The following is a 438,307-nucleotide window of genomic DNA, read 5'->3' as shown; positions in this document are numbered from 1 at the left end:
AGTCATTACCCCTTTTCCTCTGAGACTGGGTTCCCAAATACCTGAGAAGGGAAATAGGTAGTTAGACATGAGCAGGGTATCAAAAGGGGCCAAAGAATTGGCCCTAAAAATAAAGAGAGGGAGTAATGTGGTGACCCAAGGATAAAAGAGCAGATAAAACCAAGGAGGGTCTTGGAATCCAGAAACAGAAAAACCAAACCCTTATCATCCTTCCTTCTCCCATATTGTAACTATTAATGGATTTCAGGTCCTCCTGAGCAGTATAACCTGTCTCCCCTCCTACCCCATAGAGAGAAGATATCTGCCTTACTCTCCCCCTGCCCATATACTGATATGTGCCTCATCCAATTAGCAAATGACCCACAAGACCCCTATCTCACTCCTTGTACCCTGGGTATAGAAATGGGCTAAGGACCCCTGTTCAATGTCAGTTCTCCCTTGAGCTGGCTCACTACTCAAACAGCGTCTCCCACTCTAATAAACTTTATTTCCCTCTCATTCTGTCTCATGTCTGGAAATTCTTTCTCAACCTGTGCCCAGACCACAACACTTAGAACAAGGTCAAGTAGATAATAAGCATTCAGTGTCAGCTATCATTAGACACCTAGGTCCTATTGCTTTCCTATAATGTATCAAGGACAGAGATCTTTAAGACACAGACTTTGCCCACAAAGAGCTTGCAATAGAAGGGTTTTGTACAATGTGTAACTTGCCAAAAGACACAGGGAGCATGGGTGACATGGGACCATAAGTGTTCAAGCAAGGCTACATGTTTCGAAGCAAATGATGTAATTCCTCAATTCTCTGATAGGGAGTGCTCAGTTTGCTCCCTCCTTCACCTGCCCTTGGATTCCTGTTTCCTTTTAATTAACTTAATTTACACTTTTGTAAAAAGACAGAACACAAGTCACTAAAAGGTTCCACGTGTTTGAGAAAGTGCCAAGGATGCTGAGAGGGGTGCAGGGTTATTTCTGACTGAAGTATTTTTGGCAAGAGAGGGTACCTGAATTTGGTTTTCAGAGGCAAGTCTGGCTTTAAATCCTCAAGATGGCTGTGAGAGTTAGCAAGGGAGGTTAGGAGGGTAGGTGAGGGGGAGTGGGTGGATAGAGGAACAATGGGATACTAGAGCTTAGCAAAGGAAGAATGGAAGGATGTTAATTGAAATCTCTTATGATCCAGCAGCTGCATTGGCCCCTTAAATTATTTCACAAAACCATCACAATATCGTAAAGTAATTATCCTCCAATTAAAATAAATTAATTATTTTTAAAATTATTTAACAAAGGTCACATAACTGATAAGTGTCCCTGCTGGAACTCAAATCAATTCACCTCTTCCAACCTTGAGGCAATGGAAAAGAATCCTTCGTAACTTTGAGTGGCAAACATGACACAAAGTGGAACTTTTGCAAGATTGCTCTGGGTATAGTATTTAGAGAGGATTGAACAGACAATCCAAGAAAAGCCAGGGAAGGGAGTTTACAACATGTGAAGAATAATGACAGCTGGGTTAGAATGATGATGTAAATTGAAAGAGAAAGGAGTGATGAGAGAGTTGCCCAGTGATTATCAGCTCTGCTGCTGCTGCTGCTAAGTCTCTTCAGTCATGTCCGACTCTGTGTGACCCCATATCAGCTCTAGTTACTTAATATTTAGAATCATCTGGAGATGCTTTCAGAACTGCTAATGCACATGCATGAGTGTGTGCTCAGTCGCTCAGTCCTGGCTGACTCTTTGTGGCCACATGGACTGTAGCCCTCCAGGCTCTTCTGTTCATGGGATTTCCCAGGCAAGAATACTGGAGTGGGTTGCTTTCCTTCTCCAGGGGATCTTCTCGATCCAGGGATGGAACCCATGTCTCCTGTGTCTCCTGCATTGGTAGGCAGATTCTTTACCACTAAGCCACCAGGGAAGCCCTACTAATGCACATGCATGCGTACTAAGTCACTAAGTTGTGTCTGACTCTTTGTGACTCTATGGACTGTAGCCCAGCAGGCTCCACTGTCCATGGGATTCCTCAGGAAAGAATACTGAAATGAGTTGCCATGCCCTCCTCCAAGGGATCTTCCCAACCCAGGGATTGAACCTGCATCTCTTGTGTCTCCTGCACTGGCAGGTGGATTCTTTACCACTAGCGCCACCTGGGAAGCATATACTCATTAACTATTATATATACAGTAGGTGGAAACAAAAGAATACCATTTATTTGAGTTTATACTAAAAAGAAAGCAGATAAAGAAGCTTAAATTAGAAACAGGGAGCTAATGGCACTTTTTTTATTGTAAAAACAGATATCATAAAAGTTACCATCTTAACCATTTTTAAGTATACAGTTCAATAGTGGTAAGTATACTTATATTTTTGTGAAACATAACGTTAGAACCTTTTTTCATCTTTGCAAAACTGAAATTCTGTACCCATTGAACAACAATTCCCCTTTACCCCCAGACTCTAGGAAATACCATTCTATTTTCTCCATCTGTGAACTTTAGACACCTCATGTAAGTAGAATCCTATAGTACTTGTTCTTTTGTGGCTGGTTCATTTTACTTAGCCCAATGTCTTCACGGTCCATCCATGTTATAGCATGTGACAGAATTCCATTCCTTTTTAAGGCTGCATTGTATCTATTGTGAATGATATATATCTCATTTTATTTGCCCATTCATCTGTCAGACATCTGAATTGCTTCCACCTCTTGGCTGTTGTGCATTGTGCTGCCATGAACATGGATATGCAAATACTCTTCAAGACACTGCTTTCAATTCTTTTGGATATATACCCAGAAGTGGGATTGCTAGATCATATGGTAGTCCAATTTTTAAATTTTGGAGGAAACACCATACTGTTTTCCATAGCAGTTGCACCATTTTAAAATCCCATTACAAGAGTACAACTTCTCCATATCACTGCCAACACTTTTTATTTTCTGTTTTATCAATAGTAGCCACCCTAATGGGTGTGACTAATGGCATTTTTAAAAGGTATAAGGAGATAATCTCTAAAACAATGTGTGTGTGTGTATAATTTTATGGGGAAGCAAATGAAACAATTGGCAAAGAATTAATTTCCAAGATATACAAGCAACTCATGCAACTCAATACCAGAAAAACAAACAACTCAATCAAAAAGTGAGCAGATGACCTAAAGACATTTCTCCAAAGAACACATACAGATAGCTAATAAACACATGAAAAGATGCTCAACATTGCTCATTATTAGAGAAATGCAAATCAAAAGCACAATGAGATATCACCTCATACTGGCCAGAATGGCCATCATCAAAAAATCTATAAATAATAAATCCTGGAGAAGGTGTGGAAAAAAAGGAACCCTCTTGCAATGTTGGTGGGAATATAAATTGATATAGCCATTAGGGAGAGCAGTATGGAGATTCCTTTAAAAACTAGGAACAATCTACGGTATGACCCAGTTACCCCACTACTGATCATATACTCTGCTGCTGCTAATTCGCTTCAGAGGAAACCACAATTCACAAAGACACATACACCCAGTGTTCATTGCAGCACTATTCACAATACCTAGACCGTGGAAGCAACCTAGATGTCCATCGCAGATGAATGGATAAAGAAGCTGTGGTACATATATACAATGGAATATTAGCCAGAAAAGGAACACATTTGAGTCAGTTCTAATGAGGTGGATGAACCTAGAGCCTTACAGAGAGTGAAGTAAGTCAGAAAGAGAAAAAAAATACCGTATATTAATGCATATATATGGAATCTAGAAAGATGGTACTATGAACCTATTTGCAGGGCAACAATGGAGATTCAGACATAGAGAAGAGACATGGGAGGGGGGCACAAAGAAAAGGGTGGGAAGAATGGAGAGAGTAGCATGGAAACATATACATTACCATATGTGAAATAGATAGCCAGTGGGAATTTACTGTATGACTCAGGGAGTTCAGACCAGTACTCTATGACAATATGGAGGGGTGGGATGGGGTGAGAGGTGGGAGGGAGCTTCAAGAGGGCAGGGACACAGGTATACCTATGGCCGATTCATGTTGATGTATGGCAGAAATCAACACAATATTGTAAAGCAATTATCTTTCAATTAAAAATAAATATATTTAAAAATAAAAGCCTATATATATGGTCAGAATGGCTATATATATATGTAAGTATATATATATATAATTCTATATATATAGATGGGGAATATATATATATTTATATATATATATATATAATTCTAATGCCAAAGTAATTTAAAAATGAAACAGATTATGTAAAGAAGCATAGCAAATACAACATAAAAATAATAATAACAAAATAACATGGCAGAGTTTAGGCTAAACATATCAACTTTATCAATAAAATGTATAAGGCTTAACTTGTTTGTGAAGATTCTCTATCTGGATCACAAAGAGCCAACTAAATGCTCTATTTAAGAAACACTGTTAGGGACTTCCTGGGTGGTCGAGTGGCTAAGACTCTGTGCTTCTGATACAGAGGGTCCAGGTTCAATCCCTGGTCAGAGAACTAGATCCCACATGCTACTATTAGGACTTGGTTCAGTCAAATAAATATATTAAATACTTTTTTAAAAGAAAGAAACACACTTAATACAAAATAATTCCGAAAGGCTAAAAATAAAGAGCTGGGCAAAGATATTCCAGGAAAATGGAAACAATAAAAAAGCAGGGGTGGTAATCCTGATGTCATCACAAATATTCTTGGTAGAAAAGTAAAATGTGTTGTATGTTAAATTCCTGATTTGATAATGGCACTGTGGTTATGAGAGAGACAGTTTTTATTCTTAGGAAATACATACTGAAGAACTCTTGGGGTGAAGGACTTACTCTCAAAGGGTTCAGTAAAAAATAAAAAGAGAATGTTAAAGAAAATGGTGCAAAATGTAAACAATCAAGAGTATATGGGAATTATTTGTACTTTTCTTGCAATGTTTCTCTAAGTTTGAAATTGTATCAATCTAAAAAAAAAAAAATTTAATAATATTGAGACCTGACTCCCCAGAATTTCTCACTTTCTTAGCCAGAACTATAGTACTTTTTAAAGCTCTCCAGGTAATTGTAATGTGCATTCAGATTTGAGAGCCAGTAGGTGAATCCAGCCATGGAACTTGATAACTGACTGGATGAATATGGTAATAGAAATGGAGAAATCAAAGAAGACTATGGTAGGCAGGAAAATGGCTCCAGATTCTTTTACCTAGAACCTGTGGATATTACCTTATATGGCTAATGGGACTTTGCAGATGTGATGAAATTAAGGAGCTTGAGATGGAGATTATCCTGAATTATCTAGGCAGACTCTAAATGTAACCACAAGTATACTTATCTGAGGAAGGCAGAAGGAGATTTGATCAGAGAAGAGGAAGTAAGAATTTGACAGCAGAAGCAAGAGACTAGAACCATGCAACCATGAGCCAAGGAAGGCCTGAAGCCACCAGAAACTAGAGGAGCCAAAAAACCAGATTCTCCTAGACCCTCAGGAAGGAACCAGACCTTGATTTTGCAACTTGATTTTAGCCCTCTAAGACTTACTTTAGAGCTCTGGCCTCCAGAACTGTCAAAGAGTAAATTTGTGTTGTTTTAAGCCATTCCCTTTGGGTAATTTGTTAAAGCAGCAAATAGAAAACTAAAGTGAAGACTTAAAATGTTTTAAAGGTAAAGGGACAAAGATGTGCCATGAAGGAGGGTCTGACTTTTCTAGCTCAAGAAGGTGAGTGAATTTTACACCTACTCATTTTCTGAACCCCGAAAAAATGGGAAAGTGTATAATTAATGGATGAGACATTTCAAGAAATTCCTGGAAGATGGGAAGAGGACGGGAGCATGCTGATACATGAAACAGTGATATAGATCCACATCCCAAAACATGTGACTCAGGAGGCTGCAGAGGAAGGAAAACCTAACCTGCCCAAAGTATGCCCCCATAAGGCTCTGAAAGGTTGTTGCTGAATCACGCAAAGATGCCAGACGGCAATCACCTTGGCCTCCGGAAGAGAAGAATTCAATCCGGGGCTAGAGACGAGGTTTGCTCGCTCAGAGCTTTTGTGTAATAAAGCTTTATTAAAGTATAAAGGAGATAGAGAAAGCTTCTGACACAGACATCAGAAGAGGGTAGAAAGAGTACCCACTTGCTAGTGTTAGCAATGGAGTTATATACTCTCCAAAGAATCCAAAAAATGTCTGGAGGTTGTAAAGACCTCACCAGACCTACTCCCATAATTGACATTTTAAGATAATAGAATTAGCCAGAAGGTTTAATCCAGAGACTGTCCTCAGGCAGGATACATAATCCTAAAGAATGTAGAGGGAAAAAAAGTTTGTCCTTTCTTCCTCCCTGAGAATTCCAGACCCCTCTCTCCTTGGTGGCTCAGAGGTTAAAGCGTCTGCCTGCAATGCAGGAGACCCGGGTTGGATCCCTGGATCGGAAAGATCCCCTGGAGAAGGAAACAGCAACCCACTCCAATATTCTTGCCTGGAGAATCCCATGGACAGAGGAGCCTGGTAGGCTACGTCACAAAGAGTCAGACACGACTGAGCGACTTCACTTCACTTCTCTCCTTGGGGACCCCTAGACTTCTTATCAACCTACCTAGGAAATGACTCTCTCAGCTCTAAGCTCAGAGTGGGCAGTTAAGCAGTTAAGAAAGAGGGGGACGGTCAGGTGTTGAGTTAACAAGGAGATCATTTGAAAGTCTAAACACAAAACGGGAAATCCTTTGCATTCCTATACACTAATAATGAGAAAATAGAAAGAGAAATTAAAGAAACAATTTCATTCACCATTGCAACGAAAAGAATAAAACACTTAGCAATATGTCTACCTAAAGAAACTAAAGACCTATATATAGAAAACTATAAAACACTGATGAAAGAAGTCAAAGAGGACACTCACAGATGGAGAAATATACCATGCTCATGGATCGGAAGAATCAATATAGTGAAAATGAATATACTACCCAAAGCAATCTGTAGATTCAGTGCAATCCCTATCAAGCCACCAACAGTATTTTTCACAAAGCTAGAACAAATAATTTCACAATTTGTATGGAAATACAAAAAACCTCAAATAGCCAAAGCAATCTTGAGAAAGAAGAATGGAACTGGAGGAATCAACTTGCCTGACTTCAGGCTCTACTACAAAGCCACAGTCATCAGGACAGTATGGTACTGGCACAAAGACAGAAATATAGATCAATGGAACAAAATCGAAAGCCCAGAGATAAACCCACGCACCTATGGACACCTTATCTTTGACAAAGGAGGCAAGGATATACAATGGAGAAAAGACAATCTCTTTAACAAGTGGTGCTGGGAAAACTGGTCAACCACTTGTAAAAGAATGAAACTAGAACACTTTCTAACACCATACACAAAAATAAACTCAAAGTGGATTAAAGATCTAAACATAAGACCAGAAACTATAAAACTCTTAGAGGAGAACATAGGCAAAACACTCTCCGACATACATCACAGCAGGATCCTCTATGACCCATCTCCCAGAATGTTGGAAATAAAAGCAAAAATAAACAAATGGGGCCTAATTAAACTTAAAAGCTTCTGCACAACAAAAGAAACTATAAGCAAGGTGAAAAAACAGCCTTCAGAATGGGAGAAAATAATAGCAAATGAAGCAACTGACAAACAACTAATCTCAAAGATATACAAGCAGCTCCTGCAGCTCAATTCCAGAAAAATAAACGACCCAATGAAAAAATGGGCCAAAGAACTAGACATTTCTCCAAAGAAGACATACAGATGGCTAACAAACACATGAAAAGATGCTCAACATCACTCATTATCAGAGAAATGCAAATCAAAACCACAATGAGGTACCATTTCACACCAGTCAGAATGGCTGCAATCCAAAAGTCTACAAGCAATAAATGCTGGAGAGGATGTGGAGAAAAGGGAACCCTCTTATACTGTTGGTGGGAATGCAAACTAGTACAGCCACTATGGAGAACAGTGTGGAGATTCCTTTAAAAACTGGAAATAGAACTGCCTTATGATCCAGCAATCCCACTGCTGGGCATACACACTGAGGAAACTAGAATTGAAAGAGACACGTGTACCCCAATGTTCATTGCAGCACTGTTTATAATAGCCAGGACATGGAAGCAACCTAGAGGTCCATCAGCAGATGAATGGATGAGAAAGCTGTGGTACATATACACAATGGAGTATTACTCAGCCATTAAAAAGAATACATTTGAATCCGTTCTAATGAGGTGGATGAAACTGGAGCCTATTATACAGAGTGAAGTAAGCCAGAAAGAAAAACACCAATACAGTATACTAACGCATATATGTGGAATTGAGAAAGATGGTAACGATAACCCTGTATGCGAGACAGCAAAAGAGACATAGATGTATAGAACAATCTTTTGGACTCTGTGAGAGAGTGAGGTGGGGGATGATTTGGGAGAATGGCATTAAAACATGTATAATATCATATAAGAAATGAATCGCCAGTCCAGGTTCAATGCAGGATACAGGAAGCTTGGGGATGGTGCACTGGGATGACCCAGAGGGATAGTATGGGGAGGGAGGTGGGAGGGGGGTTCAGAATGGTGAACACGTGTACACCCGTGGTGGATGCATGTTGATGTATGGCAAAACCAATACAATATTGTAAAGTAAAAAAAATAAATAAATAAAAATTTAAAAAATAAATAAATAAACACAAAATGAGTGTATTAGGGAGTGTCATCTCCCCTTTCCTCTCCATTCTTTCTACATTCAGCCTAGTATTTATCCCTGACAAAAACTGAGATTTTTAAGCAAAGTCTTTAAGTAAACTGAATAAATCCTGATTGGAAGAAGCTAAATTTCTGTGTTGAATGTCTTGCCCAGAGATTAGTCCTCCTCATGGTGGCTCAGATGGTAAAGAATCTGCCTGCAATGCAGAAGACCAGGGTTTGATCCCTGGGTTTGGAAGATACCCTGGAGAAGGGAATGGCAACATACTCTAGTCTTCTTGCCTGGAGAATTCTGTGTACAGAGGCTACAGTCCTTGGGATTGCAAAGAGTCCAACATGACTGAATGACTAACACTTTCACTTTCATTCTGACCTGAGGAGCAATTCCTGGCCTGCTCAGCCCAGAGCTAAGCCACAGGGAATGTACCTGGGACCTGTACAGTGACCAAGCAGAAGACCTTCCTCCATAAAATCTTCTGAGCGGAGGAAATCATTTTCTTTTCAATATAAATGGGCAATACAAATCCATTAGAAACTCTGGGGCGGGGCGAGGGGAGGCAATAGAAGCAACAATCAAAAGATGTTTGACAAATTCATGGCTCACTTATGAAACATTCTACGACTTAAGGCAATTGTTGTAAGGGAAGAGAACTTTTTTGACCTTGAAGCTACAACAATTGTATCTTAAGTGGCCCAGAGGGTGTTTCATTGGGCTCGTAAGGAAGAAAATGCAATCCTAACATACAATTTTGGCTTTACCATGAACAATATTCACATAGTTTTAATAATGCTAGTTCTATTCTTTGGTTTTCAGTCTATAGCAAAAGTTCATAAGAGTTCATTATGGTTTCAAGACAGTTTTAAATGTTAACCATGTTAACAAAGTAAGAATTAAGATATGGCTGAGATGAGATGGGAGCTGGCAAGGGAAGAATGGAATAGAGATAAATAATGAAAAGGATAAAATGGGAAACAGAGATAAATATAGTACCTAATATCACAATGTTATCTAACAAAATAACTAAAAAGTAATACAAATATGAAATACTCTAAGGATAGAGAGATGAGGTAAAATACAAGTGAACTAAGTCTTGGTCTTTCATGGTTAAGTTTTAACATATATTGCCTAATTAAAAAAAAAAAAAAAAGATCAAGAAATAGAAGTATACTACTTAGAGGTACGGAGCAGTCATTAGGAGACTTGAACTCAAAGGCCTCAACTTAAGAGGTCACTTCTGATGAATGGACTGGGATGGAGAAAAGAAAGTTGAAATATTACTGCTTTTTATCCTACACTCTTCTATGTGGTTTTTATTTTTACCACATGCATGTATTTCCCTAATAAACATAAGTTTTAAAATGATAAAGTACTAGGGATATAGTAGATCCTCAATTATTGGCAGGGAAGTCAAGATAGAAGGGCTTTTGAGATGGTCAAATTGCTGAAGTCAGACTCTGAGTGGAACCGGTGAGTCTTCTGAGGAGAGATTTCCAACAAGATGAAGAGCTTTAGAGAGCAGTCTAAGGCCAGAGATCCTGTTGGGGCTTCCTTCACACAGACCAGCAAACTTTTAAAGTGATGGTAAGCATGAGCGCTGCTTTAGTCCCCTTGGCTCTTTCCCCAGACAGGCTTCTGATGGCACTCCCCATGCTGCCCATTCTCCCTACTCACACACACGCGCACACACACACGCACACACACATACACACACACACACTGTCTCTATTGTTCTACAATGTGCAAGGCCCTTCCCAAATGTCCCTTTCTTGAAGCCTTTTCCAATAAGTTCAGCCCTTACCAATCTCCCTCTTGCTGACCTCCATGGGGCTCAATACTGTCACACTCGATAATAGCCAGTAGGTACCCAATGCTTGTGGGGCTGCTTCCCAGGTGGCACAGTGGTAAAGAATCTGCCTGCCAATGCAGGAGACCCAAGAGATGTGTGTTCAATCCCTGGGTTGGAAAGATCCCCTGGAGAAGGAAATGGCAACCCACTCTAGTATTCTTGCCTGGAAAATTCCACAGACAGAGGAGATTGGCGGGCTGTGGTGCATGGGGTCACAAAGAGTCAGACACAACTGAATGACTGAACACACACACACGCACGCACACCATAAAAGTGAAAGCGAAGTCACTCAGTCGTGTCCAACACTTTGTAACCCCATGGACTGTAGCCTGCTAGGCTCCTCCGTCCATGGGATGGCAAGAATACTGGAGTGGGTTCCCATTTCCTTCTCCAGAGGATCTTCCTGACACAGGGATCAAACCCAGGTCTCCCACATTGCAGACAGACTCTTTACTGTCTGAGCCACCAGGAGCTCACACACACGATATGCTTTACTAATTGTCTGGGTGTCCTAACTCCTTCTTCCCAACCAGATCACAAGTTCCTTTAAAGGAAGAAGCCCTGACATTCATCTTTTGCTCTTCTAGAGAACCTAGCTCAGTGTTGTGATTCAAATAAGCACTACAACTCTAATTACAGCAGAAAGTGGTATATGGAGTTCTCATTTTAACTGAAACAAGTGAGTTGCCTTCCCTACCTCGCATCAAGCTCCGAAGTGGGTAAACCAACACTTCACTCGTCGGGTTTGTAGCATGGTCTGACTGCTGGGACCCCGCGCAATGCCAGTTACCTTTTTTTCTCTGAGACAGGCAGCCTGGATTGCTAAGGGTTGGGGACCTGCAGAAGAAGAGGCACCACACCACGGCTGCCTTTTGTTCCGGCAGATACTGCCCCTCCTAAACAGCAGAATCGTCCAGATAGCAGGCATGAGTCCATACCACAAAGGTCAGAGTGGGGCACGATATATGACTTACCGTTACTGCCTAGAGAACCAGGCTCCTATGGGGAAGCGCACAGGCAGGACTTAATGTGATCTAGAGGGGGAAGGCAGTTTTCTGGACATCTACTGGCCTCACCTCCACCATCCCTCCCTGGCCCCCACCAACTCTGCATACAGATACCACTGCATAAAATATAAGTTCTTCCAATTATTTTAGTGTCTAAGCCAAGGTCGCTTCCTTTTATTCATTTTAGCAGACTTCTTTCAAGCTCAGGTCAAGACCTCTGCTCTCAAAGGAAGCATGCCAACGTTTCTTCCCCTGTTGCCCTTCACATCATGGCAACCACTCACAACACGTGTTTATCCAGAAAGCCCCAGGCAGCCAACATGCTCAGACAAGCCGAACAGAAAACTCTACTGTGTGCTGGAAGATGAAGTTTTTGGCGTGCCCTGTGGCCCTGAAAATAACAATGGTTTTGCTGTGACGATGTGTTTACCTTCAAAGCTTTGTTCCCACAAGAGTACAGAAATACAGACTCACACATACTCCTGACTTCACTTCTTTTCTCCCTTGTTCATGAAAGAATTCACAGAAGACAGGACACGCCTGGTTGTGTCTGAGTGAGAATAATTCTATCACTCTTCCTCTGACTTCCTTCGTGATTTTGACAGAGTGGTCTGATCAAAAGGGACACTTCCAAGGCAATAAAGAAGAAACCAAGAGTCAAGTTGCTGAGAATGATTAAATCACACCTTTTAACCATTCCTTCTGTGTTGCTGCACTTTTCCCCAGAGCACTTCTGTAATTGTGCTATGACACCATTTATTATTTACAACTGCCTTATTTTCTTCTGAGATCAGGCTTTGTTTAAAAGTCATTGAGGTCATACTTCAACTAAGGGTCAGCTGAAGCTTCCGTGTAATCCACTCTGTGTCAAATGTCATTATGTTACAAGCCCCGAAACCAGCACATAAGGAAATATATTCACCTAAATTCAAAGGAGCTGTGATATCTCTTAATGGAACCTAACTCTCTACAAGGACGTGTCAAAGAGAAAGCAGCAGCAGTCACACCATTTACTCTGCTGTTGGGTGTACATGACACTCAACTCTGGCATGCGAATATTTATGTATACTTTGTGCAAGCCTTGCTAATTGTAATTATGATTGCTCACTACGGTTTCCAAGGTAACAGTTGTCACTGCAATACTTCACTGCCAACTCGATTTCCATTCTCTTGCTGATATAACAAATATTATGTGACACTTTAACTGAAAATATCTGTAAATGGGCGTCTGAGTGTGGTGTGTTTCTTTCAATGGGAAGCAAAACAATTATTAGCTCTTCATTATTCTTCTCAGTGGCACGTTTGATCAGTGATTACCTCAATTTTATATTTAGAAATGAATGAGCCGGGGTCCCATGAGGCCTTAGATTTGGAGGTTCTGGATTCTGATTCCGCCTCTCCCAGCGACCTCGGTTCAGTCTCCAGGAGCTCGTCCAGACATTGTGCCACAGCAGTGCCTTGGGTGTCCTGTTTCTGCCCCTTCTTTTCTCAGTTTGCACTTGTCACGTGAGCATCTTTTATTCTCTGAGACAGGCAGCCTGGCACGATAGGGGTAGAGCCTGGAGGAGAACAGACAAAGCAGGTTCTCTTCACTGTGGCTGCCTTCTGCATGACCGCTGAAGAAGAGAATCATTCCAGTTAATGGGTCAGAAATACCTCGTGAACAGGAGGTATGCCTACAATTGTTTCTGGTAAGGGTCAGGACAAAAGAATCTTTCCTCAGCCCATATTGCCCTCTCCATTCAGGGGACTGCTCAAGGATCTCACTTCCTGCCTTGGCAGGAGATGTCTGTCTGACGTACATAGATGCAGATACACACGGTGAGTGCATGCGTGTGTGCTAAGTAGTGTCTGACTCTTTGCGACCGCATGGACTTATAGCCTACCGGGCTCCACTATCCAGGGAATTTTCCAGGCAAGAATACTGGAGCGGGTTGCCATTTCCTTCTCCAGGGGATCTTCCCGACTCAGGGATCCAACCCATGTCTCTTCCTTCTTGTGCGTTGGCAGGCAGATTCTTTACCACTACGCACCTGGGGAGCCCTATACACAGTGTATCTTCATTTAATGTGAATGTTGACACAATGCCACGAGCTCAGACCACTGCTGCTACGGGATGATGCTGGAGCCACTCTGCTGGCCAGCCTTTGCCATGTTTCCAGTCTCTCCACTAGAATGTCTCCTGGTTCCTAAACCACTGCCTGGCGCTGACCTGGTGTCTATATCTTACTGGCTTAACTTTCCCATCCAAGATGCCAAGCTGAGCCCACAGCTGAGCCAACCTCTGGCAACTGTGTATGTTCTGCCTCCTGGTCCCCCCAAGGCAAGTATGATCACCTCTTGTCTCAAACTCTCTGTTCAGTTCTTCATTCTTTACTTCACATGGTAATCTCCTGTAGCTCAGAAACCATGCCTCTCACCTTCTCTCTACCCTCCCATAAGAACGAATAATTGATCAATTTAAAAATTCAATATCAACAAGCATTTCATGTCCCTGTATAAAACAGTTCAAAGAACAAACTGAGTTTGAACATCTTTAATCCTCTGAAAGCCTCCCTTGTATTTTCATAAGATCACATTATAAAATAGTGTTCAAAGCAGTGCTTCACAGCCGTGGAAGAGCAGGAACTCCCCTATGGAGTTTATTAACAATAGAGATTATACATAATCTGAACCGGTTCTGTGAACATATTTTAAAAGTGTTAGTTTTATTAGGAGTAATGCTCTCATCAGTTAATCCTAAAGGAAATCAGCCCTGATTATTCATTGGAAGATCTGATCCTGAAGCTGAAGCTCCAATACTTTGGCCACCTGATGCAAACAACTGACTCACTGGAAAAGACCCTGATGCTGGGAGAGATTGGGGGCAGGAGGAGAAGGGACAACAGAGGATGAGATGGCTGGATGGCATCACCAATTCGATGGATATGAGTTTGAACAAGCTCTGGGAGATGGTGATGGACAGGGAGGCCTGGTGTGCTGCAGTCCATGAGGTCACAAAGAATCGGACACGATTGACTGAACTGAATTGAATGCTCGCATCAGAGTTATATGTTTTAAAAGACTCCTCTATCATTTTACAATGCAGGCTAAAATACTTGTTTACAAAAATGTATCTGAGATTTGCTTTTAAATGAGCCAGAGCTGGGTGGAGAGAGTTGGCTGGTGGCATTGGTGAAGCAGGCTTGGCATGAATTGGTGATTATTGAAACTCGTCAATGGCACATAGGGGTTCACTCTATGATAGTCTCTACTTTTAAGCTTGAAATTTCATGACAAAAAGTTTTTAAAACATATAAAGCAAAATAGTAGTGATTATTAAGTCTAGGTGAGAGTATATAACCTCCCAAAAAGTGAGGAACTACTTTGTACTTTCACATATATCTGCAAGTTATAAATAATAAATTGTTTATAGAAGAGAAAAAAACCACAGATTCCCCAAACCCTAACCTCTTTTGCTTTTTCTGTACCAAAATCTCTATGGGTAGAGTATGTGTGCATGCTAAGTCGCTTCAGTCATGTCCAATTCTTTGTGATCCCATGGACTGTAGCCTGCCAGGCTCCTCTGTCCATGGGATTCTCCAGGCAAGAATACTGGAGTGGGTTGCTGTGCCCTTCTCCAGGGGGTCTTCCGACCCAGGGATTGAACTCAGAGATCTCTTATGTCTCCTGCATTGGCAGTCAGGTTCTTTACCACTAGTACCACCAGGGAAGCCCATGGGTAGGGTATAGGCAGGTATATTTTTAAAGCATCAAAGATTAGGAACCTCTACTAGCTCTTCATTAATATAATTTTAGTTATGTGTATTACTTGAAAGTAATAAATCTGCATTTCTGACAAAATATTTTATATCTTTAATATTTATTAATTTTGACAAACTTTACCCTACCCTCATGTATATGCAGTTAATACAAATTTTAAAGTATTTATTGTGTATTAATATATTTATTCTCCTCTGAGTGAGTCACAATCTACTTAGAAAATAATGAATGCCACCATCTTTATTCCTCAATCATTAAATAAAAATGGAAATATACTGCAATTGACTTTGGAAAGGATACTTTCTGAACACATTCGTAGGATGATGCTATAGTATATTACTCTAAATATAAGCATTTTCCTTTAACAGGGAGAGAAATATTAATTATCTATTTAATCTTAATATATTTGTATTAGTTTCTTGTTGATGCTTTAACAGATTATGACGGTTTAGGGGTTTAAACCAATATAAATTTATTATCTTGCCATTCTAGAGTCAAAACTCCGAGACAGATCTTTTTTTTTTCCAAAACAGATCTTAAAGAACTAAAATCAAGGTGTCGTCAATGATGTTTCCTTCTAAAAGGTGTCCTTGTGCAGCTTGCAGAGCCTGTCCCCACTCCCTGCCTCGTGGCCTGGTCACTCTGACCTCCACTTCTGTCATCACATCCCCCTCTCACTCTCACTCTCCTCCCTCCCTCTTCTAAGGACCCCTGGAGATTACACTGGACTCATTGGAATAATCCAGTATCATCTCCCCATCTCAGAATTCTTAACTTAATCACATGTGCAAAGTCCCTTTTGCCATCTAAGATAATAACATTCACAGGTTCGAGGGATTAGGACATGGGCATTTTGGGGGGCCTTATTCCGTCTATTAAAATGCTCTATTATTTTGCCCCTCTGGCTGTGGTAGACAGACATTACTGCAATAATGTTATGTACAGACCATCCCAAACAACAGTTTATGGCGGCAAGCATGTGCCTTTCTCAGTCGAGGGTCGCAGAGTAGCTGGAGTAGCTCTGCTTCAGGCTGAGAGTTAAGGGCTTGGCTCCAGGGTTCAGGCTGGGTTTGTGTCTGCTCTACAGTTTCATTCTGGGATCCAGGCTGAAGAGATGGTGGCTATCTAAGGCATGCTCTTCTCTGCACAATCACAAAAATGCAAGAGACCAAGCCAGACCTCATACGTACGTTTAAAGCCTCTGCTTGTATTATATCCATTCCAATTTCATTGATCAAAGCAAACTGCTTTGCCAAACCCAAAATCTGTGAAGTACGGACAAATACTTCTCCCCAGGGGGAGAGGGAAAAGAGTGAATATTTGCTGAATAGGAATTCAATTCCTGCTCATTAGGTGTGACACGATCAAGTTGAAACTTCTCAGTGATTATATACCTTAAAAGTTTTTTGAGTTTTGACAAATCACTGAAATAAGTACATAACCTCCCTGTGACTCCTTTTGTCTCCAGAAATCTCACTCATCTAGAGCATGGGTGGAAAAAAGAAAGTACGCAAGAAAGGCTACTGAGCATCGAAACAGATAAATGAAAGTATGCAAACAACTCTATAAACAATTTACTCTTATCTTACACACAAGGCTAACAATTTTGGACGCCTAATATCTGTGTGTGTGTGTTAAGTCGCTTCAGTCATTTCCAACTCTTTGTGACCCCATGGATGTAGCCCACCAGGCTCCTCTGTCCATGAGATTCTACAGGCAAGAATACTGGAGTGGGTTGCCATTTCCTCCTCCAGGGGATCGTCCCCACCCAGGGATCAAACCCATGTCTCTTATGTCTCCTGCATTGGCAGACAGATTCTTTACCCCTAGAGCCACCTAGGTCCACGATAAAATAACACCCTTCTTCCCTCAAAAACTGTAGAAGCCAAGAAGGAAAACGTAAAATATGGAAACCAAATCTAAAAAGCAGCTCAAAAGAATGGGATTATTTGATGTAGAGGTATATAAACAGCATCACATATCTCAGTAAATCTTAACCTTCTAATCCATCAGCATTAAAAATGATTGGACTAGACAATAAGATACATGAGAGAAGGGATCTCTTCCATCTTGTTCACCACAGTATTCCCATTGTCTAGGATACTGCTTTGCATGGAGTAGGAATTCGCTAAATAGCAGTGAAATTAATGTCCATAAAGATTTTTTTAAATTCTTATGTTATATGTAAGATGTTTATCATGTTATATGTAAGATGCAAAGAAGGTTTCTCTCTGATCAAGTATCTGAACCGACATGACTTAGCTGAGAAGGTCATGGAGGAATCAGGGGAAATTCTATTAAAGGACTACAGGGACTTCCCTGATGATCCAGTGGCTAAGAGTCCACACTCCCAATGCAGGGGGGCCTGGTTGGGGAACTAGATCCCATATGCTGCAACTAAGACCCAGTGCAGCCAAGTAAATGAATATTTTTTAAATAAAGAATTTTTTTAAAGGGAAGGGCTATGGAGATGTTTCATGAAACACAAGTCAGAAGAGCAGATGGGAATCCAAAGAACGCTCCCTGCTCATGTCTCGTCTCTGCTTCTTTACGCGTGTCTACTTCATAGTGTGAATAGATCACACTGTGCCTCTCTCAATTCCCTCTGGCTCAGCTGGTAAGGAATCCACCTGCAATGCGGGAGACCTGGGTTCGATCCTGGGGTTGGGAAGATCCCCTGGAAAAGGGAAAGGCTACCCACTCCAGTATTCTGGCCTGGAGAATGCCATGGACTGTATAGTCCACGGAGTCACAAAGAGTCGGACAAGACTGAGCCACTTTCACTTTCATGCCTCTCTCTCAGGCAAGATAGATACCCCACATCTCCAGAAGTTTTCTATTTCAGAATGAAACACATGCAGAGACTGGCTAATTCTCCCTGCATCTCCTTCGAATTCCCAGAAGAGATGATATTCTCCACCCCTGTTTCAATCAGGGCTTCCCTTGTGGCTCAGCTGGTAAAGAATCTGGCTGCAATGAGAGAGACCTGGGTTTGATCCCTGAGTTGGGAAGATCCCCTGGAGAAGGGAATGGCTACCCACTCCAATATTCTGGCCTGGAGAATTCCATAGACTCTATAGTCCATGGGGTCACAAAGAGTCAGTCACAAATGAGTGACTTTCACTTGTTCCAATCAACCTGCCGATAGGCAAGCAACATTAACATGACTATCAAAGGTCTGTGGTCGGCAGGCTGCAAGTATTCACACCTTGTGTGATCCCCTACTCTGGGGTGTGGGCTGGACTTACAGACTCACTTCTAAAGGATAAAATAGAAAAAGGTGGTGAGCTATCACTTCCAAAAGCAAATTATAAAAAGATTTTGGCTTTCATTTTAGGTACGTGAGATATCTTTCTTTAATGGTGCTATCAGTTTCTGTATTATTTTATTTTACTTTATTTTATTTTTGGCCATGCCTCACAGCATGTGAGATCTTAGCTTCCCAACCAGGGAACAAACCCACACCCCCTGCAGTGGAAGCACAAGAAGTGCAGAGTCTTCGCCATTGAACTGCCAGGAAGTCCCACGTGTGATCTCTTAAATCACTTGCTGTGGGTCTGCCCTAAACTTTGTCATGAGCCAGCTCTGTGCAAAAGCCCATGTGACAAGGGACCAAGATCTGCCAAACACCACATGATGGAGCTTGACACTGGATCTCCATTCCCGTCGTAGTCACACCTCCAGATGAGACCTGATGACAGCTGGGCTACGACGTCACAAGGCACCTCGAACTACAGACACCTAGCTAAGCCATACTTGATTCCTGACTCGCAGGAACTGTGAGATAATAAATGCTTGTTGTTTAAAGCCTTGACATTTTGGAGTAATTTGCTATTGCTAGTAAGTTAAATACTGCTGCTGCTGTTAAGTCGCTTCAGTCGTGTCCGACTCTGTGCGACCCCAGAGACGGCAGCCCAGCAGGCTCCCCCGCCCCTGGGATTCTCCAGGCAAGAACACTGGAGTGGGTTGCCATTTCCTTCTCCAATGCATGAAAGTGAAAAGGGAAAGCGAAGTCGCTCAGTCGTATCCGACTCCCTGCGACCCCACGGACTGCAGCCCACCAGGCTTCTCCGTCCATGGGAGTTTCCAGGCAAGAGTACTGGAGTGGGGTGCCATTGCCTTCTCCATAGTAAGTTAAATAGTCACCCTTAAATGTCTACTAAAATCTGTAACACATTTTCAAAAATATTTCTACCCCAAATGATTAAAATAAACAAGTTTTCATACTAAAAAATATCTAGTCCCCAACCATGTAGAAAGCTTAACTGCCCAGAATGATTTATTCCCTAAAGCTCTGCAAGACCACCAGTTTTCCTATGCAAATTCTGAAATTTGCGCGTCAGAATTTGCTTGTCCATTTTGCCACTTGGTAACTTCCCCCCTGATGATTTTCCAGGCCTCTAGTGTCCCCTCCTTCACCTTCCTGCCATCTCCTTTCCATCCTTTCGCTCTTCATTAACATTCCAGTTAGACTTCCGGCAAAGAAGAATGCTATGATACACCAACATATCTAGTTAGCTGCAGATCAGAAGCCCTTAGTGAGGTCTTCACGAGTGGAAACAATTGACTGCAAGACTTTTTAGCATTGTGTGTTGGTTTAGTTTTCCATAATATATCACTTTCTCAATTTATCACAGGTAATGGAAAGTCATATATTGAGGTTTTCAATCCCAGCCCTTCTCAAACCAGTTTGAGTTTAAAGTTTAGTAGTTTTAAAGTTTAGAGTTTTAAAGCATAGGCATTTAAAGTTAGGAGTTAAAGTTTAGGAATTTAAAGCTTTAGTGAGCACTTCCTTTTTGGAGGGGCTTCCCTGGTGGCTCAGAGTTTAAAGCATCCACCTGCAATGCAGGAGACCCGGGTTCGATACCTGGGTTGGGAAGATCCCCTGGAGAAGGCAACGGCAACCCACTCCGGTACTCTTGCCTGGAGAATCCCATGGAGGGAAGAGGCTGGTAGGCTACAGTCCACGGGGTTGCAAAGAGTCGGACAAGACTGAGCTACTTCACTTTCTTTTTTTTTCACTTTCCTTTTTGCAAGACACACTGGAGATGTAACTACAATGTGTGTGGCCCTTGCCCTCAACAAACTGATAACGTTGTGGAAGAAAAGTATCTCAACACATAAGACAACTTGAGGGTAATAAGTATATGGTACAGATCGTAGAGTAATGAAAGTTCAGAGAAGTCTACATACACCTGGAATGATCAGCAGACAGTTTAGCAGAGGATAAGACCTGAGCTGGGCATGAAGGATAAGGAGAATTTAGAAGAAAATCAAGAGTACTACAGGTAAGAGAACAGGAAGAAAGAAATTTCTCAAATATCACTTTGACCTTTATTTGCAGGAATCTATTATTTTAAGCATAAATAGTGTCTAATATAAAAAGAATGTGATTGTGTTCGATAGTCGTGACCCTTTAGGCCTGGTAAGGGATGTTAAGAAGACAAAGATGGAGAAGATAGGCACCAGCAACATAGGTACCAAGGAAGGGATGGCTCCTATCAGGTTCCAAAACTGACATTCCAAGCAAGTTTATAAAAGAAGGGAAAAAACCCTTTGCTATTCCCATGGTTGACAATACCCTCCCAATTTCAACCTCCTCCCATCATCTCATCCCCTAGTACTATTACCAGGAGGAATCTGTTATCTCTCACTCCTCCACTCCTTTCAACCTATCTGACTGCTGGCATCCTCTCTGTTTGTGGTGTCTTGGGACTCCTATAACACTCTTGTCAGGAATATCAACAGGGATCCCCAGAGTGCACCTTAGAACACTGCACAAAGGTACCTGGGGGACAGAGTCTGAGGGGGCTCAAATTTAAACCACTATCTGGGATGGGCTGCATCCACCCTAAAGCAGGGGTGTTTTTTGGTCATTCATTTGGCCAAAGGAGTAGCTTTTCTGCACTTTGCACAAAGGCACTCCTTACTAGCAGTGACCCTAACCAATGGCCCTGCTGAGTCTAAGCTTTGTAGATGCCTTAAGCCAGTGTTATCATGAGGATCTTCCTCTTATGTCCAGCATCAACTGACCTGGCAAATAATGAAATATCAACATCCTACATAACAGCTAGGACGAATCTGACTACAGTTTCCTCTAAGACAATGAGAGACTATGAGGTATTTTCAGGCAGCTCTGTCTACTATGTCAGAAGACTGTAAGTAGAGGCTGAAAAAGACCTCTCAGACTCTCAGACCCTCATCCCAGAATGGCATCCTCATTTCTGATTGACACCGCTATCTCCAAAAAATACTTGCCACACCTTGGTCTGTGAACTAAATGTTTAGTTGGGCCTAATTGCTTCATTCAAGCTCTCCGAATACAGGCTGATCGGTTACAAAGACCCTTCTGTTGCAACTCATCAGCTAAGAAGACCTCATCAACCACAAAAGAAAAATTACTAAAAGATTTGAAAGAAAGATTCTTTCAAAGTTTGGAAGTAGGGAAATCATTTAATATCTCAATGAGCATAAATGGTCAGGTCTTTTTGAAATCAGCATATAACATCATCATCATCATGACAAATCTTTTTTTTTTTTTTTTCTAAAAATGCCTTCTCAGCGCAAACTGAGAGACCACATCACGAACAATTGGGCACCCAAATAATTGGAAATATTTCAGAAGAGCAAATGAAGCAAAAGAGATCATAGAAAGCTGGAAATATATGGATGCAATTCTGAGCCTAAGTGAACATGTAGCACCATATACAAAATAATCAGTGAGATGTGAAAACGGATGTGGATCCCTTTGATTTGAATCAACAGGGTGTGAAGGGCTCTTGTTATTAAAGGAAAACCTTGATGCCATCTCACCCGTCTCCAGATCTGGACATCCAAGCTCCTAGCCTTGCAGTGTGAAGCCCATCACTGAGCTGCATCCATACAGGATGCTTGAGAGCAGTTCTCAGACCAGTTCCCTTTGGCAGAAGGAAGGCAGAAGCCTTCCTCTGGGTCATTCCTCTCCTGTGAGATTTTCATCCCCGTTAGCAGTTTTAAAATCTCCTTGCCAATACAGGACTTCTAATTCAGAAAAGAGAGGTGCCCTGTATTTTCACACTTAGTCCAGGGAAACTGTTATACTGTAGCAGTGGTCCCCAACCTTTTTGGCGCCAGGGAACAATTACGCAGGAAAAAAATTCTCCACAGACCGGGGGTTGAAGAGAATGGTTTGAGGCTGATTCAGGCACATTACAGTTATTGTGCCCTTTGTGAAAATGTTAGTGGCTCAGTCGTGTCTGACTCTTTGTGACCCCATGGACTGTAGCCTGCCAAGCTCCTCTCTCCATGGGATTCTCCAGGTAAGAAAACTAAAGGGGGGAGCCATTCCCCTCCCCAGGGAATCTTCCTGACTTAGGGATCGAATCCATGTCTTCTGCATTGCAGGCAAATTCTTTACCATCTGAGCCACTATGGAAGCCTGAATACATGGACAGATGTACAATTAACATCAAATCTGTGACAAGCGGTAGGAGTAGTGAAATAATATTAAGACTGTTACACAGTCTAACAGTAGATTTTGTTTACTAAGAATGCCTCACCCCAAAGCACCTGCCTCTTGATCTTCTCATTGGGGTCAATGAAGTGGAAAAAATGGGTCAGATAATTTCAGCTAACCACATCACAGCAGCTCTCAAAGAAATGTTAATTAGTAAGATGTCATCAACTGTTGCATGAAAATGCCCTGAACCTCCACTTGGAATGTCAACATAGCTTATAAAACTCTAAAAAGCCTGCAGATATTTATGTCCTGATATATATGAATTTGGGTCTGAAATATTGAGAAGAGAGATTTCCTGGACACCAAAACTGATGTATTGTGATAATCTCCATCACTCATCTCCACGGTGGACAGACTTGTTGGAAAAGATCTCACTTATTAACCACTGAGTTAGGCAGAAAACAGTTTCATGTTTTCCCACAGTTTATGTTTTTAAAAGTTTGTTTTAATGTTAAAACAGACATAGATATAGAATTTTAAAATTCACATGAATTTCTAACATTAAAAAAGTAAGGAATTTTCCTATTTCTGATACATGGTTAGAATATGGTCCCAGACTTCTAGAGATATCAATTCAATGTCATACTCTGAGGAATACTTACCAGGAAAGGTTAAGAAGCACTGGTCTGTGTTTATATACAGAGAGGCCTAGTAGGTGTAAATCATTTGGCTTTCAAGCCTGATCACGCCAGAAAAGGCACCTGAGTGCATGCCTGCTCAGTTTCTCAGTCGTGTCCAATTCTTTGCAACTCCCTGGACTGTAGCCCATTCCATCTCCTCTGTCCATAGAATTATCCAGGCAAGAATACTGAAGTGGACTGGGCACATACCCTGAGGAAACCATAACTGAAAAAGGCACATATATCCCAATGTTCATTGCAACATTATTTACAATAGCTAGGACATGGAAGCAATCTAGATGTTCATCCACAGATGAATGGATTAAGAAGCAGTGGTACATATATACAATGGAATATTACTCAGCCATAGAAAGGAACACATTTGAGTCAGTCCTGATGACGTGGGTGAACCTAGAGCCTATTATACAGAGTAATTCAGAAAGAGAAAAATAAATACCATATATTAATGCATATATATGGAATCTAGAAAGATGGTATTGATGAACCTATTTGCAGGGCAACAGTGGGGATGCAGACTTAAGAACAGATTCGTGGACAGCGACGGAAGGAGAGGGAGGAACAAATCAAGAGAGTAGCATGGAAACATACACATTTTTCACATGTAAAACAGAAAGCCAGTGGAAATTTGCTGTAGGACTCAGGGAGCTGAAACCAGTACTCTGTTACAACCTAGCGGGTGAGATGGGGTGGGAGGTGGGAGAAAGTATCAAGGGGGAGGAGACATAGGTATACCTATCGCTGACTCATGTTAATGGATGTCAGAAACCAGCACAATGTCGTAAAGCGATTATCCTCCAACTAAAAATACATAAAGAGAGAATAAAGAATACTGGAGTAGGTTGCCACTTCTTCCTACAGGGAATCTTCCTGACACAAGGAATGAACCCAAGTCTCCTGCATGAGTCAGCTGAGAAACAGAAAAGGCACTTGCCAACAGTTAAAAGCCCTTTCCATGGACAAAGTTATCAAGGTGGCATCACACAATCTTTGAGAAAAGGCCAAAACACACGTCCAGGCAGTACATCTTGACTCTCTTCAAACAATCCATGGACTCTATCAGTAAAGAAGCAACACCATCTAAATCTTCTAAAAATAACACATTCATTGGTTAACAGAATATTTCAGATGAATGTGTTTCAAAAGATGGCAGTTAGCTTTGTCTCCAAATGTTTAATCATTTGATCATTAGGCTTTCTTCATCTGTGTTATTTCTTTTAATGTGTTATCTTTTCTCAGCTAAGATAACCCAATCAAAAACACCATGAAAATCATTCATTACTTAGCCCTGCCAGCCCTATCCTCAGTTTCCGCCCCCAGCTTCAGAGCAAGCTCTTCTAACCCTCTGCAATCTTAGGCTTTCAGATATTATCCCTCCCTCCCTTCCTTCATGGTGTTTACCTTACTGCCTCAGTTATTTAGTCTGTAATCAACCTTATATCTCCATTGAAATTAAAAAAAAATTAAGCAGGGAAAATTATTTTTAAATGAAATGAAAACTTGGGTAATTTGATTTGCAGGAAATGAAGAACAAAGTGCCACAACCCGAGTGCTTTTAAATAAGTCATAATTAATTACGCATGCATCTATGTTTGGATGCTCAAGTTATGACTAATTATGCAGAAAATGTAATTGCAGACTGAAACATTCAATCGTGCCTTCTCTTGCTCTCATTTATGACAACTAGGTTTTCGTTGCTGTTGTTAATGGTATGGACCACCTGTTGAAACTGTCGAAATGTTGTCAAGACACAAATAATCAGATGATCTCTCCTAAAATATAGTGGTTTCTGTTGAGGAAATTGCAGAAAAATCTAAAATTGTTTCCTAATTTATCCTACTATTTTCAAAAAAAAAGATTGTATGTAGTTCTATAATCTTTCGTCCTCTGCTAAAATACACTTGCTAAGAAATCACATTAGACACATGCTGCCAGCTTCGTTTCTCCTATGAATTTGCAGTACAGATGTTTTATTTTCTTGGAAGAGTCATAAAGCTCAAAGGAATCATGAATGACCATCACATTTATGTTATTCTAGACAGGCTTCCTTTCAATGACACTGAAGGGAATTTATAACCTTTTCTCCATCTTAAGATGCCTAATAAAGTGAATATCAAGGAAACAAAGGAAATAAAACCAAATTTAAAACTCCTCTGAATAAGTCATGGAAGTAATTGCATTCATGAGTATTTTCTCACTAAAGGGGAGAAAAGAGAGAGCAAGGGGCCAGAAACTTTCAAAAGCTCTTATAATAAATACTTAGCAGGATGACAGTTACTTTATTGTATTTTTTAGAAACTTTTAAGGAAGTTTTATAACCTATCGTTGTCTTTTTCTGTATAAGCCAAATAAATTCCAAGGCCTCTGTGGCCCAGTCTCAGAGAGGTATAGCCTGTAAGAGACACCATCAGCCACCAAAAGCAAAAGCAATTCCAATCCTTCCAGTGCTTCTGAAGAGCCAGAGGTAGGTATTAGCAGAGCCCATCTATATAGTTTCCACTTCCCAGGCTTATGTAAAACTGCTTCCCAGTCTCCCTGCAGTCAGGCAGCCTTGGGGCTTCAGGTAAAAATTTCTTCCTAGCTAAAGCTTTGAAGACTGTGAGGTCTCCTTGTCCCCTCCTCCCCTGCCATTCTTCTGACGGCAGAGTCCAGATCAAAGCAGCTGAGGCCACCAAGTCACCACATAGAGCACTCCTGCACACACCGGTCGGGTGGTACCTGAACCAGATGTTCAGTAAGAAATGAGCTTTTGTTAGAACAGATTCAGAGAACAAACACGGATACCAAGTGGGGAAAGGGGATGTGGGATGGATTGGGAGATTGGGACTGGCATATATACACTTTGCTGTGTGAGGCCAAAGAGATTTAGCTGTTTGCACGCTGCAACTACAGCAGAGCCTAACCTACCTTGGTATGCAGGCATAAAGAGAGCCCGCTTGCAACGTGTCTGCAGCACTTCCTGAAGTACCTTGCCCTCTCCTCTCTCCCCTAGCCTACCCTGATCTGAGCTTCTTATTCTCTCAATCTCTCCACCAACCCCAGGAGTCAGGACCCTGCATTATTTTTCCTTCTCTTGTCCTCTCTGCTTTCTAATCCTGTCTGTCTCAATAGAATCTCCTGATTCTGCATCACAAACGCTCCAAACCTGGGTTGACAAAAAATTAACTATTTAGAGGGCTAAGGACAGGAGTAAACTGAATCTTCAAGGAAGTTTTTTATTTTTTAATTACTTGGGATGGCAAAGTGGAGTAGAAGGAGTGGAAACACCCACTTGTTGAAAAATGTTATCCCTATTCTATTGAGTTTTGGTTCAAAAGCAAGTGTACTAGTGACTTATTCTTATCTGTGTAGCCTTTTGCAGTTACAGACATATGTTTTATTTTTGAGCACAGTGCCATCATTCTTTGATCTCCATTTTGCAGAGCCATTAGAGCCTGAAATTGCCTGAAATTAGAGCCTCCAATCACCTGAAATTAGAGCTTCCAATCACCATAGCATTGTCTATGTAAACAGGCCCCTCTAGAGTTGTACAATATACAATCTACATGAATGTATGGGCACTGCCTCCATAACACTGAAAATATAACATTAAATGAGTCAAAAAAGAAGCACAGTTCATATAATATCAGTTATTATAAAAGACTATGAAAATTTCTAGGACTATTATTCAACAATGTTATTAATAAAATCTGCCAATACTAGCATGTACTATAGCAAACATTGTACTAGTCACTGCTGCTGCTGCTAAGTCGCTTCAGTCGTGACCAACTCTGTGCGACCCCATAGACGGCAGCCCACCAGGCTCCCCCGTCCCTGGGATTCTCCAGGCAAGAACACTGGAGTGGGGTGCCATTTCCTTCTCCAATGCATGAAAGTGAAAAGGGAAAGTGAAGTTGCTCAGTCGTATCCGACTCCTAGCGACTCCATGGACTGCAGCCCACCAGACTCCTCCGTCCATGGGATTTTCCAGGCAAGAGTACTGGAGTGGGGTGCCATTGCCTTCTCTGGGGAGGTTACAAAAAGATATAAGGAATGGTCTTGACCCTCAAAATGTTTGCTTTACATAGAAAGATAGGACACATTCACACACACAGAGAAAAAAAAAATCAGTATCAGCGGAGGATGAAATTAATATTTAACAGACAAATGGATTAATATTGTTATGGTCAAGGCGTGCTGAAGTGAGTAAGGAAGACAACAGAAAATGTGGGTGTCAAGTTGGATTCCAGCAGATGTGTGCAAATCAAAAAAATAAGAGAGATGTGTGTTTAAATTTCAGGATTTGAGCTGTAGCATTTGCTGACAGGACTATAAAAGGAGACTATCTGCCATTGCATGAGACTAAACTATTTCCAAGGCCACTCAGAACAAACCAGAAGGGATGATGCGCATATTTCACAGGAATGCTTGGAGCCAGGATTTCACACCAGCCAGCTCACCTCAGAAAAAGCATTTCTTCATTTCCCTTATCAAAATCATCTAATCGACTCTTCTAAATGAAGGTGTAAAAAGCATATTATGCAGCTGTAGCCCTTGCCCTCTAGGGGATTACAATCGAAAATGAGCAAACCTGGTTCCAACAAGCAGAGAGAGAGAATTAACACAGATAACCATGAGGAACGTATTTTCTGCAAGCCTCGCTGCCATCAGACAGAACAATTTGTAGTCGTCACTGAGCTGAGCTGAATTCAAATTAGTGACCCAAAGGCTTCACTGTCTGGGTGTTATTTTCAATCTGCTTAGCTATCCAATCTCTGAAAGTTTCATTTTTCATTCTTACTGTGCGGTCATCATCAACCACCAAAGGGAAAGACTGCAATCCGGACACTAAAAATAGCATTCTTGCCTTCTGAAAGCCAGACTCAGATTTATGACAGTTTTAAAATTTGGTTCTTCGTTTTAAAAGTTCAACATTCTACAAGAACCTTGCAGAGTAATATCTACCTGGCCTTTAGAGCATGATATACCAGAACTTGCTGCAATGGGAGGTCAGGTCTTTATGTAATCCATTTACATTAGGGAGAGATCTCCTTCTCTTTCGCTTGACAGCTTGACATGCCCTCACATGTTTTCCACTTAATCAGCAGAATCATTTAGGCACTGAGGGTTTTGATGGTCTCAATAAAAAAACATCTATTTCTGTAAAACCTATCACTATAAATAATTTAACGAATAACCCCACCCTAAAACCTATAAACCCCAACCTAAAACCTATAAAAAGAGAAGAATTATTCTTTCATACTTAAATCACAGACTACTCTGAAGCTGAGCCAAAGAGAATTCAGATTTAAAATGAGAATAGGATGTTAATCAGCTATGCTCCAGTATAAAATAAAACGTTTTTTAAAATACATAAAATGATGTATGGAGAGAGTAACATGGAAACATACATTACCCTATGTAAAATAGATAGCCAATGGGAACTTGCTGTTTGACTCAAGGAACTCAAACCTGCACTCTGTAACAACCCAGAGGGGTGCAATGGGGAGGGAGATGGGGGGAGGTCCAAGAGGGAGGAGACATGTATATCTATGGCAGATTCATGTTAATGTTTGGCAGAAACCAGCACAATACTGTAAAGCAATTGCCCTTCAATTAAAAATAAACAATTTTTTAAAAAGAATTTTAAAAATGCATAAAATGAGAAAAGTACTAGAAAGAAAAAAAAATAAATAAAAATGAGAACAGGATGATGTCCAACAATAAATGATGAAGTTCAAATGAAAAACAAACTACATAAAAATATAATCCAATTTATGTTTTAAATATACATTTTATACTTAATTAAATTATAATATATGTTTGAATTTATACTTCCTTATAAAAGATCTGGGAAGATAATATCAATATAAGCTGTTAACATTATGACTCAGAGGGGTAATTATGGTGGGGAAACTTTAAGTTTTTTACGATAATTTCATTCTATCAGAAAAAAAGGTATTTCCATTTTTTAAATGTGCACATACATAGAGACTGCATATACATTTATAAGTTTATGCCATTCCAAATCAAGCTGGGTATTATATCTCTTTCTTATTACCTGGATGTCAAGACCCAGTTGGCAGAAATGTCGCAGCATTAACCTGGAAACCTAATTTCAGTCTAGAAGGGAGAGACAGTGACTGAGACTGGAGGTAGGAGGGAATTGAACAAATTTTAGAATGTATCCCCAGAAGAGGAACCCGCCTGCCAATGCAAGAGATGCAGGTTTGATCTCAGGGTCAGGAAGATCCCCTGAAGGAGGGCGTGACAATCCACTCCAGAATTCTTGCCTGGAGAATTCGATGGATAGAGGAGCCTGGCAGGCTGCAGTCCATGGGGTCACAAAGAGTGGGCCATGGCTGAAGTGACTTAGCACACACGCACCCCAGAAGAGGGAACAGCAGTCCACGTTACAATGTCCATGGGAGGGCTGACACTCACAGAATCTGAGCTGTGAATCAGAACCTGGCATGTAGGGATTTCCAGGTATATAGCAGCATCTTGCTTTGGGAATGATCAGGAGAGGTGTCCATCTGGCTGAAGCAAGACCTCAGCCAACCAGGGAAAGAGGGCAGACAAGGCTTGGGAAGGCCAGCCCTGGACAAAAAGCTAAACTCAGGTCAGGGCTCTGGTTTCAACAGAGTTAAGAATCCTACCGAGAACCAGAGCAGACTCCTAGCTAGACCTGGGACAGATGGTGGGGGTAAGCAAAGAGGCTACTGCTGAGTGGGCCACCCCATGCCCAGGTCTACAGGGCCACTTCGGATTCCATGGGCCAGTACTGATGAAGAGAAGGTGACTTTTTAGCTCCGAGCTTGATTCTTTTGGTTCAGGAACTGCGCCACAGACTAGGACCTAGATTAGGGCAACACTGGGCAGGGAAGAATGACATCAGTAGTTTTGAACTGGTCTTTCTTACCAAAATTAAGGGCTTCCCCGGTGGCTCTGCAATAAGGAATCTGCCTGCAATGCAGGAGATGCAGGAGACGTGGGTTCGATTCCTGGGTCAAGAAGATTGCCTGGAGGAGGAAAGGGCAACCCATTCCAATATTCTTGCCTGGAAAATCCCATGGACAGAGGAGCCTGGTGGGCTACAGTTCATAACGTCACAAAGGCAACTGAGCACACACGCACCAAAGTTAAGAAAACTTTTCCTCTAATTCTCGCCACTTAAATATAGGCAAGAAGAACTCTACTCCCAAGAGAAGGTTCCCTGAAAATTTATAGACTCTCCTATTACCAAGGCAATGACTGCCCGCTTAGTGACTGTGAGCCTTTGTGGTCCTGAGTTAATTTATAAGAAGACAAAGAGAAGTCCATTTCACAGAATCTTAGAAGATTTTATCCATGCCATGATGTCCATGTGGAAGTCAAGGGAACTAACATGGTCTTTCCTGTCAATACACAAATGACATTCAGAATAAAGATTCTGTATAAAAGAGAAGAGGGTGTGGAATCCTTTCTTTAGCAACTGATCTTTCCCTTTCGAATGTACTTGTTTGCCCAGAAAGCAAACCCCTTCCTAGTGTCTCCTTAGAAACTCTCAGAATCTTTAGACATTAAGCTGATTGTATTGGCGTTTAGATCCCAAACCTTCCCAGAATCAAGAGATCCAATTAATATAGATTCCATTTATAAACCAGGAAAGATGTAAAGGTGGATGAAATAACCTAAGTTTCTAAGCACTTTGGACTTCCTCAGTGGCTCAGCGGTAAAGAATCTGCTTGCCAATGCAGGAGACACTAATTCAATCCCTAGGTGGGGAAGATCCCCTTGAGGAGGAAATGGCAACCTACAGTATTCTTGTCTGGGAAATCCTATGGACAGAAAAGCATGGTGGGCTACAGTCCATGGAGTTGCAAAGAGTCAGACACCGCTGAGCAACAGAGTATGCAAATAAACACTTTAAGGACTCAACTTGTGCTGTACATCTGGGTAGGGAAATGATGGCAGACAGGAGAGCTGAAGCTGTTCTGCACATTTACTTATTCCTGGGACACCTCTCCAGATCCCTGTTGTTATGGGGAGGGATTCAAAATAGCCCCAAATTCCAACCAACATGATCCTCAACATAATCTTCTCTTAAAATCCAAAAGCTTATAAAAAAAAATATTACGTTTGTTTCAGTAATACCATGATTTCAAACCTTGCTTCTTGGGCATTCCACTGCTAAAAATAGAAAAAGGATGCTTTTTCTCCCTCTTACCCCCAGTAATCAGGGGAAAAAATGGTTAAGTGAGTGAACAGAAGTTTCTCAGTTTTAAGATTTTTCTGTCATGTTTCTTAGATTTTTGGTACCCCCTGTCAGAGACTAGACCCATGGCAGTTCAATCCAGAGGAACTGGAGCTGCAGAAGAGGCATGGTCCCTTCTAGCAACATCACCAAAGATGGGGAGGGGCTGAGTGGGAGAATGGGATAGGAGAGAAGATAAATACTCTTTCTTCTTCACTTTCTGCCAGCAATCTTTGGCCTTGGCCTCCCAATGGCCAAACCCAACAGGAATCTGGGAAACCATAACCTGCAGGGGTCTACCTCCTGAGTAACAAACAGAGTGGGGAAGCCCAATAAAGCAATCTGTAGTCCAAGAGGGCAAGGACCAGCATGTGTGACATCTGATTGATCACAGATGAGTTATCACACATTTAAAATATGTGTGATAACTCATCTGTGCTCCGATGAGATGCTTGAGCCTCCTAGGTGGCGCTAGTGGCAAAGAACCCGCCTGCCAATGCAGGAGACATAGGAGATGCAGGTTCAATCCCTGGCTCAGGAAGATCCCCTGGAGGAGGAAACAGCAACCCATTCCAGTATCCTTGCCTGGAGAACCCCATGAACAGAGGGATCTGACAGACTGTAGTTCATAGTGTCACAAAGAGTCAGATAAGATTGAAGCGACTTAGCATGATGTTGGATTTGCTTAGCAGTCCAAGAAAGAGAGTCATCTCTAACAGTGTTATTAAACTGTGTTCTGTAGACCCAGAGGTTCCATGGAGCTCTCCTGCAGCTAGCTACCACACTGGTAGAGTGGGATGAGCACACCAGCTCCAACCTCCATCCCTACTGAAGCCAGAGCAGTGTCGCTTTTCATCTCTTTCACATACAGGGTCTATGTAAGGTTTTGCTTGACCAGAATTCCTCTTAAAATAAAAAGACAGGAATTCACTGGCATATCAATTTGCTGCTTGATATGCAGCAAGAATTATCTCGATCGTCACACTTCGTTTTTTTTCTTACAGTTTCTTGTGATATTGAGTTATATTCCCTATGTTTTATACTTTACCACATTTGTGCTCCCACTGTATGTCAGTACAGGCCTCCCCAGCTTCCAGCGTGTGTACATGGGTAGTTATGAACCAACTGTTTGAAATTTCAAATGCTTTTTCCCAAAATATTGATAGTGTCATCCATGCAGTTAGAACCTGGGTTGGGAAGATCCCCTGGAAGAGGGCATGGCAACCCACTCCAGTATTCTTGCCTGGAGAATCCCCGTGGACAGAGGAGCCTGGCGGGCTATAGTCCCTGGGGCCGCAAAGAGTCACTGAATCGACTAAGCCCGGCACACACAGAATCTCAAGCCAGTCCAGGCAATCCCACTTAATCATAATGTACCTGAAATAGGATCCTAGCAAATAAATTAGAACCTGGGCAACATCTATAATAAGATTCCAAAGGACAAATATATTCCACTTTCCCATCTGGAATGCAGGAAGTCCATCTCCTCTCCCTGAAGAAGGATCCAAGGCTTCTCTTTCCTCACACACTCTAAATTTTTCAAAGTAGCACAGATTTTGAAACTATCAAATGCTGACAACGATGAAGCAAAACACTCACTCTCATAGATTACTTGGGAATAAGTAGAAACAAATACTACTGTGTTTGTCTGGATCTCCAGAGAAGTGGATGCCAAGTCTGGATATTAGAGGAAATGTTGGTATGAGAGAAAAGGGAGAGGGAGCTGAGCAAGGCTGGGCGCTGGCAGACCACAAAGCCTTCTGACCTTAGGGAAGGGAGGGAAGGTTGTAGTGAGCATTCTAAAATGTGTGTGTGTGTGTGTGTGTGTGTGTGTGTGTGTGTCCTAATACAGCCTATTGATTCTGTTTCTCTGGAGAACCTTAACTAACCCAAGACCTATTGATAAAGTCACAGATACAGATTTGTGAACTATAAAGTGGTAACCATGTGTTCAGCCTAAAGCACTGACCATAACATCCTCTTCAAAGTGGACCCCAGAGCAACATTCATTTATCAACTCCGCCTAGAGTAGCTTTTGAAGTGAAATTTAGAAACAACCCCCAGCCTCCAAAACAACAACCAACCAGTGAGAAGGAAAGCAAAACACACCTCTGAAAATCCTTATACAAAAGTGACTATTTTTTAAAAATATTTCAATATTCAACTCCCAAACCAACAGATTTTGAGGGTAAACAAATCAAGTGCTTCTTTGCAGAACCTCAGTTCTTTTCAGGGTCGTGGAAAGGCTCAGTTGCTTGGCCGTGTCTCTTCTCACTGTGGTTATCTGAGTGCTCTGGGTTCCCATCCCCCACCCCTAGTATCATGCGATGAGTTAATAAGGAGAAAATATTACTGCACTCTCAGCTTTCATATCCCTAATAAAGCCCATATTTTAAAGCAGTTATGGAACTTTGCACAGAACCCAGGTTTAAAGGCAAATTAAATACATAAAAAACTAATCCTGACAGCAAAGTTTAGTTACCTGAGAAACAACTACTAAATTTATCTCTTCAGTCAAGAACATAAGATAAATACTTCAAAAAACTCACTATGCTTTTGCTTTCAATTTAACTTTAGGCCTTATTAAATGACACCTTTGGCAAAGAAAAAATGTACATGTATAATTTAAAGCTATCCTGATCAGAATGAGCTATAATGACTATGTAAAAAAAATTGTCTTCTTGCTACTGTAATGAAGCTTATCTTTCTGTCAGTTTGAAATATTGTGGGTTACTACTCAATATCCATTCTTCCTTTCTTCCATACTAACAGAATCTTCATTTTATTCTGGCTGGCAGCACGCCTAGGCTTAAGCAATACATCAAAATTGGTGCACATATTCATGGCAATCTTGGTCCCCTTTGTCAGGTACTAAGTATCCCAATTTCCTATTGCAGCTAGAAATGACCAGGGGACTGAATTATGTCTAAAAGATGTAAGAGGTGGTCAACTAGGGCCTTCTTTGAAGGCTTTGTTCTCCTAATAAAAGGGATATCTTTCCCCATTTTTCCTAGTGCAGAAGTAACGTGTGGAACTGTAGCAACAAGTTTCAGATCTTGAGGCAACAAGAAGAGTATGAACAGCAACCACACTGAAGGTGGCAAAGGAGACAGTTAGGTCAGTTCTTGAGATTAGAGAGGCAGGATTAGATTAGGCATCTCAGAAACAGCCTGCTGCCGCTGCTGCTAAGTCACATCAGTCGTGTCCGACTCTGTGCGACCCCCTAGACGGCAGCCCACCAGGCTCCCCCGTCCCTGGGATTCTCCAGGCAAGAACACTGGAGTGGGTTGCCATTTCCTCCTCCAATGCAGGAAAGTGAAAAGTGAAAGGGAAGTCGCTCAGTCGTGCCTGACTCTTAGCAACCCCATGCACTGCTGACCCACTCCAGTACTCTCGCCTGGAGAATCCAGGGATGGAGGAGCCTGGTGGGCTGCAGAAACAGCCTAGCAATGCTATTTAGGCAATAAAATAGAGAATCGGTGAAAAATAAATAGGAATTCCAAGATGCCTTGAGAATCCAGGTAAGGCTATGGAGCAGAGCCATACTCTACCTCATACATGTTTGATAACTGTCAACTGGGATAACTTTTTTGGAGAGCAATGTATCAGGATTTTAAATGTGCAGATCTTTAATTTTTAATTGCTTTATTTTTAAACACTTTTTAAATGTTACTTTTAAAACTTTTTTTAACTTTTAACTGTTCCACTTACAGTTATTACAAAATATTGGCTATATTCTCCACATTGTACAATACATCCTTGAGCCTGTCTTACCGCTAGTGTGTAACCTCTAACTCCCCACCCCTATATTACTCTTCCACTCCCCACTGGAAACCACTAATTTGTTCTCTGTATCTGTGATTCTGCTTCTTTTCTGTTATATGCAGTACTTTGTTGTATTTTTTAGGTAACACATGTAAGTGATATAATACAGTACTACTTGTCTTTCTCTGACTTATTTCACTTAGCATAATGTCCTCTAAGTCCCTCCATGTTGCTGCAAATACAAAAGTTCATTCTTTTTTATGTCGGAGTAGTATTCCATTGTGTGTGTGTGTGTGTGTGTGTGTACAACATCTTTTTTATCCATTCATCTGTGGATGGACACTTAGGTTGCTTCCATATCTTGGCTATTGTAAATAATCCTGTTATGAACATTGTGGTACATGTATCTTTTCAAAATAGTGTTTTGGGGTTTTTTTGGATGTACACCCAGGAGTGGAATTGCTGGGTCATTGCTGGTAGCTCTATTTTTAACTTTTTGAGAAACCTCCATAGTATTTTCCACAGTGGCTGTACCAGTTTACATTCTCACCAACACTGCACAAGGGTTCCCTTTTCTCCACATCCTCACCAACACTTGCTATTTGCGTCTTTTTGATGATAGCCATTCTGACAGGTGTGAGGTGATATCTCACCTTTGTGGTTTTGGTTTGCTTCTCCCTGATGATTAATAATGTTGAGCATCTTTTCATGTGCCTGTTGGCCATCTGCATTTCCTCTCTGGAAAAAAGTCCATTCAGTTCTTCTGCCCTTTTTAAAATTGGGTTATTTGATTTTTTTTTTATGTTGAAGTATATGAGTTGTTTATATATGTTAGATATCAATCCTTTATTGGTCACATCATTTGCAAATATTTTCTCCTATTCAGTAGATTGTCTTTTCATTTTGCCAATTATTTCCTTTGCTATAAAATGCACAGATCCTCTAAACTAGCAATTTCACTACTGGGAAATTATCCTACAGAAAAACACAGGTGCAAAAAGATATATGCACAAGGTTATTTATTGCAGCATTGTCTAAAATAGCAAAATAAAATTGGAAGCAACCTAAATATGAAATTGGGAAAATAAAATATATACAATTCTTACAATGAAATGCTGTGCAGCTGTTCAACAACGAATGAAGTAGAATACATGTAATGATATGGAAAGATGCCCAGGAGACATTCTCAAGGAAAAAAAAAAAAAAAAGAGTAGTACTTATAATCCCATTTTTCTGAGAAAAAAAAAAACTAACATAAGTTTAAAATTCTACATGCAAGCATTAGTATGGTGTTGCTGTTCAGTTGTTAAGTCATGTCTTTGTGACCCCGTGGACTGCCAGGCTCTTATATCCTCCATTATCTCTCAAGAGTTTGCTCAAATTCATGTCCGTTGAGTCAGTGATGCTATCTATCTATCCTCTGCTGCCTCCTTCTCCTTTTTTTTATACATTAGTATGCATATGGGGCGGAGAAGGCCATGGCACCCCACTCCAGTTCTCTTGCCTGGAAAATCCCATGGACGGAGGAGCCTAGTGGGCTGCAGTCCATGGGGTCACCAAGAGTCAGACACGACTGAGTGACTTCACTTTCACTTTTCACTTTCATGCGTTGGAGAAGGAAATGGCAACCCACTCCAGTGTTCTTGCCTGGAGAATCCCAGGGACGGGGAGCCTGGTGGGCTGCCGTCTATGGGGTCACACAGAGTCAGACACAACTGAAGCGACTTCACAGCAGCAGCAGCAGCATACATATTGGAGGGAGGGAGGGACTTCTCCCATAGCTCAGTCGGTAAATCATCTGCCGGTAGTGCAGGAGACCTGGGTTCGATTACTGGGTCGAGAAGATCCTCTGGAAAAGGAAATGGCAGCCCACTCCAGTATTCTTGCCTGGAGAATTCCATGGATAGAGGTCTCAAGAGTCGGACGTGACTTAGCCACTAAACCATCACATACATATACGGGAAAGGTCTGAAAGAGAAGAACCAAGTAGACAAAATGGGCCCATTTACTATGTTTTCATGCCTTTCCAACAGCTGTTGTTGATGCCACCACATTCATCAGATACAGACAATAGGGATAACTCAAGGATGAGGTTCAGCATGGGCGACAAGCAGACAGAAATCTGCAGATTTAAAGCAGCTCCAAGACTATGAGCCTTCCAGACAAGAACACAAGTGCATGCCAGATAAGCATAATAAAGAGGGAGAAAAGGGAGAAACCAACAGATTCAAAGTCATTATCAAGCTAAAGAAAAGGTTCAGGCAATGTAGTCAATCTATGGAAGACAAGGAAGATGTATATAGAAGGTATGGAGGATAGGGACGTTGTGCATGGAGGAGAAGAGAAGCAGCTCTGAGTTGGAGTCCCTGGAGCTGGAACAGGTCTGAATGATGAAAAAGTCCAAGGAAGACACATGCTTGTGGTTGGCTGGAGAGGCCAATAGATTATGATGTCAAAATCCTCCTTCAGATGCATCCACTTTCAAACCTGAGGATTGTTCCCAGTTCAGTTCCCAGTTCCCATTCATTACTACCAGTTCATTCCATTTCTATCAGCTTTTTTTTTTTTTTTAACCTGAATTTCTCTCCTTTGCTGCAAAACACTACATTCTTGACATTTGTTTCCCTGGCCTCTGCTCCTAAACAAGCATATAGTTTCATTTGAAGATTTCCAAGGGACTTTATTGCTAAAAATTTCAGAGGGTAACAAAATAACAAATGCTAGTGATCTTTATTGTTATATCAATGGTACGAGCCTATTCCACCTCTACAGTGAAGCACATCTCTCTTACACATTGAGTATGAGCTCAGCCGCTAGATGTCGATTCATCCTTCTATTTCTCCTTTCTCTATTTTAGTTCCCTTGGTTTCAGCTTTATTACTAACTCTAGTGAGGAGTATTAACTTGTAGGTAGACACATTACATTTCAGAGTCTGCTCTCTCCCACCTGTCTCTCCCACCTCAGTGTCTTCTTGATTCACTCAAAATCATTTTCTAACAAAAATCATTGAAGTTGAGAAAAGGACGGTAAATCACCAAAGAGAATGAAGATGTTTTGGAGAATAAAAACAAGAGGCTGAACACAAAAGTGATTCTGGAAGTCCGTGGATAGCAGTGGTGAGTGTAAGTGGATGATGTTGCTATGAAATCAAGGTGAAGGGACAGAGGTGGTGGTCACAGTGTGGCAGAAAAATAAACCCTTCTCCATCACTGGTGGAATATGAAAGGGAATGACCTCAAACGATGAGGCTTTGAGGGAGATGACCTAAAAAATTCAGGAAACATGTGTATACATTGGAGTTTTTAATTGCAATACACATTAACCAACTCTTGGTGGATTTATTTAGAAGGGCCTCAGCAGCTAGACACTTTCCTTGGTTTACAATGCCAACACCAAATACATGGGGCACCATTACTGGACACCACCAGAGACAACGGTCAAGGATACAACCCCACATTTAGAACCACTGCCTCCGTCTCTGGACACTGGATTCACCACTACCACCGCTGGTTCCGGGGAAATGGATTCCTTGTGGTCTCACTTCTGTGCATCTCTAGCTGCCGATGCCAAGATTACTGCAGGTGCATCTAGTAAGAACCTGGAACCTATGCCCATACCGTGGACTCACAGGAGGTTGGGAAGGTACCATTCAGGCCTTTTAGCTTCTCTAGTGGAAGCTGGCCAAAAAGTTAAAAAACATAATCCATGCCAAGGATCCAAGAGAGTGTGTGGAAGTGTTGAATACATCAGACAATTGGTTTACATGTACAAAGGAGTTCCATAGGCTTGAGTGAAAGAGAATCAGGCCCTCTGACCTAGGAGAGGTGAGGGGTTGAGCTGGAGATAGGGAGAGAGGTAACAGGGAAAGAATTTTTTCTAAGAATATTATTAGAGGACTAATTTTCCTGATTAAAGAAAATAAATGTTTACTATAAGTAAAAGTGTTAAAAACAGAAAAATTCAAAGCAGCATTTAAAAATGATCCTCCAGCTTCATATTACTGCGTATTTTCACTACTTTTTATATCTTTTTCTATGAATATATAGATTATACTCTACATAAGATTCTTACTTTGTTTTTTCACAAATATCTCTTAAATTATGATTTTTAAGATTATTAAAATTCAATCCTTTGGATACATCATCATTTTTTGGCATACACAGATTTTTTACCTTAAACTCCTAGAAGTGAAATAAATGGGTTAGAAAAACAGGAATATTGACACATATTGCCTTGTTGCAAAAATAATATGCATTTCCAGTCATGAAATGTTGAATATTTCACTTCTCTGAACCTCCACCAATACTATGCATAATCCATTTTTTAAAATTTATAAGTAAAAAGTTATCCCATTTTTATTTTGAATTTTTTATTATAAATGAGATTTTCCATCTTTTTACACATTTATATTTATTTATATTATGTATTAGAAGATGCTTGCTCCTAGGAAGGAAAGCTATAACAGACCTAGACAACATATTAAAAAAGCAGAGACATCACGTTGTTGACAAAGTTCTGTGTAGTCAAAGCTTTGGTTTTTCCAGTAGTCATGTATGGATGTGATACTTGGACCATAAAGAAAGTTGAGCATTAAAGAATTGTTGCTTTCTGCATGTTGATATATGGCAAAACCAATACAATATTGTAAAGTAAAAAAAAAAATAATAATTAAAAATTAAAAAAAAAAAATTGTTGCTTTCAAATTTTGGTGCTAGAAAAGACTATTGAGAGTCCCTTGGACTGCAAGGATATCAAACCAATCAATCCCAAAGGAAATCAACCCTGAATATTCATTGGCAGGATTGATGCTGAAGCTGAAGCTCCAATACTTTGGCCCCCTAATGGGAAAAGCCAACTCATTAGAAAAGACTCTGATGCTGGGAAAGATTGAAGGCAAAAGGAGAAGGGTGCGGCAGGAGATGAAATGGTTAGATAGCATCACCGACTCAAAGGACATGAGTTTGAGAAAACTCCAGGAGATAGCAAAGGACAGAAGAGCATGCTGTGCTGCAGTCCATGGGGTTGCAAAGAGTTGGACATGACTAAGCGACTGAACAACAACAACAATATTATGTATTTATATATTTCCCCTTTCTTTTTGAAGATACACTTTTCATTAATATGTAAGATTTCTTTAAGTAATAAGGACATAAATCCTTTGTCAAGTAGGTTTAAAATACTTTTTTTTTAAGTTTTAATTTATCTTTCAAGTTTTCTCACAATATAGAAGTTTGAGATGTTTATGTAATCAAGTAAATCTTATTTATGCTGTTTATCTTTAGATTTGTGCATCACGTTTTGAAGGCTAGCTTTTTAAAATAAAAATTGAATCACTGACATAAAGGAAACAACTTGTCCCTCTACCTTCCCTCCATCAATAGAGACCCATTCTTCCAATTGCTCAGGACAAAAACCATTGGGTCAAAAAGATATCTTTTTCTTTCACCTCACACCTCTAGCCATTAGGTCTACCTCTGAAACACATTTCCAGAACCTGACTACCTCTCTCACTCAGCCACAGAGAAGCCCAGTTACCTCTCACTGGATTTTTGCCCATCAGCCTTCCAGTTTATCTCTCCACTTCCTTCCTGCCTCTCAGGCTATTCTAAACACAGAAATTTTAAAGTGAAAATAAAATTTGGGCCAAAGAACTAAATATACTTTTCTCCAAAGAAGACATAGAGATAGCATAGAGATAGCTAACAAACACATGAAAAGATGCTCAACATCACTCATTATCAGAGAAATGCAAATCAAAACCACAATGAGGTACCATTTCACACCAGTCAGAATGGCTGCAATCCAAAAATCTACAAGCAATAAATGCTGGAGAGGGTGTGGAGAAAAGGGAACCCTCTTACACTGTTGGTGGGAATGCAAACTAGTACAGCCACTATGGAGAACAGTGTGGACATTCTTTAAAAAACTGGAAATAGAACTGCCTTGAGTGAAGTCGCTCAGTCGTTTCTGACTCTTTGCGACCCCATGGACTGTAGCCTACCAGGCTTCTCCATCCATGGGATTCTCCAGGCAAGAATACTGGAGTGGGTTACCATTTCCTTCTCCAGGGGATCTTCCCGACCCAGGGATTAAACCCAGGTCTCCCACATTGGAGGCAGACTCTTTAACCTCTGAGCCACTTATGACCCAGCAATCCCACGGCTGGGCATACACATCGAGGAAACCAGAATTGAAAGAAACACGTGTACCCCAGTGTTCATCGCAGCACTGTTTATAGTAGCCAGGACATGGAAGCAACCTAGATGTCCATCAGCAGATGAATGGATAAGAAAGCTGTGGTACATATACACAATGGAGTATTACTCAGCAATTAAAAAGAATACATTTGAATCAGTTCTAATGAGGTGGATGAAACTGGAGCCTATTATACAGAGTGAAGTAAGCCAGAAAGAAAAACACCAATACAGTATACTAACACATATATATGGAATTTAGAGAGATGGTAACGATAACCCTGTATGCGAGACAGCAAAAGAGACACAGATGTATAGAACAGTCTTTTGGACTCTGTGGGAGAGGGTGAAGGTGGGATGATTTGGAGGAATGTCATGGAAACATGTATAATATAAAAAATGAATCGCCAGTCCAGGTTCGATGCAGGATACAGGATGCTTGGGGCTGGTGCACTGGGATGACCCGGAGGGATGGTGCAAGGAGAGGGGTGGGAGGTGGATTCAGGATGGGGAACACGTGTACACCCGTGGTGGATTCATGTTGATGTATGGCAGAACCAATACAATATTGTAAAGTAATTACCCTCCAATTAAATCAATTTAAATTCTAAAAAAAAAGAAAAGAAAATTACACTAATCCTCCTCTTAAACCCTCCAGTGGGTCCCCATCCTGTTTAGAGTAAAAGCCAGAGTCATCTCAGTGAAATATAAAACCCCACAGGATCTGACACCAGCTCCTCCTCTGTCCCCCAGGCCACATGTCCCATCAGACTCCGCCTCTGTCATCAGCACTAGGCACGCTGACCTCCATGATATTCCTCAAACGTGCTAAACACATGCCTGCCTCAGGACTTCTACACCACCTGTGTCCTCTGCCAGGAGTGTTCCTGCCTCAGATACCCAAATGCCTCACTTGCTCTCTCCATTCGGAATGTCTGTTCAAGCACCGCTCTAGCAAAGGCCTTGTCTGATCACCCGGTTTCAAATAGCACCTTGCCGTCACTGCCTTCGTTGCTCTTCACTCACTAAGTCATGTCCAGCTCATTTCGACCCCGCGGACTGCATCATGCCAGGCTTCCCTGTCCTTCACTGTCTCCCGGAGTTTGCTCAAATTCATGTCCATTGAGTTAATGATGCCATCCAACCATCTCATTCTCTGTCACCCCTTTCTCCTCCCACCTTCAATCTTTCCCAGCATCAGGGTCTTTTCCAATGAGCCGGCTCCTCGCATCAGGTGGCCAAAGTACTGGGGCTTCAGCTTCAGCATCAGTCCTTCCAATGAATATTCAGGATGGATTTCCTTAAGGATTGACTGGTTTGATCTCCTTGCAGTCCAAAGGACTCTCCAGAATCTTCTCCAGCACCACGATTTGAAAGCATCAATGCTTTGGTGCTCAGCCTTCCTTATGGTCCAACTCTCAACTCGCCAGGACTCTATCCTACTTTATATTTCACACAATCATGCATTATTACCAGACCCATGCATGTGTCATGTGTCTTTCTATCCCTCCTAGAATGAAAACCCTTTAAAAACAGGGGATTTGTTTTGTTTCCTGCTGTATCCTCAGCACCTAGAATGGCGCTGGACACTTGGCAGATACTCTGTAAATATTTGTAATAAAGGTAAGTAAATATTTGTCTTAGGTCAGGTTCTTTAAGCAGATCCCAAAGCAAGGATAAGTGTGCAAATTATTCGCTATAGAAGTGACACAGGAGTGAGTGAAGCAGGGAAGTTCCCAGCCTCAGCCTAGCCCAATGGGGAGCTCTCGATTGCACAGTTCCAGCTCAGAGTGACGGTCTCCCAGAGGCAAGAGAGCTGAGCTTTGTTCTCTCTAATCAGTCAGTCATGGGCCACCCAGGGGTTGTAAACTGTCAGGCACTCTTGCCTCTCAGCTCTTGTAGCTCAAGAGAAATCTTCTAAGAAGAAAACAAATATTAGCCACTAGCAACAAAGCTCTGGAAAGCATGAAAGAAATTCAAGGGCATCTGGACAGGGAGTCAACAGTATCCATTATAATAATGAATGAAAGAATGCATGAATGAGTGAATAAATAAATAAACGGACAGATGAATGGGTGAATGTAGAAATAAGATGTTAAAAAATTTGTGATTTTGACAGTGGAAAATGTTGGACTATTGAAAGGTGGATGTGAACGTATCAGTTTGATAACAGGTGCTAATCTGTACCTTCCTGATTAGTGTGACTATACTGGGCTTAGCTCCCCCCTGCATCTTTGCTACAAAAGGAGGTTGGAACTGCCTGATACTGGACCACTGGATATTTCTACTGCAACTCCACACAGGACAGAAAAGGATGGAACAACAAGAAGAACATAGCCATGTGCAGTACTGCTCAAATTTTCAGCCACATACACTGTTAATGAGAGACCAATTTAGATGAGAGGCTTTCAGGGAACATTCACTTCATAAGGAGAAGCTTTTTATTTGAAAGAAGAAGAATATATAGAAATACAGAGCTTTCTTCAAATTCTAGCATGCCTCCTTAAGAAAGCATATTAGAATATTTCAGAACACATATAATTTACAAAAACCTCTTGAAGACTTTAGCTATGCACTCTACCTTCACCATCAGGGCTGACAAGCTTCTTCTTTAGAATTCTAATCCCTTGGAAATAACCAGATCCTAGATATTCTGATTCACAAAATTTTACAGGTTTTGAAAGTGAAAGTCACTCACTCGTGTCCGACTCTTTGAGACCCCATGGACTCTGCAGTCCATGGAATTCTCCAGGACAGAATACTGGAGTGGGTAGCCTATCCCTTCTCCAGGGGATCTTCCCCCAGGAATCAAACCAGGGTCTCCTGCATTGCAGGAAGATTCTTTACTAACTGAGCTATGAGAGAAGTCGACTGAGTGACTCACTTTGGGCTTCCCTGGTGGCTCATCTGGTAAAGAATCTGCCTGCAATGAGGGGGACCTGGGTTCGATCCCTGGGTCAGGAAGATCCCCTGGAGAAGAGAATGGCTACCCACTCCAGTATTCTGACCTGGAGAATTCCATCGACTGTATAGTCCATAGGGTCACAAAGAGTCAGACATGACTGAGCGACTTTCACTACAGGTCCTGAGCATCCATAATTTTCAAAGCTTCCCAGAATATACTGGTGCATAGCCAGGGTTAAGGAATTGGACTAGTCTTCCAACACTCCTACCAATAAAATAATAAAAGAATCTCTCCCTTTTCCTACTAAACAATGACTCTGAAGGAAGGAGAGGATTTCCCTCAACACTTAAAAAAGTGATACTCTAAAGGCATATACACCCTCCTTACAGATTCAATAATTGCTAACACTTGGCATTTTGCCCTATTTGCTTTATTTACAAATATCCATGCATGCATTATGTAGATAGATCAATACACGTACATATATATTGCTGGACCATTTGAATTAAGTTGCAAACAACATGACCATTCACTCCTGACTATTTCAGCATGCATCTTCCAAAAATAAGAATCTTCTCCTAAATGACCACAATAACAGTATTATACTATATCTGTCTGGTCCAATTAGGAGACAGAAACCACATGGTAATTCAAAAGGGGAAGTTTAAAATCAGGAGCTGTAAAGCTACAACAGGAGAGTAACTGTGAAGATGTAAAGGAACTCTACAGACTACTATGGAGCTGAAAGAGAATACCCAAGAGGGGACACACTTGGGAAAGTGGTTCAGACTTCCCTGGAGAAGGTATGGTTGAAGTGAACAAATGACGAAGTAGTTACCCATCTGACCAGTTGGATAACTGGAGTCAAAACAAAACACAGCATTCAGAAACCAGGAAGAGAAGCCCCTTCCTCCTGTAGTCTTCCTCCTGTGCTCTCTACTGGGGTAATATTGAATGTCATACTTATTGTAAAGGACAAATGCTTGAGGAGTCCAGCCTGGTATTGCAGAGCAGCTACTGAAGGGTGAGTTTGGTCTGAAGTAATAAATTGACTGACTCGATGGACGTGAGTCTGAGTGAACTCCGGGAGTTGGTGATGGACAGGGAGGCATGGTGTGCTGAGATTCATGGGGTCACAAAGAGTCGGACACGACTGAGCAACTGAACTGAACTGAACTGAATAAATTGATAATTTGCATATACACACACAATAAAATTAACAATTCCCTTATATTGTCCAATCTCAGACCATATTTGAATTTCTCCAATCATCCCAAAGATATATTGTATTTTTTTCTTTTTAATGGGGATCTAATCAAGGTTATCGGAGAAGGCAATGGCACCCCACTCCAGTACTCTTGCCTGGAAAATCCCATGAACCGAGGAGCCTGGTGGGCTGCAGTCCATGGGGTCGCTAAGAGTCAGATACAACTGAGTGACTTCACTTTCGCTTTTCACTTTCATGCATTGGAGAAGGAAATGGCAACCCACTCCAGTGTTCTTGCCTGGAGAATCCCAGGGACGGGGGAGCCTGGTGGTCTATGGGGTCACACAGAGTCGGACACTACTGAAGCGACTTAGCAGCAGCAGCAATCAAGGTTATATTTGACTATTATGTCCTTTCAGTCTCTTCTGATTTAGAGCACTCCCTTACACCCTTTTTATTTTAAAGACATTGAGCTTTAGAAAAAAATCAAACCAATTGTTTTACAGACTGGGTCATAGTCTAGATTTGTCTGATTGTTTCTTCCTGGTGTTGTTTAATTTGTTTCTGTCCCCTAAATTTATCATAAACTGTAAGTTAGCTCTATATGTTTGATTAGGTTCAGATGAAACACATCTGACAAGCATAATTCATGAATGGCTGTGTTTCTTATATTGCATTGTTTCAGGGACATATATCATTGGTTTCCCACTTTAAGACATGAAATTAGATCACTTAGTTGAGGTAATGATGGCCAGATATCTACTCTAAAAGCATGGTTTTCCCTTTGCAACCAGCACAAAATCTGTGGGGAGTTACTTTTATATTTTTGAGAATATCCTCTTCCCCAATAACTTTTCACTTCTTGGTTTCAGTGTCTAATTTGTCATTAAGAATTTGTAAAATGGAGATTATTCTAATTTGATCTTTCTTTCTATAATTTTTAGCTGGCATTCTTCTGTAAAAAAAAGGAGCTTTCCTTCATCAACTGGAAATAACTACACTTTCTCAAAAAAAAAAAAAAAAGGAAGAAATTCAAGATTCCCTAATTTTCAGAGTAAAGGAAAGAGTTATGATTGGAGGAGGAGGAGAATTTTTTGGAGCAAGAGTACAGGGATGGGTAGGCAGGTCTGAGGATGACAGGAAAGCCTTGGTTCCTGCAAGACCCATGAGAGAGGGGCTGCTAGGAGGTTGGAGAGAAACCAAGATAAACCATCAGTTTTGCAGTTGTTTAATTTACAACCAATACTGAATGACCAAGTAACTGTTTAATCTCTCTGCCCATTTTTTAATCAAGTTTTCTGTTCTTGTTGTTGAGTTGTAGAGGCATATGTTTAAACCACACCTATCTTGCAAGTTATTATGAGATCTAAAAAATTCACATATGCATATCACATTAACCATCACATAGTAAGCTCCCCCCAAATATTACTTGTTCTCAAGCCTGTTATATTAAATAATATATGTAAAACTGCTTTAAGAACTAAAAAGTGCTATGCAAATATGAGTTAATACTACAAATCTGTGTGCAAAATATTTTAATATTTTTCTCAAGTTATTTGCATTTAAATACATAAACCTTTTTATCGGGGCTTTATTCTATATTTTAGCTGTAATCCCTTTTTTCCATTTTATTTCAAGTTTTATCAAAAAAAGAGCAACCAAAATAGAATGAGTAAAAGAGTAGAAACAATAGCTAATTTCACTAAAGCAGAGTCAGGGTAGGATCTACTTGAAAAAAATAGAATGCAAAGAAAGCTCCTACAGATTACACTATTGAAAAATCCTGGGAGAGCCAGAGCTGCTGTTCCTTCAGAGAATGTGAGTGATGTTGAAAGATTAATAACGTTTGGATAACATTAATTACAGTGATGTTATAAACTCCAGTATTCCAGTTGCCATAACAACCCGCTATATGTTGGTTTTCTAATGACATTTCGAACAAGCTCCGAAGTGAACTGCATCACCTCAGAACTTTGATTGCTGTCACTCAGTCAGTTTCAAATTGCATTGTTTTGTTCTTAAAGAATCAGAATATGTCAGTCTTCAAAAATATACTCAAAATTATGGAGAGGAAATGATACACATTCCTATACCATTATAGAGTACTCAGGAAGAAGTAACACATTTTGTTTTTTAATACAAAATTAACAGATTTCTTCATAGGGGATTAAAAAAATCACAGAAGGAAAGGGGAGAGTGTCCTTCAGACTCTCAGGAGATGTCGTTCCCTCAGGGAATTACTTCACAATAAAACTCTTCCTCTCCGTTCTCTCTTTTCCTTTTACCTCCCTTCTTCTTCCTTCTGATGAAGTTTTAGAACTGGTGATGCTGATCAAGGTGGATGCTACATCCTGAAGTAAGAGAGCTGTGGTTATCGCCTTCACGTGGATTTCTGATCTCTCTTCCCTCTACTGACCAAACCATGCCTTTCTTTGCAGGCACTGCCCAGGGTTTATAATGAAAGAAAGATTACTTGCCACAGGCATATATTATATTGAGTTTTAATATTCCCAAGAGAGTATGTTAACCACATATTGTGTCACTGACAAGAAGGAAAGCTTCATTGTAACAGATGTGTTTCTAAGATCTTGCTCAGTCCATAGCCTACTCTGTTCCAGCTGTGTGTGGGCACCCCTCCCCACCAGCCCCTCCCCATCCCCTACCCACAAATAAGAATCATTGATTACATCAGAGGTGAGTACCAGAACCAACTCGTCCATAAACAAGTGGGCTGGAGAATTAGCCTCCTCTCTCCCTCTCTCTTTCCCTCTCTCTCATTCTCTCTCTCTCACTCATTTAGCCCTCTCTTCCTCTCTACAAGTTGAGCTCAGTTTCAAACTGACCATTTGCTATAGTGTTTACAGCAGAAACGTGGGGTTTGGAGGCAGAACCCTGTGCTGCAGACCCTGAAGCGGGGGAATGTGCCCCCACTGTCCTCCCATTCCCACACACTCCCTCTGTGTGAGCTAAGTCACTCCAGTCGTGTCTGACTCTCTGCCGCCCTGTGGACTGTAGCCCGCCAGGCTCCTCTGTCCACGGGATTCTCCAGACAAGGATACTGGAGTGGGTTGCCATGCCCTCCTCCTGGGGTTCTTCCTGACCGAGGGATCAAACCCACATCTCTTAAGTCTCCTGCATTGGCAGGCGGGTTCTTTACCACTAGCATCACCTGGGAAGCCCAGGCATTTCAGTACTCTGCATTTCAGGCAGTGGAGGTGGCATCGTTCCATGTAAAGCGCACCAGAATGCTCTGTAAATGCTCATCTCAGTGTAATGCCTCTTATGTAAGCCCAGGTCTGCCCCTGGCCAGGTGTACCACTGGTACACTTTCAACACTCTCTCCCCTCCTTTTTCCTCTATTCTTAGAACTCCCTTTACCCCACCTGAATATCCAAGGGTTTCCATCCTGCCCTCCCCTAAGCTCCCACTGTAGCTGACTCCTCAGAGCCTTCCTAGGGACCAGCAAAGGGAGTTAATCAATCTAACCCAGGCTTCTGCTGTGGCAGGTCCACTACAGGACAAGAGTCATGGTTCAGAAAGCAGGTGGCAGGGAAAGACGTGATGGAAATAATGATATCAACTGGAATTAACAAAGGTCACACTCATTCAACTCATTCCTCATCCAAGATGAAGCAGGTATGCTGACCCTCCTCTCCTGTAAGTCTTTTCTGGGTATTCCTTTTAACCTGATTTCACTGGAACATATGTGAACAGGTAGTAAGAGCAGACCATGCCTGAGTTACTTAATTGCCATCCTGCTCACCCTAGTTTCTGCCTGTAGACACTGGCCGTGTGAGTTTTATCTGTGAACTCCCTTGCCGTTTGTGTGTGTGTGTGTGTGTGTGTGTGTGTGTGTGTGTGTGTGTTTATTTCTACTGAATTTTATTACAACAAAACAGGTCAACAAAACTTTTAATTTGAAAATATTCTAGTCCAGCCCAGTTCTGCCAGTTAGGGGTCCCTGACAGGAGATAAGATGGAGGGAGGTAGATAAGGAGGTGGGGAATTCATGCCTCTGGCTCCTTCTCTGCAGGGAGGCCTTGCAGTCACCTCTGTGATTCTCGCCTTCCAGGTTCCAGTCACTGGTCCCTTCGGAGCTCAGGAGCTTTAACTGAATCCAGTGGTACTGCACTGTCCCTTGCTGTGTGTGTTAGTCATTCAGTCGCGTCCAACTCTGCCACCCACGGACTGTAGCCCACCTGGCCCCTCTGTCCATGGAATTCTCCAGGCAAGAATACTGGAAAGGGTGGCCATTCACTTCTCCAGGGAATCTTCCCAACCCAGGTATCAAACCTGTGTCTCCTGCATTGCAGGCAGATGAGCCACCTGGGAAGCCCACACCTTGGCAAATAGTCACATTGGTCTAATGTAAGCTGTCTGTGTGTTTTCTGCTGGGATCCTAAGTGATGTGGTCCCTCCTGTCTCTTCTTCTTGCCTAGAATGGCCTTGAACCTGATCCTACCTTCCCCACCCCAAGGACAGTTTACCCTAAACTACACTCACATAACCCCAAGATTCACCTCCATGTCCAACCGAAAGAGAGAAGTGGTAGGAATAAGACTGACCAGGGACTGGGGCTCAGCCTGGCCACTGATGACCCTGCAGCTTCTAGGAACATGAGCTCAGATTAGAGGAGGCTGCTCTGAACCAGGTCAGCAGGTGCTCAATCAGAGGTACCGTAGACTGGGCTCAGAAAATCTAATGGTGCATCCCAGGGGCAGGTCAAGAGTCAAGACTAGACAGGAACAATGTTGAGAAGAGTGTGAGGAAGGTCACAGGTCCTTGAAGAGGTCTGAGGGAGCACAGGCTGGGTGGTTGTCTGGAGGCACTGGGTTGACAGGAGATGAGAGGGGTGCAGCAGGGGGATTAAATAAGAACCAAAGTAATGGTCGAATAGGACAACCCCTACAGATAGGAACTCAAATCGTAGACAACCAGAGTTGCAAGGGGGGTTAGAAATCATATATTTAAATCACTTTCTTTTAGAACTTCCCTGGTGGTTCAGTGGTTAAGAATCTGCCTGCCAATGCAGGGAACATGGATTTGATCCCAGGTCCAGGAACATCCCACATGCCATGGAGCAAGTAAGCCTGGGTACCACAACCACTGAAGCCTGAGCGCCCTAGAGCCTGTGCTCTACAACAAGAGAAGCCACGAGGTGAGAAGCCTGCTCATCGCATCTCTAGAGTGTCCCCACTTGCCACAACTAGAGAAAGCCCACACAGCGACGAAGATCCAGCACATCCAAAAATAAACAAATAATTTTTTTAAATCACTTTACTTTAGATGAACACTATTAGCCTATAGACCCAGAGTGGTAAGAGAACAACAAGGACAGACACTCAGAACTTCTTACTTCTAAACCAGTAATTCACCCATGAAATCCATGCCTCCGACATGTTGATACTACACTTTTTAATCAGGGATGAAAACAAGATGCTATGACCTTGATATCTGACTTCAAGTACATTTTGAACTTGTCACCCAGGAAAAAAATTAGACACAGTAGAAATAATCCATGCAGAATCAAACATAGAATATCTAAAACTATATATGTTAAATTTGATAATGACAAAAAATACTAAAGAAATCTCATTATATTGGTGGTTCTCAAAAGTACAAGAATTGACCCAGTTAAAATTACACTTTGTAGAAATAACACAAAATAAAATTGACAAAGACAACACACAGCAAAATTTGTTATTGACTTTAAACGTTGACTATAGAATCAAATCTTCTTGTCAAAATATTATACCTGCAAAACCTGACCCAGGAAAATTAGACTTGGTAGAAAATTATCACAAAAGAAAATTCAAAATTGCCAAAGCTCACGTTTGAAAGTTTTAATATGGACACAAAAATGTGATAATTGAATCAAATTAAAATTATTGCAGTAAAAAAATTATTTAACTTAACAGTACAAAACTTTATCAAAGAACTGAATTAATTTAAAAGAGCTGTCTCCAGAAAATAAGTTCTTGATGATATTCACAGCAATGTAGGAATAATTCTAATGAAAATGTTTGTATTCATTCAATAAAAATGTCCTCAGGGTCAAAACAGCTGAGAAATATCTGTGGGATTTCTCAGACAGCCTCTGCTCCTGGGAACTCCAGCTTGAAAACTTTATAGTCTTTGAGGAGATTCAGAATCTCCTTCTAGAGTCCCAACATTTTTCCCCACATCAAAATGACATATATTAATACTTGGGTGAGTCATCTCAGCTGGTTGCTAAAATCAAAGTTTACCAGAAGCTATGAAAGTTCCAAATAACCCCCCATTCTAAGGGGAATTTTCACTTTAAAGTCAACCTACATGTCACCTCACATTCATTAAGATGTTTTTTGTTGTTTTTTTTTTTTAAAAAGAGAGAAAATAACAAGTGTTGGCAGTGATGTGGAGAAACAGAAACCCTTGACCACTGTGCAACCATTATGAAAACATTACGGTGGTTACTCAGAATATTAAAAATAGAAATAGTATGATTAGGAAATCCTGACTCTGGGTGTGCATTCAAAAGACTTGAAAGCAGAGTCTTAAAGAGATATTTGTACACTCATGTTCATAGAAGCATTGTTCATGTAACCAAGAGGGAGGGGCAACCCAAGAGCCCATAGGTGGATGAGTAAATAAGCAAACTGTACAAAATCACTGCAGATGGTGACTGCAGCCATGAAATTAAAAGACGCTTACTCCTTGGAAGGAAAGTTATGACCAACCTAGATAGCATATTCAAAAGCAGAGACATCACTTTGCCAACAAAGGTTCGTCTAGTCAAGGCTATGGTTTTTCCAGTGGTCGTGTATGGATGTGAGAGTTGGACTGTGAAGAAAGCTGAGCGCCGAAGAATTGATGCTTTTGAATTGTGGTGTTGGAGAAGACTCTTGAGAGTCCCTTGGACAGCAAGGACATCCAACCAGTCCATTCTAAAGGAGATCAGCCCTGGGTGTTCTTTGGAAGGACTGATGCTAAAGCTGAAACTCCAGTACTTTGGCCACCTCATGCGAAGAGTTGACTCATTGGAAAAGACTCTGATGCTGGGAGGGATTGGGGGCAGGAGGAGAAGGAGACGACAGAGGATGAGATGGCTGGATGGCATCACTGACTCGATGGACGTGAGTCTGAGTGAACTCCAGGAGTTGGTGATGGACAGGGAGGCCTGGCATGCTGCGATTCATGGGGTAGCAGAGTCAGACACGACTGAGTGACTGAACTGAACTGACTGAACACATACATACAATGGAATATGATTCAGCATTAAAAGGGAAGGAGGTCCTGCCAAAGGCTACATCATAGATGAACCTGGAGGACATGATGCTCAAAGAACAAACACTGTATGATTCCATTTACATGAAGTATATAAAATAGCCAAACTCAATTGAGAGAGTAGCATTGAAACATACATGTATTACCATATGTAAAATAGATAGCTAGTGGGAAGTTGCTGAATAACACAGGGAGCCCAACCCAGTGCTTCGTGACAACCTAGAGGAGTGGGGTGGGGTGGGGTGGGGTGGAGTCGCGGGGTGGGAGGGAGGTCCAAGAAGGAGGGGACGTATGTATACTTATGGCTGATTCACATTGTTGTATGGCAGAAACCAACACAGCATTGTAAAGTAATTATCCTCCAATTAAAAAAATTTTTTTAAATAGTCAAACTCACAGAAATAGGATGCAGAGAGTTGATTGTTAGAGTATGAGGGAAAGGGAGTTGCTGGTTAGTGACTATGGAGTTTCAGTTTTGCAAGAAGGAAAAGCTCTGCTGCACAGCAATGTGAATCTACTTAAGAATACTACCCTGGGGGCCTCCCTCGTGGCTCAGTGGTAAAGAATCCGTCCGCCTATGCAGGAGACACCTGGTTCAATCCCTGGGTTAGGAAAATCCCCTGGAGGAGGAAATGGCAACCCACTCCAGTATTCTTGCCTGGAGAATCCCATGGAGGAGCCTGGTGGTCTACATACAGTCCAGGAGGTCTCAAAAAAAGAGTTGGACACAACTTAGCAACAAAAACAAAAGAATACTACACTGTACACTTTAAAATGGTTACAGTGGTAAATTTTGTGTAATGTGTTTTTCGCCACAATTAAAAACTAAAACAGGAAATTAACCTATGTGGCTCTTTGATGGGGAGAATTTAGACAGTGTAAGGAAGTTGGTGCAACAGCCTACAAAAGTGCTTCTCCACTCTACTCAGTACTCTATAATGACCTATATGGAAAAGAACCTAAAAAAAAAAGGTAGATATATGTATATGGATAACTGATTCACCTTGTGATACACCTGAAAGTAACATAACATTGTAAATCAACTACACTCCAATTAAAAAAAAATAATATATATATATATATATATATATATATATATATATATATATATTTAAGTGCTTCTGTAACATTTCCCTGACATTCTCCTCAGGGTGAAGAAACGTAGGTCCAGTTGGTCTGAAGGCCACAGTCTGGAGCAGAAACTTCTCTAAAACCTTGTAATTTGTCTCTAAATATCTCTAAAATACATGCAAAATATACCTACCACTTCACCTTAGATCAAGATTATTTTTATATAGAATAACATTTTAATTACCATTGAAAGGACAAGTTCAAGTTTCTGTGAGTGCAATTCCAAGCTGGGATCATAGGAGTTCTGGCTTTTATTCAAGTTCATGCAACAACAAAGAAAATTAAACCAACATGGAAAAGCAGGTTTATACTGATTTGTATATTACAGAAACTTAAAGATTGTAAAAGCATAAAACTTTTCTCCTCCCAAATCATCTGTAATAATAGCACCCCAAGAAGACTCATCATACATACCCTGGAGTGTTACACTATCCACTGGCCCCAAACCACACACTCCTGAAGGCACAGATATCCTGTGCATGTGTCCTAAGTTGCTTCAGTTGTGTCTGACTCTATGACTCTGTGGACTGTAGCCCACCAGCCTCCACTGTCCATGGGATTCCAGGCAAAAATACTAGAGTGGGTTGCCATCCCCTCCTCCAAGGGATCTTCCCAACCCAGGGATCAGACTAGCGTCTCTGAAGTCTCCTGCATTGGCAGGTGGGTTCTTTTCCACTAGTAACACCTAGGAAGCCCCTTAGATATCCTCTGTGTATGTGTGTTGGTCACTCGGTCGTGTCCGACTCTTTGCGAACCCATGGACTGTAGCCCACCAGGCTCCTCTGTCCATGGAAGTCTCCAAGCAAGAATACTGGAGTGGGTAGCCATTCCCCTCTCCAGGGGATCTTCCCAACCCAGGGATCGAACCCAGGTCTCCCACAATGCAGGCAGATTCTTTACCATTTGAGCTACCTGGGATGTCCTAGTTGAGAAGAATATGCCAGTATTTGAAGCCATACCATACAGTCAGAGCCACCAGGCTTCAGAACTTAGTGCTTCCATGAAAGAGAAAATTCCCTTTCCCACTCTCTTCTCTCAAAGCTGGGGTGACTGAATTTCTGGAGTCATTATGCTGGAAAGAGAGCCAGGAAATTAAATTTTTGCCACTGGTCCTTTTCAGTACTGGAACAAACACTGAACCACGGGGGCACCCTCCACACCTTTGCCTGCCTGGAAACCTCCTAGTTGTACCTCACAACTCAGTTTGAACATCACTTTCAGGTGAACTGTTTACTGGGTCCACCCATCCAGCCACACTTCCTCACTGCCTCCCTTAGACTGCTTTGGTCCTGAAGGACTTAGGCTTTTTTCTGCCGCCAGGATCAGTCTTGCCTGACCTCAGATGATGTGGGTGATTGTAAAGACACTTCAGACTGTAAGGAAGCACGAGCACCCATACCAACAGTTACACATCCCAGCTCCATGGAGCCCTGGAATGTCACTCAGGAAGTCACAGTACAGACTCCCCAGAGAAGAGGGCACTTTCTCCTCACTCCCAATTGAGCTTCTCTCTTTCTCTAACTCTCTGCTTTTGCTTCTTACTAGTTCAATTTTTGTGTACATGTGTGCCTGTTCAGTTGTGTTTGACTCTTTGTGATCCCACTGACTGTAGCCCACCAGGCTCCTCTGTCCATGGGATTTCCCAGGCAAGAATATTGGAGTGGTTTGCCATACCCTTCTCCAGGGGAACTTTCCAACCCAGGGATCAAACCTGCATCTCCTATGTCTCCTGTGTTGCAGGCGGATTCTTTACTGCTGACCCACGGGGGAAGAAGTTCAATTTTACCTCCACTTTTACTCCTAATTCTAGTCTGGTTTCTTTAGCTTCTGGGTTCCCACACTGGAAACTGCCAATGAGAGACCATCAGTTTGTTGGGTCACTGAGTCGTCACCCCTTTTGGCCACAACTGTGATATTAGGCCTCCTCAGAGCTTAAAGGGCTTCCTTTGTGGCTCAGCTGTCAAGAATCCACCTGCAATGCAGGAGACCTGGGTTCGATCCCTGGGTTGGGAAGATCCCCTGGAGAAGGGAAAGGCCACCCAATCCAGTATTCTGGCCCAGAGATTTCCGTGGACTGCAGAGTCCATGGGGTCTCAAAGAGTTGGACATGACTGAGTGACTTTCACATTCAGAGCTTAAAAGCAAAATCGAAGATGATTGCCTTTGGCCAAGTTACAGATTTCTGGTTGGTTCAGTCATGGCCTGGTAACCATGTTGCCTGATGGAAAGCATGATCACACATGAACAATGAACTGCCTTTGCTACTTTTCTGAGAAAGAAATTTGTACACACTCCCATTATTACATCTCCCATAATGTAGCCTAATTTTTTCTCCGTATGCCCAGTCCCCTACAAAACTATAACCCTGAGGCCAGCAGCAGCCTCTCCTATCTTTGTACCTCTTGCTCATAGCACAATACCTGCCACCTGGTAGACTTTCAACAAAAGTCTATTGAAGTTAATTGAAATAGAGATGGAATCAGAAAATCTGATTTCAAATTCCAGTTTTGCTGTTTCATCGCTGTGCAAACTAATACAAATTCATCTTTCTGAATTTCCCTTTCCTGTTATGTTAAAAGATACAGCTGTGATAAATATTACATGGAAAGTGGACGTACCTAGCCCAGGACCTGGCCCACAGCTGCTCCATGTGTGTGTATATATTCATGTCATGCCATGCCTGCTGCTCAGTCATGTCCGACCCTTTGTGACCCCATGGACTGTAGCCCGCCAGGGCAATCCATGGGATTTCCCAGGCAAGAACACTGGACTGGGTTGCCATTTCCTTCTCCAGGACATCTTCCCCACCCGGGGATCAAACCTGCATCTCCTGTGTCTCCTGCATTGCAGGCAGACTCTTTACTGCTGAGCCAGCAGGGGAGCCCTAAATATGTATTTATATATAGATATAATTAGTTTAAATTAATATATAATTGAAAATATATAAAATATCCAGTTCTAACTGTTGCTTCTTAACAACAGACTGGCTCCAAATCGGGAAAGGAGTACATCAAGGCTGTATATTGTCACCCTGCTTATTTAACTTATATGCACAATACATCATGCGAAATGCCACACTGGATGAAGCACAAACTGAAATCAAGATTGCCAGGAGAAACATCAATAACTTCAGATATGCAGATGACACCACCCTTATGGCAGAAAGTGAAGAACTAAAGAGCCTCTTGATGAAAGTGAAAGAGGAGAGTGAAAAAGTTGGCTTAAACCTCAACATTCAGAAAACAAAGATCATGGCAGCTGGTACCATCACTTCATGGCAAATAGATGGGGAAACAAGGGAAACAGTGACAGACTTTATTTGGGGGTGCTCCAAAATCACTGCAGATGGTGACTGCAGCCATGAAATTAAAAGACACTTACTCCTTGGAAGGAAAGTTATGGCCAACCTAGGCAACATATTCAAAAGCAGAGACATTACTTTGCCAACAAAGGTCTGTCTAGTTAAGGCTATGGTTTTTCCAGTGGTCATGTATGGATGGGAGAGTTGGACTGTGAAGAAGGCTGAGCGCTGAAGAATTGATGCTTTTGAACTGTGGTGCTGGAGAAGACTCTTGAGAGTCCCTTGGACTGCAAGAAGATCCAACTAGTCCATTCTAAAGGAGATCAGTCCTGGGTGTTCATTGGAAGGACTCATGCTAAAGCTGAAACTCCAATACTTTGGCCACCTCATGTGAAGAGTTGACTCATTGGAAAAGACTCTTATGCTGGGAGGGATTGGGGGCAGGAGGAGAAGGGGACGACAGAGCATGAGATGGCTGGATGGCATCACAGACTTGATGGACAAGAGTTTGGGTGAACTCCAGGAACTGGTGATGGACAGGGAGGCCTGACGTGCTGCAATTCATGGGGTCACAAAGAGTCGGACATGACTGACCGACTGAACTGAACTGATACAGAGAAGTAAGTCAGAGAGAAAAACACCAATACAGTATACTAACGCATATATATGGAATTTAGAAAGATGGTAGCGATGACACTATATGCGAGACAGCAAGAGAGACACAGATGTAAAGAACACACTTTTGGACTCTGTGGGAGAAGGCAAGGGTGGGATGATTTGTGAGAATATCATTGAAACATGCATATTATCATATGTGAAACAGATCGCCAGTCCAGGTTCGATGCATGAGACAGGGTGCTCAGGGCTGGCGCACTGAGATGACCCAGAGGGATGGGATGGGGAGGGAGGTATGAGGGGGATTCAGGATGGGGAACATATGTACACCCATGGCTGATTCATGTCAATGTATGGCAAAACCACCACAATGTTGTAAAGTAATTAGCCTCCAATTAAAATAAATAAATTAATTTAAAAAAAAAGTTTGGCTTAAAGCTCAACATTCAGAAAACAAAGATCACGGCAGCCAGTACCATCACTTCATGGCAAATAGATGGGGAAACAAGGGAAACAGTGACAGACTTTATTTTGGGGGGCTCCAAAATCACTGCAGATGGTGACTGCAGCCATGAAATTAAAAGACGCTTACTCCTTGGAAGGAAAGTTATAACCAACCTAGACAGCATATTAAAAAGCAGAGACGTTACTTTACCAAAAAAAGTCCATCTAGTCAAGGCCATGGTTTTTCCAGTGGTCATGTATGGATGTGAGAGTTGGACTGTGAAGAAAGCTGAGCACTGAAGAATTGATGCTTTTAAACTGTGGTGTTAGAAGACTCTTGAGAGTCCTTCAGACTGCAAGTAGTTTCGACCAGTCAATCCTAAAGGAAATCAGTCCTGAATATTCATTGGAAGGACTGATGCTGAAGCTGAAGCTCCAATACTTTGGCCACCTGATGCAAAGAACCAACTCATTTGAAAAGACCCTGATCCTGGGAAAGATTGAAGGTGGGAGAAGGGGACAATAGAGAATGAGATGGTTGGATGGCATCACCGATGTGATGGACATCAGTTTGAGTAAACTCCAGGAGTTGGTGATGGACAGGGAAGCCTGGCATGCTGCAGTCCATGGGGTTGCAAAGAGTAGGACATGACAGAGCAACTGAACTGAACTGAGATAAAATATTTTAAATATATACTTTTATTTATATATTCAATATATAATAATAGTATACATATAAAATTATACATGTTTATATACCACTGCCGTGTGTTGTAATTATGTCCAAATATGTCTGCTCACTCAATCATAGGATGAGTTTTAAGGACAGGATCTGTTTCTCACTAATCTTTGCATCTCCATCTCATCCCAAATCTCTGCACACAGTAGATATTTAATATAGATGAGAGTAGGAGGGGAGCAACAGATTTAGAAACTGCATTGCTCTAACTCTCCATATTTTAATATTTTTCAAGACTTAAAAACAAGCAGGAAATATGAAGCATCACAAATAAATTATGGTCAGGCTTAGTTTCAATAACTGTGGATGCCTAGCAATCTTCTGAGAGCCAAATGAAAACAAGGGTGACTATGTTCCAGTTTTCCAGTGTGTGTCTCCACCTACTGTATCTACTGGAAAGCGACTAAAGCATTCCTTCTAAGAGTGAGTTTTTCAAGCTGTGTCCCTGGACAACCTAAGCTCCGCCTTGGACGCATGTGCATGTATGTGTCTGCATCACCACTAGAGGGCAGGCTAATGCTTAATCCAGGTATAAAAGCTGAGACGGGACAGGAGTCTTGAAGAAAAAATTAAATGAACGCACCACTGGCTTCTTAGGCTTGTTTTTAAATGGAAAAGTACATGTGGGCATGTCCAGATTTATGTTTCATGTTCTCTTAAGTAGTTATGCGATCTTTCAGCTCACCTTTCCTGTTCAAGTTCTTCTTTCAATTGTACAAATAAAGGTTTCATTTACTTTTTTTCAGAGGCTGAACCTACAAAAATAAATCAAGATGAGGTAACACAAGTAAATACTGCATAATTTACTTGGTGATGGTTGGGAAGCTGAGGTTTCATCTGTGTTTATTTTTAAAACAAAGGATTTTGAAAGGTTTGATTTACCTAATTCTTCGTATGGTGTCAGCTGGGCAGGATGGGAAAGGGGAAGGGAATTTGCAGAAAAAAGAAAACCAAGAGAAGCTACAGACACACAACTGTGTGTGTCACACAGATGAGAAGAGGGGGCCCATCTAAAGGGATGAAGGAAGGACAGGACGAGCACATGCTGAGGGGCTGCTCGACCCCAGAAAGCGCCCTGTCCTCTCAGCACTTCTGGGCCATCGTGAACAGTCCTGCACGCTAGCCCCAGATGGACAGCTACCCCTTTATGTAAACTCAGAGCAATTACCCTATTCACACCTCAGTTGCCTTGTCTAGAATGTAAGAAACATATACTGTATGATTTCCAACTCAAATATGAGCCTATATTGAATAAGAGAGAATGTGTGTGTGTGTGTGAGCAAAAATGCAGGATGAATGTTTATGGAGGATTCTGAGAATAATCATTCAACAGAAACAAGCAAATAAACTAACAGACAGACAGTGAAGCTGGAGGCGCTTTCCAGCCAACCAGAGTATAGAAACAGTACTTCCATGCAGACGTCCCTTTGGAATCTGTCCTCCGCATGTAGCCTGAGCTCTCAAATACTGAGCTGCTCTCTGTTCCACTCCAGAGCATCCAGGGGAGACAGTTATCTGAGCACTCAAGCAAAGTTACAGCAGGACATGCTGGGCTAGTCTTGGTTGGGGCTTTAAAGGAGAAATTTGCAACCCCAAATGACAAGCGAACAAAATTCTTATTAAGAACTCTCTCACGTCAAGATAGAACGATGGTTAAAAGAAATACACACCCCTGGAGATGGTACTGCTACTCATCCAAGGCTGGTATAAGTCTGCTGTCTAAGTAAATGTTAGCTTTCTATGATTTTTGGGAAATTCCACTATCTTTCTATTTTATCTCCACATTTGCAATTACTTTAATCTTATAGCATGCTAATAAGCAGCTGGACTGGGGATTTAGCACTATTACTGCTCTCTGATACTGTAATAGCAGATTAATGACTACCTTCAAAGTTTCAATTATTTTTTATCTTGATCCTTCTGAAAGTTCTGTCTAGATAATCACTGGAAAAGAAGTTTCCACCCCACTTGGTTATTCCCATAAAACCAGCTCTATTTTAAATGTAAAAGATTGTTACTTTGACTGTAACAAATACATATAAAGAATTCATATATGTCCCATGGGATTCTCCAGGCAAGAATACTGGAGTGGGTTACCATTCCCTTCTCCAGGGGATCTTCCCAACCCAGGGATTGAACCCAGGTCTCCCAAACTGCAGGTGGATTCTTTACCATCTGAGCCACCAGGGAAGACCATAACATATACATGAAGAACTCAAAGTGTTGTGTGTACATTTGTTACATCTGCAATTTCAGCTATCCACCACTAGGGAGTAATGCTAACCGCGTGACCTAATTCTCAGAGTCGGAGTCACAAAATGCAGATTTCTAGGCTTTCATAGGGTTTCCCTGGTACCTCAGCTGGTAAAGAAGCCACCTGCAGTTCAGGAGACTCCAATCAATCCCTGGGTCAGGAAGATCCCCTGGAGAAGGGATAGGTTACCCAACTGCAGTTTGGTAAAGAATCCACCTGCAATGTGGGAGACCTGGGTTCAATGCCTGGGTTGGGAAGATCCCCTGAAGAAGGGAACAGCGACCCACTCCAGTATTCTTGCCTGGAGAATTCCATGGACAGAGGAGCCTGGTAGGCTACGGTCCATGGGGTCGCAAAGAGTCAGACACAACTGAGCAACTTTCACTTTAGCTAGGTTTCATAGCCTTCACTGCAGACAGTGACTGCAGCCATGAAATTAGAAGATACTTGCTCCTTGGAAGAAAATCTATAACAAACCTAGACAGCATCTTAAAGAGCAGAGACATCACTTTGCTGACAAAGGTCCATCTAGTCAAAGCTATGGCTTTTCCAGTAGTCATGTACAGATGTGAGACTTGGACCATAAAGAAGGCTGAGCACCAAAGAACTGATGCTTTCAAAGTGTGGTGCTGGAGAAGACTCTTGAGAGTCCCTTGGACTGAAAGATCAAATTAGTCAATCCTAAAAGACATCAACCCTGAATACTCATTGGAAGGACTGATGCTGAAGCTGAAGCTCCAAGTTCCAATACTTTGGCCACCTGATGTGAAGAGCCACCTCATTGGAAAAGACCCTGATGCTGGGAAAGATTGAGGACAAGAGGAAAAGGGGGCGACAGAGGGTGAGATGGTTGGATGGCATCCCTGATTCAATGGACATGAGTTTGAGCAAACTCTGAGAGATAGTGAAGGACAGGGAAGCCTGGTGTGCTGCAGCCCACGGGGTTGCAAAGAGTCGGACATGACTGAGCGTGTTGTTCATGCTCACGAGTTGTTCACAACTGAACAACTAGTATAAGTTCTGTGAACTCCTTCCACAAAAGAAAATCTTAGTTTAGAAGGCTCATTCGTCCTTGATTAAAAAGGAGAGTATGAATGTCCATATAACGTGTAACCACACCAACCACTCTTCACCACCTCTACTGACCACCATCAGTAAGTTCAGGGAACTTATACTAGTTCTTCAGTTGCTCAGTCGTATCTGACTCTTTGCGACCCCATGGATCGCAGCACGCCAGGCCTCCCTGTCCATCACCAACTCCCGGAGTTTACTCAAACTCATGTCTACTGAATCAGGGATGCCATCCAATCATCTCATCCTCTGTCGTCCCCTTCTCCTCCCGCCTTCAATCTTTCCCATCATCAGGAACTTTTCCAATAAGTCAGTTCTTCACATCAGGTGGCCAAAGTATTGGAGTTTCAGCTTCAGCATCAGTCTTTCCAATGAATATTCAGGACTGATTTCCTTTACGATGGACTGGTTGGATCTCCATGCAGTCCAAGGGACTCTCAAGAGTCTTCTCCAACATCACAGTCCAAAAGCATCAATTCTTTGGCACTCAGCTTTCTTTATAGTCCAACTCTCACATCCATACATGACTACTGGAAAAACCATAGCTTTGATTAGATGGACCTTTGCTGGCCTTCATGGATTGCATCTTATGAGTTTTCTTGGTCTCTGTCTTGTATGGGGTTTGGCCAATGGAGGCATCAGCAGCAGAGAAGAGAATGAGAAAAAAGAGATGGGGGGGTGAGGGAGGTGGTGATATTTATTCCCTGGATCCCTCTCTGTGTGTACATCTTCCTGGACCAAAGGGCTCAGAGGAGTCAGGCAGCCTTCTGTGAACTATAGTTCTCTCTGGGTTCTAGCAGCTGCCCTCCACCCCACCCCTTTGCATCTTCAGGCCTGGGTGGTAATGGAGCTCCAGGATGTTTCCCTTACTCCTGCCCACACCTATGTAGAGGCCCTTCATTAATCTTTCCTCAGTCACTCCATTTGCATGAGCAATCTGTCTACCATAAGACTCAGACTAATGGTCTAGGAGGGTTTTGTTGTTGTTGCTGTCTCGTTTTAGTAATAAGCACACCTAAGATAATGGCACCCCACTCCAGTACTCTTGCCTGGAAAATCGCATGGGCGGAGGAGCCTGGTGGGCTGCAGTCCAGGGAGTTGCGAAGAGTCGGACACGACTGAGTGACTTCACTTTCACTTTTCACTTTCATGCATTGGAGAAGGAAATGGCACCCCACTCCAGTGTTCTTGCCTGGAGAATCCCAGGGACGGGGGAGCCTGGTGGGCTACCATCTATGGGGTCGTACAGAGTCGGACATGACTGAAGCGACTTAGCAGCAGCAGCAGCACACCTAAGATGCTCAAGTGACCACATTTCAGTCTTTTTGTCTCTTTCACTGTCTCACTTCCTGACCTTTTCTTATCAATAACGTCAGTAATATTGACCTGTGCCCCTGCCAATCCCAACACCCCAGAAAGTCTCAGCATTCAGCAACTCTATACAAAAAAGGGCCCTGGCTTTTATTTTCTTTCAGAATGTTTATATTTTAAACATAGAGAGCTTTAAAAAGGAATCAGCTACTAGAAGATTCTTTTAAATGCCTCTCCCACAACACCTGTCACCCTATTTATTCTCGACACCCCATAGCAATACTGCTTTAGACAAGACTGATTGTGTGAGCATTTAACCAACAAATATCAGCAACTGGGAAGCCTATAAATAGCAGCAGAGAGGACAAATAGGATGACTCAGTAAGCCTTCTGAGTCAGCCTGGCAGGGACTGGCCTTCCTTCTTAATTATGGGGCACAAGATCCATTGTCCCTGGAGCCACCTCTCAGTCCCATCTAACCAATATCAGACATCCAGTTTCCTTTGAAGATGTGCAATCATCCTCCTTCTAGCTCCCATTAAAAAATGAAAATGCCTGGGCTGAGAGACCCCCTGCACACTAACCGTCTATGTCCTCAGCAGTGAACCCCTTTCTGAGATCGGCAGCTGTTCATGCTCTTGTCCGGTTCTAGTCCTGGCTTCGCCACTCTCAATTTGTGGGAACTCAAGTATGTCATTTCGCCTCTGTGAATTTATCTCCTCTATGACGAAGGTAATAAAAGCTGTTCAAGTAGAGGGTTATCATGAAGATTAAAATCAATTTTGCCAACTCTACGACAGTGTGGCAAAGGCAAAACATAGGGATAAGACAAAGATCAGTGATTGCCAGGAGGTGAGGGATAAATAGGTGGAGAACAGGTATAGGCCAATGAGACTGCTGTACAATGTTGTAATGGGGACATACGACCTCATATATCTGTCAAGAGTCCATAGAACTGTACAATGCAAAGAAAGAACATAGCATAAACTATGGACTTGGTTTAATAATACTGCTCCAATATTGGCTCATCAATTATAAGAGACAGACCACACTAATGCGAGACATTAATAATGGAAGAAACTATGAAGGGGAGAGGGAAGGGGTATATGGTAACCCTCTGCACTCTCTGGGAAATTTCCTGTAAACTGAAAACTGCTCTAAAAAAATGAAGTCTTACCATATGATGGCACGTACATGTGGAAGCCAGAAAAAAACTCAAGCTCATAGGTATAGAGAACAGATTGGTGGTTGCCAAAGGCAGGGAGCTGGGGGTGGGCCAAATGGATTAAGGTGGTCAAAAGGTACAAACTTCCAGTTACAAGCAGTCTGGTGCTCTGTGATGACATGGAAGCATGCGATGGGGGAGGGGAGGGAGGCTCTCAAGGCAAGGGATATATGAATAATTATGGCTGATTCACCTGTTGTATGGCAGAAACCAACACAACACTGTAAAAATTAAAAAAACAAAAAAGAAAAATAAATGAGTCACAGAGATATAATATGCAGCATGGTGACTATAGTTAATACTACTATATTGTATATTTGAATCTTAAACCTTCTCATCACAAGAAAAAAAAAGTGCACCTGTGTATGGTGATGGATGTTAATTAGACTTATTGTGGTGCTCATGCTGCAAAATATACAAATATCAAATCATTATGTTGTACATTTTTGCAAGTCCCTGGGACAGCAAAGAGATCCAACCAGTCAATCCTAAAGGAAATCAATCCTGAATATTCATTGGAAGGACTGATCCTGAAGCTGAAGCCCCAGTAGTCTGGCCACCTGATGCAAAGAGCCGACTCATTGGAAAAGACCCTAGTGCTGGGAAAGACTGTGACAGAGGGACTGGAGTGGCAGAGGATGAGATGGTTGGATGGCACCATCGACTCAATGGACAAGAGTTTGAGCAAACTTTGGGAGATAGTGAAGGACAGGGAAGCCTCAACTCAATGGACAAGAATTTGAGCAAACTTTGGGAGATACTGAAGGACAGGGAAGCCCAGTGTGCTACAGTCCACGGGGTCACAAAGAGTCAGACATGGCTGAGGGACTGAACAACAACAAAACCTGAAACTAATATAATGTTATATGTCAATTATATGCCAATAAAATAAATAATTAAAAATCTTTAATGTTTGAATAAAATAGTCTTTTTTTAATCAGTTGAGAAAAGACATTTAAAAGTAAGCCCTTTTAAATTCTAAAATTTAAATTCTAAAGAACTGTATTAACTAATAAGGCATAACACTCAAGCGATCTTCAGGAATTTATTGATAATTTTCAAAGTGCATTCAGGGGAGGCCTGCGGAGAGGCTGTTCAGCATCACAGGGCAGAGCCCCAAATTGCTTCTTAATCACCTGTCTCCAGGCCTACAGAGCTGGTCCAGATGCAGTGGAGCGTGGAACACCTACGAGCAGCTTGCCTTCACTGCCCACTAGAAAGATTTCTGCAAAATCCAAGTCATGCTCCATTGATTCTGCCTTCATGTGGCTACTCCTGTGAGAGTTCTCTGCATCAGACACCTCTTTTAAATGGACCAGGAAATTTTAATACGAAATACTTTTCCTTTTAATTCTCTGCCAGCCCACTCTCACTCTGCCCAATATTTAGCAGTCATGTTTGATTAGGGCCACATTTTTCAGAGGTGAAAAGCTCTGAGAAGATGTAGGTAGGGATTAAGTTCAATTAGGTTAGGAAGGAAAATCTTTCCTCCTTTTAAGCCAAAGAATGTCTAAGCTATACAAAGCTTCTTATAGTGTTTTGCTGGGGGGACTTGGAGGGTGGAGGGTAGTTGTTGCTGGGGTCTTACAAACATTGTCTCTGATGCCTACCCAAACCTTGTAAGGTGAGGATTGTAACTCATAGATGACTTCCCTGGTAGTCCAGAGACTAAGAATCTATCTGCCAGTGCAAGAGACACAGGTTCAATTCCTAGTTTGGGAAGGTTCCGTGTATTGTGCAGCAGCTAAGGCTGTGAGCCACAACTGCTGAAGCCCACACGCCTAGAGCCTGTGCTCCACAAGGGAAGCCACCGCAACGGGAAGCCTGCGCATCACAACCAAAGAGTAGCCCCACTCACCGTAACTAAGAAAGCCCATGCAGCAATGAAGACCCAGTGCAGCAAAGAATAAATAAGCAAAAATTACTAAAAAATAATCATAGAGGAGGAAGGAGCATCAGCCCTCAGTCACCTAGCAATGATGGAACAGGGATTCAAAATCATGGCAAAGGAAGCCATGCCAAATTACTTGCTAGCTAATTTCAGCCAACTTATTCTTGGATAATAGTGGTCAACTCCATTACTTCTTCGGGATAATACATGCAGTTTTGACATAAACCTTCAAAGCTTTGGACAAAGACATTCAGTGTTCGCCAGGCTGTGATTGTTGGAACTTTGTTCTAGGAGCTATTAATAAGGCTGCTATGAAAAAAGAGGTTCCATGGTTGAATAATTGGGAAAAAACTACACATGACAAACCCCTTTGTGAACAGTGATAATGCATATTCACATGGTAAGGGCTCTGGCAGCCTGCAGCTAAGAAAAGTACTGAGCTTATTTAACCCCGTTTCCCAAATGTATTCCAGCACTGAGCACTTATTAGTATTTCCTCAAACACCAGCTTGGGGGAAACTGGCTTTTTTAAAAAAAGTAACTAATGATGGAAGTTACAGGCACCCTAACACGATTGTGAAAGAGCCATTTTGGCAACAGAATCTCATGTCAGTGGCTTTCCCGCTTATCCAGAGGTGAGGGTGGGGTACCCTCCATGTAGTGACCATGTCCTGTGGCCACAGTCCCCCGATAACTTGATATAAGTCCTGCTATTATCACTAGGAATTGACAGCGTTCTCAGCCAAGGAGTTCTTACTTAGAGGTGTGCTCTAGATTCTGAAGTAATATTTACTATTGTCAACTGGAAGATAAAAAAGAATGTGTCTGAAGAGAGAATAAACCAGAGTCTGGTGAGAGCAACAGAGGAAAACAAGCTGTGCATTCGACATCTCTTGCCTCCTGCCCACTCACTATCTGAATATGGAGACAGCACCTATGTATTTAGGGAACAACATTCCTAATGAGTGGTGCTGGAAATCTGAGCCACATTTAACACAAATAGGATGCATCACGTTTGCACAAAGAAGAGGAAAAGTAGACAAAAGGAAAGACTTGGCTACGTGGGGGTGGAAGCTTGGATCTTTGGAATCTTATTGTTGAGGTCACTTTTCAAAACCACTCCCAATTTCTGGGCACAGAAGGTCTTAGTCATCCCAAAAGGTTTAGCTAAAGAATGTGACTAAAGCAAGAAAGCAGTCATTAGGTTTTCAGAGGATGAGAACATGTCCTGTCTGGGGACATGCATGCATGCCCCTACACAGCATGGGCCCCACAGCTGTCCACTCTTGGTGCAAGCTTTCGGGGAGTGGAGCCAGGAGGGAAGCCTGCTATGGGCAGAATGAGGCGGGGCTGCACAGGAATGAGCCTCTCCCTCAGAGAGTCTAAAAGAAGATGAAGAATTTCCAACCCAAGGAGAGACCAAAATCCATCCAAGAATAGAAGCAGAGGGGACAAGAGCTGTTTGAGTTACTTCCATAGCAATCCAGGTTAGAACACTGTTTCTAAGGAGCCTTTGGTTTCCCTCGGGACAGCTCTAGTTTCAAAGTGGCCTGTTTTGCACAAAGAGGCATGCGAAAAAATTGGTTCGAATGACTGAGCGTTAAGTTTGAATGCAGTGAAGAATATTAGACAAGCTCCCGAGCATGAGCTGTCACAGCAAAGAGAGATATCTCAGAAGCCAGAGGTGCCTCATGGTAAGATCAGAAGCTGAGATGAGGACGGTGGTCGTGCAGGAAGTTCATGTTGCACGGGGCCTATGAGCGAGATAGACTTGGGTTAAATCTCAGCCTCACCACTGACTAGCTGTGTGATCTTAGGCAAGTTAATGAATTTTGCTGAGCCTTAGTTTTCTTACTGTAAAGTGAAATTAAAAATCCCTAATTCACATGAGGATTAAATGGAATAATACATATAATACACTTAGCATTGTGCCTGACACAGAGTAAGTGCTCAATACATTGTACCTTAAAGGTCATGGTTCTCTCCAGGAAAGGGCTAGGAAATTTGAGGATAATAGATAAGAAGAGAAGAGAAGAGATGAAGTGAGAGAGAAAATGAAACTCTCCTATGACTTAATTAAATGCCCTGGAAAAAAAAAAAAAAAAAGACAATCTCAGCAGGGTTCCACCAGTCAAATTGAGCGGGACCCCTGCCCCTATTTGTGTTTATGGCCTCGACAAGCCTTACATTGAACTGATATGACCAGAAGCCTCTAGGGGAAAGGGAAGGGTGGGGTGTGTCTGAATGGGATGGGTGGTTTGCTTTGCGGGAACTGCTTAGATTTTGGAAAGAGTGCCAAGCTGTGATTTTATCATAAAATCAGCATTTTAATTTCATTCTTTAATTTCTATTATAGTTTTAGATAAGCTCCAGAAGTCTTCACTTTTGACATGACCTTGTTCCTTGGAAACAAGGTCAGAAAATAGAAAGTGTGAAGCCAGCTTCTCCCTCCATATGTCTACCGTGCTACTAGAAGGCCAGATTAGCAGTCTCTCTCCAAGCTTGCATGTGTGTGCACTCAGTCGCTCAGTCACATCTGACTCTTTGTGACCCTGTGGACTGTAGCCCCCCAGGCTCCTCTGTCCATTGGATTTTCCAGGCAAGAAAACTGGAGCGGGTTGCCATTTCCTCCTCCAGGGGATTTTCCTGACCCAGGGATTGAACCAGTGTCTCCTTACATTGGCAGGTGGATTCTTTACCACTGACCCACCAAGGAACCCCACAGGTTGGCTAATCCTAATTTCCCAGTTCCCTTAGTCCCTATCAGCCATTCAGACAGCCCACTCCAGTATTTTCAGGCTACAGGACAAAAAGGAAGAGCTTGAGGATATTTTCACAAAAGACAGTTATAAGATCAATGGGATGATTTTGAATATACTTGTTTGCTAATAGTAATTTTAATGAGCAAAAAATAGAAGAGAAATTAGTTCACATTTCCCTAGACAGATGTTTTAAAGAAATCTGAGCCTTCCAGAATTCTACCAAAAATCTTTCTCTAGTCTGAGAAAGAAGCAAAATTTTCCTTCTTTTTCAAATTTTTTTCTTAGTTAAATGTTTATTATCACCAGTATATTAGTTTTGAGCATATTTATACCATATTGAAGTTACATTTTCCTGTATTATTAGTACACTTTATATATCATTAGGGTCCTTGGTGTTAACAAGATGACAACACAATAGGCCCATTTTATAGAAGGTTAGAGAGCAATCATACTATTTTTCTTGGTTTAGAAATTTATGTTCTCATGTATGTTATTTAAAAATATTTTGGAGTATTTAGCCAAATATCTGTATCCAAGGAATGCAATCTGTTCTTATTCCGTTATTCGCTTGAGGATAAACACTGTCACTGGGTATGTTATGACTTCACTTCCAAGAGTGTGTGATGGCCAGAAGCCTGTGGGCCTCAGTGATGGTGTTCCCACATGTTCAGGAGGGTCAAAATTAACTGCATTACATCAGCTTTGTGTTGAAAACATCCCACCAAAATCTGATATATGAGCAGGTTCCTAAGGCCAAAGAAAGAGTTTGCTTATGTATTTGTAGAGAGTAGTGTCAGATTATAGATCAAGACAAACTAGGGGGCTGCCGTATTCAGAGGAAAATTGTGTGGGAAAAGAAACGATTCCTGAAAAATTAGACCACTAACATGATAACAGGACACTAGTGGTAAAGAACCTGCCTGCCGATGCAGGAGATGTAAGAGATGCGGGTTCGATCCCTGGGTCAGGAAGATCCCCTGGAGGAGGGCATGGCAACCCCCTCCAGTATTCTTGCCTGGAGAATCCCGTGGACAGAGGAGCCTGGCGGGCTGCACCCCATAGAGTCGGACTTAACTGAAGCGACTTAGCAGAGCACAGCACAGTAGCACAGTAAGAAATGGGGCGAGAAAGGCACAAAATAACGAGAAACCTCACGTGGTGTCCGAAGATTAAAAGAGGACTGTTGACTTCCCAGGTGGCACAATGGTAAAGAATCTACCTGCCAACACAGGAGACATAGGAGACGTGGGTTCAATCCCTGGGCCAGGAAGTTCCCCCGGATTAGGAAATGGCAACCCACTCTGGTATTCTTGCCTAGGAAATTCTTTGCTAGTTTAACCGTACGATCTATTCTTCAATTTAGGATCATGGCATTTTTACATTTACTTTAGGGAGATTGCAGATCAAGAAACATTTACTTGTATATCTCAAAATATTCAGACTTAGTAAAAATCAGCGTATATCACATACATTTAGATAATAGGTGCCTGACTTCCTCTTTCAAAAGAGCAAAATGTCTCAAAGGCTGAGCTCTCCATCAGAAGATAACGTGATTGTAAGCAGTTCTGTAATCCCTGAGGGAAAGGATGACTTCACTTTCTGAGGAGGAATTTATTTATTCAACATGAATAACTATCTGCTGAATTTTAATTCTGTCCTTTCTCAAAAATAAGTTTGGGCTTTGCTTTTAAAAACAAGCCCAGGAAATAGCAGTCTGATGGGGCCTGAAATAAGAAACCTTCTTCTTGGGCAGCTAGCAAGGAAGTTTAATATTAATATTTGTTCTACAATTGATCTCATACCCTTTGAGCCCTTGATCAGGGGTCTCTCTAAGGCTCTCTCGCAACACAAAATTCATGAGGCCCCTTAAGTCTCAGCACATGTTTGCCTCAAGCATGACATGAACTCTCATCTTTTGACCAAAACAAAAGCCGAAGGTGAATCCTGAGGGATGGCTCAGCATCGATTCTGAGTTCTGTGGAGAAGCCCAGATGAACACAAGAAAAATGAATGGGTACGGAGGCGGGATGCTAACAAATTATTTTTCTTTCTCATTTGTAAATTTTCTGTTACTGTCATAATCCATGCTTCATTCACAGGGTGTGTGATAATCCAAAAGGGAGGACAATCCCACCCTTCATGGGACCTGTGTCTTAATGTGGAGTTCCAGAGGCCAGGCTGTTTACTTGGAACAGCTGTCAAAAATGGTATCGTTTAAATGTTGAGGTCTCCTGGAGATTTGTCTTCCATGATTTTCTTACATAATACATTCTCCTTTGGTGATCCATTCTCCCTCTGTAATCTTATCCACAGTGTCAACTATTAAGCATATTCAGTCAACACTTAAATTGTCAGATCTCCCCACTGAGTGCCAATGCTAGCTATCCAACCCCCTGAAGGACCTCTTCACTGCTTATGCTACAGGCCTCTCTTGCTCAGCTACAACCTCCTCATCCCCCAGTGGACAGCACCTCCACCCAGCAAAGCACCTAAACCAGACACCTGAATACCATCTTGGACTTTCTCTCCCTCGTGTCCAAGCCATGACCCTATACCATCAATTCTACCTTCAGTTTCTCTTGATCCAGTCCATTCCTCTCCATCCTCTATTGCCACCAGTTATATCATGGAAGCCACCATCAGTTCAAATCTGCATTACATCACAAGCTACCTAACTGGACTTCTAAGCATTTTTAAAAATGCAATTTTTTCTTGCCATCTGCTCAAAATCTGCTCCCCATTGCCCTCAGTCTATAGCCAAATTCTTGTGTGGCTTAAAAAGCATTTCTTGATACAGTCTCAGTTGTTTCTTGTACTCTAAGCTAGCCATTCTGAGTTACTTGAATTTCTAGCTTCTCTCTTGGCTCCACAGTTTTCTGACAGTTTTTTTGTCTCAGTCTAGCAGCAGCAGCAGAATGCCTGCTGCCTCCACTCTATATCCATGTTCCTGAATTTAGCTAAATCTATGTGCATTCAGGCCACAATGTGGTTGGCTCCTCTTCAGTGAAAACCTCTCTTCTCTCCACACTGACTAGGTGACCCACAGTTTTACATGGCACTCAAATCAAAGCACTTAAAACCACTGTGTTTCAATTGCCTGTTTCTTCTCCACCCCCTCATTAGATTATAAACCCCTTGAAGATAACAATCTAGCCTCATTCAGAACTGTAACCTAGCACCTACCTCAATACGTGACACAGGTATTCGATCATTGAATAAAATTTTACTTCTCCCATATTTTTGCTTAGGTTTTGGCAACTATAATTGACAGTTTAAAGACAACATGAAGAGGAGTTCCCTGGTGGCCTAGTATTTAGGATTCGGCTCTTCTACTGCCATGACCTGGGTTCAATCCCTGGTCAGGGAACTGAGATCCTGCAAGCCACGTGACAAAGCAAAGACAAACAAACAAAAGACAGCGTGAAGGAACAAAAAGCAAATACAAAAAGCAGGTGTATGAGACCTGCCTGCGTGCATGCCAAGTCTCTTCAGTCGTGTCCAACTCCATGCAATCCTATGGACTCCTCTGTCAGGCTCCTCCATCCATGCGATTCTCTAGGCAGGAATACTAGAGTGGGTTGCCATGCCTTCCTCCAGGGGATCTTCCAAATGCAGGGATTGAAGCCATATAATAAAGTCATATTTTCTGCAAGTAAATTTTTTCCTATCTTATGTGAGGGAATCAAATACATAAGTGTTTTATAGTGTTAGATAGGAACACTTGAAGAAGTTTGATATCATCCGCATTAAAACACATCACATTCCTGGGCTCCTTGAATACTCAGGATTCTTCTTCATCAGTTACTGTCTCATCGAAAGGGCCAGAAACCCAACTCAATTAACATAAACCAAAGTGGGAGAGGAAGGAGATAATTAATTCATGGAATCCAAGGAAAGATTGAATGTGACTAATACACAAAAAGGTCAGCCATGAAGTTAAGCCTTAAAAAGGACTCAAAACCAACAATCAAGACTCTGACTCTTGCAACTCGTTCTGCAAAACACAGCATGCTCTCTCACTTGGTCTCTCCACATGATGGAAAACACCACTGTGTTATTTCCTAAAGCTTCCATAACAACATGCCCCAAACCAGACAACTGAAAACAGTAGAAAGGTATGTTCTCACAGTCCTGGAGGTTAGAAGCTCAAAATCAAGGTGCTGGCAGGGTCATGCTGGATCTGACAGCTCCAGGAGACGATCCTTCCTTGCCGCTTCTAGCTCTGGTGCTTGCTGGCAGTCCTTGGGCTCCTTGGCTCGTAGATGCATCTCTCTAGTCACATGGACATCTTCTTCTTGTGTGTCTTCACACCTTCTTTATTCTGTTCATGTCTTTCTCTGTGTCCAAATTTCCCTGTTTTAAAGGGACACCAATCATATTGATTAGGGCCCACCCTAAGGATCTTATTTTAAGTTGATTATCTCTGTAAAGACCCTATTTCCAAATAAGGTCACCTTCTGAGGTACTGGGGGTGAGGACCTCACCATATCTTTTTGCACAACGACCACCAACAGTTTCCAGTTATTGCATCTGAAGTTTTCTCCATCAGGAAAAAGTTCAGAAGACTGACTCAGCTCATATGGAGATCCCACCCCCAGATCAATTAACTGAGATAAGGCAGCAGCTATATAAGATCATGGCCATTTCTGTAGTAGCCATATAGATGGGGAAAGCCACTTCCTGGAAAGAGGTGGAACAATTATACCCATGTCTACTTCTCTTCTAATTATAAGGAGACAGATCAATATAAAAGAATAAAGAAATACTATCATCTCAGCAGAATGACTGGAAAACATTAATTTTTGAGGAAGAGGTGTTAGGAAGGAAATCAAGAAAGAAGTATATGCCATTATATATCAAATATTGTCTTTAATATCCTAGCGGGGAAACAAAGCTTTTGTTCTATTTATTGCTGTTGCAAATGGAAAATGTGTTATTCCTCTTTTTTAAGTGTGTAATCAACTAGTTTTTCTCCTTACAAACAGCATTTTGCTCTTAACCTCTTTTATATTCTTGAGGTAAAAATATATAAGAACAAATTAGTAAAAACTGTGGTAACTTTGTGGTATCAGAAATATCCATCTTTTTAACATTACTGTCGTGTTAAGTCGTTTCAGTCATATCTGATTCTCTGCAACCCCATGGACTGTAGTCCGCCAGGCTCCTCTGTCCATGGGATTTCCCAGGCAAGAATGCTGGAGTGGGTAGCCTTGCCCTCCCCCAGAGGATCTTCCTGACCCAAAGATTGAATCTGCACCTTCTGCATCTGTGTCCCAGGTGGCGCTAGTGGTAGAGAATCCTCCTGCCAATGCAGATGTAAAAGATGTGGGTTCAATCCCTGGGTTGGGAAGATCCTCTGAGGAGGGCCTGGCAACCCACTGTGGCATTCTTGCCTGGGAAATCCCATGGATGGAGAAGCCTGGTGGGCAACAGTCCATAAGGTTGTAAAGAATCAGATACTACTGAAGTGACTTAGCAACATGCATTCCAGCGTTGGCAGGCAGATTCTTTACCACTGAGCCACCTGGGATGCCCCCAAACATATACTGGGATTGTTCTAATAGTGAAATTTATTTTCTCTCAAAAAAGATTGGGCAGGTTCATCATGCTTCTGTTCTAGAGCTGCTAATCCAAGTTCTCTCAGGCAGTGTAACTAGGAATTACATATATCCCAAAGGTCCATCTAGTCAAGGTTATGGTTTTTCCAGTAGTCATGTATGGATGTGAGAGTTGGACTGTGAAGAAAGCTGAGCACCAAAGAATTGATGCCTTTGAACTGCGGTGTTGTAGAAGACTCTTGAGAGTCCCTTGGACTGCAAGGAGATCCAACTAGTCCATTCTAAAGGAGATCAGTCTTGGGTGTTCTTTGGAAGGAATGATGCTAAAGCTGAAACACCAGTACTTTGGCCACCTCATGTGAAGAGTTGACTCATTGGAAAAGACTCTGATGCTGGGAGGGATTGGGGGCAGGAGGAGAAGGGGACGACAGAGGATGAGATGGCTGGATGGCATCACCGACTTGATGGACGTGAGTCTGAGTGAACTCCAGGAGTTGGTGATGGATGGGGAGGCCTGGCGTGCTGAGATTCATGGGGTCACAGAATCGGACACGACTGAGCGACTGAACTGAAGTGAACTGGAAAGACACAGCCCGGCTGCAGCTAGAATCACTGAGCGCTATTTGTGAAACCAGCACAGGATTTACACTCACTACACCTGGGTGCAAATCTGGACACTGGCACTTCTGGGATCACATCTTTGAGCAGCTCCACGTTTGTAAGTAAATTCACTTATCTCTAAAATAGAGGGACTTCCCTGGTGGCCCAGTGGCCAAGACTGCGTTCCCAATGCAAGGGGCCCAAATTCGAACCCTGGTCAGGGAACTAGATCTCACATGCTGCAAATAAAGATCCTAAATGCCGGAACCAAATAAATAAAGACCCAGTACAGCCAAATAAATAAATACTTTAAAAAAAATAAAATAGGAAAGGGGACAAGCTAACATTTGTCAAGTCCAGATGCTTTACATAAGCTATCTCATTTAATTATCTCTGTTACTGAAAAATTATTTACCCCTTTTAGATATGAGCAAACAGGCTCAGATTGGTTACTAGCTCTGCTGGTAAAGAAGCAAGGCAGGGTATGATTCCAAGTCTGTTTAACCCCAAAGCTCATGCTTTACCTGCCTGTGACATGTGACTTTCTGGATTCACTTGGACTGAGGGGAAATTAGCAGGATTTGGATGTCTCCTCCAGCACAGAGAGCAAGATGATGGCTCCCAAGGCAGACCTGTATTATCGCTACTTGACACTGAGGGTTGGGACCAAGGCCAGTCCTAGGGTGTAGCAACAAAATGCTCACCTAAAGCACAGAATTTACGGGGAAACCAAAACTCAGTAATTAAGATTAACGTTATTTTAATGCAAATATTTTAAAGTATCTAACATAATGCCAAAAAATACATGGTGAACAAAATAACAAGATTTTAAATAAAAACAAAATCTGAGAAGACTACGCCAAGCTACACCGGGACACTAAGACGAAAGGGAAAATGTGTACCCCAATATACATGCTTTTATATCTGTTTTTCTGTTTACTTGCTATCAGGGTTACATAACAATACCGTCTATACATGTAATTTTTTCCAGAACATTAAAAGTAGCCCACCAGGCTCCTCTGTCCATGGAATTCTCCAGGCAAGAATACTGGAGTGGGTAGCCATTCCCCTCTCCAGGGGATCTTCCTGACCCAGGAATGGAATCCAGGTCTCCTGCATTGTAGGCAGATTCCTGACCATCTGAGCCACTAGGGAAGCCCCTAAAGAGGTTAAGAAATTTTTAAAAATTGAAAAGTAGCTGTAACTACTTACAACACATTATTTTAAGTTTAAATATTTTATTTATACTAAAGCTAGAATTCATTTTCATTTTACTTTGTGGGCTTTAATGGAAGCAAAACTCATTGATAACATTTTCACTAAAGCCATTAACCAGTTTGAAAAACTACATACAACCATGTACGTAGTTATAGACAGTATGTAGTACATATTCTTCCTTTTGTCTCAGGCTCTCATATGGCTCAGCACAGCGCCAGTCAGGTCAATGACTTAAACATCCAGCATCCAGCGTTGCAAGGGCTCTGTAAATGGGAGCGGAACACTCCACGACACGTTACTCCTCACCTCTCCTATCTCAGCTCCTTCAGGTGGTAGCCTCTCTTTTCATAGAAAAATATCCCTGTCAGGCCCACTTTTAGGATAATACTCAAAGCCAATAAAGACAAGCTGTGTTCTCACAACAGCCAGCATTAGTCAACCTCACACATCTGTTCACACTCCAGGACTCACTTCTCCATGGACTTCCAACTTACTCTCATGCCAATTATCTGAGTCCCAGTCTCCTAAAAACCTTAAAATTGAGATTTCACACAACTTTTCTAGAGCACCTACATTCTTATAACAAACACTCATTGAGCACCAGATCCCTACTGAATAAAACAAACCATACCCCAGTTTGCAGGTTGCATTATCCAGCCTTATGTCTTTAGAATCTTAATTAGTAGTTTGTTTCATTGTATTTTGTCATTTAAAAAGCATGTTTAAGCATCTTTTATTACACTCTGGGCTGTCTTATGATACCTACGTGTTTATGATTTTCATCTACATTTGACCCAACAGTCCTGTGAAGCAAGGAAAGCAGATACTATTTTCACAGAAATTAATTTAGACATTTTTGTACAGCAGAAACCAACACAACATTGTAAAACAATTATCCTCCAATTAAAAATAAAAAAAGAAATTAATTTAGAAACATGTAATTTTGAAGTTGTAGAGTATCTGGTGACCAGTTCTATTGTTTTCAGATGAGCAAATAGAGTTTCAGGGCATTGAAGGCTCCTGCCCTCTCTGTCAGCTAGTACGTGGCAGAACTGGAGTTAACACTCACATCTTCTGACTCCACGGCTGGTGTTCTTCCCGTCATGCCCAAGTTGCCATAATCTAACAACTATGCAGCCTAACAAGCTGTGATTTAAGATATGCAGGTATAAACAACAAAACAGGGATGTAGGGTTGAAAATAAAGAGGTCTAAAATGATAAAACCAATTGAAATATTAAAAAATAGAGACATCACTTTGCCGACTAAAGTCTGTATAGTCAAAGCTATGGTTTTTTCAGTAGTCATATATGGATGTGAATCTTGGACAATAAAGAAGGCTACGCCCGAAAGAATTGATGCTTTCGAAGTGTGGCACTGGAGAAGACTCTTGAGAGTCCCTTGGACTACAAGAAGATCAAACCAGTCAGTCCTTAAGGAAATCAACTCTCAATTATTCATTGGAAGGACTGATGCTGAAGCTGAAGTTCCATTACTTTGGCCACCTGATGCAAAGGGCCAACTCATTGGAAAAGACCCTGAAGCTGGGAAAGATTGAGGGCAGGAGATAAAGGGGGTGAGAGGGAATGAGATGGTTGGATGGCATCATCAACTCAATGGACATGGGTTTGAGCAAACTCCAGGAGACAGTGAAGGACAGGGAAGCCTGGCGTGCTGGGTCACAAAGAGTCAGACACAACTTAGTGACTGAGCAACAACAAGGGAGAAGTGAATTTCCTAGGGTGGAGATTAATGGGGAATAATAGAGCTACTCAGCCTTAGACACAGCAGCCGAGCCCTGGAGACCACGGCCTGTGGGAGCGGGGGAGATGTATGGTTGCCACAGTGGGGGTAGGAGTGTGTCAGCAGAGGCAGAGGTCAACACACGGCCAACTTGACAAAACCTGAGTCACAGATCTGGCCTGATCAGAACCAAGAAACAGACCAATGCCCAAGGTAGGCACTATTGCTGCTAAGTCACTTCAGTTGTGTCCGACTCTGTGCGACCCCATAGACGGCAGCCCACCAGGCTCCCCCGCCCCTGGGATGGGGCACTATTAGGAAGACCTAAAAAATAAAAGAAAGAAAACACTACATGATTCCTTTTAAAAAATCCAGGATGAAATGTGAAAAATTATAAAGATGGGTGCTGCTGATGGCTATACAACAATGTAAATGTACTCGATATCACTTAACTGTACACTAAAAGAGTTAAAATTGCAAATTGTATTCTATGTATTTTTACTATAGTTTTTAAAAAATCATAACATAACTCAGCTTAACCTATTTCTCTCTACCTCATAGGGAAATCCTTCTGGGTCAAAAAGATAGAATCTGTTAAAGCAGTGGTTGGGATGAAATAGGGGAAATATACCCTCCTAAGGGGACACTTCGGAGAAGGCGATGGCACCCCACTCCAGTACTCTTGCCTGGAAAATCCCACAGATGGAGGAGCCTGGTAGGCTGCAGTCCATGGGGTCGCTAAGAGTCGGACACGACTGAGCGACTTCCCTTTCACTTTTCACTTTCATGCATTGGAGAAGGAAATGGCAACCCACTCCAGTGTTCTTGCCTGGAGAATCCCAGGGACGGGGGAGCCTGGTGGGCTTCCATCTATGGGGTCGCATAGAGTCGGACACGACGGAAGCGACTTGGCAGCAAGGGGAAACTTTGTAATTTTGTGGGCGTTTCTCATTCACACAATAAAAAAGGTATAACTGGTCAGGGTTCTGGGATTAGGGAAATCCAACAATCTGTGTCAGTCACGCAGACAAAGAACTGTCCATGTCAGAGATAGCTTTGAATGTCATTCGTAGGTGAAAAAACTGTTTACAATGATCTGAGCCTAAAACCCAGCTTCATTTTATATGTAAAACAGAGTATTTTTGAATTGTTTTAAATGCACTGAATTTTCTAGGAATGCAGCTACCACATAAATGCAAGGAAGACTGGACATTTTCTCACTCGTAACTTCACTCAGAATTGTTTATTATTTTGGAAAGTCACTTTCTCACCGACGACGCCACGCGTGGTATTTGAGCATCACTGCACTATCTCAGTCTCGGTCTGCATTGTCGCTGCCACAGTCAGTGATTCTGTGTCACCATCTGACTGCAATACACATTTATTATAAATTGCTTTCTTTTCATTTCTCCTTTATGGTATACGTAGGGCTTCCCTCATTCAGATGGTAAAGAATTTGCCTGCAATGCAGGAGACCTGGGTTCAACCCCTGGGTTGGGAGGTTGCCCTGGAGGAGGGCATGGCTACCCATTCCAGTATTCTTGCCTGGAGAATCCCCATGAACAGAGGAGCCTGGTGGGTTACAGTCCCTGGGGTTACAAAGAGTCAGACATGACTGAGTGACTAAAACTTTCACTCTTCTTTGTTATACTTAAAAGGCTATCTTGTAAAATTATGTATGGGACTAGGTGATATTATCTATTATTTCATTTTAGAATAAAAGATATTTGCAATGGAAAATGGAAGCTGAGACTGGTGAAATGTATCTACATCTGGCCCAGATGTCTTGGTGGTCAGAGTTATGAGTAATTTTCTAAACACTTTGGAGGAATCTGCTCTCTGAACAAGACCACCCCTTTATCGTTTGCTTCCTACATTCCTTTTGTGCTGGATCAAGACTCTAGCCTTGTTCAGACAGACCAGAAGTAGTTCTTTCAGGAGTCTGCGACATCTTCACTGGGGAAGAGGAATATCAACTATTTGCCCACTAGAGTCTGACAATGGCGCCTAGCACAGAGTGTAGTTAGTAAGAATTCTGAGGAAAAGGTAATGATCAGCCAGAAAAAGAGAGTCTACAATATGTTGTCTGGCTCCAAAGATTGCTTCTAAATTAAGCAGAAGCTTTAATGCTATGCTGTGCTAAGTCACTTCAGTCGTGTCCGACTCTGTGTGACCCCATAGACGGTAGCCTACTAGGCTCCCCCATCCCCGGGATTCTCCAGGCAAGAACACTGGAGTGGGTTGCCATTTCCTTCTCCAATGCATGAAAGTGAAAAGTGAAAGTGAAGTCACTCCGTCGTGTCTGACTCTTAGCGACCCCATGGACTGCAGTCTACCAGGCTCCTCCGTCCATGGGATTTTCTAGGCAAGAGTACTGGAGTGGGATAGATATATGTAAAAAATTTACTCTACACAATCAAAAGCAAGTTGAACTTAACTATGGTTGCAATTATTTACAAGATTGATCAACTCCTAGATCATTTTGAAGAGTTGATCACATTTTTATGTGCCTTGGGGAAAACATTGAAAAAGTTATTAAAGCAAAGGAATCTCAGTGGGAAACATAGTCTCTGTCCTCACTAAAAACAGTTTCCACACTTTCTTTTTGATGGCCATACCAATTTCCTTTATAATTATTTTCCTCTGATACATATTTACATCAGTTTATTTTCCTTTGCTACATTTAATTCCCTTGAAAATTAAAAAGAACATTATATATTTCTTTCAGAGCACTTTAAAAACACCTCTTCTTCGTACAACTATTTTATAAAAGCAAAGCATGCCCAAACTTAATTTCATAATCTAAATTGTAATTTGAAAAAGCCAATGGTCAATTAGGAAATTTAAATTCTAATTACTTTACAGCTCTGTTGTTTATAATAGCAAAAAGTTGGAAAAAACTTTAATGTCCACAAGAAGAATCCAGTACATTCATAAATGGAATACCATGCAGCCTCTAAAATAATCTTATGGAATTATTAATGTTATTGAAAGATGTGCATGATATATTTAAATCATGAAAACACTACTCAGGTTTTTAGGAAAAAAATAGATATGTATTTAGAAAAAACTGAAATTATATACATCAAAATGTTACAAGTCATTGTTAGATTGTTCTTGGATAACAGCAACAATTTTTTGTTTGTATTTTCTATGTTTTCTGCATATATATCACTTATGCAATTAAAAAAAAGCCTTATCAAAATAAATAAATACATTTAACTTTTATTATATATTATATATAATGCATATAGATTATATATATTATATCTGGGAGATAGTGAAGGACAGAGAAGCCTGTCATGCTACAGTCCATAGGGTCACAAAGATTCGGACATGACTTAGCGACTAAATAGCAACAACTTTTATTGACTACCAATATTTTTCCTGGGGGGTCTCACATTTTTTATAAGGTAACAGGAAACTAAGCAATTAGACAGAATAGGAAGGTAAAAAAGTTAAGCTCATTTTCTTTAACAGTTACTCTTGGCCATCATTATCCAACTTCATCACCCCCAAATTCCAAACTCTTCCATAGGATCCCTTTCTCATAAATGGTATCCCCCAACTAGCTGATCAACGAGACTCTGTTTCCTTTACCCCCAAATCCAGGTGCCCACTTCTGTCTAAATGGTCTCTCCATATTAGCTCCCAGTTGAATCCCCTCCTGCCCCTGTCACCCTGCCCTGTGACTGCAGCAAGCCTCCTAACTCCTCTCCCTTCACCAGTCCTGTCCTGACCCAGCCTTGCCCATGCTGCTGTCCTAGTGAGAGTTTTAAAATTCTAGGCTGGTCATGTTACTCCCTGCTTAAACTCTTTCCACAACTTCTACCACCTTCAGGTAAAGGGAAAACAAAACCCTTCAGATATGGTGCTTACTTATCCCAGCCCCATCTTTCACGGCTCTTCTATTAAGACTCTTCCTACCATCATGAGCTATTACTGTCCTTCCAACAAGCGATGCTCTCTCACATCTCTCTTCCTTTGAACACGTGAAATCCTCTGCTTGGGCCACCCTTCCCAGTCCCTTATCTGGCTTACTCTTCACCCTTCAAAATGCACATCTATTCTTTACTGCCCTGTGAAGCACCTTCCAGGCACAGGCTCTATGCAGGGGCAATAAGCCACAAGTTCATCTCTTGTACTGGAAATCACAGACTCTAGGGTGACACTAGCCTGGTTCTGTTCTGCCACTGTCTGTCAAGACTTTGCTTTGGGCAAGGTATTTAAATATTAAGGCTTAAATTCCTCACCAATAAATAACGATAAAATTATAAGCTTGTAAGGGCTTCCCTGGTGGCTCGGCAATAAAGAATCCACCTGCAATGCAGGAGCTTCAGGAGACATGAGTTCAATCCCTGAGTCAGGAAGATCCCCTGGAGGAAGGCATGGCAACCCACTCCAGTATTCTTGCCTGGAGAATTCCATGGACAGAGAAGCCTGGTGGGCTACAGTCCATAGGATCACAAAGAGTCAGACAGGCTGAAGTGACTCAGCAAGCAGGCACACAAGGCTGTTCTCAGATCAAATATGACAGTGTATATAAAGGTGAAATTAACTCATCCTATGTCTTATCTCATTTTCTTTATATTCTCCTGTGTGTTTTTATTTTTGTTTGCCTGTTTTGCTGTGCTACTCAGCATGCAAGATCTTCCCAACCAGGAAGCTCAGAATCTTAACCACTGGATCACCAGTGAAGTCCCTGCTGTGTGCATTTCTCACTTATGAATCATCTTACTTCCTTTTATTAGAAAGTGGCAGGGTGGGTATAAATAAATGAATACACAACTGGAAACTCCTGCTCACCTTTCAGAACTCAGAATTGTGTTACCTCCTCCAGGAAGTCTTCCTTAACCACCTCCACTCTCCATGCCTGAGTCTCATTTAGATGATCTCCTACTTGCTCACAGATCATCTCTGCACAACTCTATAATTACAGGGCACATCCATGACTTGCTCCCTTGGCTAACTTTTCCATCCTCTTTCCTTAAGGAAAAAGACAACGTCTTACTTTACTTGGCACCAGAAGATCCAGAGCAGTGTCTGACACATTCCAAGCCCTCAACGACTGTTTGTTGAAAGTGAAGAAATGGCCATTCACAACTCCTACCTCCTCCAACCCAATTAATTCCCTTTAGGCTCTTTCATAGGTAATTTCCTGGGACAGTTTTGAAATTTTTGAAAATCTCTGAAGGGTCTCCAGTTCTCCTAGCAGGAGAAGAGGTACTTCAAGTTAACACCCATGCTCTTTTCATGCCATTTGCCCAAAGACGGCCTGCCTCTCCTTCTTGCCAATGTCAAGGTGGCTTTGATTTCGGTACCACTGAAAATATTCCTCGTCCATAAACCCTTTTTCAAATTCTTCTGGTAACAAACAATGAGTGATCTTTCATCCTTCGAATGCCTTTAACATATAGGGTCTATAATTATTAATCCGACAATCACCTTGTACTGCTAAGCACCTCTTTTATATTGTTATACTCAATTGCTACTTTCCTTCAGTCTGTAGTTTAACTTTCTTAAGTTTATTTCTTTTTCCCCCAACAGAGAGAGTGTATTCCTTGTAGTAGCTGCCAAGTCTCACTCACAGTGGCATTTCCTGCAGTGTTTTGCATGTGTGTGCCCACAGATGTTTTTTAATCGACTTGAAGACAAAGAGACTCTGTTTAAGGAGCTATAGTCTCTGTTTACCAGTTCTCACAGATCCCCAACCCCTTGACTCCCTCAATCCATCCTCTGCCTTTTTGCCTTTTTTTGTCCTTTCTCTGAGGGCAGATAACACCACCTTCCATCTTTCTCACCAGGGCTCCTTTGCCTTTTGGCTTCCATTTCATTTCAGCCAATTCAATGTTGTAAAGAGCAATATTGCATAGGAACCTGGAATGTTAGGTCCATGAATCAAGGCAAATCGGAAGTGGTCAAACAGGAGATGACAAGAGTGAACATTGACATTCTAGGAATCAGTGAACTAAGATGGGCTGGAATGGGTGAATTTAACTCAGATAACCATTATATCTACTACTGTGGGCAGGAATCCCTTAGAAGAAATGGAGTAGCCATCATAGTCAACAAAAGAGTCCAAAATGCAGTACTTGGATGCAATCTCAAAAATGACAGAATGATCTCTGTTCGTTTCCAAGGCAAACCATTCAATATACAGTAATCCAAGTCTAAGCCCCAACCAGTAATGCTGAAGAAGCTGAAGTTGAACAGTTCTATGAAGACCTACGAGACCTTCTAGAACTAATACCAAAAAAAGATGTCCTTTTCATTATAGATGACTGGAATGCAAAAGTAGGACGTCAAGAAACACCTGGAGTAACAGGCAAATTTGGCCTTGGAATACGGAATGAAGCAGGGCAAAGGCTAATAGAGTTCTGCCAAGAGAACTCACTGGTCATAGCAAACACCCTCTTCCAACAACACAAGAGAAGACTCTACACATGGACATCACCAGATGGTCAACACTGAAATCAGATTGATTATATTCTTTGCAACCAAAGATGGAGAAACTCGATACAGTCAGCAAAAACAAGACCAGGAGCTGACTGTGGCTCAGATCATGAACTCCTTATTGCCAAATTCAGACTGCAATTGAAGAAAGTGGAGAAAACCACTAGACCGTTCAGGTATGACCTAAATCAAATCCCTTATGATTATACAGTGGAAGTGAGAAATAGATTTAAGGGACTAGATCTAATAGACAGAGTGCCTGATGAACTATGGACAGAGGTTCATGATACTGTACAAGAGACAGGAATCAAGACCAACCCCAAGAAAAAGAAATGCAAAAAAGCAAAATGGCTGCCTTATGAGGCCTTACAAATAGCTGTGGAAAGAAGGGAAGCAAAAAGCAAAGGAGAAAAGGAAAGATATTCCCATTTGAATGCAGAGTTCCAAAGAATAGCAAGGAGAGATAAGAAAGCCTTCATCAGCGATCAATCCAAAGAAATAGAGGAAAACAATAGAATGGGAAAGACTAGAGATCTTTTCAAGAAAATTAGAGATACCAAGGGAACATTTCATGCAAAGATGGGCACAATAAAGGACAGAAATGGTAGGTACCTAACAGAAGCAGAAGATATTAAGAAGAGGTGGCAAGAATACACAGAAGAACTGTACAAAAAAGATCTTCACGACCCAGATAATCACAATGGTGTGATCACCCACCTAGAGCCAGACATCCTGGAATGTGAAGTCAAGTGGGCCTTAGAAGGCATCACTATGAACACAGCTAGTGGAGGTGATGGAATTCCAGTTGAGCTATTTCAAATCCTGAAAGACGATGTTGTGAAAGTGCTGCACTCAATATGCCAGCAAATTTGGAAAACTCAGCAGTGGCCACAGGACTGGAAAAGGTCAGTTATCATTCCAATCCCAAAGAAAGGCAATGCCAAAGAATGCTCAAACTACTGCACAATTGCACTCATCTTACACACTAGCAAAGTAATGCTCAAAATTCTCCAAGCCAGGCTTCAGCAATACGTGAACTGTGAACTTCCAGATGTTCAAGCTGGTTTTAGAAAAGGCAGAAGAACCAGAAATCAAATTGCCAACATCCACTGGATCGTAGAAAAAGCAAGAGAGTTCCAGAAAAACATCTATTTCTGCTTTATTGACTATGCCAAAGCCTTTGACTGTGTAGATCACAATAAACTGTGGAAAATTCTGAAAGACCTGACCTGCCTCTTGAGAAACCTGTATGCAGGTCAAGAAGCAACAGTTAGAACTGGACATGGAACAACAGACTGGTTCCTAATAGGAAAAGGAGTACATCAAGGCTGTATATTATCACCCTGCTTATTTAACTTATATGCAGAGTACATCATGAGAAACGCTGGGCTGGAAGAAGCACAAGCTGGAATCAAGATTGCCAGGAGAAATATCAATAACCTCAGATATGCAGATGACACCACCCTCATGGCAGAAAGTGAAGAGGAACTCAAAAGCCTCTTGATGAAGGTGAAAGTGGAGAGTGAAAAAGTTGGCTTAAAACTCAACATTCAGAAAACTAAGATCATGGCATCCAGTCCCATCACTTCATGGCAGATAGATGGGGAAACAGTGGAAACAGTGGCTGACTTTATTTTGGGGGGCTCCAAAATCACTGCAGATGGTGACTGCAGCCATGAAATTAAAAGATGCTTACTCCTTGGAAGGAAAGTTATGACCAACCTAGACTGCATATTAAAAAGCAGAGATATTGCTTTGTCAACAAAGGTCCATCTAGTCAAGGCTATAGTTTTTCCAGTGGTCATGTATGGATGTGAGAGTTGGACTGTGAAGAAAGCTGAGCACCGGAGAATTGATGCTTTTGAACTGTGGTGTTGGAGAAGACTCTTGAGAGTCCCTTGGACTGCAAGGAAATCCAACCAGTCCATCCTAAAGGAGACCAGTCCTGAGTGTTCATTGGAAAGACTGATGTTGAAACTGAAACTCCAATACTTTGGCCAGCTGATGCAAAGAGCTGACTCATTTGAAAAGACCCTGATGCTGGGAGGGATTGAGGGCAGGAGGAGAAGGGGACGACAGAGGATGAGATGGTTGGATGGCATCACCGACTCAATGGACATGAGTTTGTGTAAACTCCAGGAGTTGGTGATGGACAGGGAGGCCTGACGTGCTGAGGTTCTTGGGGTTGCAAAGAGTCAGACACGACTGATCAACTGAATTGATTGATTGAATAGAACACACAGTCAGGAGACCAATGACAGGAAGAGAGTTGGTAGGGAATTGTTTTTCTTTCTTGACTAGTTCTGCAGTGTTTGAGTCCTTCCAAAACTTGAGCTTCTCTAGGGCTGCCCCTCTTTTAAGGCTCTACCTCTCACTTGGGCTCCCATAACATCATTTGCTCCATTTGTTTTAGGTCTGATGTCTTAACATCTTACTTGATTCCCTTAACCCTGACCACACTTCAGTGAATAATCTCTTCAGAATCCTAGTAGAGTGTGCTATTTCCTGCACAGGAGACTCTGGTATAGGTAGTATAAGACTACGGTAATTTTATAGGTTATCATCCAAACAAAGAATATTTTTGAGACTGAAAGGGGCACTATTAATAATTAATTATACCATGGCAACAGGTATAAATCAGAGCTGCCTCAGGCAACCTGGAATGAATGGAGATGCTCAGTAAATCAGCCATGTAAAAAGAGAACTGTCATAATGAAGAGCTAAAGATTTTCTAAAAGAGATAATATTACAGGAGAGCATAGGATAAGTGCCAAAGGATGGAATAGCCTCTCAGTGCTACAGATGTTCCAGGAAAAGAGAGATCATTTCTCCTAGGGGACGACATCTGAGTTCAGCATGATGCTCAGCACTCCTTCTCCAACTAAATGACATCACGCAATCCATGTGTGCTTGGCCCATTTTGTAGATTTTCTCCAAGAAACTTCATTCCCAGTTTAGGCCCCACCTCCACCCCCCACACATACCGAGCATAACCCTCACCATTTCTTTCTGTTGCATAGCTCTGGGTATTTAGAGAAAGCAGATAATTTAAATTTTAGTCAATTATTCCTTTCCAAAAAAAACATCAAACACATTCCTTATTCAGCTATAAATCACTGTAGAAATATGCTATTTTGATTCTTTAAAAATCATCTTTTAGCTTCATTTTGAAAAGATATCTGAGGGGTGGCTTATAAGCTTTACTGTCAAAACCAAACATTCTTTTTAAAAATAACTTAAAGCCTAATAAGTAACCAAGGAATATTTTTAATGTATGTGTGTACATTTTGCCCCTGTAAACAAAGGTTTGGACAACGAACAAATGCTTTAAAGTCTTGTCATCCTCAGCAAAGGGCATCGTTCCCCACCTTCTAGCTGATTCAAAGCCACTTGGCAAGAAGTGTTTCTAATCCTCGTGTTGCTAGTAGAAGCAAGTTGCTATGAGCCCCAGTGTGTGACTTCAGGCTTGCCAAATCACTGCTTTGTTAGGCATTTCATGATAATGAGAATATTTCATAAAAACACACCCCTACCCAGGCCATGTGGATTAGTAGCAAGAATTTCTTTTCTCCAACTTCTTAACCAGCACAGCCTGGTTGGAATGAGACCAGTGAAAATGGGGCTTGGAAAGATCCCTCTTGGGAGATTCATAAAGGGTTCTATCAGACCAAGACAAACAGGAGAGGAAAGCAGGAACTGGAGAAAAGAGCAGGCACAGAAGCTAAAAGGAAATGGTGTAGACGGATGCAGACAGGTGGGAGTAAAGAGAGAAAGTCAGCAAAAGCGATGTACGAGCTGGAACAGTCACACGGCAGCCTTTTATTCCACCCCGGCAAGCCATGAAGACCTGAAGGGAGCAGTGCTCAGAGAGCAATTTTAGCAGGATGCAAGGCTCAGGCGGGAGACAAGAGGACGCTCCAGTGTGCCTCTGATAGCAGAAAAATTACAACTGACCTAAGTGGCTTTACAGATTTGTTCCATTTCAGGCCCCATCAGATTCTTCTAAGGCCCCTTCAGCCTCCTGCTCCCCTTATCATCAGGGAAGATCTCCAGCTGCTGGGCTGATGGATGGAGCGCTTCTGTCTCCCCTGGTACCCAGTACATGTCATATTCTGTAGGAGGAAAGGGAGTGCTGGAAACTCCCTGATGAGAATATTCTGGGTCCATATGGGATGGAACATTCTATCAGCCTGTGAATTTTAAAAACCACCCTAAGGCCTCAAACTAATCCTTCAATTATGGGCCATTGCCTGCCATGCTTTGCATGCATTATGTGAAATGGATTATAACTAATTTTTCAAAGTCAGCAGATTGTTATTTACCCATATGTTGACAATCAGTTTGAAGAGGTGGAAACTGTGTCTCAGCTACTCCACAAAACACACCACACCTACTCAAAAGTCCTCATTAGCAACATGTAGATTAGTAGCCAGTGTAGATCATTAGCCAGTGTAGATGCTAATGTAGATTCTTTTCAGAACTATACTAAAATAATTTTTATTACTTATAATAAATACTTTGAAAATTATCCATATGATTTTATAGCATATTATATAGCTATAGAAATTTATATTAAAATGTATAATAAATAATAAGGCATATAAGGTATACTTTATTATATATAGATATTATATTTAGAAATATTTATATTATATAATATATGCATCTAATAAGCATATAATATAAATTATATGAACATAATTTTATTTTATACATTATTTATATATATCAATAATTTTGTTATAAATAATTTTTAAAGTGAAAACCAATGTAAATGTTTCTAATCAGTGTGTGTGTGTGTGTAATACACAATATTGATAAAAATTTTTTCTATAATATGCTATGGCAAAATGTCCAAATATGTGTGTGCATTTTACAAATTTACCATTAAAATGGTTCGTTGAAAAGTAACTACATTTTTATACAATTCATTTCCATGCATCTCATAAACACACTATGAAGATTACTATGTGACAGGCACTATGCTATATATCCTGATATAAAGACAGCTGGTAAAGAATCCGCCTGCCATGCCGGAGACCTGGGTTTGATCCCTGGGTTGAGAAGATCCCCTGGAGAAGGGAATGGCTGCCCACTCCATTATTCTGACCTGGAGAATTCCCATGGACTGTATAGTCCATAGGGTCACAAAGAATTGGACACAACTGAGAGACTTTGATTTTCACTAAACTCCAATAAGGTATAACCCCTGTTCTCGAAGAGTTTTGTGGACCAGTTTCAATGGACAAGTACCTTCACAGTATGATAAATGTCTTCATAGATATGTGCTCATGTGTAAGGGGAGGAGGGTCTGGGAAGATGTTTCCTAAGGTGGTCTCAGCAGAAGCTGAGTTTTTAAGGGGAAGAGCTAGTTGAAGACAAGATGAGGGGGAACAGAAGGCAGAAGGAACCACATCTTGTTAAGGCACTAGAATGTGACTCCATCTGACGCATTTATGCCCAGGACTCAGGGTAGACCCAGAAGAATGATTGACAACTAGACTAGATAAATAAGGCCCTTTTCATTAAGAGGGGCTTCGCTGATAGCTCAGTTGGTTAAAGACTCTACCTGCAATGCAATAGACCCCGGTTCAATTCCTGGGTCGGGAAGATCTTCTGGAGAAGGGATAGGCTACTCAAGTATTCTTGGGCTTCCCTGGTGGCTCAGCTGGTAAAGAATCCACCTGCAATGAGGGAGACCTGGGTTTGATCCCTGGGTTGGGAAGATCCCCTGAAGAAGGGAAAGTCTACTCACTCCAGTATTCTGGCCTAGAGAATTCCATGGACTGTTTAGTCTATGGGGTCACAAAGAGCTGGACATGACTGGGCGACTTTCATTTTCACTTTTCATTAAGAACCATGTGTGTTAAGCTGGCCACTTGAGATTTTCAGCAGTGACATAGCTTGATCAGATGGTAGAGAAAGAAAGGATGAGTTTAAGGAAAAGGGGTTATAGGACCGTCTTGGAGACTTTAAGCCACCCATGGAAGAGGGGATGAAAGACAGTGGAAAGAAAGAGGTAAAACGACTCAAGCTGATTAGAAAGGAGAATCTAATGTCTCAGGACTGCTTGGATTGAGAGAGTTTGTGGGAGGAAGTCTAGGCTGTTTCCCATATTCAAGCTAACATCACAGGGTGAGTGAGTAGTGGTACTATTCCTGGATACTGGACTTTTGGAGGATGAATATGTAACCATTGTTGGTTATTTACATTTTTGGGTGTTTGGGAAGGAAGGATGTGGAGACAACATATTCCATTTGAGGGTATTTTTGTTTGGGGAAGCTATATGGCTCTGGAGCTCAGCAACAAGGCCTGAATCATAAACTTGAAAATGGATACAACCATTATCTAAGCAGATGTTGAAGCCATGTGCAGGGAGAAGAGCAAAGGTCAAGAACAGAAACTTGGGGTACAGCTTTGTAAGGCAGGCAGCAAGCACAGATTATAATGAAGCAGTCAGAAGTATATTTCTTCTTTTAAATGAAAGGGAAAAGGTTTAAGGAGAGACAGGCTTAGAGTGTCAGATGCTCCATGGAAGTCAAGAAAGAGTTTTTAAAAAAGAAAAAGAAATACTGTTTTAGCAATGCATTTCAGTGTATTGAGAAAAATTAAATTCTGATATATAACTGATTGATAAATTTTAGTGTGGCAATTTAATAATGAAAGTCATCGATGGATTTCAACACAGCAGGTAGTCTACTCTCTAACTGTGGCTGAAAGATCACCCCCCCACCCCAGCCAAAAGTAGAACTGTTTTAAGGTGATTCACTTTACACCATGTCACAGGCTGGGTTATCAAAAAACAGATGCTGAGAAATGTGGAGATGGAATCTAGGATGAAAGATGTTTATGAGAGAACAATACTGAAATGAAAGGGAAGGAGGAAGGTGAGAGACTTGCCCCTCCGAGTTCCCATCCCAGGCTGAGTGCCCAGCCTCTGTATCGCTGCTTCACTCAGTCCCTGAAACAGCACAGCATCAACCTGGAGGTCTCTACTGCTGAGATGGACCCTGAAGGATCAAATGGCTCGAGGGCTCTCCCACAGCTGGCCTGCAAGCCCCTCTGTGAAGGAAATCTGGGCACATTTGTTCCAGCCTCACACAGTTTGTGGCATCTTTGGCCAAACATGTGAACCACGTTTGTGAGCCTCTTCCAGCTATGATTATGGATATTTGTTAGCCAGCTATTAGCTCTTTGTCCCTTATTGGTATTATAAAGCTTCTCTGTCATTACAAAATTTTTGATAGTAAAGACATTAAATTATGGCCCTATTACTATTACATTGGTGACTTCGGTGTAAAAATCTGGACTAGACAAGAATGTCATAATTACATTTGCTTTTGAAATCAAGTGCTAGATGTGTTTCATATTTGAAGAAAATAAATTGAAGTATAAGACAATAAGGCAGTTGAGCTGTTATGATAATATTTCACACAAAGTGGGGTTATGCAAGTTGAGAGGAACATCATTTAATAAACACTTCCACAAAAAGTGCTCTGTAACTGGACAGCCCTGAGAAAATAGAATGAGGCAATCATATTTGGTTATATATTGCATTTATACCATTTGACATCTCCCGTTTGCAAAATAAATTTCCTCTGTGCCAGCTGTAATTAGGCACTGAGATAAAGCTGCCTTAATATTCTGCATATTTGATCAGAGCTGCCAGCAGCTGTCGGATCACTGGCTCTGTTCTCATGTACAATGAAAACATCAAAGACATCTGTGGTTTGCCCTAAAATTAGTGCCAGAATTGGCCTCTCTCCTTTATTGTGTAATCAGAGTGACTGTTTGCATAACTAACAAGGGAACCTCCAGACATTGCTTCTGGGTCTGTGAAGGAAAACAGCCAAAGGAAGATTCTGGAAAGTGGCCAACATGTCCTTGTGCCCCATGTAAGACTTCAGTGTCTGGGGTTTGGAGTCAGAGAGACTCCAGATTCAGACCCCAGTTTTTACTACTTAATTGTGAATTTAGGCAACTTGTATATAGTCTCTCAGCCATGTGTTTCCTGGAAAAAATGAGAATGATAACAGAACCTACCTCATAGGTTTGTTTTGAAGAACAAAGAAGGTAACTTACATAAAGTACTTAGCGTATGCCCAGGGCTCAGTGAGCACTCACTGACATTAGCTATCTTCCTTCATCTAGTGCCCTTTCAAGAAATAATAACTTCAGTGGCTTTGAAATATTCACTTATACTGATAAAACAAAAGTAGGAAGAGAGCTCTCATTAGATTTAAAATCATGAATACATAACACGCACATACAGTTGTCTTCAAAATTCTAAAATTTATGGAAGTGTCTTGAAGCTTTCCCTAGCAAATAATGGAAGTCCTTTCCACTGACGTTTGCAATTTCGTAGCAGGGCCCAAAGAAGACCTTTCATTTCCTTCATTTCACTTTCCATCGAGACACTGCCATCAAGTGATTTGTAGGGACTCTTCAGTAAAGTGTATCAGATAGTTGGCCTTTAACTGCAGGTAACAGAAAGCTTGACCGGACTACCTTAAATGATGAACATTTATTATCTCACATAATAAGAAATCAACAAACAGACAGCTCCAGGGCTACTTCACTCAGTTGCTCAGTGTCCCATCGGGGACGTAGCTGTTTCGTAGCTCTGCTCTCTGCCGTTCCCTCACGTCAACTTTGTCTTCAGGTGAGCTGCCGCATGGTTGCAAGACGGCCGCCATATACGAACAATATATCTGCTCTTCCTCTGTCTTTTTTTTTAAGAAGAAAGAAACCTTACTCAGAAATGTCCCAGCCAGTGTCTCCTCAGATCTCACGGCTCAGAACCGAATCACATGCTGCTGCTGCTGCTGCTAAGTCGCTTCAGTCGTGTCCGACTCTGGGTGACCCCCACAGACGGCAGCCCACCAGGCTCCCCCGTCCCTGGGATTCTCCAGGCAAGAACACTGGAGTGGGTTGCCATTTCCTTCTCCAATGCATGAAAGGGAAAAGTGAAAGTGAAGTCGCTCAGTCATGTCCGATCCTTCGCGACCCCATGGACTGCAGCCTACCAGGCTCCTCCATCCATGGGATTTCCCAGGCAAGAGTACTGGAGTGAGGTGCCATTGCCTTCTCCACCGATTCACATAGATATTTCTAAACCAATCAGTAGCAACAGAAACAGAATTACCGTGACTGGCTTCATGAAGCATAAGGTAGAGTGGAAAAAGATTAATTATCTACAGAAATTTGGGGTTTTATAATAAAAGAGAAAGGTGGTGGAATATGTGTTTATCTTCTACAGTATCTATGGTATAGAACTGTGTATCGTTATTTCAAGGCTGAAAATCAAAATCTTGCTTTTCTCACAGTCTTCCAGAAAGTTGCTGCTGCTGCTAAGTCGCTTCAGTCGTGTCTGTGCGACCCCATAGATGGCAGCCCACCAGGCTCCCCTGTCCCTGGGATTCTCCAAGCAAGAGTACTGGAGTGGGTTGCCATTTCCTTCTCCGATGCATGAAAGGGAAAAGTGAAAGTGAAGTCACTCAGTCGTGTCCGACTCTTTGCAACCCCATGGACTGCAGCCTACCAGGCTCCTCCGTCCATGGGATTTTCCAGGCAGGAGTACTGGAGTGGGGTGCCATCGCCTTCTCCGCTTCCAGAAAGTACTACACCATAAAATAAAATAAGCCACTAAGTATATTCCAGCAAGGCTCTTATACCTGAAGTACTCCAACATTTAAAATTAAAGCTATTTAATGTCCTCCTTCCTCAACCTCTGAGTCCAAAACTGTTATTAACCTGGGAAAGTAAGGTACCCCAAGTAGGTACATTAAAGTCAAATCAGCCTTTCCAATTATTCTTCAACTGTCTCAATGCCCTAGCATTTTCCTCTACACCAGAGCCCTCTCTGGGCATCCCAGAACCCTCCCACTAACAAATTGATTTTATGTCTTTGAATTCCAGTCTGCCTATACTGGGAGTTAACACTGCTACCAGGCCTTTTCAAAGCTGACAGCCTATGGAAAATGCCTGCCATTGACAGAAAGCGACATGTCTTATAAAGACACCACTTCCAAAGGCATGTGGTTGACCTAACATGCCCAGACCTCCACTTGTCAGTTAGGATTGCTTGTGTTCCCAGTCTTATAAGATTATCTATGAGAATTAACTTGGGACTGTATTAAAGATAACTTAGAGGATTAATTGAGAATCCAGAAAATAAGACCCATATACGATTTGTAATATAGCCAGTTTTAGGGGAAAAAAAATATATGTGTGTGTGTGTTTGTGTATTTAGGATTTGAATTTAACTTCCATTTTTTTCTCACTAGGATTTAGTAAATCCTTTCAGCAGATGTTGAGTGGGGAGTGGAATCTGCTCTGGTCTAGTTCTCTTTTCTTTTCTGCATTAGATGAGTTTCTGCTGATTATTTCTTCTTTGAAATGATTACCTTCTTGAATTGTACTGGCCAACACCAATTGTAGAAAATAATTAATCAATTCCTGCTTTGGGTAGTCTAATTTTTAATCTGAATTTTGAACAAATTCAGACAAAGTCTTCATCAATGGATTTCTAAAATAACTTTGCTTTTTACCAAGACATTTCCTCAAAATGTCTGCTACTAGTGAGCTGTTATGTTGGGATTATTTCTGTATTTGCTCAGTCCTACAATTCTTAGTGCTGTGAGGGCTCTCTGCTCCTGATTTACTCTTCTGTCTGTACTATGATGATAGTGGGGAACCTGTGAAGTGCAGGCTGGCTGTGTTCTCTAGAGAAAAAGATATAAGATGTAGTGAACACTGCCCCAGGGAATTAGAGGAAGATGTCCATCACACCATTGCTTATGAAAGCTAATATCATATAAGAAACGAATAGCCAGTCCAGGTTCGATGCAGGATACAGGATGCTTGGGGCTGGTGCACTGGGATGACCCAGAGGGATGGTATGGATGGTGGGAGGGGGGTTCAGGATTGGGAACACGTGTACACCCATGGCGGATTCATGTTGATGTATGGCAAAACCAATATAATATTGTAAAGTAATTAGCCTCCAATTAAATAAACAAATAAAAATAAATAAATTATTTTCTATAATAGATTAAAAAAAAAGACTGGAGGAAACTGAGTGCTCATAAACAAAGATGCGGTTGGGTGAATTATGACACATCCATATTGTAAAATGTGAAGGCCGTGATTAAACAGAAGGTGGTAGCTCTGTGTGCACCAGTATAGGTGAATGCCCACAATATATTGGTAGGGGAAAAAAAAACAGTTGTATAATAGTAAGCCTGATATGGTATAATTTTTACTGTACATAATGTTAACTGGAATGCAAATAGTCTAGCCTCAAGATAAGGTCTTGTTCAAAAAAACTTAACCCTATTCACATAATGGAATGCTGCCTGCCTGCTAAGTAGCTTCAGTCATGTCCAACCCTATGGATTGTAGCCTACCAGACTCCTCTGTCCATGGGATTCTCCAGGCAGGAATACTGGGTTGCTGCACCCTTCTCCAGGGGATCTTCCTGAGTCAGGGATGGAACCCACGTCTCTCAGGCCTCCTGCATTGACAAGTGGGTTCTTTACTCCTGGCGCACCTGGGAAGCCCATGGTGCTATCTGCTGCTGCTGCTGCTAAGTCACTTCAGTCGTGTCCGACTCTGTGTGATCAGGTATTGAAAAGAATGAACAGCTGTATCTATACTGGTAAAGAAATATCTCCAAGAGGGGTTGTTAAGAGAAAATGCAAGATGTTGAGCAGTGGATAAAAAATGCTATTATATAAAATGTTAAATGTTTATTCACATATATTTGCATGCATAAAGAAAACGAATTCCTCAGACAATCTTTTAAGGGTGGAAAAACTGGATAGATAAGGAACAGAGAAAGAAAACCTGGGCTAAGACAGGCACATCTTTTATAACAATTAACCTTTTGTACCTTTTACATTTTGTACCATGTGGATTGACTATGTAAAATATAATTTTTAAACCTCCAGGCCCGAGGAAGTAGAGGTCAGGCAATTAGAGGGAGAAGGGGTAAGTCAAGTCCTCTGTTGTAGACAGGTTGACTTTGAGATTGTCTATTAGACAACCCAGGGGTGATGTCAGGGAGCAGCTGGCATATAAGTCTCTCAGGAGAGAAGCCAGGGCTAGAAATTTAAATATGAGAGTTTTCAGCATATAGATGATATTTAAGCCCATGAGAATGGATAAGATCACCTAGGGAGAGTACAGATAAAGAAAACAAAAAGGATCTAGACCCAAGTCTGAGCTACTGCAAAATAATGCATGTTCATGGCCAAAAGTTTGGAAAATGCTAAAATTCACAGAATAAGAAATAAAAATCAGCTATAACACCACTCTCTAGAAATTAAATCAATGAACATTTTTGTATAATGTCTCTTTCTAGTCTTTTCTGTCTGCACCTAAGAATATGCCATTATGAACCTCCTTGTATAAAAAAGTCTGTACATTTCTAAACAAGGAGAAAGGGAAAATGGAGAAAAATAAACCAGTATTCCAACAAATCCAGAAGGTTTGAAAAAGAAACACACTCTTTAGGGAAGTGTCGTGTAACCATTTAAGAGCATTCAATTTATCATCTGCAGCTAGTTTCTTTAAAAATCTCTTTGACCTCTCTTGGACTTCCCTGATGGCTCAGCTGGTAAAGAATCTGCTTGCATTGTGGAGACCTGGGTTCAATCCCTGGGTTGGGAAGATCCCTCAGAGAAGGTAAAGGCTACCCACTCCAGTGTTCTGGCCTGGAGAATTCCATGGACTGTATAGTCCATGAGGTCGCAAAGAGTCTAACACGACTCAGTGATTCTCACTTTCTCTCTCTCTCTCTCTCTCTCTCTCACACACACACACACACACAAACACACCAGCAGCAGCAGCAACAGCATAGTGATCTATCATTCAAGGATCTTCTGCTTTCTCTAAATACCCCAGCCCCTCTTTTCCTTTGTCTGCAGGGCTCTGGCAGTGTTTCCCACTCCTCTTCCTGCCTGCTAAGATCTATATTTTCAGAAACATGTTGTGCTGGACATCCCCCAGTCGCCTCTCCAGCCTCCTCCGCTATCCTGCTTTGTGGCCTGCTCTGAGGCTGACCTAAATGGATGATATCACCAGGCCCCTTTGTTTTCTGGCTTCCAACTGAGTGGGGCCAGTGGGGAGTCTTGGCAGGAAGTAGAAGGAAGGGAGGAGAGTAAGGTCAAGTTCTTTTCCCCCTGGGGTCCCTCCCTGCTGAGTTGTCAGCCTGGGTTCCAGCAGCAGCAGCGGCAGCCCCTACTTCTTGCCGCAGGAGGCTGGAGGAGGTACCAGCTCACGGGTGTTATTAGCCCTGGGGTACTTCCGCACCTCTGGGTAGCTCCTTTAAACCCTGCCCACTCCTCTGTAAACAATCCTTCAATTAAGCTTTTTTCAATGCCCCAGCCTGAGTGTGCCATCTGTTTCCCACCAGGATTCTGACTGATACAATCATATCAGGCTCCTTCTAGTTCTGTTTCTTTTAGCTCATTTTCTTCACCTCCACAACCAAAAACCTGAGTTCCAAGTAGGCAAAACTTTTCTCTTCATGATGAGAGGAGTGGAAAATTCATAGAGAAACTTGATGAATGAGGGCTAAGTCATTTCAGTCGTGTCCAAATCTGTGAGACCCTATGGACTGCAGCCTGCCAGGCTTCTCTGTCCATGGGGATTCTGCCGGCAAGAATACTGGAGTGGGTTGCCATGTCTTCCTCCAACTTTGTGAATACTATTTCACAACTTTTTAAATCCCATATGAGACATTAACACAGATAACATGAATACATTTCTATATGCACAAACAAAATCTATAAGAAGTGGCTAGTCCTAAGGAGTTGGGAGTGGGGTAGAAAGGGGAAGAAAAAAGGTAGGCTTTCAGTTTTGTTTTCATGCATACTTTTTATTTCATTTTGACTTCAATAGGCAGGTACTACTTTTGCACAAAAAAATACACTTTATATACATATATATATACATATATAATATATATGTATATATTTATATACAGATTTTTATATAATTATATACATAATTTTTATATATATACACACATATATAAAACTTTTTTACTTTAAGGAATAAAATACAGGTTCCAGGACCCTGCCCCAGAAACTCTGAATCAGTGAGCATGCAATAGGGGCCCAGAATGAAAACCAGTGATGCAGTGGTACACTGAAGAGACTGCTTTCAGAGAGCCACTGTGCACATTTGTGTAGCAGATCCCACATGAGGGCCCTGGTTGTTGGGAGCTGACATCAGCCTACAATTCACTCTCACCAGCCCTTGAGACTTGACACTGAGCAACATCTCCTGGGAGAAGGAGTGACTTTCACTAATTTGCGCCAAAGCACCTTAAGACCAGAGGAGCCTGGAGGCCCGCAGTCCATAGGGTTGCAAAGAGTTGGACACAGCTGAAGTGACTTGGCACTCATGCGCTGAGGTGGCTCTCTCCTGCTTGTCTGATTCTCTGCCACTTAGAACTTTGGGCTGTTGTCCTCACTGCCTTTACTAAGACTGAAACCTGAATCTGGGGTTTGAATTGGAGCTATGCTTTTTATATGACAAGCTTGCAGTGCTCAGTCATGTCCAACTCTTTGCAACCCCATGAAGTGTAGGCCTCCAGACTTCTCTGTCCATGGAATTTTCTAGGCAAGAATACTGGAGTGGGTTGCCATTTCCTACTCCAGGGAATCTTCCCGACATAGGGATCGAACACACGTCTCTTGCATCTCCTGCGTTGGCAAGCAGATTCTTTACCACTGTGCCACCTAGGAATATATATATATATATAAACTACCATGTGTAAAACAGCTAGCGGGAACCTGCTGTATAACCAAGGGAGCTCAGCCCAGCGTTCTGTGATGATCTAGAGAGATGGGTCACCCTGCTTATTTAACTTATATACACAGTACATCATGTGAAATGCCGGGCTGGATGAAGCACAAGCTGGAATCAAGATTGCTGGGAGAAATATCAATAAATTTAGATACGCAGATGACACCACCCCTATGGCAGAAAGCGAAGAAGAAGAACTAAGAGCCTCTTGATGAAAGTGAAAGAGCAGAGTGGAAAAGTTGGCTTAAAACTCAACATTCAGAAAACTAAGATCATGGCATCCAGTCCCATTACTTCATGGCAAATAGATGGGGAAACAATGGAAACAGTGACAGATTTTATTTTCTTGGGCTCCAAAATCACTGCAGATGGTGACTACAGCCATGAAATTAAGAGATGCTTGCTCCTTGGAAGAAAAGCTATGACCAAAATAGACTGCATATTAAAAAGTAGAGACATTTCTTTGCCAACAATGGTCCATCTAGTCAAAGCTATGGTTTTTCCAGTAGTCATGTATGGATGTGAGAGTTGGACTATAAAGAAAGCTGAGCACCAAAGAATTGATGCTTTTGAACAGTGGGGATGGAGAAGACTCTTGAGAGTCCTTTGGACTGAAGGAGATCCAGCCAGTCAATCCTAAAGGAAATAAGTCCTGAATATTCACTGGGAGGAGTGTTGCTGAAGCTGAAACTTGCAATACTTTGGCCACCTGATTCAAAGTATTGACTCATTGGAAAAGACCCTGATGCTGCAAGATTGAAGGCAGGAGGAGACAGGGACGACAGAGGATGAGATGGTTGGATGGCATCACCAACTTGATAGACTTGAGTTTGAGCAAGCTCTATGAGTTCGTGATGGACAGGGAAGCTTGGCATGCTGCAGTCCATGGGGTCACAAAGAATCGGACACAACTGAGCAACTGAACTGAACTGAGAGGGATGGAATGGGGAAGTAGAAGGGAGACTCAAGAGAGTAGGATGTATGTATACTTATAGCTGATTTATGATGTACTGCAGAAACTAACACAACATTGTAAAACAATTATAGTCCAATTAAAAAAATAATTAAAAAAAAGAATTAGTTGTCTTTTTTTTTCTTTTTTTTTTTGGCTGAATCAGGTCTTAGTTGCAGCACGCGGGATCCAGTTTCCTTACCAGGGATCAAACCTGGGCCCCTAGCTGCTGCTCCTAGGAACATGGAGTCTTAACCACTAGACCACCAGGGACGTCCCTGGAGCTAAGGTCTTGATACTTAGATCTTGCCTGTCTTTTTTTCTCACTCCACCCGAAACCCTGCTTGGATTAAGGCTGCTTAAATCCCCTGTCCCTTGGCCTTATTCTAGAGTTCTTTACTAGACTAAACTTCTGCCTTCTAATTTTTCTGGCCTAGCCCAATCCATTATTCCTTGAGTACCAGGTTAGAAACTGCAATAATTCTCTTGAAAATTTTCTCGAGTGTTTAAATAGCTGTTTAACACTTCTCCACCACTAACCAAGTTACCGAGAGCTACATAATCTGAATTTGTGCTCAGTCACTCAGTCGTGTCTGACTCTTTGCGGCCCCATGGACTGCAGCCTGCCAGGCTCCTCTGCCCATGGAATTTTCCAGGCAAGAAAATTGGAGTGATTTAGCTTGATTTTCAATCTCTAATCATATCTGATCTTTTTCTCCCCCATGAGTAGCTTCCATTTGAAGATACTTATTTTCCTTACCTTAATGGCCATGACTTACAATGTCACCACCGCAGCCATTTCTAAAACAGTCCCATCTGCCCCAACCCTGACTCAACAACCTGACTTTTTAATAAGCCATTCTATTCTGAACTGCTGCTGCTGCTAAGTCGCTTCAGTCGTGTCCGACTCTGTGCAACCCCATAGACGGCAGCCCACCAGGCTCCACCGTCCCTGAGATTCTCCAGGCAAGAACACTGGACTGGGTTGCCATTGCCTTCTCTGATTCTGAACTATATGTTATAATTTCAAAGTAGTCATTAACATATACATTTAAAAATGAGGGAGTATTCCTTAAGATCTCTCTACAATGACATTTTTTAATGATGAATACAATATCCATGGCTGCCTCCAATTTTCTAGAGGGTTCCCGAGTGAGCTGAGGTTCTGTTTACATTAATATTCCCTGGCACAGTTCCCTTTGACTCTCCCTGAGACAAAGAGGGTGGTTCAGGTCCAACCACATCTCCTCCTAGTCTTTGATTCACCTACAGAAGTTGCTTCACTACTTCTGGAAGCTCAGACATCAAATAACAAACTGAGGCTCCATTCACTTTTGGTTCAGCAGACTCGTATTCCATTGTCTTTCCCTCCCACTCAGGAGCAAGATTTAGTTACTCATTAATTTTCAGGGGATTTCCTAAGAGACACCAGGAAAGATTTACTGGTGATGTGGGCTGACAGCTAGGAAAGCACTAACAAGGGAAGTCATAAAATCTCTTCCCTGGGAGTCTTATGAAAAGCAAAATCAAATGAGTCTTGTTGAGAAGCTGTATTAGAAGGATGTGGGTAACTTGAAACAGGTGAAATGTCAGCTGATTCTATGATTTGGTAGTAACAAATGGACTGCTAATTCAAAATAAGCAACCATCAAGTGACAGAGTTCGTGATTCCCATATTCCATGAGTCTTTTAACCACAGATTTATGCTATAACTACATTCTCTACCTTCTTCAGACTTAATAAAATGTCTACCTGAGTTACAGTGCAGTATTAACCATTACCAAATAGCAAGTTTAATTTGCTCTTTGATATCTGATAGCAACCTATCTCCCTCCTCCCACGTCGTTCCAATTTCTAGTAGAACAAAGATTTTCTGATGTGAGTAGAATGTAGGATGTGGCTATTTATTATTCAAGTTCCCTGTTAACTCTCTCTACCCTTCTTGTATAGGAAAGGATGAACCAAGAACACAGTTTGTCTGTTGTTGTTTAGTTGCTAAGTTGTGTCTGACTCCTTGTGGCCCCGTGAACTAGAGCCCACCAGGCTCCTCTGTCCATGAAATTATCCAAGCAAAAATACTGGGGTGAGTAGCCATTCCCTTCTCCAGGGATCTTGCCTATTCAGGGACTGAACCCGTGTGTCCTCCATTGCAGACTTCCCTAGTGGTTCAGACAGTAAAGAATCTGCCTCCAATGCAGGAGACCCAGGTTCAGTCACTGGATCAGGAAGATTCCCTGGAGAAGGGAATTCTTGCCTGGAGAATTCCATGGACAGAGGAGCCTGGTGGGCTCCAGGTCCATAGGATAGCAAAGAGTCTGACATGACTGAGTGCCTAGCTCTTTCACCCCTCCACTGCAGGCAGATTCTTTACCACTGAGCCACCAGGGAAGCCCTTACAGTAGCTTTAGTCATTATCAAAACTGGAAGCAACCAAGATTTCCTTCAGTTCAGTTCAGTCGCTCAGTTATGTCCGACTCTTTGCAACCCCATGAACCACAGCACGCCAGGCCTCCCTGTCCATCAGCAACTCCCAGAGTTCACTCAAACTCACGTCCATTGAGTCAGTGATGCCATCCAGCCATCTCATCCTCTGTCATCCCTTTCTCCTCCTGCCCTCAATCCCTCCCAGCATCAGGGTCTTTTCCAATGAGTCAATTCTTCGCATGAGGTGGCCAAAGTATTAGAGTTTCAGCCTCAGCATCAGTCCTTCCAATGAACACCCAGGGCTGGTCTCCTTTAGGATGGACTGGTTGGATCTCCTTGCAGTCCAAGCGACTCTCAAGAGTCTTCTCCAGCACCACAGTTCAAAAGCATCAATTCTTCAGTGCTCAGCTTTCTTCACAGTCCAACTCTCACATCCATACATGACCACTGGAAAAATCATAGCCTTGACTAGATGGACCTTTGTTGGCAAAGTAATATCTCTGCTTTTTAATATGCTATCTAGGTTGGTCTAGATAGCATAATACTCCTTCCAAGAAGTAAGCGTCTTTTAATTTCATGGCTGCAATCACCAACTGCAGTGAATTTGGAGCCCGAGAAAAGAAAGTCTGACACTGTTTCCACTGTTTACCCATCTATTTCCCATGAAGTGATGGGACCAGATGCCATGATCTTAGTTTTCTGAATGTTGAGCCTTAGGTGAATGAATAAACTGCAGTATATCCACAGGAAAAAAAAAAATTACTCAGCAATGAAAAGAAATGAGCTGTCACTCTATGAAAAGACATGGATGAATCTTAAAAGTTTACTGATAAACCAAGGAAGCCAGTCTGGAGAAGAGGCTACACACTACATGATTCTAAATATACGATATTCAGGAAAAGCAAAACTATAGGGATGGTGTGATTGCCTCTTGCTAAATCAAAATGGAATTCAGCTTTGACATAAGTTCCCACACCTGATTTCTCCATACAATTTACAATAGTAATCACATGCTTTAACCAAATTGTTGGCATCCAGTGAACATAGCAGCAATCCTTAACTTTACCTGTGAAATCAAATATTTATATCATTTGTACAGGAGAGGTCTCCAACTCCTGTTAGGAACTGGGCTGCACAGCAGGAGATGAGCCCTGGGTGCTTGAGCTAAGCTCCATCTGCCACTCCCCATTGCTTGAGTTACTGCCTGAACAACTACCACCATCCGTGGAGAAGTGTCTTCCACTAAACTGGTCCCTGATGCCAAAATGTTAGGGACTGCTGTTTTACAAGTTTGCTATGGTGACCCTATCACCATCATGTACAAATGCCCCTACAGAGACATGTATCTGTGTTTTTCTTTTAAGGACTTTGTTACTACAATACAATTGATTTTAAACTATTCAAGTGAAAGAATGTTGTAATAGTTGAGTCTCAAAAGCCAAGCACCTGAGAAGAAGAATCAGAGCAGAGATGTGGAGCTATATTTATTTATTGTACACTGAGGTTTTTTTAATTCTAACATTCACAGTAATAGAATAATATTCAATTATTGAGCACCTAGTATATGCCAAACATTGTTCTAAGGGCTTTCTTATATACCTTATTTGAGTCTTTTAACAACCCTGTGAAATACTCCTGTTATTATCTCCGTATTAAAGACAGGAAAAAGAAACAATGAGGTTGAGTAACTTGCTCAAAGTCACAAACAAGGGAGTAGTAGAGCCATGATGAGCCACTTGAGGTTCAAGTAAGCTTTTATTATTCAAAAGGGCTTTTGCATCCAGAAAAGCATGTTTGTAATTGCTTATATTTTGATTAATATTCAGTTTAATAAAATATACCTTTTAAAATCCATTTTTGTTATGAATTTTTATACCAAAATAAGAACAATCATTTATACTTCTTCGATTGATGCTCATTTATTGTTATATTTGACAACTCTTATAAATATTCAGTAATTTACACATTTAATTAATCAGATTCTCTCAAACATTCTAAATTAGAATGACAAAAAACTCATCTGACAAGTCAGTATAAAAAACTAGAAAAATCTTTCTCATAAGCAATTTTATATACCTAATAAACACAGATCTTTACATTTAGGAGCTCAAATCCTCTTAAGCCTAAGACACAAACAGAATATACAAAAGTGGCTTGATTACAAACCTAGCTATTAAATATGTTCTTAGATTTAATATAAAAATATTAAACTATAAGCTTCTGATTTAGCAGTTCATTATTTCTTCCTGAAGTTACAAATTATTTACCCAAACAAAGAGAATTGTTACCCCTCCAAAACTAGTTGTTTTAGGGGCACCGAGTATGAGCACCTCTTCCAAGACTAAGCCAGTAAATATTGGGGAGCGCCTCAGTTTGTGGTCGGATTTTATCTCCATATCTTCTGGGATTCCTAAACCTGTCCTTCCAGCTTGAATAGCTATATTTACAATCCCTCATCCCTTAAAATACTGGGGGCTTTCCAGGCTCTTGATTTTTAATCTCCTCTTGATTAACTATAGACTGTTTCAAGGCCTGGTTAATAATGAATATTTGAACCTGCTACTCAGACTTCAATTTCCCCCCTCTCACTTTCATCTTTCTTATCAACCACTATTTTATGGCAATATTTCCCCTGTTCTAAATACCCTTAAAGAACCTTCCTGTGCTTTCTGTAGCATCTCTACCTCTGGGAATGAGTTTCTAACCATTACTATCTTCAACAGCAAAGCACGCTGTTGGAACACTTCTTTTTCACTGTGGAAGTCTTACTGCAGTGTCAGGCTGTGCCTCTAGGAAGTACAGAACTGAATTGTCCTGTTCAGAGTTCCACATGAAACCAGCATAAAGTATTTTTCCCATCAGAGTCAGAACATAAGCATACCAAGAAACATTCAAGTGAGTGAAAGTCGCTCAGTCATGTCCATTTTTTGACCATGCCACATGGCATGTGGGATTTTAGTTTCCCAACCAGGGATCAAACCCAAAGCCCCCATACTGGAAGCATGGAGTCTTAACCAGTGGACCACCAGGGAATTCCCCACAGTGCTCCTTTAAGCTCTGTCCATATACTCTCAGGCCTAAAAGCCTTCTCAAGAAGTCATACTCAGTAAAGAGGCCCAGGAAACAGGGTCAGGCATGTCTGAGTAGGAAATTAAGGGGTTCCTTGATACCCAGAATGTGGTCAAAACATGGGAGAACAGCTTCTAAGCGGGCGTGTCCCACTGGCCCTGTGGACTCCTCACCCTATGCAGAGTGATAGGCCCAAAGGTGGATAGAATGGAGGCCTATAGCCCATTCCTAGGGAAAATATCAGTGGTAGAGACACGAGTTTCCTGAAAAGTATACCCAGTTTATTTTACTAAACAAAGCTGCTCCGTTGGATGCTTCTGTTCCTGAATAACTCCTTTGCATTACATTTTTTCCCCAAGAACAATGGGACAGAACTTAATTTACTTTTCAGTATAGCTTTTCCCAAAATAAAGAAACGGTGTGTTCCACAGGTAAGTTTAAGTCTCAAGCTTAGAAAATAAAAAATGCTTACAACTATGAAATGGCAAGTTTTAAAAAATGCTGCCATACCCATGAAGTTTTCCCCCAGAATTAATGTTTTGTACCCCAGCATACCTCAGCACACCACAGCACCCTATTACCTGAACTTCAAACTTTCTGGAGTCAATCTACATTTAAGAAGGGACAATGTAGAATGGATATTATTTTATCTTTGATGATATACAGAGTTGATACATTTGATACCCAGGAACAGATATTGGGCTCTGTACCAAATGATGTCTCTAAGACAGAAAGTCTTAAAACATAAAGCTATTTCTAGCTAACCATTAATGCAAACGTTTGACCATCCTTAAGATAAAAGTTCCTGGAATGAAGACACGGCTCACTGCCTCCTTGATATCACCACTGCCTAGGACCCTGGACATTCCTCTTCATGAATGCCACGGTGGTGGCCACACGTGAAGTTGTCACCTAGACCTCTTCTCTGGGGACTGCTCCTAGCCCTGGCTTGTTTCCCAGAGGTCAAGCCTGTGTTATATAACTCTGCAGCCCTGGCAACAGTTTCTTGGTCTGGGGGCCCCTGACTCCAACTGGGTCAGCTTGATTCCCTTTGAATTAGGAGAGAAAAAGAGAATGTTTCTCTATGTAGCTGAACCTGAAGTAGGCAAATTTGGGAGCTGAGGACCAGTGATGAATTGTCCCACACAGGTTGGGCACCAAGGAAGCCTATCTGCATAGACATAAGTGAACCAGATGTTCAGAGAAGAGAAAGGAATACTCCCGGTGTTCCTACAGCAGCTGCATTCCTGGCTTTGTGTCCTGGGGGTCATCACTGGGACCTGACAGTAAATTCTTTGGAGGAACTGAAGTTAACTCGTAAGGGTTTTTGTTACTTGCAACTGTCCTACCCAGAAAGCACCATGAGTGATGCACTAATTTGACTCCACTCTCTCCTTTAGGCCACCATGCAAGCACTCAGGAATTCCAATTCTTTTCAACTCTTAATACTCTATGTTCACTGCCATAGCTTCATTTAGGCACACACCTTGAAGTCATAGAGACCTAAATTCAAGTCCCAGCCTTGCCACTTCCTAATTGTGTGACCTTGAGCAAGTTACTGAACCTTCCCAAAATAAGGATAGTAGTAGTATTTGCCTCATGAGATTGTTATAAAAATTGAACAATACTTCATGTAGCAAAACACGTGACCCATAATGCCCAATAAATATCTATTATTATGGCTATACCTCTACTGGTTTTACTTATATTGTACTATTATTAGGGCTTCCCTGGTGGCTCAGGTGGTAAAGAATCTGCCTGCAATGCAGGAGACCAGGGTTCGATCCCTGGGTCAGGAAGATCCCCTGGAAGAGGAAATGGCAAGCCACTCTAGTATTCTTACCTGGAGAATCCTTTGGACAGAGGAGCCTGGCAGGCTATGGTCCATAGGGTCACATAGGGTCGGTCACAACTTAGTGACTGAACACACATACTATTATTAAAGGAGAAAGTTTAAGTTACTTAGAGTTCCCAACTCAATTGCTAATAGACTCAATCATAATTTTTTTAGGAATCTATTTTAATGATTGTAATAATGTATATAAAAGACTTTGCTTGAGCCTAGTAGGCTGCAGTCCATGGGGTCGCTAAGAGTTGGACAAGACTGAGCGACTTCACTTTCAATTTTCACTTTCATGCATTGGAGAAGGAAATGGCAACCCACTCCAGTGTTCTTGCCTGGAGAATCCCAGGGACGGGGGAGCCTGGTGGGCTGCCGTCTATGGAGTCGCACAGACACGACTGAAGCGACTTAGCAGCAAACTTATTTTAATTTAATTCAGGTTTCTAAAAGGCAGGAAATATTAATATTTATAGCAGATTTGATCTACTAGATACTCTAATAAGCATTTTATATACATTTTCTAATTTAATTTATAAAGATGATACTACTGCTGCTGCTGCTAAGTCGCTTCAGTCGTATCCAACTCTGTGCGACCCCATAGACGGCAGCCCACCAGGCTCCCCCGTCCCTGGGATTCTCCAGGCAAGAACACTGGAGTGGGTTGCCATTTCCTTCTCCAATGCATGAAAGTGAAAAGTGAAAGTGAAGTCGCTCAGTCGTGTCCGACTCTGAGCGACCCCATGGACTGCAGCCTACCAGGCTCCTCTGCCCATGGGATTCTCCAGGCAAGAGTACTGGAGTGGGTGCCATTGCCTTCTCTGAAAGATGATACTATCTCTATTTTAAAGATGGCAGAACAGAGGCTCACAAATATTAACTTACCAGGAGACAGATCTGGGGTCCAAATCCATGTCTGTCTGACTCTGAAGTCCATATTCTCTGCACAGGACTTACTATTTAATCTCCTGATTCCTGGGTATATTTTTAAATATTCATTTCACTGTGTCAAGTCTTAATTGAGGCGCGTGGGGTCTTCCTTGTGTCACACTGGGATCTTTCCATTGCAGTACATGAACTCTAGTTGTGGTGCGCGGGCTCGGTAGTCGTGGTGCGCGGGCTCGGTAGTCGTGGTGCGCGGGCTCGGTAGTCGTTGCACGCAGGCTTCAGTAGTTGTGGCACCTGGGCTTGGTTGCTTCGCAGCATCTGGGATCTTAGTTCCCTGACCAGGGATCGAATCCAAGTCCCCAGCGTTGCAAGGTGGATTCTTAAACACTGGACCGTCCTGGATATATTTTTATACTGGACAGAGATTTAGGAAGAATTCATGACAACAATTTTGGTATATGCTTTTGTAAACATATCATTTCAACCTCGTGTGATAGCTACCAAGAATCTATTTTTAAGTAAATAATCATCTGAGCATGTTGAGTACCCTGAAACTCTGCTATCCCTAAGTCGAACCCCTTCACTCAACCTTGCACAGTAAACTGAAATGACAGTAGAAGCCATTTAGATGGCGCTCTGGGCAGCTTTAAAATAAACAGAAAGTTGAACTGCTGATGTAATAGATATAAAGAGTCTGTCAATATACCAAATGTTATAGCGACATAGATACAGGTATAGATGGAAATACATACTGAATTCACAAGATATTTGGCATCTAAGGCTTTAATAATAGGTAGTTAACATGAATTTGGAATACATACAATTTTTCTTCTTGGTAAGAAAATTTAGAATACTGCAACGTTTCCAGAACTTTCTCTTTTTTGATGGGAACCATTAATGCAGACATGTTTATAACTCTTCCTGTCTGAGAGTACATATTACTTTCAGATAAATTTAAGAAAAAGGAAACAAATTCAAAGGACTTTTGATGCGTCAAAAATTAAAAATAAAAACTAAAAAAGGTATTTGCTTTTATCATTTCAAAGACTTTTGATGTTCTGAAGTTTATAAAAACAAGTTACACTGTAAGAAAATATTCTTTCCTTAAATACAGATTCAGATGAAATAAAAAGAAAATATTTTTAAAATGTGTGCTCGATGTTTAAAAAATCACTGTCCTGTTTAAGAACAAAGTTTAATTTGCTTCAATACAAAAAGCAAAACATATAGTTCATCTCATTCTTTAAAAATCTGACTGGTAAGTAAGTCATTTGGCCTAATGTGAAGAGAATATAATTTCTCCTACACAGTGTTTTATGTTGAGTCCTGAGAATGTGAGAATGCCTTGCAACACAGACTACTGTTTGTATCTTCCCGAAACCAAAATATGTTTGAGAGTGCACTTTTATTGTGGTGTTAAAAAAAAACACAGCACTCAGGGATATTTTAAAATAGGAAAATATCCTTAGTTGAGAATGTTGATTATATTGCTGCTACTACTACGGTGTTTTCTAATCCTATTTTCCCTCCATAAGCTTCTTCAGTGTGCATTCTCTGCTAAAATTGAGGGTCAGAAGCGAATCACATTTCTGGTTCCTGCTGATAGTGTGAACCCAGAATAGCAGCCAATGAAAGCAATCATCTGTCAAAGCTTAGTCAGAGCAGTTACTCACTAGTAACATCTCTTGAAGTGCCCCTGCTTTAACTCTCAGAAAAAAAGTCTGATGTGCTTGTTCAGTGTTTAGACCAGCACCCTCTAATCACCAAAGTTATCATCTAGGGAAAGGATGTGTACAGAAAAATAGCTTTCCCACCAAAATTGAAGTGGGAGATAATGCACACCACCAAAAGTATTGAGAACTCAGTAGTACAGGCATCAATCAACATAAATGGGATACAGACATCAGATTTTCCAAATTCAAAATATTTTATGGCAAAGCCATACCCTTCATTAAAGAAAATCATACATATTGATACAATTGGTGCTTTTCACTAAGTAAATATCACTGGTTAAGAGTGGCATGTTAGTATTCAAATTCATCAACGATACACTGAACAAAAAATTTATTTCTCAGTTTTAAGGATACCGATGGAAGGATTGGATGCAAAAGGAATGACACTGATTCTCCCTTGTAGATGAGCCATCCAGGGAAAAATACCTTAGAAAAGCAAAACTATATGCACATGGTATATATATTTATAAATCTATGTAGATTTCCTAACAGATTCCTAGAGGTATGGCAAAGTTCCTTCTTAAAACACTTTTGCTAACCATCCTTAACAGCAAGGAAAAGCACAGAATACCCCACCACAGACTCTAGCAATATCACAATGCCCATGAAATCCATTCATTCATCCAGCAATTCTTTATTGAATGAATTATTGGGACTTCCCTGATGGTCCCATGGTTAAGACTCCAAGTTATCATCGCAAGGGACACATATTTGATCTCTGGTTGGGGAACAGATCCTGCATGCCATATGGTGTGACCAAACAAAGTATTTTAAAAAAATAATAATCACTGATTATTAAGATATGATTAAGAAAAAATGTTATAGAAAGTCTCTTTACAAGTTATTCATACATCACAACTGGATCTGACTGATTTCTTGCACTTCTAGTCAATGTATTAGTAGTGTTGAAGTGAAGTGAAGTGAAAGTTGCTCAGTTGTGTCCAACTCTTTGCGACACTATGGACTATACAGTGCATGGAATTCTCCAGGCCAGAAAACTGGAGTGGGTAGCCTTTCTCTTCTGGGATCTTCCCAACCCAGGGATCGAACCCAGATCTCCCACATTGCAGGTGGATTCTTTACCAGCTGAGCCACAAACATCTATTTTACTAGATCAACTATCTTATCCTGAATCGGGAATTATACATTTGGGTTTCATTATTTTATGAGTAATTAGGGTAACCAGAAGTCAAACGATGGACTCTCTTTGCTCCTGGCCTTGTTTTGATGCATTTTGCATGGCCAGCCCTATCAAGGTCAATTTCTTAGACTGCCTCACATCATTGACTCTACAAAGAAATTTGCTTAAAAATGTGGATATGACATTCTTGAAATGACCTCTCCCATCCCCATTCTGCAGACTGTAATTTGCACATTGCTGCTGCTGCTGCTGCTAAGTCACTTCAGTCGTGTCTGACTCTGTGCGATCCCAGAGATGGAAGCCCAGCAGGCTCCCCCGTCCCTGGGATTCTCCAGGCGAGAACACTGGAATGGGTTGCCATTTCCTTCTCCAATGCCTGAAAGTGAAAAGTGAAAGTGAAGTCATTCAGTCATGTCCGACTCTTAGTGACCCCATGGACTGCAGCCTACCAGACTCCTCCGCCCAGGGGATTTTCCAGGCAAGAGTACTGGAGTGGGTTGCCATTGCCTTCTCCATATTTGCACATTATGTTGACCCTTTTCAAAGTGGCCCTAGTGGTAAGGAACCTGCCTGCCCGTGCAGGAGACAAAAGAGACTTCGGTTTGATCCCTGGGTCAGGAAGATCCCCTGGAGGAGGACATGGAAACTCACTCTAGTATTCATGCCTAGAGAATCCCATGAACAGAGGAGCCTGGTGGGCTATGATCCATAGGGTCACAAAGAGTCAGACACGACGGAGTAACTAACACTTTTACATGCACGCTTGAAATTAAGAGAAGTCAAAGAGGGATCTGGCTGTTGCAAAAGGATACTGTGGTGGGTTAAAAAAAATGGTTCCCTGAAGATCTGCCCATATCCTAATCTCCAGAACCTGTGAACGTCATCTTTAGGTGAGATCGCCCTGGATTATCTGGGTGGCCTTAATGCCAACATAAGTGTCTTTATAAGAAAAAAACAGAGGGAAGTTTAACACAGATACATAGAGGAGAAGATGATATGAAGATGGAGGCAAAGACTGGAGTGATGGGGCCACAGGCCAAGGAAACTGAGGAATGCTGACAGCCACAAGAACCTGGAAAAAGCAAAGAAGAAATTGTCCTTAAAGCCTCTGGAGAGAAGTCCTTGAATTTTGAGCTTTTGGCCTCTAGAACTGGAGGAGAATAAATTTCTTTTGTTTTAAGCCACAAAATCTGAGGCAATTTGTTACAGAAAACCTAGGAAGCTAACACAAGTACCTTTACTCAATTCATCAACTTGACTTTGCTGGTCCTGAAAATTCAGTTTCATTAGTCCAATCATACATGCACTGATTCTAGATGACTACATCCCACTAATCAAATTCACAAGAAATGAAATAAAAACCAGATTATGAATCTATTCATTTACCAAGGAAAACATCCATGCTTTAATAACCAGAGCTAATGATATACTTAGAACATGTTCTATGTTTAGAAAGAAACAGACTCGGGCACTAGATTTCTGGGACCTCATTAGCTTAGTCTGGGGAGAAGACAGACAAGACCTAGGGACAATGGGAGAGGTTAGGAGAAAACTGATCCTGCGGTAGAACCGGTGTTAGCAAAAGTGAAAGTGTTAGTCGTTCAGTCCTGTCTGACTCTTAGCAACCCCATGGACTGTAGCCTGCCAGGCTTCTCTGTCCATGGAATTCTCCAGGCAAGAATACTGGAGTGTGTAGCCATTCCCTTCTCCAGGGGATCTTCCCAACCCAGGGATCAGACCTGGTTCTCCCACATTGCAGGCAGACTCTTTACTGTCTGAGTCAGCAGGGAAGCCCGCTAAAGGCCACTGGAAAATAAAATGTCCAGTGTTCTAAGAAATGGGAAAAATCATGTTTGGGACAGGCAGGTAATAGCATTGGTGAGAACAGATACAAATAACATGACCATGGGAGAAGAACCAACAAAGAACAAAGAACAAATCTCAAAGTCAAGGGGTAAAGTCATCAAGGTTCAGAACAATGAATCATTATTATTAGTAGGCTTTCCAGAGAAATAGAACCATTAGGATGGAAAAAGAGAGATTTTAAGGAAGATGCTCACTTAACTGTGGAGGCTGGCAAGTATGGAATGGGCAGGGGGGCAAGCAGCCTAGAGACCCAAAGGCAGACTAGAGCCAGAGCTCCTTCTTCCTCAGTCTTTTCTCTTAAGGACTTCAATCAGTTGGATGAAGCCCACCCACACATAATTTAAGGTAATCTACTCAAAGTATGTAGACATTACTTTGCCAACAAAGGTCTGTCTAGTCAAGGCTATGGTTTTTCCTGTGGTCATGTTTGGATGTGAGAGTTGGACTGTGAAGAAAGCTGAGTGCCAAAGAATTGATGGTTTTGAACTGTGGTGTTGGAGAAGACTCTTGAGAGTCCCTTGGACTGCAAGGCGATCCAACCAGTCCATCCTAAAGGAGATCAGTCCTGGGTGTTCTTTGGAAGGACTGATGCTAAAGCTGAAACTCCAATACTTTGGCCACCTCATGCGAAGAGTTGACTCATTGGAAAAGACCCTGATGCTGGGAGGGATTGGGGCAGGAGGAGAAGGGCACGACAGAGGATGAGATGGCTGGATGGCGTCACTGACTCGATGGACATGAGTTTGAGTGAACTCCGGGAGTTGGTGATGGACAGGGAGGCCTGGCGTGCTACGATTCATGGGGTCACAAAGAGTCGGACACGACTGAGCGACTGAACTGAACTGAACTCAAAGTGTGCTGATGTAAATGTTAATCACACCTTAAAAATACCTTCACGACAACACCCGGACTGATATTTGATCAAACAACTGGGTGACCTACGCTAGCCAAGTTAATACATAAAGTTAACTATCACTCTGCCTATTCATGGCAGGACTCCAACCAAGAGCCAGAGAGCACAAAATGCAGGCGCTAGCTCTCCAGAGAAGAAGGTCAGGGAGTGGAGTAAAAGGCCCAGAAAAGCCAAGCCTGGAAATTATTGAAGATTATGAAGAGGAGTAAAGAGTGCTAAGGACTGAATCCTTATCTATGGCAACCTTAGTACAAGACACTATCACCGATAGAAAGAGAATACCTATCATATTTAAAGTGGGGTCAGGTCTTAGATAAAAGAGTTTGCTTTGAGTTTTACCCTAAAATATAGTTGCAATCCACTGACCTCTCTACATTTCGCATTAAGACGTAGGTGGCTGCCCAGTAAGTCTAGAGGCAACTGGAATCATCATTCCAGCCAGCTGGGTGACGACACAGCTCCTGGGCTATGATGTCAGTAGGCACAGGGAGACACAATCAACATCAATTCCAAAATCCTGCAACCACAATGACTGGAAACAAATCCAAAATTTAAAAGGTGATGCTGCCATCCAAAGAATTAAAGCCACACAGGGTGAAAAACAAAATCAGAAGTATGTCTTTAAGATTTTGTTGATTGGAGGGCAGGGAGGGCATCATAAATAAAATGTTCCTTCACCTGTCTGAAATATCATTTATTCCTCTGGAGAGAGTGGGAATAGGGGAACTTCTGAGGGTTGCCTGCAGGGGATGAAAGGCAAAGAGCAGAAGTCTGAAGGGTCAACTTCCATGAGAGACTTTCAGAAACTCTGGGCACAAGTAAGGTTACTCTGGATCCCGAGATGGAAAGAACTCCATGACCCAGAGTCATGGAGCAGATGCCAACAACATTAGGAGAAGGCAGCCTTAGTACAAGACACTGTCACCAACAGACATTTCAGATATTTTTATACCTCATTACAGTTGTTGCAGATATCTCAAAAAATCATTATAATCAGGACTGTAGCCCATTAGGCTCCTCTGTCCATGGAATTCTCCAGGCAAGAAAACTGGAGCTGGTAGCCATTCCTTCTCCAAGGGATCTTCCCAACCCAGGGATCAGACCCAAGTCTCCTGCATTGCTGGCAGATTCTTTACCATTTGAGCCACCAGAGAAGCCCGTATTCATCACCATGTACTTCAAAATTATGGTAGTTATTGGACACAATCACTTGATTTAATGGATTGATTAAGAAATCTATGTATTATTTTATCTCAATTTTCAGAAATACTTTATTTCTTCAATATATTTGATTTCTTTTGTAATCTTGCATGCTTTATGTATTAAAGCATTATTCTGAAATGGGTCCATAGGCTTCATTAGACAGCCAAAGAAATTCAGACACAGTAAGTTAAGAAGCCAGACTAAAATAATCTATTATTCTGTCCCTATTTATATTTATTCATTTAACAAATATTTATTGGAACTTACTTTGTTTCATGTATGAATTCCTAAGTCAAAAGTGTTTGGGAGGAATTTGGGAGGAGGAGTTTAAAAAGAAAACATAGAAGATAGTAAAGTATTAATTTAAACCACAACATAAATGCTACAAAAATAATGACACAACGAAAACCATGAATTTAGAGACAAATCCATTTGAAGGATTTCTTAGCACTGTGTAATTTGTTACTGCTAAGCTTCTGATTACTATATAATCAGGCTGACAGATGACTAATACTGGGCAGGTCCAAACAAGTGAATTCTAGCTTTGTTTGGGACTCTGTCTCCTCATCTCTGTGCAGAGTCTTACAGAATGTAATGGCCCTACCCCCCTTTGAGTTGTCTGTCTCTGTAGGACTGATAAAAGTTTTATAATTTTTCTTATCTAGACCACAGACACAGGATGGATTAATTACCTAGAAGCTTAGAACACATTTACTTTATTATTCATTTTTAAAAATTATATTCAGAAGTGGAGAGAATATACAGATTTTCCAAAATGTGAAACATTTTGATAATAAAATACTTGAAAATAAATAGAAGACAGAAAAAATGTAAATCTGCCAAAATTCATACAATTCACTTTTAGGAGTTGACCATTGATTATTTAAAGGAAACAGAATTATAATAATAATGAGCAGTAGATGTTGGCCTTGATGAGTCTGAGAAGAACATAACATCAAAATTTGAACCTCAAAGTAGATTTTGATATTTGGCAAAACTAATACAATTATGTAAAATTTAAAAATAAAATTAAATAAATAAATAAATAAATAATCAATGAATGAGAAGACTCTAGATAAAGGCTGGATCTTAATGGAAAAGCTAGTGGCATTAAACATAGTCCCAGAAATGTGAAAAAGCCTAAAGTCAGGAAACATGGAAGGCCAGCAGAAAATGAGCATGATAACTTAACAGGCAGCGGAGGAGGCTGGTATATGCTTCCTCCTCTTTCAGCACACACAAAGGCAGAAATGAGCAGAGAACACTGGTGTTGCGGCAAGCATGTTTCCCTGGTTCTAATGTTGACTTCAGTGGTACTACTAAAAGCATGGTGAGTATAGTCTATGATAAACAATAAAATGGATAGTTTTGACTGGGGGGCATTGAAGAAAGGATCTAATAGGCTTCATTCTTTCTAGTTCCTCCCCTCAAAACACACACACACACACACACACACACACACACACAATCTTATCCTTGCTGATTTGAAGCCATTTACTTGCTAGTAAACTACTGGGGCTTAAATGCTTCTGATCCCCCAAAATTCATATGCTGAAATCTCAACCTCCAAGGTATTCGGAGGTAGAGTCTTCAGGAAGTAATTATGTCATGAAAGCAAAGCCCATGGAATCCACCCACGGAATTAATGCCTTTTTAAAAGAGACCCTGGGACTTGCCTGATGCTTTAGTGGTAAAGAATCTCCTGCCAATGCAGGGGACAAGATTCGATACTTGATCCTGGAAGATTCCACATGCCGCAGAGCAACTAAGCCTTTGTGTCCCAACTGTTGAGCTGTGCTCAAGAGCCCGGGAACCACAGCTACTAAGCCAATGTGCCGCAGCCACTGAAGCCTGTGCGCCCTCGAGCCTGCGCTCCGCAAGAAGAGAAGCCACTGTAATGCCTGTGCACGGTAACTAGAGAAGAGCCAGTGAAGCAACAGAGATCCCCCACAGATCAAAGAAATCAATTAATACAATTATTTTAAAAGAGACCCTGAAAGTTTCCTTGCCTGTTCTGCCATGTGAAGTTATGACAAAAAGAGAGCCATCAAAGACGCCAGCTCTCACCAGATACTGAATCTGCTAGTGCCTTGATCTTGGCCTTCCCAGCCTTCAGAACTGTGAGAAATAAATATCTGTTGTTTATAAGCTACCAGTATTTTGTTATAGCAGTCCAAAACAGACCAAGAAAGGAATGTTGTAAAGAAGTAACTTTAACATGATCATAATTTCTATTCCTTTAAAAACTAGATCAGGAACATCTTCTTCTATACTTTCACATTCAATAATCTTACATTTTCTATTTTTACTGTAATAACATTTGTAATGGAGGTCTTAAGGCCTTTTAGAGACACTTTCTTTTTTGCCAAAGTACATGAAACAAAAAAGAGTAGGTAGCATCAAAAAACATTTGTGTTTAAACATAGGCATTAAACTCCCAGATGCTGAAGTCAGTTATTAGCAAATCTACCACTGTTGTCACCAAAATTTTAGAAGGAGGTAGGTGTTATAAAAGTCATCTGGATCCTCCTTTACAGCTAAATAATGTAGTTAATACTGCAATCTATAGTTAATCTCTTCTGACACCTTCCTCAACACATCAGCAAAGGAAATTAAAATCTTAATTAAACCCTTTTCATTACATGGAGCAATACAGACAGTGCTTTCACCCCAGCCAGGATGATGTTGTAATTATGACAAGAACATGAGAAATGTTACCCTGCCTCAGACCAAGATTCCAACCAATCATTTCTTACAGTGACATAGAGACTATCTTGGGACTTCACATCAAGCTCCAGAGACTGTGTTGGACCTTGAACGAACTTCGTGTTTTATAATGAATATGTCATCCTTTAACTTATCTAAATCTTCATGGAAGAGAAGCCTATTATTTTGTCTACCCGGCAGCTATTTTCCGGGAATTGCCTCCACCCAATGGTCCAATCTCTAGGGTTGCAGCAGCTTTTGCAATATTTTTACAGTGTGACACTGGTCCCCAAGCATGATCGGTTTGTTTTGGGAAGGGAGACTTGACCTTAAAGGAGTCTATCGGTCATTTCCCACGAATTTTACAACTGGAACTGAGAGGAACAGATCATCTCTCTCTAATCTACTCTACTATAAATACTAACTCGAGACCCGTTCCTACTGACATGTGGTTTGAAAACAAGAAAGCTGGTCAACACTGAGAAAGTGAAGCAGATGTAGGAAGAGAGCAGAGATAAGGGTCATGAGGAGAAGAATTTCTGGGTTTCCTTTTGTGCTACAGTTAGTGGTTCTAGTCTTGAGGACCTGGAGCCTCTTGGATTCCATTAATTACTCCAGTGTACCCTCTTTTTTATTGTTAAGCTAGTTTGAGCTGGGCTTCTGTTCCTGGCACCAACAAATAGAAGTCTTATCAAATTTTCATTTGTTCAATAAATGTTATTTATTTAATGTTGAATGTAAATTATTCATACTCTAGCCTATTCTAACTTTTGAAGATATAAATTTCATAAACTTCTAACTCATTTCATCCAAAGAGTATGTCTTTCAAGTGTCAAGAAATGACTTCTAATCTGAGATTTGATGTTGATTCTATATACTAACCATACCTTGAATTATTTAAGAACTCTGCTCATGTCCTATTGGAGAAGGAAATGGCAACCCACTCCAGTGTTCTTGCCTGGAGGATCCCAGAGATGCCGGAGCCTGGTGGGCTGCCGTCTACGGGGTCGCACAGAGTCGGACACGACTGAAGTGACTCAGCATAGCATAGCTCATGTCCTCGTCTGTTTAGTTCCATTCAGTTCATGTATATTTGGTCATCTACTTTGTGCCAGATAATGTACTTGGTGATGTAGATTCAAGATGAAAAAAGAGATCTCATAATCTAGTAGAAGAGAGATATTGGTAAATTGATGACTGGGATATAGAATGCCAAGAGGTACCACAGAGATTCATTCAAAGCATGAATAAGAGTGTTTTTAACACCATGACTAGTAATCGACATTTATCTTTTCCCCAGCATTTTTGCCCAATTTTTCCAGATATTTCTTCTTCATCTACTCTGTCCATGTAGTGTCTCTTCTCTTCACTTAAAGGAGTTGAATGTTCTCCTGTGATATCATATTTTATCCTCACTCTGCCCACATAGACTAAGAACCTAATGCAAGCTGCGCAAATTACAAACACCTTGGGATCCATCCCCTCAAATTACCCCCAGTGAATCTCACCTCCTGGCATTCACACACCCATATAGTCTCCTCCCACACTAAATGAGGCTGACTATTAGGATATTAAGGAAAAACAGAGTATGACTTCTATGTCTGCTGCTGCTACTGCTGCTGCTAAGTCGCTTCAGTCGTGTCCGACTCTGTGCGACCCCATAGACGGCAGTCCACCAGGCTCCCCCGTCCCTGGGATTCTCCAGGCAAGAACACTGGAGTGGGTTGCCATTTCCTTCTCCAATGCAGGAAAGTAAAAAGTGAAAGGGAAGTCGCTCAGTCGTGTCCAACTCTTAGCGACCCCATGGACTGCAGCCCACCAGGCTCCTCCATCCATGGGATTTTCCAGGCAAGAGTACTGGAGTGGGGTGCCATTGCTAGGTCACAGAAAATATTATAGCTTCATAATATATGATTATATGTGTTATACCTCAATAAAAAATAAAAGTAAATTTTAATAAAAAATAAATTAAAAAAGAAAATATTACAGCATCTTTCTTGCTCCTTTAGATCACTTACTCTGTGGGGGAGCCAGATGTCATGTCATGAGAACATTCAAGCCATTCAAGCAGCTATGAAGATTTCCACATGGCATGGAACTGAGGCCTCCAGCATTAACTTAGCAGGTGTGTAAATGAGTCCCCTTGGAAGTGAATCCTTCAGCCTAGTCAAGCCTTCCGATCATTGCAGCTCCAACTGACATCTTGACTGCAATTTCATCAGAGATGCCTTCTACTTCTGCCCAAGACAGAAACCTAACGAAGCTGCTCCTAAATTCCTGTTGAACAGAAACTGTGAGATAGTTAGCCAGAACAGATAGCCTTTGCTTTCTAAAGCTTCTAAATTTTGAAGTAGTTTATTATACAAGAACAGATAATTAATATCATACTCCATCCTTTGATACTACATAATTTATCCAAGGATCGACAACTAACCCAAGTAAAACCTATGAGTAATTTCCCCAAGATTTTTTTTGATGGACTATCACAGAAAGTACAAAGACAATTTAATGATTTAAGTGACCATGTTTCTACCAAGTGAAGGAAAGCAGTTTTAAGTGAAAAAGGATGAAGTTGACACAGATAAACAGAATAGCAGGAAGAAAGTCATGGTGGTTTAAGATGTTAGTTCCAACTATTCCTGACACTCAACTGAAACTTGCCTTTCCTTTGGCTTAGGTATTTGCTATTATTGCTTTAAGACCTTTGCATATCTTGTTCATTTTATTCTGTGGGTCCAATCTCCCACTTTAGTAGCTGTGAAAATGTCATCTCACCAATGAGACCACCCTGCCCAAACTAGATTATCCAATGTGTGCTGTGTTTCTTAATTTATCAACTTGGCTGAGTGGAACATTTCCTAGAATTCACTTTCTTTTATGTGTCCAGTTACAGTGGACCACGAGGAAGATTCTTGAAAGATTTAGAGGATGTTAGGGAAATAGCAACTGCTCTATCTTCCCCTGGATCATCCTTTAGCTCCTCCAACTCCTGGTCCAAGTGTGTATTTTTTGTCTCCGTGCTGAAGAGCTCTAGCTCCCACAATATACACTTATCATCATCAGGTATCATCATCAGAGGCAACAAGAATAAAAATACAGGTTACTGTTTATCCTTGTGGGATTGCACCTCAGGCTTATTGGATTCCTGCCTGCCCTTAGTCATCTTTCCCACTTCACGTCTTTCTTCCCTCCCAGTATTAGCAGAGATAGAGACAGTAAGTCCTACACGGAGAGTGCTCAACTAGCTCCAACAGTTGCATAAGGCCAAATATAGATGATAGATAGGATTTGTGTGTGTGTGTGTGTATCTACATTAAAGAGAGAGAGTGAAAGTAATAAGATTTTAAAGACTAAAATGGTTTTCATGAGCTTAAAGAGAGTTGAGGGAGAAAAATGCTCCAAACCAAGAAACTAGCATATTCAAAGACAAAGAAATATGAGATGGCTTATTAGGAAACATGTTTCCCAAAACAAAGATGGCAGTGAAAGTGATAGCACAAAAAAATTAAAAAGGTAATAGAAGTCAAATGCTAAAGAGCCTTATACACTCTGAAAAGAAGTTTAGATTTGTCTTACAGATTAGCATTCACACCAAAATTTGGGTATAAAAACCACTTTCTAAATATACAAGTCAAAAATGCAAACTTCGGGATTATGTCCCCAGAGATTCTAAGTCTTCCATCGGGCCTAGGAATTTGTATTTGTAATATGCCGTCCAGGTGATTCTAACCAAAGGTGTTCTAAGGACCGCACTTTGATCAACAACACAGTACAGGCTTCCCTGGTGGCTCAGACTGTAAAGCATCTGCCTGCAATGCAGGAGACATGGGTTTGATCCTTGGATCGGGAAGATGCCCTAGAGAAGGAAATGGCTCTCACATTAGAATTCTCTAGGAAGAGAGGTAGGATTGCCTTGTATAACTGATCTTCCTCTGACTGTCCAGACCTGTTCTCAGTAGCTGGACTCTGCCAGGTGTCTGCTCAGTAGCTGGACTCAGGAGCTGGACTCTGCTTCTACCTTGTAGATGGTGAGTGAGACTTTCTCTGGGTACTTCTCAGAGTCATCTTGGCTGTCTCTGATACTAAGGATCTCTTTCATCCTTTACTCCCATTATGGGTTAATAAGTTTATGTACCCCTTGGTGATGTTTATATGGACAGTTTTCTGGGGTTGAAGGTCATCATATTCTCAAAGAGTTATATGAACCAATAAAGGAAAGGAATGCACAATGATTCATTGTGAGACGAGAAAGGGACTAAGGGCAGAACGTAGAGAGAGAAGGAAACCACTCCAGTATTCTTGCCTGAGAAATCACATGGACAGAGGAGCGTGGCAGGCTACAGTACATGGGGTTGCACAGAGTCGGACACAACTGAGCAACTAACAAACAAACAGCAGTGACCCGCGGGAGGGTTTTAGACAGGACCATCACTTCGTGAGACCTGAATTTTAGAAAGACGGCACTAGGTGCAGTATGGGAAAATTTGAAGGTAAATCTGGATGTAGAGAAATTGATTAGAAGGGTGTTGCAATAATTCAAATGGGAAGTAGTCATAGCCTCAACTAAAGCAAGAGAAAGAGTGACGAGATTCTAGAGAGATGTAAAATATAAAATGTTGATTGACTGGGATGATGGGGAAGCTAAGGAGAATCCAAGATGATTTTCTAGATCTTTTTCCATGAAAAAGTATGTGGGCAATTAGATAAAAATACAGTTGAAAATACAAGATTACAAGATTGGAATGTATTTGAAAATAATGAGTTCAGTATGATAGACTTTAAGTTCAATATACCTATGTGACATATCTTAGTGTGGTTGTATACTAGATAGTTACATGTAAACTATTAATCAGGAACATTTCTCCCCCCACCTGATGTTACCATGTCATGGTACTTCCGTTAGAGTAACACTCCAGTCCTCCTTTTTCCTCATCACTCACTGACCTCCACAGAACAGAGAGGCATCTGATTGATGAATTTGGAGGAAGAAATTAAGGCATGATCAATTCAAACCATTCTTTCCTCTTCCTGTGAGATTTGCCCGCCTGTAGAATGCAAATATTGTATGTATGTGAAATTACATATAAAAAATGTATTAATGGAGGGGACTTGAGGACAGACGTTGTAAGGTTGTCCAGGCAACCACCAGCTGAAAGAGTTGATGTTCTTTCAGAGAAGGTCTTTGGAGTTGTCCTAGTCTACTCAGAGTGCTGCAACAGAATACTATGGACTGGGTGGCTTATTTGTTAAACTTTATTTCCCACAGTTCTGGAGGCTGGGAGATCTTAAGAAGTCCAAGATCAAGGCACTGGCAGATTCATTGTCTGGTGAAGACTTGCTTCCTGGTCCATAGCTGGCCACCTTCACATTACATCCTCACATGGTGGAAGGGGTGAGGAAGCTCTCTGGATTGTCCTTTATAAGGGCTCAATTCCACTCATGAAGGCCCTTTCAAGAGCTAATCAGTTTTCAAAACCCTAAGCTCCTAAAGCCATCATGCTGGAGGTTAGGATTTCAACATATAAATTGGGGGGGAGGGGTATATAAACTTATTAACCCATAATGGGAGTAAAGGATGAAAGAGATCCTTAGTATCAGAGACAGCCAAGATGACTCTGAGAAGTACCCAGAGAAAGTCTCACTCACCATCTACAAGGTAGAAGCAGAGTCCAGCTCCTGAGTCCAGCTACTGAGCAGACACCTGGCAGAGTCCAGCTACTGAGAACAGGTCTGGACAGTCAGAGGAAGATCAGTTATACAAGGCAATCCTACCTCTCTTCCTAGAGAATTCTTACCCAGTGAATGAGAAGAGCGGGGTAGGGGAAAGAGCCAAAGAGCTGACTTTGAAGGTCCTTAGGCCACCGATCAAGTCTCAGTTGGTGGAAAAGTAGATATGTGGTTAGAGTTTAAAGTGGAGTCCACCACTGTTTTTAGTCTAGAAAGCTGTGGGCTGTTCCCGACACGTCATGAAGGACCTATTTTAAGGAAGAGTTGATATAACATTGTTAAAGACAGAGATGGGAGAAAAGTAAAATCTTTAATGTTGGTATTCTATTAAGTTATTCTACTCAATAAATTGGTGATGTTTATATGGACAGTTTTCTGGGGTTGAAGGTCATCATATTCTCAAAGAGTTATATGAACCAATAAAGGAAAGGAATGCACAATGATTCATTGTGAGACAAGAAAGGGACTAAGGGCAGAACGTAGGAAGATTCTCAACTTTAAAGAGTCAAGGATGGGAAGAAGAGACAGTAAAGAAGACTGGAAAGTCAGAAGAAGCAAGTCAAGTGCGGGGGTCAGGAAGGAAGTTGTTCTGTAGTCATTTATGTTGCATTAATGCCACCTGACTGGCCCCAAGTCCCACCAGTCTATGGATACAAAGCTCCTTGCATTCATTCCCAGACTTCACAGGCCTGACCGCTTATCTGTATAAGTGGTAACAGCCTTCCCCCATAAAGTCTTCTCTTCTGTGAGCTCTTCAAGGTAATATTGCCTCTTTGCTGCCTGTCAATTCTGCAATATCCAAAATCATGAAATCCTGAATAAGCTAAAAGGACTGCACTTCGTTTATTCTTCTGCGCAGTGAAACCACATTCTCTTCCCTACAAAAATGGGGAGCATGATAGAAACAGAGATAGCTGATTGTATTTGATGTCCTTTCTGTCTGTCTGCTGTTCTAGGCCACCACAAATAAAGGCTACATAATCCAGAGTTCCTTGAAGCTAGGTATGGCAGGTATGGCAATGTGATTAGATTCTAGTAATAGATTGAGCAGAAGTAGCATATGCAACTTCTGGGATATTTCCCTTTCATTCTCTCCGTTCTTCTAGCTGGTTGAATACTGGAGTTACAGCAGCCATCATGAACCACAGGTGACTTTGGGAATGAAGAGGCCACAGGAACTGATACTGAGATGTACCTCCCAGCATTTCTTCAATGAATGCTGCTAGGAGTGATGGCAGTAGATAGCCTAGAGCTCTAAGTCCCCTCAGCTGCAGAGATCCACCTTGCTCAAGGTCACAGCCATTCCACGGTGGCCCACATCCAATGACAGATCAGACCTGACCATTTGGACCTAACTCAAGACAACTCTGAGGGATTGGCCACGGCTGGATCACAGCTTGCATCATCACCTCTGTTCACTCCTGGTCTTTCTCAAACCAACCAGACAGGACTTTGTGTGACTGCTTCCTCAGGCTGTGGTGCTCTTCACCCATGTAGTCATGCAGTCACAGAGTTAAATTCCTTCAGATCCCTCTGGTCTGTGTTCACAACCCACTATTTCAATGAGTCTTGCCCAGATTCTCCTCCTTAATCCTGCAGATTATCTGCCCCACCAACACTTCTCATCCTTTTTATCCTGCTCTACTTTTTTTTTCCCGTATACCTATCACCCTCTAATATACTATACACTTAGTCACTTATTTATTACTTACTTTCTTTATAATAGGATGTCAGGTTCCAATAACTTGCAGACAAGGATCTTGGTTTTGTACACTGATGTGTCCCATGCACCTACAATAATGCCTGGCACATAGCAGGTATTCAGTAGATATTTGTTGAATGAGTGAACAAGTGAATAATTTTTAAGGAAAATTTGGCAAAATTCACTTTTCAAGATCCCCATCTCAGAAACAGTTTAGGAAGGATTCCTTGGCAGCAGATTCACAAATATAATATATTCTACACTATCTAATAAGACAAAATTGGTAATGTATTTTTATGGAGTACCCTAAATCATTCCTTTTATAGTTTACATTCATCAGCATTTCATACACTGACTCACACATACACGTAAGTATTATGAAGCTTTATTTCATAGGTAAGGCCTATGACTTCTGTTCCAATGAGATAACCATCAAAAAGATTGATTGTCCCTAGAATAGGAAACTTAGAAAAAACAAACCTGAATTTCTCAAGTGTGGTAATCCAGGACAGTTTGCTGGGCTACATGATAGGGTACAGTTACTTCTAACAGGAACTGTCTGTTCCCAAGTACAATTCAATGCAACTGAGTTTGGAAACTTTGTTTTGCTTCATATTACCAGCTTCTGAAAGAGGTCAGTATTTGTGAGGTTTCAGGAAGTTTCCTTTGAAGTCAGCACTCCAGTAGAAACATGAACTAGATCAACTGAGCACCCTTGGAGTCGGCCTGAGGATTTATTTCTGTAGCTGTGAACTCTTAGGGGGATTTCCTCTCCTGGGCAAGTTCCCACTTTTTCCATTTGTCTTAAGAGTTAGTAAAGGTTATCTAAATGTCATTGTGTGAATTAGAAAGTCATGGGGTTATGAATGAATATAATTCAAACCAGTCATTTTTTTAAAAAATAAAGAATATAACTTTAAAATATTTACAAGTATAAAAGATCTTTAACTATAAATAAAATAATTATTATTTAGTAACAAATTATTAGCTATTAAAAGTACTGGTGCCAAGATATGGAATCAATCCAAGAGTCCATCAAAAGATTAATGTATTAAAAAATGTTGCAAAAAAAAAAAATGTTGCATACATATATGCAAATTTATATAAGCAATGGAAATAGTACTGAGTCACAAAAAAGATGAACCTTGCCATTCACAACAACATGAATGGACCTAGAGGGTATTACACTAAGTGAAATATCATAGGAAGACAAATACTATATAATTTCACTTATTTGTGAAATCTAGAAAAAAACAAATGTAAACATAAGAAAACAGAAATAGACTCATAGGTACAGAGAACAAGTTGGCAGTTGCCAGAGGGGGATGAAGGCAATAGATGAGAGAGATTAAAAAATATAAACTACCAGTTAAGTCATGATACGTAATATACAGCATAAGAATGTAGGCATTAACATTGTAATAATTTTGCATGGTGACAGTTGATAACTAGATTTATAGTGTGGTGATCATTTTGCAATATATAAACATATCAAATTATTATGTTGTATGTTTGAAATTAACATAATATTGTAAATCAATTATACTTCAATAAAAAAGAAAGATTGTATAACAATAAAAAAGTACTAGTGAGTATACCAGAGAAGGCAATGGCACCCCACTCCAGTACTCTTGCCTGGAAAATCCATGGACAGAGGAGCCTGGTAGGCTGCAGTCCATGGGGTCGCTAAGAGTCAGACACGACTGAGTGACTTCACTTTCACTTTTCTCTTTCATGCATTGGAGAAGGAAATGGCAACCCACTCCAATATTCTTGCCTGAAGAATCCCAGGGATGGCGGAGGCTGGTAGGCTGCCATCTATGGGGTCGCACAGAGTTGGACACGACTGAAGCGACTTAGCAGTGAGTATCCAAATGTTAATTATATTCTTTTTTGGGGGGGAGGGTAATTTGAGGAAAATTACCTTTAAGGAAAAAAGGTAGATAATTCCATCACTGCAGTTCTTTTGTTACCCCTGGAATATTATTGCCCTCAATCTACAACCTCAGTCGTTCAGACTCTATGAGGCAATCAGAGTTTGGGATGTAATTTTAAAACATTAGACTATGCTCCAAATGTAGTTTATCTTTGGGCAACTTTTCTACCCTCTCAAGATACTGTTCTGCAGCAAATACTAAAGATTCTTAAAGAGAAAGATTGCCTTCTTTAAAAATGTATTAAGAATCAAGTTTTAAAGACCTCACTGAACCTTTGTTTTGATCATTTTAATAGTCTCCAACTGGTTTTCAATGAAATATTATCATTAAATGGGTAATCAGAAAGTCAGTGGAGGGTAACATTTAGAAGCTGTTCTTGTATTTCAAGCTGTTGCTGCTGCTGCTAAGTCGCTTCAGTCGTGTCCGACTCCGTGCGACCCCATAAACAGCAGCCCACCAGGCTCCCCAGTCCCTGGGATTCTCAAGGCAAGAACACTGGAGTGGGTTTATTTCAAGCAGTTATCTTTAACCAGGTCTTTTGGTTAAAACCTTCAGGAAGATTCCCCGACTTCCCCTATCTACCCATCTTCTGCTGTCTTAATATTATTTTCTCAAACTCCTTGGCATTCAATACAGACTTTACTAATCCCTTGGCCTTAGTAGGCAGTCTCCTTAGTAAACAATAAATAGCTCCTTGGCTTATTCATTAAAAGCATATTGTCACTCACAACCCAGCTTCTGGAATATTTCTGAAGTGGATATGTATTGCACTGCCCAGACCCATCTTTTTTTTTTTTTTAATTTTATTTTATTTTTAAACTTTACATAATTGTATTAGTTTTGCCAAATATCAAAATGAATCCGCCACAGGTATACATGTGTTCCCCACCCTGAACCCTCCTCCCTCCTCCCTCCCCATACCATCCCTCTGGGTCGTCCCAGTGCACTAGCCCCAAGCATCCAGTATCGTGCATTGAACCTGGACTGGCAACTCGTTTCATACATGATATTTTACATGTTTCAATGCCATTCTCCCAAATCTTCCCACCCTCTCCCTCTCCCACAGAGTCCATAAGACTGTTCTATACATCAGTGTCTCTTGCTGTCTCGTACACAGGGTTATTGTTACCATCTTTCTAAATTCCATATATATGCGTTAGTATACTGTATTGGTGTTTTTCTTTCTGGCTTACTTCACTCTGTATAATAGGCTCCAGTTTCATCCATCTCATTAGAACTGATTCAAATGTATTCTTTTTAATGGCTGAGTAATACTCCATTGTGTATATGTACCATAGCTTTCTTATCCATTCATCTGCTGATGGACATCTAGGTTGCTTCCATGTCCTGGCTATTATAAACAGTGCTGCGATGAACATTGGGGTACACGTGTCTCTTTCCCTTCTGGTTTCCTCAGTGTGTATGCCTAGCAGTGGGATAGCTGGATCATAAGGCGGTTCTATTTCCAGTTTTTAAGGAATCTCCACACTGTTCTCCATAGTGGCTGTACTAGTTTGCATTCCCACCAACAGTGTAAGAGGGTTCCCTTTTCTCCACACCCTCTCCAGCATTTATTACTTGTAAATTTTTGGATCGCAGCCATTCTGACTGGTGTGAAATGGTACCTCATAGTGGTTTTGATTTGCATTTCTCTGATAATGAGTGATGTTGAGCATCTTTTCACGTGTTTGTTAGCCATCTGTATGTCTTCTTTGGAGAAATGTCTATTTAGTTCTTTGGCCCATTTTTTGATTGGGTCATTTATTTTTCTGGGGTTGAGCTGTAGGAGTTGCTTATATATTTTTGAGATTAGTTGTTTGTCAGTTGCTTCATTTGCTATTATTTTCTCCCATTCTGAAGGCTGTCTTTTCACCTTGCTAATAGTTTCCTTTGATGTGCAGAAGCTTTTAAGGTTAATTAGGTCCCATTTGTTTATTTTTGCTTTTATTTCCAATATTCTGGGAGGTGGGCCAGACCCATCTTTAAGGCATTAATATCCTGTTACAGGAGTGTTGGCTACTGAGGACTCCCAGACGAATTCCTCTTCAGGTGCTGCCCACTGCCAAAGGAAGCTGCCTCAACCAACATCGTCTCCCCACCCCTAGGAAAACTCATATGCAAAAACTGGCCCACATACAGGGGTACAACTGCTCCCTCATTTCAACTCGAGAATCTTTGAAAGAATATCCTAGCTCTAAAGCTCTCCATGCAATTGGAGCGGCCTTTGTTGCCACTGCATCGCGATACAACTTCTCCTTCTGCCCAGTCCCACTTCTTATGCTTCCAGAAGGTGTTGATCCTTAAGCCACTTCCTAGTAAATTTTCTGCTGCTGCTGCTAAGCTACTTCAGTCATGTCCGACTCTGTGCGACCCCATAGACAGCAGCCCATGAGGCTTCCCCCTCTCTGGGATTCTCCAGGCAAGAACACTGGAGTGGGTTGCCATTTCCTTCTCCAATGCATGAAAGTGAAAAGTGAAAGTGAAGAGTAATCTCTATTTCAGAGTCGGTTTCCTCAGAAACCTGTGCCCTGTGAGAATTCTCTGGTCATAATCAAACCACCACTTTTAGTTATCATTTAATAATCTAAAATGTTGATGGTGACATTAATCATAACAGACTAACTTCTGTAATAAACAATATCAAACTGTTAGTGATGTAATCCAGTAAAAATCTGCTTCTTATCCAACACTGTATAGTGCACTATAGTTCAGAGGGGAGAGGGACAGTCATTCAGGATCCAGACTGCTTCCGGTTTTGGGCTTCACTCATTTCTAGGAGTCCTGTCCTTCAACTGAAAGGTGAGGGAAAAAATGAGAACAATGCAGGAAGGTTTGATGGGTTGAAAGAGTGCACATCAATTGTACTAACCTTCCTTTAGCCAGAACTCTTATCATATGGCTGCGCTAAGATAGGGAGGCTGAGGATCAGCAGTTTCTGCTATTCATTTATAGAATTCTTGTGATTTTCATACGTTCCATTTTCCATGAAATGTGACATTCTTGTATCAATCTTCAACTTGTAAGGACTGAAAATTTCATCTTTATTAAAGAGTTTAAAAGATTCATGGTGTCTCCCCTTTGATAAAAGTCTCTGTATGGTGTGGGTGTGCATGTGTGCAGATGCATGTGTGTGTGTGTGTGTGTATCTTTAACAAATAAGGGGTATTTTTAAATAGCAATATTTTTAAAAAACAGAACAATGATATATATCATCTTCACACCCAATAAAATTAAAGATGATTCTTTAACATATACAATATTCAGTATGTGTACACATTCTGACTGTTCCTCAAAAGTCTCTTTCTGAAGTTCTGTTAATTCCTGGACAGGTACTGATGGTTGTGTCAGAGTTCAGCAAAGTCTTCCCAAAACTTCTGCAGGATCCACTTATTTCTTCTCTTTGAACTCCTCTGAAGGCCTTTGTCACATTCAAAGCCATGCCTATTTAAAAACCATAAACTAAACGTGCCTGGATTCTCTAACATCAACTGATATTTTACTTATATTTTCTTTTCCTTCTTCAGATAGTCTTCATCCACTTCCTTAGTTATCACTCTTTTAAACATGGCTCTGGCTAGCCCTTCAACAGCAACTCTTACAAATGCCAAGACTTGGGGCCACTCCTATTACAGTCTTTCCAGGTCTAACATGATTTATAGGAAACTGCTTCTATAGTCTGAGAAAAACCACTTTTTAAAAAAGGATTAAATCTTTAAGTTCAATAATAAGGGTATATGTTTACTCAATGACTTGTTTCAAATAGCACCTTATATCTTCAGATTGTATTTGGGATCTTATGTAAAACCAAGTGAATTGATTTCAAAATGAAATCTTAAATTTCTATTTTTTTTTTACAGCTTCTACTGTAGTACAAATACTTCTCATCAAGAGGTTAGAAAATAAATTAAAATGACTGACCCAAGCTACTTTACATCTTTAGCCTCATTTCTTCCAGTACTTGGTTAAAGGTAAAACGAAGCTTGATAGGAGATTGCTAAAAATAATTTCTAGAAGCCAACTGATAATAAATCTACTAGTGAGACTATTTTAAATTCTATACCCTTGTGGGAATTTGAACCTTAGGGACTTCAGCTTCTGCTATAAACTCTGTCAAAGCACATATTCAAACCCTAACCTTTGATCCATTTTCTGCACATGACAATGTCCTACAGAGTTCAAGACAGTAGTAACATCCATAAGTGCTATGTCACTTGTATTTATTGGGATTTTTGGCTGCAGAAAGGAGAAAGTTCAGCTTCAACTAGCTGAAACATTGAAGTGAATTTATGGATTATGTTACAGGAAAACTCAGAAATAGATATGACTTCAGGTAAGCTTTCACTCAGCCCAGCAGGTCAAGAATCAGGACAAGCACCCAGTTTCTCTCCCTCAAAATTTTGGCTCTGCTTTGTCAATGTTGAGTCTATTTTTTTCACCAGGCCCTCACTTTGTGGTCACAAAGATGGTTGCTAACAACTCTGGAGTTAACTTCTTCAGGTTCATTTTCTAGCAGAAAAGTGGGAGTTTGTTTACCTAATTACTCAAACCAGTTCTGAGAACGGAGACTCTTTGCACCTTACTGGAATATTTTCATCTCTGAAACAATCATTGGGTCAGGGGGATGAAATCTACTGACTGGCTTATACTAATCAGGGCCTACCCTTGGAGCTGTTGGAGGAGGGGTCAGTCCCATTCAAACTGTATAATTGAGAAATTCAAGGTATTACTAGGAAGAAAGAAGAGATTATTGAGAAGGAAGCAACATATGTTCACTACAATACCAAATCTAAATTGACTGACTTGGGCATTCTATCAAAATAAAATACAAAGTAAATTATAGCTTTAAATAAATTGGGCTTTTGCTTTGTCACACCTGTCCTCAAAGGAATTCCCCACTGATGTCCCTACCAAGGGTGAACATCTCTGCACAATGTTCAAAGCCCATCACAATAATATCCACCTTCAAGGTGTACATCTCTTATCAGCTATGTCTCTTCAATCTCCCTCCTGCAAACACTGGTGAATCTATACTTTTGTGAAAAAAAAATCTGATTATAAAAACAATACATGCTAACTTAAAGGTCAAGCAATACTGAAGTGACTAAAGTAGAACACAGAAGTCCACCATATTTAGAGTGAGCATTAGAGACAGAATACAGATGTCTGGTTGTACACATCCACATGGGTTTAAGGCAGAAATCATGACTTTTACATTTTAACTGGGCTGTCCTGCCTCTTGTCAAAATGGCTTCATCAAGTGGTTGTATCAAAAATATCCTACTTCTGTTTGTGTTTTTTGTTGTTGTTGTTGTTGCCTTGTTTCCTTTCTTCTCTGCTATTTAGATCTCTGTCTATATGGATCCCAGTCATCTTTCAGGGCCTAGCTTGATCCCTACTCCCTTTTTAAAACTGAACTTCTTCAATGGTCATAAACAAAATATAAAAACATAAAGGGTATTTAAAAAATTCTTTTCTGACTTCTCTAGTTCAAATGGACTTTCTTCTCTACTTGGAGCCTATACTACACAATCAGCATGTAACTACAAATTATTTATATAGTTTGTTATTGTTCCATATGTGTAGGAGTAGGTGAGAAGGATGTGGGTGGAACTGTTTTATGGAGTCCTGGGCTGGGGTGTGGACTTACAGAATCATGACATAGCAATGAGTACAAGGGAGGTGTGGAAACAGCTAGCTCTGGGAAATTACAGAAAACTGGGCCATAAATTTAAAGCAGGGGTCTGAATCAACTCCTGAAGTAGGCTTTGTACACAAGCTAGAAGTCAGAACAAGGCAGTATGTCAAGGCCAAGAATTTGGTTAGATATCTGGAAATGTACAGGAATGGGAGAGGGTATATCAGGGCATAGATTAACAATGAAAATGATGCTATATTATGCTTAATTAAAATAATGTGTGAAACATAATTGATGTATAACATCAAAAATATCAAAACAACACAAAAATTGCTCAATTTTACCCCGAATTGAAAATGTGACTATCTTTTGGCTCAGCAATTCTACTTCTAGGATGTTATCCTATAGAACAATTCACACAACAGGACAAAATGAATGTATTCAACACTGTTGATAAGAGCAAGAAATAAAATGGAAACAACCCAAATAATTATCTACATGCTTATCTGCCTATACTCTACTATTCAAACATACAGTGGAATAATAACCAGCTACTAAAACAGAGGTAGATCTGTGAACATTGTCATGGAAAGGGGTCCAAAATATATTTTAAAAGAAACTTTCAGAACAATATATAAAGCATGACTTCTTTAAAATATAAATTATAGGCATTACTCATATGTTAAATGAGTTTTTAAAAAGTTTTTGAAAGCATAATCATCTATTTGTATGAAAATCACCTAAGGTACCTAGAGTACATGTTAAAAATACATATTCTTGGACTTCATATAAGATCTCCTGATCTATTAGACCATATAAGATCTTTACTGAACTACATACTAGACCTACTGAATCATAGTCTCTGGTGACTGAACCCTAGACTCTGCATAACAATCAACCCACATGAATCTTGTGCCCAATACAGAGGATTACTGGATTGATATAGTATTAACAGGGGTTCCACCCAAGCCAAGGAACTTGGAGGGCAAGCAAGGGTGAGGGAGCATGTGAGAGGTCGAGGGGTGTGGGGTGGAGGGCTGAGAGTTTTCCCTTTCATTTTACCTTATACTCTTTTGCATTTAAAAATTTTCTATGAGAATTCATTACTTAGTAATTATCCCTGATTGAGAACTAAGATCTCATATGCCCCAGGGTGTGGCCTCCCCCAAAAAAGAAGAAGAAATATATGAAATAGATATGGCTATTAAAAATTATAAATATATGGGACTTCCCTGATGGCACAGTAGATAAGAATCCACCTGCCAATGCAGAGGACAGGAGTTCAATCCCTAGTCCAGAAGATTCCACACAGAGCAAGTAAGCCCATGCACAACTACTGAGACCTTGCTTAAAGCCTGCATGCCTCAACAAGAGAAGTCACCACAATAAGTTCATGCAACTAGCCCCACTCTCCGCAACTAGAGAAAGCTCTTGAATTAATAACTGTTGTCAGTTCAGTTCAGTTGCTCAGTCATGTCCGACTCTTTGTGACCCCATGGACTGCAGCCCACCAGGTTTCCCTGTCCATCACCAACTCCTGGAGTTCACTCAAACTCATGTCCATTGAGTCAGTGATGACATCCAACCATCTCATCCTCTGTCGTCCCCTTCTCCTCCTGCCTTCAATCTTTCCCAGCTTCAGGGTCTTTTCAAATGAGTCAGTTCTTCACATCAGGTGGCCAAAGTATTGGAATTTCAGCTTCAATAACTAGTGTAATAATATATAAAATAACTATTGTAAGGATATAGAAATGATTTTCACTTTGGATATATTACTCCAAATGGTGAAAAGACCATTTCTTGTTATTTATGAGTTATATTCATCAAATTACTGAAAATCTGATTTAAGGGAAAACCTCTATACTTCCATTTTTGAGAGGAATCAGTCATGTAAATTAAAAGGCAAACACTTCATGAACAAGTATAAGGATTAGGAATACTTCAAAGCAGACAATAATTGAATATGATACCACATTATTGATATTCCTATACAGATCTAAGTCCCATATAGACCTTAAAAGGCCTTAAAATTAGCTCTCTACCAAAAGTTTACTGTTAATATAATCCAAGACACTATCAAAAGGTATAGATGAAAGTATACTATCAAAATAAGTTTGATAAGTAGACAATTGAAAAGTATACATGAAAGAATTATAACCAAGAAGATGGACTAGATAAACAACCAATCAATGTCTATTCAGTACCTAGTCCCTAAGTGGCCAGTGTTTAGAAAATACCAAATTATGGAAATTCAGGCATAATCAATAGTTCTCAACCACTTATACATATATTTCAGAATCTTCCTGATGAGTTTTTTAAAAACAGACCACATTAAGCTCCCCACCCCTAGAAATTTTAAACTGTTAGGCCTGAAGTAAAATTTGTGCTTATGCATTTTTATTAAAATACTTCTTAAATGTGTCTGATGATCCTGGCTGGGGGAGAATCACTCAGACAGAGCAGTCATTATAGATTGGATTGAGCGGACAAAATACCATAAAGAAAGCCCGCATACCTACAGCTGTGCTTTGCCACATGGAAAAGTTTTAGACAGAGAATAATATGGGACTTTCCTGGTGGTCCAGTGGTTAGGACTCTGTGCTTCCACTGTGGGGGTCATAGGTTCAATCCGTGGTCGGGGAAATAAGATCCCACAAGCCATGCAGCACAGACTAAAAAAGAGGAGAGTGAATTATTTACTCTTTGAGCATAAACTGAGGTGGGAATGGGCAAGGTATTGTTTGGGAGAGAGCAGGCTGGCCATTCTCCAGTGAATTCAAGGTAAATAAAGATGGTAGTGTATACTGAATGAGGTAATTACAAGGTAATTGTTGACTTTAAAAAATATAATACAGTAGAGGACTGAATCCAGGTCTAGGGGTTAGGAAATGAGTGATGTGGAATCAAGGTAGTGAGTATTTAAAGCAGTCATTTGAGAATTTTGCAGGGGAGGGAAAGAAAAAAATAGAATGGAATTTGAATAGGAAGAGAAGGATCAAGAAAATTTTTTTCCAAGACAAAGGAGTCTGAAAATGTTTGCAGGCAGGAAGAGAAATCCAACAGAGAAGAAAAAAGCAGATATTATAGAGTGGGTACAATTGGGATTCATATCTCCCAAGTGTTTTTAATGTATTTGTTAAAGGACTAAAATATATTACAGTAAAATTATACCAGTTTAATTAAACTGGTATAGAATTAAAATTTGAGTAAATTTAATGGCAATGGGAATCACTGACAACCAGAGTCTCCCAAACAGCCTAGGACAGAAAGTAGACAATAAAGTCAAAGAAAGTTTCTATCAACTCTATTATCCTTCCGTTCGATCCTAAATTACAAATTTTGTGGAAGTAACTTAGATGCAAACATTGAATGGAAAATTTCAAATAAGCAGATGTAGACAAGTACACATAATTTGAGCTAGAACTGAAGCCAGGTCCTTCCTCTGCTCTTTGCCAGAGGAGCAGGTAACTGGTTCCAGTAAGTGCTGCCCTCTGCTTCAAATCTTGCTCACTGACTTAATAGCCTCTTTCTTGGAATAATCTCTTAATGTTTATGTACTAATGACTCCAAAGCAGACAAAAAAAAAATTTAATCTAGACTTTATAAGGAGATTGGCTTGGCTTTATTACAGAAACTATGATTTTTTTGAAATGGTTTATCAATTCAGGATAGGGTAGGACAACAGCAGCCACTATTAAAAGGATATGACTTGATGGAAATTATCCTTGAGCAAATTATTCTGTAAATTAAGGTAGGAAGGACTTAAGTGGGCAAAAGAATACAGACGGGTCTGTTAAGCTCTTGCTATCCTCTCAGATATGAGTTGTTGAGGGTCAGAGCCAAATTGCAAAGTGTGTTTAATTTTATATCACTGGATATAAAATTTCATCTAATGATTTGAAGATTACAGTAAAGCATTAGGCTATGTTTTACAGGGTGGTTTACTCTCTTTTTTTAACTTGATTGTACTTATAAAATGTTGTCACATTTTATTATTTCATTTGATCCTCATGAAAATTTTCTGCAATGGAGAGAATAGAAGTTATTTTTCCAGGCTGTTTAAGAAAGTAACCGAGATTTGGAGCAGTTTAACAAGTTAATTCATTGAACAAATGTCTGAGTGCCTACTATATTCCAGTCACTGTTCTAGTCAGGGTTATATAGTTTGCTAACGCTGGAGCCAGAGTCAGAATTCTTGATCTAGGATGTTGATGGAAACGTAGCTGCACTGCATTTATTTACCCGTGCTCTTCAGAAGGCCACTGGCACAAGGCCCAAGATGCAAGTCTTGGGAAATACAAATGCTGGGTGGGGCATACAGAAAAACATACGCCTTTTGGGTATGACCTATAAAGGAAAGGTTTTTATGTTTGACAAGTAGCACATCTCATACATTTTTTATAGAGCAGGATAATGTATATATTTTTTAAATACCTTTGACTATGGATTAAAGGTTTAGGCTTCTTAATTATATAGCCCACGGAGGGCAAGGTATGTGTCAGCAACCATGATAAAACACATTTATGAAGCAATTTTAAATTTAATAGGTGTATAGCTTGATTTATTTGTATTCTTTAAAGAATTTGCAAGCCAATACATAGATACTTTATACCTCAGTCATAGAGACATCAGAGGTGTTCTACTAGACAGAAGCTCAAAGAGTTCCGATAAAACGCTCAAGATAATTAAAAAAAACCAAAACAAATCCTGATTTGGTCAAATCTCATTTTGAAACAGAGGTCCTAAATTGAGATTTACAGTAATGTCATTTCTGATATGTAAAAGCTGGTTTTCAAAGTTGTCTGCCTAGTGTTTTTCTCACAGACATTATTTTTACTTTAGACTGGATCTAAGAAACTTTGTTCTTTGACAAGTATGCCTTCAATACATTTAAGTTACAGAGTCCAAATCTTTCTCAACAAATTTTTTAGGGTCTACTTGACTTGATTATATTAGGATAAAAACTCTAGCTATTTGCATATACTCCTACACACACTTAACACACATATATCCAGTTTCCAATTTTTTAATTTTAAAACTGTATGTTTTATATTATCATTACAGGGAGATTAACAATGACTAGAGAAAGCAGGGCACGATAAATGTGTTTCCTCCATATCAAGTCCTAAAACTAGAAGCAAATGTCACACGTTTGAAGGTTTGTACAGAATGCTGTAAACAGTTTCCACGGTCCCTGTCCACAAGGCCTTCCTGTTCTGCCAGGATGAAGAATCCTGCTTTCCACACGCTGGTGTGGTCAGACTATCAACTGACTACCGAAAAGGCACATTTCTTCGTCAACTTTATTTGGCCCTCTGTCCTTGAATCATAGTTACTGGTTTTATGGTCCAGGGCAAATAGTCTTGAACTCTACAGCAGAGCCAAGACATCTGCATCCGATGCATCATAAATCCAGCAGTCATATCCCCTACTCCCCGCCCACGCCGAGTTTCTTTTTGAATGGCGATGAGCCGTAAGTCAAGGCCATGAAAAGCGGATCTTCATTCCGACTAAGTGTGGGTGACAACTCAAAGGTGTTTCTTCTACCACTGGATGGGAAATCTTGGGACATCTCGCACAGGCCACCTCTAAGAAGCAATGGAGGTGACACTGTCAGATGAGACACTGAACCCATGCTGTCAATGGCCGACCCCTAAATGCACATCCCCCAGCCTCGCGCTCCAGCTGGAAAGCCCAGAAACCGCTGGGAGCTTAATCCATTCCAGCAACAGTGCAAATTCTTGGAAGCGCAGATTCCCGCCTCTTTCAGGCCGCGCGCCGAAATCAAACTAGACGCAGGCTCTCTGGGGGCCTTGCCGCGCGCACTCCGCTCCCTCCGCCGGCCTAGCCTCGGCCGCCGCCCGCCCAGCCGCGGAGCTGGGCGGGGCCGCCTCCAGGCAGCGGGGCAAGGCGGGCCGACCAGGAAAAGACGCGGGAGGCACGCTCTGCGCAGGCGCGCGGCGCCCCGCCTCCCCAGCGTCGGCTCTTGGGCGGGCGGCGCGGGTCCTCCCACTCTCCCCCGCGCCGCCGCACCGCCCTGGCCCTCGCTTCACCCCGACGCCGCGGCGTGCGCGTCCTCCCGCCGGCCTGCAGGCCCGGGGCCTCTGCCTGCCAGCCCGCCGCTGCTCCTCGCGGCCCCGGCTCGCGTTCACGCTGTCGCCCGGGCCGGCGCGGCCGCGGGCAACCGCTCCCCCTCCCACACCTACCCCGCCCCCTCCCCGCCTTTTCCGCCCTCCGGTCCCCCTCCCTCGGCCCGCCGCCGCTGCTCCAGATGAGGTGATGGCAACGGCCAACTTCGGCAAGATCCAGATCGGGATTTACGTGGAGATCAAGCGGAGCGATGGTGAGCCTCGCCGCCGCCCCTGCCGTCCGGCCCGGCTGTCGGCTCTGTGCGGCGGAGACGTGGGCGCCGGTCGCCTCATTGATTGCTCCGCCGGGCTGTGGGGGCGGGAAGGCGGCGGCCGCGGCGCTTTTGTGTGTGGCGTGTGTGCGAGTGAGGCCAGCTTGGGGTCCGCCCCGGGTGCCGCTGCAGTGCCGAACCGGGGAGGGGCCCTGCGGGGGGCTGGGCCGGGGGGAGGCCGACGGGGAAGGGCCCGGGGGTCTCCGGTTGTCTTCGGGTGGGTGCGCCGGAGGGTCCCGGGTCGGGGGGCCCCCCGCTCCTCCCCGGGGACCCCCGCCCGGGGCCGGCAGGCTCCGATAGGATTGACCCAGCCTCGCGGCTCACCCCGGCCTTTTCATTTTCCGGCCTCATCTCTGAGGGGATGGGGGGTGGGGAGAGCGTGAAGACCAGAGATTTCAGCATTTAGGGAACCGACTACTGGTCCGAGGCCAAGGTGGGAGAGAAAGGCCAACCCCATTGGTTTCAACTGTTTGGTTGTCAGGTTTCTTCGTCTTTCATTTCTCGAGCATGCCTCTTTCTTTTTTGCCAGTCCCTTCCTTGGAAGAAGGATGGGGAGCCTGTGGTGCTCAGCCATGAATAAGGGTGGGGGAGCGAAGGGAAGAAGTATTCGATAAGCTTCTCAAAGGTGATGAGACTGAAAGGGAAGGAGCAGGATGATCCTTGTCTGTGCGGGGCACTCCTGAGAGGGTGGGGGTGGACGACCGGATGTTGATATTCTCACACCCTCCTGAGAGGTAACCGAGAGAAAAGTGTAAGACGAGGTGGAGGCACATGCCTAATTAAAATTATAAAGAGAGAAAAAGCCCTAGGCTTGTGTCTCTTTCTATAGGTTTCTCTTGGGGAAAATGTTTTACGCCCCTAGCCAGCCAGGATTGGAAATAATTTATATTGTAAAGGAGAAAACGCATGGAGGCGGGTAAAATTATGTTTCAGTCCAAACATTGAACGAAGTAGAGGTGTGTAATACCGACAGGCGTGCGGTGTATCTAATCCTGTGCCTTTAGGTTATGGCTTATTATCGTTTAGCCTAGTCAGTGGTAACTGTCGCTGTCTCATCTACAGCCTCTACCGAGAGGCTTCTACAGGTTTGATCAAGTTATGTGAAGCTTAGATTGACTGCTTTGCTTATCTGTGATAACATATATTGGAAGACCCTGTGCAGCTAATGATTTTTTTTCCCTTTCCTTATATCTGACATAATTTGTGTCAACATTATTATGCAGTATGTGAAAAGATTAATTATAACACATTGAGCTTTAGAAGTTACCCATAACACTAGCGGGGAAGAGATGTCTCTTTTACTTTGGTTGGGGTTTCTTCATATTTTCTCTTCAAATTGCTTTCCTTAAGCTGTGCTGTTACTGTAATTTCATTTTTAGGTAAATGCAGGTTCACTGTATACTAGTAAAAGTAGGGTTTATATATATTATTTAAAATTTGGTGGAGAAGCAATAAAATGTGTGAGTTCTTTACATTCTAAGACTTTTAACTGTGATTGTAGGTTTAACTATAGAATTTATCAGAAAAAGTATGATACTTGAAAGGTTTGGTTAATTTTATGTTTTCTGGGCTAACATCTTTTTAAATGTGTCAGACTGCAGACAGTTTTGGTTTTGGGGGGATTCTAGGATATTCTTTATTTAGTACTATATTTAGTACTCTTTCTGGCTTCATCTTCTGCCTATACCAGAAACCCAGACATCTAAGAGCTTTGTGTTCTTACATAAGTGCTAGTAACCTAAAATTACATTTCAAAGCAGTTTGCCCTTGAGAAATAATGGAAATCATTACAGTGTATTTCATCTTAACTTACAGTCATGTATGTATTTATGCTCCTCAGGTGCATAGTAGAGTTGAAGGTAACAGATAAGCAGAGAACTTAAGGGAATGATCATTTGCATTGGGTAGTGGTGTTTGACAGTAGAAATTGATGTCTGGGAGACTCACCTAAAGCCTTCCCTTTTTCACTTTACAGAAGCTGTTTTGTTTCGGCCCATTTCTATGGTCTATCTGTTTGGATAAAACACTAGTGATCGTTGTAACAGAAATAAACTTTGTAGTTGGATGAGCACTAATGTAATGCCTGAGACAGGAAACCACATCAGTGAAGAGGGGTGTTCTAGACTGCTGTTCACTGGTGATTTGATGTTTCTCTGCATGCTTGCTAAGTCATGATCCTTGTCCTTGTTTCTGAGCATGCTTCTCCCATCTGCGATGCTCATATATTAAAAAATATATATTTCCAGGTAATTAATGTGGACTTGTTAGTATCTTTCAACACCCTGCTCAAAACCAATTCCCAGTATGTTTTCATTGATTACTAAAACTGGATGGCCAGTCAGTCAGTGAATTCCTAAGTCATTAGGAGACTCATGAGACAGCATATTTCCTTAAGTATTAATTTTTTTTTACATTTTTCTTAATATTATGTTTTCAGACTGCACCAGAGAAGGGGTGGTATGGAGAATGCTATTGATGGATGGCAGACTGCCCACTCCTACTTCAGCCACAGCCTGGGCATTACAGGATTTTAAATTCCCAGAATTCATCTGCTCCTCGATGAGTTCGTTGCATATAGTTTTTGAGTGAATCACTCATTATTGAACTTAGTTTTCTAACGTTGTTTTGATTAATCATTACGTCAAAATCTTACCTGGAAGGAAAACAGTTCCATCTATGCTCATCCTGTGCTGCCGCTTCCTTATTCTGCTCCCCACCCCCACCCCACTGCCTCATTCAGGCCTCTTAGTTCAAGATTCCCAGTGTTCATTGAAATTGAGTGATCTAGCAAGGCTTACTGACTGTTTTGGTATTCTAAGATTAGAAGTGACAGAGGTTAGGCTTGGACTCCTAAGATTATTCCTACCCATAGGAAATAACCTGGCATGAGATTGGACTGGTTTCTGGAAATGAACACTCAATGTTTGTTGTCTTGCATGTGTCTTTCTATTATCTTTCTGATTCAGTTTCTTTTTGAATCTAATGACTCTAAAAACTTCAATCTTAACTGTTGTGTAGCTAGGTAGTCTTCATTAGGAGACCTCACACACACAAAACTGCACTGTTATATTATTTCTTGTTTGTTCTACAGTAGCTTTGACTATCCTTTGGAGGCTGGGGGAGTGATGAGAAATGTTTTGCACATTTGGAAGCTGCAGCCACGATGGAATTATTCTTCGAGGTGTCTTAGTCACATAATTGATAAATGTGATCTAAAGAGACTCATGCACCATTTCAACCAGACAGATCCTTGGAGATAATCAAGTTCTCATTTTTAAAGATGTGGAAACTGAGTCCCAAGTCACTGTAAGTGACTTGTCTAGATTCATACAGTGGAAGCCAAGAGCCTGGCTTAATGTGGCCTAGAAACCAGACTGTCACCTGTGACAGGAAAGGAAGAATTCTCTATTATTTGGGAACCATATACAGCTTTTTCTAGCCCAGTTAAGAAGTCAGAAATTGCTTCTCACTCATGGGAAAGCCACTGGAGAGCAGCGTTATAGAGCCTAGTTGGAATGATCTGGTAAAAAGTGTTGTGGTATGTTTACTAGGTCACAAAACTCAAAAATTGTGAGAGGAAAAAATACATCTGTTTCTTAATTAAACAGTGAAAAGAGTGCTTTAATTAAGCATCTGAAATCCAGAGGAAAGAAGATTTCAAAGGACCCATCAGGAATCTTGGAGTTTAGGGCAGGCCATCTTAGAAAAGATTTTAGTGACCTAATTCACTACCTATTTTGCCACATTTATTCTTCTGCTTATTTACTTTTCCATGTCATTAGACAGGCTTTTAGAGAATGGACTGTGAATTTAGTTAATAAAAATGAACCACATAGCAGTATAGTTCCTTTTGGTACAATTATGTGATTTTGATTATGGAGTGAGTGGAATAGAGGGAATTGTGGATTCAGTTCAGGTCAATTCGACTGCTCAGGCATGTCTGACTTTTTGCGACCCAGTGGACTCCAGTACGCCAGGCTCCCCCGTCCATCACCAACTCCTGGAGCTTACTCAACCTCATGTCCATCAAGTCGGTAATGCCATCCAACTGTCTCATCCTCTGTTGTTCCCTTCTTCTGCCTTCAATCTTTCCCAGCATCAGGGTCTTTTAGTGAGTCAGTTCTTCACATCAGGTAGCCGAAGTATTGGAGTTTCAGCTTCAGCACCAGTCCTTCCAGTGAATATTCAGGACTGATTTCCTTTAGGATGGACTGGTTGGATCTCCTTGCAGTCCAAGGGGCTCTCAAGAGTCTTCTCCAATACTGCAGTTCAAAAGCATCAATTCTGTGGTGTTCAGCTTCCCTTATAGTCCAACTCTCATATCCATACATGACTACTGAAAAAACCATAGCTTTGACTAGACAGATCTTTGTTGGCAAAGTAATGTCTGTGCTTTTTAATATGCTGTGTAGATTGATCATAGCTTTCCTTCCAAGAAGCAAGCATCTTTTAATTTCATGGCTGCAGTCACCATCTACAAGATTTTGGAGCCCCCCAAAATAAAGTCTCTCACTGTATCCATTGTTTCCCCATCTATTTGCCATGAAGTAATGGGACCAGATGCCATGATCTTGGTTTTCTGAATGTTGAGTTTTAAGCCAACTTTCTCACTCTCCTCTTTCACTTTCATCAACAGGCTCTTTAGTTCTTCTTCGCTTTTTGTCATAAGGGTGGTGTCGTCTGCATATCTGAGGTTATTGTTATTTCTCCCGGCAGTCTTGATTCCAGCTTGTGCTTCTTCCAGCCTGGCATTTCACATGATGTACTCTGCATATAAGTTAAATAAGCAGGGTGACAATATACAGCCTTGATGTACTCCTTTCCCTATTTGGGACCAGTCTGTTGTTACATGTACAGTTCTAACTGTGGCTTCTTGACCTGCATACAGATTTCTCAGGAGGCAGGTCAGGTGATCTCGTGTTCCCATCTCTTTAAGAATTTTTCATAGTTTGTTGTGATCCACACAGTCAAAGGCATTGGCATAGTCAATAAAGCAGAATTGTGGATTAATGATTTCTTTTTACATGGTGATTAGTGTGATGTTGGTTATATATTTTAGGTCTTCATAATTTTTCAAATAGGTTATCTACCTGGATCCTCCTAGAAACCCTGTGAGGTAAGTAGGGTAATTGGGTGGCAGATTCATTGCTTTATAGGTGAAGAATCTGAGGTTGGAGAACTTGGCAAGATCATATGGTTAATAAAGAGGCTTGACTTGGATCAAAACCTGAGTCCTTTTGCTCCCAGCTCTCTTTAGATGCTGGCAAATGTTTGCTGATGATAGTATGAAGTTAATCACTTTGTGTACTTTGATTTTTTTTTTTTTTGAGATATAAAAGCATCTTTAGCTTTAGATAACCTACAATTAGTAATGTTGCTTAAATTTGCCCAACCGGTGAGATCAAATTGATTTCTCATATTGTATTCACTCTAAGTGTTAAGATTCTTGAATCTAAGGCTTTAAAGCCCCTTTTCAATAGTCTGTCACTTGTTGCTTCCAGAACTACCACAGAAAGAAATCTATATTTTTTGCCTAGTCACTTGAATTTTGTGACAGAAATTTTCGAACTGTGGGGAAAGGCTATTTGTTTATGTGTGATAATTTTTTAAAATATCTAGAGAAAATAGCAAAGAGCCAATTAAGCTCATTTCCATACTTGTAGGAAGAAGGTACAAGTATGGAAAATCCAGACCAAGATTTCCTCGAGAGATCATCCAGACCCATTCTTTCTAGTCACAAGTAATACTTGTCATTAATATTACACTTATCTTTTGCAAAGCTTAATTCTTAGAATTAACCACCCACTTTGCTTTTAACACCTCTGTCCTGTAACTTGAAGTAATCTTTTAAGGTGTTTGTTTTGAGATTGTAGTTTTGAGCTTGAGAATAGATACAGTTTTTAAATCCTGGGTAAAACTAGTTTTCACTCTTGTGGTCCAGTTGTGGAGCAAATATAGGAGGGTTGCCCTTCTGTCACACACTAACTCTTATAATTAAAATAGTACTAATATTATTATAGTGTCTAAGTGAAAATAGATGTTAGAACCTCACCATATTAAGCATTTAAGTGCTTAATTACACATAGTGGATGCTGTGCCATATATTGTGTGTATGAGAACTAAATACAAATTATTGATCATGGGATATGTCTAGTGAAAGCTTACACAAACTGAAATGGAGTATCGTTTCATCGTTGGTTAACCTTTCATTTAACTTTCTGCTACTATCTCCCAAGGGTAAAGGCTTCCCAAGTGGCACTAGTGGTAAAGAATCCGCCTGCTAATGCAGGAGATGCAAGAGACGTGGGTTTGATCCCTATGTTGGGAAGATCCTGTGGAGGAGGAAATGGCAACCCACTCCAGTATTCTTGCCTGGAAAATTCCGTGCTTCTAAATCTAGTCCTGGCCTTCTTTCATTTGAGGTATTGCATATTTTTCTCTGTACCTACTGCAATCAGCTTGCTGTTCAAATGGGCTTTTACTAGAATGTGAGAGTATTTTTGTGTGTAGACCTTAAGTGATTATGCCATATCACAAAATAATGTGATCTCATAATTCTTTGTTTCCTTATTACAGAGTTAATTAAATATACCTTAAAAAATACTTAATTTATTTATTTTTGGCTGTGCTGGGTCTTCGTTGCTGCTAGATGTGGCCAATGGGAGCGACTCTAGTCGTGGTGATTCTCTCGTTGCGGAGCACAGACTCTAGGGCACACGGACTTCAGTAGTGCAGCAGGTGGGTTCAGTAGTTGGAACTCACGGGCTCTGGAGCCCAGGCTCAATAGTTGTGGCACGCTAGCTTAGTTGTTCTGTGGCCTGTGGGAGCCTCCTGAATCAGGGATCAAACCCCTGTTTCCTGCATTGGCAGGCAATTTCTTTACCACTGACCCATCAGGGAAGCCCGAAATATGCCTTTGTTCATAGTTGCATATAAGGCATTCTGATACGTGTTGAAGTTCCTGCCCTCAGAAACAAATAAGTGATTTTTACGTAGTATGATTAGTTCTGATAGAACTGTGCTATTCTGTGTGTACATCATTGCCACTTACCTTTTCTGATACGGATTCTTAGATTACACTCTCTAAGTTATGAGTCTTCTGGATGGAAAATACATGTCATCCATGCTGCCCCTTTTGCATCCTCTGCCCATGACAGTATCCATTATCTCACATGGCATGCTTCCCTGATGAACCAGTATATTCACTCTCAGAATTCTCCTTAAAATACAGCACCACCAGTCCTGGTAGCCCTTGTCAGTCAGTTGAAATTGGCATTATTTGTCATTCCTGGCCTATTTTCTGTTCTCTAATATTCATTTGAAATTTTTACTTTATACCTTTTAATCTTTGTTTTGATACCTAAAGGAGTAAAGTTTATTCCATTTTAAATTTCTGGCAGACCAGTCCCTGGCAGCAGGTTCCTCTCTGGATATTCTATGTTGGGATGCTTGTAAACACAGGGACCACGGAAGGAGATAGAGCCAGCTGCTGGTGCTTCTGTGTGAGAACAGCCTCCTCACACGGTGTGGCCAAGGGCCTGTAAGAATCAGCCATGTCCCTGGGCTGTGTTTTACTTACTTTCGAAGACTTTGTCTCCAGATTTTTTTTAAATTGGTTTTTGGCATTAATTTTAACCAGATTTCACCTATATAGGATTTTTTAAAAGGAGAGTGTGCATCAGGATGGGACATTCTTGTAGTAAAAGTTTGTCCAGTTGTTTATACTATGAATGACCCTTTGATTAGAGCTCTTGGCCAGGAGCTCCGTACTCAGCCTCATCCAGATAGCTATGTCTTCCATACTGCCACTTAAGTTTTGTTTCTTAAAAAGTGAATCCACGTGTTATTCTTGATACCTGAAGGGGTTTAACGTTTGTGCCTTTTATAATTCTGTTGTTTTGCTAAGTGTATAATATCCAGTATCTTATTTGACTTTTGTGACATCCCTATAATGTATACAGTATCTTCCCCATTTTACAAAAGCTAAACCCTACACTTGAGTGTATAAACTACTGTAAAGTGTTTAAGCCTAATGATGGACTATTTTAGATATTCACATTATATGTGTTGGTCAAGGCTATGTAGTAAGTGTATTTTAGGGATGTAGATATGTTTAGGGAGCATAAATGTTATGGGAGTTCTGTTTCTAGCTTGGGTAGTTAATGTAGTGGTTCATGGCCCTGGTTGCTTATTAAAATCACATGTAGGGCTTTGGAAAAAACAACCAAATATAAACAACTCCCCACCTGTCACCACCAGTATCTGGGTACTTTGCCCAGAGATTCTGTTTTAATTGGTCTGATATGAAGCCAAGGCCTCAGTATTTAAGACAACTACACGGGTGAAACAGCTTCATACACATTGATGATTCTAGTATACACCCAGAGTTATGATCCATTATGTTAGACAAAGTAGCATTTTCTAACAGTGATCTGACAAGACCTCATGGCAAGTGAAGTTAAAATGATGGAAGATGACCAGTAGATTGTCTTGGGGGGAATGAGGGATTCCAGGCACATGGCACCACATTTGAGTTGGAAATGGAGGACTGTCAGGTAAAGGGCATTTACATGTATACCTGTGGCGGATTCACTTTGATATTTGGCAAAACTAATACAGTTATATAAAGTCTAAAAATAAAATAAAATTTAAAAAAATAAATAAATAAATAAACCTGGCATAGCAGGGCTTCCCCGGTGGCTCAGTGGTAAAGAATCAGCCTGCCAGTGCAGGAGACATGGGTTCGATCCCTGGTCCAGGAAGATCCCCTGGAGAAGGAAATGGCAGCCCACTCCAGTATACTTGCCTGGGAATCACAATGGACAGAGGAGCCTAGCAAGCTACAGTCCATGCAGGTCACAAAGAGTCGGATGTGACTTAGCAACTGAACTGCTGAACAACAAGAAGGTGATAGATGAGGAGAGGAAAAAGGAGTAATCTGGGGCACCTTATTAAAGACTTGGCAACGAAGGTAAGGTAATGCATCTTGGAATTAACTGCTAGGACACTTGGAAACTACTGTAGGACCTAATCTCCTAAGAGCAGTAATAGGAGTCAGCTAGTGATTAGTGATAGATTAGAGGTAGAGAAGTACTGAAAATGGAACTAGCAAGGCTAAGATTGCATCAGTCGAGGAGGGTAAGCAATGATTAAGAAACAGATGAGATACAGAATACTGTAAAAAGAATTGATGCTGTATGCGTATATCACTTGTGCCGAATAAAGGGCAGATGTGTTGAAAAGAGTGGACTTAGCATTTGGTAAGTCTGAGTGTGGGTTATAAAATCTCTTCAGTCTGTTTAATCAAGCTAATCCTATTCATGAATACAGCATAGAGAACTGTAGAGCCAGTGTACAGTGTGCTATCAGAGAGCATCCAGCTCAAGAGTGTTCATAGTTTTGCCACTAGTATCTTAAAAGTGAGTGAGTCTAAGGTTTGAGTCACTTCCAGTAAATGTTTATATGGAGATCAGGAATTTACTTAAGCTATAACTGCTTTGCCTACTTAAGAAGACTCAGTTATAGTGTATTAGCCAAGACCCTCTTAGAATTCCTAGAAGGGAATGGAAAGGAAAAACCGTACTTAAAGGATCTGGCTTTGGCTCTTTAAGGGGTGGAGTGTTTTGATTCTTAAAATGCAGCTGCTCTCTCCTTTACTTGTCCTTTGCTCTTATTTTTGGCCTGTTTTTTTCTGCCCTGACTTTTGCCTTCCCTTTTCATCCTCAAGATTCTGAATGTCATTTCAGCATTTAGAATCTCTTAGCTATTGTTTGCAGTTTAGGAGTTAAAAATCGGTTTTTTCAGTAGTCATGTACGGATGTCAAAGTTGGACTGTCAAGAAGGATGAGTGCCGAAGAATTGATGCTTTCGAATTGTGATGCTGGAGAAGACTCTTGAGAGTCCCTTGGACAGCAAAATCAAACCAGTCAATCCTAAAGGAAATTAACCCTGAATATTCATTGGAAGGACTGATGCTGAAGCTGAAGCTCCAATACTTTGGCCACCTTATACAAAGAGCTGACTCACTGGAAGAGACCCTGATGCTGGGAAAGATTGAGGACATGAGGAGAAGGGGGCAACAGAGGATGAGATGGTTGGGTGGCATCACTGACTTAATGGAGACAGTGATGGACAGGGAATCCCAGTGTGCTGTAGTACGTGGGGTGGCAGAGAGTTGGACACAACTCAGCAACTGAACAACAACAAATCAAAGGATGAGTAGACAGAACCCAGTGGATTTTTGGGGCAGTGAAATTATTCCTTATGATTCTGAAATGGTGGTTACATGTTGTAAATTTGTCAAAACTCAAAGAAGATACAATACCAAGAGTGAACTCTAATGTAAAATATGTACTTTGAATAGTAATGATGTGCCAGTATACGTTCATTGATTGTAACAGGTGTTCCGGTGTGGGATGTTGACATTATAGGAGGCTGTGTGTATGTGGGGACAAAGGATAATATGGAAGATTTCTGTACCTTCTGCCCAGTTTCGAAAACTACTGCTCTTAAAACTGCTTTTAAAGGAGAGAGGTGGATGCAAGCTTTAGGGGCCATGAATGACAAGGGTTTATACATTTTAAGAATAAGAACCCAATAGGGTTGCAGTTAAGGTAAATTTTTGCTCTTCATTTTTTGTTATCTTTAGTCTGTTGGCCAATATGAGAGACTTGGGGTTTGCTGACAGAATTTTTAAGTGAGCTGTAGTGCAATGAGAGGATTCAGATAATGCTTACCAGCTTTAGCTCCATCTCTTTACTTTGTTTGGCCCACAGACATTTTGAGTTATAATTCAAATACTATAACAAATGTCCAAGTAGTGTACTAGAAGCTTCTTCCTTGAAATTGGCCAAGGTCTAATTTAAATAATAGTTTACCTGTTCTAGTTAAACTTTAGGTAATTCGTGCTCTTAAGATATGCATATGAAATCTAATTATGTGTCATCCTATGAAAGCTTAGTTGGGAGTGTAAAGAGCATTGCATTTTGGAAGGTGAGGAACATGGTATTTTTAAGCCTGAAGTTTACTATGGACAGCCTAAAGAGAAATGGATATAGTGATTTACCTAAATGGTTCTTAGGAAATTGGAACAAATTTGAAACCCTGATTAATGAAGTAAGTCTTAAAATTTAAGCACAGACAGCTCTCTAATGACATACAGCTATTGGTCAAAACTTGCTTATTTTTCTGTAGTGAGGAAATTGACTTGTCCAAGGTCATACATAAAGTAGCAGAAATGGCAACCTACTCCAGTATTCTTGCCTGGGAAATCCCATGGACGGAGGAGCCTGGGAGGCTACAGTCCATGGGGTTGCAAAGAGTCGGACACAACTGAGCGACTTCACCTTCACTTTATGGCTTCCCAGGTGGTGCTAATATTAAGGAATCTGCCTGCCACTGCAGGAGACATAAGAGACGCAGGTTTGATCCCTGGGTTGTGAAGATCCTGTGGAGCAGGGTATAACATACTCCAGTATTCTTGCCTGGAAAATTCCATGATTAGAGGAGCCTGATGGGCTACAGTCCATGGGGTTGCAAAGAGTCGGACACAACTGAAGCAGCTTAGCACATACTTCATTAAAAAAAAAACAACAAAAAACTAAAAATCTCATTCCTGTGCCTATGTCCAGAATAGATGAAAACTAATTCAAAAAGATAGATGCACCCCAGTGTTCATAGCAGCACTGTTTATAATAGCCAAGATGTGGATAAGTGTCCATCAACAGGTGAATGGTTAAAGGTGTTTGTTGTGCATGCACCTGTACACACAAAAATAATATTACTCAGCCATAAAAAAAGAATGAAATATTGCCACTTGCAGCAACTTGGATGAACCTAGAAACTACCATACTGGGGAATTCCTGGCAATCCAGTGGTTAGGACTTGGCATTTCCAGTACAGTGGTCCAGGTTCAATCCCTGGTCAGGGAACTAAGATCACACAAGCCATGAGGTTTAGCCAAAAAGAAAGAAGGAAATGATCACACTAAGCGAAGTAAGTCAGACAGAGAAAGACATGTTATATCACTATATGTGGACTTTAAAAAATAATACAAATGAACTTATTTATAGGACAGAAACAGACTCACAGACATAGAAAAAACTTGTTACCAAAGAGGAAGTTAGGGGAGAGATAAATGAGAAGTATGGGATTAACAGATACACGCCACTATATATAAAATAGATAAACAACAAGGATTTGCTGTATAGCACAGGAAACTATATTCAGTGTCTTATAATAACCTAAAAATGGAAAAGAATCTGAAAAAGAATATGTATGTATAACTGAATCACTTTGCTGTACACCTGAAACTAATACAATATTGTAAATCAACTACAGTGCAATTGAAAAATTCTTGGTGTAAAACTAAAAACCCTCCCTGCTCTTCTGGGTTAATTAAGAGCCATTTCTTAACTAAAGTAAAAGTAAATAAAACTTATTTTCTTCCTACCCCTCATACCTTTCCTTCTTAATTTACGAAGATGCATCTTTCACTGTCCAGTTTCTAACTGTTGGTGTTCTTCAGGGCTTGGTCCTAACACTGCAGTACTTGCACAGTATTCTCTCTGGATGAACTTAATGCTCCTCCTCACCTCAGACTAGCTGAAGACCTGTACTATTTGTATGTCTAATGCGTTACTGATTATTTCCACTTGGATAGCTCATAAATACCACAAATTCAGCATGTCCAAAATTGAACCTATTACCTGTTCCCCAGATCTATTTGTTCAGTATCTCTTATCACTTTCATTCACCCTGTTGCCCCAGTCAGAAACCTAGCTATCTTTCTTGACTCCTCGTCTCTCTTAACCTCCTATCCTATCATCAGGTTCTCTTGATTTAACTGCTTAAGTGCTTCTTCAGTCCATACACTTTTCCCCCCAACCCTCTACTATACTTTGGTCAGGCTAGCATTATGTCTCATCTGCCACAAATTCATAACCTAAGGTCTCTCTACCTATGGTTTGGTTACTCTTTCAGGATGACCTTTCAAACATGAGCACCTACTTAAAACTTTTAAATAACTTTCTCTATCTTGATTACACTTTGGGTAAAGCCCAGGTCTGTAACATAGGTTACTGTATACGCTGAACCGTCTGCCTTCCTCTCCACTGTCATTCCTTGCCACTGACCTGAGGCACTCCAGACACACTGAACTCTTAGAATTTGTACCTAACATATCTAACTGCTGTTGCTCCTTTTTGTCTCTGTTAAACATTTCATCCTTCTTTGATTCCTAGACCGGGATTGGTCCCCTGCTTTATGTTCTCTGAATCCGCCTGTTTACTCTGTCAGAACAATCAGGACGGTCTTACGTGTTCTATTGTCTCTGGTCATACTCCAGTTTTGTCATATCCACAGTGCCTAGCACAGGACCTCTATATACTTAATAAATGATCTATTTGCTAATTAAAGGAATAACTCTCTAGCTGTGCTATTCTGTCACTATGTCTATTCAGATTTTGACATTCTGATAAGAGTCGATTTGTGTTCATCCTCCAGGTATTAAGAATATGACTTAACTCAGTACGTGTCATTGCTTTTCTTATCTATTCATTTGGCTGTGCTAGGTCTTCATTGCAGCACACAGCCTCTTTGTTGCTCGGAAGGCTTCTCTAGGTGGGGTGAGAGGGGTTCTCTAGACTCAGTACAGAGACTCAGAACAGCGCACAGGCTTAGTTGCAATATGTAGGATCTTAGTTCCCTGAGCAGGGATCAAACCTCGGTCCCCTGCATTGGGAGTTTGGATTCTTATCCATTGGACTGCTAGTGAAGTCCCAAATGTCATCGCTTTTTTAAAAAATTTATTTACTTAATTTTGGTTGTGCTGGGCCTTCATTGCTGCACAGGCTTTTCTCTGGTTGGGGCAAGTTGTAGTGCATAGGCTTCTCACTGCAGTGGCTTCTCTTGTAGAGCACAGGCTCTAGGGAAAGTGGGCTTCAGTAGTTGCAGCGAGTGGATTTGATAGCTGTGGCTCTCACGGGCTCCAGAGCGCTGGCTCAGTAATTACGGCACATGGGCTTAGTTGCCTTGAAGCAGGTGGGATCTTCCTGGAGCAGGGATTGGACCTTTGTCCCCTGCATTGGTGAGTGGATCCTTAACCATTGGACCACCAGGGAAGCCCTGCTTCGTGATTTTATTTTCATTTAATAATAACAATTTCTTGGAGAACCTTTGCGTATGTAAATAACAATTATTTTTCTTTTTTTAATTTTTATTTTATATTGGAGTATAGTTGTGTTAGTTTCAAGTGTGTTATTCTTTTTCAGATTCTTTCTCCATTTAGATTATTACAGAATATTAAGTAAGCAGAGTTCCCTGTGCTATCCAGTAGGTCCTTGTTGGTTATCTGTTTTAAATATAGTAGTGCATACATGTCAATCCCAGACTCCCATTCTGCACTGTCCCCCCTTTCCTCCATGGTAACCATAAGTTCCTTCTCTGAGTCTGTTTCTTTTTTGTAAATAAGTTCATTTGTATCAGGTTTTTTTAGATTCCTATAAGCAATAGCATGTGATGTTTGTCTTCCTCTGACTTACCTCACTTACTTATTCTTTTTCATAGCTGTATTTTATTAGTGATTTAATATGCCACTAAAGGTTATGCCCATTCTGTAGCTATTGTACAGCTAGTACTATACTGAATAACCTTGAACTTACGTCATTTTTTACATGCATGATTATATCTGTAAGATAAAGTCCTAAAAGGATGGATGATCGCTGGAAAATTGTACATTTTAAAAGTTGACAGATCTTGCCAGTTTGCTTTCATAAAGAGTATGTGAATTTACCTTCTTGTTTGCAAGCGTGCCTGTTTCCTCATACCCCTGTCCATACAGGATACAAAAATATATTTTTGAGCTTTGCTAGCTTGGATCATGGAATTCATACTGGGCCTAGAGAATGTTTTTTTCTCAAGTTAAATGGCCCATAGAAGGTAACAGGTAGTGTTTATGAGATCTGGACATATAATGAAAAACACTCAAGTTCTTGTGTTGTGAAAGCCAGTATAAAAAAAAACAAGATTTCGTGTATTGTGTCTGATATGAGCAGAAAGTGATTTTTTTAATTAAAAAATTTGAAAAATGGACATTATTGTTTTTAACCCAATAAACTTGAACAGCCTTACTAAAGAATTGGGATTTTTCAAACTCTGAGCACAGTTAAATAGATTATACTAATGAATTATTTGCCTATATTTCTATCAGTTTGTACTTGGTTAACTCACTTAAGTAAATTGTCTGATTATTTTAGACCAGAATCAATTAACTTAATCTCTATAGAGACAAAAAGACTAGTGATTGCTTATGATTATTAGTGATTATTGGAGGAATGGGGAGGTAATAGCTAAGGATAAAAGGGTACTGTTTTGAGGATAAAAGGGTATCCTTTTGAGGTAATTAAAATGTTATAAAATTAACTATGCGAATTGTGTTTAAAGTCAAATCTTAGACCCACCAGAGACGCTTGGAGGGTGCAAACAAAGCCTTGTGCACACCAGGACCCAGGGAAAGGAGCAGTGACCTCCACAGGATACTGAACCAGACCTGCCTTTGAGTGTTTGAAGTGTCTCCTGCGGAGGCAGCGGTCAACAGTGACCTACCTCGGGGACAGGGGCTCTGGCTGCAGCAGACCTGGGTGGCATGGCCTATGGCGTGAAGTCCTCTTGGAGGAGGTCATCATTAGCTCCACTATAAAGCCATCGAGCAGACGACCCACAAACTGGATGATAATTATACCAAAGAAGTTCTCGCATTATTGCAAAAGTTCGAGGACCCACAACAGATTTCCCAACCTGGTGATCCTACAAAGGGACTGAGAACCCCCAGGGAATTTGACTTCGAAGGCCAGTGGGATTTGATTGCAGAACTTCCCTAGGACTGGGGAAATAGACTCTTAGAGGGCACAAGAAAACCTTGTGTGCTTCCTGACCCAGGAGAAAGGAGCAGTGACTCCACAAAAGACTTACCCAGACTTGCTATTTCAAATCCTAAAAGATGATGCTGTTAAAGGGCTGCATTCACTATGCCAGCAAATTTGGAAAACTCAGCAGTGGCCACAGGACTGGAAAAGGTCTGTTTTCATTCTGATCCCAAAGAAGGGCAATGCCAAAGAGTGTTCAAACTATCGAACAATTGCACTCATTTTGCATGCTAGCAAAGTAAGGCTCAAAATTCTCCAAGCTAGTCTTCAACAGTATGTGAACCGAGAACTCCCAGAAGTTCAAGCTGGATTTAGAAAAGGCAGAGGAACCAGAGGTCAAATTGCCAACATCTGTTGTATCATAGAAAAAGCAAGAGAATTCCAGAAAAACATCTCCTTCATTGACTACGCTATAGCCTTTAACTGTGTGGATCACAACAAACTGGAAAATTCTTAAAGAGGTGGGTATACTAGACCACTTTTCCTGCCTTCTGAGAAACCTGTATGCAGGTCCAGAAGCAGCAGTTAGAATAGGACATGGAACAATGGACTGGTTCTAAATTGGGAAAGGAGTACATCATAGCTGTATAGTGTCACCCTTCTTATTTAACTTATATGCAGAGTACATCATGCAAAATGCTGAGCTGGATGAAACACGAGCTGGAATCAATATTGCCAGGAGAAATATCAATAACTTCAGATATGCAGATGACACTACTCTTAATGGCAGAAAGTGAAGAGGAACTAAAGAGTCTCTTAATGATGGTGAAAGAGGAGAGTGAAAAGGCTGGCTTAAAACTCAACATTCAAAAAACTTGATCATGACATCTGGTCCCATCACTTCATGGCAAATAGATGGGGAAACAATGGAAAGACTGAGAGACGTTATTTTCTTGGGCTCCAAAATCACTGCAGGTGGTGACTGCAGCCATGCAATTAGAGATGCTTGCTCCTTGGAAAAAAGCTATGACAGATCTATAGACAGCGTATTAAAAAGCAGAAACATTACTTTGCAGACAAAGGTCTGTCTAGTCAAAGCTATGGTTTTTCCAGTAATCATGTATAGATGTGAGAGTTCGACCACAAAGAAGGTGAATGCCGAAGAATTGTGGTTTTTGATCTGTGGTGTTGGAGAAGAGAGTCCCCTGGACTGCAAGGAAAGCAAACCAATCCTACAGGAAATCAGTCCTGAATATTCAGGATGCTGAAACTGAAGCTCCAATGCTTTGGCCACCTGATGTGAAGAGCCGACTTATTGGGAAAGACCCTGATGCTGGGAAGGATTGAAGGCGGGAGGAGAAGGGGCTGACAGAGGACAAGAGGTTGGATGGCATCACTGACTTGATGGATATGAGTTTGAGCAAGCTCAGGAGATGGTAAAGAACCGGGAAATCTGACGTGCTGCAATCCATAGGAGGAGTCAGACACGACTGAGCAACTGAACAACAACAAAATTGGTGTGGCCACTATGAAAAACATTATGGAGGTCCCTCAAAAAATTAAAAATAAAACTACCATATAATGCAACAGTTCTATTTCTGGGTATTTAGTGGAAACAAAGTTCTGTCTCGGAAAAATATCTGCATTTTCCATGTTCATTGCAACATTATTTATAATAGCCAATGCATAAATTTGACTTAAGTGTCCATCAGTGGATGGATGGATAAAGAAGATACAAGGGGCGGGGGCGGTGTGTGTGTGTCTTCATATACGCAATGGAATATTCAGCTGTAAAAAAGAATGAAATCTTAACTTTTGCAACAGCATGGATAGTCTTTGAGGGCATTATGTGAAGTGAAGTAAGAAAGAGAAAGACAAATACCATATAATCTCACCTATATATGAAATTGCAAAACAAAAAATTTAACTCATGTGCCTGAAATAGATTGATAGTTGTTTAAAGTGGGAGGTAGAAGGGTTTGAGGGTTAGGAAAATGGGAGAAAGGGGATCAAAAGGTACAAACTTCCAATTATTAAATAAGTAAATTATAGGATATAATATGCAATAAGGTGACTAGTTAAAATTTTATTGTGTATTTGAAAATTGCTAAGACTATTCTCATCACCAGAAAAAAATTGTAGCTGTGTGTGGTGATAGATGTCAACTTATTGTGGTGATCATATCCCAGTAGATACAGATCATTATGTTGTACACCTGAAACTAATATAATGTTATATGTCAATTATATCTCTGTAAATAAAAGGGAAAAAAGTAAACTTCCAGGTAAAGGGGGAAAATTTGCCATTTAAAAGTGTACAGTTCAGTGATTTTAAGTATATTCCAAAGTTGTGTGACTGTTATCACTGTCTGATTTCAGAACATTTGTATCACCCCAGAGAAGAAACCTATACCCTTTAGTAGTCCATTAGTGGTCACTGCATTCTCTTTCACTTCAGCCCCCAACATCTATTAATCAGCTTTCTGTCTTTATGGATTTGCCTGTTCTGGACATTACATATAGGTGTGTTAGTGTTAGTTGCTTAGTCGTGTGCAATTCTTTGCAACCCCGTGGACTGTATGTAGCTCACCAGTATCCTCTGTCCCTGGAATTCTCCAGGCAAGAAGACTGGAGTAGGGAACCATTCTCCAAGGGATTGAACCTGGGTCTCCTGCGTTACAGGCAAATTCTTTACCATCTAAGCCACCAGGGTAGCCCCAAAAAGTAAAACTGTTAGTCACGTCCGTCTCTGTGACCCTATGGACCGTAGCCTGCCAGGCTCCTCTTGTTCATGGAATTCTCCAGGCAAGAATATTGGAGTGGGTAGCCATTCCTTTCTCCAGTGTATCTTCCTGACCCATGGATTGAACCTGGGTCTCCTGCATTGCAGGGAGATTCTTTACCATCTGAGCCACCAGGGAAGAGCCTACATATAGATAGAATCGTTCAATATGCAACCTTTAATGTCTAACTTCTTTCACTTAGCATAATCCATGCTCAGAATTTATCCATGTTATAGTATGTTTCGACACTTTATTCTTATCTGTGTCTGAATAATAATTCATTTTACTTATTCAATCGTCAATTGGTATTTGAATTGCTTACTTTTTTTTTTTTTGCTATTGTGAGTAGCATTTACCTACAAGTTATTGTGTGGACATAATATTTTTAGTTTTTTGGGGTATATATATTTATACCTATGAGTGGAATTGCTGAATCATGGGGTAACTAATGTTTAACATTTAGAGGAACTGCCATGCTGTTTTCCATATTTTCATGTTACACTCTAACCAATAATAATTGAGGGTTCCAGTTTCTCCACATCTTTGCCAAAACTTGTGTATCTTCTTTGGAGAAATCTCTTCAAATTCTTTGCCCACTTAAAAAATTAGGTTATTTATCTTTTTATTGTTGAGTTGTAAAAGTTGTGTAAATATTCTAGATAGTGTTTTCTTCCCACATATGTGCTTTGCAGATATTTTCACCCATCGCATGGGTTGCCTTTTCTCTTTCTTGATTAGTATCCTTTGAAGCACAACAGTTTTGAATTTTGATGAAGTCCAGTCTGTCTTTTTTTGTTGCTCTGCTTTTGTTATATCTAAGAAGCCATTGCCTAAATCAAAATGTGATCCACTTGTGTGTCCTCTTACTTCTGTAGTCCTTTTCTTGCCCTGTATCACCTGGAATATTTACGTATGTTCTGCTTTGATCCTAACACTCATTCTTGATCTTTTAACAGAGAGCAGATTAATTTAGCATTGTCAGCAAGTACACTGCAGTTTTTTTTTGATATGAGATGAATAAGGTTTTTTGATACATTGGAATCCTAATTGTGAAGTCAGCTGTCTTTGTTACCAGAGTTGAAAGATTCCTATAATATGTGTAGATATGCGTATGTGATATAGTATGTCGAGGGTTAAGCGGAACCTTAGTAAGCACAAAATCAAGCATAGAGAGATGTGGGAAGTAGAGTTTAAACTTGAACTGTGGTAAAGGTGATTTATTTTGGTTTGGTTTCTCTCATGATCATATCCTTAATATTATTTTTAAACAGATCAATGGCATGTAGTTCGATTTATTTAAAACCCTTTTAGCTGTACTAAATCATCTGGGAGGAGAGAAAAAGTAAATTCATAAGAAGGAATTTCCTTTTAAAAAGAGAATGTGAAAACCCCATAAATTATATCTCCATACATACTGAAGTAAAAATAGATAAATTGATATGATATCTGGGATTTGCTTCAAAATTGGTGGTGGGAGGAATGGCAATAGAATTGGCCATTTGGTAAAATTAATGGAGCTGAATGAATGGTATCTGTATGTTTGTGATTTTCATAATGGCTTCCCTGGTGACTCAGTGGTAAAGAATCCACCTGCCAGTGCAGGAGAGATGGCTTCCTGATCTGCTATGATCCACTGGATAAGGAAATGGCTACACACAGTATTCTTGTCTGGAAAATTCCATGGACAGAGGAGCCTGGCATGCTACGGTCCATGGGGTCTCAAAGAGTTGGACATGGTTTAGCAACTGAACAATAACAAATTTTTGTAATAGATTTAAATTTTTTAAATAAAAACTTTTTTAAAATGCCCCCCTAAACCTAATCTTTCTCTTTAGTTTCAGATCCAACTTCCAAATATTACCATATGGACTTCCTCTGATATTTCTAATTAAAGTGGTCAAAAATGGAATCCATTGCCTTTATCTCCAGATTTCTGTATTTTCTGTATTCCTTATATTGATTCCTGGTAGCTTTCTTGGTGGTTCAGATGGTAAAGACTGCCTGCAATGAGGGAGACCCAGATTCAATGCCTGGGTCAGGAAGATTCCCCTGGAGAAGGCAATGGCTAACCCACTCCAATATTCTTGCCTGGAGAATTCCATGGACAAGAGGAGCCTGGTGGGCTACAGTCTGGGGTCACAAAGAGTTGGACATGACTGAGTGACTAATACTTCACTAAATTGGTTGATGGAAGCACCATATACCTGGTTTTCCGAGATAGAAACTTGAGACATTGCCAACTTCCCTAATTCCTTGAAGATTTTTGCTCCTGTTACTCTCTCCTGTGCCCTTCCTATCATAGTATTTGGTAATTGCGTCATTCACATATAGATGATCTTTCTAGTACCCTCTCCTCTTGGTTCTTTGAGCTTGTTTCCTCGTTCCCTCCCATCTCCTCGGTTCCCCTCCCTTCCTCTCCCCTTTCTTCCTTCCAGTGATCTTGCCCTTCACCTTAGGTCATCACATTCCTGACATCTCCACAATCTCAGTTTCAAGCATCCCAGTTTTCAGTCACCTTTCTGTCTTTCCAGCATATTCCCTCTCATATCCTGACTCAACTGATCTTTTGACCCCACAGCATTTATAATCCTACTACTTTTTTATTGTTCCTATCTTTCCCTCATGTCCTCACTTAACTTTCTTATGAACACTCCCTTATATGTGTAACTTAAACCCCCTTGTCCCCTCTTTTGATTAGCAGAACCTCAAATTATTCCCTTATATATGCTTTAAACCTCCTTCCCCTTCTAGATTGTTTGACAATGACTGGAGGGGAGAAAATCATAATTATGCTAACTAGTCACAATTTAAATTTACGATTACTTCCCTTTGAATAAGCAGTCATATCTCTAGCCCATTCATTCTTTCCTAGCTGATTTGTCATAAAGTCCTTAGTGTTTATTTACTTACCCACACTCAGAGCAGATGACCTCGCTTGCCATTTCACCACTGAGAAATACAAGCAATCAGGAAAGAACTTTTACAAACCTACCATCTACCCAAGTACCAGTACCTGCACCTGTAAATCTTCCTTCCTTCCTTTGCCGTGGATAAGCTCTTTCCTACACTTGTGCACTAGATCTTATCTCCATTTACTTGCCCAAAATTACTACTTCATCAGTTCTTTGTGCTGTATCATCAATATTTTCTTTTGTACCGAGTTATTTCCATCAACATGTTGGACTGTTATTTTTCTCATCTGAAAAAATGGTAACTCTTAATCCCACTTTCACATTCAGGCGTTGCTTTTATTTTACTTGATCTGTTAACAGCATTTGACACAGCAGACTCATTCTCTCATCCTTGAAATACCTTCTTAACTTGACTTTTAGGACTTGATTCTTTGGAGTTTTCTTTTTTTTTTTCTGACAATTTTTTACCGCTCTTATAACCTTATATCTGGTAGTACCTCATTGATTTCAAAAAACAAATGCCTGTGCTTTTTTCACTTATGTCTTTCTAAAAGCTGAGCATAGTAAAGGACCTAAAAAAATCAATGGACTCAGCTCTCTGGCTAAGTTAGGGAATGTAGAGATTTTTCAGTGGCTACACTCAGAGGCAACTTAGCTGGGTGGCTTTGAAGAAAGTCTCTGGCACCTTCTTAGTCTCCTTTGCTGGTATCTCATTATGTCCTTGACTCTATGCATGGAAGATCTATAGACATCTACCTTTGTTCTTTTGGTGGTCATGTCTGCTTTCCTTGCCTTAAATACTATCTATATTAGTGTTTTTCAAATACTATCATTATTTGATAGTTTTTTCATTATTGTTCCTCTCCAAAGAGCCATTTTAGATTTTTTCCCCCACACCTAGTCATACTTTGCCATGAAATTTTAATACTACATATACTCTGTTTATGTGTTATGTTCTTCTGTGACTCTACTTTTCTTTATATACCTTTTACTCTGGCCACACCGAATTTACTATTCCACATTTTACCTTACTGGTAAAAGAGTTTAAAGGAGTGATTATCTGTTTTCTTAATCCCCATTGACCAGGCATTGAGAGTAGACATTTCCTTGGATCAGGGCCACTACCATCATAGGCTTCCATAGGTAGAGTGGAGCAGAGATTGCGATGACAGATTCCTGGAGGAAGTAGTGACATTGCAACTAGAGGTTGAGATTTTGGCACAGAGCAGAGAATGTGCCTTATTTATCTTTGTATTCGTACTGCCTGATTATGTCTTTTACCATTTGAAAGAGGATATATTAGTCTGCATGGGCTGCTTTAACAAAATACCATAGAGTGGGTGGCCTAAACAACAGTTACTTATTTCTCACACTCCTTGAAGCTGGAAAATCCAACCAAGATTAAGGTGCTGGCCGATTGGATTCCTGGTAAGGGTATTCTTCCTGTCTTGCAGGTGGCGGTCTTTTCACTGTGTCCTCATATGGTGGCAAGGGAACATCTCCCCTTAACCCTTTGCAAAACCATACATCCTCCTAACGTGAGGACCCTGCCCTCGGACCTCATCTAACCCTAATTACCTTCCAAAGACACCATCTCCAAATACCATCTCATTGGGATTTAGAACTTCAACGTGTGAATTTGAAGGTGGGGCATGGGGAACACAATTCAGTCCATAGCAGAGGATCTATGGGTGACATTCTGAATCTGGACCACTGTTTAAAACCACAGCAAGACAGTGTTGCACCAAAGAAGACTTTTTTGTATAGTGGTTAAGAATGTGACTTTTAAAATTAAACTGGTTCATTTTCAGTGATGAGTAATTTAATAAAGGCTTGGCATTTTCAATTAAGCTTTCTATTACATCTGTAGCCGTTTTTAATGTTTAAGTTAGATACCATTATTTGTCTTGGATAGGTATTTCCCACATTCTCTTCTAGTGTTGGAGTGTATTGCTGTTTCTAGAGCCAGTAGCAAGTTTTCTCTTCCAGGTGTTATAAGAATCACGTAAGATTTGCCTCCTAGTGGAATATTCAGATTGTTTAGCCTCTTTTTATCCGTGAGAGGTTTGGTGGTATTTTTGTTTTGGGGTTTTTGGCAGGGTGACAGGTGTTTTTTGTGTGTGTTTTTTGTTTTTTTTTTACAGATTGTTAAGTTACCAGTCTGCTTGAGTCCGCTTGGTGTTCACATTATCACATCTGCAAAGCACTTATTGCACTCCATCACCTGAATTCAGGTGATTCATCACCTTAAATTCCCTAATGAAAGTTAGGAGTATAGGTGAAAAACTGTAGAGATGGTCAAACATTTTATAATGTTTTCAGCAGCTTTCTTAGTTATGTTTAAATCTGTTAATAAATACATGTACAAATCTACATTGCCTGGGTTACTGCTTTTGAAAACTGTTGAAAAGCATCCAAGAATATCCCTAGCTCTTGTTAGAATGTAGTTAAGCATGAGAGAAGATGATATGTGTATGTAGATACAAAAAGTTCACAGACTAATGCAGCTATATTGGCATGGAATTCTCTTTTGAGTAAATTGGAATTTAAGCCAGGGAGCAATTAGGTAGCATTGCTCAATATATGCAGCAGATATCTATGAAAGTAGTTCTTCACAGCTTTGGATTAGTGCTTGCTTCGGGAGCACATATCCTGAAAAATTTTGAACTATCAGCAACATGTTATTTTAACACCGCCACTTTTAAAACTTCACAAATCTTTTATTGTTATAAACAAATGAAGAAGGATGTATTTTGGATATTGTCACCTATGCGAATGACCTTTAATTAAAATGTGTTGAGATTTATTTAGTTATTCAACATTAGTTAATATACTCCATGCCTTTATTTAATGCAGTTTTCCAAGGTTTGTTTGTTTAAATTTTCGCTAGTTCAGTTAGCATCATAATCAGGTAACTTATTGTGATTTTAGAAATTCAGTTTTTATGTTTTCTTTATTAATGGTTTTGGACATTTTTTAACCCTCTCTTCCCCTAACCCCAAATATGCAGCATACATAATGTTAGAAAACTGCAGTGATTTAAAAACTGCAGTGATTTAATACTATTTAATGGAGTCATGGCCCCTTTGTGACATTTTTATTATTATCCTTGTGGATAAAAATGGATGGAAATTTCCTAAAAATCTGCACGGTGGGCTCTTCTAAGTGATAATTTTACCCAAATTGTTAGTGTGCAGTGTGTTTGAAGCATTTCCATAAAAACCCAACTAGATTGGAAGTTCCCTGTCAGCCCAGAGAAACTGAGCAGTGTTGAATTTTCACATGCCTTTTCAAAAACAATGGACAGATGAGGTAAGAAGTGCAAATTTTGTAGTTTGTTTACAGTTAAATGAGGTTTGTCCCATTTTTAAGTTGTTATTTTCTGTATGAAAATTCTTAGCTGTACCATTCCCACTTTTCAAAGCTACAGCTTTGGGTAACACAAATTTTGTTGGGTAAACGCAATTTTGCGTTTAAAATTGTGTCAGAATTCCAGCTTTGTGTTTAAAGTCTAAGAAAGGAAATGCTAGAACTTTTGAATTTAGTTATAAACAGTAACATCTTAAATGTGATAAACCACAACAAAAAGGTCCTGTGTTTGGCAAAGCCACATTCCCCAGGGATTCACTGAACAGCAGCAGCACTGTTGCGGTGTCAGCTGAGGCTTTATTTGTGCCCTTCTCTAATGGCTCCTTGTTCGCCCAGAGCTGCTGAAGAAGGTGTGATGCTTACATAGTCCTCATTAAGGATTCTTTTCATCACTGCTTAGATTAGCTTAGGAAACCTAGATATCAGAGTTTGGGAGTTTGACTTCTACTGGATCTGCTATAATGATCCCTGAAAAATCACCAGATTTTTTTTTCTGTCCTCATTTATTGGTTGGTGGCATCTAGGAACAGATTGACATCTACTGTTGGAGAGAATATAAATAATTTATCAATAGCTTTGCAGTAGCTGGCAAGATAAAAAATAATGTATGGATATTTGCATTTAACATTTTTCTAAATAGTGCTCATAGTAACATCCTTTGTCAAATCTAGTCTTTCTATTTTAAAGCAGCACTTTGGAAATCTCCGTTTTTCCCAGTTTTTTCCCACTGAAATATCATTATGTTCCTGAAAGAGCATCTTTTTAATAAGTTGAAGAAAGGAATTGTATGTTTTAAAAGACAGCTTTAAAACATATCTTCTTAGATAACAGAAGTTAATTAACATGACATGTTTTGCTATGATTCTACTTGAAAAGATGCACTCAGATTTGCATTCTATGCTGGCACTGGCTCTTTTAGCTGAACATAACAGGTGATTTATTGTACTGGAATCAATATTTTGTACAAAATTTAGAAATAATAAGAAACCTGTTTAAGACAGATTTTAATCACATGATATGAGGCTTCAAATGTTTTGAATTTAATGTGTTTTAAGAAGATTTATCAGGATTCTCTTCTGGTAGGAACTGACTTGGAAGAAAGTGCTTCTTTCAAATATTTATTTACCAACTACTTTGAATTGAGTAAGCATATGCGTTTTACTCATCGTCTGGAAACAATATTATGCCCAGCACTTGTTATGAATGTGTGATTTTATGATTCAGAGCAATATTTAATTTTTTGTTTTTCCTGGTATGGATATTTATACTTTAGTCCCTGCTTGCAGAGAGTAGATAGTTTCTATTGCCATTTTTTGAAAAGTCAGTGTAAAAAGAAGAGCCTTTCAAATTATGCAGTGGTGTTCTATTGAAAACTGAGGAGGTTACTAGATGTTTTACCAAGAATAGATATACTGGAGCACTATTTATTTAAAATTATTAGCATATAAGCTAGATTTGTTTTCCTTTCATTTTCACATGAATGATCAGTGACTACTAGTTTATCCAAAATTTGTGTAAAATGTTTTTAAAATATTTTAAACTAATGATATTTATAAAGCATTGATTTTTGTCATGTTTTTAAATTTATCAAACTTTAAACAAAAACAGATATTAACTTTTAAGGGTTTGTCAGTTGCCATTGTAAACCATTACCGTCCAAGGTTTATTTCTACTAATCATATTAGTTGTGTTACTCTTTCATGTTTCAGTTTTGAAATGTTTATTTGCATCTTCCTACTTTAGAAATATGAAAAGAAAATTTCACATAAACAGCTCAAGATGGACTGATAAAAATGATGTTTACTTGAAGGACTTGTTGCATGTATACTCATGTAATCAAACTCTGTGATTAGGGTAATTAGAAATAGGAAAAAAAAGCATGGAGTTTGTAATCCTAGGTATGTCAAAAACAGCTGCAACTTTTTTTTTTTTTAAGCATGGGTTTGAATTGTCGCTTTTTCATAATTTTCCTTACGTTCTACCACTCTATCCTTTTAATAATATATGTATATTTGTTAGCATTTTAAATATTCATACATTTACATACTTGTAATGATATTTTATTAGTACTCTTGGATGTTTTATTTTAGCTCTTGCCTTCTACATTTGCAACCAAATTATGCTTTATATGCTAGACAAGGTTTATGCCAGCCTAATTGGTTGCTGGCATTTCTTAGCCTCACAGCTGCTGTGAAATCAGCTGTGAACTACATATAATAGGATCCTGTTTTCAACGACCAAAAGGCAATTGTCAACATGTAAAACTTGTTTTTTACAAATAAATATATGAGGTTTTATGGCAAATTAAATAACACCAATAGCAACCTTAAGTAACCATCTTAATTTTAAAGATTAGAAAATCCTGAAATGTAGAATTCATATGTTTGTTATTTTTTTTATCACTGGGGCAAAGGTGCCTTGAATTCAGGTGTTTGTTCTTCTGTTCATTTGCAGGTTTTTTCTTTTTTAAAAAATCATTTGTCTTCATATTTACTAACAGATTTTTAAAAATTGAGAGCTGAACTTTTCCCCTTTTATTTCTCCATGGCAGAAAGTTGAGGCTTAAAATGATGTAAAGATAGTTCTTAAAATGAACTAAACATAAAACTTTGAAATAAAAATTACAAATTCAAAATGTTTTCTCTATTTACATTACTTAGTAAATAATACTTTTGTAACTTATTCTGACATCTATATTTGGGGTGAAATTTACATTTCTCTTAGGTTTAACCATATGAAATTGTCATTTTTCAGGTTAAAAATAAAAATATGGACTATTTTTTCCTTCTTATAGTTATGATAGTTCTTATGTGATTTAATTATATTTAGAACTCTGTTAGTTCTCAATAGTAGAAACCAAGAAGATCTGTTTTTAAACCATGCATTCATCTCCCACTGAGGTCAGTAATCTGTTTCTAAAAGTCAGATATTTTGTGTAGAAAATGCTGCCTGGGAATCTATTTGCCTTTATTATAAATAGGAAAAAATTGCAGTGTTAATCATCAGCTCAGACTAGGACTTGCTCGTGGCCCAGTGGTTAAGTCTCTGCACTTCCAGTGCAGGGGACGCGGGTTCTATCCCTGATTGCAGAAACTAAGATTCTGTTTGCCACGTAGTGTCATTAAAAAAAAAGTAACTGACATTATAAATCCACCTGCATATAAGATACTGTTACGTTTGCTGCTGCTGCTGCTAAGTTGCTTCAGTCGTATCGGACTCTCTGCGACCCCATAGACGGCAGCCCACCAGGCCTCCCCGTCCCTGGGATTCTCCAGGCAAGAAGACTGGAGTGGGTTGCCATTTCCTTCTCCAATGCATGCAAGTGAAAAGTGAAAGTGAAGTCGCTCATTCATGTCCGACTCTAGCGACCCCATGGACTGCAGCCCACCAGGCTCCTCCGTCCATGGGATTTTCCAGGCAAGAGTGCTGGAGTGGGGTGCCATTGCCTTCTCCGCTGTTACGTTTAACAAACAATAAATAAGGGTACCAAATCCATTCTTTCAGTTTAGTTGCTCAGTCGTGTCTGACTCTTTGAGACCCAAATCCATTATATATACAATAAAATCTTTTCTTCTACTATAATTACTGTTTCCCTGTCCTCACTGTTTCCTTTCAACATTTTCTTAAATATTTGGGACCTCATTCAGCACTGGGCCAAACAAGGACTGCTGATGCTGCTGCTAAGTTGCGTCAGTCGTGTCCGACTCTGTGCGACCCCATAGACGGCAGCCCACCAGGCTCCCCCGTCCCTGGGAATCTACAGGCAAGAACACTGGAGTGGGTTGCCATTTCCTTCTCCAATGCATTAAAGTGAAAAATGAAAGTGAAGTCGCTCAGTCATGTCCAACCCTCAGTGACCCCATGGACTGCAGCCTTCCAGGCTGCTCCATCCATGGGATTTTCCACGCAAGAGTACTAGAGTGGGGTAAATAAATATAAAAGCCTGTGGAAATATATTTAGGACAAGCACACCATGTCAGAAAGTAGCTCACACTGAGTATCACGCCCATGTTTTGTATCACTTTGATACTTGGTGTGTTTTTTATTGTGATTCTGACCATCCATCAGTTATATTTGGAATGTAACTCAAGAACATTTCTTTGCACATTCTTGTTTAAAATGCAGATTGAGTTTTGGCATGTACAGATATAAATCTTCTCCTATTTAAACACTGGCCAAAATATCTTACATTGAGAAATAATTTTTTGAAGTTTGGGTATTAAAAACCAAGAGGTGTTTTCATGGGAAAATGATTGGAAAGACATTTGCAGGATTTCCCTGTTTTTGTCAGAACTTTGCAACTATTTTTTTACTTCTCTCTCAACAGATGACATTTTCTACACTGTAATTTATCTTTATAAGTAGGTTGAAGTAATGCTGAAAACTTTAAAATCTGTCTCTAGATTATTAAGTTTTAAAAAGTAGTGTTTTGAAACTAAGAGTTATTGATTTACATAATAGTATTGATTTTAATATTAGTGTGAACTTAATAGCTTTCAAATCTAACTTTCATTTTCTGTGAATATGAAATATGACTTAAAGATGGATTGACGCTTCTGGTCAAAATAGTAGAATAAAATTCATGTACTGGCATCCATATACCCCAGATATGAGAAAACCTTTAAAAAGACATAGCTGAGCTCAAGAACAAGGTATCACCATGGATCAGAAATACTAAGGGACGAGTGAGGCTGAGCAGGTGGTGCTGGTGGTGGTGGTTTAGTCGCTAAGTTGTCTCCAGCTCTTGTGACCCCATGGACTATATACAGCCTGCCAGGATCCTCTGTCCGTGGGATTTCAGGCAAGGGTAGGTAGCTAAAGTTTGATTCTGAAGGATGATGGGGGACCAAAAAAAAGAATCAGAGTCAGGTTCACTGTTTGAAGACAAAGACTTATGACTCCTCTTTAAAGATGCTGATTAAAAAAAAAAAATTCCTGGTGATTTGCTCCCCAGAGCTAGTTTTAAAGGAAATTTTCCTCCAAGGGAGGCAATCCAGTCTAATTAAGGTAGAAAACAAGGGTACTCCTCAGCCGCTGTGCACTGGGTGAATCAGACCAATTACTTGTGGCTTTATCTGTTCTGATTGGTGATGTATCTCACAATAGGATTACTGAGAGTCAAAGAATCATGAAGAAAATTAGAAAATAGTTTGAACAATAACAAAAATACTACCTATGAAAATTTTTAAGATGCTGCTAAAGCTGCCCTTGGAGAAAAATGTTTAGCTTTATTTGCTTATAAAGAAAAAAAAAGATAAAAGATGAATGAACTAAGCATCCACCTTAAGAATTTAAGAAAAAATACCCAAAGTAAGTTGAAAATAAGAAATAAGGACTAAAAACAATAATTATTTAATAACGTATAATAAAGGGGCTCAGCAAACAGAAGTGTTATTCTTGGGAAAGACAAAATTGACAAATCTCAGATGATTTATCAAGGAAAAGAGTTGAAAAAATAGGAATAAAAAGTGATTATTATTACAGATACCACAGGCATTCAGCATAATTATGAACAACTGTATGCCCCAAATGTGGAACCTTAAAAATATAATTATCAAAACAATCAAGAATAGAAAACTACAGCAATCTTATATTAAGGAAATTGAATCTTCTCACAGATAAAACCCTAAACCAAAGTGACTTTAACCAGTATCCACCAAACACTCAAGTTTCAAATAATTCTTGTTTTATATGAAGTATTCCAGAATAAGGTTGGTATGAGAAGGAAAAACTTCTGGTCAGTATTAAGCTTGATAAATGATGTAAAAGTCTAAAACAAAATATTCAGTGCAATTCTAATCAGAATCTTAACAGGTGGGTTTTTTTGTTGCTAATTTATTTTATTTTTGGAACTTGACAAGCTGATTCTAAAATGTATACAGATCTGCAAAAGTCTTAAGAAGACCCAAAGAAACTTAAAGAATAAGAATATCTGGTAAAAATAAGCTCTTACTTTACCAGATAGCAAGATTCATTGCAAAGCTATAAAAGTAATAAGACAATGTAGTTTTGATCCAGGAGTAAAGAAATAGACCTGTGTGAATGCTTGGAATTTGATGGATAGTTTTGCAGATAAGTAGAAGGAAGGGCTTTTCAGGAAATAGCACTGGAGAAATTTGTTTTTCATGGGGGAAAACTGGAAATTGTGTTACCATACACAAAGATCAAAATAACAGTGGATTATAGCCTTGAATATAAAAGGCTTTGTAAAATTTCATTTTTAAAAACATTTTTATTAGAGTGTAATTTACAATGTTGCATTTGTTTCTGCTCTGTTGCAAAGTGTATCTGTTATATATATATATATATATTCTCTTTAGATTCTTTTCCCATATTGATCAATCCAGAGTATTGAAAAGAATTCCATGTGAGTCCTGTAAAACATCAGAAGAAAATATAAGAAACTTTCTTAACGACCTGAGTCTCAGGAAGAATTTTTTGACATAAAAACCCATAATTGAGAAATATATATATATATATATATATATATGTGACTGCATTGAAATTAAAACTTATCTAGTTCATCAAAAGACACATTAAAAAAAGTGAAAAGATAAGCCACAACTTTGGAGGGAGTGTTTGTTACCCATGTAACAGAAGATTATTACCAAGGAAATATATAGCGAATTTCTGTAGAGAAGTAGTTAAAAAAAATTTTTAAAAACACATGAAAGGCCTGAATGCCCAATGAACTCGAAATAGGCATAACCTCATTAAGTTAGAGAAATTAGAACCGCAGTGTGATGTATTAAATCTGACAGATATTTTAAGTATTAATTTGACTATGAAGTAATTGCTAGTGGGATTACAAATCTTTACAGGTACAGCCACTGTAAGAAACATCATAACACTAACTGGTAAAGCTATAGATGTTTGTACTCTGTATTTCTTCTCATTGTATGTTCAGAATACTTGTATATTTGTATCAGTACACCTATGTAGGAATGCCTGCAGCACCAGTCCTAACAGTAGAACCATAAAAACAGATGTCCATCAACAGAATAAATTTTGACATATTCATATATAGTGAAAATGAGTGGACATAAAGGGAGGCCTGGCGTACTGTTGTTCATGGGGTCGCAAAGAGTCAGACACAACTGAGCGACTGAAGTGAACTGAAATGAGTGAACAGTGACATAAGTGAATCTTGGGGAAAAAATGTTATGCAAAAGAAAGAGGTCTTAAAAGTAGTGTCCATTTATGTACAGTTTAAAAATAGGTCAACTTTAGGTGGTTGTGTGTGTTACATTTATAAGTGAAAAAACTATAAAGAAAAGCCACAGTATAATTATCTCAGATATCAGAGTTTTGGTTACTTCAGATGGAGGGGGAAAGGGAAGGATGGAGGAGTTTCACTGGGGTGGGGGGTGGAGTAGGGGGATGTGAGGTTTCAAATGTATTGATTCTTAACCTGGCTTATACACAGGTGTTTGCTCTATTATGTGTTAAAGTGTAGATGTGAGTGTGATATAGCTTAAAAGTTACAAGTCGATGGGGAATCAGAGTCAAATGACAATTTGGGATAGAGTATAGGAATATTTTCAAACCAGAGAAATGGGATGGTCACATGGAGGGCCACATGGGAAGATTGTCACAGGTTCTAGAAAAGGTATTTCTAACCTTGATTTGTCTATGAGCTTGTGATTCTGAATCTGTAGTTGTCTTATTAACACCAGTGCATGACTGTTAAGAACATAGACTTAGGATGAATTACATCATTGTTCCACCACTTAGTAGCATCATTTTCCCAGTCATCCAGGCTCAAATTTTCCTATAATACTTAAATATTATTTATCACTAAATCATGGTGATTTTTTCCCTTTGAAAAATCTCATATATCTGTCCCTCTTTTTATTATATAACACTTTTGTTTACAGGTGATTACCATTTGACTTTTGAAGAAATCATAAATTTTTACTACAATAAAGTAAAATATTTGAGTATCTCAACTGAGCCTTATATCAAACAGACAAAAAATCTTCAAAGGCATTTTGGGAATTCAGTCTTAGAAATTTTTTTGCAAGGATATTATTTGGTAATAGTAATAAAGCCCCCCATGCTGCCAAGATATTTCTGCTCCAGATATTTCTAGTTATCTAATCCACTGGCAAAAAGTAAACACTCAAGACCATTGGTTCATTCAGATCCAGTCTTTTTATTCATTTCTTATTGCTGGAATTTCACATTCAATTCTTGTTGGATGAGTAAATGGAACTGTGCTAGAGATAAACCAAAATTTTCTCAATTCTACCCTACTAGAGTTTAGTCTTAACTGGTGGATCAGCTGCTTTTGACTCAAGAAGCTCTATACAGTCAGCAAAAACAAGACCAGGAACTGACTGTGGCTCGGATCATGAACTTCTCATTGCAAAATTCAGATTTAAATTGAAGAAAGTAGAGAAAACCACTAAACCATTCAGTTATTACCTAAATCAAATCCCTTACAGATTATACAGTGGAAATAACAAATAGATTCAGGGATTAGATCTGATAGATAGATAAGAGTGCCTGAAGAACTGTGGATGGAGGTTTGTAACATTGTATAGGAGGCCATGATCAAAACCATCCCCCAAAAAAAGAAATGCAAAAAGGCAAAATGGTTGTCTAAGGAGGCCTTACAAATAGCTGAGAAAAGAAGAGAAGCTAAAGGCAAAGGAGAAAAGGAAAGATATACCCATCTGAATGCAGAGTTCCAAAGAATAGCAAGGAGGGATAAGAAAGCCTTCCTAAGTGATCAATGCAAAGAAATAGAGGAAAACAATAGAATGGGAGAGACTAGAGATCTCTTCAAGAAAATAAGAGATGGGCACAATAAAGGACAGAAATGGCATGGACCTAACAGAAGTAGAAATGTTAAGAAGAGGTGGCAAGATTATACAGAAGAACTATACAAAAAAATCTTCAGGACCCAGATAAGCACAATGGTGTGATCACTCACCTAGAGCCAGACATCCTGGAATGTGAAGTCAAGTGGGCCTTAAAAAGTATCACTACAAGCAAAGCTAGTGGAGGTGATGGAATTCCACCTGAGCTTTTTCAAATCTTAAAAGATAATGCTGTTAAAGTGCTGCACTCAGCATGCCAGCAAATTTGGAAAACTCAGCAGTTGGCCACAGGACTGGAAAAGGTATGTTTTCATTCCAATCCCAAAGAAAGGCAATGCCAAAGAATGTTCAAACTACCACCCAATTGCACTCATCTCACATGCTAGTAAAGTAATGCTCAAAATTCTCCAAGCTAGGCTTCAACAGTACAGGAACTGAAAACTTCAAGATTTTCAAGCTGGATTTAGAAAAGGCTGGGGAACCAGAGATGAAATTGCCAATATCTGTTGGATCATCAAAAAAGCAAGAGAGTTCCACAAAAACATGTGCTTTATTGACTACGTCAAAGCCTTTGACTGTGTAGATCACAACAAACTGTGGAAAATTCTTCAAGAGATGGGAATACCAGACCACCTGACCTTCCTCCTGAGAAATCTGTATGCAGGACAAGAAGCAACAGTGAGAAGTGGACAAGGAACAACAGACTGGTTCCAAATAGGGAAAGGAGTATGTCAGGGCTGTATATTGTCACCATGCTTATTTAACTTCTATGCAGAGTACATCATGTGAAATGCTGGACTGGATGAAGCACAAGCTGGAATCAAGATTGCTGGGAGAAATATCAGTAACCTCAGATATGCAGATAACACCACCCTTATGGCAGAAAGCAAAGAAGAACTAAAGAGCCTCTTGATGAAAGTGAAAAGGGGAGTGAAAAAGTTGGCTTATAGCTCAACATTCAGAAAACTAAGATCATGGCATCTGGTCCCATCACTTCATGGCAAATAGATGGGGAAACAGTGGAAACAATGAGAAACTTTATTTTCTTGGGTTCCAAAATCACTGCAGATGGTGACTGCAGCCATGAAATTAAAGTACACTTGCTACTTGGAAGAAAAGTTATTAAAAAGCAGAGACATTACTTTGCTAACAAATTTTGTCTGTCTAGTCAGAGCTATGGTTTTTCCAGTAGTCATGTATGGATGTGAGAGTTGGACTATAAAGAAGCTGAGCGCTGAAGAATTGATGCTTTTGAACTGTGGTGTTGGAGAAGACTCTTGAGAGTCCCTTGGACAGCAAGGAGATCCAACCAGTCCACTCTAAAGGAAATGTCCTGAATATTCATTGGAAGGACTGATGGTGACGCTGAAACTCCAGTACTTTGGCCACCTGATGAGAAGAACTGACTCACTAGAAATGACCCTGATGCTGGGAAAGATTGAAGGCGGGAGAAGGGGATGACAGAGGATGAGATGGTTGGATGGCATCACCGACTCAATGGACATGAATGAATTTGAGTAAACTCCAGGAGTTGGTGATGATCCGGGAAGCCTGGCATGCAGCAGTCCCATTTGGTCGCAAAGTGTCTGACACAACTGAGCTGAACGGAACAGGAAGATTCCACATGCCAGGGGGCTACTAAGCCTAGGCGCTGCAGCTATGGAGCCTGCATGCCTAGAGCCCATCCTCTTCAACAAGAGAAGCCACCACAACCAGAGTAGCTTCCTCACCACAGCTAGAGAAAAGCCCGTGTAGCAGCCACGACCCAGTGCCGCACCCCCAAAAAAAGAATGGCGATGTTGGTCTTGCCTTTTGAAGCATTGACATGCTTTTCTCATTAATGTGATAATTCTGTTGGGAGTTGCATGGAGATCCCTATCTGTACTGCTCTTCAACAACCTCAAGCACAGCCTCTCTGTTTCCTGCTGGATGCTATTCTTTATGGTAGTTCAGTGCTCAGATACATCTTCTTTGGGGTCCTTTCCTATTGAAGAAATTGTTATCAGTGTGTTATGATAACCTTTATAGCAGTAATCTTCTTGGCCCTACTAGTGGATATTATGGTTGGAGGCTACTAAAGGTGATGAGTGGGGGAAGAGTGGCTGCTGCGTCTCAGGCTCCTAAAGAGATGGTGATAAATTCGGGGCTTGATGCAAGCCTTGGTAGCTCCTCTTAGGGGAACTTCTTCCGCTTCAGGGAGTACATTTAGCTGATAGCCTCAGCTATTAATATCTTTAAGCCTCCTTAGCTTTTGAGCTGAGGCCTTTACGTTTCCTGGGAATCCTCCAGCTAGTGACTGGGCATGGTGTGAGTACTAGAGCATTTCCATTTTGGCCCCCTGTGGGACTCCTTTAATGGTCAGTCTTTGCTCTGGAGCTCCCTGAAGGGTTGGCCAAGACTGTCAGATCTGCCTCATGATCTGAGACTTTCTTTGCTCAATCCTGCTTTATGTCCCCTTTCTTTTACAGGTTGCAGATAATGCATCACAGTCTGAAAGTTTTCCATGACCAGTCCTATTTCCTTCTCCTTTTATCTTTTACAGTAAACCTTTTGTTCTCATAACTATCTCAACATCTGCTTCCCAGAGGACCCAACTGACATATACTATTTGTACTGATTATTTACCTAATTTCTGTCCAAATCAAATTTCAGTGAGTGTTATCTAATTTCCCTAAAAAGCCTCTCCCTTGAATCCTCTCAGTATTTTCCAGTTCATCATTTCCCTCCACTCCCAAGAGTTGCTTCCCTAATGTCCGCTTAATCTGAATAAATGACACCACTGTTTACTCAGTTGCTTTTACTTTTGTCTTCACATTTTAGTCCTTGACCCATTTAGAACTTTTTGAGGGGAGGGAAAATAACTGTATGAGACAGAGATCAGTCCATAAAACTGGAGATGACAGGAGTCAGGGATGAATGAGGTCACAGAGGTGGGGAGGGGTCAGATCATGTAGGGCTTTGTTTCAGGACATGAAATGCCATTGGAAGCACTTTGGCTTTTACTCTGTGTGGGATGGGAGCCACTGGAAGGTCTTGAGCAAAGGAATAATCTGACTTGGTTTTTACCAGGAATGTTTAGACTGTTCTATAAAGAATAGGCAGTAGAAGAGAGAGAGTAGTTGGGAGAGAATTGCCGTAATCCAAGATTAAGGCCTTGGTGACTTATACCAAGGTGATTGCAGTGGAATTGGTAAGAAATGATACTATCTGGGGTAAAACTCAGGCCAACATCATTTTAATTAAAAAGGAAAAAAAACCTCTAGGAGTTTCTGGGTACACGGTGAGCGTTGAGGATCTGTGTTACAGTTTATAAATGTTTCCAGGGGTACTTGGAATTTAAGCCACACAGGCATCTTCCTCGTCAGCTTAATCTTAGGAGAGTAGAGAAACATAGTGATAATAGCAAGTGCTTTTGTATGTGACTGAGGTTCAAATATGTGCCAACTAATAGCTGTGTGACTGTGAATCTCAGTGTCTTCATTTTAAAGAAAGAAAGCTCTACTTTATAGGTATGTTTGTCATGTTAAATGAACCAGTGTAGATTTTAAATGAGCCAATCTTTGATGTATATGTGCTCACAAAGTAGTAGCTTAAAGGTCTAACCTATCATATTGGTAAAAATATTTTAAATTGATAATGCTCAGTGTTGATGAGGATATAGAAGAATAGGCTCCATCATTGGTGGGAATATAAATAGAGGCCAATTTTCAAATAACTATCAAAATTTCAGTTTCCTTAACCCAGTCTGCTTCTAGAAATTTAGAAATCTAGAACTTAGAAATCTAGAATGAAAACATTCATACTATGTACTTATACTCAGTGCAACATGTTTTAATGGCAGACAATTGCAAACAGTTTAAATTCTTCTTAGTAAAAGAATAAATTATGATGTATTCCTTTTATAGAATGCTTATGAAGTTGCTAAAGTTAATGTTGATCCATAATGCTGTCGCGGAAAGATTCCAGTATATATTTTAGTTTTTTTTTTTTTTAAAGCACCAATATATTGCTGACAGTATATACTTAAATTTTCAATATTTGAAATTTTAACAAGATTATATGTATTCATCACTTAATTTTTATATGAGCCCACATATAAAATCCTGGAGAAGGGAAAGGCTACCCACTCCAGTATTCTGGCCTGGAGAATCCCATGGACTATACAGTCCATGGGTCGCAAAGAGTCAGACTTTCACGTCACATATAAAATAACTGGACTTTTTGGACTCAGATCCCTTTTCCTAATAATTTCTAAATAATTTGATCAATTGTACAGGGAATGATAGTGAAATTTAAGTTAAAAGTATTTTGTTATCTATATAGTATTAAAAACTGCTTCATTAATTCTTGTTATGTGTTCTTCAGGATCATTGTTGGCTCACAGTAAGGACACTTTTAGGATTCGAACTGTTGTAACAGTATAAAATTTCAGGCATTCCATGCCACGTGTAACCATTTATCACATATGCTGAAAATAAAACTTTCAGTCTAATCCAATTTCTTGAGTTCTTGGTCTTGACAAGTGGCAAAGTCATTTATGGTTCCATAGACGAAGTTCATTCCCCAATCCCAAGAATCTGCAAATCCCTCTTATCATAGTCTTTTAAACTTGTAAATTATAAAATCATTTTTGACAGTGTTTAGGAATACCATAATTTGTAGCATTTTAAAAGTGTATATTTTATTCCCACTTAGGCCGAATACATCAAGCAATGGTAACATCTTTAAATGAAGATAACGAAAGTGTAACTGTTGAGTGGATAGAAAATGGAGATACAAAAGGCAAAGAGGTATGATCACTAGGTTAAAACTTTATTTCTAGTCTTAAAATCAAGATTCTGAATATGAAACAAAACAGAAAACTGTATAGTTTAATATAGTGCATGTATCTGCTATCATTCTTTGAAAAGCTTTCAAAGTGATTAAAAAATTTCACTCAAAGAAAGGTAGATACCTCCTGTATATCTCATGTAATTAGACATATAATCAGACCACAGAGTACTACCTTAAGAGAGATTCTTTTAAATAAATATATGTTGGTTGTAATTCTAGGTAATTTAATTTTTAAGGTAATATTATTCATTAGACTGAAATTGTTTAACATTTATCCTTTATGTGTAAATTTATTTGAAAACGAAAGATTGTCTAAATTCACTCTGAAAATATATGAATTTTTAAAAACAGATTGACCTGGAGAGCATTTTTTCACTTAACCCTGACCTTGTACCAGATGAAGAAATTGAGCCTAGTCCAGAGACACCCCCACCTCCAACATCCTCAGCCAAAGTAAACAAAATTGTAAAGGTTAGTGATACAAATTCAGAGCAGGGTGTGTATGTGTGTGTTCTTGTTTGAAATGGGACTGTGAAGAGTATGTGTTTGTTTGCTTTTAGAAAAACCTTAATTCTTTCTGCCATCTACATGTATATATACACACACATACTTTAAAGGATTGAAAAATTATCTGATTCACAATTCTAGATCCTAGAAATGTCATGACTGGTTAGGATTTTTCCTAAGACTAGTAGTTTATTAGAAGACATTGGTCAAAATCTTTGCTTGTTAGTATTTGTTGAGTGAATACATATGACTTTGATAAAGAAAAGATTAGTTTCTTTTTCATAATAAATTCCCATTTTAGTAGTCTTTTCAGATAGTAATTCTGTTGTTTAGATTTATTTTTAAAAATGAGATGACAGTTTAACTATTTCTGTATTATCTGTGAAGATAAATTTTAAAGCCATGCTATGCCCCTCCTAACAGTTAAAAATGTATGTGATTTTTAAATTATTTTAAAATAATTCCTCTTCTCTATTGAAATGTCTCAATGTTAAAACTTTGTATCAAAATACAACTTTTTAAAAATCAGATAGTCCCTGACGGTTGTTAAATCTGCAATTCTTTGTGTTCAAAAATTTTTACTACATTGTTGATCTTATCGACAATGTACAAAGATTAATACTACAAAGATTAATAAGATTTTAGCCCTGTAGGAGCTCACTGTCTTGCATGGAAGACATTCATAGGCACCCACATATAATATGATAGAAACTCAACAATATCAGCAAAATTCTGATATCAACAATATTCTGCTTTTATGAACATAAGACATTTTAAATTCATATAATTTCAGCATATTGAGAATCACTGCTTAGAGATCCCCCTTAGAATTACTCCCTTGTAAATGGACTGTTTTTCATATTTGGCTTCACAGCCTTGAAGGATCTTCATAGTTTATCTTTCTTGATATGTCCTTAGCAACCTTTGCTGTATATTAGAATCACCTGGAAATTTTTCAGACTACACTGATTCCTAACCCCACTCCTAGAGATTCAGTTTTATCTAAGGAGTGGCCCTAGCATCAATATTCTTTTAATAGTAGCCATCTGATTTGATGTGCAGTTAGCATTGAAACTCATGGCATTATTTGGTATCTTTTATTTAGGTGAATAAAGTAAAGTCTTGGTAAATAAATAATAGGACCAAAAACTTGCAAGTCTAATGAAACCTTTTAGTGAAAACCAACAGTGTATTTCATAGTATTTTGATGTTTCAGTTTAACAATGAGCTGTACATTGCCTAAAAATTCTGTTTTGTTACTTACCCCTGACATCCAAAGATGAAATTTTGGCAGGATAGCATGATGATTAAAAAACACACACTTTAATGAAATTATTTAATCTGTTTTTGCTTCAGTTTCCTCATCTGTGAATCCAGAAAGCAATAATGATGACCTCATAGGGTTGTTGTGAAGATTAAATAAATTAATACATATGAAGCCCTTAGAACAGTACCTGGCTCATTTTAATTCCTGACTGTTTTGGGACAGTGGCAGGATATTTAAATAAACTTGAATATTGATGGCATTCCTGGTAATTTATTATAAGATAATTTTAGTTTTTCTCCATTTATTTTTTCCCTTTTTTCCATTTAGTTTTGGATTATTGTATGTCTGTTTTTGTTTAATTAAAGGAAGCTGATTATGATAGATGTATATATGAGGAATAAAGAGAGAAAGTAAAATGAATGTTTTCTCTATTATAGAATCGACGGACTGTGGCTTCTATTAAGAATGAGCCTCCTCCAAGAGATAATAGAGGTAAAATTTTATGTATTTATTTTGCCTGTGGCCCTGCCAAGGTAAATCAAAAGTAAACATTACCCCTGGTGGTGTTATTTATTTAAACTTTACATGGCTAATTTTTAAAATTGGTATCTTCTTGATTTCCCAAGACAATAATGTCAGTGATATCTAAAAAATGATTTGTAAAGGTATATGATAAATATGAAACTCCATGTTATGTGCAGTTTTGATTCATCTTATTTACTCAATCATTTTTCAGATTTGAAGAGAAAGGAATGGGGAAGTAGTCAATTGATTTAACAAGGGTGAATTTATCATTGACATTTTTACATAATTTTCTGGCTAACAGACTTTTAAAAAGTATCGTGGGTAACTGAAGACAAGCTGAATAGGTATAAATTGTAGTTAATTTCAGGACTCTCATATGTTTTCAGCTGAGTGATGTAAAGCGCAGTTAATTCTTTTCTGCTCTTCAGAATGGTCCTTTCTAATAGAGATGTTTCCTTGTATGTACAGACAATGAGGCAGGACAGCCGTAGGTATTAGGGGAGATGTTCAAGGTAGAGGGAAAGCCCCGCACTCTCAGCACTATTCTTTGAGTCTTGTGAAAATTTATATTTCTTTGTAAAATGTAATGTTTATATTTAACTCAATATTGTTTTTTCCACTTTTGTAACATCCACAGTGGGAAATTCTCTGTTGAAGATTTGCGTATTTGAGGAGCAGAGTGGGATTTAAAATACAAAGAGGGTTGAAATACTTTTACATTGTTACTTTCTTTATGTCTGAATTGTTTGAGTTTTTCGAAATGAGAGTGCATATAAAAATCTGTATTTTGCCCACTTTTTTTTTTTTAATGATTATTTAAAATCAAGCTTGGCTTTGGTTTTTATATAAATTATTCAGATTGAGTTTTGTAGCTACAATTACATTGGTAAAACCTAAGTCTGTGCATGTTACTTTGAAAACCTTTCAGCTTGTCAGTGTATTGAACAGAATTGATTTATCACATATATTTAAAAATTGTTGTTTCCCTTTCAGTGGTTGGTTCTGCACGTGCACGGCCTAGTCAGCTTCCTGAACAGTCTTCCTCTGCACAACAGAATGGTAGTGTTTCAGATATATCTCCAGTTCAAGCTGCAAAAAAGGAATTTGGACCCCCTTGTATGTAAATCATGTACCAAGGATTCAGTCATTTTAGTCATACATGTAACTTCTCTTGGTCAACTTTATAAGTCCCCAAATTGCAAGCTTAATTGCAGGTTTTATTTTTACCATTGTGGAAAATTTTTGTTGTTGTTAGTCTGTTAATTGGGTTTTTTAATGTATATTTGGGAAGAAAAAAATTTATAAATATAAAACTATAACAATGTTTCGGTTGCTTTAAATTTAAAATTCTGGCCAGATGATCTTGACAGATGTTACAGAAGAAATATGCTCCTTTGTCCTATCAGTTCAAAGATCTTTGATTCTAAACCAAGAGATGACATGTAGCAGTATGTTAGAGTCACTTTTCATGACTCTTACTTGTATTTTGTCCTGTTCCTAGTTGTGTTAAAGCAGCTCATAAGTAAGTTCACATATTTGTCATGGGCATGTTTTGTCACTGTGTACCTTTTTTTGGGTGTATGTGGTAAAATTACATTGATACATAAAATTTTTCTGTATAAGTACAGTACTCTGAAAAGAAAACTATACTTCTACAGCTCATCTTTTTCTTCTAGCACGTAGAAAATCTAATTGTGTGAAAGAGGTAGAGAAATTGCAAGAAAAACGAGAAAAAAGGAGACTGCAACAGCAAGAACTTAGAGAAAAAAGAGCCCAGGTTTGTAACGAAAACATATTTTGTTTATGCACCAACCAAAGATTTTACTGTGTCAGTGAAGGTGATTGGCTTATGAAAAAATAACTCCTTTAAAGATTTCAATATGGTTCCTTAGATTGGCATTGAGGAATAATATAAACTCTTGAGAAAATAAGTTATTTACAGATTTTTTTTTTTTTACTACATAAATTTCTCGTTTAGTTGGTATGTCTTAGTCCTGAGGCTTTTTCCATTTTGAATAGTAAGCCAGTACCAGTTAAAGTGTATGGTTATACTATAAATGTTACTGTTTTTCCATGGTTAATAAATTGAACATATCATAATGAGAGAGTGGAAATTTGTTGTATGTTGATTTATGCTCGATGTTGAGAGTGTAGCTCTGTCATGCCCCTCTTCTCATGTTTCCTTTAGATGGTTAGCAGAATTTTACCAACAATGGAAAATTACGTAGAAGACTGGTCTTTTATCTCTCTACAAGTCTTCACATTTTTTACTGTTGTACAAATAATTCCTCCATTGTGCTTATATTGTAACTATTATAATTCTCAGAACTCGTTTCCTGTAATGAAATATCAGGATTGTTTCCTTATTTAGGAGTATGTTCAAGTGCCGTTAATCATAAAGATGTTGTGTTGTGGAATCAATATAATATTCAACCTGAATAAATCAGCTTATATCTGAAAGTGACCTGAGAAGGACCAGTTGGGTTTTGAAATAAATGATGCTGATATCTACTGATACTTAGCACAGATGCCACCTGGTGTCTCCTGTGGGTACTTCATGATATTTTTATCTGTGAACTCTATATGCTACTTCTCAATTGATATAGTTGGTGTTATTTCCCAAAATGTTAATTGAAAGTATGTTACATTAACAGTTTTGAAATTGAGTTGTACTCAAAGCAAATCTGCAACAAAAACATGGGGGGGAAACTGACATAAAATATTTAATAATTTATACTCATGGCCTGGCTAGCAAAGGCTGTTAGCTATTGCTATTTGTGTCTTAATCTGAATTTTCTCAGTTTTGAAGCAAAAAAGTAAATTGCTGTTACCATTCAATAATTTGAATTTTAAAGATTTAAAAAATTGTCTTGGCTTCCAGTTCCTTTAAATCCTATATCCTGTTGATTTGGAACTGTTTGATACCATGCCTTAGTTTTTTTTTAGAGACTCAGTAAAAATAGGAAATGAACATAAGTGAATCCATAGTTCTATTTTTCTGAAACATTGATTAGGAATTAGAAATAAGAATCTGATTAAATGCATTTTTCTAAGAATTTCAGCTTTTCTAGAGTTCTTTTTTGATGTTTAGGATGAGTACTGTTTCTCTTGCTCAATTTTCTAGGGCAATTAAGGTATGTGTATAACATTTGAAATAAGACAAGGGTGGGTTTAATAAGCAGTATTTGGCTTGGAGTTAACAGATTGCACGTAGACTAAGAGAGTTGTGTTTTTAAAATAAAAGTAATTTCTGGGCAGTTATTGATCTTGAACTCTGACACTATATCACATCTCTGGTTTGAGTTTGGGCTTGGCTATTACCAGTGACACAATTTATTACTTTAATTTTAATTTTCAAACCATGTATAAATGCAACAAATGCTGCTTTATTGTCATTATAATAAATGATGAATTCTCTGTCTTTTTACAGGATGTTGATGCTACAAACCCAAATTATGAAATTATGTGTATGATCAGAGACTTTAGAGGCAGTTTGGACTATAGACCATTAACAACAGCAGATCCTGTAAGATTCTTTGTAAATGATTGCCCTGGAACTTTTTATGCTGTGAATAAAAATATGTTTGATACCCCCTAAATTAATATTGTATTTAGATTTAGCTCTGTAACTTTTTCCTCTTTTTATGGGTGGTTCTTCTCCATATTTTAAGAAGAAAATCAAGAAACCATTGAGAATTCCCTGGGGATGCAATGGTTAGGACTCCAAGCTGAGGGCCTGGGTTCAAGCCCTGGTCAGAAAACCTAAGATTCCACAAGCTACTCAGTGCAGCCAGAAAAAGAGAAAGAAACTACCCACATTTACCCATAATTCCCATAATTGATATGTGAGACAGGCTTCTCACAGAGATACCCGTTTCACAGCAAAGCCTTTAAGTCCTTGGTGGTGGTTGTTCGGTCACTAAATCGTGTCTGACTCTTTGCGACCCCGTGGACTGCAGCATACCTGGCTTCCCTGTCCTCCACTATATCCCGAAGTTTGCTCAAGTTTAAATAAAAAGTTAATTAGTAGTAAGTGGGAATGATGGTGGGATTGACAGCCCAAGCCAAGAGTAAATAACTTGGAAGTGAGATAAATGATGGTCAGAAAGCAGATTGGGTCTTCTGACATCCTTAACTGTTGCTCTGCCCTACCAAGGGCTTTGCTGAGCAACCATCACTTATACTTTCATCTCAATTCCAAGTTTATTTCCTCTTGGCTTGGGCTGTAGATCCCATCATCATTTCCAACTTACTGCTAATTAATTTTTTATTTTTAAATAAATGTCATTTTGGCTTTTAACAGTAATGATTATTGAGGAATGCTGTAAACCAAAACTCTAGTGCTTAAAAAATGTCTTATTATGCATTCCTTTCCTATTAAAGAATGAAAACTTACTAGACAGGGAATACTTTTGTAATTTGTATTTGTGAAAAATAATACATCTGACCTAGCATACATGGAATGTATTGGGTACACAAAATAAACGTTTATGTTAGGCATATGTATTATATATGATTTAATAGTAGTTCATAACATCTGATCTCATGTATTTTAGTTCTTTTGCCCCTCCATTTGTTTAACTTATATCTGAGCTCAGACTTTACAGTAGTGTTTGCAGAACTTTTTCTGAAAAGGGCCTGATATTTTTGGCTTTGTGAACCATATTTTCTGTGTTACAGCTTCTCAATTCTGACTTTGTAGTATGAAAAGCAGCCATAGACAATGCATAAATGAATGGGTATGGCTGTTTCCGTAAAACTTCAGTAGAGTCTTGGGTTAGGCTTTTAGGCCATATTTTGCAAATTTCTGCTTTATATTAAATATCATTACAAGACAGATATTGGGAACATAAGTTTTATGAATAAATATTTATGTCTAATTGGCACATTATGAAATTGTTCAAATTATTTTGCCTAATAATCTTCTGATAATCCTGTTTCTTGTCTACAGCTAGTTATCTTTGCCAACAACTTTCCCTCCAATTCAGTCTGATAGGAAATTTTACTTTTGTTATATACAGCCCATCTTAACATGAATAATGTTAATGTGAACCTATTGCAGGTAAGAGTAGTAGTGTCGTCTGCAAAGTTATTTCCTAGAGGTTTACCAAATGACAAAATCAGCAAGTTTCCATTATACTTTGAATTTTTAAAATAATTGTATCTGATGACTCTTAAAAATTGTGTATTACATATCCTATTTTTGCTATGTATAAATTTCTAAAACCTTAGAAATATTGCATAATTAACTTTTCAGTGTATTATAATTCACCAATAATAACTAGAAAACTTATTTTATTTCTAGATTGATGAACACAGGATATGTGTTTGTGTAAGAAAACGACCACTCAATAAAAAAGGTATGTTTGTTGAGCTCTAATCAAAGGTCAATTTTTGTCCTGTTTGCGGTTTATTTTGATAGTAGCAGAAATCAAATTGATTTGGAAGAGTTAAATGTAAATCATTTTATTTGTATATAAACATTAGGCAGACTTCTGTGGTTAGGGCTCTTGATGTGTTATTGCTGTAAGACTCTTTGCCTTTCCTGGCTTTATGGAAATCTTGGGTTTTTTTTTTTAAACTTTGTTGTTGAAATAGTCTATTTGAATGGCATATTTATGGGATATTTATATTTACAGGGTTATACTACTTTTATCTAAATTCTTACTACCTAAAATAATTTTTGTTCAGTAACTCAAATGATGTGGAAATTACTGGCTGTTGATTTTTTTATTTATTCTTTTAGAAACTCAAATGAAAGATCTTGATGTAATCACAATCCCTAGTAAAGATGTTGTGATGGTACATGAACCAAAACAAAAAGTAGATTTAACAAGGTACCTAGAAAACCAAACATTTCGTTTTGATTATGCTTTTGATGACTCAGCTCCTAATGAAATGGTTTACAGGTAGGTAAATTTGTTGTAAATCATAATTTGTTCTTGTTCTGTGTTCAGGGTGTTCACCACCACCCTGAAACTTATATTGATCTTGGCATATCTCTCCAGAGCTGCAATATCCATAACTGTTATACATCAGACACTTATTTGTCTAAATCTTTATTGACCACTTAAGGAAAAAAGTTCTGAAATCTACGTGCATTTGCCTAGTTTATCATATTTAAACTTTGGAATAGTTATAGTACATGAAATTCTTATGTGTTTGCATATTTAACCTACAAACCTACATACTTAACGTGTATTATGCATTGATGTCCCACATTTTATCCAAATTTAGATTTTCATACATAGTTTGTAAACATTTACTTCTCTTTATTTAACAGGTCAATTTTAGCAGCATTGTTATTTCAGTCTATATTAAATGCTCTTGGCAGTTACTTGAATGCTATGCTTCATTGCCCTTTTATTTTATAAATTTGGAAAACAATTAATTAGTGAGAATGCTAACAAGTTATGATAAATGAGATCGTGTTAATATCAACTCCTCTGGTCTTAAGCCAATAAACTGGGAGTTCAGCTCTAAAGAAGAGGGCAAAATTAAAGAGTACGTGAATGCTAGATAGAGGTGGAGAAGGCAATGGCACCCCACTCCAGTACTCTTGCCTAGAAAATCCCATGGACGGAGGAGCCTGGTGGGCTGCAGTCCATGGGGTCGCTGAGGGTCGGACACGACTGAGCAACTTCACTTTTCACTTTCATGCATTGGAAAAGGAAATGGCAACCCACTCCAGTGTTCTTGCCTGGAGAATCCCAGGGACGGGGGAGCCTGGTGGGCTGCCGTCTATGGGGTCACACAGAGTCGGACACGACTGAAGTGACTTAGCAGTAGCAGTAGATAGAGGTATTGTGAAGAATTTGTTTAAAAAGGGAATTATAATTATAAATTGTATATTTTTTACCTTTCTGAAACTGAGTCCTCTCCTTCTCCCTCACTCCCTTATCTCCTTCCACTACTGTCTCATATAATATATCTGTCTGACTTTTGTAATCATTTTCAAGAAATCATTATAAAGGTGTGGTTCTGTGTATGTGCTAGATTTAGTAAACATTTTGTTTCACCCTGTATTTATGCTTAATTTTACCAATATTAATTCTGTCCCCTTTCTCTTATCCTTAACTTCTGTGGATTGAGGAATTAGGCTTTTTTTTGGTCCTATCACTCTTCAGACTCATTTCTAATTCTGTTTGATTCAAACTTTTTTCTGCTTCTTTTGTTCTGTACTTTCTCCAGTTGTGCCTTTGAAAAATCAGTAGAGCTGTATAAAGTGTTCACATATGTTCTTTTGAAGCCTGTGTAAAAAACCCATTTGTTTTGTATCATGCTTTTTAGAGCACTGCTCGATGAAGTATTTTTTTGTCCCTCCTTACCTTTTTAATCTTGACTCTAGCAGTGATTATACCAATACATAATACTAGGCATCCTTTTCCTGAATCAAGACTGTCAATTCAGAATTCATTGTCTTACCAGGATTGTTTATATTTGCTTATTTATAATATTTGGGCATCCTTTTCCTGAATCAAGACTATCATCAGTTCAGAATTCATTGTCTTACAAGCATCATTTATATTTGCTTATTCACACGACTGAGCGACTGATCTGATCTGATTCACATTCAGGAAAATTTTACCACTTTTATACTTGTTAAGATAATGTTTTTGTACTTTTTTCCCCCTCTAGCTTTTCTTTTCTGAGATTACCAGTCTTGGTTCTGTTTCTGTTGAAACCTTTGATATATTTTTGAGTTTGGGTTGGGGTTTTTTGTTTTGGTTTTTATGTATGTCCTACTTGTCTGGCTGATATTACCATATTTTGTTGTTACTTTTTAAAACTTTCCTATTGTCTTCTATTAATATATATGTCTTAGCTCAGCTACTAGCAGGTTCCCCCCCCCCCCCCCCCGGCAGTTATTTATTTTGTGGCCATTTTTTATTATGGAATTATTGCTTGAAGATATGCATTAAAGAGCTTTAAGCAATTCTAGGACATGGACATTTAAAATTTTAAATCAGTGGACTCAATTGTGGTCTTAGAGTTGAGCCTACTGGTTTGTTAAAAATCTTGGTGTGAGATTTGTTTATTAATAACACTAGATACTAGTTTTATTACTTATTTAATTTAAATATTAACAGTACATTCTGACTGGTGCATTTTATTTTTAAGGTTTACAGCTAGACCACTAGTGGAAACTATATTTGAGAGGGGAATGGCTACATGCTTTGCTTATGGGCAGACTGGAAGTGGAAAGACTCATGTAAGTAATTCTTTAGTTACATCCTGGTAGGAAGCGGGTTTATTTTTCTTATACCTTAATTGTAAGACCTAAATTCTTTTTTCTTTTTAACATATAGACAATGGGAGGTGACTTTTCAGGAAAGAATCAAGATTGTTCTAAAGGAATTTATGCATTAGCAGGTAACTCCTTTTTGGGTATCATTTATAACATTCTTCTTGAATATTATTCAGGTGGTTTGGGAAAAGATTTGGAAGTACAGTGCAGAATTTTAAGGGTAATTAATGCTGTCCTTACTACATATTTTGTCAGTTTTAGGTTATCGGACTGCTTTGGAAAGAGCTTTGCCTTGGGGGCAGAAATCTTGATTGTGTGTGTGTTGTAATCTGACACATTGATGGAGCTTAGTATTGTTGAATAGCTGCTTTGTGAAAAGTTCCCATTTGGTATAATTATGAAAGTACCCTTATTGTGACCACCTGTAATCTTATGGTATTTATAAAGATAAGTCAGTTCAGTTCAGTTCAGTTCAGTCGCTCAGTCATGTCCGACTCTTTGCGACCCCATGAATCGCAGCACACCAGGCCTCCCTGTCCATCACCAACTCCCGGAGTTCACTCAGACTCACGTCCATCGAGTCAGTGATGCCCATCTGGCCATCTCATCCTCTGTCGTCCCCTTCTCCTCCTGCCCCCAATCCCTCCCAGCATCAGAGTCTTTTCCAATGAGTCAGCTCTTCGCATGAGGTTGCCAAAGTGCTGGAGTTTCAGCTTCAGCATCATTCCCTCCAAAGAAGTCCCAGGGCTGATCTCCATAAGTAGTAGCATTCTTTTCTTGAATATGAAGGAGAGTGACTTCTAAACTGTCAATGTAGACAAACTTACTATTTTTTGTAAAGTTAGTATCCACTTTAGTCTTCATTTTTATTATTGATACTATCATTCTAGGTAAGCATAAACTGATTCCTCAGAAAATAGAAAATTTGAATTTCTTTTTAAAAACAATTTTTTTGCATCTTAACAAATTTTCTCCATATGAAATTATTGGCAGCTCGGGATGTATTTTTAATGCTAAAGAAGCCGAACTATAAGAAGTTGGAACTTCAAGTGTATGCAACCTTTTTTGAAATTTATAGTGGTAAGGTAAGTTGAAATTTTAAAATAATTTTTGTAAGCTTTTTAAATTGTGGTTTAAAAATACATAACATAAAATTTACCATTTTAACTATTTTTTAGTGTAGATGTTCACCAGAATTGAGTGCATTCACATTGTTGGACAGTTGTTGCCACCACATAATTGCTATATGTAATTAGAATATTACTTTAAAGTTTTGTGTATAAGATTTTTTTTTTAATTCCCTTTGAAATTCTTTAACTTCAATATCAATCATTATTATTCTAATAACAATTATTACTAGGATTCTCTGAAAAAATTTTTTAGACTCTGAATGACTCATTTTTATAGAACTGTTCTTATTTTCAAAAGCTTTTTTTTTTTTAGGTGTTTGACTTGCTAAATAGGAAAACAAAATTAAGAGTGCTTGAAGATGGAAAACAGCAGGTTCAAGTGGTGGGATTACAGGAACGGGAGGTCAAATGTGTTGAAGATGTGCTAAAACTCATTGACATAGGCAACAGTTGCAGGTAACTCATTTTAATAAAGAGGAACAATTTGATGATCAATTTTAGATTATTTGATTATAACTTGAGAGCAAAGCAAGATGTTATTCGATGTATCTTAGAAGTAAAAATCATTGTTCATCCAGACTTTAAAGTGCAGGTTAAATTGCATTAATCTCATTATATTTGTGTTAATTCACAGTAGCTCTATTGTATTTAAATAATAAAAACGGAATAGTTTTTTGTTTCTATTTTTAATGAAAACATTGTGGCTTGCACAAATTGAACTTTTTACATATCAAAATGTTCTTAATTACATTGTAGAACGTCCGGTCAGACATCTGCAAATGCACATTCATCTCGGAGCCATGCAGTGTTTCAGATTATCCTTAGAAGGAAAGGAAAACTACATGGCAAATTTTCTCTCATCGATTTGGCTGGAAATGAAAGAGGAGCTGATACTTCCAGTGCGGACAGGCAAACTAGGCTTGAAGGTGCTGAAATTAATAAAAGCCTTTTAGCACTCAAGGTAAATAAAGTCCTTTTAATTGTGAAAAGTCTCTTACTTTTGACTTTAATTTTGTTTTACTCAGTTACAAAATGATAGTGTTTGTTTTTTCTAATATGAGAGATTATCAAATTTTAGTTGTTTATGTTTGCAGTTATAGATTTTTATTGTTCCCAGAAATTTTCTTTATACATATTATTTATTCTTTTTAGGGTAGTTAAAAGATCTGTTAGTTGACAGACCACTTCCAAATAGTTGACAGGCTATTTAGGGAGATTCCAGGGAACCTTAATCATTAATCAATCTTTTTTCTTGAAGGAGAACAAGGAACCACAAAACTAAGCTAAGAAAGTTTCTCTGAAAAATGTGGAATGGCTTTCAGAAAGTTAGGCCAATATTATATATCTCCCTTGACTAACAAAGAAAAGAAAACATTCTATTTTTTCTTTTATGGAAAAAGTTTAACAAAGCTATGACAAATCTAGATAGCATATTAAAAAGCAGAGACATCACTTTGCTGACAAAGGTCCATAAAGTCAAAGCTATGGTTTGACTAGAGTCAAACCAGTAGTCATGTATGGATGTGAGAGTTGAACCATAAAGAAGGCTGAGCACCGAAGAATTGATGCTTTTGAACTGTGGTGCTAGAGAAGACTCTTGAGAATCCCGTGGACAGCAAAGAGGTCAATCCTAAAGGAAATCAACCCCGAATATTCATTGGAAGGACTGATCCTGAAGCTGAAGCTTGAATACTTTGGCTACCTGATGCGAAGAGACGACTCATTGGAAAACACTGATGCTGGGAAATATTGAAGGGAAATGGAGAATAGGATGTGGCAGAGGATGAGATGGTTAGATAGCATCAGCGACTCAATGGACATGAAGCTGAGCAACCTCTGGGAGATAGTGAAGAACAGGGAAGTCTGGCGTGCTGCAGCCCATGGGATCACAAGAAGTCAGACATGACTTAGCAACTGAACAGCAACAGTTATCCTACTGCCTGTCACTTCTAAACACCAGTCATAGTCTCCGGCAGAATCTCTTGGAATTAACAAAGTAGTCTTCTGATTAGATTGTTTTATGGGGTTTGTTTCTGGTGGTTTTATTTCCCAAATTCCATTTTCTTGAATAAGGATTTATAAGAACATTTTTACTGTGCTGTAAACAAACCTCTTGATAGAATCTTCAGAGCTGATCAGATCTTAAATTTTAGGGTTATTGTAAGAGATCTTTTAAATATGTTCGTTAAGATTACTGTTTATAAGAAACATAATCTGTGAAATTTGCTTTCTTAATTTTCAGGAGTGCATCAGAGCCTTAGGTAGAAATAAACCTCATACTCCTTTCCGAGCAAGTAAACTCACTCAGGTGTTAAGAGATTCATTCATAGGTGAAAACTCTCGTACCTGCATGGTAAGTTTGCTTGTTTTGTCTTAATCCTAAATGAATAATTATACAACATCTATTGGAAATTTATGAAATACATTAATGGCCTTTAAAGTTTTCTACTGTGATACAGTGAAACTTAAAAATGTGGTCCCTGCCAATCTGATAGGATTGTATTACAGTTATAATACATTCATTAATTACAACATCTCTGAGTCCTCGTGAGATTGGTTTCCATTGCTTTCTGTTTTCCTTACATATTGGTCACACTTCTCTCTTTCTTCATATGTCTAGAATTTTGGATTATATAATTTTCATTATGAATGAATATCTTACAGACACTCTAGATTCTGTTATTTTCTTCTGAATATTATTGGTTTGTTGTTGTTACTGTTATTTTAGCAGAAAGTTAACTTAGCTGAACTCCAGACTCTTGTCTCCCCTGCTCTGGGGCAGCAACTTGACCTTGAAATCTCTGTTTAGCTCTTTTAGACTTAGCTATGTTTCTTATACTCGGCCTTGTGTACTCCAGTTTGGGGGTCAGGCAGAGATTTGGGTAATGTGTGTATTTGGGTAGAGTACTCACGTGAATGTATACATACACACACACACGAGTTTCTCGCTCTGTGGTTACTTCTCTTCTTGGACAAACTTCACTTCCCAGTTGCTATGGTGCCCACCTCCAAACTGTGCTTTATTTATTTAGTTTCTTAACTAGTGAAACTCCAGGTTTTTATTGAAGTTTTAGTTGTCCTATGTGACAGCAGCACAATTTGCCCTTAAAGAAAAATTTTATCAAAAAGAGGGGCAGTGAGTACTCAGTGTTACTCCCTTCTTTGAGGTGTTGACCTCCATTCTCTGCCTGATGTTTGATCATTTTGTGGTGCTGTTAGAGCTGTTTATATTTTAACTGGAGTTTATAATTACTATATGACTATGTGTGTGTGAGATACTGAGTTACCTTGGAGTTTCTTTCCTTTGGATGACCGTATTAAGATTAGACCTTAAGGAACCACGTGTCAGTATTACTGTCATCTATAACATTTTCTTTATCTTTGCATTTTCCCCCCATAGATTGCTACAATCTCTCCAGGAATGGCATCCTGTGAAAATACCCTCAATACATTAAGATATGCAAATAGGTATGAGATATGGTTATTTTGAAATTCAAAAGGAATGGAACAGTATATGATTTGATTTAATATCTTACAGGGTAAATCTTACTGTTCTTTCCATTTTCAAAAAAATTTTTGCATGATATTTGTTAAAATGATATTTAAAATAATTTTATCACATCCTAAAAATAAAAATAATTAGAATTGTGTTGAGTAACTTGAGAAGACCATTACATTTTTAGTAGAATTGGTCTTACTCAAGAACATGATACATTTTTCCATTTAACCAAGTTATATTTCATAGTATTAGTTCTCATTATGTTAAGACTCAAAAGTAAGTGAGTATCGGGCGCAGTCTGTATTTCTTAAATTATTTTGCTATATGCTAAACAATTATTTCTGATAATGTTAAATGTTATACATGGGAAATCTAGGGATTTAATAGTGATAGCACCATTCTTTGTGGTGTTCTATATGGGTTACATTTTATTATTTATGAAAATACAGTTACAAACTTGAATAGACAATTGGATTATTACAAATGAGAGGACAGAAAGCGTTATACACCGTTAAAACAATTTGTTCCCATTGCTCTTGTTTTAAATGACTGTTTATATAGTTTAAAATTTCTGTTATCACTGCATTTGTGATTTTAACCTAAAGATAAAATTCCTCTTTGTATTCCATTTCTAGTGTGATGAGTCTTTTAATTTTGCTAAATATGAGTATTTTGTACTGTTTTTTTGTTTTAGTCACTATTGAGACTTTATTTTTAATCTTTCATTATGATGTTAAATATATATGCATATAGGAAAGTACCCAAACATAATAAATGAAAACGTCATACTTTACATAATATAATGTAATGAATACTTATAAAGTATAAATTCTAGTCATCAAACCTGGAAATAGAACATTTCCAGTCCCCCCAGAAAATTCCCCATGTGTCCCCTTCTGATCACAAATCCTGAATAACATGCCTAAATACATAAATCTCAATCCATTAATCCATTATCCTGATTTTGGAATAAATTGCTCAATTTTCTTTCTTTCTCCCTTTTTAAAAATAGTTTTATTACCTATGAATGTATCTTTGAACAGTATAGGTAGCTGTATTTGAACTTCACATAAATGAGAACACCCTTTGTTCTTTGGTATTTTGCTTTTCCTTTAAGAGATTTAAAAAAATCATCAGTAGAAACTGTTGAAAAGTATAAACTTAGCTTTTGCCAAAAGATGAAAAAGAACAATTTCTTTAAAAATATAATAGAATTTTATTTTTAAATTTAATCCCTTTTAAACTTTGAATTATAAAATCTTGGCTATGAACGTTTAATCATTCTTTATAGTGAACATTTTTGGTATTTTAGGGTTTTTATCACTAATTTAAAATGCTACTTATTTCAGAATTATTCATGGGAGAGATGAGGAACAGCTTAGTGTTATAGTCCTGCTGTAGAATTAAAACCCTTATATCTTCAGACTTCTGTATTTGGCTATCCCTCTAGTTCATTTAGACCCAAGTAAAATATTTTAATTTATTATCATGTAATGTGATTCATTTGCAACATTACTAACCATCTGGGACAAACAGTTCTGTCTTTTATTTCCATATCTCTAGGAATAAAGATTTTCAACCTCCTTTGATAGCTCATTTGAGGAATATAATTCCTGCATATGGTATAGTTCAGCTTGGGCAAGAGAGCTTTGAATAGAGGGAAAATGTGTGGTTAGGGGCTAAAAGGGTACCTAAATGAGGATATTCTGAAAGAATAAGATACGTAATGGGGTTGGGAGTAAAAAAGTGATTAACTCAGTATTAGAAATTTAGGTTTGTCAGCATGTATGTAAATAAGCTTTATAAAGTGACTATAAAGGATAAAGGGCAAATGAATGTGATATTGAACCTTTGAGAGTAGACATTACCAAAAGGTCAAAGAAAGATTCTAAGTATAAGATATTACTAGTTTTATCTATGTGACTATTTTGATGTGTATAAACAGTAATTTCGTTTAGTTTAATTTGAGAAGTAATGAGAAAAATAGAGAATATGGTTGGTATATATTGAAGTGTTCAAACATAAAATTTGTACTCAGCCAGGTTTGAACCTCAGTTAGGCCACATTCTCACTGAATGAACTTGGGTAAGGTACTTTATTGCTCTGAACCAATTTCTCATCAGTAAAATGGTGGTAATATCACACACAACATTGTCGTAATGGTTAAATAATGTCTGAGAAATACTAATCATGCTATCTGCTGATAGAAAGTAATTAATAAATATTGCTTGCTGTTATTAAGTAGGATTGGCCCAAAGAAGATATAGGAACTCAAAAAAGTTGGTGCAGAAAACCCGTGATTTGGTTAGTACACCTGTTAGAGACATTGTCAAGAACAATTAAAATTCCATTGCTAAAGGATTTTTTTTGCCATGATTCATCATCTGAATCACTAAACACAGAAAATTATTTGAGTGACTGTTTTTTCAGTTTGTTCCAAAGTTGCTTCATAACTGATACCTTCTAGGTGCATAGGAAAGAAGTTAATTCATTATAAAGATTGTATGCCATTAGGACTTTAATTCTCTTCTGTCCTGTTTGAAAAGACTGCAAGACTGTTGAGGACTCATTAATGCTAATAAAATACTCATGGTATTGACTACAGAAGGAAGTTAGACACGAGTGGTCATGTAGCTTAATACAGGGCATTTCAAATTTAATTGATGGTCTAGTTAAACTTCTAGAAAAGATCATGGGAAAAGGAAGAATTATGGAGTAGGGAATCAATAGAACAGAGGGGTTCAAAAACCTCTTAACTTTAATTATTTTTAAGATAGTGTAAATGCATTGTCACAACAAAGTTGATCCTTTTCTAATCAAATTAGTATTAAATGAAAACTTGAAATGTGCATTCCTGTCTTTACAAGAGCATTTTCTTTTAATTTGTTGCTGTTTTGGTGCTGCAGAGTAAAGGAGTTTGGAATTAGTCCATCAGACATTCCCTTCTCACAGGGTAGTGGCAGTCGCCCTGATCTCTCTCCTTCTTATGAGTATGACGACTTTTCTCCTTCGATTACCAGGTCTACTTTATTCTATACATACGATGTTTATTTTAAATAGTTTCTTTTGGACTGTGCTATATATAAATGTTTCATAGCATTTACTTTCATGGCATATACTTCTTTTGTCCTGAGCCATTTTATTTTTCATTTTCATTTTGTTTGACAGGTGGTGGTTATACTGCATGATCTTAATTTTTACATACTTTATTCATTTATTTGCTTTAAAATGTTGATTTAGAATTCAGGCTTCCTTTTCCGCCTCTCATATTTTAAAGGATGATGTCATCTTTCCATATTTATTATTGAAGGATAGACTGTCTTATTTAAAAGGAAAAGTTTACATTCTTTGTGCAAGGTAATCACAAGGATCCTCTTGACTTAAAAAATCAATACTTGGGGGCTTCCTTAGTGGCCCAGTGGTTAAGAATCCATGCTTCCAGCGCAGAGGGTGCAGATTCAATCCCTGATTGGAACTAAGATCCCATATGCCACATGGTGTGACAAGTAAATAAAAATTAAATTAAAAAAAAAAAAGTGTACCCTCTCCCAAATGTGTAAATTTGAGTATAAGGGGGTAAACTTTTTTTAATGATAAAACTTTACAGCTTCTGATCTTTATGGATTAGAAATATTTCATGTGTAGGTATTTTAATTGAGCCTTGTAACTACCAAAAATCTGCAAAGTATATTAAATTCTTTGATTTTTGGAGGACTTCCCTGGTGGTCCAGTAGTTAAGACTGTGCTTCCACTCCAGAGTGGTTTTGATCCCTGGTCAGAGAGCTGAGACCCTACCTGCCACACAGTGCAGCGCCACCCCCCACCCCCCAAAAAAAACCTGATTTTTTACAATGATGCATTTATTAATCTAAGTACTGTTATAATATTTTTAACTGTAACAAATGTCTCTTATTTATTTTGAAATTCTGAATAGCATACTTTGATTCTCAATTTGTTATGCACAGTAATTATGTTTGAAGTAATTATATAAAGTTGTACTTAAGTAAATTCCTAAAGTTTAATATCTCAGCATACCTTTAATATTTCCACAGATTTCAGTTAGATTTGATCTGGAAAGCTGACATCATCAATATTAATATGTTAATTGAATTGCTTTTATATTAAATAGGTTGATATTTCTTATCCCTCATGAGTCTTTGTTAATTAAAGATACCTCTTATGTGTTTATAGGGTTAAAGAACTGACTGTGGATCCAACTGCTGCTGGTGATGTCCGTCCAATAATGCACCATCCCCCAAATCAGATTGATGACTTAGAGGCACAGTGGGGTGTGGGCAGTTCCCCTCAGAGGGATGATCTAAAACTTCTTTGTGAACAGAATGTAAGTGACATAATATAATGGTAATTATCTTAGTTGTTTCATACATACCAGAATAAGTGAAAACTGACCTCTAAATCAGGAATCAATAAACTAAAGCTTGTGGGCTTGCCATCTATTTTACAAATAAAGTTTGTTGAAGTATGGCCATGCTTGTTAAGAACAGAGGTGACAATGACCATATAGCTCACAAGCCCAAAATATGTACTAAAGTTCTCTGACCCCTGATCTAACTATTGTTTTTTCCAGATTTTATACTGATTAAAGTTGGGGGATTTGTTTTTAGCTGTGCTGGGTCTTTGTTGCCATACGGGCTTTTCTTTAGTTTCAGTGAGCGGGAGCTACTCACTAGTTGAGTTGCACAGGCTTCTCATTGCAGTGTACTGGCTTTAGGGCACGTGGGCTCTGAAGTTCTGGCTTCTGGGCTCTAGAGCACGGGCTTGATAGTTGTGGCTCACTGGCTTTGTTGCTCTGCAGCATGTGGTATCGTCTTGGATTGGGGATTGAACCCGTGTCTCCTGCATTGGCAGGCAGATTCATTACCACTGAGCCACCAGGGAAGTGCCTCAAATCGGGGAATTTTTAAAGTAATACAGGAAACAGACAAGTTTGAGAATTGTACATGCAATATATTCTATACATAAAGCTTAGAAACAAGATTAACTTTAGACACATGGATATATACTGAAAGGACTCATAAACTATATCAAAAATGAAAAAATCTGACATTATTACACCTAGCTGCTTTCTGTATTTTTGAATGTTTGGTGACATTTCATTATTTAAAATTTTGATTCCCCTGTTGCTCAAAAATAATAATGCATAAGGACAAAGATGTATTAAAAAATAACAAAAAAGCACAGATATTTTCACATAGTTATTTAACTTCATTTTTAAAATGTATAATCTGTATAGTTTTGTATCACTTTTCCCACTGAGAATCCTATAGTGGCATTTTCTTATAATGATAAAAGATAGCATTTATTAGTTGCTTATTACCTCATGACACATATTTGCTAAGCATTAACTGACATAATCCTCACATTTTCTAAAAGATTAAGTAATACGTGCTGAAGCCAGGCAGGATTGAAGTCTGGGTCTTTGTTATTCCTGAGTGAATCTTATGTCAGCTAAATTTAAAGTCCAAATATTCTAGAGTAACAAATGAACATACTAATTTTGTTATCATGTTCTAAACTACTTCCTATTAATAAAGCAGGACTTTATGCAGCAGTTCACAACCAGGAATGACTTGGCCCCTCTCCAGGGAAAAATGTATGGAGACATCTTTGATCATCCCAAGTGGGATGGTGTTGCTAAGATCTAGTGGGTTGAGGTGGGGGGTGATGCTCAATATCGTACAATGCACAGGGACATTCTCCCTCCACAAACCCCCACAAAATGTCTGTGATGCTGAAGTTAAGAAACCTGGTTTAAATAAGAGTTCTCAACTTTGAACTGTAGACAATAAATAACTAAAAATGAAATCCTGGTGTTAGTCTATCCTCTGTCCCCCAAAAGCTTTGAAAGAGACTGTAGTTGCTTTTGAAATCCTTAAAGCAACCCTGCCTTGCTCCTGCATATGGTGCCTTCAAAGATACAGAAAACCAGAATGAGATAGGCACTCCCTACAGCATATCTCTCCCATTTTATTCTTGTATCTGTTGGGTCTCTGTGGGACCTTAAAATTGGGAGAGCTTGGCTAGGTCACTAGAACTAATCTAGACGCTTTTTAAGTGTGACATTATGGGTTCTTGCAACCTTCTCTATGTATGGGAGAGGATGAATTTCTTTCAACTTTGCCTTCCCCAAGGAAACTATCTTGAGATAGTTCAAGTATTGATGCGTGTGTTACACATTCGTACTGCTATATTAAATTTTAACAAGGTAGGTAAAATGGACTCGTGTCTAGGACATACTCTGGAGATAAAAGTAATACAGTAGACAGACTAAGAGGATAATCAAGTGCATTAGAATTCTGTAAATAGTTGTATAGATAAAAAGTTCTCTGCATGGACTGCATGGAAGTGATAGGAATTTGCATAGTATCTTGAAGCAAAGGAAAGACAGGACGTTCTGGGCTTGGCAGGGAGGTGGGCAGATAGATAAATAAGTAAAGGTTTTTGATTGTGGGTTTACCAGAAAGACATAATATGAGAGACTCATGCCTGCGTGTCCTGATTAAAAACAGATAGATGGTTCTTTTCGCAAAGAGAAAATAAAAAATTCTTTAGCTAATGTGATTATATAAACTTGTAGGGATGGTAGTGTATTGATGAGTCAAATGTCTACTTACAATATTTAATTTAACCAAGATACACCCATATATTTAGAATTGTGTATTTTGTTTGAAAAATGTTGCTTTTGCACTGACATTTTATACAACAATTTTAAGTGAACTTTTCTATCACTGTGGCTGTGTTTTGAGGAAATAAATCATTAGATAGTAGCGTTGGAAAGGAAGCTCAAAAAAGAAAACAAAGCTGGAGAAGTTTGACTTGTTATAGGACCAAAATATATGATGTGTACATTTGTAGTTTTTTGTGGATGAAGTAGAGTCATGAATTATCCATTAAAACTTCTGTAAAAAAACAATAAGTAAATTATGTAGTGCAATTCAGAGTTTAAATTTAGTAAGAGTTAAGACCTTCAGAATACCAATTTGATAGTCACAGTCATGAAGGATGTAATATTTACCTCTCTGTTATACTGAAATGTTATTTTAAATGAACATTGAATGAACTTAAAACTCAACATTTTCCTTCTTATACTGAAAAGAAGTTTAAGACATATATATGAATTGTTAGTGAAAATAAACAATGCTGAGGAAATATTTCAGTATATTTATAGCCTGTGATAAGTGTACTTTTGAAAAGTTGCACTCCTGAAAGAGACTGCTTTTTTAGAGTAATTCTGTAGTAAAGCTTGGGCTAAGTGAAAACTATCTCTTACTGATATGTTTAAGTTTGAGTTGTCTTACTGAATGTTAAATATTTTTGACCCATGAAAAGAAATTCTGGTTTTGCCTTTTGTTTTTTATTTTTAGTCTTTAACATTCAGGCTTCCTCACTTTCTCAGTTGCATTTTTGTAAATGACATGGAAAAATCCCTTTTTTATTATAACATTTAAAATATAAACTTATGTCATAGTTTTTAAACTGTTTTTATTTTAAGGAAGAAGAGGTTTCCCCACAGTTGTTTACTTTTCACGAAGCTGTCTCACAAATGGTAGAAATGGAAGAACAAGTTGTAGAAGATCACAGGGCAGTATTCCAGGTGAAGTACGGTAGAATCTTTAATCACATGTTTTTCTAGAAAAATTAACTACTAATGACTTTTAAATGTCACACTAATCTAAAAAAGCCCTTGTTTATGTTTATGCATATGTCTGTTTGTAGGGCATATTTGAATAGAATGAATGATGACTACAAACAAACTCTCTTTGCAACTGTGGTAAAAAGATGTAGTTGATTTCTACTATTCTCCCACTTTCTTTGCTTTTGTTAGTTGTCTGTTTTTAGAGGAGTTGATCTTCTGCCCTCCTTTACCTCTTTCTTCATGGTAGGCAGTTGGAAAACTCTTCTAAAGGGTATCAGAGCAGTTGAGGAAGAGTTAGTCTTTGCAGAAAAGGAAGGTTATTTCAGGAGAGTTACTGCACTGACTGAGCTATCAGTTGCAGATGAATGAGGGGGAATATATCCCTTCATATAGCCATAACTCCTTAGGTATTTATCCTATTGTGTGTTCAGCCTATTTAAAAAACCTTTTACTGTATGATCCTCCCCTCTTTATTAAACAAGAAAATATTCTGGAGAGTGATACCTATTTGAGCATCTTTATGGAGACTGCATGGTCGGCTTGCTCCTGAACCCCACCCCCTTCCCACAGTACTGTAAATCCTTTGTCCTATTAACCTGTATATCCTTCTCTGATATTGAAGAAATCTTTATCTGTAAACAAATATTAACATTCCTCAACTCTAGGCAATTCACGCATTTGGATGAAGGGCTCAAAAATATGAGAACTATTTATAATTGTAGAGTTGGATACACAGTGATTAAAACTGTTAAAGTCAAACCCTTATTATGACTCTCTAGGTATTTAGATTAAATCAAAAAGGACTCTTGTAATTTTAAGAAAATTGTTAGAATAATAACACCCTTAAAACTCAAACAGGGTCCCCTGGTGGCTCAGTGGTAAAGAGCCTGCCTGCCAATGAGGAGATGCAGGTTCGATCCCTGGGTTGGGAAGATACCTGGAAGGAAATGGTAATACGCTCCAGTATTCTTGCCTGAGAAATTCCATAGACAGAGGAGGCTGGCAGGCTACAGTTCATGGGGTTGCAGAAGAGTCAGACACGACTTAGGGACTAACAACAAAACTCAGTTAAGTGAGGCTTTCAAATTGAAATTTATGCTTGATGTGTCAGAATTAAATTGGTACATTTATAGACTGGTTGTGTGTGCAGCATAGTTGAATTGGTTTGGAATTCAGCAGTAGACTTGTGAATGCTTTATTAAAGTGAAGTATACTTATCTTACTCAAAACAGATTTCTTAGGAAGTGTGCCTGCCTGTCTTCTTACCTCATTTGTTTCAAGTAATTTAATAAATTCAGCAACTAAAATTACATTTATATATAGTTGTCTATGCCCTTCTTATTATATATTCATATATAATGGGTGCATATATATATATATAAAGGGCATATATATGTATATGCCCTTAATATATATTATGTATTCAAGTGATTTAATAAATTCAGCAACTAAAATTACATTATATGTAGTTGTCTATGCCCTTCTTGAATGAAATATCATATGAAGCCCATCATTTCCCACTTTGCCATTTTATAATGAAGTCTAAAATTTGTTTATTGGAAGAACTGAGTATTCTGACTTTCAATCTAATAGTCTTAAAATTCTGTTCACTGTTCCTCCCTTCTGTGAACTGCCATTTTTCACACTGGGGTGTTGTTTCTAAAAATTAAATGTATAGCTGAAGGGAAAGAAAAATTACTGGGAGGTTGTGTGCCTGTGTTTTAATCAATGCATATTTAGTCTTCTAATAGATGGTGATATATAGTCTAACTGTAATTAGTCATTAAATTACATTGGTGTTTGGAAAAGTGAAATTGTGTGTACTGTAAAAAGTTAGAAAGTGTATTTATATCCCCTAACTCTTTAATTTAAAATGATCTGACCTTGTTAATAATCTATGGTTCATGGCATTGTGAAAAAATGAAATTCATAAATTCCACATATCTAAACTGAGTTAACAGTGGTTTCATTAAAGCACTTATGAATAGTAGTAATTTGTTACTATTTAGTGGTTCACTTGACTCTTCTAAAATGGGCTTTCTTGGGAATTCGTTGGTGGTCCAGTGGTTAGGCTCCGCACTTTTATTACTGAGGGCCCAGGTTCAGTCCCTGGTCAGGGGACTCTTAAGATTCTGCAAGCCACACAGTGCAGCCAAAAAAATGGGAGCTATCCAGTGTTTCCTTACAGTCAATAATTTTGAAGAGCTACTGTTTCGAATTTATGATTACCTCTTTGTGCAACCTCTGTGAGGCCCAAATGGATATCAGATAATTTACAAGTTATAGTCTCCCATAGGCCTCATGAGATTGCTCAGAAGTTTTATTACACCTGTTGTTTTAGGGATAGCTGAGGTTTTGAGATTTACTCTGCTCATTGATGGGTGTGCGTGTGTGTGTGATTCATTCCCACCTGTTTGTGTATTTGCTTCATTCCCTTCCCAAACCCCACTTGTTGGGATGTGGGTATGTGTGTGTCTGTGTTTGATTCATTCCCTCCCCTAAACCCCGCTCAAAGTAAAAATAGGACATTTTTTTTTTTTTTCTATCATGTTTGCATTTGAATGTAAAGAAATATTTCTTGATTTTATTCTGTAAATAAAGATGTTTTATGGTTATAAATATTTCAGAATACAGTCTTGAGTATGTTTGAGTATATTTAAAATAAATCTATACATTGGTTTCTGTCTTATAAAGAGGCTTACTGGATTTTTTTTGGGGGGGGTCATTTTAGGAATCTATCCGATGGTTAGAAGATGAAAAGGCTCTCCTCGAGATGACTGAAGAAGTAGACTATGATGTGGATTCATACGCCACGCAACTTGAAGCTATTCTTGAGCAAAAAATAGACATTTTAACTGAACTGCGGGGTAATTGTTTTCATTTTATCATTTGAAGTCTGCCTAATATTTGTATGTAATTAGTGGGAGGATTTCATATTGTAAAAAGACATCTGAGGTGAAAATTATGGGCACGTTTAGCATCTTTCTAGAGTTATAAAGACCAACCCACCATTCCATTGTTTTTTTTTCCTGAAAATGAAAGATGAAATATTTTAAGTGCTGTCTAGTCATCTTTTTTGTTTTCGTCTTTGGAGAAGATAGACATCTTATGATTAAAGAGGGAAAATACATTTTAACAAGTTTTTAAGTTTTATATACCCATGCAGAGCTTTGGTAGGCCAATTCTTTTCAGTATTATTTTCCTTGGTTTAGATCTATTCCAGGTCATCTTTCTATCACCTCCTACCTGCATCTCCTTTCTGTGCATATTTTGTCATGATTTTCCTTTGAACTCTTGTTTTAGAAAATGAAGGGGGAAAGGTTCCAAACAGCTACTCTTTCTGCTTTGCTTATGAAGGGAAGCATGTGGCTTACCAAATGCCATGTCTTCTTTCTTGGCTTTTTAGTTAGCTTATCTGTGCCACTTCAGATAAGCACATATTATATGTGCTGATTTCTTAGGCTTTGGCAAATTAGCTGTCTTCATTTATATGCAAGTAGGCTTCTTTGTGTGTACATGCAGTGCAACATGAAACTTGACTGAAGTTGCTAGATTTTTTAGCACAAAACAAGCTGCTTAATTTTTTAAACTAGGTTCTTTGTAAAGTTAGTTATTTGAAATTATATCCTACAGAGTCAGCAGTGACCATTTTGCCAATTTAGAATTGTTTGTGCAGATGTAGGGTTTCTAACATTGGCTGTTTTTCACGTTCTTCATATTCAAGCCTTGATTTAACGTGTTTTGATCATTTTTCTAATCTGGCATAATGCATAAGCAGCTTTCTGTATGCATTTTATTCAGGAGACAGATCACAATGTATCCTTATTTTTTTTCAATGCAAGATGTAAATTTCAACTTAGTTCCCTTCCTTTTCTCAGGATTCATGTAAATATTAAGTATATCCAAACTTTGAAGAAACTACTACCTAAATATTGTATAATTCAGTCCTTAGGAAAAAAAAATGACCAAATATAATTTTGATATTAATATAAATTTGAGAGCTATAGCAGGCATCAGATCCAGAAGTCCTTATACTCCTTTCTAAATTTCAGAAAAAAATCAACTTTTTAAACATCACTGTACTTAGGAAGAGGGGAAAGCAATCAAGATTCCAGCACTGTGTCTTTCTTTTTTTTTTGAAAGCCATAATCTGCACTATTAACACATTTTCAGTTTGGAAGCTATTGGAAGGCACCATCTCCTGTGTGGTGTGCAGGGCTTACAGCTGCCCTTGGTCTGCACTGACTGGGTGGCAGTAGCGCCTCCCCAGGACGACAGTGAAAAGTGTCTGTAGGCGGCACCAGTGTCCCCGGGAGGGGAGCAGAAAGCACCCCAGTCGAGAACCACCGCTGTAGAAAGATTTCTCATCTTCACACAGCTGACAGTTACTTGCCTCTTCCAATTTTTACTTACCTATTTCTTACTCTTATGTGACTCTGAATCAGTACATGATAGAACAGACAGTAAGACAGAACTGTAAGACCAAGAAATGTATATTCTGTAATCTCCCTTCTTCATCGTACCTTTTGTAATCCCCGATAAGGAAAAAGTAACATGTCTTAAAAATTCAAGTGAACTTGAAATTTCATAGCTTAAAAAGGTAAAATAGGAATTGAAAGTAGACATTTTCTAATATTCTGAGAATAACTATTTTACATACATTCCTTTTTATACTGTAAAAAGGAATTCAAAGAAATTAAAATTGAACACCGTAAAATAGGCCAAATAGAACAGAAATCCGTTATGAAGAGAACAACAACAAAAAAAACCCACAAGCATTTCTCAGAATCTGTGAATCTGTTGCTATACCTGAGCACTATGTTTATTAGTTCTGAGTTTCTGGACCACAAAGAACAAAAGGAAAAACCCTGAGTTGACATTGTAAGAGATGACTTGATAGGATGCATAAAATTATGTACTGTATCACATGTAATGCAAAACTTATTTTCTTCTTTTCTTTTTCCAAGATAAAGTGAAATCTTTTCGTGCAGCTCTGCAAGAAGAAGAACAGGCCAGCAAGCAAATCAACCCGAAGAGACCCCGTGCCCTTTAAATCAGCATTTGCTGCTAAAGGATCCCCAGAACCCTCGCTACTGTAACATAACAATGGTTCAGCTGTAAGGGCCATTTGAAAGTTTGAAATCTTAAGTGTCTGTGGAAAATGTCTTGTCCCTTCACCTGAATGACATTTCAATTTTGTGAAACACTCTTCCTGTCTACAAGATGCTTCTAGTCAGGAGGCACAACCAAGATTTGGGAATAGTGAAGCATTTTGTTTCATTTACCCAGATAGTGAGTTACTTTTGGAGATCCTTGCCAATTTTATTTTCTATATGATGAAGTAAGATTGTGGACTTGATCCAGAGGTGAATAGTAAGGGGAAGCCACAGCATTTCCTTTCAACTCAGTTCAGTTTTCTTAGCAAGACTGAGCAGTTTTAAGTCCTTTGCGTGCATGCATACCTCATCAGTGATTGTACATACCTTGCCCACTTCTAGAAACAGCTGTGCTCCCCTCTTCCTGCTTTGTGCCTTGACTAAGGCTATTGACCCTAAATTTCTGAAGCACAGCCAAGATAAATTACATTCCTTATTTGTCATTGTAAATTACCTTTATTGTGTGTACATTTTTACTGTAATTGAGACTTTTTTTTGTGTGTGACTAGTTAATTTTGCAGGATGTGCCATATCATTGAATGGAACTAAAGTCTGTGACAGTGGACATAGCTGCTGGACCATTCCATCTTATATGTAAAAAAATCTGGAATTATGATTTTAAAACCATATAACATGTGGTTATAATTTTCTTAGCATTTTCTTTGTAAAGAACTAAAATATAAACTAGTTGGTGTATAATAAAAAGTAATGAAATTCTGAAAAGAGTTTTATCTTAGGATAATACATATATACGCAGTGTGTGTTCCAGTGTGGTATTAACAAGACTAATAGTGCAATTTGATCTTTACCAATACCATTACTTAAGTTGAAGTGTCCATTAGCACCCCAAAATGTACTTTTTAAATGGTACAGTTAAAGGAAATTGGCTTCTGATGCATGAATATGTACATGTACATTGAAGGTAGTCCATAATAGAACTGTTAGGTTTAAGTCAAGTGTAGACAGTACATAACTTATGTTGAAAAAGAATTTAAGCTAAAAAAGAGTTGACTTCGCCATAAAAGGCAGATCTAATGCAAGCTCCACCCATTACCTAATGGTTGATGTTTCACCACTACTTGGCGAGAACCACCAAATTCTCACCAATCAGTTCATGTAGGGCATGCTACTTTTTAAATGGTGGCACTTATTTTTACAGATTGCTAGTCCAAGGAAGAAAACTGGCCACTTTTCATGTAAATATTTTGTTAGAAGATTTATATCTCTCTCTAGGAGTTTTCCCTCGGTTCCCAGCATAGTGTCTAGGAGTACATTAACAAAAAGTCTCCCAGGGATATCTTGTTTTGATTTACTCTAGGGAACTACCAGCGTATTCCTGTGGGCTAAAGGGAAGCTATGAACAGAGAGTCATATGAGCCAGACTCCCTACTTCACTGTCCATAGAATTCAAAGGGTAGTTATGGGAAATCCTAACACCATGGTGAAAAGCTCCTCTGTAAACTTGAAATCTAGTACAAATGTAGATTTTCACAGTGTGCTTATTATTAATAAATTAAATCTGTGTAATGAGTTTTAGAGACAATTTACTTCAATACAATCACCTTTGTTTTGGAAGGAACTCAGGTTTTCTTGCAGCTGTGAGATATGTTCTACTTGTGTTTATTTCAAGGAAAAGAGGAAGAATGGAGAACTGTTAGTATTGACCTTACAGAGGCTTTTTAAAAATGTAGTTTCTGAGCCTAACCAACCTTCAAAGGGCATAAAGATACGTGAATTTACTCATTTTAAGCACAACAGACTAGTCTTAATTTATTAAATTAAAAGGGTACTGTATCTGTGGAAGGTCTCCTGAAATTGAAATACACTGCCTTATACTGTAAAGGCTTCATTCTGAATAGCATTCAAGGTATATTAAACATTAGTACCAGAAAGGATCTTGGTAGTATAATCCATTCTTTCTGTTTTACAGATAGGGAAATCTAAAGGTTATAAAAGGGACTAAAACTCGGCAAGCAATTCATAGGAGGACAGGGAAATAAGAGGGAAAGCTGAATTAAATCTTTAAAGATAGAGATGGTACAAGTAAACTTTGCTAAGTAGTTTTGTGTGATTTTAAAAAACCTGCTCTTAAGCTTATGTAGTATTTATGTACAAAAGTGGCTTTATGCAGTTGTTGTCTAAAGAATGACTTACATTTTTTGGATCTGGATTAAACGTTCTTTCCTTTCTCAGACTTGAAAACTGATATCCCTATTAATAATTATTTAAAATTAACTAAAAATGTACTTTATTTTAGTTATATAGGAATGTTTTAATATATAACTTTGAGGCCAGATTTCTAAAAAATCTGTTTAGGCAAACAACCTAGCTTTCCTTCTAGGTTCACTCGCTGTATGGACCCCTGTTAAAGTAATCTGGAGACATTCCTTCTATTAAACTAGGTATAAAGAAAACCTAATGTCACTGAAAATATTTTAATTAATTTCCGTATATAAATAAAATAGTCAGCTACTATAATTCTTTGTTAAAGGGCATTTACAATATTGAATATAATATTGATAATGATTTAAACACTGTAGCTAATTTAGACTTATTTATGACATCTATTGAAATTTTTAATTACCCAGAAGTCATGAATCCTGGGAACCTGTGGTTGTGGCAGAATGGCTGGTTGGGTTGGTTGGTTTTGAAATTGAAGAGCAGAGATTTTAACTTTAAAGTCAGTTTTGATTTATAAAACTCTTTGAAATTTTAAGTCTATGACTTTTTTGTATGAAAAAAAATCATACAGTCTTATAATTCATTTTATTCTAGTTGAGATGCTCATTTTCAAGGAATGCCTAGAAGTAATATATGCCTGGCACCATGCGGTGGCGGTAGCAGGCTCGAGCTTACCTAAAACCCTGATGCAGCCTGTTAACACTACAGGATTGCTAGAGGGATAGGCAGTGATAGAAACTGTACGGGAAAACACAGAAAGAATTCGAGACGCAAAATAACATTTTAAGACAACTGCTTTACTGTACACATGAATAACAAGAAGAAATGGTATGGGGGATATGTGACTAAATTAAACATTTCAACTTTTTTATGACTTGAAGGACAAAGGCCTAAAGAGTTAAAGCCTAAAAGAGGTTCTCACAATAATATATAACACAGAAAATAAAAGGGTACCATCTTTATACAGTTAGAAATAAGTTGAAGTGTTAAGTTGTGCGTATCTGCGGCTCTTGAAGATTATTATCACCCTGCCTTGTATTATATATTAAACCAAAACAAACAAACGAGCAAAAAACAAAGAAACCTTGGACACTTAGAACTGACTTACTTTCTTAAAAATTCAGAGAACTAAATGGTGACAGTCGTAGTCCATCAAAAGCAGTCAGGCACATAGTGTCCAAGCATAGTTCATTTTCTCCAACTATTAAGAACATATAATTCCACTTTTTTTCCTTGAGCTTGAAAAACTTCTCTTTTCCAGATACCTAAGAAAAATGGATACCTTCTGCATTGAATCCATGTAGCAATCTGAAAAAAAGAAACCAAGTGGGATGGTATTGAAATGCTAGTTTGTAGTAAGTAACAACACGTACACAGTCCCTGTACCATGAGTTCTAAAACACAAATACTCCTAAGATGTCAGTAAAGAAACTTTATTCTTCAATTAAGTTTATGAGATGTATATTGGTTAAAGCCACCTCATTTTGGTGCCTCTCCTGTCGTAGCCTATATGTCTTAAGGCATGATGAATTTAACTAAAATAATCTTAGACCTACACTAACCCTGGCCTAAGAGCACATTGGTACTTGTTCCATTTCAACCTGGTAGTGAATGCAAAGCTGTTTGGAATTAAGAGACAGGAGAGAGATGAATGGCTAATCTCATGTGTCCTTTCTTGCTCTCTGAGCTCAGTTATTCAGACTCAAATACTTACTTCTCTCTGGATACCTATGTACTTATCAGATCACTGTTTTAGTAAGCTGCATGTTTAGTAATCTTGCAGAAAATTAATAAGAATGAAGGAAAATAAGATGAAATATTTCTATTTAGACCTGCCTGAGATTATTTTCAGGATGGCCCATAAGAACCGACAGGATGGGTTAAGGTATCTAAAGATGGGTACTTATGGATAATGTTCAACTCCTGGCATTAACATCTAATGGAGACAGGAGTACTGCTCACCTGCCAATAAAATATGTGTCATTTGTCTCAGTTACATACAACTGTGTTTCCAGCATAAAAAAGTAAACCAGTGACTTTTATATCAATCTACCCTCTGTTTTTCAGCCTCTAGATCATGGAAGCTTTAAAAATGAATTGGTTAAAGAGACAAAAATTTATGGTCTTTTAGTTAGGAAATCAAAGTGTTAGTGATTAAAAACAATGAATGCAGGTCAATTATTACCTGACTATTTGACACCTTACTCTGCTTTTTTAAGATTTACTTGCTTAATCGAAGGAAAACAAATTTTGCTCTATATTGCCCAGTTACTTACGACACCATTCTTTCTTTCTTACTTCGGGTGTATAGAACTTGTCTCAGTCCATGAAATAAGTTACTGAACCAGTTAGAAATGATAACCATATATGATTGTAACTAATATTATTTCATACTTTAAAGCTATTCTCAGTAAAGAAGATCCAACTATATGTATTGTGATTCTTCTACCTGAAAGGCTACTTTGAAGAGACAAACTATTAAAACTATGAATGGGAGTTGGGGGAGGGGGCTGGAAGGGAGAAGCACACACACCATAACTCACACTGTCACAGAGGTTATCTCCAGGCTTGGACTGTTCTTCACGTACTGTTCTTACAGAAAATGCATTCTGCTGCAGCTAACTAGCCTCCATCTTCTACACCAAATAACTATTCCATGCCATGGAAGTGCTATGCAATAACTCCCAGGTAGCACCTTATAACCGCTTAAAAGCCTTTAAATCTCTAAATATGAAGGTGTCACAGTAAAGAAATGTAAACATGTAGTAAAAGGAAAATGTAGTTACCTGATGAAATCATCTATGTCCATGGAACGGGCCCGCTTGTCACTAAAACCTGTGCTGGTTAGGATTTGCTGTATTTTATCTGCTATGCTGAAATCTTCTGGTATTATCTATCAATACAAGATGCAGAATAAATGAACAACATATCTTTAATGAAGTCACCTTGACTCTTTTTTTTGTTTTTCACTAAGTCATAAACAGTCACCTTATCTCTTCCTGATAGTTTTGGAAAGCCTATCTGTGTCAATAAGACTTGCATCTCTTAATTCATTAAGTGGTTGATGTTCAGCACATACCAAGTATTCATCATGTATACTGCCCTTTTTCTTCTTAGAAATTCTGAAATAGTTATGTTTCAGGCTTTGCAAAGTACTTCATAACATAATTAAAGCTGTAAACTAGATTTTACAGCAGTTGTTAATATCTTTGAAAATTAACATTTTCTTAGCACAAATTTCATTAGCTAGCTAGTTTTTCCTCAAAGATAGCCTCTCTAACCCTTGAGAATGCCTCACACTTCACATCTTCCATCCAAAAACTTCTTAATCCAATTTAGTATTTCCTATGTAGGTAGTTGTTCAGAGACTGTATTCATAAAATGGAGGTAGCTACGCTACCGCTACATTAAACCACGTAAGAGCTGAATGAGAAAAGGAAAATTTGCTTTTATCTGCCACTCTGTTTAGATTGGAAAACTAAAAAATTATCAAACATCACAGTCATATATAGATGTCTGTGTGTTCACACAACTCAAGAAAATGTTGCACAGATAATGGTAGGAGACATGAGGTTCACAACCAGAACTTGCCATTTATCCCTTACTTTATTCTAATTATTTCAATTTCTGGGTATTAAAAAAAAGGCACTGAGAAAATGGTAACTTTAAATTTGTAATTTCTATAAGAGCAACAAGCAAGAAGGGATGGCCCCAATTCAAAAGCTAGCAAATACCTTTAAGCTGAGTAAGTTATACATGGTTAAAATTTGGGAGAAAATTATGACTCAACTGAATCTTTTTATAGCCAAAAGAAAAAAAAGGACAGAGTATTCAAGGCTGCTCATTCTACAAAGTATACAGCAGCACTGACCTATTAAAGAGCTGACGTTCTCCTGTTAGTTAGACATGACATACTGTCTTTTAAGGGTCCTATGAAATGTTCAGAATTAAGAGTTTTGTAATATATGAAACAGTAGGAAATGGACATTTTAAAACACAACAAATTATTGAAACAACAACATTCTGTGCTTACAATATTATGGACCGAACAGTGAATTCTGTAGTTTTTCTCCAATAGCTGTTGCACTGCACTTGACCTATAAAGAAATGATGTCACTCGTATTCCAAACAGATTATAAATAGAAATTTCCTTTACTATAAGATGAAGCCTGTGCTCCACATGGTGAAATTAAAGAACTAAAAAAGGTTGAATATTTAAACTTCTGAAATCACAACTACTAATATTTAAACCTAATACACATCTTAAGGAAGTTTTATATTACAAAAAAACATCATCTCAAAAATTAGTTTTTTCATTGTGGCTTTCACCATTTTTTTTACCTTGGGTTCCAAATCGCTATTCTATTTTCCAAGTTAAAATGCCATGAATCTTTCCAAAGCGTGGAAGGGGCCCATCTGTCACCTCGTTTTTCCAAGGAAAAGCAGATGGGGGTATGGTTTTTGGGTTTTTCCCATTTCTCAAAAAAACAAACCCGATCTAATTCCCAAATCCAGGAACTTTTCATTAAAATCTCCTGCCTCCCAAAGTACAAAATTAAAAGTGTGTCTGGACATGGATCATGTGTATGCTTTAGGGTAATACTGTTCAGGAAAATGACCAAATTTTAGCGCTTAGCACAGTATCTGAAGCATTGATCCCTCATATATCATAAATTAGTAAAATACTTACTTAAATGCAGCAGACAGTGTCTTGTTTTTCCTAACAAAGGTGATCCTTACTAGGCCATCCCATTCCTGAAACAGTAGATGGTATTTTCTTAGAAAATATTAAGCCCCACTGATACCTAGTAGGTACAATTTTATCTTACTATATAAAACTAAAAGCCTTCTGAAGTGATAAAAATGTTCTATATCTTGATGTGTCTGGTTCATATATACAAAAGTAAGATCTATACTTTTCACACTTTTGTGCACCTCATTGACTATTATACCCTCAATTTTAAAAATAGAAAACATTTGTGCCACATTGGAACAAAGAACATTGCATTTATTTAACTCTAAGTATCGTTTTCAAAAGAACATGACTCAAAACAGACATGATTTAGAATACAACCTGTGTAATACACCTAGCTAAACCTTGTAGGAATAGCTGACAACCACACCACCGCCACCAGCTACTGACCATATAAGCATGTTTTTATCCAATGTGATTGCAGTGAGGTTTTACATCAAGTCATGTGGCTTTCTTCTCTTTTTAAATGGCAAAAATTAGAATTCTGATTAAACAGTGTTACCCATACTATTACTTTTAACACAACTATTTTCATTTTATCTTGTTTCCCATGTCTTATTCAAATAGATACATGTTTTCTGTAGATATAATCTTCAGCAAACTGCAATGGTATTCTAGTCTTTATCTTTTGCAAACATTTTCCATGCTCTTTTGAGGTCTTCAACAACTGTGTTGTGTCAAAAAATTCCAAGTACTCCATTACAGGATGTATTATAATTAATATTCTCCTATTTAGACATTTAGGTTGACTCATTTTTTTGCTGCTACAGACCCACATCTTCCACCTTGGACTTTTTTTCCTTTTATTGAATGACCCTATTTTAACCTCACCTGAAAATTGATAGGTGGTGGTGGATTCTTAGGTTCTATCCTTACGACACTGGATTCCACCTTGGGTGGTGGTCTGAAATTATTCTTTCCAACCTGTTAATCAGAAAATGTTTAAGTAGTCCTCTCAAAAACAACTTTAAATAGTAATCAGGACTTCCCTGGTGGTGCACTGGATAAGTGCCAATGCAGGGAACACTGGTTCAATCCCTGGTCCGGAAAGATTCCACGTGCCAAGGAGCAACTAAACCCGCAAGCCACAGCTACTGAGCTGGCATGCTGTGACTACTGAAGCCCACACGCCTAGAGCTTACGCTCTGCAACAAGAGAGGCCACTGCAATGAGAAGCCTGTGCACCGCGATAAAGAGCAGCCCCCGCTCGCCACGACTAGAGAAAGCCCGCACAAAGCAACAAAGACTCGCTGCAGCCAAAAATAAATTTTTTTTAAAAAATAGTAATCATACATGCTCTTCACAGAAGGCACAGCTAGATGCTCAATGATGAGTTAAGCCCCATTATTTAACAACAGTCACTCACTTTCATTAGATGGTCCACACGTGCTAACAGCTGTGTGTTAATTGACAGTCTGCAGTATAACTTATCTCCAGGTTTTGCAACCAGTCGGAGAGCAAATTCTCTTTGAAACATTAGCACGGCACATCTGAAAAGACAGCAGAAAGGAATAAAAAGAGAAAGGTCATTTTCAACTATAAATGTACTTTAACTTCAATGACTTTTCTTAGGTGGGAAACAGTAAATCAGTAGCTGTGGTTAATAACAATCAGCTGGCCAGAAGGGAGAACAGTTTCAGCCTGAGCCTTATTCCCACAGAATGACCCAGCTACCTTTGTTTTTCATTGTATAATGGTTGTAGCTCTAACCCCTTGTGAACGTAAGCCCTCAATGATCAGATGAGAGAGTATTTCAGGTCAACAAAAGTTTCACGAAACTATAATCACCTGGTTGACATGAAATGAATGCCCTCTGATATATTTATTCCATTCCATGTCATTAAAAAAAAAAAGTGACTGTCATGGCTCATTAAATATATTTTATAACTACTAAGGAGTTTTTGACCTGCAATTTGAAAATCACTGCTACAGAGTGTACTAGAAACCAGTTAGCAGGACACTTCAGAATCTAGACATAAGAAGTTTGACCTGGGCTAACAACAGAAGCCTAAGAAAATATGGAAAGGCCATCTGGTCTCAGAAGCACGACTCAGCCCGCACCTCTCCCAGATAACTAGCAACTGCTCAAGAATGTGAGACAGAGAGAGCAGCACACAAACTGATACTTTCTACAAAACAAATTCTCCAGTAGTTTTTCAATTGAGTTAACCTTAACTTTTGGCTATCTGTGTTCATGGCCTAAACTGTAATTTTTCTAAGATTTGACAGTAACTTTAGTCTTCTTGTCACAAACCTGAAAAAAGGTCGGTGCAGCAACAGCTTGAAGACAAAAGGAGAAGAGATCTGGAAAAGAATTAACTGGTTATTTCTGGGAAAGACCCACCAGAGAACCATTTAGTAAATATAATGTTCCTACATTTGGAAAACATACCTGATAAGGCAAATTTGCCACACAAGCATCAAAGAATGGCAGATCTGCTTTTAACACATCACCCACCATTACTTGAAGTTTGCTGGCCAGAGGCCTGATAATAAAAAAAAAAAAGCAATTAAAAAGAACATCGTTTCACGAGATTGAAATGTACTTTAATTCTATTATGTATACTCACGTGCCCTGAACTCTTTTGTGAAGTTCAGCTACTAGCCTTGGGTCAAGTTCACAAGCAATTACCTAAATTAAAAAAAATTTTTTTTGTAGGTTAATTATGGAGAATAAATCTTTTCCTGTTAACTCAATAGGAACTTACATTATTTAAATGAATTAAAATTCTTTTCCCAATTCCACCATCATTATTCTTCAATTGTACTCTACCAGTATATTTTAAAGAACTTACCTGAAGAGAATTTAATGAAGAGATGATTTTACAAAATGCGGCAAGGGGGTTAAAGGAACAACAAAAAACATCACCCAGAAAAGTAAGCAACCAGACTACATGACCGTTCTACCCAAATACTTCACAGGATTACTGTGCTCATATGGCTCCATGCTTTGTAATTCAAGTGATGATGAAAAAAAATACACAATATGTCTTTGCAGTAAATGTTCTTTAGAAGCATACAAAGCAACTGCTCTGGAATGAGTAGATCACTTCTCTCACCTACTAAGATCCAGAGCAGATAGCATAATTTCTCAAGTAAATGAAAAGGGATACCAGATAGGCTGAAATTTTATTTCAGTATAAGCTGAGGTTTTGCTGACTTCCAGAAAGACTCTGTCTACAAAGCAGAGATATGTGAGGTTTAGTCTGTTTAGCTCCCAGATCCATTCTCCAGCTTTGCTGTGCCTGTAGGGTAATATAGTCCAGCTCCCTCGCCCTTTGACTTCTTGTTGGGCCAGGCTAATGGAAGGCATTACTGGATCCAAGGGGTGGGGTTGAGTACTTCCTAATGCCTGCGCCTGCCTTGCACAAGTTCTGGCAGCGGCCGTGTTTGGCTATGAGTGGTCCCTGTCCCTGCTCTTTCTGGGCTCCAGTAACACATTTCCCTCCTCTTGTCCCTTGAGGTTGCTCGATGGTAACTGTTTCCTGCTGTTGATAGTCCCTAGGTTTTTCACTAACTGTTTACTGGTTCCCTTAACATTCCCACATCTTGTCAATGGTCTCTTCACTGAACTCTCTTCAGATAAGTTCTTTGTTGCCTACATCCATCAGAAGACACAGCAATGATCCGATGTAACTGGAACTGGATCCACCAAGAGACAAAGAAGGCACCAGCAGCAGCCAGGTGACACTCCAGTCTCAGAGGCCTGTGCTAGCTCTCCTCCAGAGTTCTAAGTCCAATAACTCCAGTCCCCTTGCTTTGTTCCCCTGAGCCGAGAGGTGGTAGCTGCTCTTTGTAATTCTACTCTTGGGTTAACCTCAGTGTTTTATTCTCTTGGTCCTCTAACAACCATGTAACCAATTCCCTGTATTGAAGTATCCAATGTCATTTGTTTTCCTGATTGATATACCCATATTTTTTTCTTTTAATCCATTAAAAAAAATTGAGACAATTGAAATAAAACATTATATTAGTTTCAGGTATACAACACAATGATTTGATATATATAACATTCATGACCACATAATTACAATTTTTTTTCTTGTCACGAGACTTTACTCTTTGCCAACCTTCAAATATACTACAGTGTTGTTAACTAGAGTCATGATGATGTCCATTACATCCCCAGACATATTTATTTTATCCTGGAAATTGGTACCTTTTGACTCACTTCACCCAATTTGCTCATATTTTATAAGATAAAGTATTTCTAGCAAAGGAGCAAGAGTTACTGTTAAAATAACAGCAATTCATTAAAACAGATTTATACTTGTAAACCACCTGAGCTTACTCACATGATACCTGATACCAAACACTAAATCCTCTCTTTACCTTTTTTGCCTTTTCCAGCAACTTTACAGTCATATTGCCAGTTCCAGGTCCAACCTCCAGCACCACATCAGTTGGTCGTAAGGCAGCCTACAAGCAAGCACAACTACTTTAGCTTTACAGGCACATCTGAACACATAATTTAATTTACATCAGAATATCTTTACTCAAAAGTGCACAGTTAGGAGATCTTATTCTGACTTCATTTTTAGGAGATTACTTCATGACCTATGTTTAAAAAAATTATCTCATTAACATTAGGCGCAAGTGGAAACTGAACAGTCCTCCTAACTTGGGGTAATAGGAGTCAGAGACGTAGGAACAGCAGACAGCAGTTCTAAGAGTGGCATTCTCCTTCCTATCTTTGAAATGATTCCAACAGCACCTTGTTACCAACACTATTATCACTAGGTTCAAAAAGGAAGGACCAAAATGATGAACCATAGCATGTTGTACTGGTATTTCTCAATTCCACATCCATGTATGGTTTCAGGGGTGCAGAAGGATCCAGAAATTGTGCACAAAAATTAATGTCAGTCCAGTGGTTAGGACTCCATGCTTCCTCTGCAGGGGGCCAGGGGTTAGATACTTAGTGTGGAAACTAAGATCCCACAACCCTCAACATGTGGCAAAAAAAAAAAAAAAGTATATGTATGCACATAGCTGGAGTATTCTGAGTCCGTAACTTTCATCAGATGCTCAAAGGAATTCATGAGTCAAAAAGGTTAAAAAGCTAGACCAACTCTCATTTTGCATAGGGCACTAAGTTGACATCTCTCACCCTGGTAATGTCCTTTCTACAGCTCCAGGATACTTCCTTTGCAACCATGAAAGTAATCTCACCACCTATTGTTTCATGTCCTAGCTCCCAATCATTCAAAACAATAGGAAAACATCAATAACCCATACTGGAAGAATACTCTGAAGAGGTTACATGTGGCATTGGCTTATAACATACAGGTTTCTCTGGGGAACAAACTTCCAAAGGTGTCTGTTTAGATACATTTTTTAGGGTTTGCAGTAAACAAACTAACAGTGATAGATGCTGCCTAGAAAAAGTGGTAATAGAAGAAGAATCTGGAATTGAACAGGTAGAAGTGTCAAGCTAAGAAGTAAATAATCTACAGAAAGATAAAAGAATTTGGAGTCAGAACCCGAGACTCACAGAATAAAGCAAATCATATTGAAGAGAACTTGAGAATCCTACACAATTCTTCAATTCATTCAACAAGTATTTATGCAGCATCTATTTTGTGTCAGGAATCCTTTCTGTGCTTAGATATTCCTAAAATTAAAATCAATAACCCAGTAACTCTCTCCCTCTCCTCTTCCAAACCCACCTTATCGATAATGCTGTTAACAATTAGAGGATTTTTCAAAATATGCTGCCCAATCCCCGTGTTGAACATGAGTCCTGAAATAAAACATGAAATAGCCTTAATTTCCCAACTTAAAAACATTAGACCGTCCCAGAGAAGAAAACAGGATAGCTAGGGGACGATATCTGCGCCAGCTAGGGGCGCCAAACGTCACGCTAAGAAGCCTGGATGACAGACTTTTAAGTCCACCCCTTCCGTGAAAGAAAGTCAGAGGCGGCGCGCGGGGCCTGCGCTCGTCGCTCGGGGAAACCCGGGACTCCCGCGCTCCCGGAGCGCTGGGCCGCCCGGTCTCACTGTCCCCGCCAGAACTCCGCTCTTGTCCCGACTCGGTCCTACCGGAAGTCCCAACCCAAGGGATCCCAGCTCTCTCGCGGCTGTCCCCACCTCCGGCGCTCTTCAGCTGCCCGCGTTGTTGTTGCCGCTCGCGGCGGCGGCCGCTAGCCGCTGATTTGATCTTCGGCATCTCTGCAGGCAGAGAGCTCACAGGCCAGGGAAGTCAAGAAGGACCCGAACCGGCAACCTCTAGTCTCCGCACCACGTGGGAATCACCGGCCCGCACCACCAGCACCCTATCGGGCCACGTACGGGTGAGGCGAAAACACGCCCCTTGGTTTGCTCCGGGGTCCGCCCCCAGAAAGAGGGAGGGCCTTTGGAGCCCGATGGCCGCCGGAAATAAGCTCGGCCGCTCGGGAAGCCTAACCTCGGAAGCCTACAGATCCCAGAAGACACCGCGCTGCCGATTCTGGCAATTTGGATTGGCTAGTTTAGAATCAGGGGCGGGGCCTTGCTCCTACACGCACCAAGCTGGTTAAATAGGTTTGGGTGTGAGACCTCAAGGAAGTGGAGGAAGCTTAAGTTACATAATGCAGTTAAGCTTGCGGATGCTTTATCAGGCTAGGTTGTTGAATCTCTCAAATCCGAAGAAAATTTATGTCATGTATTTCTCTCGTATATCCCAACCAATCGTGGGTGAGGATCCCAGGAGCTTGGGAAGAGGAGCTTGCTCCTCTAGCGGGAGTGAATTCTCCGCTGCTTGTGTTACGGAAAGTAATTCTGAAAATGTAATTAAGTGTTTAGTTTGACTGGACCTACTGGTGGTTTCGCTTCTTTCTGTGGCAGGTGATTAATTTCCTAAACCTTTCCGTATTGAGCTCTCGCTGTGTTAATTAAAGTGTATTAAACACTGCTGGGTGATGGAAATTCGAAGGTAAATAGGAAACTGACCTCAAAGTTTATTCTATTGAGAGAGTTAGACAAAAAGTCTGAAACTGTAAGTGTGGTCATTGTTACGTATTGGCCCTGACTGAAAGTTACATGAAACAATGTCCATGTCTGTTTTAGCTGTCTGTGTAATGTTTCCGTGTGAACCTTATTTATCTGAAGAAGCAATCTGTTTTTACCAAAGCTGACTTCTTTTCCCTGCATAATTTATTGTGTGCATTCCCTAGCCGTGCTCTTTCTTTGCTGTAATTCTAATTTTGGAAAAAATGTGTATACCCTGTTAGCAATTTCAACTATGTCTTTAATTCCATTGATCATTAAGTTATTCCACAACTCTGGAACGTCTACAGTGTGCCAGGCACTGTGTCAAATGTTAGGAATTTAAAAAATTAACATGAATGACAATTCCTGCTTTTAAAGAACTTTCAAGAGAGGAAGACATGCAAATAATTACAATAATAGCACCATTTACTGATATATCTTTTCACTATTTCAAAGTTCTCTAAAATAGGGGCTTATCATTGTGTTCATAATACAGATGAGGAAACTGAAGAACAAAAATGTTAAATATCTTGCTCAAGATCACACAGTAAATGACAACTGCATCTTGAAACTCGTTCTGTATTCTGAAGACAGTGTGCTCTAAAAGAGGAATGATCTTAGCACTATGGCTAATACTTGAGGTGCCTGGGGAGCATTTTCAAAATAGAATATTTGAGCTGAATCATTAAAGGCCAACCAAAAGTTAGCCAGGGAAAGTTTGAGAATTCAAAGGGAAAGCGCTAAAAAAGACAGTAGGTAAGAGTATTTGAGGAAGAAAAAGAAACTTGGTATAACGGAGAAGTAAACAGGTCATGTAAATGGGAATGTATGGTGAAGGGCCTTGAATGTTACGCCAAGGAGTGATGGTAATCATTGAGAATTCAAAATAACCATTTTGCCCTCTGCTCCTCTGCAGTTGTGAGAACTACTGGAGATCATACAATAGAATGTATCTGAAACATAAATGGGCTCCCCATATATGCTGAATTCTGAGGCCAGCCTGGCCAGCTCTTCATGAATTCACTCTAATCTTCCTCTCCCATTCTCCATGCTGCTGCTGCTGCTGCTAAGTCGCTTCAGTCGTGTCCGACTCTGCGACCCCATAGACAGCAGCCCAGCAGGTTTCCCCATCCCTGGGATTCTCCAGGCAAGAACACTGGAGTGGATTGCCATTTCCTTCTCCAATGCATGAAAGTGAAAAGTGAAAGTGAAGTCGCTCAGTCGTGTCCAACTCCTAGGGACCTCATGGATTGCAGCCTACCAGGCTCCTCCTTCCATGGGATTTTCCAGGCAAGAGTACTGGAGTGGGGTGCCATCACCTTCTCCCCCTATTCTCCATAGGGATCTTCAAATCTTAATTCTTCTCAGGCCTCCTGCCTTACCACCTCCTTAGCTCCTTCTCAGCAGGAGACCTTGCTTTTTACTTGACAGAAAGAGCACAAGATCACCTGCAGCACACTCTCATCTTCCTGGGTCACTGTTCTACCCATGGGGTGGGGAGGGACAGTACAGTGGTGAGCAAAATAAAATGGAGCTTACATTCTAGTGAGGAATGTCAGTGATGATAAGTGTGAAGAAAAGAGTAGAGGAGACAGGGATTGACAGGATGGGAGGGAGACGCTATTTTATGTAGCATGATGGACAGTAAGAATGGAAACCAAATGACACGTTTCTTTAGGAATGAAGTAGCAAGACCCTCCTGAAGGAGGTCACACAGTAAGTCTCATAAAGCTGAATGACTGAGGTGAGTGTGCACATTTAGGTGACCTACAGCCCAAACTGGTGTTTGCTTAGGTATGAACCTTGACTCACCTGTATCTGGAACACTGGGGCATACGTTATGAGCTAACCTTTGTTGTCCCCAAATTCATGCCCTAACTTCTAGTACCTCAGAATCTGACTGTATTTGGATGTAGGACCTTGAAAGAGGTGACTAAGTTAATAACTGACTGACCAGAGTCGTATTGTGTCTTTGTAACACAAACATTTTTGACTGGCGTGTTTCAATATTCACTTACATAACAAACTGCTGGCCACAGAGGTTAGTTTCTGCAAAACTTCCCCCAGTCAATAATGTGTTCAAATGAAACCTTTAGAGTGTGACCTAATCCAGTCTGAATGGTATCCTTATGAAAGGAGGAAATTTGGATACGCATAGACACACCAGGGCTGTGTGCGCACAGAGGAAGAACCATATGAGGACACAGCCAGAAGGCAGGCATCTGCAAGTTAAGAAGACGGCCTCAGGAGGAACCAACCCTGCTAACACCTCAATCTTGGGCTTCTAGCCTCCAGAACTGACAGAAAATGAATTTCTGTTATTTGAGCCACCCAGTCTGTGGTATTTTATTATGGCAACCCTAGCGTACTAATTGGAGAAGGAAATGGCAACCCACTCCAGTATCCTTGCCTGGAGAATCCCAGGGACAGATGAGCCTGGTGGGCTGCCATCTATGGGGTCGCACAGAGTTGGACATGACTGAAGCGACTTAGCAGCATACTAATACCACATGTAATGAAAATTCACATTCCCAAGCTCATGCCTAAACATTATGGATCAGAATACGATTTGGCCTTGGCTAATGCATCTTTAAAAGACCCCCTAGGAGATTCTGATGCACAGTGATGGAAGGCATTCACTGCTTTCTGCACTCAGATAACATAACTGGTTGAGGAATTTCTATAGAAGTGAAAAAGGATGGGAAGGGCTACCCTCATCAGTACAGGGAAAGTGTTCTCCAATTTTTTTCTGTTAGTACCAAGGTAGCATTCAAAGTGGAGAAGGCAATGGCAACCCACTCCAGTACTTTTGCCTGGAAAATCCCATGGACGGAGGAGGCTGGTAGGCTGCAGTCCATGGGGTCGCTAAGAGTCAGACACGACTGAGAGACTTCACTTTCACTTTTCACTTTCATGCATTGGAGAAGGAAATGGCAACCCACTCCAGTACTCTTGCCTGGAGAATCCCAGGGATGGGGAAACCTGCTGGGCTGCTGTCTATGGGGTCGCACAGAGTCGGGCACGACTGAAGTGACTTAGCAGCAGCAGCAGCAGCATTCAAAGTGAGACAATATTGGAAGCAGTGTGGATCCATGAGTACTAGGGAGTGGATGATGCTGAGACATGAGCCACATTAAAGAAATCAGCATGAAGTTATCTTTGCAGCTATGATTGGCTTTGGAATTATAAAAAATAATTTTATGCTTCTCTGCCTCATATTTATATCCTTCGTTAATTAAAAATAATTATTTCAGTTTGGGAGTGCACAATTGAATCATTGCCATTCTTATAGTGTTTTTTAGGTTAACAAAATGTATCTTAACTTGAAAAAGAATTACAATAGTGTTTTCTTTTGTAGAAGATGGTTATTAAATTCACAGCATGCTTGAAATGATAACATTTTTAAGGTGCCAGGAAATATAATGATAAAAATAAAACATTGTGAGCATTTTCTTATATAAATTATATTTCCTTACAGACTTTTAATGTAGTTAAAAGTCATAAAGACATTAAGAATGTTTGAGTTTCATACTTTTAACAGGTTTATTAAGTGAAATACTGTATTTCTTTGAAAAAAAGGAATGTAATTCACCTGCCCAAGATAAAACACAATTAAATTTAACTCTACTTACTATCAAGCTGTTAAATTTTATTAAAACAAAAAAAATATTGTGACATCCAAATCTAAATGCTAAAATGAAGTGCTGCCTTACAAAGTAGGATTTAACTTATGCTGCTGCTACTGCTGCTAAGTCGCTTCAGTCGTGTCTGACTCTGTGTGACCCCAGAGACGGCAGCCCACCAGGCTCCCCCGTCCCTGCAATTCTCCAGGCAAGAACACCAGAGTGGGTTGAAGTAGACTTAATTTCTACTGTGCTGTCTAAATTGTAACAGAAAAATAAGATGAAATTTGGCTGAAAGAAGTAATGTACCTTGAATACTATGACAAAGAGAAAAGAAAGTGAAGTCGCTCATGTTGTGTCTGTCTCTTTGCAACCCCGTGGACAGTAACCTAGCAGACTCCTCCATCCATGGAATTTTCCAGGCAAGAGTACTGGAGTGGGTTGCCATTTTCTTCTCCAGGGGATCTTCCTGTGAATACTATGAGATTCTTAGTATTCTTCTATTACAAATGTTATCATTTTTTCATCTTACTAAAATGCTGTTTAAATTAATATAACTAATGAAGAAAGATGATTTTGGTCTCTGTTTAATACTAGCATGATGAGTCTAAGCATTGTTAGTAAATATCTAATAATTGTTAGTGAAAACCTAATATGTAATCATTGATACCTTCCAAAAGCATCTATGGGATAAATGTTTTCCTATCCTTACTATAAAAATATATATATTCTGTTGCAAAATAAAGCACTTTGAAGCTTTCCAAATACAACAGAAAAATTATTTCACTGAGAATTCTATTCCTGGATTGTAACAGAGCCTATTTTATATTTTTATATTTGTATTTATATATTATGTTTTCATATTGCATTTTATGGGTTTCAAAGTACTTTTCACTCAATTAGATTTTCAGTGAAACCTTGAAAAGTTGTTAGGGCAAGCATACTTATCCTATTTACATACAAAAAAGCTGAGTCTCACAGGGATTAAAGGTGCTTGTGCAAGGTCTTTCATGTAGTTGGTAGCAAAGGTAAGGGTGGAAGGCTGTACCCTTGCCACAGCAGCCTGCCTTTTGTTGCTTCCCTTGTTCTCTGTGATGAATGTTGCCATTACAGTCAATCTGCTGATTAAACATTCGTGGGTACTGAGGACCCAGTGTACTAAGTCATCTTCTCTAAGGGACTTAGTCATTTGCAGATTTTGGTATCCAAGAAGGTTCTCAGAACAACTGTGGTGGAATGGCAGGAAATCAAAGGATACTAAGTCAATATAGATACAAGCTAAATTAATTTATCTCTTTAATAACAGACTATGGGCATCAGAGGGCAGACACACTGAAACCATACTCACTGAAAACTAGTCAATCTAATCACACTAGGACCACAGCCTTGTCTAACTCGAAGAAACTAACCCATGCCGTGTGGGGCCACCCAAGATGGGCGGGTCATGGTGGAGAGGTCTGACAGAATGTGGTCCACTGGAGAAGGGAATGGCAAACCACTTCAGTATTCTTGCCTTGAGAACCCCATGAACAGTATGAAAAGGCAAAATGATAGGATACTGAAAGAGGAATTCCCCAGGTCAGTAGGTGCCCAATATGCTACTGGAGATGAGTGGAGAAATAACTCCAGAAAGAATGAAGGAGTTACAATACCCAGTTGTGGATGTGACTGGTGATAGAAGCAAGGTACTTTGGCCACTTGATGCGAAGAGTTGACTCATTGGAAAAGACTCTGATGCTGGGAGGGATTGGGGGCAGGAGGAGAAGGGGACAAGAGAGGATGAGATGGCTGGATGGCATCACCAACTCGATGGACGTGAGTTTGAGTGAACTCCGGGAGTTGGTGATGGACAGGGACGCCTGGCGTGCTGCAATTCATGGGGTTGCAAAGAGTCGGACACGACTGAGCGACTGAAATGAACTGAACTGAACTGAACTGAATAAGATTCAGGCTTCGCTAGTGGCTTCAGTGGTAAAGAATCCACCTGCCAATGCAAGAGATGTAGGTTCAATCCCTGGGTCAGGAAGATCCCCTGATCCAGGAGAAGGAAATGGCAACCAACTCCAGAATTCTTGCCTGGAGAATCTCAACTACAGAGGAGCCTGGCGGGTTATGGGCCATAGGATTTAGCCACTAAACAACAATAATGGCACCCCACTCCAGTACTCTTGCCTGGAAAATCCCATGGGCGGAGGAGCCTGGTAGGCTGCAGTCCATGGGGTCGCAAAGAGTCGGACACGACCGACGACCGAGTGACTTTAGTTTCACTTTTCACTTTCATGTATTGGAGAAGGAAATGGCAACCCACTCCAGTGTTCTTGCCTGGAGAATCCCAGGGACCATGGAGCCTGGTGGGCTGCAGTCTATGGGGTCGCACAGAGTCGGACAGGACTGAAGTGATTTAGCAGCCCCAGCAGCAACAATAAAATGAGATTTAAGTGAATTCTAAAGTATGGAGTTACAAAGTTAAATCTTTGTTACAATGAATTGAAGAATAGTGTACAAAGTAACAATTAATGACAGAGATGAAGTAAGTAAAACTAATTTGTTTTCCCCTTCTGTTTCCTGGGCCCCAAAGATAGGACAACTACATTGTAAAAATAACAAAACCAAAAACTGAACTTGAAAAAATCCTGAAAAATACAGAAGGTGAAAAAGGAAGAAAAAGTTACTCTAATCTCACTATTCTGGGATAACTTCTGTGAACATTTTTATATAGACTTTTCTCCTATTATTTTACCAATACATATTTTTACATAGTTGAGGTCATATAATTTACAGTTTTTTCCCCATCAAAGATAGTTAACATAAAAAGTACACTTCCCAGTTATTATACAATCTTGATAATCAATATTGAAAGCTGCTGTGGATGATTTCATTTTGTGAATGTGTAAGAGTTCACTAAATCTTTCCTATACTATTATTGTTAAAATAGATCCATACACATTTTACTGCATTTATGAAAAATATTTTCTAAACTTTGAATTATTTCCCTAGTAGAGATATCTAAGAATGGAGTTATTTAGTCAAAATATATGAACATTTTAGTCTTTGAAGATATACTAATAGATTATTTTCTAAAACAATTTTCTTTCTTATCAGTAGAATATGAAAAAATGTCATATCACCCTAAAAAATACATAGGTCCATGGTATTCTTATATTTTTTTCCAAAGGAGAAATATTTTGTTAGTTTTCTTTGATTATTAAAGTAATACTCAAACATTGCAAAAAAGTTTAGATTATACAAAAAGGTTTTAGAAAGTGAAATCTACATCTAAGCTACTGTCCTTATCTAATTAAACATGATAAACTATTTTTTAAAATTTTGGCTGCATTGCATGACATACAGGGATCTTAGTTCCTCCCCGCCCGCCAACCATGGATTGAATCTGTACCCTCTGCATTGGAAGCACAGAATATTAAGCACTGGACCACCAGGGAAGTCATTAATGTTAACTGGCATAAATCCATGTTACCATTTTTGATAGGTAGAGAGTATTCCATTGTATGAACATACCATAATTTATGTAATCAGTCCTTAGTGAAAGACATATTGTTTCAAGTTTTTTAAAAATTATAAACAAAACTGAATCTGCTGCAAAATTATATCACCAAGGGCAGACCAATTAGTTTCTCAAAGTCTTATTCTCCTAACCTGTTAAACTTCAAGTGAGTTAATGTATAAGCAGCTAAAATAAACTATATTATAGAGCTGCCCAAGACCTGATTTTACCCCAGTTGCAATATTAAATGGTGTGTAGCAAATTGGAAATCCTATGACTTGGGAGTACATATTAGTGTTCTATTGCTACTATAAAAAATGATCACAAATAGTGTTGTGCTAAGTTGTTTCAGTCGTGTCCAACTCTTTGTGACCCTATGGACCATAGCCCACCAGGCTCCTCTGTCCATGAGATTATCTAGGCAAGAATACTGGAGTGATGTGCTTTATCCTCCTGCAGGGGATCTTCCCAACCCATGGGTTGAACCTGTGACTCTTACATCACCTGCATTTGCAGGCAGGTTCTTTACCGCTGGTGCCACAAAAACAGATTTATTGTCTGAGAGTTCTGAAGGTCAGCTGTCTAAAGTCATCTGCAGGACTGAGTTTCTTACAGAAGCTGTAGGGGAGAATCCATTTCCATGTCTTTCCCAACTTCTATATGCTGCCTGCATTCCTTGACTTATGGCACACGTCGCTGTGACCTCTGCTCCCGGAGTCACATTTCTCTCTTTCTGATACTCCCGTCTCCCTCTTATGAAGACCCCTGTGAATACATTGGGTCCAGTAGATAACATTCCCATCTCAAGATTTTTAATTTAACCATATTAGCAAAGTCCATTTTCCATGAAAAGTATTATCAGTTCAGTTGCTCAGTCGTGTCCAACTCTTTGCGACCCCATGGACTGCAGCATGCCAGGCCTCCCTGTCCGTCACCAACTCCCAGAGTTTACTCAAACTCATGCCCATTGAGTTGGTGATGCCATCCAACCATCTCATCTTCTGTCATCCCCTTCTCCTCCCACCTTCAATCTTTCCCAGCATCAGGGTCTTTACTAATGAGTCGGCTCTTTGCATCAAGTGGCCAAAGTATTGGAGCTTCAGCTTCAGCATCAGTCCTTCCAATGAAAAGTAATATATTCACAGATTTCAGGGACTGGGGTTTGGCTCTTTTATTCTATCTACACTGTGCCCCTTCACCTAAGAATTTGGAATTACTTAATTCATATGAACCTGCCAAGTTGCTTCAGTGGACCAGGGTAAAATTGGGTCTTAGGCAACTCTGTAATATAGTTTTTTTTTTTTAGCTGCTTATAAATTAACTCATTTGAAGTTTACCAGGTTAGGAAAACAAGTCTTTGCAATCCCAAGGATTGTAACCCACCAGGCTACTCTATCCATCAGATTTTCAGGCAAGAATATTGGAGTGGTTTGCCATGCCCTCCTCTAGGGGATCTTCCCGATGCAGGGATCAAATCCATGTCTCATAAGTCTTGCTCATTGACAGGTGGGTTCTTCATAACTGGCACTACCTGGAAGTCCTGCATCATCTTCTAATCTGTAAAATAAAGCAAAGAATATTTTCCAGCTAGGGTGCTGATGAGGATAATTAAATCATATGTGATGTCTTCAGTTTAATGTCAAACACTTAAAAGAACACTTAGAACAGTAACTGGTGCACAGAAAAGAGCTAGAACTTAGTAATCATAATATAATTACTGAGACCAATGAGTTGCATTATCATCTTTATCTGTATCTTGGAACCTACTTGAGACTGATGGGTGAGGAAAGCTCTGATGTATCTTTAACTTAGCATTGGTTTCATCAACTTTCTGTTTTCTCTTTTAGTTTTCAACTGTTTTGGGGGAAAAGCACTGAATATATATTTATATTTTAAATATACTCTGAACAGTCTGGTGATTATTTAATTTAAATTAATATTTGTATTTTTCCTCCAAAGACTCTGAGACTATGAGAATATAGCAACAAAATGCAATTATATGAAATTATTCATCCAGCTTTACACATTTTTTTCCTACTAGACTTTACATTCATAGTAGCTGAAGCTAGGACCTCCAAGTGCATATTAATTTGGTGCCCTGAAATTGTAGGGAAAATGTATCTATGTGCATTTTTCTGTTACAGCTTTCCTTCAATATCTGAAGAACCCATTATTCCAAAGAGAAAAGAGCCTCCTAAACTGATTTTTTTCATCTTAATTAAAATTAGGTAAGAGTCAGACACTACTGAGCGACTGAACTGGAACTGGAACTGGAATCTTTTCTCTACTTTGTTGCATATCCCTTATAGCCTTGTTATGCAATGTGTGATCTATGGATGAGCACCATAAACTGGAAACTCAAATGAGGAGAAGGCAATGGCACCCCACTCCAGTACTCTTGCCTGGAAAATCCCATGGACGGAGGAGCCTGGTAGGCTGAAGTCCATGGGGTCGCTAAGAGTCAGACACAACTGAGTGACTTCACTTTCACTTTTCACTTTTCACTTTCATGCATTGGAAAAGGAAATGGCAACCCACTCCAGTGTTCTTGTCTGAAGAATCCCAGGGACAGGGAGCCTGGTGGGCTGCCATCTATGAGGTCGCACAGAGTCGGACATGATTGAAGCAACTTAGAAGCAGCAGCAGCAGCATTAGAAATGAAGACTCTCAGGCCCCATCTCAGACCAACTGAATCAGGATCTGGTTTTTTTTTCCTAATAAGATCCCCATGTGATTCTATGCAAACTTAACAGTTAAGAACTATTACCTTCCAGTAAAATCAGAAGATACAATCATGCAAAATAAATTAAAGCATAAAATGTGCCAACAATGCCATCTAACTAGTAGAAAAACCTTGTTAACATTTTGGCATATACTAATTTCCAAAAAAAGCATGCCAAGCATATTGTTTGTGACCCATTCTTTCTCTATTGCATTGTGAACATGTTAACATAATTTACAAAATTTTAAATTTAATTTTGCATTGGAGTATAGTTAATTTACAGTGCTTTGTTAGTTTCTGGTGTACAGCAAAGTATATATATAGTTATATATATACATGTTGCTGTTGTTTAGCTGCTAAGTTCGGAGAAGGCAACGGCACCCCACTCCAGTACTCTTGCCTGGAAAATCCCATGGACGGAGGAGCCTGGTAGACTGCAATCCATGGGGTCGCGAAGAGTCAGACACGGCTGAGCAATTTCACTTTCACTTTTCACTTTCATGCATTGGAAAAGGAAATGGCAGCCCACTCCAGTACTCTTGCCTGGAGAATCCCAGGGATGGGGGAGCCTGGTTGGCTTCCGTCTATGGGATCGCACAGAGTCGGACACGACTGAAGCGACTTAGCAGCAGCAGCAGCAGCTGCTAAGTTGTGTTCGACTCTTGCAACTCCATGGACGGTAGCCCACCAGGTTCTTCTGTCCATGGGATTTCCCATGTGAGAAATGGAGTGTTTCCTGCCACATCAGTGAACAAGGATGTCACAGTCATCAGCAATTCCAGCCCTCCAGGGCACTACAGGAGAAGACCTGCACCATCTGGCAGCCATCAGGCTGCAGCCAGGCCCTACAGTGAGCACTGAGGTACTCGGTATATGAAAAAACACAGAATACTGGCCTCAGGATAGCTAAGATGCATATGAAAGCAATGGTTTCAGTAAGCCCAGACTCTTGCATCTTCCCAAACATAGAAAAATACCAAATTTTTTAACGTGGGATATCTGGTTTTAATTCACAAAAATACTTTTGATGTTCAGACTGCCTGTACTTTATTGCAAACCTCTACCACTCCCCCACCCCACCTCCTCCAAGCAGTTCTCTCAGGGCTACTTGAGATGCTTCCTCCCAGCCTTAAGTCCTAAAAATTTCGGCCAAATGAAACATGACTCTCAACTTTCAGACTGTGACTATTTTTTTAATTCAACACAGGCAAGAATACTGGAGTGGGTAGCCATTTCCTTCTCTAGGGCATCTTCCCGCCCCAGGGATTGAACCTGCGTCACCTGCATTGGCAGGTGGGTGCTTTACCACTGAGCCACAGGGAAGCCTATACCTCTACATACCCATTCTTTTTCAGATTATTTTTCAACATAATTTTTAATGTTTGCATTGTATTGACAATTTGTATTATACGTACATCTGTCATGATTTAATCATTCCTTTCTTGGTGGTCATTTAGGTACTTTTTAATATTTTTACTTTGAAAAACAGCTCTTAGGTGATGAACATCCTTGTAATGCAAGGCTTATGTTTGTCTGATTCAAATCGTAACACTGCTACTTACTAGCTGTGTGAACTTTCACAGGTTACTTGACCTCTCCTTGCTTCAGCTTCTTCATTTGTAAAGTCGGCACAGTAAAAAGCATCTCATACGGTTGTTTTAAGGATTTAAATATTCGCCTGATTTAAATGATTCACCTGAAGATCTTAGAACTGTATCTGGCACATTCTAAATGATTGTTATCCATCTTTAAAAAAATTATTATTATTAATCCTTATGAACACGTGACTATTTCCTTACAACAATTTTTTTCTAAATGTAAGAACACTTAGGTCACTAAGCTAGTTAATAGCAGAGGCAAAGATAACTGGATTTATCTCATTTTAATCTTCTCCCCTCCTCCTCATCGTTCTGGACTAAAGTGCCCACCAAGCAAGTGGGCACTATATTTATTAAAAAATAAATATACGTGGGAGGGTTGACCGCTGAGAGTAGGATTATTTTAAATCTTTTCTCTTTAGACAGATCTGTAAAACAGTGCAGTTTGGCAGCTGATATCCATAATAAGAAAGGGGAAATTATTTTGATTTAAGCTTCAATCAACCCAGGAAAACAACTGATTTTCCTGGGAGCAGGGCAGAGAGAACCTATGGTTTCCATGGTTACAGATCGCGCTGCGTCCGGGGTCCCAGCTCCCTGTATTGCGCAAGCGCACAGAGCTGCCTTTCATGCCCGGCGCCTTTGGTTTCGAAGAGAAAGCTCCTCCCTTTCCTTTCTCCGTTCTCCTATCATCTTCTCCCTTTGCCTAGTCCACGCGCTCCGGTGTCCGTGACGTAGTATTCACGCGCCCGTGTCGTTTAGAGCCGCGACGCTGAACATGGCGCGTTCCTAGAAGCCGCTTTCGGCATCAGTAGGCGGCGGCGTGTGGACTGGAAGCGTGGGGCGCAGAAGCAGCCGACGCCGCTTCGTGTTGGGGCGTGGAAGCGGGAGAGACCGACTATTCCGGACCGAACCAAACAGTGAGGCCCCGGCTTGAGAGCCTCAGAGCGCGCGCCTGTGGAAGGGAGGAGTGGGCTGGGCAGCGGAGACCTGAGAGGCGAGGGAAGAACGTGTGGCTGTTGGGAGGCCAGGCATAGCAGTAGCGAGAAGAGGGCGGCCTGCAGGCTTGGCTCTCTGTTACTTTAAGGACCCCTGGGAGCTCGAGGTTGCCCCAGTAAGCCTGGCAGCGGGAAGCATGATCGAGGAGGAATCAGGGTCCGGGGAAACAGGGACTGGGTGTCAAAATGAGGACGTAGGATGCTCATTGTGGCTGCCGTTGCGGGTTAGGGTGGTGCATTTGCCCTTGGGGGATAGGTGGTGCTAATTTGCAGAGATCGTGGTCGTCTTTAGTATAAAATCCTTGTATGTTTTTGCATATTGCATCCGCGACATTGCTGCTAATAGCAATGCTGTGAAAGCTTTAATTGACTATTAGATCCTTGCTTGCCTTTAGAGAAAAAGTGAAGGAAGTTCTATATTTTCATAGAGGACCTACTTGCTAAGGTATGGCCGCCAGTGCTTGAGCCCAGCTTCTTCTGCAGGTTTTGAGGGTATTTGTGATTCAGCAATACTATATTGAGGCCCATTGCATCTGTCATTTTTCTTTATCCTTTTGTGAACGTGGTGGTGAAAGAGGGCAGTATTATCTTTTCAGATTAACTTGACTACATAGGTAGGATTGCTGTATTGCCTCCTGGAGCCAAGATTGCAATTAACATCTCCCCTCCCCACTCCATTTGAACGAGCTCAGTTGTAGTGCGGTAGTGCCCTTGCAGTTTATCTCTTCTTCAGAAGGGAATAAGGAAGAGCAGTTTACAGCCGTAATGCTTTTTATATTTTTTCACGGATTGGGAGTTCATTCCTTCATTTTCACGTTATTCCAGACTTCTCTATTCATTACTGAGGCTTCAGGTTAAAGGCGGTGTTACTACGACATCCTTTTCATGACATTCCCTTGCATCTTTTGTCACTAAAGAAGCTTTCTGTGAAATTAGACTGAATATCTCTCCCTATTGGTGTAGTAGGATTGTGGAATTTTCCCCCTGTAACTCCTGAAACAGGGAATAAAAGAAACAGTTTAATTATAGCAGTGATTTGTGGCAATATATTACAGCCTTAGGGCAGCTGGACTGTCGCTGCCCTAGTTACACTTCCTAAAGCAGAAGGAAATACTCAACACAAATGAATTTAGTTGTGATAATAATGATTGGATGTTCTAAATAAATAGGTGAAGATTATTCAGGATCAAACCAGAATGCAAAAGAATCCTTGTAGATCCTTGGCAGTTAAAGTGTACTGAAAATCTTTCTAGAGATAAGTACGTGTGTTTTTCAAGAAATGTTCATAGTTTGAGAAAGAAAATATGTTTGATTAGATAGATTTTAACCTTTGTGTTGTATATATGTATGTGTGTGTGTGTTTGTATTTAATCTTGGGCTTTTCCTAGTTTAGTGTTATTGATGACATCCTTTCTTTTCCTGTCTGCACCAAATGGGGACTGTCACTTAATTTCAGAGTGTTTTAGGAAACAGCAAGACACATTTTGGGCAGGTGTGAATCTGGAGTGTTTTTGCTTGGTTTTCTAAATATCAGGCTGATTACAGATAAGTCGACAGTTAAAAGCTTTGTAGAACTTGAGCTGGATCAGTATTCTACCCTTGCTGCTCAAAATGTGGTGTATAGCATGACCTGAAGTTTGTTAGAAGTGCACACTCTCCAGCTTAACCCAGACCTACTGAATCAGAATCTGCATTTTAACAAGCTTTCCAGATGACCTGAATGTGCATTATAGCCTGAGGCACACTACGTTGGTTGGTAAAAGTTGAAGACCAAGGTCATGCACAAACCTGCATAAAAATTATAGCACTTTTTATTTTTAATCTGAGGTGATCTTATGCTGGATATCAAGTCTGATTTGTCTGGTTGAAGCAGCTAAAGGCCCAGCAGTGCTAAGTGACTTGCATAAGGTCACATATTATCTAAATTTTTAACTCAGTTTCTGATTCACTATAATGCATTTCTTTAGCTAGTTACTGCTAGAGTTCACCTTATCAAAACTGAACTAAAGCATTCATGAATGACAGCTAGGTATTCATTCAATAACAAACATTTGTTGACTAATGGAAAGGCAGCCTACTAATCCTGGATGTCTTTAGTAATTACTCTTGTCTCCCATGGTGGTTCCCAGCCCACCATCTCCTTCCTTCCTTCCTCTTTCCTGGATAATCTTGGCCTCTGCTTCACAGAGGAATTGCTGGGAACATCATTGCTTTTGCCCTCTTTCACCCACGTACTCCTTCACCTTTATCTGTTCATTTCTAATTGTGCTCTGGATTTTTTTTTCCCTCAGGGACAGTGTTTACTTGATGTATTAGTTTGCTAGGGCTGACATAACAAAAAGCAGAGACTGGGTGGCTTCAACAACAGAAATTTATTTTCTCACAGTTCTGGAGGCTGGAAATCCAAGACCAAGGTTAGTGCAGAATTGATTTCTTCCGAGGCCTCTCTCCTTGCATTACACGTGACCACGCTCTTTTTGCCTCTTTACATGGCTGAACCTTTGAGCACTAGAACCTCTAGTGTCTCTTTTTCTCTGTAAAACACCAGTCACATGGGATGAGAGGCCACGCTGATAGCCTCACTGAACTTAACCACATCTTCAAACATCTTATCTTCAATATTAGGGATACTGAGGGTTAGGGCTCCAACATATGAATTTTGGGGAATACAGTCCATAACGGTTGGTTATCCATTTTACTCTCAACTGGTTCTAACTTACTAGGATTTAAACGTACTGCACTCATCTTAAATATACTCTTTTCACTCTAGATTCCTCTTCAGTTTTATCTGTAATAATTTTTTTTAAGTTTCTTGAGCTGTCTATATTCATTTTCTCCACCTTCCTATTACTTATTTATTTATTTTTCAATGTGTTGAAGGCTGCCATCTGTTGCCGTCACTGAATTTGATGGGGTGATGGTCACTCTTGGTCTCTTTAGTCTGAAATCTAATGGAATCTTGTAAATCTTTTGACATTTTGACTGATTGTCCCCTTAAAATTCTCTTACGTTTCTGTGCCACTGGAGTCTCCTCACGTCCCTTCTGTATCTTGGTCAGTCTTTCCTTGGTATATTTTCTCTCTTCTCTGGCCACTTTAAAGATTCATTTCACTCTGGGGTACTATCTTCTGCCTCTCTGCCTACTCTATTTGAAGGATTTCATCTGTTATGACTTCAACTTCTGTCCTTGTTCTGATGATTCCCAAATCTCTGTTGAGCATACATCACCCTTAAGCACTGACGCACTGTGGTTGTTGTAAGACACCTTAAACTCACATCAAAAAAACTGTGTATCTCACCCTTTCTGAAGTTGCTTCCCTTCCTCTTGTGATTCTTGTGTACAACTTGTCACTCAGTTGGAGACACCCAGAACCTTAACTCTTCCCTGTTATTACGTTGATGTGCTGACCTTCCCTCCCTCTCCTATGTACTAATTAACCAAATCTTGTTTCATCTCTTTCATCTACTTTTTCTCTGTGGCTGCCACCTTGGTTCAGAGTATCAGTATTATCTGGCCTTCTCTGTAAACCTTCTAAAAAACTTCCTTGCTTCTCACAGTGCACCACCCCTCCGTACCCTTTCTTTTTCTGTAGGTTGATTGTACTGTTATTCTGCAGTCCTTTTATGCAGGCATTCAGATAAAAATCCAAACTACCAGGCTTAGGAAATAGAAACATTAATGCTTTGGGTTGTGCTTGCTTTATGCTTTCACCTTCTGTTATTTCCTGCCTCACATTCTTTTGTCATGCTGAATTGTTTACAGTTCTTCAGAAGTGGTTGGATGTTTTTTTATTTTATTTTATTTTTTTTTTGGATGTTTTTTTAAAGTTGAGATGTTTGTATGTTGTGTGTCTTCTGCCTCAAACATACCCATCCCCTGTCTGATGAATACCCGTGTGTGCTCATCTGAATAACTTCTACTCAGCACAAATGCGGCCTTGCTCTCTGGGAAGCCTTCCCTAGCGTTCCTAGGGTGAGTTAGGTCTTCTGAGTGTTCTTCAATAACAGCTTAGTATAGCTTTTATAATGTCTTTTGTAATTGTCTTTTTTCCTCTCTAGAATTGAATTGAAGGACTCTCTTATTTATTTCTCAGAGTAGTTCCTGCTTTATTGCTGAGTACTGTAAATGGAATTTGAATAACCAGCAAGTTGAAAAAAATGTGAATGTTACATATTCTGGAGGTTAGACTGAGTGAGTTTGAAACGTCAAAGACTTGACTTTACACAGCTGTACACGGAGATTGGGATTTAGTCACTAGATTCATTTATTTAACAAATATTTATTCCTCATTCTCTCTTGTGCCCGATACTACTTCTAGATTCTGGTGATGTACCTTTGAACAAGTCGAAGTCCCTGGTCTCTAGATCTTAGATTATAATCGAGATTCTGGACAATAAAAACATGTATATTAGAATATCAGACAGTTAAAAATATTAAAATGGAAGAGTAGAAAATAGAAGGAAGGATATTCAGATTAGAGAGTTTCTTGATTGAAGGGAAAGCTATTTTATATTTTAGATTAGGCAGTGAGGGAAGACTTATTTGATTAGTTGACAGTTTGAGCAGAAACTGGATTGAAGCTAAACAGCAAGACATGCTGATAGCTAGAGGGAAGAATTTTCCAGCCAGAGGGAACACATTCTACAGGGGGAAGATAAGATATATTTTATGTATCCATTCCATTAAAGAGGGATAGTGTATTGTCTCTAGCTCTTACTGTAGACAGTGCCAAGACAGACACCCTTATCCTTTTTTCTTCCTTGTATGCCTGTGCAGGAGTTTCTTTAGTTACAGTATCAAGTGTGGAACTGCTGGGCATAGGATATTACCTGATCATAGGATACATATACACACACACACCCACACCCCACACACTGACACATTTCACTCCTAATGGCAAGATGGCTCTCTGAAGTATCTTTACTAATGTATACTCCTAGCAGCAGTGCTTAAAGGTTTCTGTTTACATAGGTTCTTGCAAGACTGAATATTTTCGGCTTTGTAATTTTTGCCAGTCTGATGATTATAAAGTAATATCTCAATTTAAAAAAAATTCCTCATAGCCAGTGAGGCTATCTGTCTGTTCCTATACTTAGTGACCATTTGACTTTTCCCATCTGTGAATTGTCTCTATATATCCTTCATCCTGTTTTTTTATTTCTTATTGATTTACAGGCATTCCATATATATTCTATATAGTAATCCTTTATCTTCTTAGTCATTTACAATTTCTTCTTCTAATATTAAGCTTTTTAACTTGTGTTTTCATTGACTGTTAATTTTGGTTTTCAGTTTTGCTGTAATATTTATCAGGAAGATAAACTAGAGTCTTTATTGTATTTTGGTTCTCAAGTCTAAAGATTTTTAAAAACCAGTTAATTTCACTTGGTATTTGACAGCAGTCCAATTAAAAGAAAAAATTGGGTGATCAATAAAGAGTATGGGGTTGTGATGGGAGGCTTGAATTCTAAATTCCCAGACATGTCACTAATTTGCCTGTGACCATACTGGATTCACAATTTATCTCTTTTACCTTTTGAATGCAGTTTCTTGGCCAGTAAAACAGAATGCTTAAATTAGATATTTTTACTATTGAGAGAAGTGGCATAGATGGCTCCAAGGTGATAGGAAATTATTTTAATGATGCAAAATATTATCTTAGTGATGAAATATAGAACAGTTGTTAATTCTGAAGATGCTACTGGGTATACAGCCTATACATGTTTTAATGAATCAATTTTTATAAATACAAATGACTCTTCAGGCTAAACTGTCACAGCAAGATTATGAGATTCTTCTAAGACAAATCATACGATATCCTGGATCAGTAATTGGAAACTACTAGTCAAAGATACATACATTTGTAGAGGACTGATGATCCCTTAACAGCAAAAAGTTTTGACTAAAATTTGGTCAGTTATGGTCTATTAAATTTGGACTGTGCTGTTTACTCCCAAAGAACAGTATCTTGTCCAGAATCACACTTACAGTTTTTCCTTCTCATTTCTTTGGCATCAGACAAGGAGCTTTAAAACCAGTAAGCATAATTGCTGTTCTTTAGCAGTTTTTATACAAATATGTGTTTTTCCTTTCACCTAGAGAGATGTCAAAGAAGGTGGTGGTGAGACTAGTTGGGGCCTCACTGCTCAGCGTTGCCTTGGTGGGTATCACTGTTGTTGAGGAAAAGTTCCTTAAGTTATGAGGGTGTGTTCGGTCATGGGGACGCCCATGTATGCCAAACAGGCAAAAGACTTCCTGATGTTTTTCAATGCCGTTTTACTGAAAACTCCCAGTACAACACAATATATGTGTTTATTGGATGGGACTTCTCTCACAGCTGCATCCTGGCACTGTGTACTGCCTTTTTACATACTATATAGGTTACACATTTATTTCTGTGTCTCTACGCACTAGAATATACTCTTCATGAGAACAGAGTTTTTTTTTTTGGCCTTTTTAGCATTGTTGTATCCTAAGTGCCTAGAATAATGTCTGGCATTTGCAGGTATTCAATAAATATTTGAATGAATGAATGTGGAAAAGTCTAATGATAAGCCAGTAAATATGAGAAACCTGATGAAGAGCACAGGATTAGAACAAAGGATGTTAGATATTCCCAGTGAAAAGCATTGTTGACGTTTATTGGCTTAATGTGCCCCATTTCGGAAGCTGACAATACTGAGTGAACTGTTTGTTCGTTTATTCCTTCATTTGTTTTTTAGCCCTTCAGCAGACTGTTTACCTTTGTAGTATCTTTTATAGACATTTCTCTCTCTACTGTGATGTAATTCCTATACTTCCAGAAACGTTGTTTCTTTCACCTCTTTTTCACCTTTTCTGAAAGCCTGCCTTCCACTCTTAGAAATTGTAATCACATTATTGCCTTAAGTTCCTCAAACATTTACTGAGCATTTACTACATCTTTGACATACTATATTAGGTGCAGGCAGGTATAGATGAATAAGACACAGTTCTTGCCTTTATGCAGCTCCTAATTTTGTACGTGGGACTCAAATTAACAAGGAAATAGATGTAGTAATAGAAGTATGTTCTGTAGGTAAGAATGGTGTGGAGGAAGGAGCACTTTACATCTACTGCAGTTAAAGATTCCCAGAGCGGGTGTTGTCAGGAGTGAGCAGTAGCTTTCATATTCTCTGTATCGTGGTCCATTAGCTGCCATTTAAAAAACATACATAAAAGTAGGTGGAATTGTATGATGAACCTTATCTACTCACCACCCAGGTTTCACAGTTACCAGCTCATGATCATTCTTATTTCATCTGACCTCTACCTAGTTCCCCTCTAACTGTGTTTGTTGGTTGTGCTGTCTAGAAGCTTGGTCAGATTCAAATTTAACTATTATTTTTTGGGCAAATTGCTTTAAGATTTTGGTTTCTCACAGTAATAAAAATATCCATTTCTTTAAGCTTTTTAGTACGATAACTTTTCTATTTTCATTATGTTGGAACTCTTCCCCTAGTTTTCACAGAAATTCATTTCTTCCTTGACACATCTTTGACTAGTTTGCTTTTGACCCCAGGCAGTTTAGCAATTTTGTAATATTTCCTATCCATAATTCCTCCAGAATATGTTTTCTGCCTTCTGTTCTTCTTTTCATAGACTTGAACTGTAGATCATGATGACTTGCAGGCATTTAACTGTCTTTGAAAAAATGACATCTTCTCCTCATCTCTCTGTAGGGGATGTTCCAGTAATTTATGGTAAATACTGCATTGTTTATACATTTCACCAAAAAGGCTACTCTTCATTCAAGTTATTTGCCTAGTGCCTATTCTTCCAGGAGGAAAACTGGAGCTTTCAAGCTATTATGTCACTCTGAATGGCTTGTATTTCGCCATTCTTCGTCTTTCTGAACATTTGTCCTGTCAAATGTGGACCACTGCGAGGTTTTTCTCTTTAGGGGTTTTCATCCTGCTCCTCTTATCACTCTGCCTTTTCCTATTCCACAGTTTCTCAGTCTTCTTTATGCTAAAACGTTGCTTATGAATATTACATTTTCTTAAGTTCCATCATTTTATTTTGTATGAAGCTCAAAAATGTATCTTCATCTCACATTTTCTCTTGTTAGAGATGAGAGTATTTTTCATGATGCAGCATTCAAGTAAAGAAGTAGAGACAGTGGTTTAAGGAAGTTTCCCTGCCACCTTGCAGATGGTTGTCCTGGCTAGGTGGTCACTAAAGAGAATCGCAGTGTCCTCTTCCCGGGTCATTGAGGGAAAAGGATGCTTGAACATACTCTTTGGGATGTGCTACTTACTTCTCACCATCAGGTGGCACTGCAGATTAATCAGTTTATTTTTACATCCTAATAGGACATTGTCTCAGAGAAGGCAATGGCACCCCACTCCAGTACTCTTGCCCTGAAAATCCCATGGACGGAGGAGCCTGGTAGGCTGCAATCCATGGGGTCGAGAAGAGTCGGACACGGCTGAGCGACATCACTTTCACTTTTTACTTTCATGCATTGGAGAAGGAAATGGCAACCCACTCCAGTGTTCTTGCCTGGAGAATCCCAGGGATGGGGGAGCCTTGTGGGCTGCCGTCTATGGCGTCGCACAGAGTCGGACACGACTGAAGTGACTTAGCAGCAGCAGCAGCAGCAGCAGGACATTGTCTGGTAAAGGAGTATGTTGATGTGGAAGCTTTCATAACACATGAAAAGACCTCAAAGTGGAATTAAAGATAAACACACTATTGCTAACAAACACAAATTTATTTTCCTTTTATGTGATGAAAGTGTACAATATATATGTATGTGGAGCATTATGTAAAAGAAAAGTAATAAATCAAAAATGTTTTTTGTTAGTTTCATTTTTCTCAGTCTGTTAAATATTTTAAACTCTTGACATCACTTGATAAGGATTTTTAGAGATGAATATTTATAGTTAAAACTGGGTTATAAGGCTCAAAGTCCCCTTCATGAGGAGGATTGTCTTTTGGTAAATGTTGCAATCACAGATCTAGGTAAATATGGCAGAACTATTGCTTATCAACTCTTGCTACTGAAAACCAAGTTTGTAAGCTTTCTCCTGAATGTTTTGATGAGAGTGCACTTATTGACCACATTATCTACTTAAATGTGCATATTTAATATATCGCCATGATCTCTTGGTATGTGCTTGTCAAGAGAAATACATCATGATTTGAAGCTCTTGGAATGTTTTAGGATTACAGAAGAGAAATCAAGCAAATATTCCCATGCAAATTTATAATAGATATAAAGTGAAAATTCTTGGCCTTAAAAAAAAATCATTTTTCATCATAAAAGTGAAATGTGTAGACTGTTAAAATCCCTCTAACTTCTGGGACTACTTTAGAACAGTACTGTTTATAATTCTGTTTCTCGCTTGTCTTTATTCTTAGACATTTTTTATTTATATAGCTTTGCTGCATATATTTTATGTAGTATTTTTTTATTTGACATTATAGATACTCCTCTAATTACACAACAGACTAAAAAAGACCATTTTTAAAATTCTGATTGGTTTAGGATTTAAACTTGGATTTCTACCACTAAGGAGTTTGTAGGTCCTTTGAAACTCTTGAATAGATAGAATATTTTAGGAGTAGGGAAGAGTAAGCAAGGGAATATCTCCTCTCTTTCTTGTTGTTTTCTATGTTTTATTGTGTATTTTTTATCCCAAAGTAGATCAGTCTTTGACTGCATGACATCTTGTAGAGAATTTTTCAATAGCTCTGATGGTTCTTTAATGTAAAGGTATTTGGAGATATATGGAAGCATTTCGAGTCAAAACCGTCTTTATGTATACTGTGCAAGGATGCTAAACAACCTATAATGCACATATGGAGGAGAATTTTCCTGTTGAGAAACTGAAGTGAATTCAAATGGTGCAGTGTGGATTTGAATGGGACTAGCATCTCTGGTTTTTCCAGTGGTCATGTATGGATTTGAGAGTTGGACTGTGAAGAAAGCTGAGCGCCAAAGAATTGATGCTTTTGAACTGTGGTGTTGGAGAAAACTCTTGAAGAGTCCCTTGGACTGCAGGGAGATCCAAGCAGTCCATCCTAAAGGAGATCAGCCCTGGGTGTTCTTTGGAAGGAATGATGCTAAAGCTGAAACTCCAATCTTTGGCCACCTGATGCGAAGAGTTGACTCATTGGAAAAGACTCTGATGCTGGGAGGGATTGGGGGCAGGAGGAGAAGGGGACGTCAGAGGATGAGATGGCTGGATGGCATCACTGACTCGATGGATGTGAGTCTGAGTGAACTCTGGGAGTTGGTGCTGGACAGGGAGGCCTGGCGTGCTTCGATTCATGAGGTCGCAAAGAGTCGGACACGACTGAGTGACTGAACTGAACTGAACTGAGCATCTCTGGAACCTTCCAGATTATTGCAGAAGTCTTATGTCCTTTAATCTTGCTTTAATTTCTTAAACTATTACTCTTTCTTGCTCTTATTAACATTACTTATTAATACTTCAGCCACATGTTTTTCATTTCTTCAGTTACTTTTCTTGGTCTTGTGCTAACTTCGGCATTTACATAGAGCACTTAAAAGAAAATAACAGCTTAATTAAGATATAATGCACAGACCATACAATTCACTCACTGCAAGCATACAATTCAGTGATTTTTAGTATATTCACAGAGTTGTGCGGTCATGACTACCAACAATTTTAGAACATTTCATCACCTCAAACTGTAGTCACTCCACATGTTTCTCAATCCTTTTTTATTTGTGGCTTGGTAGATCCTGTCTTTGTAGCATTGAATAATATTCTGTTGTCTTGATGCACCACAGTTTATTTACCCATCCACCTACTGAAGAATATCTCGATTACTTCCAAGTTTTGGCAGTTAGGAATAAAGCTGCTGTAAACCTGTATGTGTAGGGTTTTGTGTAGATACAAAGGTTCTCAGCTGCTTTGGGTAAATACCATGTGATGCAGTGGCTGGATTGTATAGTAAAAGGATGTTTAAGAAACCACCAAACAGTTGTCTAAAGCGGTTATACAATTTTGTACTTCCGCCAGCGATGTCTGAGAGTTCCTGTTGCTCCACGTTCTTGCTGCCTATCATTTGGCCATTCTAATAGGTGTAGTGTATCTCATTGACATTTTAATTTGTGTTTCCCCGATAGCATATGACGTGGAGCACCTTCTTAATTATTTTCACATCTGTATATCTTCTTTGGTAAGGTGTTTGTTAAGGTCTTTGGCCCGTTTTTTAATCAGACTGTTTGATTTTTTTTGTTGTTGAGTCTTCAGTTCGGTTCAGTCGCTCAGTCACGTCCGACTCTTTGTGACCCCAGGGACTACAGCATGCATTTTGCCTTTTCTTCTTCTTTTTTTTTTTTTTTTGGCCATGCTGCACAGCAAGCAGGATCTTAGTTCCCTGACCAGGGATTGAACCTGAGTCCCCTGCAGTGGAAGCACGGAGCCTTATCCACTGGACTGCCAGCTAGTCCTGTTCAGTTCAGTCACTCTGTCATGTCCAACTCTTTGTGACCCCATGGAGTGCCAGGTAGTCTTGAGAGTTCTTTTTATATTTTGGATAACAATTCATTATCAGATATGTCTTTTGTATATATTTTATCCCTGTATGTGGTTTGTCTTCTCATTCTTGATACTATCTTTTGCAGAACAGAAGTTTCTAATTTTAGTGAAGTCCAGCTTATCAATTATTTCTTTTATGGATTGTGTCTTTGGTATTGTGTCTAAAAACAAACCACCACACCCAAGGTCATCTAGGTTTTCTCCTAGGTTATTTTCTGGAATTTTATATTTAAATGTAGGTCTGTGATCCATTTTGAGTTAATTTTTGTGAAAGATGTAAAGCCTATGTTTAGATTCATTTTGTTTTGCATATGGAGGTTCAGTTGATCCTGTACCATTTATTGAAGAGACTGTCTTTCCTCCATTGTATGGCCCTTGCTCCTTTGTCAAAGATTGAATTTATGGGTGTCTATTTCCGGGCTTTCCAATCTGTTTCATTGATCTGTTTGTCTACTCTTTCACCAGAATCACTCTCTTGATTCCTGTAGCTTTACAGTAAGTCTTGAAGTGGATAATGTTAGTCTCCCAGTTTGTTCTTCAGTATTGTAGTGGCTATTCCAGGTCTTTTGTTTCTCTGTGTAAAGATTAGAATCAGATTGTTTGTATCTGTAAGACAATTTTTTTGAGTTTTGGTTCCAATCAAAATCCAAAAATCAGGTTGAGAAGAAGTAACATGTTGACAGTGTTGAGTCTTCCTATCCATGAACATGGAATATCTATTTATTTAGTTGTTCTTTGAGTTTGTTCATTGGTATTTTGTTGTTTTCCTCATAGAGATCATGTATATATTTTGTTCAGTTTATATCTAAATATTTAGTTTTGGGGGGTGCTAATGTAAATGATACTGTGTTTTTAATTTTCACTTCCACTTGTTCATTGTTGGTATACAGGAAAGCATTTGACTTTTGTATATTCACCTTGTATCCCACAACATTGCTATAAATTGCCCATTAGTTCCAGGAGATTTTGGTTGATTCTTCCAGATTTCTACATAGATGATCACGTCATCTTCAGACAGACCAGATTTGGTCTTCCTTTCTGATCTATATACCTTTTCTTTTCTTACCTTTATTGTATTATGAAGGACTTACAGGTCCGTGTTGAAAAGAAGTGGTAAGAGGGAATGACCTTCCTTTGTGCCTGATGTTAGTGGGAAAGCTTTGTTTCTCACCATTAAGTATGGTGTTGTCTGTGGGTTTTCTGTAGATAGTGTTTATAAGGTTGAGAAACCTCCCCTCATCTTTTGCCTTTTAATTAGATATCTTTTTTGAATTGTAAAAATTCTTTATATATTTTGCATATAAGTCACATCAGATGTTGTTGTTCAGTTGCTACATTGTGTCCGACTCTTTGAGACCCCACTGCAGCGCACCAGGCTCCCCTGTCCTTCACCATCTCCTGGAGTCTGCACAAATTCATGTTCATTGAGTCGGTGATGCCATACAACCATCTCATCCTCTCTCTACCCCTTCTCCTGCCTTCAGTCTTTCCCAGCATCAGGGTCTTTTGCAGTGAATCAGCTCCTCGTGTCAAGTAGCCAAAGACTGGAACTTGGGCCATAAAGAAAGCTGAGCATGGAAGAGTTGATGCTTTTGAACTGTGGTGTTGGAGAAGACTCTTGAGAGTCCCTTGGACATCAAGGAGATCAAACCAGTCAATCCTAAAGGAAATCAGTCCTGAATATTCATTGGAAGGACTGATGTTAAAGCTGAAACTCCAGTACTTTGGTCACCTGATACGAAGAACTGACTCATTTGAAAAGACCCTGATGCTGGGAAAGATTGAAGGCAGGAGGAGAAGGGGACAACAGAGGATGAGATGGTTGGATGGCATCACCAACTCGATGGACATGAGTTTGAGCAAGCTCTGTGAGTTGGTGATGGACAGGGAAGCCTGGCGTGCTGCAGTCCATGGGGTCGCAAAGAGTCGGACACGACTGAGCATCTGAACCAAACTCATTTGCCATGAATTGATGGAACTGGATGCCATGAACTTAGTTTTTTGAATGTTGAGTTTTAAAGCCAGCTTTTTCACTCTCCTCTTTCACCTTCATCAAGAGGCTCTTAGTTCCTCTTTGCTTTCTGCCATTAGGGTGGTATCATCTTCATATCTGAGGTTGTAGATACTTCTGGCAATCTTAATTCCAGCTTGTGATTCATTCAACCTGGCATTTTGCATGATGCACTCTGCATGTAAGTTAAATAAGCAGGGTGACAATATACAGCCTTGATGTACTCCTTTCCCAATTTTGAGCCAGTGCATTGTTCTTTGTCTGGTTCTAATTGTTGCTTCTTGACCTGCATACAGGTTTCTCAGAAGGCAGGTAAGGTGGTCTGGTATTCCCATCTTTTTAAGAATTTTCCTCAGTTTGTTGTGATCCACACAGTCAAATGCTTTAGTTTAGTCAATTTGCAAATATTTTCTCCCATTCTGTGAATTGTCTTTACTTTCTTGATGGTATTGTTTGGTAAAGTTTTAAATTTTGATGACTATAATTGTTCTTAGTTTAATTGCATGTGCTTTGGTATCATATTTGAGAATGCTTTACCTGGTCCAAAGTCATGAAGATTTACTGCTAGACCTTCTAAGAGTTTTATAGAGTTAACTCTTCATGCTTAGCTCTGTGATTCATTTGGAGTTAATTTTTGTTTATGGTATAAGGAAGAGGTCCAGCTATTCTTTGTATGTTGATATTCAGTGGTTCCCTCACTGTTTGTTGAAAAGACTGTTCTTTTTCTATCGAATTGTCTTGGTGCCCTTGTTGAAAATCACTTGCCTTTAAATGTAAGGGTCTATCTGGACTTTAAAATCTGTTTCATTAATGTGTATATCTGGCCTCTTGCCAGTACCAACACTGTCTTGATTACTGTAGCTCCATTGTAAGCTTTGAAATCTGGAAGTGTGAATGTTATTTCCGTATTTTTGTTTCTGATTGCAATCTGATAACTTATTTGTATGATTTCAATTCTTTTAAATGTGTCGAGACTAAGTTTTTGGTCTAGCATTATGGTCTCTCCTGGAGAATGTTTGATGTACGCCTGAGATGAATGTTTGCTCGCATTCTACTGTTGTTGAGTGGAATGTTTGTTAGGTTTGGTTTGTGTATCATGTTGTTCAAAACATATTTCCTTGTTCATCTTCTTTCTAGATGTTCCGTTCATTTTTAAAAAGTGGAGTATTGAAATCTCCAGCTGTTACTGTTTGTGGTTGAGCATCCTGGGGTGGGCATGATTGAGGCCCACTGTGCTTGGCCTGATAGTCCTGGGGTAGAGCTTCTGACCTGTGAGTGCTGCCAGGCTGGCAGAAGAGTACCCAGAGCTTTTGGCTGTGCTTGTCTGGAACAGAGCTGCAGTGTGTAGCTGGGGCAGATGAGAAATGCTGGCCGCCTGCCCCTTGTGGGGAGAAACTGCAGCCTCCTGTCTTGGCTCATTCTGCCTGGAGGATGGCCTCTGTCAGTCTGGGGAGCAGCAGGGAGCTTGTGGCTCAAATGCCACAGATTCTTGCTATTTTTACCAAAATTTAGCACTATTTCTTGTGTAAGCGTTTCTGCGTTTGCTGTGTGTCCTTAAACATACTTTCCAGAGACTGAAAATGGTTCCTTTTGTAACTTTTATCAGTCACAGTTGTTATACTGAGGAGAGGATCTATGGAGCTCTTCATGCCATCGTTCCTGAAGTATTCTCTTTTCTTTCTTTAAAAAAAAAAAAAATATATATATATATATATATATATATGTATTTATTTATTTTTGGCTGTGCTGGGTCTTCATAGACATGGGCTCTCTCTAGTTGCAGCAGGTGGGGGCTACACTTGATTGCAGCGCACGGGCTTCTCGGTGCAGCGCTGGCTTCTCTTATGGAGCACCAGCTTAGGCGCACGGGCTTCAGCAGTTGAAGCACGCGGGCTCAGTAATCGCGGTGCACAGGCGTAGTTGCCCTGCAGTTTGTGGGATCTTCCTGGACAAGGAATTGAACCCATGTCCCCTGCTTTGGCAGGCAGATTCTTAACCACTTGGACCACCAGGGAAGTCCTCCTTTCTTTCTTTTAAACTGGACATGGAAGCTAGAGTACTGATTAGATTGTTGCTGATCATTTTTGGTATTTCAGAGATGAGGTTGTATACTTCTTTTTGTATCACCTCAGAAGGCACTTAGCTCAAGTTGTGTAGCTGTTGGTGATACTGTAGTAAATTTGCTTTCTTGGTTGATCTGGTGACTGACAGATCCCTTCATTTTAAAGGTTTATTTCTTCATTGCATTTAGCAAGTAATCTGTGGGATGATACTTAGACACACTGGGAATATCCTGTTCCCCAACAGCTCTTCTTTCACTTAATGGTTTTAGCATCCATATTGATCTATGCCTGAATAAATTATATCACTGAGGGAACCTTTTTTGATTTTGAAATTCTTTTTCCTTCAACTTCTCTTATAATCTTATGCCTTCTTTTTCTCAGTTTACTTACGGCTTTAATTTTTAATAGTAGGGTGGCGTTATTGTTTGTGTGGAATGTCCTAAAACTAAGGATAAACACAGGTAATGTAGTAGACTAAAAAATTGTCATGACTGGAATTGAAGTTGATGTAGGCCTGAGAAGTCTGTTTTTTGGTGACAGGCAGAGGTATTGGCTTTTCTTTATTTATTTCTTTTAATGAAAATTAGTTTGTTTTCAACTGTAGGCACATCTGTATTATCTTTGGACTTTGGATTTTTCCAGACTTGGGAAGATATCTTACAGAATCAAGCTTAGAAAGCCCACTTACAAGGTCTGAGTGTTTTAGGCTCTTGGTCACATATCGCTAGATTATTTAGACTTTAATAGCATCGAAGAGTATTGTAGTTCCAGTAATGAATAAATTGAACTGACCGACTTGTGAAATAGTGAGAAGGGCGACTTGCCCTTTTAATTTTCACCTTCTCCTTTCTTTATATTGTTCTTAGGGGAAAAAAGGAGTATGCATTTAGATTTTGAATAATTCTGTTCAGTAGTATAGTTAAGAGCTTATAAAATGCTCATAAGGAGTGTGTTTCCTCTTGCTTATGATTTTGAAACTATTCAAAATAATGAAAATCAAAACAACCTCAGTGTATGCATGATTAATTAGAAAACCTAGGCAAATTTAATCTGTTTGCTTCGTTGTCTCCAGGGTCTTGATAATTAATAGGAACACTGAAAGGCAAAGGATACCTGGTTTTAACATAGGTGTGGGGTTTCTCTCACCACACACAGACCTGTAGCAGCACCTGCGGTGTGAGAGACTAGCTTCTCTGGCCTTCAGGCCTCCCTTTTGATGATCCTGTCATGCCGTGAAGATCCTGTTGGGTCCTTTGGGAAGTGTCCTGCTGTCTTATCAGTTAGTCTGTGTCTATCTCTGCCTCTCCTCCTGCCCTCTGCCCCGCCTCCCTTCTTTTCTCATTCCTTACACCTTCTCCTTTTCTTCTTCCCTCTCTTGCTTTGTCAGTCTCAGGTCTCCAGCTTTTTTGGAGACTAGTTTTATGTCTGCCTCAACTGCCATGTGCAGATAACAGTAGCAGCGCTATTATATTTCTGCATGCTAATTCCAAAAGAAAGATGCTGGAGGTTAGTTTCCAGGTGTGCTATCCTTCAAACTGACTCTAGTAGTCAGTAGTCATCTGCCTTTTATCCTAAGTGAAGTTTACTTCCACACTGTTACAGTTAAATGACTCAGTACATTTCTCTGTTCTTTTTTGCCATTGTTGTCCTTTCAAGAGAACTCCACCACTGAGTTCCGCATAAATACTTAACACATAGAAAATGTAGTCCTTTTGTTGCAGGAAGGGGGACCCCTTCCAGAGCCCGAAACTGGGCTCTTGTCTAACACTCGGAAATGAGTTGTCCGAGGAGACACATGTGCTGACAAATCAAGAGATTTTATTGGGAAAGGGCGCCTGGGCGGAGAGCAGTAGGGTAAGGGAACCCAGGAGAACATGCTGCCACATGGCTTGCAGGCTCGGGTTTTATGGTGATGGGATTAGTTTCCGGGTTGTCCTTAGCCAATCATACTGACTTAGAGTCCTTCAGAGTCCTTCCTGATGGTGCACGCCTTGTTCAGCCAGGATGGATGCCGGAGAGAAGGATTCCAGGAGGTGGTCGGACAGGTGGTGTCTCCTTTTGACCTTTCCTGAACTCTTCTGGTTGGTGGAGGCTTATTAGTTCCCTGTTCCTCACCAGGCCCTCCTGTCCTAAAACAACTCATGCAAATAGTTACTATGGTGCCTGGCCAGGGTGGGCAGTTTCAATCAGTGTGCTTCCCCTAACACTTTTAGATTTCTGATGGATTCAGGAATCCTTTTCTCCAGGAACCTGTTATGGGAGTGTGTGGTGTGTTTCTAGGTGTTCGGGAGCAGGATGGTGTGGTGAGGCTGTTTTATGATTCAGTAGGAAGAGCTGAGTTTCCAGAACCTTGATATCAGGCCTCGCTCTGCCATGTACTAGTTTTCTGCAGTGATCCCGGGCAACTCTCTTGATAGCTGTAAATTCTTCCTCTATGAAACAATGATACTAATACATATGCCACATTTGCTTTTTATTGGTTTGGTATGGGATCTTTAAAAAATTTAATATGCTTTAGTAATGTGGTATTTTAAATAATCCATTATGATGGGACTGTCATTGCTGAATTGTTAATTTTTGAGGATATACTTAATCTGCAATTCAGGAACTGACTGCTGCCTAAAGCTTCCCTTGTAAGTTAATTAGTACTTGGAAATATTTCCAGTAGAAGTTACAAATGATGATTTGTTTCTCACACCAAAAAACCTTCTTACCCATTAGATAAACCACTCATAATATTGTTTTTGTGGGGGAAATGTACTCTGGATTCCAACTGGTATTCTAGAAATGTATTTTTCATAGTTTGTTTTAATAATTCTCTCTTCCTCCCACCTCATCATTCTCCATATTTTGGGGAAAAGACCCTTTTCAATTCTTAACAACTATTTTAGTACTTGGCACGGCATTGGTTCTCCAAATATATATAAACTAAGCTCTCCCTCTCAGACTGAAATGGGCCTCTTGGAAGCAAGGATCAAAAGCGAGAGGAGGCGAGGACAGGGCATATACTTCTGGGGAGGACCTGGATGGAGCAGGGTGCTGGGGGGAGGTAGGGATTCTGTCATTTACATTGGACCAGGTGAATCATGAAGTTTGCTGTTGTAGAGTTGCTGAGGAGTGTCCAACTCTTTTGCAACTCCATTGACTGTAGCCTACCAGGCTCCTCTGTCCACAGGATTTTCCAGGCAAGAATACTAGAGTGGGTAGCTGTTTCCTTCTCCAGGGGATCTTCCCAACCCAGGGATAGAACCTGTGTCTCCTGCATTGGCAGGTGGATTCCTTTTACCACTGATCCACCAGGGAAGCCCAAAGGATGAGGGTAAGTGGGACATAAAGATTAGAGTATATAGACTTAAGGATTGCTTTGTCACGTAGGTCCAGAGAAGTGTAAAGTGTGAAGGTGTGTATATGTGTGTGTGTATGAGTGCTCTGCATAATCTTTGTTCTAGGTATAAATTGCTCTGGGGGTTGGCAGTGGTCAATGATTTTATTTTTATAGTAGTAGCCCAAAACAGAGACATGGTATTTTTCTTTCTTTTTAGGGTTGAAGTAGGGATGAGTTCTGGTGGAGCCTTTCTCTATTATTATATTCACATGTTCTTCCTGTCTTCCCGGGGCTTTTTTTTGGCGCATGTACTAAAGTCCAGACACTTTAGTTTTTCCCCTACAAAGTCTTCACATGATCTTCCTGCCCATTTCTCCAACCTTAACTAGTACTACTTTCCCCTCTTCTCATTAAATGTCAATTACACTGGCTTTCTTAGGTTTGTTTATAATATTAAAACCTTGTTTTCAGTTGTTTTCCGTATCCAGATCTCTGCTTTCAGATTTTTGCCTGGCTGGGTCTCTCTTGTCATTCTCACGTCTCTTGTAAATGTCACTAGAGAAGACTTCTCAGAATACTCAGTCTAAAGTAGCACAGTCAGAGTCCATCTTTAACATTACCTTATTTTCTTTACCCACTACCTCCTATCACCTCCTAATGCTGTCTTCTTCCACTAGAATGTAAACTGTGTGAAGTCAGGGACACCGTGTTGTTCACGGCTGTATTCTCAGCACCTGGAACAGTGCCTGGTACACAAAAGGCTTTCAGTAATTTCGTTAAATAAATCAGTTAATTAGCTTCTGTGTGATTCAGTGTGAAGTCCTTTATTGTTGAGAATTGGTCACTGTTGTTAATTCATCAAGTATCTACCCACTATCTATTGTGTGTCTTGGGCTCGTGGACCACAGATGGCTTAGGTGTCTGTCCTGTCACTCATGAGATACTGATTAAGAGTAGTGGCTTTGGTCTTCAAGTCCAGGGACTGCCACTTAGTAGACTGTGACCGTGGCAAGCTAAGGTCTCTGAGCCTTTAGTTTCCTACCTAACATATGGTGATAATAGTATCTACCACATAGAATAATTATTAGGAATAAATAAGTAAAGCACTTAACTGCAGTACTTGGCATGTAATATATGCTCAGATACTGGCTTTTTTAAAAAAACCTTTATTATTATTCTGTTTTGCTTGGGGGAGAATCAGTGAATTCCTGCTCTTCATACTTCAGACAGTTCCCTTGTGAGAACTGCAAATCAGTGCTGGTCTGCCTTCCTTTTCAGGGATGTATAATGGAAGCCCCTGTATGTTTCGTCATCCACAGCACTAGCAGTAGAGCTGGGCTTTCAGATGCACCTCAGTTTTAGATGTTCTAAAAGTGCTTCTCAAACTTTGACAATTATTAGGATTTACCTAGAGGACTTATTAAAGCACAGCCCTTTGCCCCAGCGCCTCCTGCCGTCAGCCCCTGTTTTCATTTGCTAGGTTTGGAGAGAAGATTGAGAATTTGTGTTTCTGTGAGATGATGCTGGTGTTGCCAGTCCTTGATTGGTGCCACTTTGAGTGGTTTTTTCTAGAGTTGTGTTAATATGGTAGCCACTAGCCACATGTGGCTATTGAGTACTTGAAATTGGGTTAGTTTGAAATGAGATGTACCTTAAGTATAAAATATACACAGGATTTTGAAGATTTAGTATAAAAGATGTAAAATATCACATTATTAGTATTTTCAAAATATTGAAAGGATAACATTTTGGATATATTGAGTTAAATATTATATAATAAAACGAATTTTATGTGTTTCTGTTTCTTAATGTGTCTACTGGAAAAGGTAAAAATTACATACATGGCTTGCTTTTGTGACTTGCATTGTATTTCAACTAAGTAGAAAGGTATATTGCCGTCATCTTTATTTTATTTTTTTTTAAACATTTTAACTAATTAAATAATTTATTTTTGACTGCACAGGATCTTCACTGCTTTGCGTGGGCTTTCTCTAGATGTGGTTCCCCAGGCTTCTCATTGCGGTGGCTTCTCTCGTGAAGAATGGGCTCTTGGTGCTTGGGCTTCAGTAGCTGCTGCGCGCGGGCAGCATATGGGCTCAGTCATGACATGAGGACTCAGTAGTTGTGGTGCACGGGCTCCAGAGCACAGGCTCAGCAGTTGTTCAGCAGCATGTGGAGTCTTCCCTGACTAGGGATCGAACCCATGTCCCCTGCATTGGCAGGTGGATTCTTATCCAACTGTACTACCAGGGAGGTCCTGCCTATCTCTTTAAAGTATCTTCTGGGGCCTCCATAAAGTGAGTCTCTCTTTTACAGCCTATTTTTGAAATCATACATTACCAAGAAACCCTGTAAATTGAGTGAAAATCCATTTACTTATTTTCAAGTGATAATGAAACACAGAAACTTATTCAAGAAGCTCCTATGATGGAAAAGAATCTGAAAAAGTATATACGACATATATATATATAAAATAACTGAATCACCAAGAAAGTTAAAAAAAAACACAAAACTCCTTATTAGTGATGGAGGTAATATATGTTTACCACCCTAGTCAGTTCTAAGATAGAGACAAGAACAGACTACTAATTTATAACCTTAGTCCAACTCCATTGCTAATTGGTAATATTTGTCTGATTCCAGTTATTATACCCTGGCCCTTCTTAATTCACAAAGGCTTCAAAATGATTAATTTCCTTAAAAGTTATAATACTTTGGGTCAGATTTCTTGTAGAATCAATTTTTGGGACCTTCCCTTTTCTTGAGTCATTGCAATTTAATTACAACTCTTAACAAAGGAAGTAATTTGCTTTTGATTATGGGTTAATGACTTAGACTTTTACTATCTGGAACATTCTTCAGTTTTAGGCAATTGGTATCACAAAGCTAATTCCCAGTCACCTCTGTACCAAGAACTATTTTCTGTCAACTTTTAGTTTTCAGTTAAAAAAAAAAAAAAGTTTTTAAAAAGATTTTTTGGCCATGCTCTGCAGCATGTGGGGTCTTGGTTACCCAACCAGGGGTCAAACCCAAGTTTCCTGTAGTGGAAGCACAGAGTCTGTCACAAAGTCTTAACCACTGGACCACCGAGGAAGTCCTAGTTTTCAGTATAGTTTTGCATACCTTGTATATGTGTATTGTGAACAACTACATATACTTTCCTAACAAACAATCGTACACAATTTTGGGGATGATTAGAAACAGAATCCTAGAGAATTCAATAAATTCCTTATGTGTTTTTAGGATGGTTTCAGACACTATAATAACAAAATCACTCTGGTGTGTACTTAAAACTACCACAACATTGTACATTAACTAGACTTCTGTAAAAAATTTTATTGAAGGATTAGGTGATCCAACCTTTAAGATCCTTTTTAACTTAAGGTTTATATTTTGTTTGTTGGTTTAAGTTCTCTTGCCCCCTCCCCTCCCCCAACACAATATTTCTTGGGTATGCGTTTGTCTTTTATATTAAAAAAAAAGTTTCAGATACATATCATTGGAGGCACCTAAGATGATAACATGAGGTACTTAGCAATCAGTCAAAGCATTCTTTTTGCAGTTCTCTTCCTTCTGGTCTTCCTTTTTTTTTATAATTAATTTTTCTGTATTTTGTTCATCAATTCTAAACATTGAAATCAATCAATTACTTTGTGACTTACAGTTTATGCTTATGCAATATAATTTGCCAAAGAATTTTGAGTGAAGATTAACATTCATATCTCTAAATCTGAGCAATTCAAAAAAGAATGAAACAAGCATCAAGGCCAAGTGGATTTTTCTTTCTTACACCATATAACTTGTTCAAATCATATCATATTTCATGCTAGCTTTTTAAAAACTTTCTTTTTTTGGTTTTACTTAGCGTTTGTAATTGTTCTTTTTCAAAATTATTTTTCAGAGTCCTAGGTCCTTTGCATTTTTGTATGATTTCTACCTTCTGGTCTTCTTAAGGATAAAATGGTTAATACTTTTATAGATTTTATAATGCTTATCTTGAAAAAGAAACAAAATAATTAGAGTCTTGAGCAGGCAGTGTTATTTAACCAGAATTTAGTAATTTTGATGTTTGTTTGTCATTGCCCCTCCCCCCTCCAACTTACTGCCTTATATTTATGGGATAATAAAATGGCATTTTCTTTTAGAAGTAAATTGGTTTAAGCAAAGGCAATTTGACTTATGGGGTTTTTAAGTAAGAGTATGGGTGGTACATGAAAGAGAAATCAAGCAGAAACTTGAAAGAGTAGGTAAATGATTGAAGTATGGGAGCAATTCAGAACATCGAGGCCTTTTCTCCATGTTGGTTACTGTTAATTTTTATGTATAATGTACACTCAGGTATGTCCGTGTCATTTCCAGGTTTCCATGGATCTCAATAGCGCCAGTACTGTTGTTCTTCAGGTCCTAACACAGGCCACCAGTCAGGATACTGCCGTGTTAAAACCCGCTGAAGAGCAGCTGAAACAGTGGGAGACGCAGCCAGGCTTCTACTCGGTGTTGCTGGTGAGTTGTTCTAAAAGAGTTTACTATTATTTTTGATAGAATGAGGTACTATTATTTTAATTGCTCTAAATTAAATTTAATTTACTTTAGTGAGACTGATCCAGATGTTTGGCTGCCATCCCTCCTCCCACATATTAATTCAGGGCGTGGCTCTTGAGGATGTTTAAGAAGTGTTTGTGATGGTTGATAAATAACCCCTCAGGGTATAGTAAGTCTCCTACATATGAGCCTCAAGTTGGGAACTTTCAGCGATGTGAACGTGTGTACCAGCCCCTGTGTGCATGTCACCTGTTGTACTTACTACTGTGCTTTTCAAGGGACTGGACTGTAAGATTTAAAAAAATTATGTATACATTATTTGTGTGAGAAGTATTATAAACCTCTTATAGTACAGTGCTATATAGCTGATTCTGTTAGTTGGGTACCTTGGCTAACTTTTTTGAACTCAGGAACAAATTGAACTTAAGAACGCTCCCTCAGAACAGAACTGGTCTGTATGTAGGGGACTTACTGGTAGAATCTGCTCAGCAGGCAGCACTGTGCTGATAATCTGTTTTAATGTGTTTAATGCTGACTTGAATGAAGACTATACATGGTACACTTTGATGTTTTGTCTTCGTCCTTATCCTTGCCCCAGTTAATTTACATTGTTGGAATTCTTCATCAGAGGTCTCCCCACTGCTGCATGAGTTGGGTCTACCATGCTCACTTTAAAACATTTTCTTTTCCCCCATCTAAAATTTATTTTCTTAACATATCTGATTTTTTCCCTGGATATTATGGGAAATAGTATAATAATTAACAGTGCTTTAAATCTTTCTGGGAGTTTAAAGCTTTTGGATAATTAATCAAAATTGTTTTCTCATTACCAGAATGAAAAGATGTCTTTTTGTATTGGAGGCTCGCTTATTCTTTTTCTTCTGAAAATTTGAGAACTCTGATTGGTGTTTGAGATTTAGTTTCCGACCATGGCAAGGAGGTTACAAATTGAATCAAAAACTGATTCAGTATTTGTGACTGGGTCAAAAATTCAGAGCAGAACAGTTTACTGTATCTTGTAAAATAGAAAACCATGGCATTACATACATGTTTTGACTTCATGACTGAAAAGTTTTGAGTTGTTACATTTGAGAAGATATACTAGTCATGCCTAGAAAGGAAATTAAGTATTTGAAGTCATACTGGATATTCTGAATATAACATTAGAAAATTGTCTCCTTGGCACAGTAACACAGAGATAAAAAAACAGAGTAATTTCTAAAGAGACTGAAGAAAGTGTCTTCTTCTCATAGATCATCCCAGCATTGTGTTTGTAAATTTGGGGCATAGTATGTCTTTAGAAAATCTTGTATCTTTACCCTTCATATGCTTATTTAAATGAGCATGCTTTGTAATTAGCTTTGTGTTTTTTCAGACCAAAATATAAAAGACCTCTGGAATTTCTTATTTTAGTCACTGCTTGACTCTGGGAGAACCAGTAGACTTGCTTGATACTTTCTGTGTAATGTATGAATTATTAATATTAAGTGCCTAGACCTGTTTGTTTTATTTTTATTAGGTTTAATTTTCTTCTTAGAGGGATAGTAAAGTTTCTTTTAGATGCAGTATAGATAATAACAGATTTTGAAACTGCTGAATGTAAGTTATTTCTTTCTTTTTCCCTATTCTCACTGTTTTGGTACATTGGTTCTGTTTGAACCTTAGCCATCCAGATTAGTCTGGAGATTCCTAAATTTGTGTACCTCATCTCAGGTGTGCATTCCAACCTGGTTATTCAATATATTTATGTAATATATATTTACTTGTATTGACATCTGCAGCTTGACTTTTCTTGGTTCCTTGGTATAGCTGAGTTAGGTTGAGATCTACCAGCTTCCACAATATTCCCACATTACTTTCATTCATTCACTCATTTGCTCAATAGATATTTATGAAGTTTCTGCTTTGTCAGGCTCTGTGCTGGACTCCACTCATAAGACACAGCTCAGTCTAGTGTGGAAGGTAGGCATGTAAAGGGTAAGACCTAATGCAATTAATTAGTCTTACAATTAATGTGGTGAGAGAATCGATGCTTTCTTTTGCAAGGACACCCCAAGAGGGACTCTGCCTCAGTTGTCACAGGTCTTAAGGAATAAATAGACATTACCCAACTGTCTTTGTAACTTTTTTTGGTATGCACCTGATTTTTAAAAAATAGGATTATAGTATCATACCTATTTTTAGTACTTAACATATAAAATTTTTTTAATATAGTGAAAGACATACTTCCATATTATTACTTTTGACTTTGAGGTTTTCCCACATAAAGTTGTGTTTAAGAGGTCAGTTCTAGGGATTTGAGTTGTTTTAGGTCTGAATTGTAGTACAATTTTAGTTAACATATTCCTACAATTCCTATTTGTCCCATCTACCCACTATTCTAGAAACACTAAAAATTTTATAATTATGCATGCAGGGTCTTAATTCCCCAACGAGGGGTCAAACCTATGCTCCCTGCAGTGGAAGCGTGGAGTCCTAAGCACTGGACCGCAGGTTAATTCTCACTGTTTGTGATATTTTAAATTATACTGTAAATATTAGTTTTACTCTTCTTATTTCATACACCTTTATAACTATTATAAATTTTTGGTAACAGTTTTAATAAATTTTAAAGGTCACATACCAGTTAGCACTTCTGCGTTTATAATACTTGAAAATATTTTGTTATCTAACTTGTTTGTAAGCATAATTGCTTTGATAAGGAGGATACTTGGAAATTATTTAGTTCATTCTGTTGGGTCTACTTTTTCTTTCTAAATTTAGCTATGTTTATTTTACTTATATAATTTAAAAAATTATTTTTTGGTTGTGCTGGCTCTTCGTTGCTGCCCGAAGGCTTTCTCTAGTTGTGGAGAGCAGGGGCTACTCTCCTGTTGCGGGCCTTCTCATCGTGGTGGCTTTTCTTGTTGCTCTGTGTACATGGGATTTCAGTAGTCACAGCACGCAGACTCGAGGGCTGTAGGGCATATGGGCTTCAGTAGTTTTGGTGCATGCGCTTAGTTCCTCTGTGGTATGTGGATATGGTATCTTCCTGAACAAGGGAGCAAGCCCAGGTCTCCTGCATTGGCAGGTAGATTCTTATCCACTGTAGCACCAGGGAAGTCCTAAAGGTGTTTATTTTAGTTTCATGTGGGTAGATTTTACTGTATAATTAGATTTGTTGTTTCAAGTTTAATTTTTTATTAGGAAAAATTTAAAATATACCTAAAAGTAGAATAGTGAAATGACTCTGTACATAGCCATTACTCAGCTTACATAATTAACATGCTCCTAAGCAGATATGCTTTCTTACATGAATTGTAGAGCTATAGATACTTAGAAAATAACAATATATGTGTAATGATAAAATTTAAGTGGAACATTTAATTACAAATCTATCCATACTTAAATTTTTTTTTTTTTTAATTTTATTGAAGTATAGTTGATGGTGGCGCAGTGGTAAAGAATCCGTCTGCCAGTGCAGGAGATATAAGAGACAAGGGTTCTGTCCCTGGGTTGGGAAGATCCCCTGGAGTAGGAAACGACGATGACTTAGTGACTAAACAACAAACAACAGCAGCATCGTTGATTTCAGTGTGTGATGGTTTCAGTACAGCAGAGTGAATGTTGCTGCTGCTGCTGCTAAGTCGCTTCAGTCATGTCCGACTCTGTGCGACCCCAGAGATGGCAGCCCACCAGGCTCCCCCGTCCCTGGGATTCTCCAGGCAAGAACGCTGGAGTGGGTTGCCATTTCCTTCTCCAATGCATGAAAGTGAAAAGGGAAAGTGAAGTCGCTCAGTCGTGTCCGACTCTCGCGACCCCATGGACTGCAGCCTACCAGGCTCCTCCGTCCATGGGATTTTCCAGGCAGAGTGAATGTTACTCATATGCATATATCCACTCTTTTTTTTTTTTAATAGTCTTTTCTCATATAGGTCATTACAGAGTATTGGGTAGAGTTTGCTGTGCTATACGGCAGGTTCTTCCTGTCTATTTTACGTATAGTCGTGTGTATATGTCAGTCCCAACCTCCCAATTTATCCTTCCCCTGGTAACCGTAAGTTTGTTTTCTACATCTGTGACTCCACTTTTGTAAATAAGTTTATTTATACCCTTCTGTTAGATTCTACATATAAGCTGTATCATGGGGAAGGAAATGGCAGCCCACTCCAGCATTCGCCTGGAAAATTCCATGGAGCCTGGAGGGCTATCGTCCATGGAGTCGCAAAGAGTTGGACATAACTGAGCTCACACAATAAGCTATATTATACAATATTTGTATTTCTGTGTTTGAAAAATCTATGTGTACTTTATTGTGATATATTAACTATACTTTTAACTTATTACTTATGTTTTTTAAGTTATTTAAAAACTATAAATTATACATTTAACTTAAAATATATAACTTAAAACTATAAATTAACTATACATTTAACTTATTATGTTTTTTAAGTTATTTAAGTATACTTAAATAACTATACTTATTTAACTTATGTTCATTCTGATGCTTTGTTTTTTATTTACAGAATATTTTCACAAACCACACCCTGGATATAAATGTACGGTGGCTTGCTGTGTTGTATTTTAAAAATGGAATTGATCGCTACTGGAGACGTGTAGCACCTCAGTAAGTTCCATCTCTTTTCCCCTCTCAAGCTCGTCCTTTTCACATTCAAGGAGGTCTAAGACTGTCATCCGTTAATCTTCACTCTGTATATATAAAAGAATTCATTTGTGCTTTCTTCAGTAGCACATATACTAAAATGGGAACAATACAGAGATTTATATGCTCCCTGAGCTATGCACATTTGTGATTTGCTATTCAAATGAAAAAAAGGTATGTTAACGACTGAAGAAGAAATGTGTTCTACATGGTTAATTACAGATCACTAGTTGTCTTACTGCTTTTCTCTGTGAGTTTTCCCCCCTTTGGGTATAGGATATGTGGACTTCTCATTGGCCTTCTGTTTTCAAGGATCTTTAATTTTATGGGCACAAAATAAATGCTGAAGCATGTTTGAAAAAATGCATTCCCCCCCCCCCCCCCCCCCCCTTTTCTTTTTAAGAAATTACAAGGCTAGAATTCTGGAAAATGTCATTGAGAAGGAACTTCCAGGTCATCTCTGAATCAGCTGATGTTCATTGTCTAGTTTTATGCATAATTGCCTCTGTGGTAGAAATTGAGTAGTACCCATTTGTAATGTCATCAATTTCAGTTGTAACTACTCGGTAGGTGGTTAAGTGAAAAAATTTATTGTAATAGTTAATTGCATGTTTTATGACTGATGAAAAGACAGTATAGACAGGACAGGAATTTGATAGAAAATAGTAAACTTTGGTTTGGGGGAAAGAGGCTCAAGAGGGAGTTTGTTGTTGTTTAGTCACTGAGTCATGTCTGACTCTTTGTGACTGGGCTGTAGCCCGCAAGGCTCCTGTTTCCATGGGGTTTTCCAGGCAAGAATATTGGAGTGGGTTGCTATTTTCTTCTCCAGGGGATCTTCCCTGACCCAGGGATCGAACCTTCATCTCCTCCATTGCAGATAGATTCTTCTCTGCTGAGCTCCTGGGGAAGCCCCAAGAGGAGGGGGATATATATATAAAATTATGACTGATTCTCATTGATGTATAGCAGAGACCACTACAATATTGTAAAGCAATTATCCTCCAATTAAAAAAAATAGAAAACTTTGCCAAAGAAGTAACATAGTCTTTATTCTCCAGTAGATGGTACTGCAGCTCTGTAGTTTTTATGTTCATAGGCCCTTTTTAAAAAAATCGAGTGCCTCAAAGTGGGCTGTAAAATATGCTCATGGATCATGCTGGAATTAACTAGAATTTTAAAGGCTACAGTTAGGATGCTATAATATTAAATCTTTTTCTTATTTTAAAATTAATTTCTAATTTTGAGAGAAATGGGATGTTTAGTGATGAGAAAGTATATTTTGTTGTAGGAAACAACGCAGCAAGACATGTTTCTATTGCTATGTCCAATTAAATTTTATGTGTCTCCTAAAATTAATTTTGTTTTACAAGTTATATGAAGAATAAATGACTGTCTTTTGGATGGGAGAATAAATTATGATTAAATATTTCAGATTGTACTTTCATGTAAAGAATTAGAAACTGGAATTTAGTTTAAATTTTATTTTTTTATTTTATTTTATTTTTTACTATTTTAATCTTTTTATTTATTTTTTTTAAATTTTATTTTTAAACTTTACAAAATTGTATTAGTTTTGCTAAATATCAAAATGAATCCGCCACAGTATACATGTGTTCCCCATCCTGAACCCTCCTTTAATTAGGTAGTTAAATCCCAAGCTGTTAGTGATAATATTGAGATCCAAACTGGAAAGGAGATGAATGTACTTAGGCAGTAAAGATGTTAAAAATGTAAACAAAGGAGCAAAGATGTGTTATTGAACTCATTTGAACTTAAGACTCTTAAAAAAAAATTTGTGTTCTCATCAAAGTGCCATCTTATAGTTTCTATTCTTAATAGTATTTTCACAGAATGATTAAGCTTTATCATTATTACATGAAATGCAACTTTTACTGGGTCCTAATTAATTAGGTACTATACAGTTTCTGGTTGGAATACAGTCTGGATTCATCTAATAAAAACATGCACAAAGTTGAAGGTGTATACTGACTATTATTGGAAAATTGCTGAAGTCATGAGAGTTCTCAGGTTAAGGGCTTGTTTTCTTTTTTTTTTTTTTTTTTTTTTTTTTAACAGCAAAATAAAATCCTTTATTTCCTGAGTTCAAAACTCTTATATAAAATTATTTTATAAAATTATATATAAACTCTAATATAAAATTAAAAAACAGTATGGTCACATTATGAACTTGTCTGGTCATAAGTACACAGTTACAGAGTTTCCCAAGCCATTGGCAAAGTTTGTGGCTCTATACTTATAATAAATTGTGGAATACACAAGAGGGACCAAAAATATACAGGAACATTCTTTTGAAAGAAAAAGAGTTGATGTTATGGCTTTTACATTTTTTTTCTTTTTTTTTTTTTTTTCTTTTTTTTTAAAATTTTATTTTATTTTTAAACTTAACTGTATTAGATTTGCCAAATATCAAAATGAATCCGCCACAGGTATACATGTGTTCCCCATCCTGAACCCTCCTTTAATTAGGTAGTTAAATTAGGTAGGGCTTGTTTTCTTTAACAGGTATATATATATATATATTTTACATGGTCTCTTCTTTGTTTTGGTAACTAATTGTTATAGTATACTCTGAATTTAAATTATAAGAACCATGAAAACTGTTGAACCTGCCTTCTTGGCATAAAAGTAAACTTGAATTTCAAGTTTGAATCAAAACATTTTAAGAAAAAGCATTGTTTTCAGGGATTTGATTGACAGAAGGAAGCTATTAAAATTGGAAAGTTCAGCAGCATTATAAAAAGACTAGGGGGATGATTTTTAATGGAAAAGCATAGACTTGCATTGGGCTTGGACTCCTTTTGAATAGATATGTATTATTTTAAATTGAGGTTCAGTTGATGTATAACATGAGTTTCCAATGTATTACGTAATGATTGAAAATGTGTCTGTATTGTGGAATGATCACCACCGTAAGTAGTTTACTTCTGTGTCCATTCATGTGCTGCTGTGCTCTTGGGTCAGTTGTATCAGACTCTGGACTAGCGCTCACAAGCCTCCTCTGTCCATGGGATTTTCCAGGCAAAAGTACGGGCATGGGTTGCCATTTCCTTCTCCAGGGGATCTTCCCGACCCAGGAATGGAGCCTGTGTCTCCTGCATTGCAGGCAGTCTCTTTATCTGCTGAGCCATCAGGAAGTCACCACACAGATAGAGTTTTTTTTTCTTGTGATGAATTTTAAGAGTTAATCTTTTAGCAACTTTGAAATACGCAGTGCAGTATTATTAACTGTAGTCGCCAAGCTGTACATTATAACCCCATGACTTATTTTATGTTATAACTGCAAGTTTCTACTTTTTAACTCCCTTTACCTGTTCCACATTTCCCCTCCATGTTTATTTTACTCTTTGTTTTCTCATTTGTTTACTAATCTTACGGAAGTCCCTGTTAAGCTTAAAAACACTTTTATTGAAGTGTAATAAAAATGTGCTTAAAAAGTGCACACATGAAGGGTACACTTTGAATGTTTGTAATGTACACACCTGTGTAACTCCCACTGAGAACTGGCTAGAACTAGCACCTCAGAACCTTCCCTTCTGCCCCTTCACCGTCACCTCTACACCCTCCTCAAAGATCTGCCGTTTCTCACCCTAGATTAGTTTTTACCTGTTTCTTAACTTGATACAAGTGGAAGTCATAGTATATTCTCTTCTGTGTCTGACTTGTATCCAGTATTATAATTATGAGATTTGTCCATGTGGTTGTGAGTGGCAGTAATTTGCTCTTTTATGTAGAAGCACAGCATCCCATTTTAGGAATATATTACCATTTTCTGTCCATTCTGCTGTTGATGGGTATGAAGGTTGTTTGTAGTTTTTGACTGTCAAAGATAATGCTTCTTTGAAAAATCTTTTACATGTCTTGTTGCATATAAGTTTGAATTTTACTGTTGTTTACTATGATCAGGTGTATGTTCAATTTTGGTTGTTGTTGTTCAGTCACTAAGTCATGTCTGACTATTTGTGACCCCATGGACTGTAGCACACCAGGCTCCTCTGTCCTCCATTATTTCTTGAAATTTGCTCACATTCATATCTATTGAGCCAGTGATGCCACCCAACCATCTCATCCTCTGTCGCCCTCTCCTGCCTTCAGTCTTTCTCAACATCAGGGTCTTTTTCAGTGAGTTGGCTTTTTGCATCAGGTGACCAAAGTATTGGAGCTTCAGCATCAGCATCAGTCCTTCCAATGAATATTCAGGGTTGATTTCCTTTAGGATTGACTGGTTTGGTCTCCTTGAAGGCCAAGGGACTCTCAAGAGTCTTCTCCAGCACCATAATTCAAAAGCATCAATTCTTTGGTGCTCAGCCTTCTTTGTGGTGCAACTTGCACATCCATACACATCTGCTGGGAAAACCATAGCTTTGACTATACAGACTTTTGTTGACAAAGTAATGTCTCTTCTTTTTAATACGCTGTCTAGGTTTGTTATAGCTTTTCTTCCAAGGAGCAGATGTCTTTTAATTTGTAGTGGTATCATCTGCATATCTGAGATTATTGATTTTTCTCCAAGCAATCTTGATTCCAACTTGTAATTTATCCAGCCTGGCATTTTGCATGATGTACTCTGAATTTAAGTTAAATAAGCAAAGTGACAATATACAGCCTTAATGTACTCCTTTTCCCAGTTTTAAACCAGTCCATTGTTCCATGTCCAGTTCTAACTGTTGCTTCTTGAACTGCATACAGATTTCTCAGAAAACACGTGCACTCATCTGGTATTCCCATCTCTTTAAGAATTTTCCACAATTCGTTATGATCCACACAGTCAAAGGCTTTAGCATATTCAATGAAGCAGAAGTAAATATTTATCTTGAACTCTCTTGCTTTCAACTTTCGTAGATACTATCAGTTAGTTTTATAAGCTGTTTTTACCAGTTTGCCCTTCCAGTACTCATGTAGCATGAGTGTTGACATTTGCTCCACATTCTCACCATAGTTGGTCTGGTTTGTTTCATTTTAGTCATGCTGGTATGCTTGAAAATTTTTGCATTTTCCTGATAGACGGTGAGTACTTTTCTCATATACTTACTAGTCTCAAGAGAGTTCCAGAAAAACATCTACTTTTGCTTTCTTGACTACACCAAATTTGACTCTGTGGATCACAACAAACTGGAAAATCCTTAAAGAGATGGGAATACCAGACTACTTTACCTGCCTCCTGAGAAACCTATATGCAGGTTGAGAAACACCAGTTAGAACTGGACATGGAACAACAGACTGGTTCTAAATTGGGAAAGGAGTATGTCAAGGCTGTATACTGTCACTCTGCTTATTTAACTTATATGCAGAGTACATCATGTGAAATGCTGGATTGGATGAAGCACAAGCTGGAATCAAGATTGTCAGGAGAAATATCAGTAACCTCAGATACGCAGATGACCACCGCACTTATGGCAGAAAGAGAAGAGGAACTAAAGAGCCTCTTGATGAAGGTGAAAGAGGAGAGTGAAAAAGTTGGCTTAAAACTCAACATTCACTCTGTATAATAGGCTCCAGTTTCATCCACCTCATTACGATACTGGATGCTTGGGGCTGGTGCACTGGGACGACCCAGAGGGATGGAATGGGGAGGGAGGAGGGAGGGGGGTTCGGGATGGGGAACACATGTATACCTGTGGCGGATTCATTTTGATATTTGGCAAAATTAATACAGTTATGTAAAGTTTAAAAATAAAATTAAAAAAATAAATAAATAAAAATTAAAAAAAAAAAACCTCAACATTCAAAAAACTAAGTTCTTGGCATCGGTCCCATTACTTCATGACAAATAGATGGGGAAACAATGGAAACAGTGACAGACTATTTTCTTGGATTCCAAAATCACTGCAGATGGTGATTGCAGCCATGAAATTAAAAGACACTTGCTCCTTGGAAGGAAAGCTATGGCAAACCTAGACAGCATATTCAAAAGCAGAGACATTACTTTGGTGACAAAGGTCCGTCTAGTCAAAGCTATGGTTTTCCCAGTAGTCATGTATGGGTGTGAGAGTTGGACTATAAGGAGAGTTGGACTGAGTGCCAAAGAATTGATGCTTTCGAACTATGGTGTTGGAGAAGACTCTTAAGAGTCCCTTGAACTGCCAAGGAGATCAAACCAGTCAGTCTTAAAGGAAATCAGTCCTGAATATTCACTGGAAGGACTGATATTGAAGCTGAAGCTCGAATAGTTTGGCCACCTGATGTGAAGAACTGACTGATTGGAAAAGACTCTGATGCTGGGAAAGATTGAAGGCAGGAGGAGAATGGGACAACAGAGGATGAGATGGTTGGATGGCATCACCGACTCCATGGACATGAGTTTGAGCAAGCTCCTGGAGTTGGTGATCGACAGGGAAACCTGGCGTACTGCAGTCCATGGGGTCAGAAAGAGTCGAACTCGATTGAGCGACTAAACTGACTGGACTGGTACTTATTAGTCATTTGGAGCTCCTCTTTTGTGAAGGACCTGCCATTCGTACATCTATAAAAATGGAACTATCTTATTGATTTATGAGACTTTATATATATATTTAGAGCTTCCCTGGTGGCTGAGAGGTTATATGTAATATATATATTTGGGTAGAAGTCTTTTGTTGAATATACGTAGTGAAAATATCTTCTCCTGTTTCATGACTTGCTTGTTCACTTTCTTACTGGTATCTTTTGATGAAACTCAGTTTTAAATTCGGTTTAGCTACCTTCTTTTTGTAATTCATTCTTTTGGGATCTGTTTACAAAGTTTTTACTCAACACAAAGTCATGAAAGTATGTTTTCTGCTAGAAGCTTTGTTTTACTTTTCAGGTTTTGGTGTATGATCTGTCTGTCATTTCTGTGTAAGGTAAAGATGTGAAGTAGGGCAGCACCATGTCTTTTTTCCCTATCGCATTTCAGTGATTCCCTTATAACCTGTCAGGCACTTTACATGTAGGGGTCTGTTTTTGGATTTCTCTGCTTTGTCCTGTTGGCCTATTTGTCTGTCATTGGTTTAGGTATTGTACTTTATCAGGCTTAATGTACTTTTAATTACTTTTTTGAATTTAATTTTTTTTTAATTTAATTTTATTTTTAAACTTTACAATATTGTGTTAGTTTTGCCAGATATCGAAATGAATCCGCCACAGGTATACCTGTGTTCCCCATCCTGAACCCTCCTCCCTCCTCCCTCCCCATACCCTCCCTCTGGGTCGTCCCAGTGCACCAGCCCCAAGCATCCAGTATCATGTATCGAAACTGGACTGGTGACTCATTTCATACATAATATTATACATGTTTCAATGCCATTCTCCCAATTTTACTGTCCTTTTTCTAGCTTTTTAAAATAGAAGCTTAGGTAATTTTCTGTTTTTCTTCTATATGCATTTAAAACATTAAGGCATTAAAAAACATTTAAAACATTTATAATCGTGACTTTAGTTCAGTTTCATAAGCCTCAATATATAGTATTTTCATTACCATTTAGTCAAAAATATTTTAAAATTTTGATTTCTTTTGAGACCCATGGGTTATGTCATGTAATTTCCAAACATGTGGGACTTTTTTTGTTTTCTGTTAATGATTTCATTCTTTGGACTGTGCTGTCTTATTTTTTGATCCCAACGTATGGTATGTTGGTAAATGCTCTGTATGCATTTGTAAGGCATGTATGTTTGCTGTTGTGGATTGTAATGTTTTATTATATTTATCAGTTAGGTCAAATTTGTTAATTATGTTATTCAAATCCTTTATATTATTACTGATTTTGGGCCACTTTTTCATCAGTTACCAAGAGAAGTACATTCATCTTCAAATATAACTCTAGCCTTAGTCTTCATTGTCACATAGCCTTATTTTCAGGTGTCTCTTCTGTGTCTATGTTCAGAATTTTCTCTTCCTATAAATGGCACCAATCATTGGATTAGGGCCTACTCTAATCCAGTATGACCTAATTTTAGTGTGATTGCATCTGCAAAGCCCTTACTTCCGAATAAGGTCACATTCACAGGTATTTGGGGTTAGAACTCGAACATACCTTTTAGTGGGGTGTGAGGCACATTTCAACTCAACAGATGCCTTAAAATATTTTAAAAAATTGTATGCAACTTTTATAGCTGATTTTTGGGGAGTGATTCATTTAATACAAGCTACTTTTATCATAGCCAGAATAGAAGACCTTAAAATGAAGGGTTTAAAATTTAATTTTAAAATAAAACATTCATATAGTTCAAAATATGTACAGTCTTATACAGTGGATATTTGCCTTCTCTGCCCTTTTGCTGTCTAGTTGCCTTCCTCATTTGCAGTTAAAATTGTTAGTGTTATGTTCAGCCTTTTAAGACATGGCTTCTCTAGTTGCGGACTGTAGGCTCTAGAGCACATGGACTCAGTTGCGGGCTCTGGCATCTTAGTTCCACCAAGGATTGAACCCAGGCCCGCTGCTTTGGGAGCGCAGAGCCTTATCCACTGGACTACCAGGGAAGTCCCTGAAAGATTTTAAACTAATTGATTTAACAAGTTTTCCATACCAAACATTCTCTTATTTCTGATCCTCTCTTCCACATGGAATTTTGTAAAGAAGTCAGTGTAAGACTAGCATTTACTCATAGAATTTTTTTTTTTAAGCCAGACATTAAATGTTTTGGTCAGCAGCTGTTTTTATATCAGCAGAAGCAGACATCGGAATATCACGTTCTTTAGTCTAGATTTGTCTCTATTTCCTAATAGTTTTTGCACTACTTTGTGCTTCCTGTTTGTTCAGCTGTGAAGGAGGTTTGAATTACCTGATGTGTCAGTATACAAGTAATGGAAATAATTGTTTAATTACCCGAACAAGCAGGGACACATTGTTTGCAAGACTTTTTATTGTTAAAATTCTCAGTCATGCTTACCTGCATTCATTATTTTGCAGCGTTCTCTTGCATAATAAACATGTCTTTTTACAGTGCTCTCTCAGAGGAGGAGAAGTCTACTTTGCGTGCAGGGCTAATCACCAACTTCAATGAACCGATAAACCAGGTTAGTGAGAAAATGAGTGCCAACTGTTTTTTCCTTTCCCTTGGTTTTTTTGCTTCTTTTCCAAACTAACTTTGGTTCTTTGCTTTAAAAATAAAATTTTATTAAATAATGCTCATTTGTGATGTTTATACACTTCTCTGATGGTTTTTAAATTTTGAGATCTAATTCTAGCTGGGAAGAATTTTGATTAGATTTGGCTCTTACTGATTTAAAACTCAGAATCATTTGAAGATACACCTGTATATTTTTTAACTTCTCAGTTTTTGAGACAATATTGAAAGCATCTCTCTATATATTAATTATTGAAATTATCTGCTCCCCCCCCACCCCCCCGCCCCCAGCAACTACAGGACAGCTTCTGATTTTTTTTTTAAAGATTTGTTTTTTTTTTTTGGCTGTGCTAGGTCTTCTTTGCAGTGCGCAGGCTTCTCAGTGAAGTGGCTTCTCGTTGCAGAGCCCGGGCTTCAGGCATGCAGGACTCAGTAGTTGTGGCTCGTGAGCTCTAGAGCACTGGCTCAGTATTTGTGGTGCGTGGACTTGGTTGCTCCATGGCATGTGGGCTTTTCCCGGGCCAGGAATCGAACCCATTTCCCCTGCATTAGCAGGCAGATTCCCCACCACTAGACCACCAGGGAAGCCCAGACTTCTGATTTTTGTCTGTTTCCTTCATCACATTTTCACTTCTTACTACTCTGTGGGGAATAGATAGTGGATTATATAGTTTTATTTTTTCTTTCCCTTTTAGTGAGATTTTTCTTTTAAGAATAAAATAAGTTTGCTTATGATACAAAAATTCTGTTTTCCAAGTTACTATTTCTTACATTTGATTCTTTTGATTTGACTATTAAAGCACACTGTATTAGGAGGTGTATCCAATGTAGTTTTATCTAAACCTACTTATATGATCTCAGTTCTGTTTTTTTTTGCAGTTTCTCAGCTAAGGAGATTTGATGGAAGTTGGAGAGGAACAGAGTTACTGTCTGTGGGGAAGGAGGTGGTCGTCAGGGAGGGGCTTGGGTGGTTGAGGAGTGAACCATTGCTTAGGTGTTCTGTCAACCAGTATTTGGGAAACTCTGATCTGAACAAATATCACTCTGTGAATACCTAATACTGATATTCATTTCCACTCTTAGATCAGTGGCTCTCAAAGTTTACATCCTTAGAACTTCCTTATACTGCTGAAAGAAAACATGGAAGAGTTATATATGTTGATGTTTATTGTATTAGAAATTAAAATTGATAAACCTAAAATATATTGTTTATTAATATGGACTGAATTTTAAAAAGTGAACAGTAGCTATTTCCCCAAACAATAAGTATTTAATGAAGAGAGTAACATTGTTTTGCATTTTTGCATATCTTTTTACTGTCTGGCTACTTAAAAAATGTCTAGAATTTCAAATATATCTAGTATTTACTAAGTTGTGATGTTATTTTAGAAGTTATATGATGAAAATCTAGCTCCACAATGGTATATTACTGGGAAAGGATAGACCTCACAGAAAAGATCCTAGGCCCCCCAGGGTTCCATAGACCACACGTTGAGAGCTACTGTCTTAAACCTTTGTTCAGTGAAATCTTATTTATTTTTGTTAAATGTATGAGTAACTAAAAAGGTAATTTTCAGCTGTGAACATATTCCTTATCTATTGCTTTAATTTCATGTTTATTTCTGAAAGTTAATTTTTTTCCCTTTAGATTGCAACTCAGATTGCAGTGCTGATTGCAAAAGTTGCTCGATTGGATTGTCCTCGACAGTGGCCTGAACTGATTCCCACTCTTATAGAATCTGTGAAAGTCCAAGATGATCTTCGACAACACAGAGCATTACTTACCTTCTATCATGTTACCAAGACTCTGGCGTCTAAACGACTGTCTGCTGATAGAAAACTGTTTTATGATGTAAGTGACTTAATGGAATTAAATTTGATAATGAAAATTGTGCTATTTGTATTGAAATCATAATGAAAACTGTGCTACTTGTATTAAAATGTAATTTTACTTCTAGATATCTTACTGATGGATTATTAATTCTTTCTAATTGACCTCAAAAGGGTCATATTAATAGGTAACATCTGAAAGGTTTTAAGCTGGATTGTGATATGACCAGTAAGGTCACTTAGTTGCCAATGAGGGGGATTAATTGGTGGAGAACAGTCTGAAGGCAGAAAGACTGGTTTGAGGCTACTGAAGTTGTGTTCAGATGCAACGATAAAGCTCTCAAATGAAGAAGTGATAAAGAGAACATTTAGGAGCATATAGAGGTGAGATTTAGGAAGTTAAAATTGACATGCCTGGATAATTGGTGGATATAGGAAGCAGTCTGACACAACTGGTGATATCTATCGGTGTTTTAGTTCTATTCATTGAAAAAACTATTTCTTTCCTTCATTCAGTTGCTTTGGTGTTTTTGTATTTCATTGTTTTGAACTACCAGAACAGTGATTTTCATATTTTTCAGCATAACATTTTAAACTGTACCAGATAACAATGGGAGTCTCCAGGTTTTGTTTTTGGCTACACTGTGGCTTGTGGGATTTTAGTTTCTTACTCAGGGATTGAACGCGGGTCCTGGGCAGTGAGAGCACGGAGTCCTAACCACTGGACCAACAGGAATTCCCTCCAAGTATTTTTAACAGTGTTCTTGCTTACCTTTGGAATCCTTGCTTTGAGGATATGGCTTAGGAATTTGAATTTTTAATAGGCTCCCCAGGTTATTCTTAAGACACCAAAGTTTAAACCAGAACCATATTAAGTCCTCTTTACTTTTAACCCAGTAGGTGTAAATAGCTAATTTTCTGTTTATCTGAGGATACTAAGTGTAGGAGAAATTCTTCTTGTTAAAGGTTGCCTTTTAAATCCTTGTCACTTTTATTTGATATCTAATAAGGACTAAAGAAATGGAGATTTTATCTTTTCAAGTCTTTCTGTGAATTTCTTGTTGACTTTTCTCACTTTTATTCCCATCTTAGTCCCCTTCACTTTTATGTAGAAGTTTTAATGTGTGTAAGATTCTGGGTTACAATTACTCTTTATTGAAGGGTCCCCTTCTATAGAAGTCTTACTTCTTGGTTTGGCTTTCTCAAGTTGTACTCTCCTAATGTATTGCCTTGGTTTTCAGATATAATGTGTATTTAGCCTACTCTGTCTCTACAAAGTATATCTAAATTAGCCTTATTTTGTATAGCTTGTTTGGGTTAGCTTCCTGTCCACTTCAACTTTCTTGCTTGGTTTTCTTGTAGTGTGAGTCTCTTTCCTCTCCATATAGAATGAAATATAGGTCTACCTAGTATCTTGTACTTACATCCAGCATAGTATTTATTGCATTGTACATTACATTACAATTACATTTTAATTGTTGATTCACCCTTTCTGAGATCCACCACACTGAATTTTATGAGGGAGTACTGTAGCTCTTATTGTTACAGTTATTATTATAGTCCTACTGTCTAGCCCAGAAGAATGTACATGAGTGGCTGGTGCCCAATACCTGTTAAATGAATAAACAGTAGAGAAAGAGATTTGTTCTTAAATACATTCTAGATTTCAAAATGGTATGATATAGAACTTCAAAAAGCAGGAGTTGGGGAGTATATACAAAACTCAAGATACCTGGAAAAAGTAATTGAGCTTAGCACCGTTTATTTTTAATGGAGTAGCTGAACCTGGAAACATGGAACACAGCAGGGACTAGGATGGAAATCTTGTCTGATGGGGTTGGGGAACAAGAAGTGTAGTTTATTAAAGGTAGCATATGTAGGAAGATATTATTATAAAGAGCAAGTTTGCTAGTTAATTAAACAGCCCAATTATTTTGGTAATCTGAAGTGTGGGAAAATTTTTTAATAATGTGGTTACTTTAATGCTAAGATGGTATTTATGTACTAAATTAGTTTCCCACATAAAGAAGTGTAAGGTCATAGTTGAGCTACTTGATATGACAAAATAGTTCATGGTACATTTAATCCCTACTGCTTCACCTGTCCCAGCAATTTTTTTTCCCAGCATGTTTTCCTTCCACCTTAAAATAAATTAAGTTCTTTTCATGGGTGACAGATAATAAAATCAACAGTAGTAGCTGTTTGCAGTAATGAAATTGAGCTTGATTTGACACAAAGGGGATTCATTTTCTAGAAAATTATATGTTTTTCATACAAACATGAATATAAAAAAGTTGACATTAAGTACAGTTAATATCTAAATTTAGTCTATGAAAGCCAGGAAATTTAGGTTACAGATAGTAATTCTAATATAATTGTAAATGTATTAACCAAATAATATCTTATAGATGTGGTGTGTAACCCACAAAGGTACATGCTATGGTAAGTGAAGTAATCCAAATCTAAAAAAAAAGAAGAAAAAATTTTTTGAAAGCAAGTATATTTCACTTATGTTTAGCAATATGGGTTAACAATTATGAGAAGACCTGGCTCCTAGTCAAGAATGTTTCTTTGTACTGAGCAGTTTTGGAATTTTGAGCAAGGTATTTGTACTTTATGATTCTTTAAATTTGTCTTTTAATTATAAAGTTGTGTGATTCTGTGAATTTATAATTTTTATTATTCTGAGTAAATCTTTATAAACACCATTAAAGTTTGAGATGGACATTTTAGTTATAGTGTAATTTAAATATTGATTTTGTGTTTTTAATTGCTTTTTTCCTAGAAGCCAAGACCTTCGTACATTTAGTTTTATTTTTTCTTTTTCACTATTTTCTTAGCAGTTAAGTTCTTAACCTGCTGACTTTATTAGATACTTTGCTGTGTAATTTTGGCATATAACCAGTGAAATAGTTTTCTTACTTAAGGACATTTCAAATGAACTCTAGTTGTGAAAACAATTCAACAACCTCCATATATTTTTCACTCATATTTACCAGTTCTTAAGGTGTTGCCACATTTACTTTTCCTCTTGAAGCAAATCTTGATATGTCATTTTACCCAATACTATTTAGAGTATGAATCTCGAAAAAGGACATATTCCATGACCAGTTTTTATTTTGAATTTTTTAAGTTTGGATATTAGGAATTAATCTTAAATTCTTACTTCCCCTCGAGAGTAAGTCAACAGATTGCCTACTGAGGTATGTACGATACTGAAGAACATGAAAGACACAACTAGTCATCTCCTGACATGGGAAAAATCATAAGACACAAATCTCCAAAGGTCATTTAGTAACTTTTTAAAATCTGCCATACTGTATTACATTGTTGTTATAGTCAAAGCTAAAATTCAGCAAAAATTAAAAAGCTGAAGGATGAATAGTGTTCCCACTAATAGCATATATATTTGCATGATGAGGATAAGAGAAAACTGCAGCAAGATGAAGTCAGATTATCCTGATGAGTTACTGTTTTATGAATAAACTAAGCAAAGAGATCCACATAGCTACTTTGGGATGGGCTGATTGGCATAAGATAGCTAACTCAGCCTCATAAAAGAAATTTTCATCCTTATTCCTTATAAATTTATAATTTTGTGTTTGGTTCTGAGGGAAAGTTCCCAAATAGTTAAAGTTTTGAGTGTTAAATTTGAGAATGCCAAGGTGCTACTTATACTGTATAGCTCAAACCTTCGGGAAATTTACAGAATAGTGAACTTTATTTAAAACATAAATGTGTGTTTATAAGCAAATCTTTAAGTAGGTTAAATTCATCATTTTCAGTTTTGGGTGATTCTAAATGCTGTTTCTAAGTCTTGTCTCTTGCTTTGCCTAATTTCAGATTGCCTTTTAAACACATTGTTTAAAGAATGACTCCTATAATCCATAGAGTCATTTCTGCTATGAACCTGTATGGGGATTTGAGAGAGAGAGAGAGAGAGAGAGAGAGAGAGAGAGAGAGAGAGAGAGAGTGTGTGTGTGTGTGTGTGTGTGTGTGTGTGTGTGTGTGTGTCTGTGTCTAGGCTTATATAAATATGAGGGAAAGAGGAAACTTTTGGTGGAAGCTTTAATCAAGGAAAGACTCAAGATGACTAGCTTGATCAAAAAAAAAGAGCTATGCACTAAACAGAACAGGAGATTTTGAGTAACGTAAAGTATATCCCTTCTGTGTGATTCACAAGGACTCTTGTCTGGGTCCTAGGAAAGGGGACTCTTAAAGCATTGCTGAGTTATACTTTGTTTTTTACGCATCTCTGTATCCATCTGACAAATATGTGAGTTGCTACTCTGCTATTCACTCTATTGGAGAAGGCGATGGCACCCCACTCCAGTACTCTTGCCTGGAAAATCCCATGGACGGAGGAGCCTGGTGGGCTGCAGTCCATGGGGTTGCGAAGAGTCAGACACGACTGAGTGACTTCACTTTCACTTTGCACTTTCATGCATTGGAGAAGGAAATGGCAACCCACTCCAGTGTACTTGCCTGGAGAATCCCAGGGACGGAGGAGCCTGGTGGGCTGCTGTCTATGGGGTCGCACAGAGTCGGACACGACTGAGCGACTTAGCAGCAGCAACAGCAGTAGTCACTCCATTGGATGCCTGAGCTGCAGCTGCGAGCAAAGGTAGGATCACAAGTAGAGAGGAGGGTGTTTTCACCTCCTCCTCCCTCACATTGAGTTCATACTCTGTATACCTGAGAGCATTGTCTAGGCATCAGTAACTAAGGACAGCCTTATGGCTGTTACTAGGTTTAGAGGTCTTGAGGAATCTTAGAGCTGGGTCAGGTAACTTGTGTTGAATAGGCAGGCACTGATTGGTTGGCCTAGACCTGCCTTTTCTGGGAGCGCTGAGCCCAGAACCTAGTTCTAAGTTTTGGTTTGCTGCCTTGGGACTTAGCATGAGTGACTTCATCTTGGGCCTAATCTGGTTACCTTAGCATACGTAATCATTTAACATTTATCATATAATATGCATAAAAATGGTAATTTAATATGATTTAATGTTGTTCAGTTGCTCATTTTTGTGTCCAACTCTGTGACCCTATGGACTGCAGCACACCAGGCTTCTTTGTCCCTCACCATCTCCCAGAGCTTGCTCAAACTCAGGTCCATTGAGTCAGTGATGCCATCTGGCCATTTCATCCTGTTGAAATAATATAATATAATTAAATATTTGTAGCCAATTTTCTACATTTTTTGAAATACATTATTACAAGTGGTTTGTTTGAGCCAGAAAAATGAATATGGTTGATACATCACATTTGGTCATGTTTCTTAAGTGTCTTTAAAGTTAGAATAGTATTCATTCTTTGTGTGTGTGTGTGTGTGTGTGTGTGTGTGTGTGTGTATGTGCGCGTGCACATCATTGACATGTTAATTATCTTGTTAAGTAGAGTTAGGTTAAACAAGTTTTGGGAGTTCCAGTTTGTGGATAATTTTTATTGCCCCACTATTAGTTACGAATTACAAGACTTTTGTAATTTTGTAATTTTTTGGTGCTCATTTTTTTTAGGGGAAAATTGGTCCTGAAGCTAAAAAGTTTAAGAATATCTAAAATACTAAAATAAAATTTGCTGTATTGGTTTGTTTTTGATACTCAAGGAATCAAGTCTGTGTGTTTCTCAGACTTAAGAAGCTACTAAGTAAGCAGTCAGTGGGTGGCACTATTCCTTCTGGTTTAGAAAAAGAAAAATACAAGTATTTGGGATTTTCATGGACCAACATCTAAAATGTTCTATTAAATAGCTAATTTTTTTTATTGTCTAACTGAATATCTCCTACCCCTCTATATTTTCTTGGAGAAAATGTAGAAATATTTTAATCCCTTCTACTTGTCCTCTATTATTTTCTCTTTTCCAGATAAGCCTTCTGTGAGCATTTATCAGCTTGTATTTTCTGGAGCAGATAGAAGCCTGTGAAAGACTTGTGTTTACAAGATAGTTAATAGTATTCCTTCCCAAATTCTTGTGGTTTCTTCCTTCTTTGTCTTTCCACCTCGTTTCACCCTTGGGCTGAGAGGATAGTGCTATATTGCTTCTTCATTCTAATCATCCCTGTTTGTGCAGAGCCCTTTTGTAGACTAGCTAAAAAGAATTAGGAATTGGGACTGTAACAGCTGACTAATGCTTAAAGTAGGTGCTTAGCTCCAGAACTGGAACCTGAAACAAAGGAGAATATTACAGTTTTTTCATACTACTGTTTCTGTCTTGATTTCTGTCACAAATGCTGTGTGCCTTCACACTAAAAACAGTGACCGAAGCAATAGGGGTTGGATGACTCCAGTTCAAGCTGTGGGATGCCGCTTTGCTGAGAAGCCAATTCTAGACTGTAACTAAGTGGTTTTATATCTGCAGTTCTGTTCTGGGGGAGAGTCTAGGGATGGGATAGGATACCTTATACCTTATCAGAACCCAGGAAGCCATGAGAAACTGTCTAACAGAGGAAATAGGGGGGTGAGCAGGAGATGGTGTTCTAGCAGTTGCTTATAAGCCTTTCATCCTGTTGTGTTCCGGGAGGGTTACAGGGTGTTCTGCCCATACTCATTAAGCCTTTGCCTGTGTAGATAGGTGCAGAGTTACAAGGGGTATGGTGAAGGTGTTTTTCTGTATCTGGAAGCCTAGGCTTTTAAAATTACTGCATTAAAATAATAGAAGTGGAATTTGACTTTATCATAGAAATGTCATATTTACAGGATTGCATTTCTGACTGGTTTCTGATGCCTGATCTTATTATAAATAGTTTCATTAGTTGAAATGACATATCTCAAATAAGAAAAAATCATTCTGAAGTGTGCTAATGATCACTAGTCAGATGCACTTTCACTAAATTTTTATTTAAAGCAAATGGCCATGTAGGCTGAGGTGGATTGCTCTTAGACTTTCTGGAAAAAACTTGAAAATACCACTGGAGCGTGGGTCTCATTTTGAGTCAGGATTTCAAATAGTGGTACATATTAATATGTTCTTGGCTTTAAATACTCCAAACCAGGTGGGTAGAATTGGCAGAACGCAGAAATTTAACTCCTTTGTATTTCTTAATATATTGATTTATCTGGTAAACTCAGTGATAGTCCGTAAGTCAAGTGTTTTTAAAGCCAAGTGTTACAACTGTTAATAATAGTCAAGAAAATAAAAGAGTAAAGATTGGAAATATCAAACTGCAGTGCAGGCATTAGGCTAAGTAATATTTCAAGAAACTAATAGTATTTGCAGGGGGTGGCGTGTTTATGTATGTGTGTTTATAATGGCAGCAGATGTAAACTACTTCCTGCTGGGCATTGTGACTAAAAAAAAATCAGACGTGTGCGTTGTGACTAAAAAAGTTAGACGTGTTGCTATAAGTGATTCTTGACTTTTGAATTTTGTTGAAAATGTATTACTATGTAGGTCTAATGATTAGTGGAATCTGTAATAATATTGTGAACAAATTTGTTGATATCTTTGCAGTTAGCTTCTGGAATTTATAGTTTTGCCTGCTCTCTGTGGAATCACCACACAGACACATTCCTTCAACAAGTTTCTTCTGGCAATGAAGCTGCAGTTCTAAGTTCACTTGAACGAACTCTACTATCCTTGAAAGGTACTATTAAGCTTGACATGTTTATTTTTGAAACAGCATACCTCAGAATAGTGGCCAAACAGTTCCTCTCTATGGATTTTCTGTTTCCAGTTGCACTAGTAGAAGAATAAGGGGTTAATATTTCCCTCGGAGACAAGGGCTCTTGTGTTTTTCTTTTGTAAGCATAGCTCTTCTACTTTGTCTAATCCATGAGAGTACACAGGGTTCAAATGGTTAGTTTTAAGTTACACTCACATTACTGGCCATGGTTCTGAATACATACCTTTCAAACACTCACACTTCTTTTTTGCTTCATTTCTCATTCTGGGCTACTGCCATTCATGCCAACTTTCCTAAACTTCTGTCCTCAAGGCTTAGTTGAACTCTGTCTCCCAGCTTTCTTTCCTGAGAACTCATCTTTCTTGTTTGTACTTAGATTTTAGAAACTGCTTGTTGGGGTGCTTTGTTGGCCTGTGTTTTCTGATGCTTTGCTTATGGGCATCCCCCTCGCATAAATCTCTTTCACTTCCCTGAGCTGAGCTTATCTTGGTGCATGTATTCTAAGGTTCCTTTCCTTTCTAACATTCACCATCATTTCATTCTTTGTCTTCCTTCTGCTCTGGTTGCTTGAGGCTCTTTTGTGTTTCTTAGTTTAAACTCAAGCGCCCTTTATTTTTCTTACTATGGCTCATTTTGCATTCTCTGCTTTATTTGTAAGCTCTTTTGTCATACTCACCCTAGTACCTTACAGGGGCATTGCTTTAGTGCCTCACTTGTGTTAAGCAGACAGTGGATGCACAAACCCCAGACTGTCAACACATTTTGACGTGGACAGACGTGACATCATTTTAAAGGACTGTTGATATGTAAATCCAATCCATTGTACAGGTGGTTTTACAAGTGAATGAGGTGGTTTTGTCAAAACCAGGGAGGAAACAATTAAAATGCCTTAGAAATGTTAACTCAGAATTAGAGAAATTGATATATAAGATTAGATACACAAGTGAAAGTGAAAGTCGCTCAGTCATGTGCGACTCTTTGTGACCCCGTGCAGTCCATGGAATTCTCCAGGCCAGAATACTGGAGTGGGTAGCCTTTCCCTTCTCCAGGGGATCTTTCCAACCCAGGGATTGAACCCAGGTCTCCCGCATTGCAGGCAGATTCTTTACCAGCTGAGCCATAAGAGAACTCCAAAGATAAACAAAGTAGTATATAAGTAGTGTGTTTAATGACTAAGGAATTTTTCATGAATCCTTTTGATTGTTGAGTTTTCTTGTCTGACTTCAAAGCCTAGCTTCTGACACAAATGTTGCCATACTAATCTATGTTAGCATGCTTTAAGCTTTTCAGCACCTCAGCATTTCAAGGTCTTAGATACTCATTTGCATTTCTAAGGCATCCTGACCTGGAGAAATCTCATAGCATTTTACTCTAAAATACTCGTCTGTCCAGGTATAAAATGTCTGTTCTTTCATGACTTAAATGTACTTAGGACTAGAGCTTTTGTCACGTGTCATCTTTGCCTTTATACCTGTGCATGTTTAGTGTGTTTTAGACATGTGTGTGCTCATTATTTCATTCACCATATTTACAGGTAGGTGCTTGGCACCGAGGAGACAGACGTAATAAAATGATTGCTCAAATACATGTAAAATGACATCTGTGATGGGGCTTTACAATGTTATGATGATTGATAATATGGTCAGAAAAGACTTCCCTGAGAAAGTGGTGTTTGAACCAAAATCATAAAGGATAAATGGAAGTTGACTGGGTGATAAAAGGAGAAAGAAAAGACTGTCCCAGATAGTGTAGACCGAGGTCCTGTGATGGAAAAGATCTTGTCCACAATAAGGGATTCAACTTAAACCCTCTTCTGTCCTGTTATGATACAGTAACTTGAGTTGTATGTAATTGATAGTATGAAACCAAAGGTGTTTAGATATTTGCATTATAAATTTAATTTTAATACATTGCTTTCATTATTGTTTTTTTATTAGAGTGTAGATTTATAATGTATTAGTTTCTGGTGTACAGCAAAGTGACTCAGTTATACGTGTGTATTATTTCTATATGTTTTCTGTTATGGTTTATTATATTGAATATAGTTCCCTGTTTTATACAGTAGAACCTTATTGTTTATCTGTTTTATATATAGTAGCTTTTATCTGCTAATCTCAAACTCCTCTAATTTATCCTTCCTCCAAGTCCTTTTCCCTTGGTAACTATAAGTTTGTTTTCTGTATCTGTGAGTCTGTTTGTGTTTTGTAAACAAGTTCATTTGTGTCATATTTTAGATTCCACATACAAAGTGATATCACATGGTATTTGTCTTTTTCTTTCTAACTTACTTCACTTAGTTTGGTAAACTCTAGGTCCATCCATGTTGCTGCAAATGGCATTATTTGATTCTTTTTTATGGCTGAGTAGTATTCCATTGTATGTATATGTGTGTGTGTGTGTGTGTGTGTGTGTGTGTGTGTGTGCTGTGTGTGTGTATGTATGTACATGTGTGTGTGTACACACACACACACACACACACACACACACCTTTATCCGTTTTCCTGTTGGTGAACATAAATGGCTGTAACCCTAACTATAATGTATCCTGAAGGTTGATCCATGTCTGGCTATTGTGAATAGTGCCCCTGTGAACGCTGTGGCACATGTATCTTTTTGAATTAGAGTTTCTCTAGCTATATGCCCAGGAATGGGATTGCTGGATCATATGGCAACTCTTTGTTTTTTAAGGAACCTCCATATTGTTCTCCATAGTGACTGTACCAGTTTATATTCTCACCAGCAGTGTGTGAGGGTTCCCTCTTCTCCACACCTTCTCTAGCATTTATTATGTGTAGACTTTTTAATCATGGCCATTCTGACTGCTGTGGTACCTTATTGTAGTTATGATTTTCATTTCTCTAATAATTAGTGATGTTGAGCATCTTTTCATGTGCCTATTGGCCATCTGTCTATTTAGGTCTTCTGCCCATTTTTTGATTGGGTCGTTTGTTTTTTTTGTTATTGAGTTATAGGATATATGAGTTATAAGAATTGTTTGTATATTTTGGAAATTAAGCCCTAGTTAGTTGCACCATTTGCAAACATTTTCTCCTTGTCTGTAGGTTGCCTTTTCATCTTGTTTATGGTTTTCTTTGCTGTGAAAAATCTTGTAAGTTTGATTAGGTCCCATTAATTGATTTTTGCTTTTATTTCTATTGCCTTGGGAGACTGACCTAAGAAAACATTGGTATGGTTTACGTCAAAGAATATTTTGCCTGTGTTCTCTTCCCGGAGTTTTACGGTGTTGTATGTTTAAGTCTCTAAGCTATTTTGAGTTTATTTTTGTTTATGGTGTCAGAGAGTATTCTAGCTTCATTGATTTACGTGCAGCTGTCCAGCTTTCCCAACACCACTTGTTAAAGATTCAGTGTATATTCTTGTCTCTTTTGAAGATTAATTGACAATAGGTGTGTGGGTTACGCTGCCTTTACACTTCACCTCGTAAACACTAGCTCTTGATTTATATAGAAAGCAATGTGGTTTGTAAAGTTGTTTTCTTAAAGTGAAGTGACTTTAAATTTGATAGTATAAAGTGGTAGTCTGATGCTGCTGTCATGCTGGTTATTACTAAATTCTGCTAGGTGTTTTGCATGTATTGTACTATTGAATCCTTTGTTAACCCTATGAATTAGGATTTATAACCACCTTACATTTTTTTTATAGTTGATTTACAATATTATATTTGTTTCAGGTATTCAACATAATGATTCAGAATTTTTATAGTTTGTATTTTGTTTGAGAATGTTATGCAATATGGGCTGTATTTCCTGTTGTGTATAATATATTCTTGCAGCTTATTTTATATAATAGTTTGTTCCTCTTACTACCCTAGCCCTGTTGCCCCACCCTCTTTTCTTTCCCCACTGGCAGTCACTAGTTTGTTCTGTATTTCTGAGTTTCTTTTTTGTTGTATTCCCTGATTTGTTTTTATTTTTCATATTGTATGTATAAGTGATAATATACATTATTTGTCTTTTTCTGTCTGACTTATTTCACTAAGCATAATACCCTCCAGGTCTATCCATATTGTTGCAAATGGCTAAATCTCATTATTCTTCATGTCTGAATAGTATTCCATATATATCACGTCTTCTTTATTATCTGTGTAACCACATTTTATAAATGAGGAATGTAAGATAAGAGAAGTTGCCCAAAATAATACAGTTTTAGACACTGGAGCTAGGATTTCTAAGTCTAGATCTGACTTCAAATCTATTATCCTGCTTATCTTCCCATGTGTATCAGTTTACTCATAAAATGTGATGCTGGTAATTGAGCACTGTAGTCTATTCCAGATTTGGAATAGAGTTTAATCATTATATTCCTTTTGGAGATTCTGCATTTTCATTAATGTACCTTAAAACTGAATGAAGCTTTTTCATCACCGTTGAGTCATACTTTATGGAATAGAAGTAACCTTCTCAACTTCAGCTTATAGGTTTTTTTTTTTTTTTTCTTTTTTTTAGCCTATGGGTATTATTGTAAGTGAGAAGTACTAACAATTATGTAAATTGAACTAAAATTTGCAATATGGCTTTAGAAACATGAGTACTTACAAGTGAGAAGAACACTGCTTCAGAGACAATAACTTGGCTTTAGTTTCATCTTTCCCACTTGGGAACCAGCCAGTTGACCAGGAGTTACCTTTCTTTATCCAAGCTTAATGAGGCTTTGTGATTCTGAGTCTTTTGTGATTATGATTTTAATAGGGAAAAATACGAAAAAATAAGGTATGAGTAAAGCTTGATTTTACTTTTCAGTGCTGCGTAAGTTAACTGTTAATGGAATTGTGGAACCTCATAAGAATATGGAGGTGATGGTAAGTAAAAGAAGTCATTTTTTTTTTGTAACTTTGGAAAAGTGCTTGGTATTTCCTGCATGTTATAAAGCTTATTCTTTTTACTTGGCATTCATTTAAAAGTTTTTTTATTAAGTGACCACCTAATTTCTTCTTCTTCTTCTTCTTTTTTTTTTTTTTACCATTCTGTATATGTTATACTATACTTTTAGACTTGTGGTCTGTTTTCAGACATACAGAAAATACATCAAAGCAACTATTATGTGAAAGGGAGGAACTAGAACTAGGATGGTTCTCAAGATGCCATGGTACATTGAGAGTGTTTATTTGAATTTGAAATCAAGTGAACTGTTAGGAATTTGAATGCTGTGATAACATTAACTAGGGTCAGTGTAATTGATTTATAGTCTTTGTATTTTCCTTTGTCTGTTTTTATATACTTAAAATGAGGTATTTTTCTCTTGAATCATAGCATTTATATTTGTTCTTTGTAATCAATTATATACATATGAGAGGAAAGCTCCATTGATAAGCCCAACAAGTTTTGAAGTATACTCATTTTTGTGTCATGGCATCTACCTTTTCTATATGCAAAAATATATAGCTGCATATATTTTATTCCTGAACAAAGTGGAATTGTATCATACTTGTTCAGATCTCTATTAGCTTTCACAGTGAGTTTAGGTCAGCTAGAATGTTACTCTGTGGATTGCCTTTGGGGCGGCACAGGAAGCTTGGAAAAGTTATATTTAATTGGTTCTTTAGGTTTGTCCTACTTCATTTACATTTGATCAGAGTCACACTTTTATTTTTTTGAACTTTGTGTTTCTGTAAGATTTTGCTCAAAATAATGGTTCTGTTGTTAAAAGAATTAAAAACTGCTAATATACATCATTATAATGTGAATACAGTTTTTTTCTATAAAAATATTACATGTTTTTTTAAAGTTAAAAAACTCAGAAGAGGAAGTAGAAAATAATAAATCATTTAAAAACTTACTATGATAACAGTTCTAAGTTTCCTTTATAATATCGTAAACGTATTATTTTACATATACTTTCTGTCTTCCTCAGTTTTATATGAACGAGACCTACATGCTGTTTCCTTCCTTGCTTTTTCTTAAACTCAGTGCATTGTGGATATTTTTCACATGTTAGTAATATTGTTATATATCATGTTTTTAATGATTTTATGCTAAATACAATTACTATTGGTATGCAATTTAAAAAAATAATAAAATTAATCTTAGATTTTCTGTAATTTACTTGCCCAGTGATCTCTTGATGACATGTAGTTTGTTTCCAGTTTTTAATTGTTGAGAAATGATATTAAAATGAACATTTGGGTGCATATGTCATTGTGTACTTTTCTAGTGATCTCTAGGATAAATTCCTAGAAATGGAAATGTTGGGTTAAAGTATATCCACATTTATGATACTGATGTATAATACATTACCTGAAGATATATGAAAACCAACCCCAGTTTTCAGTACTGATACATTTAAATATTTTGGTTGGCCAGAAAGTTCGTTCCTGTTTGTCCATAACAGCTTTTGGCCAACCCAGTATTTATGTTTCTTTCCATGCTATCAAAAAACATTTTCTAGAAACCAGTTTGACAGCTCCCTCAGTGCCCTCACGAGAAATGTAAGTTCCATGAATGCAGAGACTTTTATTCACTCTTCACTCCAGAGCTTGGGATAATATCTGCTATATAAAAATGCTTAGTAGTTATTTAAGCGAATGACTGTGTGCTATCATAGAAATATATCAGAAGGCTCAATAATTATATATAATATTCTGAATATCATAAAATTAAAATATTGAATATGTTTATCAGTTTATTTTCAGTGTAAATGAACTGATATGAATCACATTTCTATAAATTAGAATAATAGTTGTCAGTGGATACTCTCCATATTTTGTGAGCCTTAGGTTTTTCCTTGAGTCTTTTGTCTCAGAAGCTGTATGTCAGCTCCTGTTCAGTTAAACCTGCTGTATTGTGGTATTATTGATTAGTTGTAAATAAGAATAGAATTTTAACAAATTATGGACAACATTTCAAATAGCATAAAGATCTTAAAAATGACATGGTGTGTAAATGATGCTTAAGAAGCACGGTATACTAGTGGTGAGATTTGGGTTTCTGGAGGCAGACAGATTTGGCTTTGAATCTTGGCTTGGTCTTTTCATGATAACATGGCCTCAGAGTATCTTCCTTGGTACTGAGTTTCTTTTTTTGCAATATAATGATGAAATAATAGTACATATCCCATTGGATGTTGTGAGGATTATGAGAGAGAATGATTTTTGAAATGAGTTCAGCAACTAATTAAACTGTTCTGTAAATTGCCATTTGATGATTATTTTAAGAGGTTCTTATTATGTAACATTAGTCAAGTTACTTGGTTTATTTGGATTAGTCAGTTGTCCAATTCTATAAATTCCTGATCCTCTTGATGAACTTACTAAAATTGATGTCTTTCATAAGTTTCTGCTCTCTTTAGAGAACCCTGACTGATGCACTAATTTTGTTTAAAAGAGAATAAAATTCCTTCTGTCTTGTAGCTACTGTATGGGACCGTTGCATCGAGCTTCTGTATAAATTTAACATGCGTATGGGATCTTGGTGATTTTATTTTTCCTATATTGAAAATTCTGCTATTTCATCATCCTAGAAATTACTTTATTGTTAATTATCATTACTTATAATTTATTCTCAACTGTGTTTAAAAAGATTGAAGTAGTATGAAAATGAGAGAATGATGAGATAGCCAGAGGATGAAGCAGTAGTGAAATTGGTTGTTGTTCTGAGGTTTTCTTACTGTGGTATCTACTGTGTTGCATCATCTTTCAGGAAGATATGTATAAAAGAAGACCACAAACACTATCTCTTTGCTATTAGCTTTCAATTAACACAGCTGATAATTCAGTTTTTCATTTTCTGCTCAAAATGGCTGAGAGATGAAAATTGACAGAGGAAAATGTTTCATGATTTTTACATGAATCCAAAGACTGGTAGCAGCCCCCTAACCCCAGTGGTGATAGTGAAACTGTCTAAGTGGACTTTTAGCCTCTGTGACTTCAGGTGGTGACATCCTAGGTGAATTGTCTCAAACTCAAGAATTGATGAGTGAGCAATATATCTCTCTATTTCAAAGAAGAAATAACAACATTCTGTTCTAGTCAGTCATTCATCAGGAAAGTGTATAGTATTTTGTGACAAAAACCTGGACCATCTCATTTGCTAAAAGGACACGTGACATCTTTTATGATGTTTATACACCAAAATTTATTGATATTGAAAAAGTCTGTGATATTGAAATTTTTAAAAATTTTAGTAAAGTTTTTTTTTCAGTACCCCTTTATATTTATTTCTGCAAAGTTTTCATAACATGTCTTAAAAAAAATATAGTAAAAGGTGTTTTGGACCCATATGGTCAATGGTGATTCTTGCCTTCTCTGGTCTCTGAAGGCTAATGTAATTTAATACTTGAGACTGAAAACCTCTGCCACAGATAGTTGATAGCATTTATTCATATTAGGAATACTTATTATTGCTAAATACCATTCCTGGCTTCTGGGATAGAGCAAAGCAAACAGGCAAAGTTCTTGAATATTAAGGGTCTGACATTTTAGGTGGAGGAGACTGATTATGTCAGGGGATTATAAGTCCAATGGAAAAGAAATAAACAGAGGAATAGAGGATATTTAGTGAAATAGAATACTTAATAAATTATTTATTTATTGCAAAGTGATTTAGGTTATTGAAGCGAGACACTGAGGAGATGAAATACTATTATTTTCTTGTGGAAGATTGAAGGTGTTATTATAGTAATGGAATGATTTTTACTTTATCTAATTTTAACTTTTTAATATGATATGATAGGTATATTTTAGTTTCCCTGAGAAAGTATATGGTAAATTCTTATAACAGAATAAATTGAAACCCTTCAAAAATGTTTTTCTTTTCTAGGGTTTTTTACATGGAATATTTGAACGTTTAAAACAATTTTTGGAATGCAGTAAGTACTTCCATGATAGTAGTTTTTACTATAGAATCCTTTTTCATTAATAGCTTCTGTTTGGCACATGCAAATCTCGAGGGGCTGAAATCTTATATCTTGATAATTAATTATCTAAAATTAAGTTGGAAGCTTATTTTTGTCTTCATATACCTGTCTTGTCCTAAATATTGAAGAAGCCTTTTTCTAAAAAAATATATTTTGTATCAATTCCTTCTTCCCTGTTTCTACTGGTGCTACTCTGTTCCGTGCAGATACCCACAACAGTAGTATAGGCCCTGTACCACATGCTGTTTGGACATTTTGTTGATTCTGTTTTTTTAGTACATTTAGTATATCTGTTTGATGTAAATATCCTTAAATGGTACTTTCACTGTGTAAATCTCTGGTCTGCTAACCATTACTGACCTACCTGTAGAACCCTTTCTAATCTACTACCCCATATGGAAGAATTTACTGTTTACATTTGTGTTGTATTATGCTGGTGATCTGCTATCCTTTTCTCTTCTCTATGATTATAAGCACCTTTGCTCAGAATGCACACACCCATCACACAGGATACACACATATATGTACATTCTTGCACACATATATGTACATTCTTGCACACACATATGTATAACATGTATGTGTTTGTTTTTTATGTGTGAGTGTATTTGGAGACTTAGTACCCTGAGAGTATACCTTAGTGTACTCACTTTCAGGGGAGTTGCTGATTGTTTTGTCAGTCATTTTCAGTTTAGTAGAACCATTATTGAGTCTGTTGCCAGGTACTATAAGAAAGCTCATATGGTTTCTTTTTCCTTAAAAGTAGTCATTTTTCTCTGGTTTTCCCCATGGGAGAATAAAACAGAAGAATAGAAGTCCATCCAGGAGAGGAGAATGACATAACTGATGAGAAATATTATGAGGTGTATGATTAGGGAGAAGGCAGGATAGTTAATGAGCTGATGGACATTATTCTGAATGTATAAAAATTAATTACACCAAGAAAATGATCAGAAGAAAATTCTTAGAAGATTTAGGAAAAATAAGTATGTTAATCTTTGAATTCTTTGTTTTTATTTATGTTACTTGAAAAGTATTTTAACTATGACAATATGGTGTTACAGATAAAATTGCTACCTTTTTACTATGAAATGGGCTCAGTTAGTGTTTTAGGATTAATTTTGTGAAATATGGCACTGAGCATTTCTGTGTCAAGTGTAAGGTCTTGCTTTCTAAAAACTTGTTATGGTTTACTTATTTATTTGTTTGGAGTAGGGGGTGCACACTCATGAATTCATAATGCAAAATGTGTAAAAACATATCTGACAGTGTTTTTGTAAAAAGTTTTGTCATTGTCTTGGTTGTAAATTTATAGAATATTATTAACTTGTGCTAATATGTGAATTGTATTTTTAATAGGTAGAAGTATAGGTACAGATAATGTATGTAGAGATAGACTGGAAAAGACCATCATTCTTTTTACTAAAGTGGTAAGTTTGTTTTTTTTAATCTTAATTATGTTTTCTCAAGTGAAATATAGATACTCGAGTTTAGTAAAGAAAGTGGTGTTTTTTAAGCATACATTTTTGATTTAGTGTTAAAGTAACTTATTTTCTTACTGTGTACAGGAAAGCTAAAAAAGCCCTTTGTATCTTAAAGCCTTTAGAATACATATAATAATTAAATTTATATATACCATATGTCAAAGTGTATAAGTCACCTGGATGTAAAAAAATCAATCCTAATAAAAGAGAAGTTGATTCCTCAAAGTCTCATTATTCTCAAACCCACTGGAAAAAGCAGAGATAAAAAAGATAGTGCAGCACAGCATAAAGTAGGTAAGATGTTACAGTAGATAATATAAAAAAATCAGTATATTCATAATGATAGTTTATCATCATTAATATCACATATCTTTTGAATAGAATCATATGGGTGCACTGTCTGAGGCAATATGTATATATTTCAGATAAAATTTTTTTATCTGAAATATATACATCAGATATTATTTTTTATAAAATAATAAAAAAAATTAATGGATATAGACAGCCAAATCCACAACACGGAAAACTCTACAGGAAATGATCTGTTAACCTCAACAAATAAGTAACAAGGAAAAAAAAAAGAACCGACACTATTGAATCCTTCAAAAAACCAACTATAAAAAAATTTGTGAGGGAACTTTCCTGGTGGTTCAGTGGTTAAGAATCCCTTCCAATGTAGAGGATGGGGGTTCAGTCCTTGGTTGGAGAACTAAGATCCCATATGCCACATGGCATGGCCAAATAAAAAAGTAATAATTTATGAAATTCATGTTTATAATCTCATGACTTTATTAAAGCTTTTAAAATTGGAACATTTTACATGTGCCTCCAATTAGAATGTGTTAACATATTCCTTTGTTTCTAAACCCCTTCTCCTCCCATATTTCTTAGAAATTTCTAGTTAGATAAGAAACTTGATCACATTCAGGCCTTTCTTCTTATTTTTTTAATGATGGGAGGGAATGGAGTAGGGTGACAATGACAAGAATACTTTACAGGTGATGCTGTGCATTTCCTATTGCATCACATCAGGAGATGCACAATGTCTGATTGCTTAAAACTGTTTATTGAGTTATCCATTATTAAATTCTTCAACAGCCTTTCCCTTGATTCTAGCAGCCATTGATGATCATAGCTTAGATCTTTTGTTTGAATAGGGGTTAAAAAATGATGGCATTCTAATTCTGTTAATATTATTCCTTTTACATTTATTAGCTGGAATTCTTCTATATAGAGGAAATCTCTCTCATCAACTATTTGATGCATTGAGATGCAATTGATGTAGAATACGTTTTTGATTATTTGCCTTTATTATTTTTTAAAGGCCTTTCTTGTACTTTTGGTATCACATTTGCTGATTGATATAGAATTAGTATGAAGTAAGTTTATTTTGAATCTTGTAGTAGAAGTAATACAAAGTTCAGGTGATGAGATACAATCTGATTTATTTCACATTGTATGGTATACCCCAGGAAGTATATTACCTGTGAAACTGGACTTCCCACCAAGATTCCAAACTTGCTAAGTGTTTATTACCAGTTATTAGATGTACCTATGAATGATTATATTCCTATGTGAATTTGAAGAAAATATATTAATTTTTTTTTCTTTATAGCTTTTGGACTTCTTGGATCAGCATCCCTTTTCATTTACTCCTCTAATTCAGAGATCACTGGAATTTTCTGTAAGCTATGTGTTTACAGAAGTTGGTGAAGGTGTTACATTTGAACGATTCATTGTCCAGTGCATGAATCTTATTAAGATGATTGTCAAAAATTATGCTTATAAGCCATCCAAAAATTTTGAAGGTAATGCTTTACTGGTAGTTTTATTTTTTTCATTTCCTAATTTTAATCTTAGTGTGAAGTAATTGCTATTTTTATGTAAGTTTTTTGAAGTTCATTTAAGTCTGAAAAATAAACTATTGCTGGGACATGAAATAGAGATAAGGATTAGAGCTTTTGGTATATAAATGCCAGCTTTTAAAAGACATACAGTGCATTTAGTAAACTACTGTCTTTTGTAACACAGTAGAACATCAGTTGAAGCCTAGGTCTTTTAAGAATTAAGTACTTCAGTAACCGCTATAGCTCATTTGTAGACTGTATTTATTTGTACAATTAAAAGTTTTCTTTTGATCATATATAAAGTGATTCTAGGCAGGTTAAAGTTGCTTCTAGAATAGGTTAAACTGTTATATTGCAGTTGACCCTTGAACAACGCAGGGGTTAATGAGTGTAACTTAGAGCTGGCCATCCATACTCACTGTTCCTGTGCATCTGGGTATTCAGCCAACCATGTATACTGTAGTTTAGTATTTACTGTTGAAAAATATCTGAGTGTAATTGGACTCACAAAGTTCAGAGGTCAACTCTGTTTGGAATTCATTCATGTGTATGTTTATCACGATGAATGAGAATGCCTTGTAGAAGAGAAAGAGAGACATATAGGTAAGTCACTTCAATATGATGTGATAATATAGGATGGAAATGGACTAGCCATAGTGGTAAGATAGAAGCAAGACTGATGTGTGTGTGGTATGAATAAAAGCAAGAGCATCTTTGAAATATATCCATAATACAAATGAAAATTTATATATTGCTATTTAGAAGGTATTCTTAAATGTATTTGTTTCACTATCCAGCATGGGTAGAATGCTTGTCTGTATAATTAACTTGGAAATTTTATTTTTCTAGATAGCAGCCCTGCAACTCTGGAAGCTCATAAGATTAAGATGGCATTCTTCACATATCCTACTTTGACAGAGATATGTAGAAGATTAGTCTCTCATTATTTTCTGTTAACTGAAGAAGAACTGACAATGTGGGAAGAAGACCCTGAAGGCTTTAGTAAGTATCAGTTTGTCAGTTTTTGCATGAATTTTTCCTCCCTTTCATCAATAGATACCATTTATTTGATGATAGGTATAATAACATTGTATTTTAATGTAGTGCTTTTGTTCTGAGAATATAACTTTCAAAAGTTAGTTTATTCTCTCTTTATTAGTCATTAGTACAAATTGAGAAGCAGAAAATAAATGATTTGTTCAACTATATAGAATTTTTTCCAGAAAGATAAAATTTTTTAGAGTTATATAGTTTAAAACAAAAATATAAAATTAATTGTCTTTCTCTGTTATCAGATCACTTTCTCCTTTGTGGTTCATTCTTTATTTTTTTTTATTTGTAGATTTTTACTTCAGAAAGTAGTTTGGAGATGAAAATTTCTGAATTGCTGAATGGATTACCTATTTAAGATATTTTAATTTAAACTTAATTTTTAGATGATTAAAATATTTCTATAAGAGGTCTTTTTTTAAATATAATTTTATTTTTAAATTTATTTTATTTTTGGTGGGCTTTTCTCTAGTTGCGGTGCATCTAGAGGCTTCTGGGGAGGCTTCTCTTGTTGTGGAGCGTGGGCTCTAGGGCATACAGACTTCAGTAGTTGAAGCTCCCAGGCTCTAGAGCACAGGCTTAGTAGTTGTGGATCACGTCCTTAGTTGCTCTGCAGCATCCTCCTGGATCTTCCTGGTCCAGGGTTTGAATGCGTTATCTCCTGCTCTTTTGAATGCGTATCTCCTGCTTTAGCCAGTGGATTCTTTACCACTGAGCCACCATGGAAGCCCTGTAGGAGGTCTATTAAGTCATACTTTAGTAGTAGGTAGACTATCAGGGCCTTTGCTACAGAAAATCAAGGAGTTGTGTGTTTGATAAACTACTTGGGTGTGAATAAAGTGTGTGTCATTTATTAGGTTGGTGCAAACATAATTGCAGTTTCCAACCATGAATTTTAAGTCATCGTAAGTAGGCTCAAACACACCTTTATTAATCAAAACAGGAACCATTACAATCAAGACATTTTTTGCTTATGAGAAATGTTTGTTTATTCCTGTAACAAAAAAATCCATGCTTTGGGATTTGAAAAACTCCTAAGGAAAGCATATTCGGCCTCCTGCTGGTTGTGGAAGCGTTTTCCTTGCAAAAAGTTGTTGAGATGCTTGAGTAGTGGTAGTTGATGAGAGAGCCGTCAGGTAAATATGGCTTCGATGGTCCTCTCAGTTGGTTGTCGTCAACTTCTGATGGCTGGCTCCTCATCTTCAAGACTCTTGTTTCTTTGCAAAATTTCTTGAACCACCAGTACACTCTATGTTCATTAGCAGTTCCTGGGCCAAATGCATTGTTGGTGTTGCGAGTTGTCTCTACCGCTTTATGACCCGTTTTGAACTCAAGAAAATCGCTCGGATTTGCTTTTTGTCTAGCATCATTTCCCTAGTGTAAAATAAATATAAATAGCATTCTAAAGGAGATCAGCCCTGGGTGTTCTTTGGAAGGAATGATGCTAAAGCTGAAACTCCAGTACTTTGGCCACCTCATGCAGAGTTGACTCATTGAAAAAGACTCTGATGGTGGAAGGGATTGGGGGCAGGAGGAAAAGGGGACGACAGAGGATGAGATGGCTGGATGGCATCACTGACTCGATGGATGTGGGTTTGAGTGAACTCTGGGAGTTGGTGCTGGACAGGGAGGCCTGGCATGCTGCGATTCATGGGGTCGCAAAGAGTTGGACACGACTGAGCAACTGAACTGAACTGAACTGAATAAGTCATTAGCAACAAAACATAGAATTAAAAATGTACATTAAGGTGATGGATAGCGTAAGCACGGTTATTTAAGATTGCATTTCAGTATTAGGCAAAGTTCGACAGTAGAAAAGCGCAATTACTTTTGCACCAACCTAATACTTCTGCCGTGGTCAGACATGGGCTAGGTTTTAGCCTCTACCCATCCTTTTGACTGGATGCCTTTGTGTAGTTTTACACATATATTTCCAATATTTTTAAAACATCATAAACATTTTTGTAAGACTTACCTTCTTTTTTGTTTAGAAATATTTTAATCCATTTAGAAAATACAGTACTACCCTGTATAATGCATATTTTTTGTTTTTGCTTTTTCTTGTAGCTAAACTCTTATGATTCGTATTGCTTTTTTAATATGAAACACTGAATCCCCAGAGTTTTAAGAGTTCTGGAAATATTTTACTTTAAATATAGAAAATTTATGGATAATGTGACTGATCATTTAAACTTGTAAAACATCAGTATTGTATGAAATGTTTTTCAGAATTGTAATGACAGTGTATCAGGTAATGTCACAGACTCAGAGAGTGACAAATACTTTGAGCTTTTCTCCATACAGAGTGTGTGTGTGTGTGTGTGTGTGTGTGTGTGTGTGTGTTTTGGATGTGGCATGTGGGATCTTAGTTCCGCGACCAGGGATCGAACCCATGCCCCCTGCCTTGGAAGCCTGGGATTTTCACCACTGGACTGCCAAGGAAGTCTTCGTACAGACTTTTTAACGAAAGTGAGAATGCTTGTGGTTACGAGCACTTTGATGTACACAGATGTCATCTGTAACTTATGGTAAAGAGATCTGTGTAAGGCCTTGTGTTCCCAACTGTTTGCTCTGTGTTATTTTATAATAATTTGCAGCTGTATTATATTGATATTACTGAAAATCTTGGTTTTCCAAACTGAGATTTTAGAAACATCATTATTGCATTTGTGGAGAGCATCATTTGTCATATTTTTAATTGCAGCAGCGGAAGAAACAGGGGGAGATTCTTGGAAGTACAGTTTGAGGGTGAGTACTGATTGAAAGAAAAATTGATAGGGAAAAGGGTAATGCTTCTGTAAGTTTTTTTTTTTTTTTGCTTCTGTAACTCTTAGTAGAGAATGACACTATATTGAAGATTTCAAGCATTAAGTCAGGTAGGAAACATATTTATTATTGCAAGAGTCCATATTTGAGAAGAAAGCACCTAATTAAATTATGAACTTGAATATGAAATTTTTTTGTTAAGTTGGAGGTTTGCAAACTGAATTTTCCTTCAATTTACAAATTGGAAATAATTGTCATTGCAGAAATAGAAAATGTTTTTGAAAGTTACCTTTTTTGGCTAGAAACATTTTTTTCCTCCTAAATATTTCAGTAATTATAAAGCTTCTTCTGGTACATTATTTCTCTTACTACCTAGTATGATTCTCAGAGACCAGCCCATTGCTTTCAGTTATAGAATTCTTTTTAAATATACTTTATTGATATGGCTGACATTGAGGAAGGTTTATCAGATGTGAACTTTGAACTGTTCTTTTTTGAAGACTTTTGTTTATATAATTTGCATTATCTGTTCCATAAACTTCTATAGAACTTAAAAGTTTTATAAAAAATTTTTTTACTGCTCTAAGTCTTTAAAACTTTCTCTTATGGAAACTGTTAAATATATTGAGAAACAGAATAATATCATGAATTCTTTTATGTCCAACTCCTGTTTTATCATTTATCAACTCGTGGCTAGTCTTGTTTTGTATGAGTACTCCTTCACCCACTTGGATTATTTTGAAGCAAATATCTGAGATGATGTATCATTTCATCTGTACACATTGAAGTATGTACATTTGTAATTGATTTTAAACATAAATCACAATACCTTCAAAATTTAATTGTATTCTATTTTATGAAACAACTAGTGATTTAGTACTTTTAAGAATGAAAATGAGTCATTCTTTTATGTAATTAACATTGTGATTTCTGTTTTTAAAATTTATTTTTAACTGGAGGATAGTTGCTTTACAATGTTATGTTGGTTTTCTGCCATACATTAACATGAATCAGCCATGGGTATACACATGTCTCCTCCCTCTTGACCCTCCCTCCCACCTCCTACCCCACCCCAGCACTGTTGGCACCGAGCACCAGGCTGAGCTCCCTGGGCTGCACAGCAGCTTGCCATTAGCTGTCTATTCTACACATGAGAACATTGTGATTTCTTTTGTACTTTGTGTTTGTTAAAGAAAATACAACTCTGTGGTGAATTGAATTCATTAATTGCTGTTGTTATTACTTATATCACTGCCAGGAAAAATAAATAATTTTTAACATACTAATTCTTCAGACAGTCATTTATAGTCCTGAATCTATAAGTAAATGTGGTTCCAGATTGCTTTTTAAATTTAAAGAATTAAGTAAAATGTAAATGGAAAATTTTCCTCTCTGTAGTTTTGCATTTTTGCATGTATAATGCCAAGTGATTGAAGTAGTGAAATAACTTTTCCACGTTATGAATGAAATTATTATAATTTTATTTTATTTCCCATTGGGTTTATGAAAAACACTAATAAACTTTTTTCAAAAAAACATCAAGAATTGGAAACATATTCAGAGTTTTAAGAATGAGTATTCTTTGCATAGAATTAATCATTGCAATATACCATTGTTTTCATTAGAAACTTATTTTTTTCCCAACAGCCATGCACTGAAGTATTATTTATAGATATATTCCATGAATATAATCAGACTCTAACTCCTGTACTTTTAGAAATGATGCAAACACTTCAAGGTGAGGTATATTTTGTGATATTTTGATTTATCTATTAATCAGTGTTCAAAAAAATATTTTGAGTTCCTGCTATGATATGTTTCCTAGATCATATCATGAATTTGAGAAAGACTGAATGTGTGCTTTTCTGAGAGAGTAGCCTTCAAAATAGAAAATAAGAATGGCAGTTCACAAGTGAGATAGGCTTTGGTTGTGGTAGTTAGATTTTGCCCTGGTAAGCATATTAAGACAGTGGGCAGTCATGTATATTGCTTGGGGGAAAGATTTTGCCCATTTGGAGCATGTTGTGAGAAGTACTGGGTGAAAAAGTTAAAATAATAAATGTTAGCTTCATTACGGTGGGAGTGGAAAGAATGTAATGGATTTAAGAGAGAATTATGAAGTGAAATGGGTGGCATTTGATCTTTGTACACAAGTAATGATTTAACTATTAAAAGTGATTTGTCATTTCTGACTGTTCTGATAGAGTGTAAATTTCAGGGAGGAGGCCTTGAATACATCTTTTTTTCTCACCCTGTTCCCAGTGTCTGGTACACAAAGTCACTGTTTGTTGATTGACTGACTTTTGGCAATTAACTGACACTGCTGGGCAAGGGAATCTTACACAGATTATTTTATTGATTTGGGCAGGAGTTGAATTGTAAGGGATCATCAAGTGTTGAGTAGGTGGTAATGTAAGGAAATAAAGGTAGGAGGATCTCCTGTAGAGAAGGAGACTCTTGATCTTGTTTGTACCATCAGAGGGTAGCTCACTTTTTAGGCTTTTGTTTTCTCAAAAAACTAATGGAGTGTTCCTGCTTAAATTATAAACCAAGGGAGTAAATGAGCTATCCATCAAGTTTTTTGTGTTCATTTAAAAGATAATGTGAGCATTCATTGTAGTTTCATATAGATTGATTTCTGATGTACAGTTATTTACTAATTTCTTAATGCAACATTATAGATTCTTAAATTTGGTAAATTTGCTGAAGTTACCTTTTTTGTTGTTGTGTTTAGAACATTATTTCCATTTTCTCCCATCCATTTATTTTTATTAAACCACTTCAGGAAATTGGTTAAGCTAATTAGGTTACCCTCTGGTAAGTTGCTGTATGATGGTAAGGTTTATAGTGATTTCAGAGTTTAGTTATTTTCTTTCCAGTCTGGAGTGATTTACTTATATAGGGCTGTATGCTTAAGAAATTGTATTTAACAGCAGAAAAGTGCTTTGATAAACTTGCTAGAAATCTTTCTGTCCTAAAGAAATATGCTTACTGAGTAAAGTAAACTGTGTTCTTTGTGTCTTAACTGTGGTCTTCTCCTGGATAGCCATGCAGGGACTGCCAGCTCTTTATTCTGGTTTCACGTTACATAATGGTTCTCATTTACATTTTTCATTTTGTTGTCAAATCTTTAATATATTGTCATAACCTGGCTTATTTTTTATATTTAGAAAAATAAAACTTTTTGTATGAATTGTATTCTTGTTCTTTTTTTTTTTTTTTTTTCCTATTGTGGGATTCATCTTTTTATTCTTTTAAAAAATTTTCTCTTATAATCAAGATATAATACAGTAGTTAGCAGTTTTACATATATTTTTCTAGAATGTTGCTTGATGTAACATTTTCCAAATATGTTATAATGGTTTCTAAAGCTGTAGTATGGCTTTACTTGTTGTAACTGTCTTCTCTAATGATGATGATAAAAAAACTTAAACTTTCTCTTATATATTTAATATCCACAAAATACATTGTAGTTAGCTGAATTGAGAAACTAACAAATTGAGTTTAAGTGTTTTTTAAAAACTAGTTTTAATTTACCCTTGCTGATACTTATTTTTTCAGGTCCCACTAATGTGGAAGATATGAATGCACTATTAATCAAAGATGCTGGTATGTTAAATGAAAATGATTTAGAGACATTTATTTCTTCAGTAGGGTGTGTCTGTTTTGTGGCAGGTGTTATGCTCGGAGATTTGGGTTACAAGGATATCTAAAATTTAGGAATTATCTGGTGATAGAGAGTGAGCAAACAGTTGATTTTAACATAGTACCAGTTGATTAATGCTAGAATAGATGGTAATCAAGTAGTGCCATGGAAAACTACAAGGTATTAATAGTTTTGGTGTACCCAGGGAGCATCTCGTAAAGAAGTGTTCTGTGAGGACACAGGATAAGTGAGGGTTAATAAGTGGCGAAGGGTGGTTCCGGATAAAAGGAGCAGTATGGACAGAAGCTTGAAGGGAAGAGGGACAAGCACAGTTAAGTTCTGAATTGGGAGTATTTGATTTAATTGGAACATAGTGTTTAAGGGGTTGTGGTGAGAGAAGAGGCTGGAAAGAGGGTTATCAGGGACCATAGCATAAATTCTTGCATCCATTTGGAAGCGGATGTTATTTTTATAATTTGACATGAATAATTTTAAATGAATGTAACTTTCTGTTTGAAAACACTGAATATTTAAGAAAAAAATAGAGTGATGTAATTTAAATGTTTCTAAAATGTTTGTTTAAATAAATTCCTGGATTAACATATTGTAGATTTCCCTTTATTAACTTGTTACATATTTCAAAGTAGTCTTTAAGACTTATTTTATTACATAAGCACAATTAGCACTTGGCCCAGTATTTGAAATTAATTCTTTTTTAAAAAATCTTCTTCTTAGTGTATAATGCTGTTGGATTAGCGGCTTATGAGTTGTTTGACAGTGTTGATTTTGATCAGTGGTTTAAAAACCAACTTCTTCCAGAATTGCAAGTCATTCACAACAGGCAAGTATAAAACCTTGTGTTTGTTATACACTTATCTTACCTTACTGATTTTCTAATGAAGACTAGAAGGTGTTAAAATTGCCTAAAATTAAAAAAAAATCATAGTATGACTTAGCTAATAGTGTCTCATGTAGAAAGGAATAAGACTTGAATCTTATAACTGAAAAATAAGCAAAATCATTTGTTATTATGTTATTTTACTTCAAATGTGAATTGTGACATGTCTGAAGTATTTGATAAGATAGTTTGCAGGATGAAATTTTATGCAGAGATAATGGAAGATAGGGATCTCTGAATTCTAGACGAAGATTATGTACAAAAGGAAGCCAGTTGAGACTTAGCAGAGGCTAGGGCTGATGTCAAAAGGAGCATAAACAAGTAACATCCATGAAAGGTGTCTGTCTGAGGATCACAGAGCATTGCAAGTCTGTGGGGAAAAGAAATTGCAGTGGCACCATGGCAGAAAGCATTTGGACACACTTGAGGCTTGTATTAAGGTGTCTGCTGCCAAGTCGCCTCAGTCGTGTCCAACTCTGTGCGACCCCATAGACGGCAGCCCACCAAGCTCCGCTGTCCCTGGGATTCTCCAGGCAAGAACATTGGAGTGGGTTGCCATTTCCTTCTCCAATGCCTGAAAGTGAAAAGTGAAAGCGAAGTCGCTTAGTCGTGTCTGACCCTTAGTGACCCCATGGACTGCAGCCCACCAGGCTCCTCCGCCCATGGGATTTTCCAGGCAAAAAGAGTACTGGAGTGGGATGCCGTTGCCTTCTCCGATTAAGGTGTCTAATTCAGTAGTAAAGATCAATCTGACAACTTAGTAAGTAGGACTTTTGTCCGATTTTAATTTTAGGTAATGAATGAGTAAAATGGAAGGGAAAAAAGCATTTCATAATTTGTATAAAGTTTTCTTCATTTAAAATTAGACACTTAAAATTTTTCAAGAGCCTTTTTTCTTGTTTTGAATTGGGAAGTTCTAGGGATTTATTTCTGTAAATGTGGTACTTATCAGAGTGCTTAGTATACAGTCATAGAACAGTTAACATGGCTACCTTAATACATGAATAGAGAACCATTCATGTATGGATCATTTTATAAATATTTAGAGCAATAAAATTGTGAGCTAGAGATGCTTTAAAGGCAGTTTTCACCATTAAGTAGCTATCCTTTCAGTTTTCAGTCAGTTATTCAATCACAAAATGTTTTCAGCACTGGGATTTGCTGTGTCCTTTCGGGGCAGTGGTGATTAAAATGTTTTTCAACTCTGCCCTCTGGTTGCTAGTGAGCCTTTGATGGAGAGAAAGCCTTCGGTATTGAGACAGATTTGCAGTTTGATTGTCCTTAAATCCTAGAGGCTATTTTAGTCTAGACCCGTGCTATCCAGTACAGTAGCTAGTATATATGGTTACTGAGCACTTGAAACATACTTAGTGCAAATGAGGAAGTGACTTTAACTAACTAAAATTTGAATTTAAAACTAAAGCAGTGTAAAATATATATCGATGACATATTGAAGTGATAATATTTTGAATATATTGCAATAAGTGAAAATGTTAAATTTTCACATGTATCTTTTACTTTAATGTGGGTACTAATAAATTTAAAATTGCATATTTGGCGTACATTATGTTTCTTTTGGACAAAACTGGTCTAGACCCGTATTTCTCAAACTTTAATATGCATGTGAATCACCTGGTAAACTGGTTAAAATGCAGGTTCTAAGGTTTAGGTCTTGGTCAGATTGTGTGATTCTGTCATCCTTCCAGGTAATGATCCTGTGGGTCTGGGACTCACACTTTGAGGAACAAACTGACCCTTGCTATTAACTTTGCCTAGAAGTGACTGTCGTCTTAGAATCTGAACCTTCTGAGCTTCATTCTCTTTGTCTCGAATGTTGAATGTGGTAATCCCAGAGATCTCAGTCCAAAATTGAAGACTGTGATTCCTTCATTTACTCTATACAAGTCTTGTTTACTTCTACCTCTGTGGCTATTCAAATCGTCCCTATCCCTTGAAAAGGCATTTTTTCAGTTTTTTGCCCCAAATACTCTTTATCTTAGTGAAGTGAGTGCAAGTCGCTTAGTTGTGCCGACTCTTTGTGACCCCATGGACTATAGACTGCCAGGCTCTTCTGTCCGTGGGATTCTCCAGGCAAGAATATTGGAGGGTGTAGCTGTTCCCTTCTCCAGCAGATCTTCCCAACCCAGGAATCGAATCCAGGTCTCCTGCATTGCAGGCGGATTTTTTACCGTCTGAGCCACCAGGAAACGCTGTTCAAATCCCATCTCCCTCTGCCTGCTTCTTCTCTCTTATGTTTTTGTGATCCTAGTCTAAAGTTTTGTGGTCTTTAATTCTTTTAGATAAGTTAAACATTTTGAGAGCAGGAAATGTACTTTTTATTGGAACTTTAATGAGTAATTCTTTATATGTGTTTAATAATCTTAAAATATTGTAATTTTCTAAAAGGTGTGTTATATTCCTTATTTTACTACATTGTCACCCAGAAATATCATCTTGCCACTAAATAAATATAATACCAAGAGTTTGTGTCTACAATTCTTGGACACAGGTGGTTTTTCCCTTTGCCTAAAGAACCTTCATTTTCTTTAGCAAAGATGGCCATAGAGAAACAAGTGTATGTACATGTTACTGTAAATGTCTTAAGTCTAGAAATTTCTCACAGTGTTTTCAGAATACTCTTTGTGAGATGAACAGAATTGGGATTAGAAAATTGAGTACCAGAGTTCCTTTATTTTTATTATTATTATTACTTTTTAATAGCCTCTCCTGCCTCAGGGTTTGAGACATCAGCTGCTTACACCTATTAAGATGAACTCTTTGGTTACTTGAGGAATAGAAGTAAACTTGGCTTTTATGTACATATCTATGTTGTAATTACTTAATACAAAATAATCAGATTTATAATATTTCTGCTAAGAATTTTTAGTTTTTTAGATCAGAACTTTGTTGTTAGTATTTGTACTGCGGTACATGTAAAAGTAGCTTTTAGATTTTTGTATAAAATGTATATTGCCTTCTTATTACACTTTAGATTTAAATGATGAAATATGCTTAGTGAAATAGGCTTATTAAAATAAACAACGTTTTAATTGCATGGTTTTCCCATCTAGGTATAAGCCATTGCGGCGCAGGGTGATTTGGCTCATCGGTCAGTGGATTTCTGTGAAATTCAAGTCTGACTTAAGACCCATGTTATATGAAGCAATATGTAACTTGCTTCAGGATCAAGACTTAGTGGTATGTTGCTTAAATGTCTTAAAAGAGTTCTTTATAAGTTTAACATATGTCAAAGTTCAAATTCAGAAATGGTTTATATCTTTCTTTAGAATGTTGGCAGTCTTTCAATGCTGTAGTTATTCCTTGGTGAGAAGTTTGATTTGAGGGAAGAAAGTCTTTTTAATGCCATTTGTCCTTCTGATCACTAGTCAATGAAAAAAAAATTGACCAAAGTCTACTAATCTGTAATTATTTATAATTTTTTAGTATGAATAAAAGAAGGCAGTTTTCTTAAAAAAAAAAAATCCCTTTATAGCTTAAATATCCTTTTTCTTATTCACGATAAAATTTGTAATTTTTATGTTTGAGCTAACACCATAATCTGTTTTATCCTTACTGTTGATTCTTTTTTTGTCTCTCAGTTTTGAGAAGTTTTTTTAGTTTTGTTTTAGACTTTGAAATTGTTTCTTTTAGGACTTTTTCTTCATGTGTAGCATTTCACATAATATTCTTGATTTTGTGTTACTGAAAACTTGATAATGACTTCTTCATTGCTTTGTTCCACTTCAGTAGGTTTGTTGCTTTATTTTATGTTGATTACTCAAAGAGCTTTTTTTTTTTTAAAAGAGGTTTCCCCTCAGTGCTTTATTTTATGCCTGAGTGAGAATATATTCATGACTTACTGTACTTTGTCTTGTACTTAGATTTGACTCCAGCATAGTCTTTAAAAAGTGAATCTGGTTGTCTTTTTCCGAGTTTCAAATCATTTGTAGATAAAATTAAATGATTTTTACCCCCCAAATTATGATAAGATCATATTCAATCATTTCTCAGTATTCCACCTTAAAAATTTTTTTTAAACCTACCTGATTACCCTGTCTTCCAGCAAAGGTTTGGGTCATTTTTCTCATTTTCACATGTGTACATGATTATATAAACTATTTTTAATGTTCAACAAAAGAAAACATAATTAGGGAAATTACAAAATTAAGAAAACATCATAATTGCAGAAGCATGATGCATTCTAAAAGCAAATAGAACTGATCTTTGGATTTTCTGCTTAGATGTTACTTACTTTGTATAAATAATTGAGAACTTACTCTAAATATCATTCTATAATTATTAAATAGTTTAAGGAACCCCTGCTTAAACAAGGGAATTTAGTTTTATTTTATCATGTTTAAATTCTTAGAAGTTTATTAATAATATCTAAGCTCTTTCTAAGAATACTGTTTGCTGGAATTAATTTACTTTTGTAAATAGAATACATTCTATTTATTTAGAGTAAAGCATTTATAAGATTTAAGTTTTGTTTTCCTTCTTGGAAATATTATTTGCTATTCTGTCAGTGGTGTCAGAGAGAACACATTAAATGCTTTATGTGAAAGAGTTACAAAAGATATAAATTTCAGGTAAATTTTCTTTGGAAAAGAGAAATTTCTTGGATTTTTTTTTTCTTTCTTTAATGAGTCTTTTGGGAAAGAAATGAGAAAAATGAGTCATTTTGGTCAGCACTTTAAAAGCAGAACATTAATTCTATCCCATTAACAAACATTATTGGGCAAAAGGGTTTCATGACAAGTTAAGTTTGGAAAACACTGAACTACATATTCTAATAATCCTCTTTCCTGTAGCATCGATCAGAACATTAAAAATGTACATTGATTGTGTTGTGACTATCCAAGATGACAAATACATTAATATCCAAGGAATACACTTTGAGGAAATGCTGTTGTAGATACAGCTTTTGCCCCTTTGCTGTACGTCTTTTGGTGGCTATATCTCATTTGTTATAACTTCTTGAGAAAACAGTGTTTTGTAAGGCACTAAGTTAACATTGCATAGTTTACCCCCCTCCTTTTTCTTTTAAGTACTTTTAAGATCAGTAATATGTAAGGTTTACTGTTCTAATTTCAACTTGTGAGAAATGCTGGCTAATGAAATGTAGGAAGATACCATATACATATAGACATGCAACAATGTACAAATGTTCAGACATATATGTACAAACATGCATACAACTGCATTTGTATGTATATACACATATGAAGGCAATGGCACCGCATTCCAGTACTTTTGCCTAGAAAATCCCATGGACGGAGGAGCCTGGTAGGCTGCAGTCCATGGGGTTGCTAGAGTTGGACACAACTGAGCGACTTCATTTTCACTTTTCACTTTCATGCATTGGAGAAGGAAATGGCAACCCACTCCAGTGTTCTTGCCTGGAGAATCCCAGGGACGGGAGGCCTGGTGGGCTGCCGTCTATGGGGTCGCACAGAGTCGGACACGACTGAAGCGACACAGCAGCAGCAGCAGCAGCACACATATGAAAAAAGTGAAAGTGCTAGTTGCTCAGTTGCTTTGCAACCCCTTGGACTGTGTCCCGCCAGGCTCCTCTGTCCATGGAATTCTCCAGGCAAGAATACTGCAGTGGGTAGCCATTCCCTTCTCCAGGGGATCTTCCCTACTGAGGGATTGAACCCAGGTCTCCTGCATTGCAGGCAAATTTTTTACCATCTGATCCACCAGGCAAGCCCACATACTTTGTGGGTGTATGTACACATTTACACATATACACACACACAAAGCACATAGATTCTCATGAATCTAAATCTTCTTTGGCTTTCAGAGTCCATGTTCTCTGGCTTGATTGCTGCTGTTACATAGATGGGATACATATAATTGTAGTTGTCTGTGTGGCTTCCTAGTCTTATAGACATGTTATTACAAGGCTGGCTATGGCAGAATAGAAATAGTACAGCAGCTGGGAAAATCAGCTTCTCCAGTTGGTATCAGTTCAGTCAGTCAGTTCAGTTGCTCAGTTGTGTCCGACTCTTTGCAACCCCATGGACTGCAGCATGCCGGGCTTCCCTGTCCATCACTAACTCCCAGAGCTTACTCAAACTCATGTCCATCGAGTTGGTGTTGCCATCCAACCATCTCATCCTCTGTTGTCCCCTTCTTCTGCTGCCTTCAATCTTTCCCAGCATCACGGTCTTTTCCAGTGAGTCAGTTCTTTGCATCAGGTGGCTGAAGTATTCAGCTTCAGCATCAGTCCTTCCAGTGAATCTGATTTCCTTTAGGATTGACTGGTTGGATCTCCTTGCAGTCCAAGGGACTCTCAAGGGTATTCTCCAACACCACAGTTCAAAAGCATCAATTCTTTCACGTTCAGCTTTCTTTATAGTCCAACTCTCACATGCATACATGACTACTGGAAAAACCATAACTTTGACTAGACAGACCTTTGTTGGCAAAGTAATATCTCTGCTTTTTAATATGCTGTCTAGGTTGGTCATAGCTTTTCTTCCAAAGAGCAAGCCAGACATCCTGGAATGGGAAGTCAAGTGGACCTTAGGAAGCATCACTATGAACAAAGCAAGTGGAGGTGACAGAATTCCAGTTGAGCTCTTTCAAATCCTAAAAGATGATGCTGTGAAAGTGCTGCACTCAGTATGCCAGCAAATTTGGAAAACTCAGCAGTGCACAGGACTGGAAAAGGTCAGTTTTCATTCTAATCCCAAAGAAAGGCAATGCCAAAGAATGTTCAAACTACTGCACAATTGCACTCATCTCACACACTAGTAAAGTAATGCTCAAAATTCTCCAAACCAGGCTTCACAGCACTTGAAACCTGAACTTCCAGATGTTCAAGCTGGTTTTAGAAAAGGCAGAGGACCCAGAGATTAAATTGCCAACATTCATTGGATCGTTGAGAAAGCAAAAGAGTTCCAGAAAAGCATCTACTTCTGCTTTATTGACTATGCCAAAACCTTTGACTGTGTGGATCACAACAAACTGTGGAAAGTTCTTAAAGAAATGGGATACCAGACCACCTGACCTGCCTCCTGAGAAATCTGTATGCAGGTCAAGAAGCAACAATTAGAAACGGACATGGAACAACAGACTGGTTCAAAATTGGGAAAGGAGTATGTCAAGGCTATATATTATCACCCTGTTTATTTAACTTATATGCAGAGTACATCATGCGAAATGCCGAGCTGGATGAAGCACAAACTGGAATCAAGATTGCTGGGAGAAATATCAATAATCTCAGATATGCAGATAACACCACCCTTATGGCAGAAAGTGAAGAAGAACTCAAGAACCTCTTGATGAAAGTGAAAAGAGGAGAGTGAAAAAGCTGGCTTAAAGCTCAACATTCAGAAAACTAAGATCATGGCATCTGGTCCTGTCACTTCATGGCAAATAGAAGAGGAAATAGGACTATTAAAAAAATTTTTTTTTATGAGCAAGGAAGTTTTATTGGAGGGCCTTGCAAGCAAGGAGTACAGGGAGCTTATGCTGAAAACCCTCAAACTCAGGATTCTTTAAAATTTTATAATATGGAAAACCACTGTGTGGAGTAAGTCTCTATCCCTGTGAGTCGCATGATGATGTTGTTTGATCCAGGGGATTATAATGCAAGTTGAGTGAAAATTGTTTGGTTTGTTTGAAATAGTGTTACAACTTTTCATCAGTATTTTGTAATTAAAACTTGGTCTAGGCATAATCGGTAATCATTGATGATACTGCAATATTTGGAGACTTTTTTTTGTAATGTTGGGAATTTTGATTAGGTTTAAGATAATGCTAATGCTACTTTGAAAATGTGTACTTCTGAGTTTATTCCTGACTCATCTTTAAAAAGCAAATGCTTTTAATTTTTTTACTTTTTAAAAGTTAAAAATTATATCAAAGAGAAAAATTCAGTGACTAAGATTAGAGCTACCTGGTTTTCCATATTTCCATTGTAATATTTCAAGTATGTAAGAAATAAAACATTACAAATGCAGTGAAATCTCTGTGTCTTTCTTTTCTCCCACCTGTATCTTTCTGTGCTCATTCTGTTGTCTTTTTGTTGAGCACAGTTTTTTAATTTTAGTGTAATCAGATTTATTGTTTTCTTCTTTCTGTTTTGTTGTTTTTGTTTCTTGTTTAAAAAATTGGTTTTCTTCATACTTGCTTCTTTGTTCCATCTGGGATTTATTTATCAACATGATATCAAGTAAGGCTCCATTTTTATTACTTTTTTAATAAGGATAACAGTGCTCCAGTGTTCATTGAAAAATCCATTTAAAAAGTATCTTCTGCATGTTTTCTTCCATTCCTCTTAGAACATGTTACTTAGTAGATGCACTGCTTATTTATGGCAAGTTTCAGATTTTAGAATGTTATTACCATGGTATAAATAGAATGGCTAAATCTTTGATGAGAGGAAATTTTGTTTCCTAGGACTCTAGTTGATTCTCTAACCAGAATATTTGATTTACATACAGGGCTGCTTTAGTTGTAAGGTTTCTGACCCATTAATGTCTTTCAATTTTGGAAATTATAAGTAATTTAAAAAACTCATTTTTACTTAGGTTATTTATGCAGTGTTCAATAAAACAAGCAGGAGTTGCTTGAAAATTAGCATTAGTGTACTCTTATAAGGACTGCCCTGGTGGCTCAGATGGTAAAGCGTCTGCCTACAATGCAGGAGACCCAGGTTCAATCCCTGGATCGGGAAGATCTCCTGGAGAAGGAAATGGCAACCCACTCCAGTATTCTTGCCTGGAAAATCCCATGGACGGAGGAGCCAGGAAGGTACAGTCCATGGGGTCGCAAAGAGTCTGACATGACTCTGCGACTTCACTTTCACTTTAACTTTTCACTTTGACTCTTATAAGAGGCAGTCTATAATGTATATTGTGGTACAACCAGGAGATTTATAGTTTGGGGATGGGTGTTTTGGGGTTATTGTCTGTCAAGCAAAAAAAAGGCCATCCACATGGGCAGATTGACTGCCAGCATAGCAATAGTGAATTTTCTAGATGGAGTTTAAGAAGGCATTTTAACATGCACATGACTTTAGCAGATCCTGAATACATGGGGAGTTGCAGCTGGGATCTGGGCAGAGGTAGTTTTTAACAAGATGCATTAAAACTCTCCTATCTTTTCACTTTTGTGTCTTTTATGGGTCTCCCAATTCTATCAGACTTTCTATCTTACAATTTCTATCTTACAGTTTTGATTTTGTTTTCCCACGTGTCCATCCTTCAAGTCTCAAAAACACTATTACAGAGTTTTTCCCACTTGTCCCTCCTCTGTGTCTCAAAGCACTATTGTAAACTTTGTGTTAGTCTGTGTTTTCACAAAATGAATTCTGAATTCACTTATATTCAGCAAATATAATTTCCAAAGAAAACATAAAAAGAAAAAAATCTGTGTTTGAGCCATTAATTCCTAGGACACTCTAAAACTAGGAGGAAAGGCAGCCTTAGTCTAGTAAGTTTCTTGTAGTCCGTTTTGGCTTTGTATTGGTATGTCTGGTATCCATATTGCACGAAAATGAGCTTTAGAATTTTTTTCTTAAAAGGAAATGAGTAAATGGAAGGTTTTTTTTTTAATCCTTTTAGAAAACTTATTTACATGCATGTTTCAGAATAAATACATTAAAATATTGTAATTCAGTGATCTTGACTTTATTGCAGAATAGAATAAAAAGAGTACCGTAGTAGTACCAAGTAGTAAAAGAGCCAGTGAGTAGGATAATATTATTCATATTAATGTATCTCTTATGCCTAGCATGGAGTCAGAAAAATAGAAAATATTTAATGAAACAGTTGAGATAAGGATAAAAGATTATAAAGTTATTACTCTGTTTCTCTTCAGCAGAGAAATAGAATCTATTTCAAAATTATTCTCTCATGTCTGCCTTACATTTTCCTGATGGTTTAAGTCCCTGAGACACTGCCATTTCTTTCGGCCCCAGCACCTTGCTCACTGCGTTAGTGTGTGAAATCCCTGCACTGCTGTGGGCAGGCTGTGGTAGGGGTCAGGCACTAGGTTCCTCCAAGTCTGGACCTCAGCTCAACCACCGTGACAGGTAACGTGAAGGCTCATTCTCATGCTGCTCATGGCAGTGTCTAGTTACTCTCGCCTTTATGTAGCAACCAGTCTTCTTTGGAAGTAGTGTTAACTTGTGGTTCCTTGTTCATTTCTCTGTGGCTGTCATGCTTCTCTGGAATCCTTCCAATGATTCTGATGGCTTGGTGGCTCTTGTTTGCTCCTGTATGGAATTAGTTTGTTATCTTTTTAGAAGTTTTTTCATGTCTTAGATGAAGGTGTAGGGTAGACTCAGGCTGAGTTCACAGTCTGGATGTGGTTTTCTCCTTCAGAGGTATATGTCTTGTGTGTGAAAATTCATGTTTAGAGTCTGGTTAAGGGAAAATTTTGTTTGTTTTGTTTCATTTTCTTGCATTTATTTATTGATTTGTGTGTTAGAAATTGTCTTTGACTCTATTCTGCCCATCTTCTATCTGATTCCCCTACTCTTCAATCTAGAAATTCAGGTTCTGACTTTCTCCTCCCATAACTTGGGAATTGCTGCAAAATTCATTGTCCCTATGTAATAAGTGCTTCTTATTTCTTCTATAGCTCAGGAAGAGCTAATTTTGTTTTTATTTGTGTTTGTCATTTTAAGTGCTCTTTTTTTTTTTTTTTTAAAGCTGTGTGTTCTTTTCTTCCCCTTTATGATCTGACTTCCTATTCTTGTAGTTAAAGTGCAGGCAAGTCATCATGACTCGTTTTATCTTTTTCTCTGTGTGGAATACTGCACTGACTTCCCTTTGTTAGGAGGGAAAACACATTTAGTTTTCATTCAGGTATCTCTTTCCTATACTTACGTGTGTAAATGTCATTGTTGTGGGTAACGTGCATCTCTGGTCCTTTTGTGGAGGAAGATGAATGAAGATTTAAGGATAAGTTGCTGCTGGCAGTTTGAGTTCCTTTGGGTGGGGGGCATGTTTCATGTCCTGTTGTTTGTGAATTAAATTACTGCCACAGTGCCAGTTGTATGCCTCACAATGTACTAAATACTGGCAATTTGAAGATCCTAGAAATAGTTCATGTTCTCAAGGGAATTATCCTGTTCCTAAGCTCTTCAGATTAGCCATTTTTATTAATAATTATTTATTATCTGGGTGTTTTTTCCCCCTGCTGGATTGTAAGCTTTTTTGATAACAAGCTAAGTGTATCTTGTTCTTGTTCAGTCGCTTAGTTGTGTCCCATTCTTTGCAACCCCATGTTCTGCAGCACAGCAGGCTTCCCTGTCTTTCACTGTCTCCCAGAGTTTGCTCAAATTCATGTCCATTGAGTCAGTGATGCTGTCTAACCATGTCATCCTCTGCCGCCCTCTTTTCCTTTTGCCTTCAGTCTTTTCTAGCATCAGGGTCTTTTCCAGTGAGTTGGCCTTTCACATTAGGTGGCCAAAATATTGGAGCTTTAGCATCAGTCCTTCCAATGAATATTCAGGGTTGATTTCCTTTCGGATTGACTGGATTGATCTCCTTGCAGTCCAGGGGACTCTCAAATCCTCTGCAGCATCACAATTCAGAAGCATCAATTCTTCAGCACTCAGCCTTCTTTATGGTCCAACTCTTACATCTGTACGTGAGTACTGAAAAACTATAGCTTTGACTATATGGGCTTTTGTCGGCAGAGTGACATCTTTGCTTCCTAGTGTGTTATCTAGGCCTGTCATAGCTTTCCTTCCAAGGAGCAAACATCTTTTAATTTCATGGCTGCAGTCACCATCAGCAGTGATTTTGGTGTCCAAGAAAATAAAATCTGTCATTGCTTCCACTTTTACCCCTTCTATTTCCCCTGAAGTGATTGGACCAGATGCCATGAACTTCATTTTTTGAATATTGAGTTTTAAACCAGCTTTTTCATTCCCCCTCCCCCTTTCACTCTCATCAAGCAAGGCTCTTTAGTTCCTCTTCGCTTTCTGCCATTAGAATGGTATCATCTGCATATCTGAATTTGTTATTATTTCTCCTGGCATTCTTAATTCCGGCCTGTGATTCATCTAGCCCAGCACTTCTCATGATGTACTCTGCATATAAGTTAAGTAAACAGAGTGGCAATATACAGCCTTGCAGTCAAGGGACTCTCAAGTCTTCTGCAGCACCACAATTCAGAGGCATCAATTCTTTGGCACTCAGCCTTCTTTATAGTCCAACTCTCACATCTGTACGTAACTACTGAAAAACCACAGCTTTGGACTGTATGTGTTTTGGTCAGCAGAGTGATATCTCTGCTTCTTAATACTCCTTTCTCAATTTTGAACCAGTCTGCTGTTCTATATTTGGTTCTAACTGTTGCTTCTTGACCTGCATACAGGTTTCTCTGGAGACAGGTAAGGTGGTTTGGTACTCCCATCTCTTTAAGAAAGTTCCACAGTTTGTTGTGCTCTATACAATCAAAGGCTTTAGGATAGTCATGAAGCAGGAGTAGATGTTTTTCTGGAATTCCCTTGCATCCTCTGTAATCTAGTGAATGTTGGCAGCTTGATCTCTAGTTCCTATGCCTTTTCTAAACCCAGCTTGTTCATCTGGAAGTTCTTGGTTCACATACTCCTGAAGCCTAGTTTGAAGGATTTTGAGCATAACCTTACTAGCATGTGAAATGAGCACAATTCTGTGGTAGTTTGAACATTCTTTGGCATTACCCTTCTTTGGGACTGGAATGAAAACTGACCATTTCCAGGCCTGTGGCCCCTGCTGAGTTTTACAAATTAGCAGACATATTGAGTGCAGTACTTTAACAGCAACATCTTTTAGCATTTGAAATAGCTCAGCTGGAATTCTACCATCTCTACTAGCTTTGTTTGTAGTAATGCTTCCTAAGGCTCATTTGACTTCACCCTCCAGAATGCCAGGCTCTAGGTGAGTGACCACACCATCGTAGTTATCTGGGTCACTAAGACCTTTTTTGTATAGTTCTGTGTATTCTTGCCACCATAATCTCTACTGTTTCTGTTAGGTCCTTACCATTTCTGTCCTTTATCATGCCCACCTTTGCATAAAATGTTCCCTTGATGTCTCCAGTTTTTTTGAAGAGATCGCCAGTCTTCCCCAGTCTCTTGTTTTCCTCTACTTCTTTGCACTGTACATTTAAGAAGGCCTTCTTGTCTCTCCTTGCTGTTCTCTGGAACTCTGCGTTCACTTGGGTGTATCTTTCCCTTTCTCCCTTGCTCTTTGCTTATCTTCTTTGCTCAGCTCCTCAGACAACTATTTTGTCTTCTTGGGTCTCTTTCTTGGAGATAGTTTTGGTCACCGCCTCCTGTACATTGTTACAAACCTCCTTCTATAGTTCTGCAGGCACTCTGTCTACCCGATCTAATCCCTTGAATCTATTCGTAACCTCCACTGTATAATCTTAAGGGATTTGATACAGGTCATACCTGAATGGCCGAGTGGTTTTTCCTAGTTTATTCAGCTGAAGCCTGAATTTTCAATAAGGAGCTCATGACTTGAGCCACAGTCAGCTCCCTGTCTTGTTTTTGCTGACTGTGTAGAGCTTCTCCGTCTTTGGCTGCAAAGAATATAAATCAGTCTGATTTCAGTATTGACCACATGGACATCTCCATGTGTAGAGTTGTCTTGGAAAAAAGGTGTTTGCTATGACCAGTTCATTCTCTTGGTAGAATTCTGTTAGCCTTTGTCCTCTTCATTTTGGCCAAACTTGCATGGTAGTCCAGGTATCTCTTGACTTCCTGCTTTTGCATTTCAAACTCCTATGATGAAAAGGACATCTTTTTTTTTTTTTTTGGTGTTAGTTCTAGAAGGTCTCATAGGTCTTTGTAGAACTGGTTAACTTCACCTTCGGCATCAGTGGTAGGGGCATAGGCTTGAATTACTGTGACGTTGAATGCTTGCCTTGGATATCAACTGAGATCATTCTGTCCATTTTGAGACTGCACCCAGTTACTTCATTTCAGACTCTTCTGTTGACTGTAAGGGCTACTCCATTTCTTCCAAGGGATTCTTGCCCACAGGAATGGATATAATGGTCATTTGAATTAAGTTCATCCATTCCCGTCCATTTTAGTTCACTAATTTATTTCCCTGATTGATGGACTAAGATGTCAGTGTTTACTCTTGCCATCTCCTGCTTATATCTGAATTTACCTTGCCTCATGGACCTGACATTCCAGATTCCTATGCAGTATTGTTTTTTACAGCATCATCACACATCCACAACTGAACATTGTTTCTGCTTTGGCCCTGTCACTTCATTTTTTCTGGAGCTGTTCATAATTGCCCTCCACTTTACCCCAGTAGCATATTGGACACCTTCTGACCTGGGGGACTCATTTTGTAGTGTCATATCTTTTTGCCTTTTCATACTGTTCATGAGGTTCTTGTGGTAAGAATAGTGGAGTGGTTTGCCATTCCTTTCTCCAGCAAACCATGTTTTGTCAGAACTCTTCACTATGACTTGTCTGTCTTGGGTGACCCTGCATGGCGTGGCTCACAGCTGCATTGAGTTAGGCAAGCCCCTTCGTCAAGACAGGGTTGTGATCCAGGAAGAGGAAGTGTGTCTTCCTCAACTCTTTATACAACACCCAACACAATGCCTGGGAGAAATAGTTCCTTGTTGAATATTTTTAATTGCATGAGTATGTCATCTTTTCATTAGGTCATTTCAGAGTAGAACACTTGGCATAGTGCTTTATGTATATTGGATAATCAGCACATTTGTTAAATCATTTAAAAATCTAGAAATGTTCACGTTACCTTTAGAAACAATGAAAAAAGAAAAAGCAGATGATAAAGCGCCTGCACACTAGGTTCTTAAAATCTAGAGTAGTTAACTAATTTGATGAACATGACTAGTAAGCACCTCAAGTCCTCAGAAGTTCCTGTAAAATGATCAAAACTGTTTCTTTGTAGAAAATGACTGCAAAGGAAAAACCAATTGCTATTACAGGTGTGGAAAGTGTAACAGCATCTAAAAAAGTAAAGACTCTTGTTCAGGAGATTAAAATTTTAGATACGTTATTTTGCAGAGTAGCATATAGAATTTAATGATGGCTTGAGTTTGTGTTACTTGATGTGGAAATGGAGTGCGGTAGCCCATGCCATTTAGCTGGCCAAGTCACAGGTAAAACCTGAAAGGAAATGTAGAATATGCTGTCATGATATGATTTTCCCAGGTAACATGCTGATACACACACAAAAATGTGATTTGGCAAGGTCAAGAGCTTGTACAAAGCTCTTGTGAACTTTGAGGTTTAGAAAATGGCAGACTTTATCTTTTGGTTGTTTCAAGAACTTCCTGTAACTGAGGTTACAAGTGGTGGTTTGTGTTCTTTTTCCTCCTCCCCCTTCTTTCTCTTCTCCCTGCTCCATCTTCACTTATCCTCCAGCTTCCCTAGGCCCGCCCTGTTTTCCTGCTTCTCTTCTCTGCTTCTCAACTTGCCCTTTCCCTCTGGCATCATCTTCACAATCTTTTCTCTCAGTCTCACAGTCTCTACAGATTTATGGAAAATTATTTTTCTTCCTGGAGTACAGACTGGATTAAGCAAATCATGGTTAACTGAGAAGGGTGGGAAATGATACAATTTTTCTTTTTAGCCCTTGCTTGCAAAGGAGAATGTCTTTTTATTTCTAGATATTAATGTACCTTGTAACTTTAATATTAACAAAAAGAATAGAGAAAGTGATATGTGATGCATTTTTTTTCTCATTCTTATTAACGATAATTACTAATTCCAGAATGATTCAAATTTCACAATATGCTTTCTTTTTAGGTCCGTATTGAAACAGCTACAACTCTGAAATTAAATATCCTTTAAATATTCTAAGAATACTTTACTGCAAGGGATTTTAGCAACACTTTAAAATTAATTATTTTTAAAACATAATTTATGACATAGTTTAAAATGTAATTTTTGATTGATTTGTTGTATTTGGTTTTTACATATATTTTATCCTGATATATTTCATATATTCTCAATTTCATGTATTCTCAGTATTCCTTAACTGCTCTTCACCTGTTGATGATTTTGAGTTTAGAACAGATCAGTTTCTGCCGGTAAGAATATTTATTTCAGGTTTTATAAAAATTTATGCTTATGTCTTTTGAATATTGTTATTTTATAGCTGAAATTGTATCTATTATTTAGTAAAGCTGCTTTCAAAAGAGTATTTAGATTATTTTGGAAGTGATTGCTTTTATTGGTAACTTTCGTTTCAGTAATTCTGTTTGTTTTGTTTCATTATCTTGTTATCCATTTTAGAGTTGACTGCTGCACTTTCTGTTCTCACTAGTGTAAGACATCTCATTTCATATCCGTCTGTTACTCCTCATCCTTAGGTCATCCCCCTCTGTTGTCTGTGTATGTATGTCTGTCCTTACCTGAAAAGCACAATACCTAGTCTTACTCTTTTTTTTCCCTTCACTCAACCCTCAGCACCTATTTTGTTTCCACATAGTTGTCACTCAGTAAACACTTGTTAAATATGTCAGTATGATTGGGGCCTTAGTGTTTGCTTTTCTTGAGAGGACTAGACAAGAAAACTTTATGGTAAAATATCTGCCTACATTTCTTGTGGGGTCATTAATGGGTACACTTGGAGAACAGAAAGTTTTCTTTAATAGAAGAATCACTTCATGCTTTTGGATGAAAGAAAGATGTTTTACCGATCTGTTTAAAAGTGAATCAAATATCTGAAAGAGCAAACGTTTCTGTCTCTGACATCCTGTGATTTGTTAATTTCTACTATAATTTTCTCGATGTAGAAGTTAAAAGCCAGACATAGGTTTTTTGTTTTCTATTTCCTAATCAGAAACATTCTGTTGCATGTATAATTACAAGTATTTGTCTATAAAAATTTATATCAGAAAGCTGGTATGTGAGTGCAGTAATGGCGGTCCTCTTGCTATAATGAGTGAACTTTGCAAAACAACAGGCATATTGGAAAAGAAGTGACAAAGGACCTTTAAAAGTTGAATTAGCTGTATAAACTTTAAACACAGAAACTTCAAACACACTTTTTCTCTGAAGACATTTGTGGATGAATTAAATTTGAAAATGGGCACATTTAACAGCAATAAAGAATAAGATCACTGCCCTAAATATTGACAACTTAACCAATTTGAAGTTGTATAGGTAATGCTAAGGTTTTGTCTATTTGTCTTTTATTTCTTTGCTATTATGACTTAATTTTACTTCTTATTTCGGTCTTTATGTGAAGGTTTTTTACATTTCTGTACCAAACTTTTATTTTTTCTTTTACTTACAGTATTTGGAAACCATGTTCACACTACTCTTTCAGTTACTTCAGCAAGTTACAGAATGTGACACAAAGATGCATGTTTTACATGTCCTTTCTTGTGTGATTGAAAGAGTCAACGTGCAGGTAATTTTGTTGTAAACATGAAAATAAATGTTAGAGAAATGTGGAGAGTATATGTAGAATTCGTTAACATCTTTGCTTGGTACACATTCTTTAAGTGTTAAAACATTCATTAAAATGGTTCTATTAGGTTGTGATTTCAGTTCTGTATCAAAATTGACTTTTATACTTGGCGTTTTTAAAAAATGATCTAAGAAAATGAAAACATAAAAAATTGGATCAACAATGTAGTGTTGTTTGTTAGAAAGCAAAATTATATATCTTTTATAAAATTCAGTTTATATTGAATAATACTTTTTACAATTTAATATGTTTGAGTGCATACTCGCAAAGGTCAGTCAGCAAATACAAATATTCTCAGAAATCTGTTGTTTGTACCTTAAAAACTGAGTGTGTCTCGCAGTCTAGGCCATGTTATATCCATCACTGGTTTAATGTAAAAATAATATGTAAAGTTTTTAACAGTAAATTATTATTTAATTGTATTCAACTTCGCTTATCACTCCTAATGTTTATGAAAAATTGATAATCCAGGAACCACACTGTAATTATCCTGTAATTTCTTATATCCAAGTTTACACTGCATATTTTTATTTGAAAAGTGCTGAATAAATCTGTGAGGTATTAATTAGGAAAAGATAACTGAATTTAAGTCCACAGTCCTGGAGTCTGCTCCTGAATCTATTAGTGAATTCTGACACCTTGAACCTGCTTATTAATTCTAAAGCAATTGATGAGAATTGGTATCAATTATTGAGTAATGACAAGTTTCCAACTCCTGTGCCAGGTGATTTGCATGTATTTCTCATTTAATCCTTAAAAAAACCTTTGTGTGGGAATTAGAATTCATTATCTCGAACAATTTGAGGCTTCAAGAAATATGCCCAAGTTCAGACATTTTAGTGGCATTGATAATATTCAAACTCATCATTAACCTTCTCACTGGTAGTTCAGCTGGTAAAGAATCTGCCTGCAATGCAGGAGACCCAGGTTCAATCTCTGGGTCGGGAAGCTCCCCTGGAGAAAGGAATGGCAACCCATTCCAGTATTCTTTCCTGGAGAATCCTATGAGCAGAGGAGTCTGGCAGGCTGTAGTCCATAGAGTCACAAACAGTTGGACATGACCGAGCAACTAACACTAACCGACTAACTGAACTCAACGTTGCATTGATGTAATACCAGTTGCAGTTTTGAGTGACCATTAATCATTTTGAGCAGATTTGAGTCCTGGTGTCTAAAAGTAGTAATATCTTAAAATTTTTTAACACTTGTGTTTCTTATTACATTAATTACATTATTTCATTTTGATATTGGTTTATCAATAACATTGAGAGAATTTGGTCATTGAGACTGTGTTTTAAACTTATTTCAAGTCCCTGTCTCTGCTCTTTGGCTTGGACATGGTCTTGAACCTTGAGTCCTCATGTATAAAATGGTAAAGATAAAGATTACTCTCAAGGATTCCTGAATATAAGATTATCACAGATATTTAATATTAAATGTTCAATATGCAGATTACTATACAATTGCAATAAATTATTTTAAAATTGATTATATTGTAGAAGCAAGATTTGGCAGTTTTAAAAATAATCTTATTTAGACACCATCCGGCTAATGGGAATTTCTTAGAGAAGGTTTTTTTTTTCTTTTTGTAGAAATGAATTTTCTTACCCCATCTCCCCAAACTGCTAAACCTTTTCCCACATAAGTTTAACATTACTCTTGCTTCAGTTCAGTTCAGTTCAATTCAGTCGCTCAGTCGTGTCCGACTCTTTGTGACCCCATGAATTGCAGCACGCCAGGCCTCCCTGTCCATCACCATCTCCTGGAGTTCACTCAAACTCACATCCGTCGAGTCAGTGTTGCCATCCAGCCATCTCATCCTCTGTCGTCCCCTTTTCCTCCTGCCCCCAATCCCTCCCAGCATCAGAGTTTTTTCCAATGAGTCAACTCTTTGCATGAGGTGGCCAAAGTACTGGAGTTTCAGCTTTAGCATCATTCCTTGCAAAGAAATCCCAGGGCTGATCTCCTTCAGAATGGACTGGTTGGATCTCCTTGCAGTCCAAGGGACTCTCAAGAGTCTTCTCCAACACTACAGTTCAGAAGCATCGATTCTTCGGCACTCAGCTTTCTTCACAGTCCAACTCTCACATCTATACATGACCACAGGAAAAACCATAGCCTTGACTAGATGAACCTTTGTTGGCAAAGTAATGTCTCTGCTTTTGAATATGCTGTCTAGGTCTTGCTTAGTAAATTTAAAAATGCTTTTGTTTCTATCCATGGTTATCTTTCACAGCACAAATAGTCTAAGCAGCTCATATGTCTCTATCATTAGTAAATAGGATATAGTTGTCCTATTAGTACTTTTTGTTTTTAGAATGTGAATAGGAAAGGGTTATGAAAAATGTTTTCAGGAAAAACATTTTCTTGTGTTAACCTTTGAACAAGACCATCACTTAAATATCCTTCAGGTATTATTTGTATATAAATATGATTTTTGTCTACTAGATTGCAAACATTTTGAGCCCTCTTACAGCGGTACTTTCTGACACATAACAGTTTTTGAAGTTTTAGGGACGTCACCATCTTTATACCATAGCTTGAAATTTTTTGAAGATTATATTTCTTTTTTTTTTTTTAAAGTAATTGAAAACCTGTAAGTAAATTATTCCAGTTCAGAGATTCTGTAAATACACAGTCAGGAAAAAAATGTATTAATCATCAAGTAAGATGTCAGGTAAGCAGTCTTTGGACTTAAGCATTTCTGAAGGAAAAGAACAAAATTAAAAATTAAAGAGCCAAAAAAAAAAAAATTAAAGAGCCAGTGTGAAATGTTAAATATTCTGTTGAAAGTGTTAGCTAAAATGAGATGTTAATAGAGACTTATTTTTTAAATTCCCTTGCTAATGGAACCTTTGTTAAAACATTTGTTAGTCTGTCACATATTCGAGTTTCACTTGTTTTTCTAATGTATTATGAATGAAAGTGGGTATATTCTTGTGTAGAATGAACTCACAAGACTATAATGCTCATAGTAGAGCCCCGCCACCACCCCCCCCCGCCCAATTCTATTTTTTTGGAGTAGAAGTGCCAAAAGATGAGTACTCTCATCTCAGTTGTGTTACGCTGATGGTTCACTTTCTGTTGTGGGATATTTATCCTGATATCTATAAAACATTCTTAATTCCATGTGTTTTTTAAATGTTATTTAAATAACTGATCATTGGTTTACCCAAAACGCATAATCACTTTAAGAAATGTTTATAGTATTTTTTTTCCTTTTACATATTTTCACTGAAAAGTTTCAAATATGCAGACATGTTGTAGTAAATCACTACCCATATATTCTTCATGTCATTTCATCACAACACTTTACCTTAGTATATTAAACCTCTCCTTCTTAATCATAATCATCATTAGACTCAGGGAACTTAATGTTGATGTAGTGCTGTGTTCTGATGTCAAGTCCATATTCAGGTTTTCTCAGTTGCCCCAATAATTTATTTTTTTACCTCCCCCCTCCTAACCTAAGGAAATGTGTTTGGCTCTCATGTCATCACTTTGTTTTCTAATCGCCAGCCCCTTTTTAAAATCTTTTACAACACTGAATCTATGATTGATTTTTAAAATAGTGTCTTTGAAACATTAATTTTAATTTAGAGCATATTCTAATGAACAACTGAGACTGGGATATAGATATTTCATGACTTTCAAATGTAATTGGGTGCTTGGTCCTATTATTCACCCGGTCTGTAATTCATAGCACATATTTCCTTTCTTCCATGCCTTGGAAGATAGTCTGTTTAATTTGTTCAAAACCAAAACTTATCAGTAAAACATGCTGTTTTTAGTTGAATATGAATGCATTAGTTACTCTGAAACCTGTTTTTATGTATTAACTGGTCTGCCTTTATAAGTTAATTGGAGGGATCTTTGAGATTGAGCACTTAGCAAAATTAAGTGCCCAATAAATATCTGTTAAAATAATATTCAGAATTGGATACATGAAGAGTCTCTTAATATATATTCAGTTTTATCTCACTGAAATATTTGGGCAAACATTTAACTTCTTATCTTTCTGCATCTCCTCTCTTAAACCTGGGGAACAAATCTGAGAGAGTTTTTTTGTGTGTATAGTATACACTATACTTTTAGTGTATGATGTTTTATAAGCAGAATAGAGAAACTCTTACTGTTTCTGGGAGCAGTTTTTTTGTTTTAATTATTGGAGTATAATGCTTTACAATATTGTGTTAGTTTCTGCTGTATAACAAAGTGAATCAGCCATATGTATGGGAGAAATTTTTAATTTTTAATCCTGGGGATCGATAGTACTGAAACTGTGAAACTCTAGTGTTTTATCACCAAGTGTATGCTCATCAGATCAGTTCCAAATACAGGGTGGCTGTAGGCTGAAACCTGGAGCGCAGTTTCCAGGTTCCGTGTGGAATCAGGTTCCATTTTATTTTCCAAAAATCTCGCTATCAAGCTGTGGTGTGTGTGATGTAGGGGATATTTTTTAAAACTGGTGAAGTTAATCCATGTTGGGGTTAACAGTTTTATCCTTTGAAAAGGATTAAGGGTTCATATGCTTACCTTTATATCCTCTGCTTTTTGGTGCCTGGTCTTCAAGACCTGATACTTGAAAGATGCCATTTGGTAATGGTTGAATGAATGAGGAAATGCTGACTCTTTTAAAAACATTATAATTCCCAATTATATAAGTTGTTTCATTAAAAAGAACTAGGATATAACAGCATTTTTTATTAAGTAATTTCTATTAAAGAAATAACTGGCATCAGTATGTTGTTTTATATTCCTAAATTTTATTTCAGCCAATAAATTTGCTGCTTGTTTAAAATTATTTAAAAATATTTACCCTGGAGCTCTGTGTCTCTATATACTGTCGAATTTATCTTTTAAAGGATATATACTTAATACATTACATCCAGTAAACCGTTTGCTACCTGTGACCTAATAGGTCTGTCAGTGTTTCTGAAATAAGTCACCTTCTTTACTAACCCAGCTCTGCTGCTTCCTCTGCTTCTGTTGTGATAGATACGACCGTATGTAGGATGTTTGGTACAGTATTTGCCTCTTCTTTGGAAGCAGAGTGAAGAGCACAATATGTTGAGGTGTGCTATTCTGACAACACTTATTCATCTTGTTCAGGTAAGTTCCTTCTCCACAGTTTCTAGTTTAGTTTTTTTTTTCTCCTTCTTTAAATTTTTTTTGCTATTTTCATGTGATTGATGTTAGTGGCAGTAAAAGACCTCACATTTTTCTTATTCATGTGTGATCTACACAATTTAAAAACACTTTTTTTATATTCACTATGAGCACTTTTTGACATTTAAAAAAATATTCTCTACATTTAAAAGACAATTTCTTTCATTAGAGGTGGTTGTCCCCAGAGAAGGGAGACTTGTGATTTTTACAGTCAGTTGTTTTTTGCATGTAGTTTCCTTGGTATTCAGGGCTTTTCTGTATAAACTGACTCTCCATTTTCACTTAATTTAAAGTAAAAATTTTCCTTTCATATGTTGGGAGGACAGAAAAACAGGTAAGTTGCCTTTGAGGGAAGGAGTTAATTTGATATTTGATATCTTGACTTTGAGGTATGGGGATGTGCAGCAGGTTGAGAGAACCCTAAAATTTCAGAGAGAGAGAGAGATGGAGCTGCGGTTCTCATTTGAACTGTTAGGGTGGATTAAGGTCTGATGGTATGAGAATGGAGAGGGAAGCACTTAATGAGAATATCTGTCTGTAGGGATGCACAAGTGACTTTTATCACCCTTGCTGCAAAAGTTGATATATTTTTTCCAATGGGGAGATCTCTTTCAAAATTAAGAATTAGTACTCTAAAATGTTCCAATAAGTTGAACTAATATTATTATTATTTTAAAAAAACCCTTTTTCAGTCACCTTGAAACATAAACTTATTCTTTCACCAAATTTTTATGGTTGAGTTTTATAGTTATAAATTTCTATCTGAGGCAGTTTTAGATACATGGATAGTGATACAAAAAAAATTTTTTTTAAGCACTTTTGTCTATCCTTTAATTCTTGTGATTTTCCTGAAAAATTATATCCCTTTAATAGATGAGAATACAAATGCTAATAGAAGGTTAGCAGTTAGTCTGAGATTGTTCATGTAAGTGTCAGAGCAGAGAGTGATTGATCCTCATGTCTTTTGCCTTATATCTCTGCCAAATGTGTTTTTAGACTCAACTTGAGATTTTTGTGAAGGAGGTATGCTCTTCAAGCAATGTTACCTTAGGAAATCTTAGGAAGCTATAGTAACTTGCAGGAAATGCCTGGAGTCTGTAGGACCTTTTCCTTTAATTGTGATACCCTGGGTATGTATAGGCCAGTGGTGCAAGTTTTTAGCTAAGTAATCACGTGCCCTTGGAGAAAACATACAATGTTTAACATTAAAAATGAGAATACCTTAAAATAAGGTTTTCAGTCATTTGAGAAAGTTATATAAATTATTAGGGTTATTGGTAAGTTTCCTTTCATGGAAATTGTTCCATCTTTCAACTATCATTTTTATTTATTTATTGAAATTTAGTAGACATATTAGTATAAGTATTTGTTTTTATTTTTGTTTTCCTTTTTAAAATTCTAGGAACCTAGACTGATAGTCTCTCTGACTGAGGAGTGTAATAATGAATGAAAATAAACTTTCTCGCCTGCAGTAGTTTGGCCTCAGTGGAAGTAGGCATTCATTTATTTGATAAATATGTTTTTGAACACCTGCAATATGCAATACATGGTACTAGGCCCTGGGAAACAGAAATGAATAGGACAAGCTTTCTTGAATGTGGTTGTCTAGGGGAAGACTGAACAGCTAAGTGCTCTTTTAGCAGTAAGGACAGAGTGCTGTGGGGCACTTGGTGGGTTACTTGTCTGAGACTGGAAGACCTCACATGGGTCATCAGAGAAGTCTTCCTTCAGAGGTGATACCCAAATAGTGTATCATTATCTCTTGACCTCCCTGTATAGAAGATGAGGATTTAATATTCATTTTCCTGTGTATGACTCTTATCCTTCAAGCCTCCCAATATAGTTAGATTATAATTTAAATTAGGTCACTATTTAGTGTTTGTATGACTACATACACGGAGTTCATATATAAAGAATGTTGCAGTCATATATCATATACGTCTAATTTTCTATCCTGTATAACCATCCACCTAATCTCCACTCCTATATTAAAAATTGTTTGCTTAGTTTATTATAAGTTTCCTGTTACTGTGCAGCAAATTACCACAGATGTAAAGGAATAAAACGGCATTCTAAATACCTCATAGTTCTGTAGGTCAGAGGTCGAGCACAACATTTTGTACTCTTTGATCAGTCTGATAGCCTGAAATTGATATGCTGCCAGACTAAGTTCTCCTCTGGAGGCTTCAAGGAAAATTTTTCTTTACATTCAGTCAGCTTGTTGGGAGAATTCAGTTCCTTGGTCTGTAGCACTAAAATCCCAGATTACTTGCTGGCTGTCAGCTGAAAGTGAAAGTGAAAGTTGCTCAGTCGTGTCTGACTCTTTGTGACCCTATGGACTGTAGCCTGCCAGGCTACCTTGGAATTCTCCAGGCCAGAATACTGGAGTGGGCAGCCATTCCCTTCTCCAGGGGATCTTCCTGACCCAGGAATCAAACCAGGGTCTCTTGGATTGCAGGCAGATTCTTTACCAACTGAGATACCAGGGAAGCCTTGGAGGCCCTCCAAGTCCCTAGAGTCCAGCCACATTCCTTGATCATGACCCCTTCCATCATTATCGTCAGCAGTGGGGAAGTTCTTGGTTGTCAAATCCCCTCAGGTTTTGAATCTCTAACTTTCTTTCATGCAACTAGCTAAAGAAGACTCTTTTAAAGGGTTCATGTGGTTAGGTCAGGCTAATCTGTATAATTTTCTTATTATAAGATCATTCAATTTGAGACCTTAGTCATATCTGGAAAGTAATATCTAAATTAGCATTTGATTGAATAACTGGGGAATGGTCTGTGTACACTGAAGTTATGAAGTTAAGAATCATAGGTGGTCATCTGAGAATTCTGCCTGCTACATTGAGCTTTCTATGTAACTGAATCCATTCTGTCCACCTGTTATCTAAGCATTCTCTTAGTATGTTCCCACACATCAGGTACTTTATTACTTTCATCATCTTGGAATCTGGAAAATTGATAGGAGCTTTAGTATGCATTGGTTTTTACTCTGTGCTTGTTCATGGCTGTTATAACTGGATCCCCTTTCAGTGTCATCAGAAGGGTTCTTCTTGCCTATCCTTTCTGTAGGATGCCTGTTTTCTGTACCTGTCTTCTTCCTTGTTATGACTTCCTCTTTCTGCTGGAGCCCACGAATGTCTGTGGCATTCTGCAAAAGGTACTTGGGGGATAAATTTTGTCAAGATTTTGCATGTGTGAAAATGCCTTAAAGTTTTCATGTTGACTAGTAGTTTGGCTGGGTGTAAAATTCTAAATTTACCCCTTGAGAGGCATTTTTAGTGTGTCTTCTAGCTTCTGGAGTTGCTCTTAGGAATCCTTAGCCATTTTAATTCTTGTTTTCTTGAATATGTCATCTCTTCTTTCCCTTTGGCAACTTACATGATCTCTGTGTTTCTATTTTCAATTTCATGATGATGTGGGTATATTTTCATTCCACTGTTCTGGACACTTGATGTATATTGCAAACTGGAAACTCATGTTCTTGGGTTCTAGATAACTCCATCACATTCTGTTGATTATTTCCACACTTTTGTGTTTTTCTTTTGTCTCTTTCTGAACTTCTTGTTGCTTAGATGATAGATGAATGACCCAGCCCTATATTTTTCTTCCTGTTTGTTTCTGCTTTTCCTTCTCTGCCGGGGTCCAGCCCCAGCAGGATCCAGGGGAACTCTCAGGATGAATGATGTCGGCGAGAGAGACACGGGTCTTATAATGGACTGGAGAGAGATGACACGGGTCTTATAATGGACTGGGACCTGGTGGTCCGGGGTCAAAAATAAAAATAAAAAATAAAGAGAAAGAATAAGGGAGAGAGAAAGAGGCTGATATTCCTTGGTTTACACAGAAAGCCAATAAAGTCCCTGACACGGGACTTGCTCTGTTCATGGAGGCCTCAGGCACCCTCTCGGTGGGGTGAAGATGCAGAGTGCCTTCTCAATTGGGTGGAGACGCAGAGCACCTCCTCAATCAGGTCTTAGAGGCCTGGCAAAAGAGTGAACTCAGAGGGCCTCTGTGCTCCAGGGAGTCAGCCTGAAAAAGAAAAGAGAGAGACAGAGAGAAAGAGAAAGAAAGACACGGAGACCAGAGCTCTGGTGAAGTGGGATCTGCAGCTTTATTTTCAAAAGGAACTTTTATACTCTGAGTTACACATTTCTCAAAGTAAAAGATTCAGAGTCAGCTCAACATTCCATGAATTTTACCTTTATTGAAGCCAGGATATTTTCTGTATACCTTTTCATAAACAAAGGTCTTATGTTATGTCTGGCTCTGTGGCCTGTTAACATTTCATGACTCTCTTCTGATAAAGGTTGATCAGCCAGAAACCTTGTTTTCCCTTGAAGTGTTTTTCTTTATTTCTCCCAGCCTCAGAAAGTACTAAATAAAGTTACAGTCTCACGGAGCAAAGGTGCAGTGGGTCACAACAAAGAAAGAACTTATTAGCTCAAAGGTCTGATGTGGTTAATACCAAGGCTACTACTTGTTTTTCTTACATTCCAACTACATTAACTAATGCACTCCCAGGTGCACAATGGATAAGGGATATGGGAGCTTGGCAGCAAGCATTGGCCCAGTAATGAAGCCTTTACCAGTACTGTTCTAATAATTTTTCATCCCTCAAAGGGCTCTGTGCTCATTAGGACTTTTAGAATGCTTAGGCTTCCTGTGCCTTTCATGGTTGGGGAGTTGTGAGCAATTATGTGCATTAGTTGCAAGAATATGGATAAACCTGCCAAGCAAGCTAAAAACTAGAGTCCTGAGTTGATTTTTTTTTCAGAGAAAGGTGGTCGGGGATAGCCCCCTGTTAATGTCAGAAGAGTTGGTAAAAGACATAATATAGTAAACAGTAGACAGACAGACTTTGGTTCTGGAGTAGATGCTTGGGCAGGTCCAGGGAGTCCCTTGAGTCCTGATCCGCCTTGCCTGTCAGGTCTCTTCTGCATGACCTTGTCATGGGTGGGATCTCTTGTGCTGGCTCCCGGCATGTCTCTTTGTCCTTTTGCTCTACTTTCTGGGGAATTTTTTGAGCTTTATCTTTCAGTCTTTCTATTGAGTTTTTCTTCCCTGCTGTAATATTGTTAATGTCTATGAGTACTGTTTTTTAAATTAAAATTTTATTTATTTATTTTTAATTGAAGTATAGTTGATTTATAGTATTAATTTCAGGTGTACAACATAGTCAATTCAATATTTATATAGGTTATACTCCATTTGAAGTTATTACAAAATAATGGCTATATTTCTCTGTGCTGTGTCATGTATTCCTTGTTGATTACTTTATACCTGTTAGTTTGTGACTCTTAATCCCATAACCCTATTTGTCCTTCCCCACTCGAGGAGTTCTTTTTTGTATTGTTGAATAATCATTTTATATTTGTATACAGATAAGGTCCTTTGTATTGTTGAAAAATCATTTCATTTTTGTTTTCATGAATACAGTGCTTTATTCTAATAAGGATATTAACATTTTTCTAAGCTTTTATCTCTATATGTGGTCTCTTTTTCCTTCACTAATGTCTGTTGATGTGATTGGTTGCCTGCTTTTTTTTTCTTTTTCTTGTGAAACTTTGAAGCATGCACAAAAGAAGGAAGAACAGTATAATGAATCCTTAGGTAACCATTTCCCAACTTCAAGAGCTGTATCAATATTTTGTCTGTATAACTTTTATATTTTAGAGTGGGCACTAAAAAGTTAATCAAAAGGATTGAATATATATAGGAAACTTGCTGATTGTGGGTTTTTTCTTTAAAATAGTCTAGTTGGAAGCTTTTTTTTTGTATGGGGCAAATGTTTTGGTTCTGTGATTCTGAGATCTTTCCTTAGTGAAAGATCCATCAGTCTTTTGCCCATTATATTATATCTCTGTTTTATGTAGTATCCCTAGTCTTGATTACCTGATTGTCTCCTTGTCTTCAGATGCTTTGTTTTGCCTTAGGAGAATAAAGGGCTGATTAAAGAGGGCCAGTTGTTTGACTATGTACAAGGATGAGCTCTTGTCATCAAATGTCTTTTAAAATACCTTCTACAGGTCCTATTACTTTTAATACTTCCCTTCAGCTTCCCTTTCCAGAATACCTTGTGCTGTCAGTTCCCAAGTCTTTTGGAGTTTCTGTAGTATAAATCAGGTGGTTTCTTGCCCTTTTTCACTGCTGGCTTTGAGCTTTGGTTTTCTGAGTCTGCTAAATCAGTCTTTCTTTCCTGCTTCCAAAAATAAGTTGCTTTTATCTGTTCTTAAAGCTGTCTTTGTACTTAGAGTTCTAGGTCTTTAAAAATACATACTCATATATCCTTTTAGTGGATCTTGGGAGAGCACAGTAGTAAATGCACGTGTTAAATCCATCCGCTTTCTCCAGATGCTAACATAGTGATTTCTTATAGAGTCATTTTGTATAGCTGCAGCACTGAGTATCACAGTTGGGTGTAAGGGCCAGTTCTTGTTGTTGCTTAGTTGCTAAGTTATGTCTGATTCTTGCAACTCCATAGACTGTAGCCTGCCAGGCTCCTCTGTTCTTGGGATTTCCCAGGCAAGAATACTGGAGTGGATTGCCACTTGCTTCTCCAGAGGATCTTTCTGACCCAGGGATCAAACCCAAGTCTCCTGCATTGGCAGGAGGATTCTTCACCACTGAGCCACCAGGGAATCCTGGGGCCTGGTTAGGAAAGCATAAAGAATGTGTCTTGAAGTTCAGAGGAAGGTGTGTTATCATTTGTATTTTAGAAAGGTAATCAGTGCACCTGTGGGGACACTGGTTTGGAATGGAGTAAAACTAAGGTCAAAGAAATAGTTGGGAAGCTCTTCTGTTAACCGTGAAAGAGATGATGATGTGAAGTAAAGCCATGGAAAGAAGGGGGAACATTTGAGATAAATTAAGGATTGCTTAGATTTGGGGTGAGGAGGAAGAAGCACAGAAGGTAGTTGTGGTATGATTTTTTGCTCCGTAGACAGTGGTTCATGTCAACTTGAGTTAGGAAATGCAGGAACAGAAGCTATTTTTTAGGAAGATAGTGGATTGGTTCAGTGATTTACTTGAGAGTTTGAGATGCCTTCTGGTTGATGATTTCCTGTGTCATAAGGAGTGTCTGGAGTTCAAAGGTTTGGGTTGGAGATAATAGATTTGGACATTATCAGCAAGTACAATGGCAACACTCCATACTCTTGCCTGGACAATCCCAGGGACGGCGGAGCCTGGTGGGCTGCCGTCTTTGGGGTCGCACAGAGTCGGACACAACTGAAGTGACTTAGCAGCAGTAGCAGCAAGTACAAATCACATGAGAAAGAGCCAAAGACAGTACCCTGAGAAATACCACTTTTTAGAGAGTGTTGTTCTTTTCTCCCTGCTTAACTGTAACTATAATTGTAATTGTTTCACAGAATTGTAGACATTGTTTTATAGTTACAGTTGTGGATTGAAAGTGTTCAAATTTACTTAAAGCTGCATATCTGACACATTCTGGCACATTCTTCAACCCACTAGATTACAGAGCTAAATTTCTTGAAGCTTTAACTGAGAGAGTCTTTTATGTTTAGCAGTTACTTTAGTTTTGCTAATGCTAGCATTTTGTGCTCATTAAAATGTGCACTAAGTAAGTAGATTCTAACATTCCTAGGAAATATTAAGTCTATTGATATTAAAAAATGAACTTGATTAGTTTTCCTTAATTTTTTCCTTTTTGCGTTCTGTTAAGAATTGAGCTGTGGAGAGTGAAATTTAACTGAATTTTAAGGCCCAGTTTACTACTTTATTAAATGTGACATTTTTATAAATCTCTTCTTTGGAAAAATCTTTAATAAAGCCTATCAACCCTTGCATAATTGTAGAAAGGCCCAAACTTAATGTATTTAAGAATAAACTTAGTGTATTTCCACTGAAGTATCTCTATCCTGCTGATAAAATTTTGACTTTAAATATATGTGTGTGTCTTTGAAAGAGGCATTTGTATACATTTTGTTGCTTTGTAATTATATATTATATTGACATCTGAATTATTTTCTAAGTGAGGAGATGTTTGGTAGTTTGCTTGGTTTCCTTTCTTTGCTTATTAGATTGTAGAGATTATGAGTTAGAAATTGATTTTCTATCCTCTTATGTTCCTTTCAAAGTGCTTAGATTTAGTGTGATGCACTGAGTCAACCTCCATAAGACAGTAATTAGTCAAACTAGAATTTTAAATTAAAATCTCCCTCTTCTTCCTCCATCTTTGTTTTCTTATTAAAAATTTGGCATAAATTCTTCATTAAAAAATGCACACATTAAAAAAAAAAACTCCTTTTACCCCTCCCAACATCCTTTTCCAACATCCATATTTAACTAGTGTCAACCGTTTTTTCTGTTTGCTCCCAAGAAACTTTTTTATGTGTATATCTTCATATCGGATATATAGCTATTAAAAAACTTTTTTGGCTTGTGAAATTGTTATACACCCTTCTTTTTAATCCCAATTTGTCATTATTTTTGAAATTGTTTTCATTCCATGCCTAATCCTTTTTCATGGCTACTGAGTGTTCTAGAATATGAAGGTATTATAATGTAGTTATCTTAACTGATGAACATTTAGATTAGGTTCTTTTTGACTGAGTTATTTAGTTGGGATAATTTGTAGAATTTAGCACATGACTGTTTACACATCTTCAGTCATCACGGAAGGGAATATAAATACGTATATGAGAAATCTCTTAAAATGAACGTATATTTGTAACCTTGATGTATATGGTTTTACTACCATTAGGCAATTGAATATTTTTTTTACTACTGATTTCCAATTGTAAACAGAACTAATTTTGTTTTAATAATGCTTATAATTAGAATCATCCTTTTAAAACCTGATTGATTGATTTTTTTATAAATTGGTTTTAGGGCTTTTTAATATGATAGGTGATTTTTTTGGTGGGAGGTGGGACTTTAGAGTATCTATGTTAAGTTTTATTTATACTTCCCATAGGGATTAGGAGCAGACAGCAAGAACCTGTACCCTTTCCTGCTCCCAGTTATTCAACTGAGTACAGATGTTTCCCAGCCTCCACATGTTTATCTTCTGGAAGATGGTTTAGAATTATGGTAAGAGGAAAAACTTGATACTGTGAATCTTATTTATTTATTTTCCTGGCCTTCCCTACTGATGCCAATAAAGCAGAGGTCATGTAACAGGGTTTAAAAGCTCAGCATTTAAAAACAGAAACATAAAGGCAGTTTCCCTGAACTGGGTAACATAATAACTCCCACTTTTCTTGGCATCTGTCGCTCATTGTAGGCTTATAATAGTAAAAGTTAGAGAGGAAGTTTTAATAAGAACTCAGCTGCATTTCATCTTTTGGAATTTGGAACGTGAAATGAGGGATCTTGACCAAAACTAAAAATTGACATAAAAACCTCCACACTGTTAAATGGAATGTTTTGGGGGTTATTGAATTATTTTCAACTTCTTACTGCTTTACCCAGTAAATACTCGGATAAAATACCTCAGCCCCAGATATTAATGCTACTTAGTCTTGACTTACTATTTTACTGAGTATAGTAGTATGTAGCGTTAAGCAGTGAAAAACAATTGAACCCTGTTTCTGTGGCATCTCAGCGCCACAAATTATGTAATGAATGAATTGCAGTTAAGTAAACACAGACTGAGCATTGACTAGAAATCTTTTTGCTTCATCTTACTGATGGCAGCAGTTTTCTTTGGGGCTAATCTACTTAAGATGTAAGATAACAATACAGGAAAGCTTTTAAAACTCCAATGTAAAAAACCTAGTATTGGAATTTAAAAAAGCAAGTCAAATGAAGTACACATGGAACAAAGTAAACATTTGCGGTGCCTCCCTCTGTCACTGCTCCCCCTCTCCTTCTCTTCCTTCCTTCAGTTTTCGTTGGATGTTTAGGAGTGAACAGTTTTTTGATTCTTAGAAATTGTTTTTGGTGCAAATGCTGAATGAATGGTCTGTAAACAACAGCAACAACAAATCAGAATACTAGATGAACAATTGTAAAACATAACTAGGTAGATACTAATTTGCAATTTGTGTTTCTCATATTTTCTAGGTTATATTGTTTGAATTTAAATGACTTCTGGATGGTTTGATTGTGAACTAGCATGTGTTGGAGCCTTTTATATTCGTTTATTTTTATTTGTACAGCGTGGGTTGCTCTAGATCAGAGGTTGGCAAACTTTTCCTGTAAAGGGGCAGATGGCAGGCTTCCTAGGCTTTGTCCTTTCTGTCCCAGAGATTCAGCTCTACTGCTACAGCGTCAGAGCAGTCGTAGACAATATGTATACAAATGGCTTCAGTTGTGCTCCAGTAAGACATTTATGAAAATAGGGTGTGGACTGGATTTGGCCCATGAGCTATCGTTTGCCAGCTTCTACTCTAGATTACAAATTAAAACAGTAATCTCTGGCAAATGGATTCTTTTCTGTAAACATATATATTATTTATCAGAAAATGAAAAATATTATAATAACGAGGTAGACTCATATGTTTATCAATGTAATTACAGATCTAGTATATTAATGTGTTAGTGAAAGGTGTACACATTTTTTAAGGATTACATAAACAGATAATAGGAATGCATTGCTCCACTAATGGTAATTCTTTTTTTCCTAGCCTTTCATTATATATAAACAAAATTAAATCATTAGTATGCATTTTAAAAGTTTATCAAATTTACTAATGCTGCTGCTGCTGCTGCTAAGTCACTTCAGTCATGTCTGACTGTGTGACCCCATAGACGTCAGCCACCAGGCTCCCCCATCCCTGGGATTCTCCAGGCAAGAACACTGGAGTGGGTTGCCATTTCCTTCTCCAATGCAGGAAAGTGAAAAGTGAAAGTGAAGTCGCTCAGTCGTGTCTGACTCTTCGCAACCCCATGGACTGCAGCCTACCAGGCTCCTCCATCCATGGGATTTTCCAGGCAAGAGTACTGGAGTGGGGTGCCATTGCCTTCTCCGTTACTAATGCTAAGATACTTTTAAGAATCAAAGTACACATTTCTTAATGTAATTTTCTTAGGGGGCTAGAACTCCTATTTGGAATCAGTATCCCAAACTCCTGTATTTGGAACACAGGTAGGCAGTCCCATGTATATACTGCAGCATTAGGTTTGCAATCATGTTCTGATGATTACATCTTTTCTTATCTGTGAAATGAGGAAAAATAATTTCTACCTCACTTGGTTGCGTGAGCATGAGATGCACATGATATATATGATTTATAAAGTCTGAGAATTGGTGAGGTTGCCTAGGAAGAAAAGGGCAGATAGAGAACATAGTGTTCTGGGCGGAATCCTGAAGAAAAAATTTTGAGGTTGCGTGAGAAGCTATCAGAGGAGGAAAACCAAGCCAAGAGAGAATATTTCTTAAAAGAGGGAATGGTTAGTTATGTCAAATGTTGCTGATTGTCAGAGTAAGAGTAGTCCATAGTAAGGAGTGAAGGGAGATGATAGGAGGGGTTTCAGTGGAGTTGTGAGAACAGGAGGAGGAAGAGAGTAGACTGAAGAATAAACTGGAGTTAAGTGCAGCCTATGAGCATTGGCAAGTTGTTTGAGAGCTTCGACTATGAAGAGGATGTTGAAGTTGGGCAACAGTTGGCCAGTGTAGGAATGAAGATCTGGAGGTATGATGAGGCTTGAGAGAGTGAGATAATTGAGGGAGGCAAGAAGGGATGGGATTCAGCGTGAATGGAGGGGTTGATTTTTTTTTTTTTCCCTCCTCTAGATAGCAGGGATAGTTCATCTATTTTAACTGGAGATAGAGAGAGAGATTTCTGTATTGTAGTAGAATAAGATGGGAGGATATTCCATCTCATAACTTCTGTTTTCTCAACAAAATATGAAGGATAGTCATCAACTGAGTGTTAGAGGCTGGAATGGGAGTATTTAACAAGATGAGAAAGATTTGTGGGGACAAAAGTATAAAACAGTTACCTTGGGGAATAGAAATTTGAACTGATAGGGAGGTGCAAGTTGTTATTTGTTATATGCAAAGTGAAATTCTTCAGCTTGATCATGTGATTTTTTTTTTTTCCCTCATGACTTCTTTGACCCAACATTGTTATTTTTTTGCTGATATTAAAGTAAATGATTTAGGCCTGGATTTATTGCATTGTAAATACAACATACCACTTGTACAAGTTTTTTAAACTTAATTTGAATTTTAATGACTTATTATAGTAATATGTGCACATAAATAGTAATGATAGTATCGAAGATGCAGACTTTCATGAATATCTGTGATATCTATTCTTTTTAACTTGTAGATTGTTTGTTCACATTATTTTGGTTTTTTATCCTGACACTGATCTATTAAAATATCCCATTCAGTTTTCTTCATGTGAGTGCCCCTTTTCATTTCTAGCATTTTTGAACTGTAAGTTAAACAAGATATTCACTGCACAAAATTTTGATACTTTTGTATAGTGCTATAAGATTTAAGAAATAAAATATATTTAAAAATTTTTGTGAAGTAACGTGATGTAATACATGTGTACAGTATTTAAATTCTTTTGCATTTAAATTTAATCTTATATTAATATTGTATGGTTTGTTTCATTTAGATTAAAAAAATTTTATTTTATTTTTGGCTTGCTGAATCTTGGTTGCTGCATGGGCTTTTTTCTAGTTGAGGTGAGTTGGGGCTGCTCTGTAGTTGGAGTAGGCGGGCTCCTCACTGAAGGTGGCTTCTCTTGTTGCGGAGCACAGGCTCTGGGGCACACAGGCTTCGGTAGTTGCAACTCCCAGGCTCCAGAGCACAGGCTCAATAGTTGTGGAGCAAGGGCTTAGTTGTTCCTTGGCATGGGGGAGTCTTCCCGGATCAGGGATCAAACCCATGTCTCCTGCATTGGCAGGCAGCCACCAGGGAAGCCCTGTTTTGTTTAGATTTGACTTAACTATCTATGTTCATCTTTTATATTTTAGCTTTTTTATTTGAAATTTAGTTATGTTCCTATACAGAGCAAATTTTTAAATTTTAGATTTTAACCTAACCAGGGATGCTTTACTTCAAAAGAATTTTTATAGTCATATGTTTATTTGTTGAATTGATATATCTTTTTACTTTATGCCCTCTCTTTTGTACATTTTTTGGAAGGTAAACATTAAGTTTTAATTTCTCTGTGCAAAGATATAGGTACATATATCTTTGTCTAATTATTTATCAAAGTAGTTAACTTTTCCTTTTCCTTGATGGTAAAGAATTTAGTGTTTTGACTTTTTCTTACTTCCTCTCCTTTCCAAGTCTTTATTTTTTAATATGAAATTATAAATCATGTAATTTTATTTTATCCCATGGACGGAGGAGCCTGGTGGGCTGCTGTCTATGGGGTCGCACAGAGTCGGACACAACTGAAGCGACTTTGCAGCAGTAGCAGCAGCAGCAGCGATTTTATTTTTAAGTAGTTTCAATTCTTCAAATCTTTTCCCTCTTTGGAATAGCATGGTTTATACTATGGAAACTACCATAGGAAGTGAGAGTGATGGTGACTTGAGTGGCATTTTACTAAAGTAATGATAGTGGAAGGGAAAGAACAAGCTTCAGACACTCTCTTTTTTGGATTTGTTGAGTAAGAGTGTTTTTAACCTCTTCTAGCATTTAGAATATGCCCTCCAATGTTTTTCTTAGTGAAACCTCAGGACTGGAGTGGAGTTTTTCTTTTGGTTTCATGGTTATTTTAAAGATGAATAGGATTTTTTTTTAACCTTACTTGAAATTTTATTCTTTAAAAATGAAATGAAATCCTGTTGTTGTTTTTTTTAAACTGGTTTTTTATTAACATATAGTTGATTTACAATGTTGTGTTAATATCTTCCATACACTAGAGTGACTCAGTTATACACATACATACAGTCTTTTTTATATTCTTTTCCATTATGGTTTATCCCAGGATGTTGAATATAGTTCCCTGTGCTATGCAGTAGGACCTGTTTATCCGTTCCATATGTTATAGCTTGCGTCTACTAACCCCAAATTCCCCAGTCCATTTCCCTCCTCTCTCCCTCCCGCTTGGGAAGCACAAGCCTGTTCTCTGTGTCTGAGTCTATTTCTGTTTGTAGATAGGTTTATTTGTACCATATTTTAGATTCCATGTGTAAATGATATCGTATGGTATTTGTCTTTCTCTTTAAAATCCTGTTACTATTGATCAAGGTAAGGTGTCCAAAGATATCATTCCTTGTGCTGTTGAGAAGTACTTCGTTTGGGGGAACCTGGTTTTCCCTGTGTAATCCCCCTGCCTAGATTACCTGATTTTGTCATTTAACATTTGTGAAGTATTTTGTAGACACAAAATAATATGGGGGTCGTGTTGTTTATAATTATTTATAACTTACATAAAATGAAAACTCATTTTCCATACTCTGGGTAAGAAATAGAACAGTGAGACTATCTGTGAAGCCCATGTTATGGCAAGTTTGTTCTATGCTGGGATAACCCACTGTACCAATTTTTTTGTTTTCATTTCTTGATTTTCTTTCTTGTGTTTTTATATTTTTAAAATCACATACATGTGTGTATCTCTAAACAGTATATTTTAACTTTTTATGAATTGTATCATGTATGTTCTAACTTGGTTCTTTTGCTTCCTGTTTTGAGATTGATCCGTAGAGATGAGCCTAATGGTGTGACTGTAACGATTCACTTACTCATTTGCCACTTTGTTTGATGTTCAAATAATGCAACTCTGAACATTCTTGTGCATGACTCCTAGAGCAAATGTATAAGACTGTATGCCCTAGTATACATTTCCGCCTAGGAACAGTTCCAGGTCATAGCTATAGACACATATGCATATTCAGTATTACTGGACAGCGGCGGTTTCCCTAAGTGATTGTATCAACTTGCGTTGCTGTCAGCAGTGTGCAAGTTACTGTTTTATCGCTTGGACAGTACATGGTATGTCACACTTAATATTTTGCTGATTGATGGGGTAAAATTGTACCTTGTTTTGGTTATAATTTATATTTTCTTAATTACTAGTTAGATATCTTTATATATTTTATAGTCGGGTTTATTGTCAACCATTGTATCTTGTGTGAAATATTTGTTCATGTGTTCTGTCCATTTTTCTCTTGACTTTTTAAAAAAATAACATTCCCTTGTTAAGCATATCTATTGAAAACAATCTTCTCCCAGTATATAACTTTTATGTTTTAACATTTTTTAAGACAGCTTTTGGTACATAATAGTTGTTAACTTTAGTGTAGTTATTAGTCTTTTTCTAGACTTTTTCTAATCTAATGCCATAAACATCTTCTGAGCTCTTGTAAAACCTGACTTTTCTCATATAAATCCTGGAATGAATTTCTGTATTTTGTATGGAGGAGAGGTTTGGTGTCTCACCGCAAAAGACTGAGTAGTCCCTTTTTAAAAAAAAAATAATTTTCTGTATTGTCTATTTTGCTTTCTTCCTTTAAATGGGACAGGTTTTGAAATACTTCAGTTGTATTGTTAATAGTTTTAAAGGCTGTGGAAGGTGATTTAATCACCTTTCTTTCCCCCGCTTCCTAGGTTAGTGACTTTGGAAAACAGCCCGTGTATTACACCAGAGTTGCTTCGTATATTCCAGAATATGTCACCACTTCTAGGTAAGTTTTAAAGCGTAAAATTACTACTGTTCTACAGGCAGCTGCAAGTTATACCTTCCATTTGTAATAAACCCTTGATTTTAAGAAATAAGTTGGGTAGTATTTTAATAGTTTCTGAATTTTTTTCCTACAGTATAACTTTTTAGAACTATTTCTGTGTATTAAAGACCAAACACTAAATTTACTTAATTGAAAAAGTCGTTTCATGCTATCAGTTGTTCATAAATGAGCTCTATACATACTTCTGATTTAGCTAAGGAACCACCAAAATAAAGATTATTAAATATTAGAAAAGAACTTATTGTTTGTTGAGGTATTATTTATGTATGGGCTTGAAATAAGGAAGCTTAATTTTCTTTTTTAAAAGTCCTTTATTCATTCAGGTCAGGGTTAGTTGTGGGTCTTAGATGCACACGCAGGGTCTCCACGGTGTGATTTTCTTCACGTCTTGTGGGATCTTTTGTTGTGGCGCATGGCCTCTCTAGTTGTGGCCCATAGGCTTAGTTGCTCTGAGGCCTGTGGGATCTTAGTTCCCTGACCAGGGACTGAACTCTTTGCCTCTGCATTGCAAGGTGGATTCTTAACCACTGGGCCGCCAGGGAAGTCCCTGGAAGCTTAATGTTTTGAAGCAACACTTTTGACATGTGACATCAGAGAACTAGACACTGTGCTAGGGTTAGGCTCTTTAGTCTCTGTTAGCTACCATGGATGATAGGTAGTTTGATTCCTTTCTGAACGTGAACATGTATTCTGATGATACTTGACCATAGAAAGCCAATGCTTGTCTGCTACATATCGGCTACCATTCACAAGTATGTGATACCTTAAATTTACAAAAAATACTGTCTATAGAAGTTATTTTGTGTGTAATTTTTACCAGTGCAGATTCACATTTAACTCATATAGACTATTTAAGAGTTGTATATAGTGCTATTTACTGGCCTTTTGATTCTTTTTCAGTCTGCAAACTACTGCTATTTAAAAGCATTGTTTATTTACAAAATGTAAAAATTGTTTATGTTTATTCCAATCAGAGTTCCCAATCTTTAATACTTACCCACGAAGCATCTTTTAACTCCTTTCTTTTGAGGAATATACTGCATTGTAAGACATTTAATAGCATCCTCACAACCCACTGGATGCTAGTTTTCACAGCCAGAGTTTCCAGACATGGCCACATGTCCCCTAGAGGGCAAATTGCCCATGGTTGAGAACATTTGAATTAAATTATTCACAGTCTGAAAGTAAATGCAGGTCTATTACATGGTCATCTCCTCTTGATACTTGGACCAGACAATAACTTTTTTTTTCTATCAGAGTTTTACTAGGAACTCATAGATAACAATGAACAGTGTTCAATATACTTTAAGATAAATTTATTAATTTTAGGGGTTTTTTTTTACTATTACTATGTAGTATTTGTTTAAGATAGCATTCCTTAGTATAAGCTGTACTTGGCATGATGGAGGCATGGAAAACAGTATAAAGTGACCTAATTGCTATTTGCTTGTATACATTAATCTAGAAGTAGCTTTTAAAATATCTGTGAGAAGAGATGGGAACTGTGGTTTTCAAAATCAAATCTTTTTAAAATATTGTTTTCTTCTTCATAGACCTTGGTAAAATTTTAGATGGCAGTGATTTAGAAATTATATTTGGTGACATACCCAGAATGTAATCATTCTGATTTCTTACTAAAGTGTAGACCCTTCTGCCATATTTATCATGGTGGTTGCCAAGTAGTTTTCTGTTCATTGTTTGTCTGTTAAACAATGTGTCCAAGTTCAGACTTGACTGGACTTGCTCCTTAAGGAGAAAAGGACAGTGTGAAGTTTTCATAAGGATGACTTTATCCAATATAATTGTCTATTCTTTTATCCTGAGATTTTGTCTTCTGTTGTGAAACGGCTTCCCTGGTGGCTCAGATAGTAAAGAATCTGGCTGCAATGCAGGAGACCCGGGTTCGATTGCTGGGCCCGTAGATCCCTGGAAAAGGCATTGGCAAACTACTCCAGTGTTCTTGCCCATGGACTGAGGAGCCTGGCAGGCTATAGCCCATGGGCTTGCAAAGAGCCCACGACTGAGATACTAACACTTTCGTATATTTAGGTGACAGCCTTTGTTATTTCTGTCTTTGATTAGCATGGTAACGAGTTGGTTAGTCTCTGTCCCCTCTACATTCTCATTTTAACTGATATGTTAAATCCTAGAATATACAAAATAATTCCTTTGAAACATTTTGAATTTGGGTTATGTTTTTCATCTACTGGTGAAAATATATGGGTGGGTTCAGTTCAGTTAGTTTGTCATGTCCAACTCTTTGCAACCCCATGGGCTGTAGCACACTAGGCTTCCCTGTCTATCACCGACTCCCAGAGCTTGCTTAAACTCATGTCAGTGATGCCATCCAACCATCTCATCCTCTGTTGTCCCCTTCTTCTCCTGCCTTCAATCTTTCCCAGCATCAGGATCTTTCCCAATGAGTCAGTTCTTAACAGACAAACCAAGTATTGTAGTTTCAGCTTTAGCACCAGTCCTTCCAGTGTATATTCAGGACTGATTTCCTTTAAGATTGACTGGTTGGATCTCCTTGCAGTCCAAGGGACTCTCAAGAGTCTTCTCCAACACCACAGTTCAAAAGCATCAATTCTTTGGCATTCAGCTTTCTTTATAATCCAACTCTTAACATCTATACATGAGTACTGGAAAAACCATAGCTTTGACTAGATGGATCTTTGTTGGCAAAGATACATCTCTGCCTTTTAATATGTTCTCTAGGTTGGTCATAGCTTTTCTTCCAAGGAGCAACCGTCTTTTATGGGTCATTCTCATCTAAATAGAATATCTTCTCACTTTGCTAGGATATGAGTTAGATAAGAACCCAGAGCCTACACTTTTGCCAGGAAACATTTTTTAGTCTGTCCTATTGGAAGTGCATATGATTTCTAAAATAGTAGCAATACAAAATGAAAAGTTTTAGATATAGATGATACTTTCTAATCATGTTTTGATTTGTATAATTAATACATATAATCTATATTCTGTTCCAGCATTATTGTTTGTGATAAGACATGTAAAATAGCACTGCATATACATTTGATCATACTCAATTTTAACAAAATGGTTTTTTGCTTTGCACTTTGAAAGGAATACCTAAAAGCAATATTATTTTCCTATACTATTCTGGTAATAATACTTTAAGAACATTTTCTATGTGTAGGTTTTTCACGGGGGAGTGGATTTGAATAACAAAGCCCAAGAATTGGGAATTATAATTTTCAAAGTATAACAGGCACTCTTTTAAGTAGGGTTACATGTTCAATGCCAGCACAGTAGACACTCAGTAAATGCTTACTGAATGAACCCATTTAAGCAGATGTCAGAATATGATGGTAAAATGATTCAGTTGCATGCAGTTTGTCATGCTGGTACTAGAAATTTAATTTGAAATGAAAGGTTGGATTATGTAGTTATTTTCTGAAAGGAAAGAAAAGGGAGCTTAGTATTTTCTAAGTTGTTTTAAGTAATGGGAGGTATATGGAAAGCTTTAAGTTACAGGTTAATGCCAGTTTTTAGATAGATATTGATGTACTAGCAGTCAGAATAGCATTCAGAAAAGATTTATAAAGAAGGGCATGTAGCTTAGCTTTAAATGAATCGCTTCATTTAAACTGATTTGGAACAATTAATTAATTTGTTCTTTATTATTATTATTTTGGCAGAACTAAGTTCAGAAAGTGTCAGAACCTGCTTTAAGATCATCAATGGTTATATCTTTTTATCATCAACTGAATTTTTACAGGTATGTTGTAGCTTTTGCATTGTTAGAATTTATATAGTTATTATTTGATTGTTTCCTCTTTGAAATCAGAAATCTTATTTTGAAGCTTTTTCAAAGTTTAAAAGATTGATTTATTACTTTGGTTGGGGGATCGTCATAAGCACTGCCCACTGCAAATGTGATGCAGTTCCATGAATTACATTATTTAACACAAAATATGCTCTACATATAAATATATCCTTACATTGCTACAAGAATCAGAATAGGAGTAAACTGTATTTTTATTTCTTAAACTTTTCCTACAGAGTTTTAATTGAAATTTTATATACTGAGAACTTTAGTATCTAATATTCAAATAGATTGAGTCCCAAATTCAATATTATGCCTTTTTTGATATTGCAGATATATTCATATGTATAATTTGACTTTTCATTGCATTTCAGACCTATGCAGTAGGTCTATGTCAGTCCTTTTGTGAACTACTAAAGGAAATTACTACAGATGGTCAAGTTCAAGTGCTGAAGGTACTGTCATCTTTCTAATGAATATTGTTGTAAGTTTTCCATCTGTATTTTGTGAGATTGGACCTTCAGTTGGGTTTGGATGATTGACAAGAAAGGGAAGAGTAATTCTGGACAGAGTATTTTCTTTTAGCAGTATTAAATTGGTGTTAATACTTCTGGACTAGAGATCGGAAATCTGATTGTGCATATAAGTCACCTGAAGATGTTGTTAAAATGCACATTTCACATTTCTAACAAAGTGTCTGCTGATGAGTCCCCAGAGTCTCCCCCGTCCCTATCCTGAGACTTCACCTTGTTTAATAAGGGTTTAAAAACTTATAAATTACCCAAAGGGTGGTGACGTCTGATAATTCTCACCTGTCCCGTTTGTTCACCTGCTTTTGGGACACAGTATCCCACTATAATTTGGCACTTTTAATTTGGATTGTCTATTGAATTTAGAGTACCAAGTTTGTATGAATTGTGTATAACAAAGAACCAGTGTTGCATCATTACATTGTATACCTGAAGCCAATATAGTGTAATATGTCAGTTATATCCTCATTTTAAAAAAAAACCTGATTGGCTATGAGTTTATTTTTATGCATTATATCTTTATGGAATCACTATATCTCTATATATTGTATATAGTTGTGTATAATTAAGAACAGGCTCGAGTTATCTATACATCTACATATTAAAGATATAAATTGTATCAAATGTATATACTTAGATATAAATATTTTAAATATATGTTAATATATCTTTACATGTATATATGTGGTTCATATACACTTACTTTGTATGGAACTTTCTGAGAAGGTGTACTTGTTAAAAGCATCTATTTTTTGTTTCTAATTTCTTAGCTATGTTTTAAGTCAGATATGAGAGCTGATTAGGTGAAGTGTTATTATAACATAGCCAAGTAGCATTTTTTGTGTGTGAAAGTCCTGGCTTTAGATCCTAAAAGCTATTTGATTTCCTCCTAGTGAAATGAAAATGTGCTTTCCCAAAAAGGTTCGTTGTTAGAAATGCATTAACCGCAGTAATCAAAGCAGCAATCCATAGTATATTTCGGGAAACTAAGTGGGTATTAGTTTGTATAGATAGTAAAGTCTTCTTTCATATTAACCAACCACTGGAGCATATTCAAGCATCACACTGTTTAATGTTCTGTTCTTCAGACATTTATTATACACTTAAATGCTCGTATAACGCTGCAGATATCTGTGTTAATATGCATGTTAATTTGATTTTCAAATGGCTGCATTTACTATCGTTGCTGACTATTCAGTTTCACCATGTGGGTCAGTCCAGTTCAGTCACTCAGTCATGTCTGACACTTTGCGACCCCATGGACTGCAGCATGCCAGGCCTCCCTGTCCATCACTAACTCCTGGAGCTTACTCAAACTTGGGTCCATCGAATCGGTGATGCCATCCAGCCATCTCATCCTCTGCCGTCCCCTTCTCCTCCAGCCTTAAATCTTTCCCAGCATCAGGGTCTTTCCCAATGAGTCAGTTCTTCTCATCAGGTGGCCAGAATATTGGAGTTTCAGCTTCAGCATCAGTCCTTCCAATGAACACCCAGGACTAATCTCCTTTAGGATGAACTGGTTGGATCTCCTTGCAGTCCCAGGGACTCTCAAGAGTCTTCTCCAACACCACAGTTCAAAAGCATCAATTCTTCAGCGCTCAGCTTTCTTCACAGTCCAACTCTCACATCCATACACGACTACTGGAAAAACCATAGCCTTGACTAGACAAACCTTTGTTGGCAAAGTAATATCTCTGCTTTTTAATATGATGTCTAGATTGGTCATAACTTTCCTTCCAAGGAGCAAGCGTCTTTTTATTTCATGTTTGCAATCACCATCTGCAGTGATTTTGGAGCCCAAAAATAATGTCTGACACTGTTTCCACTGTTTCCCCATCTATTTCCCATGAAGTGATGAGACCAGATGCCATGATCTTTGTTTTCTGAATGTTGAGCTGTAAGCCAACTTTTTCACTGTCCTCTTTCACTTTCATCAAGAGGCTTTTTAGTTCCTCTTCACTTTCTGCCATAAGGGTGGTGTCATCTGCATATCTGAGGTTATTGATATTTCTCCCAGCAATCTTGACTCCAGTTTGTGCTTCATCCAGCCCAGCGTTTTTCATGACGTACTCTGCATAGAAGTTAAATAAGCAGGGTGACAATATACAGCCTTGACGTACTCCTTTCTGGATTTGGAACCAGTCTATTGTTCCATGTCCAGTTCTAACTGTTGCTTCTTGACCTGCATATAGGTTTCTCAGGAGGCAGGTCAGGTGGTCTGGTATTCCCATCTCTTTCAGAATTTTACACAGTTTGTTGTGATCCACAGAGTCAAAGGCATTGGCGTAGTCAATAAAGCAGAAATAGATGTTTTTCTGGAACTCTCTTGCTTTTTTGATGATCCAGTGGATGTTGGCAATTTGATCTCTGGTTCCTCTGCTTTTTCTAAATCCAGCTTGAACATCTAGAAGTTCAGAGTTTATGTACTGTTGAAGCCTGGCTTGGAGAATTTTGAGCATTAATTTGTCAGCATGTGAGATGAGTGCAGTAGTTTGAGCATACTTTGTCATTGTCTTTCATTGGTATTGGAATGAAAACTGACCTTTTCCAGTCCTGTGGCACTGCTGAGTTTTCCGAATTTGCTGACATATTGAGTGCAGCACTTTCACAGCATCATCTTTTATGATTTGAAATAGCTCAACTGGAATTCCATCACTTCCACTAGCTTTGTTCTTAGTGATGCTGCTTCCTAAGAGCCACTTGACTTTGCATTCCAGAATGTCTGGCTCTAGGTGAGTGATCACACCATCGTGATTATCTGGATCATGAAGATCTTTTTTGTATAGTTGATCTGTGTATTCTTGCTACCTCTTCTTAATATCTTCTGCTTCTGTTAGGTTCATACCATTTCTGTCCTTTATTGTGCCCGTCTTTGCATGAAAAGTTCCCTTGGTATCTCTGATTTTCTTGAAGAGATCTCTAGTCTTTCCCATTCTATTGTTTTCCTCTATTTCTTTTCACTGATCACTGAGGAAGGCATTCTTATCACTCTTTGCTATTCTTTGGAACTCTGCTTTCAAATGGGTATATATTTCCTTTTCTCCATTGCCTTTCACTTCTCTTCTTTTCACAGCTATTTGTAAGGCCTCCTCAGACAACCATTTGGTCTTTTTCTTGGGGATGGTCTTTATCACTGCCTCCTGTAGAATGTCACGAATCTCTGTCCATAGTTCTTCAGGCACCCTATCTGTTAGATCTAATCCCTTCAATCTATTTGTCACTTCCATCATATAAGTGATTTGATTTAGGTCATACCTGAATGGTCTAGTGGTTTTCCCTACTTTCTTCAATTTCAGTCTGAATTTGGCAATAAGGAGTTCATGATCTGAGCCACAGTCAGCTCCCGGTCTTGTTTTTGCTGACTGTGTAGAGCTTCTCTGTCTTCAGCTGCAAAGAATATAATCAGTCTGATTTTGGTGTTGACCATCTGGTGATGTCCATGTGCAGAGTCTTCTCTTGTGTTGTTGGAAGAGGGTGTTTGCTATGACCAGTGTGTTCTCTTGGCAGAACTTTATTAGCCTTTGCCCTGCTTCATTCTATGCTCAGAGGCCAAATTGCCTGTTACTCCAGGTATTTCTTGACTTCCTACTTTTGCATTCCAGTCCCCTATAATGATGGAGAAGGCAATGGCACCCCACTCCAGTACTCTTGCTTGGAAAATCCCATGGACGGAGGAGCCTGGTAGGCTGCAGTCCATGGGGTTGCTAAGATTCGGACATGACTGAGTGACTTCACTTTTCACTTTTCACTTTCATGCATTGGAGAAGGAAATGGCAACCCACTCCAGTGTTCTTGTCTGGAGAATCCCAGGGACGGGGTAGCCTTATGGGCTTCTGTCTATGGGGTTGCACAGAGTTGGATACGACTGAAGTGACTTAGCAGCAATAGTAGCCCCTATAATGGAAAGGTCTCTTTTGGGTGTTAGTTCTAGAAGGTCTTGTAGGTCTTCATAGAGCCATTCAATTTCAGCTTCACCTGACCGTGTGAGTCGGGTGTCAGCAAACTTTTTGTATAGTACATGTTTTAGGTTTTGTGGGCCATAGCGTTTTTGTCTCAAGTGTTTATATCTGTTGTTGTCGATTGAAAGCAGGCATAGACTACATGTATCCAACAGAATCATGCAGTTGTTTGGATCTGGCCCAGCAGCATTGTCTGCCACCCCCTGGTGTTGATCTTCAGTGCATTCTTCTAGGCACATGTGATAGGGAAACCGCAGTTTCTGCTCTTGAGCAGTCATTCTTTTGGGGTTGGAAGCTGGTAAACAGTTAGCCAATATTTACTGTGTTACATAGTTTTAGATTAGAGGTGTCTCCGATTACCTGGTGAACTTTTTGTAAATTTGAGTACGACATAAGATGTTAGGATTTCTTTTTAAAAAGTTCCCCAGGTGATTTTCATGAACACTTTCTACTATTAGACGTTGCTATCTGTTTGCTTTATGTTCCTCTGGGAGTATAGAAGTGATCTTCCAACCCAGCATTTTGCAGAGAACATTTTTCAGAGAGAGGGAGTTGAGATGGGAGCTGAGTCTTAACTGTTTGGTAGGGTTAGGGTTGCCGATAAAACATAGTATTTTATTTGCTAAATCTGGTAATCCTAGCAGGGTGAATTAGATTATTACAGTGTTAAATACTGCAGAGAAGTGAACAAGAACAGACTATTGTGAGACTCTTGTGAGAATTATCTGTTGAGGGTGGGGATAATGGTGTTATTTAAAACCTTTAGTATCTGTAAATTGGAGAGGTTCGTATGCCAAATTACTGAAGTGTTCAATTGTAAAGCGATGAGAAAATGATGATACCATTAAGAATGATATTTGTTTCCTAGGGCTAGCATAACAAGTACCGCAATCTGAGTGGTTTATAACAACAGGAACTAATCTATAGTATTTATAGTGATTATCTCTCTCACACAGTTCTAGAAACTAAAAGTTGGAAATCAAGGTGTCGGTAGGGCTACCCTGTCTCTGAGGACTCGAGGAAAATCTGTTCCATACCTTTTTCTTAGCTTCTGGTAGTTAGCAGCAATTTCTGACTCCCTTCGCTTAAACATGCGTCACTCCAGTCTTTGCCTCAGTTGTCACATGACCTTCTCCTTATATCTCTGTCTTCTCTTCTTATAAGGACACCAGTCATAATGGGTTAAGTGTGTGTTACTCGCTCAGTCATGTCAAACTCTTGCAACCCCAAGAACTGTATTCTGCCAGAGTCCTCTGTCCATGGGATTTCCCAGGCAAGAATACTGGAGTGGGTTGCCAGTTCCTTCTCCAGGGGATCTTCCTGATGCAGGGATCGAACCTGGGTGTCCCCCATTGCAGGCAGATTCTTTACCCTCTGAAGCACCAGGGATGGGGCCTATCCTAATTACTCCATCTTAATTATACCTGCAAAGATCTTCCCGGCTCTCCTAAATTGGCAGACTGACTCCCCTAACCAAGCCACCCGGGAGGCCCCTCAGTATTCATTCTTAAATGAATTCTATCTTGTTGCTATTTAAGAATGATTCAGTTAAAGTGTCATCGTAGACTTCTGAGGGATTTCTTGCAGAAAGGCTTTTAACAAGGCTTGAAATAAAATGTTCTTTGGTTAATTCTGATTTTTCCCAGAAAGATTTTTTATCTAACCCATTACATTCTTCAGCACACTCTCTTATTTGACATTTTATGTTTGAAATCACAATGGAAACTTAAATCCAAAGTCATAGTATTGTAAGCCAGGAAGTGGGTAAATATAGAATGAAAATACAGCAGAACTCTTTGGTTTTAATTTCATAGGTTCTTTGGTTTCTTTTTTAGAGTAGGGGATAAAGGGTGGGAGTATAGGCCCTTGTTCCTGAGAAGCTTGTGCTGTGACATAAGAGTAATAATCTGTGTGTGACTTGTCTTGACCCCAGATACTTGAGGCTTGTTTCCCACCATATGTCTATCAACCTCACTTATAATTTCAAAGTATTCTAGCCCTAAAGCTTACAAGCCAAGTAACATTTGTCCTGTTGTTTGCTAAAATGTTTTTGTGAATTTTTATTGCATTTACGCTCTTACCAAACTGATTATGTTGAGGAACTTCCTTCTGTCTTATAGAATTTCAGCTTCATCTTTTGCCTCAGTGGTAATTTCTTCTCTGAAAGTAGAGATACAAGGAATGGATACTTGGAACTTCATTCTGTTTGAGAAATAACTGATTGGCAATGTGGGAGTGATAGAAATTTGAGAGAAAGTTGCCTTGACATTTTGCTGCTGCCTTTGTAGATTGTTCAGTGTGTGTTTTATCTTTCTCTTCTTGACTGTAAGCTTTTCCATGAGCCTAAGTTTAGTAAATAATAACTGCATGTGGAATGTTATTTTCTCCTTGACCTGTGTCTTGGTTTTGTACGCCCAGCTCTGCTACTTACACATTCTTGAGTACATTCTGGACTTAAATCCTCATATTTATTATAAAAGGTGTTATACTATATGATTTTAATAATCTGTAATTACCATTATCTGAAATTCTTGTGTTAAAGTATAATCTTTAAATTCTAAGTGATGAAAAACTTAGAATTTTTCTTACATTTAAACACCTACCAGAAAAAATTTAAATGGATTTTTCCTCCTGCTTTTCTGCAATATTATTAGTAAAGTAATTGTTGAAAGGCAGCTTGTTTGTCATACAGAATGAGATTGTGAAATTTATTTAAAAATGAGGCAAGTTTTTAGGATATGTCCTAAGGAGAATATTTTCTCTTACTATTTAAGTTATATTCTTGATATAGTGTAACTTAGCAGATGACTTAAGCAAAACTGTTACAATTAGAATATTGTCTCTGCTACCTCACAGCTGGGTGAGGTGAGCAAGTTAATCTCTAATCCTCACTTTTGATCTGTCAAATAAAGATAAAAAATTTACCTACTTCCTAGGGTTGAGGTAAGGATTGCATAACCTTATATGTATAGGCCACTTAAAACATTGCCTGTTATATACTCAGCCAGTACAAGTGTTCAGATCAGATCAGATCAGATCAGTTGCTCAGTCGTGTCCGACTCTTTGCGACCCCATGAATCGCAGCACACCAGGCCTCCCTGTCCATCACCAACTCCCTGAGTTCACTCAGACTCACGTCCATTGAGTCAGTGATACCATCCAGCCATCTCATCCTCTGTCGTCCCCTTCTCCTCTTGCCCCCAATCCCTCCCAGCATCAGTCTTTTCCAATGCGTCAACTCTTCGCATGAAGTGACCAAAGTACTGGAGTTTCAGCTTTAGCATCATTCCTTCCAAAGAAATCCCAGGGCTGATCTCCTTCAGAATAGACTGGTTGGATCTCCTTGCAGTCCAAGGGACTCTCAAGAGTCTTCTCCAACACCACAGTTCAGAAGCATCAATTCTTTGGCGCTCAGCCTTCTTCACAGTCCGACTCTCACATCCATACATGACCACAGGAAAAACCATAGCCTTGACTAGACGAACCTGTGTTGGCAAAGTAATGTCTCTGCTTTTGAATATGCTATCTAGGTTGGTCATAACTTTCCTTCCAAGGAGTAAGCGTCTTTTAATTTCATGGCTGCATTCATCATCTACAGTGTTTTGGAGCCCAGAAAAATAAAGTCTGACACTGTTTCCACTGTTTCCCCATCTATTTCCCATGAAGTGATGGGACTGGATGCCATGATCTTTGTTTTGTGAATGTTGAGCTTTAAGCCAACTTTTTCACTCTCCACTTTCACCTTCATCAAGAGGCTTTTTAGTTCCTCTTAACTTGCTGCCGTAAGGGTGGTGTCATCTGCATATCTGAGGTTATTGATATTTCTCCCGGCAATCTTGATTCCAGCTTGTGCTTCTTCCAGTCCAGCGTTTCTTATGATGTACTCTGCATATAAGTTGAATAAGCAGGGTGACAATATACAGCCTTGACGTACTCCTTTTCCTATTTGGAACCAGTCTATTGTTCCAAGTCCAGTTCTAACTGTTGCTTCCTGACCTGCATACAAATTTCTCAAGAGGCAGATCAGGTGGTCTGGTATTCCTATCTCTTTCAGAATTTTCCACAGTTTATTGTGATCCACACAGTCCAAGGCTTTGGCATAGTCAATAAAGCAGAAATAGATGTTTTTCTGGAACTCTCTTGCTTTTTCCATGATCCACTGGATGTTGGCAATTTGATCTCTGGTTCCTCTGCCTTTTCTAAAACTAGCTTGAACATCAGGAAGTTCACGGTTCACATATTGCTGAAGCCTGGCTTGGAGAATTTTGAGCATTACTTTACTAGCATGTGAGATGAGTGCAATTGTGTGGTACTTTGAGCATTCTTTGGCATTGCCTTTCTTTGGGATTGGAATGAACACTGACCTTTTCCAGTCCTGTGGCCACTGCTGCGTTTTCCAAATTTGCTGGCATATTGAGTGCAGCACTTTCACAGCATCGTCTTTCAGGATTTGAAAGAGCTCAACTGGAATTCCATCACCTCCACTAGCTTTGTTCGTAGTGATGCTTTCTAAGGCCCACTTGACTTCACATTCCAGGATGTCTGGCTCTAGGTGAGTGATCACACCATCGTGATTATCTGGGTCGTGAAGATCTTTTTTGTACAGTTCTTCTGTGTATTCTTGCCATCTCTTCTTAATATCTTCTGCTTCTGTTAGGTCCATACCATTTCTGTCCTTTATCGAGCCCATCTTTGCATGAAATGTTCCTTTGGTATCTCTGATTTTCTTGAAGAGATCTCTAGTCTTTCCCATTCTGTTGTTTTCCTCTATTTCTTTGCACAGATCGCTGAAGAAGGCTTTCTTATCTCTTCTTGCTATTCTTTGGAACTCTGCATTCAGATGTTTATATCTTTTTTGCTTCTCTTCTTTTCACAGCTATTTGTAAGGCCTTCCCAGACAGCCATTTTGCTTTTTTGCATTTCTTTTCCATGGGGATGGTCTTGATCCCTGTCTCCTGTACAATGTCACGAACCTCATTCCATAGTTCATCAGGCACTCTATCTATCAGATCTAGGCCCTTAAATCTATTTCTCACTTCCACTGTATAATCATAAGGGATTTGATTTAGGTCATACCTGAATGGTCTCGTAGTTTTCCCTACTGTCTTCAATTTAAGTCTGAATTTGGCAATAAGGAGTTCATGATCTGAGCCACAGTCAGCTCCTGCTCTTGTTTTTGCTGACTGTATAGAGTGTCTCCATTTTTGGCTGCAAAGAATATAATCAATCTTATTTTGGTGTTGACCATCTGGTGATGTCCATGTGTAGCGTCTTCTCTTGTGTTGTTGGAAGAGGGTGTTTGCTATGACCAGAGCATTTTCTTGGCAAAACTCTATTAGTCTTTGCCCTGCTTCATTCCGTATTCCAAGGCCAAATTTGCCTGTTACTCCAGGTGTTTCTTGACTTCCTACTTTTGCATTCCAGTCCCCTGTAATGAAAAGGACATCTTTTTTGGGTGTTAGTTCTAAAAGGTCTTGTAGGTCTTCATAGAACTGTTTAACTTCAGCTTCTTCAGAGTTACTGGTTGAGGCATAGACTTGGATTACTGTGATATTGAATGGTTTGCTTTGGAAACGAACAGAGGTCATTGTGTCGTTTTTGAGATTGCATCCAAGTACTGCATTTTGGACTCTTTTGTTGACCATGATGGCTACTCCATTTCTTCTGAGGGATTCCTGCCCACAGTAGTAGATATAATGGTCATTTGAGTTAAATTCACCCATTCCAGTCCATTTCAGTTCGCTGATTCCTAGAATGTTGACATTCACTCTTGCCATCTCTTGTTTGACTACTTCCAATTTGTCTTGATTCAGGGGGTCATTAATAATATATAAATTCTTGAATTAAAAATTACCAGTCTAATAACCTGTGTTTAAGACTATTTTTAACTATGATGTACCATTTCACGCCAGTCAGAATGGCTGCGATCCAAAAGTCTACAAGCAATAAATGCTGGAGAGAGTGTGGAGAAAAGGGAACCCTCTTACACTGTTGGTGGGAATGCAAACTAGTACAGCCACTATGGAGAACAGTGTGGAGATTCCTTAAAAAACTGGAAATAGAACTGCCTTATGATCCAGCAATCCCACTGCTGGGCATACACACTTAGGAAACCAGAATCGAAAGAGACACGTGTACCCCAATGTTCATCGCAGCACTGTTTATAATAACCAGGTCATTGAAGCAACCTAGATATCCATCAGCAGATGAATGGATAAGAATGCTGTGGTACATATACACAATGGAGTATTATTCAGCCATTAAAAAGAATACATTTGAATCAGTTCTAATGAGGTGGATGAAACTGGAGCCTATTATACAGAGTGAAGTAAGCCAGAAAGAAAAACACCAATACAGAATACTAACGCATATATATGGAATTGAGAAAGATGGTAACAATAACCCTGTGTATGAGACAGCAAAAGAGACACTGATGTATAGAACAGTCTTTTGGACTCTGTGGGAGAGGGAGAGGGTGGGATGATTTGGGAGAATGGCATTGAAATATGTATAATATCATGTATGAAATGAATCGCCAGTCCAGGTTCGATGCACGATACTGGATGGTTGGGGCTGGTGCACTGGGACGACCCAGAGGGATGGTATGGGGAGGGAGGAGGAGGAGGGTTCAGGATGGGGAACGCATGTATACCTGTGGCAGATTCATTTTGATATATGGCAAAACCAATATAATATTGTAAAGTTAAATAAAATTAAATTAAAAAAACAAACAAACAAAAAGACTATTTTTATATAGCATTGCTGTAGCTAAACCTCATATTTGATTTGAAATCCCAGAAACTGAATTTAATTATTTATTAAATGGATGTTAAATACTAGACATATACTCATTATCATGAATTATTTGCATTTTTTATACAAAATAATATTTTAGATAAATAGTGCTATTATGCTTGCACTTGAAAGCTGAGATAATGCTCAATATTTTTGGCATTTTCCTATTCTCAGTTACAATAAAATTATAATAGTTTTTAATATTAACTCATTTTTTCATTTTTTAATATCTCAGATACTGTTTCTTAGTAGAGTATGCTATATAACATTTTTAATATATTTTTGACTAAATGTCACTGTTATACTACTTCTGACAGTATCTGGAAGTAGCTTCTTTGTTCTCTGAAGCAGAAAATTATAATGTTATGAAAACTGGATAGAGAGACAAGTATGCCTGCTTTAGGAGCAAAAATAGGCTTTTTGTATTCAATGAGTTGGGACAAATTATCTAGATGAATACAATTATATTCTAAAAATACACACATTTTAATTAACATATTTTTAAATTTGAAATTTAACTCTATTGTATACACCAATTTGAGTTTAGAAATTCTCTTTTTTATCATGGTCTTATCAAGCAGTAGTGAGCCACATTGTTTTATTCACTGTGATAAGCCTTATTTAAGATGGCACACATATCTTTAAGGTATAATTTATTCTGTAATAACTATAGCTAATACTAGCATTTACTGTTTACTACACATTCCTGATCCTCACATAAGCCTGTGATGATAGTACTGTTCTCTCCCCCATTTTAACAGATGAGAAATTACATCACAAAGAAATAAATACCTTGTCCTGGGTCACCCAGCTAGTAAGTATTAGAACCGTGACGTAAACATAGGCTTTCTTACCTCAGAATCTGTGCTCTTAATCACTTTGTATACTACGTAAGCCTAAATCCAGAAAATGATTTGAGTGTAAGGCACAAACTAAAAGCCTGCATTTTTCACAGGAAGTATAAAAATAGTCTGTTTCCAAACTGTATAATCAGAAAGGAGGTGGATTGAAACTAAAATTCATAAGTTATGTATGTAATAGCAAAATGCTGATAAAAATAGTAATAGGGGGTTGGATGATAGGATAGGGGGTACTACAGCTTATTCAGCCACAGAGGAATACTGTGCAACCTTAGAAAGAAATGAAGACAACATCTGTATACAGTTTCAGAGTGATTTGAGACTATAAGCAAAAAACAGAGTCCAGAGTTTTCCTGTATTTGAAGAGTGCACATAGAGAGCAATGGAAAAATAAACCAAATTAATGAAAGTGGTTAAGTAGGGGAAAGAGGGGCAGAGAATGCAAACTAAGTCTTTCAGAAAGTACATTTTGTACTTTAGGGGTTGGGGTCATAGAGATGTTTTACATGATTTAAAATAATAAAGTAAAAGCAGTTCTAAAGATTTTTTAAAAAGGAAACGTTTGAATCTAACTATTACTGTGTTAGTGGCATAAGTCATCTGAGAATATTTCAAGTAACTTTGATACACAGTATTTTATATGTATGTTCCTGGTGAGATATAACGTTAAAACAGAAAGAAACATAAGGAAATTATAAATTGCTTTCAGTATTGTTATTGTTATCAGTAAGATTGGTATTGTTATTTTGAAACCCATATGTGGATATTTTGTACATAACAGTAAGAAGCAGATAAGGTTATTCGAATATCATATTTTTCAATACAAGGGAAGAAGGATGGAACCATAAAATCAAAGAAGTTACATAAAATGCTGTGGATGATGACTGCAGCCATGAAATTAAAAGACACTTACTCCTTGGAAGAAAAGCTATGCCAAACCTGTGCTGTGCTGTGCTTACTCACTCAGTCGTGTCTGATTCTTTGTGACCCCATGGACTGTAGCCTGCCAGGCTTCTCTGTCCATGAGGATTCTCCTGGCAAGAATACTGAAGTGGGTTGCCATGCCCTCCTCCAGGGGATCTTCCCAACCCAAGACAGTGTATTAAAAAGCAGAGACGTCACTTTGCCGATAGAGGTCCATATAGTCAAAGCTGTAGTTTTTCCTCTAGGCATGTATGGATGTGAGAGTTGGACCATAAAGAAGGCTGAGTGCCGAAGAATTGATACTTAAACTGTGATACTGGAGAAGACTCTTGAGAGTTCCTTGATAGCAAGGAGATCAAACCAGTAATCCTAAAGGAAATCAACCCTGAATATTCACTGAAAGGACTTACACTGAAGCTGAAGTGCCAATACTTTGGCCACCTGATTCAAAGAGCCAACTTGGAAAAGACTAATGCTAGGAAAGATTGAGGGCAGTTGGAGAAGGAGGTTACAGAAGATGAGATGGTTGGATGGCATCACCAACTCAATGGACATGACTTCAAGCAAATTCAGGATGATAGTGAAGGACAGGGAAGTCTGGCATGCTGCAGTCCATGGGGTCGCAAAGAGTCAGACACAACTTAGTGACCGAACAGCAACAACGTAAAATGCTGTAATCTTAAATTGGATTTGGTGAATTATTGGTATATGCTTCTCAGGAAGAGAAATATAGATTTCCTAATTCATGTAAGCCAATACCTAGAAGCAGTGCCAGTCCAGTGACAATAAGCACCTCAAAACCTAGATTAAATACTGCGGTCTATGAATACTGTATCCTGCTGCTGGTTGACTCCAGGGCTCAGGTGGGAGGGACACAAGATAAACCGGGATGATCCCCTTGTGCCAGAAGGAAGAGAAGATGGGATTCTGTCTAAAGAATGCAAGAGTCAACTTGAAGGAGCTCCCACTGACTAGTAAGGGTACAGTTTGAACATGGAAACTAAAATAAGTGCGTTAAAACACGTCGAACTTGTTAAAATCTCTGAGGACATAATGATTCTGCCCCCCACCCTCCAAGAGGAGCAAGTTACAATTTAAATTCTCTTCATATCTGTAAATTATCTTTTAATAAAACTACCTGTTATTTATTATTGTAGTTGTCTTTAGTATTATTTCCTCTTGGAGATGTTTGGCCATCTAGGTATACATGCATTCTGCTTAAAATATGCAGAGTTGTTTATTACCACTGAAACCACTAGATGCATTTTTCAAAAATCTTGTTTAGAAGTGAAAGATAGGATTTTGATCATTATGCAAGAACCTTCTTTTCTCACTTTGTTAATAGTCATAATTTGAACTCTATGATTTTTCAGTCACAGCTGCAATAACTTCCCTGAAAAGTGGACCCTATGGAGTGTCATGAGTGTGAAAATAATATAAGACCATTCCCATATGGATTTTCCCACAGGAAAAATTATCTCAGGTTCACCGTGTCTAAAACAAAGCCTCACTGTTATTAATGGCATCACAGTTGTACCCATTGACCATATGTGAAAATGAGTATTCCCAGACTTCTTCGCCTTTGATCAGCTGTTCAAATTCTTTTCTATATCTCATAAATTATACTTTCTGAATTTTCTCTTAATTCTGATCCACAGTGCTTGCCTCCAAGTCTGATAATGGCATTTTCCTGTATAATTCTTCAGAAAGGATCTCATAGTTTCTATGGTTCCTAACCTTTTTGATTGCAAAGACTCCTCCATTTTTGTTCTGAAATAAGTGAATCCTTTACACAACAGTAACTTTACCTATGTATATAAAGAAAATGCCTAATGGCAGAGAGCTGGATTGTATTGAATGGTACATTTCAATGAATTTATATATTAAAAGTCTTAATATTTAGCATGTGATTATTTTTCCTTTTCTGCCCAAACTTCTATAATGTTTGGAGCTAATAAATTTTTCGGTGTAATTTTTTAAGTGCACTAAATTGTCTGCAACTTCTCTGTTCCACACATTCAGACAGATTGACCCATAGGGGTTTATTATTGTACTTCAGTTTTCTTGAAGAAATCTCTTTCAGAGTCATGCTGACTCCCCCTACCTGTTTCCCCTCCCCAACTTGTAGCTTCTTTTTATTGTTCTTAGTGTTCTGAAATTTTACAATGATGTGCCTTGATGTAAGTTTATTTCAATTAATAGTACCAGGCACTGCTGGGCCCTTTTAGTCTGAAACGTCTCTTTTAGACCCTTTAAAGAAAATACATTGTCTTCTCCTGGGGTGGGGAGTCCCCATTGGTCAGTTGCCCAAATATGCAGACTTGGGAATATCTGGCAATTTTTTCTTAAGTAGACTTCCAACCATCTTATTTTTAGCTTTTCCTTTACTCTCCTTTCCAGAGATTTATGGCTCTGCTAATTCCTGTGGTTTTTGATGAGAAGAGGTAGTTCAGTTCAGTTCAGCTCAGTCACTCAGTCGTGTTTGGCTCTTTGCGACCCCATGGACTGAAGCACTCCAGTTTTCCCTGTCCATCACCAACTCCTGGAGCTTGCTTAAACTCATGTCCATTGAGTCAGTGATGCCATCCAACCATCTCATCCTCTGTCGTCCCCTTTTCCTCCTGCCTTCAATCTTTCCCAGCATCAGGGTCTTTTCTAGTGAGTCAGTTCTTCGCATCAAGTGGCCAAAGTATTGAAGCTTCAGCTTTAGCATCAGTCCTTCCAATGAATATTCAGAACTGATTTCCTTTAGGATGTACTGGTTTGATCCTTTTGCAGTCCAAGGGACTCTCAAGAATCTTTTCCAATGCTGTAGTTCAAAAGCATCAATTCTTTGGTGCTCAGCTTTCTTTATGGTCCAACTCTTACACCCCCAATGGTCCAACTCTCACATCCCCAGTGGGCTTCCCTGATGGCTCAGAGGGTAAAGCATCTGCCTGCAATGTGAGAGATGCAGGTTTGATCCCTGGATCGGGAAGATTCCCCTAGAGAAGGAAATGGCAACTCACTCCAGTATTATTGCCTGGAGAATCTCATGGATGGAGGAGCCTGGTAGGCTACAGTCCACGCTGTCTCAAGGAGTCAGACACAACTGAGTGACTTCACTTTCCTTTTTCTTTTCTCACACCCATACATGACTACTGGAAAAACCATGGCTTTGACTAGCTGGACCATTGTCAGCAAAGTAATGTCTCTGCTTTTTAATATGTTCTCTAGGTTTGTTGTAGCTTTTCTTCCTAGGAGCAAGTGTTTTTTTTTTTTTTTTTTTTTAATTTCATGGCGCACTCACCATCTACAGACATTTTGGAGCCCAAGAAAATAGTCTGTCACTGTTTCTGTTGTTTTCCCATCTATTTGCCATGAAGTGATGGGATGGGATGCCATGATCTTCGTTTTTTTGAATGTAGAATTTAAAGCCAGCTTTTTCACTCTCCTCAAGAGGCTCCTTAGTTCCTCTTCGCTTTCTGCCATAAGTGTGGTGTCATCTGCATATCTGAGGTTATTGATATTTCTCCTGGCAATCTTGATTCCAGCTTGAGCTTCATCCAGCGTAGCATTTCACATGATGTACTCTGCATATAAGTTAAATAAGCAGGGTGACAATATACAGCCTCGATGTACTCCTTTCCCAGTTTAGAACCAGTCTGTTGTTCCATGTCCATTTGTAACTGTTACTTCTTGACCTGCATACAGGTTTCTCAGGAGGCAGGTAAGGTGGTCTGATATTCTCATCTCTTGAAGAATTTGTAGGGAGAAGATAAATTTGATACACATCGAGTTGCTCTTGGCTTTCTGTATCGCAGCCTTAGGTTTCAGCTTTCTCTCATCTGATAAGTCAGTTACTTCTTGAATTTCTTTTTTGTACCTTCCAGTATTCATCTCTCATTCCTTTTGTCCTTTTAAAATTATTCCTCCTCCCTTTAAAATCTTCTTACTCTAATTTTAGTGGAGTTTAGGAAGGAAAAGTGCGTCCAGCAGTCAGCAGATGGCCTTACTTTCCATTCATAGATAAAATTTCTAGTGACATCTACCTCTGGGTAGCTTATTTACACCTTTCCCCCTCTTTATTCTAAGTCTGATTTTTTTTGACAAAACTTACTGAGGTCAAATTTAATTATGTTCTGAATCTCATCATTTCCTGTGGCTTTTAATCATAAACTGTGATATCTTTTTTTTTTTTTTCCTGTATCTCTTAGTAGATAGCATAGTGTTCGGCCCACAGTAAAAGTTTTTGTATTTTTAAACTTTGTTTTCGACATTCCGTTTGTCTCATGGACAAAAAAAGAATCTTGTCATTCATTGTACTATTTGCTTACCTTGAGAATGTTTTGAAATGCACAAGGTGTATTTGGTTGTCACTGTATTGGGAACATGCAATTGGAACATAATGAGCAGAGATCAGAGATACTTAAAACCCTTTGATAGGTGGAATATTCCTGCAGAGTAAACACTTGTCCCACTGGGAATGCCAGTAGTCAGTCCTGAGAACCAATGCTGGACGCTCTTCAGAGAAGCCTGCCTCTCTGCCTTGAGATTGGCACTTGCCTGCAACCCTCTCAGATGGTGCCTGTGTTCATTCTTACCCCTCAGGCAGTGGGACCAGAAGGATGGGCATTTCTTATTGATCCTCACTGCTACTTTCTGACCACTGCCTTTCTCACTCCCTGCACCCCAACCCCTGCCCGCCAAAACAAAAAATCCCAGCCCTGTTTGAATTTCATGCTGTATTTGTTTTAGAAGGAACCCATCTCACTCGTATAAAAGAACTTTATGTTTCAAATTTTCACATGTCACAATCAGTGTGCATGCTTAATAATCTGTATGGTTGTATTATAAATACAATAAGATTATTTCTCATTTAATAAATATGTAGTTTATATGCATTCGTTTTCCATCCAGTTGACTGATAAATTAAAAGTGCAGGTTTCAGGGCACCCAAAGCTGGTGCTCTGTGATAAGCTGGAAGGATAGGGTGGGGAGGGAGGTGCAAGGGGGGTTCAGGATGGAGGGGACACATGTTTACCAATGGCCGATTTATACTGATGTATGGCAAAAACCATCTCAATATTGTGAAGTAATTTTCCTCCAATTAAAATAAGTAAATAAAATTTTTAAATGTAGGCTTCGTTTTGTATAGTGAGTATAGTTGTTACTAATTTCGCTTTTCACTATTAGAATACTTTTGAAATGCCTTTTGCCTCTATAAGGCCCTAAATTTTAAACAAATACGAAACATTAAGCAAGCATCATTAAACATTTTGTAAGGGTTGTTTGTTTAAAATGCAAAGATAAGAAGTACATTGACATCATGAAGCTTGTGTTATCAGAATGTGATTAATTATAATTCTATGTGAACTATATAGCTGTGTCTAAATATTATATCCTTAAAATTGAATTGTAATTTTTAATGGACTATCTTATAGAAGTGTGTCTGGTGTCAGGATAATGAATATTTCATGTGTTTGTATGTATGTGTGTTTAATATATTGTTTTCTTTACCTGTGTTTTGCATAAAGCATTGACTTGCATTACTAAGCATTACCATTGTGTCATTTTGGTTTTTAGGTTGTGGAAAATGCCCTTAAGGTGAACCCAGTATTAGGCCCGCAAATGTTTCAACCAATTCTACCCTGTATTTTCAGAGGTATTATAGAAGGGGAGGTAAGATTTTTCTTAAGCTTCTAATATTAATGTTAGATTCTAGGGTTCTATTTTACTTACTCTTTGGAAAATTATTTCTTATTCATTGTTAGATACAAAAAGGACTTACTGTTTGATTATTTTGCAGTAAATTACCTCAATTTCAGGGTAGTTATACAGCTTTGCTATTTCTGTCTGTACATAGGAAAGTATGAATTTCCTTTGGTATCTCATGTCTTTAACTCATATGCATGTGTGTTTATACAGAAACAGGTTAAGCATAGGAAAGGGAAAAATAGTGCTAGTTTTGTTACATAAAACTATGTGATATATGAAATATATGAAAATACTGGTTTTCTTCTAAGTTAAGCTCTTTAATAGACTCTAAATATGTATGTTAGGAGCTTTTAAAGTAATATAAATGTGTAAGTATGCCATTGATAAATATTCTTTCGTTGTTCCTCTCTTTATTATATACATACATATATAATCCATAAAAATATGTACATAATACATATATATTACCTTGTGAGACATATATATTTAGTAAGTTAGAACTCAACAGTATTGGCAGTTCATTCTAAAGAAGCAGTATAAAGAAGAATATTATTGCATATCCCTGTTGATTATTACTTTGTCAATGATTATTTATTATTGTTTATACTTGTACCATAACACAATTTTAAATATGCTGTATTTTAATTGCACAGAGGTATCCTGTAGTAATGTCAACATATCTCGGAGTTATGGGTCGAGTCCTGCTACAAAACACTAGTTTTTTTTCTTCACTTCTTAATGAGATGGCACATAAATTTAATCAAGAGGTAAGAATTTATGTACTTAAAGAAAATCTTTATCCAAATAAAGTTTTGAAAAAATTTGGTGAAATATTGAGTCTATAAAAAAAACCTTGAAGTATTTAAATTTTATTTTTTTATTGCCTGAATCAAATTTTATTATTATGTTCAAGAATACAAAATGAAGTCATACATAGTTGAATCATTCATGGAATTGCTTTCAACAAGCATGATCTTGAAATAAGTATTTTTGTTATTTTAAATCTTTAATAACCTATGCCATACGATAATTTGGGAAAAAGAAGAAAGAGGAATCTGTGAGTGGCAATTTGAAACTTAAATGTTGTTCTCTCTCAAAATAGACAATGTTATTCTACTTAACTATAGGATAGAATTTTGATTTGTTTATGGTTGTAGTTTTTGTCACCTCATACATAAAATGAAGGAGAAGGCAATGGCAACCCACTCCAGTACTCTTGCCTGGAAAATCCCATGGATGGAGGAGCCTGGTAGGCTGTAGTCCATGGGGTCGCTAGAGTCGGACACGACTGAGCGACTTCACTTTCACTTTTCACTTTCATGCATTGGAGAAGGAAATGGCAACCCACTCCAGTATTCTTGCCTGGAGAATCCCAGGGACGGGGAAGCCTGGTGGGCTGCCGTTTATGGGGTCACACAGAGTTGGACACGACTGAAGCGACTTAGCAGCAGACATAAAATGAAACAGGACTGCTTTACATACAGTCATGTAATACCTTTGTTTCATTTCTTTAATGAACTTGTTCTTAATGTCACACAGTGTTTCTATCATCATTACTGTAGGAAATGACCTTTTCAGCAAAGTTTATTAAAAACATACTAAATTGAAACCAATCACCTGAGTAAGTTTGGAATAGGTTCTTCAATGAGTTGGTTACTTGAGACTACATACATTATAGTAAAATATGATTTTTATGTCTTAAGTGATTAATCTGTTAAGGTTTATAAAATGTAGAAGGTAGAATGTACTTGACTGCTATCTCTAGAATGGAGGGGCAATTTGTGAAAAATTTAGGTTTGTGGCTGAAACAGATATTTCCGTTTCCACTTTTAATGAAAATCCAGAGTAAGGAAGTGCAAATTGTAGAATGTATGTTAGTTTTTACAGAATTAGACTAACCTAATTAGAGAACCTAGACTTCATTTTGATGAATAGACAGGTCAGATTTTTCATTAGCTTTATTAAATTTAGCTGTGATGGAATAATGTTAAAAGTTTAAAGAGTGTATTCAGTTGAGTTCAGCAAAATCTGTTGAGTGATCTTAGTAATAACTATAAATTTTTTGTATTATTTTAAATCCTCACAACAATGCAAGGAGGTAATAATATTTTTATATCTATCTCACACCTGAGAAAGTTGAGACTTGGAGAGATTTGGTGACTTGGTCACGTTTCCAAAGCTAGTAAGTGATGGAATTGATATGCACACCCCAGTAACCTCACTTCATCTCAGTGACCACATTCTGCTGCGTCCTGTACATCCTGAAATAGGCACTTCTCCACTGTATACTGGAGACACTTGGTTTGACAAGCTTGATTTTTAAAGGGAGAGAATACTTAACAGGCCATTTTGTAATGTTATTATAAGTCCTATGTTAGAACTATGTCCAGTATGCTGTGGGAAGTGAAAAGTTACTGTTAAATTTTTTCCCTAGTGTTTTTTTTTCCTCTGATAAGATACACATAGCATAAACTTGGTCAGTGGTATTTAACATAATAATGTACAATCTTCACCACCATCCATCTCCATAACTCTTTCAGACTTATAAAACTTGAACCTCTGTACTCATAAAACAATAACTTCTCATTACCCTCTCCCTGTAGCCCCTGGAAACACCATGCTACTTTTTATGTCTGTGATTTTTGACTACTCTAAATACCTCCTACAAGTGGAATCATACAATATTTGTCTTTTTATGACTAACATATCACTTTAAGCCTAATATTCTGAAAGTTCATGGTGTGTACATGCTTAGTCATGTCTGACTCTTTGCCACCCCATGGACTGTAGCCTGCCAAGGTTCCTCTGTCCATGGGATTCTCCAGGCAAGAATACTGGAATGGGTTGCCATTTCCTTCTCCAGAGATCTGAATGCTCATAGTACTGTAGAGTATGTCAGAATTCCTTTCCTTTTTAAGGCTGAATAATATTCCATGGTGTGTATGTGTGTGTGTGTGTGTGTGTGTGTGTAATGTTATTATAAGATAATGGCTATACTTCCCTGTGCTATACAGTATGTGCTGTTGTTTATCTCTGACTCATTTTGAGTTGAATTTTGTATATGGTATGAGGTAAGGATCCAGCTTCATTATTTTATATATGGTTATTCACTTTTTACAGTGCCATTTATTGAAAAGATTGTCCTTTCCTCATTGAATGATCTTGGCACTCTTGTCAAAAATCATTCAATCATTTATGCAAGGGTTTATTTCTGGGCTGTCTATTCTATTCCATCGATCTATATGTCTACTTTTGTATGATTATCACATAATTTTGATTACTAAACCTTTGTAATGCATGTTGAAATTCAAAAGTGTGAGTCCTGTGGCTTTTTTCATCTTTTCGGAGATGATTTTGTCTATTCAGGATCCTTTGAGATTCTCGATGAACTTTAGGATGGCTTTTTCTGTTTCTACAAAGAAAAAATATCATTGAGATTTTGATAGAGATTGCATTGAAACTGTAGATTGCTTTGAGGAGCAGTTGTTTAGTCGCTCAGTCATGTCCCACTATTCGTGACCCGATGGACTGCAGCACGCCAGGCTTCCCTGTCCTTCACCATCTCCTGGAGTTTGATCAAACTCGTGTCCTTTGAGTCAGTGATGCTATCCAACCATCTTGTCCTCTGATGCCCCCTTCTTTTACCTTCAATCTTTCCCAGCATCAGGGTCTTTTCCAATGAGTTGGCTCTCTGCATCAGGTGGCCAGTGTATTTGAGCTTCAACTTCAGCATCAGTCCTTTCAGTGAATATTCAGGACTGATTTCCTTTAGGATTGACTGGTTGGATCTCCTTGCAGTCCAAGGGACTCTCAAGAGTCTTCTCCACCACCACAGTTCAAAAGCATCAATTCTTCGGCGCTCAGCTTTCTTTATGATCCAACTCTCACATCCATACATGACTATTGGGAAAACCATAGCTTCCACTGAACGGACCTTTGTTGACAAAGTAATGTCTCTGCTTTTTAATATGCTGTCTAGGTTTGTTGTAGCTTTTTTCTAAGGAGCAAGCATCTTTTTATTTCATGGCTGCAGTCACCATCCACAGTGATTTTGGAGCCCAAGAAAATAAAGTCTGTCACTGTTTCCATTGTTTCCCCATCTGTTTGCCCTGAAGTGATGGGACGGGATGCCATGATCTTCGTTTTTTGAGTGTCGAGTTTTAAGCCAGCTTTTTCACTCTCCTCTTTCACCATCATCAAGAGGCTCTTTAATTCTTTGCTTTCTGCCATAAGTGTGGTGTCTTCTGCATATTGGAAGTTATTGATATTTCTCCTGGCAATCTTGATTCCAGCTTGAGCTTCATCCAGCCCAACATTTCTCATGATGTACTCTGCATATAAGTTAAATAAGCAGGTTGACAATATACAGCCTCGATGCACTCCTTTCCCAATCTTGAACCAGTCCATTGTTCCATGTCTGGCCTACCTGTGCTTCTTAACTTGCATATGGGTTTCTCAGGAGGCATGTAAGATGGTCTGGTATTCCCATCTCTTTCAGAATTTTCCACAGTTTGTTGTGATCTACACAGTCAAAGGCTGTAGCTTAGTCAATGAAGCAGATGTTTTTTCTGGAATTCTCTTGCTTTTTCTATGATCCAGTAGATGTATTGACATTTCTTAATATTGTCTTGGAATCCATGAATGTGGGATATGTTTTTATTTATTAATTTCTTAATAGGAAATGTTTAGTATTTTTTTTTATATGTCTTTCACCTCCTTGGTTAATTGCTAAGCATTTTATTCTTTTTGATGGTAATATAAATGGAATTGTTTTCATACTTTCTTTGTTAGATTGGTCATTGTTTATGTATAGAAATGCAACTGACTTTTGTTTGTTGACTTCATATTTTGCTACTTTGCTGAATTTATATATTCTCAGTTTTTTTGGTGGCATCTTTGGGACTTTCAATATATAAGAACACATCATCCACAAAACATAATAATTTTGCTTCTTCCTTTGCAGTTTTGATGCTTTTTATTTCTTTTGCTTGTCTATTTGTTCTGGCTAGAACTTCCAATAGTGTGTTGAATAGAAGTGGTAAAATTTGGCATCCTTGCCTTGTTCCTGGCAAAATAGAAATAGTGACCTGTGGCAGGTGCTGGTGCTGCTTCAGCTTGTTGACAGTATGAGGATTGGAGAGAGATGTTATAGGATCAGATTTATTTCTGTCACTGTAGTAAGAGCACTGGCTTTTCATGGGACACTTATTTTTTTTCACTTTTCAATGTGAAGAAAAAATGTTTTTCACAAAGAATTGGCCAAAAATTGTCAAGCCATCATGTTTGAGTCTAGAGACTATGTGAATGAAAGAGAATGAAATATTATTGTAGTTCAAATGGCTACAGTTGATTGTGAGCAGTTTTAAAGGACATCAGAATTAAATAGGACTAGGACTGATGCTCGGAGAAGGCAATGGCACCCCACTCCAGTACTCTTGCTTCGAAAATCCCACGGATGGAGGAGCCTGGTAGGCTGCAGTCCATGGGGTCGCTAAGAGTCGGACACGACTGAGCGACTTCCCTTTCACTTTTCACTTTCATGCATTGGAGAAGGAAATGGCAACCCACTCCAGTGTTCTTGCCTGGAGAATCCCAGGGATGGTGGAGCCTGGTGGGCTGCCGTCTCTGGGGTCGCACAGAGTTGGACACGACTGAAGCGACTTAGCAGCAGCAGCAGGACTGATGGTAAAGCTGAAATTCCAGTACTTTGGCCACCTCATGCGAAGAGTTGACTCATTGGAAAAGACTCTGATGCTGGGAGGGATTGGGGCAGGAGGAGAAGGGGACGACAGTGGATGAGATGGCTGGATGGCATCACCAACTCGATGGACATGAGTTTGGGTGAACTCCGGGAGTTGGTGATGGACAGGGAGGCCAGGCATGCTGCAATTCATGGGGTCGCAAAGAGTCGGACACGACTGAGTGACTGAACTGAACTGAACTGAGGAAAATGAGTTCCAGTAAATCCAGATAGCTTTGAACAAGCAAAGATGTTGCAGAAGGGTTTGTCTCGTCTAAACATTTGAAAACAGTTGTCAGATAGTAGAGAAAACCAAGTTAATTATGAGTGATTTTATATTTTTAGGTAAGAAGTTGGGTTCATTGTAAAAGTCACTGTTAGAACAGTTCACCTGCTTAGTCCATCTCTAAGCATTTGCTAATCAAAGTCTTTCAGAGTTGTTTTCTGTCTTGAATGAAGAATACTTTTTAGACGAAAACCTAATTCAGTTTAGAGACTAGAGTATTGAAGAATGGTGCTTTTGCTGTAGGGAAATTTGCTAGAAAATGACAGCATTTGTAGGCCCCTTTTCTCTTTAGACTTCCTTTTTCTTCCAAGGGATAGCATCTTTCTTCTTGTAAACACTTGTGGAATTCAGGATTGGGGGAAGGGCTTTGAGGATTATGGTTTTTCACCACTCAGCATCTTGATTTTCATTTAGATCATCTAATTTTAATTTGTTTCTCACCTTGTCTTCCCCCTGTTCTTGATGCCTTGAGTTGCAGATACTGAATCTTTGTACTTCCATAGGAGTGGGGGTGGTGATCTGGAAGTTTCTAATTGTTCCTTATACAGATTCTCAGCTAGTTTTCCTGTATTTGAGCTCTATGCCTCTGTCTTCTTTGTGGCTTTTTAATTGCAAGATTCTGAGAAACAAGTCTGTTTGCATTAGACTGTTTTTCCCCTGGCAAGCAGTTTGTTTCCAGGCTTTTTTGTTCTGCTAAGTCACTTACTAAGCACTCTTTCATCCACTTGACCATCTTCTAAGAAGTTGTTGCCTTCTTTACCAATTGTAGTTTCTTCTCTTTTATAGACCATGTGGGGTTATTTGTTTGCTTTTTATATTTATTTACTCTTATTTTAGTGGAATTTCAGAGGGAGTGAGCAAATGTTCAATGCTAAACTAAAATTGTTTTCACAGTGTCAGTATGCTTCTAGGGTAAATAACTTTTTCCCAAAGATTCAGTAAGTTGTTTGTAGCTGAATAATTGGAATAATATCTGTTTATCTTTCTACAAAACTGAGACTGAACTATACCTTGAGTATTTCTTTGTTTTCTAGAAATGTTATCATCTTACTCTTTCTGGCAATACCCTTTAATTTAGACTTTGTAAATTTGGGGGGAAGAGTGAAATATTTTGATAACATACTTCAATTCTACAAATTTTTCATCTTAAGGAGATGACTTTCTTCAAGACCTGCCACTTAGATTATTTTCCCCTTAATCTGTTTTAAGTGTTTGGCTTGAAATAACACATATCTTTCTGATTCTGCAGAGATTGAAGATACTTTTTTATTTCCACAAGATGAATGATTTTTCATGAAATCTTATGTAAAAATGACATTTTATTGCTTGAATAGCAGCTGCTATGAAGGTTAGGTTAAGAAGACAACATTTAAAAAAGATCGCTATTTGCATAAACATTTTATTCTGTTCCTATAGGGAATATAATTATATAAAACTACTTAATTCTTACAGAAAGCATAAGTCATATCCTTTAAAGTTATAAAAGCGATAGAACCAGTCAGAAATAATTTTTTTTCTTTCTACAATGGGTATTTATTTAATTGTGGTATCTTTAGCATGACCTGCCAGGGTAGATTCTGGCATGTTATCAAAGTAGAGAAATCTCATCATCTTTTTATTATGCTGCTTAAGAAATACTTTAATTTTAGAAATTAATAGTTCTCTGAAATACTGCAGAATTTGTTTGCCTCATGATTCACTATAACTAGTCATCAACATTTGTTACAATTGTCTTATTTCTGTTTTTATTATGTGTTGTTGTTACTTTTATAATAGAGCAAATAAATGTAAGTTATAAATAGTATTAGACCATAGAGATGTCTGTCTCTGCTGATTACATCTTCATTTCAACCACATGTTACTCTAGCTTTACTTGTATATATTAGATTTTAGTAACTTGATACTTTCTTTTGTATGGTTATACTTTGTTTTTAAAATCTTGCTTACTTGATATTAATTGCAGTAAATCTGTAAAGCATCTGAGCCATTCGTTTCCAAATTAAGTGAACATTGAAGACACATGGTATAAATCAGCAGTCCTTAATGTGTTAGTAACATTTTCACAATGCCTCTAGAGTAAATATCTAACTGTTCTTTTGATTACGTAATCCAAACAACTTAATTATTTATTAATTAATTTATTACTAATAACTTAATGTATTCATGTCCTTATAACTTTGTATCTATTGAAAATTATACACAAATACTCTTTATTTCATTCTTAAATAGCCGCAGTTACTGATTAGTGGAATGTGAATGGCTATTGGCCACTACCAGGATTCTTAAACCTTAATTTCAGGTTGGACACCTCCACTTTCATCTCCTGTTCTACCTTGACTTTTTGGTAGTACTGTGCAAAGATAGGAAGTCATCAAAAGGAATGTAATGTTAAAACTGGGAACTATATTTGAACTAGTAGTTCTTGTAGTAATCGACAGATGTCACTGTGTTTCTCTGAATAATTTTAAATACTTTGTGAGTTCACTGTGGCATCTTAGGACACAGCACACCGTTTGGGGACCTCAAGTATAAATGATTGTCTTGAACTAATAAGAGTTCACTTGACTGTTTATTATCTTTTAAACTGTGTTGGAAAAAATGTATTGAAGCATTTCTTGGAAAAATGTAGAAGCACAAAAGTAGGAAAGTATGGGAACTCAAGGTTGATCTTATGTTACTCAAATCTGTGAAGTACAGATTTTGGTATTAAATGCACTTTTTAAAAGGTGTGAGAAGTGTACACATGTTTATAAGCAAACCTGAGACCCACTTCCAATCTACACGATGAGTATACTTGGTCGTATTTTATTATATGGATTCTACCTATGCATTAGCTAGGGTTCTTCAGCAAAACAGAGCCAGTTCTGTGTGTATGTAGAGAGACTGAGAGAATATACACACACAGTTGCACACACATGGGAAGCGGACATGGATATTAAAGGAATTGGCTCATGTGGTTGATTGCAAGGACTAGCAATTTCTAATTTTGTAGGGCAGGCTGAAAATAAAAACTTGGGCAGGATTTCTGTGTTACATTCTTGAGACAGGGTTTCTTCTATTTATAGGAAACCTTAGTTTTTTCTTAAGGCTTTCATCTGATTGAATGACACTGTACTCACATTATCTAGGGTAATCTACTTAATGTCAGCTCATTGCAAATGTAATCATATCTGCAGAATACTTTCATGGCAGCATCTAGACTAGCATTTGACCAAACAAGTGGACCCTTAGCCTAGATAAGTTGAACAAGTCTATTTGGCACTCAATTAATTGGCTCTCAAGATTAATTAGATTCCATTTCTGATTTTGCTCATTTTTTTTCCCCAGCTCACAGCTTGCCCCACATTCTTGTATTCCAATTCTGTGGTTTGTTGGAATTGTACTTTAACCTTTTTTATGAGGTTTTTGCCTTTAACAGTACTTATAAGTAAAGAGCATTTCAAATATTTTGAGATGCCTCCTGGTCTTTTTTTCAGATGGACCAGCTTTTGGGAAATATGATTGAAATGTGGGTTGATCGCATGGACAATATTACCCAGCCTGAAAGAAGAAAACTTTCAGCTTTGGCTTTGCTTTCTCTTCTGCCATCTGATAATAGGTGAGGAAATGTTTACTTAAAATTGTTTTGTTAAAGCATCAAAGAAGTATTAGCACTGTTTTGGCTGTTGGTATTGCTGGGCAGTGCTGTTTTATGCATATGTATGCTAATTTTTTTAGTTGATAACCAACCAGGTGTTGATCTGGATCTAAAAAGGTGGGAATGGTGGGCATTACAGTTTAATTTGTTGGTGTTCATTTTACCAATTTATTTCATTTTTGTCAGAATTCCCATTTTAACAAATAACCAGATTTTATTAGATTTAATTTTAGGTCCTTGTTTTATATAAATATATTAAATAAATAATATTTCAATGTCAGTAACACTTCATAAAGTGTATTATCCTCCTAGTAATTCAGTAGTTTGTTACATAATTGTTAATTTTGGATTATCTCTAAAGAAGCGTACAAGTTATTTTTTTCTCCTTATATAGATGAGGTCATTATATTATATTTTACAAACTTTATTAAAATTCTCATTTCCGTAAAGCAAATACAAAATGCTTTGATTTAGGGCATTTAAAGAAGAGTAATTTTTTTTTTTTTTTTTGCCTTTATCCCTGTCTTTGTTTGGCATTATATTTCTTTTTGGGGTATTTTTAATTTTAGAAGTATAAAAGCAGGCCTTAAGACTTCATGTTGTATGAGAAGAATAATATATTAGATTTTTTTGTCTTAGAGAATTTTTATAGTACCTGTATCCTAGTGATAAATTAGTGAAATAAGTGCAGTTAGCTTTAGAAAATCTTTTTAAAAATTTATTATTATTTCTGGTATAGTAGTTTGAATTAAGAACACAGATTATTATTTAGTCCTCACATCATAATAATATCATATGCTATTGTATGTTATTATAGAAATAGATAATAATTTTTGAGCCCTTTTACTGTCCTGAAAACTGGGTTTACCTCTTGGTGAGTGTCCAGCCAAAAGATCCAATCAAGTCAAAGACTGGGAGAATGAAGGATTTAGTACTTGTAACAAGTAAGGCGAGTACCAGGGATCTTTCCCAATGCAGTGTCTCCATGAAAAGCAACTTTTGGGAAGCTTTAAGCTACTGGTACATGCATAATTATGAAGGGGCATGGGTAGTCCACAGAGTCCAAGCTTTGGTTGATTGAAGTCATGAGGGTCGGTAAAGATGAACATCATCATCTCTTAGTTTCCAGTTGATCAGGAGGTTGAATGCCTGGGAAGTTTAAATTCTGCAAAACTGCTCAGGAAAGTGCTTCATACTATTCTTTACTGTTGAAACAGACCTGTGAGTTTTTACAGCTGATTTGTTATGTTTGCTACTTCTCTTGCTTGAGAGCAGTTTGTTCTTTTGTTCCCTTAAAATCATTATTATTAAATCCTTCTCAGTGTTAAGCATTGTAGCCAGGCTTAGATTACCAAATGGCATAGGCCAAAAATGGCTTCTCTTATATCAAGAAAGCCATGCCTCATTCTGTTTCTCTAGGGACCCCTACCTTATATGCTTATATTACCATTTGCCTTATATTTCGCTAAGTACTTTACATTTATGTCTCATTTAATCTTTAAACAGTCCTGAGTTAGAGACATAATTGTCTTGTTTTTATAGAGCAAAGAAATAACTTAAAAATGTTAAATAACATGCTTAGGGTCTGGTAAATGGCATGTCAAAGGGAAGATTTTGACCTTGGGCGGTTGATGCCAGAGCTTGCTCTTCTAGCTCCCAGGTGGATGTACATGAGGGCAACGTTATTTCCTCTCTCTGAAACTGAGTGGCGTCTTACTTATTTTTGGAAGCCAAATTAAAGCTACCAAGATTTTAACTTACTGGTCTTTCCCTTCTTTTTAGTAGGAAAACAGTGACTAGAGATTTAACAGGCCTTTAAAGTGGAGATGTTAAAGAATGTGTTCTTGGGCAGTAATCAACACTTGGTAAACGTTTGCTCAGTAAATTAATGAATGGAAAAAAACTAAGGGTGATAGAGCGTGTTAGAGTGTTCTCTAACATAAAGTACTGAGATTAAGAGAAAACTTGAAATAACACAGGTTAAAAGATGAGAAAGTTACCTAATTGTATCTAAAGCATATTTGTTTTACTCTTTTTGATATTACAGTTGACTTCAATTTTTAATTTTTAAAAAAAATTTTCAAAAATATTTTTGATATGTAAGTTGTGAGAATAGTTGACTTCTCTGAAGAAAATAAAAAAGGCTTCTGTTAAGGTTAAAGAAAACTTAGACTGGGGCCTATGTCAATTTTCATAAATTAAGGGGCAAGATTTTATTAAGGCTTGAATTTCTCTTAAACATTAATTTTTTTCATTTAAAAATATGATATCGGGCTTCCTGATGGCCCAGTGGTAAAGAACCCGCCTGCTAATGCAGGGGACACAGGTTCAGTCCCTGGGTCTGGAGAATCCCCTGGAGAAGGAAATGGCAACCCACTCTAGTATTCTTGCCTGGAAATCCCATGGAGAGAGGAGCCTGGCAGGCTATAGTCCATGGGGTTGCAAAGAATCGGACACTACTTAGTGGCTGAACACAGCACAGTGATCTATAATGGAAAAGAATCTGAAAAACAATATATAATCACTTTGTTATACACCAGAAACTAACACAACATTGTAAATTAGCTATACTTCAATAGAAAAAATAAATTTTAAAAATATAAAAAAGTAATTAAAAATTGTGAGGAAATATCTTTCTGAATAGGAAAATCAGATCTTATTTTTGTTTTTAAAATCAAGTATTGAAAAGTCTATTGAGTGGTTGTGAATTCACATCATTTTAAGGGTACCTAGCAAGTCTTAAAATAATGTGGTAATAGAATTCTAAAGAATAAAGATTTAACTTTATAGTCCTTGATGGATTAGTGACTAAAGAAGCATTGATAGATACAGGAAATGTGTCCATTTGAAAAACAAACAAAACAACGTAATTGCTCTAAAAATTTGCCACATTATCATCGGCCCATGACATAGCTTTGGAAAATTTAGGTTCAAGTGCTGTAGTGGAAGAGAATGTTGACAGACTGTCAGCAGTTTTATCATTTCCCGTTATAACCTTTCTTCTGTTGGGTTGGCCAAAAACTTCCTTTGAGTTTTTCTGCATGGAAAAATTTTTTGGCCAACCCAATACTTAAAAAACTACATAGTTGATGGAGTTTGAGGAAAATTTTCCCCCTTTCATGTCCCCAGTGATATTTTCTGGTTAATCTCCCATATAATAGTAATTTATTCTCCTGTGTTTCTTTTAGGCTTTGCAGTGTAACATTTCCTTTGCCTGAAATAAGCAGATCTAGAGAATAATGTGTTGATGATGATATTTTGAATCAGGATACATTGGGAAATGTTATTTTCTTCTTTATTATAACGGATTTCCACATGCAAGAAATACACTATTCTAAAGCAGGGTTTCTCAACCACAGTACTTTTGACTGTTTGGACCCAGATGATTATTTGATACTGGGGCTGTACTGTGCATTTTAGGCTATTTAGCAGCATCTGTGGCCTCTACCCACTAGATGCTGGTAGAAAAATGACTATTTGGGAAGCTATTTAAGCTATCTTTTACCATGATCACTACCTCTGATTCAGATATCTGGCAAAGACTGTAGGCTTTAGGACCACACTCAAATTCTAGTGCCACTGGTCACTAATGACCATAGCCAGATAACTTCCTGTGCCTAAGTTACCTTGTTTTGAAATGAGGATACTAATAGTATCTTCCTGATGAGAGTATTATAAAGATTAAATGAGTTTACGTATTAAGTTCACACAGTCTAGATAAATGAAGTTAGCTGTTTTTGTTTTATCCCTTTCCTCCTCTCTCAACCGTTCATCCATTTCCTGCAGCATAAGTTCTAAAAGATTAAGTCTTTTTGTGTACCTGTAATCTTAAATTCAGGGCATTTTCAGTATATTGAGTATTTATAAAACTGTTAATTCATTAAAAATATGTTAACCACATATGTCATATGTATATCACCTTCAGCTTAATGACCTTTTGTAGTATTCTTTCTGCATTGTTACTAACTTAAAAATATACAATTTTGTCTTTGCCTTTGCCTTTCAGTATATCTTTTAGGCATTTTTAGTGTATCTTCCTGGTCGCCTTCTGAATATAGTACAATCTTTGTCTTGGTAGTTGTGTGATACAACTATCTTGTGTCCTTTTTGTTTTATAACTGGAGTGATTTCAAGTTTGAATTTTTCCATTTCTTAAAGTCTATATTATTTATGCACAAAGGCAGTAATATTTTCTTCTGCTAATTTTTATATGAAAATAACATTATTTACATACAGTTCTTCTGAAGTTTTCCAAAGTTTTTGTCCAAAGACATAGATTAAATAAAAGCTTTTTTCATAGAGGAAAAGGAGAGTAATCAACCTTTCCCTTGGCTCTATTCTCTGAAATAGCAATTCATTCTCTAACTTCAGAGACATACTTTTATAATGTAGTTCTAAGAATTTCAGATGTGTATAAGTGTTCTCTGAGATCAAATGTTTTAGGAATTTAATTTTTTTTTTTTTTTTTAAGATTTAAGAAAGTCACCCATGGGGAATGTTTTTCTTAAGCTAGTTGAATAATTCAAAAAAGATTGACAAAGCAGCAGGGTTTTTAGGTATGATGGCTTGCTTTCCAGGAGAAATTGCCTTAGAATAAAGTCCTCTGGGTATCAGATTTACTAGACATGCTTGGATTGGTCATTTAGTATCTCTCCATAGTTCCCTTTTATCTCAAGAATAGTATAAATAAAATACCAGTATTTGGAAATTTATTATTCTGTACAAATTTTATTATATAATTTTCTAAACTAATTTACAGCTTTTAAAACAAGATAGTAGTTCCAAAGAGTAATACTTTGGTATAGTTTCAGTTCAGTTCAGTTGCTCAGTTGCGTCCAACTCTTTGTGACCCCACGAACCGCAGCACATCAGGCCTCCCTGTCCATCACCAACTCCCAAAGTTTAACCAAACTCATATCCATTGAGTCAGTGATGCCATCTAACCGTCTCATCCTCTGTCGTTCCCTTCTCCTCCTGCCTTCAGTCTTTCCCAACATCAGGGTCTTTTCAAATGAGTCAGCTCTTCACATGAGGTGGCCAAAATATTGGAATTTCAGCTTTAGCATCATTCCTTCCAAAGAAATCCCAGGGCTGATCTCCTTCAGAATGGACTGGTTGGATCTCCTTGCAGTCCAAGGGACTCTCAAGAGTCTTCTCCAACACCACAGCTCGAAAGTATCAATTCTTCGGTGCTCAGTTTTCTTTATAGTCCAACTCTCACATCCATACGTAACTACTGGAAAAACCATAGCCTTGACTAGACGGACCTTTGTTGACAAAGTCGTGTTTAAATATAGTTAAATAAAAGGCAGTTTAAAATTTTTGAAATTGTGGATGTGTTGTTTTACCAGAATTGTGTTTGGTTTAAACTGACCATTCCTAAGTGAGTATTTAATGTGACAAAATTTTATTTTCTTCCTTTAAAATAGGATGCATTTTAACTTCTAGGTCATGCATTCTTATTTAGCATTTTATAGTATTTTCTTTTATCAGTAAATTCTTAACCTAATAGTTTAGTGGGTTTTCTACAGTAAAAATTAGTTCTCTTTTTTTTTATATCTTTCACAAGAAAAATGTCTTAGAAGCACCTTGTGTGTGTGTGTGTGTGTGGTAACAGCTTATTAGGATATAATTCAGTTCACCATTTAAAGTGTACAATTCAGTAGTTTTTAGTATATACATGGAGGTGTGCATCCATCACTACAGTCAGGTTTAGAGCATTTTGTCGTTTCCAAAGGAACCATGTACTGTTTTTCTTTAAGATTTTTCTCTTTATTTTTTAAATAATGAAAGTATGATAACACCTTTACAGGAGACTTGGAAAATACAGAACAAAGTTACAGACAGTTCCATTATATAATTATTTTTTTGAATAATTAAAATTTTTAGTTGGAGTTTCAATATCAGACTCTCAAAAATTAATAGAATGAATATTCAGAGAAGTGCAGGGATATAGTAGACCTGGAAATCACCATGAACCAATTCAACATAATTAAATTTATACAATTTCACACAGTAGTAGGATACAAATTATAGTCAAGTTTCCATAGACTATAAACTAGGAGACACTGGAATATATCCAGTGAGTTAAAGCAAGTTGCAAAAGTTTCAGGAGCCAGGTACTCTTCAGCAGTCCTTATCACTCATTCCTTTCTCCAGCCAACCACTAATCTACTTTAGCTATGGAGGTTTGCCTATTCTGGACACTTCCTGCAAATGGAATCAGACAATATGTGGTCTTTCGTGACTGACTTCTTTAAATTAGCATATTTTCAAAGTTTACACATTGTGACAGGTATCCGTGTTTTCTTTTTGTTGCTAAATCATAGTCTTCTGTATGAATATACCGCATTTTGTTTCTCCAGTCATCAAATGATGGACATGTGAGCTGTTTCTACCTTTTGGCTATTGTGAATAATGCTGCTATTATTTGCATACAAGTTTTTGTGTAGATACGTATCATTTCTCTTGGGTATTCCTGGGTTGTACAGCAATTCTGTTTAACTTTTTAAGAAACTATCAGGCTGTTTTCAAGTTAGTTATATCATTTTATATTCCCATCAGCATTGTATAAGGATTCTAGTTTCTGCATACCCTTAGCAGCACATATTATTCTTTATTTTTGATTATAGCCATACTGGTTGGTATGAAGTGGTATCTAATTGTGGTAGGAATCTTTTTGAAATAGTTCTGCTATACCATTACTCACCTTTGGGAAGCCTGCTTGACACAATATCTTTTGACAATTGATTGATTACTATGTGCTAATTTGGGGGTTCCTGAAAATCATCATTAAACATATACCTTAGTGTTTTGAGAATCTTACTCCTCAGCTTCTGTTACCTTTTAATTGTGATTCTGGGCAAGCTATTTGAATTCTTTACATTTGTTTCTTCATTTTTAAAATGAGGTTAATAGTATCTCTTTTGTAGACATCCTTTGGTAAAGGTTAAGTGAGATAATTAAAAACTCACTGGTTATTATTAGGTTTTTTGTATAATGTTACTTGCTTCTATATGTTAGACATAAAGAACTCAATAGATATTACTTGCTGTTATTATTGCTACAGTAGCTGCTATAGTTATTACTAGGTTACATTTCATTCTGTATGAGAAAAAAAACAACATACGTTTTATGTTTAGAAAAACTGATATATTCTACCAAAGGCAGCTTGTTCTTCAATTAGTATCATTTTTTCATTATCAGATTGGTGCTGCTGCATAGTATTGCCATTTTCATAGAGGCACTGAAATATTCTGTCCATGTACTGACAAAATTACTCTCCTGGGATTTAGCTGTTATGAAAGTAGTAAGTAATCTATTGTTCTGTGGGAGTTGAATTTCTGGTATGTTGCCGGTCTTTCTGTTATTCCAGCTGAATTTAAAGTCAGTCAGTGCATAGACACTGACTGAGTTGTTTTTCTCCAATGGTGGTTTTGTTTGACGTTTTCATCTAATAGTATTATTTATAAGGAATGTTGCACATTGATAATTTAGAGAAATCAAAGGAAATTTGGTAATACTACACTACAAAAAGCCGGCTTTGTAAATTCAGGATCCTAAACACTTAAGGTCCAAGAAATGCAGCCTTTTCCTCTGCTCCATTTCCATGGGCAGAGAGGAACAGAATGCTGACAGGTTTGCTGTGCCCAGACAGAAAAGGAAATCTTGTGTGGTTGATATTCACATAGATTAGGACCAACAGATTTCGGTCCTTGTTTTGAACAGAATGCCTACTTTTAAAACTCTTCATTTGCTTTTACTTTATACTTATCAGAGCGATTTTAATGGCAATGTAGTTCTTTTGCAGTTGTTTTTGATTGTCTAAAGAACTACAGGGGAAGAAATGGAGAACAGGAAATTACAGTAATCGCTAGTGTCTTTGGGAATTTTACTCCTTAATAGACATATTTCTTTTTACCTTTATGATTGTTGTAATCAGCCTAGTTTGTTTTAATTTGAAATAACCTGTCTAAATTTCCCTGTGATTAAAATATAGTGCAGTGCTGCAGGGTCTTAAGAGAATCACAGAAATATGTTACTTACTGCTTATGGCATTTTCCCCCTGTGTTAGTATATTTGTTTGGTTAGGTCTTGGGAGTGGTCAAATAGTGAGATTTATGCAGATAATTGCAGTGATTATATGTGTTTGGGAAACAGCAGAGGCATTCATGTTATTGTAATCACAGTTATATCAGCTTTTAAAAAAATATGCAGTTGGTGAATTTGGCTTGAATTATGTTATTGAATTAAAATATATATTGAAAATCTGTATATAAAAAACTGTATTAACTAAGTATTATGTGAATACAGAGGACTTTTAGGCATAGACATTACCACTGAGAAATTGATAGTTCTAATTAGGAGGTGGTTTAGTTGCTATGTCGTGTCAGGCTCTTGTGACCCCACGGACTGTAGCCTGCCAGGCTCCTCTGTTCATGGGATTCTCCAGGCGGGAATACTGGAATGGGTTGCCATTTCCTTCTGCAGGGGATCTTCCCGACCCAGGAATCAAACCTGGGTCTCCTGCCTTTCATGCAGATTCTTTACCAACTGAGCTCTGAGGGAAGATGACAGTTCTAGTTAGGGGAGTATGTAAAAGAGTGGTAAACTTGAAGGGCTGGTAGCTGGTACCAGGATATTTGACAAGCACAGGGTGAGTGTTAACATCACATGCCAGCAGAGTTTGAAAGGTAAGTTTTGTGTACTTTGTGGCAGTAGAAGCTTCGTACTTGACATCTGACCTGTGTATGAAGAGGCTAGATCTTGATGTGGATATCCTGGCAAGAGTTTGAGGTATTAGGGGCATGCTTATCTATAGAGCAAAGATCCAGTAACAGAGGAAAATATTAGGTAACATCAGATTGGTTCAGATCATTTCAGTCTATGAGGAACAACCCCTCTGTGATGCAGCTTTTCATGTTTTTATTTTTTTATTAGATTGTGCAGTGTATCTTTCAGTAACAGAAGCCGGGAGGTGTAGACAAGATGGTTTAGGAAGATGAACAGTTGGTGCCATTAATGCATGTTCACTGAGTAGTTTTGTGGAAAAAAGAGGTAGATTATCAATATCTGGGTTTGGTGATTTAAAAAAAGTTATTGTCATTTATAAAACTTTTCAAAGCTGAATGTCAACTTGTTCTTCTGACCAGTCCTTTGAAAACCCAGTGTCTTTCCCCACCCAGAAGTTTGGCACATTTGGAGGTATTTTGAAGTGTTTCTGTCCTTCCACCTTAGAATTTGAATGGAAATAGTCCATTTTGGTTTTCATTTCCAATACAAATTCATTGTACCCTTGAAACGTATAGCAGAACTAAGGTGCCCCTACCTTCCTATCAGATATCAAACCTGTGATACTGATACAGCATTCAGCAGTATTTTTGAAGTTTCTTTCATGTGTTAGGGCAACATGCTGTGCATTCAGTTTACACATTATTGTTCAGTTCAACCTGGCATCTTAGAAAAACAACTACTTACATCTTCTGTCTCCTGTCCTAACTGCTTAGGGAAGTTCCTGAGTGCTTATGACTTTTAAATGACATTAAAAAAAAAAGAAAACTGATTGACTGAATGGTTTTTCAGTTTTTGGTGGGGCACACCATGTGGCATGCAGGATCTTAGTTCCCTTACCAGGGATCGAACCCACACCTCCTGCAGTGGAAGCGCAGAGTCTTAACTACTGGACCACCAGGGTGGTTGTTGTTCAGTGACTAAGTCACGTCTGACTCTTAGTGACCTTCACAATTAACATCATGAATGAGAAGCAGGTAGACACCATGTACTGCTAGATGTGATATTTCAAGAATATATCACTTATGTAATATTCCAACCAGGGAAGATTAATCTGGATCTAACCATGAGGAAATATCAGACAAACCCAAATGAGGAACATTTTGGGAGAGAGTTGGCCTTCCCTGGTGTCTCAGACTGGAAAGAAATCTGCCTGCAATGCAAAAGAAGCAGGAGACCTGGGTTCGATCCCTGAGTTGGGAAGATCCCCTGGAGAAAGGAATGGCAACCCATCCAGTATTCATGCCTGGAGAATCCTCATGGACAAAGGAGCCTGGTGGGCTACAGTCCATGGGGTTGCAAAGAATTGGACACGACTGAGCGACTAACACTTTTCATGTTTACATGTCATGAGAGTCTTCATGAGGAAATGAAGACCCAAAGAAACCATTAAACCTGTGTATTTTTACACCAAGTTTGGTGCAGAGTCATGGGAAGATATGTAGGGTAAAGGGTATGAGATAAGTATGTATAATAAACCAGGGGGAAATTTGCAAGTCCTATTTGTTTGGGTTCTTCTGAGTCCTCTTATCTTTGAAGATAAAGGGTGCTCCCTTCCTCCCAGTATAGGAAGGGGCATTTCTCACTGGAGGGTTTAATGACTTGTTTCAGGGGACAAGGGCAAGGAATATGGGGCTGTGGCTGGGGGTGATAGAGATCAGAAAGAGAACTTTCTGCTTATACTGTATGCTCAGTCTCCTTCAGCTTAAAGCAGTCAGTATGCCAGGGTGCCTTGTGGAAGCATGTCCTAAACCCCATCATAATTCTTTTAAGTTACGTGACATAATTGAAGAAAATCCTCTATGTTATTCAAAATATGAAAAAAATGAACTTGAAAAACTTAGCTCTTGTTTCATCTTTACGTCTAATTCATGTCATTTCCCTGTCATTTAGTTTTTTGGTTGCTGTTTTCTAATTTCTTTAACTATAAAATAGTAATAACAATAGAGGCCGCAAAAGATAGTCGTGAGATTTGTAAATCATTTTGATAAAGATTGTCTCTAGAGTGCACTTCTGATTTTTTATTGTAAAAAAAATACTGGATTATACAAAATATTAATATGGAAATAATTCATATTATTATCTGAAGTAATTGTCTTGATATGAAAAAGCTGCTTTAGTATCAAAGGGAGTTATAGTATACAATTATACATATTACTGCTGATATTTTAATCACACTGTCAGGGTATTAGTAATATTAATAAGTCAGAATTAAATTAGAAAGCCTAAGCAGTCAGATTTTTGGAAAATTAATGACTGAACAATACATAATATATACGGTGTATAGTCAGTGCTTTAAATCCTTACTTTAAAGAATTACATTATACACAGATGTGTTTTATAAATAATTCAGACTAATTTAGATGTATGTATAATGAAAAGTCATTAAAGGGTTTCCTTCATCAAAGATTACCTTTGTCAGTGATTTGGTATACAGATTACCATTTTCCAGCTCAAGGCATATTCCTTAATATATTAAGGTACTTATTGGTAGTATTCAGTACTTTTTGTGTGCCAGTTTTTTTTTAATCAAGAAAGGAGAGCACAGAGGAACAGCCCTTATGTTCATCATTCTAAATTACTTGTTTTGCTACCTATTTTTTTTTTTAAGGAATAAAACAAAATTAAAGTCTCTACTGTATCCTCAGAATAATAGAAATATAAATATTCTGTGCATTTAAAAAATTCACAGAAGTTACATTACTCTATTTATATCTTATTTCAACTTGTTTTTTCCATTTGATAGCTATTTGTAGTTGATGTATAGAGTTTGTTCATTCTGAATATTTAAATAATACATATTTTTTAAAGATGAAATATTTAGTTTTGTGCATTGGGAAAACTCAGATCAACTGCCTTCTGAAAAAATAAGTTCCTGAGATTTCCTTTTAGCAAACTTTTGAAACACAGATAACATGACTTCCTGTCTCTCAGTTTCCTGTATCCATGACAACCTGTGTTTTACACACTGAGTGTGGAGGAACTAATGTGAAGAGTGGTGTTTCCTGAGCAAATTGTGACTTTAAAAAAAAGGTGGAGGGGTGGAGGTCACCAGTGCCACAAAAGAAATGCAGCCTAGAAATGTCGCTCTTCAGGTTTAGGAAGAAAACCGTTGCTTCAATCAGCCGAGTGTTAATAATATGAATTTCCTATTCTTGGTAAGATTATTTATTTAAATATAAACTTTTAGCTGAAACAAGAAATAATTCGATTTGTAAAAATCCATAGTTTAAAGAGAGTTTAATTGTTCTGTACTGAATTTGTGTTTTCGAAAATTATGTTGTTAAATTGATAGTAGACTTAAAGTTGATGAAGGGCGTATTTATAGCCAAGATCTTTATCTCCGCATCATCATTTGTCAATTTTGTTATAGTCAGTTGTAATATTTTAGGTTAACTTAGCAAACATTTCATTTTGCAGTTCATTAAATTTGATTATCATTTTGTTAAACAGTGAGTTAATGGCCTAGAGGCACTAATAATTCTAGAACATATTTCAGACTTATTATTTTATGCTATCACTGTAGTATGATTTATGATATTTAGTATTATGGCTAATCCTAATAAAATAGGGTATAGAATTTCTAGTACGATAAAGCTTTCAGTTAAAGAGCTTTTTGATGATTTAAAGTTTTACCTTTTCTTTTTGTAGCCAATTTTGATATGAACAGAGAAACCAAGAACAGGGCTATGTGTGGAGCACGTTTCTCTCTGCCTTGCCCACGACCGTTTCTGCTTGTTGCCTGTTATCTTGTGTTGTTTTTCCATAAAGAGAGTCTTGGATGTTCGTCTGTTTGCCAGCTCTGCACTGGGAGACAAATTAACTGCCGTAACTTAGGCCTTTCAAGTATTCCTAAGAATTTCCCTGAAAGTACAGTTTTTCTGTATCTGACTGGAAATAATATATCTCATATAAATGAAAGTGAATTAACTGGACTTCATTCTCTTGTAGCGTTGCATTTAGATAATTCTAGCATTGTGTATGTATATCCAAAAGCTTTTGTTCATTTGAGGCATCTGTATTTTCTGTATCTGAATAATAATTTTATAAAACGCTTGGATCCTGGAATATTTGAGGGACTTTCCAATCTTCGTAATTTATATTTACAGTCTAATCAACTATCTTTTGTTCCAAGAGGAGTGTTTCATGATCTAGTTTCAGTTCAGTACTTAAATCTGCAAAGAAATCGCCTCACTGTCCTCGGGAGTGGTACCTTTGTTGGTATGATTGCTCTTCGGATACTTGATTTGTCAAACAATAAAATTTTGAGAATATCAGACTCAGGCTTTCAGCACCTTGGAAACCTGGATTGTTTGTATCTAGAAGGTAATAATTTAACAAAAGTACCATCAAATACTTTTGAAGTACTTAAGAGTCTTAAAAGACTTTCTTTGTCTCATAACCATATTGAAACAATACAGCCCTTTGCATTTAAAGGGCTTATCAATTTGGAGTATCTCTTCCTGAAAAATTCAAGAATTAAAAATGTTACTAGGGATGGATTTAGTGGAATTAGTAACCTTAAACATTTGATCTTAAGTCATAATGATTTAGAAAATTTAAATTCTGACACATTTAGCTTGTTAAAGAATTTAATTTACCTTAGGTTAGATAGAAACAGAATAATCAGCATTGATAATAATACATTTGAAAACATGGGAGCATCTTTGAAGATTCTTAACCTGTCATTTAATAATCTTACAGACTTACATCCAAGGGTCTTTAAGCCATTGTCTTCATTGATTCATCTTCAGGCAGATTCTAATCCTTGGGACTGTAGCTGCAGACTATTGGGTCTTCGCGACTGGTTGGCATCTTCAGCCATTACTCTAAACATCTTTTGTCAGAATCCCCCATCCATGCGTGGCAGAGCGTTGCATTACGTTAAATGGACTGACTTTACAAATTGTGTTACATCTTCTGCAAATGTATCCAGAACTTGGGCTATAACATCTCTTCATATTTACCACAAGACCACTACGTTAATGATGGCCTGGCATAAAATAACCACAAATGGGAAACATTTGGAAAACACTGAGAGCGTTACTTTCGGGGAACCAATTCGTACTTCACCTGCCGGTAGATTGTTTCAAGAGAATACCTTTGGTAATCCATTACAGACCACTGCGATGGTACCTGTGCAAATACAGCATTCTTCTCCTGTTAACTTGAACTTGGAAAAAAACAGTGCTCTACCGATTGATGCTGCTTCAGTATCAGGGAAAACATCTCCGATCTGTACACAAGAAGTTGAAAAGCTGAATGAGGCTTTTGACATTTTGCTAGCCTTTTTTATTTTAGCCTGTGTTTTAATTGTTTTTTTGATCTACAAAGTTGTTCAATTTAAACAAAAACTAAAGGCATCAGAAAACCCAGGGGAAAATAGACTTGAATACTACAGCTTTTACCAGTCAGCAAGGTATAATGTAACAGCTTCAGTTTGTAACACTTCCCCAAATTCTGTAGAAAGCCCTGGTTTGGAGCAGATTCAACTTCATAAACAAATTGTTCCTGAAAGTGAGGCACAGGTCATTCTCTTTGAACATTCTGCCTTATAATTTAATTAAATAATGGGCTGTAAGAAAACCTCAGTGTCATGGACATGAATAAAACGGAAACATCCTTATAGAATTATAGACTTTATTTGGGTATATAATGATTTCTGTGAGCTTAGTATTAATAAATACAGGTTTTTAATAATTTGTGAATACTGTATTCATTGCATAAATATTATCTTTGATAGGCACTATATCAAGTAATAATAATAGCTGACATTTCTGTGTACCAAGCACTATGTTAAATATTTAACACTGAATCCTTAAAAAGCCTATAAGGTAATAATATCTTCGTTTTACAGATAGGGAAACCTAGGCAGAGTGAGTTTAGAAACTGTCCCAAATTCCAGAGCGCATGCTTTTAATTTTCTGCTGTCCTGCTGCCTGGGTGCTAGGGTTATAATTGTGAACAGCATGGACATGGGTTCCTATTTTTGGTAGAGCTTGAAATGTTGAGAAGGGCACATAGGGTTATTGTATAGTATGGTAAGTACTGCACTTGGAGGTACTGTTTTGTATAACATATATGGAGAGGAGAGAAGGCTTTATAGGAAGAGGGACATTGAAACTGGCTTGCAAAGAATAAGTAGACATTAGCCTAGCCTAGTGAAGAGAGCTGAGTAGTAGGTAGAGATAACATTGTATCAGAAGGGTTGAAGAAATAGAATACTGCTTTCAGGAACTAAAATTCACTCCATCTGGAGTTGTAAATGGTATTGAGATCTGCAGCTAGAGAGAAAAATCAGATGATGAAGGATGTTGTAATTTCATGTTTTTCCCTGGGGCAGCAGGGGGCCATGGAAGCATCTTAAGCAGTGGTAAAAGTAGCAAATGCTATTGTTTGGTGACACATTCAGTGCTTCTTTTAAACATTTAGCATTTGGCAAATATAAACTGAAAGTGCACTGTTTCTGGAAGTAACAAGACTAGAACCAGGATTGATCTGAATCATTAATCCGGGGGAGAGATGCTGGAGGCCTGGACCAGGGTATTGGCAGAGAGGATGGATGGATTCTAGAGCTACTTTGCAAGATGCCTTGATGATTGGCTGAGGAATGGCAGACGAGGGAAAAATCGTTATGTTAGGTTTTTGGGAAACATTTGCCTTAAGGTTACAAGCAACATTTTAGAAAACTTCTGTTCATTTATAAAACACATACAGAACGAAATAGACCTGTTTGAGTCACCACTTAGGTCAAGAAATAGAACATTCAAACAGAACATATACGTGGACTATTCTTAAACTTGAGGATTATAGAAATAGACAAGTGTTTAAGCTTTAAGGTGGAGGGGGACCCATATGTAATTTGGACATTTTTACTCGATTATCTTACCCACACCACAACAAAAACAGCAAAATTTGTCATGTTTGTTCTTAAGGGTTGTGAAAATGGCGGGGAGGGGGCGGAAGAGGGGGAAGCCTGAAAACCTTTTCCAAGGCTCTGACAATCAGCTTCGATGTTAGGTCTTCCTACCCACCCAGTTGACTGCGCGTGTACTTTCCCCGCCCTGTCCTGTTGCACTTCTTGTTCTTCCCACTTCTCTGCTTGTCTTCTGTTACTAGGCCAGACTGAAAGACATATGCATGGACTTGTAATGTGTTGTGCTGCTCTGGACTAAGAGTAAAGAGAATGGGGTAGGTGAAACCAAAGAGAAGGTTGTTCTCTTTACCAGTTAGACTTTGTTTATATGCATCACCCACTGAATAATAATTTTTTTTTCTCCTTAGAAGGCCTGTTTCATTTCTCATTAAAACTTGTACTTTTCTTTTCTGTTACTGGACTTACTGATGAAGCCTTAGGTGGGTGAGGAGGGATATGAATCAGTAGTATCATTATTGTCTAGATTGTTAAAGATTTCATAGTTAGGGAGCACTATTAACAAGATAATGGGTCCGCTTTTTTCAGTATTACACCATCTCAAGTATAGTTTTTAAAAACATTTATAATGGTGAGGTCATGCGTTCAACCCCATAATTATCAAATCTATTCCATTCTTTTATATTACTTAAAAAAAATAAACAACAAGAAAAACACGAGAACCAGTTTGTCAAGTGATTCCTATAAACACTGAAAACTAGTATTGGTTAGGTTTTTTCACCCTAATGTCTTTTCCAAATGGTTCTACACCAGTCATTGATCATCTCCTTTTTATGGAACTTTAGTATATCTTCATTGAACAGTATTTCTTAAAGCATAGTCTTCCTGTTGAAAATCATGTAAAATGGCAGTTTCTTCCCATCCCACTACACACAGATCATTGTAGTTATTTCTTATTGTCTTAAAGAGAATGGCTTGCTTTTTCCCCCCACCTCTCTGTACTCATTAAAAAAAAGTTAATTGGAAGAATGGTTTATAATATGAGCTTCCCAGGTGGCACTAGTGGTAAAAAAAAAAATCTGCCTACCAATGCAGGAGAAGCAAGAGACGTGGGTTTTTTCACTGGGTTGGGAAGATCCCCTGGAGTAGGGAATACTCTTGCCTGGAAAATTCCATGGACAGAGGAGCCTGGAGGGCTACAGTCCACGGGGTCACACAGAGTCAGACACGACTGAGCATACACACATACAACAGGAGAATGGTTTATAATATGAAAGACTTTGTAAGGATAATTGTTGGGTATAAACTTTTATTTTTAAATAACTTAGTGAATTTCCACATGAATTTTTTTATCCTGTTTACTTGCTAACATTTGTCAATGGTCACTTTTCATGTGACCATGAAGAGAATTAACTGTGTAGAAAGATGTATGTTTCCATTTAAGTGACAGAAATATTTTCAGCCTAGGTCCTGGAAGATAGAGGAGAGGGCACCTGATTTTAGTGTAAATGGTGTGATAGGAATTCTGGAATAAGACCGACATATCAGGGCTTTTTCCTTTTTTTTTTTTTCCCAATATACTGTTCTTTACTTAGACTTGTTAATGTAAGCAGAAAAGTATACTTTAGAGAATATTTTATTTGGTTGTGGCTTTTAGTGCTTAAAAATGTATTTATTCTCTTAAATTACCCTAAGTTCATCCACCCTCTAACTTAGGATTTGATGTGAGTTCAAATATTATTAGGTACAGTGTACAAGTTGTGATCTAGTTAGAGCAGAGAAAATTTTAAAGTGACTAAAGTTCTGGTTTCTTTTTGGGGCTTGCTACTATGAAAAACTTAAATCATCAACTTTAGGTTATAAAACTGTTCAGAACAAGTAATTTAAAATTTTGTGTTCTTGTAAATGTTGTGTTCCTGAATACCTGTGTTTCTCCAGGGCCCAAGGGGATGAAGATGTGATGTTAAGTATGTAAATTCATCACATCAAGAAGTTATTTAAGACACATGGTCTATGATAATGAATCAGTACTCACTAGAAAATTACTAATAAAAGTTGGACAAGTGAAAAGAAGCTAGAGTCCTGTTCACATTTAATCTATTACTTATTGTTCGGGTAACCAGATGAATATTAGAATTTTTTTGATTTGTGCCTTTGGGATTAAGAATTTTGTGTTATCTTTCTAGGGGCATTTTGTTTTCTGAACACCTGTTGTTGAGTGTGTAATGATACAAAAGGACAGAAATAGTTTTTAGCCACTGTGATTTTTTAAAGTTGGGTGAAAAACACAAGGAAGAAGGATTTTTTTTTTCTTTAGTATTGTGCATAGTTTTCAAAAGTAAGGAAAAAAATCACTTTCCATGAAGTTTCTGCAATTCACGTATTCTGCAGGTATTTTTATATACCCGGAAAGTAACCTCAAAATGTCATACCTCTAGGAAATACTAAGATTAAGAGCTGTAGTTTCACTCCTGTATATTTGACTAAAAAAGAAAGTTTACTAAAAGTGGAATTGTTTTCAATGATCAGGTGATCTTTACCTACTGAGTAAAATTTTTCATGCTCTCACCTATTTATTTACTGTTTGTGTATATATACATATATATATTATGTATATACACACATATATACAAAACAAGTAGATGTTTAAAAAGGCCTGCTTTCTTTCTGTAGTGTAGGTTAACTCTGGTCTGTGCAAATAATGTGTCAACCAAATATATACAATAAGAAAAAAGTGATAAGTAAAAAGGAAGATTACTAATACTTCTTGCCCTTCAGTTTTAATTTTATTGTCTTTTTTCATCCTTGAGGTTAAACATTCCTTGCATTATCTAAGATGAATGTTTCAGACATAGGTTTCAATACAGTGACTTTCTGTTCTGTTTTCTGCCTCATATCTGGAGTAGAAGAATCAGTTGTAATATGTTACCTACAGTTTAGTTACCCAGACTTGTAATTTAAAAAAGAAATAAGTAAAAATAATACTGTTTGTAAAACAAGGGAGGGCAGTTTTTGAGCTTTGGGGATCATAAATTCCCATGATTATTTATTCTGTATTCCCATGATGCATAATGTTACCCTAAGGGACTCCAGGAGGTCTTCGTGGCCCAGGGATCAGACTCACAGACAGGCCTGGTTTAATCCCTGGGTTGAATAGATCCCCTGGAGAAGGGAGTGGCTACTGATTCCAGTATTCTTGCCCAGAGAATTCCATGGACAGAGAAGCCTGGTGGGCTACAGTCCGTGCGGTTGCAGAGTCGGATATGACTGAGTGACTAACATTTTCACTTTTCACTTTCCACTTGGGAAGCCCAAGTTAATTGATCGGTTCAGTTCAGTTCAGTCGCTCAGTCATGTCCGACTCTTTGCGACCCCATGAATCACAGCATGCCAGGCCTCCCTGTCCATCACCAACTCCTGGAGTTCACCCAGACTCATGTCCATCGAGTCAGTGATGCCATCCAGCCATCTCATCCTCTGTCATCCCCTTCTCCTCCTGCCCCCAATCCCTCCCAGCATCAGAGTCTTTTCCAATGAGTCAACTCTTCGCATGAGGTGGCCAAAGTACTGGAGTTTCAGCTTTAGCATCATTCCTTCCAAAGAAATCCCAGGGCTGATCTCCTTCAGAATGGACTGGTTGGATCTCCTTGCAGTCTAAGGGACTCTTAAGAGTCTTCTCCAACACCACAGTTCAAAAGCATCAATTTCGGCCCTCAGCTTTCTTCACAGTCCAACTCTCACATCCATACATGACCACAGGAAAAACCATAGCCTTGACTAGACCGACCTTTGTTGGCAAAGTAGTGTCTCTGCTTTTGAATATGCTATCTAGGTTGGTCATAACTTTCCTTCCAAGGAGTAAGCGTCTTTTAATTTCATGGCTGCAATCACCATCTGCAGTGATTTTGGAGCCCAGAAAAATAAAGTCTGACACTGTTTCCACTGTTTCCCCATTTATTTCCCATGAAGTGATGGGACCGGATGCCATGATCTTCATTTTCTGAATGTTGAGCTTTAAGCCAACTTTTTCACTCTTCACTTTCACTTTCATCAAGAGGCTTTTTAGTTCCTCTTCACTTTCTGCCATAAGGGTGGTGTCATCTGCATATCTGAGGTTATTGATATTTCTCCCGGCACTCTTGATTCCAGCCTGTGTTTCCTCCAGTCCAGCGTTTCTCATGATGTACTCTGTGTATAAGTTGAGTAAGCAGGGTGACAATATACAGCCTTGACGTACTCCTTTTCCTATTTGGAACCAGTCAGTTGTTCCATGTCCAGTTCTAACTGTTGCTTCCTGACCTGCATACAAATTTCTCAAGAGGCAGATCAGGTGGTCTGGTATTCCCATCTCTTTCAGAATTTTCCACAGTTTATTGTGATCCACACAGTCCAAGGCTTTGGCATAGTCAATAAAGCAGAAATAGATGTTTTTCTGGAACTCTCTTGCTTTTTCCGTGATCCACTGGATGTTGGCAATTTGATCTCTAGTTCCTCTGCCTTTTCTAAAACCAGCTTGAACATCTGGAAGTTCACGGTGCACGTATTGCTGAAGCCTGGCTTGGAGAATTTTGAGGATTACTTTACTAGCGTGTGAGATGAGTGCAGTTGTGTGATAGTTTGAGCATTCTTTGGCATTGCCTTTCTTTGGGATTGGAATGAACACTGACCTTTTCCAGTCCTGTGGCCACTGCTGAGTTTTCCAAATTTGCTGGCATATTGAGTGTAGCACTTTCACAGCATCATCTTTCAGGATTTGAAATAGCTCAACTGGAATTCCATCACCTCCAGTAGCTTTGTTTATAGTGATGCTTTCTAAGGCCCACTTGACTTCACATTCCAGGATGTCTTGACTCTAGGTCAGTGATCACACCATCATGATTATCTGGGTCGTGAAGATCTTTTTTGTACAGTTCTTCTGTGTATTCTTGCCACCTCTTTTTAATATCTTCTGCTTCTGTTAGGTCCATACCATTTCTGTCCTTTATCAAGCCCATCTTTGCATGAAATGTTTCCTTGGTATCTCTAATTTTCTTGAAGAGATCTCTAGTCTTTCCCATTCTGTTGTTTTCCTCTATTTCTTTGCATTGATTGCTGAAGAAGGCTTTCTTAGCTATTCTTTGGAACTCTGCATTCAGATGCTTATATCTTTCCTTTTCTCCTTTGCTTTTTGCTTCTCTTCTTTTCACAGCTATTTGTAAGGCCTCCCCAGACAGCCATTTTGCTTTTTTGCATTTCTTTTCCATGGGGATGGTCTTAATCCCTGTCTCCTGTACAATGTCACGAACCTCATTCCATAGTTCATCAGGCACTCTATCTATCAGATCTAGGCCCTTAAATCTATTTCTCACTTCCACTGTATAATCATAAGGGATTTGATTTAGGTCATACCTGAATGGTCTAGTGGTTTTCCCTACTTTCTTCAATTTCAGTCTGAATTTGCCAATAAGGAGTTCATGATCTGAGCCACAGTCAGCTCCTGGTCTTGTTTTTGCTGACTGTATAGAGCTTCTCTGTCTTTGGCTACAAAGAATATAATCAGTCTGGTTTTGGTGTTGACCATCTGGTGATGTCCATGTATAGAGTCTCCTCTTGTGTTGTTGGAAGAGGGTGTTTGTTATGACCAGGGCATTTTCTTGGCAAAACTCTATTAGTCTTTGCCCTGCTTCATTCCGTATTCCAAGGCCAAATTTGCCTGTTACTCCAGGTGTTTCTTGACTTCCTACTTTTGCATTCCAGTCCCCTGTAATGAAAAGGACATCTTTTTTGGGTGTTAGTTCTAAAAGATCTTATAGGTCTTCATAGAACCGTTCAACTTCAGCTTCTTCAGTGTTACTTGTTGGGGCATAGACTTGGATTACTGTGATATTGAATGGTTTGCCTTGGAAACGAACAGAGATCATTCTGTCGTTTTTGAGATTGCATCCAAGTACTGCATTTCGGACTCTTTTGTTGACCATGATGGCTACTCCATTTCTTCTGAGGGATTCCTGCCCATAGTAGTAGATATAATGGTCATCTGAGTTAAATTCACCCATTCCAGTCCATTTGCGTTCGCTGATTCCTAGAATGTCAACATTTACTCTTGCCATCTCTTGTTTGACCACTTCCAATTTGCTTTGATTCATGGACCTGACATTCCAGGTTCCTATGCAATATTGCTGTTCCCGGCATCGACCTTGGTTCTATCACCAGTCACATCCACAGCTGGGTATTGTTTTTGCTTTGGCTCCATCCCTTTGTTCTTTCTGGAGTTATTTCTCCACTGATCTCCAGTAGCATATTGGGGACCTACTGATCTGGGGAGTTCCTCTTTCAGTATCCTATCATTTTGCCTTTTCATACTGTTCATGGGTATCCTGGTATAAATCCACCTGCTTTTAATATTCAGTAAGCCAGTCTACTGAAGTCTGCTCATGGAAGTACATTAAGATAAAGTTTTGGCTTTAATAATCAGCTATGAGGGTTTTTTTGTTTGTAAACTCCTGAATGTTGTTTTTCTCCTGTGCTGTAGAAAACCTCAGTTTCCATGGATACAGAAGACCTTGTGTACTATATCATTTTAGAGTATAAGAGTCTTGAGCATCCATGGATATCCAAGCACAGTTGTATAGACTAGCATGGAGTTTGGCTAATTCTTTCAGGGGCACTAGATGGCTGTGTTGGAGCTAATGTGAGCTGCCACTCGTGGTACACACTGGTTTCAGAAAATTAAAATTTCTAAAAGTACATGGTCTCCTCTGGCTACTTTTTACTTCTGCACATTATACCTGACAGTAGATTCGAATGGATTTACACCAGAAGACTCCTGTTAGGAGATGATACACTGAGAATTCCAATAATGTGTTACTCATAAGTACAGTATGTAGCACATATAAAAGGAAAAATTGAGCTTTTTTCATAAATAAAAATAGTATAATACCTAATTCTTGGCTTGTTGTGTTTAAAGAAATAATGTATATAAGATTATCTAAGGATAATGACTTTTCTCCTTCTCTCTCTTGCGCCACACCCGTTGCTGTTTGATTCCTGGTTTACAGCTCTCATTTGATTGTTTCCATTTTAGATGTCCAATTACATTAGAAGGCATGTATATTACAGAAAACAAGGTTCTTTATTTCTAAAATATAGCATTGAGAGAGAATTGTGTGAATAAAAAGGAAAGCAAATGCCTAATATTCAAAACTTCATATAGAATACTGTATAAAATTTTTACCCTAAATGCTTCGTTTTAAAGTGTTACGTTTTACATATTTGGAGGGAACATTTCTGTAATACTTCCAAAAGGAGAAAAAGAAATTATAACTTCATAGTGCTTCTTTTCTTTAAATATCTGTTCTGTATGCCAGGAAAGTACAAGCCTCTTCTAGCTTTTTTGTTACCCCATTATTCTGGGGTTCTTTTCCCAAACTGCTTAATGAATGTTGCATCCTTCTGAGTGATTTTTTGAATTTGAATGCTCTGAAGATACATAACTTCTCCTTTTACTGATCCCCAAATATGGGCTTCCCAGGTGGCGCTGCTGCTGCTGCTGCTAAGTCGCTTCAGTCATGTCTGACTCTGTGCGACCCCGTAGACAGCAGCCCACCAGGCTCCCCCATCCCTGGGATTCACCAGGCAAGAACACTGGAGTGGGTTGCCAGTTTTCTCCAGTGCATGAAAGTGAAAAGTGAAAGTGAAGTCGCTCAGTCATGTCCGACTCTGAAGAATCTGCCTGACAATGCAAAAGACGAGGATTTGATCCCTGGGTTGGGAAGATCCCCTGGAGGAGGGCATGACAAGCCACTTCAGTATTCTTGCCTGGAAAGCCCATGGACAGAGGAGCCTGGCAGGCTGCAGTCCATGGGGTCGCAAAGAATCGAACATGACTGAGCACACTCTCACATACAAATATTGCATAGAATCTTTTTCTTCAGTACTTTTCTTCTAGAATCGACCCTTTTCATTCAGAGTCAAATTACATACCTTTCTACTCTGGGCCATAGTCATTTTCCCTCTTGAAATCCAAGCCTCCATCCCTCTGGCACCTAATAGATACTCCAGAGTGAGCATAGTGTCCCTTTGTCTACTGGAATTAACCCTCCCCTCCCCTGGAGGCTCAGAGGGTAAAGCTTTTGCCTGCGGTGCGGGAGACCCGGGTTCGATCCCTGGGTACGGAAGATTCCCTGGAGAAGGAAATGGCAACCCACTCTGGTACTGTTGCCTGGAAAAATCCCATGGATGGAGAAACCTGGTAGGCTATGGTACATGGGGTCGCAAAGGGTCAGACATGACTGAGCGACTTCACTTTCACTTTTCACTTTCCCCCAGCTAGATCTCTGCCTCTTGTGTCCTTTTCTGTGCAGCATGGGTCACATTTTAGTGAAAGAAAAAAAAAAAAAATGACAGACTGACTGAGGTTGCCTCACCTCAGTTCTTCACCCCTGCAAGACAGGTGTCTATCCAGACTTCTTTTGGTAGAGCTAGAAATTCATCTGCAGGCAGGGGAGGGAAGAAAGGGGGTGAATCCGATGGTCACTTGACTGACTTCTCTAAGCCTGAGTAAGCCATGGGCCAGGACAAGTCTTTCTTCTGACTGGTGTGTGCAGGCAGGGTAGAGGGTGGACCTGTGTCCTCTGGCCTGTGTCCAGTCTGCTTCTGGGAATATCCTTATCCCATCTTCTGTCAGATTTTGACACTTCTTTTTGTCAGCCATTCACTAATTGTATTTTTTGGCTTTCTGTAAACCTCAGGTTCCTAAACCTGTTAGATTTCTGTCAGAACTGTTCAAGCTTTATTCTGGTTCCAGCAGTGTCAGCTAAACAGTCTCTTCATTTATGAGAAAGGGCTGAAGTTACTGCTTTGGCAGTAGCCGTGTAGTCAAAAGTTTATCTTGTCCATGTTGCAGTTTGATTATCGTAATCTATTCTCAGCTCATTCCAGAAATGTGCATATCTGAATTGAGACCTGATTATGTAGAACTGTTATTTTCTAATTATGGCAAACATACGTCCTCTTACCCTCTCCTCAGAAATGTGTGCCCATGCTGGTAGCTCCAGCAGTGATCCGTATGATTTATTGTTTGAGTGGCCAAGTCATGTCCGATGCTTTTTGGGACCCCCATGGACTGCAGCCCCCTAGGCTCCTCTGTCCATGTGATTTTCCAGGCAGTAATACTGGAGTGGGTTGTCGTTTCCTCTCCAAGGGATCTTCCTGACCCAGAAATAGAACCCCAGTCTCCTGCATTGACAGGCAGATTCTTTACCACTGAGCCACCTGGGAAGCCCATATATGTGTGTGTGTGTGTGTGTGTGTATGTGTGTATTCTTTTTCAGATTCTTCTCCATTGTAGATTTTGATAACATACTGAATTTCGTTTCCTATGCTATACAGTAGGTCCTTCTTGATAACCTACTTCATATATACTAATATATATCTTAATCCCAAATTCCTAATTTATCCTCCCCCAGTTTCCCTCTTTGGTATCCGTAAGTTTGTTTTCTATGTCTTTGAGTCTATTTGTTTCTTTGTAAGTTACTTTGTATCATTTTTTTTTAGATTTCACCTATTAAGTGATATCATACAATATTTGTCTTTCTCTGTTTAGCTTACTTCACTTAATATGATAATCGCTCAGTCCATCCATGTTGCTGCAAATGGTATTATTTCATTCTTTTTTATGCCTGAGTAGTATCCCAATGTTTGTATATGTGTATGCATGTATATAAACCTCATCTTCTTTATCCATTCGTCTGCACATGGATATTTAGTTGTTTCCTTGTTTTTGCTGTTATAAATTATGTTGCTTTGAACTTTGTGGAGCTTGTATTTTTTTGAATTAGAGTTTTCATCTTTTCTGGATTTATGCTCAGAGTGAGATTGCTGGATCAAGTGGTAACTCCATTTTCCGTTTTTTAAGGAACATTCATTCTGTTTTCTATAGCAGATGCACCAGGTTACAGTCCCACCAACAGTGTAGGAGGGTTCCTTTTCTTCTACATCCTCTCCAGCATTTCTTATTTGTACACTTTTTGATGATGGCCATTCTGACTGGTATGAGGGGATACTTCAATGTAGTTTTGATTTGCATTTCTCTAATAATTAGCAGTGTTGAGCATCTTTTCATGTGCCTACTGGCTCCAATACCTTTTTCTAAGATGTTTCTCACTGAACCACATAAGGCAGACTGTGTTTCTTTAGAGAATTTTTTTTTATTTCTTTTTTTTTTCCACTTTATTATTTTTTTAAATTTGAGAGTAACTGCTTTGTTCTGTATGCTAAATCACTTCAGTTGTGTCCAATTCTTTGTGACCCCATGGGCTGTAGCCGACCAGGCTCCTCTTCCATGGAATTCTCCAGGCAAGAATACTGCAGTGGGTTACCATTTCCTTCTCCAACGGATCTTCCCAGCCCAGGGATCAAACCCACGTTTCTTGCATCTCCTGCACTAGTAGGCAGGTTCTTTACCACCAGCACCACCTGGGAAGCCCATCACTGCTTTGCAATGTTGTGTACACAGTGTGAATTAGCTGTATGACCTAGAGGGGTGGCATGGGGGAGTGGAGAGAAGGTGTTTAGTTCTTATGTGAAGGATATATAGTGATATCAAAAATGTATACTATTTCAATAGGCTGTTATATACACATTAAAATGTAACAGTGATATCAACTTTTTATTATTTTACCGGTCTGTTGATTTAGTTCTCTAAAATCTGATCACACTTGAGAGTACAGACATATGATTTTGACTTTACAAAGGCGGGAACATTACCCAAACTGTGTTGGCTTTGGGAACTACTTTACTGAATATTTTAAAACTTAATTATGCTTATTAATGCAGTATAAGAAACATGATATGTCTCATGCAGGAATGATACAGTGAATTCTCTGAAGACAAGAGTTAAATAATTTAAATTTTTAGATTATTTTAAAATTCAAATAGCATAATTTTGTGTACCAGTGGATGGTTATATACTTCTCCTTTTTTAAAGTCAGGCCTATTAAGGTATAGTTCACATAGAGTAAAACCTCTTATAAGCATACAGTTTTGACAGATATACACAGTATATAACAGTACCACACTTAAGGCACAGTATGTAACCATCACCCCAAAAGTTCCCTTGTGGTCCCTTTGCCTGACAACCACTGATGAAGTAATTTTGCCTTTCCAGAAAGTCACATACATAAATGAAGTTATGCAGTATATAGCCTTTCAAATCTGTTTTTCTTAGCATAATGTTTTTTGAGATTTTTTTCCAACTTGTTGCATGTATCTCTAGTTTGTTTCCTTTTATTGCTGATTGTTCTGTTGGACAAGTGACCCACAGTTTATCCATTTGTTACTTGGTGGACATTCGGATCATTTGTAGTTTGGGGTTATGAATAAAGCTACTATAAATATTCACATACAGTTCTGAGAATACTTGTTTTGGTCTTGGGTAAATACCTAGGAATGAGATTGCTTACATGTATGGAATGTTTAACTTTATAAAAGTTGTGAATGTTTTTTTCCAAAGTGGATGTTTATTCTTACTGGCACTGTATGAGAGGTCCTATTATTTCTCACTCTTGCCAGCACTTGGTATTGTCAGTCTTCATCGTTTTACTTTTTATTAAAATCTCATTACAGCTTTAATTTGCATTTCCTTTGATGACTAATGAATGATATTGAGCATTTTTTCAAGTGCTCATATGCCATCTGTATGTCTTACTTGGGGAAGTATCTGTTCAAATATTTGCCCCGTTTTTTAAATTGAGTTATTTGTTGTCTGAGTTTTCAGAGCCAGGATCTTCCTCAGATGTTTGTTTTACAGATATTTTTTCACAGTCTATGGCTTCAACATTTTGTACCTTTATCTTTTTAATTATAACATTAACATAAGACTATTATAATAAAGAATGTTAAAGTATTTCTTTCACATCTAATCTACCCACGTAAGTATTTAAGCATACTGGTAAAAGTATTTCTGCTTTAAGAAATATATTTTGAAAGTTTCCTTTATACTTTCACACTAAAATTTATCTTCATGTTCAAGAGGATAGTTAGGGAGGGAAAAAAGCAATTGTCTGTTGAAATAATCCATTTCAACATGTTTTGCTCTTCTTGTATTCTAGTGTTATCCAGGATAAATTCTGTGGTATTATAAACATCTCAGTGGAGGGCCTACATGACGTCATGACTGAAGATCCTGAAACGGGAACTTACAAAGAGTAGGTGTATCATTTAATTAATTGCACTTGAACTTCAGTAATTAATTATACCCTACGTTATTTTTTATCATAACCATATAAGCATCGTATGGCAGCTTTTAAATTTTGTCTTTATAAAAGAAAACTTTTGTTATTTTGCTTGTAATATTGTTTCATCCTGAGATAAGCTAAATTTTTTATAGTGAAATTTTGAATTGGGGTTCTTTGGTCTAGTCAATCATTTTATGTCTTGACATTAGGTTTTAAAAAAATATTGCAAGTGTAGTTTGTCATATAAATTCCCTTTTTAAGATTTTTAAATTATTTTTAATTGAGGATACTTGCTTTACAGTATTGTGTTGGTTTCTACATACATCAACATGAATCAGCCACAGGTATATGTATGTCCTGTCCTTGAACCCCGCTCCCACCTCCCACCCCATCCCACTAGGCATACCACCTTGAATACGCCTGACCTTGTCTTTCAAAATATTTTGAATATGTTCTTTTTTTCCACTAACAGTGTTCCCTTGCCCTTCAGGCAAGTTATGGAGAAAAAGGGGCGTGGATTAGCATCCTATATTTGTGTTTGACTGGTTGAAGCATCACTGGCTCCTCTAAGATAGTAGAGGGTCACATGGTACTTGACTAGTTCCAAAAGACAGTAGTAAAATTTCAGTTGATCCTTGTACAGGGTGGACGGGGGTTTGGGGCTCCAACCCTCTTCACAGTTGAAACTCCAAATATAACTGTACAGTTGACCCTCTATGTCTGAAATTCTGTATCTGTGGATTCAACGAAGCACAGATCGTGTAGTACTGTAATATGTGTAGCACTGTTATATGTTATATGTTTATTGAAAAAAATCTACACAGTTCAAATCTGTGTTGTTCAAAGGTCAACTGTATTCTTCAGGAGCTTAGTTAAAATCATGTTATCAGGAATGCTGATAATCTCACATTTATCTGTTAATTTGAATAAAATTTTTAATCATCATATCATTTCATAGTAGAATTATCACACCTTTCCTCTTAATACTGATATTAATAAAGGGAATATTTCATAATGATAAGGAAGGCTTCATGAGATTCCAGACTGCCTGACTTCTCCTCAGTAATGTATTTAGCCTGTTTTCCTGGCTTGAGGATGGCCATTCTAACAGGTGTGATATGATATTGTGGTTTGGGTTTCCATCTCCCTGGTGATCGATGATGTTGAGATCTTTCCTGTGTCTGTTGGCCATCTGTATGTCTAATTTGGAAAAATGTCTGTGCAGATCCACTGACTGTTTTTTAATCAGATTGTTTGATTTTTTGGTATTGAGTTGAATCAGTTGATATATTTTGGACCTTATCAAATGCATGATTTGTAAATACTTTCTTTCATTAAGTTGCCTTTTCCTTCTGTTGGAGGCTTCCTTTGCTGTACAGAAGTCTTTGGTTTGATGTAGCCCCACATGTTTGTTTTTGTTGCCTTTGTTTTCAGAGCAGATATAAAAAATCATCACCAAGACCAGTGTGAAGGAGCTAACCACTGTGTTTTCTTGTCGGAGTTTTATTGTTTCAGGTCTTAAGTTCAAGTCTTTGATTCATTTTGAGTTAATGTTTTGTGTTTAGTTTATCTTTTAGTTTCATCTTTTTGCATGAGTTTCTTTTTAGTTAATAGAGCTCTTACTTTATTAAACCAGGAAAATATATCAATGATGCTTATAATTTGCCTTCTGCTTGTCTTTGTTTAGACTGGATTCCCTTTTTTTCCTTAAATAATGCATTGTTTTTAGGCATATTGAGAAATGAGGTTGACAACCTGTTGCTAAATTTGGGAATAAGGAAGAAAAGAGACTCATAAGTTGTGGTTTTATAGTTAGAGTACAAAACATATTGCCATCAAGGATGTAATTTTTTTAGAAACAAAAATAAAATGTAGGCTTTTATAAGCATTTAACCCCCTCTTGATATATTGACTCACCAGACAGCTTTTCGTAATGGAATAGAGAATATCCGAAGCAGCCTTGGTTCCTTGACTCTGACTTATCCCCTCTGTATTATCCTAACTTGTGTTGGTCTCAGTGACCTCCTTGACGCCTCTCTCCAGTTAATCCTTCTGATCCATTCTGCTCCACTTCTTAAAATTAGAAGTCCAGTTTTGTTTAGCATGAAGTTGATGGGACACTGTTCTTTGCTGATCTTCAGTTTATATTAATTGGCCTTTTCTCTTCCTCTCTAAATTCTTTCCCCTTTCCCAAATGTGCCATTTCCTTTGACTCGCAACATTTCTTCTCCTTGGCAGGTCATGCCCTCAGCATTGCCCTGTGTAGCAAATACCTCCTTCTAGATTCCTTTCCATAATCTCAGTAAAAATTCATTGCTTCCTTCTCTGCTTCTTGGTGGCTCCGATGGAAAAGAATCTGCCTGCAGTGTAGGAAACCTGGGTTCGATCCCTGGGTTGGGAAGATTCTCTGGAGAAGGGCATGGCTACTCACACCACTATTCTTGGCTGGGAAATCCCATGGAGAGAGGAGCCTGGCGGGCTACAGTTCATGGGGTCACAAAGAGTCAGACAGGGCTCGCAGGAGCGACTGACACTTTCACTTTCTGTTCCTTCACGGCACTTTGTCTATACTACAAACATACAACTGTTCAGTTCAGTTCAGTTCAGTTCAGTCGCTTAGTCGTGTCTGACTCTGTGACCCCATGAACTGCAGCACGCCAGGCCTCCCTGTCCATCACCAACTCCCAGAGTTCACTCAAACTCGCATCCATCGAGTCGGTGATGCCATCCAGCCATCTCATGCTCTGTCATCCCCTTCTCCTCCTGCCCGCAATCCTTCCCAGCATCAGAGTCTTTTCCAATGAGTCAATTCTTCACATGAGGTGGCCAAAGTATTGGAGTTTCAGCTTTAGCATCAGTCCTTCCAATGAACACCCAGGACTGATCTCCTTTAGGATGGACTGGTTGGATCTCCTTACAGTCCAAGGGACTCTCAAGAGTCTTCTCCAACACCACAGTTCAAAAGCATCAGTTCTTTGGTGCTCAGCTCTCTTCACAGTCCAACTCTCACATCCATACATAACCACTGGAAAAACCATAGCCTTGACTAGACGAACCTTTGTTGGCAAAGTAACGTCTCTGCTTTTGAATATGCTATCTAGGTTGGTCATAACTTTCCTTCCAAGGAGTAAGCGTCTTTTAATTTCATGGCTGCAATCACCATTGCAGTGATTTTGGAGCCCCAAAAAATAAAGTCTGACACTGCTTCCACTGTTTCCCCATCTATTTCCCATGAAGTGATGGGACCGGATGCCATGATCTTAGTTTTCTGAATGTTGAGCTTTAAGCCAACTTTTTCACTCTCCTCTTTCACTTTCATCAAGAGGCTCTTTAGTTCCTCTTCACTTTCTGCCATAAGGGTGGTGTCATCTGCATATCTGAGGTGATTGATATTTCTCCCAGCAATCTTGATTCCAGCTTGTGCTTCCTCCAGCCCAATGTTTTTCATGATGTACTCTGCATATAAGTTAAATAAGCAGGGTGACAATATACAGCCTTGACGTACTCCTTTTCCTATTTGGAACCAGTCTGTTGTTCCATGTCCAGTTCTAACTGTTGCTTCTGACCTGCATATAGGTTTCTCAAGAGGCAGGTCAGGGGATCTGGTATTCCCATCTCTTTCAGAATTTTCCACAGTTTATTGTGATCCACACAGTCCAAGGCTTTGGCATAGTCAATAAAGCAGAAATAGATGTTTTTTTGGAACTCTTTTGCTTTTTCGATGATCCAGCGGATGGTGGCAATTTGGTCTCTGATTCCTCTACCTTTTCTAAAACCAGCTTGAACATCTGGAAGTTCATGGTTCACGTATTGCTGAAGCCTGGCTTGGAGAATTTTGAGCATTACTTTACTAGCCTGTGAGATGCGTGCAATTGTGCGGTAGTTTGAGCATTCTTTGGCATTGCCTTTCTTTGGGATAGGAATGAAAACTGACCTTTTCCAGTCCTGTGGCCACTGCGGAGTTTTCCAAATTTGCTGGCATATTGAGTGTAGCACTTTCACAGCATCATCTTTCAGGATTTGAAATAGCTCAACTGGAATTCCATCACCTCTACTAGCTTTGTTCGTACAATGGTTAGTTGCATATATTCAATTTAGTGGTCATAAGAGGATTTGAGGCAATGAATAATAAGTAAAGCACATGCTCTTTGTGACTGAAAACTATTAATTTGGGGTTGAAGGAATTTAAACAGGAAACCTTGAATGGAGAAACATGCCATCCAGGTGTAAAACAGCCTTGACTTTACTAACTACCAGGGCAAAGAAAAGCATTTGGAATTACATGGTTCCTGGTATCGTGTAGAAGGAAGTAGGTGTATCAAGAGAGGGAGACTGTTTCTTGCCCTGAATCCAGAAGTGAATTTTTGGTAAGATATTTTTCTGATACTTATATAAGGGACTGTAAAAGGATTTTCAGCTGCAAGTAAGAGAAACCCCTGAGTCAGCTGACTTTAACAATAAAAAAGCAATTGCAGGTGAGAGAGGGTTTCCCAGGTGGTGCTAGTGGTAAAGAACCCACCTCCCAATGCAGGAGACCTAAGAGATGCAGGTTTGATCCCTAGGTTGGGAAGATCCCCTGTAGGAGGGCATGACAACCCACTCCAGTATTCATGACTGGAGAATCCCATGGACAGAGGAGTCTGGCAGGCTACGGTCCATAGGATCACAAAGAGTCTGACACGGCTAAAGTGACTTAGCATGCATGGATGTGAGTGGGAGGCTCTTGGATTAGGTATTCGTGACCACACAATACCGTAAAGACCCAGTTCTTCCTACCCCGTCCCCTCAACACATGAACTTCATGTGCAGGCTACTTACCCTCATTGTCAAAAAGTAGTTCTCGACACTACAGTTCATGACACTGCCAGTGCCAGACGAGTAGTCATCTTTTTCCTTGTGTCATTTTAACATCATAGGACACTGTCCTAGAAGTCATTTCATCAGATTTCTCTCCATATCTAATTGGCTAGAATTTCTTAAACATACTCATGTTGAAAGCAGTCATTGACCAGGGGAATAGGATTTCCTTAATTGCTTACTGAGCCACCAGCGCTGGGGCTCAGATCAGCTTTTTCTGAAGCATATGGTGTGCATGGAACAGGAGGATAACTGACAAGTTCAGGGCTCAGTTGGGAAGGAGGACAATTATACAGGCGACCTAAGTGTCCACTGGAGAGATCAATGGAATAGCATCAGTTCTAGTTTTCTAATCTCCTTAAAAAGTGGGTTTCTATAGATTAAATAAAAGTTGTAGCTTTAAGCCAGAAATAATAATTTCATATTGCATGCTAATACTGTTGGTTGTGTTTGGCTGGTTGGTTTCTTGTTGGGAAAGATTCTGAGTTAGCCAGCTAGAGTGCCTGGATGTATTTAGTGAATGAGTGTAGAATGTGAGGGGTGGCTGCCTATGTTTATATGTTAGCTGTCCCTATTTTAAGCTGTTGTTATTATAATTTTATTACAATTGCTTTTATTGCACTCACAGCCCACATCTTTTAGCTTAGTAAAATTCTATTAACGTTCACCTTGCTTTTTGTGTAAAACATGATTTCCTATCTTTAATCTTTGTCAGCAAAATTAGATTTGATTTTTACTTGAAGATTTTCCTGCAGGAGAAAATTTCAGCTTTGGGTTTTTCAAATTTTTTTTCACTTTCCACCTTTCAGAGACCCAAATGAATGCAATTTTCAGAATTTCAAAGTACAAATATCCCACCCTCTGACAAAAATGTGTATATTTATATCCAGAGTATACTTTATTATTAATAAATCTTTAGGGAAGGGGGAACAGGGAGCTTTCCACTGTACAAGTAAGTTAACAGATTTTTGAAATGTAGTGAAAGAATTTGATACAGTATAAAACTTACTTCCATGGAGATCCAGATTCATCACAATTAAAATTCAAGTCTGCTGCATACTTCAGAGGGCTAATGTGAAGGAGGTCCATCTTATTATTTATTTCTAATACAAACTAGAATCGAAACTTTTCCTAGACTTTTCACTTTATTAAATACCTTTGGAGTTGAGATAATGTCATAATTTTACACCTTTGTGCTTGAGTTATTTGGCCAAGTAGTTGACCATTGAACAATGCAGGGGTTAGGGGCATCCACCCTCTGTGAATGTGAAAACCCAAGTAAACCTTATAGTTAGCCATCTTCACCGACAGTCGTCTGGTTCCATGTCCTCAGATTCAACCAACCGTGGTTGTGTAATACTGTAGTATTTTTTAAATTAATTACTTTTGGCTGTGCTGGGTCCTTATTGGTGCATGCAGGCTTTCTTTAGTTGTAGTGAGGGGACTGCTCTTCATTGCTGTGTGTGGGCTTCTCTTGCTGTGGAGCGTGGGCTCTTGAGTGCCTGGGCTTCAGCAGTTGCAGCATATGGGCTCGGTAGTTGCAGCTTGCGGGCTCTAGAGCACAGGTTCAGTTGTGGGGTATTGCCTTAGTTGCTCTGTGGCATGTGTGATCTTTCCGGATCTGGGATCAAACCTATGTCCCCTGCATTTGCAGGCAGATTCCTAATCACTGGACCACCAGGGAAGTCCCCGATAGTATTTATTATAGGGAAAAAAATCCATGTATAATTAGACTCCTGCAGTTCAAACTCGTGTTGTTGAAGAGTCAACTGTACATCATGGTGGACAAAAGCATTGCAGCTCCAAAAGAGTAAAGCCATGAAGTGAGTTAGAGATTGAGCTCTTGCTGTTTTTCAGGGTTTCCGATTTCCAGTTTAAGGTTCTTAGTATTTGATTCTATCAGGTGGACTGACTGGGTCAGAGATAGTTGTTTCAAAAATGAATTTTTTAATGATCGGGGATAAGAAGAAAAGGACATTCATGTGCCCTACAAGAGTGAGTCTGATCAAGTTTCTGGTTTTAGCACTTGTCCCTAACCCTAAATCGATGGTTATTTATATAGCTAAGTCAAGAAATGCCCTTCATGTATACTTGCTACAAAACATAACAGAAAGCAAGCTTTCTTTGCCACAGCTTTTTATTGGTTAAGAACTTAATGACTCTGATAAATTATAGAAGTCTGTTCTAAATTAGGGACAGTAACGTTCATTCTTTTCACTCGATTCACTAGGCAGCATTCATCTTGTCTCCCTGGAGCCAGTGTTGCCTGAATAGGAAGCTATCTTATCTCTGCTAATGTAAAGAGCAGTGATGCAGATAATCAAAATAAAATGGTCTGTAACTCTCCTGCAGTGCTATCAGGGACAAGTTCTTCATAGCATTGTAACGTCATTTGGAACACAAAGTAGATTGTTACATAATTAATAGTGCTTTAAAGATGTTACTGTTTAAATTATTGTTACTATTATGAAATATATACAATAATCTAGACATATGAAGATTAATGGTAAAAGAAAAAGTATTAATTTTAAGTGTTTTGTAAGTATCATTTTTAGAAAGATTATAAAAGGTACACCTTGCTTTTGTTAAGTGGTTTATGGTTCAAAAATTTCCTATAAATAAATTTCTTATGATTTATTACCTAAATATTCAAGCAAAATGCTCAATGCAAAAGGTATGTTATAGACTTTTTTTATTTAAAACTTTTTTTTTTTTTAATTGCAGCTGTATGTTAATGTCTCATCTTGAAGAACCAAAAGTAACAGAAGATGAAGAACCACCCACAGAACAGGATAAGAGGAAAAAGATGGTAAGTTACAAAAGTAGCTTCTAAAATCTGGGGAAATCACATATCATCATTATATTCTGGAGATTTTGAAGATACTTGGTGGTCCGTTCTTCCATCTGTCAATCCATCTGTCCATCCATTAGTCCATCCCTTGTTGCAGAATCAATGTAAAATAACTGATTTTGAAGTTTTGGGTATACTTCTAAAACAGATAAATTGTATTCCTAGTGCAGGAAGTTGAGTTTAACTCTTGATCTGAAATTCATTGTTTCTTGTCTTAGCAGAGGACTTACTCCTTTACTTACAAGAACCACGTGACCCTCAAACCTTACTTAAATTGTAATGCTCATTCTTCTGCTTTGAGAGTTATTAACATTTCCTTTTTCCCTGTTAGTTCATGGATCTTGTAATGAATTGTGTTTTGAAATATAAGTCTTTATAAGAATGCCTTTAAATTAATTGCTAGATTGTTTTGAAAGCCATAACTCTTACTACAAGAATCCGATAAGAAAAGTTATTTATAGTCATAAATTTGTAAATACTTTGACACATGAATTTAAAATAGGTACATAAATAATTTTTTTCTCCTTTTTCTCTTGGAATCTGCTCTAGTCTCCTGACCTTACCAGAGATTAACTTCATTGTGCCTTCTGTCTTCATTTGCAGTTGAGAACACCACCACTATCTACCTCAAAAGTAGAATAAATTAATTAATATATAAAATGATCATGAGATAATGCTGAGCACCTAATAGTTAATGTTGGGTATCATTATTTTAGTCTACTTGTGATATTCACCTCCTGAATTATCCCACATTAATCCTCAAGGGTTTCATCCTCAGTGTATAGCTGATACTGCACTGTTCTGACAGCTTTCTTTGAAACTGTGTTTGAGTTTAATCCATTTTATTCTGTTTTTATGCTAGGTGTCATCTCCCTAGCACTAGTGTAGAAGAAAGGACAATATTCAAGAATTTGTAAAACCTGAATTCTGGTCCTGTTTATGGTGTTAAATTATGACCTTGAGCAAGTCACACTTTCTCTTGAGAACTGTTTTCTCTTCTGAGAAATGAGGGGGAAATTGGATTAGCAAATTCCAAGGGCAGTGAGCTAAAAAATTATTTGTGTGTGTGTGTGTGTGTGTTTTAGCTCTTAATACTGTTCCTTTCCTTCCCCAATATATAGAATCCCAGTGAAGTTTTCAGTTGTGAGTGTACCTCTGGAAATAATTCTCCTGTGAAATGAGACTGCTAAGTGGTATCCTAAATACATGAATAATGTTATTTTCTGCATTTAGAATGATGACAGCCTTTTGCTACAACATAATACTTTATCTTTCCTCTTGCTTTTTTAAACTTTGAATATATCATTGATGTTGTAGAAAAATATGATAGCATTTTTCTTAATAAGATTCTGTACTTGTAAATGAATGATAGGTATCCTGGTTTCTTTTATTTTTTAAATTTTATTTTATTTTTTAACTTTACAATATTGTATTGGTTTTGCCATATATCGAAATGAATCCGCCACAGGTATACATGTGCTCCCCATCCTGAACCCTCCTCCCTCCTCCCTCCCCATACCATCCCTCTGGGTCGTCCCAGTGCACCAGCCCCAAGTAACCAGTATCGTGCATCGAACCTGGACTGGTGACTCGTTTCATATATGATATTATACATATTTCAATGCCATTCTCCCAAATCATCCCACCCTCTCCCTCTCCCACAGAGTCCAAAAGACTGTTCTATACATCTGTGTCTCTTTTGCTGTCTCGTATACAGGGTTATTGTTACCATCTTTCTCAATTCCATATATATGCGTTAGTATACTGTATTGGTGTTTTTCTTTCTGGCTTACTTCACTCTGTATATTAGGCTCCAGTTTCATCCACCTCATTAGAACTGATTCAAATGTATTCTTTTTAATGGCTGAGTAATACTCCATTGTGTATATGTACCACAGCATTCTTATCCATTCATCTGCTGATGGACGTCTAGGTTGCTTCCATGTCTTGGCTATTATAAACAGTGCTGCGATGAACATTGGTGTACACGTGTCTCTTTCCCTTCTGGTTTCCTCAGTGTGTATGCCCAGCAGTGGGATTGCTGGATCATAAGGCAGTTCTATTTCCAGCTTTTAAGGAATCTCCACACTGTTCTCCATAGTGGCTGTACTAGTTTGCATTCCCACCAACAGTGTAAGAGGGTTCCCTTTTCTCCACACCCTCTCCAGCATTTATTACTTGTAGACTTTTGGATCGCAGCCATTCAGACTGGCGTGAAATGGTACCTCATAGTGGTTTTGATTTGCATTTCTCTGATAATGAGTGATGCACAGGGGCCATGCTAATCTTCTCTGTATCGTTCCAATTTTAGTATATGTGCTGCCGAAGCGAGCACTCCTGGTTCCTTTTAGTCATCAGCTTTTTGTATACTTTAATAACATGCTTAATCTGGTTAGATCTACTTTTTGCATATTGATCTGCTGAGGTCTGTTTTTTATTACATATAGAGTGCTTCATAACATCATAGGGTAGTCATTTCAATTCTAACTTTATTTTGAATGTAAATGAAATATTATCTCAAAGAGCAGTATAAGAACAGAGTTTTAGAAATAACCCTTAAAGGTTTTTGATTCAGTTTTGTTATATCCTAAATTTTATTTGAGAGCTCATTATTTTATCATTATTGTTTTATTTTAGGTAGTATTGATTTATAGAACAACTTGTATTTGTTAAAGTGATTTTATTTGAAATTAGTCTTCACAGTAGCTATTGGATGTAGATTTACATTGTCATCTCTATTAAGATTTCTAGTGCCTTAGACTTAAAGCTTAGTCTTATGCTGTTAATATCATAGCATTTATGATCAGTGTGGGGGTTTTGTATCTTAGCCTTGAATAAATACAATTATGAATACAGGGCTAATTTTTCAATAACTTTTCAGTAACAAACAAAATTAGTTTCAGTGTATCGTCAAGGTTTTACATACAAGAATAAAGTATGTATTTTTTCCCATAATTATATCATCTTTCTTGTACTGTGATGTTTTTAACATTAGAAATTTTTTGAGAACTAACTACATGTATCTTGGTTGTAATTTCAAAGGGTAGTATTTGCTGGTAGATGATTATGAATTACTGTTCAAAAGAAAAACCAATCTAGCATCAAAGATTATCTTCATTTTAAAATGGAATTTTTTTATATACTCAGAAGAAAAAGTGTAGCTGCTTGATTCCAAGATTGCGTAATTGAATGTTTGATTTACCGTCACTGTTGCCTTAAAGTGGTCCCTGAAATGTGGTGTCTTCACTTCAGTAGCTGCTTTGATAGAGCAAAGCGATGGTGATTGTAATTCAGAAAGATGGATAATTAGTATTATATCAAATGTGCCAAACGATTGTCCGTAAGTTTATGAAGATTCTCTATATTTCATCTTAAATAAGGATGAAATTTCCATTCAGAAAAGCTATTAAGCTTTCCAGACTTTCGATTATGTGCTTTTTTAATCCAGCTCCCTCTGTACTTTCTGTTTTGGGGGAACTAATTCTGAGAAGCTTGAACGTGGCCCAGGCGTTTCATTTCCTTTCTAAGTTTCCTCTCTGCCCTGTGTGCTTCCGTAGTAGGACAGTGGTTTCATGATCTCTCTTCTATAAAGAATTTAGCTAACGCATTAACATTTTAAGTTGTTTGTAATTTCTTTTTTGTGAAATGTGACATACAAGCCACTTATAAGTTTAAACTTCTCAAATTGAAGTTTTGAGCACATTAATGCTTTCCAGCAACTTTATGGTACCTAAGAAAGCATTGTTAATGTAACATTTGATATAGTAAGTAGAGCTGTTTTGATCATTCTTTCCTGTTAAATGTTTCTCAGTTTAAGCCCTAGAAATATTTTTATAATCAGTTTCTATAAAAATAATCTAGTTTTATGTATACTTAATAGATACTTTAATTGATAATGAGGTGTAAATAAGTTGAACGTTATTAAAACTATGCTAACTTCTCACTCACTCGTGCTAGCACAAATAAAGCTCTGTCCAAGCATCATTCATATGTCTTCTGCTTTTGCTGTAGCCCAGCTAAGCAAATTGATGGTATGTTAGGTTTTGTTGCATCTTATTTGGTAAATTCATGACCACGTCCTAGGTCTTATGGTGAATATAGTAAATCCTGAGCACACCTTGCATACTGCCTTTGAGTGAGTATTGTCTACTTTGCTGCTACTGCTGGTTCAGGGAGGGACAGAAGTGCTGTGTTCTGGGAATGGAATTTGTCTGAAAATCATAGCCTACAGGTAGCTGATATTTCTCTTTCCGAGAACAGACTGCGTCTTCCTCCACCTTTGCCTCTGCCTCCCACCCTCTTCTCCCTCTCCCCTGAGATTTCTTCCTCTCGTCAGCTCTCCCTGAAAACTTATTTGCCTACCTATGAAATATAGACGTTTTCCTCCGACTTTTACTTACATGTATAGAATATACTGTTGGAGGGAAGGTTACCCTTTTCAGTTCCACAATGTTATTTTGTAAATCTGTAGTCCAAATATAACGTCAGTTAGGTGCTCTATGGTGATGGTTTGTTGTGGGATGTTGTAAACTCGCCCTGAATTATTTTGATCACTGAGAACCATTAGGATCCTTCTTTTGGCTGTCCCATTTGCCTCTAGAAAAACTCAATAGAACTAGTATAAACACAGAATTATATTTGATTGTCACTATTTTGGTACTATCTTCTTCTTAATTAAATACCAGTACCCTGAAATGTGGGCTTCCTGGGTAGCTCAGCTGGTAAAGAATCCACCTGCAATGCAGGAGACCCTGGTTCGATTCCTAGGTCGGGAAGATCCCCTGGAGAAGGGATAGCCTACCCACTCCAGTATTCTTGGGCTTCCCTGGTGGCTCAGACGGTAAAGAATCTGCCTGCAATACAGGAGACCCCAGTTTGATTCCTGGGTTGGGAATATGCCCTGGAGGAGGGCATGGCAATCCACTCCAGTATTCTTGCCTAGAAAATTCCATGGACAGAGGAGCCTGGCAGGCTACAGTCCATGGGGTCGTAAAGAGTTAGACACGACTGAGCGACTAAACACAAGCACAGAACCTTGAAATGCATGGTTAAAAGACATTTTTATTTTACAAATAATATGAGATTAATTCATTATCTTGTTATTTGTGCTTTTTTAAACTGCTTTTGTGAATCCTTACCCTATCACATTTAGTAATTGAGGTAACATACAATTGCTGAAAATACTCTTTAATATTCAACTTGCATGAAATGGCACGCTGGTTATGAATTTGGAGCTTTCTGCCTTTTCTCAACATGCCCAGTTTCATTTTTCACCTTCTTGTGCTACATCTCGACTTTATCTTAACTTGAAACTGATCTCATCCAAAATCCTAAACTCTGACATTTCTCTCTCATCACAACCTTTTCTTCTTCCTTACTAACTATTGCTCTTCTCCTGGCAAATCTGCTTTGTCCCTTAATCTGCTGCTGCTAAGTCACTTCAGTCATGTCCAACTCTGTTTGACCCCATAGACGGCAGCCCACCAGGCTCCCCCATCCCTGGGACTCTCCAGGCAAGAACACTGGAGTGGGTTGCCATTTCCTTCTCCAATGCATGCAAGTGAAAAGTGAAAGTAAAGTCGCTCAGCCGTGTCCGACTCCTAGCGACCCCATGGACTGTAGCCCACCAGGCTCCTCCATCCATGGGATTCTCCAGGCAAGAGTACTGGAGTGGGGTGCCATTGCCTTCTCCTTTTCCCTTTATCTGAAGCCCCATAATTCATCCTTGTTTTTGCAGTCACTTTCCCAGCTTTTGGGCTTTCCTGGTGGCTTAGTGGTAAAGAATCCGCCTGCCAATGCAAGAAATGTGGGGTTCAATCCCTGGATCAGGAAGATCCTCTGAAAAGGGAAATGGCAACCCGCTCCAGTATTCTTGCTTGGGAAATCCCATGGACAGAGGAGCCTGGTGGGCTGTGATCCATGGGATCGCGGAGTTGGACACAGCTTAGCAACTGAATGTATATAGGTATGTTCCCAGCTTTTAACCTAGATTTCCTTGTTTTTCTGTAGTTTTTAAAGACACATTATATAGAGAAGGAAAGAGATAAGGATGATGGCAAATGTCATTGGAAACAGTATAAGCGAGCCAGTAAGCAGTGCAGCATTTTTAAAGTAATAAAAGAAAAAAAGCATTTCTCTTATTCTCACATTATTAAAATAATCTTTTTTTTTTTTTTGGCTGTGCCATGCTGCATGTAGAATCTTAATTACCTGACTAGGGATCAAACCCATGCCTCCTGTATTGGGAGCATGGAGTCTTAACCACTTGACTGCCAGGGAAGTCCCACTAAAGTAATCTTTTGATATAACTTTTTACTACTGAAAATAAAAATTGTTTTATTTAATCTCTACTTAATTTGTAAGTGTTGGTCACTCAGTTGTGTCCAACTCTTTGTGACCCCATAGACTGTAGCCTGCCAGGCTCCTCTGTCCATAGAATTCTTGTGAAGTCTTTTTGAAATTTTATTTTGATGACAATGGAAGATATCCTGTCTTCTGATTTTTCTTTATTCAACAAGATCTCTTTTGTATAGTTCTGTATATTCTTGCCATCTCATCTTAATATCTTCTACTTCTGTTAGGTCCATACCATTTCTGTCCTTTATTGAGCCCATCTTTGCATGAAATGTTCCCTTGGTATCTCTAATTTTCTTGAAGAGATCTCTAGTCTTTCCCATTTCATTGTTTTTCTGTATTTCTTTGCATTGTTTACTTAGGAAAGCTTTCTTATCGCTCCTTGCTATTCTTTGGAACTCTGCATTCAGATGGGCATATCTTTCCTTTTCTCCTTTGCCTGTCCCTTCTCTTCTTTTCTCAGCTCTTTGTAAGGCCTCCTCAGACAACCATTTTGCCTTTTTGCATTTCTTTTTCTCAGGAATGGTTTTGATCACTGCCTCCTGTACAGTGTTTACAAACCTCTGTCCATATATCTTCAGGCATCATGTCTATCAGATCTAATCCCTTGAATCTATTTGTCACTTCCAGTGTATAACCATAAGGGATTTGATTTAGGTCATACCTGTATGGCCTAAATAGTGGCCTAAAATAGTGTTTTTCCCTACTTTCTTCAATTTAAGTCTAAATTTTGCAATAAGGAGTTCATTATTAGAGCCACAGTCAGCTCCTGGTCTTGTTTCTGCTGACTGTATAGAGCTTTTCCATCTTCGGCTGCAAAGAATATAATCAATCTGATTTCAGTAGTTATACAACTGTCTCTCTATACTTCCACACAATGGCAATAAAGTAGCATCTTCAAAATGAACTGTTTTTCTTTTGCATTTGTTTTTTACGTTTGACTGTTAATACTGTTAATACTGCTGTTAATATGTCCTTGTCTTGATTTTTAGGTGATGCTAAGACGTAACCAAAACTGTCCTAGGACACATAACTTTACCTAAGGCCAGCTATATACAAATACTAAATATTTCAAAGTTGGATTGAGCAAAACTTTTTTTAACCAGCGAGAGCTCAAAGTCAATGTTAAATTTATCCCAAATCTTGAAATACGCTATTGCAGTGGTTAATTCAACTCTCACAGACTGTAGAGTTGCATGTGACATTAAAAAATCCAAGAGGATAGGAAATAATGACTTGAAATAATCCAACTGAGATGTAATAAAATCACAAATTGATAACCAGACATCCTCCTGAGATAGCAGTTTTTCCCTTGATGGAGCTAAAATGTTAATCAAAAAGTAGTCTGAGATCCAGAGGTTAAGATCTTTCACAGTAGGCTACATAATAGTAATCAAAAGACACTGGAAAAGACAATTCTGTTGAAAATGCCCTTGGAAGTAAATGAAATGATGCTTCTAAGTTTTTGTTTTTAGTTAAGATTTCAGATTAATTGCCTGCTGACATCAGTATTGTTCTTGAATATTAAAAAAAACTCATTTGTATTGAGTTTTTTAATTTTAATGAGGCAGCCTCATTATTCTTTATTTACTTGCAAAGAGACTGACATGACTGAGCGACTGAACAACAACAAATTGAATTGTTACTAAAAACCTTAGAAAGAGTTCAGTAATTTGCCACTCTTCACTGGGAAACTTTGGCGATTTGGATACAAGAGACATGGGTTTGATCCCTAGGTTGGGAAGATCCCCTGGAGGAGGAAATAGCTACCCACTCTGATATTCTTGCCTGGATAATCCTATGAACACAGGAGCCTGGCAGACTATAGTCCTTGGGGTTACACAGAGTCAGACATATTTGAGCACGCACACCTCCACACGCCCATGCAAATAAAGTCTTCATATTCTAGATGAAGAATATGGCCTAGTTTAGGAGCACTTAGGTAACGTTCTAGTGAACTTTAGACTGTCTTCTTGATGGTTTTTCCTACTTTATTTCTCTACTGCTTCTTTCTTTTTCTCAATAAATTATCAGTAATGCTAGTTGTGTTTGTATAAGGAGCCTATGTTTTGAAGAAAGGGAAATTTAGGAAACCTTTTCAAAGAATTGTTCTACATCAGGAAGTTCCTATTTTGAAGACTTTTTTTTTTAAATTATGAAAGTAACCTATACTAACTTAAAAGTCATGAAATCTTTGTCTGATGTGGAATACACTTTTCCAAGGCAACATTTATAATAATACTAAGCTATTCTTTACCTTTTCATTGTGCAAACATTTGTACTGGTGGTGCTAAAACCACATGGGGTACCCGTGGTGGGTATAACTGCTGGCACTTTAGCATTGATAAGGTCAGTGGCAGCTAACTATACAACTGTACTGCTGCTGCTAAGTCGCTTCAGTCGTGTCCGACTCTGTGACCCCACAGACGGCAGCCCACCAGCTCCCCTGTCCCTGGGATTCTCCAGGCAAGAATACTGGAGTGGGTTGCCATTTCCTTCTCCAACGCATGCAAGTGAAAAGTGAAAGTGAAGTCGCTCAGTCGGGTCCGACTCTTCGCGACCCCATGGACTGCAGCCCACCAGGCTCCTCCGTCCATGGGATTTTCCAGGCAAGAGCACTGGAGTGGGTGCCACTGCCTTCTCCACAACTATACTAGTAGTCATCATATTCTCCACTGCCATACTCTTAGTTTTTGTTTTTTAAAGCCAGTTTCATTTTAGAGTGTTTTTGATGACACAGTACAAATTATTAAGTTTCCTAAATCTCCAGTCTTGAGTGTATATCTTTTAAATATTTTCTGTCGTAATGTCCTCTGACAATGGTTGGTCTTGGGGAAAACTACGTTTTGATTGAGTTTTGAGCTGAATTAAACCTTGTTCACGAATACCACTTGAATGTGGATGTGGAAGAGCATTTGAAAGATAAAAATGATTATTCAGACTTGAGTATTTGGCATGCATTTTCTTGAAAGCAAGCACATCACTTCAAGGAAAACAACTAACAATTTAAATTTGTATGCCCAGTGGTGGTATATGAATTATCCTGTACCCTGGGCAATATGATAATTAGAAAGCAATAATTTGTTGTTTAATGTACTTTGTCTAATTATGAGTGAGCCTGATGAATGAATGACTTGTTTCTATTTTTTTATTAGAAATTATATTTGTTTTTTTTCCCCTTTGGTTTTAAATAAGAATGACAGATTGTTTCCCAGGAATGGTCGTAATAATATCTCCCATTCCACATGCTATTCTTAAAGTGTGACTTTGACATTCTTCTTCCTTAAAAGGATACATCTGTATTTCTTTTTGTTGAAACTGGTCAGGATTGCTGATGCTTTATGACTGCTCAGTCTAGATCATTAGGTATAGATTCTACTTTATTCTCCACGAACACTTACTCTTGGACCCCAGCTGCCATGCTGTAAGGGAACCCCAGCATCCACAAGGAGAACATAGGTCTGATTTTTCCCCAACTGAAGTCACGGATAACAACCATCATTAATTGCTAGACATAAGTGAGAGGCTCTTCAGATGGTTCCAACTCCCAAGATGATTTGAGTCACTTCTGGCCTTCAAGTCTTCTCAAACGAAGCTCCAGAGACCATGGACCAGAGATAATCCATCCTCAGTCCATTCTTAGGAATTCCAGATGCACTGACTCCATTAACATTAGAAGAACACTTGTTTTATGACACATGGTTTGAAGTAGTTCATTAAGCCACTGTCAGAAAACTGAACAAACTCTTTATAGATTAAAGAAGTCAGCCCTTAATTCTCACCTTTGTTTCCATTTATTAATCTGTCTGTCTGTCTATCTAAAACTAGGAGCCAGAGTTAGGCTTATTAGATTGTTAAAGTGAGGGAGAATGCAACACATTGGGGAACATGGGCTGTGTCACAGTGAGCAAATCAAGGAAGAGTTTTATAGGGCTTAGAGAGCTGAAGTTTAGTCATGGATTGTTTTGTCAAAGACTGGTCAGAATTTGTAAGCCAGTCGTTTTGCTGGGACGGTCATTGGTCTTACCTGTAACACGAGTTCATGCAGTTACCGGTCGACCAGTCGTCAGTTTGCTTGACTTGGAGCTCGTGGATCTCAATGAGCTGTGTTAAAAGAGTTTGAGCTTAGAGTGCTTGTCTTGCATGCCATGATTTAGGATAGTTTTTCTGTTTGTAAGTCCTGGTACAGTTTTGCAAATAGTGATCTCTGATTCAGTTCTCAGATTCCCCCTTACAGCTTTAGTGAGGCTTTATTTTTCCTTTTCACTCCCTTTGACTCGCTTTCTGAAAGATGAAGCGTTGTCTTCTGAGTACCTGTCGATCCAGATCTGCACCGCTGTTTGAGAGATCATCACCACATGTTGTTTTCACCTCTTTAATTGTTAGCGATTTGTTAATTTTAACCTTTTTTTTGAACTCCTCTTTTGTTGTGTCTCATTTTATGGCAGGATTGGAATGGCTGCCCCCACTCTCAAGAAATAATTTCTCATGTTTTTAATGGGCTTACTCTATTTAAATCTTTAACTGGAAATTTTTTGATAAGAGTGAATTGAGCATCAACTTTATATATGTGTTTATACACACACACACATACATATATGGCTTGTCACAAGATTAATCCGTAGCCTACCTCTTCTTTACTATTTTGAAATGCTATCTTTATTAGGCACTACACGGCCAGACTTGCATGAATTTGAGAACTCCATATTATAGTCTATATCTCTGCCTATTTTAATTACTATAACCTAACAGTGTATTTTAATACTCATTAATGATTTCTGAGGATGTTTTACTTGAAAATTCATCATAATATATAATTTTTAAGATAAACTGAACAGTTACTAAAGAATTGTTAATTATCTCAGTCTACAGTGAGAAAAAGGTACAGTTACTGGAAAACAGCAAAAACAAGACTGTTTGAAAGTCAGAGGCATAAGACTTCTGCTGTTTTGATGCTAAGAATTGCAGATTTATTTTCCTTTTAGACTATTTCTTAAATCTTTTTAATACATACATACATTCACATTATATTCCAGCTAATTCTTTTGAGCAGTGCATTGAAAGTAATTGCTTCTTTGTTGTCTCACCCTGTGTGATATGAATAAAGACATAGTTTTATCAATAGCTACGGTGTGCTATTGTGATTCAGAATCAAATGAAGAAAATATGAGAAAGAACATGTCCATTTGTATTAATTGAAAACAATTAAAATGATTTAATTCTGTATAAAGGAATACAAATAAAATATCCTTTCTGATGAAAGAGGATTTGTTAACTAAAGAATTAACAAATGGATTATTTCATAGGATTTCATTGTATCCTAGCTACTTGAATTCAATTTTACAGAAACCACAGCAAAGTGAAATGATTTAAAACAGCTTTCACAATTTTATGCTTTTTTTAAATATCTAACATGTGATAAAGTATGTGAAGATCATATTAATAGGTTGTCTGATTTTTTTTGGAACTGTCCCTTTGAAATAAATTACTTTAAAACAGATACAAAAGAAGAAAGCTTTTGTTATAGAAAGTAGCCAAGTGTTATTTTTAACTTTCTTTTAACTTAAACTGGAGTTAACTTCTTTCTCACCGCTTTCTTACTGAGCTGGAAGAAATGAAGAAACGGATGACTTTCTTAACCCTAGTCAAAATGGCTTTATGTCATTGTGTGAATTAGGTAGGTTTACATTATTTTATATACAAACAATGGATCCTTGTTTAATAGTTGTTCCCAACTGAGTGTAACCCGTGCCCCCCCGCCCCCGCCCCCAGCCCCCCTGCCCCACCACCCACCAACCCCAGGACTTACAGCATTGTCTGAAAGACGTCTGTTGTCACAAGTCCAGAGAAGTGCTGTGGGTGTTTGTGGGTAGGAGCCAGTGATGCTGCTAAACACGCTGCGGTACCCAGGAGAAGTAGTTCTTTGTCTTATTTCACTGAACAGTGGGCTGTGGGAGGAATGTCACTCAGACATATTTTAGGTGCCCACTGTGTATCAGAAAGGAAGCTGGGTTGTAGGGGGCCTGGTATACTCTACACTAAGTGTGGTAGGCAGAATAATCCCTTTCATCTTCAGGGACATCTGTACCCTAGTCCCTGGAGCTATGAATATGTTGTGTCCTCCATGACCATGTTTTGTTGCACAGCAAAGTGGAATTCAGGTTGCTAATTGTCTGATCACAAAGGAGATTATTCAGGTGGGTCAAGTGTAATCACAAGAGTCCATAGAAGCAAAGAGGGAGGCAGGCAGGCAGAGAGGGTCAGAATTATGCAGTGTCAAAAAGACTCCATCTGCTGTTGCTTTAAAGATGGAGTGAGAAGGCTGCTAGAATAAAAGCCAAGCAAACAGATTCTTACCGAAAACCTTCAGAAAGGAAAGCGGCCCTGCTGACGCACCTGGATTAGCCCAGGGAGACTCTTCTGGCCTTCTCGCCTGTACGAGCAGAGACAGTAAGTTGTGGTTGTTACAGTAGTGGAAATCTGGGGATTTGGATTTTATTTGGTAGGAACAGGGAGGCATTAAAAAGTTAGCATCAAAAGAGTGACCAGGTCATATTTGTATTGTAGGTTGTACAACCATATTCTACCATGAATTTGCTAATTCATATACTGTAACTGCATAAATGACTGGAGGCCATGAAACTTCAGATACCAATTGACTTTTGTAAATTGGGATATAAACCCTAAATTCCACAAGTACGGTCTCCACATTTTCATTGTTATATCCACATTTTGGGGGAAGAAGGTTTTATTATTAATAACTGTTTTTCTCTTTCCTTTGAACTAAAGTTATCTGTATAGATCTTTGACTCATAATTCCTTAGCGTACTTTATATTTGAATTTTATAGATGTTCATTTTTTTCTTTAAGAAAATGGTATTATGTAATGTGGCTGTTAAACTATAGTCTCTCTTCTTTTGTACATATTTTTTACCTTTGTACGTTTCCACAAACTCCAGAATTATTAACCATGAAGCGTATCCATTAGTCCTTTTATCTTCCCTGACAGACTGCCACTTATGTGGCCTGCTGCACCAAAAATCCACATATATTTTCTTTTAATTGAAAAACTGTAAGTAGACGTTATAGATGATTTTGTCTTTTATAAACAAAATTGTGTTCTACTCAAAAAAAAAAAAAAAAAAAAGAAAAGGTAATGTACCCTGTCAGAATTTCTCTAAATAAAAGGGAATTTTTTGACTTTGTTGTTTTTTTTATTTGTTTTAAACCTCATTTTTTTTTTTTTTTTTAAGTCAGTTCTTGGTTATTTTACAGAATACCTGTATGTTCTCACCGGAGAAGGCAATGGCACCCCATTCCAGTACTCTTGCCTGGAAAATTCCATGGGCAGAGGAGCCTGGTAGGCTGCAGTCCATGGGGTCGCGAAGAGTCAGACACAACTGAGCGACTTCACTTTCACTTTTCACTTTCATGCATTGGAGAAGGAAATGGCAACCCACTCCAGTGTTCTTGCCTGGAGAATCCCAGGGACGGGGGAGCCTGGTGGGCTGCCATCTCTGGGGTCACACAGAGTCGGACATGACTTAAGTGACTTAGCAGTATATGTTCTCATTAAGTTTGGTTATAAAGCCAGTGTTCCTAATGAAATATCCTTTTCTCATTTTTTCGTTGTAGGCCAGATGTATATGTATTTAAAAAGAAATTCTATCATTGCGTGACTTTAAAAAACTTCCCTCAAGAAAAGAAAAAGTAGAGCAGAAAACTTTTGGCAAGAAAAGGTTTGAGATTGTATTTAGCCATACAATGGGGAAGAGGCTTCCAGTATTATACTTGCCAAGAGAGCTTGATAGCGTTTTCCTACTCCACTCATTTAATTACAGATTAACTGCTTCCACCCATTGAATACTGATGCTATTCGATATGCCACATCACAAGCTAGCTTTCTTCTGACCTGGGTAACTGAGAGATATATCTTCTCTTTGTTGTCTCTCCTGGCGCCTTCTTTACCTCTCCCCACCTTCTCTCTTTATCTTCTCTTTTATCACACATACACACAGTAGCTGTCTCATTCCAAAGAACAAATGATGCAGCAGCTTTTTACCATTTAATATAAAAAATTTTACGACACCACGAATTTTCATGTTACCCTGCCCCCACAACACATTTTAAATACAGGTTATATATGTTGAGGGCTTCCCAGGTGGTGCTAGTGGTGAAGAATCTGCCTGCCAATGCAGGAGACTTAAGAGAGGGGTTCAATCCCTGGGTCAGGAAGATGCCCTGGAGGGCACAGCAACCCACTCTTGTCTGGAGAATCCCATGGACAGAAGAGCTTGACTACAGATAGGGGAGCCTGCCTATGGGGTTGAGGTCCATAGGGTTGCAAAGTCAGACATGACTGAAGTGACATAGCACACACACACACACACACACACGTATGTAGAATGGTACAAAATGGATTCTCAATAACCTTTCACTGAATTAGATGCTAGTGGTAGCAAATTTCTTTGAACACATAAGTCAGTAGTTAACATGAACTGTTTACTGGCGATTTGGGTGACCTTTGTTCAGGAACAATCCGGCCTTTGATGTTGATGAATTGCTTCTGAAACTTTACTTGTTCCATTTCACTATGAATGTATTCCTTGAATATAAAACAAGAGTAATTCTCAGAGACGGGTACAAGCTCATGTATGGTCTTAAATCCATTGGGTTTTGTAGATATTCTGCTTCTGGTTAGTTTGTTTTTATGGAAATGAAATAAATGTTGGTAGGCTAGATTTAAATAAATTCCAACATTAAAAGGTAATAGTGGCTATTATAAACAGTGCTGCGATGAACATTGGGGTACTCGTGTCTCTTTCCCTTCTGGTTTTCTCAGTGTGTATGCCCAGCAGTGGGATTGCTGGATCATAAGGCATGTCTATTTCCAGTTTTTTAAGGAATCTCCACACTGTTCTCCATAGTGGCTGCACTAGTTTGCATTCCCACCAACAGTGTAAGAGGGTTCCCTTTTCTCCACACCCTCTCCAGCATTTATTACTTGTAGACTTTTGGATTGCAGCCATTCTGACTGGTGTGAAATGGTACCTCATAGTGGTTTTGATTTGCATTTCTCTGATAATGAGTGATGTTGAGCATCTTTTCATGTGTTTGTTAGCCATCTTTATGTCTTCTTTGGAGAAATGTCTATTTAGTTCTTTGGCCCATTTTTTGATTGGGTCATTTATTTTTCTGGAGTTGAGCTGTAGGAGTTGCTTGTATATTCTCGAGATTAGTTGTTTGTCAGTTGCTTCATTTGCTATTATCTTCTCCCATTCTGAAGGCTGTCTTTTCACCTTGCTAATAGTTTCCTTTGATGTGCAGAAGCTTTTAAGGTTAATTAGGTCCCATTTGTTTATTTTTGCTTTTATTTCCAATATTCTGGGAGGTGGGTCATAGAGGATCCTGCTGTGATGTATGTCAGAGAGTGTTTTGCCTATGTTCTCCTCTAGGAGTTTTATAGTTTCTGGTCTTACGTTTAGATCTTTAATCCATTTTGAGTTTATTTTTGTGTATGGTGTTAGAAAGTGTGCTGTGGTACATATACACAATGGAGTATTATTCAGCCATTAAAAAGAATACATTTGAATCAGTTCTAATGAGGTGGATGAAACTGGAGCCTATTATACAGAGTGAAGTAAGCCAGAAAGAAAAACACCAATACAGTATACTAACGCATATATATGGAATTTAGAAAGATGGTAACAATAACCCTGTGTACGAGACAGCAAAAGAGACACTGATGTATAGAACAGTCTTATGGACTCTGTGGGAGAGGGAGAGGGTGGGAAGATTTGGGAGAATGGCATTGAAACATGTAAATATCATGTATGAAATGAGTTGCCAGTCCAGGTTCGATGCACGATACTGGATGCTTGGGGCTGGTGCACTGGGACGACCCAGAGGGATGGAATGGGGAGGGAGGAGGGAGGAGGGTTCAGGATGGGGAACACATGTATACCTGTGGCGGATTCATTTTGATATTTGGCAAATCTAATACAGTTAAGTAAAGTTTAAAAATAAAATAAAATTAAAAAAAAAAAAAAAAAAAAAAAAAAAAAGGTAATAGTGGGACAGATATTTTGAAATGCTTGAATTGTGCTGTTTTCTAAAACCTTGTCGTAGTGTCCCATCTTTGTTAATCACAATGCTGTTGTTTTTTGTTTTCCATTTGACTTCCACAGATAACTCAGTCCTGGAGGCATGCTGTGTATTCCTTTGTTTTGTGCCAAGTCTGCCAACTAAAATAAACACGCAATGTAATTTAAATCGTGCATGATATCATCTCAAGTACTCCAGCAAATTTAGGTTAAACAGCCATAGAACAGTATTTCCCTTCCCAGAAACAAGTCATAAAATATGCAAATTCTCTAACAATTTTGCTATACCAGCCAATGGTCAGGTTGGAAAGTTTTCATTGCCTTCATATTCTGTCATTTTTATAAATTATTAATGATTTACAATTTGATGGATGATAATCCTACTTTTTGAAAGAGATTAAGGACACTGACTGGCTCCTTATGCATACAGTAAGCAAAAGGAACTTAAAAATGTTTCACTGAAACTAAAGAAGAAAGGAAACCCTGAGGAGTTTCTAGAAATAGATGGTAGTAAATGGGAATTGTTTCATATGTTTTATTCAGTCTGTTACCTATATTCTTTTTATTTGAAGGAATGTAAAAATACAAAGTTTTTTCTTTTTTTTTTTTTTTTTTTTTAGGTTCACTTGCAATCTTGGTTGGCTTAGACGGTTAAGAATCTGCCTGCAATATGGGAACTTGCTTGCTTGCTAAGTCACTTCAGTTGTGTCCGACTCTTTGCGACCCTATGGACTGTAGCCCTCCAGGCTCCTTTGTCCATGGGATTTTCCAGACAAGAATACTGGAGTGGGTTTCCATGCCCTCCTGCAGGGGATCTTCCCAATCCAGGGATTGAACCCAGGTCTCCTGCAGCTCCTGCATTGCAATTAGATTGTTTTACCGCTAAGCCTCAATGTGGGAGACCTGGCTTCAATCCCTGGGTCAGGAAGAGCCCCTGGAAAAGGGAATGGCAACCCACTCCATCCACTATCCTTGACTGGAGAATTACATGGATAGAGGACATGGTCCATGGGGTTGCAAAGAGTCAGATGTGACTGAGTGACTAACACTTAAACTTTCTAAGATCTTAATCCTCAAAATTTTTCTATAACAGGGTTTCTCACTTTTAGATGTACATCAGAATCACCTGGAGAGCTTTTAAAAAAATCCTGGTGCCTGAAACCAGTTAAATCAGAATTTCTAGAAGTAAGAGACATCAGCATTTAAAAAGTTTCTCAGACTGTTCCCAGTGCTGCTAAGCACATTGAACCACCATTCTTTCAGGATTTTCGGTTATATTGCTGAAGATTCTCTTGCTTCCTAGGATTCTTTATTGTGAGTGAAGGGCCTAGCCTGTGCCTAGCACATTCCTTGCATATGGTTGGAGTTTAGTAATATAAATAGAATATTTTGATTTCTATTTAATTGCTCTGAGGTAGAACATTCCATACGAAGAGAGATATAAAGAAATAAGCAGATGTTCTGTTCCTCAGAGCTGGGCTTGAAATAAATACTCGGGTCATTGTTTAAATTGTACATTTCTCTCAAACTTACTTTCCAAAAGATTTGATGTACCTTACAAGGAAAGGTATAATAGAATAAAACAAGTCTCCATCCCATTCTTTCTAGACATAGCAGTGTAAGATAGTTCCTTTACTTACAAGCTCATCAGATAAAAATTGTAAACTAAATTCTTCAAGGAGCAACCATAACAGTGATTAAAGTAAAAATAAATTTTAAAATAGAATAAAGTAAAACTCTCAGGTGACTCCCTTGGAATTTGGGCTTCACACTGGGTGTAATTAGTGACTAAATTTGCATTGCCAAGCATCATTAATGAAGTGAGTTCTGGTTGGTATCTGCAGGCCTTATCTGCAGGCCTCAGACTCTTTGTTAAGCCACAAAATCAGGAGAATTTATATCCTAAGAGATTTTAGAAATTTTAAATTATTAAGACAAATTTTAGAAATTGAGTTACCTTTTAGTGAAACAATCAAAGGTCAAAAGAGAAGATAATTTTAAACAAAGGATCAAACTAAAGAATTTTTAAAGGCCACATGGTTAAATACCTTGTTGTAGGCAAATTTTTCTTTTAAGATTTTTGTCCTATTGCATAGCCAGTGTGTTTATACATAATCTGTGAGACTTTATCGAAAGTATATTATTCTTTAAAAAGATCTCCTGTATTTTTCTCTAAGGTAAGAAACTTTTTCTCTTTAGCAAAATATTATGTGAAAAAATGTAACTGTGAATAATTTCTGAAACATTATCATATGGTATATGGAGAAAAGTGAACAATGACCCAATATGCCATGTAACCTAAGAAAAATAAAAGATTCAGCTTTACCGAATTCATGCTGGGTGAAACTGAAGATTAATGGAATGGAATGTTTTTAGTTTTAAGGAATAAAAATCTCATGAAATATACATACATCTTGGTAAGTAGCACCACAGCAGCTAAAAGTCTTGTTCCGACTTCAGAGACTCAGCACCTTACGGGTCAGCTGTTGTTATATCAGAAAGCTATCCTTACCAACAGAAGGACCTTTTTTTTTTTTTTTTAAACCAACAGAAGGACATTTATACAGTTCAACCAGAACCATCTGTCTTAGAGTAATAATTTCAATACCAGGGAATTGAACTGCTTGCTTATTAAAGTCCAGTGAACGTACTTTTGAAGTGAGTCAGGTTATTAACACTTCATTTTTTAGGCATTACCTTGGAGTCAGGAAATTTCTGGCTAGTTATCTTCTGCTAATGATGGTGACTGCAGCCATGAAATTAAAAGACGCTTACTCCTTGGAAGAAAAGTTATGACCAACCTAGATAGCATATTCAAAAGCAGAGACATTAGTTTGCCAACAAAGGTCTGTCTAGTCAAGGCTATGGTTTTTCCTGTGGTCATGTATGGATGTGAAAGTTGGACTGTGAAGAAAGCTGAGCACCAAAGAATTGATGCTTTTGAACTATGGTGTTGGAGAGGACTCTTTTTTTTTTTTTTTTTTATTTTAACTTTACAATATTGTATTGGTTTTGCCATATATCAACATGAATCTGCCACAGGTATACACGTGTTCCCCATCCTGAACTCTCCTCCCTCCTCTCTCCCCATACCATCCCTCTGGGTCGTCCCAGTGCACCAGCCCCAAGCATCCAGTATCGTGCATTGAACCTGGACTGGCGACTCGTTTCATATATGATATTATACATGTTTAAATGCCATTCTCCCAAATCATCTTACCCTCTCCCTCTCCCACAGAGTCCAAAAGACTGTTCTATACATCTGTGTCTCTTTTGCTGTCTCGTATACAGGTTTATTGTTACCATCTTTCTAAATTCCATATATATGTGTTAGTGTACTGTATTGGTGTTTTTCTTTCTGGCTTACTTCACTCTGTATAATTGGCTCCAGTGTGATCCACCTCATTAGAACTGATTCAAATGTATTCTTTTTAATGGCTGAGTAATGCTCCATTGTGTATATGTACCACAGCTTTCTTATCCATTCTTCTGCTGATGGACATCTAGGTTGCTTCCATGTCCTGGCTATTATAAACAGTGCTGCGATGAACATTGGGGTACACGTGTCTCTTTCAATTCTGATTTCCTTAGTGTGTATGCCCAGCAGTGCGATTGCTGTATCATAAGGCAGTTCTATTTCCAGTTTTTTAAGGAATCTCCACACTGTTCTCCATAGTGGCTGTACTAGTTTGCATTCCCACCAACAGTATAAGAGGGTTCCCTTTTCTCCACACCCTCTCCAGCATTTATTGCTTGTAGACTTTTGGATCGCAGCCATTCAGACTGGCGTGAAATGGTACCTCATTGTGGTTTTGATTTGCATTTCTCTGATAATGAGTGATGTTGAGCATCTTTTCATGTGTTTGTTAGCCATCTGTATGGGAGAAGACTCTTGAGAGTCCCTTGGACTGCAAGGAGATCCAACCAGTCCATTCTAAAGGAGATCAGCCCTGATTGTTCTTTGGAAGGAATGATGCTAAAGCTGAAACTCCAGTACTTCGGCCACCTCATGCGAAGAGTTGACTCATTGAAAAGACTCTGATGTTGGGAGGGATTGGGGGCAGGAGGAAAAGGGGACGACAGAGGATGAGATGGCTGGATGGCATCACCGACTCGATGAATGTGAGTCTGAGTGAACTCCGGGAGTTGGTGATGGATGGGGAGACTTGGCATTCTGCGATTCATGGGGTTGCAAAGAGTTGGACATGACTGAGCAACTGAACTGAACTGAATCTTACAACCATTTTAATGGAAATATTTCTTAAATTATCATGTGCTTTCTTGAAGGGCAAGAATGGGGGTTAGGCATATGGAAGCAACAGAAAGAACAAAACCAAGAAATTGGAAGTCTGTAGTCTAGTGGCATCTACTGATGCCATTAGCTTGAGAAGAATCAGCTTTGGATGTGACTCAAAGACTAAGGTTGTCAGTTTTTGTCATTTTGAAAATGAACTTGCCAGTCTTACTGATTAGACATTCTGTGTATATAATGAACATTTTTGTCAACTAATTCAGGCTTCTACAGCAGTTCGTCCCCAAACCATATATCCACAGAGGAGAGTATTTTTTAGTCTAAATCTGTATTTTTAAATAACTTTTAATTGAAGTTTTGTTGGACATAGTTTCCCATGTGTTTGATTTTGTTGCCTGTGTTTCCTGCTGTCATATCCATGAAATCATTGCCAACGCCAGGGGCATACAGATTTCCCCCTATATTATAAGCATTTTCCAGTTTGAGGTCTTATGTTTAAGTCTTTAATTTTGAGTTGACTTTTGTGTGTGGTATAAGGTAAAGGTTTTAGATATGGATATACAGTTTCCCAACACACTTTGTTGAAAAGACTATCCTTTCCCCACTATGCATTCTTGGCACCCTTATTGAAGATGAGTAGGTAGGTATGTATATGTGGATTTGTTTCTGATCTCTCTGTTCATTTCTGTTGCTCTGTCTATTCATCATAGTACCAGAAATCCTAGCTGGAGCAATTAAGCAAGAAAAAGAAATTAAAGGCATACAAATTGAAATGATAGAAGTAAAACTGTTCATATTTACAGATGACATGATCTTATATAGAGAAACCCCTGAAGACACTGTTAAAAAAAATACTAGACCTAATTAATGAATTTAGTAAAGTTGTAGGATACAAAATCAATGTGCAGAAATTCAGTGTGTTTTCTATATGCTAATAATTATCTAAAATGGAAATTAAGAAAACTAAGAAATTTAGAAAAAAATTTAGAAATTAAGAAAAAAAATCAAGAAATTAAAAATTTACAATAGCCTCAAAAAGTATAAAATACTTTGGCATAAACTTAACTAAAGAAATGAAAGACTTGTATGCCAAAAACTATAAAATATTCACAAAAGAATTTAAAAACACAAATAGATATCCATGTTTATGGATTGGAAGGCTTAATATTGTTAAGAGATCCGTACTACCTGAAGCAATTTACAGATTCAGTGCAATTCCTATCAAAATGTCAATGGCAGTTTTTATAGAAATGAAAAACACAATTCTAAAATTCATATAGAAACATAAAAGACCTTGACTGGCCAGCCAAGACAGTCTTGAAAAAGAACAAAGCTGGAAGCATCACATGCCCTGATTTCAAAATATATTACAAGGCCACAGTAATTAAAATGGTATGGTACTGGCATAAAGATACTCTTTTTAGTTTGGAATAGTTTTAGGTTTACAGAAAAGTAACAAAGATAGTACAGAGTATTCTCATGCACCCTTCACCTGGTTTTCCCAAAGTCAACATCTTACATTACCATTGTACATTTATCAAAGCTGAGAAACCCACTTTGGTACATTACTATTAACTAAACTCCAGACTTTATTTAAATTTCACCAGATTTCTGCTCATGCTCTTAGTTGCAGGATTCAATCCAGAAGACCGCATATTGCATCTTGTCTGGTTCAGATTTTTAATAGTCTTCTGTTTCTTCTCATTGTTCCCAATATTTCCATGTTGTTAGTTGAACCTCAATGTTGATGCCTTTGTTTTCCTTGTAGCAGGTTTTTATCTCCTCACATTTGTGCATCTCAGCAAAGGTAATCACACCTGTTGGAATATGTTTGGGAAAGAAGAATAAATAATTTGATTTTGTAAGATTCTTCTATGAATGATTTGTTTAAATTTGGGCATATAGGTGCCAAAGTATTCTGATCATTCATCTTTAGAAGTTAACTCCTTGCCTCCCAGTGTATTCTTGGTCATTGAGGTTGCCAGATTAATGCTCTTTCTAGCTTACAAACTGTACTGTTCATGTCCTCCAGGGATGGCATCTTGTAAAACTACAACTTCACAGCCAGAATGTTGAAGTTAATGAGTCAAGATTTGGAACCCTTTTACAATTAAACCCACTTCCCTCTTGGCCACGACCCCTCCTTTTGGTAGGTGTTATGAGTGAGTTCTATTGAAAATTGGCCATTTTTAGTATTATGTTATGAGACTCTGAGTCTTATTTAAACCTTCTGTTTTAACTGGTTTTTTCTGATCCTGTTCTGGCAGGAGAAGTAGATGTGCCACTTTGTTACTGCTAGGTAGGGGAAGAAGGCCATGTTCCCCACAGAGCCTCCACTGATGCCTCCTGAGGTGAGAAAGGAGAGAGTTCAAGGTCCCCAAGGGCTCGCTCACACACGGGAGAGGGTCGAGTCCTCGTAATAGCGCAGTGTGAGTGGGCCACAGTTTACTCAGCGGTGCTTGTCTGAGGTAGAGCAGTTATTGTCTAAGTGTTTTTGTCTTGCTGTGTGGCCCCTTTCCTGGTCCTTTGGCTAGAGATCTTGTAGATATTTTGTTGGAGATTTCTGCGCTCATTGGTGTTGCCAGTTGCTGGCTTCTTCAGCCCCAAATCTGGAATTTATTAGGCAAGAAGAAAGAGCACTCAACACTGTGTTTTTCCTTGGGAGCTGGGCTCCCTGGTCTGCCTTCTCTCCACCCTTTGGAGCCTTCTTATGTTTGTTTATGTATAATGTCCAGAATCTTCCTAGTTCCAGTTTACTTACTACATTAGAAAACTATTTTCTAGAGAACATACCACTTGGTAAACATGGTAGGCATTCTGTGTATTTTCATGTTAAATCAGATAATTAATGTTAAGTGGACATTATTTGTATAAAAAATAGTTTTAAAAATGTTGTTAGTGATTTCAGGGTCTCTTATTTTAGTAACTACAGGCATTTTGGGGCTTTCCAGGTGACTCTAATGATAAAGAATCTGCCTGGGATGCAGGAAAGGCAGGTTCAATCCCTAGGTCGGGAAGATCCCATGGAGAAGGACGTGGCAACCCTCTCCAGTATTCTTGCCTGGAGAATACCATGGACAGAGGAGCCTGGTGGGCTACAGTCCATAGGGTCACAAAGAGTGGGACACTCCTGAAGTGACTTAGCACACACACGCATAGGCATTATTACATTCAAAAAAATAATATCTGGATTTTTTTTGTGTGCATGTGCAGTGATAATTCTTCTCTAGGGAATCATTTGGTCAATCTGTTTTATTTCTTCAAAATAAGGTATTAATAGCCATGATTAGTGAATGTCTACCATAAGCCAAAATAGACATTTATTTGCTAATGTGTATTTTTTTATAACGAAATATAGTGTTGTTGTTGTTTTTGTTAAAGATCCTTTGAGGTATACAGTTAGGGCTTCCCAGGTGGCTCAGTGGTAAAGAATCCGCCTGCAATGCAGGAGACTCGGGTTCAATCCCTGGATCAGGAATATCCTCTAGAGGAGAAAATGGCAACCCACTCTGGTATTCTTGCCTGGAAAACCATGGACAGAAGAGCCTGGTGGGCTACAGTCCACGGGGCTGCAGAGTCGGACGTGATTGCGGAGCACACGTGACGCGTGCAAGGTGTGCAGTTAGTGATTCTGTGTATGTTTTTTTTAATTCATTCTTCCCTCCACAACTGTCCTTACAAAGCAGATAAGTGTTTTTAATCCTTTCATGACTGATCAATGCACTTTTGAAAAATATACTGATGTAGTGTTCTGCCACATCTGGTGGGGTTTTGTTATTGTTCAGTCATCAGTTGTGTTTGACTCTTTGCGACCCCGTGGACTGCAGCACGTCAGGCTTCCCTGTCCTTCACCATCTCCCAGAGCACACTCAAACTCATGTCTACTGAATCAGTGATGCCATCCAGCCATCTTATCCTCTGTCTCCTTCTCCTTCTGCGTTCAATCTTTCCCAGCATCAGTGTCTTTTCTAATGAGTTGGCTCTTTGCATCAGGTGGCCAAAGTATTGGAGCTTCATCTTCAACATCAGTCCTTTCAGTGAATATTCAGGAGTGATTTCCTTTAGGATTGACTGGTTTGATCTTGTATTTGAACGGACTCTCAAGAGTCTTCCCCAACACCACAGTTCAAAACCATCGATCCGTTGATGCTCAGACTTCTTTAAGGTCCAAATCTCAGATCCATACATGACCACTGGTAAAACCATAGCTTTCACTATACAGACCTTTGTTGGCAAAGTAATGTTTCTGCTTTTTAATATGCTGTCTATGTTTGTCATAGCTTTTCTTCCAAGGAACAAGCATCATTTAATTTCATAGCTGCAGTCACCATCTGCACCAGTTTTGAAGCCCAAGAAAATAAAGTCTGTCACTGTTTCTGTTGTTTCCCCATCTATTTGCCATGAAGTGATGGGACTGGTGATCCCATCATCAAACGAAGATGCCATTATCTTAGTTTTTTCAATGTTGAGTTTTAAGCCAGCTTTTTCACTCTCTTTTTTCACCTTCATCAAGAGGCTCTTTAGTTCCTCTTCACTTTCTGCCATAAGGGTGGTATCATCTGCATATCTGAGGTTATTGATATTTCTCCCAGCAATATCAGCTTCTGCTTCATTTAGTCTGGCATTTCTCATGATGTACTCTGTATAGAAGTTAAATAAGCAGGGTGACAATATACAGCCTTGACATTCCCCTTCCCCAATTTTGAACCAGTCCATTGTTCCATGTCCAGTTCTAACTGTTGCTTCTTGACCTGTGTACAAGTTTCTGAGGAGGCAGGTAAGGTGGTCTGGTATTCCCATCTCTTTAAGAATTTTCCACAGTTTGTTGTCATCCACATGGTCAAAGGCTTTAGCGTAGTCAATGAAGCAGAAGTACATGTTTTTCTGGAATTCTCTTGCTTTTTCTATCATCCAACAGATGTTGGCAATTCAATCTCTGGTTCCTATGCCTTTTCTGAATCCAACTTGAACACCTGAAAGTTCTCGGTACACATACTGTTGAAGGCTAGCTTGAAGAATTTTGAACATTACTTTGTTAACATATGAAATACGTGCAGTTGTGCAGTAGTTTGAACATTCTTTGGCATTGCATTCTTTGGTACTGGAATGAAAACTGACCTTTTCCAGTCCTGTGGCCACTGCTGAGTTTTCATTTCTTTCTTTATTAGTCTGTTGGAAATTAAAGTGGAGATGTGATAAGCTAACTGCTTTCAATGTCATATAGCAAATTGAAACTGCATTTAAACTAGACTGTTAAGCTTTGCTTCAGTAATTGGAGTGACTTGTTGAACATCAGCTTGAAGCCCAGTTTCTTTTCACTCATATTGTAGCAGATGGCTTTAGCTAGAGATAACTCATGATATTTCAACAAAGTTCACAGCCTCTTTAGTAAGAGGTCTATTTCCTAGTCATTAAAGTAATATTGAACATTATTGCATGTTGCTTAGGAGAGCATGTATTTTTAAATGTTCAATTTCTGTACATTTTGTAGAATGATATCTTCAGGCTTGTCAGTTCTTGCTGTTCTTTCTCCTACCCATTTTCCTGAAGAATTAGTATTGAAATTACCCCTGCCATGAATTTACTCTGTAATTCTGGAATAGTCACATAAGGAATTCAGTTTCACATTCGTGGCTCCTACGTCTCTGCCTCTCAGTTACATTTTCTATGTGTGGTCATTATTTTAAAATCTACTTACATTGCTCAGACAGAAGATCTGACTCAGCTACTTCATCTGCATAGAATTGAGCCCCAGTAAGGAAGGAGAATTTCTCACACAGAAACTTTACTTAAAGCCTTGTACATGTTCAGCATTATTGATAATGAGAGCATTATACAGCTTAAAGCAAAGACGTGTTATTTTCAGTTCTTGAATTTTAAGTAATGTAAATACTGACGATACCAGCGCTAACAGTGTCACAAGCTGAAAACTCATAGACCTTTTAAGTTGGTACAAACCATAGAAAAAACAACTGGATAGTATGTATCAAGAGTCATAAAACTGTGTATGTACTTTGGTAATTCTTCTAAAATTGTGATAGATATCCTCAAGAAATAATCTGAAATGTAGAGGAAAGGCTGTATACATAGTAACATGGAACATTATTCATGAAAGATCATTCAGCAAAATTATAGTTAAAATTGCAAAAAAAAAAGTTGTATTTAAATTAGACTGATTACTTCAACACGCCTATAACAAAAAAAAGACAAATATATTTGGAATCCTTAAATGTATTAGAGTACAGTTTTTTGTGTGATAATTTTAAGTGCAAACAGCAATATTAATTGTGTATGTATATGTACGTAGGTGCATGCCACAGGCCAAAGAGGCCAGAATGTTTTCTCTTGTGATTGTTATCTTTAGGAAGTGGATGGATGGGTTCTTTTTAATTTAATTGTATTTCTTTTGTTTTTCAAATACTTCAACAGAAGAACACTTTTAGGTTGTTAAAATCTATTTTTACTAATTATTTTTCTTTCTCTTTTTAACCAGAAGAATATACACGTATATAAGTAACGTATCAATCCAAGACAAGGCAGTGTCTCCTTTGTCAGTCCTGAGGGCCTCACTAAGCTGCCACAGTAAAGTCCCTGCTCTTCCTATGAGGCAGCCTGGACAATCATGTTAAAACTGTTTAAATGCTCTTTGGCACATTCTGTTTCTTTTAGGGTACTTTCCACCAGGTTTTGATTCTTTACATGGGTGAGCTGTTGAGAAATTGGGCTAATCAGACGACTGTGCTCAGAGGCCCAGGGGACTGAGGAATTACATTCACTGAGTCTAAACTCACTGAATGAAATTTTCTTTGGCGGCCCTTTCTACGGGGAGGCTGCGTTCGAGTCCATCAGAAGAAGGGTGGCAGAGGCACTTTAGCTGCTGTGAAAGGAATTACAAAGAATTGAGTCGCTCACAGGGAAAAGGGCCTTGTTTTGCCTCTGTGACACACTGTGGCTCCTCTCTGTCCCACAGCTGGCCCTGAAGGACCCCGTGCACACCGTGTCCCTGCAGCAGTTCATCTACGAGAAGCTCAAGGCCCAGCAGGAGCTGCTGGGAGAGCAAGGCTTCCAGTCCCTCATGGAGACGGTGGACACCGAGATCGTCACCCAGCTGCAGGAGTTTCTGCAGGGCTTCTGAGGGTGTGAGCTGTGGCTGAGGAGGCCAGCGTGCTGCCTTGTGTGCAAGCCTGCTGGGATGATGGGAAAGATCCCTTGTGTAAGAAGCAAAGAGATGCAAAGACCATGCCTTTTTTTTACTACAAAAATTCAGTGAATAAATGTAATTCCTACATAACTAAAATCACAAACCTATTCCTCAAAAGAATTTAATTTTATATTTATGAGGGGCCCTGTGTTTACTAGAGATAGATTTGACAACAATAGCTGCTTAGTTTCCTGTTAAGAGAAGAAACTGTTTGTTACCTTTTAATCATGTGCTCTTAACACTTGAGAAGAAGGTTTAATGTCTGAGATGTTTTACAGCAACCAATATTAGTTAAATTTGGCTGCCTTATCCCTTTTTTAAGCTAATGAGACTACAAGTTTGAAAAGTAACAATGCTGTTCAGGTGATGCAATTAAAGAAATGTGTGTACCAGGCAGAAATATACAAATAGTGACAGATATACATTACTGAGATGATCTTGCCAGGGGAGTTGCTTTCAACTGACATAGAAGATATGTTTTATCAGACAGATGCTTTTATTTTCATTCTAGTAATTTGATATGGGAATTAGTAAAGACTTTTTTTTCCTTGTGTTATTTTCACTAATTACATTTAGTCTTTAAATGCACATTGTAAGGCCCACAGAAGTGAATCTGTGGCACTGCAGTGCCAGGTGGGAGACATCTGGTCGTGGTTTGGTCCCGGTTCCTTTGTTACTCCTGGAGACCAGGAGCCCTGTGAACACTGAGAGGAACTAACAGCCCCCAGACCCCCCTCTGCCGTGACATGGCTGTGACAGGGTGTTCAGCACTTACCTATCTTGGGTTCCTCAGTGCAGGGGTGCCCGTGGGGGGCTAGCAGCAGTCCCCCAGGGTACCAAAACTGATGTAATGAGTCTTCCTTCCTTATTCCTCCTACATGCAGTACCAAAAACGGGGAAAAGGAGAAAAAAAAGCCTTACTTTGTTCTACTTGCCATTGACTATAAAGAACCTTTAAAGCATTTTAAAGAAAATATTCAAAAGCAAGGTTGGAAAATGTCTGATCTTTCTATAGAAAGTTGGGTACAGTATGTAACTGCAGGAAACCCACTGCCCCTTTGTAAGTCGTGGAGTCCAAAATGTATGGAAATATTTGATGTTTTCAGCTAAAGAAAGAAAAATATGGTCCAAATTAAATTTTCCAAAGATACCTCACCTTTGATTTGCCTGATTATTTTTCCTGCCTCACAAAAAATGAGTTCATAAGAATGGCCCAGTGAATTTTGAAGAGAGGTTTTCTTTCATAGTCTGGTGTTGACTCTGTCTTAGTAGGCGGCAGTCCTTCAGGTAGCAAATCCTAGTAACCCTTTCAGTTTTTCTTTTCATTTAAGGACCAGAACTTCTTTAATACAATGTTTCTTTCCTTTTTTAATTTTTATTTTATATAGGAGTGAAGTTGATTAGCAGTGTTTTGTTAGTTTCCAGTGTACAGCAAAGTGATTCAGCTGTACATGTGCAACCTTTTTCAAATTCTTTTCCCATTTAGGTTATTACAGAGTATTGAGCAGAGTTCCCTGTGCTAATTCAGGAGGTCCTTTTTGGTTGTCTGTTTCCAATATATAGCAGTGTGTACGTGTTAGTCCTAAACTCCAAGTCTGCCCTCCCCGTCAGCCCACCCTTCTTCCCTGGTAACCGTAAGTCTGAGTCTGTTTCTGTTTTGTGAGTAAGTTCATTTGTATCATTTTTTAAAGATTTGGCATGTAAGCAATATCATCATTTGTCTTTCTGTCTGACTTACTGCACTAGGATGATAGTCTCCAGGTTCATCCATATTGCTGCAGAAGGCATTATTTCATTCTTTCAATTTCCGAGTACATACACAACCCCAGTCCTGTGGATTTCCTGCAATTAAACCCTACTGGCCTTCAAAGTCAGACTCTCTGGGGTATCCTCCTCCCGTTCCAGAATCCTAGGCTTGGAAGCCTCATGTGGAGCTCAGAACTTTCTTTTTTTCTTTTTTTTCAGAAAGAGCTTCCAAAAAATCTCAAGCCTGGTGTATTTTTAGAAGTTCACCTACAGCTTGATTTTATTTTATTTTTTTTAAAATATAAATTTATTTATTTTAATTGGAGGTTAATTACTTTACAACATTGTATTGGTTTTGCCATACATCAACATGAATCTGCCACAGGTATACACGTGTTCCCCATCCTGAACCCCACTCCCTTCTCCCTCCCCGTACCATCCCTCTGGGTCGTCCCAGTGCACCAGCCCCAAGCATCCTGTATCCTGCATCAAACCTGGACTGGCAATTCGTTTCTTATATGATATTATACATGTTTCAATGCCATTCTCCCAAATCATCCCACCCTCTCCCTCTCCCACAGAGTCCAAAAGACTGTTCTATACATCTGTGTCTCTTCTGCTGTCTCACATACAGGGTTATAATTACCATCTTTCTAAATTTCTTTGTCTTTGGATGTAGGGTTATCTTTTTTGGTAGATTCCAACTTTTTTTTTTTTTTTTTTTAATGTGGTTGTTCAGCAGTTAGTTGTACTTTTGGTGTTTTTGTAAGAAGGGTGAGCCCATGTCCTTCTATTCTGCCATCTTGCCTCCTCCCTCCTATGATATTTCTTTATCATTACTACTCAGTCCCCAGAACTGGCCTAAGAATAATTATTTCTTTTGTTGATTTAATTATTTTCATTTGAGGCACTATTCCCATTAATGTTTTCAGAAATGCACATACATACTCCCATTTTTCACTTACAGTAAAATACTCATCTTTCCAGTTCCTGACAGATTTCATTACAGTGTTATGGCAAATGTTACTGAAATAGCCACCTCGCAAAAAAAAAGAAAAAAATATCTCTGGGAAAGAGTTTGGTTTGGTTCATTTTTTTAAACTCAATGTTTAAAATAGGCTCAGAAAAAAAGAAAAATTCTTGTATCTTTAACTGCTCAATTAAGAGATAAAATGTAATTATTGATTTACAGAATTCTCTCCATTAATGCAGCTTCATACCAAATGTATTAAGTTTTGGACAGACAACTCAGCCAGGCCTTGGGTTGAACTACTCTTCCTAATATAAGGTAATGATCATTTCTATTCCATAAACATACTCCTTTTCTATTTATTTTTTACTACAGAGACTTCTCCTGGCCCTCTGACAAAGGTCCATGTGGCCAACAGTAAACGTTTTAGAGTTTTTGTTATAACTGGTTCCTGCTGCTTCTTTCTCCTACCAGTCATGTTGGAGAAGCCATATCATTAGATGGTAAAATATTCATGTTTCAGATTCCCATGAAAGATCTTCACTTTAGATCTTTATTTTCCCTATTCCTTTATTCAACTTATGTTTGTTGAGTTTCTGTTTTATACCATACTTCTTTGCTAAATTCTGGGTTTAGAATAGGCTACTTACCTCATGAAGTTTTACAATCCAGTGAGAACACACATGTGCCAATATAATAGGTGAAAATCATGGTTCTAATGGAAATGTGTGTTCAGGAGCAGTGGGCGTGCAGGGGAAGGAGGTCTTTCACAAAAGAGAATGATGTTGGCGCTTTATTATTTGATATCCCTTAAAAGCTGAAACTCCAGTACTTTGGCCACCTCATGCGAAGAGTTGACTCATTGGAAAAGACTGATGCTGGGAGGGATTGGGGGCAGGAGGAGAAGGGGATGACAGAGGATGAGATGGCTGGATGGCATCACTGACTCGATGGACGTGAGTCTGAGTGAACTCCAGGAGTTGGTGATGGACAGGGAGGCCTGGCGTGCTGTGATTCATGGGGTCGCAAAGAGTCAGACACGACTGAGCGACTGATCTGATCTGATCTGATCCCTTAAAAAATTGTTCTCAAATAGCATTGTGTCATAAGGTTATTTAAAAAGTAAATGGCTCTGTACTGGAATTGGGCTTCTCTCTGATTCCAGACTTAGAGCTATTTGACATATAAAATAAGTCATCAGTGAGATTTTGGAAGTGTTAGAATTCTGTAGCCTCACAACTAATTCCTAATTCAGTGAATTAAAACAAGGCTCACTT

General features: G+C 38.3%; 3 protein-coding genes, 2 long non-coding RNA genes and 1 other non-coding gene across 14 annotated transcripts; 4 read left to right on the top strand and 2 right to left on the bottom strand.

The window, feature by feature from the left end:
* Nucleotides 1-48,908: 48,908 nt before the first annotated feature.
* On the top strand, nt 48,909-49,993 carry LOC123330531. The gene is made up of 3 exons (XR_006546522.1): nt 48,909-49,022; nt 49,245-49,374; nt 49,811-49,993. It is a non-coding gene; the product is annotated as an uncharacterized LOC123330531 (long non-coding RNA).
* Nucleotides 49,994-139,883: 89,890 nt separating this feature from the next.
* KIF2A (kinesin family member 2A) lies at nt 139,884-208,375 on the top strand. 4 transcript variants are annotated; one of them, XM_025270492.2, is made up of 21 exons: nt 139,884-140,215; nt 178,719-178,813; nt 179,208-179,327; nt 181,068-181,122; nt 182,149-182,214; nt 182,832-182,932; nt 184,586-184,681; nt 186,461-186,515; nt 186,902-187,064; nt 189,277-189,367; nt 189,465-189,528; nt 190,397-190,488; nt 190,847-190,989; nt 191,290-191,494; nt 192,776-192,886; nt 193,934-194,001; nt 196,939-197,052; nt 198,224-198,374; nt 201,546-201,647; nt 204,421-204,556; nt 206,657-208,375. In XM_025270492.2, the coding sequence occupies exons 1-21, from the start codon at nt 140,152-140,154 to the stop codon at nt 206,740-206,742; spliced, it is 2,178 nt and encodes a 725-aa protein (XP_025126277.1). In that variant the 5' UTR covers nt 139,884-140,151; the 3' UTR covers nt 206,743-208,375. The 4 variants fall into 4 exon arrangements, with proteins under 4 accessions (XP_025126277.1, XP_025126276.1, XP_025126279.1 ...); XM_025270491.2 differs by having other exon boundaries at nt 182,149-182,271; XM_025270494.2 differs by lacking the exon at nt 196,939-197,052 and having other exon boundaries at nt 139,887-140,215.
* A 1,427-nt stretch (nt 208,376-209,802) lies between these two features.
* Nucleotides 209,803-220,160, bottom strand: DIMT1 (DIM1 rRNA methyltransferase and ribosome maturation factor). 2 transcript variants are annotated; one of them, XM_006059342.4, is made up of 12 exons: nt 219,872-220,160; nt 219,449-219,522; nt 218,112-218,198; nt 216,350-216,411; nt 216,172-216,265; nt 216,034-216,083; nt 215,146-215,269; nt 214,611-214,703; nt 213,717-213,781; nt 213,060-213,123; nt 211,813-211,919; nt 209,803-210,334 (listed from the first exon to the last, which is right to left on the bottom strand). In XM_006059342.4, exons 1-12 carry the CDS (start codon nt 219,948-219,950, stop codon nt 210,292-210,294), a joined length of 942 nt encoding a protein of 313 aa, XP_006059404.1. In that variant the 5' UTR covers nt 219,951-220,160; the 3' UTR covers nt 209,803-210,291. The 2 variants fall into 2 exon arrangements, with proteins under 2 accessions (XP_006059404.1, XP_025126280.1); XM_025270495.3 differs by lacking the exon at nt 219,449-219,522 and having other exon boundaries at nt 219,872-220,157.
* Nucleotides 220,161-232,932: 12,772 nt separating this feature from the next.
* On the top strand, nt 232,933-435,469 carry IPO11 (importin 11). Of its 5 annotated transcripts, XR_006546670.1 has the most exons (32): nt 232,933-233,118; nt 256,493-256,636; nt 261,181-261,281; nt 270,237-270,309; nt 272,008-272,211; nt 279,636-279,768; nt 284,568-284,626; nt 288,582-288,630; nt 290,038-290,108; nt 291,778-291,970; nt 292,859-293,011; nt 295,764-295,807; nt 297,473-297,563; nt 299,387-299,434; nt 300,207-300,312; nt 303,441-303,567; nt 316,130-316,163; nt 316,373-316,413; nt 317,625-317,741; nt 322,800-322,913; nt 331,914-332,029; nt 338,463-338,539; nt 342,262-342,341; nt 342,764-342,844; nt 361,023-361,118; nt 361,808-361,921; nt 370,657-370,778; nt 398,571-398,666; nt 406,278-406,362; nt 429,146-429,262; nt 429,381-429,464; nt 434,084-434,217. XR_006546670.1 is itself a non-coding variant. In XM_044932629.1 (30 exons), exons 2-30 carry the CDS (start codon nt 256,499-256,501, stop codon nt 429,287-429,289), a joined length of 2,907 nt encoding a protein of 968 aa, XP_044788564.1. In that variant the 5' UTR covers nt 232,933-233,118; nt 256,493-256,498; the 3' UTR covers nt 429,290-429,464. The 5 variants fall into 5 exon arrangements, 4 of the variants coding, with proteins under 4 accessions (XP_044788564.1, XP_025126274.1, XP_025126275.1 ...); XM_044932629.1 differs by lacking the exon at nt 434,084-434,217 and having other exon boundaries at nt 429,146-429,464; XM_025270486.2 differs by lacking the exons at nt 429,146-429,262; nt 429,381-429,464 and having other exon boundaries at nt 232,935-233,118; nt 434,084-435,469.
* On the bottom strand, nt 408,638-408,739 carry LOC112580731. Its single transcript, XR_003105070.1, has one exon. It is a non-coding gene; the product is annotated as a U6 spliceosomal RNA (small nuclear RNA).
* LOC123465177 lies at nt 420,203-423,059 on the top strand. Its single transcript, XR_006640312.1, has 2 exons — nt 420,203-421,524; nt 422,824-423,059. It is a non-coding gene; the product is annotated as an uncharacterized LOC123465177 (long non-coding RNA).
* Nucleotides 435,470-438,307: the final 2,838 nt, after the last annotated feature.

The sequence above is a fragment of the Bubalus bubalis genome, chromosome 19 (genome assembly GCF_019923935.1).
Source record: "Bubalus bubalis isolate 160015118507 breed Murrah chromosome 19, NDDB_SH_1, whole genome shotgun sequence".
NCBI lineage: Eukaryota > Metazoa > Chordata > Mammalia > Artiodactyla > Bovidae > Bubalus > Bubalus bubalis.
Note: the sequence above shows the minus strand (reverse complement) of the source record. Positions and strands in the feature narration are given on the sequence as shown.

Coding starts and splice junctions, on each gene's coding strand:
- KIF2A (XM_025270491.2), top strand. CDS start 140,152: ATGGCAACGGCCAACTTCGGCAAGATCCAGATCGGGATTTACGTGGAG. Junction 178,814..179,207: donor GAGATACAAAAGGCAAAGAG/GTATGATCACTA, acceptor TTTTAAAAACAG/ATTGACCTGGAGAGCATTTT. Junction 182,933..184,585: donor TTAGAGAAAAAAGAGCCCAG/GTTTGTAACGAA, acceptor GTCTTTTTACAG/GATGTTGATGCTACAAACCC.
- DIMT1 (XM_006059342.4), bottom strand. CDS start 219,950: ATGCCGAAGATCAAATCAGCGGCTAGCGGCCGCCGCCGCGAGCGGCAA. Junction 213,124..213,716: donor ACACTGTCTGCTGCATTTAA/GTAAGTATTTTA, acceptor ATTTCTTTATAG/GTCAAGTGCAGTGCAACAGC. Junction 211,920..213,059: donor ACTGTTCGGTCCATAATATT/GTAAGCACAGAA, acceptor TTGTATTGATAG/ATAATACCAGAAGATTTCAG.
- IPO11 (XM_025270486.2), top strand. CDS start 256,499: ATGGATCTCAATAGCGCCAGTACTGTTGTTCTTCAGGTCCTAACACAG. Junction 284,627..288,581: donor ATAAGAATATGGAGGTGATG/GTAAGTAAAAGA, acceptor TTTCTTTTCTAG/GGTTTTTTACATGGAATATT. Junction 361,922..370,656: donor CACATAAATTTAATCAAGAG/GTAAGAATTTAT, acceptor TCTTTTTTTCAG/ATGGACCAGCTTTTGGGAAA.